At 41.5% G+C, this 574,136-nt stretch overlaps 9 protein-coding genes, 1 long non-coding RNA gene and 1 other non-coding gene across 26 annotated transcripts; 3 read left to right on the top strand and 8 right to left on the bottom strand.

Moving 5' to 3' along the window:
• Positions 1 to 122,758: 122,758 nt before the first annotated feature.
• Positions 122,759 to 124,652, top strand: LOC108962432 (uncharacterized). Its single transcript, XR_001991058.2, has 2 exons — positions 122,759 to 122,919; positions 124,463 to 124,652. It is a non-coding gene; the product is annotated as an uncharacterized LOC108962432 (long non-coding RNA).
• A 46,399-nt stretch (positions 124,653 to 171,051) lies between these two features.
• Positions 171,052 to 185,375, bottom strand: TOMM20 (translocase of outer mitochondrial membrane 20). 2 transcript variants are annotated; one of them, XM_050971991.1, is made up of 5 exons: positions 185,154 to 185,375; positions 179,832 to 179,878; positions 179,038 to 179,119; positions 178,611 to 178,753; positions 171,052 to 171,199 (listed from the first exon to the last, which is right to left on the bottom strand). In XM_050971991.1, exons 1-5 carry the CDS (start codon positions 185,275 to 185,277, stop codon positions 171,125 to 171,127), a joined length of 471 nt encoding a protein of 156 aa, XP_050827948.1. In that variant the 5' UTR covers positions 185,278 to 185,375; the 3' UTR covers positions 171,052 to 171,124. The 2 variants fall into 2 exon arrangements, with proteins under 2 accessions (XP_050827948.1, XP_009091156.3); XM_009092908.3 differs by lacking the exon at positions 171,052 to 171,199 and adding an exon at positions 177,086 to 177,493 and having other exon boundaries at positions 185,154 to 185,370.
• Positions 184,146 to 184,280, bottom strand: LOC115485027 (small nucleolar RNA SNORA14). The gene has a single exon (XR_003945772.1). It is a non-coding gene; the product is annotated as a small nucleolar RNA SNORA14 (small nucleolar RNA).
• A 795-nt stretch (positions 185,376 to 186,170) lies between the features above and the next one.
• On the bottom strand, positions 186,171 to 192,792 carry RBM34 (RNA binding motif protein 34). The gene is made up of 10 exons (XM_018916953.2): positions 192,346 to 192,792; positions 192,013 to 192,155; positions 190,780 to 190,999; positions 190,147 to 190,206; positions 189,544 to 189,587; positions 189,058 to 189,141; positions 188,778 to 188,841; positions 188,629 to 188,671; positions 187,320 to 187,438; positions 186,171 to 186,550 (listed from the first exon to the last, which is right to left on the bottom strand). Exons 1-10 carry the CDS (start codon positions 192,775 to 192,777, stop codon positions 186,239 to 186,241), a joined length of 1,521 nt encoding a protein of 506 aa, XP_018772498.2. The 5' UTR covers positions 192,778 to 192,792; the 3' UTR covers positions 186,171 to 186,238.
• Positions 192,793 to 194,771: 1,979 nt separating this feature from the next.
• Positions 194,772 to 282,889, bottom strand: ARID4B (AT-rich interaction domain 4B). 3 transcript variants are annotated; one of them, XM_030235988.2, is made up of 24 exons: positions 282,651 to 282,888; positions 281,469 to 281,530; positions 252,642 to 252,752; positions 247,917 to 247,982; positions 247,230 to 247,320; positions 243,072 to 243,151; positions 240,639 to 240,730; positions 238,027 to 238,165; positions 234,253 to 234,332; positions 232,879 to 232,952; positions 231,914 to 232,059; positions 227,513 to 227,585; positions 226,368 to 226,462; positions 225,168 to 225,265; positions 224,690 to 224,957; positions 223,528 to 223,700; positions 213,469 to 213,714; positions 207,088 to 207,172; positions 206,153 to 206,345; positions 203,530 to 204,741; positions 201,599 to 201,709; positions 198,680 to 198,895; positions 197,137 to 197,283; positions 194,772 to 196,552 (listed from the first exon to the last, which is right to left on the bottom strand). In XM_030235988.2, exons 2-24 carry the CDS (start codon positions 281,472 to 281,474, stop codon positions 196,422 to 196,424), a joined length of 3,933 nt encoding a protein of 1,310 aa, XP_030091848.1. In that variant the 5' UTR covers positions 281,475 to 281,530; positions 282,651 to 282,888; the 3' UTR covers positions 194,772 to 196,421. The 3 variants fall into 3 exon arrangements, with proteins under 3 accessions (XP_030091848.1, XP_050827940.1, XP_030091850.1); XM_050971983.1 differs by lacking the exon at positions 282,651 to 282,888 and adding an exon at positions 281,677 to 281,695; XM_030235990.2 differs by lacking the exon at positions 213,469 to 213,714 and having other exon boundaries at positions 282,651 to 282,889.
• Positions 282,890 to 283,085: 196 nt separating this feature from the next.
• GGPS1 (geranylgeranyl diphosphate synthase 1) lies at positions 283,086 to 305,552 on the top strand. Of its 7 annotated transcripts, none has more exons than XM_030235842.2 (4): positions 283,091 to 283,413; positions 287,815 to 287,907; positions 296,598 to 296,668; positions 300,359 to 305,552. In XM_030235842.2, the coding sequence occupies exons 1-4, from the start codon at positions 283,173 to 283,175 to the stop codon at positions 301,118 to 301,120; spliced, it is 1,167 nt and encodes a 388-aa protein (XP_030091702.2). In that variant the 5' UTR covers positions 283,091 to 283,172; the 3' UTR covers positions 301,121 to 305,552. The 7 variants fall into 7 exon arrangements, with proteins under 7 accessions (XP_030091703.2, XP_030091702.2, XP_050827946.1 ...); XM_009092855.4 differs by lacking the exon at positions 283,091 to 283,413 and adding an exon at positions 283,454 to 283,970; XM_050971990.1 differs by lacking the exon at positions 283,091 to 283,413 and adding an exon at positions 292,005 to 292,107 and having other exon boundaries at positions 287,889 to 287,907.
• Positions 305,553 to 308,602: 3,050 nt separating this feature from the next.
• TBCE (tubulin folding cofactor E) lies at positions 308,603 to 334,895 on the top strand. Of its 2 annotated transcripts, none has more exons than XM_009092856.4 (17): positions 308,603 to 308,670; positions 308,878 to 309,010; positions 311,804 to 311,888; positions 318,744 to 318,932; positions 319,957 to 320,045; positions 320,729 to 320,828; positions 322,595 to 322,697; positions 326,647 to 326,723; positions 326,952 to 327,047; positions 327,655 to 327,719; positions 327,804 to 327,868; positions 328,327 to 328,479; positions 329,201 to 329,354; positions 329,817 to 329,885; positions 330,874 to 330,933; positions 332,234 to 332,325; positions 332,581 to 332,971. In XM_009092856.4, the coding sequence occupies exons 2-17, from the start codon at positions 308,911 to 308,913 to the stop codon at positions 332,671 to 332,673; spliced, it is 1,590 nt and encodes a 529-aa protein (XP_009091104.1). In that variant the 5' UTR covers positions 308,603 to 308,670; positions 308,878 to 308,910; the 3' UTR covers positions 332,674 to 332,971. The 2 variants fall into 2 exon arrangements, 1 of the variants encoding a protein (XP_009091104.1); XR_007777051.1 differs by lacking the exon at positions 308,603 to 308,670 and adding an exon at positions 334,464 to 334,895 and having other exon boundaries at positions 308,677 to 309,010; positions 332,581 to 332,794.
• On the bottom strand, positions 332,549 to 361,486 carry B3GALNT2 (beta-1,3-N-acetylgalactosaminyltransferase 2). 2 transcript variants are annotated; one of them, XM_030235520.2, is made up of 12 exons: positions 361,311 to 361,486; positions 349,286 to 349,433; positions 347,908 to 348,008; positions 346,624 to 346,817; positions 345,528 to 345,623; positions 340,938 to 341,048; positions 340,099 to 340,177; positions 338,737 to 338,917; positions 337,069 to 337,194; positions 334,900 to 335,059; positions 334,441 to 334,497; positions 332,549 to 334,077 (listed from the first exon to the last, which is right to left on the bottom strand). In XM_030235520.2, the coding sequence occupies exons 1-12, from the start codon at positions 361,402 to 361,404 to the stop codon at positions 333,943 to 333,945; spliced, it is 1,482 nt and encodes a 493-aa protein (XP_030091380.1). In that variant the 5' UTR covers positions 361,405 to 361,486; the 3' UTR covers positions 332,549 to 333,942. The 2 variants fall into 2 exon arrangements, with proteins under 2 accessions (XP_030091380.1, XP_030091379.1); XM_030235519.2 differs by having other exon boundaries at positions 338,737 to 338,920; positions 361,311 to 361,485.
• A 10,698-nt stretch (positions 361,487 to 372,184) lies between these two features.
• Positions 372,185 to 385,981, bottom strand: GNG4 (G protein subunit gamma 4). 5 transcript variants are annotated; one of them, XM_030235257.2, is made up of 3 exons: positions 385,666 to 385,981; positions 379,272 to 379,377; positions 372,185 to 372,962 (listed from the first exon to the last, which is right to left on the bottom strand). In XM_030235257.2, exons 2-3 carry the CDS (start codon positions 379,365 to 379,367, stop codon positions 372,834 to 372,836), a joined length of 225 nt encoding a protein of 74 aa, XP_030091117.1. In that variant the 5' UTR covers positions 379,368 to 379,377; positions 385,666 to 385,981; the 3' UTR covers positions 372,185 to 372,833. The 5 variants fall into 5 exon arrangements, with proteins under 5 accessions (XP_030091117.1, XP_030091116.1, XP_050827950.1 ...); XM_030235256.2 differs by having other exon boundaries at positions 385,670 to 385,812; XM_050971993.1 differs by lacking the exon at positions 385,666 to 385,981 and adding an exon at positions 385,353 to 385,648.
• Positions 385,982 to 389,268: 3,287 nt separating this feature from the next.
• On the bottom strand, positions 389,269 to 467,561 carry LYST (lysosomal trafficking regulator). The gene is made up of 53 exons (XM_030235285.2): positions 467,441 to 467,561; positions 454,136 to 454,220; positions 452,731 to 452,929; positions 451,703 to 451,793; positions 447,623 to 449,699; positions 444,990 to 446,022; positions 443,915 to 444,076; positions 443,153 to 443,309; positions 440,553 to 440,779; positions 439,763 to 439,829; positions 438,859 to 438,968; positions 437,404 to 437,827; positions 436,211 to 436,355; positions 435,273 to 435,446; positions 433,697 to 433,857; positions 431,500 to 431,690; positions 429,683 to 429,928; positions 427,937 to 428,110; positions 427,528 to 427,677; positions 426,835 to 426,972; positions 424,915 to 425,113; positions 423,578 to 423,709; positions 420,724 to 421,369; positions 420,105 to 420,282; positions 419,060 to 419,229; positions 417,416 to 417,646; positions 416,342 to 416,508; positions 415,722 to 415,874; positions 414,332 to 414,523; positions 413,660 to 413,838; positions 412,474 to 412,680; positions 411,050 to 411,226; positions 410,508 to 410,584; positions 409,398 to 409,586; positions 408,529 to 408,674; positions 408,344 to 408,440; positions 407,613 to 407,674; positions 407,175 to 407,230; positions 406,011 to 406,163; positions 405,429 to 405,673; positions 404,634 to 404,700; positions 403,612 to 403,768; positions 403,076 to 403,216; positions 402,452 to 402,669; positions 400,896 to 401,126; positions 400,006 to 400,195; positions 399,000 to 399,136; positions 398,177 to 398,275; positions 394,600 to 394,739; positions 394,205 to 394,302; positions 393,000 to 393,156; positions 392,718 to 392,789; positions 389,269 to 391,379 (listed from the first exon to the last, which is right to left on the bottom strand). The coding sequence occupies exons 3-53, from the start codon at positions 452,920 to 452,922 to the stop codon at positions 391,241 to 391,243; spliced, it is 11,421 nt and encodes a 3,806-aa protein (XP_030091145.2). The 5' UTR covers positions 452,923 to 452,929; positions 454,136 to 454,220; positions 467,441 to 467,561; the 3' UTR covers positions 389,269 to 391,240.
• A 54,712-nt stretch (positions 467,562 to 522,273) lies between these two features.
• Positions 522,274 to 565,573, bottom strand: NID1 (nidogen 1). Its single transcript, XM_009092911.4, has 20 exons — positions 565,352 to 565,573; positions 558,664 to 558,963; positions 557,329 to 557,558; positions 556,262 to 556,689; positions 555,199 to 555,348; positions 553,727 to 553,978; positions 552,460 to 552,660; positions 550,434 to 550,679; positions 549,334 to 549,477; positions 548,144 to 548,272; positions 545,196 to 545,339; positions 544,311 to 544,433; positions 536,429 to 536,653; positions 535,649 to 535,821; positions 533,538 to 533,664; positions 529,506 to 529,677; positions 528,571 to 528,728; positions 527,157 to 527,280; positions 525,824 to 525,936; positions 522,274 to 524,341 (listed from the first exon to the last, which is right to left on the bottom strand). Exons 1-20 carry the CDS (start codon positions 565,571 to 565,573, stop codon positions 524,220 to 524,222), a joined length of 3,783 nt encoding a protein of 1,260 aa, XP_009091159.3. The 3' UTR covers positions 522,274 to 524,219.
• Between the last annotated feature and the right edge of the window lie 8,563 nt (positions 565,574 to 574,136).

The following is a 574,136-nucleotide window of genomic DNA, read 5'->3' on the forward strand; positions in this document are numbered from 1 at the left end:
CGCCGGGTTGTATATAAGCGAAATAAAAGTCAGCCCCGGCCCCCAATCCAGCCTCGCACGTCGTTGCGGCGGCCGGGGCTGCTACCCCGGGAGCTACACCCGGAGCCCTCACGGCTCCTAGCAGCTGGGGCCGGAGGGCAGGAGCGAGGAGAAAAGGCAGCCGTGCCGTGGCCCCGACGTGCTCCCGGGGAGCCAAGGGTTAACATCGGCTCGCTTTTCCCGAGCAGCCCTCCTTTCACATTGCATCAAAGTCCTTTAAAGCTGTTTCTCTTCCCTCCTCCCCTCCCCGGCTGGAAAGACGATTTATCCATGCAAGCTAAGTAAACAGATCTTTGTTTTCGTCTTCCACCCACTGCCCTCTTTCTCCAGCCCGAACCTGGAGCCTCGCCAAGCCGGCTGCAGCGATCGCTGCCTCCACACACACACTCACACACACGGGGCGGGGGAAGAAGCCGGGTTTCTCGGGTGAGGCAATGCGCCTGCAATTGGCAGGGACAAGGCAGGAATTGTAATTGCACTTCATCATGTGATGGCTTATGAAAGAGGAAGTTTGGATGTTTTAGTCACGTACTCCTTTGCCCTCTTGCTTTAGCCTCCAGGTTCTCCGAAGGAAAAAAATTACATATATTTATATATACTGGTGGAAAGCCAAGAAACAGTGTGTTTGCGCATTTCAGATCATGAGCAGAGCTGGAGTGCTAGCTGAGCGAGGCTGCAGGGTAAGAAGAAAGCAAAGCTTTGAGCTGTGGCAGGCTTTTAACTGCAGGACAGAAAATGTGATCTGTATTTATTTTCCTTTATTTTTAATGAAAACTGGCTGCGTGGAAAAGTCAAGATGAGCAGTATTCTGGTTTTGCCGCATTTGCTGCCTTTGAATTCATTCTGGTGGAAAAGGAAAAAAAAACCAACAAAATCATGTTGTTAAGCTCAATGTCAAAAACCTGATAAAAAAATAGTGGCAGTGCTACATAGGAAATGTGGTTTATGTATCAAATCACAAAAAAAATACCTCAAAGCTGCTGACTGTTACAGCAGTAACTGCACAGGAATCGAACAAATAATGCATTTGTCTCTTGTTCTTTTTTCCTCTTTTTTGAAACAGAAGCCATCCCTTTGTGCCAGATCTCTGTGAAACGCCCCTTGCTGCAACACACCAAGGTTATAGATAGGAGCAGCGAGTGCTGGACAATGTCTTATGGGGTGCAGGGCTGTGAAGGTCTGGGGCACTCCCTGACCAAGGAGCACCATGATGGCATGGGTGACACTTTGACACTTTGACACTTTGACAGTGTCAAAGGCTTTTATCTTGTTCTGGTGAGCCTAGTGTCATGGGTGAGGGAAGGAGAGGAGAGGAAAGGTTGTAATGGGGCAGCTCTTTGAGATGAACTCTGTTTGCCACCCCCCACATCAATGCCATGCCCCTTCTCACAATGTGTTTTTTTGCTTTTGTCAATGAACCACACCAACATCTTGCTGCGTTTCTCTTCCTCCCTGCAGGGTTTTATATCCTTTCCCACTTATCCTCTGCACTGGCAGGAGTGATTGCATGCAGACCCTTGTCCCAGAACTGTGCCCCCAGCCTGCACTTCACCCACATACCTATCCCCCATGGGGCCTGCCCTTCCTCTGTGTCCAAACCAGCGCTCCTCACTTGATCACCTCTGCCCTTGGCATTCTTCTTTCCCTTCTGATTGAGGGCTGTCTCACATCCTTCTTCTGCAGATACACACTGCTTCCTCCACAGCTCTTATTTGCATCCTCCTGTTGTGGCAGAAGTCCTGCAGGGTAATATCAAAATGGCCAGAGCCAAGACAGGAAGGGCAATTATGCTGAAGGATGCTACCACCTCTCCTTCATTGATTCATAATGAATTATGGTGGTTGCTCTCTCAGAACTGAGAGAGGAGAGTCTGGGAATAGTCCTTGAAGTTTTGGATTTAGTCAGATGCAGGTGACTCTGGGCCGATGTTTAATCTAGTGCTATGGGTGGGAAAAAAGATACTGATGCAAAGAGGGTGTCATCAGGCACAGCGTGTTGACATAAATAGGGTTTGGACAGGCTCTTGGTAAGCCACTGATCCTGCAGATGTTTACAACCAGCTACAACTTTATTCACAGGAGCATCACTAAGAATGTAAAGCTGTGTGCACTTATGGGCTTGCAGGATGAGAGCATGCTTCCCCAAGAGCTGCTCGTCAGCAGCGTGCTGACGGCTGCCCTGCAGCCTGGAGCTGACTGCTGATGGCAGGAGCTGACAGAGCCACTGGCACAAAAATACTCCACCGAGGCCGGAGAGAGGTCACTGCACTCGCTCAGTGTGAGGCAGGACGTGCCAGAGGATTGAGAGGGACTCGAGCAGCTACTCAATGTCTGCTATTTCCCATACATGGGGCCTTTTATTAACTCCTTGAAGACAGCTGCATTGGATGCTGCTGTTTGGTGCTGCTGTTAAGCTGCTTCTGAAGAGCTGCGAGGCACCTAAGCAGAGCCTGCCTAGAAGAGGAAACAGCAATAGGACAATCGTTTACCATTTGTTCATGGATATGTCCTAAAATATGGAGATGCTGCTATTCTGCTCCAACGCTTTGCTCTAGACAGCCCGGTCAGGGCTAGTTACCAGGGACTCGCACTGTGAGCAAGAGCCTGTGTGCTACAGCTTCTGCTCCATTGGTGGGCTCTGCTCTAGGCAGTTTGGAGAAAAATTTGCATGCTTTCTTTAAAAAAAGGAGACAATTCTGTTTTTAACAGCGTAGTTGACTTTATGCCCTTTTTTCAAGTAGAAGTAGAAAAAAAAAGCAGCGAGGAAAAGATCATGGAAATACTTGAGAAATTCAGAGGTTACTACCCTCCGAGAGAACGAAAAACTTCAGAGAGACACTTCCAGATACCAGAAGAAAGGGCAATTGATGTAGAAAAGCTTCCGCCCCTTATCCCCAGGCTGAGTAAATAGGCATGTCGGGTTATCCCATTTACACCCCGCCTTGGTGCTCTGCATTTCGAGCCACAGTCAGCAATTGTCTGCAGCCCCGGGCGAGGGGGGCAGGAATGTGGTGGCCGGGGGCTTCCCGGGGCGCAGGCAGAGCGGCCGGCTGGCCGGGTGACCCCTTCCCAAAATAAACAGGAAGCCCAGGAAGCAGTGACCCCTCCGTGACACCGCGCTGGCTCTGCTCCCTGCCTTCTGTGCGGGAGTCGACAGGCTTCCAAATACCCTCAGAAAATTGGACAGGGGCGAGGACTCCACAGGAAACGTTACAAAATAAGAGCAGAAACAGATCGTCTGTTGAAAAAATTACAGAGGGCTTGAAAGCTCCTTCTTTTTAGGCTTCTGGATAGTTGTATTCCTTGTCTGTGCTTCATTCCCCTGAGCCCACGTCGATGCAGCTCGCAGAGCCCCGAGGAGCTGCAGAGGGGCAGAGGTTCCCTCTCTGCATGTGTGGAAGTGCTGGTGTGCGTGAGCAAAGCACAAAGAGGAGCCCCAAGGAGGCTGTGCCAAAGACTTTCTCAGATGGGCTGGGGAGTTCAGGCTGGGAAATGCTTTTTCCCTGTTTGTGGGAGTTGGCAGTAGGGTCCTCGCACAAAATAAAAGTCAAAGCCGAGCACCAGACCTTCTCAAAGTGTGGGCCAAGGGTATTAATGCCGTTTCCAACATGGGAGTTCCTGCCTTACCCAAACATCCCCCTGAAGCAGCAAACTGGCGCTTGCTGACAGCTCCAGCTGGCAAATCACCTCCCGGGCCTGCCAGAAGAACTCGCCGTCCCAAAAGCCTCCCCGCCTCGATGGCTGGTGGCCCCACAGTTTGGGGCAGGACAGGACCACCACCAGTGGGGCAGGCAGCCCAGCTGAAGGGAGGCTGTGCTGCCGCTGATATCCAGGCTCCCTGGCAGCGCCGGCCATTTCGCAATCCCATTTTTCTACTCACACAGCAGCAGTTGTCTCGTCCTTCCTGCAGGGCACGGGCACCTGGAGGGGCTGGGGCCTCCAGGGGGCAGGTGCCCGTGGATTTGGCCTCCACACAGATCACATAGTTCCAAAAGACTCAGGGGAGAGAAAAGGGGAGATGGATTCCCTCTCTGATTCCCTACCAATTGCTAGGATTGTATAGCTACCAAACACTGGGTAGCAAACCAACACATGCCCACCTAGCTGGGCAGCAAGATGTACTCTGTTGGTGTGCTCCCCTATTCCCCCTCTTCAGAGGGCTTGCTCTTTAGGGAAAGGACTATAATACAGGGAGCGGTGGGCAGCTGCTACAGGAGAGTCCCTTGAACAGACCACTTTTCCTTCAGGAGGAATTTTGATCATTGGTGTGCAAAAGCTGCAAAATGGTTCATTAGGCTGCAGCCTTGCTTTATTCCAGGCATGCTGAGATATTGTTGGGGTGCCCATGTTTCTGCTAGTCATTGCAGTTATCCTATTTCAATTTTGCAACGAGACCAGAGTCATCAGAAGTGTGCCCAAATCTGAGAAAGCACAGAATGGAAACAAAATTTGGTTTTGACCTCCCAGCACTTCCTCTCATTCTCTCCCTTTCTCTCTTCCTGATGCTCAGGCACTGCCCCTCCTCTGCAGGGAACCCCTTAGGGAGCATTCTGGGCAGGCAGAGCGGGGAGGAAATGCTCCTCTCTGTGCTTCAGCCCATAGCCTTGTCTTTTTGCTGACTGCAGTCTAACATGCTAAGTAAAAACAAGTCAAAAAGGATATTTTTATCTTGTACATTCTGTCATATGAGTAGTATGTGTATGTGTAGCAATGCTGAGGAGCAATACTTACAAGTTTAGACATTAATGATGTATTTGTAAACTTAAACAGCAGAGTTGTATTGGATTACTTCATTCTGTCCATGTGTACTTTTGGGCAAAGAAAATCACACACATCCCTTTTCCAGGCACCCACATCCCTTCTGCTCACGCCGAGCTCCAGAAGGAGGTGCCTGCTAGGAAGTACAGTTGAGTTCATATTTGATTAAAAGAACACCAGCAGCATTAATAACTGGTAGACCTGTGCTGGAACTGGCAATTAAACTCAGTCTCCTCCTGCAAATTCCAGTCATTAAAGGAGCTTGGCAAAGGCCAGGGCTAGCGTATCGCTTAGCCTCCCAAACAGGACTGGATGAGGACCAGTCACCTTCAGTAATGGGTCCTGCGAAGGACCTTGTGTCCAGCTTGGGGAATGGCCGTGCCAGTGGGCTTGCTGGGGCAGCTGCAGAGGCTGCTTGCACAGCTGCCACGTGCTGCTGATTCAGGGGTCTTGCACGTGCTCTTGGAAGGTGTCACACAGCCTTCCTTCAGTGAGCCTGCCCCTAACACATCTCACCAGTTTCCACCTGCAGTCCATCACCATCAGGAGCACCAAGGAGCTGCCTCTTTGCTCCATGGTCTGCTTGCACTTCCCATATGCCTCGTGCAGCCTCAGAGGTGAATGACTTTTGAATAGTGCAGATCTGGGATGGGTTTCAGTGGCTGATCCAGAGGCAAGAGGACGATCATCTTGTTCATCCATTTTCCCTCTGCCAGTTACTATTATTGCTAACTGCTGTTCCACACACATTGTAATTAAGTGGGAAAAATACAGACCAAATGAAAAAGAGTACAAGCCTCTCAAAAACATCTCAGCTTTAGCTGCAGCCTGACTCAGCCTTCAATTAACATTCTTACTTAAAATAGTTTTGTTATACAGCTTTTGTTGAATCTTACATAATAGCAGACCAAATCACCACCCCAGAGCACCATGCTGAAGAGAGGAGCTTGGCCCTGGTTTCCGGAGCAGTGTCTCATCCTGTCTTTGATCCAGATGGCCTTGGGCATGAGCTGGGTGAGCTACCAGAGGAGAGCATGCAGCACACCTGCAGCTCTGCTTTGGAGGGCACCACGAGCTGGTGCTGTCAGCAGAAGTGGTCCCATTCTCCCCCACCCCTGCTCTCGGTTCTGTCGGCGCTGCCCTCGGCATTTTGCTTATGTGGCTGCTGGAGCAAATCTGGCATCACCAACAGCTGCAGTGCAACTAAACCTGCCCTAGTGCCACCATCCTGCTGCACCAGGGGTGCTTCTGCAGAGAAGGAAGCAGGTGGGGATGGGTGACTGGGAAAGGGCCTCAGCAGCAGCATCAGTTTGGAGCTGCTGCAGAAACCCCTCATGCTGCACCCACAGGCGTCCTCCCATCACCCACCTACAGCTGTGACAACCCTCCCCGAGCTGCCAGAGTACACATTGAAGAGGAGGGAGGGACACAGGGACCAGCTGCGCTTCCCAGGGGCACAGGGCCACGCTGGAGATGGGTCTGATTTCCTGCCAAGACCTGAGGAGTGTAAAGGCTGGGCTCCATATCCTGCAGAGCAAGATGACAGCCCTGCCTCCATCAGCAATAATGATAATGTGGGGAGGCCTCTGCACAGGACTTCTCTTCACTGTAGAGGGGTGTTCTTATCACTCAGTAGCACTAAAAAAACTACCAGCATGATTTGTTCTTTGTTGTTCTTATTGGGCCTCTGTCTAACAGGTACAAAACTAGAATAAAACACATGCCTGCATGTTTGTGTGTGTAAATAAAATAGGAGTTTTTATTACAATCTCAAAAACAGGTACATGCAATGCAGGCATGAGGTGAGGAACATACTGCCATGTCTACTTCAGTATGGGGGTCTACGTTCCATTTGAAGCCATTGCTGTCAAGTTTGTGGCTCCACAAATGTTCTCTGGGATTGTGAGAACCTTACCCTGGGACGGCACCATGCTCATGAACCAGGATGGTGATTCAAATGGAGAGAGAGCTGGGAAAAGAAGAAGACAGGCACATCTAAACCTGGATTCACTCACCACTGCCAGCCTCAGTAAGCCAGTGATCACAGGGGAATCATAGTTCCCGCTGGGGGCAGCTCTGCCAAGTCACTGCATTTTCACTAGAGCAGCATTTGGCCTGAGGTGATGATGCACTGCATCGCTTCATGTGAGGTCAAGCAGCCCTGCAGCTGACAGCTCACTCCTGCCCCATCCAGAGGACCACTGCATCTGCCTGCCTTAACTCAGAGTCCCAGCCTGGCCCACCCACAGAGCTGAAGGAGGGCTGCTCCTGCCAGTGTCCCCCTCTGCCAAGGAACTGGGAAAGTTCCTAGGGAGGACAGGAAAGTCACATAATGGGCTCAGCTCCTCTTCCTCTGGGAGATCCCTCAGTGGCACGCAACCTGGAAAGAAGTAGGTTAATGCAAGCGAGGCCCTTTCTTGTGAATTTTGCTTTAGACTAAGAGTTACGTGTTTTGGCAGACTTTTTGATGAATAGGTCAGCAGGGTGTGGAAACATATTCTAAAGCTTTCTGCATCCTTGCACATGCTTCTAGTTGCCGGGGGTTTTGCCTACTGCTTCACTTGGAAAGGTTTAAAAGAAAATCGTAGGCAAAGAGTAGAGATAGATTTCTGTGCATACTTTTGGCACAGATTTTAGCCATTCCTTTGTCATTTGTGAAACAACACTAAGAAAACTTACTCAGCTGTATATGGTAAGAAAATACCAGTTTCTCTGTTTACAAATGGAAAAAAATATCACATCACAAACCGCTACGTGCACCTCCAGGTAACATGTATGAATGTCCTTAGAACTTTCTTTGTCTCAGAATGAATACGGGACAAGTGGGAAGAATCTGGACTTTTTCACATCTTCTTCCAGAACCAGCATTGGCAATAAAAAGATATTGTTTCATATACTTCAAAAAGATGTGAATGTTTCTGCATGCTAGGCTTTCAGAATCAAACTCCTACACTTGAAATATGAGAAAAATCATATGAGCAAAAGACTAAGAAACTCTTTTCAGATGTAATCAGATACACTGTCCGACAGACTGGAATACTTAAAATCATTTTCAACCAATGGCATGTCAAGACATGCCTGCTTCGGACACTGTTAAGACATCCAGCCCCCATATTTTACATACCCTCCTAATCACATTCATATGTTCAGTTTCATATTTGACCTCTCTCTTGCAAAAGAGTGCCAAGTAAAGCACTCCACCTCCTAGGTCTCATATAGGAATTAAGCTGGGGGTGTGGAGGATTCATGATTGTTTTATTCCTCAAACATACACCAATAAGCAGTAAAGTAAATAAAAACATTTTTTGAAAACCCACTACAAATGTGCACTTTTAAATTTAAAGTACACTCTGGTTTCTTTCTCTTGGCCTTGTATTTTGGATCACTTTGGTGTTCACACCTCTAATGCTTCCTCCTTCATCTGGCAGCTCACCAGCTATCAGGTTTCAGCTTCTCTTTATTGGGAGGAAAAGACTATTTGCACAAAAATTGCAACATTCCAGAGTGGGAAAGTGGCTCATCTCAGTTTTTAGGACTTTTGTCACTGAATCCAGTAGGTTCAGGTTTCCAGTGCACTGGGAATGACTTTACATGAAACCCCATGGAAACACTGACCAGAAGTCACCCGCTGAGAGAAATACTCTGTTTTCGTCCCTTCCCTAAATTCCCTAAGAAGACAAAGCCAAAAATCACATCACTGTCAGCAAGAAGAGGATTGGAAAACCTGATAAATGTGATTGCTTGGTGTGAAATGTACATGCTTTAAAAGCATGCTATCAAAGAGAGAAAGATCTGAAGGCGCAGTGATCCCTGAATGGTGGCCTTTGGACCATTGCTGTTGTTCTGGTGAAGGAAACAGCACTGGTGGCAGAAAGAGCAAGGTGAATGGCAGCCTGCACCACAGTGCATTTCACTCCCAGCTTGTTCTCAGGCAAGACAAGGCTGGATCACAGGCCCTCAGCCTTCAGCACATCAAGATTTCCAGATTCAAGACAATACATCTGCAATATTTTGGGTGAACTGTGCCTCCTGTATATTTTGCTTGGGCAGTCAGGTTTAAGTACCACGCTGCCCTACTCTCCTTTAGCACTGTTTTTGCAACCTTTTTTGTGGAGAAAGAGGAGTAATCCTCATGAAAAAATAAGAGTATTGCAGACCTAGACAGCAGATGGTGTTATTGAATACCTGGGCAAAGTCTAAGGTCATAATGCCCTAACAATTAACAAGTTACATTGTCTATCACTTAATAGGTAACCTCCTGGTGTGGGATGTTTGCAAGGCTGAGCAGACTGGCAAGTGGTATCTTGTCCAAGACCAGATAACTCTTCCAGTTAAACAAATATTTGACAACCATTCTCTTGCCTAAATTTGTTGCTACCAACGTGTCAGATAAAAATAATATGATTCTATTTAGTCTCCTAAATGATCCCTTCTTCAGCCAACTACATTAGGTTTTAACTGGATGGTAACAATTTGAGTGCTTATTGATAGTTGCCTGGCATATAAGATAATTTATAGGAACACAGAGAGACAAATCCTTAGGGAATGTAAATCACTGTGATTCTTCTGCAAAGTATGTCTCTGACTGGCTCCCCAAGGCACTGTGCCCATGAGGTGTGCTCACCAGCCAGCTTTTGTTGTCCACAGAGGTCTTCCACCATGGCACATGTTTTTCCCTACTCACGGGTCCACTGTCCTAGGGATTCACACATTTATCTGCAGTGATGAAGTTGAAATTGAACCTTTGTAATATGTGTCAAGGCTGTTCTCATTGCATGATCTAATAAAATTTTCAGGCAGAGCTCCATCTAAGGATTATTTTAATATTGTAACAACTGCACTTTATCACTGTTTCCCTTGATATTTGCCTAGCCTTCTCTGAACTTTACCTCTCAGCTGATGGGTGACAATTTCACTTCTTTAATGGCACTTCCAGGTGTGAGAGAACCATTGTCTATCTGCTCATTTACCTATTTCTTCCTCAGATGTTTCTCTTGTGCCAGTACCTCTTAGGAAGTTGGCCCAGGACAGCTGCCCAGGCCACCCTGTTAAACAGCCACAGCCACTCCTGCCAATCCAGGCTGTATTTTTGCTTGAGCAGAGCAGCTCGGTCCTGTTGGCATGCCTGACTCTCAGTAAGGCTGCTCCCCTGAAGTGCAGCCTTTTCTTCTGCCATTGCCTTCTTTTAGAAGCACGGGCAAGAGCGCCTGCATCACATTCAGAGGTGCAGAACTCTCCATCATCCCTTCTGGCCCTTCAAAGAAACCCTGCATCGCTCTCTGGGCTGGATCCTGGCTTTCTTTTGATTACTGTGTAGTGGCAGGATGGGAGGCTAAAGAAGAGTCCTGTCACCGCCAATAGTTTCACACAGTACTTTTCCTCAACAGCAATTGCTCTCCTGCTAGGATCCATGAACTTGAGAACAAAGTACATTTTATTATTTGCAAGGGTTAGATGACAAATATAAACAGATGGTGTGAAGATGACTCCTAATGCATAGTGATCAAGGAATTTAATATGCATGGATAAAGGCCTGGAAGATTAAGTAAACAGATTCAAATGTGCAGAGGAAAGTATCTCCTAACAATGCATAAAGTCAGCATGGCCTTTTTTGCCCTTTTACCGCTTGGCTCAGGGCAGTTACCATAAGGGAGAAGACTGGCCAATTTTCCAGTCTTCTTCAAGCATCCAACTTGAGCAGCTCTTTCTTCCTTTATAAGGAAGCCCTCAGCAGGAATTTTTTTCAGGGCCAAAAAATCCCTTCTATTTTGCTGTTGAAGATGGCTGCAAAGCCTGAGCCTGCTGCAGCTGCCCTTATGTAAAGCAGTTTTACCTGAATGACAGTGCTGTTTTAGCTGGGACTGGTCGGATGACTTACGATTACTCACCCTCATCGGAGCAAGGGTTGTGCCACTGGAGTCTCACCACACCACTTAGCTGCTAATGATACTTCTCGTGGCAGAAGCTGGGATTTCGCTGATGCCATTTTCACATGCAGTCATCTTGCAGAGGCAATTTCAACACTGATGAATATTACGAGTCAGGTCCTCGGTATGAATCATCCTGTCCTTCCAGATGACTTTTTCTTTCTGTTGTTTACATCAGAGGCAGGGAATTTTGATGTTTTTTTGTGCCTGTGACTAAAGGAGTGTTTCATATGGGAAGCGATTTCCAAACTCTCTCAAGTCATCCCTCTGTATGTTTCCTTTTGTTGTTGTTTTTTGTCCTTATGAGCATTGGCAGATAGTGAAAGTTTCTAAGGTACTACTGACTGAGTGCTGAATGTAGTTTAAGAAAGTTTAAAGCAGGGGGAAAGGTTTACTGATCCATGTTTGGGCTAAATTGTCCCCAAAAGTTTGCTCTGAAACTTTGATTTTCCTTATTCAGATCAGCTTGTTGAACAAACAGATTCTCTGGGATTTGGTCATCCCATTGACTTAGATGATCACTCAGCCCCAGAAAGGTATGCCCATGGAGTCAGGAGCAGGACAGCAGCTCTGAGGTATCTGCCCCCCTGCCTTCTCTTGAAAAAGCCCCTTGCCAGTGCCATAGTCAGGATTCCACATCCTGCAGAGAGATTGGGGAAACTAAGGGATGGGGTAGGGCTGAGGAACAGTTGAGCTCCAAGCTGCAGCATGCAAAGGGTGATGGAAAGCTGCCCTTGAATGTGGAGGTGATCTCTGCCCCTGGCACTCCACCACTCTAGCTCAAGGAGGAAAAACAATACCCCAGACTCAAAAAAGGAACCTCTGTTTGTCTGCTCTATTTTCATCCTCCTTCAGTAGCTGTAGCCACCACAGCTATTCCGATGGCAGCCTACCAAATTTCTGAAGACATCAGGCACCTCCTTCTTATGATCTTGCTGCTCTGCCGTGCTTTCTCCAGAGCACCTGGCAGCATCCTGGAAATGGTGTCTGGTACCTGAATCCTTTTAAAGGCTGTCATGTGAGGAAAGGTGTGTTTATTACCATGACTCCAAGGCTCAGATCTCCAGAGGGGCCAAACTGCTGCAAAGTAAGTCAAGCTGTTCACAGCAGCGGGAGCACAGCATCTCTGTGTCTGGTATCCTCTCAGAAATTTGCCTGGCTCTGTGGATGCATTTGGTTGATATGGCTATGCAAGCTGGGATACGGCCCAAGATATGCCACAGAGAAACCTGCCCTGTGAATAAGAGCCTTTGTTAAGATGGATCCCATCTGTACATGATTTCATCAGCTCCATGAAATGTACACGACATTCATATGGTGAAATAGGCACTGTCCCTGTTCCAAGAGAGAAAAGCCCTTCTGTCTGCTTTTCCACAGGAGACTGTTGCCATATGAGGAGGTGAAACCTTCTGTGTTGCTGTTGTGCTCTTAACCACAGGACAGGACAAGCACTGTGACCATACTAACATCGTCAGAAAAATAATGTGCATGGGGAGGCATCAAAAGCACACCCAAAAAATTGGCATTTCCCTCTCCTTTGCCTTCTTTTCTTTAAATATGGAGCTGCTTAAAACAGCATAAATACAATTCAGGCCAGCTAACAAGCAGTCCACAGTGCTGAAACACTCCTGCAATCCAAGCCAGCTCCCTGCCAGCAATTTCGTTTACCATATGTTTGGTGTGGTTTTTGGCAGAGTCAGCCTGAGGATTTTTTTGGGCAGGCCTGCAAAACAGTTTTTCCCTGCCTCCACCCAAACGTGAGCAGGTCCTGTCTGCCACCGTCATACCGCTGTGCAGGGTCAGCCTGGCTGTTTTGGACAAAATTAGTCAGAGGGGCCTCTGGAAAAAAGCCCAAAGAGGGCTGATTCATTTTCCATAAAGTATTTGTATTAAGGACACAGTAGGAAGATGACTTCTTCAGCATCACGCCCAGCCACTGCTGTAGCTGCTTTTCCCATCGTGCAGTAATATCCCCAGGGACCACTGCTGTGATCACTGTGTGCTTTCTTGCTGGAGAGGCAGCTCGAGGAGGCTGCAAACGGCAGCAGAGGCAGATCCTGACAGGAACGGGGGCCCCTGCAGAACCAGCAGTACCCAGCAGCAGTCCACCAACAAAGCATTTCTGCAGACGCCTCGTTTTTCTGCTTTGGTTTCTGTTTCTTTGCTGTGAGCGTCTGTTAGGTTTGCAGAGGAAGCTGCTGAGGCAGGCAGCCCAGGTTCTGGGCTGGCTCTGCAGCCTGAGAGCCCAGGTCATGGCAGGGGTGCCTCCTGCTCGCCCCATGCATGACAGCTCAGCTGCTCAGTGCAGTGCTGCTGGGTGAGAAGGCCAACAGCTTTCCCAGGGAAGGATATGGGAGCGTTGGGTACACGCTGGGAAGGATCAGCTCACGTAAGGAGCAAACCTGGCAGGATTAGGACACTTTTCTCCAGGCATTGGATCTAGTGTCAGGGGTGGCTTGCTGCAGCCTGTCTGCACGTCACGCTTCTGCTGCCTGCGGCAGGGCTGCCCAGCTGGGGCACAATCAAAGCAAACTGTGGCATGGGGAAGGCGGCTCTCGAAAGCCTGCCCTGGTGCTAATGCACCTGAACAGACCAGCTGCAGCAGTGCAGTCCTGCCAGGTGGGATGGAGGTGCTGGGCAATGCTGGAGGACCACACTGGGGTACAGTGCCCCTTATCCCAGGATGCACTATCCAGGTGTACAATCTGGCTGGTGTCATCCAGGATGAGTCTAGCTGACCCAGAGATAAATAAAAGGGAGTTTAAACACACTTCCCTGTCCTTTTTTAAGCAGATCCCAGAAAGTGGGAAGGTGTATCTGCCTCTTTCTTTCCTGCCCCATGCTCAGAGCACTTATTCCCAGGGGAATCGCAGTATTTGACAGAGACAAGTCATGTTCCCCCAGCAGAGGAGCTTTGCAAAAGAGTCACAGGTTGTCTGCTCAACAGACACTGTTCTTTAACTTGCTGACCTCAGGGAACAGCCTTGCCAGGTAAGCCCTCCAAGCAAAGATGAAAAAAACCCAATAGCCTGCAGGGCTACGATTCCTCCCTCCCTTTCTGCTGAATTAATTAGCCAGGCACTTCATCCCCTCTGGAGGAAGGCACTGGGATTCGGTCTTACCTCTACGTTTCTGTTCTGTGAAGCAGCGTGTCTGATCATCCTGATTCACCCTGGAACTGAGATGTGGAATTTGGCTTGCTACCCATTGGAAGGAAATTTAAATATTCATGCCTATAGCAATTTCTTTTGCAGACTACTCCAGCAAGCAAATGTGTCCCAGCTGGGATACCTGCTGTGCACAGCCTGGACAGGAGCATCTCTTTCCCTGCCTGCCTCATCTTGTCCCGCTCCGGCCCATCCCGGGGCTGCTCCTGAAGGCACTAGACCTACAAGCCGTAGGACTGGCATATGTGCCAAGGAAGCTCCGTGTACCCACAGAAGGGCTGGGGGCCCTCCCCGTGCGGGGACCTGCGGGGGCAGTTCTGGCTGACTCAGCCGGAGGAGCGCTGAGGCTGCCCTGGGCACCAGCCCCTTCTCGCCCTCCTCCTCCCCCGAAGACACAAGCCGGCCTTTAATCAGCGTTAGCTGTGCGCTGGGAGCTGTCAGCATCGCTTTTGTTGCACTGATGGGTCTGTGCTGCGGCGGGGCCGGTGTGCTAACCCCGGGCGGTGACTCAGCACGCACAGCCCGGCGCACACCCCTGCCTCCAGCGGGGAGAGCTGCGGGCACGCCGGGGAGCGCCGTGGCATGGATGGGTGGATGGGTGGGTGGATGGATGGATGGATGGATGGATGGATGACCCGCGCTGCCACGTGCGGGATGCAGAGCTTCTCTCTTCTCTGTTCTCATTTAGGGAGAAACTGTTGCAGATTTCACGGACCTCTCTAGCTAAAGCAAACAAAAGGGAAATGAATTCTGAGTGGGGGAGGTGACATCGGTAAATAGCGAGGGCATTGCTGAATGCGAGTGGCTGGTTGTTTTCCTGCAGAAGCGGAGGTGGGCAAGGGCCAGCTTAGAAAAGAAGGGGAAAGCGGCAGGGCAAGGGCAGGGATGTCTGCAGAGAGAACTCGGCAGATAAAAGGCAAAAGAACAAAGGGAGAGACGCTGGGGAAATATGACTGAGCAGATGCATTGCTTATCTGCTCCCACATCAGATACAATTCCTGTGTGTAAACCAAAAGCAATGACTAACCCAAAGCCGAGGACTGGCCTGTGGGAAGGGGTTGTGCTGCTCTAATCAAAGGGCCAAAGTTAAACCATTTTAGTGAAGACATTGCACACGTGAGCTGTTGATAGAAGAAAAAAAGTCTGGCTTTATGGCTTCCAACAAATTTCACAAACATGGTGACTTCCTGGTGCAAAGTGCTGATCCTGTACAAATGCATGCTTCCATTTGTTCAGAAATTGTTGACAAGTGTGCTGGCTGCCTTTATGCTGGATAAGGCACGGCTTGTCTTCCAACAGGTGGTTTAATGCCAGGAAAAAAAAAATTGAGAGCCAGAATAAGCACATGGTGCAGAATTTTGGGTCTTCCAGCAGAAATGTGCCTGGGAGTTCACAAATAATCCTCAATCCTCAGTCTTATCCTGGGTTCTGCCATTTGTCTGAATTTTCACTTAAATCAAAGCAATTTTAGTTTAATTGGCTATTTCAGTTAAATATACGTCTGTACAAATGTTTCTAGCTCTTGGGTCCCGATATAACTAATTTTCCAAAGCAATGCAAATGGCAAGAGAACTGGTGCTCATGATTCTTAGAGCATTAACACATGCATTTGACAAACACTTGCCCCTATTTCTGGTGCTAGAGGACCCCTGTGGTGTGTGAGGTGAGCAGAGAGACCTTTCCATGAGGTGCTGGGGCCAGGCAAGGGGTTTGGGCAGGGACAGATGAGAGAGTCATGGAAGGGAGCTGGCAGGCGGGAGCAGCAGATATCTTCCAGCCCCTGAGTGGGATGGAAACCTCCTTCCCCGGGTTTATTGCTGCAAGGTGTGTGCTCACCTGCTCACTACCCTAACCTGCCCTCACCTGGGGTTTGAACTAGCACGTCTGGCTGAATTTTTGGGATGACTCTACGACTGTTTGTTTCTGCCACCTCCGGGAGAGGAGCAGTGCAGACAGATGTAGGCGGCAACATCTTCAAATTACAGCTTAATCCACAGCAGCTCATGAGTCAGGGCTGTGACTCACAGGCAGAGACAACTTGGCTTGAGGGGCACGCAGCTCCTGCCCCGAGTGCCTGCAGTGCCTGCACTGGGGCTGCACACAGCTGCCCGCCCCGCAGCAGCCCTGCCCTGCCAGGCCAGCCAGCTGTGCTGCTGCAGGAGCCAGCTGCTGCAGTCCGGGCACCGCAGCCTCCTGCTGCAGCCAGGGGTACCACAGCAGTGCAGGCCGTGGGGACATGTCACTTCTGAGGCCAACCCTGTATCAATTACTGACAGTGTGGCCTGGAGACCCACATGTCCTCTAAATCCTCTAAACTGTGTTTCCAGAGCAAAAGGAGGGTGGAGATGTGTTTTTATCCGCTGTGTTGGTTCAAATAACTGTTTACATAAATTAACTTGCACACATCCTGCAGCTTCTTGAGGTTTTACTTTTTCTTTCACTATGAGAGAGATTAGCCTTTGGTGACTGAAGATCAAGAATATTTCTGCCCGCACAAATAAGTCTGTTGGTGCTTGGAGGAAATGGGGTTTCTGTGAAGGTCTGATTTTAGGTGAACCAATGATTTCAGCTGCATCAATGTTCCAAGCATTAAAGGCAACCCTGCATTTTAAATGTGTTGCATGCTCAAAAAAACTGTCTACCCTTGGCCAGTCCCAAGGCATGAATATTAATGAAAGAGTTTCCCCCCATGAACAACATGTACTGTCACATGCCTTATGCCTGCCTCGAATTTAAAATAGCCTGGTGCAGCCATAGGGAAGTCTCATGTCACTGTAACTCCACATCAACCACAGGTAAATGCTGTGGGTGATACTGCTCTGCTGGGATGCATTTCCAAGTAGCTTCCTGTGGGGAACAGCTCTCCTGTGGGGGATGGACTTGATCTGGGCTGAGTACAACTGGACTTTGAGGACTCCAGGCATGCTGGTTTGGGTGCACAGGGCAGAGCTGTTTGTCTCACTGTTTCCACACGGCTGCTTTATTTTTAACGGCCAGGACTGAATTTCCCAAAAGGACTGCATCCTCACAGACAACAGGATATTAAATTTTAGTGACAGATTTCCGCAGTGGTCACTTTTTTTCCAAAATCCACAGAGGCCAGGGTGGCTGTAAGAGCAAATGTGCTGACAATAGGTGCTGCATGTAGCACATCTCCTGTCCCAGGGGCCAGTGTCCCTTCCGTGTCCTCCCCTGGGAGGAGAAGGGCAGGCCAATCAAAGAAGCCTCTCTGACATTTTGTCTGAGTTATGAAAAGCTGATAGCTGGAAAAATTCTTCTCCGTTTTGTCCTTTGAAGGGACATGTTTAGTGTCACTGCCTTGCTTCAGACACCTGCCATATGTGGTGTTGAGAGCAGCTCTAAGTGGACCAGCGAGGTTTCGTTTGTGTCTCTGAGGAAACCTGTCTTTTATTCCCAGCACACTGGTGTTGCTCTGCTCTCCTTCTCTGAGCTCTGACTTGCAAACCTGTCCATGGCTCCCTGCATATCTGCACTTCACAGGCACCATTGCTTTTAAGCAGGGAGGGCTGGCCATCAGCAGCGTGGGAGCAAGCCTGATGCTGGGGCATTTCTCAAGGCATTCTTGCCCTGTCCCCTTTCCCACTGGCATTTGCCTCAAGCTGGTTACCACTTCTTTGAAGACTGACATACAGTAAGTGTGTTTAATTAGAACAGGGAAGTAGGAAAACACTAATGGTGAGCAAACTGACTGGGGAGGCAAACATCACCACTTCTCCTTTTTGGATGTTTTCCCAGCTCACAGAAGTGTCTTGTTGAGCCTGACTCAGCCTGTGTCGACAGATCAGCAATGACCTGCAGAGACATCCCCCATCACATCTCCCTCCACCAATCCCCCTGTCCTGGGCCAGCCTGCAGTGGTTGGAGGCAGGGGGGGTCTGGCTGGGGTGGTTCCTGCTTTCCTGCTTCCCTGCAGGGGAGGGGGGGGTTGGCTGGGGTGGTTCCTGCTTCCCTCAAGACAAAGAACACCCTGGCCTCAACAAAAAGGGTGAGGCTGCCCTGTGATTCCGTGGCATGCAGTGAGTGACTGGCATTGCCACACTTTCATTACCTCTTTTGTATGCTGTAATATGAATATCCCTTCCTCTTCTCCTCCTTCTGCCTTCCAAAGGTTCACCAAATCTGGGAACAAGCGGTGAAGGGAGTTGTGCCCTTTGCTGTTGCTGTCCTGTGCCTTCCTGGCACCCCTACCTGCCCTTGGTGGAGTACAGGCAGCAGCTGTGGGGTGGGTGGGCAGCCAGTGGTTGTGCCTGGGGTTTGCTCCCATTGGGGGCACCAGGCCTCCTTCCACACAGCTGCTTCTTTCAAACTGTTTCTGAAGTTTCAGATGGGCTTGGAGGAATTGCAACCAAAGTACTTGGGAGCTATTGCAAGGGGACATTTTGTGATAGTGAAAACTGCCTTCCTTCTTCCCCTCTCAAACTTCTTGCTCATGCCCAGCCCAGTTCAGGGGTGGATGGAGGGTCACATCTGGGACCAACTTAAAAATAATTTACATTTTGAGTTATTTTCCAGCCACATAATTTCCTTGATCCCCTTCAAGTGAAAGCACTGGATGGGAAGGGAGCAGGAGTGGAGCACTCATGGCATGGGTGGCCCTCAGAGGAGACGTGGGTATGCTCCCACAGATGCCCACTCATAAAACCAGTCCTTGGAGGTTTTTAAGGCAGGCTGCAAGAGGCTGAGATCACACCCATTAATTGTTCCCTTTGCCTGCTCTTCCCTTGCCTGATTACAGGTTGTCTAGACTGGGAAGTGCAGGTTTTGCTCTTGGAGCATGACCAGAATAAGGTGTGACATGCCATCCTCCCTGTGGTGGAAAAGGGATGTCCGTGCCTGCTCAAGGAGGATTTCTTTCTCCTTTGGCTTGGGCTGGCTCTAGATCTGCCATCTCCTGGTGCAGGGAGAGGAGTGGGCAGTCCCAGCCTACACAACGCCCGCTTTGCAGGTAGGGCTTGAGTCTCCAGGCCCTGAAAAATGACTCAGTGTGGATCAGACTCAGTGGTGGTGTTAAACATCAGTCACTTCAAAGCTGTTGTCAGTTGGTAAGAAAATAATTTAAAATTAAACCAGTTCTGAAACTCTCTACCGCAAGTGGTTACAAGCCTGAGTGTTGTAAAACTGGACCGTTTCCTCTTTTCCTCACAACGATTGTGTCCTTGATTCCTCCTTTAGGCTGCTTTGGCAATTCTTGCACAGTAATAAAAAGGCATGACACAGCATATGTTTTGTGGCTCACCTTGCCAAGCAAAATTACAACGTTAGTGTAGCTTCTTTGCCTTTGCATAATGAACTCTACAAAGAAGCTGGAGAGAGGGTAAGCATCTGTGCCAAGATAAAAGTAAAAACAAGAAGTACAAAGGTCTGGTTTAAAGCAGTCTCAGTTTAAAGTAATTCTTTTTTGAATGACTTATCTTGAAACTGCTACAGACAGTTAGGGAAAGTCATAGAGTTTCTAAATGGCTGTTATGTTCTAAGTCTGCAGCTTCATTGCTTAGATTAAGAAAGAATAGATGCAACTTTGAGAGCTCACAAACGTGTCACAGCAGAGCATCATCTGCACAACACACGCTGGGGCCAGGAGGAAGTGGGCTGCAGAGGAACTGCTTATTCACCATTCCTCACAGGCTGGATGGACATTATTTGCATTTTTAATAGCATTCAGGACAATGTTTATATCGTGGTAATTGCACTGACTGACAACAAGGGGAATTTGGTGTGTGGGCAGGAGATTGTTTGAGAGAGAGTGGTGCCCAGTCACACCACCTTTTTCATCGCCTTACGGTCACCCCTCAGGGAACAGAAATGGGAGCATGGACCTCACTGGGAATCCAATGGAAGGGAAAGATTTCCTTGTAGAGTACTCTGATGACAGAGTAAAGAGGAAATCCTTCAGCCCATGGATCTGCTAAATCTGTTTCAGGAAAAAGGCAAAAAGCTGCCCCAACAAGAGTACTGCCTTTATGCCACAATATATCTCTCTTGATAGCTGAAATTGGATTCAGGCAGAGTGAGTGGTTCAAATACTGAACATTTAAGATCAGAACCTACCTCAGTAATGACAAAGACAAAACTCCCAGCAAAAGATCCAGCACATAGTTTCAGGAAATCCAACTAAGGGCAATTAAGGGGAAACTGAGGGGAAAAATAATAAAGAAAAGAAAATAAATGGGTGAGGAACATTTTGCCATCAGCTCTGGCAGGGCACCCAAATCTTGTCTATTGTAAATGAGATCCAGTCATTGGACAGGTATTGGATCTGTTCATGATTTAATCACACTGAAATATCACCTGCTTATCCCAACCCTTTTTTGCCTAGATCACCTGTGTGTTCATTCTGATTTACTATGGATGATTTTGATAGCATTTGCTAGCAATGTGAGTCGAGTCAACAACTCTTTTCTTGGTAAGAAATAGCATCAAGGAAAATAACTTATTTTTAGATAACAAAGACAAGTGAAATCTCCAAATACAGTGGCAAGATAAGTCAGGGCTTGAAGACCAGCAAGAGGTGGAATCGGTGTGGATGGAAATGTTACCAAATCTGTAAAGCAGCTCTGTGTCTGCTGTACTCATCTTGCAGAGAGCACCCTGAGGTGCCCTTCCAGCTCTCTGCAGGCACAATTTCCATGGGATATGTCAAAACCAGCTTCATTCCCAGGCCATCTCTCCACAGTCCATGTGTCCTTGGAGGCTGAGGGAGCACATCCATGGCTCTGGCCCTGGAGCAGCACACCCAGGAGGTGGCCAGACCCCAGCAGGCATGTCTGGAAAGAGTCAGAGACGCTGCACACTGAGACATGCTCAGCTCATTCCCTGCACAAAGCAAAGAAGGCCCAAACACCAACCCCAAGCCTTTAGCCCAGCATGGCTCTGTGGGTGAGCACATCTCCTTGGAGGCAGGGATAGCTTTCAGGATGCTCTCTGGGGTCCACATAGAATTCATGGGTCAACTTCAGTGCTTCTGGGCACCAGTGCCCCAGTTTGGATGATTGCTGCTATTTTTATGGTGGTGGGTGTCTGGCAGTAGTGGCTCTGAGCCAGCTCAGTGTGCTGCTGCACCCTGAGTGCAGGGCTGGCTCCTGAGCTGCAATTGATGGCATAAAGCTTCCAGTAAATCAAGTGCCTCACAAAAGCGTGAGTGACTGCTTTCACAATGTGATTAAAATTACCAAGGGTAAACATTTCAAATGTTCAATAATTTACATCACCACCTGTACTTTAAATTGCCTTTCCCCATTTCACTCCCTTAACCTTATGGGATTCTTCCCATGTTCTTGAAGCCATTTCCTTCCTCACTTCAGCTGTCATTGCAGCTGAACACTCACGTAATAAATAAAAGTACTGTATGGCTGGAGATTGTGCTGGGGATGAAAAACCTAATGCCATTTATTATAAAATGGTCTGGGCAGGCAGCTGATCTTAGCATGCACTCTGCATCCTGTCAAAATCCAGACAATTTGTAAAGTACTATTGCAAAATTTGGTTTATATTCCAGCTCACTTCTTATGATTCTTATTTTTATGAAAGCATTTTCAAATGCAATTTCAGTTAGGATTTTTCCATGCTGGCTTTTCACTCTAATCAATGTTACCCAAGTTAGGCCTCATCTTCATGGTTTCGTTTGAAAGGTTCTAAATGTAAATTTGAAACTCGTATTGCACATTACTGAGCTGTTTGTTTTTATATTTGTTAACTAGGACTTATTTTCTCTCTAACATTCTTCAGTTTCCTACAAGGTAAGCTCTTAGGTGTACTAATTCTTCAGGATGGACACGAACTGAATTACAGGAACAAAAAAAAAAACAGTAGGGAAGAGGTGGCGTAAATTGTCCCTCCAGCTACTTCTGCAAACATGTTAATAGCAGGACGAGTCTTGGGACTGACCTGTGGCTTTCAGTGCTCTCCTGGCAAAGCAGGAGATCTGAGCAGTGGGGGGTAGGTGCAGGGGTTTGGGCCCCTGGCTGCTCTCAGAGCAGCAGTGGAAAGACTATCTGTCACAACATGCTTTTCCCTCAGGTGAGTTACTTTTAATAGATGCTTTGTTTTAGGAAACGATGAGTTGGCGCTGCTACTTTTGATTTTACTTCAGGGAAGATGAGCTATAGGTTCAGGGGGTTCTCTGCTTCCAATAGTGTGATTTCTTTTAATAAGAGTAGGCTGATGCAAATATACCAGTTGTCTAAGCCTCTAGGTATGTATTTAGAAAATAAATACATTACCCATCCATGTCTTTACAGGGAAGTCTTCCAAATCTTCCCACCTTTTTTACAGTGCTTTTAAGCATTGCACAGTCTGATCCAAAGACCAAGAGCGTGACCAGGAGTGTTCTCCAACTGATGAGAATTGATTCCCAGTTAATCATAAAAGAAGCATGCACTGTGACAGCATTTTGTAAATTTGGGCTTTTTTTCTTTTTTATGAGAAACTTTTTTTGAGACCCATCCGAGTAGGAGAATGTGCAGCGTTAGCACCTTGGGTTCACCCAGTCAAACACTTGGGATCAGTTTATTCTCCCTGAGGTCTGAAGGTCTCTGCACTTTCCCAAGGAGCTTCCTATGAGTCAAAGAGCAGCCACCGGAGGACAGGTCACATCAACAATTGCTAGACAAAGAACAGAAATCAGACTGCTTGCAAGGATACCAGCTGTGGATGTATCATCATAGCTCTTTTACAATAGTGGAAGAGTTGTTTTCTTTTTACATTATTATATCAAGAGGAATCAGTTACAAAGTTGGGCTCACATGGTTGTTTGGAGCATTAAAGTCAGCAGCTCCTTTAGCAACCATCCCAGCTTCTGGGCAGATATCCATGGGAGCTTTGGGAGCTCTCTTTAGTTCAGGATGCCTCAGAAAGAAACACCATTTATACTGCATTAACTAGCTGCTACTTCACCCCTAATGCCAAGATTGATGTAGGGAAGCAAAACTGCAGTGAAGTAATGAAATCAATAATGCTATTAAAATAACTCGCAGCAGTTACCAGACACCCTGCTGGCCAATCTCTCAGTACCTGAAGGGATGTCAGCAGGAACATGCCAGGGCCACAGATAACAGCCAAAAGCCAGCTTGCCTTCACCCCACTCAGGAAAGCTTTCCCAGAAGAGCACAGGGGCAGGCACCCAGGGACAGTCCCAGGATGGATGAGGGTCAGCTTGGGTGGGATGGCAGCAGAGAAGAGAGGATAAGCAGCTCCAAAAAGGTAGTTTTTGGCTTGGAGTTTTCCATAAGAAAGCTTTTCTAGCACTAATGCAGCTAGAGTGAGACATTACCAGGAGCAGTGCACACTGTGCACTGGAAAAAGCTGTCTGGAAAAGATTAATCTGGTCTTGAAGGCCAGATGTGTCTTGGTTGGCCATTGAGAGGCTGGAGAGTCTGGCTCATTGATGGATGCAATGAAGACAAAACAGCTCTGCTTGGCCTGAATCTCTGTGTTTAAAACCACATTTTATTGTCAATGCATAACTGAATAAAGAAGATTAACTGTATGCTAGTAAGGCCTAAGCCTTCTTACTGTGCAAAGACCATAAAACCATCCTAACACAGACAAACAGAACTGAGAAAATATTTTAATAACACACTTTTACTGGTCGTGTTTTACACAAATAACACAAATATTTCCACCACTATTAGCCACATCTCCTGGAAACCAGTTCATAGGCAAGTAATTCTAAGCGCTAAATATGCAGGGTCCTCTCTGTCTGGCTCTATTCTGGTACTCTGTCTATGCCCTTCCCTGAACTGACTGCAGCTGCCATCTCTAGCTTCTTCTTGGCCATCTTCTCTGAAAGTTTTTATTCTAATTAAAACAGGAGAACTGATTTTGCAGGTGATGGTGACAAGCAAGTGGTGTAAGAGTTATCTTGAAGAATTAGAAGACATGATTTTCAGAAAAGGAGGCAGAAAACAAAACCCCACAAAGACAAAACAGTGGACTTTGAGACAGACTTCAGCTAATTCACAGTGTTAATACACACAAGCCCAGAGGAACAAATCCAAGGCAGAAAGAACATTTGGGAAGTTGGCAGTGCCCTAAGGAAGTCGTTTGAAAGGCACATCACTACTGTGAGCCTCTCTACTGGGGCAAGTTAGCACGAGTGCAGAGGGAAGATAGTAAGGTATCAACTGGCTAAGTCATGAGGGCTTCGTTAGTTTCAAAAGTGCAGAGGAAGCTCACAGAAAGTGGAACTAGGTCACGTTAGTATGAAAGAGCAGCATAAGCGTGGAGGAACAACATGAAGATGCAAGTGATGCAACAAACAGTGGGCGTGAAGTGTATGCACTAATAGCAGCAGGAGAGCCAAAGAAAGAGCTGGGTTTCACAAAGAGAAGCAGACACTGAGCCGATCATGTCAAATATCAAAAGTGTTTGATATTTGTACCTTCAGTTTTGGCTCAAAAGTTCCTCGTTTAAGACAACAGCATAAGCAGTCCAAGGGTAAGAATACTGGCTTCAAGAAAGAGCGAAGAGGTCAGACAGTGTCTAAACAAGTCAGCATATTCCAGCTGGCAAGCCCTAAAAGTTTTCTGCCATGACAGGTAAAGCAGCTGAAGCCCACTCAGCACCATCAGCATGGAAGTCAGGGATGGGGGCATGTGTTTCTGCACACTGGGAAAGGCAAATCTAGCACCTGCCACAAAAAGGGTAAGACAGGCAGGAGGAACCAGGAATGAGAGACCAGACAGATTAATTTCAATTCCTGGAAAATTCTGGAAGTGGTTATTGGATAAACTATTTTCCAGCACCCAGAAGACAACAAGCAGATGAAGAACAGTGAGTACTGATTTGACTAGAACAAATCACATCAAATCAATCTAATTTCCAGTAGGTCTTAGATCTTGATTTTAGTGCAGCTTTTGCCTTTGTCTCACCTGACACTTTCATAAACCAAGCAAAGGAGCACAGCTTTGAAGAACCTGCTATTAGAAGAGTGTACAGCTGGTTGGAAAACCAGACTAAGAGCAGTTATAAATGTTTCACTGTCAAACAGGCAGTACGTATCAAATGAAGTCTGAAGCCATCTGTTTTGTGTCTGGCAGCACACAGTATTTTCATTAATATCTTTAAAAAAAAAAAAAAAACAAGAGCAGGGAACACTTATTAAATTAGCACAGGACACTATGAAGAACAAGCACTTTGGAGAACAGGAGGAGAATGCAAAACGATCTTGACAATTGAGTAGAGGGATGGGAAGCGAAGCGCCATTCAGAACGGACAAATGGAGCTCTGGGTTTTGTAGGCATCATCATGGACTACAAGACCAGCTGGGGAACAACCAGCACAGCAGCAGTTCTGAGAAGAAGAAGATCTAGGAATATCAGCTCAACATGAATGAGCGTGGTCATGCTGCAGTAAAAAATGAAAGTGCTCTAATGAGGTGAACAAACAGAAGTGCAGCTTGTGACAAACAGGAAACCATTCTCTCCCTGGTGTCTGTGTTGTCAAGGCTTTGTTTGAAGTAATCTCTGCAGTTTTGGCCACTGTAGTTCAGAGAGATTGAGCTGATTGCAGAAAGTGCAAAGGAGAGCAATGGCAATGGTCCAGAAATGGTGCTGAGTGGAAAAGGTTGAATAGTCTAAACCCAAAAAAGCCTGTTAGCCTGTACCACAGTGTAGGGGCTAGGAAGACATGATAGTGATTATCTAGTATATAACCAGGAAGGGAATAATCTCATTTTTAAGTCCATCTGAGCTACTAGAGTCTTAAATCAGAGCACCAGAGTAGGCTGCCAGCCCCACGTCTAACAATTTCCAGGAGTGGACAGTCTTTGGGATTCAACTCACTTCTTACATCTGAACATCTCTAATACTGAAGGCCATTTTTCAGTGGGGACAACTGAACCAATCAGAGTAATTGTATCTTTAATGAAATAGTTTTGGTCAGAAGAAGGAGGGCAACAGGGAGACATAAACTCAGTGTCAATTGAGCCAGTGTAATACTATGGGGTGATATTAGAATTTGCTTGCAGCCTACCTGGTGTTGTGCCATGGACAGAAGTCATATCTTGTTTCAAGCTTTTGGGAATCTGCTGCTACAGGTTTCCTCTTGCAGCTTACTGAGTGACACCATGGCTCTGAATACACACACTCACTCTTTGTCCTCTGTTACCTTGACAATATCCTCCTCTCTGGTATCCTTTAGGGACTGTCCTAGTGTTGCAAGTACTTCCTGCTTCCTGCTCTTAGAAGAAATCCTTGCCTCAAAGGCCTCTTTGGCTGTAATACCCCCAACCCCTACAGTTCTCTGCCTTTCCTTAGATGTCCAGAAATACAGCTCTCTCCTTAAAGCCTTTCCCAGTGTTTTATATCATGTGGTTTTGTAGCCCTCTCTGCTTACCAATGTCTTCCCCTCCGGCCTTGGTCTCTTCCCAGGACTCTCAACTTGCCACTCTAGACTTCCACACTTCATCACCCGAAATCAGAGTCGTACATTTGCCTGGCTGCCCACAAAGCTGAGCACTCGACACAGGAAAAGGAAACTGCCTCTCAGCTCAAGTAAAATGCAAAGCAGCAGCTCTGGTAGTCCTCAGCAATCCCATTTGAATCCTTGGCATTCATTTCTTCCTTCACCAGATTAATTAATTTCTGTCTTCTTATGACCCAGTCTCCTACTGGCACAGCAGAATAGGTGCCTAAAAAGGCGCCTCCTGACCTTAAATACCCAAAGATAATCTAAGGAGGGGGGTCGGGACACAGGTAAAACCTCACACCGCATTTTTAAATAAATGCTGCAGGCTGGGTGCCTTGAACTTATGCCTTGGATGTGATGATGCACTGTGTAGAACAGTCTGACTTGGGTATGTTCACTTGTTTCACCATTTGCTGGGTGCTTGTTAACTGTGCACTGACTTGTCACTGAGCTCCTTGCCGCAGTTTGCATTGTCATATATGTCAGATACATAAAACATTGCCTAGCTGTACTTTTGTTGGATGAGATCTCACACGCCCCCACACAAGGCGGTGTGCCCTGCAGAAAATGCTGCAGCATCCCCAGCCAGGAAGCTCTGGCAGGAGAAATGTTATGACAGTGCAAACATTTACCTCCGTTGCAGGCGTGATAGGAGGTGACACTGCAAACAGACGTGTTTGGGCAACCTGGTCTCAAAGGTGTGGAAGGTCTTCCTGTTCCTGGCAGAGGGGGCTGGAACTGGATGATCTTAGAGATCACTTCCAGCCCAAAGCAGCCTATGATTCTATGATTCTTTGTAACTGGTCAAGGCCTCAGCCTTGGGCATAGCACTTTGTCTTTTAACCAAAAGCCGTCCTGAAGCTTTCTGCTCCCCAAAGTCTGAAGGCATCTGCACACAGCCAATGTCCTAAATGAAACCTGCATCACCTGCCTGAAATCCCCCAGAAAGCCACCCCAGAAGCTCTGACCCTGTCTGCATGTGCATGTTGATCCTAACTGCATCCAGTGAATATAAAAGCATCCAGTGCCAGGGCAGGCATTGCAGTGCCATGGTGGAAAACATTAGAGAGAATTAACAGAAGGTCCCAAAGAAATAAAAGTGTAGCTAAAGGAAGCTCTACTGAGGAGCACAACATTTGACTCGTAAGTGTTGTGGCCTGAACCATAATCCAAAACAGTCCTGAGTTTCAGGTTTCAAAAACTTGAAATGAAAATATTGAAAACTTGTCATTAAAATAATTTTGCTGAAGTATTCTTTACGAAGGGCAATCCTAATAGACTTGTGTTGATTAAGGCAAAATCCATAGATGCTGGCCTGGTGCTGCAGGAGCTTCTAAAGGTGTCATTTTCCCCTCTCACACCATGCTACCTTCTCCTCCAAGCTTGCTTCCCACCAGTTTCATTCCTCCACCACCTCATCCCTCACAGACATTGCTTTTCTAAAAAACAGTGTACAAATATTCTCTCTGAGAGATGGGAGCAGAAAGCACTCCACAGCTCAGGCCTGTTTCCCCATGCAGGTACCCCATTGCAGTAGGGTCTCAGGCAGAATGAGGCCAGCTCTTCACCTTTGCTCTTCACTTCCAGTTCCCTGTTTCCAAAACTCAATAAAACCCCTCAAGTCTAAGGATTGAAACTTTGATACTGGGGGAGAGAGTTATTCATCCTCCACAGCTGGAAAGTGTGCCCACTGACCTACATCATGCCAGCAGCATCAAAGATGGGCAGCAGGTCTGAAAGGCTCAGCATGGACACCTGGCCTTTCCTCCAGGAAAAGCACAGGCTGTAAATATGCCTCCAGGAAGGTGTCAGTGGCAGGGACACTGGCTAGCACCTATACGTGCCCCAAGGCAGCCTCTGCTGCTATTCCAGCACTAGAGGAATGATGTAACAGCAGTACTTTTGTGGAATCCAGCAGCATCCACCCATCAGGCTGCGCTGGATGCTCACATGCAAGGCTGCAGGCTGGGGTTCCTCTTCTGCTTCTGCTACCAGCACAAAAAAATTGAGATGGAAACCAGCAGGAGATAAAACACAGACCAAGGACTGCTGAAAAATATCAGTTGTAGTAACTCTTAGGACTAACCTTAAGTGTCAGATGAGTCGATGCCTCTCTTGAACATATGAACCATTCTGTGGGTATAACAGCAATACACTCCATAATCCCTTCCGTGTTTGGCTTTATTGGCTTATTGTGCAGAGCCATTAGAATCAGGATCATCTCTTACGAAGCTGTTAATGGGATGCAAATTGCATGAAAGATTTCTCTGCATCAATAGAAAACAACCTAGTAATACATTCTTGCATAAAAATCTGCATAAAAATCTGCTACAAAAGACGTACTTTGAAAGAAGCAAAAATCCTGTATGACTAAGGAAGAAGTATGCTCTTCACAGAAAAATGAATATCAGGATTGGAACTAGACATGACCTGTCTTAGAGCTGCTTGGTACCAAAGAACAAATGTGCCTTTAACTACTGAGGTATCCTAAAGATGTGATTCACACCATATCGTGGCTTGGGCCAGGTAAAGAAAGTGAAATTAATATTTTATGCACTGAAAAATGTCGTTTCAGTCTGACCGAGCCTGAATCTGTGCTGAATTTAGCGTAGAGCCATGGCCAAAATCTGCTATATATATGCTATAAATTTGCAATATATATGCCATTTGAATTAAATTAGAAGTCTAAGCATCTTGCCCTAAGTAATGCATTTCTTCTTTTCATGCTAAAGTGATGATTCAAGACTGAAATTTGACTTGTAGTAAGGTAGAAACACCTAAGAGTAAATAGCATGAAGTGCCAAGCAGTAAGTCATGAGAAATGATGTGCTTTATCTGCCACATCACTTTGGGATTTTTTTCTTTTTGGTGTGGACATCAGTGAGGCTGGATTTCAGTCCATTGTTTCCAGCAAGCACACAGCTGGAATGAACCTGGTGCTCAGCCTGTGCCACCCAGGCTGGCTGCCTTGCCCACGTGGCATAAATGGCAGAGTCCCCAGCACCTCCGTGCACTGTCCATCCCTCACATCGTGCCACGGATCTGCCTGTTCTCTCTCCAGTCATGTGCAGCCAAAAATGTCTGGCACCAGAACACTGAGAAATACCAGGCCAGGCAGAGCTGCAGGTGTGAAACCCCTCAAATTTGTCACAGTGGCAGTGGGCAGCCCTGGGGAAACCTGCTACAATGAGCCAGGAAGACAGAGAAAAAAAGCAGCATTGCTGAAATTCCTTGACCTTCTTCTGCTCAAAACACCCAGGCACAACAGGAGCCCAGAGTTTCCCTCCAGGGACAGTACTATGTCTCAACCATGAAAGACCTGGCTTCTCCTGAAATAACATCCAGCTCTGGCTTTGTCTCCTGCTGGGCTCAGCTGATATACATGGGGGAGCCTAAATAAAGAAGTGCTGAACTCCTTGCCCAAGCTTTTCCTCACCGCTATCTGCATTCTTTTGCATTCATTAAAAAACAAACAAACCTGTTTCCTGGTAGCAGGGAGGAAAATCACAGGGCTGGGTTATTTGGTTGCTTTTTGATTTGGGGTTTGTTTTTTTTTTTTTCACTTGCAAAAGGCACTTGAATATTGCAGAGAGAAGCAGCTCTGCAGGAAATAGATGGGGAGATTCAAGTGGTTGGTAATAGAGAAATGTGATGCAAAAGCAGAACAAACAAGAAATCCACTATCTCCATCCCTCAGAAACAGGAGGATGGAAAAAAAGATGTAAAAAAGAAAAAAGAATTCACACTGCTCTACCAGCCAGGTCTTAGAGAGGACCCAGCACACTCCCAGTCTGGCCCAGAGAGCTGCTTTGGACAGGGCGAGTGGAAAGCCAGAAAGGTTGCAAAAAACAGTCCCCTTGTTTTGCAGTGACAGTTAGATCTCTGAGAGAGAGCTGAAAGAAAAAACGAGGGTAGAAACCCACAGCCAACAGCAACAGCCGCCTCCAGAGGATGACAGGGGGACAAAGATAGCACTGGAGGCTGCGGCACTCCTTGGCACAGGGCTGGCCAGAGGCGGGAAGTGCCTCACATCCTCTTCTCCGCATTGTTCTCCCAACTCCTCCGGTGGCTGGGAAAGTTTCTTCCAGCAATTTACCCCATCCTCACCCTGCAGCTGGCCAGCCTGCCGCTATTGATTCACTTCCCCAGGCATTTCTCTTACTGTCATGCTCTTGTGGCATCAAAGCAGCCACTGGGCTTAGGCAGGGGGGTGGCGCAGACTTCTCACTGTCAGAGGAAACTTTTCCTGCATACCAACATTTTTTAACCACAGGGAATGGCAGTGGTGAGAGCAAGGGCAAAGGAACACTCAACCAAGATACAGGTGGATTTAGGAAGCATTACTGCTGCTTTATGTGAGAGGCGACACCTTTCAGAACCCAGCACCACTCTATTATGTGTAAGGTTGCTTTCCTTCTCAGCACAAAATAAAAATCATCAAACAAAGAGTCCTGGGTTTAGATGTGTAATCCAATCAAATTGTTGTTAATGACCTTCTCTGGTCTATTGTGCCTTTGTTTTCCACCCCAGCTTGCACCAGAGCAGGTAGTGTGCTTAACACTGCCGTCAGGGTGACCTGACTTGGAACCATCCTGGTTTTATTCTTCTCTTCATGAGAAGAGTGGGTCCTTGGAAGAGGCCTTGCACCCTGCAGGACAAGGCTGGGTCTCACTGCCAGAGAGCTACGGATGATTGCTAACGTGTCATGTCAAGATAAGTACAGGCTATGGCGTGGTGGACTGGAGGCTTTGAAAGCACGGCGTGCAAGCACGGAGTTTAACACTAAGGTTACAACTAAACGTCACCTGGGGCTGGCTGCTGAAGTAAGGCAAGTCTTGTTTAGCTGCAGGAAATAACATCCTGTAATAGCAATCTAATTACGATGAACAGTACCCAATGTAAAGGTTATAGTTTATGGATTAACAGCGAGAACTGACGCTGCGAACTGAGAGCTCATCTGGAACTGGCTGAAGGGGAAAAGGACACGCTGGTAGTTAATTATTTTGGGCACAAATAGGATGCAGTTATGGAAAGACAGGCATGATCCCAGGATGCACTGGAGAGTGTGTCCAGCAGAGCAGGTGAAAAACAGAGACGATGACATGCACAAACAGGTACTGAGATGCTGAGTGCCATGGGCAGTTGCCCAAGGGAACTCCTCTCTCTTCATCCCCGTGTACAGGAGAAAGCTACAAAAACACAATAACATTTCTCTGTATGGCACAAGAGGAACTGATTTGCTCATGACTGTAAAGCAGAAGGTCCCTCTCTGGCAGAGCTGTTCTGCACCAGCCCAACAGTCAGAGCACGGGGTAGAAGAGCCACAGTGAGCTTTGTGACAGCCAGGTTGGATCAGGACAAAAGCAGTGAGAGGCACTGTCTGCCACAGAAGAAGCCAGGATTCAGAGGGCATTCATCTTCATCCCATGAACCTAGGGAAAAAATAGAAGCTGAAAATGGAAAATTTGTGTGGCTGTTTGAACTGGAAGGGAAAAAAAAATAAAAAAAGAGTCCTACTAATGTGTCACTGCAACCCTTCTAGTGCTGGATGTAGGCAGCCTTTGATCCCAGGCCTTTCATGCACTGCTTGAAGGCACAATGGCTGCAAGTCCTCTCCTGCGTTATTGCTCACTTGGCTTAAGGGGGCATGGCAGTGTCAAGGGTATCTCTTGATGGCAACAAGGGGGAAGGAAGAAAGAAAGAAAATTAAAGATTTCATGGCAAAGACTATCTAGTGTCGGAAAGGGCAGGTGGGTGGTAGACGCTGGTGCTGAGCGTGGGCATACTGTGGAGGTGACCTTATGGGGCATGTTTAAAAATAGCAGATGCCACCGTACTTCCCACTCTGCAGGCTTCATGCTCCCTCCTTTGTCACATCCCCTACAGCACTACATAGGTTGTAACTAATTTAAAAACACAACTAATTACTTCAGGGAGATGTTTGAGTACCTGAGTCTCCAGCAGACACAGGACACTTACAACGCTGCAGGCATTGTAATGCAAGAGCAGAAAGTCTCCTGGTGGGTGCCTGTGCCAGAGGAACCAGCAGCCCAGCACCGGTGGCACAGGGAGGTCACTCGTCAACAGTCCCCACAATCAAGCTCTTGTGTGGGACGTGTGAGAAAGCTCTCCCTTTCCTGTCGCACGCTGCTGAGTGCTCTGGCAGCTGCGGGCCCCCTCCAACACCCTGGCAGGCCTGAATGGACAGAGCGGCCCCAGAAACACCCAGATGTGTGCTGGGCTTCTCGGGGTTTGCTGGCACACCATGTGTGAGATCAGCATTGGGCCAGGGCAGTGCTGTTTAGTTAATTTGGTTTTGTGATCTAATTTCCTTACTTTAACTCTTTTTGTCCCCCCAGCATCTTGAAAGGAAAGAAAGAAGAGATTCAAGATGCCAACATCCTCAACTCCTTTACAGGGTCTCTGTTTGATATTCGCTCCCTGACCTGTGTTCCTTGCTGTAAAAGCTCCCCATTCCCATGATTTAATGCTCATGCCAAAACAAGCTGCCAGTTACACTGGTCTTAATGCAAGGTGGCTCCAAAGACACTGCCTGCCAGCAGAATCTGGCCCTCTGTGGCAAAGAGGTCGCTGTGCAAACTCAGAGATGAGCAGTATCACCTGACTTATGACATCTCAGCCATTTCATCCATCTTGCTCCTTCACTCTAGAGCAGGAGCACACCTTTGCAAGCCACAAGTCTCTGCCGTCCAGTTGTTGGGATTCAGCACCTGTGGCTTTTAGGAAGGACCACAGACTGGAAAAATCACTGGGCTGTGAACAGTATGGACCCCTCTGCTAATGAGAGCTTATAAAGGACCCATTTATTTCCCCTTCACTGAGAGGCCCTGGCAAAGCTATGGAAGGGGACTTCAGGCAAGCCACAGAGCGTGGCTTTTTGACCCCGGATACACTGCATCCATCTAGTTCACTGCTCCTCTGATTCAGACCCAGCTTCAAGCTCTGAGGGATTTTCCCAAGAATGTGGAATTTTTATGGCTCTATCACATTTTGCTACAAGCCTCCAGCTTGTCTAAGATTCCCCTGTCAAGTTCCATTTGTCAGGCTCTTTGTGCAAAAATGATACTTAGTGGAGGAGCCTCTCCAATGTGTGCACAAGCAAGGAGTAAAGAATACACAACATACAATCCATTAATAGAGACACTTTAGGGGCTATTTAAACATTCATGCTTTTTGCATAATTGATGACTTTCCATAACAGATATGGATGATAAACAGCTTTAAATAAAATGAAAATTTATCGTTGTCGTATCATTTATCAGCATTACGTTAAACTGTAAAGTATGGGAAGAATATTGCCATGTTCTCAAATGAAACTGATGGAAGTGAGAATTATTCAGGAGCTGAATCTTTGCATTCATCAGGGTTTTTTATGAGATTGCCAACAGCCAAGAAGCTGTGCTAGAAGCTAGGAGCCAGAGAAAGAATTGTGTGTCATTGCATCACCACCCTAAGTCACCGAGCACCTCCTCTGCAGCTCCAATGGACCAAAATTCAGCCTGTTCTCCAGGGCAGGACATACCATTTAGTGCTCCTCTTCTCTAAAGTGGACAGCTATGGCTAACCAAAACTCCCAGGCTCCCATTATGCTCCATAGAGGAGGTGGGCACTTCCAGCAAAAGATTTGCCCCACTGAACATAAATATACATGTACATGCTTGTGTGAGATGCCTGTTGCTCCTTATGTTGTGAGAGAAGAGAAAGGATGATCAGCTTGGATCATTGTGTGACTTTCACACTTCTACAGTCAGCTGAGATGAATCCCACCTCTGAGAAAGACAGAGATTTGCCAAGGGATTTTAAGTCACTCCAAATTCCTTCAAAGCGGGGAGGTCCTTTAAAGGAAAGTAAACAAAATTTCTTAGTTGTGATGGCAATGGGTGTCCCGAGGCACTTCAACATCTCAGCACAAGCTGCTGAGGAACCTCCTGTGCCCTCAAGCTTCACGTTCTCCGTGATTTTTCAAAAATAATTGACAGAGGCTCAGCAGGTCAGCTAACTCTCACAGGGTCCACCCTACTGCAGCCTGCTCGTGCAGATAGGTTTGATTTTTCCAAGTATTCCCATATCATCTCTTTGCTGATATCTTTGTTGACAAGGTCAACAAAGACAGACCATACAACCAAACATAACAAACCCGGCTTCAAAAAAAGTTAGGAACCATTAAAAAAAAAAAAAAAAAAAGGTGTTTTTTTTTTTTTTTTACTACTTGCCTGCAGCTTTTTTAAACCTTTGGAACAAGGATTTCACATCACTTGAAATACAACCTGTGCTTGAGAGTCAAGAGGCAGTAAGTGCCTTCCCTCACCAAAAGCCAGCCAGACTGTGAACCCCAGCCCTGAGCCAAGGGAAGGAGGTTCAGGATCCTGGACACAACCACAGCTGTCACCATCTCACCCCCTGCCACCTCACCCCCTTTGACTTGGAGGGAGCTATTTCAGCCTGTCAAACCCTTCCTCACCACTCAGAGCCTGGCTCCTCTACCACAGCCAGTACAGCTTTTACTGCCCAGCCCCAGTGTGACACTGCAACAAGAAGATTTACACCCGAAGGAAGCTGCGTTTACCATCAATTCGCATGGTTTTAACAAAGAGCAGTGTCCCAAACAAACTTGCTCTCTTTTATTTTAATTTTTTTTTAACTGAATTTGCCAAGCCTGTCCCTGACCTCACAGGACTGCTGCTCTGGCTCCTCCCAGCCAGGCAGCCCATGAAGCATCCTGCTGACTCCGCTTTGGCGGGAGTTCATGCCAGCAGGTCCTCCAGCAGGACCGGGGCCGAGAGAACAAAACATCCAGCCCAGCAGGCCTGGCTCCGAGCACCAGCCCTGAACTCTTGTGCAATCTTCCTTGAAAGGAATTCAACTTGGCCAAGAGCAGAGCATTTGCGCATGGCCTGAGAGCTGGATTGAGTACCATAAACAAAAGGAAACAAAAAGAGAGGAAGAGCGCTGGGTCCCAGGGCGAGGAGGAATGCAGGCATCTGACCCAGGCCAAGCTGTGCTGAGCACTGTGACGAATGCCGGAGGCAGAGGGGGTGCAGAGTGCGAGAGAACGGAGGAGCCAGTGGGGAGCCAGGACCGGGACTCGCTCCTGCTGCGGGTGGGAGCGCAGGGCAGAGGCGCTCATGGCCCCTTTGGCTCCGTACCGAGGAGCTGCAAGTACAGGGACACAAAGGAAGGGAAATAGGGTGAGAGGACAAAAAGGGGCTTGGAATGTGACCACAAAAATGTATTTCTGTGGGGTCAGTCCAAGGAGGTGGTGGAGGAACAGGTACACGCCTGCACCTCCAAACAGAGGAGGACAATCACATGAGAATCAGCTGCAGATCGTAACTTCCATGAAAGACAAGGGGTGCTCACACCAGTTCTGGGAATGTGATGGAGGAAAAGAGTCTGCTTTACATGAGGTATCCTCAGGGGTATAACTTGGGCCAATCCAGCTATTTTGACTACGCAGGAGGTTTTTGCTCCATGCAGCTCAGGCACCCAGCTGGGTATAAGGCATCCTGTGACTGCGCTGGTGATGCTCCTCGGGGGGACAGCGTCGAGAACGCCCCGCTCAAACTGATCGGGCTGTTTGCCCTTTTGGAGTTGCACCGGGAGGTTCCTTCACCCAAACCTCTCTCCTGCTCCTATGCAGGGAGCATGGCCAGGGGAAAGGCTCATTGTAGCCAGGGTGTTTCTATGCCTCAGCAGTCCTACTTGGCCAGAACAACTCCTTCAGGGCATTAGTAGTTGGTGTTAAATAGAGCATCCCTCCAGCTGTGTTTTCCTGTGCCAGCCACTGAGCTCACACTCCCTGGCCCAGAGCTGGAGAAGCACATAGCTGTCAGGCAGCCACTGCCATCGCAGCCCATGGAGCCTCAGCCCAGCACCAGGGAGGCTTGCTCCACCCAGAGACACTTTGCCCATGTATGGCAGAACCAGGCCAGTGTGGGGCAGATGGCAGCAAGAAGAGGAAAGCAGTAAATTATTAAAGGATTAAGACTGACCTACAGAGATAGAGAAGTGAATCCAAGACATCTAGTTTGCCTAGAGGAATCAGGAGCCCACAAGCAGCTTGCACGTTGGGAAGCAAGCCTAGAGCCTAGAGACAAGCTGCTGAAGCCAAATGCAGGGCAAGATGCACTTCCTAACAGCAAAGTGCATTAGGCAGTGACGAAGTTTCCCAAAGGAAGCCCCATCACTTGAATCACTGGAAATAAGGCTGGACAAAATACTGGATCATGTCCAAGAGGGGATAACTCTTCATCAGCAAGAAGAGAGTAGTGAATAAGATGAATACTTGAGTGTTTTCCATCTCCATGAATCTATGTATCTAATGCACTCAGTGCTTTTTCAATGTCTGAAAAAAATGTAAGTGCCTTTCCTGTGCCATCAGCACATCTCAGCATGGAGCCAGGATGGGGAGAGGCCTGGGTGGGAGCACACAACCATGTCCCTTGGTGCTTGGGAGCAGAGCGGCTCTTGGGGTTTCTTGCTAGCAGGCAGGGAATGTGAGCAATGCTCTGGTTTCTCTGCCCTCCAGCACTGCAGCAAGCCCCTTCCCCACAGCCAAAGGCCCAGCTCTGCTTTGCAAAGCACTCCAGGAGCTTTATCCTGCACTGCAAAACATGGCTGGCTCTTGCCTTGCTCCCTCAGAGGAGGGAGCCAGAGAAGCCCACCAGATACAGCCCAACTTCTTCACCTGAAGTGGGCAAGTGAGGGTCACCACTGCACGGGGGTTAAGGTGTCAGGATTGAGGTACATCAGTTTTGTTTCTTGGTGCCTTCTGCTTTCCATGAAATCTCTATCTTGGGAAATCTGTGCTTCCCTGGGGAAGCCCCCCCTCCTGCCTTGGTCCCTCTGCAGACAGGCTTACTCATCCAGTGGAGGGCAGTTCCCTCCTGGGAAAGTTACTCACAGCATCATGGCCTCTCTTCTGACAGCTGATTCTGCAATTATTTGGTTGCTGTTAATTGCTAATTAACTCCAGAGTTATGTTATTGACAGGTGGACCAGGGTGGCACGGCAGCAGCGCCTGGTAAAATCACGTACTTCATCATGGGGAAGGGCACTACAGTATTTTTTAGGGCATTGACTAGTTAACCATTAACAACTGGTAAAATCCCAGGTCCCTGCACAACAAGGCGAGTCCTCTTGGCGCTGCTAGAAAATCCTATTTCTAGTGGGTTATGAAACAGAGGTTTTGATGTGCTGCCAGGTTTGATGTGGAGCTCTGGGAGCTGAACACTTGCTGCACTGTCAGCTGCCGGCCGAGAGCCGCTTACATAAAGCTTTCCTAGCAACCCCGCTTTGCCGTCTACATTTGTCTGTCCATCTGTCTGTCTGTCCACCTCTGCAGTGGAAAAACTGAACGACCCAATGAGGAACTGGACCAACCAGCTCTTCCCATGCTGACTAACATCCAGTGGTCTGCGGCAAGCCTTGAGCTGGGGAGCTTTTCCATCACTGAGCAACACTTCATGCAAAGCCCACCATCCCCTTTGGGCCCCTTCCCTGCGTCTGCATCAACAGGAGGAAACAAGCATCACATCCTGTGGCCTGCGCCAAGGAAAACAGGAGGGCTGCCGGGAGGGAAGGAGGTGCGGGAGTGGGGAGGCAGCTCTGCTGCCCCAGCTGGCCTCCACCTCTCCACCAAGGGCTGCTGCCCACCTCCTGGTGGGGGGAGATGCTGGCACCCCTTGGGAATGGGACATGACTCTGTTATTTGATTGGCAAAGAGACCAGGTGGAAAAAAGAAAATGCCCAGGACAGAAGATGTCCAGAAGGCAGAAAATCCAGCAGTTTCTCCTGTACACCTTTGTCCCTACTCCCCATGGCAAGCAGCAACTAAAAACTCTCCCGGGCAAAGTCCTTCCTTTACAGCAGGGCTTGCCTCCTGCCTGCACTAGCCCACCGCAGCCCCATGGGCCCCCTTGCACCCCCTGCACCCCAGGCTGGGTGGTCGCAGCCCTGCGGTTTTGGGGGACCAACAGGGGCTGCATCCCACTCCAGGGCCCTTTAAATCAGCGCCCAAGCCAAGAAGATTTCTCTGTGGAATTTCATAAGGAAGCACATGACGAGGGCAGTTGGAAACCACAGCTCTTCAAGCACTGATTACAGCCTACTGAGGAAAAGGAGATTTTTATCTTGCAGGAATTCAATTATGAGACCAGAAAAAAAAAAAAAAAAAAAAAAGAAAAGAAAAAAAGAGGAAAAAATGCAGTGCATTTGGCTTAGTTAGCCTGAGATTTCTGCACTTTGGGGGCTTTAATTTAACAAGAAAGGTGTGCAAGCATTACCTAAATCATCGTGCTTGCTGGTGTGTGCGCGGTGGTGTTTTTTTTAACAGGGGGAAAAAAAAAAATCCACCCCCAAAGTCACCCTGCTGGCAGCTGAATGCAGCAGGGATGATGTCATTGGAACAGTTGGAGGAGAAAAGAGAAAAACAAGTCTGTGTGTGCTAATCCTGTTTGCTGCCCTAAAGGGAATGGAAAGCCGCCAAGGCGAGGAGTTCTGGGAAACCATATAAGGGTGCCAAACAAGCGCCGCCGCCAACACGGGGAACTGACATCTTTGTTCTCCCCAGCTCGGCAGCCGGCCAAAGGCCTCATTTCGGCGCTGCAGCATGATTACACTGGACATCTGCCAGCTGAGCGCTGAGCCCCTTTTCTTCTCCGTAAGCTTTTTGCCAAACATGTAACAGTTGCCATGGCAGTCGCAAGTAAAGTAGGAAAAAAAAAAATTTAAAAAAAAAATTGCGCACGTATAGATAGAGAGGGAGATAAAAAACCCAACAAGAAAGCGGAGGCACGCCTTGCTCCAGATGCGCCACATGTGTGGGTATAAAAAGCAAGCAAACTTATTAATCAAAGATTTCGGGGACGGAGGGAGGGACGGAGGGAGGGAGGCACAGGCTGAAAGGTGACGTGAGGATAAAACAATAAGTTCACCCAGGCACACGCACGCCGCAGCGGCCGGGCAGGCGGCGGTGGGCTGACCCAGTGGTCTCCTCCCCTGCCTGCATCCGAAACTGCAGGCAAACAGGGTTTAAAATAGAACAACATGGTGGCACTTTCACTATTGCTTGCCTGCCTGCCTGCATTTTTTTTCCCCTCCTTCTCATGTGTAAAAAAAAAAAAAAAAAGAGAAGAAGCTGTTCTGAGGATGAGAAGGGGGTTATTTATAAGCTCTGCATAGCAGAGGGAAGCAGACAACCCAGATCTGGTGGCGTCTTAAGGCGGAAAATCCCATTTCAGCCTCTGGTTCAGGCTAAATGGTGTTATTTCAAGTTGTGCTCTAAACAGTTAACAACCAGCCACCCAGCAGTCCAACGTTTATAGCAAGCATTTCATATAATATGCAAGTGCTGCCAGACCCTGATGGGCAGATCTACGCACATAATAGAAGAGGTGTGGTCCCCACTCGCTTTCTTTTTCCACCCTGAGAGGCATGGACTAGTTTCATTTTACAAAGAGGCTATATACAAAAAAGTTCACTGCCCAGTGAGCTGAAGTTCATGTGACTATTTATAATCACCTCTGCTCCCCACGCCCACCCTTCAGGCGCTGGGGCACTCGCTGGGCAATGGTGGCCGTGTTTGCTGCCAGCCCAGCCGCCGGTATGGTCGAGTGTGTCTGCAGCTGAGGCTGCAATGAAAGGCCAGATAACACTGCCCAGGATGGGATGCAATGCCCAACCCATTCCCAGTGGGCCATCCTCTTCAAATCCCTGCACAGGCTACCCACCTGCCCTGAGGACATTCACAGAGGGACATCACCCCACTAAGAGGGCATCCCCAAAGTGTAGGAACTGCTGAGCAAACCTGGTCCAAGCAGTACCAAGCAGCTGCAGCCACTCAAGGACCAGCCCACCTTGAGCAAGCAAGCTCTGGGAAGGCAAATAGCCCCCAAAACAGAACTGTGAGCAAGTTGGTCTGGCCCCCAAGAGCCTGCAGCCATTCCTCTGATGGCACCACTGCCGCATTTTGGGCATGGGGAAGAGGTTTGCTGAAATGCAGAAAAAGGCAGCCAGGCACAGTCACAGGCAGTAATGAAAGAGACTGGACTCTCACCCTGCCTCACTGCTGCCTTCCTGCATGGCAATAAGTCAGTTAGCTACAGCGTGCTTCAGCTTCCCATTTGTAAAAAGAAAGGATGATTTTCCTCTGTATCTTGGAGATGGGCTAAGCATCTTGAATCATTAATGTCTGTAAAGTGCATTCATTTCCTCAGATGGAAGCTCCTACTGATGTGTGAAGTATTATTAGGATTGTTATTGCTGATAAATAAGGAAGGCAGGACAATTTTATTTCTTGGTAGGCTTACAGAGGGCACAAGAATGCAGAAACTGGGGGAGATGTTCATTTGTACCAAAAACGACCCCCTTGCCAGTGCTAAGCTTAAAGGCAGCATCTGTAAAACACACCCTGGGATCCTGCTGGGTTGCTAGCCCACTGAAGACCTTCCCAGGAGTGCTGACCCCCTGGCAGCTCCTGTGGGGGCAGTGGCAGGAGCTCTTGGCCCCCGGCAAGTGGAAGCCTGCTCTGCAGCCCTGTCCTGAACTCCACCAAGTATTGTGGGTGGCCCAGAGGGGGAAACCTGCGCAGGAGGTGATTTCTGCCTCTCCTTAGATGCCTGACTTTTTTCTGGGGTGCATCTTAACTAAAGCAAGGGTGGGCATTGAGGCATCATACCCAGCAGTCTGAGCAGATGCACCCCCAGTTTTGCAGAACTGAGCCACAGCAATTGCTGAGCCAAGAAAAACTGTTTTCCTGCACAGGCAAGGGATAGAGGGAGGGAGGCAGCTCTGCAGAGCAGTTCACTCCTGTGGGCTAAAGCCAGTGCCTACTGTTTCCCAGTGACCACCAAAGCCCCTCAGGCACCTGCATCCCTCACTTAAAACGTGATGAGCCTCTAGGGCTTTTCCCAAGGAGGCAGTGCAAACACCAGGGGAAACCATCACTTGCTTCCTTGGTGCTAGGGTGGGCTGTGTGGGGGTCCACACTGCATCTCAGCCCCCATCTAAGGGATAACCCTCCCACTGTGTGAGTGTTGCTAATTGGAGGGTTGTAACCTACAGAAAATTGTGCCAGCACAATTTCGTATATTAGAGCATGGCTGTAAAAAAAGAAATTTCAGGGTGGTGGATTAATGTTACTTGGTTCTGGCCAAGTTAATAAAATATGGCCTGAGTTACTGCCAGGCTGCTTAATTCACTTTTATTCAAAGTGGCTGGGTAATTTCCCCGAGGTTGGCTCAGCAGGAAGCAGAGTCAGCTCTGGCTTTGTCTGGTCCTGCATGTCACCTTCCTGGCTGGCAACAGCGGCTGTGTCCCCAGAGAGCTGGGAGAATGGGGAGCAGGGGGACTTCCCTCCAGCAAGACATCGTGTGCTGGGGGCTGCAGGGTGACACCCATCTTGTCCTGAACCTGGAGAGACCATGGGCTGGGAGCACGTGCTTGCACAGTCTGCCAGCTGCATGCAGTGTTAGGAATGGCACCAAAGGTGGTTTCCTCACGGCTGCCCTTCCTGCAGGTTGGTCCAGGATGGCCAGTGCAGCCATCAGCCCCACCAGCATTGAAAAGAATCATGCTGTCACCCAAAAGGCAGTCTCAGCTGTGCAGCTGGTCAGAGGCACTCTTGGCAGCAGGGGCACTGCAGCCTCCTGCAGCTCCTCCCTGCCCAGCAGGGACGAGAGGAAGGGCTGAGCATCTTTCCCCAAGGCCTCCATGCTTTAAAGAAAACTTTTCATATCTCCCCACCTTGCACTTCAGCTCCAGTGGAAGTGATGTTTGCAAAGGCAGTGCTCTGCCTGTGCAAGCCCTCCTTCAAGCTGGCATCCTCCAGCTGATTCGTTGCTCCTGGTTTCTAAACCAAATTTTGTTCCTTTGCCCACCTGCATGGCAGAACTAATCACTGGCACACATTGTGGTACCTGGCACTAAAAATCCATGTAGAGGTGCATTCCTGTATGTGCTCTGAATCATCATGAGGTTCCCAAGCTTTAAATGGGAAGCAGAACACGTTGCTTTCTAGATGGACAAATGAAATTTTACGCAGACCACTTGCTTCTGAAACGAGCTCTGAATCATGCAGAGGGCGAGGTGCCAGGAGTGGCTCTGCTCTCAGCCTGGCTCCACTACTTACTTACTGTGTGGCCTCCAAAAAACCTCTAAGGGGGTAAATCCTGGTCCCCACCAACATCCCCAAGGCAGGGGACTCTTGGACGGGGGGCACAAACCTTCATGCACAGGGGAACAGAGGAAGGAAATACTTCTCATAAGCTCTGATACCAGCTCCCCAGAAGAACATGGGTTTTCTGCTTTCTCTGCCTTTTGCCCCCCTCCTGGGCTCCTGGCAAAGGAAGGTGCTCCCAGTGCCAGAAGGTGCTGAGCAGTGGGGCTGGGAGCCACAGAATGAACCCTGTGAGGCTGCACAAATCTTTTGAGCTCAAAGAGGTAGATCCTCCTGCTGCACTGATAAAAGGCTGGATTCCTAGGTAAATAGAGTGCATGAATATTTATTTTAAAAAGCTTGGAATCATGATTTAATATTGTAGAAAGGGCTATTCTTACATGGCGTTTGCAGAGCTTCTTCTAATACAATATTTTCTAACTTCAGACATGGTAACCCAGTAAGCTCCATTACCATGCTAATACTATATAAAAATGATCCTTTATTATAAATCATACTGCACACCAAAAAGGATATAAATAGAGCCCCAGCGCTGCATTGGCATGCCTCATATTTCTCCTGGTTCACATTAAATGAGCCACTAAATTACAGTGTCCTTCTTTATAATATCATCCTCTAAAGCTGAGCATTTTGTGTGTTACACAGGGCTACTGTAACAAGAGAAATTAGCATGGCTGGTTTAATTCAGCAAGTCTGCCATGCATGTTAGAGGCAGAGTGTTAAAATGAGCTAGAATGAGGAATTTCATTGTCCTTTCAAAAAACTCACCACTCAGAACGTGTGCTTTGTGTGGGGCTGACCCACAGGCTCTCTGCAGGGGTTCAGCTGCTCCCTCAGCTCCAGCAGCAGGGAGGTGAGGGAAAAGGAAGGACACCCCACCCCATTGTCCTGCTGCTGCTGCTCTGAGCTTCGTGGTCCTTGGATGCCCTCCGGGCAGCCTGGGAGAATTTGGTTACCAGAGAGAGGCACCAGCAGGGCAGAGGGGAAGATGCTGCAGGGGCTGGAGGAGCCATCTTCAGGTTGGGGTCCTGGGTTTTGTGTGCTGCTGGTTTGTTGCTAACAGCACTGGAGTACTCCTGACCTATGTGAATCCAGGTGCAGGCAGATTCAGGCCCTTGTTAAGTGATGCTGGCAATATTTTTACTTTTCCAGCTCTCACCTGCAGAAACAGGGAGGTATTTTGCCCACAGGATTGATGCCTGCCTGTTTGTGAAGCAGCCCCATCTTCTCCCTAACAGCCAGTGCTTCAGAAATTCAGGGGGTTATTGTTTGTATTGCAAAATAAAAATACAGTGTTCAAACTGGGGGGGGAGATCCAGCTTGACTGTCATCTCTAATGATGGCATCTGACTGCACTGTAGAAGAAAACCCTCCTGCAGTCCAAGAAGCTGCATATGCCTTCAGGGACACATAAAGTAATTCAGGTCAAAAATGTAGGTTGTTTTATTTAGCAGACAAAGTGGTGGGGAAAGTGAAGGAGAGGGAAAGAGGAAACCGGCTGCTGCAAAAATACAATCTCCATAAAGAGGGTTTCAGGATTTCCTCCCAAATTTTAAAGTGAAATGGAGATACCTTGCTGGCCTTGCTAGGTCCCAGCTCACACTGTCAGGGACCCAGACCAGTTCCCTGCAGGGCAGAGACCAGGATTAGCAAATGGAGTTCATGGCTGGATGGAAGGAGGCAAGGTCCTGGCATAAATGGGCTACCAGACCCTCTCAGGGGCAGCAGCTGGGCCAGAGGAATCCAGGAGGCCCAGAGCTGGCAGGAGCAGTTGGTAAGGAATGAACCCAAGTGAAGGTTACCCAAGTGTTCATTATCTGCAGAGCTGGAACACTTCAAGGAAATTTTCAAGCCAACTTCTCTGTGGCAAGGAAATGTGTCCCCTCACCCATGTTGGGAGGCTGCAGGCTCTGTGGTCCACGAGGATGCCTAGCAAAGCAAACTATGCTGTGAATAATCAATGAAAACTGAAGGTTTCTATTACCTGCAGTGCTCCATGACCATGTGAGACAATACAGAAATGGCAGACAGCCTCCTGGAAGTGAAATAAACCCTCCAGAGTGCAGCCCCTGGCATCATATTCCCTCAGCAAAAATCCCACAGCAAACTGGGGTTATGCAAGCTGTGAAAGACCCAGCCTCAGTGCTGAATTGAGGAAGCTGCCAGCACTGCATCTTGCTGCTTCCAGAAATATCTGTCTCTTCTTGGTAGGGCAGGTCACAAATGCCCTGAAGTTCAGTGAACAGACCCCATCATGGGGAGGCAAAGGTAGCAAACCTCAGCTGCAAGGCTGAAGCCTGAGCACAGGGCAGCCCTAGGGCAGCTCTGTCTGCTCCTCCCACCTCTCCAAAACACAGGACCTGCCCCTTGGAGAGCACAGCCTTTGACCTGCTAGCAGCTGCTCAGGCACCCTTCCAGTGTGGATCCTCTTTGAGCTGGTGGCTGCTCAGCAGATGAGCAGACATCTCTGTACATGCACATTGACCAAAATATCGCTGCTGTCAGCAGAGTGCCACGTCCAGGAGCGCTTGCAGGGCAAGGAGAGAAAAGGTGAGACTGACAGTGAAACCTTCAGCCCCTTCCATTCCACCTCTGTCCTCCAGAGCCCCTGGAGAAAGGCTCTCACAGAGAGTCAATACTTTCAAGACCTTGGGTTTAAAATTGGTCTTTCACAGTAGAGATCACATGTGAAGCAGCAGTGGGCTCACAAGAGACAGGTTGAAATGGGATGTCTTTAGCTATTCCCAGGGCAAAACAGCCTGGACCACAGTCCCCACTCTCTTAAAGCCTGGAGGGTTTTGGTTAGCCCATGACAATGACAAAGGAGCACACGGGAAAACCTGATGGTGTTTGGATCTTGCAATTCAATACAAACCCACTTCTGCAATTTAAGAAACATTTAGTAATAGTAAAAAAAAAAGAAAAAAAGAAAGAAAAAGAGATGATGATGTATCATTTATCACAAGGAGACAGTGGTATGCTGCAGTATCCCTGATGGTGCTGTCATCATTAAGGTGGTGAGCGAGCGTCTCTTACAAGCCCAATTTTTTTTTCCTCCTTAAAAATCTACATGCAAAAGCAGAAAGTTAGCTATAACATTGATAAAGGAGGTCTAGTCCCAAGGTGGAATTTTTGGTCAGATTTAAAGTAAATCAAATATAACACCTTAAAAATAGCATTCTTCAGCAAAGCCCAGAAGCCTCAGTGATTTCTTTCTACTTTGCAACCAGAAAGACAACCAGGGTAGAGAGGAGGAGCAGAGAAAGAGAGATTAAAACAGCTTTAATTTTAGCTTTAGCTCTTGTCTCATCAAGAGAGAGTATGTGACACCAAAAATGAGTCCAATTAAAATGTTTATAACTTAAAGTTGTTTAATTAGCACCTTCAGAAGTTTCTCGATGTTTCCCCACTAACTTCCTCTCTCCTGATGTGCATACATGCAGTGGCAGCTGGTCCTGGAGGGGGAGGGTCAGGGCTGCTCCAACCATATCCCAAGCCTGGATTTTAGCTCTTTGAGGGCACATCGACCTGCTGGCAAAGCCTTGGTGATGAAGGGTCTGCAGAGGCTTCCAGAGGTGCTGGATGATGCCCCTTTCACTGTCTCTGATTTTGCCAACAAACAAAGAAACAAACGACATGAGAGACCCAACGTACTCATCAGGAGCTCCCTGCAGGAGCACGTGCTTCTCTCCTGGAACCCCATGCTGGTGCTGGCTCTCTCCTTTGAGCTGTGTTTTCCACCAGTGCTCCAGCACTAATGGCAGGGACAAGGCTGGCCTCAGCCTTGGTGTCCTGCATGCAGCACCTGTGCCACGCTGGCCCTCAGATGGGAAAAGAGAAAGAAACCTTCCCTCCATCCTCTGGTCTGTTGCACACCCTGGAGAGTTAATGAGAGGTGCACATTCTGCTTCCTGCTGGGAAACTCAACCCCATACTGGTCCCCTCCAGGGCCACTCCCTGTACAGTGCCAGGGATGCTCCCACAGACACAGACTGGGGACGGTCAGGGGAACAAACCTTGCCCAGCTTCTGTGTTTTGGTTGCCATGGCAACATGCTCATCCCTGTTGGAGTCCTCTGGGGAGCACAGAGGTTCAGAAAATGACAGGGAGAAACGTCAGGGCATGGCACACTGTGACAGTCACAGGGTGGGGAGCCTGACTAAGCAAGAAGGTGAAGCAGGTTTCTTTTGGCTCTGTCCCTGTAGGAGCCCCAGCATGGATTTTGGTGGCAGGTTACCATAAACCAGGGGCTGCTGAGCTGCTGCAGGGGCAGAAGCACCATTTTTGGGACCTTGCACAGAAGAGTGACTGCAAACAACAACCCATTTTGAAATGTTTTTCCCCAAGTCTTTTACAGATATTGAAGGAATCAGGAATATAAGTTAGGGCATTTCCCAGCATGCGAGATTTTCTCTGCCCTGGAATAAAAATGTAAGTGCTAACTGAATTTCACAGAATTGCAGAATGGTTTGGGTTGGAAGGGAACTTAAATATCATTTAGTTTCCAACCTCCTGCAATGGGCAGGGACACCTTCAATTAGACCACATTGCTCGAAGCCCCATCCAACCTGGTCGTGAAAACTTCCAGGGATGAGGCATCCACAGCTTCTCTGTGCAGCTTGTTCCAGTGCCTCACCACCCCCACAGTAAAGAATTCCTCCCTAATATCCAATGTAACCCTGCCCTCTTTCAGCATTAAGTAGTTACCCCTGTCCTATCACCACATGCTCTCATAAAAAGTCCCTCTCCAGCTCTCTTGTGGCCTCCCTTCAGGTACTGGAAATCTGGAAGTTTCCCCTAGAGCCTTCACAGAGTCCTGACTCTTCCTCAGCCATAATCCCTAGCCCTTTTGTGGAGTTCATACAGAATATCATTTTTGTTCACATCAATTTGACAACAACACAAAATTTGAAGCTGCACTGTCCAAACTAACACCTCATCTGGCTGACTGAACATCCATCTCTAATGAGACAGCGAGTATAGAAAAGATGTCCATGGTGGATTAAACAGAACACCTCACCTATCAGTCTCTTTCTAACACCTTTGCACCCTGTATATACATTGTGGCTTGTGTATAAGCATGTGTTCTTAGGTCCTAAAAATAAAAATAATTTACTTATTCATTATAGATTTCTGTTTATAGGCTATACCTACAAAAGATACAGAGCCAACCCATTAGACATCAAAGGCTCCACATTGCAAGCAATCTCACAAGAGAAGTCAACATGATTTTTCCAGGAGCTCATTTCACTATAACAGCAGTAATCCTGAATTTACATCGTGCCTTTGATCCAGACTGCCAAAGCACTTTGTTCTCTGATGGAGAAATGACATACAAGTTAGGATTCAATTTGCTCATCATTGGCATGGATTGGGAGGGTCAGTCTTCAAAAACATTCAGCAATTCAAACAACAGTTTATACTCATAAAACCAAAGGGGAATTTTAAGTTTAGCAAAGGAAATGTATGTTCAGCTTAGAGAGGATTTTGCTAAAATAAATGGAGCTAATGGTCCTACTGTGAAGGTCACCTTGGAAGGTTCACCTTGGAAATCACCTCTGTGGCAATATTGACCAGGGACAGTGAAAGGCTATTCTGGCTTCTGACAACCAAGCCTAGGACTGTTCTGTAACCTCACCACTTTATATTTCCCCTTCATTGTTACTCAGACATTAGTGAAAAATTAGCACAGCCTTGGTCCAGGGCAGGGATATTAAGCAGAAAAACTTGAGAGATAGGCACAATTTGGTTCTCAGTAGAAAGCCAGCCTCACGTCCTCAGTCAGTCACAGAAGAGACACGCTGGCCTTCCTCATGATCACACCATGACCAGGAGAGTTCCTTTGATGGGTCCTTCTGAAGTATAAATTAACTTAGCCACTTCTGATCTTGGGAAACAAGAGACATTTGGGTATTTTGATTGACACAGTCACAGAAGGCAAGGTATCAGTCTTAGCAAGTAAAGCAGCTCAGGAGCAGTGCTGGTGTGCTGTCAGTCCCTTTTACCTGTGACCGAGCAGCCACAGGTTGGAGCACCTCGGGTGCACACCTGCATCTCCTCTCCCAGCACAGTGTCACCCGAGAGGAGCCCAGCTTGCATGCTGCAATCCTCTTTCCTGGTATGAATCATCAAACCAGTTGTGTGGCCTGACCAGGAGATGTTTCTTTCATCCAAATTAAAATGCTAGTGAGAGGCACCTTATGTGTCCTGGCCCTGCCTCCCTGGCTCCAGCTTTGGTTGTTCTCTCACTAAAACCAGGTTCCAATGTGGACCACCCTTCCCTAGCTGCAAGGCTGGAGCCTTCACAGGCAACAAGGGAGCAGAGTTGGGCTGTCCATGCTTTGAGGAGAGCAAACACCCCAAGCTAGATTCATTGGGGCAAAGTGAAGCAAGGGAAGCAAGGTCTCCCTCAGCTCTGCACTGCTGTGGATGTGGACCCTGGTTCTGCACCAGGACAGACTCCTACAGCACACACAGAGAGCTGTGTGTTGTGACAGTGGCTTTCTAGAAGCATTTGGCCTTAAACCTCTGTAAAATGGCCTATACTTTGGGTTTAAAGCTGCATTGAAAAAAGCCCTTTCCTGCAAGATTCAAGAGATTACCAGTCTGCAGGGTAAACAATGGCATCTATTTTGCTGCAAACTGATGTTCTTTTCTGGAAGTGGTTAACTCCAAAATGATGCAAATACTATTGTCAGCCCCTTTGACTTTCCCTGCTGACAATCTTATCATTCAGCTAAAATCCCTCTCCCACAAACCCACACTGCCTCTCAAAGAGCCAAGAGTGCTTGTTATCCCCTTCCCAGCTGCCAAAACCCTCCAGCTGCCTTATAATTACCCCTGTAATATGCTTCTGCATATCCAATACATAGATCTGCAGCACACTAAAAATTTAAGGACAACGTAAAATAAAGAAACAACAAATTAAGGAGCACAAGGGGTGCTGGAGCAACAACGTTGTTAATTTTTCTGTTTGCTTCACTGATAATAGCTATTTCTGATCCAAAACTGCTGTACAATAAAGTAGCACACTTGAGCCCAGCTGAATGTCATGGATTCATTGCTTAAGGTCAGGAGAGACCATTATGATCATCAAGTGTAACCTATTGCATAAGAGATCCATGGTACCACCCCAGTCATTTCTGAGGCTTGCCTGCAACTTCTTTCAGGTTTGCAGATGCATCTGTTAGAATGTAACCTAGTCCTGGCATAAAGACTGAAAGGTCTGGAGAGTTAAGTGGGATACGAGGATGTTAGAAAAGCCCTTTTTTTGTTGTTGTTTATTTTGTTTTGGTTTGGTTTGTTTTTGGGTTTTTTTGGGGTTTGTTTTTTTTGTTTTGGTTTGTTTGTTTGTTACCCTCATATAACATTTAGACCCTCTTTTTCTCCCCTGCATCTGTTTTGCCTCTAGCAGATTCTACATTTTTCCTAAATGGAAGCACTGCAGCACTGTTATCAAGTTGTCTTAATATTTCTGAGTCATGTGAAGTAGAGCACTCTGTAGTCTCCCATCACAGGGAGCGCTTCGTGGCCCTTGTACATTCCCACATATTCCCTCCATGTGCTTTCTTTTAGCCAAGCCTGCCCTGCAGGGTAAGGGCTCTGCACAAAGCCCTGTTCCCCCTCAAAAGCCATCAGAGCAGACAGTCCATGTCCTGTGTACTTGACTGCCCTTGGCAGCAGTGGGCTCTCATCTCTAAAAGGAGAGGAGATGTCCATGTCACTCTGGGGTTTTGACCAGTCTCTAATTATTCTCCCCCAGCTCTTCTGGCAAGTGGATCAGGGTGCCTGGGTGAATGGGGACAGCACCTTGCTGGAGGCAGGTGAAGAAGAGAGCTCACATTTGTGGGCCACAGCTCCTGCTTGCCTCCAGCTATCACTAATGGGCAGTGTGAGCCTTGCACTCTTTCCTGCCCTTCTCCCAGCCAGCATGAGGGGCCACCTGCCTGCCTGAATCACGCTGGCTTTTGCCAGTTGCTCAAGATATTTCCCCTTCCACATCACTGTACAAAAGCCAGCCAAATGTGTGCAGCTTCTAGGATGTCCAGCAACACATCAGGAACGGGCTTTTTGCACATATTTATTTTTGGCCCACTGATCCCAGTGCCATGCACAGTTGGAATGGGTGAAGGAATGTGCAAAGACGGTAATTAACTGCAGAACAGAAAGCCAAAGAGACAACTGGAGCATGGCTCTAGGGTCTGCATGACAGGCTGGTGAAGCATCTGAGAGGGGTTTCCATTTGCCAGGCCAGTTCACCCAACCCTACTTGTAATGCCATCTGGTTTCCAGGGGTATTTTACCAAACTTGAAAATGCAGAATGAACACCATGGACACAGTGGGAAATGAACCTCCATCCTTAGAGTTCCATGGATAAACAGCAAGCAGCAGGTAGGTATTGCTTATTCAGCAACCCTTTCTGGGTTGTGCTCATTCTGCTACAGGACATCATTAGAAGAGGCTGAGATGTTTTGTTTTTATAGCTTTTTAACCTTTTCCTTCCCAAAACAGTGTTTGTATTTATTTTGGCACCTTGAATGTTTTGAAGAGAGGATCAATTTTAATTTGTTTAAGCATTTTTCCCCCTTAAGCCCATTAAGTCAGTCTCTAATTCTTTCCAGGGCTCCCTTCTGTGGAGCTATTTCCTCTTGGAATCATTTACTTTCTGTGGATTGGGGGAATTAATGAGGCAGATGCTGCTTTCATTCTCATCACTGTAAGCCCAAAACAACTTCAGCAGTTTGCTGGCACAGGTCCAGCCTTTACTGGTGTAAATGAGGTCAGAATTTGGCTCACTGTGCTTACTTTTGCTAAAAGATAAGGAGGTTACCGAAAACAAGAAGTCTTGTGCAGTTTGGGAAAGTCCAGTTGAAAGTGGGTGAAGCTCATCATTTCATTGAAAGTCTGAGTTTCTGCATTTCCCCACTGAGAGGCTGTGATGAGCACCACAGATATTCAGGCAACACAGCACACTGGTAAGCAACCACTCAGGGAAATAAGGAGCAGGACTTTCGGGAATGTCAGAATTGTCTACAGGGGCAAATTGCAATGGCACAAACCTAAGTCACACTGAGCAAAATTGAAAGTTAAGAAATACGGAGAAGGATCAAGTGGCTGTGTCAGTCAGTTTTCAGGGGTCCCACAGGGAAGGAGGAAGCAAACAGAAAAACTGAGATACATGCAGTCAGCTCAGGGCTGACATCAAAGCTCAGCAGGTACTGTGGTGGATAAAATCGAGAAAGACATAAAGGGAACGTAACTAGCACAGGACACAGAGGCAGGGAGCAGGGAGCCATTCTGGCCATAGATTGGTGGTCAGAGGAAGGCAGAGGAAAGCACTGGTCTGATGGCTTTGCAGCAGTACCCACACAAGGGTCAGCCCAGGCTGGAACTCTCCGTGTACCCTCAGCAGCAGCACGGGGCAGTGGGGCTCCTCACAGAGCAGCACCATGCCTGGCTGCAGAAAGGGGAAACAAGAGCAGAGAGGCAGCTACGGCCAGTCAGCTCTATTTCAGTTCCTGGAAATGCACTAGAACAAATAATTAAACAAATTAATCATCAGCACCTAGGAAACAACCAGCAGAGGAGGAACAGCCAGTGCTGATTTGCCAGGCACAGATCATGTCAAATCAGCCTAATTTAATCCTGCAACAGGTCTTGTGGATAGGGACAAAGCAGGATAATTCTTGTATCTTGATTTTTTGTACACCTCTGGAACCATCTAATTTCATGTTACAAGAGGTAAATTTAAGGAAACGGGCCTTGAGAAATTACCTTAAGTAAGGAGTGCAAAACAGGTTGGAAAAAATGTGCTCAGAAAGAAAATGTCTTTGTAAAAATACAAGAAAGGGTCGAGTAGGGTTTGACAGAGGTCCAGCCACTGGATTATGAGACAGTGGGCATCCTTATCAGATATTTAGATGACACCATGCTGAGAGGATCTGCAAAGATCTGAAAGAGGACTAGAAGCAAAAATCATCCTGGCATGTTAGAGAAAAGGCCTGAAAAAAAAGGAGAGAAGCAAAGTTGTGCACAGAGGTAGGTACAGTCAGCTGCACAGGGACAAAATGAGAGACAGATGATTAGGCAGGTGTGGAGCAGTGCAGCAATGCAGGAACCTGAAATGAATAAAAAGTGCCATTTGTCATACAGAAGGCACTCACCATCTCAGTGCACTCAGAGAAAAGCTCTGCCTGTAAAATACACAGCTGTGCCCTCAGTTTTACCCAGTGCTGCTACAGCACTTGTTCAGTTCAGGAAAGTCTGGAAGGAAGTAGGACGAGAGGTCTAGAAAAGAGGAATTGGAAAGAAACACTTACTCATAGGGATTGTTTTCTCCAGAAAGAAGGAAACCAGGGGAGAGACAGTACTATTTCCAGAGAAGGGGGGAATAAATGTCCTCCAGACAGTTCTCTATATCCATTGTGAGTGTGGTAAGAAACAAAATGCCTGGATTGCTGCGAGAGAGGTTAAAGCTAGATGCTTGGCAAAAGGGAAGGCTAACCAACACTAAACCCACCTGCCTGGCAAGGATATAAAACCTGTATCCTTGCCTGCGTTTAAAAGCAGGCTGGAAGCTTCTGGAATATTTCTGAAATCAGCCTCTTGAGGTCCTTTCTAGCCATGTTTTTCTCCAATTTTGTGATGAATGGTGTTAAATGAATATAAATTACCTCACACGGGGACACTGACGTTCAGGCTTGGTGATGAATAGTGATCAGCGACAAAGCTGTCAGCTTGTGGGGAGGCATCCAGTAGGGTTATTACTAGAAACTGGTGTTAACTCCAGTTTTATTTACCATCTTCATTAATGATCTAGAAAAAACATTAGACAGTGCATTTATTAAAGCTGCAACTGATACTACAGTGGGGAGGAGATGCAATCACCAGCTAGGAGTGGAAAATAACACAAAAGGACAAAAAAATATATGTGGCATGGGGGGATAATGACCTAGCTCAAAGGACACGCAATATGAATAATATGTCTAGGAAAGAAGTATTGCAAAATTAAGACCCTCTATGGGAGAAGGAGACCCAAACGCAAGGAAACACTTTGCAGGGTTAGCATACAGGAAATTGAAGAGGAGTTTACAATTTGTCACGTCAACAGAAAAAGTCTCAGTGTGGCTTTGGGCTGCATGACATACTCCAGGGCAGAGAGATAAGCAACTGTCTGATCAGTGTTGTGCAAGCTTTCTTTCTGGGTGCTTCCTGACCAGCGTGGCTGCCAGGCTGCAGGAGGAGCTGGGAAAACCAGCAAAAAATAATTGAAAGCTGAGAATATTGGCTTATGGAGAGTGAATTACATAGGTGCTCTGTGGCGAAGCAACACTGGGCTCACGCTTCTAAGGTGTAGAGAAGTATGTCAGGAAAGGTGCCCTTTTTACCAGGCACAATTATGACAGGAAAATTGGGCATTGGATCGGTATGAGATGTGTTACACCAGCATTGCACATTTTGGTTGGCCACAAAGCAGTTTCAGTGATACAGGAGCCTCCTGGGGCTCGTCCACTGCTGGCTGCCAGGGTCAGGCTAGCACTGAGCTGTGCAGGAGCTGAGGCATCACCCCAGCCCCTGCCTGTGGAGGAGGCTCCTGGGAAGGGCTGTGGCTGCCAGGCAATGGCAAAGAAAAGGGTAACACACCCACTTTGTGTGACCAGAGCCACACGGACATTCATTGATAGCAGAGCTGCATAATCCAATCAACACCATGGGCAGTGTCGATTGGAGGGGGAGAGATCTGTGCTGCTCAGGGGGACAGAGCAATAGAGAAAGAGATGCTATTTTCAGCTTTCTGGAGAGGTGTTACTCACAGAAAGAAAGCACAGATATAAAACTGTACTTGGCAGAGTCCTTTAGAGAGAACATAAAGGTAAATGCTTTTCTAACTTGTGATTTTGAGCCTTTTCACTCTTTGTCCAGCTGGCTTTTGAGATGGAGGTCTAAGAGTGCAATGGTGTATTTGTCCCAGCTGATACTAGAGCACACAGGCTTTGAACAATAAGGCTTTGTTCTTTTGCCAAATACAGCAATGCCTCTGCTGTTGCTTGGAGAAAAAAAGGAACAAACACATTAGGAAGTCACCGAAAATGAAATGATGGCTCACTTCAAGGCATTCAGTAGCACACTGCAGAGATGAATGAGCTCTGCATGGCATGTGAGTCCACGAGGAGGAGAAATCTTCAGAAAGACACCCCTTAGTTCCCACCTCACTTGCAATATGGCAGAGGAGCTGACCTTCAGATATATCCCCAGGATCAACAGGCCCCTGAAATGCTTTGCAGGAGAGCCTCGTTGCCCACGGCTTTTGCAGAGACTGTGGGCATTGCCAGCAGAGCATTGTGTGAGGGTGTCCTTTGCCTTTGAGGAGCAGTCCCCACAAAGCAAATCTGGTAGCTCTGTCCAGCAGAGGACTTGAAACAAGACTCAGCAGCGTGGCTGACAGGCCAGCACTGCCAGCTGCGGGACCACAGCAAGGTGCAGGGCCACCAAAGCCTATGGCTTGCCAAGGGAAGGCAGCTCAAATCCTGTCTCACAGCCCAGTGCCACCTGCAACATGGACAGAGCAGGTGGGAAATGAATTCACAAAGAAACTCAAGGGGAAAATAGAAGGTGGAACAAGCACAGTGGTCCAGAAGAATAAATTCACCAAACATACATCCTTGATTTTAATGGGGCTTCTAATAGCAGGGTGAGCCCAGCAGAGTTGGTTATCTTCCAGGAAATGTTCCCAGAAAATGTGGAACTCTGGCAAAGCCATTCCTTTCACTTGCTTGACAATGGGAACCGAGGGACCTCCAGTACAAACACAAGCAACATAAAGCTGAGCAGATGTTACCTTGAACTTGTCCTCAACTCATGAGGGAGAATTAAGTGATATGAAACCACTGGAGCAGCCCAGGTGGGAAAGATTACTTCACTTGGGTACGAGCTCTTATTGGAGTTAGGGGAAAGAGCTTATAGTTGTGTGTTATATGCTGGGACCAATTGCACTGAAAAATGCAGAATACAGCAAAGGGGAGGTGTGGGGAATGAGAAGAGGTTAAAATTACATGGCTGTGTTAAAGCCCAGAAAAGAAGAGGGAGAGGCAAAAAGACAGGAAGGAAACAAGGATAAAGTTGTGCAGGGTGTCCTAATACAGGGGCCAGACAAGTTTCACATGAGCTCATCCAAATGCATCTCAGGCCAGGCCAGGCTTCTCAGGCCAGAAAATGTACAACAATCACCCTGTGCCTGTGCTTGCAAGTGCTGGGAACTGCAAGAACAAAGGGTGGGCTCTTCAGCCCTTTAATTCTCCTCCTTATTTTGCAGAATTGCCACATGCTGAAATAGCAAATGATGTATGAAATGAAAAATCACTCCCCAGCCAATGCATATAGATGATGCAGAGAGTATTTGGCCATTACTTCTTTGCAGTAATATTTATCTGCATTAATGCCTCATTCAGGTAGCTGGAAATACCCAGAAAGTGAGAGTAAGGGGAACGGAAGAGAGATCAGGGAGAGAGGCAAAGCAGCAAGGCAGGCACTTTAGGAGGCAGATATAAAGCCTTTACTAAATAAATCACCAGCTCAGTTCTGACCCAGGTTATTAGCAACCACAAGGCAATATTCTAGGTCCCAATGCTAACCAGTTATCTGTAAAGAGCAAAATTCATTAAGTGGGCTTCAGAGGAGTCATTGCCATTTGGAGATGACTTCAAGTAAGGAACTTGCTGGTGGCCCCAGACCAGCAACTGGTGGGAGGTGTTTTCCTGGTGAGAGAAGGCCTCCCTGGCTGGCATGGCAGTGGGGTTTAGGAGCCAGCCCAGCCATGGATGGGGACAGAAGCAGGGGATTCTCCCTGTGACAGCCCCAGGCAAAGGCACATCACCAGGGCTTGCACCAAGGGGAGCCATGGGTAGCCCCAGCTCTCTAGTTTGCAATCCCCATGCAGAGGATTGAGCCCCATAAGATGCTGACCAAGCCCAGCATCCCTGTTCAGCAGACAGCATTTAGTACCGCTGACTCACCGGCGTTTGCACGTAGGATTACATTTGGATATGCCTTCCTGGAACTGGGAGGGAGGAGGTGCACCCAGCTGAATGCCTCTTGCAAGCACCCCTAGCCTGGCACAGGAGTGTCACCCAGCAAGATGGACCCAACAGAAAAAGTCAGCAGCAAAAACAAAACCTGTGCACTCAGTCAAAGACACGGCTGGGCTCAGTGTTGGCAGAAAATATTATGGAAGAGCCCAGCACAAATTATAAGGTAAGAGCAAAATATCTTGCACTTTGACAGCTAGAAGCCAAGGGATCATGGAATCCTTTGAGATGTATTTGGGATGTTCCCTTTGCCACCTCTTGCTCACGTTTTACCTCCCCACCGCCAGAAAAAAGGAAGTGGAAACCACCAATAACTACTTTTGTCCTCCTAAAACTTCTTTGGCTTTGACTTAATGTTTCAGTCTGGGTCCAACTTGACCTTCAGATAACATGGAGTCAAGAGGAATTGCAAATATTCATCCAAGGACAGGTTCTGGCTCTCTGCCTAGTGTCTGAAGGCACTTTGTGCTGTCTCTGAGTGATAACACTTTTAAAGGACACCAAAATATATTTCAAGATAACACTAAAGATGTGACCCACAGAAATTTAGCTATGAAAAATGTTGATGGGAAGTTCTGGAAAACTAATCTCTTGGAAGTATTGGCTAGCTTGGTGGGATTCACTAGCATGCAATTCTGGGATGATGCTGCTGAATTTGGAGTTACCCTCCCATGCTGCTGTTAACCTGAGAGACCTCACTCACCTTCTGGCTACCTCATGGCCAGTCCCACAGCCTTTTAGGGATTCCTTTGGCTGATGATTTGGTATATGCTGTTGGTGGACAAGAATATCTGCTACTTAATGAAGAAATGTAACTGCAAGGGAACCTCAGGTAAAGACTCTGCCTTCATGTGTTTTTTCCAAGACATGCACGTGGGTGACACAATTGTGTGGCATACACGTCCAAGTCTCACTAGCACATTCACTCTGAGAGCTCTGCAGAAGTACTTGGGACCAGCAGGACTGTCCATAAGAGTCAACAGAAACCTCTAGGAGCAAATTCAAGCTTTTCACAACACTGGTGCTGTAAAGAATTCATGTCTGATTGGCTAAAATCACCTGGCAGGAATACCTGACTACAAGGGGCCCAAAAGTCTTAGACTAGATTAATTAGTATCTGCACAGACAGCATGGTACACTGAAAATGTGTTTAATGAGCTTGAATCTTCAGCTTTAAGTCACTTATGCAATGTGGAGACTCCTAATCAAGCCTCTTTTGGAAAAAATACCCTTGTAAAACATGTGATTTTTTTCTCTACCAAGATGATGAAAACCATGGAGACTATTTAGACTGTATCTCCACACCTTTTCCTCAGAAAATCCCCACATGCTTGACTCTGGGAATGTTTTTACATAAACCCAAAAAGAAAATAACTTTCACAGGTTCCATAAGTACTAGAAATTGTGAAGTCTCTTCCACACCCAAAATAGGACATCCAAATTTCACTGGCACTCCTTGAATAGACAGCTTGTAAAAAGAAAATTGGATAATAAAACAGTAGCATTTGATTCAGCCCTCGCCCTTCCAAAGGCTTCTAAAAGATTCTTAGCCCAGTATTTTCCTTGTAGGTTAACAGGAGATGATTTGGACATGGTTGTGTTGAAACAGAGCCCCACACATGGCCAACCCTTTGACTCAGGGCAGTCTGAGCCCTGGAAGGGGGCTGAGCACTCAGGAAGGCCAGAAGTGGGTGCTCACCCTCCCTGCAAAGCAAAGGAGGGCTCTTGCCTGACACCCTCCTGCTGGCCCTTCCCACTGCCTTGGGAGACACTTTTGGGATGCACAGAGCCCACCCATCAGACACGTGCCAGCAGTGTCTGGAGGCAGCACACACAGACACACAGACACACAGAGACAAACAGACACAGACACACACACAGACACAGACACACAGACACACACCCCATCTTGCTTGCTGTTTATGTTTGAAATGCCTGGGTTGCTAATAATATACTTAAGTGAGGTATCCAATGGCCACTGGGTGACTAAATAATATGAGCGAGAACTTATTTATTTATTCCTCCTCCTGCAGCTCTTTTTCCTAAGAGTTACCACACTCCAGCAGAGAGGAGAAACCAGAAATTTTGGCAGTGGGCGAGGGTCTCTTTATCTAGGAAAACAGAGCAACTTTAATTCAGATGGAAAAGTTTTGATACGCCAAGCTGGAGGCAGAGTGTGGCTGCTCCTTGGTGCAGGGCACCCAGGGCTGTCAGAGCTGTGCTCCTTGCATGTTCTACCCTTGTGTTGCCACTGCTTTTCTGGGAATCATGCCTGTCCCTGGGGTGTGGGAGCAGGCAGGCTCCTGGAGCCACCACCAAGATTGATTGCACAGCTTTCAGTCTATAATGGCACTGCAGCCATTCATACTGCATCCCTCCAAAATGCCTTTCTCCACAAATCCTACAAAACAGCCCTGGGTGGCTCGGGATGTTTGCAGGCCATTTCTTGGCTTGGGGTTTGTTCCTCCAAGGTCTGTGGTGGTGGGTGAGTGGTGGGTGAGTGGGGGGTTGGGGCAGCTTCACACCCTGTTGGCCACCTCAGCACAGAGCCCAGGAGCTGTGGTGGTGACACTGAGTGCAGATCATGCAAAGGACTTCCAGCATCTGATTTATGCTGCACAGTTGCTTTCATTTTGCATTTCAGTCAGCTTGGAGACTGAGGAGAGAAAGAGATTAAGAATCACAGGCTGTCATCACCCTTCTCCTCCCACTGCCATTGTCCTGGTGCAATGCTCCTACAAAAAACATCCAGACTACCTTTGGGAGCAGAAGCCTCTCTGCTACTGCCTTCAGATCTGTTTCTGTGCTACCTCCTACTATCATGCTTGCACAAAAATCTGCGATGAACACAGGTGGAAGGACACATTTGCTCTCATCCAGTGCAGCAGCAGATGTCAGTGTCTGGACTACATATTGCCCGACTCCTTCTCCCAAGCATTTCTTGTCGGGGTGCTGCACGCTTCTCCTTTGCATCTAGCATGTCCTGCAAGGGGCTCCGAGTGGAAAAGTCCTGCACAAGGCAAATTCCCAGGCAGCTGCAGAAATTTAGAGTCATCATCCTGAAAGACTTTTTAATATGCACAGCAATGCTGGGAAGCACAGTGGATATGAAGTGCCAGCCAACTCTGCCAACTCTTGTAGCAGCACAAGCGAGGGGCAGCAAACTGTGCCCAGGGGAGGGTGGGCTTCAGCCTGGAAGCCCATCTACTGTGAACCTATGTCTTCTGCCTCCTTGACTCTGAGTGGTCACTGAACAACACAGCCCCCTCTTTGTTTTGACAGTCTAAATCCCTATAAACAGAGCTCTTGTTCTTTTTTCTTTAACATCCTTTGTGGTTTCATGAAAACGCCGGATGCTGCAGAAGCTGAAGCATGAAAGGTTCCTCTCTCTATCCTGTCCTCCCTGTCCAGCAACCACACTAAAAAGAAACCACCAAAGAAAGTGCTTGCAAATACCTGAACTGACAGCCCTGGTGATGGAAAGCTCTCCAGTTATTCACAGCCCAAACTGAGCCCGGGCAGCAGCTGTGCGAGTTTCCGAGCTGGCCCTGCCAGCGCCGATGGAGGCTGGCCCAAAGGGCCCCACCTCACCACATGCTTTTCTCTCTCTTTCCAGCCCTTGGCAGCTTGCTGGGGGTGCAGCCATGAGGCAGTGTGGGGGGTCACAGCTGCAGCTACCCCAGTCATGAGACTGGGGAGGAGGAAATCATCATCTTCTCAAAAACATTTCCAAGCCAATGCTGCGAGCGGCTCTGTGGGTGAGAGTTAAAGCTTTTCATCGCTGAAACCTTGGGTTCCTGTTTACCAAACATTTGTTCAGTCTTTCTGCATTTGAGTGAATGAGGAAATGAACCACAAAGCTGGGCACAAATGCCAAAACCTTGCTTAAGTACATAAATCACCCTCGTGCCACTTTCTGTGCCTACTTCAGTCCTGAGAAACGAATCCTTCTTAGATTTGTTGTTTGTCATGAGCTCCTGACACTTCCTGGTTCACCACCCAGCCACCGTGAGCACAGCCTCTGCTTTCCTGGAAGCTCCATGGGTGCCTTCACAAAGGCAGAGTTGCTAGAAAGCCATGCTCTCTCCTCCCTGCCCACTGCTCCCACTGCCGGTCCCACCCTGGGCATGGCACACACCCCCCGGGGCAGTAAAGGGAGAAAGGACTAAATTCTTTCCAGTCTAAAGGCTGGGCTTGCTGCCATCCTGTCCCAGTCCCACACCCTCTAAATAAGCTCCCAGACCTCAAATTCTCTTTAACTGAAGAGGTGATCCTTTCACCATCCTAGACCTGTTTGTTACACCCAGTTCAATCTCCTTGCTCATCAGTTCCTCCAGCACCTTACTCTTTCCCTCCCAGGAGCAGCCTTTTCAGCCATCTCTTTTTTGTACCTTTGTGGTCAGAGCTGAGCAAACCCCTGAAACCCAGAAAAAGCTGGCAGAGCCAGATAACCCCAGACAGGGAAGGGGGAACAGATGGTGCAGCTGGGTATAACAGAGAAGAGAGGCCACTCTGCTCATGCTGCAGCCACCCAGGCTCAGCTTCTGGATGCCAGTGGTGCTGCAAAGCCAGAAGGGCATTGTCCCCACCACAGGCAGGGGGAGTTATCTGGGGACAGCATCTCTGTTCCACCTGTACAGCTTTCCCTGCATGTCCAGATGAGGGACAGTCATAAGACAAACAATCCTGGCTATTTTCTCAAGCTGATAGCACACGAGCAGGGAGAAAGAACACAGCTGTTCAGCTTCCAGCAGTTCTCAGCCCCAGGAGGTCAGACCCTCCCTCTCAGGGGGAGAGCAGACTTTCAGCTGTCTCTGACCACTCTTGCCTCTCCCTCAAAGCCGTGCTGCCTCTTTTTTGTCCCTGCACAGCTTCCTTGCCTCCTGAGAGCACCACTGGTCCATCTCCCAGACAAGCTCAAGAAATGAAATACATCCACCAGGCGAGGAGAAGGGACTTGCCGGGACAGAGGACCATATCCAAGGTAGTGGCAGGTAGGGGAGAGGGATTTTCCAGAGATTATGATACCCAACACCCATTTCACCTTCCCACCTCCTCCCTGGGATGTAGGGGCATTGAAACTCCCTCTGCTTGCAGCACACCTGAGGTTTTCATCCTTCTCTGCTGTGAGTGACTTACCCTCCTGTTGAAATTCAAGCTGGGTTATCTGACATGCTTTAAAAATTCAGGATGGTGCTTGATGCTCCTTGAATTAATCAGTGGACAGTTATGGTTTGGGTAGACATTTTCATTCTTTATTTTCTGCTTTCTCACCCCACAGAGTACTTTGCAAGTTACACCTCCATCTTGCTTAGGAAATAAAGATGCCCAGGATAACTCCACACCATGCTGTGTGCCTAGAAATCCCCGGAGGATACTCCTGTCTCTCTTATCATATTATGTTGCTGTCCTTGGCCCAGGTAGGATTTCTTATCAGGCTCAGCAGAGTAATGCCATGGTTGCTCACAGAGGAGCTCCAGACCCCCCTCTCTGCAAGCACTTACCCACCCAGGCTGAAGTGTTTCGTGCCAGTGGTGGGGCTGTGCCCTCCCCAGTCACCTGGAAGAGTCACTGGAAGGTACCTGATCTGCCTGATCCTACCTCCACCACCCCTACCATAGGCTACACAACTGAAATCCAGAAGGATCTGGTCCAAAGCATTAAGTGACCCTCTTACCTCATGCATGAATAAATACAGCAAAGAGGATGAGATGCTCCATGTCCTTGAGATTTGCAAACAAATGTTCCCTTCCATAAATATTTTTTACTTATTTTCTGAATCAGTGTCAAGACTAGGATTAGTTTATGCCCTGCCTCAGAGCAGGATTCTTGCACTGAAAGTATGTGCTGTGTCCTGCTGGTCAGCAGAGAACAAGAGTGCTTTGCAGCCACAGCTAGCAAATAACAATACTTTTTAATAGGGAGCACATTTGAAGGCAGTAACCACCTAACCACCCGCAGAGAAAAGCAATACGTGCTACATCCTCCCTTTCCAGCACTGGGAGAGAAAAACAGTTGTAACAATCCACAGGCAGAAGTGACAACCCACTCACTGCCTACCGAGTCTGGCTTTGTGGGAAGGATCCCCCACAAGCAGCTGGCTTGGCTCCTCTCTGGATTGCTTGAGCTGAAGTATGACCAAGGCCCAGAACAGCAGCCCAAGCCATCTTCCCCAGGCATTATCCCGGGCATATTATGCTAATATTAAAAACAATCAGGGTTGTCCATGTCCATTCCTAAGAGCCCCACTTCACTTTGAGCCTGCCAGTGCCATAGGTGCAGTGCCCCCAGCTCTGGATGAATGGCACTTGGTGGGAGCAAGTGCTACACCAGGGGCTCTGTAGCTGTAATTTCCCCAGCTCTGCCCACAGGTATCAATGTAAAAAACAAAAGCTGCACGGCTGACACAGCTAGAATGCATCTCAGTTCACACTGAATATTCATTCCCCAGCTTTTGCAGAAGGCTTTTAAAAACAGTGCTTGCCAGAACAGTCCCTGCCTCCTGTGTTATTTCATTTTAGAAGAGCTTGCCGTGTAGAAGACTAAGTAACTTCATGAAGTATATTAACTAACAGGTCACTTGGCTAAGTAGACCAAGCCTGGTGTCCTATAGTCTCCTTCACATTTTCATTAAATCTAAAATCAGTTAATATTATGTAATATAGATGCAGTGGTTTCAGAGACTCTAAGCTGAATGAGAATTTTGAATTAAGAGTACAGAACAACCTGAAACTGTCTTTGCAAAAAAAAAGGCAAAACTGGAGCACCCAAGGGCTCTGTCTGGCCTCACAGAGGCATGGCATTTCCACGAAATGGCTGTGAGCTGAATAAGTACTCTAGGTATTAATATTCAAAGCAGGCCATCACATATGGCTTATGAAACACCTCTTTATGTGGATTAAAGACCTGCTCGCAATGCAGTAAGATTCCCACTCCAACTGGAGCCACTAGGCTCCAAATTCATTACCATAGCACACTTACTGGAGGAAAAAAAATGGAAGGCTTCCCTTTCTATTAGCCTTCCTTTCTAACTATTAAGATTCAGCCTCATACCTGGCTTGGCTAATGATGAGTCCCCAGAGAGTGAACCCAGACTTCAGAGCAGCACAATGACTTTGAGTAACCTCTGGCTCAAGGCGAGGAGCTCCTGTGGGATTAGTCCAAGTCACAGCCAGGTGGAAATATTAAATGGCCATCGCTACGGGAGGCATGGAGGGGTTTTTCTCAACCAGTGAGGACAGCAGCTTCTTTCCAAGAACCATGTCAGCTGACCTGGTTTGTACTCTTTGCTCCTATTTACCCACACAGGCTGCTGCATGGTCCCCAGGCACATTCTACTGACCAGGACAACATGCTAGCATCCCACTGGCATTGCTAGAACTCACATGGGATTGTAGACATTATGGACCTAATTGCACTTGGAGAAGGACCTTAATGCAGGAGAATGAAACCCTCTGTGGATGCTTTCCATGGAATGGAAATCAGTTTCTGATGGAATAGATGTTTTATGTAGCTAGCTAGAGAGATAGATAGATAGATAGATAGATAGATAGATAGATAGATAGATAGATAGATAGATAGATAGATAGACAGACAGACAGATAGATGGATGCAAGTTTGATTTGGTAAAAGTTTTCCTGAAGTGAAGCATCATCTCATACTGCAGTGCAAGTCTTTCTGCCCATGTTCTGCTACTGAAAAGTGAACACCTCCCAGACAAAGAAAGAGGATTTGTGACTGTGGCATCACTCAATATGCAAGAAGTGACACAGAGCACCTGTTGGGTTGGTTTATTTGCCCAGCATGTGGATCCTCCAGTGGCTAGCTCTGCTCAGTGCTCCAGAAGAAAAGCAGAGGTTTGGGTCTGTTCCAGTGCATCTGTCCTTATTTTCAGAAAACATTTCCCTAAGTAGGCCAAAAATGTCTCTTAAATCTTGAGCTTTAAAGGATACATTTGTAAGTCAACAAACACACGAAAAGGGTGACCAGCTGTTCTACTTTTGGAGGCACTGTCCTAGTTCTCAGAAGCCAATCTGCACTGCACCTCCCATAGAGGAGACAGGCCAAGTGTCCTACTTTCTTGGTGGCCTATTTGTCCTACCATGAGAAAGTAAGGTGTGTGAGTCCACACATGAGAACAGAAGAAATCCTCCCCTCTGTATGCCCACACAGAAAGCCAACAGAGATGCAGAACATCCAGAGCACTTCCAAGCTGAGTCCCAGAGTCCTGCTGTTTCAGCTCAGACTCTTGTCTCGCAGCAATGTCAAGGTGCAGCGAATGCTATTAAAAACTGGTTTCCCTGTCCTCTAATGTCACTTCCACTCTGAAATCTCACCTTGTTAACACATGCAGTTCACTGCTCTGTCTCAGCTAGTGAGAGCATATTATCACTTAGCTCTGATTCAGCAAGACACCTACATTTACACATTGCCCGTGCCAGTTCAGTAGGGCAGCAAGGGACACTCTTGAAGCTCCTTTTAACTCTATTAGGCATCCATTTACACTTAAGCATGGATGTAAGTGCTTGGCTAGACTAATGCCATGATGAAAAAACACCAAGAGGGCTAAGCTTTGAACTGAAAATATTTTTTTCATAAACTCTAGGGGAAAAAAAATCTTAAAATACAAATAATTTTTTCTGGAAATGCTTGACAAGCACAAAAGTAATATTCTGAGTAAGTATCCTGCTCCTCAGCAACACTAGTAGCAGGCTGCTGTGAAAATCCAGGCTTCAGCAAGGTAGTGGATGAATACAGCAGTTTTCTGCATAGTCTCCACTGAGCTATAGCCAAACAATGTGCACTGAATCCCTAAATTAGAGAGAAAAGAGGTAAAATTAGAGAGCAAGGGTAAAATTAGAGACCATCCCTAAATTAGTACCACCACCCACTTTTTCTCCTGTAGCGTTTACTGTCAGTCTCAATCATCTTCTGCTCCTCAGTAAGGCAACCTGGGCAAGAGGCATGGAGGAGCTTCATGTTTGCTTAAAAAACTTTAGCACCAGATCCACTCTGTCAGTGATGTAGACAGCAGGAGGTGGGGAGGGGGTGAGACCATCCATGAGCTTCATCTTTCAAACATCTACAGCCGTCCACAAATCTGTATTCATGAGTAAGGACAAAATTTGGGCTTCTCAGGCTGTATTCAGCCTCCCAGAAGCAGTTATCCCTGCTAGCAGGGTTTCACATGCACACAGATCCCTCTTTCTCTGGGTATCCATCTCATACAGGCCTTTAAAAAAACCTTAAGTTCAAATCTGGTATGGAAGAGTTGCCTGATCTTTTGTGGGTTACAGCTCAGTAGAGAGAGAAAGCTAACCTGGCAGATCAGATCTGCTGTTTCACACCCTCAGTTTCACACCTCTCCATTCACAAGCTGCTTTGCATTTCTCTTTACTCTGCAGTTTCAAACTTTGTAAACTTTGATCACGAGTATGATCATATGGTGGCTGGGACCTGGGGGCAGAAACAAGAACCTCCCCTCTTTTTTTAAAGCATCAATATCAGTGACTGTTTTTTATGAAAAAGGGTAACACACTTTCAGAGAAGATATAGCGCCTTCTATGTTTTGACATTTTGGTTTTAGTTAAAGCATAATCAAACTTCTCAAAACTATGAGGTTTGAAAACACTATCTTACTGCTTACTGTCTGGGCAGAAAAATCCAACAGCATTCCTGCATTTGCTTCTGAAAGTAGATGCCACTTGTCCTTCACTTTCTGTACAGACAATAACAGTGGGCTTATCCATCTCGTCACTGTAGCCACGAATGGAAAAATCAACATCTGAAACTGGGTGAGCTTCTGACGCTCCCTCCATATGACAGCTTTAACAAGACTCCCACCCCTAGTGAGTCACTAGCTCTCCCTACAAACCCTGTCTGGGATGGGAAGCGTGAGCATGCATTTGGCACACATCAAACCCTCTGGCAGGGTTAAGCTTTCACCTGGGGTTGTGTGACGCTGCCTCTGACAACACCACATCCCATCTTCGGTCTGCAGCGCATCTGCAGGTTCCCCAAAGCATCTGCTGGAACTCCTGCTAAAATGCCTTTGCATTTCCTGCTAACTTGGGACTTCCTCAAATGTGAAGGATGCTTGAAAGGGAGCAAGCGAGCCCCATGTAGCAGCGTTGGAGGGGCAGGAAGGCTGTGACAAAGGTCAGTTAGTCCAATTCTTGTCAGAGTCCCCTGGCTCTGTGGGAACAGTGCAGTTAATGCACTTTTATGACGAAGCAGCAGTTATTAACCAAAAGACACATTCAGTGGCTAAGGGTGGGAGACTTTCAGAGCCCTGGACCACGTGGTAAGAAAAAGGTGCCCCCAGAAATTCAGACTTCACAGCAAAATGTTGTCTTTTGTGAAAAAGGCACTTGATAACATCAGGGAAAGAAGGTCACACCCCCGACACCTTCTTTGATTATCAGCTGATGCAGGAATGCAGGTGCTTCCAAAGGTGAGGTGCCAGCCAAGTGTGGGTGACAGGCAGGAGGGGAGGGATGTGGTGGAGCCAAGGCAGGAGCCCCTCGGGGCAGCCGGGAGACAGAGCCCGCACCCAGCCCAGCCCCGGCTGGCACCGAGAGCAGCAGACACTGCCTCTGCCCGCCCTCAGGCTGTCAGGATGAGCCCCGCAGAGCACGGCTATTATTTGCTTTAAAGAAGGCATTTTTGGCACCCAGTGTACAAAATGTTGCTCTTGCCCTCGTGACAACTCCGTAATCTCTTCTTTCGCTTCCAGTGTTATTGTCCCAGTTTCCAAGGAGCAGCCAGAAAGAATTTACTCTTCTGGAGAGGGATAATTCCTCACCAGGAAAGAAATGAGTAGAGACAGAATCGGGAAATTCTTCACTTGTCTATTTTTATTTACAGCGGAGTTCCTGTTATTACCTTGAACAAAAATAGCACAACAGCAAGGCTGCAGCCCAGTTTCCTTTGCCTTTCTGCAAGAGCCCATCGACACCAGCCCTTGGCTCTGCTCCCAGCCACAACCTCCTCCCACTGCCCCTCCAGTGGTCACCAGCAGCCCCAAGGATGAGCCCCACACCTCCCATGCTTGCCTGGTGGCTCCTCACTCTAAGCAGGCTTGGCCAAAACAGCACTTACAGCTCCCAGCAAGTCCTGTCTGCAGCTCAGGGTCCCAAGACAGCCTGGTAGCAGCCATTTGGCATCAGCTCTGGCAGCAGTGAGAAGATCCCAAGAATGCATGCTGCAATTTCCCCTTCCAGGGTGTCATGAGTTAAACCACACGGGTTTAATATTCACCAGGAAAAGCAAACGAGTGGCAATACCCTTTGTCAAAAAGTAACACAGTACTAAAGTACTGCTGAAAGGTGACAGAGAGGTGACCAAGAGAGGCAGAGAAGTGGCACTACCTGCATGGGTAACAGCCTCCACTCTGAGAGGATTCCGGCAAGGTTACGCAATGCCCACAGTGATGAGAAGGGAAAGAAAGTAACAGCCCCTCAGTTATCAACAGATGCAGTCTTTTGTATCAGGCAAAGTCACAGGTTGGTTTTAGATCCTTCATCTTTAAAAAACAGTTGGAAGTTTTCATGGCCAACTTGAGTTTTGGACATCATTTTCAAATCCATCATGTTTTATCTTCAGAAAAAAAGGCAAGATCTGCCTTTTACAAAGTCAAGGAGCTGCCAGCTGCTTCTCATTCCTCCCCAGCAAGGATGTACACATGAGACAAAATTTTCAAAGCGCCTCCAGGGATTAAGCACCCATCTCCCCATCTCCTCTTGACCATCAATGGGACAAACACACCCAACTCCCTTAAGCTCTTCTGGAAATCTCATCCTTTGATGTAATTTCAAAGGCTTCAAAGCTAAGGTTTGTCTCTTTGAGGCAGGGAGAGAAGGAGGAATGTGGAAGCATTAAAGCAATTCATCTTAAAGCCCTTTGCCTGGTTCTGCCAGGGTGCAGAGCATCACCAGGGATATCACATGGGCTAGCTCAAGGCAGGAACTTTCCCTGGCTGACCCTGCTGCTGGGATGCTCATGACTTCCCTCTCCTAGGTGGTGGATCCAGTGCCTTCGCCTGGGGTTTGAAGGAAGGAGGGAGTGATGTCTCATACTCAAAGCACTCAACAGCCTGAATGCCCACGTCACTCATGCTCGTCCTGCCTATGGCCAGGCCCTGGAGTTATAAGCAGAATGTGTGCCTTGCTCATGGTAGGAGACAGGACCTCCTTCACCTGGCTTTGGTTCAAGCATAAGCCCTTTCTTCCCTGCACATCTCCCCACCTTTCCCACATCTGTTTTCCTTGACACCAACCGGAAAATCCTCTTTGAAACATTTTGGCCTTTGAGATGGGAAGTTGCTGCTACAAGCTTCATGAAAATGTGCAGATGGACAGGGTCTCTACAAATCCTCTTTCAAAGGGAAAGAATTATTACACATTACTGAGTATCAGAGAATTCAGTCTTCAGCTCATGGCCTGCTCTTATATAGAGTGGCTGGGTATGAATGCAACTCTATGCAACGCAAGCTGTAAAGTTTTTTCCTGTGATTATGGTGTTCACAGCACTGCTGGTCTGAGTAGATTCTCCAGGTGCTCATTTTCTTCAGTACTATGACAGTTCAGTCAGTCAGCCTTTAGCACTGTGAGAGCTATATAAATCCACAGGAAAAAACCCAACAGTCCTAAATGGTTCTGCTACTCATTGAAACAGACTAGGAAGCCAAAATGAAAAGTTGTGTATTGTGACTTGCACAGGGAGGGGCGAGACAGAGGGTTGGAGAGTTCCCTTGTCAATTTGTGATAGGCTGAACCAGAACATCACTACCCTCTCTCCTTTTCTCTCACTAGGAATACTCCCCAGCAGTTATTTGCTTTAGTTTGGACAGCAGATCGGTTCCCCTGTTGTGCACAGTGTTTCATCCATGCCAAGCTGGGAGGCTGGCCCCAAAAAGGAGAGCTCTGCTCAGGACAGGTGGTGGCTGCAGCTGCCTGGAGCTCATCCTCCAGCCTCCCATCCCACTCCTCGCAGTGATGCCGTTTTCACAAAGTGCGAAGCAGGCGCCTGTTTCTGTTTCCATTGCAGTATTGCCACCAGCCACGATAAGGATGATTTATTTTGGTTACAATACCCAGGCGCTCCAGTGGAACAGGCGGGCCCCCTGCATGCCAGATCCAGGGCAAAACAAGAAACGCTGAAGGTCACCTCCTCCCCGGTGAACCTGCGTCTGGGAGAGAGCCCGTGCGAATGCCTTAGCTATGTAAATACCATCCTACGGCTCACTAATGACCTCAATGAATCAAAAGGAGGCCTTGTTTACCTTATGAAAACTTCCCGAAATAGCACAGCAAACAGAAACATTGCCTATGCCTCCGGGGTCCATAAGCACTTTGCTGTCCCCTCTGGTCCCACCTCTGGAGAGGGACAGCAAGGAGAAGCCCCCGGAGGCAGCTTTGCCCTGCTGCTGCCACTGCTGCACGGAGCTCCTGCTGCTCCATCCTTCCTCCACCAGCAACACAGCTTTCACACTTCCCCAGGGTCAAGAGAGGGAAGCAAAAAGCCTGTGTAAGGAAATGGGGATTAGCCAGAACTGCTGCTTGCTCCACTGTGCTTTGCTGGCCTCCACACAGCAAATCCAGCAGAGGTGTCACAGCTCCCACGTCCCCGCGGCAGAGATGCTGTGCATCCCCCCTCCCTGGGCAGGGATGTGTGCTTCTCCTACCTCCTGCAGGCTGCTGCCCTGCAGCCATGGCTAAAAAACATCTGCTCAGCCTGGAAATCACACTGAAGCCACTGGAAGGGCTCACATCACCTGATAGGGCTCGCACCCTCGGGAGTGACTGGAGCAGCAGGGGAGCAGAGTGAGGGGCTAAGGGAGATGAATGGGTGTATTATTTCTGCCTCCCTGCCTGCAGTTTTATTAAGTGCAACATCTTTCATAAGATGCTAGAGCTGGTTGACATTTCTCAGCCAACAGTTTAAAAATAATTCAGCCAAAAGTTGCTTTCAGAAGATCTTTTGATTTGAATAAAAAAGGTGCCAACTTTATATATATTTTTGTTTGTTTGTTTTCACAGAAAAAGTGTTTGGGTTTTTTTACTCTTTCTTATTCTTCATCATTCCTTCAGCTCAAAAAACCCCCACAAAAATAGGAGATTAAATCTCTCACAGGGCAGTAGGTTTTGGATTAATGTTGACAATCATTCAACAATACTCAGCAGGATTTTTTGTAAAGATCCTGAGCTACTTTCAAACAATTCAAGCAACACTGAAAAAAAAAAACAGGTCTCAATTCTTAGAGAACTCTATAATCAAACCTGGGATCTGGACCCAAAGGTTGCCAAAGCCTGAGTGGGGTTAATTTGGGTTTTTCTCTAGCACTAGCTGTACCCAATGCTGACATGGACAGGACTCAGCCAGGCAGGAGGGGAACCCCAAAGCACAGCCCAGCAGGAGGGGGGCAGGGCAGCAGCTCCTGGCCAGTGTGACACAGGGACCCTTGAGAGGAGCTGGAGGTGGAAGAAGGAAGGTGTGGCAGCAGAGGCAGGGAGGGGATGCCAAGGAAGGAGGGGGTACAGCTGTGCCCAGCTGCACAGCCTGCAGGCTGGCTCCCTGCAGGTCAGACCCGCTCCTGGCCCACGGTGGGACCGCAGCACCAGCACGAGCCAGGGGGACACACAGACAGCTCACCGGCCCGCCAGGGCATGGAGGGCATGGCTGAAAATCTCAGCATGGTAGCACTGAGTCAGTACCACTCCCTTCCCAAAATCCTTGCTTAGGCAGCTGTTCCCAGGGCTGCAAAAACAAAAGGCATGAGATGAGATGAGATGAGAAGGAGGCCCAGGAAAAAATAAGTTACAGCTATAGAGTGTGACTATCATAAACAGCTAATTTAAAGAGCTTAACACAAGTCTTCTCGTGGGCATCATAATGGCACGCTGGCTGCATCCATTATGTATGGAAACAGAAATGTGCTGATTCAGCTGTGAGGGCTTTTGAAGTGATGGCAGCTGAATTTGCACTGAGCCTTCGTCTGTCAATTCATCCTTTTAACTGTTTTTAACAAGCTGACGCTTCTTCAGCTTGACAAATGGTTTCTAAGACATCCCTTCTCTTTCAGCTGTTTGTCATTCACTCAAGTTTCTTCAGGTACAGACCTTTTTTTTTTCTTTCACAGCAGAGCACTTCCTCTTCCTCTCCAGCCCATCTGGCTGTGCAGCCTCACACTGCAGAAACTCTTATGCAGCACCAGAGGAAAAGAAAACAGCTGGGGAAAGGTTACCATGTCACATGCCCTCCTCCACAGATGCTATAAGCTGGTATGTTCATCTCTCAGTATCCGGGGTAATGAGGGCAAAGAAAGAAAAGCAAAACTGATAATACAAAATATATGTAAATAAGGCCCCAAGAACGTAATACTTTAATACTTTATCTTTGGAAAAAAAAATGTTTAAGATGCAGCATGAGGTTATAAATAAAGAGAAAAAAACATTGTACATTATACTTTATAATGGCTCTGAAAGAGTTCTGCATTTTTTAAACATGGCACATCTAATCTGCAGCTCAGAGAATGCACCCACAGATAATCGAGAGTTGACTGTAAAAAATCTTTTCTTGAATGACAGCTTGAAAAGTTCATGCACATTTCTCATGACAAATCCCCTAATTATCATTTCCATCAATAGACTGTTAACATATATTCCGGGCACTACAAGCAGCAGAAAAAAACCCAAGTGGGAAGCACCTGAGATTTATCGTTCGCATTATAAAGAGCCCAAATTTCAAGCAGAGTTGCAAAAGGCCAGCAGTCAGCTTGGACGAGGATGGAATTTCTACGTACACACCAAGACTGCCTACTGGTGTCAGTGTTACATGTCATGGTAAGAGAGTTTGTAGAAGTGGCCCTTCAGCTTCATGGCTTAAGCTGAGCTCTAATTAGCAACAGGCAGGGAAGGGGAGAGCCAGTAGGGCAGAGCCTTTCTGGGGTGCTCACACTCTCCCCACAGCTCACCAACTGGCATGGAAGAAAAAACCTGCCCCAAGCTCTCCCTGTCAGTGCTTGTATGCCTAATAAGATGTGTGAACATAGCCATAAAATAAAACTGAAGTGCATTTTTCACCACCACCCCTCAATGAGGAGCCCGCCCAATGTGCTGTGCATAGGCAATACTGTTGACAACTTCTCTTCAGAGGTGGAGCTTTACAAGGTGGACAAATTGGATTTCAGGAGCACATGGCCCAGCCAGCCACTAAGACAGAACCAGTCACAAAATTTAGATCCAGACCTATCAAAGTCTTCAAGGCCTGACAAAGTCTTCAAGCACATCCATATTTAAGCCTGTGCTGCAATATGGGGTTTAGCTCTGCCCATCATGAAAATAATTACCTCCAGCACAGTATTTTCACAGCCTGAGCATGGCATTTTCCCACCACTCTGAGTGATGGAGACCACTTTCAATGGCCACTTTCAGTGTGTTACTGCTGCACAGGCAGGGTGGTTTCTCAGCTCCTGCATGCTGAACATTCAGCTAGAAGGCAGTAGCACAGCAGAGGAGTGTCATAGTGAGGTTCTGAGGGCTTCACAAAAGTTTATTTCATGCAGAATGAGTGATGTTTCATGCAGAATGACTGCAGTTCCCCAGTCTGGTCCAGCCTCACAGGCCACAGGACCCAGAAAGGCAAATGATGATTTGGAAGCAAAATATTTATCTAGCAGAGCAAGGTAAAGTGCAGCAAACCTTATGAAATCCAACACTAAACTCCATATGCAGATCTCATCTAAGGTCTGGAAAGACCTTTGGCTTACTCATGACAGAGAAAATCCTAAAGTGGAAGGATCTTCTAACCAAGTTCCAGTGTGATTTTGTCACTGGCAGACACTGGGTCGAAAGGAACAGGCTGCTTCTCACAGTGACCTGTTTACTTTTTCTATTCATGGCTGTGCCTTTCTCTTTTAGGACATTAGTTTGCTTTTGCCAGATGGAGTCAAAGTCACCACTGTGAATCCAGCTTTTTTTTCCTTGTTTCTTGGAAAGCACCAGTCAGTACCATGTCAAGAAAAACAAACAGAGAGGTTTGCTTAGCATCTATTTAAAGCAATGCATCAGTGGTAGCTTCAGTACAACCCCAGAGCCAGCACTGGTGTTTGTGACAAAACTGGGGCTGCTGCACGTGAGCAGGGCTGAATCATTGCAAACCTGTTGCAGACCCCATCTTCCACCCAAAGAGCCATCTTCCACCCAAAGAGCCATGCACAATGCAAGCAAGAGAGCTCCTCTCCAGCATCTCAGTATCCCACAGTGGCCATGTAGGAAAAGTCCTGGACCTCAGCCACTACAAGCTGACTTAAGGTCCTGAAATGTAGCAGACGTGCTTAGTGATTTGAGAGAAGGATCTGAATATTCTGTCCCTGCCAACAGATGTTGAGTGGTGGAAGATTGCTCTGACCCAGGAGAAAGTCTGTGCCTAGCAGGGGGGTGACATGGCAGCATGCTTGCCACCATTGGACCAAGAGTCAGAAACTATCTGGAGAGGGAATGGTGGAGCAGACCAAGGGCTGCAGAAGGTCCCATCCCAACGGGGTGTTTACTGCTGGAAAGTGCAGACATGAGCACCCCACGGTGCTGGTGGAGATGGGAATCCTACACCACACACACGCTGAGCCCAGGGAAAGGGCTAATAACACATCCCCACCTCAGCAGAGCATCATGAGGCTAATTTCATTAGTGTCTATAAAACACTCTGACACTGTCCATGTGCAGCTCAAAGCGTAATTAAACAGCCCCACGGAGCAAAGCCAACAGTGCTTAGCTTTTGTTTATGTAAGGTATTCTGCTGATACTATACCCCTGGGAAATAGTAACAGCTGTGGTTACAACGGGGGATTCAGTACCACCTCAGCTGCTGCAGCAATACTGACCGTACCTCTAAAAGCAACCTCAGAAATGTCTGGTCCACAGGGAATCTCGCTCTGTCCCACTTACAAGCATGCCAGTGCTTGCCTTTTCCTTCTGCAGCTCAATTCTGTAAAAGACACATTCATAACTCCGAGCTCCTTACCAGTGAACCTAATCCAGCAAGTATCCAAGACATTCAGGAAAAGAGACTTTCATAGCATTGGAATTTTTCCATGCCAGCACTTTTTCACCCTTAGATAAATGGCTTTTACTTACAAGGCTAAAGGCTCTATTCTTTTCAAAATACTTCTCAGCTTCAAAGCAGCAATGGAAATTGGCCGTGCACCTGGCCAGCTGATCCAGCCTGGAGTCAACCAAACAGCAAGAGGCGTCTTTCTTCCCTGCAGCACCAAGTGGTGCTGGGCAGTGGACAAGCAGGCTGGAGGGCTGGTGCAAATAGGCTAACAGTTTGTAAATCAGAAGTATTTAGGCAGGGCCCAGTCAGCACAGCATGCTGAATTTCCAAACTGGGGGCTGGTGCCTGGGATGCACCTGCTGCGTTGGATGCCGTGTCTCAGAAAAGCCTTCTCTGGAAAGATTTCCTTAGATACCCAACTGCTGCACAGGGGCAAAGTCTCCCTGAGCCCTGTCATCTCTCCAGTTCACTGGAGCAGGCACTGAAGGACAAAACTCTGCAGCAACTTGGGAACAGGCCAGACCTGAAAACAGCTACACCAAACCCTCTCCACTCACAGATTCCCTCATGTGTGAGTGAGCTCTCCTGCAAATACTGGATGGAAGTGGATTTTATTTTTATCATATGAGTGAACAAAGACTCTAACTGATGAGACGTGTTTGTCTTTCTCATGAGACATGTGTAGCAAACACCTTGCTGAAAGCAATCTTGACCAAAGTGCTCCCGGCCTTGGACAGCAGAGAAAAGTACAGAGGAGAAAGAAGGGGGGAGGAAGGACACTGCTGGGGGAGCTGGGCACTGTACGCAGAAAACTTTCTGTTTGCATGCACAGCAGCTTGTCTGAAGTCCAGACAAGAGCAGCTCCCAGTTCTCTGCAGGGCTTGCAGGGGGAGGTGGTGGGGGGACGTCGACACCCAGCCAGAGATATCTAGAAAGTCCCAGGAGATCTGTGCCTTCCTCCAAAACCCTTCCCTTGACAGCTCCCTGATGCTGGCACCACCCATTTCTTCCCACCTTGCCCTCTGTCCCCAGCAAGTCTCTCCTGGCCAGGCTCCTGGCTGTTCAGCACTGAGTCCATTCTGCAGGAGGTTGCACAATTCTTGGCCACATGCAGCCTGACCCGAGAGCAGGGGCTGTTGCTCTCGCTTTCAAGAGCCACAGCCATAAAAAGAGACGGAATTTACTGGCCCGGGAGAAGCCAGGGCGAGCTGATGCAGTGCAGGCTCCCGAGGTCAGTGGCTGCAGCTCTGTGCCGGGGGAGGACATGCAATGCCTAATGTGGAAATGTTTGTGTTTGGAGCAATATATAGTTACATTTAGCCCCTAGCAGCTGCAGAGGCTGTTTACTGTAGCACACAGACCTCAGCCTATTAGCTGAAGGCCTGACAGTGACCAGATGTGGAGAGGAGCGACTGCGGAGCCTGCAGCCGTATTTATCTCTTTGCCAAGATCCCAACAATATCTTGCCTAATAAGTCTGGCACAGAAATAATCATTTAAAGAGCTAAAAAACACAACATCCACAGCCCATCTTTACAGCCAGAAGGGGATTTTTCTGAGGCTCACAGTCTAATCTTTCACCGTCCCAAGTGCTTCCCTCCTACTTCACAAACAGCGGGTGATTTATTTCCCAAATGGCTGGACTCAAGCCTCCTCCATGTAATCACTCAACAGGGAGGCCGCACCTCTGCAGCCAAACTTGGACACTTGCAGCAGCTGCACACGGAGGCGGAAAGGTGCAGAAGCCACCACCCCCCAGCTCAGGTGCCAGCAGGCTCCTCTGGCAGGGGGGATGCCAAAGTCTCCAGGGCTTTTCCCCCTGCCCCAGGTGGCCGATTCCCGGCGGAGAGCTGCTCCCTGGGGCGGGCAGCCCCAGCCCCGCCGCTGCCCCGCAGAGCGCACACGCCTGGCACAGCGGGAAGGACAGGCTGTACTGTCACCCTGTGTGTCCCAGCAACACCCAGTACGCCGCAGATTAGCCTTGATTTGCTAAATTACAAACAAACAAAGCAAAACAAAGCAACTCTTTAGGTGCTTTCTGAAGACCCGGAGAAGTGTATCTTTGCTGGCAGAAGAACTGGATGTTGGATCAACATCAACACCGAGAAACATAAGTTGCACTCCGCTGATTCACGCAGTTTATGACCTTGGCTGGCAGATAAGCCCATGTAGTATGATTTTCTGTGCTTTGCAGGCTGCAGGTACCAGGTGTCGTTGAAGGTCAGAGTTGAGGAAAGGGCTCTCCCACAGTCAGGAGAAAGTTAGAGAACGATTTTTATGCAACATAAGCTTGTAGATGATTAACAATTTTCTTTCAGTTAACCGAGAAGTTAATAGTTATTCAAAGCACTCCATTGTAATGGGAGTGGAGATGGGGAGATGTACTACATTAACCTTTAATCTTGGACTGTGCAATAAAAATTAAAATGGAATATGGCACATAAGCATGATTAATTCTGCTTGCAAAGGGAGAGGGTGTCAGCGTGCGCTTTGCGCAGGAGTGTTTCCTTTTAACAGCAGGGTGCCTTGATGCAGGTGAGGATGTGCAACAGAAAGACTACACTCAGTGTTCAGTCCTGTGTTTTCTGCTTTTTTTCAAGCTCAGAATCCATTTTATTTCAACTTCCACCTTGTTAACTCTGCACCTCCCAGAAAACTCTAAACTTTACGAAGCAGATGAACTTTCTTTTTTTTCTTTAGTTTTGAAAGAGAGAAGGGAGAAAGAGGGGCAGAATTTGGCAATTTGAAACTGTGGAAGGCTACTGTCAGTGAAGCATCTGCTAGCCTGCTCCCACTGCAGCGGACAGCCCCAGGGTAAAGGACAGAGGATTTCCCAAAAAGCAATTTCTTTCTGAAGCTGCCCTTGCCCCACCCTGTCTACCACTCTAATGGGCAGCCATGGGTTGAACTTGGCACTAAAGACAGCCAGGGGGTCACTGTGCCCAGGGTGCCTCCCAGCCTTAGCCTATCCCAGAGCCATTTTTCCTGAGCATGGCAGTCCTGCTGATGCTCATGGGACCATTGCCACATGCACAGAGACTTGCTGAAGTCAATGACATTGAGTTTATTTTCTGTTTGCAAGCTCAGTGGCAACCCTTTGAAGAGAAAGAGCAGCGTGGGAGACAGGCCCAAGAGGCAGACTGTGCTCGTGGTATTCCCCAGCTTAGCCATGTTTGGCTCTGGGGTTTGGTGGAGTTTCTCAAAAGTGTTGCAAAATCTGGGTCTGGGTTTGTCTTTCCCCTTTTGTTCTTACTACTCTCCCAAGTGTGCCAAAAGTCCCTTGCCTGGTGTCATTGATGGGTTTGACCTGGGCCAGCATGAGGGCTGAGGGACTGGGTTTAGGAGGCTGAATCAGAAATGTTTTCAAGGCAAATTCCTCCCACAGTTCAGCCACACCTGAGTGAGCCTGCCCACTTGCTTTCCTGAGGAGCTGGCACTTCCTTGTACCAGCCAGAAGTGGAAGTGTTAAGCTGGAGTGAGTGGCTGGTTGCTTTTATGAGTATTTTCTCAGCTCTGGGTGTTTCTGTGAACCACGCTATATCTCCAGCTGTCTATAAGTCAACATGCATTTCCCAGCACTTTCTGCATTCGTTCAACAGCCATGCCAGAGTAATGTGTGCGCTGAGAGGGAAATCAGCAAGCTCGTGAGAAGGCACTGGAAGCAGCTCTGCAGGCTGAAGTGCACTGGGTTCCCTGACATCCAAGAGGAATGACCCCACACACCAGCACACCCCGGCCCCCTTGTGAGGCCAGCTGCTCCCAGCTGCCTGCAGCAAGCCAGGCCTCTCAAGAGCAGGGCATGGTAGCCAGAGAGCAGGGAGGAGAGGTGGCTATTCCCTTGTCAAGCCAAGATGCATGGCATGCACACAGCCTGCCAGCTCATAGATGAAGGGGAATCTAAATTCCTCCATGGTGTGCCCTCAGATCCCCACACCACACTCTGCCTGCCTTTTGTGCAGGGGACCTCCGTGGGAAGGATGCAGGGATCCAGGCTTCAGCCTGCTCTCCCTCTGCCCAGGGGTTGTTTACTCCTTCTTCCTTCATAGTCAGTGCTCAGCAGTTTCAAGGCAGAGTCTGTTCTCGTGCCTTCCTTCCTGACACCAAGCTGTGTTTTGCTTTCAACAAGCCCCAGCTCCACTGGGGCAGGCAGCTCTCAGCTGAGCTCACAGAGCTCACAGAAGTGTGTGGTGCTTGCAGGCAGCACAAACAAGGCCCTCTCCTTCCACAGCCCAGTCCCAGCAGCTCTGATGGGCATTTCCTTGAGGTGTCTCAGTCCCAGTCATCCTGCTGAGACCCAGGATGGATCAGCAGATAGCAGGCAGGGCAGGAAGGAGGGCACATCTCATTTGGAAGTAAGGCGGGTCACACAAAGACTGAGTGAGCCCAGGCTGAGAAAGCTCTGCACATGCAGTGTATTTGCCTTTGAGAAATAGGGTTAAGAAAGAATGAAGTCATAAACATAAGGATACACATAATGGCATATCTATAATGGCTCTGTAATTGCCAGGCTTTTGTGCACAGTTAATCTACAACCTGGCTAACCTGCCTCAAGGTAATCGAGAGGCACTGACAAATGTGTGCCACACAAGCCACTGCCTCCAAACATTGTACAGAAAGTTATAAAGACAGAGTTACCTGCTGCTAACTCATCCTGAGGCAAGCAGGATGAGGCCTTTTATATTTGCCGGGGCCAAGGTGCATCATGATAGCAGGAGTGGCATCACCGCTGGGTAATGCTGAGCCAACAACGCCCCACGGAGCCACACGGCACAGGGCACAGCACCCAGGGAGAAGGAGACCTTGTGCTATCACTCAGCCCAACTGTGGGACCAAATTTTGGCAGGGCCTTTTTACAAAATGCTCCTATGTGAAATTTGTTTCCAGTGAGAACCAAATGTCTGGGAGAATATACATTCCAGAGCAGACTGGGAATAGGAGCAGCCCTAGAGCAGCTGACTCTCATCTGACTGATGACAGAACCAAAGGTCCAAGTTGTGTTCCTGGAAAAAAAACAAACATTGCATTTGTTCTGCATATGTGTAGAAAGCACCTGGACATGGTATTTGGAGGGAGGACATTTAGGAACATGCCACAGCCAGAGGAAAAGACAACAAAGTGTTGCAGCCCCAAAAGCTGGTCTGTTGCATATTACTGCAAAGTCACTCTTTGATTCAGGCCTTAACCCAGGGCTGGACCTGTAACTATTTAGTAACTGTGTGTCACAAAGCACCGTCATGCCTCATGTATGTCTCTCCTCAACCTCCATTTACTGTCAAAAGACTCAGAAGGAGCTGTACATTTTTTGGAAAGAAAGGTACAGGAGCAATAACAACACACTGTGGACAAGGTGGGCTCTCCGTGAATTCCATTCAGGCTTCCCTTCGGACCCAGGGATGCTGAGGGGCACAGCTGGATGCCCACTCAGACACACTCTGGCCACTGTCATCATGTACCTGTGGGCACTTGGAATTCATTTTGCCATGTCATAGGAAGCAGCTGCCTCTGTGCAGGTCTCTCCTCAAGACTCCCCACATCAACTTTCTCTTCCCTGTACCCTCCAAGAGTGCAACTTTGCGTCATGAGTCATGCATCCATCCTCTCCCCTCTCCTGCTGTGCCCACACAGATGGTTGTGCATCCTAAAGCCCTGGGAGCCCCCACAGCAAGCGCGAGAGCAGGGCTGAGAGGTCAAGGGCATCCACACAACCATATCTCCCTGCAGCAGCACTGACACAACTCCCCTGCACCCCGTCAGGCCTCCACAGGGTGCTTGCTGCACCTGCTCTGTGGACAGACTTATCAGCCTCCAAGGCTGTGAAACTGGTAATCTATAAAAAGTATGAGTCACTGAAAAAAAATGTCATATCCTTCTCTAGTTCAAAGTCTTTCCTAGAACTGCACCGACTGCGAGGCCTTGAAGACAAAATTGTTTACTGAAATTAAAAATTCCCTGTTCTGTTCTTTTGCAGCACCTCTTGAAATGTCAGTATTTTGCTGGGTGTCTCACATCTAAAGTTCCTCAGCAGAAAAGGGACACTAACAACAGAGGAAATGGGAAAAGGGGAGCTGTGGCAGCTGAAAAGTTCATCTATTATAATACAAAGTGCACTCTTGGCTTTTGGAAAAACAATTTCTACTCTATGTGGATAAACAGACAACAGAAAAAAGGGCAGGGGAAGCCAGATAATTTGTATGCTTTCAGTCCAATGAGGGTAAGAAAGCAATGCCAGCATCATCTGAGCTTGAAACAGTGACTGAAGAGAAATAGGACACTTGTAACATCTTCAAAAGGAGGAAATTTTGCCTCCATAGCCCAAGGGGACCTCCATCCTCCTGGCAGAGGAGTGCACAAAGCCAGTTTGTCAGCCTGAGATGCAGAAAGTTACCAGTAATGAGCCCAGAAAACAGGCCACAGGCAGCCTGGGCTGTGGGCAGCAAAGGTGCTGGGTGTAAGCAGTCCCCTGAGGGGCACCTGCTTGGAGCTGGATGCCAACAAAAGCATCTGAGCCCTGCAGGCTCATGGGCCACTTAGGGGAGAGAGGGTAGAGCTGAGGATGGGCTGGGCTGAATTCTGCAGCCTGCCATGGGCTCCTGCTGCCTAGGAACTGAACACTGATGGTGGTCTTGGAGGTTTAACATCGATGTTGGGAGAAATTATTGCCAGGTCAGAGCTTTGCATGGCTGTCACATGCCTAACCAGCAAGTTGTATCTGTAGTAACCTGTTCCATCAATTTCTGCTCTGCTGGAAAGTCAACAGAAATTGACAATACCCCATGGGGTTTTTGGTTTTTGGTCACGTATACCTGAAACATTTATTTCCCTGGGAAAAGAATGATAAAGTCAAGAACTTTATTCTCTACATGTAAGTGAAAAAGGTTATTAAGAAAAGCTTTTGTCAGGCAGGACACCCACTCAGCTAGCACTGTGCTTGACGAGATCCTTGGAGGCCCTGCTATGTGGGGTGTACCAAAGGGAGAGGAGGATGCTTTAATGCATGCATCTTCATTGCTGCCTCTCTTGGGAGAGGAGCTGAATTCTCCTTCTCTTTCTCCCTGGGCTTATCTGTTGATGGATTACACCAAAAAAGCCCTTTCATAAAGCTCCATTAGAATGCCAGTGCATGCAGCAAGGGCCACTGAAATATTCCCAAAGCCACAGACAAAGCTGACAATCTGCAATATTTTAGCATAAGCTCTGACCCAGTATACAGCAAAACAGACGAATGGCACTTCCCCTAGGGCAGGAATCGCTTCTGAAGCTGCTGACAACTCACTGTTTATCTCATTTCAGTCCCATTCTTAATCACTGTTTGAGATGAAATTTTTGCTAACCCAGATTCCAGCTTGAAGATCTCCAGAAGAAAGACCCTTGACCTGCCTCCTGGTATCCTTCTCAGCTGCTGGCAGAGCTGCCTGTCAGAGGCTGCAGTGCTGCTCCATGCTCACAGGGCAGGAGGGGCGATGGGGCTGAGCCAGGCTCTGTTCCCGCTGCCCCATGTGGAGCCTCCTGCGGGGCGGCAGCACAGCCTCCAGCCGGGAGAGGAGCCCACTGCAGCAGGGGCAGCTCGGGGCCGGCCAGACACTTCAGCTTCTTCAAAGTTCACCTCTGTTTGCTCCTGTTGTTAGCTCCAAAGCAGGAACAAAACAGCAGGCGCACCATTTAGTCAGTTTTGGTATTGCACAACTGAAAGAGAATAGGAAAGCACCCCCAGGAACTCGGCCAAGTCAATAATGGAGACAGATTAGGCAATACATACACCTGGCTGTCAGAAGCGTAAGATACTCTCTCTTTAGTAATTACAGAGCAATTATGAAGTTAACAGCGATTCCAATAAGGACATGTATTTCACAATAAAATTTTGCTCACAATCCATCAGGATCAGTCACACCAAGGAGATACAACTCTGAAACCAAACTGTCCTCACCCCTGCAGGCATAATCCTTTAAATGCCAGTCCTTGGTGGGGTGGATCTTGCACTAAGTAGCAATTAAATTATTAGTTATCAACAGGATGTAATTGAAGCTCTTCTTCAATGTGACTTTTTAAAAAATCCCACTTTAAAGATAGGTAATAGAAACCAAGATGAGGTGCAGAGTTTGTGTATTGAGTTTATGCAAGCTCAGTTAACCTGTATTATAATTCTGAAAAACCACAAACAGATTAAAGCTGGGTTTCAATACATCTGAAGTCATCAGTCTATTCTGCATGGTCTGGATGAAAATCTTGGATTTTGTGACTCTTTATAGTGATAAAATCACAATTATCTCAGTTTATCTCATCCATCCAAAAAGTAAACAGGGAACATAAACCATTCTAAGGTCCAGAACAGATCCATGCCTGAATCTGAGATACTAAATCAAACTCAGATCTGCTGAAGTCTGCAAAGTCTGGCTTGCACTGAAATCCAGCATTGCTTCAAAGTACTGAGCTGTGCCATTTTGTGCCCGCTCTAAGAGAGCAAACACCCTACCTTGCTCCAAGTGCAGCACAAGGTGGAGGTCACCTGTGGTGGCACTGCACTGCCATGGCTGGCAGCCAGGAGGAACGCTGCACCATCACCTTTTGCTAACAAGGACTAGAAATTATTGAGCAAGTGACCCAGGCTGGCTGCTTCAGCCTGAGCTGCACCTGGACCCGCTGCCCGGGCACACATGGCAGCAGTGACCACGGGATGTCCCTCGGTGCCACTGAGCTGGATTTCTGAGCACTCCCAATTCCTGTGCAGGCTATGAGCCTTCCAACAGCCAAACACCCATCCAGAGCAGGGACATCTGGTATTGTCTGCTTCCCCCACCTTGCTCTGCCTTTGAAGTACATTGCAGATGAGCCCATCAGCACAGACACAAAAGAAAGGGTGGCCCAGGCTACAAAACTATGAACATGAAGCATGGACAACCACAAGAGGAAGTGAGCACAGAGAACACGGATGGCACTGGATGAAGAAATGTTACTAATGTGTGCATGAAACCCACTAATTCTATTCTCTAAGGGACTTTCTGGGCAACAGCAGCCAGCCAGGAAGTCTTCTATCAAGACTTGCATTAATCTCCTCCTTGTCTCTTTCTCATATCTCCTTTCAGGCTTTATTTCATTCAAGTAGTGAAACCTGTTGTGGTTTACTTTGATAAAGGTAGAGCCAGTCACTCAGTGTGTTCAGGCATTGGGGATGTCTTACTATCTCTAGCTGCATTGCCAGTAGGGCTGAAAAGGTGCCATTGTGGTTTGACAGCTAAGGGAATATGTGATTCTATCAAGAGGTATCCAAATATCTAAGTGCTCCAGAAAGATTAAATAATTAATTATCAGAACTCCTGACAGAAATATAGCCAAGCATTATCCCCATTCTCCAGACACAAGAATATTTTTGTAACGAGTCATGGTTACAAGAGCTACCCAAGGTTTGCTCTGAGCTAGCGAACCAAAGCACAGACATTGGGAAAGCCAAAGATTTACATGTCCCAGGCAGAATTTTTACTATCACTACAATTAATGCCCTCTAACAAACTGGTAGAGACAGGGACTTGAGCTCCTGGAAGACATGTAAGAGTATGTGGGAGTTGGAATTTTAATACACAGAGCTCAGCAGCATTCGGAAGGTTCAGAGGGGAAACAAGGTGGTCATGGAAAACTCTTACACTTCTATCCTCATCTTCAGCCCCTTTGATCACTATGCATCACTAAGGACTTTTTAACTTCAAATCATTTATGGGATAAATTTTTAGCAACAAAAGCCAAAGTAATGGTTGTAAATACACATATGCACATGTTTGTATACATGCACACACACACACAGAGAATTGCATCACTGTTCTCCATAAACTTAGCAAAGGCTGCAATACCCCAGATATAACATCTCAATGCCTTTCCCTCTAGTCTCCTGTTATGTCATCTTTTTACTTATGCTTTATCTATGTTTAGATCATATCTCTGGGGCAAAGACTACATCCTTTATACATTTCTCTGCTGTGCTTTTGAGATTAGAGACACTGAGTCGAAATAACTCAAGTCTCTCCATGAAGAGCATGCTACATTTTTGTGTTTTATGGTGGGTCCCTGGCAGCGAGAAGCTTTAAAAGCAAAGAACTAGGAGGACGAGCCATAGATCACCTTTAAATGGCAACATTTCAGTGCCTTGCACTTGCTGTGCTGTTGCCTTAGAAGGAGCTGCCTGGCCCAGAACAGACACAAGCAGAGTAAGGCAGGGGAGAGCTCAGCAGTCAGATCACCCCTAAACCCATCCCTGGAAGCAAGTGTGCCCTGCTGCTGATGTGTGGGTACAGCTCTGCACCAAATTCCTGCAGGCCAAGAGGCTGGGCACAGAGCACCTGCACAGCCCTTGGGAGGCTCAAAGGCCATCAGACTGAAGCCCTGCACACAATGTTTTCTTCTCATTTCCTGCTACTGCATTTATTTCCCTAGTGGCTCCCTTTCTTCTAGGAGTTTTCTTTTGCAAGCTTAAAGTAAGCCTTTTCCTCTTGCCTCAGTCTAGCTCCACTAGCATTACCTTTTTCTTAAAAAACAAAAAATCATCTTGCCTTTGGTATTGCCTTTTTTGCAACCAACTTAACAAAACCAAGTGCAGCTGCCCTGATGTTGTCTCCACACCATCTGTGAGAGCCCTGCCAGTGTTATCTGCCCAGGCTTACAGAAATCCATTCTGTTTTGATGGCTAAGACCCCCTTTGGGTCACAAGGACCACGTGCTGTGCCAGGGAGGAGACCCTGGCAGTCCATCCTGCCACCACTGGATCAGCTCTGCAGGGACTCCGTGCTGCTCCTTCCAAGTGGGTGTCGTTTGTTTCCTCTCTGTATCACATTTAAAGGCAGTATTCATCTTGTCATATCTTGCAGCAGTTTCTCTGTGGCACGTTGCCAAGGATGATGCTGGGATGTTTATTTCACCCTTTTGTTAAAAAGGATGACAGCTTCTTGGATGAGCTTGCTGCGGTTTATAGAAGCAGAAAGGGAAAAACAAGTTGGTCCAAGGTGTAGGAAAAGAGGTATAGGCTGAGAACATTTCTGAGGCACCTGGACTTGCACTAGGAAGGATTTGCTCCCTTGTGTGAGCACAGCTCCTGTCATCAATAGTTTTGACACCATTGCCTCCCATTTTGACAGCACTGGCTCGCTCACCAAATCACTCTGCAATCCCTGTGCACACAACCTTCTGGAAATCTGTCTTCATATCTTGATGCAAACTGACATAAATGGGCTTTTCTTCACCCTAGTTTGTTTTCTTTTAATATGATACCATTGCTCAATGGAAGTTCTGGGGATTTGGGTTCACTTGGGTGTCTTCTGTTGAAAGAGAAAAGAGGCATCCAGTGGCACTGATGAAATCTGCTCTGGAACAAAGAGAGTATTAACAGTGAAGGGCTGATATCTCCTGGCACTGCATGGGTCTAAAAGGATGCAGTAGCTTATTTACAGTGTGGTGGCTCCCCCTGCTCTGAGGAAGGAGTTTATGCTGCCTGAATAGGCCCCAAAATGGATGGGACCTCCCATCCTCTTCCTCCTCCTCCCCGCAAGCATGAAGATCGTCTTAGCCTAGTGCAACCAGCCCTTGTCATCCCCACATTTCCTGGAATGAAGGCAACCCAACACAGACCTAATGCACCATCACTGCTGCATACTTACAGTCTTACCCTGCCTCTCACCCCTGCTCCTACCTTTTTGACACCTGCCTGGTGTCAGACCAAGGGCTCCTGAAGCTGTGGGGTGAATTGCCTCTGCTCATCCACCCTGTGGAGACTGAGCACTGTCCCACTAAATCACACACTTCCACCTGGAACAACAAACTGTTCCTGCACACAGTGTGGCTGCAGCGCTCACATCACACTCTGTGGCACATGAACCAGGGAAAAAGCAGAAAGATCCTCTGGTGATGGCAGTGTGGTTTTAAGCGAGCCCAATGGTAGCCCAGCCCTGCAGCCTGAGGTCTGCACATGGCAAAGGATGCCCTGCCCTGCTGCAGTGGTGCAGCTCCAGATCTGGGTGGTGCATGGCCTTGCAAAGACTTATGAAGCGTGCTTAGTTTCCAGTAAAATCCACACTGCCACAGTTGCATAAAATGTAAAAATATAATTTGGACACAAACATAGAACAAAAAGGGAGTTTTAAATTCCATAGCTCATGGAACAAAGGACTTCTGAAATCTAGGTATTTTATACACAAATGCACTGGATGAATCCAGCTGCTGCCCAAAACTGCAGGAACCAGATTTATCATGTGAAGTCAGCTCTCCACTTAAAACAACTGGTCACTACCTCTCAACAAGAGTCCAAACCAAACCCACAGATCTAAAATACCCTGAATCTTGGGAAATTGTAGTCTGCAGCTGGGGCCTCCGGTAAACAATGCAAACATCAGCATTTCAGACCAGCCAGCCAGCTGCAGGAGCCAAATGAAGACTATTTCCCAAGACATCAGACTATTTGTCTGGCAGTGGGCTACACTCTCACACAGCTGATGTGAAGCAGAGAGTGTTGCACTGTTCACCCCAGATCAGCATACCAATACCTCAGCATAAGGAGCAGCAGGAATAAATTATTCATTCCCACCATCCCTGGAGAAGATGGGAACTAGCCACCAGCTGGTCCAGCAGCCTGAGCAGGGACATGGACCCAGTGAGCAGTGTTCAGAACTGAGTATTCACTGCTCCCACAGTTGTTAGTGTTGGTATTTGCAAGCTGGACAGTTTACAAGACTGGGGCTGCACACACACTGTGGGAAACAGCTTTGGAGAGCCCAAGTAAGCAGCAAGATGCAGGTGGGAGGAAATCACATATCTTGATGGGGGTACACATGATTAGCAGTTGCCACTGATGCAGCTCTCCTTGCTGCTGAACTCATTGGCACCGCGGGATAGGCATCGCTGAAGCTCTGTGTGTCGGTCTCCCGCTGATCTCAGTAAAACCGAGAAAAAGTTCAGCTTCTTTTAACTCCCAGGGAAGCAGTGGAGAGCTGCAGAAAACTCTTTTTTGCAATACTCCATCAGTGGGAGGAACGCTCCAACACCCCCACCAGCAGCCACAAGGAGCCAGTTTCCTGGTTTCTGCAGTGCGAGGAGGGGGGAAGCAAGGAGGAACCACTGCAGGCATTGGGGCGCATCGCACCAGCTGTGGTAAACAGCTGCCAGCGTGCAGAGCCAGTGACATCCTGCCTCAAACACTTCTGCCCAACTCTGCCTTTCTTGCCCGCTGCTGCGGTGCTGCCCCTGTGCCCCAGGCAGGCAGGGATGAGTTGCTCATCGCCAAGGGCGAGGCACCCGGGCCAGAGAAGATGGGGAGCCTGGGCCATCCTGGATGTTGTCAGCTGGGAACACAGACTGGCTGTCGGCACACAACTCACCTGGGCCCCTCATCCTGGGAAGGCAACCTGAGCATTCGGGTGCCTTTATTGCCACTTACTAAGCAGTCGCCCAGCTCTGCAGCTGGGAGAGGGGGTGGAGCAGCGCACTTAAAGCAAATGTGAGGCATAAGTGAATTGCATCATCACAGTACAGTCTCGGTGCTCCTTCTAAGACACCTTTCCAAGAGATCTGAGTGCACGGCTCCGGTTGCCCTTTTGATCCCATCCGAAAGCTATAAGCCTTGTCAGGTTGTAGCTCCTCTCGACAAGCACATTGAATTCCTATCCTGCCTGAAAAAGGGTGGTTTGCTATCATTTTCACAGGGTGCTGACTTAGCAACAGAGCCTTTGGGCAGATTGCAGTAAACTCACTGCACTTCTCAAAGACTACCTCCTTAAGTGCAGCGAGCTGTCTGCAGAGAGATATTGACAGTTCCTGTGCCTTCTCTCCTCCCTACCAGCCAGTTTGCATTGTGAGAAAGATGAGATCTTAAAAACGGACAATTAGCACCCTTACTAATTACCCATACTAAGCATCTCAATTAGAGGAGCGCCCGAGGGGGCTTTAACCAAAGCTGGAGCTCTGCCTGCCAAGCTTCTTGTGGTGCTGTGCCTGCCCCCAGAAGCACACGTGTGCTGCGAGGGGTTACCCGAGACACGCAGTGCTAACCTGATCTGGTTTGGCTTTCAGAAGGGAAAATTGAAGAACCGGGACCATCAGCTATTACCTGGGAAGCAGAGCCAGTGCCATTGCAACTCTCCTTGGAATTTACTTTCTACGTGCTCATCAGGTTCATTTTGGGTTTGCCCTGCATGGGGCTTTGCTACTAAATGCCTTGGGAAATTCCTCTGTATTATGTAAAGTGCACTTCCCCCAAGTTTAGTCCCACTTTGCCCCATATCTTTCCTTCTCCCTCACTGGGCAAAACTGAGATTCCTGGGTTTTATATGGAGGTGATGAAAATGAAGAGAAGATTCTGTGAGTCTGAACACATGAGCAGAGGGAAACAATCATCCCATTCTTCAGGAGCAAAAGAACAAAAGCTAAGATAGGATGATGTCATAGCACACATCAGTGGAGGACCTACAGTTAAAGTGAGTGGGATTATGGAAAACCTGGAAGCAGCATCTGAGAGAAGGGCTAGGAACCATGCAAAGGCTTTAGTGAAAGAGTAGACTGGAAAGACACTAAGTGTGTTTGAAACTAAAGAAGGTAACAAAATATTAATGAATTGGCACCAACCAGCAACAAAGAAATCCATTATTTATAGGCAAGACAAATAATTATACATGCAAGGTCAAAGAAGACATTCACACTGAAGTTTCTTAAGAGACATGAGAGCAGAGAGTAATTGACTGTCTAGACACAGCCACTGCTGGAACACTGAAATCCTATGATTTGGTTGAGTAGGAACAAATGGACCATATTGGTCAAACACAGCTGGTTCATGCAGGGAACTCCAAAAGCACATCCACAGAGGAGATGGATCTTGGTGGCACCAGGGTCCATACTGTGGACACCAGGCTGAGAAGTCCTGAAACCACATCCTGAATCTTTTCCAAGGAGACCGAGGAGATTCTCACATCAAAGGCTGACAACTTAAGGAAAGCTACATTTGCTGTATGGATCCATACTGATTCTCCAATAAACTCTGCTTTATCAGATAGATTATTGTGTTTGCCACAGCATACTATGGTCCCAACCAGCAGAGGCAAGCAGCCTTGAGCATCCAAGGACACCAAAAGGAGGCAGCTCCACAACCAGGCTCTCTGGGCACAGGCCCCCTTCTCACCAGCCCCAGGAGCTCAGGAGGAGCAGAGCACACTGGATCTGGGGATCAGAGGGAGCTAGGGAAGTGCCAGAGTCCGAGGATGCATGTAGAGCTTGCATGAAGCAGCACAATCCCTCTGGCTCATCTGACAAAAGATGACACTGCCTTCCTTCTGAATTGGATGTATTTAGGTGCCACCAGTGCAAATATACTTAATAAGCACTCAGAAGAAAAACAGAGGCACAAGGATGGACCACAGTCCCTTACATAGCAAAAGAGCTGCATTTGCTCCAACAAACTTCTTGCTGAGTTTGTTTAAAGCCACTTTGCTTGCCACTGCACCAGCAAGCCTGCTGCTGTCGCTGGAGGTGGTGGCACGGCCACCCTGCTCTGTTCCCACCCCAAGCACCCCATCTGCCTCAAATGGCACAGGGTGAGGTCAGGCTTGGTGCTTGTGCCTGGAGACTCTCCCTTCCTCTTCTCACACCCTCCTGCAGGCAGCCTGAGCAAACAGCAAAAATCCCTCACACTGGCCATTTTCCTCTCTGCTAAACCTAGTCTTTAAAAAGAAACACACACCCACAAATATGAGAACCCAAGTTCCCAAATTTCTACAGGAAGATCTGATGAGTGTTTGTTTTGGTTTTCAGTGTGGTATGCATGCTCTTTGTGGAACCAGAGGGCATTTTCCCACTGAGGAAAGCATTTACTTTAAAGCCAGAAGGGCCCACAGTTACTACTGCTCTCACAGTTATGAAATACTTCCACATTGGAGAGAGAAAAAATTACCCTCAAGAATGACAATCAAGTACACATTGACAGTTTAGGTAAAAGTCTGTTATTAATGATGCTGTACCAGTATATTACCTTCATAAGGACTGCATGGATTTCCTTCACTTAACACTGGTTTGAAACATTGGAGGTGATTTGCTTGACATCTCAAAGTGGGTCAAAGACTCATCTCTAATCTAAATTAGATACACAAGGACAGACCTTACCGTACTCCCTCACTGGGAGCTGAGAGCTAGTGGGCAACCACACAATATTTCCTAAAACTCCAGCCCCTCTGGCAGCGCAGAATGAACTGCTCCATGAATAAAAGGCTCATGATGGCACACACACCTCCCATGCAAAAATTCAGGATAGGGAAAGGAAACCATAGGGGAAAAACTACACACTGAAAGAAAATGGATCTGAATATACTGTGAGCACTTGTGTATCACGTAAAGCAATTTGTAGCTGCAAGAATGAGTGCAGTTAAAGGACTCGGCACAGAGTGGATGCCATGCTGGAAATGGATGGAGAAATCAGGACTAGTGAGCTCTTGCTGTGACCCCCACTGTGAAACAGCATATGAGATGCTGTTATGACAAGTGCAGTCTATTGGCCATCACTACCAACCTTTCACACAGCTCATTAGGGAAAGGTCACGGGTTATTTTTATTTTAATTCCCAAGGACATACTTGGTTTGCTTCACACACTTCCACACAGGATTTCAATCTACACACCCAGATCTCTCCACTCTTATAAACACAGCCATACATAGCGTGTATTCCTTCCTGCTCTTTACTTATAAAGCAAAACACAAAGCCATAAAAAGCCTTCTCAAACTCCAGCTGTGTCACTTTATGGAAGCATTTGAAAACTATTACTTTTAGTGAATACACTAAAGGTCTCTGGCATTTTATCCCTGTTTTGAAGATTGATTTAAGAGAAGACTCTTACCACCCAGTACATCTGGAGTGGTGCTGTGCTCCAGGGGCAGTAGCAGTGTCCATGGGACTACTTGTGGAGGACAGCTCAATAGCACAGGGAGACTCAAACTGTGATTAGGAAGTCCACCAGGATGCTGAACCAGTGGACTTTATCTTCAAACCAGTCTTAGTTGACAGTTGCCCATGCAAATTCACAGGCAGTGTCCTTGGTAAGGCTTTGGTCTTTCTTTTTATTATTTCACCTCCTCTTTATTACACAGACCATCACTGTAATGCTTCTGTCCTGGAGGAGGTCACCCTCTTGTAATAACAGGGTATTTTACTTGTTGTAGCCAATTCTGGATCCTGGTTTTAACATACTGTCTAACATCTGCTTCAGGATACTTTATCCCTTCTGCAGAGAGGATAAAAGGACAGTGTTGGTAAGTGACTTGTTCAAGGTGGTGCACTAAAGCAGTGGCAGACCTGTGGTGAGGCACTGGGACATTCTGGATTCTTCCACATGGCTCATCAGGAGTTTGCATAGAAGAAAAGTTTCCTTGTTTTTCTTTTTTTTTTAGTTAATTCCCCATGAAGAGAAGAAAGGACTTAAATAATTTAAAAAATATGTATGTCTCATTGCCTATCCCTCCCATAATGTAAGAATTTTTCATCTTATGACATAAAAAGCCTATAGCTTGCCAAAGCAGACTCCCCAACAATTGTCCTAGCATCATAGTAAGTGGCAGCACTTTGGACCATTGCTGGAGATAAATTCACATTGTTCACAAAGATAATGGTTGTTTGCATCTGGTTATAGTTAATTCCAGCACTGGTTTCCTCCCAGGCAACTTTCTTTCCTATTTAATGTTTGTTTAAACCTTCATTCTGTGGATGAAGTGGTTTTTTGTTAATATGATACTAATTTATTGATTTCATCACTTTTGTCATGTCTGTATTTTTCCTTCTTCAAAACACTTCACATATATTGTTATAAGGAAGAAAATATATTGGTCAGGAAGCTTCTGTCTGTACATTTTCCTAATGTTCTCTGAGCTATGGCCTTAGAAGGTCACAGACAGACATTCTTTCAGCTCAAATAATGTCCTTCTCAATCTTCCCAACCTCCACAGAGAGCTAGGACAACACTAAATACCATTTGACACCACTAAACCCCAAAGACCCCATAAACAGAAACACACAGCAATGAAAAAGCTCCCCCAAGTATCTCAGAGCCTTCTCCAAAGGCAAAGAGATGCCTCATTTCACAGATGGGAAGATGATGAGCAGAGACACGGGCGTGGAGGGGAGAGCCCAAATCAGACTCTGTGAGAACTGTAGGGTAGCACTCCCTGCTGCTGCTCAACACACTCATGGGGTCTCACACTCACCCTTCTCTATGCCCAAGAAGATCTCAGTGATATCAGCATGTATCAAGGCCTGAAAACCAGCACAGGATGGATAAAAGCGATCCATTGCCTAAAGAATGTTCCAAGGGTGTGTTCTGCCACTCCTACATCCAAGATGAAGCAGGAGGGAATGACTTTTTGCATTAAAAGCTACAAAACAGTGGAGACCACGCCAATATTTCAAGGAGCTGAGAAATATGGCCTGTGAGGGCTCCTCTGAAGTGCAATCAGCTGCAGCACACAGCCACTTCCTGTGCACAAGTGTCCAAAATCCCTAGGACAATATTGACCTGGAGACCAGCTAGCAGCAAGGCAGGCCACATCCTCGGAGAGTGTGAATCAGCAGAGCAAGGTGGACTATCACAAGCTTTGCCTCAGCTGATGCTGTGGCTGCTTGCAGGGAGGGAAGGGAGGAGGTGAAGGATGCTGTCCTGGGCAGATGCTGCATGTGGGTCGCCTGTCCACAGTGCTTCGTAACAACACCATGGGTGGGACCCCAGTGGTGCTGGGTATCTCTTGGGTGCAAGCTCCTTAAAAGTGACCCTCAAGCCCAAGTGCTGCTGTGCTCTTTCCTCTGCTATTTGTTTGGATGGGCACATTGTGGTAAGGTTTATGATGGGGAGCCTGTTGAGAAGTATGCCTCGGATGAAAAGAAGATTGTGAGCTTATGCCTTGCTAACTTTGATGTGCACAGTTCACACAGGCCTTGGTTTCCTTTTCTGTGCATTTTAACTGGTGTCCCCAGCTGTCTGGTTACACCTTCCCCTTCCCTCCAGCCTGCCTTGTAGGCAGTAACCAGGGAGAGATGTCTCATTCCCAGTGAGCCTGGATATTTCATATCCCACAGCAAAGACCAGGGTTAGTGCCTGCTCAACCTATATTTCCAGGGGAAAGAAGTGGCATTTTCCACCCCAAGAGCTTGCCTTAGGGATCCTGTAAGATGAGCAAAGCAATCAAAACCAGCCAGTTGTTTGCCCTAAGCTTGGGCCATTGCTGTGGGACCACGACACCTTGCATGGCTTGGAGAGGAATGGGGACATAAGAGGGGCCAAGGCCGTATGTTTATATAATGCCTTTCCTTTAATTTGTGGATGGAAATTTGCCTGTAGAGGTATGTAAGTATGCAAGTAAGGCATGATGGCTGACAGTTTTCACCAACTGTTCAGACATTTAGGGCTTTTTTAAATCTATCATCTCCATGCCTTGAAGAGAGACAAGCCTCTCTCTTCCTACTGTTTTCTATTCCACTCCTTCCCTAGGCACTCCCTCGAGGCCCTGTGTCTCAGATTTATTTCATCTATTTTTGAAGAAGAACAAGGGGCAGGTGGTGCCTGCAGAAGCTGAAAGAGAAAAGATGGACATATCTAGCACATGCCAAGAAAACAAACATGAAATCTCTGGAGCCACCCGATCCTCTGGAACACTGAGCAACTTGCCACTTTTTTCTTCTTGATGCGCTTCTTTTTATGAGCTCAAAGAATAAAGTATTGGATGTTACACAGCAGCTGCCCCAGGAAATAATTCACTCATTCCATTGCTGCAGACTTCAAGGAAAAAAAAAAGAGCAGTGAAGTGGGGGAAAAAAGCCAGTTCCTTTGCAAAATATCCAGTTTCCCAGCAGCTCTAACAGCGTAAATGAGAAGAATGTTTGGGTTTGGTGTCCCTCCAATTCTCATGGCTTCACTGAGGATTTTGGAGAATGCATTTACTCCTTTGCTAACTGCAAGAACAGATTTATCCTGCAGCCATGTGCTGAATGAGTATACAGGCCTAAAAGGAGTCTGAAAGCATAAACATTTACTTCATAAAAGAGATTCTGCAGACAGGAGGCCAGAGACAGTTGACTCTGGGTAAGCATTTGTGCTCCATTGTAAAAAAAGTCCAGCAGCCAGAAGGAGACGTGCACACATTTCACACACTGGCCTTTGCCACAGTGGACAGTGATCCAAAGGGGCCCGGGAATAAGCTCTCTCTTGACTATCTCTTGACTGGCTGTCTCCCACTGAAGTGCAGAGGTTCCAGCATTTCCATCTTTACTGCAGACAGGAAACCAGCCCCAGCTCTGCCTCTCGCTGTGCAGTGCTTCGCCTGGACTTGTGTGGGGAAATGAAAAAATAGCTCCATAACAAGGGAAAACCCTGGAGCTTTGTGTTGCCCATCCAGATGCTGTAAGGAGATACAAGCTCATACTTTAGCCTTTCCCACAATAGGAATACTAATGAGGACTTGTCTCCTCTTTACCTGGCTGTTTATTTTCACAAAACTTGTTAAGAGAGCATAAAGTTGCTGAGATCTCCACCCTCCTGATGAATTTGATTGAAATCTGCCAAATGTTGAAAGAAGTTGTCCGTTGTCCGGGACTTTCTTTCACATAAGTGAAGCAAGACCCCATGAGCCTTGCTGTCTTGAGAAGCCAGGCTGCAAGTGCAAGGCCAGGCTGCAAGTGCAGCAGAAGGGAAGAACTATTCCAAGGGGAATGCTGTTGCACTGAGAGAGGTTCACCAGCCACCCAGCAACCTGCAGACATTCATGGAATTTTAGGAGTAACCCCACTAGCTTTGAGTGACCTGCATTGTTTTCCAAAAGAGTGGCAGCACATTGTGATTTTTCATTTCAAATCCCAACACGGAGCAAAGGACCAAAGTAAGAGCTGCACGCAAAACGAAACATTCTGCACATTATTTATATTTTTCCTTCAAAATGAATAGTTGGGAGGTTCAGCCCTATCTGCCAGGAAAACAAAGCCCAGATGAAATTTAAAGAGGATATAGTAAACACTTCTGCTACATCCTCCCAGCCAGGAGATTGCCCAGGATGGAGGGGTCTGAACAACCAGATCAGTGCACCACACAGCTCCTTGGTCAGGGACAATCCTCAAGCAGAGCATCATGCCTGCATATGAAAGCAAAATTCTGAGAACGCTTCTGGCATTTTTTTTCAAGTCATGGTATAGAATTGATGGAGTTGTGCCTGTTCTAGACAATTGTAATGTTTTTGGTTTTCTCTGTCTAGTGTCAGTGCTGCTTGGCTGTTCAGACTACAGCTCCTGGCACTGAGGAAGTGAGCTTAGGAGCGCACCCACCAAAAACACTTTTCCTCTGCGACCTGCCAGGGTCTGACTATATGGGGGCTGGGGACACAGAGTTGCAAGTCTGCTTTTCCTTAAATGTGTGGATGCATTTGATGGGTTGTTTTGAGACCTTAACCACCAATACATTTGTATTTGTAGAGGAAGGCCACCAGGTTTAAAGACAGTAGATTTGGTTTGGGACTTGGACCATGAGATGCTTTATAAGACCCAGACTTTCCAGCTCCCAGGTGATGAAAAACAGTGGTTGATCTCAAAAACTGCTCTATCTCAACACATTCCCAAGTCATTTGAAGGACAGTCACAACCTATGCACAGGATAAGGAGCTGAAGGGCAGATGAATCATCAGGATAATCACTACTTGTATACCAAGCTTCAACTAAGCTGTTGAATCACTGCCCTTCAGCAGCACCTCTCTCCCCTTTGCCTTTTCTGAGCTCCTCAGTTTTCCATCCAGATGAAGAAAAAAGGGTGCAAATTCCAGGCTTTATGGTAGAAAGGCTGGTGCATAGCGGGATGCACACAGGAAGCAAGGGGGAAACTAATCTTCCTACAAGCCTGCCCTTATCAGTGAAGATAGGCCAGCACTTCTTGAGGGCATTTCAAAAGAGAAGCTTCACAGAGGTGCTCTGAACTATTCCCTGAAGGATCCTCTTTCTCTCTGCCAGGTAGCCTGAGGCTTGCCTTTGTGGAAACCTCTTTAGATCCAGTTTCTTGGGGCTGATACTGAGGTCTGCTGTCAAGCCAAGAAAATCTTCCTTCATCTGCTTCTACTCAAGCAGCCCAAGCCCACCCCAAAGGCAATGAATAGCAGCATCCTCTGTTGTAAGGCCTAAAACCTGGATCAGCACCAGTCACCTAAAGTCATAAAGAAGGATCATCCTACTTGATGAAGCAGGCCTACAGCCCAAGGAAGTTGTGAAATCTCCATCCTTGGAGACATGCAGAATGTGCCTGAGCAAGGCCCTGAAAAACCTGACCTCCCTGTGAAGCTCTGAGCAGGAGTTTGGACAAGAGACCTCCAGAGCTTCCAGGTATTCCCCCGTGCAGACGTAAGCGAGGAGCTCTAAGGAGGCAGAGCACCATATGGAACACCTCCTCCCCATGGAGAGAGGCTAGAACAGAACAGCACAGGACAGGTACTGGTGGTATATGCACACCTAAGGAAGGCATCAATCAGCCACTGCAGAGATGTGTGCAATGTGAAACCTGCCCAAAGCAGAGCCCTTAACCAAACAGCTCGCTGCCCTCAGCACTTTCTGCAGCCTCCGTGGCTGCTGTTGAAATGAAGGCTGCTGTCACAGCTAACTACTGGTTCACAAGCTGTCATGTGGCCAGCAGTGAGTCTGGGGACTTAAAATAGGCAAGAATATGCAAGACCTGAAAAGAAAATGGTCCTCGTGGGGCTGTCACTCTCCAACAGTTAACTCTGAAAATTATTAATTTCAGGATTCCCAGGTTTACAAGCGCCAGGCTTCATGGTTATTTTCAGTCACTGCCAAAATAAAACTCAGTTTCCACATGCATACATTTTCCTCATACTCTCCCCCCTACTGGCCTCATCAACATTTTTTATCAGGAAACTCATTATTTATACTCTTCTGGCAAGGACATTATATTTCATCAGTGTTGCCAGCAATGCCAATTTCCCTCCTTACAGTTCTATCCTAAACTGCTTTCATTTATCTCACCTTGTATTTCGCAGTAAACCAATAAAGCACAAATTCTAAGCCTTCCAGTTTCCCTCTTTTCTCTCCCACAATAGTCATTGATGTCTAACCACAGACGTCTGTGCTTCTTTTCAATAACTGCATGCAGTTGCCTATAAAATATGCACATGATAGCGCAGGGAAATTCCACACACGTTTTCTCCATCTGAAGATATACTGGTTCATATGTTACATTTATATTGGGTCTGGATCGTGTCCTGCCATCATTCTGCAGGGAGAAATCCCAAGGCAGTCAACAGAGGCTTTTCAAGCAGATAAATGACAGAGCTTGGCCCTACAAGCGGAATATTGTATGATATATTTCCTTTTCTGTTTGCCAAATTGATGTTAAGAAGGGGTTATGCACTTAGACAGTCATCATAAGTTTCAGAAATAATCAGCAGACATTTTTACTGAAACCCCAGAAAACAGAGCAATTAATCAGAATATCACTGCTTTTTCTAAGAAGTTGCAGTTGCTTTTATTTTACTGGCATTGCATCACATAGCAGTTTTTCCACCATGGGAGCTTTGAGGTCACTATTAATTTATGGGGGAAAACCTCTTTTACTCTGGGTTTTCTGAAAATACACAAACAAGCACCACCACTCAGACATGACATAACTGAAGCACAGATCCAAGCCCCTCTCAGGTTCCAGTGTCCCCTGTGGTCCCTGCCAGATGTGCTGCACCCATGGAGAATAACCAGGGACGATGGAAGAACATTGGACAAGCCCTTCCATGAGGGTAGGTGAGCTGAAACAAAAGGCAAATAAGATTGACACTTTGATGTATGCATGCTCTGTGGAGGAGCAAAGTCAAATTAACAGCCTGAGCTCCCCAACAGCAATGGCATTGAAGGGGAATATTAATGCAGTTACCACATCTGCATCTCATTTTCCTTCAGTGTTTCCTAGTCATACTGAGCTCACCCACTGGAGAGTGACATAACAGCATGAGATGATGGGAAAGTGTCTTGAGATGTATTATGAGGAAAAAATATGCAGAATACACAAATACAGCAGGGACAGAGGGAGGTGAGCTGACCAAACCCTGCATTTTCCATTTATGAAAGATGAGCGGAGGCATTTTTAGGACATCTCCTGTCTCACACACGCCTGAAACAGCAGCATTGCCAGGCCCACTCCTTAGCCACGCTCCTCTGTTACAGTCCAGCATTGTTTCTCTGGGCTTGCTGTGGCACAGAGATACACACATACTTTAACACCTCCTGCCAAGGTGTTAAAGTACTAAAGGACACCATTAGCCCCTGTGGAGGGTCCCAAGGTGGGCACTGCACACACGTCTGCGCAGCACCCAACGAGCATCCCTGCATGGTCCCACGCCAGCACAGCACTTCTCCAGCTCCTTGGCATCTCCTGCAAGATATCCACCTAGACAAGTTCTGTGCCTTCAGGTAGGATTGAAATGGAGAGGATTGAAGCCACCTCATTCTCAATGGCTGGAGTTCAGTGCTCCTTAGATTCATGGTGATAGGTGAATTGCCTTTACTTGCTTGAGGGCATCCATGCTATCAGGCCCTAAGTCTGTGTGTGTCAAAAGTTCACAAGTGGTGACCCAATTACCTGTCTGTAGCAGTGGGGCTGTGGTATCTGGCAGGCAGATCATGCAATACCTTAGCACTTAGGTCAAGGCACTAAGCCTTCTTGAATTGCATGAGATGTATCTGGTTTCCTAGAGAAGTCACGGACAAAAAATTAACTGCAGCACTGGAGGTAATCTGGGGAGTTTTATAGATTTCTCTTGGATTTTATCACATTCAACATTGTGTCTGCTTGAGTTGCAATTAAAAGCAAAGCTGCCACTGAGTTTGATAGGGCAGGTCCATGGAAATGTGAAAAAAGCATCAAGTCTTATTTCCTTGCCTACTTCCCCTCCCACTTAGAAGCACATAGAAAGAAATGCTGCTGGATCTGAGGAAATGACAAGCTTGCGGTCCCAGTGCAAGTGAAAGGGGTATTGTCTTTTCTGTCCCCAGGGGAGCACGATTACAGCCCATCAGAGCTACCTGTCCATGCTGGGAATGAGCCCCAACAGGAACCCCAAATCCTACTCCATGTCAGCAATTTCCCTGAGCTGTGGGAAATCTCACAGTCAGATCTAATCGGTGCTTGAGTGTGCTGGCATGGATCCACCTACACTGGGAAGCAGTGTTGCTTTCAGAAAGTGACACTTCACACCATCCTCCACTACTGGCATCCTTCATCTGGCAGCTCTGGCTCCCCCCAGAAAGGTAGACCACCAAGGACTTCAAGAGCAGATTCACCCAGTGCTGATTTGCAGCCTGCCTGTGTCACCAGCCTGCAAGTGCCTCTGGTGCATTTGCTCAAATTGTGGCTGCAGACCTGCCTGCCCCCAGCATCTTGCCCTCAAGAAGCAGGGGGCAGCTCTCACAGGTGGGTGGGGCCATACTCAGAAGTGGTGCCTAGGGCTGCATCTGAATGTGAGGTCAGGTACAGTTTCCACTGCAGCAGGAGTCAAAGAAGATGCCAGTGTAAAGCTCAGTCTAAAATTTCTTTGTTGGTAGTTGAACAAAATTGGTAGCTCTGCAGCATGCTTTGTTTTTCCCTTCATGCTTTTCTAGCTCAGTAGAGGGAGAGAGAGGTGCCACACAAAGATTATGAGTGACAGGTTGATACAATGACTAAACATCTTTGGCTTATTTTCATTGTTAGACCAACTAAGCATAGCTAGCACATAATAAATCTGAGCTGCAATTAAAGATCTGTGGAATTTTTACTAGATGGAAGTTCAAATTCCCAAACCTAATTCCTGTTCCTAGACTTTGGTATCATTTTAGCGGTGTGACATTTCATTCTTCCCTTTTTCATCACAGATGACAGGAGCTGCTCTGGAGGCAGTGATCAGATGGCTCTCCTGCCACACAGCAGCATGAACCTCAATAGCAGCAGCAGCAGCTCTGTCACATAAGGGGTCTGTAGGTTTTGATCCTGGTGGCTCCAAACAGAGACTTTATCCTGAGCCTGAAGGCTGGTCTAAGCTCTGTCTGGAGCTCAGAAAGTTGGTCTGTCAAATGACAAAGTACCCCTTAGCTCCCTTCCTGGTGATTTCTTCAAATGTGCAAGAGTAGCTTTTTATAAGTTTTAAATTCTGATGCAAGGGATATTAGCCATTGTTTTCCTTCAAGGTCCCAGATTCACAACTATTAGCATTCAAAAATGAAATAAAGTTATGGCCAGCTGTAAAAATACTAGCTAAAGAAGTTGCAGATGTTCCTAGGGGAGCTACTGAAATATTTTGGCACTTTTGCTCTGTCATTAAAAACAAAATGCGATCGTCGGTTAGGGCTGCAGCGAGAGTTCAAGTGGGCAGAGAAAAACAGGAAAGCATTTCACAGTGCTCATAGTGAATGTGGGATCAGCCCTGCAAAACGTCCACAGAAGCACTGGCAGGACTCCAGCTCCCAAACCCCATGCTTTGCCCTGCCTGTGGCATTTAGGTCCTTGAGCAGCAGTGGGTGGCTGCAGAGAAGTCAGGATTGCAGCTTTGCTGCACGGAAGGTCCCCAGCCAGCCTAAAACAGGGCTTGACACAGGATAAGGGATCACAGCAGGCAGGTATAATAGTCTGACAAATACACTGCTGTGGGTAAACTACTTCTAACAGCTAAACTTCTTCAACCTAGCTCAACTGTCTCCACAAGGCACTACCCCACGTCAAGTTAGCTCCAATATTGACAATGGGGATATAGCCTGAAACTCAAAAAAACCAAATACTTTGTAAAAATACAAATAGGGGCCCCCTCAGGCACCCTTGAAATGTTTACTCCTAAGAGCACAGCCTAGGCCATTGTGTATTTTGCAGAAAATCGTAAATTGCTCTGCCTTAGGCCAGCCAGGAGGAAGCTTCATTCCAAGAGTGTATAGTTCCCGCCTCCAAATTCCTACATCTTTGTCTGCATGACTCTTTCTGGCTCATCTCTGGTTTTCCTCTTCTTTCCAGATGCTGTGGGGAAACTCTAAGGATTGCAGGATTCTGCCCTAATTCACCCTGGGGGAAAGAAACAAGATACATAGCCGAGCTGGTGAGGAAGATGCAATCAAAGCAAGTGGTATGGCCCAGAGATAAGGAGGTGAGTGAATCAGTCACTGTGTGACATGGTAGCACTGGGAAAAAAAATGGGACTTACCCATTCATAAAAGCCTGCCTTGGAAAAGGAGGCAGAGCCAAGAAGCAGCAACTGGTCCAGTGCACATGATCACCTTACTGGGAAAGGGGGAACTCAGGCAATGCTTTGTGAAGAAGGTCCAGGTGCAATTTACACATGAACTATGACCACAGAAATATCTGTAGGAGCTGTCTTCTGCTACCAGTCACTGGTATTCCCCAAGTTAACAGCTGGGCTGACATTAATTAGAAATATTTTTTCCCTTTTCTAAACTCTAATAGGTCATCTAATCCATGCCAACTGAATTGCAGGGTTTTTCAGAAAAACAGATTGTCAAAAGCTCTCTCGTCTACTGGAGAGGTTTGAATAATTGGACATTTCTACTGGAAAATTAATCTCTGATCTAATAGACAGCACATAGCTGAGATTTTCCTCAGTGTTCATTTCTGCCCAGACAACTGAGAACCATGCTGTATTCTCCACAAACAAAATGTCCATCCAAGAAAAAGAGGTTACTGCACTCAGTACAGTACTCAGAATCTTGATATGCCACCAACTATGCATGACAAATGCTGGAGAGGAGTAAAGCCTACAGGAAGAAAAGAGTGTGGATGCTCTGGAGAGCCAGAAGGGTCCCAGCCAGTATTTAAACCCAGTTCCAAATTTTCTCAGCATTTCTGCCTTTTTGGATGGGAGTTTGTGTCTGTGTGCATTTCTGTGAAGGAGACAAGGAGGAAGGGAGGGAGCCTTTTCTTTGTTCCCAAACAACATCTCAGCCTGTCTCAGGCTCACACACCAACATCTAACAAGGAAAGACAAACAACATCACAGCTCCACAATGCTTAAGCTTGATTGAATGACGACAATTCCACGTTCAAATAAAAAAAGAATATCAGAGCTTTCCACAGCTGCATCAACATTATCTATTAAAAAAAGCATGACACTACATGAAGCTTTGGCTGTGCAAGCCAAGAACCTAAATCAGCCATGGTTTGGAACGAGGCCATTGCTGAATTCTCGTGTAAAGCGATGCTGCCATATTGCTTACTTTCCACTGAGGTTTTCCACAAATTAACAGCTGTAGCAGACTCCCAGAAAACAGCAACTCTTTCCAAGTCTTTCTTCTCTGAAAATGTTGTTTCTTCACTTTATTCTTCCCCATATGGAAGGGGAGAGGAGGGTAAAAAAAACTCAACAGCCCTATGAAACAAACCCAAAAAAACTCCAGACAGACTGTGAGAAAAATTAATCACAAAGATTGCCTGGAAAGAGAGCGGTTATCTGTAAAATTAAACCAGTGGTGGGCCCAATTTTTCTTTTTATTACGCCAGCATGGTGGGATTGAGAATCAAACCCAGGAAAAATATTTCTGGAGCAGCCCTTCTGATTTATGGCCATCTCAGCCACTCTGACAAGATCAGAAAACTGCTGGATTCTTTCCAGTTGAGCACCACCAAAGGCCAAATCATTCCTATTTAGGGAAAAACAAAACTTCCCTCTGGTTCAGTGAGAATAGTGTTTGGCACCAAGCACAGAGAAAACCGCCTCGTTTCAGCTGGCTTGCTGAAGTGCAGCTGAGATGGAAAGGTGATACCAGGCTGGTGTGGGTGGCTTCAGATCATACTCTTTCCTCCTGATTGCATCTTGGACATCACTAGGTCCCACACAGGGCGATGCAGTGGGATTCATTACAAGCGACAAAAAATCCTCTTAAAGCAGAAGTTATTTGATTTCTAGCATGCACAGATGGCTGTTGACTCACTTGTGAGAAGAGTGATGGAACTAACAGTCTGGCAGAGGCATTGGGCCTCGCAGCATTAGAAAATATGGATTCACAGAGCTGGTCGACTTCTGAAGATCTGTGAGCCATGGTGTAGTAAAAGGCAATCCTTGTGCCTAGAGAAGGGGCTTTCCAGGTGGTGGAGTCCTGGATTTTGCCTCCTGGTGCCTACCAGCATGATGCAAAGATGCCATGGGTTCTTGGGTGTGCCCACTGACAGCAACACAGGATGCTTTGCATGAACAGTAATATAAGGTCATCCAGGGCACCTGGCACTGTGCCCTTCCAAACCTCCTGACCCCAGGGTCACCTCTGTGCAGCTATGCTACAGACAGACACTTCAAGCCCTCTGCCAAAGTCCTTTCTGGGGAGAGCTGGGAGGGTGATAGCACTGTGAGCTATCATGGAGAGAAGTTTAGAATCTTGGAAAACCAACTGAGATGAGCCAGGACCAGTGGTTGATGCTGTTACTGACTCCTAGGTGGCTTACCCTGTGTGTCAGAGGCAGTAGCAGCCCCAAGCCCAAGAGCCATCACGGGGCTGTGCTGGCTCCTCTTCCCCATGTGCTGCTGGCATGCTCTGCAGGTCGCAGAGCCGCTCATCGCAGGCAGGAAACAGCTACCGCAAAGCCAAACTTCCTAATTCCAGCCAGCGCAGGATGTGATGGCTTGGGGTCAAATGGCAAACTGCACCACATGGCGACTCTCCCAAGTGCACAGCTATCTGGGAGGGACCTCATCTTGCTGCCAGTCCCCTGCCCTGAGAAGTCTTTCTTGTCCCTGTTTTGCTCAGCTTGGCATCTGAAGGCTTGCATATTATACTGCTGATGCAGACCAAGTACAAAAGGAGCTATCAACAGCCGGTTCTCTATTCAGGGAAATCTCTCTCCAGATAAATTTTTTCCAAAGTATGACATTAATCAGCCCGCTGGAGCACAGGATGCTGTTTCAGCTTCAAGTTCAGAAGCCTCTGCAGTCCAGGTTGCTACTGACACAGTTCCTCAGATTTTCATGTCCATCTCACACCTCTGCGATCCTACTGTATTAGCCAGGTCTCATGTGATCAGTGCTCACTTCACACAACAAGCTCAAAAAATAAACATACCTATCTTATCTTTCAAGTATAGCCACCGCCTATGAGTTCCCAAAAACACCCCAAAACAGAAAACCGACACAAACCTTCAAGTAATGCTGGAGAACAAAGGACCTGATAATTTCTCCTGACCCAAATTTAAAAAAAACATTAAAATATCCATTTACTAGTGAGGGGTTCTGTCCTCAGTGCACTCCCAAGCCTCAGAGATGTTCTGTCATACTGTTCACTAATTGTTTTCAGTGTTTGATGTGAGTATTTTTGGCAGTCAGTTTGTCATGAATTGACACTTATTTTGTCAACCTATCTTCAGCAAAACTGCACACCCTCCCTCCTCGTAGACCTGTCAGAAACATAAAGATTACTCATTGCATATTTCTAAGAAACTCCTGAAGCCAGCACTTGGAGTTTGCATAACAACCATTGTCGACAATCCACCTACAGCAGCTTAAAAATACAGATTTGAATGGGTGAAGAGAGGCTGGGAGTTCTCAGAAGGACAAGTCAGATTCAGAATTTTATTAATAGAACTGGAGGTGTTCTCATGAAGGCAAAAAAAAACCCCCAAAACCCACTCTCTTGTTATCTTAGCTGTCATCACCAGTCACCTTTTCAAAAACAGGCAGGCGAGATGCAGAGTATTCCTGTAGATGAGCAAACAGAAAGCTGCTGCAGAAAAACATTGAGAGCAAGATGGAGAGCAGCAAGCACCACGGATCCTCTCCCAGGTCTTCCCTGGGAGGTGCTGGATGTCCACTGGCCTTGCTGAAGGGACTTAATTTATTTTCTTTTTTAGTCTGGTGCCACACATGGAGGGTTAAATGCCAAACAAAGGGAACCCACCAGAAAAACACTCACAAAGCTGTTTGTGGCAAGGGCTCCAGAGCTCTCTCCAGCAAAATAAAGCAATTCTATTAACTGGAGTGCACAGTAGGCACCCACCAAAACAGCAGATGAATTGATGCAGATCAGCAGTGGCTGTTGGTGAGGGCAGGGCACAGGACAGGGAGGACATGGGTGGCTGGCTGTGTTTCTGCCACGCTGCCACAGCAGCACCCTGGCCAGCCCTGCCTCCAGAGCTCAGCAAGGTGCAGTGTGGAAACCTGGCCACCTCCTAACCCAGGGCTTGCTCCTGGAGGATGACATGCTATGGCAGAGCAGAGAAGGTGCTGCCATGCCTGAAGGGTTTCCCATGCACTTGTGCCACCTTCTCTCAGGTCTTGGAGGAAAGGAGAGACATTGGGGATGGCCACAAGAGTGAGAGGCATGGGCAGGAGAGCCCAGGGAACAACAGCAACATCAGAGGCATCATCCAGCCGTGTTAAAAACCTCCACTCCAAAAAAAGTCAACACTCACAGTCTTTTCCAAGCCAAATCCCCAGCCTGTTAGGTTCACCATTAACAATAATCCCTGCAACTTTCTCAGCCTTGCTGTTTACACAAGCTAGAGCTTTCATACATAAAACTCTTAAATGAAAACATTAAAGAGCAGCTGGCGCCTCTTGGAAAACTCATAAAAAGTCTGTTTCCAAACAGTGTCGCTTCTATACCATAAATTTCTATATTTCTCACTCCCCTCATTCCTTATTTCTAAAGACATTTGCATGAAAACAGGAACTTTGTTTATTAAAGAGTTCTTCTGCTCCTGCTGTTAATTTTCCACCTGAAGCCAGAATCCCCTGGGTATGACATCATTAGCACAGCTCTGGAAATGATCATGAAGTCACAAACAGAGGGTTAGGGCTCCACTCAGAGAATAAACAGTGAGAAGACAGAACCTCTGTCACTGCCAAACCCCAGATCCTTATCCAGTTTTTCCTGGAGCAACATCCCATTGACTTCAGTGGGATGTTGACCAAAATAAGGCTGTCAGCAATTCCTGTTTCAACCATTCCTCCCTTCCTGTTCCTGCCTCCAGGGCATGAGGGATTTGTCCTGTACAGCAGGTCTGGGTCAGGAGAAGCCCTGCCCTGGCATGATGCTGGTCCTCCCAGCACCACATCCTCACATTGCTCCCTGCAGGCAGGGGCAGACCGAGGGGGGCACAACCTCATCCCTATATCAGTTTCTGTGAGCGTTCCCCTTTGCAGCTGCGTGCCATGACATGTCCTGCTTGCAGGAAGACCATCATGTGGGGATCTCATGTAGTCCAGGAGAGCAGCTGCTGGGATGCTGGAGACCAGAAGGGAGCCCTGCTGCAGCTGCACATGGAGCTGGCTGTGGGGGAGAGGGGCTGCCCCATGCACAGCCATGGACAGGAACAGCGGTCTAACAGTGCTGGAGTGGGGATGACTAAGGGCAACTGCAGATAAAGAATAAATACCTTTACAGGGAGACCTATAGGAGGGAGAGACATGGCTCGTGTGCAGAGGCAGAAAAAAGAAACACAGGAGCTAATATGTCTCCTTGTGTGAGGATGGGAAGACAAAGTAAGGATGTCTTTTATTAGAACAGATCCAGCAATACTAATCAAATCTACATTTTCACCTCCTGCTCCACGAAAAGCACAAGAAAACGACTGTGAGCTTAGAGAGCTTCATTAAATCTCTTTTCCCATACAAAATCTCTGACACAGTTGAAGCCCTTCCTTCCCATCACCAGGCAAGCACAGCTAGTATGTAATTGCTCAGGCCAAACACTGCTCATTTTTAATCTGACGCCTATGCATGCAAGTGGCACATTTGTCACGTGACGGCTCTCTGCATGAAGCGTGACGTACCCGTGATGGGTCTCTGCATGAGTGCCACAGTGCTGGGTTGCTGCAGCAGCAAATAGAATCTGGCTGCACACAACCGGCACTCTCCATCCAGCAGCCTGTGGTGAGCAGGCTGCTTGTCTCCCTGCCTCCCCACCCTGGGCCACGTCAGCAGCTACTCTGGCTGCTCAATACCACTGTTATGGAGGAGACACCTGAGCACAGAGGTCTGAAAATCTACATACCTGTGAGAATGGGATGTGGCTGAGTGGGACAGATACAGTCTGGCTTGAAACAAGGTTATTAATATTGCATGGGGAAGGTGGAGGCAGAATATCAGATTGATCAGATACAGTTCTTAAAAGATTTCTTCAGTTTATCCTTGTGCTCTAAGCTTTAAAACTTTTGCATACATATTGCTACATCTTTATTCAGTGCTGGTGCTGGGATCCTGAACAGTGTTTCAGAAATATTTACTATTTGTTGAATATGAGCAGGTAATATTTAGTATAGCAGAGGGGAAGGGAAAAATATATATACATATTTACTCTTGCAAATAAAGCCTACGTTTTTCCCTCAGTGAAATCACTGCGATTTGATTGATCACCACAAAACTGCTGCATGGTGGCAGTGCTCTGTTTTCATGACCTGATTTGGGCTTGGCTGCTGGGAGACGCTGTCTGGGGGAGAGTGAGCCAACCAGTGCTCCAGATGCATGGCACTGCTGACCACCACGTGCCTCTGCTCCCTCGGCTCTGCCACCAGGTCCTGCTCCCCCCAGCTCCCTCCAGAACAGCCCATAGGCACCACAGCCTCCCATTTCCTTCAGTTTGGGCCATTGTTATAGCAAGTCCAAGTGTTTTCCTTGGCATAGGCCAGTAGTCCCATAGCACTGTACTTCCTCCACGCAGAATAAGTGTTATTTAACAGCTCTGATTATTTTGGAGAGTTGTTCAGCCTCTTTTTTTTTGGAAAAAAAGGAGAATACATTGAAACTGATTGTATTGGCTGCTTGTGCCTATTTTTTCTGGATGGCCCTCACTCTCTTTGTATAAAATGTGGGATGCAGACCCAGGCAACTTTTCAAGAAGGCACACTGCCACTGTCATGTGTGCCTTTTTTAAAGGAGTTGTCACCCCTGTCAAGATAAGCATGCAAAAAAGGGAAACGCAGGCACACTGGGAAGAGGTGTCCAGTCTCTGCTCCTGGTCACCCCAGTATGCACCCAACTGAGTCAATAGGAATTTGGTCCAAAGCAAGTAGCAACAGGAAGAGCTGATAAAGCTCCTCTGGGTGCTGTTATTTGTCCCCTTAGCACACCTCCTGATAGCATAACTCTAACCTGTCAAAGAAGGGTTGCCCTCATTTCTTGATGTGGATACAGGCAGACAAAGAGTAAATATTTCAGTGCAACTGAAAGTGTCTCTGACTCATCATATCATCATCATTTTTCTGGAAGCCACTGGCTTCATTCTCTTTCCCCAGCCCTTCCCTTAGGACAGTTTACTCCAGGACTTCTGCATTTTCTCAGAAACTCCCCAATGTTCTCTTTGAGAGTCAGCATTGTTAATTTTAAAGAGCAATCAGGAGACGAGCCCTCCCTTGCTCTGCCTTCCAGCCCTTGTTTTACCATTTCCTTACTTTCAAGTCCCAGTGTAATAAATGTTCAAGGTCTTCCTCCCACCTGCTTCTCCAAGGCAGTTTTAAATTAGCCATGATTTCCTTCTCTCCTCAACTTCTCATTTTTTCCGAAGTCTGTACTATCAAATCCTAACGCCCTCCTTTCCTCTTTGTTATTTGAGGCAGCCCTGCTTCGTGCTGATCATTCATGAGGACACTTCCACCCACTCCACCGAGCCAATATTCCCCACCTCTGCTCTGTATAAATGCTTTCATCCCCACATTAGTCTAGCTCTCACTTCCAGCAGCTGCTTTTTATTTCAGAGAGGGGGGTGTGGGTGGTTTCTTCTTGTTGTTGTTGTTGGTTGGTTGTGGCGTTTTGCTTTGTTGGGGTTTTTTTGTTTGCGTGTGTGTTTGTGTGTGTGTGTGTGTGTGTGTGTGTGTGTGTGTGTGTCTGTTTTATGGGTAGCCCTTCACACTCTCCAGGGCTGCAGAGTCTTTCTGAAGTGAGTACTTTCCTGGGAGGAGGGCAGATCATGGGAACAGAAGTGAAGGTTGCTTGCTGGAAAGATCATTTGTTCTCTTGAGTATGAAAAAAACCCTATTGCTGCTAACTTCAAGTGGGCCCACCCTCTGCTCCAGGCATCTTTGCAGCCATGAAAATTACAATGTCACTGGTATTAACAGCATGAAATGGCAACAGCTCACTCCACTACAACTCCCTGCTCCTGCAGGGATAACAACTGAAACTTCAAATTAAATTGAGAAGTTGCCCTTCCAGCCAATGCCTCCGGCAATCTTCCCCAGAGGAAAGTGGGGCCACAGGGCTTGAGTGGAGAGGTAGTGAACCTCCAGGTGCTGGAGTCCATGGGGGAGTTAGTCCCAGACCAGCATTATTTTTTTTACAATGAGGATGGTGAAACACTGCAATGTGTTGCCCAGAGTAGTTGTGGATGCCCCATCCCTGGAAATATTCAAGGTCAGGTTGGACTGGACTCTGGACAACCTGATCTAGTTGAAGATACCCCTGCTCATTGCAGAGGGTTGAACTAGATGACCTTTGAATGTCCTTTCCAACCCAAACTATTCCATGATTCTATGAAATCTGGCCAGCCTCCCCATGGGCAGAGCAGGCTGCGGCCCCAATGCACAAGGAGAGTGACCCACAGAGAGCTGGCACAGGCCAAACAAACTCCTGTAAGCTGAGTGGGAGGGCTGGTCAGCCAGGCCATGGGCACACCCCACCACAGCTCTGCTGGTGTGACATGGCCAAAGCTACCTCCAGAAAACAGCCTGGGCTGGAACTGCGCTGGGGCTTTTCTCCTCCTGGCCTGGAGGTCGTCGCATCAGTTTGACAATGTCATCTCACCCCAGCCTTTTGGCTTCCCTCCCACTCCCCTGAACTGCTCTGCAGCACCACCACCACGGAGGCCCACAGATGCATCCCACCTCCTGCTCCCTCTCACTTCTCTGGGCTTTCACTCTCCAGACTCTTCTCAAGTTCTCACTTTATTTCTTCTGTTCCCACACAAGGATCCAGGAGCCATAAATGGATCAAACTGTGGCAAGACCTAAAACTGTCCCATCTTTAAAAAGCCAGAAATACCCTGCAATCTGTGAGAACTAGCCAGTCCAGCCACAGCAGTGACATGTCCAGGCCTGGATAAAACGGTTAAACTGGCCTGGCTTCTAAAATCCCATAATACTTGTGTGCACAGAGCTGTTACACTGCAATTTACTCTAAATTGATACTCCATTCATCTGTCCATAGCTTTGGCATCTTGCTGCCCCTGCACTCCTAAATACCCTTCTTAGACTCTCTTTATTTAATTTTCCAGCTCTTCAAGCGAACCCTTCCACTAACAGTCCCTGCATACCTCTGCATCCTCACCTTTGAAAATGCTGCCCCTGTCTCACTTTCCATGCAAACATGTTAAGGCATGGAGCTGAAATGTCATGCCAGAAAAAGCAACCCAGGTTGTTTTGGTACATGCAGTGGTCAGCATGCCCTGCTGGAGAGCCTACCAACATGTAACTAATATCCTAAGTTTTGGAGCCAGACGAGTCCTATTCATTCTCTTGCCCAAACCACAGAGACAAGAACATCCAGCCTCTCCAACATCTCACAAATTCTGGGATCGACGTGGATGTACAGAGAAGGAAAAGCTGAAAAGCCACCAGGCTGCCCAGCGGTGCCAGCATTATGATCTGGGACCTTCCCATGCTCGTAGAAGCAGTCATGCCCCTTGCTGGAGTGGGGAGGCTGTGACATTTGACTGAAAGTATTTTAACTAGATGCAGTAGTTGACACCTCCCTCTTGAACATACAGATGAGTTTGACCCACTTCTGCTGAGATAAAGAAATCAGAGGAAAGCCTGGGGAAAACGGAATCTGAACAGAATAAAAAGAGACATTTACATACAAGGAACAGCTGCATCACCATGCACCCATTTTTAATTTTTTTTTTCTGCTAGTCTGCCACACCACTTTGAAAAATCCTTCTCCTGCAGGCTTTAGTCCTGTGGTCAGGGGAGCAAAGGCATGCAGCACTGCATGTTAAGTATCCCCTGATGCCCCAGGGGTGACAGTACATATCAAACCTAGGGGGTGAAAGCCCCTCTCAGACACCAAGGCAACCCCTGCTTTGCTGTGCTTCTTCACGGGCACCAGAATCAGCACAGAAACCCATCTGCCTAGGGCTGGCATCTTTGATTTACTGATTTATTTTGAATGTGTTGTTCCTCTTGCAGATCTAACTCCCCCCTCCAAGGGCACAAGACCTTTGCACTTTTCTGATGATTTCATCCTTTGTACTCCGCTTCCACAAGCTATAGGTCAGGGATTGGATGACGGACTTGACCCAAACTGGCTGACAAAGGCTTCTCATCTGCTTGGCCTGGCATTCAGAGAAATCGATTCCCTGAGGTGTCAGTGCTGGATTGCATTCAGTAGCCATTTCTAGGCATGCCATGAAAGGCACCAGCACATCAGTGGGCTTATTGACCCATTCAGTAGAAACTCCAGTGCTGAGCATCCTTCTCAGTTCCCCATGGTCTGAGGGCAAACCTTCCTCCAACCATGTGTGTTATACTGAGTATAAAGAATAAAAGTTTCAAAAGAGTTGCCTTCCCAACACTTTTCACAGGTACTCCTGAAATTCCTTCTGAATAAGAGGAATGCCATGTCTTCCCAATATCAATGGATATTTCATCATTTCTGCTGTGCAAGTTAGTGTTCAAGGAGATACTGGCCAGCATGGAGACAGGAGCAGTAGAAATGTACCACTGATATTCCTAAAAGACAAAGCACAAGGGAAAAGCATCTTCAGATGAAGTCACCTTTCCCTCCAGGTCGTGTCATCTTCAGGCACACAGGTCAGACCTGAACTTTCTTTCTAAGCTTGCTCCATCTTGCCACTGAGCCACATTTTATCCCTCCACAAAGTCCATCCACATCATCTTCTCTCATTACCAATACTTCCCTGAGCATCTGTGCTCTCTATTTCCTTTCTCAACTCCTTATGAACTCATTTAACACTTTTGGTGGTTTGCCTTGTTAATAGTTGTCAATTCCTCTATTCTCTCTCACTTTTTTCCAGGCAGAAGGAGGGAACATGCCTTCCCAGAATGAGCAGCACTGTCCAGGAGTGTCTCATCAGTGGAAAAGTGTCAATATCCTGCTGGTGTCCTTACCCCTGTGCCCTCAAACACCACCCACTGGGCAATGCGGCACTTCTTTACAAGACCACCTCACAGCGGAAACCAGGTGCCACAACAGTAACATAAATTTTCTCAATTCCAAAAATTTGCAAAGGATTATGCTCCAGTTTTGGGTTTTTTTTTTTTTCATTAGCTGCCTGGTGTAGTAAAATTAAAGACCCACTTATGATAGATGACAGTAGATCAACAGTGTTCAAATGGAAGTCTACAGATGTTTTTGCCAATGGTGTCTGAATAAAACAGGGACTCCAACAAGGCTATAGCTTGGCTAAGGATCAACCAAAGATATCAGAACTTCTTGAGTGCTTTTAATGTTTTAATGTCATCACTAACTGAAGACAGAGTTAGTTCATTTCTTGAGATATATTTGAAGTAATTTGCAAAAGCAAGCATGAAAACTGAAAGCACCATGGAAATGTGCTCTGAATGGTTACACTACACTGACTGTGGAAGGAATTCAGCACAGATGAGGGAATATATATATTATGTGTGTGTGTATGTATATATATATATATATATATATATATATATATATATGCACATACACGTAAAATTCAGTTTGGAGCTCGCTGGCTGGTTCCAGCTCAGTTGTGGTACCCCTTTGAACTTTTGTATTTCCGGTCCAGAGTCTCCCTCTAGAATTCTCCCATGTATTAACTGCTTTTGCATATGATAACTGTTTTCAAAGCAGAGTCACACATTCAGCATGTCTTCACATTGTGGTTTCACTATGCAAAGTGTCTATGCTCCTCTCTTCTAGGTACTGTATTTGATGCATCCTCCTGCCTTTTTACCTCATGGGGGGCCCTGCCAGGCCTTGTCTCCCAGCTCCAAGAGCATAACTGAGCATCAGCCCACCCAACTAAACAGGCTGCTTGCATGGAGGAATGCCTCCCAGTTTGAGATGGAGCCTTGTCAGGTTACTGGATAAAAAAAGCCCTACATTCATTTCTCTCACAGGCTCGCTGCTTAGTCAGCTGTTACACCGCCGCATAAAACCTTTGCTAAAAGAGCTGTGGTAGAAAATAGCTGATCAGTAAGTCTGAAGTGTCAGAGCTGTCTGGGTAGGTGGAGGCACTAACAGGAAGGCAGGAAACCCAGTCTGTAAGCTTAGGGCTGGGAGAGAGGAAACCATTTCCATTCAGTACAGAGATTGCAGGGCAAGACTGATGGGAGGGCTCAGGCTCAGCCAAAAAGCCATTTTTTTTTCTCCTCTGTTTTAATAATTCTTGGTTGCTGGAACTCAGCACCCCCAGGGAGGAAGCGTGGGCCAGCCTACACTGAATGCTGCTCCTTGCTCCTACCCTTGCAGCCACGGGGAGGGGAGGCAGAGGATCTATAAATGTATTTCACACAAGTGTGTGTGAAATAACCCACATAAATCACCCTGCGAGACTTTTTTTAAATGCCTGCTACCTGTAACACCAGCCACAATTAGCACTCCAACTTATTTACATGTCATAAATCTGTGGCTCACAAAGACCTGTTGTACAGACTTTTCACCACAAACCTTTGAGCTTTGGTAAATTCGTCAAATCAGACTCACCCCTTTCTTATAAAGGGTTTCAAGCAGCTCACAGCAGCATAAAGGTAAATCACACAAGGGCTGCCTTGTCCTCCCAGACTCCGATCACAGCTCTAGCATTCACCCCTTTGCAATTCCAAATCCTGATTAGATCTGGGAATAGATCCTGCACATGGATCCAAATGTGGCGAAAACAATGCACCAAAGATCTGGAGTTCACTAAACCCTTCAGAGCCCCCACCGACATCTCCGAGCCTGGCAGCTGTTCCAAGGCAGCTTTCAGTTTTAATCACAAATTATTCTCCTGACAGCCCACAGTAAAATTAAAGCAAGCATCACAAGACAAAGAGGCTTGACTTTGGTTTACAAATTTCATGCAGGACCCTTTGGGGGTTCTAGCTTGATTCCAGGAAGAGCAAACCAGCCCCCCAGATGCAGCAGCTGGGCCCAGAGTGCCCCGAGGCAGCGGCACTGATGGGTCCTCGCACCCTGTGGTATCTGACAGTGGGTCCTGCACGTGTCAGCGCCTCTGGCCAGCCCCACTGGTGGGTTACACTTTGCTGTGCCCAAGTACACCCTGCCACGGATGTCACTGCATGAGGTTCACTCCTTCTCCTCCTCACTGACCAAGCCCAGGAGGGAAATACATCTCTTACAAGCAGCCAGAAGCAGAATCTCTCATACCAGGTGTGCGTTGGGTGGGGGAAACCAAAAGCAAGTTGTGTTTGAGCCTGCAGTGCCCACACAGCTTGACCAAGCCATAAAAAGGCAGCTGTGTCAGTACAGAGACACCCAGAAGTGTCCATTTGCTCCTGGGTGTGCAGGCGTGTGCTTGCAGCGTGGTCTGAGCACTGCCTGGCACATTGAACCCTCACTGCAAATTACGGATGAGGGATTATTTTTCAGTTTCCCAATTGCAAACTAAGGATTTACCCATCCCTCCCACAGAGGTCTTGTGAGGATAAACGGAGTTATTTGAACATTTTGAAGGCTGGAAGTGCTAAGAGCCAGACGGGAGGGAGTGGTCCAGAGAAGCAAGGAAGCAGAGCGTACATTCAGTGGAGGAGGTGTTCCAGCTAATGCACAGAGAGCTCCCTTGCTCCCTGAAAAGCCACTCCAGACAATGCCTAACAGAGTGCACATATTGCAGGGCCTCATGTATTCCTCTTTCCTGGAAAAGCAGAGAGCAGCTGTGGTTTCAGCTCTGCCTGGGCTCTGGCCGCTCGGAGCACCACACCACCTCCAACGCGTGCCTGTTAACAGAATTAGGTCCCACTTTGCTCATTCCTTTTCCTGCTCCCTTCTTGGTGGCTTCCAAGGGCAGATGTTTCCACATCTCTCTTCCCCAAAATAAGGCAAAATTGTTCCTTGTCCTTCATGGGACTTACTGTACATCACAATTTATCATCTTTAGTCAATGGGGCACCCAACCCAACTGGCACCATCATGCCAGCAGGCAAAACCCCCTACGAAGTGCAGCAATTCATTTATCTCGCCAGCACCACACTGCCAGTGGGGATGGTAGGAAGAAGATGATCCGTGGGCTCTCACAGCACCCACCAAACCTAACAGCATGTGGAGATACAAATACAGAACACCCCAGAGCTCAGCATGGCAGGCCAGGGGCTGGGAGCAGCAGAAGGGATGGATTTTCGCACCCCCGTTCACTGCTAGCTGAATGATCCCCTGTCACACATGGCCACGATCTCCACACGGGCAAGAGAAGAAAAAAATCTATGTGCTGCAGCCACAAAATACTCTGCAGTCGAAATCATGCTACCTTCTAGCTAAGGAAGGTGCTAATATCAAGAAGGATTGAATGGAAGAAGCAAAAATGGAGTGTTCTGGACACTCCAGTAAGATTTCCATCTCTTCCCTAAGCACAGCAGGGCAGAAGGGCTGCAGAGTGGACCACCAGTATATTGGCATTTTTCCCACTAAATTAAGTTTCCACTTGCATAAAACTATCCAGTGCTAATACAATTGCACTTTCATTAAAATCACATCACTTCAGTTCTTTAAATTTTTATTGTGGCATATAAATCACACTGTCCAAACAAAAAACAAACAAACAAACAAACAAAAAAGAAAGAAAAGCCATTACAAAATGAAATTCTGAAATTAAGTGCTCCATTCTAACCAGAGAAAAAAGAAACATTTTGAACAAAATAATTTGGCCCGTATATTTTTCTAAACAAAACTGTATCACAACAAATGCAATCCTACAAAGACCATTTGTATTAATAAAATGGTATTTTTGCAATAAAAAAAAATTGCTGGCAAAGTGTTCAGCTGGGTTTATTAGTGTCATTAAGAATCCTCCCACATTCTCTTATTTTTCAGCAGCTAGCAAAGAGGTACATTCAGAATTTCATTATTTGAGAATGAGGCAATAGATAAAATAAAAAATAAAGAGCAATTTGTACTCCTATAATGGCTTCCTCTCCAAAGCTTCACAGCAGTTTACAAAAAACTCCCGTGATTTAACCTCCTCTCTTGCAACGTAGCTATTCCTCTTTTTATGGCCGAGAAAAATATCTCTTGAGAGAGCCTCTGTTCATTTCAAACATCTGTATTCTGAGTGCCAAGAGCATGATTTACCACAGATTATTGTGCTCCAAATCAGTGTCCAGGATAGGTACTCAGTATTTCTAGCAAAAAAGACCACAGGCATCTCGCATCAGCTATCCCAGACTCCTGGAATCTGCTACGGAGCTGGAGTGAATTTGGGACAGCAGGAAACTTAACCTCTGTTCCTTAGCTCTGGGCTTCTTCTCAATTTCCATGCTCCAGGGCACAAGAGGCAAAGCCTTTCACCTTGTTTTAGCCTTCTCCAAAAACACACGGGATATTTCAAATGTTTTGTTAGGCAGGAATAAGCTCTCTGCAGAAACACTGACTGACTCAATTCTCTTTTGTCCATTTTACAACCTCTGCATTCCTGTTGGGCGACACTTAAAGACACGAAAGAATTCCCAGTATTTAAAAAACTTCTTGTTTTTAATGTTTTCTGGTGCCAAGACTGACAGACGTCTGTGCACGTATGGAAAAGGCAGGAAAGCAGGGCTGTTTCTGGGGAAGAAATGCTTCTTTCATTTCCTTCCTTCTTCAACATTGGTTGATATTAATTTTAAACCTGGCTGGCACTCCACAGTAAGGAGAGTGAAAGATCTTGTTATTTCATCCAAAAAAGTATCAAATAGGTGTAGCTGCAATTTTAAAGCAAGCCTGCCAAGCCATAAAGTTCCCAAAAGGACGATGGCTTTCCTGGCAGCACCGGTTTGCCGTATCAGATGCAGCAGACTACCAGATCACAAAGCCTTACTGCTTCGTTCTAGCCATGACCCATATGTGCTTCAGAAGAAGATGAAAGGCCTTCATAATGCATCCTAAACATTACCATATGGAAAAATATCTTGCAGCATTTAAAAATGATAAGCAAGTAGGGTCCTATAGAAATACTAGGACATTATAGCATTCATTTCTAAAATCCTAGTGGGACAATTATAATGTCTCCAATTTTCTGTGGAGGGGAAGTATATTCCTGATATATTCTGGAGGTAATGGTGAAGAGATATTTTCATCACAATAAGCACAGGACAGAATGCAAAAATATCCAGATGACCAAACCTGTCAAAAATCTAATTTCTGAACTCTACAATTTTTAATGCAGGTAGGCCAGGATTCAATCTCTTCCTTAAAAATTGTATAATGACAGTAACTATAAAGACTCAGAACCAGAACAAGGACCAATGAGGCTATTATTAATAGTAATAAAATGTGGCTCTGCATGAAGAAAACAGTCAAGGAATAAAAAACCCGTCATTTTAGAATATGCTATGTACTCTGTAAAATCCCCACTGCATTTGTACAATGCAGTAGCAAGGAAGAAGCAATTCCCTGTCTCGGAAAAGAGGCTGCAATCCACCCTGTGTTATCAGATGTTGCCTAGGAGGTCAGGAATGCTCCAAATGGCGCTGCTTCTCCCTGGCTCTCCTTGCCCTTGGGGCACAGGCACCAGCCGCGCGTCGGGAGCAGCTCTCTGCCTGGCAGCCGTGGGGCAGGGACTGCCCGAGCATCCCTGGCTCCGGGAAGGACGAGGAAAGTCCATGTCTATGCCAGGCCGCGCAGGAAGAGCAAGAGGAATAAAAACAAGACCTGTCTTGGAGGAGTGTGCATGGCGTTACCAGCAGCATCATAGCTTTCCCTGGAGAAATGGTCTGCGTGGGAATGGGGGACATGCAGCTGGAACATGAAGCCCCTCTTCATGGCTTCAGTGCCATGAATCCTGCCTCACTGAGCACCTCTGAGAGCCAGCAACCTTCCAGTCTCCCTCCTTCCCATGTACCTCCAGCTGCCACAGGTCTGCAGATGCACAGCTGCTTTTTGAACAAATACATTTCCTTTCCTTGTACAATTTTTTCTTGGGCAGCTCTGGAGAGCAAGCTGCACATTTTGGTCCTCGGCTGCACAGCTTCAATGCCCAGATCTTCCCCTCCTCAGGCAGTAAATGCAGCTATTGTTTTGCCAGTTGGTCGAGTTACTCTTTTTTTCGATCGTGTTGCTGCCAAGGTAATGCACAATGTTACAGGCTTTAGAAACCAGCCCGGGTTGTGTAATGCTACCCTACCACCACCAAACAGCTTAGGACTGTGTCAGCCCAGGGAAAAAAACAAGCCTGGAAGCTAGAGGAGAGAAGATTAAAGCAAAGCAGCAGCATGGTTTTTAATTGTGCCTTAGAATTTCTAATCTAGTTAATGGTCCTTCCAGCCCATCCTGTGTAAAGACACGAGCATGTGGCATGTACTGAAGGAGGATCAACACTGACACACTGACAGATGCGCTTATTGGCACAAGAGACTAGATTAGGTTTTGGACTGGATTCTTTAACTTGTTAGCTAGCCAGCAGCAGCTTGCTTTTTTGGAGGGGAAGGGAGGGATCAAACAATTGCTGCAGAGGGATATTAGTTCCCTGGCACTTCATCTTCTTCCATTACAGATTCTCTGCTTGAACATGAGACAATGCTGTCATTCCTTCCCCCTGACTCACTGGCAATTCTTTATCCATCTCTGGTTTGCTGCTTTGGAGATTTTTTTGGCTGGAATTTGATCACCCCCACCTGCCCTTTTATTCTCTCTCCATATTTTTCAGCGTTTCTGTCTCCTTCATCACATCCCAAAGCTCTGTGAAAGCCTGTAAGTTAACCAGAAGTTCAATACATTCACCTCGATCTCATGCAATTCTGCTTGCCCTTTTGGGGAAGATGAGGAGTGAGTGCCTCGTACCGCAGGCACGCCGGCATGCGTGGCAAAGAGCACAGCACAGAGGGTGGAAAGTGGCTGCCTGCCGAGAGGGACACAGCTAATGTTTAACAGCACACGTATGAAAGCCAGCTCTGTTCACATTCCTCAGGAGAGCTGTCCCACCGGTTGACAGAGGGCTGTTCACAGAAGAGGGCAGGAGTAATTAAGGAGAACCAAATTCTAGCTGGTGGGAGAGGTAGGAGATTGCAAAAGTCCTTGGAGCCCGGCCAGGACACAGGTTAGAGGTTAGAAGTGCCATGGGTGCTCTTGTTCTGACAGAAGAGTGCTGCCAGAGGTGTCATGCCCTCCTGACAGACTCACAGCTTCTCAGAATCTGAGCAGCAGCTGAGCAGCTGTGTACACAAACATCTCCCATCCAGCCCATGAGTTCCCAGACCAGCCCCTTTGCCATCTCACCATATTCCAACACAGGCAAGTGCAAGGGGGTAGATGTTTGGGACAATGGTGACACTGTAACTGGACTGCACCTTTTGATAAACCATCTGTGTTCTTTCACTCTTCCCTACTTTCCCTTCTGCTGCGTCCTGCATCCCATGTGCATGGTTCCCAGCCTATGGGACCCTTGGTCCCACGGGAAGAAGCCACTGCTTGGACACCACATCAGTGCTGCAAGGGTGGTGGGAGCAGGGACTGTGACTTTCATGCAGCACAGCAGAGACACCATAGCCAGGGCTGCCTGCAGAGGGGTGCTTGTGCCTGGCTGGGTCTGTGGCTCTCCTGCAGCCACCCAGCCTCAAGGCTGAGCCTCTCAGGGAAGCTATTCATGGAGCAGGGCTGGGACACCACCCCTGCTTGTGGCAGCGATGCCAAGGAACATGCTTCCAGAAGCCAGCAGCAGTCTGAGGAGCCCTTGCAAACACCTGGCTCCAAAAGAGGCACACTGGCTGCTGAGCCTGCACCCTCCCATGGAAGGTGAATGCACACCGCTTCCCTAGAGCAAACAAACAGAAGTACACCAGCCAACTCCCTCCTAGCCCAAAGGAGTACTGCCAGGTGAGGAAGAGAACAATTCACCCACCTACAAATGAGACTGCAGCACAAACAACCACATAGGAAAGAGGTGAGCCACTTGAAGGGGCCAGTTAGGCAGGCAATAACAAGGCCTGCCTTGCTTTCACCCTCCAGAGAGCAACCAGCCCTCAGCCTGGGGGACTGTGTGTCCCAGGAAGGAGCCAGAGTAGCTGTCAGGAGTCTCATCATTCCCTCTGAGGGCTTAAATAGCTAGCATGCCTCCAGCATGTCCACACAGAGGAGTCCTGCTGCTTCACTCGGCCAAGCTGCTCCTTCAGTGGTTTTCCAAACACAGTGTATTAACTTTTTAATTGGGTGACAGAAGCAACTGACCCCACAGCTAGTGAAGAGCAGGAAGGGGCTCAGCAAGTTATAGGGCCCCCTTGGGCCAGCATTAGCACTGCTGCACCCAGCTGTGCTCTGGCTCCATTTACCATGGGAGGGTTCAAGGTCCCAGCCTGCCCCCAGGGCACAGCAGGCATGTCATGGAAATCTGGCCTGTGCCCACAGAAACTGCAGCCTACAGTCAGGCTTGTGCTGCAGGCTGTTGCAGGCAGAACAGCACTTTTCATTCTGGAGTGTGCAGGGATGCAGCCATGCAGCGTGCCAAAGCAGGATACACCTGCAGCCCTGGGAGCAGTGCAGCTCCCCAAGGAGGATTGGCAGGCATTTCTCAGTCCCATGTCCCAAATGTCATCACATGGGTTTTGCTGAGCATGGAGGTCTGAGCAGAGAGCTGGCTGGCCCCTGGAATAGGTGGCTGGCGATGAATCCTCTATCCAAAACTGCAGGTGGTTGGCCCAGGGCACAAATGGCAGCAAAAGCATTGATCCTTCTGCAGTGAGAGCAGAGGGATGCCAGCTCTCAACCTGACCTACAGTTCTGAACCGTGGGTTCAGCTCCCTGTTCAGAGGCAGGACAACCTGTCCTCAGTCACAGCCCTGCTCGAATCCGTGCTCTTCAGATCCAAAACAAACAACTACGAGTTCCTGGTAGGGCTGAGGAGCAAACAGCAGGGCCATCAGCAAGAGCCAGGTGGGAGCTGCTGGCTCTAAGCCTGAGAGAGCTGGGGAGGAGGAGGAGGAGGAGAAAGCAACACAGCGATGGGAACATTGCTCTCCAGAGAAGGGGGGCAGCAGGGGTGGCAGAGAGTGCACAAGTGAGTTCATAACTGCCTGTCAGGGACCCAGCTCTGCACTTAGGAGATGTTTTCTTGGGCCAGCTATAGCTCAGCACCTACGGGATCACCAGCATGACAGCAGGAGCAGTCGGCTGCCACTTTCTCCTGGTGGCCCAGGGTGTTCACCCACCAGTACACTTGCACTCACACACATGTAAAAGCCCCAGGCCATCTGCTCTTCTTCAGACTGCAAAATTATGTACTTTGAAAAGCCCTAAAATGCTGATTCCTCCCTCAGCAGGGACACAGTTCTCCAGAAATACAAAAGCATGAGTCCACTGGGGAAAAAGGATATACTGGAGAGTAAAACACTGTAACCGTCTATCAATGCCATGTGGGATGCTGCTGAAAGAATTTTGGAACAACTGTGAGACTTTTTGGATGCTCAAACACTGAATGAGTCAAAAAATCATCTGTGTCCTACAGAGAAACATTTTAGAAAACAAAGCAATTGGCTTCTAGCAACATGATGTAACCTTGGTTTTTCCTCCCCTTATTGTAAGTGCATCTCGGGGTGTTTGCTTTTAAAGCTGTATCCATTAATAATGTGCCTCTATATTTATTTAGAGATATGTCAAACAAGGAGCGCTTATCCGTAGCTCCAGGCAACCCAACAATTTTAATACATAAACAGCTATATAAATGAGTCTCATAATGGTCCAACAAAAGCTTCAGCAACAAAGAACCCCATAAGCATACCATCTCTGCTCAGGATGCTCAAAATTCGGCATCCACTTCAGCAGCCAAGGAGAATAAATAAGCTTTCCAAGGGAACCAGCTCGGGTTATTACAGATCAAACGGAGGAACAAGTTGTTTGCCTTTCCTTACCTTAAAAAAAAAACAACCCACAAATGGAAAAACATGGGCCAGTTTTTCAAGCAAGCTCGGCACGTTGCCTGCCTAAATTACACTTACATGCAAGTGCATGCAAATGTGTTGTTTCCCTGGTCATATGCCTGAACTGCATCCACATTTTCCTCAAATGCCTTCTGGAACGTGACAGGACACGCACGAGCAACCTCCCCAATCCTTCAGAAACCAGAGCATGGGCAGGCTGGTGGGAACAGAGGAAACACCTGCATTCCTCCACAGCACAAATGCAGCCAAAATAACGATGAGTCTGAAAAAAGCCCGACCAAAGGCAAAGGTCAGGTTGCTGGGACTTTGTGGAGCGGAGGGGGCTCGGCTTGGTGCTTGGCAGGAGGGAGCCTTATACGCTTGTGCTTCTAAATGTATTTTCCTGCAGGAGATGGGGAAAAAAAGCCAAATAAAAATAAGAAAAATTTTCAGTTTCTGCTGCAGTTCTGTAGAGGGGTGACTAAACACTGCTGGCAATAGCTCAGCCCCCACCAGAGCCTGCTGCTGCTGGCTGTATCCCTTCCAGAGAGATGGAGTCTGCCTGCCACCGAGGCAAAGGAGGTGCACAGTGGGGCATAACGTGGCACCTTTGTGCCAAAGGCAAGTAACTGTGCCCCTGTGCAGTGCTAGCCTCTGCTTTGGTCCAAGCCCTGCTCCAGTGAAAACCCAACCAATGCACTTGCTAAAGCCTTGCAGGATCTATTGTGCAAATTCCCCAACATGAAACACCAACAGTGATGTTTTGGCTGGCCTCCTGGGGAGGTCCTGCTTTTTCCCTGGGGAGGTGCTGCTGATTTCTCAGCTGGGCATCACCCATCACACACAGGGACTGAGGGAAGGCACCAAAGGCATCGTGGAGGTTCAGCTTCCAAGCTTGCTTTTCTCTTCCTGGGTGGGAGTTACATGCAAAATGTATGAGAGAGCCACAAGAGAGAAGGGTAAGAAAACCCTCAGTAGTTCAGCTTAGACATCTGAGGTTTTTAATCCACCTCCCTCTGCCTGTCTGATGACCAAAGGAAAAAATACAATGCTTGGACTGGCCAGTTTGGTGTGAGTCCCTGTCCCTCCCTTCCTGCTCCCCCTCACTGCAGCACAAGAGGAAAAACACTTGAAAGGCTAGGGGGTGGCCTCAAGGATGTCTGCTTCGCCTCCACTCATGCCACTCTTCCTTTTGGATCTTTTCTAACATCCAAAGAGGAAAAAGGCAGGACCATCTCCTGTACCCAGGTGCCTTTCTCACACACACACACAGACAAGCACATTCCTATTCAAAACAAGACTGCAGTGCATTGAACTTGTCCCTGAATGTAACCCTTCTGGCTTGAACAGCCCTGCTGGCTCCTGCCTTGGGCAAGGTTTCAGTTTCCCTGTGGCTTGATGAAGTGATTTGGGCAGGATTTATGAGGCTTACAAAAAAACACAATTAAATCTAAGGGGCAATGAAGGGAATTTTTTTCTTTCTTTTTTTTCCCTGCCTTTTCATTGCTTGCTTCTAGGACTAAGGCAAAAGTTGAATTGGCAGAAGTCCGCTCTGTTGGCTGGAGCCTGAATTTCTAGCCAAAGATGTTTTCTCCAAGTCTAGTTAAATTAATTTCCTTGAGTTTTTCAAACATTTTCTTTGTCTAAGTGACTGAGAAGCCATTGACATTTCAGTTGAGGAGCAATCAAAATACAGGACCTGAAGGGCCAAAGCCATCTCTGCTGTAACTGCTAGGGCTGGCACTGTGGCTGCCAGCACGGAGGGAAACAGCCGAGGTGGGCATCCTGGAAGATAAGGCTGGTAGGGAGGAGAAACCAGGATGGGACTGAAATATCCCCTCTTCTTCCAGCAGAAGAAGAGCCATCCCTTTGGGAAGAGACCCAGTCAGGTCCCTGTCTGACCCTGAAGGCTTGAAGAATGGATGTACCCAAATCCAACAGAAAGAAGCATGACCTCCACTGGAAACTACACATGCTGGAAAAGAAAAAGGCTGTGTCCCAACTTTGTGCTTCGAGTCCTGTTCAATAAATAATAACAGAGTATGCTGGAACTGTGTCAGCCATGTCATTTCAGGTGAGGAAGGCTTGTGTTTTCTAGGTAGCAGCTCTGTAAACCCCGGAGGAGCAGGGTGCCAGGGCAAGCAAGGGTCACACGGTGCTCAGCGAGGCACGTGCGCACCCACAGCCACGTGTGCCCAGGCAAATGCACTTCTCTCTCCTGCAGAAACTCAACTTCAGATCTTGTGGGCTGATTTTCTTAATCCAAAAGCAAAGGTCAAACAGAAAGTACGTGGCTTTGGTTTATTTATGGAGAACCTTAGCCATCAGGCTTTCCAAAAGCATCAGCAAATTCTGCACATCCATGTTTAAACCCCTCAGAAAGGTGTTGTGCCCTGCCCTTCCAAAGGCCCCCCTGTTCAGGTGCTGTGCTGGCGGTGTCAGGAGCCAGGAGTCTGGCACAGCACCAGCCAGCCTGGCACATCCTACAGTAAGGCCACGTCCACCAGGAGAGGGGACATGAACTCAGACACAGTGCATCCTCTGAGGATGTCAGCTCTCTTGAATTATTTACTTATTTCTTATTACATGACTGAAAAGGAGAGTGAGAAAAAGAGCCCTCCCAACTCGCTGGAAGAGGAAATGAATAGGGAAACTTTGAGATTTCTCATCCCTCCAAAAAGCCCCTTAGTGAGCATGGCTGCCCCGAGAGGCCTTGCAGCACCTCAATCCCAATACCAACAAGGAAGTACCAACAAGGCACTTAACCACACAGCCAGTTTCTTCTCTGAGCCTTTGGGTTGCCTCAGAAGTTTTTTAAACAAGACGCTTTCCTGTTTTTGAAACCTGTGCATCCGTATGGTTTGCAGGTTACTCAAATAACCTTATCACTTGGAGCAACGCTGGCATGAATTTCAAAACTGCTTACTGCGGTGCTCCCCTCCCCTCTCCACACATATCTATTTACTCATAGGGAGCCTTATTTACAGTATCTTCCTGCCAACTGCTGACACAGAAGAAAAAAAAGCCCTGGGTTACACATTAAGCTTTATCGTTGAAGTATTCATGCCAGACGGTGTCCAAACAGAGTTAACTGACTGACCTTAGCTCAGGGTAAGCCACACAAGGGGGAAATTTCTATCGCAATCTGCTTGCACGGGCAGAGCTCGTTTCGCACCACCAGCTTTTTCATCTCCTCCCCCCCTTCATCTGGGCTGAAAAGGCTTTTCAAAGAAAACATGGTTTTGTTTTCAGAAAGCCAAGTAGAGCTGGTTCCTTGTAAGTTCATTAAAGGAGGAATTACCAGAAGGAGACGTTTGCAGGTAAACGTTAAGGCATGGAGAGGGCAGCCTGTACAACAAATCCTGATCTAAAATCCACACAGCCCACAAGTCAAATTCAATTCTTCTGTCAAAACTGGGAAAACTAAGAGGACTGCCATGCAGGAATATGCCGTCCAGAGGGTCTGGAAAATCCAGAAATCAGCTTCACTATGCCTGTTTTGCACAGCAGCTTTGGAAAGATCTGCCAAACGTAACAGTTTCATTTGACAGTCATCTTTTGGCTTAACTTCTGAGCTGGCTGGTGGCCATCTCCCATTGCACAATGAATGCCTGCAAAATTAATCATAAACTCCCTGCCTGGAACTCCCAGTGCTGCTCTCCTGAAGGGTACCTGCAGTCTGCTCCAAAACCCTGACAGTACCTCAAACCCTGTGTTCATTAATGGCCCAGCCAGTGAGGGAGGACAAACCATCACAAAAACAATCCATGAACTTTATTCTTCCACTCCCACTTCTGCAATCTGCTGGCTGAGCCATTTACCTCTGTGTACACTTCATGACAACCACACCACAGCCAGGCACAAAGGCGCTTATCTGGACCTCACACTTCACATCCTTTTTTCTCACAGCTAACACTTGGCTGGTGAAGAAAGCTGTACGACCTGTCTTGGGGAAAAGAAGAAGCAAGAGCTGCTCTCAGATTAACTGGTCCTGATCCTCTCTCCAGTAAATTCTCTACCACTAACTCGGCAGGGGTTCGGTAAGGTTCCCTTGCTGCAACACTGTCTGCACGTGTTGGTTTTGTCTGTGAGAAGCGCTGGCTGGCCAGCCCTGCCAGGGGAGTCTGGGGCATGGGGCGTGGGTGGGACATCACTGCGCTGGCTCCCTGAATAAACCACACCCCACTTTACTGCTCCCGTGTCCCCTTCTGTAAAATGACTTTCTCCTGCCAAGCGAGCTGCTCTGCACTGGGGAGGGAAAGCCTCTGCTCCCCACTTCCTACCCTCAGCATGCAGTGCTAGCACTTGGGGAATGCCTTTCCCCGGAGTTCCTGATCCACCACAGGGGTGCAGCCCTGGCTCTGACAGCGTCATTAATGGCTTTGCACCTCTGGTTTGCAAGAGATGTCTCTCCCTCTCGTGTACTCACTGGGCTGCTCAGGCCCCCAGGCCCTCTGAGCACACTCGGCTCTTGCCCAGATTGCACTGGGCGGCTGCTGTCATACTCCCAGCCCTGGGCTTTCCAGCAAGGATGCAGCCATCAAATCCAGGGTGCCATCTTTTTTCCCTGCCACAATAATTAAATTGCTCATTTTAAATAGTAAGTGAATTGCATTCCTGCTAAGTTAATTAATTCCTCCTATGTAGTTTTTTTCTTCCAATAGACTAAATTGAATTGAGCATACAAACACCCCAAGAAAATAACAAAAAAAATCCAAACCCCAAGCAGGATTTAAACAGCTCCAGAAGGGAGCAAGAATGTATTTCCTAACATGTCTAATAACAAAACATAAAGGTATAAAACAAATGTGATTAAAACCAGAGGAGCAAGCAGCACACATTTTATTGCAATGTTTTCACTTTTTATTTCTTTATAACAAGGATAAAAAATAACTTGTGCAACCTCCGCCAGGAAGTGAGTGGATCTTTGAACTCTGCCATCTGGCTAGTGGAATCTGTATTTTTGTTGCCTCAGGTTACAGGTTAATCCTGCCAGTTTTTATTATTTGTAGAAGTAGTTGGCCTCTTGGAAGCTTTTATGGTCTCTGTCACAGAGAAGATTGCTGCTGAGCAAAATACACACACAAAATACTGGGGTCAGTGTGGTGAGGACATTGAGCAGGGAGAGAAAGGGGGGGTGGGGGGAAGGCAGTTCTGGCTAATCTAAAATTATCCTTTTTATTACAAGAGAAGACGTTGCAACATGTGCTGGCGAATTAGCCTCACACTGCAAGTCAGCGCAGACAGGAAGGCTGAGCCTCCCTGCTCATGGTGGAAGTCAAGCCCGAGCATGCCCAGCAGCTGGGGAGACCCATGTGATGACAACAGCATCCAGCTCCATCTGGTGATGTGCTCCCAGCCCCCCGGGCACTTTTCCATCTAGTCTTGCAAGCAGCTGGATCAATTTACTGTAGCCTACGGTGCACTGCACAGGCACAGACTGAAGTTATTACTCATGGAAATCCCCTCTGCCTCGGTGCTTTGAACAAGGAATCAGGTAGCTTTCAACCTCCTGACAATTAATAGCCTTTGGTCGAGGGAGAACAGTGCAAAAACGCTGGAAGGGATGGGTTTCAAAACAGCTTGCTTAGTTTCTAGTAAATTAAAGGGAGTGGGCGGTTGAGGTACACAGTAATATTATCCAGCCCAGTGTGGTCTTCACTGACGTCAGCAGGACATTTTTTTCCCTTCTTTTTCCCTCTGTCTGCCTCCCTCCTGAAAAGAGACACATGGAGGCTAACGCTGAGACAGAAGCATGGCTCACAGACCCGGAGAACCTCCAGCTTTCCATCAACAAAGCCAGAGCGCAGATGCTACTATGTTGCAAATGAGCAGCACCAAAATATATGCAAGTCATTTCAGAGGAGGAAAAAAGCTGTTGGAAACAGAAATCATGAGGACTTGCAGTATGTATTTCTCCCCGGGTTGCATGATTATCTGTTCTGACTAAGACAACGCTCTTCCTGTGGCTAAGAACACATCCTCATCTCAGATTTTACTTGAAATGGCACATTTGACCGTGACCCCTCCCCACAACTGCTGTGCCCATCCCAGCTGAGCTCTGTGGTGTTTGCAACTGTGTTTGCTCAGTCTCACTGAACACATCGTTTTCTCTGAGGCCCCTGTACTGTAGGCTGGAGGCATTTTACAGGGGCTGCCAGCTTTGCAATGAAAATTTGCCAATAAGTTCAGAAAAATTCCACTATGCATTCAGCAAATGTGATTTCTGTGCACCATCATGCACTTGCAGCCTTTTCATGCGCTGCTATTTGCATATGGAATAAAAGGTGGTTGGACAGCAAATAAAAAGATGTACAACCCTGAGATGCTGCAAGTAGGAAAAATGGACCCTAGGCTTGTAGGCATCACCTTCCAGGTGAAACATAACACTACAGTGCCCACATTTACTGGGTCAAAAACGTGAAACATAGAAAGTGTCCAGGCTGGGATTTTTTAGGGTTGCAAGAGACAAAGGGGACTTTTTTACAACAAAAATGTGTACTGAAGCTGCTGTGCCAGGTTCTGACTCAACACAGACACATGCATACTGCTCAAAGTGGAAGATTTTTCCAGTAATTGAGTGGACTGAATGAGCTCATCATGACCCACTGAGCAAGTTTTCTTAGTATTCTTTTTGGGCAAGAGAACAGCTTTGATCAGTGTTTGCACTCATTTGACTTTTCCCCTGTTCCCAAACTTTTGTTCCTTTCATTAAACACCCGTTCCATTTGACTCCTCTTGGTGAAAGGAGCAATTTTTTCCTAAGTGTAGCCACGGGACTTAAGTAAATATCACTGAAGCATTAAAAATCCAATGTATTAATGAAATTATGCTGCAGGCATGGTCAAGTTGCAGGATTACCAGAGTGAGAGCAGGAGAAGAGTACTGTCCATGAAAGCCAAAAGACATGGTCGTTCCACAGAACGCTGCAGACACAAACAGGGCATCCTTGTGCAGGAGGCTGAAGGGGATGTGTGAAAGTGGAAGACCATGAATCACTGCAAACAAATTATGTGATCACCAACTGGCACATTCTTCTTGTCCTTCCTTATCCTGATCTTCTGCTTTTCATGATGGCGACCCATGCAAATTGATGGCATTCTGCCTGTTGTCCTGAAGAGCATTTTTGCTGCTTGTTATTAAGGTATGAAACTTTACACGGTGTGAAGGTTGAGGTCTTGAAGGTCTTGAACCAAGTCATTTTTGGCAGCAGTAAGCTACAATTCCCTCAGGGCCACAGCTACAGACTGGGCTTTGCTGCAAACACCCCACATCTTCGTGTGCCTGCCTTCAGAGAACAAGTCAGAGATTTTTACAAGGAAGTATCACCCGTTTGCATTTTCTGCAAGTTGCCTGCTGAGGTCCCTTTGACAACAGCGTCTTTTAGGATTTATTTGCAACTTTCATTAGGGCATTTTGGAGAAAAAATAAAGAAGGAATTAATAGCTATCCATAATTACAACTCAGTGTGGCAGTGCCTGTGGGTTAATGGAGCTCATATCTCCAAGTTGCCACTCCTAAGTTTTAGCCACCAACCTCTGCTCCCTTCTTCCTGCAAATGGAAAGTCCCTATTGCTTTACACAGTAGGCAAAGACAATTACCCGCTGGGCTTGGAAAGAAAAGGAACTTGGATGAATACGTAACTCTGCTAAGCAGCACTTTTCATTTAAGAGAAAACACTCCTCCATTTTCACACCCAACAGGTGCAGCCCAGGTGGAAGCCTGCTTTCTTCCAAAGTCTCACCGAAGAGCAGGAACAGCAACCCAGAGCCCTACCTACACAGCTTCAGGCTCTCTGACTGAGCATTTCAACAGCTCAGCTGTGGCCACAACAGCCTGCAGCCCAGTATGCCTGGCCATGGCAGGTGAGATTTAAAGGAAATCCACAGGCTTCTCCGCTTCTCTTTTTCAGTTATTTTTGGAGATGTAGTCAAGTCCAGGCCACACTGATCTCACAGCTATCTTCAGACAGCCTTTGGCCACCCATGTGAGAGCCATGTGAGAGCAGAGCTTAAGCCCGGGTTTTAAGTCCCAAGCGAGGTGGCTCTGATGGTGAGAAACATAGCCCAGATTGCTCAGCTTCATGGACTGAGGCTGTCAATGTACACTGGTTTTGTAGCAGAGGATCCATGGCAGCTGTGAACCCGTGTCACCCTGGCCACCAAACAGCCATGGGCTGGTCATGGGTCTGAGCCACTCATGATGCAGGCAAGGCTGAAGGTGGACCTGAAGGTGCACTTGCCTGAAGGTGGAAACGAGACCACCACGCAGAGCAACGCCCCATCACCCCCAGACAAATGTAAGCAAAAATGTTAACCATCCCATGAGATAGACCCCTGGAAAATATCTTATGTGATTGCTTCTCACTAGCCCTGGTGAAAAGCATGCAAAGAGGGCTGCACATCTCAGCTGGCAGGCAAGGTCTCCTTTACAGGGACACCTGTGAATTATTATTACCACCACTCTCCTTTACAAAGCCTTCAGAAATCTTTCCGAGACGGTATTTTTGTGACCAGACAAAGGTCAGAGTCCCTGCTATGATAAATCAGGCCTGATTCGGAGGCAGGTTCAGCTGACAGAGTCATCTGACCAGGGCAGCTGTGCACAGACCCTGAACCAGTTCCCTTCTTGTGTCTCTGTCAGGCTGGGCATGAAGCTCAGACATCTGCTAGTTCCTGAATTACAGCGTGCACGCAATAACGGACGGGCCCTGCTTGAGGAAGCTTGTGTTTATTATTTTCCAAGCTTTGCATCAACTACACACTCAACCAGACCGCAGCATCCGGTCACCAAATCTGCTGTGTGCAGCTGCATTGGCTGCTAAAATGAATGGTGACTTCGTAAGGCTGTGGCTTCCCTAGGAAAAAAAAAAGAAAAAAACAAAACTAAAGGAAAAAATTTGCATTTCCCCTTTTCTGTCTTGCCAAATCCTTCTCTTCGAGAAACTACGCAAAGTCCTCTTAGGCAGCATCGTACTTGTAAGGAGGGCAGCAGGCCCAGCCATATCACCCACAGCTTTGTCCATGTCCAGCAAAAATGTTTGGGGATAGTTCACAGCCACCCGCTGGGGGCCGGCACAGCCACGTGTTCCCTGGGGTTTGGGGAGGATCAATGTCAACCCCGAGCCAGCGCAAGGACAAGTGGCCCCACAGGACTCCCCAGCACATCCCGGGTGTCCTGCTGAGCACCACCACAATCAACTCTTGCTATCATGCCAGCCTGGGCCCCAGTGCATCCTCTGCCCTGTTCCCACTCCGTGCCTGCCTTCTGAGGTGCTGTTTGTGCTCCCCCATGAAAAAATGCTGCCCCGCTGAGTGGCCCTGGGTCATTCCCTGTGCCGCCACCTGCCCCAGAAGGAAACCGCAGCTGCCAGGCCCCCAGCAACCTGTGCAGAATGCTGGGGCACCCCTCCAAACCCAAAAATGCCCACATTGGGGTAGGTGGCAGCTGGGGTCCCCCCATTGCCATCACCAATGTTCAGGGTGACCTCCCAGCCCACAGCTGTTGTCCACAAAGGACGCTGAAATCCCCTTCCTCCATTCCCCTGCCAGCACCACTGAGCTGCACTGCTTTGACCTTTTCAGGGAAATCTGCCTGGATGTTTTGGCTCTGACCCCTGGCAGCTGCATCAGAGGGGGAGCTGAACCCACTGTAAAGGTCAGAGAGGCACAGCCTGCCCCTCAGGGCTGCTGGGCCTGCCAACTCAGCTGTTGTCTTCCCATGGCTACAGCTGCCTGGAAAGGGCATGAGCGCGATCCTGTTCTTACAGTCTGGAAATCGTAAGGCCATGGTCTCAGATGGGCTCTCAGAAACAGGAGAGGCGGGGTGTTCTGTGCTGGCTCCCTGTCAGGGAAAACTGAGAAGGGTCCTCACAAGAAGCTGCTTTTAGGGTTGATCAGTTCTCAGAGCTACTTAGTTGTGCACTCAAAGGGCCAAGCCATGTGCTTCACATAAGGCATTTGTGTCTGCTTGAAAAAAACTGTAAAAAGCCTCTGAGGCTAAAAAGTTTTAAAGACACAGCAAAAAACCCCAAAGCTTCAAGCCTGCAAGCACCTCTTCTAACCATACACAAATCACTTCCATATTTTACAAGTTTTGAAGAGTGTGTGTATGTGCTTTGTAAAGCAGCAAGCCTGACCCTGAAGCCATCCAAAACTCATGATCAAAAACTTCTGAGTATTTGAGGTGTAGGTGACATCATTCTCCAAAGGGTTCCTTCATCTAAGTAAGAAAAAAAAGGAATTTTTGAAGCAGAACAACAGTAGCTCTGAAAACTTGCTTTCTGTGCCAGGAAACATGATGCATAATGGGGACACACACAGTCCCATCGGTACAAGCGAGAAGCAAACAGGACCTATTTATTTTCTGTACTTGTGGGACTAAAATGACCTCCAGACAAATACCCCACCACCTATGACAATTGAGTGTTCAGAAACAAAAATCTGTCCTGTGGCCTCTGCACCTTCTGTCTACCCTCCTGCATCTCTGCATCCAGTCTGAGCAGCACAGGTAGGGCATGGGGACATGGCTGAGGGATGCTGCCACCCACATGCTTCTGTAGTGCCCTCACTGTAGTGCCCCTGGGTTTCTGCCAATGCTGTTGAATGGCTACAGATCACACACTGCTGTGTCAAAGTTTCTTGGTACCAATTTCAGGGTAGCATAACATCCCAGAAGGATGGGCTGTGGCCACTACCAAAATAGCTCAGGTTTGCTCCCTTAGCCCAGCAGCAGTGCCAAGGGCTGTGACTGTGGACCGAGTCATGCAGTCCAACAGGAGCATAGCATATCTGTAGGGCAATGCTCTGGGGATTAAGGATATTTCATCCATGTGGCTCACATTTTAGAAGGGTTGCATTAGACTAGCTGCAGCCTGGCACTAGGAACTCAGCTAGGAAACACACAGGGAGCTCCCAGAGAGCACTTTCCAGTTTAGTTTCTTCCACCAGAAACCCAGCCTATGTATTGCAAGGTCACCCCACAAGGTGGAAGGTTGTGTGGGAGTAACAAGGCTGTTTGTCCAGAAGTCATCCCCTGCCTGAGCTGAGCCAGTAATGCAGGCACTTCCAGCTCATCTGCCTGCCCTGGGTACAGAAATGGAAGAGTCCCAGTGCCACTGCCCGCCAGATGCTAAGTGATTGGTATGAGCAACCTAGGTACACCTAGGCAACCTGACACAAAGCACAAGCACAAAGGACACTGGCTGAGAAGGTGAAGGAGAGGAGACATGCTTAGGAAAACAATGCTGCAGAGGAGGATGGAGGCAGTTACAGCCCCTGCCTGTGTACACTGGGATCCAGAGGGACAGGACAAGGTTTTTTTGGGCCATCCCATCCCATCTCATCTCTATTTCCATCCTCAGCCCACACTGTGCTCCTGCAGGCTGTGGTGAGAGAGGAAGGTGCTCCTCAATGACCTCAATGCACGTCTGAGTGAAGGCCTGGACCTGGGCGTGGTGGCCGTGGGCAGGGGCATCCAGCTCAGCCCAGCCTCCTACAGGAAAAGGCAGTTGGGCAGGCTGGCCTGCAGCCCAGGCAGCTTCAGAAAGGATATGAAACCTCATCATTGTGAAAGCAGGAGGTGATGGTTCATGCTAAGGCAAGGGGCTCCAGGGTGATTCCACTGCCGGCATGAGGTACAGCTTGCTGTGTGCCACCACTCTGCAGCTCCTCAGAGCTCCCCTCCAGCACAGTGGCCTCAGCGAGCCTCCAGGAGCATTGTCCCTCTTTCACCAGCCAGGGCAGCTCACAGCATGGCCAAGGACAACGCTTCTGCTTTGAGATACCTACAGGAGTTGACATATCTTTGTCTTTATAGGGAAGAACAAGGACACGAAGATAAAGGTAAACATTTGTGACAAAAAAGAGGCATCAAATCACAAAGGTGCCAGGTAGTTTGGAGTTCCATGGCAAGGCAGTGCCATCTCAAACAGCCAGATGCCCATGAAATGTTATTTCTGGGCACCACTTCAGAACTGACTTGGAGGGAAGTGTGACATTTACTGAGTCACCTCCACCACTTCCTGCAGCACCTGGCGCTTACTTCAAGGGCTCTCATTTAGATACTGAGAACTTGCTTGCTGTTCAGGCTGAAAATAACACCATTTACTTTCTTTTTTTTTTTCTGAAAAGCTTTGCTGAAATCATGATCTGTAATGCAACAGCCTCCAGTGCAGCCCCATGTGCAGTTCACAAGCAGGATGAAAAAGCAGCTTAAAAGCTGTCAGTCACCGCTACTTCTCCCAGGAGGCATTCAGCAACACATAGCTGCTTTCTCCTTGAAACCAGTAATGAGCAACAAGACTTCCATTTTCCAAGCCACCCAAACCATGCAGCATCCTGAGCACTGATGGAGGTTTTCACCACTTCCCCTGACTGCCCCAGTAAGCTGTGGCCTCTTCAGCCTCAGACATGGGCTGCAGTGGCCACACCATGAACAGAAATAATTTTGAAGGACAGCTCTGAATCTCTGCCTTTATGAAGAGTCATTCAGGGCTCCTGTGTGCCTGCTTGTTCCTGTCAGAGCCCTCCAGGGCTCGGGATGCACAGTCTCAAAGTGCAAGCAATTTCTGAGAAGAGAAATTGAAAAGAAAAGCTAAATCTAATTTAAAAAAAAAAAAACAAACCACAAAACCAACAACCAAACACAGACAAGTATTTCTTTAGTTTCATATCTAAATTATTTTTACACATTTCTTCTGGTTTTAAGTACTCCCCTTGCTGAGGATCTAAAACTCTGATTAATTAATTGTGTAACACATTAAGCCTCCCTTTTTTGATATCCCATTTGTTAATAAGAAAAGGACAGATTTTTCACCTTGGTATTACAGAATTTACACAACATTTCACATTCAATCCAAAAACATTTGTGGTGTTTCTTTCAAAAGTTGAAGCTGGATGAAGAACATTTTGTCCTTATGAAGACAAAACCTTTCATTAAAGGCCATTACAATCACAAAGGATCAGCCACCTAAACCCAAGCATCTTTGCTGGCAGCACATCCATTAAAACAACTACTCGAACAGGATATGACATGTGAATGTTTAGTCTGTGGAAAAAAAAGAAAAAAGCAAGAAAGAGTATCAAATGTAGAAATGTAGAAATGTCAAGGGTGAAAGAGGAACTGGGGTTGTTAGCTGTTAGAAATGTCGCCACTTGCATCACACTAGCTTGTGAGAGCCATGCATGCAGAAGCACTATGGAAGTTCTAGGAAAGGATGAAAAACCTCCCTTTCTTGTGAAATACAGTTTTCCCAGAGACCATTCCAGTTCAGATCAGACAGGAGTAAATGTGCAAAGCTGTCTGAGAAGAGCTGCAAACCCATGTTTTTCTGTCGGTGCATTTGGATGTCACGGCCCCTGGGACGCGCTGTGCAGTGGCTCTGCAGTGCCAGGGAGAACAGTGCTCGCCCAGCAAAGAGCAAACCCACCCACTCTGCTTGCTCCCTTGCTTTGGGCAGACACTAAGGGAATAGTTCATTTGTTTTCAGCCTCTCCTTGGTTTCTCTGGTCTGGAATATTGACCAAAAGGCACAGAAAAATGTCATGTGGACAATAAACTGCCTATTTAAAAGAATTAATATTGCTGCATTAAGCCTCTGGGGTCTGGGAGGATTCATACAGGTACACAAATGGACATTCAGCTCGGAAAACTGAGGCTGGACAGAGTGAGACAAAATTATGTTCTCTCCAGCTGGACATATTTTATAGACTGTCAGTCTGCCACATTAAATGGAAGAGTGGAAAGACCAGTTGGGACATGCACCCAAGCTGAGATCTTCTGATCATTCCTCTTTTTTCCCTCTTTCTGCTCATATACCTGGAGACTTTGAAAACTAGGTGCAGGCTGGGCTGGTTATGAAGCAAAACAAGGAGAGGGCTGTTGTGGACATCTGTGCTTGCTTTCTTGTGGGACTTGTCAGAAAAAGAAGCAGGCTGCATTTTTACTGGAAGGGGAGATTAATCATCTAGGAGATGCAAACACAAGAGAAAAGAAATAGAGTCTGTTGAGACACTTCCAGCTACACTGTGCCCCTTGCCCAGCTTGTTCCTTGCCTTGAGGGCAGGTTCAGCACCCAAAGCTCTCCAGGGCTCTGAAAGAGCAGAGCTGCAGGGGAATGTCTGTGTGCCAGAGACAGGCTCCTCCCATGCCACTGCCAAGGCAGCAAGATCCTGCACACAGCCACATTCTTCATAAAATTACAGAAAATGTTAATTTATGGCAAATCCTTCCCAATTAAAGACCATAAAGCTCCACAGTTAATCAAGCTGATTAAATGAATTAAACTTGTTAAGAACAGTTTTATCAAAACATTTACATTTCTGCTGAGCAGAGATTCATGTGACTTTGAGCTGCAAAGTACACAGTTGCCATGAGAGGACTGAAAACAGGATTTGGAACATTAACCATGTAAAAAATCAAAGCCTACCATTGCTTCTCCTAGCATCCATTTAAACAAAGGAGTTCCCTGCTCCATTAATTTCATAACCATGTCAAGTATCTCCTACTTTCTGAAAAGAGAGGCATTGTTTACCCACAGTGGTAGAAAACATATGGGTCCAGAGGTGGGGAATTCATCCCCACCTTAAAAAACATCTCCAAGCCAAAGTGCTGCCAGAGGTCCTGGAAGAGCAGCATCCCTCACCCAACCCATGGTGTACACCCATGGCACCTATCCAGGTAAAATGATGGCCTGGGTCCGAGAGCAGCTATAAAGAAACGTGTCCGTAAGAGTACACAACACACACATGTCCACAGATGTCTGAAAGATTAAAGTAACTGAGCAGGGGATTTTTTTCCTTGTATATAAGTCTGCTCAGCTTCAGGCCCCATAGACATAGGTTCAATAAAAGTCTTAGATGTCTAACTTCTTAATTTAAGCACTCGTCTTCAGTGTCACCCATCCGAGGAGCGGTGTACTGCTGAGAGGAACTGGACATTCAACCAGCATCCTACATCCTTCAGAAGAGAGCAGAGCAGGTTGGTGGTGACATCCCATTTACCACACCATGACCCACCAGCCCCATGTCTTCCCAGAGCCTCACTTGGTGGGGCTCAGCTGGGAGCAGACAGACCTGTAATGGCTGGACACAGGCTGAGCTGGTATTGAGGGTTTTCTCTGCTTATGCAGAGAGAGAGGCACCTTCTTACAACACTCCGCACCTCTTTAAGGATAAATAACATGTGGGGTTTGCTGTCTATCTGCTCAATCTAGAGCAAGTCATGATGATAGGATTTACACTGAATGCCTCACTCCTGCACAGCTCAAATACAATAAACCATGGCCAGGAACAGGGTATCTAAACACACAGCAGCAGGCTTGTCTGTTACAAATGGGTAGTCCATGTGCATGCAGAAGGCAGGTTAGTGTGGGCTTCAGATCCATCCATTGATGGGCTTTCTTTGCTGCAGCAACATGCACTGCTCTCCACAGCAGGCAGTTTGACTGTAGCACTGTGTCTGCCCAGCTCTGCATCCACAATAATGTCCTGCCAACTGAGGACTTAAACAGTGAGACTGCACAATTCCAGCTAAGAAGGCAGTGAAGTGGAAGAAAGCATGTTTAGAAGATCTGCAGGTTCAGCATTTTGCAGTGAGTTCTGCTAAGGCAAAGACAAACTTGGCATTGGTACTTCATCTTCTGTGCCATATGCTTTATTCATCTGAGAGTTGTTTTTTCCTGCAGGGCAGGGTGGATTGGCAGGTATGGAAAGAAATTCATTAAAATTACTTTGGTCGGTTCTTTGTGCTGGCCACCATCTCCACTTTGGTTTTTATTTCTCATGCCCAGAACAATCCTGAAACAAAGGAATCCTCTCCTGGAGCACAATAAATAAATACTCTCAAAAGGAGTGTCTGAAAGGCCATGCTCCTTGGATGAGCCTGTAAAGGCTACAAGTTGTGGCTGGAGTATTTATAAAGAGTGGTAGAAACCAAGAGACTGATAATAAAAGTAACACATGTTAAGAACCCAAATACACTTACATTCCATGCAATAACTGGGTATTGGCAAAGGTACCATCTGCTTATATGCAAGCCACTTGCCTGGTTTTGCAACAACAGGTTTCTCAGATGATGCTTGAACTGAGCTACCTATTCAGTTTTGCACTACTTCTCTGATAAATGGCAGCCTTTTCAGTGGAAAGACAGACATTTGATTATCTTAGGTTCAGGGATTCTGGCCAATTCCTTCCCAAAATGGCTGGGTTTGAATAGCCAAAGAAAATTTATGCATTTAAACTTGATGATGCTTAAACATTGCAAGTAAGAACATAGAAATGGACAGAAGCCTGAGGGGCACCAGAAATCTCCAGGAAAATGACTTTTCTGTTCAGAGAAACTGCCAACAGCTCCTGATAGTGGCCATTATAAATATATTTCCATGTTCTACCCTTTTAAAGTATATATTATTTTCAGTTAAAAAGAAGTCTGCATTCATTCTTGAAGTCCTGTGAAGTTTCTGCACCTAATAGTTTCCAGGTCTGTCCATAGGCTGTAGCAAGTTTTTGTTTATCCATATAGACAAAGCTTTGAAGGATTCAGACCACAAAAGCAGAAATCAACTAACTCATGCACCACAGGCAAACAGGGTGGGACATTGGCTCCCCTAGCTTTGGAGAAGATCCCACTTCACTGCCAGTTTGACGCAATGATACTGAGTAGCCACACAGACAAAGCCCTTTGCCTCTCTCCTTAATTGTGAGGTTAGGTACAAACCCCCTCCTATTTCCACCTCTAATGCCTACAGGGAAGAAATAGACAAAATTTTCTTAAGAAAGATGAAAACTGCATAGACATCCTAGCAAATGCTCTTCAGGTAGTGCATGTTTCACAGGTTGGGCTTAGGTGTCATTTACAGATTCAGTTGAAATTGAGTCCTTTCATATTCTAATCCACATTGAATATAAAACTGTAGTGTCTCCTGCACATACAGAGTGCACATACCATTCCAAAGCTTTTACATGTCCAAACAATCAGCTCTTAAAACCTCTGCCTGAGTTTCTGCAGAATGTGTTAGTGTGGAGAATAACCAAGGGATGGATTTCTCCAGAAGGGCCTTGCTCACCACTTTAATGCCCTTCCCTTTCCATATATCCAAACTGTCAGCCTGCCTAGATGCCAGGGAGTGCCCAGTGTGACTATCAATGGAGACTAATTTTTTCCCAAGCTGGGGACGTATGAACCTGTAAAGCATTCCTTTCTCTTGCTGTTAAAGGATCGTTTTGGATGTAGGAGGAAGAGCATGACAGGTTTGGTTTCTAGTTATGATCTCACGAAAAAATGTTTCTGAAATGGAGGACTGGGAAGGGAAACATGTACTGGTGGGACATTGGCAATGCAAGGAAACATTTGGAAAAATAATCTATAGCAGTTGCTGAAAAGGCCTTAAGAAATGGAAAAGAAGTATCAAGCTAAATGCCGGTTTATAAAATAAGTGGGCCTCATTTGGACCTGTAGAGAGGTGAAGAACATTGTGTCATTGAGCAGAAGAGAGGTGGCTTTTCTCTACAGTGTGCTGTTGAATCTGAGCCCTCCTCAAAACAGATAAAGCAACTGCAGGCACTTGCGTGTCAAAGAGATGTTGGCATATTGGAAAGAATTCAACAATGAATAACAATCAAATAACTAAAGGGAAGATTAAATAACTAAATAGTACAATTTGGATAAGTAAATCCCCTAAGAGGAAGATAAAATCATTTGAAGGCATCAACAACATCAAGGAGAGAGTGCTGTTTACAGAGCTCCAGATGAGGTGTAACAAGGAAGGAAAATACATCTTCCTGCAGAAAGGGAAAATGCAGACTGGAAGTTTGAGCTGCTAGCCCCCTGCTGGTGACCTTCACAGCCCTCTCAACACCCTGCCAATACCTCAGTAGGTGCGGAGGTTGCCGAGTGAGCCCCATGGGCCCCTCACAGCCTCGTTGGCAACACCCTTCTGCCAAGCAAGCTGCCACACACGCCCTGTGTGCTGCACACCAGCAGGCTCCTGTCCCCCTGTGTTTGCACCTCCCACATGGAAAGAGAAAGCCAAAGTTTCCAAAGCCATTTTGGAAGCCATTTTTCCAAAGCCATCACTAAAATACAATTCTTCCCAGCATTTGATTCAACAGCAAAGCAAAAAGCACCTGGTAGGTCTGCAAAACAGCAAGTCCACCTCTGGAGCATGCAAATGCCACATTACCAGCACAGGTCAGTACTTGCCTGTAGCAATTGGATAACCGGATGTGTAGCAGCAGGATTTCACACACACCCCTACATGTTTTCTGGTGGGGCCATCCACAGAGCCAGTTTCTAATTTCCCCCTGTGAGCTCTGTCTGGAGTTAAAGTTGCTTAACTCTTCCCATTAGTGGTGCCTTGCTCGAGCTCAAATACACCATGCTGGATGTCTGCCTCAGGCAGACTCTTCTGGTAATTTTTAGCTAAAATAATTCAACTGTCTCCTAGAATGAGATTAGAAAGATATATGTTAGCTTGCTCTGTTCAAATCAAGAGATCAAGCGTGTCTGGCTTCAGAGGCTGGTACTGATACTCAGCCAGGGAAGGGGGAATGTGCCTTTGCAGGGGTCCTAAGTTCCCCACCTGTGGTCAAGTTACAAGTTATACAACGCCTCAATCTGCATGCGCCTCATGGGAGCTTGTTTGAGTTTGGTAGATAATTTATCTGAGGCCCCCCTCTGTTTTGGCCTTGCTGCAGGCCAGGGACACAGGTGCTGCCTACCATCACCAATGCTGAGGGCTGCCGTCAGGTGTGGCCTTGAAGGTGAAGCAGGGATCCTCTCATCCTGCACAGCTGCAATTAAGCAGGACAAGGACCCTTCCCCTGGGAACTGTCTGCCCTGGGCATCAAAAGATATAGAGTTGTTGTTGGGAAAAAAAAAAGTATTTACATATGGATTTTAATCCTGTAGCTAAAAGCAAAACTATCATGGCTTCTCTGCAGATGGGACTCAGTGAGCAACTGTTACATCTATCATTTCTAACTGCTGAGTGCTTGACCCTACAAGCTTCCCTTACTTTCAGTCTATGTTGGGTTTGTGTCATTTCCTTGATTTACACATGGCAAACTGAAACAAAAATGCAGGAATCTCATCATGTGACATAACACTGGCTACCGCATGACTCACTGGCAGGGCTGGCTCTATTCTCAGAGGTTAATTCCATCATGCTTGAAAAAGCAGAATCACTGGGAATTCTGATAGCCCAACAACCTCTGCTGAGGGAGCAGGCAGAAATGACTCAGCCTGTGCCAACCACTTCCCCAGGTATTTGATGACAACAATTACTGCACAGCAGAAATCCCTGGGTTTGCTGTACCCCAGGTTCTGCAGGAGGTATGATCTGGTGAGAATACTCCTGAATCTGACTTCTTCTGCTCCTCCTGGTGCTTTCAGCCTGTCTTGTGCCTGGGTCCTGCTCCCATATCCACCTCCACATCTGACATCAGTTCCCCTCTCCGGGCAGGGGGCCCTCAGCCTTTGCACTGCAGTAGGGTTCCCTCCCTCCCCCAGCCAGGTCCTAGCCCTAGTCAGCATCAGCCTTTCTGCATGTTCACCTCACTATCAGCAAAGGAGCACATCTGGGAGCACCTCCAAGCTCTGGTGCACAGCACTGCAGTGACCCTGTCAGCACAAAAAAGCAATGTCCAAGAGCTGCTGCACTCGCAACAGGAGGCTGCCTTATCATCATCTGATTTAGCTGCCAGACTTGAACAAGTTTCCACCGAGCAAGTGTCTTCAGAGAATTCAGATTCTAACTCTTAAGAAGTTTCTGTTGAGTGGCTGAGATCCGAGGCCTTCTTTTCCCTATGGATTCTTAGTTCAGCTGATTTCTTTTTTTCCCCATGAAAAACAATGAAAGGTGCATTCCTGATATCTGCCAAATTTCAAGCCTCTCCTGTAGAAGCAAAAATTGCTAGAGTTCATCAACAGATCACTTTAAGAACATGTCTGAATATGAAGGAAAAAATATTGTTTCTCTCATCTCTTTCTTGTAAGCAAACAAAAACATTTTTTGCTGAAGCTTCCCAGATGCATTCAGCCTGAGACAGATACCCAGAACAGCTAAGTGGTAGATAGATAAAGTTTTCAGGGTTTTACAAGCAACTGAACACTTGGTCTTATAAGAAACGTTAGACAGTCTTAAAAACAGAGTCCACATCAAAGTCATCAAGTACATGTAATTTAAACTGAGCTTCTGCTGAGTCATCTTTTCAAGATGAACAGAAAATGCATAAATTTGATGGTAAATTCCCCAAATTTGTAACTGCTTTTGTACTTTCTAAGAGGACTGTGGTGAAGAGACTTGTTTCCTTCAGAAGTGCCTGTGTTCTGCCACAAGCTGCCTAAGCAGAGACTGGGATCTAAATGAGCTTGATGAGTGATTCTCCCCAGGACTTCCACTGGCTCTCCAGGAGCCCACTCTGGGACCTGGAGCTGTATCTTCCCACTTTCCCAGCACTCACAAACCTCCAGGGCAGGCTACTCATTCTGGGGGGCACCACGAGGAAGCAGGTGCCAAGCAAGTGTGTTGCATTCCTCAGTACTGGATTGGGAGCTAGACACAGAGAGCTGCTGAGCTGGGCAGGGGAGCAAGGGCCTGGGCTTTTTGGATTTCCTGTGTAAGTGTGGATTATTTAGAGCCTGGAGTAATGGGCACCTTCAGTGAAGGATGCTGCCAAACAGAGGGAAAGCTGTGGGTTGTTATTTTGGATCAGGCCAGGAAGGTGGCATCATTTTGCAATCATGTTATGGCATGAACTAACAAAAGCCTCGGCCCATCTCCTGGTCTGTCACTGCTGAGCATTTCCATCTCTACATCACACACACACACACACACACACACACACACACACACACACACTTGCACACACACTTGCACACAATCTCCCTGCACAGGGCCATCCCATCAATACCCATCATGGCACCATACCCTACATCAGGCTACTCTTGCTCATGAAGCATGTGTGCAGAATGTGCAATCCTCTGCCACCTCATTTTCAAAGTACAGGCAAAGCTTATTCCCCATTTGTTTATGCAGACATGAGTAGGAGGCAGGTAGCAGGTCTGCAGACAGATGGGCTTAACCTGTCCTTCCTTCCTTCCTCTTGCCTCCCCCCTTTTCCCAAGAATGCCCACTGCATGCTTGCACCTGCAGTGGTGCCACAGCACTTGCTGAAACACCTCTCCCCCTGTTTCAGGGATGGTTTCACCTGTGACCGACAAGCTGGTGCTGCTGTTTCACAGTGCTGCTCTTCAAGCCCCTCTTTCATAGCCAAACCACGATTCCTCATCCTTGCAACTGGGAACCTGCTTATTTATTAATCTTTGCTGACAGAAACAGAAAGGAGTGGAGGTGGGGGACAGGAGGCAAGAGAGAAGTGTGTTTTTGTTATTGTGCTTTTGATTTTGTCTGGGCAATATAGAAAAGCTGCCCTTACACCAATGGTGTGGCCACTGCTGGGGCAGCAAGGGCGTGAACAAGAGGGCCTGTGAGCCCTGCAGTGCTGCATGAGGTGTAGTGGTAACGCTCTGTAAAGGGAAACCCATGCACAAGTTTTCATGTGAATAATGAAAACCCAAGCCTCCTCACTCTTCTCCACATTCCAATCCCTCCTCCTGTTTTCTCTATAATTCCATTTCCATCTCTCTCACTTCTTTGTACCAGGGTTTTACAGATATTGCTCCTTTGGTGAAGAGCACCCCTGTGCTGAGATGAGTTTATAAGGCAGAGGGCTGCAACAAATGCCTCATGAAGCCCAGCCAGCAGCCCCCAGCCCCCTTCTTCCCCTCCTCAAAGTTCACACGGTTTAGTATGCAAACTTCCTGCTGCCTGCCCAGCCAGCTCACTATTCACAGGCAAACTGCGCTCCTCCGCTTGGCTCCCGAAGAAGAATAAGTATAAAAAGCCCTGAAAGTCTTGCTGCTGAGCCAGCAGGAAACTCAAACTGCTCTGAGCATGGGAACCAAGAGAAATGCTGTGGCCAGCACAACAGGTATTGTTTGGGAGGAAATCCCGGCAGCAGACACAACTGCCTACGCACACACAGATATATATGTATATGTTTAGTGAGGGTTTGGCAAAAGGGAGGGTTGGGGAAGTGTATGAGGAGAGAAGAATAGATTAGCAGATATATCCAAGAAAGAATAAGAAAGCTGCTCAGCCAAGATAAACAGCTATATCACTAGCCAAAGAACCAACCCATTTGCCATGCATTTGAACCATGCGAGACCTCAAGGTAAAGTGATGAGTCTTGGCCTTGGTCTCTTGACCTTGGGTTTTTGGCAAATCTTTCTATGTCCTGGATTTTGTTCACATCATGAGTGAGTTTATGAGGCAAATAGCATATTTCTCCTACTTGCTGATTTGATTTATGCCAGGGAACATTTTTTATCTGGATTCCCTTTGAGTGAAAGGAAATGAGGAGATGGACTCCAGGAGCACAGCTCCTGCACTCCAACCTCTAATGAGCATCCAGTCCCTGGGAATCAGAGCTGAGGCAGTCTGATGTAAATCCCCTGACACAGCAAGTGCTCAGCACCAAAGAGCCACCTCTGTGAATCTGCTTCCTGAGACACCACACCAGCTGCTAACCATTGGCACGGTAAATACAGTAAATTGAAGTGCAAAAGGAGAAGGTAAAAGGAAAAACTAGAATTACATAACTTCTTTTTTCAGTGAATAAAAAAAAAAGTGAACAAAAGCTGTGGTAAATGAGCTCACAAATGTCACATTCACAGAGATCACAACAAGAAGTTTGACAAGATTATGGTTATCTAAAAGTATTTTAATTATTATGTCTGACAGTCTTTCTTGACAGAGATGCTTCAAAGAAATAAACCTGAGAGCAACAGGTCATCCCACCCAACTCAGCACCCCTTGCAGTCATTCCAAGGAGAAGCAGCTGTGAAAAGCCCCCATAAGAGAATGTGTGGCCCCAAGTCCTTGGATAAACACCAAAAAGCAGTTTGGAAACCTGGCCGAAACAAGCTGATTCTCCAGAGTCTGTAACACCAGTGGAAAATGTGGCTAAGAGCTTACTTCTCCTATTAGCAGCTTTCCCATAATAGGTTTTTCCTGTGCTATCTGGGAGTTCCAGGCTACTCAAGACTTCTGCAGTGCTCCTACCCCTGAAAGTCCACTGGCTGGCTGAAGGAGAGAGATCTGAACTCTTACCTCCTGGGCTCCCAAATAAAAAGTCCTCTGAAAATAGAGGCATCTTAAAACTCAGCTAACTGCCTTAGTGACCCTGGCATGGGCGCTGAGCAGAGATGAAGGCCTGGTGAACCCAGCAGTAGGAAAGGCAGCTGGTTGGTGCAGAGATAACCTGGGATGTTCAGAGCAGCCACATGGAGCCAAGAATGGAAAACGTGACCAGTCCTTTGTGGTGGAAGGGACAAGAGTCACATGCAGATTTTAGTCAACATTGCAAAGCTCAGAGATTCCAACCAGCACTTCTCCCTGCTACAACCACCTGGAAGAAAACAAAGCAGTCCCCTGGGGAGCAGCAGCCCCTCAGCCCCTGGAGCTGCCCGGTTTCCATCCTGCAGGGTGGTGAGTGCGGAGGCACTCACTCTTTTCCTCACCTGTTCTCACTCAAAGAGTACATTGAGGAAAGGGAATTAAACTGCAGTACAGAATTCCTGCACAGCAGATGGGCTGCACTGTAGTTTACTCCTGCCCCAGGGAGTGTTGTATGTACACTGCACCCACAGGCACAACTGCATGGCTTCCCCGTGCCCTTGCACATTTGTAAATTCAGTGCTGTTCACCAGGAGCAAACAAGCAGCCCAGAGCCTGCCAGGTCTCTGCAGGATGAGCAGAGAACAGCCCGTGCCACTGCAAGTGCGAAGGTCACTGAGTCATCCATGTCCTCCCCCATGAAGCACAAGGACTGAGGGTGGAGGATAAGATAGGAAAGATAACCCACCTCCCCGGGGCTCAGGAGCAGAGGCAAAGAGGTGAAACCCTCCTGGCAGCAGGCTCTCACACACAGCCTTGGCACTGCGCCTCCCTGCCGACCAGGAAAATTGGCTGCCATTACGCAGAGCCCCATTCAGGCTCCCAGGCCCATTGAGCACAGTGCTGGGGTGGACTGCCAGCGAGGGGGACCCCATTGACAGACTCAGTGAGCACTGCACAGTCCCTGCCCGCCGGGTGCGACATCCGCCAGTGGCTTCATGGAGAAAGGCCCTGTGTGTTTGCCGGTGTTTGTTATGGGAGTCCTAAGAGGAGAACGAAACTGTAAAGCAAGACAATACTTCTAAGTTGAAGGGGAACATTTCTTCCTGCATTAATTATTTCCCATGCTATTCCTGGCAGTGACCTTCACCAGGAAGGAAAAAAAAATCAGATTTGTTTTTATATCTTTTATCCGTCTTCCTATACTAAAGCCTCTGGCTAGAATGACTCACATTTATATCAGCCATCACATTATATTATGCTGTAGCAGTGCTGTGACCTGTCTTGTCTTCCTCAGCATTAGGGTTTGTTAACATTAAACCCAGCAATTTGCAGCTATATTTAAAGACTACCTGCCTTAGTGGCAGTGTCCATAATGCCTTTGTTTCATCTTTGGAAGTATACCATGAGGATTACATTGAAGACTGCTGGCAATTTGCCCCAGATCAAAGAGAAATTCTTTTGGTTCAGTGCAGAGAAGTGTTTGCCTGTAGCAGAGAAGACACCCCTTCTCCAACCACTTATGAAGAAATCACTTTTGTGCACCACTGGCCTGTTACATACCACTTGCTCTGTTAGAGATTCTTAATATTATCTCTGCTCCCTGTGTGCAACAGAGCTGCTTGCTGAAACCACAGCCCCGTGGGGGGAATGACCCTCATGGTTCCTCATCAGTCATTGGCCCAGCTTCCCCTGCCCACAATTTGAAGGGTTGAGTAGGAACTCCACTAGAGGAGTTTCAGAGACTTGCGTCCCTCGCATAGAACCTCCCAGAGACAGCAGGCAGTGGGCTGGTCCTTGTTCTCTCATTCCATTCACACTTGGTTTCTTCCTCTGCTTTACAAACCCTGTGCTCACAAAGCATCACCTTTGTCATGAAAGGTGCGTATGAAAGCAGGTTACCTTCCAGATGTTTCATTGTTTTTGAAAAAAAGCTGTTTAGATGGTAGCAATGGCCTGTCTGCTGCCATTGCAGAACTGAAGCTGTGCCATGCCAGGAGCTGTGTGAGTGCCCAGGGAGCATCCTAGCCCTCAGCTGCTTCCAGCCTAAAAGTGAAGCAGTCTAAAGGTTAAAAGAAAAATGTCAAACTAGAGGTTTTAAGATAATAATATACCTGAAAAGGAGTTTGATCTTCATCCTACAAAATCCCAAGGAAACCTAGTGAAAATGTAACCATCCCACAGAGTCTGAACACTTTTCCCTGCCACAGAAACGCTGTTATGAGTCCACCATTGCTGAAAAACCCCTGACCTGCAGTGTGAGGATGGAACAAATGCTGGCTGCTGGCTGTGCTGGGGCCCTGTTCCATCTCTGAGCTGTGCCTCATGGCATGTCGGTGGGGCCAGTGCAGAATGTACCAACCTCTTTTATAAACAAAACAGCACCATGAACCTTGGTGTGAAATCAACTAATTTAAGGCAAATTGCAGCAAGTGTGACAAACAGCAGGAGGTAAGGAAGGCTTAAGGGTACTTCTAAAAGTGTTTATTTCACTGAAAGCCCCAGAAGAGGTCATAGTCTGGAACTGGCAGAATGTTTTCAGCATTGTTCTTTCTAGTGCAGGTCTATCTGATTTTCCATGACACAAGATCTAACCACTGGGCTCGAGGCTGTACCACAGAATTTTAGTTCAAAAAACCCAAGAGAGAGAGACTTTAAATATATATATATATATATATATATATATATATATATATATATATATATATTCAGGTCACTAAAAAATAAATAAACCTGACACATGAAAATAAATATTATTTTTCTTTAAATTTACTGCTGCTTTCATTCATTTACTGCTGCATGGAATATATTCAATGGCTTATTGTCATCCTGAAATAATAGGTATGCATAACTATCCATTGCAAAACTCTCTTCATTTTTGTAGTGTTTGTTGATAGAGAAGAGGAAGCACCCAGGCCCTCCCAGGCAAGCTCTTATTCACAGGTACAAACCTTTTTTTCAGTGATGAATGAATCCTTTTAGAAATGCTAATATCAGCATTTATACAAGGTGGCCAATGTAAACAGTAACTGCTGGTTCATTATTCTTTTTGTATCCTTTGCCAATTTACAAATCTTCAGAGTTAGTGTTGAAACAGGCACTGCTTTTTGTTGGAAAAGAGCAAAAATGTATTTAGTAACCAAAATCTACAGATGGGAAAAAATGACATAACCTCAAGGAAGGGCTTTCCTGTGAACCCCACCAGTGTGATAAAGTAGGAGAGAGAGTAAGAAGATGGGGATTTTGATACTTGGATCATATCTCACCGCTTGCCTTCCCCCAGGAGATTTAGTACTACTTCTGAAAGCAGCAGCCAAAAATATTCTTTGATGTATCTTTCATCTAAGACTATCTGTATTGATAAACTATGTTCGTGCGGATGAAGCACTGAATCAGATAGGACTTTGTTCCCACTTCTGCCACAAGTTCTTGGTGTGTCCTTGGAAAAGCAAGGAGAGCTTGTGTGCCTGACCCCAGCCTCTCTCAGCCAAGCAGGGGAGGGACCACTTTCGGCACACATGGCAGCATGGAAAAAAGTTCTGTGCATCATGAGATGGACAGGTCCCACCATATTGAGTCCTCCTGGAAGAAGAGAAAACAAATTTACACTGGTCAGATTCAGATTGCTCTAATATTAATCATATGATTCATTAGGAAACAAATTCTTCAGTTCAGAAATTACCAGTAACAAGTTTTTCTTCTGGGATTAACTGCTCGCACAGATGAGCCAAATAAAGGACCATTTCAAAGGTTGGGATTAATTTCAGGGCAAAGACACTGGCTTTGCTTTTATTGCAGGGGAATGTGACTTAAATTAGGCCAGCTGACTTTGTCCTGAAGAGGACTACAGTTTCTCACATGATCTGTACCATAGCTCAGCTGTGGATGTTGACCTCTCTGGCCAAAGCCACAGTGCATTCAACTCTGCCCTAGGACATTTGCCCCAATAAAGGGAAAATAGACTGGATGGAAATGGAGTTGTCAGAAACTGTTGAGGGCAGCTATAGATTCCAGAAAAAAAGCACTTCCTCAGATCACAGGGGATGACCATTTCTCCTACTTGAACACTGCTCTCCCAAGTAACTGAGCACTCCTGGATTAAGCTGGATGGAGGAGCAAGAAGCAATCTTTTTTGGTAAGGGAACATGTGTAGTAAATAACAGCTGCAAAGGCTCCCTCATGTATTGAAGTCATTATGATTCAGTGTTTTCCTTCCCAAAATCAGGCTTTAATGGGAAGCAAGTTTCAACCTTTCTAAAGGAGTACTCTACAATAAGCTTGTTAAGCTTGGAAAGTACTTTGGGAGCCCCTGGGATGAAAGGCGCTCTAGGAATGAAAGCTGATATTTACGATTATTGCTTGAAAGGAACAGAGAGGAACAGTAATGTAAAATATGAATGGCTGCTGGTGCTAAAAAACATATAATTGACTTGGTGCCAGAGAAGATAGTCCTAGCTCTCAAACCTGAATGACAAGGATTTAAGAGATGCAAAAAGTGGAAGAGACTCCTGCAAATAACAGCAAAAGCCAACCTGATTGCAGGGCAAATAGGTGTCTTGTGGATTTTTCTTTTCTTCCTCCTAAATTGCAGGCCATATGATCTGATCTCTCTCATCCCAGCGCTGCCACCCCAAACAGATGCCTGTTAACCACAGTAAGTCCTACTGGTTTGTACTCAACAGAGGAACCTACAGATCCCATTGGACATCAGGGGAGAAAAATATCCTTGATAAGTGATCATATGTTATGAAGTGGCCTAAGTAGATTCATATCTTATCTCACTCAAAGGACTCAGAGCAGAAGCACTTCAGGCTAATGCAAATTAAACTTCTCTATTTTAGAAAGCTTTAAGAGAAGGGAATCAGGCTAACAGGCTCTGCTCCTGCAAACACCTATCTGCGTACTTTCAGCTTCTAAAATGCCTGCTATTGATTTTACACTGGGCATCTGGCCCCCTAATGTGGCACTCCACAGCTCCTAGAGATGTTCTCTATCCAGATCTGCTATTGAGACATCTTTATGTTGGGCTTCTGCTCTTCCACTTCTCCCTGAGAAGAGCTAAAAGAAAATCCTTTGAGAGAAAGAATTATGAATCTTGACTTCTTCAAAAACAAGCTTGAAAGTAACTCTAGTGCATAAGAAATCTTCCCTATAAAAACCCACAGGATCTCAGGAAGTGATTTTTTTTTTAATATAGCAGAGAATAACACAGCATGTAGCACAGGCTGAATGCTAATATCATACACATTTAAATTAGATATAAGGTTATTTTTTTTTAATGAGCTACTGCAATGAATTAACAAAAAAGGCTGTGCACTCCAATTCACAGGCTCCAAATGAAGACAGGATACCTTTCACAGGCGTGCATCAAGCAGATGTGGGTTAGTGGGCTAGAAGAACTGGAGTGGCTCTAGGGACACGGATTTTGCTAATGAACACCCCACCCAGGTTAGCAGTCCTCTGTGTCTCTCGGAGCAAGCCTTGAAACCTCTCTGCAGGCCAGTCTCCCACATTTGAAATGTGGCTGTGCCCCACATCAGCCAGGAGAGCAGTATGATTGTGCTCCATGGGTCACTGAAGGCCGCAGCCTTCAGCAGAAGGCAGAGCCCTGGCCTCACCTCAGACTCTGGAGAAGCATCATTTCATTGAATCGACACTGACAGGGCTGCTTGGCACTGCAGCTGCAGCACTGGCACACTGTAAGGGAAGAAGGTCCCCTGGCAGCTTGTGCTGCTGGGGCTGAGGTGTGGAGTGTGCTCCTGCAAGGTCCTTTCCATTGGCCCTGCTTTCTCTTTCTGGCAGAGTCTAATGCTGATGGATCTGCATTGGAAATAACACAAAGTCCTTGGCCTTTTTTTTCCCCTTTATTTCTTTTTTCCTTTCCTTTAGCTATTTAGGCCAACTCTGGCTAATCACACTCTCTAACTTATACTCAGTCACTGCCATGGCAACCATTTCAACATGCAGTTCATAGACTGCCTCTGTAACACACACACCTTGATGCTTCAGGAGAGGCATTAGGAGAGGAGAACTATCATCTGCTACACTGACACATTTTTCTACAGTATTACCTCTGGCAGAATGAATCTCTTCTTTTAGCTCTGAATAGCTCATCACTTGTTCTGTCCCCTTTTCCTCCCACCAAAATAGGTTCTTTAAAAACTGACACAGATTTATGGAGATGAAAAAGAAACGGTGTAGGAAGAGAAATGCATTTAGAAATTCCACTCTCTGGCATCTGAATTCACTCTTGTAAGAATCTTGAAAGCCTGTGCTATTACTGCTGCACAGGAAATGCTGAGACCAGGTTATAACATGATGCTAATAATGCCAAGGTTGTGGGTTCAATCCTCTATATGGGCCATTCACTTATGAGTTAAACTCAATGATTCCTGTGGGTCCCTTCCAACTCAGAAATTCTGTTTTGCTCTATTGTGCCTCAGTAGAAAAGGAGAAAGCTTTGAGGGCTTGCTTTCTGGTTTTCTCAGACCCCAGGAGAGAAGCAGCAGCTCAGGAATAGGGTAGGTGCTTCTTCTTTCTCCTTGGCAAAATGGCTGCTCTTCAGAAGAGTAATTGCCCTGCAATGTGCAAAACCAGGTCTGCCTTTTTCCGAGTACAGAGAGCAAGATTTGAACAGCAGTGAAAAAAGATCTACCTGGAACATGTAGGTGCATTTTTCCAACAGCCACCTCTGAGGATCTTGCTCAAGGTCTGCTGTAATTAGGTTGGCTTTTGTCTAGTCATGATGGCTGGCACCCGGGCAGCAGTGAGGTGCGGCACAGGTGTCTGCCATGCTGCCTACAAAAGGACCATTTATTCTGCTCACACTTAACACAGTCTGCTCCCAGACAGTCAGAGGGGAGGCTCTGACTGCCAGCACCACAGCATTAAAAAAAAACTTTTAGTTTCTTTATGTAATTATAGCTGCTGTGTGGAAAGACCTGATTCTATGTCTTGAATGTTTTATGTGTTTATGTGTGTAGGTTTCTAATGTGTATATATCACATGCAGTGTCATGTTGATCCTTATCAGGTGTAATTACACTATCCATTCCTTTCTTCCCATCTTCTTCTGTGTTTTTATCATTGTCAGCTGGCCACTAGCCACAAACAAGTCCTGCCCTCACCACTACCACCTACATGACATCAATAAGAAAAATGTTTCTGCTACTGATCAAGGGAGAAGAGAAATTCAGATGCGCCCACGAGCAAACAAATATTAGCACATCTAAAGTAACCTGTGTGAAACATTTGATTTCAGTTTAAATGGTTTCAGTTTAAACTCAACTCTCCTAGCCATAGTAGAGCACCCTCAAACACAGTTCTTCAAACTGAATTGTTTCCTAGGAACAAAATCTGAGAGACAAGAGACAGGAGTCCCTAAGGCAGGCGGATATATCTCAGCCAGCAGATAAATAATAAACAGCAGTCACCTTTGCCCTGTTATTTTAGTACAGGCACATGCAGACATGCACACTGCTTTATAAGAACTGCATATGTACTTTCCAGCAAGCATCATCTTCCGCTGAAATCAAGACTCTGAGACTGCTGAAGTCAGGAAACTGTGTGTTCAGAAAGAAACATCATGTACAGTCTATCAAATCTCTAGAACTCCTTGACTATGTATAGCATGCTTGGGGGGACCCAGATCCCCAGCTGTCCTTTCTAATCTGCAATCTAAAGCCAAGACAAAGGCTTGCAAGAGGAGAATATAGGACACAGCTGACTGCTTTTAGGCCAGATACTTTAATGCTAATGCATTTCTGTAACTGTATAATAATCATGGACAAAATTACAATACCAATGGGGAATACCATCCTCATGGCATACCTACCACACACCCAACTCTATGGTGAATCAAATTTCTGTAAACCACTGTCCTGAATTTAGACTATCACCACACCTCCCTTTCCCAATGTATCCTAATGTGTCAGTCTCCTCTGGCCGACAGGTAAGGATGCACTCTCATCCCCATGTGAGAGGAAGCATGGAGTGACAAAGGCTAGAAATTAAACTGGAAGTCTTTTCCTTCCTATGTCAAGCATTAGGTAACTTGCCTGACACCAGCCAGACTGACAGCGTCTAGAACAGAAAATCAAGTCAGTGAACTAGGGCATGAGTAGGGGAGCTCAACCATCCACCCCCGAGCTCTTGGTGTGGTCCTGGGTACAGTTTTGGCCCAGGCCAAACAGTGCTGTACCATACTGTTCCCAAGCATAGTCCAGGAGTTGGCATGGCCCAGGACTGTTCCCAATAGGTAGTCTGTATGTGACCAGTTGGTTTTGGAGGGCAAGAAGGTGTAAACATCTGTCACACCAGGGCCAAACTGTTACCCAGCCACAAAGCAAAACACAGCTGCTGCCTGGTTTATTAGCACAGACATGGCCCATGCCACACAAGCCTGTGCCTTGGGCTTTTGCCAGAGACAGTGTCCCTGCCTTTGCTGATCAAGATACACCTCTGAGCCAGCTGTGCTGGTCCTCTCCCCCACTTTTTCCCAGGTCAGTGTCAAACTAACTTTGGCTACAGCTGCTTTAAAACATCACATCTGACACTGAAGAGGCTGAGCAGAGCAGAGTTGATGCAGCCAGTGCCATGTCCCAGCTGGGAGCTGAGCCTGTCCCCAGGAGCATCTCACCCTGCTACATTCCACCCTACCAAATCCCACCAGGTGAGCACCTGGGCGTGCCTGACTTGTAATCAGGGGGAAAGATGATGCCATGGTTGCCTGTTTCTCCACTGGAAGGGCTTCATTTTGATTTCACACCAGAGGCAAGCAGAAAAGGTGCCTCACTGGCTGGCATCATAATGGCAGCAGCAGCAACCCAACCCCTGGCATGTGGCCTCTGCAAGGCTCCCCTGCCCCATTCCCAGCTCCAGCCCCAGCCTGATGTGTCTTCCCTCGCTGCTCCAGCCTAGGAGGGCCTCGGACTTGACCAAGGGGGCGCCGCAGACCAGCCAAGGACTTTAATTGCCCAAACAGGCTGTGCACGAACATAGACTGGGCTCAAACCTGGGCTAAGAATTTGCTACAGACAAACCCTCAGCAAGTCTGGCACAACCATGAAATGAAGCTGGATGTCCTGAGGCCACCAGTCCTCCCTTCCTTAGCATTGTATTCCTGGGAATATAAACCAAACCCTGCAGGGGCAGGAGAGCAGTAGCAGTCTGTTTTCGTTTGATAAAAATGAAAATACGAAGGTGCCTGCATAGCTGATCACCTGCATTTTCTCTCCTGCATTTTCCATCAGAGAAACATGACCTCTTGGGAGGTTGCATTAGCAAGCACCTCTCACTCCTCCACCCCTGCCTAGGTGGCACAATATCTCTTCACAGAACTGAGCTGAGGAAAGCTGACAGTTTACAGGCAGTGCAGAAACCTGTATTGTGCACTCTCATCTCCTTTGGAATCCAGTGTTAGGTGCTGTCTTGCTTTCCAAAGAGATGTGAAAGAGATTAGGAAGAAAGTAAAAATATGTTTTTTATATTTTCTTAAGAAACATTCAGGTCTTGTTTTGTTCCAAGGGAGGGCACTGGCATAGGAGGGAGATCAGGACTGGCCTAATTTGTATGTTCCCAGGCAGGTCAGGAGAGATTGCAGAGCAAAGCAAACATTGCAAAAACCTTTTGCAATGCAAAACTCTACAAACAATTGCAAATTGTTTGAGTTAAAGCAGAGAAATTGCTTGATTAGGTTTTGAACCCTTTTCCTCCTTCCTAATAATAAGCATTTTCTTTTTTGCAAGCATGATCCTGGAATGAGAAGTCTCATAGTTTGGGGATATGTTCACACTGGGAACATTCACGTGACCTTTCAGATCACATTCCTCCTATTTATAAGAGTATTAGTCATCCACTTAGAGAGCAGAACTAATACCATGTTTGTTAAATGACTAAATGTGTGCTATGAATAACCAGCAGAGGGTACTTAAAACCACAGTTACATCCAAGAGCACACAGAGAAGCCCTGGCCAGCTAACACTTAGATGGGACACAAATAATACTATTGCATGTAAAATACATTTGAAAAACAACTTGAAGACAGTTCATTCAAAGGAAGGAAGGACTAAATTAATCACATAGATTCTTTTCCAGAGAGAGTTCACCTAGTTATTTAGACATATAGGAGAGCTGGCAAAAATGCATGACAGCTGAAGACTAAAATTTGACAAAAGTCCAGGCAGAACTAGCTGTAAGATTAAGAGGGTGGATCACAACTCTGCTGGACCTTGGCCTTTACACTACAGATAAAACGTCAGGGTTGTCAAACTGTTTGCAGCTCTGTCACTGACAAAACAGGAGGTTTGGGAGCTCTGAGTAATGCCTCGTACGTTGCTTAACTTAGCTTCAGGGAAAACACAATACAAACCATGCACGTTATTAGCCCCAACACGTTTGTGAGTCTCAGCCAACATGAACAAACTTTCTGTGCTCAGATCTTACCAGTGGCCAACAAACTGTCACAAGCAGTATCAGTTCCTGGGTCAGGAAAAAATGGTGCTTCCCAGGCTCTGAGGACTTCCCTGCTGTGCATGCAGTAGTATCAGCACTTTTGGAAGCATTTAGCAGAACGAGATAGACTAGTCAGTACACTCAGACCATTTTTGTAAAACCATATGAGTGCATGCATCTGTCAGGAGAGGATCTGGAGGAGAGGAGAGGAAGAGTGAAAGACAAAAAGGTGGGTGGAACAGGAAGAAGGGAAGTGTAGACAGCAGACTATGTACCCCTCTATAAAAGAAACACAGAAGCCGTCTGGGCTGTGTGAGGTGCACATTTCTGACAGCAGGGAAAATGGAAATGGGAACAGCTCTGCAAAGAATTTGCGAGAGTTTTGAATAATGATGTGCAAATTATGGGCTGGAATGCAGAGTATTAAAGGGCTTTGAGTTCCCACCTGCCCCTCAATTTAGCATTTAAGTCCAGTGATGTGCTTTCACACTGCAGAGGATGGGGTTGGGGGGACACTGGGATGCCTGGCTGAACTACACTTTGGCCAAACCTTCTGAGGGTGAGGTTGGGCATTACTGGCAGGAAGTGCCCAGCTGTAGTCACCTGCCAGGGTGACTACAGGGAGCTGCCTCTGCCAGCACACCCTCCCAGTGCCAGCCTGCCCAGAGGGAGACCAGCGCCAGACCGCAGGCAGCTGCTGAAAGGTTCAGTGAGAAGGTGGCAGCTAAAGGTGCAAACATCACTTCCTCATTGCAGGCTCTGTGAATGGCCCTGCCTGTGCAACACAGAGGATGTTTTGAATGGCAGAGCACAGGCAGTGAATCATCATATAATCACTGCTGGTGTGTCCCAGCCTCCGTGTATCATCAAGCCTTCCTTTGGGTCAAGTAACCATCAGAGTCTGACTCATCGCCACTGCACAGGTTTCTCCTGGCACAGGCTGGCGTGGTCAGTGAACAGAGCTAATTGAATGCGCTCTCACTGTTCCAGCCATGGCCCGGGCTGGGTGCAGCTTTCCGTGCAGACCTTGCTAGCACAGAGGGTTCCTACAGATCACGTAGTCTGTTGGGCACAAAAGTCAGGTAGCTAATTGTTAACCATGTAAGTTATCCCTGTTTCCTTAAAAACTCCTCAAGGGCCAAAGGGTTGGTTAGCACTTTCATGGGCTAAAGCTATGTCAGTAGCAAGACAAGTCCTCCAAAACACAGAATAATTGAAGCTGACAGGGACCTCAGTAGGTCATCTGGTCTGACATCCCTACAAAGCCAGTCTTGAACACCCCCCTCCTAGTCCTCAGAGTCTGAGCTGCCAACACTGAGGAAGGAGAAATTTCATATAAGCCAAGGAGCCCTTGTGCTGCTGAAACCCCACCCAGACCACAATTAAGAAATAAAAATGATGGAAAAATCCAGCAACATCAGATAGTAGCAGAGGGCCACTGGAAAGACAGAGTAAACTGAGGGAAAGACCAGCAAAACTAGTGTAGGAGAAAGAGAAGGCATGTTTGCTTCCTTTGCTGACAAGATGGAGGCAAGAAGGGTGGTATGGAGACATATCTCCTTTCTCTCAGTTTGCTGCACATGGAAAGAAGCCCCCTCCTGACACTATGAAGGCAAAGTAAGAGTCAAGGTTGCTGCAGCTGCAAGAGGGAGCAGAGTCCTGGCTCCACCCTGCCTGCACAGTTCTTCCTTTGCAGGCCTTGAGAGGGGTGGAGGGAAGGGGCAACCCTCATTCCTCTCTAGGCCAGATGGGAGCAGGGTTCACCAGGTCTCACCTCCACCCTGTCACTAATATCAAATAATAATAGTATTTAGCACTTCCATAATTACCTTTGCACTCTGATATCACAGACACAGCTGAATTGGAAGTCATTAGGATCATTATAATGAGCTTCAGTGGATCCTTTCAGTCAGAGGCATTATTTAGCCAGCCCTCATTTTCGTGGTTACATCTGAATAAGCACTCTGCATTGAGGTGAGGTTTGCCGATGAGACACTTTGGCTTAAAGGCAGTCTCCTACTTGCAAAGGCAGAATAAGTGTCATTATGCATCATGTTTCACCAGACTTCAAAATGCCAAGGAAGGTAAGTCAGCTTACAGCTGACTCCACCTTCAACTTGTAAGAGCTGCAAAACTCTTCCATGGACTGGCACGTGGGGAAGGTCTGCCATGACCCCCAGTTATGGAAGCTGCCGTTCTGGAGGCCTTCAATGCTCAACACAAGCAGCCACTACAACCTCCTGCTACAGGGGCCAGTTCAGCAAGAATTGTTACTAAAGCAGAGAGGGCAGAAGGCCAGAAGCTCTGGGAGCACTTTGCACTGAGAACAGGAGCACCATGCTGACCTAGTGAAGGGCTGGGCTGCTGGCCAGAGCTCACGCAGGTGGGCACGTGGACATATGGCTGTTGCTTGACTGAGTTTTGTTGGGGCCTGTGAGCAGAACTGAGTCCAGAGCCATCTGCAGAACAGAGATCTGCTGATTGTGGGTCTACTTACAGCTTCACTGAAGATTTCTTCCTTTGGCCTTTCACTAAGAAAGACTTAGGTGCCCCTTTAATTGTGGTTACTTCAGTTCTCTATTCATAAATGCAAATAAAGGCGCTTATTTCTCCCATTTTTGTTTGCCCTTTGTGTTTGAGCTGTGAATCCCTTGGGAATCCACAGCCCACGTATCAAGGCCTTCTAGGTGTACCTCTCTTATTAATAACAAAAGTAATATGCTGCTTTTGTTACTGAAGTAGGAGGAAATGTAGGCACGTGGAACAAACCCTTGCAATGCTATTTCTTATGTTTAAAAAAAAAGAACAAAAAGGCAATAGAGTGTATACTTTGACCAAGAGCAAAGGTAAAATCACATCAGCTGACTCAGTGTAACAGAAAGAACTTAACAGAGTTGGCAGCGTTTCAGCCTGCCTTCTCAGGAACATGAACATGGAAATGTGTTAAGAGTAGCATAACATATCCAGACAGTGTCTGAATGGAAGAAAAGAGTTAGTGTTGGACAAAGAAAGTTATGCTGGCAAAGCATGAGCACAAACTTGTGTTTATTTCCTGGTGTTCAGTTACTGTCAACATTGCAAATAAACCCAATCAAGGTGGAGAATCTAAGCCTGCACTACTGGCCCCAAATACAGCTGAAACACACTCCTAAAGTGTTTGTGACCTAACCATTCAACCCATCCTCCAGAAGGAGGTTAAAACATAAGACTTGGGCAAGAACCAAACAAGCTTCAGTGCAGCTTAGAAACACAGTTAAGACAAAAAGCTGTTTCCCTACTTCAAGACAAACTGGCTGTTACAAAAAAATATTGAGGAGCAATGACACTTCCTGAGCTCTGGCTGTATCTGCAGTGGAAAGGAGTTTCCCATGCCGTTTCCTTAATTAGCACAAATATGCTGACAACCTTCTTCATGCTGAAATCAAGGCATAGGTCACTAAAAAGTTGATCTATCTATGCATCCAAATTCACCACATGCTGAGCCAACATGTTGCAAAGCTGTAATCAGTACCCAGATTATAACATGGCTTTGTCATGCATCCAGCTGCTGAAACAAACTTGGATGTCCCAATATGAAACCTATTTGTCCTTCAGTCAGCAAACAAGAAAAGTGCCAATATATACATTCAATGTTTTGCAGGTGCTAGGATTGTGTGCTGGCATTTATTGGATAATTTAGACCATTACATGAATTTATAAATACGACCAGTTGAATTAGAGAAATAACATGATCTGAAGATCAGATGCTAAGCTGAAATAAACAGGGAATAACTCATTCAGCATCCAGTAATTTACTCTGGTTTCATCATGGAGAGATCAAGGCCACAGTTACCTCTTTACACAGCTTGATCTGAGCTTTAGTCCTTGTCAACAGCACGTGCTATAGTATAATCATGCAGCAGTTGAACAGAAAAGACAACATGCCAATACAGTAAATAGTGTAGTACCAGCCCTAGGGAAAAGTTTAGCAACCTGACGACAGGTATGGTTTAAGCGTGTGAGCCTGAGCCTTGTTCCTCAGACAGTTTTTGCCTTGTTGGTAACGCAGCTGGCAGAACAAACCCCAACACAATTTATGCCTGGCCAGCTCCTGGCCAGCTCACAGCCAATTCTGAATGAAAGCTGTGATGTCTAAGCTGTTTCCTCCTGGCCAAGCAGCCCATTTTCCGTGACCAGTTCAGTAAGGTTGCTGCCTGCTGTGCGGATAGGACACTGCAGCGTGCCAGTGGGACTGTCTGACCCCTTCTCCCACATTTCAGTTGTCCCTAAAGTAGTGCATCCCACATTATGCTGCACCAGGGGCTGCTGCTCTCGGAAGGCTTCTTCCAGGAATTCACCTCCATCGTTACTGGTCTATGGCGTCATTGCCCATGTTTTCCCAGAATCACTTGGCACCAGTGTGGCTGGACAGCATGGCAGGTAGCCCTGCCAGCATAGCTGCTGCTTGGAAAATCTGCCCTGTGGCTGTAAGCTGAGCATTTCACTGGTTACCCGCTATAACTCTTTTAGCTAGATATAAGGTCACATTTGTGAGTAACAAGAATGTCTCTGTGATGACATTGACATAAATTACCTGTACTTTCTTGCCAAATAAAAATAATAAGAAAAGAACACCAGAAAGTGATGCCCCATGAAGAACAAATTAGATCCCATTTTGTGTCCCTTCACCTGTAGAGACAGGTTTGAATGTCACTGAATCCTGAACTTGTGACTGTCACCCAGCCCAAAATGAATGAAACCAGGCTGATGGCTAAGTCTGTAACTTTCCTCTTGAGCTGTTTTCTTTCCTGAATTTTATTTTGCTACATTTATTTATTCATTTCAGTAATTGTCCTTCAGTACCACATCTTTAAGACACAAATGCATTGTCATCTGCCACAACAAATTTTCCTTAGGCACTGTCAGTGCCCATCATGACTAGATGGGACTCCTCCAGAGCTGGCGAGGCCAGAGGGAAAACTATGCCAAGGGCCAGAGCTGGGAGATGGCAAGCACTCACAATTGGCCTCGGCTTCCATTTTAGGTACATGCAGCTGAGCCCTCATAGGGGAAGCTGGATACTTCAGTGGTTACATGGAGAAAGCAGACAGATGTCCCTGCCTACTTGCAGAAGGACAAGAAACTGACAGGAAGCAAAAGTGCTTCCTACTGCTCAGAATGCACCCTGAACCCTTGTTGCTGTTGGACAACCTTAGTCTCCCAGGGAGAAGGGGAGGGATGGATTGAAAGTAAGTCTGACCTTCCTGGAAGAATGGACTTGCTGATGCTGTGCTGGGCTGAAATATGAAACCACTGAAACTCTAGGCTTAGAGAGTGGGAATTACCAAACCAAGCCCAGCACTATTTAATAAAGCAAACTAAGTCTCACACAGCAGCTTCCTCTTCCTATTCCTTTTCTCTGAAAGACACTGCATACTTTAACCACATGGCAGCAGTGATCTAGATGCCAAGAAAGCTGACAATGTCCGGCTGTGCGTCAGCACAAGCCAGAGGGACATAAATCAGGCAAGGTGCAGGTAGTCAACTGACTCATAAATGCTTCCCCAAGGATCTCCATTGAGCTCAGGCAGTGGCAAAAACCCCCATCCACACAAAGATTGGCACACCTTTGCTTCCCACTGACCTCAATATAAAATTCATCTTTGGAGAACAGACCCCCATGATCCTGGCCTCATTTACACCAGTTTCACACAGATACGTCCTTGGGAATACCCCATTTTTGCACAAGTGTTCCCAAGACTAAACCTGTCTCACTCAGCATCTCTGAGAACCACTAATGTCTAGGTCTTTCTTCACTGAAGGAAAAGAAAAACAAACAAAAACTTGACATGGCTGGAAAGTTGCTTTTAATCTCCCCCAGTTACCATTGAAGACAGATTAAGGAGCTCACAAACAGGAGGGCAGCTTGGAGCCTGCAGATCCTTCACTGAATACATGAGCAAGCATCACACAAACCTTCCCTGCAGTCCCACAGCTGCTGGGCCCTGGCCAGGAGGCACCACCAACACAAGGCAAATTTCCACAGTAATCTTTCCCTGGAGAGTTTCTGCTGCAGTGCCATGGCTGAGCTGCTGGTTTAGAATGTCAAAGTCCTCCCTGCTGGAAATGAGAGCACCACTCGCAGAATACACTTCACCTGAGCTGGCATTGGTTTCTTCCCATTTTCTAGCCTTTGCCATAACAGCCTAAAAGTTTGGTCTATGCCTTGTTTACAAACTCAGCTCAGAATAAACCCCCCAGGTTTTTGTTTGCTGACCAAAGGCTAACAGGCCTGACCTCATCATTAGCTGATCAGGGGACTTGATTGACTATTGAAGAATTAGGAAGCCCTAAACCAGAAAATGCCCAATATTGATGGCCCAAGAGGAGTCTTGCCCCATTTCTCACCTCACAGACAGCACTGTGCCCAATGAACATACCACAGCACACTACACAGAAGAAATGATCCCTGTCCCAGACATTGTAAAATACTGTACTGAGTTACAAGCTGGAGCAGGGATGTGGTGTAGAAGTCCCAGACACCTTGGAGGCAGGATTACCCATGTATCACAAAACTCAGATGAAGTTGTGCTACTTACATTGCTATAGGGCAAGGAGGGAGGAAGAGACAGACTTTAGCATTTCCAGAAGACTTGTTTTAGCTACTTATGACATATGGGGACAGGATTCACCAAACTTCCCTTGGCTCAAGAATACAAAATCCTATTTCCCCATGTACTATTTGCTAGCCACCTAGTCAAGTGCTGTTTTAAAGCCCTAGGCTTTAAATTCTTCTTGGCTAATTCATTGTATTGACCTCTGCTCTGCCATAGAGGCAAAGACCCTTGCTTTGGGAAACCATTTTCCCTCCAAGTTGTCTGAGCTGGCTCTGCCCTTCCCCTAGAGGTGAGGTGTGTCTACAACCAGCATCTTGAATTGATGAGATCCCAAAGAAGTAAGTAGCTTACCCAGGTGGAATTCAGTAGAGATAAGGGAAGTAAACACCAGCTTGACACTGAGGAGTTTCTGTGCACAGTTTCATTTGTGCCTACTAGCCTACAGGTGTCCTACAAGCTAAAGATGCTTCAGCTGACTCGTTTTTTTCACACCACCCTCGCCTGTTTCTAAAAGCATCTCTCCTTTTGGTCACATGGCAGCAGGTACTTACTTGCTTACACACACAGCAGTGTTACAAGTGACTGTGCTAAACACATGCTGCACTGGTGAGCTCTGCAATATTATCTGTGGCTATAGGGCCACCACCCCTCCCACACTGTCTCATTTTTCTCAGTGTAACCCCAGGTTTGGCCCTACTCAATAATTGGCCACTTTTCAGAGGGAAGCTTGCTCTTCCTCTCCTCCACCCCTCTGAGCTCAGCAATCAGGAATACAGAGGAAAACTTCTGCTCATTTGCACCTGGGATGAGCAAACAGCCAGCCCACACTCTGTCCAGCAGCGTGAATGCCAGGTTATGTGAGGACATGCCAGCAGAGCCCACATAGCACTGCTGGGCCATAAGCACTTCAGATATGACTCTGCTCAGGAGACTGAATTATAAACAGCAATTTCTGGGAGGAGTGGCTCCATACAAATACTCCCCCATCTTAGTCACAGGCTGAAATAAATAAATAAATAATCGAAGCCATATAATCTCCCAGTTGGCGTGCTCAGAGCCACGTGACTGGAGCCAGCCCTCACCCCAAGGTGAAACATGGATCCAAAGACCGGGGCCCGGCTTTGCGGTGCTCCAATGGCACAAACGGGAGAGGCAGCAGCCCCTAACTGGGAAGGCACAGACTTCACCCACCTGGCAAATAGCAGAGCCCAGCTGTGGCCACCTGCTCCCAGCTCCATTATGCTTACATAAGGGAAATACTGAGGGGGCGAGGACACATTTAATCCAGAAATCCCCACGTGACCAAGCAGATCAAAAGTGAATCCACCTCACCCAAAACCACATCTGGGAGGCAAAACAAACAAGGGGCACTGCACACCAGGGACCTGAAGAGGCTGGGGAACAGGCCTAAGGAAGTAGTTTCCTCTTGCCCTGTGCTTTGGTGAATGGGAATAGTTATGCAGGGAGCCAAGAGGGGACACTGGGGCAGAATCAGTCTAGACTTGCTCTGCTTCTTGTCCTCCTTCCCACAGCATCTGCTGCTGGCCCCTGTCAGAGGCAGGATAAAGAGCTAAGCAGACTTCACATCCGGCACAGCACAGCCATTTGTGGCTGCCTTGTGAGCCTGGCCAAAGCTCCTGCGTGTGCATGAAAGATGATCCCAGCATTAAATATATTCCTCCTCTTTGTCCAAACTAGAAATGGATCCTCAGCCTACAATATCACCAGGCTATGTTAAAACATCTAAGTATAATCAAGAATGCAGATGGAGGTCCAAGCACGGGTAAGCAACGATGAGACTATTTTAACAGGAACTATCTCAATGGGCTCTGAAAGCTACCTAAAGTGTATCTGCATGTTGCTAATTATATTTACTGGTGGTGGTTGGCATTTTTTTTTCAAGCTGAAGATGAGTCAGAAAAAGAAAAAAAAGTCCTTTATGTTGTGGTAGCAGAAGGATGTCTCCTGAGGGTGTATGTAATGCACTACTGTCACGGCATGACAATGGAAAAACTGACTGCTGAGCCAACCAAACCCCCATAAATACCTAATGATATCTCTCTTGGCCCAGATTTTCTACAAGTCGGTGCCTGAACTGCATACAAAATGACAATCGATATGAACGGATCTCTTTTCTCAACAGAGCCAGAATTTAAGAGCCCAGCTGAGCATTATATTCCAGTTCATACAAAGACATCCTTTTAAAGGTCTGTCACAATAACTTAAAGGTGGTGATCCAGCAGAAAAACTGCTAGGCCTCGCCTCATGATCTCCCCCACGCTCCAGCCATGAGCACAAAGAACAGCTGGCCTCAGCGAACAGACAGTGTTATTAATTACAACATGGTGACACAAACAATGAGTGCCTAGGTATGTTATTGGGTCTGCATTCATGTGGGAAAAGAGCAACATTTTCTTCCTTTTCTCCTTCTTCTCCTCCTCCTGGCTTGAGTAGCTCTGCCACCTCGTGTACTCGGCTGGGGAGGCAGCCGTGCCAAACACCTGGCCCAGTTACAGGTATGTGGTGCACAGACACAGGGAGCCCGTTGTGAGAAAACCCAGCCTTTGCAAATTTCTCTGGCCATCGTCCAGCCTCTGCACATTGGGCAAGAGACTCTCCCTGGCCGCGGTTACATCAGTCACCACCACCTCCCTCAGTGTCATGGCACGGGAAGCGGCTGCCAGGGGAGGGGGGCGGTGGGGAGGGAGAGAGAGGGAGAGAGTGAGAGAGAGCGAGAGAGGCAGTCGCTGTTTTTTGAAACAGGCTGTCCAAAACACATTACAACACCCTTGCCGGTTTCCAGTGGGTTTGCTCAGTTCCTCCCTTCCCGTGAAGACCACACAGGCTTCGCGAGGGCGTTCCGCCCTGCCGCAGAAAGGCGGTCTCTGGGGCCCACCGCTCCCGGCAGCCGCTGCGCACCAGCGTGATTCCCCCCACTTCCTCCAGACGCTCTCCCAGTTTCCATCGAGGGCCAGAACCAAACTCAAAAGCTGATATTTAGAGAGGAAAACATTAGCATTTTGTTTCCTTTTTTTTTTTTTTTTCCTCCAGAGGGAGATTTTTCATGCTGCTCCGCCCCCAACAGAAGGGGGGTGCAGGGCTGGAACTCGGAGCATTTGAAGCCCCTCACAATTCCACTCGCCCCTCTCACCTCAGTCCCTCGCACCCTCCCGGCCATGCACCCTCTGGACAGAGGCTGCCCAAGGCAACCCTCGGGATACCGGGACTCCCTGCCTTCCCAAGCCGGTAGCAGGTCACAGGGGTCCAGCCTGGGACTGCCCGCGCAGGCTGGAGCACCGCTGCCGGCACGGCCATCAGCCAGATCCCACTCTTGGCTGCTGCCAAGGGTAAATTTAGAATGATCCTCCCAGCAGTGACTGGGAATCTAGTCTTTGCAAGGGCTCAGAGCAGACCCTGGACAAGGGATGGCACTCCAAAACAGTCATCTGGGGCGTGGTGTGTAAGCAAAATCACCCTATAAAACAGAGCAAAACTGGCAAACATATTGCTCCTGGCATGAATGTACTTCCATATTGATTCAACACTTAAAAAGGGCAGTGAATGAGAATGAGGATGTCCTTTCTTCGAACTCTCCAGCAAATTCACTTTCACTTTAGGCAGCCTGCTGTTTTCTCACCTCTCAGCTCCTTCACCCTGACCGCAGCAGCACCTTCCTCCACCGCCAAACCCTCTGTGCTGCCTCCCCTCGCTGCCTCCTCTGCTCAGCCTCTTGCCTGAAGTCCTCCTAGAGGAGGAGCTGAAATTTTTGCCTGACCGCCCTGGCAAAAGCAGGGAGACATTGCTGAAGTCCACTGGGAAGCCATCACCCATGCGGGCAGCACAGCTGAGCCCTGGGCTGTGAACCTGCCCCTCAGCCCTGCCTCTCCTGGGACAGGAGCCCGCGGGTTTGAGAGCTGGCCAGGTCGGGGTAGCTTTTCTCCAGTCAGAGGCTCTGGAAGGATTATTTGGCTGCAACATATCATATGACTTTGTTCTTAGAGTTACATTTTAACTGAGAAAGTTTAACAAGTATGACTTATGGGCTTCTAAAATTGGCAGCAGAAAAATGAGCTGAGGAAGTCATGGAAAAAAACCACAAGCGAGGCCATTCCATGTTATGCACAATTTCTGGGCTCTTTTTCCAATCTTCTGGTTTTTTTGGATGGTGGAAAATATTTTCCAGCTACACAGGCCTGGCTTCACTGAGTATGTATTTATGCCAAGTTTATAAAAAGCAGCTGCAGACATGGTTGAATGAAAGGATTACACTGCTGTCTGTCTTCCAGAAGGTGCTTCAGTTCACACCCTGTCCCATAGAGCAAGGCTCACTTTTCAAATCTCCATGAATGTGTGTAGGGAAGGACAAAATTTGAACCACACAATACAAACAGCTATGGCTGTGCGTGCCAGTGGGCACGCATGTGTGTACACACAGCTCTCTGGATAGCATTTCCTAGCCACTGCTAATGCTGGCTTTTAGCACTTCAAGATTACCACCATTCCTCCAATCTCTCCCCACACTACAGCTTGGTCCATCTTCCGTGAATACAAAAATGGGGAGAGGGCTTTCAGGGTCAAGACCCCGGTCTCAGTGTATTTCTGCTCCCTTCTCCATGCATACCTGCTCTCCAGCTGCTCCCGCTGAAATTCAGGCTTCACCAACCTCACGTATTCTCAGGCTGCCAGCCTTTAAGGCTACGAGGGATTGCTGTAATCGTGCAGCCTGATCCCCTCCACAGCACACAACACTGAATTTCAATCAGGAACCCAGGCAGCACAGGCATAACCTTAATTTTCAGCTGTGCCTTGTCACAGTCTTGGCCTGATACACTAGTCACAAGAGGAGAGTCACAAATAATTCTTCACTCTCCAAAACAGAATAGCTCCAGGGGCTGGGGGGAGGATACAAACTGAAAGCAAATGTATATAAAAAGGTAAGGTAGGTGGTAAGCTGCAGATCATGCATTACAGATCTGTATCCTGCTGTTTTTTCAGTCGAGTATGTTAGAATAACAGTACAGAGAACGACAGTGTTACATCAGGAATATCGGTCAAGACAATATTTCCTGGCAATTGTTTGAGAAATGCTTTTCTCACAGCTAATTTCTCCCAAGAGGCTGTGTTTTCTCTGTTTTTAGAAGGAGAGTGATTAAGAAAGGAGGTTTTTAAACCTCTGCACCCTGCCGTGGGACAAAGAACTGTGGGGGAAAGAAAGGAAAAAAGAAAGAAAAGAAAAAGGCACAACAGCTGTAATGTTCTATGAAATGATTTTGTTCTGTTCTCTTGCCGAGGTGGTGGGTGCAATCATCAGTTTGGCAGAGATAAATACAGGAAAAGCAAGCCCTTTTTCAGGAGCCGCAGCTGCAGGAGTGCCACATTGCCATCTAGCGACACGGGCTCTGGAAGCCGAAGCAGCGGCGCTCCGCCGGCTCCCCAAGCCTCCTGCACCGGTGCCCACCGCTGGCCAGCACACCTGGACATGGGAGCCCCCTTTCCTTCTCGTGATTTACAGCCACGCTTGAAAATTGCAAAACTGCTTGGTCTGTAAAAGACAGATGCAGGGAGGCAGGGGGAAAAGGGAAAAATTTCTCTATAAAGAAGTTTAAGATGAACTTGGCTTTGCTAGGGAAAGCTGGTTTTTACACTGAGGCCCAAACAGATTCTCATCTTCCATTGCTGCTGCTACTGCTGCTGCACAGAAAGCTACCACAGCTTCGTCATCTTCTGCCATTATCATATGGATGTCTGTGGCAAAATGATGCAGAAACAGTGAGCACTACCTTGTCCCATGGAGACAAGTCTGAATCTAGACCTGATGCCCTGCTCCCAGTCCTGTTGGACCAAACAGCTGTGTGCCCTGATACCATCTGCAGTGCCTACCCTGACAATTTGACTCCACTATGTACATCTGCAATGTACCTCTGCATTTGTATTCTGAAAAGAACACAAACATTAACCTTTCAACACTTTAAAAAAGAAAAGCCCAAGTGCAAAGCCCTTTAGACAGCAAAAGACAGGCACTCGGTCTTCAGAAGATGCCCAGCAAAGGGCAGTATACAAATTTTTTTGTATGATCTTCACACAGCAAGTTAAAAAGTAAAAAGAGCTTTGGTGCATGAGAATTCTGACACTCACTGAAAGCTGTTAAATTGAAAGATACTGGCTACAGCAGACTTACATTTACCCAGAAAACAAAAACACTCCCAGTGCCTAAACTCTGCCAGAAGACACCATCATTTTGGGAAGCAATGAAAGAAGCCTTGCATCAGGCATCCAAGACTGTGCACAAAGCTCTGCTTCATGGCCCATGCCCTTCCCACTGAAATAAATGAGCAGTCTCACACCTTATAGGCGTTGAAAGGTGATTAGCAGCAGACTGTATTGGCTCTGGGGCAAAGGATGATGTGTCTAGCTAATCATTAACTCTGTGTCTTTAGTCCCTTATTCTGGTGAAGCTTCACAAGAGCACAGCTACCCTGCATCTGCAGGCATGTCACAAAGGGTGATATTCTTTGATATTAGCAAAAAATAATGTGGTCTTCCAAGAAAAATGGAAAATGCACTGAAGTTCCCCCAAATGAAGACAATCAGTGCTGCTCCGGAGAACTACTACTGTCTTCAAAAACCCAGTGATAGTCTCTACAAATTCTTTGGTGACTACATATACTATGAGGACCTAGAAATACTTTGAATTTACAAAACCACTCCTGCATCAATTAATAACAAAGTTTGCGGTGTCACCCCCTGAGACCCACATCACCTGCAACATTATCAGGAGCTGGGCAGGCAGAATTTGAACACTTAGATTTTGAAAAAGGGAAGGCCATAAAGATTCCCGAGCCATTGCTGGTTCTGTCAGACTGCAATCTGTTTCTTTTTTTCTTTAAAATCAGGGTGAGATCACTGTTTTTCTTGAAAATGTGCTGCCCAAGGTAGGAGATACCTATCTTTGAAAAGATCTAAAGTCCAATGACAAATATTGTCAGGCCTGCTGAAGATCTTCAAGGGCAATGCAGCAGAGAAAACACTGCTCCCAGCTGACAAGGTCCTAACACCATTCTGGAAAAAACCAAAATAAGAGAGGGATTCTACAAAGGAGTCGATTTTTTTTCCTGGCTTTACATTTTATAACCAAAAGCATGGGGAGAGCACTGCCCCAGTATCAATACATTCCATCTCAGGGGATGTGTTCCCTTTAGAAAACCAACATAACTTATGAGCACTTACTTTCATAGTTGCCCAGAGAAGCCAAGGTGCCCAAGTGGTGCTCAAGCTTAGTGCTCAAGCTCCCACTAAGAACCAGACAGTCCATTGGTTCTTGAGCATGGCAGGGCACACCAGTCTCATCCTCTAACTTCCTGAACATATGGTTACCACATAACCTGCCAGTCATGTCCTCCTCTGCTTTCTGGAAACCAGCTCCAAATTAGAAAAAGGAGGATAGAGCCAACAGAACTGCTCTTAACCACCAAGATTTTGAGGGTCAAAAGCATGCTTTAGAAGGTTGCATTGTTTTTAAGGATGGGGCAGCTGTCCAAAACTGGGCTACAACTTTCTCTCTGTAAAGTACCTCTCCAATTTGCATCTGTTTTGTCAGGTTGTCAAGCATTCACAGTTTGCAGTCCAACATTTAAGATGGACACTGACTCACTGCATTGCCTTCTAGGCTGTTTCCCTTATTTATGCCTGCTTTAATACCTATAACCCAGCTTTCTTGTTTGCATCGTGGTATCACTGAATTTCATGCATTACAGTTTGGGCTGATTACAAAGTTTTGGCAGAACAGAGTTCCTTTTAAAGTTGCTATCCAACAGCAATCTAGATTTCTGAAAGATTGCTTCTTACATTTTCAATGCAGAAGGTATTTACAAACTGTAGGACTGCCAGCAGAGCAATTAACCCAGTGCTTGACAGCTCATCTTATTGCTTTCATTTGGGGGGGAAGTTGTGCCTCAAATCTATTCAGTTATAGAGCCTTTAATACTTCTTTCTTTTGGTAGGTTTAATTATTTATAAGCAGATATATGGTTGGTTGAAGTCTGATTTTTCCTGATTACACTAGTAACTAGCACTGATTAGCCAACTAGTCTAAAATTAATGTGATGTAGAAAAGAAGCAAGCTTCAGAGCTTCAAACAAAATTCAGATAAAACACCCACCCAATTACTACCAAAACAATCATACTATCCTAAACCTTACCTTCTCCCTTCCCGTGTAACTGTCCCAATGTCCTGCTCTTGACTGCTTAGGTTTCCATGAGGTAAGGACCATGCAGAATAAATTATAGGATCAGGGCTGCAGGCTGTGAGTTTGCAGAAGCAGAGACTTCATCTTGACAGATTCTTCAGAGTGCCACACACATCTCTGCTGATACAGAAGTAATAATAATTTCATGCTAAGAATTCTGCCAGTGCCAATGCCCAGTAAATAATATCCCTACAAAGTAAAAAAGGGCCCTTAGTTGTGTCAGATGACTTCTAACAAGCCAAGGAACCTGATGTTAAAGCTCAAACCTTTAAATGGAGAGATAAATGAAACATAAACCAAATAGCAACCCCTCATGGTTATGCAAATTCAGGTGTCATTATAGCAAACACTCTGACTAGAACTCAATAAATATGGAGGCTGTAACCTGGGGTCAGATGGGGCTTCCCTTCTTTATGTAGGCAAAAACTTCCACCTCCTCAGTGCTAGGAGCTGGCAGTCTTCCTCATGGTAACTTACAGGACCAGGCTGTATTATAACAGGTCAATGAAAGTATAACAGGGTGGTGAAAGTAAATCTTCATCAAAACCAGACTGTTCCCACCAGTAATGAAATACTGCTATGAATTGATTAGGTGTGTAATATCAATTAAAAACAACAAGGGAGAGTTTCTCAAAGAACATGCTTGCTCAAGAATCCCTTTTCTTCATTTCTCCATTTAATTAGTCTTGCATTATAATTCACAATTTCATGCAATAATCATTGTCATTTAAATCATCAAAGCTGAATGTACATTCTTTCTCATTAAATAATATTAAATACAACAAGAGATGCTAGCCAGCTAATGTTTCAGAGCTCCAGGGAAATGCTCTTTTACATACATGCCAAAACAGGCAAATACTGTTTTTTTACAGCAAATTTCTGTCTCTACCAGGCTATATTACAGGGTTTAACATGGCCAAAGTGACCTAAGGAAAGAGAAGCAGCATGGTTTTCACACAGTATCTTTTATTAAACAGCTTTCTCTAGATGCTGTCATGTGTTGAGCAGACTGAAGAATTTCTTACTAACAAGCTGAATGTTGGAAAAATGCTGATTGATGCCTACAAGGGTGGAAAATTTCCATTTACTTGTATAGCATGGATACACTTTACCCCCCCACAAAGAAAGACCAGGAAGCAGAGGAAAAACACTTGTGAGATGTAGGAGTAAAGATTCGGTTTTGAGCCAGGGTGCCACTAAAATGCGAACAGCTGCCTCCAAGGCATGAGAGAGACAAAGTATGAGATCAGCTCACTTCATGTCAGCTGCAGGATCACAACGGGGTGAGTAGATTTTGTCAACATCAGCTGAAATTCAACCAGCATTGAAAATGCATCCTGTCACCAGTGTATAATATCTTGCTTCTTTATTTTTTTGGTTGGCTCTCCTCACATGGCCCATCACAGGCAGAGTCCAACTCCAGGTAAAATGTCAAGATGCAGATTTCACTCCACCCCTCCTGCAGTTAACCTTGAAAGGTGCATTCCTTTCACTCCAGCTAGCAAAGCTCACCCAGAATAATCACAACTGGGCAGGGGAAAACTTCTCTTGCAAGCCTGGCAATCACATGTGGTGCATTTTGTTGCAGAGTTGCAGCTGGCTTATCTATTTACCTGGTTTGTACTGAGGGATGGAGAGAAAGAGGGAAATCCTCCTAATCATGACATCACAACAATTTAAACACACAGGATTTTAAAAAGACAAAATTGGTTATTATCAGTAGAAGCACATTCCACTGCTGCCCCACTGAGCCTGTGTTATACACCGTACCAAATCTGTCTAGACAAAATGCTGCATTGCATCACCTCACCAGACAGAGAGATTCTAAAAATTAGGATTTTGCAGGGTGAGCTTGCACAAAATGTGTGTGCAAAACTGCCCTCTGCTGTTTAGATTAAGACCTGCGCTAGTAAATGACTGTGACCAAATCAGTTTTTAGCTGTGAGGGTCCAACGTGCAAAGAGGCAGAACCATCTGTTTTCCACCTCCATGCACACTAGAAATTTCATACACAAAAGCCACTCACAACTGCGTTGCAGCATGGACCATCCCAAGAGATCTGTAGGCTGCATCAACACTGTGCCACCTGCAACACTCTGTTAAGCAACTCTCCCACCATGGGTGAGCACCACCAGACACCCTCTTATCCCAAAGACGAGTCAAGAACATCTCAAGGTACAAGGGAAATGATGAATTTGTGAGTGAGCACTGCAGGACATCCATCAGTCAACCTGCTAAAGACAGACCTGACCTGTCTGAAGCAGGAACAGGAACTGTATGCCTGGAGTCAAAAGCTTATAGCTCAGAGGCCTTTAAGAGTTAAGGACTATTAAGTTACAGGAATAATTGGAAAGCAGGGTAGTGAGCTCATCAAAACATGTCTAGTAAATATTCTTTAAAACTAGCCCCTACTGCAGGGAAAGAAGAGAGGACCTGGATTTTCTTTTCGAGAACACATGGAAACCATTGTACTTCGAAAAAGCTGCCCATTATCTAGTGCCAGCATGTTGGACAATTTGGTACAAAAAATAACACAGAAGGGCCAGCTGTTTTCTGCAGCTTCACCTACACATTCATACACTGGACGTAGCAAACTCTGCTCTGTGAGAACAGCATTAGACATCCACATTTTCTTTGGGAAGTTCGAGTTTGGTACAAATGCAGAAAACAAGTACTGTTACCCAGACTACTTCAGTTTCTGGAGCACCTCTGATGAAAGCTGGCCCAGTTCTCATGAATTAAGCACAAGTTTCAGCTCTTTGCAACAGGCTTTTGGTCAGTACACAGAGAATACTGTCAGCTATGCTGGTCAGTGTATACACGCTAACTAAAAACCAAACCAAAACTTGGGTACAACAGAAACCTTGAAGAATTTTTTTTGTTCTTTTCACATCAGCCCTTTTTATGTCCATACATTCAAAAACACAGAAGCATGGATGTGCAGCACAACATGCCTTTGAAACAATCACTAAAAGCACTTAGTGACCACTTCAAAGATTCTCTTGATGTTTAACTCATGTTAACTGTAACACAACAGTCATGTAGGGCCACTGTTCAGACAAAAGGACTTTAAACACACCATCAACAGATGTACAAATGAAACTTTAGAAAGATTCTTCTGAGTGCAGAAATTGCTGGAGCTTTACTTTGATGATGGCTGGCTGGCCTCCTACACAGCAGGGCTGGGACTTCTCCATTTTTCATGTTAAGGGCAACAATAATATTGTGTCAGCCCCCAGGGGAAGGAAATTAGTGCCAGATGATTCAGTGTGTGCCTGACCAGTCTGGTTTTGGATTTGATTCCATTATCTAGAAAACTTAAATGTGAGACATCAAAGGTAGTCTTTCATGATAATGAAACTAACTGGGTGGGTTTTTTTCTGTAAAATCTGCCTAAGAAACTTGTAACTTTGAGGAGAGAAGACTTCCCAACATAAATCTAACAGAACTCTCAATTTCTTTGTAAGAAATCCTTTTTGTGCTGAAAACAAGTGCCTTTTTCTTGGAGAAGCACAGAAAGGAAGATGGTTATTTCTGGGAGAAGGACTAGTAGTTTGACCTGCAGTAAAGTAAGATTACTGATTTATTCTCCAGCAGCTGTGAGCTCCATAGCAGCAATTACTTCCACACATTTTTCATTTGCACAAGTGAAATAAATGTACAGCACTATGCACAGCTAATGCAAGGGCATTACTACTGCTGATGGAGAAACCACGTTTCTGATGACCTGCACTTTGCTTGTGTCTGAAAGCAGTGTCTTTGCTTGAGTATGAAACATCTGTGGACTATGTGTGCTTAGCTACACCTCTGTCAGTCTGCTGCTCTTGGAGCAACAGCAAATTTTCATTCTAGGCAATATCTTCCAAGTCTTCACAATTGTACAGTTTTAGCTTCACTGGGACATTTGGGGAGAAGAAAAAATTCAAGTCTTGTTAAATTCCACTCTATTAGTCCAAGACACTCAAAAGAGGTATCAGAGTGTGCCCTAACTCTTACTAACTAGGTACTTCTGGGTTATCAGATATGAGAATAAATTTGCATTTAAGGCTACATTTAAACCTATGCTGTCTTAAATTTTGTTTGCATCTAACTTTGCAGGCTCGAGAAAATAAAAAAATAAAAAAATGTTAGAGCAATATGTGTGTCTGTGATGCTTATTACAGCAAATACCATTTATAGATATAATCAGACTGTCACCAAACCTTCCATCAAAATCAGAATTGACACACAGGTTTGCTGAAACACAGTTCAGGAGAGCTTTGCTGTAAGCTAAAATGTGAATTCAAATTGTCATCATTATACCAAAGAGTGTAGAAAAATGCTCAGGTTTGACTGAAGAGTGCTACTTTTGTCTTGTGCTGTTTGGGTTTGTTTTTCAAGTCAGGATGGAAGATTTATTCACCTTAAAGCAATGTTAAAAGCTGAACTAAAAAGATAGGCTGAAGTTATCAGCAAAACAGAAGGTAAATATGCTAACAGTTCTGTCAGCATAACCTACGAATTCCTACTTTTTACTTTTAAGGTTTAGAAGGGAAAAGAAAAACTCCTTCAAAAAGCCTCATTAAAATCAGAACCGTCTATAATTTCACAGTGTTTTTATTAAGTGCAAAATAATTTTTTCCCTGTAAAATAAATTAAAAGGAAAACAGCACACTGGCCACTGTCCCCTGAAAAATATGGCTGCTACGTTTTACTTTTACCTTATGCTACCTGAACAAAAGCACAAAGATTAAAGTACATCCAGTTGTTTAAAACATGTTTGTTGATACCAGCCACTAACTTCAGTATTTATCACATTACAGAAAACTTCAACAGCACCTCAAATCTTTGGAAATAATGTTTTCAAGGGCTTAAGGGGAAAATACCTATTCCATAGCAAACCATTTCAGCAGAATGACTCAGTAAGGGCCATTTCTATTCCCAAACCCAGGAACTGACTGCTAAGTCACCATCAACTATACACTTAACCTCTCAAAAATCCCATGTGAGGCAATTCCTGAACCACTGAGGAGAATCTGCCTTTGAAGAAATTTGCACCAGGCTGAAATGAGACAGAGGTGGCTAGAGTGCTCTCAGTGTATCCTACTTCTACAAGATTATACCACCTAATACCTTACTCTAGCAGTATCATTAATAATGTCAGCTGGTCTGAAAGACACCTCAAAGCATTCTCCTCAAGTTAAAAATGAGTCACTGTGCCAAAAAGACAAAGCTATGTTTTTAATTGTTTCTTCTGCCACCTGAGTGCTGATAGCACAAACTCAGAGAATAGCAGAAGCCAGTCTGTTTTGACATGTAGAAGACCCTACCCATTAAGAACTTGCCTTCATAAGTACACTTCTCCTACTCACTTGAGCCTGCTGTATATTATTTGTCTTCTTTTCATTGGCAAAGGAAAATTCACCACACCGTATTGAAATTGTACAACATCTAATTCCATTAGCTTTTGCTATTTACCCATGGGATATAATTGTCTTACCTTATCAGTGTAATTTTTTTCTTAAGGCAAATGCCTTTAAAAGACTGCTAACAACCATTTGCTGTGGTCTTGAAGACTACAGACTGAAATGTCAACTGTCGATCTTACAACATTTCAAGCTTTCCAAAAAGCCCCAACTTTAGTGCTCTTAAAATGTGCCCAGGTTTTATTCCAAACAGCTTTGTTTCAGACACCTGTATTAATAGAGCTTTCAAGTTTGCCAGTAATTTTGAAATGATCATTTTACATGTTTTTGTTCCTGACAGAAATGGATTCGTCATTCTTTCTGCAGCCTGTCATCTCTTACCATTGTGATCTGCATCTCCTTCTAAGGTGATCTGTTACTGTTTAAATGACCATATATTAATTTTCTCAGGAAACTACAAAAAGTTTTAAACTGAATTAAAAGTATCGGAAGACCAGCCATAACATTAAAAATAAATTTTAATGTTGTCCTTTTTAGATCATTTGCTCTGACACCCAAATATTTTGAATTTTAAAGTAGTACTATAGGGACACACAAGTGCAGATAAATCTTTATTGCCATAACTTCGTTTTTTCAAAAATGAGCATTGGGTTTTTAATAGGTCGTAGTTTTATGTCTGTATATGTACAACATTACAACTGCGTATTTCAATAATAATGAAGTTAGTGATACTTTGATAACTCAACACAGTGTATTTATAAAATGAATTCTTATCAAAATACACTTTTCACTGGGATAATAAATAAAATCCTGTGAAACCCACCTACACAAAGTTAATTTTAACTCTGGTAGAACCCGATGTGGTACACAGTCCATTAACTACTATGTTTGCCCCTTTATCCCCCTACTGATGCTCATCTTCTGGGGTAAGAAAACTTTTTCCCCCCGTTGTGGTGTGACCTCATTCAACATCATCTTCAGCCAAGCACTGTGCATTTACAATTCTCTGTAAGAAGGAGAAAAACTCATTCACAATTACATAAAACTGAGAGTAGGCAACTGATTATCAAGCAATGTAATTTTACACTGAACATTAAGCAGTGTAATTACTGAACAAACTGATTTAAGTTAAAAATGGCAATCTATTTGAATAAAGTTTTGAAGTCAGTTCCACAGAAATGACAAACAGTGCAATACCTAATAAAGCCAAAGTCAGATAAACAATATTCTCTCAACCTCAAGTGACGACCTCTGTGTGGTTTCTGGCACTGTTCTCTTAGGAAACATTTTTGTTCAATCATTTTCCCAACTCTTACATCTTGCATATCTAACACTTTCCAGTGTCACCACTGAGAATATGGACCTTTACCTGAAATGTAACCATGCCTGAGCTTTAAGAAGGGCCAACTGATACCCAGAACTGAGTCTCTGCTTTATGTCAGGTAACACTGTTAAGGAGTCCCCTTGTACTTCCAAGAACATAAAACATATAACTTATTTCACAACAGACTCACCTGCGAGCACATTAACATTACCCAGTCTGTACTCAGACTGAAACAGGAGGGTATTTTATACACAAAGCTACTAATGCTTTTATCATCAGAGAAACTCCCAAGCTTCCAAAAATTGTCACAGGTTCTGGTGCTAGTTAACATCCTGTGTCTAAAGCTGTCCCCAGAAGCAACAGATTCATTTTGATGAACTTCCATAGCATTTACACACACTTGTAGAAATGTAAATTTTAAAAAACCCTCTCAAGACCCAGGGCAATAAAGTTACTGTTTTTACAATCCCCCAACTTGTATTTGGGAAACACAGGATCCACTTATAGTACCAGAGCTGTGGTCAGATGGCTCTACTTCAAGAGCTTAGCATACCCTATACACAAGAGAAGTTTTGTATTTCTGTTTTATCCTAGTTGCTATAAATGCTACATGATGATTTTCATATTCACTTTTTAACATCTCAGGCAGGGAAAAAAAAGAAAAAAGCTTCTTTTAATCTAACCGAACATATTAAAAAACCAACAGATTACAAAACCTGATACTTAAGACTGGTGCAGTGGATAAAGTAAGTATTTAAATTTTTTTCCAAACCAGACCAACAGGGAATGCTTCACATACCTGACTTATTGTAGGGAGCTTAGTTAGAAGCATTTGAAACACTGGTGGTGGAAGAGTCTGCTGTAGAACTTGTAGTAGCTGCTGCGGCTGCCCACACACAGCAATGGCATTGGTCAAGTGATCAACACCTTTTTCATATTCACCTGTATGAGAAATTAAAATGTTTTGAAATCAACCATCTTCCACACTGTAACACATTTACATAAAACATCCACTAAGAGTGGATTATATTATGGTGAATCAATCCATATGAGGCTCTTCTCCCTCCTTGACGGACTTTCTGAACACATAAAGTTAGAAACAAATAAGCAGATTTTCTTAGATGAATTTGACTCCCCAGAATTTCTTGATGTATAAAAATCATCTTCTAACAAAGGTAGAGAAAAATTATTTTACAACTTACCCTTTGGAAAAAAAATATTATTACCTTGAGCTAATAATTCCTCTCCAAGCTGAATCTCCTCAAGGAAAAACTTCTGAACTGCTTCAGCATCTTTCAGATCAGGCAACTATAAACACACCGTAGAAGTTAAATCAGCCTTTAAACACTAGCTAATAAAAAGCTAGCAGAAAATATTCTCAATTGAAATTAAACAAGCACACAACCCCATTGTTACATTGACACTGGCAGAAAACCAAGTGTCACCACTAAGTTAAACATACTCAGAATGTTTTTGAAAAATCAGACTCAGTCTTATAACACTATATCACTTATCTGTAGAGAGACAGCCTGAAATACCTCTACTCAGTTTATTAAGTATATCATTTAGGAGCAAATATAAATTCTAAGGTGTATTATGTTTATAACAACTGTATTTCTTGCAATTGCTTGCAAGAAATCTTATCTTTTCCTTCTGGATCCATTGGTAATAATGAAACAAAAATAAAATACGTATTGCAAAACAGCCTATCAAGTTCAGTTATAAGTGTATCCATTGATAATTTTAAGTCTGAAAAGTCCTTGCTCATATTACAAAGAGGGAAAACACCATCAAATCACACAGTGAATGTTGTACTTTCTTATATAACTCCTCTATCTGACACAAAAAAGAAACAACCATACAATTATTTCTGAGCATTAAAAAACTAAAGACTGCATATTTGCAGGACTGATTGTAATCCTGCAAATTTGTTTGTAAAACAAATCCTTAAATAAATCTTACAAATAATACAAGTGAAACATCTTTCAAAACAGCACTGCATTATTGAACACAGTATTACCTTGGAAAGTCCTGCTCTCTCTTTGGCAAGCTTCTGTTTCTTCCTTCCTGTAAGAATAAAAACATCTTTTATTTTCAATTTGCAATTAAAAAGCCCATCAGCTTATAGTCTGAAACCATGAACAAATCAAAGTCCTTTTCCAAAGAAGAAACTGGTAATGGATTCCAAATATTGAAGATTGAGCAGAAGACTGCAACCCACTCAGTACAACAGAGCATAATTTAGAGGTCTAATGAGGGCTGGCAGTAGCACCAGCCCAAAATGGCAATTCTTCTCCTGAGGGCTACAGCAAACACCAGCTGTGCAGGGCAGCACAGCAGCAGCACAGCACACCTCCTGAACGGCAGGCACACAGAGGCTAAGAGAATTAGAGTAACAGAGGAATTACCCACACGACTTCTAACAATAAGCCATGGAAGAATTGTCTGTAAGTCAAGCTATCTAGTTTTGAACTGTACGGTGCGCCACCAAAGAAGGGGAACTTTAGCAGGCCACAGCAGATACACACAGCACACTTTCTCAGCTACTTTATAGCGAAGACTTGAGAACTAGTTAATAAGTGGCAGCATCTCACCATCCCTCAGCAAGAGCAGTACTAAAGCATACATTTCTGAAACCTTTGAGGAAAGCAAACATTTACAGATGGAACAAACATTTACAGATTTAACTGCCTACCTAGAGGCAAAAATTTGGTCTGCTACATGAAGCTGTACCACTTCAGCAAAACTAATGTAACTAAAATTAAAGTTGCTTTTAATGCAGCTAGGCAGGTATAAAGATATATTTACAGTAGCAGTTCTTCATACAAGAAAGAATAATTATACTAATTATTCTGCCAATTTCCTTGGAATAATTATTTATGTAAATCTTCAGTTCATCAACTGAAATAGTTACACCACTAAAACCTCTGAATACAGCCTATGGTTAAGATGTCCTTCCACTCTTTGTCCTCAGTGTCTGCTCAGAAACTCCTATACTGACAAAGAACAACTGTCACACAGCCCTGATTTTTCTTTTGATACAATTTTACATGCTGGAAATACTCCAAATATGATTAGCAGTTTTACATGGTAATTAAAAATTTTCACTTGTCCACATGGTGAAGACAGTCAGGAATACTATTCCCTATGGTAGTGATAACCTAACACGTGGCATTTACTGACAAGTTGTGTTCTTTATAGCAAGGGAGTTCACATTCTAACCAGATGGAACACCCTTTAATCTTAATATACCATCTTAATAACACTTAGCACCTAGATTTCTACAACTAACTGACCTGTGTATGTTAATTTATACTATAGATGGAAAAATGTGTTGGATAGAACTTGTAGTCTACTACAATTTTATAATTTTGGAGGGTTTCAATAGTAAAGAATTTCTCTTGAAAGTTAATTCTTCAATTAGCTCACTCCAACTTTTCAGAAGCATTAATTTGAACAAAACTTTAATTTGCACTACTTTGCAACAAGTTTTGATAATAGATAAAATTGTAAAGATTAAATAAAAAAAAATAATATTTGAAATTATTTACTATAAAAACAAGCCACACTGCAGCTGTACTGCATTCAGCAAAAACATCAAAAAGAAATACAGAGAGTAACAGCTTAACATTTGTACATCATTTTGGAGAGAAAATTCTGTATTCTTGGCACAACTATGATACCTTCTTCTTAAAATATGATAAAAGGTATCATTCCCCAGATTAAGCATTCTGAAATAAAGACCAAAACAAAAGACATGCTCGTCACTGGAACTAATGAAAGCTTTTAACCACTGATCACACACATTTGAAAATATATACTTTAACCTGAAAATAGTGAAGGAATACAAAGAATCACCAAGATTTTAAAACTGAAAAATTATCTATCAAATCCTTCAAGCCTGACTACTATGGAACTTTGTTTTCCTCTTCGTAATACTTTTTTCCAGGCCCTTTAAAAGTTCACTAGCTAAAACAATTAAAAAACCCAAGTAACTCTAAAGGTATTTATGAATTATTCCTATACTGGTTGAGAAGAAATACTAGTTTCAAAGTATCTTTGAAATAACAACCAAAAGTTACATTTGTAGTATGACACGCAAAAAGCAATGGCTTTGAGGGGTAAAAAAACCTCAAAAAACAAATAAACAAAAAAACCCCACCCCACACCTAAAAAACCACCCTGAAATTGTTTTCCCTCAGGGACCTCCACAAAAATGAAACACCTTCCTCTGTTCTAAGGAGATAATCACATTTTGAAAAGGGAAAGGCAGTCTTTTGGAGTCAATGAATCTTTATTACCAGAGAAATGCAGTGCATGCATCCAAAGCACAAAGCTAAACTGCAGCTCTCACAGTGCAGGTCCTCCAGGCACAGCTCTTGTACAAGGGTACAAGTTCCAAAAGAGAACCAATGGATGACCTGTCCTGCTGGCATGGGTTGCAAAGGCCCCTGAGTAGACCCAGCAGCTTCCCAACCAGTCCTACAAAGGAGCAGAAAACCCAAAAAGCCATCTGCATTTTCAGCTCCCATCAGTGAAGTCTACCTACTGCCCTCCTCTCACCCTGCTGTCCAGGCAGAAGGTGCTCTTGGGCAAAATTCAGCATGGTCAGAAATTCTGGCTGCTTCTGAACAAAGACCTGTGTGTCTATATTTTAAAGCAGAGCACTTCTGTTTTATTCATTCAAGAAGGCAAACAGTAAACATACCTGGACTATTTTATTAATACAATACTGCCTGGGAAGCTCAGCACCTACAGATGATTATACCTTTGCTATCTTTTGGTCCCAAGACCAAATAGGGACATACCCCCCAAACTAGCAACAAGGTCTAAAAAAAAATAAAACCAACAAAAAATTCCACCCACAAAACATGCTAACTAAGATTAAAACATGTGGAAAATTGAAGTCCAGTAGTTCTATAAGCCTTCCAGAAACTTCCAAGAAATCTCTTCTCCAGAAACCTAAATCTGGCCACCTCATTTCTATTACAGGCCTTTGCAGTGTAAACTTTGGCCCAAACACAGCACACAGAGATGGCAAAAAACCAACTGGTTCTTCATTTGTCAGCACATGCTTGACAAAATACAACAGGCGATCCACTAACATGTTTGGTTTCTTATCCTTCCCAAATTCTGGTGACACTGCATCACAGAGGCTGAAAAAGGATCTTACACTAAGAAGGTTACTGGAAAAGATGTGCTGTAAAGATGGTTTCTCCAAGCTTTCCATCCCATTTCCCCATTATTGCAAAGCACATGGAGCATCTTTACATAAAGAACTGCAGCTGGCTGCTGCACTGAACCTTTCCCAGCTAAGTATTTTACAGCCCAAGCCTTCCTGTCTACCCAACAGTAAAATGCTGTAATACCCAGATCCCTGGCACCACTGCTGAAGCATCCATACTAAATAATCTTTTACACTACCAAAAACAACCAAAACCAATTAACCAAAGCCTTACAACTAAATGCAGACCAGTGCATCACATGCAAGGACTGTAAGTCCTACAGTGAAGTCCCCCAAATGACAACTACCTCCTACCAAACCAAAATGCATTTGTTTTCCACTTCAAAGCTAATGTCAATTCTTAATCAGAGCAGTTCTAAGGTTTATTCAGAACATGACTGGATAGAGGCTCAGATTATGGAAACCTGGAATCCAAAAATAATTTTTGGTCCTTCTGTAAAAACCTTACATAATTCGGTGTTTCTCCTACTGCACATTTGGCATCATAAAAAAACCCCATGGCTGATTATGTTGCTGAAAATCGAGTTTGCTTGTGCAAACCAAGCACATAGCAGTTAACTGCACTCAAATCTCCTAATTAATAACTTGCTCTGCAGGAAAAAAAGGACTTGGAAAACACATACACACACAAGAGGTATGTGCCCAAAATCCTACACAGAGGAGCAAGGGCTTGAAGCTGAAATATTTGACAGGCATAATTTGCTGTGGAGGAAATTTTGGAAAGCGGAATTAATGCACCACTAAGTGACAACAGTGGCCAGGCAAATTCAATCCATGAAGGCAGAACCAAAGTTGTTAAACTACATTTTAATGTCATTAGGTAAATACTTATTTTTAACCAGTCTGGTTATTGACTTTTCCATCCAAGAAACTGCTGATCACATCATGTTTACTTGCCAGGAAAATTTACCTTAATGATTACTTCTTATCTTCAGATTAGTTACCAAAGGAATAATATACATATTATCCTGACAGAAATAACTCAGTATAAAAAGTATCACCGTACTGCTCATGATTCATTTGTCTTCCTTCAGTACTCATGCCCACAACTGCATTTAAAACCCTCACTGATTATTAAAACGTTTAAATAAATGTTGAAGATATGAAATAATGAAGAGCCATGGGACAAGAGCTCTACATCTTGGATTAATCAACAGTTTTCTCTGGCATTCATTCTTATCCTGGAAGCCAATGGCAGGGCTGCCAGGAGGGTTTAGAATGCAGCTGATGAAATACCTGAGAGCTGCCACCGACCCCTGCCTCACCACAGCAACAGCTTCACTGTAAGCGATCACACTGTTTTACCTGCTTGTGTTCCAAACACAAAAAAGATTTTCAAAAGTGTCACCCCGTAAATGTGGTGGCTACAATAGCACTGCTGGGCCTGTAGGAGAGCAAGACTGGACAAGACAAAAGGCGGGGGAGGAGGTGAATTTGAACCAAGCATGGACGGAAACCCCAGGCTCCCCAACACCCACAGCAAGCACTCTCCGATGGGATGGCCCTGTCTAGAACCACCTGAGCGCAGGCTGTAGTGAGGTGGGGTCAGTCTCTTCTGCCATGCCTGCAGTGAGAGGAGCAGAGAAAATGGCCTTAAGCTGAGACATGGGAGATTAGATGAGACAACAGAAAAAACCTCTCCCACCGTGAGGGTGGGCAGGCATTGGTTGCCCAAGGAGGTGCTGGAGCCACGATCCCTGCGGGTGCTCGAGAGGGAGCTGACTGTGTGTGGCGCCGGGCGATGCTGGTGAGCGCCGCAGGGGTTGCAGTGGCAGTGCTGGGCGGATGGCTGCTCGGGACTCGAAGGCATCTCCCGGTTTTGGCGGTTCTTTGACCCTGTGTCCCGGCCCCCGGTTTCGGTGAGGGGACGGCGAGAGGCCGCAAAGCCGCAGGGGCCGCCGCGGCCTGGGGCAGAGGGGGCGGGGGTCCCGGCCGGGCCCGGGGGAGGCGCTGCGGCGACAGCACGTGCTGCCTTCCCGCGCCCCGGCCGGGCGGGTGAGCGAGGGAGAGGAAACGGGGGGATCGCGGAGGGAAGCGCGCGGCGGCGGGAACGGACGGAACGGGAGGAAAGGGGAGGGGGCGCCCCAGGACACTCACGCTCCCGCAGCCGGTTCTTGAAATTGGGGTCGCTCCGCCTCTTGCGGTCGAAGTAGATGCAGTATCCGATGAAGAGCGCCCCGCAGAGCCCCGCGGCGATGGCGCTGGTCCTGCCCACCATCATGGCGCTGCCGCCGCCCCCGCGCCGCTCCCGCCGCGCGGCCCGCGCCGAGCTCCGCAGGCACCTTGGGGCGAGCGGGCACAGCGAAAGGACCCCTCCTCGCTTCCGCTCACGTCATCAGCCCGCGGCGGCAGAGGGCGCCTCCCTCAGTGCCTGCGCCGAGCCCGGAGCGCATGCGCGGACCGAGGGGCGTGGCGGACCGTCGGCGGCGTGAGGGGCTGGGGGGCGGGAAACGGGATCCCTGGAAAGAGGCCTGGGATCATCGCGTCCAGCCTCTGACCCAACACCAGCAGGTCAGCTAGACCATGGCACTTAAACACCTCCAGAGATGCTGACTCCACCACCGCCCTGCCCTGGGCAGCCCATCCCGATGTCTAATCACCCTTTCTGTGAAGAAATTTCTCCTCATGTCCAACCTAAACCTCCCCTGGAACGAGGACTACGAGGCTACCTCCTGTCACCCTGTCCCTTGCTGCCTGGGAGACCGGCCCCCACCTGGCTCCTTTCAGGTGGCTGCAGTGATAAGGTCACCCCTGAGCTTCCTTCTCTCCGGGCTAAAAGTCCCCAGCTCCCCCAGCCTCTCCTCATAGGACTTGTGCTCCCAGACCCTTCAGCAGCTCCACTGCCCTTCTCTGCACAACAAAAAGCCTCCCAAATCAGGATAACGATTTCTATTTCATCACAGACCCAGTCTGAATGCGAGTCATGTTTTTCTATAGCCATTGTGGGTAATCCTACAGAACTTCGAAAGAAAGAATTCAGTTAGCCTCTGCAGCAAGACCTCAGCAGGAGGCAGACTCCTGGAACACAGGGATAAAATCATGCAGCACCTCCTGCTGCATGATTCTAGGAGAAGCCAAATGCCCCAGAGCAAACACCACAAAGGACAACAGCTGTATTAGCAAACAAAATTTATTACACTCTCACATATAAAAAACACTCATATACATCCATCCTTATAACACTAATCAGCATTTTTACTGGGTTTTTTTTTCTCAAAGGACTGTTTGTTTTTTCCAGCTTTACTCCTAGGAGTAGTTTTTAGTCTTTTTAGTTTTGTGCTCTTCTTTAATGGGTTTGCTTTTTCACCAACGAAAGAATCGTTAGAGCAGCTCTTTTCTTTTTTCTTCTTCTTATGAGCTTTGTCCTTGGGAGCACGAAACTGGTCTGGACTTTTCTGTTCTTTCTTCTTGTCCGTCACACGCTGCACTCGTATCTTTCTTCCCATCAGAACAGAGTTGTTGAGTTTCAGAGCAAGATGTACAGCATCTGTGTTCTACAAAACCAGACAACCACTTTAAATGCAGCTTTATTTCCAGCTGAGTGCTTTCAAAGAAAGAGTTACCTGACTTTAAAACTGGTAAGCAGGATTTTACAATGCAGAGCACTCACACCACTCTATTTAGGGGAATGACACAACATCTCTGCTCAGGAACACCAGCACCCCCACACAGCCCACATACTGAGGCACAGACACTTGAAAACAGGCTATGGAACAGCTTACAATGAGACACCGAAGTCTGAGGCAGAGAGAGACAGGGAAAAATTGGGAAAAAAGGCATTGGGCTACAGGAAATGAACTAAGGGAAAATGAGGCTGGGAGACTGGCATGAGAAAGGAAGTTGCACTGAATCAAAAGGTGAGAACCATACACAAACCAGCTGCAGGAATGAATTCCACTCACATTTTGACACATAAGAAATGGGAAAACATTGAAGTTACACCAAACTAACTCATCTGTCCCTCCGTTAAGTCTTTAAGGTAAGGTAACTTCTTTACCCCAGTGTGTACAACACCTAAAATATTTGTGGTTTGCATCTGCTTCCACTGGTCTTCCAAGCTGCTTCCACCTTACACAACGCTACCATTTCACTTCCTACATATACATACAGACCTCAAAAAATTACTGAAATGAAAAAAAAATGCTCCAAGGGCAGACACTAATGCAGGTTCTGAAGAGCTCCTCGTGCCCTGGAGCACATACCCCAGTGAGGCTCACACGTACCCCAGAGATGCTCACACACCCCCCAGAGGCTCACACGTACCTCAAAGAGGACATAGCCGAAGCCTTTCCCCAAGCCCGTGCTCCTGTCTCTCACCACTCGCACTCCCACGACGTCTCCGCAGTCATGGAAGTGCTCCCGCACGGCGTCATCGCGGATGTCTGCGGGCAACACAATGGAACAGATGCCTCTTCAGGGAGACACACAGCCTTGGAAGCCTGGCCCACATCCAGTTATTTCCCATTTACCCATTCAGGGACACAAACAATACGGAATAAGGAGAGGTAGACAAATATCAGTGGTTCAGAAAAATCCCAGCAAGCCGACGAGGCAGACTTTATGAAGGGCTATTTGCTCCAACAGCTCTGAAGAGTACGACATAAATCACAAAGAACTAAGGCAAAGACTGAAACAGATTTTTCAAATTATTTCATTTATGCTTGGAACACAGTAGAAATTAGGAATTCTGCTATACATTTTTGTAGCTCCTCCTTATGCCAGAATTTCTTTCTAAGAATTAATGCTGATGATAATGAGCTTGAGCTGGCAGTTCTTCAACTGTTCATTGACTGAGCCATGAGTTTTAGCTGAATGGGGGAGAAGGGATTTACAGTTTCCAACCACAGCTGCTATGCAAATTATTCTGATAATGGCTGGGTGTATGAGCCTTTCTCCATCTCATGCCTAGGCAGACAAATGTGATGTGCCATCACAAAAATGCAGATTTTCTTTTTTTGTATAGGTATGCTTCATGGAATCCCCTGATGTAGACATAAATATCTCTCTGCTGAGGGTAAACCTGAGCTCAACAGTACAGGTTTAACTACAGCAATGGGACATTGACATGCTGAGAAAGGTCAGCTGCTACAGTAATTTCAGAGCATAGCAAACCACAGAATCACAGAATATTCGGAGTTGAAACTGCCCCTCAAGGATCATCAAATCTCACTTTTAGCCCTGCCTGGACAGAGTCACTCAGCCTGCAGTTCACAGAAAGCACCAGAAGGAGAAGCCATCACTGTCCATCACTTGGAATTGGTTCACCAACAGGTACTGGTTACCCTTGAACAGTTGAGAGAGCCACGGCCTACACAACTTAGTCATATTTATTTAAAAAACATGAAGCAACAACAAGAACTAAGAGCACTTGCAGTGCTGCCTACAATAAAGGAAACAATCAAGGTGCAGAGTTGGACAGAAACTTACAACCTCTTTAGGTGTTCCAATTAACAAATAAAAATTACCTCCAGCGAAAGGTGTTTATCCACCTAAATCCAAGAAATAAAAAGCCTAATGTCAACCATTCCATAAATGCAAATTAATGATGCATAACAATCCATTTCAGACTTACCATATGGAAGATTTCCCACGAATACAGATCGTTTACTGTCGTGCTAAAGGAAACAAGACAGACAGGATAGTAACTATTTGTTACAGAAAACAATAAAACCCCCACAACCAAACCAGAAGAGGGAATTTCTAGCCATACACGTTACTTACTGAACTGGTCTTAGATGCAGTGTCAACTCTGATGTGAAATCCACTAGCAATTTCTGTTCCATTCCTTTTGTGGTCAAAAACAAAAGGTTTTAAAAATGAAATAAGCATTACTTAACTGACAATGTCACTGCATAGCAGTATTCCAAAAGCAAAGTTACTTTTAAGTTTGAACAACATTTTATTCTGATTCAAGCAAAAGAGGGGAATTTGTTTAAATTTAGCTATAAATTGATGTGAACTACCTCTTCAACAAGGTATGAGGAACAAAACTGAGACTTACTCCTTCAGAGCCTCCTGGGCATCACGTTCTTCCTTAAAGACCACGTAAGCATTGACAGACTTTGCATTCGGGTGCACCTTACGCCTGGAATGGGAAAAGGACCCGTTACTGCTTAAATCCTGCTGATGCTGTGCAGTGCACAGGCCCTTCTTGCTGAACACATTCATGCCTCTGCTTGTTCTGTGCACTGTAATAACTTCATTTTCCTTGCAGGTTAAGCTACCCCTGTACAGGCCAAGGGAGTCCCACTGTTGTTTAGCTCTTATATGCACCCTGAGCAAGCTTCCTCAGCAACAAAATACAAGTATACATGGCATGTAATTCTTTATTACTTGTTGAGAAAACTTAATACACACAAAGGTAGTGACAAAAGACAAAGAAACACAAATTACATAAAAAAGACCAAATACAGACAACTTTTAATTTCCTACACTTAAACATTGTTTAGGCTTTGAAAAATACACAAAAGTTACAAGGGGAACCTACTTGATTGCTGCTACCTTTTTGGATACAGTATCTTCTGCAGGAATCTTAAAGATAAAAAGAGTTTGAGTTAGGTGGGCCTAGTGTTACCTTATCACAAAGAGTTTTCCCTAAGACAAAGATGAATTCAAGCAGGAGCCACCCAAAGCAACACAGCCAGTACAGTGAACAAATGACAGAAGTGGCTGGACCTAGAGATGGTCAAAAATCCCCTCAGAGTTAGAGAGCTTGCCTTGACTTTGTCTGAGATGTTTCTTGAGTTCCAAGAGAGTTAATGTCAACCATTTTACTGAGTACCCTGATTTACAATAATGTGCCCTTGCTACTATGATTTAAAAACAGGTGAGCAATGCCTCAGCCAAACCAGCAATAACAAAGGCATTCCCCTTTCAGAGAACATAAAGCTCTGATCCTGGATCAGCTGCTGCTACAGGAAAAATGCATCTGTGGTGCTCCTGGGGTAACATCTCCAAGGCTTCTTTTAACAGCAAAACCCACAAACCCCAAACCACTTCTGAACTAATAAAGGTACAAGACTTAAAAATACTACTGCCCTTCAACATCAACAAATAATTTTGTTATACAACATTAAAGGGAAAAACATACCAGAGACCGGAAGCGCGTGGATTGGATTTGTCCATACTTCTTAAAAAGAGATGTCAGTTCCTAAAGAGATGATATTGCAAACACTCAGTATACTTTTCAACCTGGTAATGAGAATTATTTTTTAGTATTTGTAAGTAATACTATTCTTACACTGTTTTCATTTCCTTTTACTTATAGGAGGTCCGTTAATGGGCTGCTAAAAAATGCAAGTAATTTGTAACTATTTCTGTGGTTTTTGTGGCAGCTTCTTCTACAGATTGCCAGAACTGAAGTTGTGTCTCTTACTATGGAAGAAAGTATAAATTTAACATGTTTTATGTAACAATCTGGAGCACCGTCTGCATATAAAATTAGAAGCAGAGTAACTTTGTAAATGTCGATATTCAGTCATTTTTTCATTGACAAGGAACTGATCAATTCTACTCAAGAAAGAGTTGCTGCATCCACTGCTGCAAGAACTCCAGGAAACCAGAGATTGTCTCCAATGATTTCTGAGAACAAGCACCATTCCTACATTCCCAAAAGCAGTTCCAATCACAAGTGTGTGTGACTTCCCAGCTGGAAATATCCCCTCAAACTGAGGACTGCTGCAACTCTTTTCATTCCTTTAGCAGACAGAACCCACCCACGTACCTGAACAGTGCAGCTGACAGGCAAGTTTCCAACAAACACTGTTCTTCTCTCTGCTGTTTTATCATCCACCCTTTTTCTCTTTCGCTGTTTTGCAGTAGCACCCGTAGCTGAATTAACAACACTTTTTGTGATGGCTTGAGAAGCCTTTTTCTTCTGCTTCACTTTGCTTTGAAACAATTTTTGATCCTCCTCTTCATCTGCCTGCTCCAAAGCATTCTCCCTGACCAGAAATGAACAGGCAGGTTGCAATTGATGGGAAAAAAACAAGGGGTTTGGGGTCAAAGTACTGAAGCCTCCAAGATACTTTAACTTACATTTGAAGTTAATATGTTCTACTCTAAAATTTCAAATATTATTTTGTTTGTTTGCATTAAAAAATGTATTAAACTATTCAGTAACATGAAAAACTATTTGCTGTCCCCAGAACACTGCATTCACTATTTACCAGTAGTAATACAGAAATACTTCACAATTATATAATTTGATAGCCTCTAAAATTGAAGGGAAAAATATCATCTTTGCATTATGCTGGAACTTAAAACAGATTTAATCCTCCTCAGTATGCAGGAGACTCAAAACAAACCCCTGGAATACTGCCATGCACTAACAAGCCTCTCTCTATCCAAACCTGCCATAAGAGCATGAACAAGGAGCAGATCTGAAGGAGCCTCTGGAAGGCTACAGACACAAACACAGCAAAAAGGTTCCACGGGCCCAGGGACAGGACGAGGGGTTAGCCCTGTGCTACAATCAAGTTCCCTTTATTATCCAAAGTACATCGTAGAGTGAGCAGCTTCCAGCCTGCTCTGAAGCACCTCACTTCAAGTATTTAAGAGAACAGACAGAGTGACTGAGAGGTTCTGTGTCACTGCAGAGGCCCAGCAGGACACAGGCAGCTCTGTGCCTGGCACCTCACTCCTGCTGAAACCACCTCTGCTGGATAAAGCCAAGACAGCTAGAGAGCATCTCTGCGAGCCAGAGAGAACTAGATCCATGTGTCTTCATCTCTACCGTCGGACCTGATGGCTCTCTAGCAGGGCATTTACACTTCACAGACCTAGCGTTTCAAGAAGCTGCACTACCTTCCTTCTTCAGAGGAAAACTACAGAAAATTCGCATAATCTTAAAAATAATCTTAAACACCAAGTTGAGATGAGAACTTCGTTGTTTCATCAAACTCATATTACAATTAATGTAGACGCTTTAATTTTACTATAAAATGCTGTCACTCACCTCTGTGACAGTTTTTTCTCTGCCTCTGAACGTTCCTTTTTTCTGGCCTTCTTTGCTTTTACCGGAGGTTCTTCTATGTTGGATAAGCTCTGGTCTTCTGACACTTTCTCCCCTTCTTCTGCACGCTTCCTTTTCTTCTTTCCCTTAAAAAAAAAAAAAAGAAAGAAAAAAAAAAGGTAAGAGAAACAGATTTGAAGGACAAAATTCTAGGAAGCCCTCAAGTTACTTCGCATACCACAACTTATTTGGAGCGCCCCTGCCCGAAGCCCACCGCGGCGGGCAGAGCTGCTGCCGACAGCCGCCCTGCGGGGCTCACAGAGCCCCGGCACTCACTCGCTCATTCACCGCCGGCACAGCCACCAGCACCGGCGGGGTGGCGGCGCGGAAGAGGCCAGCGAGGGGCGTGGCGGGAGCCGCGGCCGCCCCGAGGCTGCCCGACACCTGCCCCACCACGTACGGCTCCTGCTGCCCCTCGGCGGCCGCTCGCTGCCGCGGCCCCGCGCCGCCCCGGCGGACGCGCATGGCGGGCACCGAGCGCGGAGGGAACGGCTCGGCCGCGTCACTTCCGCTGCGCGGGGCCGGGAGGCGCTCCCGGAGCGCCCCCGCTGCCGCCTCCACCGCCCCCTGCAGCCGCGGGCTGGGAGCTGCTCCCGGCCGCCACGGGACCGTGCCGCGCGTGGGCGCAGTGGCATCCTGGAAAAATCCAGCATCAGGACCAGATGGACACAGTCTGAAGCTGGGCCAGGGGAGGTTGGGGTTGAACATGAGGAGGAATTTCTTCACAGAAAGGATGATTAGATACTGGAGGGAGGTGGTGGAGTCACCATGCCTAGGTTTAAGGAAAGACTGAACGTGGTCCTTAATACCATGTCTAGTTGACGCGGTGGTGTTTAGTCTTAGACTGGACTTGATGATCTCAGAGGTCTTTTCCAAGCTAATAGATTCAGTGAGGAGAGGCTGTCACTGCTTTCCCACCACTCTCAGTTCCAAGGGGAACTGAAGCAAACCTGACAGCACTTTGGCTGTCTCGTTACATATTTGATGCACTTTTTAGGCTGCCACTGTAAGCAGCTCTGTTGGCACTAGCATCCAACCAAAGGCTAAACAAGCAACCCAGCTGCTGAATAGAAGAAAAGTCTTGGTGTTGACACATGCACCAGGTATCACCCCTGCCTTGCCTGCTGGATGCCAGGAAAGGTAGTGACCCTCATGGATGGGGTCAGCCCAAGAGAAAACACAAATCCTTGAAAAGGGGCAGGTGGCTTTTCCAATCTGCCTTCACACAGGAGAGCAGCACTGTAGTGACACAGGAGGGGCAGAACAGGCTCAACCATCACTCAGCGCATTTCAGAGACTCGTGGCCACTGAAACTCGGCAAGAGGCATACAGCCTCCAGGAACTCTGCCTGAGAGAGAGTTCAACCCCTGTGCCAACAGGAAGATTCCACAGTGTGATGGGAACTACCCAGTCATAAGTATGGACAGGTATCAGTGGAAACTGCCAATAAGGGGAGGTGGGAGCACTGCAGAGCCTTCAAGTAAGGCGTGTTTTCCCTCAGCATATGCCCATCTCAGCTATTCCCATCAAAATCAATTGTGGGACACACAAACCTGAGTCTGTCCCTCAGCCAAGGTGTGGAGAACACAGCAGGGGGTGTTTGCCTTTGGGATGGTGGTCCAAGCAGGTGCTCAGGAGCACAGACAGTAGGCACTGCTAGTGGCAAACTGTCTCAGCTGCAAGCAGAGTGCACGTGCCAGGCAGGGAATGCACCCACCTGTAAAGGTGCGTTCACCACATACCCTGAAAAGCAGCTCAGATTTGACCCACTGGAACATGGGATAAAACTGCCTGGCTAACAGTTTGCCAAAGGTATCTTCCTTTGTTACTTACTGGGAGACAAGTGGTTCCATGAATCTGGAGAGCACCATTTACAGACAAGCTTCACAGAAGAAGTGCAGTGTAACATATCAGACAAATGTTGAGTAGCCACTAAACTGCATCAGAAATATTATGAAAATTAAATAATCTCTGTATCATGGAAAATCAAAAATCCTATTTATGCAAAAGCTTGACTTAGGAGCAGGGAGCTGACTAATGATCCCTGTTTTAAAAAGGTAAAGAAATCGCCCCACCAGATCATAGAGTCAGTAATTGTCACATTAAAGCAAATATGCTGGCACTAAAACTGAGAGCTGATCAAGAACTAATAGTGAGTGAAGAGCTGAATTTGAATCTTGCTCGCCCAGATGTAGTTCCCAGTTACATCAATTCCCCTTATGCCTACTGAAACTGAAAAGCAGAACTGAACTACCATGACTCTGATTCCACTAAACAGATGAAAATATCCTCTTAGTAGCCTCACTTATAAAATATTAAAATTAGCCCTGTAGTCTTGGATTATTGTAATTTTTAACACAGTCAGTGTTTCCAAAGCTTATTTATCATGGGTTGTTACTGTCAGTCTCATCAGTAATCTGTCACTTTGCAGGTGTAACAGTATTTTGATCACCTGAACTACAGCCAGTAGTTTGTTTCAACTGGCTCTGCCTTAATGATGGGCCATGCTTTCGCCTTCTGCTGAAAAAGAGGATGGACTTGAATTGATCACTAAGAAGACAATTAGGCAAACGCACGTGCTCTATCTTACCTTTCTATGTCCATTACAGCACACCAAAGATCGTTTGCTAAACTGATTCTGCAGCTTGATGTAACTTTAATGAACATGCTACAGTTGCTTAATTAAACTGTTAGAAACAAAATCAGGGATTCACAAACTATGGCATTTTATTTCAGAGGCCTTTGCTTACATTTGTACAATATATTACATAACTCTCCATTTTCTGCAGAACCTAATATATATTTTATAGCTTTTTTCTATAAGCTTTTCCTTCAATGTCTGTCAACAAATTTTTACAGTCCTGTACAATTCTGAATACTTTGAAACCATTTTCAATAAAATCAGTTATAACCTTAAGCGCACACTACGAAGACTGAAAATGCTTTTCTTAGAAAAGTCAAATGAAAAGGATTCTGACACTCTAGCATCTACAAACAAAATGCTTCAAATTCTTACATGTTGTATTGCCAGAAAACAAAGAAAAACATGCCAGCCCCTATTTCCCCAGGCAAAAGAAGTACACAGAACTACAATTAAAACAGTAAAACAATCTGTACAATAAAGTACTGTGTATTAACAGTGCCAGGTATTAAATAGCTGAATGAACACTTCCGCAATATACAAATGTCTTACAAAGGTATAGAATTGACAGGAGAGAGCTTGGGATCCATTCAACATAAAATCAATACAAGTGAAAACATTTTGAAGTTGGTTTTGGAATTTGTACAAGGCATTTAAAAAATTAAACATCTACCACTTGGCTAGCTAGTTATTTTAAAAACAACTACCCTTTTGTGGCAGTGTTGGTATCAGCAACCACAAATTATAACCTCACACCTTGCTCCCTCTTGAAGTCCTCTCCTAGAAGCTCGTAATAAAATAAGCATTACAAATGAAATATTTGTTGCTTTAAGGGGAAAAGAAACATTTACAAGAAAACACAAAAATATACCTGTTATAATCCATTATGAATAAATATACACTTTAAACTGGCTGAATACAATCTTTATACATTAAGATTTAATACAGTTTGTTAGCCATTTTCTTTCTTTTTCATAATGTATTTTATCAAAATTAAAAAAAAATACTGTTTTATAGAAAAATGGCAAAGTACAGTAGTTTCATTCCAATTAACGGGTTCTTAAAACCCAGAGTAACCTACTTAAGCCTAATTCAAACCTGTAAACATTAGTCAGTCTTTTTTTTTTTTCTTTTAAAAGGAATCCTCATATTTGGTTATCAGGACTGATGTCAGACATCCTACTAACTGCAGGTTTTGAATAGATGTGCTTGACGTATACAATTAAAGCCACTATAAGGTGACTTAGCAGTTAAAAAACAATTAGCTTGTACAAATGAAAATATTTTCAATATTTGTCATAAATAAATGGAAAAATATCAAATGTTCCAGCTTTAACAAAATACCAGGGAATACAGTAAGCCTTACCACATTGATTTAGATCACCCCAACAACTATATACTTATTGTCCTGTCTCTACAGGCAGTGAACAGCCTCCATTTGCCACAGCGGAAGGCCTTCGAGTCACTAGACTTACAATTCCCAGACAAGTTGGAAACAATTATTGCTTGAGGAAAAGCAGTTTGTTGTACTTTTTCTTCATAAAAGTGCACTTAAGTGCAAAGTTAGCTTGTCAAGAAACAACTTTAAATACAAAATAGTGCTTGTCTGAATTTTGTGCCACTGTGCAGTATAAAAAAAAAAAAAAAAGGAAAAAAAAAAGAGTGGCCCTCAGCAGCCATTAAGTGCAAAGTGCTTTGGCAAGTCCTGCTGTCACCTGCACTCAACTGACATTCCATTCTGTGATGAACTTGACATAGATGGTTCTGCTAACGTTAACATAACTGCAGCCGTAATGGAACTAGAGGAAGGTGATGAGGAGGAAGATGATGTTGTAGCAGCACCTGCACAGGAAAAGGAAAACACAGGTTACAGAGATTCATAAATCAAGCAATAAACATGTTTTCCTGTTTAGCAGCAAGCACTGGTACATACTGACTCCTGCAACCAATGCCCTGCAATGGGAAAGAAACCAGTCTCCACTGCCTGGTTTGTGTAGCAAACACTCAATTTAACTGGTCTCCCCTAAAGTCATGGAATAAACCCCTTATCCCAAGGGGAAAGCACTAACTAGGCCCACAAGCAACACTACAGCAAATTTATCTGTAATGTGACGAAAAATTAGAAGTTATTAATACCCTTTGTTCACTGCTCAGAAAAGTTCATTTTCTGTATATTTTTTCTGGTATGAAGTGGTTATGCCTTAAGAGCATTCAACAGATTGCACACCTTGGTAACGCTCTTTCCTCTCCAGAGTCACTGGGTATCTGATCCTTCTAATGGTCATAAAATACCTGCACACAGCATCTCCCAAAACCCAAACAAAACCACACTCCTAATGACACACATCTCCCAGCAAATTATTCAGTACCTTCACATAACATGCAACTAAACCCTCTAAAAGCAGAATTTAGTTTCCAGCACTCACTTTCCCGCTCTTTTTTCTTTAAGCGCTTTCTTCTTCGGTCAATGGAAGCCACCTCAGATTTCAAGGACAGGTAATGTTTCCTGATTTCTTGCAGTTTTTCTTGGAGAACTGTTATGCGCTCAGCACTAGTCAGATTTTCCAAGTCAGCTGCAAGTTAAACAATCTCTGTTAATTATTGTATTGAAGCATTTCCAAACACTTCTGGATGTCAGTGAAGTGGAAGGTGCTCCAATTTAGTGATGTGCTTTGAGCTAGCAGACAGCACAGCTAAGAAACAACAGCAGCAGCAACTGCTCTTTATCACCTTAAATTTGTTCACTTTTTATTATTCTTTAAAAGATACTGCCATACACTTTTTGGGGACTTTTTAAGGAACCGGGAGAGGAAAAAATATACATTCCCTTTCCCATCAGGAGGAAAAGGATAAAAAAATGGATGAAAAGGATGAAAACATCAGGGCCAAAACTATCTTTGAGCCTGTTGCTTTCAGTCCTTGCTGGACCCTAGACACTGGGAAGGTCAGCCTTGCCTGACTTGTCTTGGTACAAAACAAGCAGGTTCCAACAGCAGTGTGTACAGCTGTGGGTTGGTTCTGGTGAAGTCCCTGGTATATGTGCCACAAGGAAAAACCATACAGGACGACCTTGCTGGACATGGCCAGCACAGGAGCTGCCCCTGTGGCTGTTTCCAGCTGGGAGCTCTCCACAGCATGGCACACAGCAGTGGGTAGCACAGGCAGGAGAAACTCTTGGTTCAGTCCAAAGAAGCCACACAGGAGACACTCAATTCAAGAGCAATTAAGAATCATTTAAACTGTTGTGAGGTGCAAAATGCACTACACATCAACCTGTAATGAGGGCAGCACTAAAGGACCAAAAGTCACAACTATATTAGGCTGTGGGAAAATGAGGAAAGCTCAAGTGTCTGATTCAGCTACAGCAGGAAATGTGTCAAAGAGCACTCCATAGACCAACTTCTGCCGAGCAACTTTAGCATGTGGAGTGTAGCCAAGGTAAAAAGAAAGGAAGGAGCAAAAGCCCCTCAAATGTGTTGCACCAGGAAAGTGTTCAATGAATCTCAACAGGGAAGTAAGTGACAACGAAGACCTTTTACATTACATACTCCTGAAGAGCACCAGAATGTAACTTGATTGTGAAAAACTACTGGGAAAAAAATACATTTAAAAGTAGACTAATGCAGACATTCAGGGCTGGGGAGGAAAAAAAAAAAAACAAACCAAAAACCAAACCAGCAAAGTCAGATTCAATTGGTAAGTTGCACTAATATGAGGGAATTGATAAGCCACTGATCTGTTTTTCAGATTGGCAAACAGGGTCAGATAGGGTTAGGCAGGATCCTTTCCACACTGCTCACCCCTAGCTAGACCGGTAGCTTGACTGAAACAAACAGAGTGGAAGTTCTTAATCCTAGAAATAGCAAACATGTGCTAGTTCAATAATGCAAAATGGATGGGGAAAAAATTTCGAATGGATCACCCAAGTGTCTGAACAAGACCTAGGTATGTTTTCAAGAAAATACTTACACATCTGAAAACTCCACTTGTAAACTTTGGGCAAACGATTATTCTGTTCTTTGAGATCAGACTCCTTCTCACCATTTTTACCACATTTTCCTGGTGACTGTGTTCTTGTGAGTGATTTGGTTTGGTGAGATTTCATACCAGTAGAAACCGATTTTGCTGACTGGGACTTGGACACACTTTCACCAGCAGATAATTCATCACTGTCACTGCTGTTTGCTGAAGAAACAAAAAGATATTGTTACAAAACAAAGCTCAAACTAAAGCTTGTCAGAAGCTGATTCTCTGTGCTGATTTTCATACAATGGGAATTTATTTGACCCAAATCCTTTACTTTAAAACAGAATCCATCCTGGTGTGGCAGCTTGACTTGATGCTCTTTGCATCACTGAAGCACAACCAGGTATATAATGGGGACAAAATGAACCACATCTGCCTACTCATGGGGCTGTACTTTTTCTAAGAGTTCACAAGACTGATTGTTATGGCCCATCTCCTGTTTACCTCTTTCTGAGGCAGACATCAATTTCTAATGCAGTATTCAATACATAAACCTCTATCCCATTTTAGAGCTAACAGTTACAGACAGACCTTTGGTTGTATTTTTAGGACACAGATAGCAGAAATCAGAGCAAACACAGCCTTTTCTTAGCCTTATGTCACCTTTATTTTAATTTTCCTTTACTAAAATCACTATCAATAATATGAACATCTGTGACATACTCTACAAATTCTCAGACATGATGACATAATTTTTTAATTTTGGAAAAAGATCTTTTGCTGACCCACCACAGAAGAACTTTACCTCATGCTGAAAAAACTTAAAAGCAACAGGCTGAACTGAACAACGGTTTTAATCAAACCACTCAAAGGAGAGTAACAAAATAACCTATCTAAAAGACAAGACTTATGAGCAATGATTAAAAGGCTGAAGTTTTTTAGCATTACTAAAATAAAACTGACGTGAAAGCAGGCACAAGGGACTGTAATTTAACACAAGTCTAGCAAAGCAGTGGAATAAAATGCCTAGGAAATCTGCAGAACCTCAATTGTTAGAGTTGTTTTTAAAAACACATTGATTTTATATTTATTAAGAAAAATGTATGCCTCAGTTGTACCTGCCCCAGATGATGACAAAATAAGCCCTGAACCTTTTGGCCTTTATGATCTGGTGATATACACAGGAGAAACTGAATACCCAAGACACACAGTGTGAAAGAGCTTGGCTAGCTGCTTGTTGGTTTTGGTTTAATGTGGCATTCACAGTCTCTGAACAGAGAGAGAGTTAATTCTCTCTCTCAGGTTTTTTCCTGGAAAAGCACAGAGAGGAGAAGAGAAAACAATTCTTATCTCTACTTGCTGCTGCTGTTGTTTTGCATATGTGGAATGTGTTAGGAAGATTGTTTATCTGAAGTGATTTGTCAATTGAATTCTGCTGAGGATTGTTCTGTTTCCTTGGCCAATCACTCAAAGCTGTGTCCTGGCTGTCTTGAGACAGTCACAGGTTTTCTTTAGGATTCTTTGTAGTATAGTATCTCTTTAATATAGTTCAGTATTAATGTAATATAATATAGTTTTAATAAAGCAATTGTTCAGCATTTGAATCAATGGAGTCAGATGCCAATCATTCCCTATGTTGGGGGAACCCTGAATTCAATAGTTTAATGCAAAGGCAAGAGCTGAAGCTACCACAAAAGCAGGTTAACAGATACACTGGAATTTGGAATTTTATCAAAAGCTTTTTTTTTTTTTTTTTTTTTTTTTGCTTTCAGCTGAATCACATTTTATCTATTCATTTTCCTTATTACATCCAGTAGTGCCTGAAGTCTATCAAAAAGAGCAGACACCAATGAATACTTGGTGGTAGCTTTGAAGTATTACATCCTGATGAAGACAGAGATTGAGAAAAAGGGGTAAATGCACCAAATCCAAGGGAATAAAGGCAAGGCTTAAAATGGTGTATTTGTTCTGCAAATTCAGGTTGTTTGGTTACTTTAATTTCTGGGGTGAGGGTAAGAATAAGGATTATGAAAGGAGGAGACCAGTAAAATGGAATTTAAAAGGATGAAAAAATATGAAGAGGAGATCAATGAACATGAAAGACAGGTGGGGTGAAAGCAACTACCAGACTAGCAAGACTTTTAGTAAAAGCTGTTAACAGAAAGCGGGAAGGGAAGTTGGGGAAGAGATAGGAAAAAAGGCATGGCATATGCTTTTTATCCTTGCCTTAATTCCATTTTTTACAGTTATCCTCTAGGCTTCAGTCTCTAGCTGTTTCCTGGTATTTTTTTATTAACAGTGAAATGAAGCAGTAATTGATCTCATTGTCTCCCAAACTCCTGTGCATACCCTAACACACCTCTGCTTTCATTAGGCTTCCCTCACTCAGTACTGTAGTTTCTATTCCAATTAGCTACTACAATTATAAGAAACTGCAAAAGCTGCATTTTTTACTGTAGATGTAACAGACAGCACAGGAAGAAAACAAAATCTATATTCTTCTGGAACTGTATCTCATATTTGCTACAGAGTAGAGACATTAACCTCCAAAAACTCATCTTGTAGAAAATACAGAGTATCATTTCCTTCTGGTCCCAGTCTCTCCTCTAAAGCAGGCAGCTCTCATGATACAGAGATACCTGTCCCAATTCTGCTATGTGTGAAATACTCACTCTTCTTGGTTTTCCTGAATTACAAAATATTAAGGAACTCTTAGTAATAGGCCCAGAAATAGTACAAGACATTTAAAAACACTCTGCTGTTTAGGTAGAGCAGTTTCTTCATTTAAACAGTGTTAAGAATTCCCTGATGAGAACATTTTGTCCCAATGCATTTTTTATTAACTGACTTCATCTCCTACAATTAGTTGAACAAATGGCACGCTACTTTCACACCTTTTATTTCACACTAAGCTGTACTTACTAGTTTTACTCTTCTTTTTGCTGCTCACAGATGTTTTGTGGCTTCTTTTCTGCTTTTTTGAAGAGCTGCCTCCTCCCTGAGCATCTTTAAGTCTTTTTTGGCCTGTACAGACTATAATTGGGGAAAAAAAAAAAAGAAAAGAAACCAAAATTAAATAATTGCTCTCCTCCCACAAAACACTTCAAAGCTTAAGTTTGTAGACAACAATGCAACTGTTCCTGCCTATTCTTAATGCAGCTCAGTTTTCTACTTATATTGACAAGAGGAGGTGAAAGACAATGTAAGGCAGACAAAGTTTGTACGATGCTTCCAAATTACTTTCTCATATGCATCACCAGAATTTCTCTTGAACCATATGGGTTTACTATTTTTTAATACTGTAAATTAAATAAGAATAAATTTATTTAAAAAGTTATCAAGACCTACTGGGACTAAAAAATGTTTTTAAAAGTTTGCTGTACTTGGAAGCTGTGAGAAAAAAAAAACCAAAGCCATAATCTGTGATCAGTAATTACATTGATTGAAGGTCTTAAAAAAGATCTTAGATAATGTTTAGAAAACCCAAAAAACAACAAGAAAAGAAAGGCAAACAAGGGGAAAATTCTACTGGTATTTGTGACTACAAGGGGAAAAGTTGAAAAGGAACATGGAAAGATTCTAGTACACCTGCTAAAAGAGAGTGTTTTAGAACTTCTTCAAACATTGTTTCACAACCCTGTGACTTACAGATTAAAAATGACCCCTTGCAAAAAACAAATTAAATTAAGGAACCTAATTTTCTGAAACAGGCAACATGCTGACAAAATCAGAAAGGAACTTAAAGTCTAATGCATTTAAAAATACTCTTTTACAATCGTGTAATCCTTCTTTCAAGTGGCAATATAAAAAAACCCCAAGCAACTTAAGTTCTAAACCTACACAGCTTTAATTAGCAAAGCAATACAGGTGCATTTATTGAGAGGTACACACAGCCCTTTTCCTAACTCTCTCCTTTAAGAGAAAGATATTTTGTTGCATACTTTCAGGAGATCATTTCCAACAGAACACTGAAGGTAACACACCTTTAGGGCATTTGGAAAAAAATAGCTAATTGCTAGCCAAAATTCACTGAGGTAAGAAAACCCACTTCTGTCTCAGGTTTTTATACAAAATGTATTTTCTTCCTTTGTGTCCATAATTTTTAGCCACTACAACACAGTGAAAGTAGCTGTACTTTTGATGAACTGCAAACCAGCTAGTCACTTTCAGGAAAAAGCTTTTGGATCTTGCCTTGCCAGCAGTTAAAAAGCAGGCAGCATACAGCGACATCATGTGCACAAGTGTTTATTATCCCCCACTCTCTAGTGGTTTCAGGAAAAGAACTTCAATCCAAAAAAATCACATATGAAAGTAAAACATAGCTGAAAAGGTCAATGCTTTTATCAGCTTGACTTGAATCTTATGAAGTTAATGTTCTGGAAGTATACAAATTAGAAATGACTGCCTAAGCACCTTAGCAGCAAGAGGGCTTTCTCCCCCATAGCAACCAACTTACAGAAAATCAAATTTTATGCAAGAAAAGCATCTCCTGCTTCTAAGGGCAGTGCTGAAAATGCTTCCATGTTGCTACAGTAAGTGTTCCTTACACAAGCTATTGCAGTTTGCTTTGGGCTTTTTTGCCATATCCAGTATAAGCTTCATTCTTTTATCCTTCGTCCCTCGGTGAAACCACCACAATCTAAAACGAAAAGCCAACAAACTTGCTGGCAGATTACATTTTACTCATGAGATGGTTATGTTATTTCCACACATCTGAAATGGACATCAGGCTACTACTTCCTGCAAAAACTAACTTTCCTGCACCATAATCAAAACAGAATGAAAACACATCAGCAGTGTTAGAAATAAGAGCTGGTTAGATTGGAGACAGCTCTCTTTACCCTTTCCTTTACCTTTTTCAGCATGCTCTGGCTCTGGTTGATTACTACTACTGGAGCTGACGCTGGCATCAAAACCTGTTGGAGAAATATTTCCCTCAGACTGGAGGTCTTGCAGCTCCCCTGCCACACTGTCCACCTCTATTGTGCTATCTGTTTCACTTTTGATGCTTCGTATCTCTTCTTGATTTGGTGGCAGTGTCTCAGAGACAGTGACACTGGACTGATGTCTACTGGACTCTGTCACAGTTACAGAGGAAGGTGACTCAGGAGTTGTAGGAGGCGTATTTAGTACTGAATTGCTGCCGCTGCTTGGAAATTCAACCTTCTTCTCACCCACTTCAGTCGGTTTTTCCTCAACAGGTTTAACATCCACACTTGCTGGCAAAGATTTTTCAAGTTCACAGTTAGGCAAAGAAATGCCTTCTTCTGCAAGAGTCTGAAGCTGCTCCTCTGCCGCAACATCCTCAGGAGCAGCATGTGGAGGAGAAGCAGCAGCCTCAGTATCCGAGTCTGAGAACAGCTCCTTCAGCGTTTTCTTCGGCCACTGGCCTTGGATACTTGACCACACATCTTTTCGATCCTTTGCTCTGGTGTTCTGAAGTCTTTCATCAGAGTTATTTAGAAGCTTTATTCTTTTCTCTCCCACTTCAGAAAATCCAGAGTAGAAAGTACTTGTCCGTAAAGATTTCCTTTTCTCCTCTAGTCCATTGTACTTTTTCGTTGGAGTGATTTTCAGTTTAGATTTGTCTTCCTCATCTTCATCCGATGAGCTGTTACTGCTGTTTTCTAAACTAAGGGAGGAGTCTTTGTTTTTGGACTTCTCATCCTTTCTGTTAGGTGACACGGTCTTTAAGGACTCCTCTGCAACACAGTGTCTTCGTTTACCACGCTTCACTTGTGGTTTTGCTGTTTTATCCACAATCTCCTTCTTTCCATCCTTTCTCTTCTTTGTGGCTTCATCTTCTCCATCGGAATCACTATCTTCAGATAACTCTTCCATCTCTTTCCGCAATCTTTCAGGAGACTTGGACACAGACTTGGGCACCACTGCATCTGTAAGAGCTTTAGTTTCTTCTGGGAGGGATGAACCGCTCTGTTCTTTCAGACGGAGTTCATTTTTATCTTGGCTTATGGCCTCGGGCTGAGATTCCTCTTTGCCATCAGCATGAACATTCGGGGCACTTTGGTCATCTTCTTGCTCACTATCATCAGAACTTTCAGAAGCTGATTAAAAATAAATCCAAACAAAACAAAAACAAAACAAGAAAAGTTTGTCTTGATTCTGATTACAAAGAATTACTGAAAAACAAAAAACCAAAAAAACAACTAAAGAAAACTGTACAGATATGAAGACATGCTACAGGGATCTCTAGCAGTCTCTCTCTTAAATGGTACCTCCTGAAGAGTTCACAAACTTATGGTATAAAGGCTAGATTAGAAACCAGGAAGATTCTCTGTTATACATACATCTCCAGGAATTTCTGAACAGGTACACAAAGCATAGAGTGCATTAATCCATCAAACATGAACTTCTGCACCCAAACCAGTAACTGAAGATGCCCTTACATGTTTCTTATGGGTGATAAATACTACCATTATCTGCCTTTTTTCCAAAGTTTATAACACAGACATCATTTTTCCTGGAAAATCCAGAGTCTAAAGGACAGAACAACACCAGACACACTGGATACTGTCTAACAAACCAACCAACCAATCTGATGATCAGCCTGGAAAAAAGGAAGTGAAAGCAATAAAGAAAGGCACTTAGGGAAACAAACAGACAAGAAGAATGTAGGACAACTGCAAGAAAATTCAGGGTCAACAACAAAGAAACTGTGAGAAGAACAAAGATATATAATCCCAAAGGAATCAACAATAATCTCATCCAGTGTGAAAAGATATGGATTCAAGGAGAAAGACAGGAATTGGCTCAAATATATATATATATATATATATATATATATATATGCAACTCCTTGATTTGTAAAGTTAATTACAGATTAATTATCACACTAATAATAGTATCATCACTAATTGATTTTGTTTCTCATTTCCTAAGTAAATGAAGCATTATAAATTATGTTGATTGTTATTCTACCTACAGTTTTGGAACCCAGTGGCCAGTGTCATCCAAGTTCAAATAAGTTGGAATGATTATTAAATCCACACAGCTTCCACAGAAGTTTGTGGTTACCCAAACTACCTATACCATACATGATTTCCTTCTCTGGAAGCATGCTCTTAACTAAAAATGAAGGGAAGCAAGTAGGTATTAAAATGCTGCTGTAAATGTGTGGGCAGGGCAACACAGTGCTAGCAACAGACATGCAGATATGAGTAATGGGTCCTATAGCTTAGGCAAATCAAAAATTAAAAATTTAGAAATTAGATAGGAAGCAAAAAGCTCTACATCAAACAAAAAAAAAAAGGACGGCAACACAAAATGTAATGACCGTTAACACACTGAATTCACAGAAACTGCCAACACTGCTTTTGTCCGAAGGTTATTTCTGAAGATGATGTTAAAATTAGCCAGACAGACTCAAGCATTTAGTTGCATCAGTTATTCTATGTTGTCATTTACTCCTGTTTAAAGGCCATTTACAGAATTAGAAAAAGCTTTAAAGCACAATACCTTGTAGCCCATTAATGATAGAAGTAATTTCTATTGATTTAACTGGAGCTTGTTCAGTATTTTTGGCTTCAGTGCTGTCAAGTTTGGACCCAGTCTCTGGTGATGTGCTGGTGTGAAAGGGGGGTTTTGACAAACGTCGCAGTTTACAAGGTTTAGGAGAATACTTCTCTTCCTTCTCTCTGTCAGTTTTATTCTAGGTGAAAAAAAGACACAAAAACTCTTCTCACTGAAGCACACATCTTATAATGGATTACAATTAAACAATGCCTACAGTTATCTTAAACATTCAATCTGTAGAGGAAAGGTCTCCTCTTTGTTTCAAGGACTACAAACACCTTCCTACACTTCATGCCAAGACCTTTCTACTGAAGACAGGGACTTTGTCAACACTAAAACAAATGGGAAAACAAACACAACCAGTGCTCGAGGAGAAATGGCACTGCAGCATGCCAGGCTCAGCAGTGGCAGAAGGAAAAGCTTCCTTGCAGCCCACTGTCCAAGAAATATGTCATCATCTAAGCTTAAATATCAGTTGTGGAAGAATTAAGTTTGAAAAAAATCTTGGCAATAAAATTAGAGAGTCCCATGCACATGGACTACTCCACAGATTTGCACTGCAGAATCAGAGGGATCTCAAATTTCACCCCCCTCAAGCTGGCTCCCAACACTGACAATAATCTGTATCTTCCTCATTTGATTTTTGCACATTTAATTAAACATTCAGGAAAGAAGGAAAGAGAAACTTTCCCCCCTCACCTCACGGAGAAAAGCCAGACTGCTGATGAAAAGAGTATCCATTTTAAAAGGCTATGAAGTTGCTTTCCTTGATAAGCATTTGTAAGCCAATCAAAAGGTCAAGCAGGGAGGCAAAGATTACTTAACTATGTATCAAACTAACACAGGGAGCAACAAGAGAGAAAAGGGAGAAAAACTACCTTTATTTTCTTTCGATGCTTAATTTTTGGTACATTTTTGTCAGCTGGTCTCACTATCTTGTCTGCCTTTATCCACTCATCGTACCTGAAGAGAAAAAGAAATCGTACACATTTATCATTTTAAGCAGATAATCATGTCACAGTAGAAATTTAACTAAGGAAAAAGAGAATTAGCTGCCATATAAAAACAGAATTGGAATTTGAATCAAGTAATTTGTGGAATTCTCAAGTCTGTGAAGTTTCAGCTAAGGTTCACAGGATTAACGTCTTTTTACACTGAGGGGAAATGCAAAACCTATTTTCCAGTCTGCACAGAACAGCAGAAATCCATGTTTGCACGTAAAAAAACTACCTGAATGAGCAATCTGTACAGACCTCTAAAAGGCATACTTCCTATTTATACACTGTAAAACCTTAACAATAAAATAAACAATAATAAAATAACAATAAAAGAAATCCTTTCAACTACCTAAAATGTGACCAGTTAATAAAAATAAACTCTTTTGATCCTGAGTGACTGCAAAGAGTTATCTAGAGTGAGTAACCCTTTGGAGTCACCAGCTTTGAGTCACGGACTTCACAGGGATATTTTTCAGTTCCCTTTCTGTTGAAGGTTTCCACTTAGTATCAGAGTGATACAAGACAAAAATATACTAAATAGCACCAAGATATTAACAACAGGCATCTTGTTATTCAAGACTGGACCTGTTAAGTACAAATCCAAGACCAAAGAAGTACATTCTTAGTAAGAATATACTGTAACTATGGTACTGTGCTTGCCAGATTGTGTATTTCTGAAAAAGTCAAGAGTCATTTAAATCAATTTTTTTCCTCCCAATAACAATAAGCTTCTTTACTACTTAAACTGTAAATTCAAGAACTATATGCATAAGAAACAGTTCAGTTAAGAATTAGTTGGTATTAACTTTAGCCTGAATGTACATACAAACAAATTCTGATCCTCCTAAGTAAACATAAAAATACGGGGGGAAAAATCAACTTAAAAAACCCAAAACCACACTCTTCAAAAGAATTCGTACAAGATGGAGTTGAGCACAATCACTATGCTGGCTTTCCAGCTGGGCTTACCCAATCATAGTTTTGATACATGCAATGACAACTGATACAGTCCTAATTCAGTTTCTTTGCAACCACTGTCAATTATATCTACAATACTTTAAATTTAAAATATTTAGGGAAAAACATGCAAGTTTCCAACTCGCTTCCCAACATATTATAAGTTACGATCTATCCAAGACAGATCTCCAAAAAAATTCTGCTTTTTCACCTCCATGTGACAATAAAAACCACAAAATCCCATAGCAGACCATGATATACCAAGACTACCTACACTGCTGCAGACACCACTGTCACTGTACTATTACACTGTCATTACCAGGTAAAATATCAGTAAACAGGTTCAAAACTGAAATACAATTCTGCAGAGTACTTGCTCATACGGAAAAATGCCATATTCTGTGAGACTGGGAAACCTTATTTGAAGCAATCTCTCTTCAAGACAAAGACATGTTTTGCACAAGGAATACCATGAAGTGCCTGCCAAATGGACTTTGTGACCCAGAGAAATGCAGGAGTATTTTATTCGATCTAAACAGATGCAGGAAAACAGCACTAGGACCTGACAAACACATGGTGAAAAGCGAGGATTCCGACTGTCCTTTCTGCCTCAAGCACACTGCTAGAATACCAAATTTGTATTCACTCATTCTTATGCATCTCCAATAAGAAATTAATCTTCCTCCTATGCAAAGTCTGTGCACAGCCCACACTGTCTGAGATTCACAGCAACTGCAGTGCCTGTTGGGGCAAGAGCTGACAGACATGGGGGCACACTGAACCAAAGGAGAGAAGTGCAGAATAGGAAGAGAACACCTCTCCATACCACAGAGTCCTAAATAATCATGGACTAGAAAGGGTGGTCATGCAAGCCCTCGTCTCAAGGAGCACAAGTTGGAACACCAATGTGTGACAGTCACAGCTGCTGGCCAGAGCACATCCTGCTTTACTCCTGACTGCACCCAAAACAGCACACAGACCCTGCGAGGAGGCCACAGAAATCTCCCATCTTCTCCAGGGAATCAGTGCCCCACACTTCACACCGTTGCTTCACACAGCTCCTTTCACTACTCAGATATCAGAACCATATGGTTTGCCTAAACCTGGGACAACTGGACCCCAGGCTCAAACAGATCCTGCAAAAAAGATACATTCCAAGCCACAGCTGACAAGCTGACCCTAAATTACATTCTCCTCCCCTGCAAGACGGAGAAGCACCCTGAAAGCTGCATCTAAAATGGGGTGTGTGACTCAGACTAGAGCCTCTTTCTAGAACTGCACCTGCTAACATATGAACACTTACTTCATCACTAATCTTACTTTGGACAGTCTGTTCACAAAACAAAATTAACCCAAAAATATTATCAAAAAAGTTCTTCAGCTCTCATTACAAGAAGCATGTACTTTCAGAGGACCTGGGTTGTTCTACTGCAGTGCTGTCTTTCACATGGACTAGCTTCACCCCCCTAAAGTGAGCAGATGAGAGTGGGGAGGAAGGAGATAATATGGAGAGCTGCTCCTAAAAGAGGTGACACAGATGTCTTTGAAAATCAAGACGGGGGGTTTAATAAGGAATTATTATTTAGTTATTTTTTTAAACCAGGTCTCATATGAAATCCTGGAACGCTTTCATAAAGAAAATCCCCTTGCCTTACCAAAATGAAGACAAGGCAGAGCACCTTGCATCAGGGTAAGTACTGATACTGTTACATTCACAGGTACTACTTGCAAGACAAAATGCACCACAACATACTCTCAGAGGCTGCACAGTCGATCTTCCATGAAAGTACTAGAGTAGAAACAAGGAGGAAAGCACACTTTTCCAGACTAGATTTATACTAGCAAAGGGAGCACTTTTCTCAGGAGGACAAGTAACCTCAAGGAGATAGCAAGTCTTGGCAAATTCTCTGAAAAGGTCCAGTATACTATCTGTAGCTGCTAGAAAGAGAGGGTTTTGTTTTTTTGGGTTTTTTTGTTTGTTTTTTGTTGTTTTTTTTTTTTTTTTTCCTGTGATCAAAGAAAGGAGAAAAACTAGTCTGATACTCAAATACTGGGATATTAGATGGGGATTCTAATTTCTTTTTTGGGTGTCTTTTGTGGTTTTTTTTTGTTAAATAATCCGTTCCTTGACCCCCAGTGACATACATTACTCTCCAGGACCAGAAATTCAGCTGCACATTTAATTTCAGTGGTTGACTGCAAAGTATAAAATTTGTATATATGAAATAATCTTTCAACAAACTTAGACAGAAATAAGTATTTTCACATGCAGATTTCTGAAGGAAAGAAGTGTTGAAAATAGTAACTCTTAGCTTTAAACATTTGAAACATTCAAGAATAACTTGTCTTGTGATGTTGTACCATAATGACACCCAGTTTCATCAATCTAAATGCTTTAAATATGCACCCACTAATTACTGGGAATACACTGCAGAAGAAAGTCACCTCAAACACACAATGAACTGTTCTTTGCACTGGGAGCTGAAGACTAAAATTACAATAGAAGGAACTGGCACCATAGGCCCCAAAGAAGTTTCAGTTACATATAAAGCAAATATGTATGAATTACACATAATTCAGAACATCACTGGTCTGTCAGAAGAAGTTGCTCTGTATTTCTCTGCTTTCTCTGGTTATATGTGGTAACATAAACAGGTCCCTGTAACAGGGTAGAGATTTCTACCATTCCCTTTTGCTACAAGTCAGGCTTGAACACTACCATTCAGAGACCTTTATCAGACACACACATCACCTGAATCTCAGAAGGTAACAACAAGATCCTTTAGCATAATGCTGTACAGCTTCTGCACTTTCTATTTATTCTTTAAAACAAACAAACAAACAAACAAAATAGTTCCACAGTTCTTAATGTCACTGTTCCAGAGCATTAAAAAAAACCAAAAAACCCAACTAATGAGGATGAGTATCAAGTTTACCCAACATCATTCCAAGTACTCTAAGAAATGTGAGCATGCCCACACAAACAGTTATTCTGAATTCCAGACTGATACTGAAATTATCTTGTGATAAGAACCATTAGTAGCTATTTAGGATTTCTGCTCCTACTTATGAGTTTAAAGAACAGGCCATTAAATGGCACACCTGACCAAAAGGGGAAACAGGAAAGTCAACTTTAGGGGCAGAAGAATGACAGAATTAAAAAAACCCTGGATGATTAGCAAATCCTAGTTCAGTACATGCCCTGTACTGTACATACAGTACTTGTACCTGCTAAGTAATCTACAATGAATAAGGAGAGGAGGGAATTGCTTCCTACCCAGCTAAGGCAGTGGCTTTTCCAGGTTGTCACTGACTGAAAGCCAAATCAAGCTGTTACAGCCTACAAGACTAGTTTTCACAATACTAAACTGTCAAAGTGTTTGGATGCTGGCTAAAGCTGAGGCTTACACACTCTATCTGTCAAATCCATAAACCTAAGTAATTTTACATGTATGAAAAAAAAAATAGCCCCACTTAGCAGAGTCCATGCACAGTCCCACAGCTAAACCTCAATCACTGATGTATTTTTCAGTGAAGAATCCTACTCCCTCCCCAAACCTTTTCAGAGGGCTCCTTTGAAACACCAGCTAAAAATATAAACTCAAGTCCTGCTGCCAGAAAGACCAAAGAATCAACACTCCTTACTTCTCAAATGAGTTCAAGTTAACTAAAAACGCTTTTATTGTCAAACATATCCTAGTCACAGAAATAATGCCTCTGACATCAATCTGCAGATTTGCTTAAAATGCAGCTTTAAAAATTTAGAATCTTGATTTCTCCTTTAGGAACTGGGGTGCTGGAATCTCCAAGGTGAAGAAGACTCATTTCTGACTTCTCATTTCTTCAGATTTGAAGCAGTACTGCTCAAGTCAAATTCTGATCATCTCACCTCACAGCATGGATAACAGCATGATATTTGCTCCAAAGAAAAATAACTTCTATGCTTACACGTGAATTCCAAAGCAAGAGTTTAAAAGCAAGAAATCTCTTGGAATGGTACACACAGTAGTCTTCAGTGAGTAGGATGAAAATTTCAGCAAATTGCACTCCAAGGGAGTCTTCCTCAATAAGAACTGGACCAGAAGGTAAGTCACACCCCAGCTCCCACCTTGAGCAGGCTGCATCTCCCCTCATCTCTTGACTTCACAGCCCACTATGCTCACAGACGTTGCCTGAAGACAGTTTATGTCAGATGCTATTCCTGCAGATCAATGTAGAGCAAAATTTCTACAGAAGATCGGTACCAAAACTGGCAAGAGCGAGATTCCTCCTCAGCAGCAGCGCCTGCAAACCGCTGAGCCTTGATGCAAAGAGGTGAATTCAAGGCAGCAAGAGAAGCACTGCACTTCTCTGTTACCTTTGCTAGCAGATCTTGCTAGAACTGAATAAATGGTATTTGTCCTGCCCTCTTGGCCAGAGGCAGGATGACAGATGAAGGTTACAAGAACCTCAGCTTTCTCAGAAAAGGAAAAATAAGAAAAAAGACTTGTAAGGGGTTTTTTTACAGACAGTAATAAAGTTTAAAAGGTAATATTTAAGGACAATGAGCAATTATGTGGAATCTGAGGAAAGGAGCAGACATGCTTGTAAGCTGCTCAAAAATTTTAGTTTTCTCCACTGTTTTCAAAGTTGCTTCAAGTTTTAAATAACAAAAAAGAGGTCCGAAATAGCAACAGAAATACTTCAACTTATTTCTAATAATGCTAGACTAAAGACAAAACAAGAGACATGCTCCTCCTTCTATTAAAGAAAGCATAAGAAGCCACTAGGCTAAGAAGAGTCTGGCTGGGAGAGGAGGTGGGGAAGGGAGGATAGATATAAGATCAGATGAAATGCAGTTACTTGCTGGGCACTGATTTGCCACTAAGAATCTTGTTGTTTTCCAGTTAAATACCCTGTACACCAGCAACAGGGCGCTGTTGCTGTGCTTCACTGACAAGAGTGAGCTCCCTCAGCTAAATGCACTACTCAACACTGAATCAGAGAAAATCGGCTTAAGAGAGCCAGAGGAGGAACCTGAAAAGAGTGATGTGTCACTTGTATGGGAAGATCGAAAAGTAAGATTGGGAACAAACGAAGCCTTCTTTGGACAAGTCATTTTAAGATGATTTTCAAAGTAACTAAAGCCCTGCATTTATATAGTGATTTAAAAAAAAATCTAAGTTTTATACAGTACAATGACCTTCACAGAACACCAATACTGAAAGTTTAGGACTCCAGATGTCTATTAATTTAGTTTTTAAAATTCATAAGTGTATTAGAGAAGTAATTCAAGAAGTAATCACTAACTAAAACTCAAGTTACCTCACGTTCCATCCACAGTAGTGCACCAAGTAAAGGACTTCTCCACCTTCGATGTCAGAATCTTTAATACTAGCTTCATACATTTTTTGATTTTTCCCTCTTCCATACCGCACTTGGACTTTCATGCCTGGTGGATAGCATTCAAACTCTTCTTCCTCATTGTTATTGTTGTCTTCTTCCTCCTCCTCCTCTTCCTCCTCCTCTGCTTCTTCTTCTTCTTCATCTTCTTCCTTATTCGTGTCATCTCTTGAAAGGTTTAAAAAATTGTAGAGTTAATATGAGATACTTCATAAGCTTTTCAGTTCCAAACCACATATATTGATAAATATTGTGGATGCATTAGAGAGTGGGAAACAGGAGGCTCCAAATATGTGAAACTGTACTACAGCTGAGTAATATCAGCAAAATAGGATATAGCAACACACACAAAATCCAGTGACTGTAAGGTGCGAAAGTGACTAAAAGAAAAAAAATCCACCAAAATCTGTATGAGTAGAAGTTGTTCAAACTCATCTTTACGTGATTCTTGCATGCAGTCTCTTTGTTTAAATATAATTTTCCCACTTAAAAATTAATTATTTTCAATATAGAGAAAATTTCCTAAATTCACTTTTTTAACCTATAAGTTTTATGAATGCTTCTTGAAACTTGCTTCTCAAAAAAATCCTTGTTTTATTACTATATTACATAAACTCTGTCTCAACAGCTTGAAATTACTGCATCCATAACCAAATTTTGGACCAAAAAAAAAAACCCAGCACCTTATGTGACTGTATTAGCAAATTAAACAACCTGTGCTAATTTATGACCTTGCCACTCCTTGCCAATTACACTGAAAGTATTCTAAATATGTCAAGCTTGCATTTAATTACTATATAAATACACAGGCAGGTGTTCACTGCTTTCAGAAGTTCAAATTTTGAACACATTTTTAGATATTTTGTACCAATTTTCAGAAGCACTAAGAACCCACAAATCTTGCTAGTTTCAGTCAATGCTAGCTACAGGCTGCTCAGTTACCTGAAAATTATCTGCAATCAGCTTAAAGAGGCAGACTAGATTAAAAAAGTTAATGGGGGAAAAATCTTCTAATCTTAATTAGAGACTTCTAAAGCAGCAGTATTGGCCCCTGTACCATTCTAATCACACACTCTGTGCAACACAGCACAGATTTAGTTGCTGGCTAAATTCACAACAACTGCAGACTGCCAATAATCAAAAAACCTGAGAGATGGAACAGGTATGTTTGGATATTTGGGTAAGAGAGAATGTAAATACTGCTCCAAGTCTGATTCACACCAGTATTTTAATTAAGCTTACAAACATAGAAGTCTGTATTAATAATCTAAACCTTTCTATAACATTTTCAGTAGAAAACACTCAGATAAGCCAAGCTACCTTCTCTCTGCAAAAGGATGCTCCTTTGCAGAAGTAAAACTGCAGTATTACTACCTAATTAGTTGGCTGGCAAAAGGGAATTCAGAACAATATGCTAAATTCAACTGTAGTATAACCACACTGATTGAATAAAATTACTTCAGAAATTCATGTTGTCACACACACACATATATATATATGCAGAGACACACTAAATATACAAATACATATATGTATATACACACATGTGCATACACACTGAGACAAAGGCTAAAAAAAATCCATCTTGGTTTAGTACACCAAGTCCCAGAAGACATATCTATTCTATTGGTGTATATGGCATGGACCATAATACAGTATAGGTCTAGAAGGCCAATATTCTAGTTTTATTTTTTATGTATATATGTATGTATATGTATAGATATACACACACACACGAAATCTCAGCCTTCCATGAGATACATAGACAGATAGATAGATATAGAACTATATACTTTCAGAGAACTACTTTGCTAGTGAAGTTAAAACCACCAGAGTTAAAAATACAACATGAACAAACAAGCTTTGAAAGCTCACTTATGGCAAAAATTACTTCCTAAGGAAATCAGGAGAAAAGGTGCCCAAAGATTGAGATGAAAAATCCCTGAATAGAATTCCACAGCTAAGAACAAAAACACCAACTAATAATTTAAATTATTTTAAGTTATACTCTCTGCTGCACTAAACAAGAACTGCTAGCCAATTTCAGTACAACAGGTATTACCATACAGAAGCTAAAAAAAATGGGATCAGAAGCAGAGCCACCACTGCTCCAAGAACAAGAAGAGCTTTTGATTTTCCATTACTAAGTACACTTCAAAACTGCAGTGAACCAAATTCTGCCTTTTAACTTTTTTCTCTACAAGATCTAGGGGTACAATCCTCGAATGCTGTCTGCAAAGTAAAGTATGCCTATGCTGGAGACTCAGGATTTTCCAGACACTGGCAATTATGGTGCCAGCAGCTTTTCGAAAGCTGAACAAATTTGGAGTCTCTCCCATCTTGGTGTCCCAACATATCCTACAAAGACTCCATGAAAATACCAGAAATTGGTACCTTCTGGAAGAGATGTATGAAACCATCATAGTGAGTAACTTGGATGGTCAAGGAGATGTGAACAGCAGGTGGAATATAGGTGGAGGGCACGTCAGGAAGCAAAAGCAAAATGTCAGCAGAGATGGCTGCAATTAAAAACTGTTCTAAGGAGTGACTTGGTTAGCAATCATAAGCTTGAGGTTTTAGGAAACCAAAAGAAGCAAAGAATGTTCATCATTTTGGAGAAGAAAAATCCAACACACTCATATAGCTCCTGGAACAAAAAAGCAACAAAAAAACCCTCAACACAAAACCCAAGAACACATACCAATGGTTGCAAGGAAGATATTGTCTTATAATGCCACAAATAGTTCAAATCTGGCAGTGCAGACAAAGGAGAAGCCGTGACTGCCACAAAAGTGAGGTTTCTAAGAGGAAATTGTGATTGTAGGCATCCAGTATGCACAGTCATAACTTCATTAGTCCATGTATGTATGCACGAGATCATTGGATTTTCTTCAGTGCTGTTTAGTCAAAATCCCATTAGGGGAAAGGGCATGGGGAAAAGGTAAAAAAAAAAAAAAGAAAAAAAAAAGAGAAAAGAAAAAAGAAACAAACCTCTTGGCAGCAGACAGTAATTGTCAACTTAAAACCAGTACCAAGTAATATCTACCACAAAGCTGAAACAATCTGAACAACCCCAGCAGCAGCTGATGAAACAAGGCAGCAGCAGATGTGCATACACAGTGTACAGGAGACACAGCAATACAAGTGTTAACTCCATTCCAGAATCCAAAGTATTACCAGAAAGCTTATCAGGACTCAAAAGCATTACAAATTACAATCACAGACTAAAAAGAATACCCCCACCCCATCTCACAAGGATTGGGAACATAAACATTCAGAAGCAAGAAATGAATTAATTGAAATGCCAAACTATTCATTAATAAAGCAAAACCATTAAAATGTTTAGAGCATACAAATATTGCTTATCAATAGTTTCAAAGGACAAGGCAACATCCTCAAAAGGCCAAAACCACACACAGTAGGTCACTCTCAGTCAATACAAAGATTTAACACCAACAAGCCAATAATTAAGTGTATTAACAACCGGACGTAGTTAATAAATGAAACACTGCTGCTCTTACACCACTCAAGAAACTGCAGCAAAAATCATGCAAATCTCTTTCAGCCCACATTCCCTGGCACTAAACACGAGCTGTTACAAAGCCCAGGTGAAACCTATGAGACGGAGTGTGATTTGGAACATTGTATCTGCCTCCTAGAATTCCTGTTGCGCAGCAAACCTAACCTTACTCCTGTACACTTCCCCTGATGCATCAAACTGGTACACACAGCAGGTGAGATGGCACATGCAAGATTATTTTTTCAGGGGTTATTCTAAAATTTGAGGAAGCAAGATTATTTAAATTAATGGCTTAATTAAGTCATTACAGTTAATTGAATCACTAGCAGAAATAAACTTTAGTATAATTGACACTTCAAGTTTAGGAATTAGCTTCTATTTTTGTTTCCTGCTTATTTTTTTCCCTTTTCTGAACCTAGAGCATAATTTAACATCTACTTCTCATAATACAGAGCTAAAAGATGTTCAGTTTCTTTTCAAATTGCCAATCACAGATGTGATGGTCACTTAAGGTGACCTTAAGTTTTAAAGCAGAGAGGTCATTGAGATCTTTACTCATTCCATGATAATGGAATCTCATCTTTAATTACACAAAATAACGCGCCTCCAAAGATCACCAGTATTTGTCTTCCCTCTTGTTCTAGTTTTGGCTGGGATAGAGATTATTTCTCCTTGGATGCACCAGGGTGGGAGGAGTGAGCCCAGTGGTTGCATGGTACACGACTGCCAGTTGGGTTGAACCACAGCACCTCTGAAGTTACAAAGAAAATCTGAAAATAAAAGTCCCAGGGACTTCTGTCTGCACAGAGAAAGTTGAAATAAATGCAACTGGGGTCCCAGGGCCCAAGGGAAGGAGAAGGCACTGTCTTGATCTGCTTGAGTGTAGTACAGCGCACTTCAATCATGCAAGCAATTTGGCTGTGATCAGCATGCTCCTCTGCTGCCAGACAGGTGAGAAGACCTCATGTCATCACTTCTCATCATTCAGCCACATGCTGAAACATTCCTCAATAGGATAAAAAGGGGTTCCAAAGTCTGACTGAAGAGTACAGCCCTTCCTGGTTTTACAGCACTGGTTCACATTCACCTTGGAAGCATCCAGTATCTGATGAGTGTTTAAAGATTCTCCCACACATGTAAGCCTTGGTGACAGCCACCATGGTTAATAACCTGCACAGTGACCACTTGCTATGTAAAATATGATGGCAGAACCACTTTTCCCATCTCAGATGTCTCCCTTCCATTCAATACAAAGAGCCAGTACATTTACACTGCCACTCTACACTTCATTACTGTGTCATCTCCAGCTTATTGCTGTACCAAAACCAACCATTACATGTTTGTATGTATCAGTCTGGATTCTATATTAATAAAAACCAATCAATTAGACTGTTTCTAAAAACATGACTATGCAATGAACTTCTTTCCTCATACAAAGCCAGCTGAAATACATTAACAGAACACACATTACAAATAAGAGCATTGAAATATATTCCTATAAATAAAACTAAGTATGGTTCTTATAAGCATTTTCCTTTAGCATACACACCAACAATTTCAAATTCTGAGCATACATTTACACTACACAAGCATTGAACATGGCACATTGTTCTCCATTTTCCCAAGTTAATCAATTCCACATAAAGTTGAATCAAACTGGGGAAAGCTATCTCGATATATAGTTCTCAACTCTTCAGAAGCTGAGAGATATGCCTTTTATATCAAATATTCTACTCTCCAAAAGAGTCTAACCTTCTTGCTACAATTTCAGATCCACCACCACAATGATGTGCCATTTCAAGAGATAAGGAACTGAAGAAAACATTGCCTCTAACAATGTCTTTCTCCTGTATGTGAAATGGAGCTTCTGACTAATAAGCCCACTGCAAACTTCTTTCAGAAAATCCCTAACCGGTGTTATCAGAAAATTTAACTTGTACAAAAAGTTTCAGAAGCAGCAAGTAGTCCTCTTACTCCAAAGGGGCAACACCCCTTAGTAAAATCCTTCACATGAAACCATGCACATCTTGACTTACTTTTCAATTATTGCTTTTATTATTCCTAGTGCCCTCCTGCTGCTTACAGGAGGGGAAATGTTACTACTTGCACGAAAGATGCATGTAACAGCTTAAAGATTTTTCCTTTGCATGTGAATGAATGGCAGATACTCTTGAACAGAATTAAACCAAAGACTAAATGTTTAGCATTTTCACCTTGTGATACTGTCAAAATACGACAGTACCAGCTACCAGAAAACCACACCATAAAGACCTAAACCATCAGTATCAGACAAGCAGAAGTGTTTAGGATTCCTAAATTCCTTAAGGACATTTGTTTGTTCATTCCTTGAAGAATATAAAAAAAACTTAAACCGTTTTCAAGAACAAGAAACAAATAAATTCAAGAAGTTTCTAAGGCCAAAGAAGGACTTGTGAAAATGGGTCTGATGAGCAAGAACAAGGTATGATCCAGTGATGGCAGCCCTTCCTGGTGTTAAGGCAGCACCTCAGCCACAAGAAAGAAAATACAAGAACAAAACCTCTTGCTATGTCTATGTACTGGAATTGGGATGCTTAAAAGAATTTTGCCCAGGCACCTCAAAAATCCTAATACTACCCATATATAAGTCTGCTGCCAATTTTTGTTGAGAAGCAAAAATTACCAAGATTCTCAGCATTTAAACTTTCGTTTCGGTATTAAGTTCTTGACAGTGGTCTGTTCCAGGTGCCTTAGAGTATAGTGTTAAAACCAAAACAAAACACAAAACCAACCAACCAAAAAAAAAAAAATCTCAATAAAAACTCCAAAACCAACATAGAAACTTGGAGTTGAATTAACTATCTGGGGAAAAAAAATCTTACTAATATTGGTTATATAGCAATTAACTACACTTCTGTTTCCAGACTGCACCTACTATGAAATTTTTAAAGATTTTCCTTTCACTTTATTAGTCTGTACTAAAAAACCCACACCTTCTAAAATCTCCACTAGGCCCTGGCCTCAATCTCCTTGGAACATATTCAATTGTCTACACTGCTCATTGTGTAGAAAAACAGTTCCGTTCCAAATCTGTTGACTGTGACTCAAGTGTTCAACAAGTTAAAACAGCTGATATTATTGGATGCTACAAAGGAAACAGCACACCAACCACACAATGCTACATTTGAAGATCATGACTTCCACAACATCAAGTTCGTAGGAACTTTTGAAGAAGAAGGATTTTGAACTTTCTTCTTTATTCATTGGCCAAGTATAACTACTTTTTTGGATGTTATGGAAAAGGATGGTTTACAAAGTCAGTTTTGTAGAGGACTCTCTAGGACAGACACATTACTGGCTTTTTTTAAAAACTTGTTTTACTGATCAGAAGTTGTACAACCTGTATCGAGCACAGGTATCTTCCACTAGTCACAGGAAAAAAAAAAACAACAAACAAAGCAAAAAGCGAATAAGAGAAGCAAGCACAGAATAAAGGGCAAGGTGCCCTTTGAATCTCTACTCTCAGTGCTCAGGGACACACAAACAGGCAAGAAACTGGCACTCTGGGGAAGAAGGTAAGAGAAAGTTGAGCCTTTCCTCCTCTTCATCATATTGTTAAAGTCTGTGTAGATGGAACCATACAATTCAAGTGGTAGCAATCTCCAAAGTTTGAGACGCATGGGATTGCACAGAGAAACAAAACCTGCAGAAAATAAACAACCCTGGCTTCCAGCAGTATTTCCTGACATTTGGAAGTTGGGAATTACATCCAGTCCTCCCATAAGAAAGTCAGCAAGAAGAAAGCCAGAAGTTATTCTATCCTCACGGTTCCTTGTGTCTACAGACAAATAAGCCACAAGAAAATGTCCAAAGTCTACAGATATAAACACAAACAGAAAACTCTAAAAGTCTGCCTAATATACCATTAGATTTCATTTGTTTAGCTGTTCTGTTAGGACTGTGAAGGACAAATGGTCCATAACTTAAAAAAAATTCTAGGAAGACATTTTAAATACACCAAATAACAAAATTTCAGTCTGAATTTCACACTGATCTATTTTGATTACATTTCAGGTATTAGTGTGTGTGATTAGTTTTCTACCTAAAAAATGCCTGTTTTCATTTTGCATTTCAGTACAACAAAGAACTCCAACCACAGCATTTCCACCTTTGTATAAGTTCTGCCACTTCTAATCCACAAAGTTGGGTATAGGCAAGTACAACATCTAATACAATGCCCCATAAATTCCCTTTAAGCCTTTATGGCATAAAAGCTAAAAACATTGCTTAGCACTTAGGATGACAGTGACATTTTTGAAAGCTCCTTAAAGCTGACTCAAGTGCATTTTGTACTCCTTATCAATCTGAGAGGGTAGAAGGGAAAAGTAATCATGCCAACAGTGCTACAACAGTAACACTGCTTATAAATACTTAAAATTACCTGCTATAAGTGTTCAATTTTTGTAATTTAAATTATCCCTTCAAACACAGCATACCTCCCAGCAATGACCACATCACCACCTTTTTAGAGCTATGCTTTCTATTCTAAGCAACTTGTTACAATCTTCCATGAGTCATAATAGCAAAAATACTAGTTGGAAGAGTTTTCCACTGGGATGAGTAAGGAGGAGCAGAGGGAAAAGAATTCACTCAAATGCTATCAGGTGAATTGGGAAAATTTAAAAGGAAATTCTCTACAGATTTTTGTTGTTTTCATAAATAAAATAATAGGAACACTAATAACATTTTTAATGTAATAAATAATGCAAATTGACATGATTTGGGATTAAAACCACTCCAACTTAAAAAAATAAAAATAAAGGATTACTGGAAAGCAAATGCAGCTTCTAACTTTTCATGTACCGTTTACTGCTGCAGCATGGTAAGCGTGAAGCCACCACATTTTTCAGGTATATAAATAAAGTAACATCACAAACATACACACATACAAATACAGATTTTAGAGAACTTTAAAAACTGCTATTCTCTGAGCATTGCAAAGTTTCCATCTATTTAGTTCCATATTTTGAAAACAGCATTGTAAAATCAGTCTTTAATAATTCTGAAAATCTTGCAAACCTGTTAAAGACAACTCATCTAGTTCACATTAAAAATAGCAAATGCAACAAAGTCCAGCAATTAGTAATTTAAAAAAGAAAAGTTTACATAGGATACAAACAAAATCACATCCATAAAGAAATGGCTCTTCAACTGAGCTCAGGTAAACTTGGTTTTTCTGTATTCTACATTTCTGAGTTCCAAAAATTGCCAATGAAATCTCACTGAAAATATTCAGGAGGACAAATCTTATTACAAAAGGATCATTCCAGAATCCACACAAAAAATCAAAATCTAAAATAAAATAAATAACTACTATCAATGAATCAGAAATCAATATACTAAACCGTGACATTCTGGCCACAACTTTTAATGGGCCAGAAGAATCATTAAGAGCTAATGATATTTAGAGAGAAGATCATGATAAGACAGCTCATCTACTAATCAACAAAATTGCTGGAATGAACAAAGGAATTACTGGTCAGGCAACAGATGGTATTAACTACAAAAAAAACCAACAAAACCCCTCACATCCCTGATATACAGACTGCTGTGAAAGTATAAGGAAGTGTCATTATCTGCTTTCCCTCTTGTAACAGCTTCTCCCTTAAGCATCTGTTACTGGGTTTTATTGAAGACAAATACTGTATTAAAAGAGATCTATCTGACCTCTAAGGGGAATTGCTGTGTTCTTAATACTAGAAATCATACTGTATGAGAGTTTTAATTGTAAGGATACAAATTGTTAACACACTGGGGATTAATGAGGACTATATTCTGGTTGTTTTTTTTTTTTTTTGTGTGGCTGCTGAAAAACACTTGTGAGATTTTCCTGCACTGAAACAGGAAAACCTGCCCATTCCATGAACCAAAAGATTCACACATACTCACTGATTAGATGGCCCTGAGCATCCCTATTATTTCCATCTCCTACTTTCAAAACACCTGTCTGAAGGTCTGCACGAGAGACTCCTGCCAGTACCAGGCCTATTCAACAGCAAGGCTGTTAACTGAGCAATGCAAGGTACCTCCATCTTTTCCCATGTTACACACCTCTGTCCAAAAGCAAAAGCTTGTGGCACACCACAAGTTTGCCTTAGACTTGTACCAAAATCAAGTATGAAAATACTCCTGGCAATGACTGCAATTTTTTTGTATTAAATCAAATAGTGACCTATGCTTTGTATATTCTGTTCTCACTCAGCTTACATTTAGACCTGGAACCTATAAAACTTAAGGTGCCTTTTCCTTTAAAAATAGACCAATGAACTTCAATGGCCTAACCACAACAAAGTTATGAACACAACGGTCTCTGGAAGATACAAGCCTAATTAACAGCACCATGTCTGATTTGAAGTTCAAATTACAAGAGTAAAATTTAAAAAACACCTATGTTTCATCTGATTAGAAACAGCATAACTTACCCTGATTTTTCTTTTTCTTCAGCATCTGCATTTACTGTAGGATTTTCCACTTCCTTGATCTTGTCCTCCTCTTTATCCTCCAATTTGGTTTCATCTTCACTTTTGATTACATGTAAGTCCTTTTCTTGATCAGGCTGAGTAAACACAGAATCTGGCAATTTTTTTTTGTTTCCCTAGGACAACAAAACCTTTAGTTAACTCACAAGGTGAAAACAAAGGATTTAAGAAAAGACAGACAAAACATACTGAAGTAATAAGAGCAAAACAATGCTACAGTGTGGGGCTTGTCCTAAAATTACAGCACCTCTGCTGCTTTTCCTTTTGAAAGGCTTAAGCTAAACCTAACAGTTTCAAGTTGCAGCCAGTGTCCTTGCTTGTTTTATCCCAATGATATAGGCATGCAGCTCTTAGACCTGGACTGCAAAGCAATCCCAAAGACAAACACTTTACAAAGCATGTTTCCATTTGGGATGCAGAAATACCAGTATTCGTCTGTGTGGGATTCCTCCCAGAGAATACCAGCCCACATTACAGCTGGGTTGCACACTAACTTGAGGAGCCACACTGCTTCCACAGTAAACTCCAAGGCCTGTACAGGGCAGCACATCAATTTATGGCTCTGAACTTCCTCTGCTAAAGCCACTGAGTCAACAGTGGATTTTGAAAAGCTATAAACACTTGTTTCTCTAGACCACTAAACTACATTAGACCATGTGTACATAATATGGCCCAGGTCTTTGTAGAGCTTCACTGGTTTCATGGGAACACAAAATTAACAGCAGTATTTATGAGTATGAGTATTTACAAGCATAGCCAAATGGATAATGAAAATATCAGCAATATAGTTAGCTGTGAGCATGCATTATCCAGATAAAGATAAAGCTGGACACTAATTAGTCTCCATTTTACCCAGGAGCCCCCCAAATAAATTAAATGTTAGACCTGTTTTCTAACAAGTCAGACATTTTGAAATCATGACCCCCTAAAACAGGCACCAAGGGTAAATATAGCTCAAATGTCTTGTTCTGAATTAGGTTTACAGTGAGTTTTTGTCTTATTTTAAATCCATCATAGAAATTTCAATCTTGTTATTAATTAATGGTTATTAACACACCAACAGACTTTATAAACAAGATACAAGACGAACTTTAAAATATATTACCAGAACAGAGGTCTTATCATTTTCTTTACTTTCATTATCATTCTCAGCTGACTTTTTTTCTTCTGCTTGTACTACTGCTACTTCTTCCTGCTTGCGCTCGTCCTTGTCCACTTTTATCTCTTTTGCATCCTGCTCTGGTTCTTCACGCATCTTCAATTCTTTTTCTTTTTCACAGTCTTTACAAGGCTTGTTCGTCACTTTCTCTGGCAATGCCATTTGAAATTCAATGTTAGCTGATGTACAATATTCTTCGAAACCATAGAGATATCTAAAAAAAAAAAATAAATTGTTTGTGATAAGCAAGCTTGATTAAAGAAGGAAAATCCAACTTTGAGAAGCAAAACATAGGCAGTAGGTCTAAAGCCTTAAAAACTGCATTATAAACAAAGAGTTATGCATTTTATGTGTATTACCCCTAACACAGCATCACTTCAGTTCACTGAAGTTTTAGCATAAACTATGTGGCTTTATTACTTACTTTCTGTATGCACATTTAACATTATATCCTGCAGCTGAATTTAATACAGGGATTCCAAGATCTTGATAAACTTGCTTCCACACCGCACCACTTTCAATCTGTTAAAGACAATGAAGTCATTATTTTTGAGTTAATTCACTGACAAAAAGCTAAATTGACAAAGTTTACAGCTTCAAAAAATAAATGTAAGTAATTTCCTCTGATCTATAAAATTACTATTTATCACACACACAGTATTTCACTGTAATGCAAACTGCAGTCTAATGTAATCACTTTAAGCAATTTAGCATTTCTGCAATGCAACAAGCCACAGCAGGTTTTCCTCTCCAGGTGGCAATAAAAGAGAGGAAAGAAAATATAGCTATCAGAAAAATCAGTACATATTTTTTTTTCATTTCATATTTAAAGCAATTCTTAACTATCAGAGCTAGAATTTTAATTAAATTGGAAAGAAAAAAATAAGTCAAAGCATTAACAATACTCAGCACTGGTAGTACTGCACCAGCCATAGTGCCTACCAGTCTTTCATTATGTCCTTAACATGCCCTTTGGTGACAAAGATCTGTGATGTGCCCATTCCTAACCATCTGTGAAGGTAAAGCAGATGTACTGCAATACCCAAGTACCACATCCTGTCCTGCCTGTCAGAAAGGCATCACTGCACAAACAGACCTCCTCAGCTGTCAGGCTACATTCACGGGAAACACAAACAGAATCTGCTTGGCCATGAATTCAATGTATTTCAATTACTTCTCCCAAGACCAGTCTCACTAATCCCCGTCAGCAAATTCTTTACTGCCCAGAATAAATAGAAATTAAGGGCCTCATATCAGGCCACTAAATTGGTTGTCTTTGAGATTTTACTGAGCAGTGACTCCTTTCACATGGAGGTAATAACTTTATTAGACAAATGTTTCTTGAAGTATTACAAAAACACACATGCTGGCTGATTTTATTCAGCAATAATTAAACATGCTGAGTACATGTGTAATTTGTTTAGCTTCTAACTAGTTCTGGTTCATGTTAAAGCATGGTTTTTAGAGCTACAAGGTGTCTTATGCAGTCATAGTAGAAAACTTTCATACATCTAATGGTCCTGCGTTATTTATCAGTACTTCACAGAGTAATAAATTATTTCACAATAATAAACAGCATCCTCAGGTTTTATGGCTCTGGAGTACTCATCATACTAATACTCACGTTATCAAATCCTCCAAGCTTGTGTACAAGTCTGAACAATTTGAAGAGATTCAAATTTCTATATCCTAATACAGGTCGTTTGTTAATAGGAGTCCCTGGGTAACAAAAACAGTTGTTAGGGTGTTTTGAAGTATTTTTTTCAGAATAACATGAAATTCACATCATATGCACTATTATTAAATACTGTATTTTAAGCTCCACCTCCTGCATCTGGTACTTTCTTTTCATGCAACTTAAACTCTACAGTCTTACTGAACAAGAGGGAAAATGGGTTATGTTATTTAATGCATATATATAATGTTATTTAATGCATATATATATATATATTCTTCCATATATTACTGAACACGCAGAAATGATGCAAATTTTCTTGCTAACTATACTGTACATATTTTTATTTCATGGACTGAAACAATTACATCTGAAAATACAGTAGTCTTTTCACTGATTTAAAAAAACCCAAACCAACTCTCACCAGGAGCAAACCCATAATGCTTCAAGAGCTGAAACTTCCTATGCTACTGTACTAGCAGTAGCTATCACATTGTCATCTCTTGTGAACAGTTTAACTCATTTCATATGGCAATAAGAAGATACTAATTTAACTTGTTATAATAGTAATTTAGATACCCTCACTCCTGCATTTTCTTGCAATATATAAAAACCTAGTAAAGATTTAACATAATGACTGGTGCTGGCTTTCAAAAACATCTCAATCTATGGATAATGTTCATGCACTTAAGTCATCAGGATTCACAAAACAAAATTAGCATAAAGTAAACGCATTTTTCCATGACCTAAAAGGTGTGTGTGTGTCAGTATTTTAAAGTTATTAAACTGAGAATACAAATTAATATGATTGAAAGTATTAAATGTTTGATTATACACACTCTAAGTACACTATAGCAAACATAGTACAATATATGCAAAACATAATAGAATAGATATTTATATATATCCATTTATTTCTGAAAGTAGAAATCTGGGACTGCATTTTAGGAGATGAGTCAAGTGACAGACTCATCTTCCAAACAGAAGGAAGGCAGAAGGCATAAGTACAGTTTCCCTGTTTCCAAAACTGCACTGCAAAGCACTACTAGTTTACAGGCTCAATTTTTCAAAGTACTGCTAATTAAAATGCCCACCTCTGTCTTCCATGAACTTGTACAATTGCTGAAGAAAGTTCTCTCGTTCTTCAGGAAACGGCTCTATTTCCTCCTGTTGAAAGCAATGCATACATGAGAACTGTCACCATTTTGAGTTACACTCCTTCATTAAGAAACATAAGGCAGTGATAATTTAGGTTTAAATGTTTAAGTTTGTTTTACTGTAGTCAGCAACAGGATATGGCACAGAGAGATACATGCTCTCAGTGCTATGCCACATGAAACCAAGTTTTATAAACTACAGTGTTTCAAAATATATAAAACATTGACTGAAAACATACATCGAAATTGGATTTTTGACTGATCACTGAAGTATCATAAGTGATACCATAGATCAAGATGTGTTCTCAATTTCGTCCATTTATGCAGAAAGTCTGGGAGACAGCGCTATTAATGATCAAGAGATCATATCAGAAATCTCAGCTCTATTTCTACTGCAGTTAAGTGACTCCTTGGTTCCTGGACAGACTACGTCACTTTCAGAGATGAAGTCAAGGAGCAAATGGTGCTTGCACTTTCTTAGGAGTTCTAATCCACTGCACTGGCAAACCGCAGCCAATGGCACTGCATGCGAACTGCCATGGGGCACCGGCTGAGCGCGTGCTGAGCAGGATCAATCCCAGAACTGAAATAACAATGGATATTTTGGAAGTTCAGTTCATTGCACTAATAAACCTTTGTATTAGATTTACTTAGATTAATAAACAGTGGAGTTTCATAACAAAGCACTATGGCTTACTTTCTAACACCTCAATTTCTTTTGGAAATGGGACTAACCACAACTAGTAGCAATAAGATATTAATATTTCAAATTCTGATGACTGAGCTACTGCAAAACAATACACCAAATATGAGTTGATTAATTTTTAATACTATCCGTAGAGTTTCCAAAAAAACCTAGTTATTCAGTAATCTAAACTAAATTATTTTTCTTTGGTGCATTTGCATTCCATGTTTATCATTTCCATTCTTCAACAGTCTCCTTGTACTAAATATTAAAGCTTCACCTACCCTGAAGCAAGGGGAAAAACCATACTGTCTTTAAAGTCATAGTAAGACAGTTGAAAAAACAACAGAAACAGAATATCATTACTAAACAGAACTGGGAAAAACAAACAAACAAAAATACACAAACAACCCTCCAACATCTACTGAATCTATTTAATATAGAGATATACAGCTGAAACTAAGGTCAAGAAAGGCTGGAACTATTATCAAGGAGTAGGGTTTTTTCTTATTCTGCACTTCCTCTTACCCATTAAATGCACTTGGATGATATCAGAGCAAACAGGCAAAAAAATTAAGAACCAGTATTCACAACATGCTGAAACAGTTGCCCTTCAGGTATAATTATCAACAGAAATGCAAGGAAAATACTCCAGTCTTGCAAAGGCAATGCAAGAGGAAAGTCTCTGTAAGGGGCATTACATGATGGGCATTTGACACCCAGTGTAGCAGCAGAGCTCAGAGCAGGCAGCTTTGATGGGCAAGGACAGGCTGGGTAGAGAACTGCAACCAGTATACTAGAGAGCCTTTTCACAGGGCAGGGACACCAGAGATTGGCACATCTAGCCCAATTCTTCTCTGACAGGTACAAGGTGATGCTGCAGCTCTGCATGTAGTACAGGATAAAAGCCTAGTTAAGAACATTCATATTCCACAGGCCATGGAGAACAAATTCCTTGGGTTGAATAAAACTCCAAATCTGCGTAATTTTTTGTTTGTTTGTTTTTCCCAACTACAACAGCAGGTACTTGGAATGGACTTTTACCAGCATTTGCTGGATCACGGAAAACAGATCATGAGCAGCTACTTGGGTTTCTCATGTTCCTCACCAACAAGAAAAAACTTGCCATAAGACATTAGTCTCACAGAACATTTAGAGCAAGGATGACAGGTGGCACTGAACAAAACCATCAGGAAACCCAGCAATGTTTTGAGGAAGGAATGTATTCTTTTTAAATACAGGGGGAAATAAGATAAAGATGATGAAGAGGCTGAATAAAACACTCCTTTCCTACTACATAGTCCAATGCCTGAAGGGCACTCCTACATCTCTACTGTGGTAATTTCAGAGATGCCAGAATGGCAAGTGAATGAATGCTCCTTAATTATTTTTCCAGTAGAGAACAAAGTAACTTTCTACAGAAGTGTGCTAACACGGAAAGCCTAGGACCCTGCATGCCTCTGAAAAGAGCATTTACACTTTCTCAGAATCTCTACAGTCAGTATGCATCATACATACATCTTTAATAATCTCTCAATCCAGTTAGACAACAAGGTTTCCTAGATAATGCTTTGAAGCAGGCAGGTCACACTATCATATTTGCTTATTTTCAAGTTACACAACCAGAGAGCTAGCTGGTCACGCTACACTCCCTAATGTATCTGTCTATGCTACAAGTCAAAATAAAGTGGCTTCTACATAGGAAAATAAAATTCAGGAAAACAGCATGTTTTTTGCAACACAAATTCACACAGTACTATAGCACAGCACTGGAAGAGAGGGTCTTTGGCAACTCTTTTACCTACCGTCAGATTTTGGAAAGTAAAGGCCATTTTCCAGACTCTTCCATTAGGGGGTAAAAAAACCAAGGCAACTACTCTTCTCAGAAGATAAGTACAGAGGATTTGCATGTCAACTCCTATCTATATAGGATGGAAGCATGTATATAGATAGGAGATATAGAAGAGCATCCATGTATATAGCTAAAGAATGGGCTGAACATATATATATAGGACAGGCATATCTATTTTTTAAGTCCACAATGACATCTCTAAGAGCTTGGGTTTTCTGTTCTGTTTTGGTTTGGTTTATGGGTAGTAGGACTGCATGGATGGCCTGAGGGAAGCCATCATGTCCTGGGAAGCAGTAAAACAACCTGCAGGTGGATAAAGTCCCAAGAGCAGGCCCACAGGTCCTGTTTGGGAAGAGATGCTGCTTGATAACCAGGAGGTTATAGACACAAAATAACAAGAGAAGAAGCTGGAGAAACTGCTCAAGTATGGGTGGAGAGAAGGCACACATGCCACTAACCACTAAGAAAAGAAGAAAAAAGAGAAGTGAAAAAAAAATTTTGTCTCTGTTTTAAAAACTTCCTAGTTCAACAAATTACTGAAATCACTGTTAACTGGCAAAGATATTATCACAAGAGGTGATACAGTAAATTCCAAAATATTTGTCTAAGATGAAATTTTTATGTCCAGCACACACATGGAACAATTAGTTCAAACAATGTCACATGCAACTAAGAGGAGCTCAAGAGAAGGTGTTGAAAGAGTACAAGGTCAAATGTTTACAAATGCTGTAGCTAAAGGCTCTTTATTTTTCACCTAAAAGTAGTGCAGGAATGATCACTATATAAAGATGATGTGTCATTCTGCATAGATACAAACTTATCTGCATTCATCATGTGTCATGGCTGGACATGAACCTGCTGACAAAGTTCAGAAATTGCATTGAGCCCAAGGAACTATTCCTTGCTTCTCAAAATACTAAGCAGAGCACTGCTTGCCCCTTCCAAACTTTTGATCAGAGCTGGATAATCTTCAGAGAGCTTAAAGAGGAGGCAGAAAGAAATTATAAACCCGGAGAGGTGGCAAAGTCATAACTTCACACTTTTGCAGTCTCCCAGCACATTTTAAAGAAATTAATGACTAAAAGATGAAACACTATCTTCTGGTATGCCAGAGCCACAATATCCATATTCCATCCATGGAGGATGGAATGAGAGAAGGACCCTAACAACCACTTAAGACCCAAACCAGTTCAGTTTCTTCTTCACAATTCCCCTACTAATAGGAAATTAAATCTGCTGCACTACTGGTACTTGGTTGAAAACTAAGAGAACAGCTCTCAAACCCTAGTGAGAGAAAAAAGTGATTATGGCAGATACAGATTTAGAGTACCAGAAAAAGGTACAGAGAGGTAAAAGGCTCAAAAGCCTCTCTTTCAGCCTCTCAGACAGCTGTGAAATGAAGCTCTTTCCACTAATTTTCTTCTTCTCTCATCTTGATTTTTTTTCTGGACAGAAGGCTGGGGGGTAAAGAACAGATGTTCAGAAAACCAAGCATGGGGTGGGGACTCCATACTTGCAGGACAAAAAAGAGAAGAAAGGTGCAAGTGGAGCGGGTGGGGGCTAATGCCTTGATTGAAAGTTCTGCTTCATTACACAGGGTAGCCAGGGAGACAGCTTAGAGTGGAGCAGTTCTTCAGCAGATCAGGGAAAGAGCAAGTTACTAAAAAATGCCCATGTTACCAGTGTTGCCTATGTTAACATGTTACATGTCCCCTAATGTTAAAAAGGCCTATTTAAGTATGTTATCTCCCTGCTAATTTTTACCAGCTGCATAACTATGCCTTTTACTAACTTCACTTGCCTCTTCCTCACTGCTGTTATCTTCTTTTTCTTTTTCATCCTCTTCCTCTTCTTCAGCTTCACTGCTGGAACTGTCTTCTTTCAATTCTGTTTTCCAGTTACTAGGAACAGTTCTGTTTTTACGGAATTCAAGTGCTTGGTCAAAAGCTGCAAAAGAATCAGCCTTCGTTAGCACTGCAGGAATTATCAGTTTGCACAAATATTTCAATTTAAAAAATAGTAACAAGGGGTGAGGAGTAGAAGGAAAGCCTCCAAACTAACAATTCCTCTCCAAATTCAAAGGTCCTCAACAACAACTCTATGTTGTCCATCCTTATTTGTCTTATCCAGTCAAACTGGCCTAGTGTTCTCTGCACATCAAGGCACTGAGAGATATTGGTAGTATTTTTACCATGTCAGTATCTACAGACACAAACAAGGATATTCTGCACAGGGCACATATGAAAATTTAACTGAGGAAACCCCTATCCAACAGGTTTACACTGCAGTTTATATGTATCAAAAAGGGAGGGCAGGGAAGGAAGAAACAATCACAAGCTAACTCTAGGAGTTTCATCACACAAGATTAAACTTTCAAATGCACCCACAATTCCAGATTTTCAAAGCTCATAAATGACACTTACTTACTATTAGGGGCACTACTTGAGAATAATTCTATAAAGTTCTAAAGCAAAAGGAAAAATATAATGTATAGAACCAATGTGTGCATGTTTGGCATGTCTACACTTAAAGCCAGTGCAGAAAAAGTGGGGTGTTGTTTTGTGGGGTTTTATTGAGTTAGGTTTTATTTGTTTGAAAAAAGTTCCTCTAACTTTCCATAAGCATTCTCCTTCAATACATTATTCTGTAACAAAAGATCCTATAATTTAGAATCTTTAAGATACGAATCAATCTGCCATAGATTTAGTGCAATTCATGTGACTAAGCAAATACATACAAGTGTTTCTCACGGGAAGTTATTTTTACCTTGTTTTAACAAAGCGTCAGGCTTTGGTGAAGTTTCACTGATTTCCCGGACATCTTTTCTTGGCACAGAAACACTGGAAAATTTAGAAAGTGTTAAAAAAATTTAAAATATTTCAAAAGTAAACTAACTATACAATACAAAGCTCCAATTAAGATTATAATACTAAACATACATAAGAAGCATATGAAGTGTATCTTGACAATTCTATAGTGTTACTCTGGTACAGTGTTAGTGGATTAAAACCAAAAGTTTTACATTAAATTGATTAAACTATATGCATTCAATGCACACTAAAGAAAGCATTCTACTTCCACAAACAGGTAGTTTCTGGAATCTCCCATATATGTAATACTTTAAACCTTCACATTAATTTAACATTAATTTAGAACCCTATCTTGCTTAAATGAATATTAGTGTAAATTGTCAATATGAAATTAAAGACTTTCAGATTGAAAGAACAAAGCGCTTCCTGATTTCTACTTTGTCTACAACCAAGGAAGCAAATCTGAATTGCAGCTCTGGCGGACTGGGGGGTGGGTAAGTGCTTGTGTGCACACATCTTATGTGTGTTCCTTGGGTGATGTGCACTGATGCCTGAAAAACTATCAAATGTTAAAGCAATACCCTAGACTTAGTAAGTAATTAAACCACAACAAAACTGTTAAATATTTAAATATCCTCCTTGCAAAACATTGTGTTGAACTGAAACAAGCACAATAAATAGTTGCAACTTTTGAAATAAAAACTAAAACCTCGAAAAAGAATTCTATTGTTGTGAGTTTAAGAACACAAAGTTCTTTATTTTGTTGCAAATACCAGACAGTCTGGTTTTCTATGTTTCTCTATCCTTTTCTTCTACTTTGAGTAGCATTAGAGCTCTTTGCAAGGAGCACGATAAGATGCAGTTGCAGTCTAGACTGAGATAAACATATGCCTTAGTACCTTCCAACAAGAAAGAGGATTTCTGTGTGTGCACGTGGTGTACGTGCAGGCATGCACACATCCCCACCAACCCTTCTGTAGCTGGATAAGCTTACAGCCATATCCCTGAAAAGCACTGCTCCATTCCAACCTCAGCAGGAAAGAGTTTCAGGCTATGGTTGAACTCACGTAATACTGCTGGGTTTTCATCTTAACAATGAAATTTAAACTAAGACAGATAGATTTATGCATCCCATTACTAATAATGACAAAGTTAAAGACTAATTTCATCACCATGTAGGCTGTTAACAGTTTTTTAAACATTAGACAAATCTTGGCAGTAACTCACTGAGCTTACGGATGTTATTAATACTTTAACCAACACATCTCACACTACATTTCACTTGAGGTATAAATTTTGTTCAATTATCAAACTCAACATTCCTACTCACAATTTGCCATCCTTGAACGAGCGAACAAGAATATTGTCTTTTTTCACCGCAATATCATCACTACAATCTGGACAAACCACCTGCAAAGATATTACAATTGCAAAGTTTAGAGAAAAAAAAGCTAAAACAAGAGAGCAATAGTAAATAGCAGTGTTTCTCTAAAAGCTTTAATGCTCATTTCTTGCTGACAACCCTGAGATGAGAGCAAGTGAGACCCCCAAAACACAGGAGTGATGACCTCCTGAAATTACTGAATACATGAGGTCATGCTTGCTCCTAGAGGGAAACCGATGGCTGCTGCCAGAAACATAAGAACAGCATTCTGACAAAATGTCAATCTGTCATGACTCTACAGCTTATTCTACTCCTCTTCCCAAAAGGACAGAAATTTCACCAAGTGCTGCCACCTGACTTAGAGACTTCTTCTGAAAACTTCTGGAAATGGCAAAGATGTGATCACACACAGTGTCAAAACCAAAAGCTAACAGGATTTATGAAAGACAATTTTATAAGGGAAAACTTACAAGTAATCTGCCTAGGCGAGAAGAGCACCTCAAGCACAAGTATTATGATATCTTCTTTAACTCAAGAAGTAAACTAATCAAGTCTAGTACTGAGACAACATATTATTTGTTGCAATTTTAAAAGCTATTTAAGTTTTGTTAAACCAGGATACAAGTCACTAAGCAAAAAGCATCAAGAATTTAATAAAAACGAAAGAATAAATATTGAATTGCCAGAGATACACAACAGAAAAGCAACAATGATGCTCACAGATCCCTGAAAGTTAGGAAAAGTCTGGCTGCTACAAAACCTCAAAGAGCAGCAAATGACTGTAGCCCTAAGTTAGCCCAGGTAAATACCTCTTCTCTCTTATACCAACTTCTGCCTTTCAGTCCTAATTTTCCACCAAATACAAAGATACTAAATAGCAAAAGTTGAGTTTTTTCCCCCTCTTTACATAGGCCACTGCCTGTGCAGCATTTTAGGAGCTAAAGTCAAAAGTTCCAAGTGATTTGGAAACAGACTTACATATCACAAAGCATAGGCTAAATATGGTCCTCAAGACAAATAAAATTCAACAGACCAAGTTCCAAAATTCAATGCATTCTACGGTCTACAAAAAAATTACTTTAGGAAATGACAACTTTCTAACTGGAATTACATTTGCGATACAGCTTGCAATGTCAGGGTAAAAGACAATGATTATCATCCTCTATTTTAAACTGACAAGTGCAAACTCCTAGCTCCTTAAAGATGGAGAAAGGCTCTTCAGGCTTTAGCTACTGTTTTTCTAGAAGCATCAAGATTTCAGTAGTCAGAAATCCATTCAGAGGTTGGAAAACAGATTACCATGACCACATCTACTGCCTTTACATCAAGCAACATCACCACAATTTTGCCTGAATCAAGTTCTCAATTTCCTTGCAAAACAAACTCCACTGGAGTCATAGGAGGATGAAAGAGATGATCCTATGTAAACTCAATTTTCTGAAAATGCTGCAGGCAGATTTCCTCACTGCACCTTTCAAAAGCCTTTAAGTACACATTAAAACTAAGCAATGCTATAAGGCTTACTGAATCACACTCTTTGACATAAGGAGCAACTGTCAGATCCTTTTACAATTCTAGTTAGTCACTGCACTCTCCCCTTCCCCACAGAAAAAACAAAAACAAGTGAGCAAACAAAAACCCCACCAACCCAGACATGTATGCAGGATTAAAACAATGCAGTCAATCACTGAGTCCTTAAAGTAATTTTTAGCAAATTTAGACTTTTAGAGTTCTAAATTTGTAAGTAATAATCTATTTGGTTATAGGCATCATCTCCAAAGTACTTGGCTTCCACTACTAATCTTAATTGGTACCTGCTATAAAGGTTTAGACTAATCCCTGAACTTGTTTTCACATAATAAACTTGCACAATGTGCTCTGTGCTTATACACAAAGTATCTGTACATAATATCATTCACAAGAAATAATGCTGAGATACACATTCTTCTGCACATTAAACCTCAATTTTCATTACATTATGCATGAAATTACCATAATACAAATGCAAAATTTATCAGTAATAAGGTAAGATTGCTTTGTTGATACAGTAGAGGTCACCGGCTTACAAGGTAAAAAAAAAAAAATATCAAGAGGCATAGCTATTGGAAAGGGGATTATAACAAAGAAAACCAAGCCAAACAAAAAAAGGCAGCTATTTGAGGTATAAATTTATCCTTTGGCACAGCTTTTCTGGTTAAATGCAGCATGATGTTTGTTTGCAGAGCTATAAACCTGATTACTAAAGTAAGAGTTAATCTAGGATAAGCTATTTCAGAGTTAACAAGCTTCACCCTCAAACTTTATCCCTCTACTGCTTTTCATTTGTTGCAGGAAGCTTTCCATGAAGAAGCTATTCCAATCTTCAGAAGAAATCCAAAGAAAGAATTGTGTATCTTTAGTATATCTCTGGAGCAGAAGCAACAATTCAGCTCCTCTTTAGGGTCTGACCCACAGCTGCCCTGAGCAGCACTGCACGAGCCACAAGCCACAACCCCTCCCAGAGAGCCTGTCATGGAAACTGGTACCTGGCATGGGCATGACCAGAAAGGCAAACCCAGCAGCGTGACATAAAACTGCTCAAGCCAGTTTCACTGACCACTTCTCTGAGTGAACTGTGAGGCAGGTAATACTGCATCCTCTTGATGACAGATTTCAGCAAAGAAACAGCTCAATTTTTCTTGTTTATCACTAAAAACTTCTCTTAAAGGTATCTGCTGTAAACATGGCATCTCCTTGCCGTACATTCTGCCCTCTCCCTTGTAAAAAAGACTACAGTAACTCTTCCTCTTCCACAAACTTCCCCAAAAGAATTCCTACTGGAAAGCTGCTGGACTACATTACAAATCACAGCAGGTGACAAGCAAAAAGCTGCAATTGAGAGCTACTGAATATACTAAAAGGAGTTAAATGTTACTGTACGGCATTGTTTCAAAACCAGAGCACAAGTCTCCCTGAAATTAGATAAATGTTAAGCTTTCATTGCCAGGGAGAAATTAATCAAATATTAAATATAAAATAAATCAAATATTAAAAATAAAAAAATAAAAAATGTAGTACTAAAAGGAACCACATATAGAAATATATTCATTTCCAAATCAATCAGTGAGTATACATGCAATCACTAGACCAGCTGTGATATATTTTTAGAAGTTGATTTCTTAAAAAGTGTCTTTAAGCCAGAATAAAGGAAGAGAAAAAATAATGGTACCAAAAGGCTACAATGTAATTTAAAGTAAATTTATTGTCAATATTCCACTGCCTACTGTCGTGGCCAAGAAAAAAACATTTGATTTTATTATCCAATGTGTTTATATTGAATGTTGAAAAATCATGTCCATATAATCACTAAACTTCCCCTCTCTCTGTACTTTATATTTCCTTCCTTGACAAAACTCAGTAATTTGGAAAATTGATATACAATAGCCTAGGAAAAAAGCCCTGAAATTCTAGTCCAATAGTGAACACTGAACACACTGCTGAGCTAGAATTAGGTCAACAAGCTCTGGCTGTTTGGAAAAACTAAAGCCATGTTAGCAATCCCTTTTTTTAAACAAACATATCTAGATATATTTCCTTTGACTGTTATTGTACAGTCCAATTTGAAAAAACACATTCTAAAATTCAAACAAAACCCACCAAAATGAAAAAACCCCACACCTCTCTCAGTGCCTAGAAAACTATATAAGCTGTAGAAAATTATAATAAATATGAAACTCTTACCAAGGCTGGAAACCACAGAGCTTTCTTTTTATCCACACTGAAGCAGTCCACACACACAACTTTTCCTAGTAACTCATCACTTTGTTTCCTATCATCTTCATCTTCATCGCTGGAAGAGGATGAAGATTCTTCTTCAGGACTAAACAACAGAAAGAGACTTAAAACTCAACTATTCAAAACTTGCTTATTGTAATTACAGGAGATCCAAAGCAAATTATCAAAGAGACATAAATAACAGCGACTTGAATGGTCTGTTAGGTGTTTTGGCATAAAAATCAATAAAGTATTTATAATTATATTATAGTAACAATTTAAACATTACAAACTCAGAAATGCACATTTACTAGCAGTACATGTAAAACCCAAACAAAACACCACCATGCACCCATAGGAAAGAAGAGAAATGCACTGTCAGGGTATTCAAAGTGAAACCATTCTACCCTACAAAAACACTGTTCAAAAATACTATTGCAGTTGTAGTTTTGGACCAATGTTTAGCTTAACTGTTTTGGTTTTCCTTCTTAATCTCTCCATGCTTTTACTTTAACAACCACACAGAATGGAAAGCTATTTTGAGAGAGGACAAATCTCTGAACAAGAAACATCAGATACAAAGATGAACAGCAAAGAGAAAGTCTGTTTATGCTTAAAAAGTTCTTTAAGGATGTGCAGAGAAGCATTTCTATGACTTTCAACTTCACATTGAATAAAGTGTTGGAATGCAAGTAGATGGGCCAAGATGCAAATGGATTTTCATTTAAAAGGGTTCTGGCTCATTGTTTTGACTGTTCAAGTACAAAGCTGCACCTGGTTTTAACCATATGAGGAGTCTAAATATACAAACTAGTCCAACTAAAATTACTTACAACAACAAAAAAAAAAAAAAAACAAAACCCTCTCTTGATGCTCTCTATATATCTTTTTTTAATAGTCACTTCAAAGGTTAATCCTCAGAAAATATACAGCATCTTCAATGAGCACAACCACCATTACTTCAAAAGCTATCTTCCATTTGTCACATAACTGCTTCTGAGTACAAAATACAGTACTAACCAAAAACTCAGTTGCCATTTGTGTAGCAGAAGGCCACTGATGTACAGTTTAAGGAGCATATCTTTTTCCCCATCTTAAATTTATGTTATTTCCAGTGATGATAATTGTTTTGGTTTAGCATCGTCTTATTTTTTCCCCTCAAAATTCCCTTTTTTTTTTTTTTTTTTTAAGCAATGGTTTCTTTTAAAATATATTAAAGTCTTTCAGGCTGCCTCCTGGGGCTCAAGAATTTCTTGTAGGAAGAGAAAAAACAAAAAAACTAAAGAGAAAGCCAGAACTATTTTGGAGAGACTACTTCCTAACTCAAATTGCACAGATACTGGTATAAGTGTCTTTAAACTCAGTGAACTCAGTTTTAACAACAAGATAAAGATAAGTGTGTTGCTTCTAACATAATAATATCCTGTACAACCCTGTACAATATCCTGTACAGTCAGAGACATCAAGGATACTACAATCACATACTCTGTTGTAATACCAGCTTTTTTCAGCTTTTTTTCACTACCTCACATATTAGTAACTCAACAATTTTCTGAGTAAATTTATAGCTCCTCTGCATATACAGGGCAACATTTATTTCAAGCCACTAGAAAGTGCAAAAACCCAGGCATGAAAACCACTACACCTAAAAAACTTCAAGCAAACAAGCAAAAAAAACCTCACATAAACCCACACACACACACACAAAAACCTCACAACCCACCCACAAACAATGAAGAATAGGCACTGGACTATGTAACACTGGTTTATCAAGACCACAGCTACCAAGAATTTTGGCACCTAAAAATTCTTGAACTTTGCTTTTATATCAGTAAGCTCTGTTGCAAACTATACTAGAAGCAGTGGGAAGAAACTGAGGCACAGGAAGTTCCACCTGGATATGAGGAAGAACTTCTTTATTGTGCAGGTGACTGCACACTGGAACAGATTATCCTGAGAGGTTGTGAAGACTCCTTCAGTGGAGATGTTCAAGAACCATCTGGACACAACCCTGTGCCAGGTGCTCTAGGATGGCCCTGCTTGAACAGGAAGGTTGGACCAGATGCTCCACTGTGGCCCCTTCCAACCTGACCCATACAGTAATTCAGTAAATACTGCTCATCTATGCCTAAAAGCCCTTCAGATACCCTGTACTCAGAAACCACAGGTCTATATGAGGATTCTGGGCCCTTCCACAAAGACTTCCTATCAGCTGGACAAGGACTGCATTGTAATTATTTCAGCTTGAGTCCAACATATTTACAACACCACAGAGATGTTTGTACAATTCACTGTCCCATTTCCATTTGGGATGCCACCTTTTTTTTTTTTTAAACAAGAAAAAGCTCTTGCCTATACTTGGTGCTATTTTAAATATTGATTACATGAAGACTTGAAATGCTTGTATGCAACAATAGACATGAACCTGAGTTTCAAACTGAGTGCTAAACAACATATTTCATCCGGCCTCCTGTTTTTTTAATAAGAGAAGCCTGAACATACAAATAATAAAACTTGACACATGCTGAAAGCTTCAGAATTGATTACACACAGCACAGATATCAAAATATTTAACTTACATATGATTGGATCTCCTTCCCCTGTTTGTTTTCTTTCCTATAACAGGAGTCCCAAAGTGTTCAGGATTGGTGAGTGGAAGCTGATCTAATGTCTGTTGAAATGAAAAAATACATATGCATATACATAAGAAAAAGCTGGCATAAGTTATTCTCCAAACCACCTGCTTCACTGAAGCAATTTTTATCAACAGAGACTTTCTCATTATAAAAGAAATACAGAAGTACATCCTATATGTCACACTTAGATTTTAAAAAAGAAATGTGGTTTTTTTGCAGGTTTTTTTCAACACTTTCTCTGCACATCTAAAATAATTAACTTTTGTTGAACATACACACTAACAATTCTTCCCCGAAGTCCTGTCTTTGGACCATCAAAACACAGAGAAATAAGTATCAGGTATTCTGTTCACCTGGCATATTCCATCTCTACCAGATTAATTTTCTGCCTATCCTATAATTTGACTAAATACTGAATCATCTACAAAAAAATGAACAAAGGTCCCCTTTGAAATGAAACAGCAAGATCACTCAACAGCAGGAAACATGAAAACTTATTTTAATTTTTTGTTAGTAATTCATACTTTGATGTCTGAGAGAGATTCTAAAACAATTTCAAAGAGGCTGCTATATTGATAATTGGGAGAATGCTAATTGATGCTTTATCAGAATCAAAAGAGAAAGAGAGGGAGAGAAAGAACTTTCTCTGTCCAGGAAGAATCCTTCAACAGAAGGAATTCATAGACATGCAGTATCTTCTCTCCTTAAGCCTGCTGTTACCTGTTTAAATGATAACCATTCCTGACTTGAAGGCTCCTGGTACACAATAATTTTTTGTAAAGCCACTTATTATTGTTCTTTCAAAGAAGGCAGAAAGCCTTCCAAATTAAATATAGTCCTCTGACCTCAACTTCTTTGTCATGCATGAACTTCACAAAGTGTAACACCGACAAGCATTTCAGAAGTATTCTGTCTCAGAGAATTGACTGAGGGACAATAAAACTGGCTTTTTAAAATCTAAAAATAAATGTATAACTACTTCTGAGTGCGGTGGACATCCTAAAAGATTCTACACCACACACTTGGGAAGCAGTATCAGAACAAGACAACTGTGGGGCACTGGCCTAATTACAAAAGAAATTTGAGATGTAATTTTCCCCGCTGTGTAGCTCTGCAATCACAAGGTAATTATTAGAAATGTACAACATGTTTCATTCAGAGCTGGTGACAGTGAATTGCAAATCAGTGACTTCTGGCAAAACATCAAAAACTTAGATGAAAAAAAAGATGATAAAAATAAGAAGCAGTCATCTGAATGTAAGGTTTCTTTGAATGTGACAAAACAATCCAAATTACTCTCATTCAGCCAAAGAGGTCACAAAGCAATATACGTAGACAAAAATTTTCAACCCATGCACTCTAAGGTAATACACCTGAAACCATATTAAAATACTATTTATGGAACAGAAGAAATCTAATTTTCAGTTGTGCTGATCATTAATAACAAAAGAATTAATTGAAGGAATACCACAATCTTTAAAATAACAGAATTTCTATCGGAATCTAGATTTAGACATCTAATTAGGCTCCCACCTTTACATAGGTTTAATCCTGATTTAGGATTCTAGAAGATACCTGAATCTTCACAAGAATGCAGCATGCAAACAACAAACTCAGCTGACTGCAGTAACAGCACACTTATGTAGAACAAAAAACCCCATCTTCAGCAGCTGCCCAATAAACAAACATGTTTACATAAATCTGCCCATCCGTCCAGATTGTCTTACATAATATGAAGGAATAACCCTCATTCTGAAACTCCAATTATTTGGAATGTGCTACAAATGTTTGCATACTTTAATGTGTAAATCACCTCTAAGACATGAGCCAGCTTCAAAATACTGGTAGCTGTTGTCATATAAAAAAGTAACAGCAACTTATTATTGGCCATTTGAAAGAAAAGCATTTATGTTTCATTAACTATTACAAATTGGGTTTGACTATCAAAAATGCAGCAGAATTTTACTTTGCAGAAACATGTACATTAGTTTTTTTATGTTATAAATTATATTACTTTTCATGTTATAAGTATATTGTGATTTTTTTCCATCATTAATGCAGGTAATTTTTTAAACAATGCAAAGTAGTTATGTGATTGCAGGTTTTTAGTGTGATCTACAATCTATGAATTATCAATAATATAAAAATGAAAAAGATAAAATGCTGGTTTTGTTTCTCAACTTACACAGTTTGGTGAAATCTAACTGTATTTCTTACTTATAAAAAACAGTAAGCCAGACCCTGTGGACCACACTTTGCATAATCCCCATTTTTAGTAGCATGGATACACATAACATACTAAACACTGAAGTAATAAAAGTATCACTTTGAAATTTTTCTAAATAAAAAGTTGCAATATTAGAACTCTTCAATTACCTCACTCTCAGCAAAATGTCTTTCTCCTTTTAAACACAGGGAAGAGCGTCTCAGAGTCTTCTCATCACCATCATCAAATACTGCCACCAGACAAGAAGTGAGGAAAGAAAACATTTCTTTTTAACTCAGGGTATTAATAAGCAATTCATTTACATGTCAGAAAGAATGGGATATATATTCATGTAGTCAACCCTTGGAACAAACCTGTGCCCAGATAATGCTGCAGACCGAGTAAAGCATTTCACAGACTGATACAAATACAAATAAATAGGGCTGCTCTCTCACCATAGCTACTTTACACTTGCATACTTTGAGTAATCAGTAGTTGATCAGACAATTCATGGTGACATGAAATTAAATTCAACACACTAGAATTCAAAACCTATTTTTTCTAACATTCAAAAACTATTTTTTCTAACATTAATAATTTTTAAAGAATTTAATTACACAACTCCTGTGATATTCAAGTGGAAGCTCCGCTTACCATGGAGAAACATAATTGGATATTTATAGAAAAAAGCTGCAGTTTAACATTGTATAGAAGTTTAATGACTTTCTCTACTGACTTCATACAACTAAGCTACAGAACAACAGTGATACCATCCTAGAAGATGACAATAGCCATAGTGCTGACAATCACCAAACCCAGCTCTACTGACAGAACTGTGCAGCTCCCAGTTTCCAGACTTTTTGCTATCTCTACTATCACTAGGTCAACTGGAAACAAGTTCGTAATACAGTTCATTCAGCTACATCCTTTAGAATCCTGAAATGCACTGCACACATTTAAGGTGGGTTCGTCAGAACCTGATGAACTGGTCAAATAAAAAGTAAGCTTTTGTCAAAAATTCTGCAGGTACTTAACAGATGAAAGCCTGGTGACAGATTTTAACTCTAAGGCTTTGCTTGCACTGTTCAGTGAGAAAAGAATTTATCTCTTCTCCCCTCTTGAGCAGTGATAATTATATTCTTGCTCCCACACAGCAGTGACCTCAAAGACTTTTGCAGGGACAGAAACAACCCCAAGATAACATTAAAGTATTTCATTTAAAAAAAAGTTTCAGCAACTTCTTAAGATTCATTTAAACATCCTCTTCTGCCCATCAACATATCAAAGTAACAGCAGAATGGCTGTTGACCATCAAGATTAAAGAGATCAATTTAATTTCTTGCTTTCCGATGGAGGGTGCTCTACTCTTCAATGTTTACTAACTCAAATAAAAATATACAAAAAGCAACAAGGTACATCAAAATTCTCAACATATATTTACTTGGTATTAAAGAACCTTCTATTTAGTTCTGTGATTTTTTCATCCCAATATAAAATTGAGTACTCTTGAAGAAACTTCCCCTTGTAATTACAGTTCCCCAGCTTGTTTTATGGACTACAGTAATTGTTGAACACTGTTCAATTGTGATACAGTATCAGTTAAGAGATGCACATCCTTCACTTCAACATTTGCTGAAAAGTATCAATGGCAAGAAATGCACACAAACCACTTAGATTTGGAACTGCATCTCAAATGGTCAAGGCATAATTAAGCTCCCCTTTGGTTAAGCAAAGTAGAAGTCAGCAAGTTCCTAATCCAGTTTGAGTTAATTAACAAAACAGTCTCTTTACATAATGAGAGATAGAAAAAATCTATCCACTTCAAGAGATAAGCTGACTACAGCAGAGGTAAACCTATTCTGAGCTAGGCAGGTAGCCACATAATGTGTCCTATGTAGTAATCTGCTTGTGGCCTCTTCCCTGCCAGAGGGAATCTTAATCTTCTTCCATAACACAAATACTTTCAGAGGAAAAGTCTGACCTCTCTGAAAGACTTATGTGGCCAGAATGGCACATATGGCTTAATGACATTCTGATCTATTGGAACATCCTGAAAACGATCTACTGAGCAAGCATCAGGAGTGTAATCTATTTAAAATCACATATTCTGAAACTACACGAGAAAAGCCAGGGAGGGCGAGGAAAAAAAGACACAACTTAATGCAACCAAAACCACTTTGAATTCTGTGAAAAAGCATTGTAATGACAAAAAAGTGCAGAAGTAAGACTACTTTTGAACGTGCATACCTCTGCATTTTCAGTAAAGCAAATAATCCTGCCATTTTCTTCCCCCCTTAATAGCAAACACAGACTTTAAGAGACATTTATATGAATGACAAAACAGTATCTAGTTACCAGGACTTAAACACCTTGAGTTCTTGAAGATTTTTCACAGGGCAGGCAAAACTAAGGACATTTATGTATGTATGTATGCATGCATGTATGTATGTAGTGTGTGTGTGTGTGTGTGTGTGTATACATTTTTATATCTGTATGCCTATTAAATTTACAAGTTTTATGCATACATATACATACCTATACATACCCACACACAGTGCTATACTAATTTTAAAAGACTATACTAGTTGGATTTTTATAAAAATTTAAATTTAGTTTTTGCTGTTCTTTGGTAGGAAAGCAGTAGCACCAAAAAAAGACATGTAAGCAAATTGATGTGCAATTTCTATTCAGACAATGCCTTAACACAAGACACACAGGGACATTCAAAGCAACTCTGCCCATTCTTCAGGGTTAAAAGAGGTCTCAAGCAGCCCTCAAAGGGTTATTCCTCTTCAGATTCTGCTGCAATGGCTTATCTGGTCTAAAGTAACTTTTGGAAAGGTACTACTTCAGATGGATCTATGCCTTCACAAATTTTTCACCAAATCATAGGGATTTTATTCACAAAATCATTAACAGTGCAAATAATAGCTGCATCTCAGCAAGTGCTAGGACAACATTAGGTAACTGCTAGTTAAGATGAGTGCCAATTCTGGAACCTGGTAAATGGCAACTGTATTTTACAGTTGGACTTTCACTCAGATCTGCAAAGTCATCACTGTCAGAAAAGGTAATTCTCGTCTCATTCCAGTCACCCTCCTGACAAAGATTATCCTAATCATCCACAGCTAGAGTCAGTTCTCCATCAAAGTGCACTACCCTGCCAGCAGCTGTGCTCCTTTCACCAATTCAGCAAGGTCAACATGCTTTTGTCTGCTTTTATCTACAAAACACAAGAGTTGAGACTGAAACCCATACTTCTTCCTATTTCCCAAGTTCAGGATTTTTGACAGACATCTCCTTTGACTGCAACTCCGTGACACCTACCTTCAAAATTTAATATGCACGGCTTCCTATCTTATTCTTCTTGCTGAACTGCTAACCTCACACTTTCTCAGAAACATAAACAGAGCCATACAACACAGTTCTAACACCAGCCATACCATTTGCTTCTTAAAAGCCTTCATATCTGAGCCACTTCTGTATTAATTACCAAAACACTATAATGTTAGTTATTGTCTTTGTACGTTATGTTTATGTTTCACCCCATCCTAACCCAGTCTCACCTACACTAATAGAATCTACTTCTCCAAAAGAAAAACAGACATATTTCCTTCAACACTTATCTGTAAGGTCTTACCTAAATTTAGAGCTCTATTCCCTTCTGAAAGGACTACGACTAGGGAAAATAAAGTCTTTCCCTAGTTGTTCAACATCACCTCATTAACAATAACTCATACCTCAAAAGAACTAAGTCTCACTAAAGTACTTTGAAGGTCTAGTCTTCAACTTCCGATATCTACCCAGGAGAGGGCTATGTAGTTTTTTCAAAAATCAATACATTTCCTGTATTTAAATTTAAAAAAGCCTCCACTCTCTACTGGTTATAGAGTATGTGGTATATAATCAAACATCTGAAATATCACATTATAATAAGCTGTGTGTATTTTAACAGCAGCTGTTGTAAAGGCTAAGTCTGGGAGTGGGGAAATTAGGTGCTGCAGCTTGTGTTTTAAAAGCACTTCTTCACTTTTTAAGGATCTATGACAGCATACTTTGCTTCAGAATATTTAACAAGTGTATTTAATATCTAAGGAGCAGTCACCAGTTATAGAGCAATTCACTACATCTTTATTTGGTGTCCCAAATTCAGATCATAAAGGGCACAGTTTCTTATAAAAAACCAAAATAAGAAGTTTATCTTTAAAGTTTTTTCACAGAAAAAAGCATCTCCAAAAAATCTCTCTCACCATACTTAGGACATGTCCAGATCACAGGCTTATTTTTAAGTCAGAAGTTTTATTCAAATACATAAATCTTTCTCTTACCTACAGTGTACCAACTTGCATCTGTTAATTTGTTGATAACTGCTTCCTGGTATGTTCCATCTGGATTCTTCACTTCCACAACAGTTCCTACCTAAAATAGAGAATTCACTTAGCACTGGAGAGTTTCAAACACAAGCAATGAAATCAACACTTTTGTGATAGCAAACAGAGATCATTTCTAGCCTATTCCATGTCAAATATAAAATATTTTTCCAGTTTCACTTGAATAAACTTGTATCCCTCAAACTTCTGTTTTCATTCCTTTAAAATAAGCCAACTAACTGAGCTGATTATTTCCTGCCAGCAGGTGGGGAACAAGAACCAATTTGAGTGATGTCATTCTCTTGTATAAGAGCTTTCCCATCAAATCCTCCTGCCGGGTTCTCCAAAGGAATGGTGACTAAATATCAGTGCCAGCCATACTTCTTAGCTTTAAGGCAAAAAGGACAAAGAGGCTTTCACCAGCCTGTGCTGCATCCCCTTTAACTACAAAGAAATAATCCAACATAAAGAGTATACTACCTCTAACTCTGTAGCATTACCTCTTATGCTTTGTGATCCTATCTAGCCTGTGTAATAAGTTAAACCCTCTACTCCCACCCCACACCGTATATGCACACTTATGTCAGATACTGAAAAGAAAAATGTTTTTCAAAGCATTAGCAAGATATAAATCAAATTTATTACCTTTAAGGGACCCTTAATGTGGTCATCTTGCACTTCCACTGTTGAAGAATCGTGCCTAAAGGTTACCTAAAAAATATAATTCAACTGACAATCACTTGATACAATTGAGCAGCATAAGCACAAGCAAACGTCAATAGCCCTTTTCTTACTCTCATTTTACAGGTAATCACCATAATCACCCCACTTGCTGAAAGCTGCCTTTTTCATATATTATAGAAATATGAGGGGCTAATTCCTTAGGTATCAAATCTCCTAAAATATTTTTCTCTTTCACAATAGAATCATTATCTCTAAAGGAAATAACAGGCAAGAGTATAACAAAATTGTCTAATGGTCAAAAATTATCTGTGCAGTTCTTTTAAGTTATCTGAACATCTCTAGTACCACAGCAAGAAAGGAGAAAGTTTCAAAACTTCTGAGTACAACTTTAAAGAAACACTTATATTTCAATGCTTTGAAATCAAACAGTTTTAGCATCTTTATCTTTTGCTGATAAAAGTGCATTTTTCACCTCGTGGTTGAAAGACTAACAAAAGTACAGGACACTGCTGTTGACTAAACAAAATGAACAACTCAAACAGGCTTTCAGTCAATGTCAGTCTAGCCTACACACTGAGTTAATGGGACCAAAATGTAAAACCAGCTAACTTTTCAGTCCTTCCAAACCAGAGTTAGTAAATCCTGTAAATACATTAAATTATTTTCCCCTGTAATTCCCATAAAGATACAAAGGCTGTTGTCTTTAATCCTATACACTCTGTCCTCAGGAAAAAAAACTTGGTCTGGAAATTCAAATGTATGATTAAGTTATCTGTACCAGGTGCTACAGACATTCACCTTTTGTTTCATTCACAATTAACTTGGTTACACTGAAAGTCATAGGATTGATTACATCTGAAGTTTTATTTCCACTCCAGTTTTAAAATTATAGGAAACTGAGAAAATTCTAGAATTACATTTTATGTACCTATGTACCTTTATTAACACACAAATGATGTTCTGATGTTCACTAGAACAGACTCTCTTGATGTTGAAGTATATGATGTTTTACTGAGTATTTGAAATAAGTAAGAATGTAACATGAGATCCAGCTGTATAACACCAGCTCTCAACTACAGCAATCCTACATTAAAATCAGGACTTGCTTCACAAGCATAGCCACGAGCATGTTCACACTGCCGTTGAGAGTTTCACTGTAGCACACAGGAACAGCAAAATTTCCTTCAGAACCACATTGTTCTCTAACATCAACTCCTACACAGCCTACTCAGAGAGGAGATTTAAAGTTTTGCCAAGAGCAGCACCTACAACCAGGACTAAGGACAATCTCTTGACTGACTGGAAAACAAATGCACTAAAATGCTACACTGCCCCTTCCAGGTGCTACTTCAATGAAATAGTCATCCATCCTTCTTGTAGTCAGAACTACAGCAACACATACAGTTGTGAGAGTATGTTCTTTTTTTAGACCTGCACATCTCACTTGCTGATGGCAAATACTTGGTCTACCACACAGACAAAATCATATCTTTTAACCAAAAGGCAGACAAAGGATTCAGGCTAGGAATTAACTGAGCAAGGACTACTTTTCTGAACTTCATCCTGACAGATACAGGTATTTAATTAAGTCTCTCTTTGCAGGAATTTATCTAGAAAGTTAAGATTCAAAATAATCTGAAACCAAGGGTCACTAGTGGCTCGTGTGAAATACCCAGTAAACCAGTTTTGATTTAGAGACATCTGGTTTTATTTACTTTCTGTAATTATCTTAAATGTATTTTGCAGCAAAAAGGAATTCTATCCAGAACAGGAGTCAGCCACAATGTACTCTATGAAAGGTAAACAAAGCAAATTGCTATTGTGTATTCCAGAATGGTTTGTCTTTTCAAAGATGTCTTGGGGCTTTGACTCTTTGGGGGGAGAGTTTTGATACCATCAGGTTTTGCTTTTTGAGATATTCATATGTGCTCAAAAAGTACTGGTTATTAACATAAATATTCAAACTCCAAACTCAGTGTGACACTGCTGGCCTTTCTTGAAGAAGAGAAAAGTGGTGTCATTAGTTATTAGTTGTGGGTTCTAATTCTCACAATACTTAGCAGTGTGGAAACTTTCTGTCTCAGGCAAAAGACTAAGACATTCCACACATCAACTTGGTTAGACTCAGCTGGAATTTCTTTTTTCTTCACCATCCTGAAAAGACAGACCTAGTAAGTCCTATTACAGCAGCAGCTTTACTTATTTCTGTTTAATAAAGACCCACACAGAAAACAGTTTCTTCTGAAACTTCTGTGCAGGGTGCCCAAATGCAAGTGGTGGTGGATGATTTTGCTAATTGTTTTAGGAGATACTGCCAAAATAAACTAGCTTAAATAACTCTCTAAATGAAGCTACAATAAATCTGATAGACACTCCTGTAACACCCAAAATCTTGCCCTTGAGTCAAATTTGTACTGCCTTCAACACATTTGAAAAGCCCAGGCAAATCTGAAGTTCTACTGATTTCCATGAGCAAGTGTGCAATGCTGTTATATGTTACTGTAGAATTCTGTACCATGCACAGAATTTGCCAAAGACTACTAAAGTGCCAAATGCAGTCCCTATTGATACTGAAATTATAAGTACATAGCACCTGCAGCAAATTGAATGAAGTTTTTAAATTATGTTGTAAAGGGAAAGTTGACATAAAGGTATCTCCTCAAAATATTCTAGGAAGCAGAATTCAACAGAAGAAGAAAGTACATGAAAAGAGACCCAATTAAACAAATTTTACTTGTCTGAAGATTACAATACTCCATATCGAAAGAATTTTGTTGCAATTCTACTTTCTCAGCAGAACATCTAGTTATTAACTTAAATTACTGCTTTACACTAAAACTGACAGTATGAAGTTAACTGACTTTCCTTCTGCTCCAGTAGTTCTAGAAGACAAAGGCATAAAATATAAACCGGGGCCAAATGAAACCCATTCAGCATGTGAAAAAAATAATGCAGCAGGTAAAACTACCAAAATTCCAGACAAAGCACACCTGCTAATGAGAATCTTTCTTGGAGCTAATATTTGGGAAAGTATGCATGTGCCAGGAAGAGCTGAACAGATTTTCAGAGAAAATCAGAGGGTCACTACTAAGTTTAAGAAATACACATTCTTGGTGGAGAAAAAACAATGTAAACAGATATTGCTACAGCACTTCACCCAAAAAATCTCAACCACGTTACTCTGGAAAGCAACAACAGTACTGGGACCAAACTGCTCTAAGCAACACATACACAAAACTGAATCCAGAGGGCTTTGTACAAAATCTCCACAAACAATTCACAGAAAAATTCCATTTCATGTCAAGATCTTTCTGAAAACCTTGCAGTGACCAAACTTCAAGTGATAAACCCATAAGAAAATACTTAGCACTGAATAATAAATAGCAAGTGGCCATCTAAGGAGGTGGACTGAAAGTTCCCCAAAGAACTGAAATGAGTTAAGATTTCACTGATCTAGGCACAATAAAATTCCTGTACTTAAATACTGATGCTTAACAGCTCAAATAGCAATACTTATTCACTAAAAGCCAATGGTACTGTAAAGCACACACCAGCTGATGCTATTAAGAGTTTTGACTAATGAAATGAAAAGACCACTGATTTGCTCTTCTGGCAGATTTAAGACTAAAATCTTCTTGCTGTATTTAACATTCCTATCAGGTAAGTGACAACAGACCTTCCCACCAGGGTTTATGGAGAGTGCCTGCTCACTCCCTCAGACACACTATAGGCAAAAATCAGCCACAGCATGAGGGCAGAGTCAAACAATGCACACTAGTTTACAGTGTGCAATAGTCTTCAATAACAGCTTATCACCAATCACATTTTACACATTTTTCACTTAAATTTCAGGAGATATAAAAACTGCCACTATAACTCTTGAGGAGCAACAATCTAACTTGTATTTTCTACATGGTTTTGATCCTTGTTCTTTAATGTTTCTATATGAGGTTAAGAGGCGAAGCAAAAAAATAGTACCTCCTCCCAAATCAGTTTTTAGGGCAACATTATCCCAACAGAAATATACAGCCATTTCTCAGGGTATTGCTCTCTTTATTTCTAGAAATGATACTTTAGATTTTCAGGGAATGTAAAAATGTGTATCTTGCAATCCCTTTGCAGAATTTTTAATTGTCCTGCATGTGGCTTATATTGATCCAGTCATTAACTAGCTATCATAAAGCTTAGGTGAGATCCCTGGCTTGCTATTCTATAAAACTCAATATGCCAAGAGGTTTTTGGAAGGCAGAAAGGTTTCAGCTTATTCCTGAAGCATTACCTAGTTGCCACGGCTACATGGCAGTGACCTGTACTCCTCAAGTAAAAGATACCCTATAAAAGCCTACTTTGAGTAGTCTTAGCTATTTTCTGGCAATATTGTCCCATATATAAGCCTACATTTGTCACATTTTAATCAATTACTTTAAGGTCAGCCTATGGCATTGAAGGTCAAAACCACACAGATGACAAAGTAGTGACAGAAACAGAACATATTTATTTGTGTGGGAGTGGGGGAATCCCTCCCATCCCAATAGTAATAAGCTTATTGTTATTTCAAAGACTGTAACATCAGCCTCTAAGGACAGGATAGCCCGAGACTAAAAAAAAGTTTCACATTGCACCATGATAAACATTAATCACTTTTTTACCCCTTCTCAAAAAAGTGCTGGCAGGAAAACCGCATACCTTGACTTTGACAAGCCTTTTTGCTGTCTTGATCTTGGCTTCACAGAAGGCTCCTCTATACTTTGCACTCACATCAGTGCCCACTGTGAGATAGGGAGGCTCATCAATTGCCTGGAACAGAAAGGAAAACAACTGCTTTTTAATTACTGACCACTGGCAATACAGTTACCATAGTCCCACCAATTTCTGTGGACAAACTATTACAAAACAGCCCAATGAAACTTAAATTGTCAGCAGTAGAAACACAGAACATAACACTAAGATAATACAATGAAAATCATTATAATCTCTTAATATACAAATATAATCTCCTGATATAAGGTCATAAATACAATACCACAGTTATCTACAACAAGCACCACAAAGGCTTCCAGCCTCTGCACCATCTGAAGACTTAGTAGGTGATCAATTCTACTGCAATGGTGAAGACCAACCAAGTGTTCTATTGTCTCCTTAAATTGCCTCAGGACCTGATTAAGTCACATGAAGACACCGATGTTTATTTCCCTCAAATAATTAAGGTTCATTTTTCATTAGTGAATAGAAAAACTCTGAGGAGATTTTGCTTTTTCACTTTTGAATAAAGTAAATTATAAAGGTGATTCTCATCAGGAGAGTAGCCTATGGGCAAGGTACAGTAGTAGACTAACAGAAACTAAATACACAATGAAGGTGAAGGGTCCACACAAAAAACAAGGTTTTGTGACAAGAAACACAGAACAGGTGACACCCAAACGGGGAAAAAAGAAACAGAAGAGGTGGGAAACAAGAGAACATAGGTCAAATCAGTATACCGAGTGAGATCATGAAGGCACAGTTCCTTCAAAGGAAGTCCATCTTCTCTCACACAACCTCTCCTACCATAATCTGGGTGAGGAGATTCCAGATAACTGAACCACTTATGAAGTATCACTTCATAGACTCTGGGTCAGAAGAGGGAAGGCAGAGGGTGACACACAAGAGGAATGAGGTTTGTTTAAGCCTCCATGGAGACGCAGACAAGAGCAAAGCAAAGAGATTTAAGCCCTTATCAAAGCCAAATTGTGTTTCTGTGCCCCTACAGATTCAAACACAGCTTACAAGGGGCATCTCTGGCACATCCAGATTCTCTGTGGGAAAAATATAGAGATAAATCTTCACAGGCATTAGAGACTGATACTATTTGAGACTGAGGTGCTTGCACTCAGTAACAGGTAATTCCTACTAGCTGCTCCCAGTTCCAATACATCAGAAGGCATGGAAGTGTGTACTTGAATGCTTCAATGCACCATTTTTCAGACATTTAAGTTCTACAAAACTTGAAATTGAGAAACATTAGATGCTACAGAATTAACTCCTTATTAACGATGCTTTTTACAGTGACTCTGTTCCAGCCTCTCTCTCTCTCACTGGCAGGCAATAGAATATATTTCTGAGTAGTGTAAAATCACTATCAATCTGCACTTTCTAAGATCATCACAAGCATGAATGCACTAATGAACCCCTCGCTCTCTCTCCCTGTATGTGTGGTACGTGACTGCATGCAGAGTAGGATATACTATGCTGGTGGTAGTATATCCATGAACACCTATCCTTTCCTAATCCAGGCTTAATACCAATAAAACTCTGCTGAGATTACCAAGGAATCTGTTAAGCATGTTAGGATTCTGAAATTCATTCCCCCCTCGTTTGCCCAACAGTACTTGCCTTTGAGGCAAGATGCCATGCTTTTCTCTTGCTGCACTTGGACGGATGCTGAAAGAGGGACTCAGGTGGGGATAAATTTGATTTTGGTCAGCACTTGCACTGAAGTGAACCAAGAAGTGGCTGTTTCCCACAGTATGAATCTGAGCAGAGGAAAGCAGCAATGTACTGAAAGGAACCAAGAAGTGGCTGTTTCCCACAGTATGAATCTGAGCAGAGGAAAGCAGCAATGTACTCTCCTGCAAAGACAGTAAAGCTCTAAAAGGGCAGCATCCCTCCTGCTCCACTGCACTCTGTAGTGAAGAAACCCATTCCCCACTACAGGGGTGATAGCATTTCATGCTAGTTCATCTTCCAAAGTTAAAAGGAAATGTTAAGTACTGAGATTACTTTAACAAGAGTGAGAGACCCCAGATGGGTCCACACAGATGCACACAGCTATGATTCTACTACAAAAAAAACTTAAAGAGCTGGTTTGTCAGTGTCAATCTATACTTCCCTATACAGACAAAAGAATTATCAGAAAGACCAATCTACGATGTCAAGGTGAACTTACAGAAAAATATAGAACACTTTTTCTTCACTGCTATTGACACTAACTAAAACAAAAAAATAAATTTTGAGCACCAAGATAATCTGAAGCTCAGGTCTTTGTTTATGGCAGAGAACAGGCAAGTCAACAACCAAACTAAAAGCAGGACTTTAAATTCTTATAAAATCACAATTATCAGTATTGTGATTACTTTATCACTACACTAATTTTTAACAACTTCTTCCAGAAAGAATATTCCTTCAAAGAAACCCAACATCTGTAAGAACTTGTTACTAACACACAAGTTAATTTCATTCTGTAGTCTAAATCCTTTGAAATTACTCTTATTACTTTCACTGAAATTAGTTAATATTTACTACTCTAAAGAACTTAAGAAAAGCAACCTATGAATTATTTGATTACCAATGTAGGCATGTTTACTAGAAATACAGTATTGGAATGGATTTAGAGAGAAAAATTATGAAATGATTTCTTTAACTACCACTATAAATCATTATATACTCTAAAACAGTATGTGAAATCTTCAATGGATACACACTGAATTTTTTCCTGCAATTTCATTATTGCACTGAAAGACAAATTACATGGGCTTTCCCCCCACCCAAATCACTTAAATAAAATTTCCAAGATACTTCCCTCATTGTGACAGAGTAACAGCTGAAAGTGTCAAGTTAAAATAATTAGCAAAATGTCATGCATCATAATGAATGCAAACTAAAAAATAAAAGTAATTATCAGAGTCTGGCATCAATTTAAGATAATTGACTTCGTCATTCTCACCAACTCTGAGTCACCTGTTCTCAAGTAGGTTTTATTCAATTTCACCAACATCAAAGAGATTAAAAATTAGTATACAGCTATTTTTACCTTTCTGTTATTCCTTCCCTGCTTTGTGCTTACGTCATTTATTAGGTGCCCTTATGCTCAGACTGAATGCATCTTTGCCTATTTAATTTTGACAAGTTTTATCAGGATTTGTTTTTATTCTTTTTTTAGGCTTTTCAGAGCAGGTTTCCAGAAAATAAAAACCCAACCAGTAAGCGAAAATGCAGCTAGAATTTGAGAGTTCACTAATCTTGAAAAAAGTATTGCAAGCATATTGAAAATATCTTAACAAGAATAATTGCAATGATGCTGAAAGGGAAGGGGGCGGGGGTGTCTACCATATAATACAAAACGTAATAAAACTGTACTACTCTCACTCATTGCTGTCTCAGCCTTTATTTTATTTTAAAAGATAATGTGAATTGGCATTTACATTTTATATGTGAATATAATCACCTACACGTTACAATTTAAAGATAAGAATCATTGCTTCAGGAGCTTATCAGTAAACTTCTGTCAACAATCAGTAAACTTCTCACAATCAGTTTACAACCAGTAAACTTCTGTCAAGAGCAAAACTGAAGCTATGCCCAGCACACGCCATCATTCATGTATAATGAGAACATGAACTTCTTTCATTCTGAGCAGCTTTAATACACACCCAGGATATCCTGTCAATGTTTCTATGTCTCTATATGTACTCTTTCGGAAATCTCAGAGTTCACACTGGAAGAGGGAGAGAAGTGAAGCTGACGGCAGTATCTCGGCTTGTTCGTTTCCTTGTTTAACTACTTCCAGAAGACTGGAATTGAAGGTCTTCACAGAGACCACTGACAGACGGTTCCCAGAGGAATCAGTATTTTGTCTGCATGAATGTGTCCAGGCTACCGAAGGGGAGCCAGCCACCCGTCCGCACATGACACCAGGGGAGGGCTGTATCCCGCGGCAGCCCGCGGCCGCAGCCAGGGGGGGGCACGGAGAGGCTGTTTTGGAAAGAGATCGGGCTGAGCCCTTCACCAGCATTCGCTGCAGAGGGTGCTGAGCGCTACCAGGGCGGTTCGAGCAGCGCCCCGAGGAGCTGGGGACAGCCGGGCCGACGCTCCAGCTTCGGCAAGGCAGCCGGAGAAAGACAGCTGCCGAGTGACTTGGTCGGCTCATTGGGGCGGGCAGTCGGGCACCGGCGATTCTCCGGGGAGCTGCCGCTTTAAGGGGAGGGGCCGGAGCCGGGAAGCTGCCAGAAGTTTCTGGCTGCCCGAGCCAGCCCCGAGCGCAGCCGCCCGCCCTCGCCCTCTCCGCGAAGGCGCCCACGGCTCCGGCAGATTAAGCGCGGATTGCCGTAAACTAAATTTGTCCCCTTAAGGCGATTGCCGGGTAAATCTGCACGCAGGGCTTCCCGGGAGCCTGCCGCTGCTGCAGCCGGGCACGGAGCACCAGCAGCGCCAGCTCCCGCGATCCGGCCGGGAAAACGTGCGAGCGCTGCCCGCGGCCCTGCAGTGCAGCTCCTCCGGAGCGCCGCTGGAATGCGCCTGGCCTTGACTATCCTAAGTCATCGGCCAAATTACTGTTAAAAAAAGTTCCGGCGCTGTCTTGGGTGAGCAAGAAGGGATAAAAAGAAAAGCATTTCCTGCAGTTTTGCACTTTCCGTTAGGAAATCCAAACTAATGGACAACTGCCATGCTACTACTAGCACTTAATTTTGTTTTATTAATGGGAGTAGGATGAATAGTTTCCCTGCTATCTCAATTCACAACTGCTGTGCGCGCAGAGGAGTTGCAGCACAGGCTGCCGCAGCTGAAAAGCTGGTTTACCACTTAAATAAGAAGCAGTCTCTAGGTGACCAGTCAGCAATTTCCACCAATTCAGTGGCGGAATTTTCTTTGGCAGGAAAAGCAGGCTGCTGCTCCAGCCTTCGAGCTGATTATACCTGGAAGGATTGATAAATGGCTAGATGCCCACATCATAAAACATCCTGCACATCTTCTGAATTTGGATATTTACAGCAGTATTAATAGTTCTGGTCTTCCATGTATGAGGGAGAAAACACAGAGACCTCTCCCAGGTACTGTGGAATACACATTTTAACACTGCATCTAAAATGGTAGCATCACACTTTAACGTACATTTTAAAGCTGTAACGAATTTGGTTTTCCAGCATTTTTTTTACACACATATATTTTTCCATCCACGTGGGATGAAATCACCCTCACATCTCTTCTTTCAACTGTGCTGCATTACTATATTCAAATTCCTTTGTAGAGTCCGTCATGCCATACAGCAGCTGATAAAATTGCTTTACATTGGGCTTTGCCCATAAGCACATCTACTACAGTGTATGTGGGAATGTATTATTTCCATCTCCTAATCTGTATTCTTCTGCACCGTGCACAGGATGTTCCAAGTAAACCACATGAAAACAAGATTAAGTATTCAATCTAGAAACGTAGCAGACGTGGTTACTAGGAAAGCCTGCAGGACTGCTTTTGGAGTAATATACAAAGAGAAAAACTTTCCCTCAGTCTTTCACGTATATGAAGTCTGAAGAGCCAAGATTTCAATTTACAGTATACATTCAAAATTCAGCATTTATCTACTCTACAAGACTCTTAAGTCAAGAAACTATGTTTTCAACAAGCAAAAACCACGCCAGCTATCCCACAATTAGTGAAAAGACAGGGTTGGTTTTAAAAATTTAAGATTTGTTTAATTTCACTAACCAAGGTTCAGGGAAAACTTGTAAAAGACTCAATAGCCTCTCCCTCCTGACCCCACCTGGCATCCACATTATTACTGAGTTTCAAAAAGAAACATCAGAAGGTTCAAAATCTGATTTCTTTTCTCACCCAGAGTAAGCATGAGGAGCAGTGGCAAAACTTTTTTCCTACTGCCTATGGTATTTTGAAGTTATTTTTCCAAGGGAAGTATTTTCTCATTGTTTGTTTGTAGTCCATAATTTAAGATGGAAACGCAGTTTGCAAGTGGAATCATTATACACACACAGATTATGCCATCTACAGTCATCCCAGTCCCATAATTTAGTAGAAAAACCCACCAATACCCCACTACTTCAATCCAAAACCAAGCCAAATCTTCAAGTCTTCTAATGAAGAGAAAAAATTTCACATAGCCAAAACCTTAAATTCCCTTTCCATCCTGCAGAATTAGTAGCTACCTCAAAGTCATTCAACTGGCTTTCAGAAGCTTTTGAGGCAATGAAGGCTTGAAAAGACTCAGTTTTTAAAAACTTTTTTTTTAAACAAGAATAAATTCAACATCTCCTTGACAAGTTCTGAAAAAACATTTTCATGAACACAAGTGAATAAAACACATACACATAAGAAATTTCCTCCCCCAATACTAATGCATTTAACTTATAGATTATTACCTTACATACTTTCAAACTGCAGTAAGTTCCACCCAACAGCAGAGATCTACCTACACACTGCAGAATCTTTTAATAAGCAAAATCACAGCGTAATTAGGAGTGCAAGATTTTGCTTACAGTTCTATCTGCTGTAGTTCAGAGGATGTTCAACTTTATAGTAATAGCAGACATCCTCAGGAAAAACTATTATTATAACACTTTTAATATACTCAATTTTGCAGATAGTATCTTTATAGCTGATTTCAAATACATCTCATGTATTTCCAGAGCAACAAAGCTAAGAAACTTTTAAAACCTTTCTACAAACTGTATCACCAAGGCACACAATTCCTCAAAGGCAAATGAAGTATTCAAAACAATAACTGAAGCCCAGAAAATAAAAAATTCCTTTTAAGAAAGTAAATCAATTGGCCCATCATCCACTTTCCAGAAATGGGAACACCACAACAGGAAGCAGGAGGAATTTTTCAGAAACTTGCAAACTACAAAACAGAATAAAAGGTAGTGATGTTTTCCACATGAAAAGGCTACTACATGAAAGCCCAAGAGTAAGAGTGTGCTTTGAGCATATTTTCTTCTGGTTAAAAAATCTGATTTTTACTTACTTTTTGATTTTGTTACTGTTGTACATGTCACAGAAAGGCAGAACTATATATATATGTATGTATGTATGTGTATATATATATATATATATATATATATAAATCTATGAAGGAAAATGGTTCAATTTTATCAATATATATTTGCCCACCAATAAAAATTATGGTAGGAAACATCCTGACCAAACCAAACATTTACAAGTTAAAGGAGGGGGGAGGGGAGTTCTTGTAATGAAACCTATTGCCAGTTTCGATTTAAAATCTACAGGAAGTTTCAAGTAACACCTCACCAATCTTGTAAGCAAACATTATACAGCACGTAACTGTGGCAGAATATCATTGTTGTGTGTCCCCTCAACCAAGATGGAAATTACCAGAGCTTAGTGCACTGAGGTCTGGAAGCATTAAATCAACTTCTGACAGCTTTAGCCTTCCCTACAGGTGCAAAGCAGGTACTTTCCTTTATTTCAAATTATTCAGTTTGATCAGTCCAGTGCCAAGCTTATTTAAAGTTCTTAAAGACTTAAAAGGGGTCAAAAACTGATTTTCCTCTCCAAAGAAAAGTGAGCAGTGGAAAGGATTTACAGGTTCTAAGATTATGAAGGACCAAGAGACCCAAAACAAGAAATTCAACTCAGTAATTGCAAGTAATACTTCTTTTATTTATTATATCTGTATTAAATGCAGAATGGATTTGCATTATCTTTACTTACCCATGTAAAGTTGAATTTTTATGGAACCAATTTCTTTTTTTTTTTTGATCTATAAGTTGAGGAATAAAATTATAAAAATATTTTAACTCTACTAAGAAAATGAGAAGTAACAGTTTGAATTTAAAAGTTAGTCTGTCCTAATCATTGCTAAGGAGCAGCTCAATTCTCCATCCAGAAATTTACTGAGTAGTGTAATTTCCAAACATCTGAACTGTAATTACCTCATTTCCTATTCAAAATGGCAAATCCAGAAAGGTGACTATGCTTTAAAAAATTACAGCATTTGGGTTTCTTTTTCCCCCTTACCATACAGAATAAAACCCCATGAATTCTGATTCTGTTCCTAATTTGGTCACGGACTTGCTGCACCATGATGTGGCCCAGCAGGCTTGTACCAACTTTCAAGTCTGCAGAATGGGGGTAATGCACACCTTACTCAAAGGCAAGTATTTGATGTTTTTCTACAGTACTTTGAGACCTAAGAATGGAAATCTGTATTCTTTCTATCAGTATAGCATATCACTTTATAAAATGTTTTATTTAATAAAAACACTCCAGAACTGCTGATCAAGCTCTCTAAAAATAATGCCAATTCTTTACAATTCCTTCTGTCGGTCTTGTTCTGTATTGCTGAAAGACTAGATGAAGAAAAGATATTTTGAATGGCTACTCCTGCTGTTTATCCCCTTAAATATAAAATCTTTCTTGAAGTCAATTATTGCCATAGCTACCAGATTGCAATTTTTTTCCTGTAAGGTTTAGCTAAATAATAAACTATTTAACATTACAGCTTAGTAGTGTAAAATGGTACATACAATTTCATTCATTTTGGTCAGACTCTTTTGTACATTTCTATCTTGAACAGTTTCTACATACGTACAGATAAAAAAGGAAAAATTAATTTGAAATAAGGAGCTTCTCAATGAAGACTTTTAATCACAAATATTTTAAAGACTTCTTTCATATTTCCTGTGTTTTGCGCAAGAACCAAAATTCATTCTAGTATGGAGAACTGTAAGTCAAAAAAAGGAAACAATCAGTAAAGTGTTAGAGGGTAAAATAATTCAACAAAAATATGTTCTTGATACCTGTTTAGCAGTTATCTAAGTTAAATTCAATTTATACACCCTTTTGCCAACTAAAAGATTCAGATGTTGCTTAGGAGCATTATTTAAATTATTAGGTCTGGAAAACTTGCCTCATTATTTTTTTTAATGTGCCACAGATGAGTCTAGAGATGCTGCTATGAAAAACTTGGGATGTTTCAAAGCACTGAAAATAATTATATACTAATGATATGCTTGCATTCCAAATGGATTGGAACAAAGATCATTTGATTGTTTAATCAAATGGACCAGTCCAGGCTGTTCCTGAGCAACATGATGAAGTGACTATGTAAAGTCTGAAAAAACAACAGTCAATGAAATCTCAAGAGGAAAAAAAAACCAAACAAACTTATTTTTAAACAATTTAATAATTCTTGGGCATTATTTCTATTTCCAGCCAAAGACAATTTAATTATTGTTTTCTTTTTAAGAAGTTAGTTGCACAGTAAATTCATTATAACAATATACAGAACAGGAAACCCTATGTGTGTGAAATGACTTGTCTGTATTCTAGGTAACTGATAATATTGACATTTTAGTTAACAGAAATATTTTTAGATAGTAAAACTAGCAAGAGCAAGATCAGTGAACAGATACTAAAATCAGATGATTACCGGGGGGTTTTTTTCACTGAAATTGTGGCATATTAAGATTCTGTTTATTATCATGAATTTTAAAAACTATTTTCTGTTGTATAAAATTTTAGAAGCAAATTAATGCTAAATTGAAAAACTGAACCTAAAAAAAAAAAAAAAAAAAAACTCCACCAAAACTCAAAACCAACACCCAAAAAACCCCAACTCTAAACCACGACTCCTTTTTCTGCAGATACAAAATAAAATTTCTTGCCTTGGTTTATTTCCATTGTTTGTACAACACTTTCTAAACTGACTATGAGGAAGGAAAAGGGGGGAGGAGTTATTTTTGTTCCTAAGTCAGAACAGAAAGGGAAAACTGAAGGAATGACATAAAATTCAAAATCCCTGAGCAGAATGAGATTTCTGAAACACCGACCCAAGTCAATTCACTAAACACAGCTACGATCTCATTTGTCTGACAGTGTTTAAATATGTACTGATAAAGTTATATTCCAAAATTCTAAGCATTGAAGATGTTATTTCTTATATTTGTATGAAATCATGACTGCAGCTGATTTGTAATTTAATATAAAGTACTTTTTAGAATACCATTTTAAATCTTTAACAGAGTAACACATTAAATCACAACATTAGTCGGGTAAAAAATTAATGTGTAGCCTCTGGATTTGGTTTTCGCCATTGTTGCTAGCTAGAAGAATGATGGGGGAGTACAAAAAAGTAATGCCAAACCTACACACAACTGTCAAACAATACAAAACAAAAAACAGAAATACAAAACAAAGCAAAAAAAGAGAACTTTTCTTACTGAGCCTCAATCCTTCCTCAAGACACATTATTTAGTAAGTTAAGCCCAACCAATCTGAAGGCTATGCACAAATCCAGGCATTCAGGAACTAAGAACTTGTGCACTGTACTTCTGGAATAAAATGAATTTGCAGCAGAGAACCAACTGTACACAAGAGTGTACCAAAAGTAGGATAGTAAAAAATGTCTGATTTCACAGCAACACAAATTTTAGACAAGAGAGTGGATTTTACATCTGCCATGCTCCCTCCACTGCTGCATAGTAATTCGGTGTAAAACTGCTGGCCAGGGACAAGACACTTAGAAAGAACTATGAAAATTAGTTTAGGAAATATCTACAAAGAGACTGAAATAACTTCATCTAACCCCTTTATTAAATGTTACGTTTCAATGGATGAGATTCCTGGGAAAAACAAACAAAAACTTATTAACACATAAAAGGTTATCAAGGTCGTTCCTCTCAGCAGGATCATTTCAGCTGTGTTATTCCTAACAGGTGTCTGCAACACCCATTCTTCCATTTAGGAATGAATATCCTGCACTCTGCAGTGCTACAGGCTTTTCTCATCTAAACACTCCTCGCTACTGTTATTTCTTGTTTTAACAATATTGCAAATTGAGACAAGTGTACTTCTCCTTAGTAACTTTCAGGAGATGCAACTCCTTAGAGTAATACTATTTCTAAAAGAAAACAACAACTTATTTTTTTACATAAAATTTACACCGTAAGTATTTCTATTTACCTACAGGCCCTGTATTTTGAACTGTCCCTCTGGAGTTTGATTTAATTACCTCACATACTTTTCCTAGTTGGTGCCTAAAATTGGCCTATACAATTTCACACAATTTTCAAGTAATACTTTAACATTCCAGTACGGCATTTGCCTTTTTGGCAGAAATATGACATTGCCTCATGTTCCATTTATTTTTTGGCTATTTTTCCGAGGACTGCCCCCTCAAGAGGCGGGGACAGCAACGCAGCAGGTTCCATTTTCAAAGGCAGTGAACCACAAACGCGACACGTACCGCACCATGAAACTGGCAAGTTTTGATGGTCCCCAGCCCAGCCTGCTGGCTGCCTTCAGCCCCAGACACTAAAACCTTAGATGAGAAGGCAGCAAAGTTCTCCAATTGATGTGCTGGGAGTCTTGACTCATTGAATAAAGCACCAGCCTCACTCCTCCAGAGGATCTGAACTACTGCAAATTCATGACATGAAGCACGTTAGAGGAAATGAGATGCCTGAACGAGTCAGGAGTGTTTGCAGATAGGTTCTGAGCCAACCATCCAACAGAACCTACCCTACTTTACAAAGCACTCTTACCAAATTCTTTCTGTCAAGTGACAGAGCACCCAGTGCCACATGCCCACATTTATAATACAGAGGAGACTTTCACAGTGCCATCTCTCACACTGAGAAGTACCACAAACACGCACAGGTTAGCTGGAGTCCTTCACTGGATTTGGCCTAGTGTCAGACTCAAGTGCTCTTCCGTTGCAAGGGAAAAAAAACAATATTGCTGGGACCTTTAATCTTGTAGTCTAGGGCATTAAAAATCCCATAGCTTCAGGATGAACAGAGTTTTTAGGTTAAAAAAAAGGATGTTAATATGCCGTGTAACTAACTGCTTGAAGAGATCATAAGATCAATTAAAATACTCCACCACTTTGAACCTTTAAATTAACAGCCTTACTAAATACACACTAAAAGGATGATCATGCAGCTTTTGAGGTAGCAGCTCAAACTAAGCCTAATATGGCTATAGGTATTCACACTCAAATTCTGAATCAACAAGGAACCCCCACAGCTAAAACAAACTATTTTCATAAAAGGCAGCTACAGAACAAGAAGTCTTCTAAACAATTACCTGTGCTTTTCAAGATTCCGTGAATTGCCCCATACACAAAACAGCCTATCCAAGTAATCAGAAAAATCACTCAGTCAAAGAAATACCAGCTTCACCACTTCTGATTTGTGCTGATGTATGTCAAAACTCATTTTGCCACCCCCAGGCACTCGTACGATGTCTCAGACAGACAGGAAGTATGCACATGGTTTCATCTCTGGTTGGAGCTCAACTTACCATAATACTAATTTTAAAAATACTCTGTACACAACTCCACTCAGCAACAATCTGTTCACTTTAGTTTTAAAAGCTCAACTGTTGCAGACAGTCCCCACTTCCTCTCAACAAATTATGCAGGCCAAAGCTGGCTGCCATGCCTTATACTTTTATTCATTGCTCTGAAATCCTGCAATCTTGTGGCTATTATAGCTGCGCGGTTTTTAGCTTCAAAGACATCCCATTATAATAGATTAGAATTTCATAATGCATTTTTCTTAGTGCCTACAAAAACCTGGTAACATAGCTTGTATTTAATGCAGTTTCTTACTAGATTTCTGAAATGGCAACAGTCAATGTTTTATCTCTGCAAAGGAACAGGTGGAATAGGCCCTTTAGTTAAATTCAGGAGGGGAAGAAGAAAAATAGGGACTACTAAAAAGAAAAAAAAATCTTATTTGAAGTCAGAAGTTACTAACAGAGTTTCTGCTGTATTTGCAACCAAAATACACAACTACCTGTATAAGAATCAAAATATGAATGCTTTGTATAGAATTATGAGCTGACATGTGGCAAGAAGCAATCTGTAGCCTGATTGCTACAGAACTGACAGGAAACTTCTAAAAATATAAGTGCTTTAAAACCTAACTGGTGCAAAAGTATATAGCTTCTTAAAGGTAGAAATCTAATCAAACAGAACTGTTCTACATGCAAGTCACACTCGTTTATTTGTTTTTTCCTAGTTCCTCTGAATAATCATCAGGATGGAGTTTTGATCATTATGCAAAGTAAGAAAATTGGTTTAGTAAAAAGGCTTGAACCTATTCACTCCTCTGAGAAAGCCAAGAATGCTAAGATAAATATTCTAAAATCTCTGTCTACCTGCAGAAAACAACAACAAAAAAGTAATGATCAAAAATAAATCAAATAAGATGAGTTTAAATAATCAAAGTTGGTGACACACACTACCTACTGCCAACAGCAGTTCTTAAATTTCTGAAACTAGGAAAGGTGGGGGGGAGATGTGTACTGCTAGATGCTCACCACCAGCAGTTAAAACAGATGGTGTGTTCTTTCATACTTCTTTTGTGAGTTAAATTAGCAACTCACAAGTGTTAAAGGGAAAAGCCTGGGCCCTCCAAACTGCAATCCAATGAATGAGGATGCCTCTCCCTGTGCATCCTTCCTTTTGCATCTGTTCTGATACACATTTGATTAGGGACTAAAGTGCTTCAACTCATGAATTCACTTGTTTCTGTTGCTTTTGCTAAATTGCAATTCTTTCACTGTAGTACACTGTATCATTTCACTGCAAGATCACACAGCAGCATTAACTAAGTAGGAGCAGATAACTCAATGGGAAAATTGGCAGCCTGCCCCAAACGACAAGATGAAGCAGTACTGCACAATAATTTAGAACTCAAGATTGTTGCAAAAAAACCACAGAAATTTAAAAAATTAGAAAATAATCTTCTTCTTTTCCTGTGGGTGCTTGATAGCATTTTCTATATTTACCTTTACATTGCACACTCTAGCACTTAAATTTCTTTTTTTTCCAAACCTCAAAAATTGAATGTATGGGACCCTTAGCTGGATGGGAAAGATGACATTTACCATCCTACCTTCTTTTTCTTTAATATCTTTATAGTCAAGCTGTCTCTTCAAATGATCTGAGTGTCAAACAAATAGCTTTCGGTCAAACATCTCCAATAAAACCCTGAAGTGGCTTTAAACTGGCTGAAAGCACTTCAGCACTAGAGTATATGCAAGGTCAAACACAAGTTTGTATTCAAAGTTTAATCTACTTGGATAGCACTCAAAAAAACAGTTAATGTTAAGTTTTATATCCAGCACACATTATTTGCAAACAAAGCAGATTAACTGAGCATTCTCTAGGAATGCTCTAACTTTTGATTCTTATAGAGAACTAGTAAAATACCATTACCATTAGATCACAGAACAAAAGAATTTTTAATTAATCTACGTTTGTAAAAGAAGAAGTCCAGTTGTAAACTGAGAACTAATTTCAAGATTAATTTCAAAATTTACTACAAAAGAGCACTTTACTTAATTCAATTTATAAAAGGGATTAGTCCTGTCAAAAATCACTACCTGGTTTGACTTTCCTGAAAAATGCGATATTTAATGTGACTGGACTACAGATAACTTGTATCAAGATGATGATCCAGTGCTGAGGCAGACTTGAAAAGTCCTTCAAGAAGCAGAGATCTGCAGTAGAACAAGAAAATTACCCAGAGCCATACAGCTGGACAAGCGAGATTGCTCACAAGTCACTGCCTTGCAGAGGGCAGCCCCATTAGGTTTAACAGCAACAACAGACACTTTTCTGCAGCACATGCACCTGAAAGCACAGCAGTTACAGGAATATGAATATACAGACTTTCTCCCCCTTCACAGAGCCTGACACTGCAATTAAAAACATCACCTGAAGGAAGGGTCAATATCGCTGCAAAGATAATTTCCTTCAATTACACCTCTGGCATCTAGTTTATTCTGATAAATTCAGACTTGATGGAGATACAGTTATCTAAGTCTCCATTTCAGACTATATTAAATTAATAGCACGTAGCACAAAGATACCTTATCTACAGAAAAAACTCCAGTTCTCTCTACCAACTTGCCTTTTGCTTTTCTCCTGGCTTCTCCAAACAGGTTGTTTTCATCTCAGACAAAGTGCAAGGCTCAGATTCACTAAGATATAAATACAAGTAACAGAACCTGAAGATGCACTTTAGAACAAGCAAACCAGGCTGTCCTCTGCTTTCCAGTTACTTGCTCTGAAAAAATATCCTCAATTTCTCCACTGGCTTCGGAGATTTAGCATGCACAGACCAACAGTCTTGTCTTCCTTTCTAGGTCAGTGCCAGCAATAACTTTTAAAACTCTCATTTTGTAAACTAGCCAAACTAAAAATACTTTTCACTTGTTTTGGATTTTGACAATGTTTGACTTCAACTAGATACACACTAATCCTTACACTTCTCCTTCATTTTCAGCATTAAGGGAATCCTTTTTTGGAACATTTTGACAGATCTTCACTCCTGGTCTAAACTAGCCATTTATTCCTCACCAGTAACCTGCTATGCTATTCTTGAGTCTCCAAGGGAAACATTACACAAGAGCTAACAAAACATATCTCAATCGGATAAAACAACTAATACACCAAGAGTGCAATATTTTTGGCTTTAAAACAGTAAGCCTTTATATTTGGCTTTCCTCGAATTCCTGATGCCACAATTATGCTTTTGAAACATCTAATAGAAAACAATTGTAATGAAATTCAAAGGCAAGCTAGCCGACAAACAGAAACTTTTAAAGAACTGCAGGTAAATTCTAGATATTAAAATATATACATATGTGTTTATGTGTGTATAAAAGTAAGTGTAAACTTAACCATTATTACCTTTATTTACCTTTTATTATTACCTTTATTTACCTTTACTGAATAAATTTTTGGAAGTTAAAATTGCAAGTATTATCATTTACAGGTCTATCTATCCTGGTCTCTTTGATGATACAGTCTAGATGTATTTCTTAGTGTCCTGATGATAATCCTTTCCTTTGTGCTTTTTTTTCCCCATTTTGGATTTAACAAATACTCTTTTTTTTTTTCCAAACTTCCTGTGAATAAGATTCTACTTTCTAATAAAAAATTATTTTACATTACATTAGCTAAGATACAAATAGCATAAAATAACTACATGCACGCAAAGTATCAAGAGTGCTTCCACCTTAGTCCATGCAGAGGCTGTATTTTCTAACACCTGAAACACCTGAAGTGTTACAATCTTTGAACAGTCTTACAATATTTGAACTGACAGTAAATTATACTGCAATACAAATATCTATCTCCATACTAGCTTTCTTTTATGGAAATATGGAGATTCATCTTTCTATAAAGGCATTACATCTTATTAAAAAAGTAAAAAAATTCTTCAGCTTCCTCTCCCAGTAAAAAAAAAGGAAAAGAGGGAAAGAAAAACTCCATTAAAAATTTAAAGCAACCACAACTATTGCATGTGCAAAGAAAAAGGTGACTATATATACATAGATAAATAAGATTACGTAAGAAGAGTTGCATGAGCCGAAGTTTTTCAATGTTCTGATTTTCCCCTAATATTCTAATGACGCTATAGGTACCTGAAAAATGAACAGGACTATTGGCAACAAGATTTCTTAACTCTATCTTCAAATCTCCTTAGAAACAGGCTACAGAACCCATGGCACTACATTAAAGACAATGAGAGACAAGACACAAACAGGGCTAAAGAGAAGTGAAGTATTAGCATTACTCTATGCACACTTGCACTATGTAGAAGCAGCCAAGCAGCACAAAAAACAATTACAATTAGGTTTGGTCTGCCACTACAGTAAAATAGTTGGTTAAGAGTACAGATAACTTCCACCCACGAAGAGCAGATTGGTTAAGATTTTAGCAATATAACCAATTATAAACACATAACTAATTATCTGGGTTTCAAAGAGAAAAAGGCCCCAGATTATTTTCTGTTAAATTTCACGTTTCTTACCAGCACCTATTGGGCCACTACTGTCAGGCGAAATATACACATCCTTGCAGAACACAGATGTCTTAACTAAGCAGGACACTGGTTAGCTGGGGCAGCCAAGAAATTAGCACAAATAATTTACCAAGGAAAACTGCAGTAAATTATAATAATGCTCACAAGCAGACTACTTCTACAATTGAATAAACTTGATTTTCACTTAGGTAGTCCTCTTCCAGAAAAAATGTAAACATTATTTTCCACAATACACTTGTCTTTCAAATGGAGAGTTCTCAAACAATTAAGTAAATTGTGAATCCTTCCCTCACACTCCATGTTAAAAAGAAAAAACCAACAACTTATTTGTATATCACACTTTCCACAGATTAACAGAAATAAATCCCTCTTCAGGAGTAAGGCATATGTAACTTAGTACAATTGCATATGTGTTAAAGAAAAGTGAGGACTAAAATTTCAAGTCCACAGGTTTTAGTTATATTTTTTCATCATTAAAAAAAAAAAAAAATAAAAAATTCTTTAATAATATTCTTCTGTGAGCTAGTTTTACAAGTATCCTAACTTGCAGGAATACAATTCCTAACTTACAAAAATTTAACAAACATAAGCACACATGCAAATTTCTCTCCTATCTCAATTCATTTTTGGAGAATACTACTGGCCAAATACTTTTGCATGGTCATTAGCAAGCATATTAAAATAAAATTAATAATTTCTCTTTCTCATTCCTCTCCCCAACAGCATTCATCTTGCAGACTAAGAGTTCAGTATTTAAGTTTGTGAAAGGAGGTTTGGGGGAAAAATGCAAAATGTAGTCAATGCAGCAACTATTCAGAACAGCTATGTAAGACTTTCCATCAGAAAATATCCATAGCCAACCAAGCCTGCATTAAAAATAAAACAGATATTAAGAAAACAGAAATACCCAGCTGAAGACAAGTTTGGAGGAGATTTGTCAAGTGCTGCATAATTATGAAGACATATTTTAGATGCATGCTACACAGGAAGTCTAAGTGCCACTGTAGAAATATAGGGAGAAAGAACAATATACATGCAGATAGTATTTAGCTAGGCTACCTTTCAGACTTCAAGGAATTAAAGAATCTAAACTACTTGTTTCATACCTTTTATCCAATTTATCCACCGAGAATACTTCTGTTTCTTTGGCTACTCATTGCTGCACCTGTTTCCAAAACATCTTCAGCTGGCTTAGCCTGTGACTAATGGCAGCCATTTCCAGGGAGTGACTATTTAAAGAAAGATCCTTGCTCAGATTCCACAAAACTCTTCAACATATTAAAGAACAGAGAATAAAATTTTTGAAGTTGCATAGGTAGTGTAAGAGTCTGTTCACTGCTTTCAAGTGTGCTGAAGCTATTACGTAAAGCCCAGTTTTTTTCTTGAAAGTCTTTAAGCCTCTTATACTAAAACCTTCATTTTTTAGCCTCTTTTCAAAAAGTAACATTTAGGATTACTCAAGTGAAAGAGGAAAAAGTCTGCCTTAAGTTTTACTTGATAGTCTTTTGTATGTCAACAATTCTAATGTTACTTTCCACATGAAACCTTGTTCCATTCTCTAAAGTTGAACAAGAGACATCTCAAGAGGTCTTCAATTCCAAGACACAATGGAGGAGTCTCAATAAAATATCAGTGTCTCCATCAAATCACCAGGTTACAGTATCAACTTCATATGCCAATGAAATTCTAATTAATTATGTGCTTATGATCACTGGTTTTTTTTCCTAAGTCTAAGAAGATAATTGAAGAGAAATTCTGAAATACTTGGCCTAAAGGATAAATCTGAACTTCCAGTACTACTGTATGCCAAATCAGCCCAATGTCATACTTATTTTCACAGAAATGCTGTGCATCACCCTGCTAGAAGAGGAATACCCAGTTAAAGCATTCACACCGGCCTTACTAAGCAACTGATGTACCCACGTACTACTTGGCTGGAATGTTGTTTCAGTGGACACAAAAGCTGTTTGAAGAGAAACTGCCAGAAAAAAAAAGGAAAGATGGCGCAGTTCCTTTTAGACTAAGGAGTTTTTTTTGTAAACACAAGTCCCATCTGCACATCACATTCAAGTACTGCAGTGGTTTAGATTTTTTCCCCAAGTTCAATTCTGAGCAAACATGAATTTTGCTCAAACATGAATTTTGTCTCCAGCTACAGCAGTAAGATAGCATAGTTCTGGAACTGTACCTGGACTTGTCTGGAATCAAGTACCTGGGAAGGAAATTTACCATTTCCTTCTGGGATTTTGTTTGTTTGTTTTAATATATATGTATATTTATATGAAGATCTTAAAAGCTGGTCTGTTTCCTCAATACTCCAACTAAGTAAATACAATACACATAACTAGAGAAACTTGATGAGGCCAGCTTAAGTATCGTGGATCATTTTTATTCCACATAGTGAATGCTATGTTTAATATTTATTGGCAGACCATAATTAGGATTTCATTACACCGTTTCAAATGCTCAAATACGTGATGCTGCATAGGAAGTTACTCAAGTGATAAAAAGGAAGATTGTTCTCTATTTTAGTGTAAAAAAGTGTAGGTATAATTTTACTGAACTAAAATCAGTGCTACTTGAGCCACAAATAAAAACATTTCACTGATTTAAAGATGACCTACTACCACTTGAGTTGCTCTCTAGATGTTATCAATGCCACATACAATACCAGTGAAAAAGTCTGCCATAGCAGGACATACACCTATCTCTCTCATATATATTATTATTACTATTCTGTTACCAAAAGAGTATTTGTTTTACAATAGTAACAAAAGCAGCACCTTACTTGCATCTAAAAACCTAAACCACCCACACTAGCAAGTGAACATAAAAATATGTACTTTTTAAATGTACAATATATGAAACAGATTCTTAAAAATAAAATGCTTATGAAATATTTATAAATTAAATGTGTTTACCTTATCAATCCAACATTTTGGCTTGTATCAGGCAAAGTAAAATGAAATCAGAATATTAGCAACAGCCAAAGAGCTACTAGCAATGAAAAACTGAATTAGTGTAGACAGCCATCTAATATACATAATACTTTCTGGAACTTTATGTTTAAATTATTCCAGGGAACACACTTGGCAGGAGCCTTGACTCCAATTCCAAAATGGATCAAGAATATCAGAATATATATTTGAAGAGTGACTTTGCAGGTTTCAACCCATGTATCCAATACAGTATGTCACCAAGTGACAATCTTTTGTACTACTCGAATTTTAGTAATGTAAATACTGGACAAGTAATCTGTGAGTAAAGGAAAGAATCCAAGATTTAATATCTTTAAAATTGTCCAACATTGCAGGAAAATAGGCAGGAAATTCTGCAAAGAAGACAAAGACACCACAGGGTTACCTAAATCATGTTCTATGTCTAAAGGTGTGTGGATTGTCATTGCAAAGTTCCAGAAGAGCACCTCAGGATGAATCTGCATTTAGAAAATGGAAATTACTCGAAGTTGAATTATTGTTGCCATTTTTGTCTCTGTTCCAGGCAGCAAAGTATTGGTACATATCAAACTCTCATTTTCAAACAGTACTTAACCAAAAGTAAGGCTGCAGTATTTCACTGTCTCCCTTGATGCCCATATAGCAGGGCAACCTTCTAAAAAAAACTGAAGCAGAAATTTATAAAATTATTGCTATGTTTTCACAAATACATTTACATTTATGGAAGTACAAAGATTAAGAAGGATATCTATTTTATTTTTAAGTTTAGTGATGTAATTTGAAGTTACACTCATTTAATATTGCTGCAACATCTATCTTTCAATAAACAGAGCAGTAAAATAAGTTTAAAAAGTGAAAACACATTTTCCATTACAAATTTCTGAATTCTGAAATGCTGGTATAACACATACTTATTTTAAAAAATGTCTCAATCCCTTATCATTTCTCCCAGGAAAAGAAGTTATGCCAACCTAAGTGTCACAGCATTAACAGGAAGATTAACTTAACACTCTTTCACTTAAATGCTCATAAAGGATATTGGAAAGTCTCTTCCACCATTTTAAATTAATTTAAAGTATTCTTTGAAATCTTAGAAGAATGTATTCTACATTTATTTTAAAGAAAACACGGAGTGGACTATTTTAAATGTACAAATGAGATTTAGTGCTTGCAAACTGCTGTTGAGAGGATAACTGAAAATAGGAAGGAAAAAAATTATCACAATGGATCAGGTTGCCCCGCCACAAACTGAAACATTTATTTTCAAATCAGAAGAGAATGTGAAAAAACAAATTACTCTCTACTATATTATTTATTTCAGCTGAAACCTTGCATCAGATACACTTGGATCTGAATTTTACTGAAGTCAAATCCCATTTCCCAAATCCCATTTAGAAGGATTGTCTTAAATGATGAGGAATACCAAGTCAGAAGGACACATAAGAGGGAAAGGGGAAAGCATCACAGATAAAAGCTCAGCCAGAACACCAGTTCTTAGGAAGGAAGATAACCTATCATCCAAATATCTGCATCGAGTTTGTGGTAATAAGCAGAAAATGTCACACACCTCTCTCTACCATCTCCAACTGGCATTAACACCTAACTGTCACCAAGTCCCCACTTGTCTACCCATAAATACACAGAGCTTCTTAACACATGCAAAAAAGAAAAAAAATGGGAGTTTTACTTCAATTCGCCTTAACTTCCTTATCAGAGTGATGTAACTTCTCCCCACATTATCATTACCTATTGTTTAAGTTTGGAATAAAGGTAGCACAATTGCTTACATCTTCCATCCATTGGTAAAAGTACCTATTGTCAAAATGCATTATAGATATAATGCATATAGAAATTGTCACCTTTATAGGACAGAAATCTAATATTTATAAATATCTTTCTATAGAACATTGTAATACCAACTGTTTCTCTAATTTAGGTAGAAAGAAACATAATTGTTATTAATGGTATTCTTTCCAAATGCTGAAGAAGAACTTGAAGGAGGAGGGAAGGCAAAGCTTATACTGGCCTCAAAAAATGAGGTTTTTCATCTGATACCATCTCTTCTTTAAAATCACTCAATTTTTTGAAATCAATGTTTATCATATTGAAAATTGAATTTTATTCATTCCTTTCAAGATACAACATCAATTCAATTAAATCTTTTCACTCAATATCTTCTAGAAATTATGGACTTCAAACCCGTAAATAAGTCTGGTGTTCTAGGTATCGAGAAAGCACAAAAAACCTTCTATGGCAATTTCACCTGTAGGGAGTTTACAAAATGTTTAGCCTAATGACTGTAAACTGCTAATTTGGCAGAGGGATGGGGAAGGATATTAAAACCAATCCTAATCAGTTCTGGTGCACTTCTGCTTTTGTGCCCTTTCTTCCTCTGCCCGGCATCAGGCAGGGCAGGAACAGTCTGCAAGTGAAGAGTCTATGTATCTGATTGTTTCTAATTTCAGCTTAGTTCCCTGTGCTCTGGCACCACACAAATGGACTGCTAGCACGGAAGACAATGAGAATAAACAGCCAAGAGTAGAAAAAGGAGACAAGACTGCATTCTTCCATAACCACACAATACCTTAATCTGACAAACTACTTATGAAACAAAATCCTTTGCTTTAAGTTGTTGGGGGACAAACCAACAGATTAAACAGTAAGAACAGCAAACTCCTCTGCCCAAGAACACTGTTATTCACATTTGTCCATCCTGGGTGATCTGCTCTGCAACAAAGCTCTATAGATGTCTGCATTCACACTTAGCTTAAATGACAACTGATAAATGCTCTCTCTAGTTACTCCTTAAGGAGATCTGTATAAATCACAATCAAAGACTACCTAAACTGGGAGTTCTGGATGCCAAAAAGTGTTTTCTTTAACGTACTGACTACCATCTTCATCCTAGAGCAAATACAGGCTCACAGGCAACAGCAGTGGGAGCAAGTAACTCCATGTTAACTGGAATGATGCCTTCCTACTGCTTTCACTCACAGTAAGGAAAATGTCTTTCATAATTAAGCACAATTTTCTTCATAGTAAAGACAGGTTCAGGTACCCCCAAAATAGTACTCCACATTAAATTAATTAATAGATACTCACTCAGGAAGTCACTGTTACCCAAGTGGTCGCACATAAAGCAGCCGGCTCATCTCAGCCCCAATTTTCTACAGGTAACTCAGCAACACCCTCCACCACCCTGCTCTGACATTCTCTCAACTGGCTTTCAGAGCTTGCTTACAAATACTTCTTGCTAAACAGGTCATGACTGCTTTATAGTCTGCCAAGGAAAAAAAAAAAAACAACCAAAAAACAATAGCGCTCTCTTTATTGAATTTCTCCCCTGGTTCAAACTAATCTTCAGAAGGAAAATAGATGTCTTGTCAAGTATTGAATATCAAAGTGGCTTGCTGTCTTTTCCTTACCTGAATTCCCTGAAATATCCCCTCATCTGGTCACCCCATGTTAACAGAAAAAAGAACAAAAAACCCAGCTACCCAGATTTATGACTTTCCATCAAAACCTTTTAAAATAATTATGGTAACACATATTAAATCACTAACATTTAGTTTATGCATAGGGCTAAACAATTTTTCTCAGTCCCCTGGAGGCCTTTTGAAGTCTTCTAGAAGTCTTTAAAAATCCATTGCATGCACATATCCAAGCAAGACAGCAAGCACGGTAACTGGACAAGACTAAGTGCTAAGTGGAAAAGGCAAAAAGTAGTATTTTTTACCTAAGCACATCAATTAAAAAGCAAACAGCCACAATACCTGACTTCTCAACATTTCTCAACTGTGACCTGAATCACATTTAAGGCAGAAATAGTTCCAGATCCATGGTTTTCAGCTTTGTACATTTCAGTAAAACAGCTGAAGGGCCTATTAAGTAGAAATGCAGAGAATCCAACTGTTGCATTTCACAACAGGTAGTGAACAGAAAGTGGGTTAACTACTTTCAAGTAAGTATGAACTGACAAATAATCAAGCATTTGGATGGCTGTGTATAACATCAGGGTGCCAAGTAAAGTTAAGCCCTAGGTTTTTCTGTCAAATTTGTTAACTTTTTCAATGAGGTCACCTCAAACTCCCTTTTATTCTTTAGCCTATTATAAAAGCATATGTTTCTAAGGAAAATGTGTGTATCTGTAGGATTTGAACAAAAAATTTGAAACCAATTTGTGACAACAGTATAATTTCCACCTTCTCAAAGTTAGTACTATTTTTCTGATTTACTCAATCAGCAAAGCATTCAGATTAAGTATTTGATAGTGACAGTAAAGCTCAATATATCAAAACCTTTGCATTTTGTTTCAAAGGGCTTTTCAACTACAATGCAGAATTTCTTTGAAAACAGACATGCAATGTGTATCACAGCATGCTTCTGCTCTGCATGTATACAATACTTGTTTTGGATTACAAAGTGAACTGAATAACCATCCCAAAGTGTTCCAGTGAAGATATGCACATTCATTATTCTGCCTACTAACATTTTTCTTAGACAGTATGCTCATACAATAGTCATGCTGCCGTGAGAGCATTGATCCAAAAATCCTTCACCAACTTTGAAGATAATAATACAGGCAACTTAACTATACTAATGCTCATAGTTTATTACAACTTCAGTCTTCTCAGTGTAAGACAGCCTTTTTTCCACTATGTGGTCTAATTAACTTTGAGCCCTTATAAACCAATACAACCATTCAACAGCCACATACTACCCATGCAGATTTGAGTTCAAGACTTCCATGCTGTTTAGCCACTGTAAAATATACAAAGACTAGCATTTAAAAAGTGCAAATAAACAATTTCAAAATAACATAGATTATTCCAACGTGACTTGTAATTGCTTGGTGCAAGTGGTGTTTGCTTTCCTTTCTACATAATTATGCAAGCACCAGGAAGTCAATAACTGCCTCTGATCACTTGTTCAAACTGGAACATCAGGAAAGAATTTAAGAAAATAATTTTTCACAATGTAAAAACAAGTTATAGAGTAAAACCACCTCTTAAGACTTACCTGTTCTCCTGCCTCCATCACAAAAACTATTCTAATGGTACTCTTCCCTTAGAAATCTCCATTTCTGCTGTAATTCAAATAGTTAACCAGAAAGTGAAAGGTCACTACATTCCACAACTGGTTTCCAGCCTGCATAAGACCAATGGATTTTCAACTGACTGTGCTCAAAGTTGGAAATTAGTGGCTGAAAAGTTTACTAGATATTTTAGTTTTGTCTTCAGCCATAATGGCAGAGAATATGAGCAATGGTCTGGCACACATTAAGGGAAAGCAGCTACCAGTGTGCACAAGTGATCTCTCTGGGTAGCTAGAGAGGTCATTAGGACAGACTACTGAAACAAAAATGTAAATTCAGGAAGAATTAAAACCAAACCAAAACAAAAAATCTACCATAAACTATAGGCATGGCTTTCTTAATTTCCTAATGTGGCAACTTTGAGCAAGCATCCAGGAACATCTAGGATTACCAAAGAGAAGTATCAACAACTATTTAATGGTTTGTACTTTACAGAATGAAAAACATTAACATGCAAATAATATCCAAACATTTAAACAATCATTTCAGATCTCTTAATTCATAGAGAATTGCTCTGGCTTCTGGGACATCTACTCTTTTGATCCCTGCTCAGCAGTGAACTTTTTAACTACAGTGGGTATATTAACTTCATTCACATATTTATATATCAAACAAATGCCATGATACATATTAAAAATCTCATAAGCATTTGCAGCAGTTCATAGTACAAATCATTGGTGAAACCAAGCTTGTGTTTATTTTTCTCTTTAAAAGCAGACACTTTGTTTTCAGGTAGTTTATTTCCTGATTCTGGAGCTAAAAAAAAGCATTCTATAAGAGTGCTTTTATACATATTGCTACCTACTTAGTAAGTAGTCATTTGATGGCATGCAATAACTTTTAAAATAATCAAACAGATTCTAGATTGTTCTAACACATACTTAATGCAAAAAGGCATTATATAAAAGGTGCTAAATTAAACAACAAAAAAACTTCACAACATGCAAGCAATCCTAGCCATTATCTAACTGTACTATCAGAGGTCAATCAATACAGGAAAAAGCCTGATTTAGTAGAACATCACAATAACAAGCATAATTCTATTTAAACTTGAACACTTCTTGTAAGACATATTTCAAAAGTCTGTTTTTAAGTGGTCTTAGCAGTCCATGGGAAGACTACTTAATAGGCTAAAGTTACTGGTTTATACTAGGGACTTCATTTCCTTGGATTAAGTTGGGTTATTACAAGGAGAGCAATTATACCAACAGCTCTGGTAATCTCTTAGCAGGCAGCATACCTCTCTTGTGTCAAAGCGTTGTGAAATGCAAGAACACAAGTGACTTACAGTTTCGTGTCAATGTTGGTGCTGTTCCTAACTATACCTCACTGTGTTTTACAAACAAAGATCAACATTTTATCCATACCACACAGGCGGGGAGAGGAGTCAGTAAAGCTAATTGAGTCGTTCAAGTTTGCATAAAGAGACAAGGTACGACAAGGAATCCAGTTCTAAGGCTCTGTGCACCAGAATCCACAACGCTCTGCACTTGAAAGAATGACCAAGGCATAAATGAAAACAGAGGCCTCAATCGTGCAGTCAGAAGCAAGTCTGCATCAGCAGACTCTAAGCAAGACTAGGTCTTAGAGCATTAAATCCTCTATATGCTGAAGCGTCCTTGAGTATCCAAAGAGTGTGCTCTTTGGATAACTTAAAAAATAAATGCACAGAAATATACAGTCATATTTAAACAGTATCTTGATCTAATATAGTCAATGTTACCTTGAAGTGATACAAACAGAAAGCTAATAATTCTCTTAAGCACTCTCCCTTACTGCTTCTTATTGGACTAACTTGTATCCCTGTAAGTTTAATAAATTACAAATTTAAGCCAGACAGAAGGACTGATCCACTGTATAACTCCTAAAATCTTGGTTAGGTTGTTGAATCTTAGAAAGTTCCTTGGAACCACAATTCGGTTTAAAGTTTCCCTGTAATAATTAAAGCTTCAAAGTAATGACTTACAGATTAACCTCCCTTAACACTACAGGGCACAGTAAATAAAGTACGGGAGAAATATCAAGCATATATAAGTTAAACGCTACACACATACACACACAAACTGCAAAAACTACAGACTTAAACTTAACACCTGAACATTCTGACAGAATTTATCCTAGCTTTAAAAATAAACATGCAATAGTAGCACAAACCTTACCGAAGACTAAGTAAGCTCAGAGAGTTTTTTAAAAAAATACGGTCTATTAACAGGTTTTTGTATTTGTTACTCTAAATTTAATCATTTGTTATACATTCAATTCAGCCTGAAGTGGGTCTATATCACTGTTTCACAGAACACTTTGCGTTCTACTTGTGATCTGACCTCCTCATGCTCCCAGCTGTCTATCTACATATTAATATGGCTCTAAAACCTCAGTATCTGAACCTAATCTCTATGGTAACTGTAAGATTTGTTTACACTGAAAAAGAATATTAGAAACGTATGTAAATTTAACTGTCATTTAAATAAGTATTTTTTCCTTCTGGGGGAAAAAAGCACCCTCTACTGCCTCCTATTTATCTTGCTTCCATCTCCAGTATCCCCACCAGGCAATGAACCACATTTGGAAAGCTCCCTATCATACAACTTTAACAGCCTGTTGTTGTAAATTCATAAATAGTTTACTTTTAATAAAACAGACAGACGTGTGCAGTATCTTGTATCTTAGCACTTACTAGAGAAAAATCATAGGGCAATTAAAATGTGATTTTTAAAAAACACTGTCATAAAGTCACCAAAAGAAAAAAAAACATGCTAAACCTTTAACAGCTATACAGAAAGACTTCACTGCTCAGCAACTCAGATCAATCTAGAAATTAAGAGAGCCTATTTCATTTACCATTTCTAGCAGTGAATATAGTACTGTATGCACATTTTACATAATACTTATTCACAGACAGTAGGCAAAAACTCTTGATAGTAGAAGAACCAAAATACAGATTGCTCTTTTTTATTAACAAAAACCAAAGAATTGATGCATCACAGGTTTGCAACAATCGTTTTTTATAAGATTTGTAGTATTTTGAAATGAGATTTACTGCTGCCCAGCAGGACTGGGAGCTAAATTACATGGGGGTGATGGTAACACGAACAGCAGTTTAAGCGAGACATATCAGCAAAATGGTAAAAAGAAAAACTCTTAACAAACGCAGTTGTTAAAAACTACTTTTAGGTACACAGTTCTTGGCCACACACAGAACAAATCATTCTATTCCACCAAAACGATCTTTCTTGCTATTTAGCTTGCATAATATACCAAACATAAATAGTCTAGAAAGGTCTAAGAGAAGAAAAATGCATGACAGTGAGGTACATGAATACTACACAGCACCGAGAGGAAAATTAGAACCTGTTTGAAAATCTTTCCGCACCTTACAGCAATCATTTCACTGCGGAGAATCACTTACTTGCACCCTCCCCGATCACATCAAGATTACTCATTCAACAAAACTCCTATTGACGAATAGAAAGTAAGTAAATCTACCCTCTATTCAAGTAAACAATGTTGTAGAGCCAGCATTTCACCCACAACGTTACTTTCTCGAGGAGGGTGACTGTGTCCTGCTCCTCCATGAAGCAAGCTCAGCCCAGGCAGCCATGTCCTTATTCTCCTACAAACAATGTTTCTGAAGGAGAACAGCCCCTGCTCGGGGAACTTGCAGCTTCCCCCAGCATAACGCGGTTGAGCAAAGCCCGCCCCACGATCAGCAAACAAGCCAAGGCACAGAAACACGGCAGTGGGGGCGAAGCTGCCCGCAGTCTGGATCTGCACCAGCTCCGAGCCTCGCACCGGGGTCGGGACAGATGGACTGACAGATAGGACAGCATTTTTCCATGCAACCCTCCCTCCTTTCCCCTCCCAGGCACACAAGCGAGTGTTTTACCTTCATGATGAGCTCAGGCTGCGGTAAAAGCCTCGATTGTGGCTGAGCGGCCGAGGCTGGACCTGGAATTTAAAACAAAGCGCTAAGGCACCGCACCAGCCGCTCACACCGGGCGGGGGGAGGGGAGCCAAACATCGGGTGGGGGCGCTGGGCTCCTCCCGATACTCCCCCTTTCCTTCCCGGGATCCCCCCTTCTCCAGCGGCTCACCCCCTTTCCTCTTTCCTCGGCCGCCGTTTCCCCCCCCGGCTCCCACACGCCGCGGCTTCCCCTACACTCGCTGCCACTGACGCCATTTCTGTCAGAGGAGGAGAAACTTGCCACAACAACAACCCACCCCCGGCTGCCGCGGGAGGGGGAGGCGCCCCGGCCGCCTCCCCGGGGCGCTGCGCCCCCTCCCCGGGCACCGAGCGGCGGGAGGGCACCCGCGGGGGTCCCAGCGCAGAGAACACCCCCCTCCTCGCTTTACCGCCGGGAGAGAGGAGAGAAGGAGGGAGAGAGGGAGGGAGGCTCTTCCTCCATTGTACGAGGAAGAGAGCCCGTGTGCACGGCAGTGGAGCGGGGTGTCAGGAGCAGTCCCCCCACCCCGACACACACACACACTCTTTTGTAGGGGCTGCGGCTCCGGATCGCGGCGGCTCCTCCTCCCTCCGTCTCCCCCCCTAAATAAAGGAAAGCGCTGACTCCGCCGCAGGAGTTTCGGCAGCAACAGCCGCAACTCCCCGGCTCGGCGCAGCGGGTCCGGGCGGGGGGAGGGAGGGAGAGCAGGCAGGAGGCGGCGGAGGAGGGGAAGAAAAGGAAGAAGAAGAAGAAAAGAAGGGAGCGGGGACGGGGAGGGAGGAAGGGAGGGGGGCGGGGAGAAAGGGGCCCGACCTGCTCGGCGGGGACACGGAGCGTGTGTCTGTACGAGTGTGGAGGAGGGGGCTCCGTCCCTCCCGGCAGAGGGGCTGGAGGAGAAGCCGCCGGTCCCTCCCCCCGGCCCGCCACTGGGTGTTTGGGGTGGGGGGGGGAAGACGAAGCAACGGCGAGTCCCGCCGCAGTCTCGCTACCAGGAGAAAAACAAGCGCCCCCCTCCCTCCCTCGCCGCCGCACGCCCGGCCCCGCGCCCCCACGGGGCCCCCCGCCGCCTCCCCGCCCGCCGCCGGCGGGGCACGGGGGCTCCTTCTCCGGCTCGGCGCCCTCACCTTTGTTCCGCTGCGACCGCCCGCCCGCTACTCCCCCGGCCCGAGGCGGGGGGCACGGAAGGGAACTGGGCGAAGGCGCCTCTCAGCTTCAGGCACCCCCGGCCCCGCTCAATGCTGCTGCAGCGGCTCCGCTGGCGGCGGCCCCGCACGGCGCACCGAGGGGCCGATCCGTCCTGCGCGGCCCCGGCGGCGGTGACTGCACGACTCGGTCCCCCTCCCCCTCCCGCACCGATGGCTGACTGACGGGCGAACGGGAACGGCCACGCCCCCTTCTCCACCTCCCCCATTGGGCCGTGTCCCGCAGGGCCCGCCTACCCCACTGTCCCATTGGCCTTCGTGTCGGAAATACTGACATCATTCTTCTCCACTTCTATGGAAACTGAGACTCGGCGCCGAGGGTGCTCATGGGGAACGCAGTTCCTGCTCGTTGTCAGCAGTACTTTCGACAGGCAGGGCTGCGCCGCTCAATGGACAACAACTCCTAGAGGGCACTGCGCGCGGTGGGGCGGGGCACGCCGGAGAATGCTAACTAGCCTGGGGGCGTGGCCTGCGCGTGCGCGGGGGGCGCTCGGTGGCGCATTTTCCCCCCAGGAGGGGAAGGTGGCGCCCGGCGGGGCGGAAGGAAGGAGGGGGGCGGTGCTCCGCTCTGGGCTCTGCCGCCGCCAGCGCCTCCACTCCCGGAGCAGCGGCTGGTCAGGGGCGGGGTTCCGACTGCCGGCGGCGGCGGCGGAGGAGGAGGCGGAGGAGGCTGCGGTGAAGCGAGGTCGGCTGCCCTGTTACTTGTTGGGGGGGGGCGGGGGACGGACACAGGACACTGGGGTCCGGGCGGCGGAGAGAGAGAGGGAGCGCCCCTCTCGGAGGGGCCGGTCCGAGCCCGACTGCGGAGGAGCGGGTCCTGCGGCCGCCCCGCCCAGGAGGGGCTTGTATGTTGCCCGGGAAGGGGCCGAGGGAATGGGGGCCGCCGGTAGTGCTGGGCGGTGCCGGCGCTTGCCGGGGCGGGCGGAGTGACTGACAGAGCTCTCCGGGGCCGGGGCTGCGCTGAGCTGGCGGCGGGCGGCGCTTCTCGGCCCTCCCTGGCGGCTGAGCCCGACAGTGCCGATCAGAAAATGGGGGTGGACGGCGGGTGGGGGGAACGATGCGTCCTCGGCTCTCGATCTCCTAAAATGGCGCTGAAGAGCTGGGCCCGATCGTCCTGGAGTTCTGGAGGCAGCTGAGGAGGCTTCGCCTGTCGCGTTGAACTCCGAAAAAAATGAACCTTATTTCCGTCCGTCTGGCTGTGGCGGGAGTTTGGCGGCAGCAACTAAATGTTCTCTGTAAAATGTGAGTTTTAAGCGCGTAACGCAGCGCTCCAGCTGCGGTCGCGGGTTTTGCCGACTCATCTTCTGCCTTCGGGTCAGGCCGCAGCTCAGAGACCCTCTCTGCCTGCGTGCCGGGACTTCGGCGGCCAAGGTGTTGTCTCGGGCGTCCGTAGCATTCGTGCTTAATTTTTCTTGCAAATCCCCATTAAAATGGAACCACGATCACAGGAGCAGTATGCTCACGTCGCGTTAGTGTTGGAATGGCGCTATGGAAAGCTATTGTTTATTTAGCTGCATCTTCGGGGGAAATGTGTGGTCTGCCACTGCCCTTCCACCTGCGGGAAGCTTGCCCGCCCACAGCTTGAATGCGAGGTGTTGTTAGGTGTCAGCCTGGGAGGGGTTATAAACATCACTCTGCACTAATGTCCCAGTTGCATGTAGATTAAGACTTCTGGTAGTCTCTCTTTGAAATAATAGATATTCACTATGTTTTCTGAGAATTCCTTTTGAAACTTTCCTTCTCACTCCTACCTACTCCCTTTGTCTGAGGCATCTTCCCCCGCACTGGTTACAACGAAGCCAGTGTCTCAGTGCACTAAATTCTGTGATGGAGCTGATTTGAGAACCTTCTGAATGGTTCATTTTATACTGGAGTTCTTTGCTTCTTTGGTAGTTGTCTTTTGTGTAAAACTGCTGTATTTTACACTACGACTGCAGCCCCTGAGATGATGATACTTTTAAAAATACTATCTGTATATTTAACCTGGACTATTTCAGACTATTCCATTCCCCTTATTTGGTAGGAGGGGAAGAAGGGTCTGCAGAGTGGAATGGAACAGGGTAGCATGAGAAGCTGTTTTGCAAAGTTCCAAAGGGAAACTTTCTTGACATTTGGCCTAGAATTAATCATGATTAATCATCAACTTTCATTCTCTCTAGAAAGGTTCTAGACACACATCACAGCTTCAAGTATAGCTTTAGAGTGGCTCTACATTATGGAGGCCCACGTCACCATCTTATCTTAGTGTCATGTGTTTTCAAAGAGGTCATCAGAGATAAGCTTTGATGCAGTCCAAAAGACAGGTGTTTTGGCTATCTGTTGTGTGTGGCTGTTCTTTTTGCCTATGTGAAGAGATAGGAAATAACTGGAAAATTAACTTTGTCATGCATATGAATTGAAATGCAGCAAATTTGTGTGCTGGTTTAAAAGGTGAAATGGCCTTAACTCCTTTAATCCTATGAATAAATAGAGATGTAATCATTTCTTGCACTTTCACTAACAAAAGACTCTTGGTAGCCTTTCATTTATTGTTTAACTGCTTGCTTTAACTTTTTTAGTGGGGGATGGTGACTTGAGATCGTGTGTGTAAATCACTGAGAAGTGTAACTTCCATAACAAATCGGTCAGTCACCTCAGCAGGAAACCCTTAATATCAAGCATTTCCCAAGTGTGCTGTATGTGATAATTTTGTGCAAAGTGCAATAATATTACACATCTGGTATCATGGTATTTTTGCTTAGAGGCTTTTGTAATGAATTTCATGTGCATGTTTCTTTATCAAGGGTCCCTTTCTATGTATAAGTTTGAGGGAGGTTCTGTTCACTGTTTATGTGCCAGTGGGTGTGTTAAATGTGTAGCTGTCTGATGACTAACCAGACTTTTTTTTTTCCTTGGTGGGCATTTACCTAGAATTTCATTTAATGGTAGAATAGTAGTATAGAAAATTTTAATTATATTGATTTGAGATTAATTACTTTTGTTCATTAGATCTTTTTTGCCTTTTATGGAAAGAAAAAAGAAAGTAATAATCTCTGTACTTGTGGCAGAAGTACCTGACTAATTTTCTGCTGATATTTAGTATTTCAGGTGAACTCCTATTAGTTTTGTGCAGAAAGATGCAAATATTTAGGTTGATGCTGTATAATACTAATGAATTTCAAGTTAGTTGGGGATTCTGAATATTGGCTTACTGCCTTACAGATGAACAAGAGACCTAATTCCCTGAGGGAACAGGAAGATCTTTAACATTTACGTCTAAGCAAGAGCTTTTAGGGAGACCACTTCCAATCCTAATGTCTCTTCTCAGCCTAGCTGGATAGCTATGCACTCTCAATTCTGTCACCGTCTGTGTGGCTTTTTGACAAATAATAGTCACAGGGGAGTTGTTAGGTTGATAGAAATTGGTGAAGATAGATATAAGGATATACTTTCTGCTTAAAACATCTGGGGGTAGACTCTGAAAATCTTTGATTTTATCTCCTCACTGAAGTCCTTTGAGACTTACCGTTTATATGTAAGGGTACAGTTTGACAGCTGCCTCTCAGTGGCAGTGCTGGTTGAAAGCACTTCAGTTACATCAACAAGCTGGCAACAAAATAAGGAGTCAAGGGTGTCAAATCTGATTTTGATTCGTGTGTGGCCTGACTGCTAGTTGTGCTGGCATATCATGGATAGGATGGAGGGGCTGTCCTTCTTATCACAGTATCACTGCCAAGAAAATATAAGAAGCTTTCCCAAAAGGTGCAGCCTTATGAACATTTTGTTGACAACTGTTTTTGGTTAAATAGCCTTTCTTGCCCCTGAAGTGCCAATACATTTGATGAACAGACAGAGTGAAGCAAATAAAGGAGTTGGTCTATACCTAAACTTGGAAAATAGTTATTAACACAGATCAGTTCCCCAAGTACGGACTGCTACAAATGCTTGTGGGTGTGGAAGGTGGGAATGGAAATAGACAGAAACTGATTGAGCTATACTATCCCAGCTTCTTGTGCACCTGCTCCATGGCAGAGCTGGGGAAACTGAAAAGTCCTTCACTCACAGTGAGCATTATTTAGCAACAGCCGAAACATTAGTGTGTTATCAACAGTATTCTCCCACCGAGTCCAAAACACAGCACTGCACCAGCTACTAGGAGGAAAATTAGCTCTATTCTAGCCAAAATTGGGACATAATTTACATAACTATTCACCTGCTCCAGGAGCAAAGAAATAAATCCTTTGCAGGATACTAGCAGAGTATCTGAGAAGTGATGCTGAAGTACCATCAGACTTTATGCTACTCCTGCATACTTCTCATGTAGTTTCCTGTCTGAAAACTACATGAGAAGTAATGTTGAGTTGCTGCATCTGCCGTGCAGTAAGGAAGGCTAGAGGTGAAAGGATAGTAAATCTATCACAGAAAATAGTCTGGAAAAAAATGCAGATGGAGATGACCTAAAGTATGTGAATTGAAGCTAATCAATAGAAAATTGTTGAGCTCTGTAGGCCTTGGATCCTAAAAGATTATTCATAAGAGTCTATTACATTTATGGTGTATGTATGTGTTAAGCTGTCTGTATGCTTGAACAGTGGTAGAAAAATAGTATATTTCTATTTTGACTTAGAACAAAAGATTGAGGAATTAGGTTCCCTTGGTCTGAAGTGTATTTTCTGCTCTTAGACATTTCCACTTTTGGAATGTCTAATGTATGGAGAAAGCATTTAGGGACATCTGATCAGATTAGCAGTGTGAGGTTTTGTATGTGGGGTTTTGTATGAGTGTCTTTTAAAGATTTGCAGTGGAGCTTTGAATGGTAAAGTTTTAAATACTTCATCACCTAAGCAATCTACATACAAAAAGTAAACAAAGTCTAGGAGTTGGCCTAAACTTCATGATTAATTAAAGAAAACTGTATTTAGCATGGATTAGATATGTTTCCTTGGTAAATGACATCTGCAAACCATTAGTATACTGAAGGTGTCATGCACAAAATTGGAATATTTGCACCTAACATGTAAGTCAGCTGACATTTTAGTTGTATGCATCTACTGCTTACTTACAAATTTCTTAATCTAAATAGTGTTAATAACACTTTCTTTAACAGTGAACTACGTAATAGGAAATAAAGAAATGGATGGGATGGATGAAACATCTAAAAGAATCCTAGAGCCATACCAGTATTTGCTTCAACTACCAGGCAAGTTTCTTTGTACTGTTGTTTTAAGTATCAAAATTGTTTTTATAGCAGCTTTTTTCTTGGGAAGTAGAAGCGAAGAAGTGTTTCTGTTCTTGATTTGTGGATTTAAGAATAATAAAAAGTAATACTTTTCAGTGTTTCTTTTTCACTTGTTCTTTTCTTCCACTTATGGAACCACCTTTTTTTTTTTTTTGTGAGATTGGTACAATAGCTCTTGTGTCTGTTGTAATATTGCCACATTAATATTAAAGTTGTAGTAAGTAATATTGCAGTTACTCTGTTCTCCAGAGTAGCTGACTTGATGCCTTTAAAAATGGATAAAAGCAAGTACTGAAGACGGGTTTTAGACTTCGGGCTGACAATATTTTGTTCTTTAGTTGCTTACTCTACTGAATTCAGGGTTGTGGGTTTTCTTTTGGTTGAGGGGGAGAGGTGATGTTTGAGGGGTTTTTATTTTTTCTTTTTTCATTTTGTTCTGGGTTGTTTTTTCGGGGTTTTCAGTAACCCGTTCCTCTCGTGTAATTTATTCTCCTTGGCACATGTAGAAACAGGTTCTCTTATGGCCAATTTCAGCTGTCCATTTTCATGGCTTCTTTCAGAGGTTCAGCCAGTCCTTGTGTAGTTTCAGGTCACTAGCAATACATTCACATGAAGTTTTCAGTCTTCCTCAGTGTAGCAGAATTCAGGAGGCAGTTTGAAAGCAAACTGCTCTATAGATATGCCCCTTGGAAGCCTCTTTGACTAAACAATCAGATTGCTGTGACTTTTATTTGTACACCTAAAGTGTAAGAAAGACCATACAGGCTATCAAAGTGACTAATTTTGTAAAACTAGTGGCAGAACAACTTTTTCATTGGAACTACTGCATAAATGCCTGGTTGCCCTCTGTTCAGCTTCTATTGCCTGCTGAAGGAGTTAAGATTAGAAAATTTGGGTAAATACTAAGGAAATATTTCTGATCAAAATTATATCTGACCAGGATAGAAGACCTTCTGCCTAGACAAGTAATATTATAAATCACAGGCAGAGTACTAAGTGGCTTTTGCATATCTGCAACAAGAGCTGTATATCAGTAGGGTGGGTCCTCTGAGTCCTAATTCATTACACCTGAGTATAATGAATTTCATTATTGACCTTTACAAATTTTCTTGCCAACATTAGTGATTTCATTTGACTTGGCAGTTAGCACTGAGTTGAAAACTAAGAAAAGGAAAGAATTTGGCAGTTGCATGCCTTTTTAATGCCAGAAGGCTTGTTTCCCATTTCCTCATGTGTACGCCTTTTGGCTGTGTTGAACTGGGTGGTGGTCTTTCTAGAGAACTACCTTGAGAGTGAGTCTGTGATATTACAGAGAGCTTTCTAAGGCCTGGTCCTGAAAAAATTTGCTTTCCTCAAACATAGTCTTTAAGTTTCTTTTTTATTTGATTAGAGTATCTCATTAACCAAGGAATGTTGCAACACCTCTGCATCTTTAGTTGCTAATTATTTTTAAAGCTGTTGTAGATACCAGGAAGAAAAATTCAGTTTCCTACTAGGAAATATACAACACCCAGTAAGTGCCCAAAAAATCTTCTATAGGCAAAAGTACTTGACTAGTAGCTCTTCAGTTACCTTTCACTTTAAATGAAGCATCTAGAATACGTTTACCCTTCCCACCTTGATTCCTGTGGCTAAATTCCTTTGTTTTGTGAGTTCAACTGAAATAACTCTGTACTAGTGGCTTATGTAACACTACACTTGCTGGCAGTACAGGTGTTTTAAATCCTGTCCTGCTAAAGTGTCATAGATCTGATAGTCCACTTTACCATGTTGACTTCTTGTTAATTTAGTGGTTTATTTGGGGAAGGTGAGAGACAAGATACACTGCTCTCTATGTAGTAGTGGTGGTGTGATTCAAAAAAATAAACTTCTCTTAAACTAGGCAGGTGAAAGTGGTGGACCTGTGGGAAGCTTGTACTGAGAAACAGGTGAAGCAGTGAGGGTTCCCAGTCATAAATAAAGCATGTTTACTGGGTTTGAAACACTGGCTTTGCCTAAGGTCAACTATGCCAAGTGCAGATCAGTGGGAGCCAGTTACATGTGTGAATCTTGGAGCCACTGTGAGTACCGGTGCTCAGTAAGGGTGAAAAAAATAGGCTTATAGATGCTGTTTCTACCTAGAGTGGAGCTCAAATGAGATGCCCAAGCTAATACAACAGGCTCTTGTTGAAAGAGGCAGTTTCATTCTATCATCTTAGCCTCTGGCAGTGTTCTCCTGCTGCTTAACTTGTGCCAGTTCTCAGCTTGCTAATCAAATTGTTAGGTAGTATCAATCATCTAACCTGTTAAAAACTTGCCTGGGTAATCTCTTGTCTTGTTAGTGAGCAGGCACAGCAGCAGGAACAAGAAGCTGTTTCTCTGTTGGATCAGTTTGAGCTCAGAGGGGCTTTGCAGAAAGCTTGGCTGAGTGTCAAATATGTACACTATTGCTCTAGAGTAGTCCATTTCCTTGTCTTGAAAGACTAGTTAAATTCTCCAAGCAGTTTAGTAACCTGTGGTTGAATGAATGTAGATACATATCAAAGTTTGTTTGCATAAAAAGGGATTGTATAACTGTATTCAGGTGGGTAGCAGGGAAGGGAAAAAGCCTGCTGATGTCAATAGCGTAAGAACGCATATTTTTATAACTGCTAGGTATTAACCGCTTAGTAGAGGAAATTGATCACTCTGTTTCCCTTTGCTGAAATAAGGCTTTTAATGGTAACAGTCTTGGGGGTGATACTTAAAGTAAACTTATATATTTCTTTGACTTCAAACAACGCTAGAATAGGGAAGGTACTAGGCTTAAGGTATTTTTAATATAGTGCTATTTTAACTGCTAGTATGGTAATTATTGTTTATTCCTTCTTGAGCAGAAATTACTGCTTGGGAGAAGAACATAGATTCTGAAACAGTAACTTTTCTTGTAAAATCTCATTGTAGTGGAACATTGCCATACTAGTTTTTAGCAATGTTCTGCTTAATCTAGAATTTTGTCACTTAGTATCATAAAGTGCAGGACTGACTTTCATAGATTCTGTTGAGGTTTGTCTCAAAAATGTCTTAATTCACACACATGGTGAATCTTTTATTTTTAATAGTCTGAGTTAACAGCAGTAGCTGATATTGCAGCACTAAGGAGTATATGGAATTTCAGTTCTCATAAAACTGATATGGTAATAGCTTGCTGTTGAAAGGGGCAGATTCTGATCCCATTCATGACTGTGCATTTTCCCATTCTTGTCCTGCTGGTCTTGGCTGTAGTCTTTCCTGCTCTTATTTAGCAAGCTAAACAGTCAAGACTGGCTTTGTTGTTCAGCTTTTTCTCCTGGGTTGTTGAACTTGATCAGCCTGGTGAAGGAGTTAAGCACCACAGGCCATGATCCCTACCACTGGCATGACTATCCTTGGCACATCAGAGGTCTCTGCTTGGGCCAAGTTCCTGAGGGAGGCTGCACCTCTCTAGACTGTGAGCTGCAGGGATGCCTGGGGGCACCCACTAGCCGGAATCAAGTGATGTCCCTGCTCCTAAAGGTGTGTAGCTGTGGAAAACCTATGTCACCAAGCAAAGGAGTGGTGGAAGGGTGTCAGCAGGCTTGCACAGCGTCATAAATAACAAAAATTACAAGACTACAGATTCAAGAATCTGAAACCTCCAGGTATATTGACAGAGGAGCAGAAATAGTCTCTGCATATCAGGTTGGGAGATGGATACTCCCGCAATGGTGAAGGCTGGTGACCTCTGACACCAGGAGAGAGATTTGTGTTCCTTGAACAGATGTGCAGTTGCCAGATAGGTTCAGTGCACTGAAAGAAGACACATGGCTGGAAGCTCTTTATAGGCCTTTTGTAACTTAAATGATTCTATGGTTTGATACAACAAGCATCAGCACAGCACCTGGGGCAGCAGCAAGTGGTGAGACTGAGCAGATAGTGGAGAGACTGACTCCTGTAGGGAATAGAGGCTTCCACAGGTGGTTTTGTTTTAGGGAGGTTTGCTGCTTCTAGATACCCCTGATAGGGATGTGAGGGAAGGACTGCCAAGGTGTGTCTCATCTTTAAAATACTTAACCTTACAGCTCTTCTACTTCAACACTAATGGATATAGCAAGGGGTTGCCTGAAGCTTATCAAGCAAGACTGTGTGGCCTTTGGAATGAGGGCCAAGGCCACAGGAAGCCAGGTGGGTCTTCTTTGTGATCCTCAACCCCCTTCTCACCATCAGAAGGAATACACAGATACTGCCTGTCCTACAGCTAGTTAATTTCACAGCTCATGCTGATAGCAGAGCTTTGGCTCTTATGGCCTTGAGAGCAAGGACTACCAGAAGGAGATAGCATCCACCTGTCCAAGTCAGGGCAAAAGCAGAGATTATAGTAAAAGAAAATGACTGCACAGTCAAGTAAGGAATTGGTGAACTTGCAAACAAAGTGTATAGGCTGATTTGAACAAGACACTTACTGATCTACAGATCAGATCAGGAGGCAAATCATCGCAGCACTCCAACAAGGAAGTACAAACAGAACTTGATAGGGTAAGCTCTTGCTTTTCCTGGGGATCTGCAGGATCAAGTGCTTCTCTGACGTGTCTTTACACAGATGCATACATTATTAGGAGTAAAAAGGAGGAGGTAGAGTTTGGATGCAGCTGTAGGGCAACAGTTTTATTGTGGTATAAACGCACAGCTAGAGTGCTGCAATGGATAGATGTGGATGGCCTAGGAAGACAATCTGAGGTAGTAAGGAAGGGGAGTTGCATTTTATGTGAAAGAACAGTTGAATTGCATGGAGTTTTACCTTCAGCCAGATGAGCCTATTGAGAGCTTATGGGTTAAGTTTTGAGGGCAGATCAGTAGGAGTGACATTATAGTGGGTGTTTGCTACAGACCCCCTAAAAGGGAAGAAGTGGATGAGACCTTTAGGTAACTGCAGAATGCTTCATATTTACAGGTGCTGATTCTTATGAGAGACTTCACTTACCTCCGAGTATGGTAGAAGAAGCATGACAGCAGAACACAGGCAGGCCGGGAGGTTTCTGGAATGAATTGATGACCTCTTGCTAACACTGGTGACTACGGTGCTGATGTAGGAAGGCATTAGCTTGACTTCCACTTAAAAAGAAGGGAGAATTGGTTAGGACATTAAGACTGGAGGCAGCCTTAGTTGCAGTGACTGTGGGATAGTGACATTCAAGATTGTGAGAAAAGAGCAAGACACAAATCAGGATCACAATGCTGGGCTAGTTAACCCATTAACTTATTTTAAGTGGAGGAGTTATGCTAGAGAATTCTGTCAATGATCTTAATCAGGCAGAAGTCGCTGCAAAGGTTAAAAGTGTATGTGCCTGCTCTCTGCTTGTCTTCATGCAGTTCACTTATGCTGTTTGTAGTGTTCTTGTAGCTGCTTGGAGAGGTCTGCCTGGGGACTTTATCCATTTAGGTTTAATCCATCAGAGGATGCAGCTAAACATGCAAGTGTACAGTACAGATGAGGTATTACAAGAGCTTTCTTCCCCCAGAAGGGCAATGCCCCTACCCCTCAACCTCAGCATCTCCTGCTCACCTTGTACTGATTGTGGTAGATCCACTGCATAAGCTGACTCAGTACATAAAGCTGGCAGAAAGCTAACCTAGCAAAAAGCTGTGTTCTCTGCTGAGCTAAAGAGTTGAATTAGCTGTAATGGGGGCTAGGTTAATAGTCCCTCTGCTCTTTCCCATGCTGTTCTAGCCCTTTCATGAGCCCTCTCTGTAAGTGAGGTGCTCCCTTAAGGGCAAAATTTGTGGTTACTTGAATACAGCAAGAGTGAAGCAATACTAACCAGGAGGCTGTCCAGAATGGAGGTCTGCAGTTTTTGGGTCTGTGCCCTATCATAAGAACAAGTGTGTATGTAAAGAGTTAGTCGGCCAATTTTTTTCTTTTTTTTTTTCCTTTAGATGAGAAGCATCTCATCTGAAGAGGAGGAGGGAATGTTCTCAATACAACATCTTTAATCTAGCTTGATATTTGTTTGGAGGATAAAGCTTTAACATTCTTAGCTGTAGAAGGAATTTCTCACTGTTTTTCTCACCTTTTCCACCCAGCAGTACTGAGGAGAAAAGCTTTCCATAGTTGCTGTTTAATTTGGGTAACAATTTGGGATCTTAGGCAGATTAAACCAAATGCATTTAGCAGAGCTTTGATAAAAGCTTGGTGCAGTAATCTATTATTATAGCTCTATACAGTAGGTAGAGCTTCTAATTTTGGATGTTAGACCTCTATTCTTCAATTTTACAATAGCCTGCTTAGAATAATTAACAGCGATGGAATGTGACAGTGAAGAAATTGGATAATTCTGGCAGTGCTCCTTTTAATGTCCTAGTGTCCCTGTATTGTTGTCTTGTCTAGTTTGGGGAGAGGAGGGATGTGGCAAGGAATGGAGTCTTCTGCACCCAAGCTTTAGAGACTGGTATTGGAGGGGTTTGGTCTTTTGCCACCACAATATGGCTGCAGGCATAAATTGTGCATACAGAGAGTTGCTGTACTACCACATAGACCAGGTAAGATTGACTTCAGAATCAGATAAAACAGCGTTTATGTAGCAATAATATTCCTTTAGAAAACAAGCAAATCTGCATCTATAAAAGGAAAAATAAATGTCTCACTATACAGGTAGTGTTTTTTCCTTGAATAGTCAGTGTCTAGGAAACCTTGCTAGTCAGAGTAGACAAGTCTAACAATTCTAATGCTGCCTGTACCCAGGAACTAAATCTTTTGTTCATGTTATAATCCATTTAGAGTGTGTGCTACTAGTCAAGTTCCTCATGATGAAATAATACTTGTTGCTGAACATCCAGCATTCTTTAAGTGTATTTTCTAGGAAACACATTCAGAAAAACAGGATTAGCTGCCTTGTATAAAAAGAAAAAGCAGGCATTGTCTGTGTCTAAGTAATTTAGAAGAGAAGAAACAGCTATAGATAAGGTACAGATCCTTAATGTGATAGTCTCAGACTGGTTTTGTTTATGAATGTGGTGAAATACTTATTAATCCTTAACTGGTAAGCCATACAGTTTGGCAAATATTTATAAAAGTTATTCTGAAGGAGAGACAAAACAATCCTTCCCTTCTGCAGAATACTGTTAGTGTTTAAGACTGAGCACAGACAACAAAAGAAGGGAGAAAACAAGACAATGGCAGTGTATGTCCAGGTAAGAATGCCTGTTCACATGTGGCAAAAGCAGAGGACAGAGCTCCTGGGGGGGAAGAGAACCATTTTGTTTATCTTGTCTAGTGAGAAACGGAAGATGGTGGTGACAGGAAGCAGTGGTAATCATTGAGAACTGAGACAAAAAGTGCAGACCTCTGATCTAGGGAGAAAGGTTATCACCCTTGCTACTGAGTCCAACCCACGAACCTATTGCTCACCTGGTGGTGACTTAATTAGGAGGGGAAAAATTCTCTGTCCAGTTTCGCCAGGGTCTATTTCTGCAAGTGAATTTACCCATACTTATTATTCTGTTCTGTATATGCTGGCTACACAGAGAAGCCTTAGGGAGAGATTTAAATGTTGACATTTCTTTGGTGCTACGGGCAAGATGGAATTGTCAACATGAGGACTAGTATTGCAGAATATCTCAGTTATGTCTCAGTACATCTTGAGTCAAGTGATATGGGTTCAATGGGTGTCTGTGTTGCACTTGCTTTGAAATTTATTTAAAGTTTTTTCCAAATGCTTGTTTATGTGAGCTATATATACAAAGCTGGTTTTGTAAACCTGTCTTGCAGTTATTCCAAGATATTATACATAGCTGAGCTTCTCAAAGTTCAGAGCAGAATTGTCTGTATGGATAGGGGATGACTTTATTTCATATTGAACATTACTAGATGCTGAATAGATAATTGTACATGAAAACCAGCAAATTACTAAAGAAAGTAGACATCAATTATGTATAGGCATAAGGTTAGCTTCTATTGAAATTCACTCTGGCATGTAGAAAGTATCTGGATTGAACAAAACAACTTGTTTTAACTAAACTTGGTCATTTGATGTTGTCTTTAATTCCTATGACACAGGATGACTTCCTGGTTCCAACAAAGTAGATTTTGCCAAAGCAGACCAAATCCTATTTGTAGGTAGATTTCTTGGGTGTAAGATAAATATCTGAAGTCTTGCAAGTTCTATTCTGTTCAGATTTTTTTTTAGAGTTATTTAGTAAGTATATGAAATGTCATTTTCCTGTTTTACAAATTTATAGTAGCAAGTAAAGAATAATAGTAGAGGAGAAAGACCTGAAAATTGACAGAAATAGCTATTCAACAAATACCTGTACTCTCAACTAATAATGAATCATAATTGAAACTTTTAAATCTTAAAATGAACATGCCCTACAAACTAGCTGATCTGTACAGGCTACCTGCATGGTCAGGATCCCTTACTAATTAAATTGTGAAAACTAAATATAGTAACCTGTAAATAGATGCTTTAAATATTCCTGTAAAGTGTTTAAAACTGAAACTGCTGCTACTTGATATTTATTCAATGAGGAAACAAACCATGCACTGTTATTTTCCACTTTTGTGTTGTCACTCTGAGTTTTTTTAATCAGGTCTCAAATCAACTATTGTTAAGACAAACTGTTGTGCCTAATTATGAACTCTGTTATTTTTCTAAATTCCTATAATATTTTTATTGTAGGTAAGCAAGTGAGAACCAAACTGTCACAGGCCTTTAATCACTGGCTGAATGTTCCGGAAGATAAAATACAGGTACTGGCTAATTATTTTTAAAAGATTGTTGTCTTTCTTCCAAGACCATTGGTAACAGATTCTTCTCTTACATAGCATAAATTATCAGAAATCTTAAATGCGCTAATTTCTGAATATGAAGTGAACTTTCAGGAAAACAAGTTCAGTGCAAAGCTTTTACTTGATGCAACACTAAAGAAATTATTTCCATGTCTTGCTAGAATGGTTACTTCTTTCCAAGTGTGTTCAACCTTTGAAGTTGTAGATAAGTAGCTATCATTGTTACCCACTTAACATAACTCAGTTATTAACACTGAGATTTTAATAACTTACAAAACAAGCTAGTTACCTCGTAGACTTCACAAATACAGTGTTTGAAAATAAAATCTTCAGATTTTTATACAATATTATCAAAGGCAGCAATTAAATCAACTTTAAAAACCTAAAACTGAGAGGGATGTATCATATAATAATCTGCAATTCTTACTTTCTAATGGGAAGGATTATCTAGGAATTCTCATTGTCTTTTCTCTCAGACAAAGTGTGCAAGATGCATGGCTGTGTATTTAAACACTGCGGCTTTTCAAATGAAAAGTTATCCTCCTTTTTAGGTTAGACTGCAGTTTTGTTAAACTGCTACAGAGTATGCAAAATATTTTCTGTCCAAGGCAATGTAAGGAATCAATATAATTGGTTGTGGTTTTTGACAACTAGCTGGTCCTTTGTTAATTTCATTAATTGTTGTCAGAAGTATTTTTAGCATTTGTGAAGGTGTGATTTTTAGGGTGGCTTTAAAGTGACACTTCATGGCTCTCAAGCAGCAAAGTGTGATTTAAGCAGTTTAAGAGGCTGCATTTCATAATCTAGGAATTCTTCAGTTTTTCAGCCTGCTTGTGTAACTGTCTTGAAAAATTTATTGTCTTTCAGCTAGACACATCTTACCCTTTGTGCTCAAACATTCAAATAAAGCAAATAATATAGCAACCTGTGTATTGTATGCCTGGGTTTAATCTAATATCACAGATCAGAATACAGATTGGAAAAAGCCTCTGGAAGTTATCTAGGACAACCCTGTACTCTAAGCCGAGCTTGCTCTGTAGCTACTTAAGGCTTCTGGGAGCCCTGTTGAATTTTGAAAATCTGGTAATGGGGTTTCTGCAGCTTCCCAAGGCCTGTCTTCTTATGTTGAACACTTTTCATTATAACAAAACCTTCCATTCTGTTCAACCAGTGGGTATTTATGTTGCAATCTGATTGTTTCCTGCTCTTGTGCTGGGCACTCATGACATTGTGGCCCATTTTTGTTTAGTGTTAATAGTAAAGCTGCAGTGCCTCTGTGTGAACAGAAGTTACCAGTTCTGTCACTTTAAACTGGTGATCCATGTAACTGCTATTGAAAACTTGAACCACTTGTTTTGACTATCTTTATGAAGAAAACCAATGCTTTAATGTCTCCTTTACTACTTAAGTTGATTGTAATGGCAGGAAAAAACAAGACCCTGTTATCTTTTAGTCTTCATCATGATGCAATTATTACTGTTTTTGTGCGTTTTAGTACTAATTATAATAACTAAGGATGGTTGAAGTCTGGAGGACCACCTCTGGTCATCTTTTTGACATCTCTCATGATCTTCATGAGATGTCCCCTGTGTCTAACAGCCTGATTTATTTCCAGCTATTTGTATTTCCTTTATTAAAAATCTGAATTCTGGCATTCATTCTGGGGCTTTTTCCTTACCTTAGATTATTTGTCTTTGTGTAGTTTATTTAGATTATACAATTGAGGGCTACTGTTCCTTGGTAGTTTATTTTACTGTTAACTGCCTCTGTTTCACCTTTTGCCCCAACCAAGTGATCTCTTCCCCCAACACTTACTGAATTTCTAGTTCCCTTTCGGTGCTGCACTGAAACACTTCCGCTTGTTGAATTAGAGAACACTGGGTTTGTCAGGTGAACAACCCAACTTCTTCTTTCTGAGAAGGCCCTGAAGTGGCCTTGCAAGAGTCAAGCAAATTTTAAAGCTGTTGCAAATAAGGAAGAAACCTGTGTGTTGGACTGATAGTGCAGCAGATACTGATTAGGACAGTGTAGGTTGTAAGAAAACATATCACTCTGTACTGGGTCTTGAGCTTTCATTATGGAGACCAGTCTTTTCATTTTGTCAGGCTGCTTCCTGATGTCTTCTAAAAAAATCATTTTCTGATATCTGAACTGTTTCACGCCTTTCCTTCACCTTGGAAGCACTTTTGACACTATCTTAAGTTCACAAGGTAATTTGATAGAAACACAGAGTCAGGAAACACTGTTTCATTTAAACCTTACCTATGGAAGCTGCAAAAGGTCATGAAACTGCCAGTGATATGAAGTCGGTTAGCAAGAGAAGTACTAGAGTAGGCTTATCCAAAGAATTCACAGAACACAGGGAAACGTTCCTGATAGTACTGGGAATGAGCTAATGGACCAAAAGGATATTCAAACAGATGTGTAAAGTTGCCTTCAGTAAGTCTGAACTCTCCTTTGATTTCATGAGTGTTTAAGTAGGTTGTTCTTGCAATTGTATCTTGGGAAAGGGATTAAATTTCTGGGGTTTGAGTTTTAATCTTTGGTACAATGTTCTCTGAACACCAGGTGGCTTGGTGCTCAATAAAATGCTTACAAATGCAAAGTCCTTATTTTGTTCTACAGCACTCACCAAATAGGACCACACTAGATATTTGCTTCCATTTTATGGTGTTCTTAGTACTTTTTAACAGTTGTTTTGATGAATTTTGACTGAATGCAGTGTTTGTAGCTAAGGAGTGTAATTGGTTCATTAGCTTTAAAATCATATCTTAATCAGATGTGTTTTGCAGTGAGTTTATAGAGTGTGCAGTTTTATGTGCTTAAATTTATTTCCATTTAAGCAGGCGCTGAATATACCTGTTGTTTGCATGGCAGCTGTGGAATAAGAGCAGCATAAGACTCTTCATTTTTTGAGTTGTTAAGGTTCTGTTCTACTGAAATGTAGTCAGCTACAAGCCTAATGTTGTGAACAGTTTATTGCACACCTCAGGTGGTGTGATACTGGTCTACCTAGTAACAAGCAGAGCGTAGGAAGCTTCTCAAAAGAAATTGTGGCTGTTGTCTTTCTGCCAAGAATTTTCCAAATGATGTTTCAGAGGGGATAGTCTATCCTTTAAGAGCTCAGTACTGAATAGAACCACACAAAGTGTGGGAAAGGAAAGATGAACTCTCCACTTATCAAAACACGGTTCACGAGAGAAATGTGATATGGATGGTACCTGACGCTCTCAAGAACTGACTTTGGGAGATATCAGATTTGTAAATCTAAACATTTCAAAACACTGTGTTTATTTTATTTTCCCGTAGTCATGTTTCTAATAACAGTTATTACATGACTCCTAGCCAATTGCTTCTTTTAGAACTGTAGCAACGGTGAAGAGGAGCATGCAAGTGGAAGCACTTCAGGGAGCAAGTTAACTTTGAATCTGAAAACATTACACATAAGACTATGTGATCCAGGACTTAGAGCAAACTGGATGGTAAAGAGAAGCATAAATCTGTACTAAGCGTAAAGGCAAGTTGCCTGAAGAGGAACCTCAGTGATAGACAATATAGTTCTTTAAAACATTATCCATTTTATGTATAGTCTCACAAAACTCATGGTTAAATTACAGTGACATACTTAACACTTTTCTCTTCTTGTAACAGGTTATCATTGAAGTGACAGAGATGTTGCACAATGCAAGCCTACTTGTGGATGATATTGAAGATAACTCAAAGCTACGACGGGGCTTTCCAGTGGCACACAGTATCTATGGAATTCCATCTGTAATCAACTGTGCTAATTATGTTTATTTTCTTGGCTTAGAGAAGGTTTTAACCCTTGATCATCCAGATGCTGTTAAAGTTTTTACCCGTCAACTTCTGGAACTCCATAAAGGTCAAGGCTTGGATATTTACTGGAGGGATACTTACACCTGTCCTACAGAGGATGAGTATAAAGCGATGGTACTGCAAAAGACGGGCGGTCTCTTCGGATTAGCTGTAGGCCTCATGCAGCTGTTCTCGAATTATAAAAAAGACTTAAAGCCACTTCTTAACACACTTGGTCTCTTCTTCCAAATAAGAGATGACTATGCCAACTTGCACTCCAAAGAATATAGCGAGAACAAGAGTTTTTGTGAAGACTTAACTGAAGGCAAGTTCTCATTCCCAACCATTCATGCAATTTGGTCAAGACCTGAAAGTACTCAGGTGCAAAACATTTTACGTCAAAGGACAGAGAACATAGATATAAAAAAATACTGTGTACATTACCTTGAAAATGTTGGTTCCTTTGAGTACACTCGGAATACATTGAAAGAGCTTGAATCTGAAGCCTATAAGCAAATTGAATCACTTGGGGGAAACCCTGAGCTTGTAGCACTAGTTCAACAGCTGAGCAAAATGTTCAAAGAAACTGAAAATTAGGAAATTGATTTCTGGGTGTGGATTAAAACTCTTTTGAAAATGGGCGAATAACCAGATGGAGAGTTGAGATAATCAGTCTTATGTAAAACTTCCTCTTGTAGCCACATTACAGAAATTACTGTTAAAAATAACTTGTCATTGAGTTTTGAAATATGTATCTTATTATCTCTAAAGTCTTAACTGTAACTGCTTACAGTTGGTTTTGTTAAAGCAGATGTACTAGAACTAAAACAAGTTTTGAACCTAAGTGTAATAGTCTTGACAGAATCACAGGCATTATTTCATACCTAAAACTCTCGTGCCCCTAACCAGGCTATGATAGGATTTTGGTTGAAATTCTGTGGTAAATTAATCAGGTTGACATGTGCATATTATGCATTTTAAACAATGCTCTTGTAAACCAAAATTTGTGTTAAAAAAGATGATGCTTGCAACTACAATGCATATAAAATTGTGTGATATTTCTAAGTTTGTCTTGTGAAGATCAGGGGGATCAGTTTACTTTGTCCTAGAGTGAATGTCCTATCCAACTTCGGTGGATATTTTCAGGGGAATGTGAATTATGAAAGATACTATTTCATATGCAAATAAGACATGCTTAGTCTGAAATTGTGACTTGATAAAGATTTTGCAGTACCTTAGAGAAAAGATTTCATCACATCAATGAAGTGTAAATTTGTTGCTGATTCCAGCTCTGCAGTGAGTAATTTTGCTCACCTGGTTTTAAATTTTGAAATTGTCAAACATTCTGTAGCCAGAAACTTAAATCTGTGCATTAGAGCTCATATATGTAACTGCAAATAGCAACATAATGAGCTGCTATTAGAAATGGAAAGGGATTCATACCAGGTAACTTTGCGGTACCATAATTGGTGCAGATCTCTTTAATCTCTGCTTATAATTGAGGGGCTTCTCCAAGACTTTATTCATAATTCATATTTCATTCCTGTCCTGAATTGCTGTCTGGAGGCATGTTCTGTATCTCCAAAGAGACAAGAGCTGTAATTTTTTTTTTAAAACAAAGTACAGTATCTTGTTTTACAAGCTACAATACCACTTCAGTTTTGTTAATTGCTGAAATAGAGCTTTAAAATTATAGACATACCAAAATAGAACTGGGACTGAGAGCGAGATTTAGGGGTGGGGCTGATCAGTAACAAAGTTCTCTGCTCAGATATATATATAAGTATTATATATATATATAAGTATTATATATATATATATATATATATATATGTTAATAAAATGTAAGCGGAGATGTTTGGTTTTTTCTTGCCTGGCTGGCTTTAATCAGGTTCAGTTCCCTTAGTATTCACAGGTATATTAAGTTTGCCTTGGGGTAGCTTGATAATGGTTGGATCAAAGGTAGGACTGGTGCTATAAGCTGTGGTGTTAACTCAAGCATACTCTGAAATGGACAGAGGTGCTTGGCTTTTGGTGGCTAAAGGATAGTTTTATAAAAGTGTTCATTTACTGCACCTGGAAAACAAGGAGAGCTATGATCTTGGCCCACTGAGAAAATTAACTGAAGAAGGTTGCTACAATGTCTTCCCTGGGCAGCCTTAATATCTTCCTGAAAGTGATCAAACATGACGAAATTGGGGATGACTACTTTGAATCTGAAATATTATGTTGTTATGGATGATAGCCTGTCCCCATTTATCTGCATGCTGAGGAGAAATCTTTATTTAGTGTCTCTCAGAAATCTGAGAGACACTAAATAATAGGCTTTTCACTGAATGGACCTGGTTGTGAGGACTGAATAGCTTGAAGTTGGTAAAAGGTATCTCTAATGTTAATTAAATAGAATTGTAATGCCTTTTTCATAACTTGCAGTGCTTAGTAAGCCTGTAAGTTTTTAATGTGTTATGTGAAAATACTATCTGCAGCAAATTACATTTATTTTGTGCCATGTCTTGGAAGTTTCTAAGCACTGTTGCAGTTAATGTTGAATAGGGGGAAGCATTGAAAAGATTATTGTTGTTGGGAGAATCTCTTAGTCTTACTGTGAAATGTATCCTTTTTCTTGTTAGGATACTGTAACTGCAACACAATGCAAAGTGCACTTAGTGCCATTTCATTTCTGTTCTGTTGCTGGATGTAAACAGTTCTGTATTATCAGACTTGCGTAATGAAGTAGCTTTTCTTACTGTTTGTATAAAGCTTTTCTACCATCTGAGATTTCTGCTATGTCATTGCTCCTTTTTTTCATTCTGGCAATTTACCCCAGTATTTATTCTAATTCTCTATCTTGTTGCATGTGCCTTCATTAGGAGTAGGTACATGGATGTTTTCCAGTTGCAGACCATTTAAACCCCAAATGGGCAAGAAGGAAACAGTTGGTACAGCTTTCTTTCCCAGGTTACAAGAGGCCATGCAGCTTTCTCTTACTCTTCTGCCTTCAAGGCATTTGATGTCAGCATTCAAAGCATATGCTGAAGGCATATCTGGAAAGGCCCACAAATAGAGCGTTGTTGCTCTTCACTTAGGTTAGGATAAACAGGATTGTGAGAGCTGTTCTTGATGTATTCAGGAGTCGGAAGAGGTTGGGATATTTCCCCTTCATCTGTTAAGCTGGTAGAGCATCTTTAAGTACTAAATGCCAGTAGTAATGATGTCCCTTATTCAAGGTAGATTTTATATTTGGTGCTATAAGATCAGTCTGTGCATTTTCATTGATATCCTCCAATGTTATCACTAGTTAAGTGTTAACTAAATGTTATCACTATTAAGTGATGCTCCTGAGGTTAAGCAGTGTTAAGAAAAACCCTTCTTTAAAGCAGCATGGGAGTTCTTGTGACTGCACAATTAGTTGTGTGAGTGCCCCTCTGTTGCTATGCCTCCCACAACACAGGGAGTAGGGATTTTTCCTGATAGTCATAAAATATGCACTGTTGTAGAATGGCAATCCAAGTTGCAAGTGGAGATGCCCACGGGAAAACAAAGGGGATGCTGGTTTCAATGTCAGTCCCTTTGAGCCAGAATCATTCCCCTTATCTTCCTACCATTGCCAGCGAGTTGTACTTTGATCAGGTTATCAGTGCATTTCCTGGGGATTTAGTTCTTGCAGTTCATATTAAGAGAAATGCAAATATTCATCAGTCTGGAGCATTCCCCACTACCTCAGTTAGTTTTCTGATTTTGTGCTTGCTTGGATGTAAATGAGTGCTGTCATCTGTCTTGGAGTAGCCAGCCATTGGATGGGGCATCTGTCTTTGCTTTTTCATAGGCTTATGTTTATACGTATACCCCATCAATTATGATGAAAATTGCATCATTTCAAAACCTTCCTGAGAAGATAGCTTTCTCCTCTTCTTTTGAACTCAGATTGTTCATGTACCCACTCAGAGCAACTTTGTATGTATCAGCCAGTTGTTGACACAAACATAGAAATGTTAATGGAAAAAAAACTTGGCTGTTCTTTGTTTCTGCTTTTTTTGTTAATTTCACTAATCTGGCTGCCTGTGCTATGGAAATTTCCTATATTAATGGCTGTTTTCCTCAGTTATTGTTAAAATGCTAGCAAGGTATAAAAATGTGGGGTTTGTGAGGGGGTTCACATTTTTCATGTAAAACTGGTTTGAACTTTAACATGCCTTTAATTGCACGAGGCTTTTATTCATGGGCAAGAGCCATATGGGCATCTGCTGCTCTTCTTTGTCCCATCTTCATTTTACATCTCAGGTTTGGTATTTACTATGCTCTTTGTATTATTTGCTCAGTACTTTCACTGTAATTCTTCTTTCAGCTATATTTCTATTCTGCTGTTAATACCAAGCACACAATGCCACCAAACTCGGTTTTGATCCTGGACAAACATACTAGTCCGGGTCTACTTTTAAAATGTTGAATCTTGGCTCATCATTTGCCTTCACAAAAGTAATCCAAGATTAATCCAAGATTTTCTGCAACCTCAAAATGCCTGAAACTTTTTTCCAGGAAGCTAAAGCCTGTAACATCTTATATGACAATAAATTATTTTTGTCTCATGTAGGTTGAGCTACTTTCCTTGCCCTACCTGTTTGCTTTCAAGATCTATTTTGCTTTGGTGGTAATACCTGTTAGGTCTTTTTATGAATGACCTTAACTCACTAGCCCTGAGGGAGAGAAGTTAATTTTTGTCCAGGTTAATGAATTATCCCACTCAGCAAGAGCCTGACAAATGCCAGAGCTTGCAGGTGGACAAAGGCCAAGGAAAGGATTTCAGAAGAAAACTCGTTTTGGCCTCCTGAAGCTGCCTCATGTAATTTTGCCTTCTTTTACAGAATTTACTTGGCTTAGTTAGGAAAAGCTAAAGTGTGTGGTTAGTTTCTCTGAGCATCCCAAATAGACTGAGAGAGATACTTAAGTTAAAAATTATTTATTCTGACTATTATTTATGTAACTTGCATATATCATCTAAAGATTTTATTAAAGGTACAGATAAAACAGAGCATATTGTTTCATTATTTTGCTTTCTCTTAACAATTTTTCTGTTCTTGAAGTCAGGGAAACATCATCTGCCATGTGCCTATTTGAGTTGATTGCTACCTCACATCAACACCTTTCCTGAAAAGGTTTTATCATAGCTGAGCATCAGCGTTCAACCTTTTCTGCAGCACTTATTTTTGGATTACTTCAGAGGCACCTTGTTGAGGTGTGGCTAGGAATAATCCATGATTCATTAACTCACTTCAAGCATATAATCTACAAAACTTCTAATAAAGATGCAGGTTAAACCACATTAACCCTGGTAGTGTTCCTGACCTGTATAGCCTATGGAACAAGTATGTTCTCAATTAACCTACTGAAAAGGTATTTTCTGATTATCTCTGTCTAGTACAGCATAGAGAACCACAGGAGATACACCAAGAAGGCCTAACGTGACACTTCCAGGGAAAGCACTACACAAACCTGACATGATTTTGTGTAGAAGATGAACTCTGTGGTAAAGGGAAATTATAGATAATTATCTGCTTTTGAGCTCCTGGAAAATGCTCTACTCATTGCTATATGAATTACATGCTGACAATTAAGCAGCTGCATCATCTCTTGCACACAGTAGGTCATTTTCACTCTTCATAATGCTTCAGTTGCTATTTCTAGAGCATATAGTGTGAGCTACTTAATCACTCAGTAATTACTGAAGTCTCCAGAATGGCAAATGCATACATTTTGTTTATGTATTTTGAAATACATAAAAACTTTTATTCTCTTGTGATCTCTGTTACTCTACAGAGAACTTTTGTTGGCTGAGGGAGGCATAACCTTTCACTGACTGGAGTTATTAAAACCAGGCTGACACCAAGCCTGTGTGAACAGATTGGAGGGGAAAAAAGGCTTGCAAGGAAAAAAAATCCCCTGGGTTCTTTAAAAGTAGAATTTCCTATAATTGCAGAGTTACTATATGAAGCATGGAACTAACTCAAACAGTTTTTCTGTGGTTTTGACTGAAGAACCTATAGCTAATTGCTTCCTTATCCAGGTGGGATGGAATGTACACATCAAAGTAAAAGCCATACAGAGGAATTGTCATTGCTACTGAGAGAAGTGTAAAAACTGTCCTATAAACCTAATCTCTTACCTTTTACACCAACCAGTGTAGATGTTCAATAAATTCAGAAGCTAAATGCATTTTTACTTAAGTGTTTATAAAATGCTGAAGTTGTAATATGAGGTAATGAAGTGAAAATGTTAAATTAGTCTAGTTGTTTCATTGGCATGGGGACTGTCCTGTTCATTGTCAAGCAGATCATGAGCTATGGCTATTTGTTGATTACAACACTGAAACAAGGAGTACAAAGAAATAGAAAGAACAAGCAGTAAGTTTTGCTATTCTTATCATTTTAGAAATAAATTTGACAACATGCATATAGATTGTGAGAATGGCTGCATTACCTGTCAAACTAGGGATAAAACAAGGGTCAGAAAGATCACCAAAATCATTTTCTTGTTTTCAGTGCCTTTCCTGTCAGGCAGCACACAAAGTAGAGGATGCTCTCAGCTTTGCCCTTGGGAACAGTGGGGGAGTCAAAAAGGAGAGTAAGAGGCCTTACTGCTCTCACTTATACCACTTCCATGTACCTTTAGCTACATATGTTGAAACTGGAATAGATCGTTCCAAGAGTGCCCTCTGTGGGAGATGAGTGCGCTTAGGAACCCAGATGAGACAGCAACACTACCAAAGATGTGGAAAAAGGACTAGGGTATGTATTTTTTCCCCCACTTCTATTAGTTGGCCTGAAATAACACATTACCTATGGCAAGGGAGGACTATGAAATGAAGGCACAGAGTTCTTTGCTGGGCTGCCCCCTTGGGGAGCAGCTGCTTTGTGCAAGCCAGTAAAGCGCACCCTCAAAGCCTGTTCCTTGAAGATGTAAGCTTATCAGCATGCTAAGGAATATACACATTATCCAGATTGTTTTGATTAGAATGTACTAGTGTTACCAAATACCCACACCTGATATCTGTAGTCAGTATCACGGCCTCAGAGTAAAGAGTACTAATATGCTGCCTGCCAAAAGAACAGACAGATTTAATGTAGTGGAGCCAAAGGACATTTGCTGTCATAATTGCTCCAGTCTTGGTGGTGCCAACATTCAAATGATATTGTTTGCATTAAGCTGTTATGAGACATTGAACTATGAAACACAAGAAATTTAAAAAGGTGGAAAAACATCATTTAGGATACTTTGATTTTTATAACTGCGGTTCTTTGATCTTGCCATACCTATCTCTGTCAAACTGACGAGCTCTTACTCAACTTCTGTTCCTCACGAACTGGTACTAGAACACAGTCAGGTCTTTCATTTTTTGCTGTTAATCTTACGCACAATGGACACTTCGATTTTCCTGGATCCCCCCAGGAATATTTTCCCCAAATACTGAATGTTGAACTAAATGCAGCAACAAATGTAGCGGCGTACAGAGGAATACAGCCGTTTAGGAGTCCGCTGGCCCGTGGGTGCTCCGGAGGAGCTCTGCTGCTTGGCGAGTCGCCCACGTTCTCCTCAGCCACTGCTCCCGGGAGAGCGCCCCAGCCTTGAGCTACGGACTCGGAACCATCTCTTGCTCAGTGTCGGTTCATCGGTGCCGCAGGGCTTTGCCCCCCGCGCGCTGCTTTACAGCACGGCAGGGCTTCCCCAGGGCATCTTTCCTCCCTCCTCACCGCCCTCCGCAAGTCTGAGGCTACTCCCAGGGAGGTGCAATTCCCGGGCACGGGCGGGACACCCCGGCCCCGCCCTGCGCGCCCGGCTCGCCCAATCAGAGCGCTCGCCTCTTACCCCGCGGCATTCTGGGAGCTGTAGTCCAGGACCAGCAAGCCCGCGCGGCGGGGCCACCTCGGTGAACACCATTACCCAGAAAGCTCCACGGCGGCGACGCCCCAGGCCGATTTGCCCCTGAAGGCGGTGACTTCAGCAGGGTGGAAGGCGGGGCGGGCCAATAGCGGGCCAGGGTAGGGCTGCTCCGGGGCTCGCGGCCAATCGGAGCGCTCTCAGAGCCGGGTGGGGCGGGGCGGCGGGTGCCGCGCGGCGCGGGGCGGAAGTGCGGCAGCGGAGCGGCCCCGCTGGTGCGTGAGCTGTAGCCGTGGCCTCGCGCGTGTGGGGCTGGGGCCGAGAGCGGCCCACAGGAGCCTGCTCCGGGAGCGGGGAGCGGCACGGGGTGGCGCCGGGAGAGAGCCCGCCCCAGCCGGGCGGCAAAAGAGCAGCTCAAGGTAGGGGCGTTGTGGGAGCAGCGACTTGCGTGTGTGCTAAGGGCGTTTCTCCTGTGCCTGCAGGTCTGGGAGCAGCCCGGTTCCCGCGGCCCCGGGATGGCTGCTGGGCTGCCTCCCGATGCGCTGGGCCGTCGGGTCGCCTGTGGCACCGACTACGGGACTGTGCGCTATGTGGGCAGCGTGTCTCCTACTGCAGGTAAGTGCCACGAAAGTAATAATCTTCATATTTTATGGTTGTTCTCGCGGGTCTACTCATGTTCTTCCTAATTAAAAAACCCCAACAGTGTCGAGTAAAACGAAGCAATTTACAACTTGATTTTTCCTCATTGTTCTTTTGTAAATATGGTGAGTTCTAATTTGTGTGAGGTTTTGGGGTGTTTTTTTTAAAGTCAGAGATGTCAAAAGGAGTGTAAGAACTTGAAAGTCTTTTCCCTGATCTTGTGCCGGCATGGCTAGGGAGGGTAAGAGGCAGCAGCAGCAGATCACCAGACCAGGTTCTTCTTTGATAACATTGTGTACTTGGTTTGTGTGACAAGGCTCTGAGAGTGGCAGGGACTACAGGGATGGCATCTATGAGAAGCTGCCAGAAGTTTTCTCCCTGTTCAACAGAGCCACTGCCAGCCAGCTCCAGGGTGGACCTGTCACTGGCCAAGGCTGAGCCCGTCAGCAATGGTAGTTGCACCTCGGTGAAACTGTCTTTAAGAAGGGGAAGGAAAAGAGACACTTTGCACGAAGGTAGCTGTGGCCAGAGAAGAGCTGAGTAAGAATATGTGAGAGGAACAGCCCTGCAGACACAAATGTTTGTGAAGAAGGAGAGGAAAGAGGTGCTCCACACTCCAGAGAGGGGATTCCCCTGCAGATATACTGAGACAGACAGGCTGTTTCCTGGCAGCCCATGGGAGTCAGCAGGGATTCAGAGATCCACCTGCTGCCCATGGAGGAGGCACACACAAGTGGATGCTTGAAAGGAAGTGGTGACCTTGGGGGAAGCCCACACCAGAGCAGGCTCCTGGTAGACCTGAGAGATAAGCCCTGCTGGAGCAGCTTTCCTGGTAGGTCTTGTAGCCTTTGCCTGAAGGACTACACCCCATGAACCAAAGGTTCCACACTGGAGCAGTTCCAGAGGAAGTATACTGTAGCCTGTAGGGAGGAGTTATGATGGCTCACTCCATGGAGGACTGTCTTCTATGGGAGGAGCCTGCATTGGAGCAGGGAGGAACCTTCCTCTTTTAGGAGGAAGCAGCAGAAATAAGGTGTGATGGACTGACTGTAAACCCTATTCTCCATCTCTCTGTACCTCTCGTGGGGAGGAGGCAGAGCCCAGGAAGGAGGGAGAGCTGAGGTGGGGGTATTTTTAAGATTTGTTTTACTTCTCATTATGCTACTCTGATTTTGTCCGGTAATAAATTCAATTACTTTCTCTAGGTCAAGTCTGTTTTACCCATGACAGTAATCAGTGGGTGATCTCCCTGTCCTAATCTCAGCTCGTGAGCCTTTTGTTGTATTTTTCTTCCCTGCTTAGCTGAGGAGGGGAGTGACAGAGTGGCTTTGGGTGGCACCTGGTATCTAGCCTGAGTCAACCCACTATAGATGTTCACATTTATGGGAAGACTTCTGATGCTTGGAAGAAGACTAGCCTTAAACATAGTTCTAGAAGAGGCAAGAAGGATGACCAGGACATGTAGACTCCTTAGCCTCACTTCAGTTTCTGGAAAGATCACATAGCATGTTTCCTTGGAATCCATTTCCAAGCCTGTGAAGGACAACATGGTAGTTGGGAGTATTTGGTACTTGTAAATAGGAAGAAGTTGTGCTTGGCAAATGTAATTACTTTCTATGATGATATGACTATGAATGTGGATGAAGGGAGAACAAGTCAATATTCCTCGACTTCAGAAGTCTTTGAATAATGTCTTCAGAAAGAATCTTATTTGGAAGCTGAAGAAATACTAAGCAGGTGAATGGACTGTTAAATGAGTTGAAAGTTGTCAAGTGAAAAAGTAATTAATGACTCGATATCTGGTAATGAGTGAGTACTACAAAAGTAAATGCTGGGGTGTGTATTGTTCAGTGACTTGGGTGATGAACAGTGTTCACCCTCAAATGGTGGCTGTGATACAAGATACAATTACAATCCAGGTCAATGTTTATGAACTTTAGGTTCGAACCCAAGAGATTCAAGGAGGATAAATTTCCACCTGTAGTATGGACCAGGAAGTATTAGTGACTCAGAGTCTGTTGCAAAGGGCTGGGGAGTTAAGTTTGATACTGTTATGAATATGAGCTAGCAGTGACCCCTGTAACAAGCAAAGATACATGTTGTGCTGGTTTCCCTTAGAGGGAGGTGATGAACATGGCCTGCAAGTTCAAGGAAGCTGTTATCCCTCTCTGGGTGCAGGGGTTCTTGACAAGGTTATGCTTGGACTAATGTATCTGCTGTGGAACTATTCCAGTTCAAGAGGGATGCAGATAAAACTTGAGAGGATCTCCAAGATCTCCTCTCTTGAGGAGTCTTGGAAGGCTATAATAGTGGTTTAGGGCACAGACCATACACATGTGTTGTGAAGAGATTGAGTGATCTGGGCTTGGTTAATGTGGTGAATAGAAGAAAAAGTGCCATCCCATGGCTTCCTGCAGCTGTTTGACAGCTGGTTACAAAGATAGCAGAGCCTAACTCTTCTTACAAGTACTAGATTATACAGTAAAGGATAATGGTCACAGCAGGAAAACCTTTTTCATTACATTGCTACATTACAATGCAGCACTGGAATATGCTCACCAGATGTATTGCAGTCTTTCTCTCCTTGGAAATTTTCAGGGTCTGGCTAAGTAACAAATTACCTGACTAACTTTTTTTGGTGCTGGTGATAACCTCCTGTTTTGAGAGAGAAGGTTAGTCTAAGTAAACTGCAGAGGTTCTTTCTAGACGTGATTTCTATTGATAAGATGCTGTCAATTTGAAAAAGTATCAACCAACCATTTTTTTCAGGAATTTGGCTGGGCGTGGAATGGGATGATCCTCAAAGGGGAAAGCATGATGGCAGCTATGAAGGAACACAGTATTTTAAGTGCAGGTGAGTTGGTTCACAGCATTGGCATGTCATATGTGATGACGAGATGCTCATGGGAAAAGGCCCTTTGGCAATTTTTAGGGCAAACCCTTCTATTATCAGTTAGCCAGTGTTAAAAAGATCATAATTCTGAGTGCTCTGACTAGATAATCCATAGAGGCTCCTGCACTGATATTTATCCAGTTACAGGTATTAGGGTATAGTAAATACTTAAAAAAATACAAGTTGTGTTTTCAGGGGTATGTTAAAAAATGAGACTTTTGGATGTTGTTATTATTCTTAGTAGGTTTTAGATCTTTTACTTTAGTTAGGAAATCAATATTTCCTAGTGACTTCTGTTAGTTAATTCTGAACTGAAATATTGGTCCATATCAAGTGTCTCAAATACAGTTTATACTTGAATTTAAGCTGACTTGCATGTGTCTTGTTAAGGGAAAATGCCAAGTTCCTGTTAATGATTTGGGTTATGTTTGTATCACTAAGGAATTGTTAAATATATTCATTGGATTTAGTACATGCATAACATAGTGCAGCTGTGTGGGGTTTTTAACTATATGCTTGCATTACTTTTAAGTTAAAGGATTTGAGCACTTAACATGTTTGAAATTGTGGAATACAGGACTCTAAGATTGATATCAACTGCAGCAAGTCATTGATTTCTATGTCAGGACACATTCAACAGCTAAAAGTTTGTAAGTTAAATAGTAACTGGATGAGTTCATAGGAGAAAGTCATCAATAGCTCTTACATATCACAGACTGCTAGCTCAGTAAGTCCCTGAGCATAGAAGTGGTGAAGGATGAGAGAACAAAATCTATTCTGCAGAAAAATAAGAAGAAAACACCCACTGTGAGGATTGGCTATTTTTTCCCTTGTATTAAATAATAATAAAACAAGGCTTGAGGAGGCTAAACACACTTAATACAAGAAAAACATCAACATTGCTGGATTTTTTGTTCCAGCTAAAGAATTGGAAATTATGGTTTTAGCACAACCATGTCTTTTAAATTAATATATTAGTGGAAGTTGCTTCCTAAATGTTTTGAATTTAATTGAAACCATTTCCAAGTTGAAGCTAGCTATGTTCTGCTGTAGGATAAAAAACCAGAAATAATTGGCTGACCATTCCAAATCTCTCTGGACAGAAAAAGCAATTGAACATTTCATGAATGTTTTTTCAGAAACTTGATTGCTTTACATTTGTGTGTATATGATATTTCTATATATGTGTATAGACTCTTGGGTTTTTAGCAGACATTAGGGTGCTTCCAGGAGATGAGATCTTAGTAACCCTAATTTTTGATGTAAAAATCAATGTTTTGAGTGAAGCTCAATACCCATAACAAATGTAAATGTTGTTGTCTTTAAACATGTTGTTTTTTCAATACCTGTTCTTAATACTCTGCTGTTTTCCAGTCAGAAGAGGTCCTTCTAGATTCTAAGAGAATACATAGTTCCAATAGTCCACTAGGACACACAGGCATAACTTCCTGTGTGCAGACACATTTGTAGTTCTTCTGTTGACTATTGGGAAAATAGGAGCAAACTTAAGTAAGAAATAGTTACCTTATTTTAGCAAAAGGGTGCTGAAAAACAAAACCCTCCCACAACTTAAAATATCACCTCTTTACTACTACTGATTAGGAGGGAATAATGTTTCTTTGTAGATGAATATACGCATCTAAAAAAAATATATATTTTTCCCCTTATCATGAATATCCTTTGCCTACAAGCCTACTTTGCTCACTCCTTGAATTCTGATAAGCAGAAGCAGCTGATCAAGTAGCTTGTGCTGTAAACAAATGCAGTGAAAGGACATTTTGAAATTGTTTTTAAGGCAATTTTGAAAATAACTGCTTTAAAAAATGAGTGACATTTGAAAATAAGACCATAAGAGGAAAATAAAACTGATTTTGAGATTCTCATTACCAGAGAATCGTCTTTCTTTTCAAGTTCTTATTTGAAACAGTAGGTCTGCTTACAGCTCTATGTGATCTCTATAGTAGGTTTTTTGAAAATATGACCTAAACTTTTATGTTTCATGGCAGTATGTTTATCTGGGTCATTATGAATACCAAAGAACAAAACAGCCATACTTCAAATTATGCTGACATCATGAGCATGTTCATCAACCCAATATCAGCTAGAAATGGCAATGCACAATCTAGTGGTGGTTTTGTGTTCGGTTTTTCCCTGATAATAGGATCTTGTTTCCTAATAACTGAGGAAGCTACTATTTTAGCTGTCAGTTGCAGTAGTGTGTAATGTAATTATGTTCTGCAGTCCTTCAAGAGAAATGAGTAAACAAGCCTTAAAATAAGCCTTTAACAGTGTTAAAATTTGTATACAGCTTTTGAAACATGAGTGTGCTTTCCAACATGTTCTTGTCCCAGAGAACATTTGTATGCGTGTGTTCCCCTGGGAAATGTGGGTTTCAAGCACACCTTCCTCCCCTGGTTGTCCTATACTTGTTGCATGATGATCTGCTCCATGATGATTCAAGATTATCTGCTTCATGAAAGATCTGTTTATCTTAAATTAGGACTATTTTTTCTTCAAGAGTGACACATTCACCTTCAGGAATATCTACCTAGAGCAGAAACAAACTCTTCAGATACAGGAAAAAATACCGTTTTAGTGTCCATGAAAAAAAATTATTTCCATTTTGCAAAGGCAGAAAGCATTCCTAAGATTCCTGAGGTTTTAGTTAAGAAGTTTTCTTCATCAGAAACTCGTGCTCTTTGCTGCTAGTAGAACTGTGTTGAAACAAAGGGTTGTCCCTAACCACTGCTCAAACATGTACTGTGCCCCAGCAGAACCCCGAGATTCTGTTTTTTTATCCTACAGCAGAACATAGCTAGCTTCAACTTGGAAACGGTTTCAATTAAATTCAAAACTGCAGATGTCTGTCCGTTTTTCCTTGTTTTTTGAAAGCTCAGAGTCAAGTTTCATGTCTGATTAACTAAGGTAAACTTTCAAGAGCTTGAAGTACTTGCTCATGCTTGCAAAGCTTCTGCTGTTTAGTCAGGAATTTGATACAACATGGCAGGTTAGTGTTAGGTGTAATTTATAAGCATTGTTTGGTGCCACAGCCTCTTTCTAAACCTTGAAGGATTTTCTTTACAGCTGTGTGTAGATTCTTCTAATAGAAGTTTTGTCTGTTGAACACCTTCCCCTAGAAGGAAGAGATCTGTTCAGATCTCTGTGTAGAAAAGACGTGCATGGATTCAAACAGCTCCACTTTATGACACCTTATGAGCCTTGTAGTGCATTTGCTGCAGTCATGGTGATAATTGCCTGGAGTTGATCATTGCAAAAAGACTCTACTGGGCAAAGAAGCCCTTTGATCCATGTTTACTGCCTAGGCTGATAAAGCTGATGTCTCTCTCCGTGGCTCAGAGCTTCTGCAGTCAGCTCAAGTGTGTACTGGTTATGATTTATGTACTCCTGCATTTTTCTTCAGTACTGAGAAGTGTGTGTGTGTGATATTTCCCTAGCATAAGAAGAGCCATCATGTACCTGTAATGATGAGCAGTGCCATGACTTTGTTTTACATTAGCAAAGAATTATGCCAAATTTCCTCCTTATTCCGTGGAAGCTGACAGCTAATCTCAATTTTAATGAATATCCTTGAAGCACCCTGGGCATGCCAGCAGATGGGTTGTATGCTTCAGGCTACTGAATCATGAATAGGAAGTGTCCTAGAATATGACTTCTGAGATTGGGGTCAACCTCTCTATTTTAAAAGTCAGTAGGAAGTGTCAGTATTAACTAGAGCTAGCCACTTGCCAGAGCCCCACTTGAGCATATTCCACATTTTCTGTTTAAGAAAATTGGGCCATATCTTCTACCACTTTATTTCCACACAGTATTTTGTTCTGGCTGCAAGACAGTTTGCATACATGAGGACAAAATCCCTGTTCTCAGACTTCTGAGTGTTCATCTTAAGTCAGGTTGATCATTAATCCATAGATTCTTCTATCTCATAATATGCATGCTGGCTGGCTCTTTGGATTAGGATTTATCTGTTTAGTTCCCAGTTATGGAGACTGATGGCTAATAGGTGTGTTTATGCATTAGTCCAGGTGCTGTGCATTATTTGTTTGATATGTACATGCAGCTTGTACAGTTCATATGTCCTAATGTGAAATTTAATACAGGCAGTGTGTTTTAGGGAAAATTAGTTACAGTGACCTCTCTCCTTGAATGCACAATAATTTTGCCTGAAAATAGGTTCCTATTGCAGTTTCCTTTCCTGCGTTTTGTGACAGCTCCTAAAAAAGTAGATCAAATAAATAGACTGGAACTGAAAAAGCTTAGGCTGTGGAATGGATTTAAATATACATTATGTAACTTATAATAGCGTGCAGAGTAAGGGGAAGTGAAAGCAACAGGAGAGAGAAAACCTATGACCTTATGATCAGGATAAAAAGAGAAGGGTCTTGAGAGATAAATACACTAAAATTTTCCTATAGCTTTATATGACAGGGGACAGGGCAGCTAGGTTCCTCTGCTTCCCCCCCCCCCCCCCCCCACCAAGGATAGATCTGGTTCCTGCACAGAAAATGAAGAAGGAGATGCCAGTAGAAGTGGTGACCTGACAGGACAGAAATGGGCTTAGGAATGGATATGGCAATGGAGACACCCAAAGGTTTTGGCTATGACAGGGATAAATGGCATGACAGGAGGAATGCAGAAGTGAGGTTCTAGATTAGCTCTGGTGTGAGGGTTGAGGAGAGCAGAACTGTTGAGTGTAGAGGTATGGTGATAGGAAATTGGGTAGTTGCTGTCAGAATAAATTCACTGCAGGACCTAGTGTGAGTTACGGATAGACAGGAGTACAAGGATTTTTTCCAGAGCCCCAAGCAGAATCTTGTACTATCTGCCATCTATGAAGCTGTTTGACTTAATTAAATGCAGAAGTGATATATTTGGAGGCAAGATATGTTCTAGTTCAGGTCGTAAAAAGGTAATTTATTGTTTTAAGAAGAGGTATTAAGAAAGAATCACATCATTTTTACACTTGAGAAAGTTGAGTACTTAAATCAGTCAAGTGTTTGCAAGCTATGAAGAATTTCAAAGGAATGTAAGAAATTACTTAAGAGAAGGTTACTGGATTAAAAATGTATTGAAAATGCTTATCAAACATGAAAAGTTCATACCAGATTTATATTCTTTAGTAATTTGCCTTTCTGCTTCTTTTGTAATCATTGCACTCTAAACAGTCATTACAAAACTAGACTGAAAATATTTTGAAAGTAAATAATATCAAGTTTCTACCTGGGTCTTTCTTCAGGATATGAGAGTAGAAATGCTAATAAATGAAAACTGGCACAAGAAATTTCCAGCACTGATTTTTTTAACAAAAATGTGAATACATGGTGCCCAGACTATTCCATCTAATTGTAATAGGTCCATGTGATTGAGAGCCTTTAGTTACTGGGTTTTTAATGAGGATTTTGAACTTTGTAGCACTGGTGGTTTATATTATGGTTTGCTAATTAGACACTTGATGCTTACATGCTGTTTTGAGTAGTTTTATTTACATAAGTGGTGTCTTCCTCCTGGGCACTTTCCTACCAAAGCCTGTGGTCTTCTCAGCTTGATGGCAGACAGATATTCATAGCTACCAATTTTCTTCCTGATGTTTTCTGGCTGATGCTCCTATCAGGTCATCATCTACTCTGCAATACCATTCCCATAACTTGTCTCTGCTAGTTCCTCCCTGATACTGTGTTTCCTCACTAACTTTGCTAGAAAATGTCAAAACAATTGCATGGTAAAACATGGGAATGCAACAAAGTTTTTTCAGTGCTCAAGAAAAGCCAAGAAGCTCCACTGGACTGACTTAAAGATGCATTATTGGTTGGATATTTTTGTTGAATATTCAAAATTGTTACCAAGTGGGTATCAGGAATTTTCGAAGTTTGTGTTTGTATAAGAGTTCTGAGTGCTACGATTTGTATGTTGTGTCATTTGTGTGAATTACCAGTGAATTATGCAAGTCAAATGCAATGTAGCAATCACTATTCTGAGTATTCCTTAGGCTTTGGTAGATTTCCAAGCACATTTATTGTATGATTTAGGTAACTTTGTGTCTATCCATAAATAGAAACTCCTTTGTCTGGAGAACCTGACTTCATCATGAGTTTGGAAATAACAGAGCAATTATTTTTTGTCACAGACATATTTTATGAAAAATCCTTTTGCCAGGATCTTTTCTCCTGAGAAGCTGGGAAGCTTCAGCTTCTCCATGTTTTGCTACTTTGGAATGTGATTTGGAGAATTGTTTACCCAGCATGTGATATTGTTTTTACTTGATGACCAATGACAGCCACCGATGTCGAGGCTGTGAGCAGCCACAAGATTTTATTATTCATTCCATTCCTTTCTTTGCTAGCCCTCTGATGAAATCCTTTTCTTTTACTCTTTTAGTATAGTTTTAATATATCATTTTCTTTAATTATAATATATATAATAAAATAATAAATCAGCCTTCTGAAACATGGAGTCAAGATTCTCATCTTTTCCTTCGTCCTGGGACCCCTGTGAACATCACCACAATTTTTAATAATGGTACTGGCACTGTAATTTTGATGTGTGAGTACATTTTGCGGAGCTGGTGCTCCACTTCTCATGGTATCTCACTATATGAACTTCTATCAAGTGCTATCAAAGATACTCTGAAAGTCTTACTGGCTCTCTGGGAACAGTGATGTTTACAATTAGCCCGTAGAATTGCCTTTTGACTGCTTTGGCTCTCTCTCTCAGTACTTGTGTTAAAAGCAGTAATTAATTGGTCAGTCATTGTTAAGATAACTGTTTATATTTCAGCTTTTCCTGGCTGCTCTATTCTAGGCATCCTAAAGGAGGATCATTCATCCGGCCAAACAAGGCAAATTTTGGAGTAGATTTTCTTACTGCAGTAAAGGATCGGTACGGATTGAATGATGAGCAGGATGGTCAGTGTGGAACAGGGAATACTGTAGTAATTGGAACGAAGACTGTGGAATTTGTTGGCATGGATTCTGTTGCAGAACAGCAAAGGCAAGTGTTATATATGAAAATCTAATATATATTCTTAGTCATTGATCAATCAAATAGTATTTCAACTGTAATGACTGCCCTGCATATAAAATTGTTGTGTCTAAAAGCAAGCCAGAATGCACTGTGGTGGAAGAGACAAGAAATCTTCCAATTGTGGATTCATAATTTACAGGTTTTACAAATACAAACTGGGATTATATCACGTTTGAGTGCTAACAATCCTCATTCAGGTTTCATAAAGAAGCAGATGATGATATCTGGTGAGAAATGAGAGTGAAATTATCATGATGTTGGCAGTCGTCATACACATACATGGTCTTTTTAAAATAGATGTATTTGAATGTTTTCTTAATAGTGTACAGTTGTTTGTAGTCTTTGTTTGCTCATGTCACAAATGACTTTGTAACCAAGAGAGGGAAGACAGAAAGTCACTGTACTGCTAGTGAAGAAGTTTCTCAATCAGTTGGTGTCACGTTCATGTACCTGGAAGGGTAAGAAAGGAAGTAACTTAATGATGTGTTAGAAATTGCAGTTCTAATGGCCTCCAGCAGAAGAGATGTATTAGTTCAGTAGGTGGCAGTCTCCCTCTGAGCTGATATTCCACAACTATTCTCCTTTTCTCCCAGAGCATACTAAGCAGTCAAAAATACTTCTGATAAGTGGTACAAAGACTGCCCAAATAACTCTGAACTTCTTGCAAAACATGTTGCAAGAAACCTTTTTAACTTGGAATCTTTAATTAAATTCCAATTTGCACAGCTATCTTTAATGTTTTACCAACTCTTTATTTCAGTTGGAACTATGGTTCAACCAGACTTATTTTGTAGTAGAGATGTAAAGGCTAAAAATAGAGATATATCTGTTTTCAAGTGTGAATGACACTGTAGTGTAGTAATCTGCACATTGCTAATTCCAAAGGAGATACGCATGAAAAGGATGTTATGGAGTTGTAAAAGCCAGGCATTTATGTAACATACCTATTTCTGTTTGAAGATTACCTAACAGAATGTTCTTTCTCATGTAGACAACTGAACAAACTGGTGGATATCTCAGTGCGTGAGTGTGCAGTGAGCCATGCTGGTCAGGAAGAGGAAATCAGCAGAACATGTGCCAGTATCCTTTTCTTGCTGTATTGCATGATGCCAGAAATAAAGTACATACTCTAGCATTCCAAGTGTTCACGTCAGTGAATGATACTTGTATCCTTTTATTTAAAAAAAAAAAAAAAACAACCTAAACCTGAAGTTTATATTTACAAGTTTAATGCAATGTTAAGTTAAATAGCCAGGCGCCTACAATTTTTGAGAGGAAATGAAAATTGTGTATAAAAATAGAAGTGTAGTTGTAGGTTGTTACTGTGACTGCAGTTTCAGAAGGCTCCAGCAATTTTTTTAAAAAAATTCCCTAGAAATGATAACCATATAGAAGTAGAACTGGTATGTTCTGTAGACACCAGAGGTTTCCAATATATATCAAATAATGTGTTTAATACACTGCATGCAATGGCAGTGTTACAAAACTACAAAGCAGGTATTATTTGTTAATTTTTAAGGACTTATAAGAGTTCCTGTCAGTATAGAAGTTAATCCATTTGAGAATTTCTGTGTTTAAGCTCTTTCATAAAACTACGAGCCATTTCCATATCAGAAATCAAAACAGAACTTGCTGTAACTGAGCAGTACCATCCCTTAGTGTAATCTATTTCTCTTTGATTCAAAATGAAACCCTAATTCTAATTCTGAAAAAAGGAAGTTCAGTTTTGAGATAAGTTTATTTTTCTTAACAAGAAATTTCAGATATGAGGCATATAAACCTATCAAAAAATCTGATATCATCTTGGGAGACAGTAGTAGCTATTGCTTCTCAAGTTCAAAATCTGGAAACACTTAATGTCAGGTATAAATATTCATATTTGGGTTTCTCTTCCTTTGGGGTAGGAACAAAAACCAAGAGGCTCAGGATTCAGCTTTCTAAATGTAACTGGATACAACAAGACTCATTCTAATGGGAGCTAAGGGGTTTTTTTGTTTTTTAAATCTTGTTTTTAAGCAACTGCTTAAGTTGTGGGCTGTAGTGTGGGCTATATTTTTCTGACATCTGTGATACAGATGAGGAGAAGAACTCCTAGGGTAGTGAACCATAGGAGTTCAGCTTCTGTGTAAAACTAAGTTCTGGAGAACATTTTCTTCAAAGTTTTAAGACTTGATCTTTTGTGTTTTTTATTCTTGATACATTCTGGCTGCTCAGGCAGGTCTGCATTTAAAAACCCACTTAACCAACCGTGTCTTGACACTACACTTAATTACCATAATGTTTTGACCAAACCTTAATCATCCCAAACCTTTGTCTATTTCTGTCCTAAAATGATGCTGATAAGAAACTGTTAAGACCATGGCGACAGATCTAGGGGAAAAATTCTTGTACAATGATGACATTGGAAAAGAAAGGAGGATGTTGTTAAATTAAGCTCCAATTCTATTGAAACAAGAAAATTTATATAATAATTCCAAAATAAAGAACATTTCTAGTACACACCTATACACTGTAATTGGCACATGCCACAGTAATTTTCTGGTGTGAAGTAACACAATGGATTAAGTAGCACCCTAAATCACCAGGTTTTTTATTTACTCTTATTGTTATTGTGACAAAAATGTACTTTTAAAATAGTTATAGGTGTTCTATTTTCTTCAATATTTAGCAATGAAAAGCTGTTTGCAACCTGGGTGCTATTTGTAAATCTAATTTTGCCTAGAGTGTATCATGATTTATTGCTATCAGTATGCATGACAATACAGAGAAATTTCTTTTAATTCACCTGGAATATTTTTTTCAGTTTTTCATTGTTGAGAAGCATACTTTAGACTGAAGGGTTTTCAGAAGTTATTTGTAAAAAAATGGAAAACAAAATTAGATTGATGCTGGAATTTGATGCTTACAACTACAAACAGATATAGTCTGAATGAGTTTTTTATTGTTTTGACCTTCTGTTTGCTTTAAAAAAGAAGGTAAATCTGTTACCGATTTTTTTTTGTGCACGGAATGTTGGAAGAAGAATAAAAGTGATTAACCATCCACCAGCTCTCTGTGTGGAAATTTTACCCATAAGTATGTAACCATAAACTACATGGAGAGATTTTTATGAGAATATGCAGGTACATTAGGCCTTAGGAAAGAAATAAAAACTTCTCTTTCAGGGTGAATAATGAAAACTGATTTGAAAACTGCAGGATCTTTATCTTTTCTTCTTTGTAGTGATACCTATTGAGAGGGGATTTTGCATACTTCTGTTTTGCTAGGGTCTGGATAGTCATGTAGGCCCCTCATTTTCAGTCAACTAAGGAGTTTAAGCCCAAGCTCTGTCTTTGTTTCATTTAATATTAATGAAAATCATTCTTTTCATGTTGAAAACTTTGTGAAAGATGCCACAGAGGAATAAATATGCATTCTTGAATAAATATGCATTCTGGAAGCAGGAAAGTAAATTAGGAAAGAGTATATTTGATTATAGATAGAAATATATTTTATTATATTTTAAAATATGTGACATCTTGGCAGTGATTTTAATTTTTGAAGGGTGTAAATTTCTTTAATGTGTAGCTCCAAACTAATGACTTAAATAAATGTGATTATTCATTTTGCTTTTTTTTTTTTTAATGCAGTGAAAACAAAATGAGATTTCCATCTACATCAACTTTTACATCCAGTGCATTTTCAAACTTGAAGATTCTGGCCCTTAATCAAACTGAAATAACATGGACAGAGGTAATAGCCTTTTTTTAAATAGCCTTTTATTAAATTATTTTAAAATTTAATATCATTAGGTTTCTGTGGCAAGGGAAGAACAATAAACATTTGTGCACTGTATTGTTCTACTGAAATCAAATCATCCTTAGAAAAGGTGCTGTGGGATAACTGTGTTAGTTACATATTGACTAATGTACTTCCTACGTAGTGAAGGAAGTAATATTGGCATAGGAGTCTAATAAGAAACATTTTACTTCATCTACATCTGTAAATTGCCAAATCAAAAGAAAACAGTTGGAGTACAATATAGCTTCATGTCCCAGAGTTTTTTTTTAAGTGAAAACCTTTTGGTTCCTGGTAGCTGTTGAAGATTTACATGTACTCCTCTGTATGCAATAGAACAAATGCAAATAGAAAGAAAATATTGCCTTATGATGAGAAAAACTTTGTTTTGGCATCACTTTGCATCAGCAGGAGACTGATTGGTATCTTTGCCCATCCTGATGCTTCTTGAGCCACATGATGCCTGGTTATTGGCAGCAGAGAGCAGAGGAAAAACAAAGCTCTGACTTGTTTAAGGCACTGAAACGTGCACACCTAAATGACTCTCTCCTCGTATGATGTCTTATTAGGAATGAAGTCCCGTTGTCAGCTCTAGTTAGCAGTGGGCTTTTTTCAGAGATGGGGCTTAGGACATGCATCTCAGTGTCATGTTACTTAGAATAGCTTCTAAATTCCAAACTGTTACTTGGATTTCTCAGGGTCAGATTTTATTGTACTGCATTGTAAAATTGCAGGACTTTTCAGATTTCAGCTGCTAGCTGCTATCCAGTAAAAGAGCATTTAACAAAACTGGGGCTTGACTAGAAAGAAGCTTCTTCATTCTCTTGTCTTGCAGCAGGACTAGAGGAAGGTCACTGCTGTGTTTTTGTTTTGTGTCCATTCACTGTGCTCTTAAAACTGCCTGTGGGATTTATGGCAGTTGATAATTCTTCCAAAGTAGTAGCAACATGAATGGTGAAGGGAATGGAAGAATTAAGTGGCTACAAACACTTTATATGTCACCTAGTGCTCATCAGAGTAAATCTGTGCATTGTGGTGTTTAAAATGTTGGCACCTGCCAGCAGCTGTCCTTCATCCCTCCATGGGGTGACTGAAAGGCTGGTTGGAGCCATGGCTGCAGATTAGAGTTCTCCAGGGCTAACTCAATTGCAGTGAGAAAGCCCCAGCTTAGCCAGAGCAATTTAAAATTATGCAGCTTTTGTATTTTTTCTTTTTTTTGAAACTCTGCTTTAGCTGATGATTTGTCATTGGCCATAAAGACATCTTTGGTTCCAAAATCTGTTTTATAAATTTGTTCCAGTTCATTCCCTGTAAGTTAGGAGACATAAGCTTGTGCTTGAAAGCGGTGTTCCAGGGCAGTCAAACAAAAAGGGAAAAATAAAGGTGTGTGCCTGACATCAGTATTCTGTGAACAAACTACTTGAAAATGTCACTGCTTAAGCTCTGAGGGGAATTACTTGAAAATTCAACTTTTAAATAGAAAATAGTAATGAATATAATGCAAGCAAATGAGAAACACATTTAAATCGTTGATGGGATATAAGCAAAAGTCTTAGAAGTGTTTTAATTTTAATTAAAACAATTTAACAGTGAACAGCATTTCAAAATTACTTGTTATATCTAAGAATGTATGGCATTGGGATAGTTATACTTGGATTTTTTTTAGTTTGTTCCTCTCTTTTGAAGTATTTTTCACAGGAGAGGGACATGCTTAACTGTTATGCAGTAATATATAGCTGCACATTCACATGCCTTGAGCATCAGTTTTCAGAAAGAATTCTTTCATTATTATATGATTTGCATGTATCTAAATACTTCTGACGTTATTAGTGTATCAGTAAAAGAGTTTATTACTGCAGAATTGTTGATTGATTGTTCAAAACATAACATATAACTTTCAAGGGAGGGGGGGGAAATGTCCTGTAAAATGACCTAAAGTTAGCAGTCATTGACTTAGAAATTGAATTAATGCATTTGAGTGTAATGAATTTGTATTTATGGCTCCAAACCCTTTCTTTCTTATTCAGAATTTAAATCATAATGTTATATTTGTGATTCTGTGTTCAAACTAAGATTTTGTATTTATAATATAATCTACTATTATACAGGGTAAAAGAAAAATCTGGGTTAGAACAGAAGTGCAGGATCATGCTTCTGACACTAGCAAGTAGCAGCAGGTAGTTGGGAAAAATTCTAGGCAAAGGGTAAGCACATGGTAAGAGCTTCTTAGAAAGTAACCTGGAATTGTGTGGCTTTGTGAGCTCAAGACTATATACCTCTAATAATGTTTGTGGATATTTTTGTTTCGTGATTTATCTAACTGTATTAAGAACCCATTTGAAAATTTTGCTGTGCATATCATTTAGCATAAAATCAACCTTTTTTGGATTCTGATATTGCTGCCTGGTAATTTCATTTAGTGAGTCCTACTGTTTTATATGAAAGTAACTGAGAACAGCTGTTCTCAGTTTCATGGTTTTAATTCCTGTTTAGCTTCTTTGTGCCTTTCCCAATTATATAATTTCCTTCCTGGGATAAACAGACTAAAGATACAGGAACATCATGAACTTACATGGTGACAATTGTTTCTTGTTCTCATCGTTATTTCTTGGTTTTGAGCATCAGTGGCTCTCTTCTGGACATTTGTTACCTCCCCATCAGCTATCCACAATGAGGTCCCAGTCTTTCCTGAGGGTTAATTCACAGTGTCAGATCTGTGAACTCTTGTTTCTGAGAAAGCTATTTTAAGCAGTAGCTGGAAATTTGGCAATTTGAGTTTTTTGGAATCATGCTGTGACCTATCATTTAGCAATTTTCTAGTCATATTGAAAAATCTTCAGATACTTCAGGTTTGTGCAGTTTTTTTATTCCATCCATCCATCCCAGTGCTGGGCTGTTGTAGGGCAATCTCTGTTACTGAACAGGTATCTCATTTCTCTTGACTCTGCAGGTTTCTTGTCATGCTTCTTCATCACCAGTGGATAACTATTTTGGTCTATCTTGTTGACATGGGGAAACACTATCAGATTAAAGAGATATCTGTTCCCTGCTCTTGCTTTGGAATAGGAAAAGTTCTTATATCTGAGTTTGTGTGTTACAGATATGACAGGAGGTTGATTTTTCATACTCTTTGGGGTGAAACAGTTGAGTTCTGAATCATAGGCTGCCTTTGGAGGAGATCTCAGTGTTTACCCTTGGCATGGTGTCTCTTATGAGTCAGTTATATAGACCTGCAGCTGGATGGATTCATGCTGTGTAAAGTAAAATAATATCGTTTATACAATTTCAGGGCATAAGATCTAAAACAAAAGTATCTCTGTTCATTTTGTAGCCCTTTTTAAATTGATTTATTTTCTTTAGAGAACTTGAAAACTTCAGGGTGTGTTGAATTCATGCAATTCTAGGCATTTAGTGAGTTATAGGCTGGCACAGTCCCAAGACAAAAAAGGCTTCAAGCTCTGAAAAATTAACATATTAAAAATATTCTGTCAGATGTGTTATGTGTATTAGCTATACACATGGGTTCTGGAACTTATGCACATGTATAGAGTTTGTGCAGCCAATTCCTCACCTCATCATAGGGAATACCTGGTCACTCCAACTCACTGAATGAATTAACTCAGTTTCCAGGTCACTCAGTTTCCAGTCTCAACTGTGAGGGTGGCCACAAGCCCGGGACTTACAGTCCTGTGACTGCAGAACCCCTTTGATGTCATCTGTGCTGGCAGATCCAGGCACAGGAGAGCCATCTGGAAGAAAGGGAAGACTAGGAAATCTCTAATAATTGTTTCTCTGATTTGGGGAGCCATAGCTTGTTCTGAACATATTCAGAGCAAATTTGCATGAAATATAATTTCTGAAATATTCCCATCTTTTGTTATATTAAATGAAGTTTTGCTCTTAGGTTCTTCTTTGTGCTCAAGGATGGCCAGTACTTGAAGAGTTGTACCTTTCTTCTAATAATATTACAGTTTTGGAAAGGTGAGTAACACGAGTCAATCAGTTGTTAGCCAGTGATATACCACCAAGTTACATAGCACATAAAGTTACATTCCTGTAGCATTTACATCACCACAGCAATAATTTTACGTGATGTATTTCAGAACATTTATAAATGTGCGCACAATTATATACTTAGGAAAATAGTGTTTTCATTGGCCAATAACTTTAAATATTCTGGTTTTGTGTTTGTTTTTTCCAATATATCAGGCCTGATAATGTCCTGCAGACCCTGAAGTTGTTAGACTTTTCAGACAACCAGCTACTGGATGGAAATCAGCTGCATCTCATAGCACAGCTCCCCAGGTAGCTGTAAACAAATTTGCTGGAAATTCTTTGTCCTAGATATTCATCTCTGTAGTCCTTGTTGGCTGAAATATGATAGTATTGATGTTGCATCAATGATTCATGAGATCTTGAAATAGAGGCATTTTGCCCTCTTGAGGAGAGTAACTGCATTATTTAGTTGAGCTATTTTAATATAATCTTGCTTTTGTTGTATAATAACTCATTCTTCAGCTGTGTGTCATTAGGTTTTCATTATACACTTATGAAAGTGATTTACCACACTTTGCTAATTTGCAGAATTATCTTCTTTCCCTGTACACCAAAACAGCAGCCAAGATTTTCAATAGCCACAAGCTATTTCTTAAAAAATTCATTTAGAAAATCTCACATTTTAAATCCAGGAGCCATTCTGAAAGCTTGCACTTATTCGCTGAAAATTTTATTCCCTGAACACAGCTGAAGTCTGGGTCCTACTTGTGAGGCTGCTTTTCATTTGTCAGTGATGCTGCACCACATAAAAAGCTGCAGATCTTTATTAAGAAAAGAAAAAAAAAATCAGGTTGTATCTGTTTGCAAATAACTTCCTGTGCCACATACAGTGATCATTGTATCTATTAAATTTCAGATTAGAACAGCTAATACTTAGAAACACTGGGATATCTTCTATACACTTTCCTGATGCTGGATTTGGTATGTAAAAGAAGTAATTTATTTATAGTTTTAAAATTCCATTTATTTAAGGTTTTCACTGTTTTCCTGTTACTCTTTTCCTAGGATGCAAAACTAAAATGTTTCCTTCACTAAAACGCCTTGCAATAAATGACAATAAAATATCACAGGTAGGTTAGATTGTGATGGTTTCACATTTTGTAAATAAATGCAACTTTGTCTAAGAGTAACTTTAAGTTTGCTTTTTAAAATTTTCTTTTATATTATATTTAAAATTCTGATGTAACTACTGAATGCTTTGGTCAATACAGAGGCATAGTTTAAAAATGTAAAAATATTCCTTAATAGTTAAAAACCACGTTTATGTTATGGCAGCTATCTTATAATTCCTGTCACAGAATTCTAATGATCTAAAGCCCTGACTAATTCCTTGTTTTGATTTGGTTTTAATTAAATGGAGTGCAGTTCTTTCCTTAGCTACATGAACAGGATCCACCTACTTGGTTTGGATGATCAAAAGAATTTTTGCCATCATGTTTGTTGTATAGGAAAAGTCAGTGTTACCAGGTATTGTTCTGAAATGAAGTTGTTTTATATTTCCTCAAAAGACTCTTCCCTTCCATTTCAGTGGTCATCTATCAATGAGCTTGATAAACTGCCAAGTTTGCGGGCGCTGCAGTGTAACAATAACCCCTTCATGGACACAGAGAAGAACCCAGAGACCCTGAAACAGCTCATTATTGCCAAGATAAGCAAATTGGAGGTTTTGAACAACTGTGAGGTGTGTGATATTTCAACAAATTGCATGCGTCTGGCCAAAACTTTAAATCACTGCCTGAGGAATTGTTTTCAGTTTCTTTTAAGTTATTGATTGTTTGGGTGCAGGAAAAGTAAAGTGCCAACTAATCCATCTGCTTGTCAGTGGGGCAGTCACAAGCTGACTGACTACACGACGGAGCCCTCTTTGTGAACATTGCTAACTAAGTGGGGCCTGGACAAGATGGGTCAATGGTGGTTTTTTTTCAATGCCTGAATTGTGTTAAAGTTGCAGGACTGTTAACAAAAACCATACTCTTAAAAGAAAGAAAAAACAGAAAAAGCAGCGTAGTTGGATCTGTTTCAGTGACAGCAATACCAAAATTTGCCTTCTGCAATAGAAAAGTATCATAATCCACACCAAATCAAACTTTCAGCAAATGTTTATGATAAAGGAGAGCAGAAGCAACATCTGATCCATTGCTTCCATCATCATATACAGCAAAATCTTTGCTTAGATATTCATTTATGGTTCAGTGAGTACACAGAAGGGCTTTAAGACTCTTAATGGCTCTAAAATATGCTGAATATATCACTCAGTATTTAGAGACATGGCTTGTAAGATCCTTGGTAGCATTGAAACATACTGAACATCAAGTAAGACCAAGGAGTCTGTGGCATTGATTAGATTTTGTTCTCTGGAAAGTTATATAATTATATTATGTGCCATTCCTGTGTCAGTACAGATCCTTCCTGCTGAAAGGAGAGGAGCAGAGCTTGATTATCGCAAAATATTTGGAAAGGACTGGCTAGAAGCTGGTGGGCATTGGAACCCAGAGAAAAACAAACCAAGTGAAGAATTTCTTGCTGCCCATCCCAGATACCCAGCACTTTGTCTTAGTAAGTGCAAGCAGAGTACAATAGCATTTCCTGACCTCTGGCATTGTGGCAGCACTGGTTTGGTCTGTTTTCAATTTCTCTTCCCCTTGGTGTTTTTTCCATGTGCTGCTACAGCCTTAGGAAAGCCCATGCATTGGCAAGCTTGTGTGCCAGTGGGCTTTTGCACAGAACTGCACCCTTTGGGGCACTGCTGCCTCAGGAACTCAGGCTCCTGGCCTTGGAGACCCCAGCACCTGTGTGCATCCATCCATTCAGTAGCTCTCTCAGCTGTGGGAATGTTAAGCAGCACACCCCTGTCCTGAATGCTGTAGCTGCTGGACAAGGCTCGTGTCTGCAGCACTGCGTGGTGCAGGAGCCACCACGGCCGTGCCAAGGGATGTCCTGCCTGATACTGCACCACAGTGATCCTAGTTCTTCAGTTTTAGTCTTTGAAAGGCTCTACATGCACTTTTCTTCCAACAGAATATGGAGCACCTGAAGAAGGAGAACTAAAGGGACAACAGCCTTTGACTCTGAAAAATCAGCTCCTGAGTAAGAGGCCAGAAATGGTCAAAATTGTTCCTTCTGCTTTTAGAATATTTTATGAGCTTAGTGTCTCCTAGGTGTATATGGAGAACAAAAAATTCCAACTTGTAGTCTCTCTCATTTCCCCCCTCAACCCAAGCCAAATGATTTTCTCAGCTGAGATTTAATGGAAAACAAAGTTTATCGATACTCCATTCTGACAGTGTGAATGGCTTCTTTACAGAAGACATCTCGGGTTTTAATCTCAACAGCTGCACTGTTTTCTGATATTACCTTTTTTATAGCTTCTTAACTTTAGGACAGACAAGAAACACATGGGTAGCTTTAGTATTTGGGGCTGTCTACATATTTAATCTAGGTTAAATCCTTGACTTGCAAATTCATGTAGCTGTGTTTTCCAGCTGATAGAAGAAGTGAAACTTTTTACTCCATGGGCAAAACAGTATTTTAAGGCATTACATTTTAATGCATTTAAGTGGAAGACTAAACAGAACAAGGAATCTTATTGGCTAGACATAACATAAACCCTTGTTTCAGGATAAGTCTTTTAATCTCTGTAAAATAATTAGGCTAATTATGTCCTTGGAAAGTCTTTGTATGGTGCTTTTGAGAGGACCAAAAGCCTGTTTTAAACTGAATAAGCAATTTCCATTCTACTGCAGGTTATTTTTTTAAAATGAAATAGAAATTAAGCATTTTTAAGTAAATACTCGTTTTGACCAAAAAATCTTTAATCTTTAAGCATCAGGGAGTCACTTCTACAATAATTTACCAAAGATTATTAAAAACCTGGTTATTTTCATTAATTAATTTTTCAGATAATGACTTACTTAATGTTATCTTAAGTGCTGAGATGCAGGCTACCTCCTAATTTTTGAGAGATCAGGCTGAGCTAAGGGAAACAATTTGTAATAAAAAGAGACTAGAAAGACTATGCTTCTGCCAGAACAGGGCTTATTGTTCCTTCACTAATGCCTCACCCTTCTTCTTTAAGCTTTGACTATTAAGTGTCCTGAGAAACCTGAACAGAAGCCAGTGGAGAAAAAACTACCAGGTAAGAAGTCTTGGCTTATGTTCAAGCAGTTGTTTCTTTGCTCCTTTTCAAACAACTGTATTAAAGAATGACAGCTGCCTCTGGCTTTGTCAGCTCCTGAAAGCTTTTCCTCTGTCATATAAAGAAATGACAAAGGCAGAAATTATTTGAAAAGTCATAATTCTTCTAGCCTTCATACTTACTTTCAGTCCAGTTCAAAGACGGAAAGTTGATTCTCTGCTGCTGGTTTCATGTTTAATAGTCTGAGGCAATTAAAGGCCAATTAAGGGCGATGAAATCTGGTGGATGTGTTAAATCAGGTAACCAGAACATGAAGTCTAAGAGGCACACACATGGTGTGTAAATCTAGATATTGAGGTCTAGTATCTAATCCATCAAGTTAGAAATCTAGTTCTGACCTCTATCAAATTCATCCTTAGAGATTAAATGCCTGTAGTGACACTAGAATGAATAAGACCATTCTAAATTAAGATGATGAAGTCTGGGAGAAAAGAAGAATTCAAGCTTTATTCTAAAATAAAAATCACATTTATTATCACAAGTTGCATAAAATCAGATAGATACAGCTTTTACAAAAATGTTTGATAGAAAAATATTTGTCTAAGTACAATGTGTGGTATTACAGGAGTAACTCGCTATTGCTGTGCCTTTAGATAAAGCTTCAAAAGAAGTGAAAGTTCAACCAAAATACTGAGTTTATCTATTGCAAACACAGGTATCACCTCTGGAACAAACTACATCTATTCATTCAAGATCCATTACAAAAAATACCCCATCCTATAACTGACTTCATAATATAAACAACTCTGCTGACAATGTATTTGGGACTAATAACTCAATACCATTCCTAAGAATGTCACTAGTTCCACCGTGCCATTTCCTTACTTGTGCTGGGAAATCCAGTTCCTGGTAATGAAAACTGCAAGGAACAGGTGCCAGATTCAAGTAGTCAGAACCTGGCTGGTGTGTGTCCCAAAGGTCACTTAGTTTAGCTTGTAGAAATACAAACTCAAAAAAGGTAAGTTATGAAGCCGTAACACTTTCATTTGGTGTATGGGATCAAAGCGCGTAACCTGTAGTAGCACATCCTGCCCTATCTACCACAGGAGAAACCATTTTCCACTTGACAGTAGCAGACATGGTTTCAGGTACCAAAGATGTTATTGCAGTGTTAGAACTGAAGCAGCAATACAGCCTTTCACTGTTGCTATAATAAGCAAGTAAAGTGAAACAGTGGTACTTTGCTACAGCTCAGTGGCAGCAGCATTTTTCTAATAACTTTTCTCTGTCTCCCCTCCAGAGTCTATGACTATTCAGAAGGTCAAAGGACTGCTGTATCGCCTGTTTAAAATTCCTGGTTCAGACCTGAAACTGTCCTACGAAAGTTCTAAAGTGAGTTATAAACTGATATTGTACAACAAAACATTTCATGCTGCTAAAGGTCCATAGCATCTTCTAAAATACTATACAAAGAAATTCATTTCACTTGAGGAGAGCTGTCTTCATGCTGTAATTTAGGACCTAATTTCATTCCTGTAATATGACAGATTCTCCCTGACTGCAACTGCCTGCTATTTGGTTTACATGAAGGGATTTCAGTGTAAGTCTGATTAGATTTTTTTTTTTTTTTTTGCTTTTTTATTCTAGTTGGAAGGAAAAGAAGTTGAACTAGACAATGACTTAAAGCCTTTGCAGTTTTACTCAATAGAAAGTGGAGACTGTGTGTTAGTACGGTGGTAAGAAGAGACTCACTTGCTGGACGGTGGTAAGAAGAGACTCACTTGCTGGACTGAAGGAAAAGCTGACACAAGAACTGCAGAAGACAGACACACAAACAGCCTGTGCCTGAACAGACATACAGGTGAATACGAGTTCCACACATGTGGCACCAAAGGGCTGTAAAATTGTACTTTTCAGCTCCTAAACTTCATCATCTGCCTCCATGAAAACATCTGCTCATTTGTCCTACTGGAGAGATACCAAACAGTGCTTAAATGCTTCAATTAAATAAAACTCAAGGTCACCCTTTTTGCCAAGATTTTATACTGCCTGCCCCCAGCAGCAGTGAGAATTTGTTTTACTGAACCGAGTACAGGGGGTTGAGCTGTGATCTCTTTGCTGACAAGACAAGATCAATGCTGCACTGAGAGGCCACTTGCTCTTTGTTTTCACCTACATCCAACAACCTTAAAGTGAACAAAACCCAGTAGTAATTTTAGAAGTATCTAACCTTAGATGATTAAGGGCAAAATCTGCCAGACCTTTCTTCTACCCTACAGCAGTAACGTACCACATTATAAATAAGTTCTCAGCACACTGCAAGGCATTGCTATTTATTTTACAATCTTTAGTGTGCTGTTCCTCAAGCTTATTTTCACTTGTGTAACCTCTGATTCATTTCTAGTCAGAGTGAGCTCTCAGAAATCCCTCTTAAATCAGGCCAAGCTTGCAGTACTTGAAGATTTGGTATAAGCAAACCTTGATTTTATTTTTATCTAAAATGACAATGATATAAACAAACTAATCAATCACAAATCCTAGCCGCCATTGCTGTCCCTGTCCCTGCACAGATGAGGGCAACCCCTTAGCACAGAATGTGCTGCAGCAAGACTTACCAGCTGCCCTGGTGCTGAGCACAACTCTCACAGGATCCTGGAACAGCCCTATACTGAATCAAATCAGTAGTGCTTTAATTTACAAAAGACAGGCTAGTTGGCATTCTTATGTGCATTTATTAATTACAAGTAGGTCTTTGACTTTTTATATAAAAAGGATTTTTTTTTTTAATCTTGAACATTTTGGTTTTTGTCTGATCAACATCTATACTATAGAAAAAGAATAGTATCAGTCCACTTGTAATTATCAAAAGGGATGTGCAAATATTGTTATACTTTAGTTGAAACCCAGCATTAAAAGGTACCTTAGTATTTCTTACTGTTCCAAGAACGAATCCAAATGTATACTTTTCCATGAACATTATACACTACCCTGTTTTCAAAGGCAAGTCCATCATCTTTCCTCACATCTACATGGATCTCCACACAGTTCCTTTAATCTCCAGAGCTCTCCCAGCTCCTGGGGCGAGTACTGGGGGGAAGACAGCATGCCACTCTCACATGTCTTCTCACACAGCCACAGACCATCCTGTTAAGAGAAACATTTCGTAAGTTTTTCTTATAAAGAATGTAGTCTCCAACAATTTTCACTTCCAAGAATCAGGTGTTTATTGTTTCTAGCAACAACCATTGCACACCAAAGTCCCAAACTGATCTGCTAGACCTGTGCAGAGAACTTGGGGATAGGGAGGGAGTCTGCAGGTGGTTTGTGGCAGATTTTCTGATTTTTCTTTTAAATACATCTTTAAAAGATTTTTTTTCTCCCTGGATTTTAATTCAATGGTTATTTCAATTCCTTTTTAAAGAAAAAAAAAAAAAATTCTCCTGTTTTATGCTACTTGGAACAGCAGGCATCTCTTTCTGTAAGGACAGACAATTCCTTCAGACTTACTTGATATCGCTTGGGTCCTACAGCTGCCATCCAGATGCCCATGCTCACATCTTCACCCTGAGATGAAAATAAGAAATACAGATAGGAGCACCAAGAAAGCATAAAGCATGACTGTGACCTGGAATGAGCTGCATCATCTACCAGCAGTAAAGAATGGTAACTAGAAAAACCTACACCAGACTACTGCAGAGGTGTTAAAATAATCCTCCCACCTTTCCCATGACAATACCCTGTTCTTACAAAAACAGAGTACAAAAAACAAGATTACAGCTCCAGAGGTTCTCAGAGGTGCTTTGACCTAGAACAGGCACTAAGCATAGCGACCAAAAACAAGGCAAAAGCCCACAGAGCCAGGAGAACCCAACACTAACATTTGAGCAATGTTTTTTCTGACTCACTCGGTATGAGCTGTTCCCCAGACCACTTTTAACACAGATAAACTGAACAAATCTTTATTACCTGGTATGTTTTTAATCTTTCAGAGTTGCTTGCCAGCCACTGCACAATGTCTTTGGAGATGACATAGCCAGACCCACAAGCAAAGGCTGGATATGCAGGACTTGGATACTCCAGTTCTTGCCATTTCCCAGTTCGATCAACTGCCCAATTTAGTCTGAAACTGAAGACATGTTAGACATGAGATGTTTATAGAGAGTCCTCTGTGGAACCTATGAACACCTATGAACCTAAAGTAATACTGATAACAAATGACTGAGAGAAAGAACTAGGTGATCCTAATTATAGCTCCTACTTTTATTTCTCTAGGGCACAAAGCTAAAATTTTAACTGTTGTTTGGTCTCAATCTTGGATAGTAAGAGAAAGTTTTTGAAACAGAAGCCAAAGCAATCTTGACAGTCAGGTCTTCAGCATCTGTGCCTTGCTCTTGGGTTTTAAACTAGGTAAGCACACACATCTGTCTCCTGCTAATTAACCCCTCTGGTTAATCAACATGACACAAAGGCAGTGCCTCCAGCAGGCATGCAAACAGCGATGTTATGCAACCCATTTTCCTGTTAAAACTAGTGGCTGCTTAAAAATCAGGAAGCAGTACATACCTTCTCTAAGCTGTTTTCCAAATGAAGCTCAACAAAGGAGTTCAAAGGCTGCCATCACTGAATTACAAAAGAACTCTTCCTGGCAGTGGAGTTCCCTAAGGAAGGCTTTATTCACTCCCAGAGGCCTGCAGGAAGCAGTCTCTGTCTGCACAGTCTCCCCAGACGCTCCCAGCGTGGCAGAGCTCGCTGCCGTGCTGTGCAGCGCTATGGACCCTGTCAAACTGCCAAGTGAGGCACCGCAAAGCATCCTGCTTTCCCTGTTTGGGAACAAGCTGCTATTGCAGTCCTCTGGCCTCACAAGTACCTCATGCAGTCACAGCTAAGAGATGTAACTGTGTCAATGCAGCAGGATCTCCCCCTGTTTTACAGAGGTTCAGCATTGCTGATTTCCACTCCTGAGCACAAGCAGCTGAAAGCTGCAGTGAGCTACTAAGAACTGTCACCTCAGACAACAGCCCCGAAAGGGAGGAATTACAGCTGTGTGGCAGATACGTGATCAGATTCTGCCTATTCTCAACTGAAGCTGACATATTAAAGCACAAAGTAAATGAAAGTCACATCTGATACCTGAATTCACTCTAGGCTCAGTACCTTCCACTCCAGTGAATCACAGCATGAAGGGATCAACCAGACTGAGAAGCATCTGCTTTGATAATCATACCTCTATAATTATTTCAGTGTTATTCCCTACATGTCACACCTGACCTAAAGACTGTGACTTTTAAAGAATTTACACTCAAAGATGTCACTCCTACAGATCTTTGAGATAATCACAAGATAACCAACTATTTCACACCTTATTAAATTGCTTTATAAGCAACAGGCAGGGCCAGATTTGTGAAGCAAAGCAGCAAAGGCCTGTTTTTCTTCAATGAGCAGAGGGCAACAGGAAGGTACATTGTACCATTATGCTATATTGAATGCTATAGTAGCATAGAGTTCCTGCTATATTGGATTTCATACCAGAGCTGCAATGCATTCCATAGATGGAAGGGAAAATATGGGCTATTTTGATCCTGATTATTCACAACTGTAATAAAGGCTGGGAAAGTTCACTCAAAAATTTATTAATCAGATCTTCTATTTCATACAGCAGAAGTGGGTAACAACACCTGAAATTCACAGATGTTACAATAAAGTACAGACCATAACAGAAATTTTGTTTCTCCTTTTTACCCTACTTCCTCAAGCCCACCAGAAAAATCACAGTGACATCACAAAAAGTAATATTTATAGTTCTGTACTATGTACTTTCCTTTTAACTTCACTGTATTGCTGGAAAATTCTTATTTATTTAAGTACCATGACAAAGATGTCTACAACACATTTTAAAACCAGGCAAGATATTCAGCAAGTTTAAATCACTGTAAAGGCATACTCTGGAAAGTTATTGTATAGGACTGATTTCTGATTCTGAGATTCAAAGTTTAACACATATAGAAGTCCTACTTTTTGCAACTGGCTTCCTTAGGCATAGGAGGGGAACCCACATGAAAACAGACTTAAATCACTAAGCCATCCACTAAAGAAATGGTATCTATCTCTTAAAGGTAATTTTAAAAAACAACTTACTTTCCCCACCAAATGTTTGGTCTGTCCAATTTTTTCTGCATTATCCTGTTAAAAACAGCTTCCAAATCAATGTAACAGTCATCATCCGTCTTCAACAACAAGTCAAAACTCGTTGATTCCACTGTCCTGTAGCCAAAAAGAAATGTGATGAGATGCTGAGCTGCACTGCACAAACTACAGACAGCATGCTTTGCAAGGGTTTTTGGGATGTGAGGGGGAAGCAAGAGGGAAGGAATGTCTTTGCTACCCTTGACTTTAAAATGTTTTCTCTATTGACCAAGGCTGACTGCTTGTCCTTCAAAGGAGATCAGCTGTATCCTATGATGACCTTACAACATGGACTTGTGTATGAGCGGAAGAAAACAAATTTGAAGTTTTGTTCTCCAGGACAGATGGTGGATTTACTAACGAAACCATCTTAAGCAGTATTGACCTCAAAAGGATATGAATCCCTGATGCTGATGGCAGCACAGCTGTTAAAAGCCACTGGCTACACGTCAGTAGCCTACTTTCAGGACAAGACAGTCAGTTCAAGGGCAACTAGAAGGTTGTAGGTGGTAAAAAACATCTGTGGAAACAACTCTGTACTCACTCTTTCTCTGTAAATGCACCATTCAAACATGAAAAATGTTATCTTTACCTGTCTGAAATAGGTGAACATGACACACATAAAATAACCAAAAAAAGCTTAAGATTCTAGGGATCATGGCTAGGTTGGTTACAAACATTTTTAAGGGTAACTTCTTACAACAAGAAGGGTATTTTTAAAAACCTTTTATTATCTTAAAAAATTGCTAATCTGTAAGAAATTATCACAAAGATCTAAGTCTTGACATGCAAATCTCCTTTTAGAACTGAAAGCATGGTTCAGTTTTTCAGTTACATTCATAGCTGTGGAATTCATGACGTAAGTGCAGAATCTTGCAAGCAACTAAACTGAGTTTTGGATAAAGTACAACTGTCAACTGTATTTCTTACTCCACAGCAGCATCAATTAACTAAAACAGTTGTCTCAGAGTATGGAAATCACTGCAAATTTAGAGGTAGAAACTTACTGGATTAACCACAGACAATGCATTTCACTACGAAAATTCTTCCTATCAGCCTTCTGTCCCCGCTGTACACATGCTCCCAATCCTTCCCCTCCACTCAGCACTGGTGTGGCCACATCTGACTACATGTGCAGTCTTAGACTCCACACTACAAGAGGGACAGGGCCATACTGGGCAGAGAGTCCAGCAAAGGCCCATCAAGATGATTATGGGACTGGAGCAACAGCCACAAACTGAAACACTGAGTAAGTACACAAACTGGCTAAGAGCCACCCTTTAAAATACTAAAACTGCTAGTTTTCAGTTAGATACAAATGAGAAGGAATTACAAGGAGAAATGAAAGTTTTTACACCTGGACTCTCAGAGCAGAAGCCTGTCTTGCCAGCTTGTGCAGATTTGAGGCACCAAGGGTCAGCAGTCAAAAAACTACAGGCACTGCCATTTTACTCACTACATGCGCCCAAAATTTTGAGAGAAATACAACTTAATGAAGTAAATCACATAAGGCATGTATTTCATGGAACCTCTGAAGTAACATAATCTGCTAGATCATCTGGCACTACAAACACCACCATTCCTATGAGAAAATAAGAAAATACTTTCTTTTCTACTTACCATCGGTAGAAGTTCAGCAGTTTGGAGGGAACGTTTCTGTAAGTGTCAATCACATCTACAAAAACAATGTCATCATACATACTGCTTTCTTCCTTCAATAAAGCATCTTCCTTCTCAAGGTTTTTTATGTGACTTGCAAACCTTTCTGGGCGAGTATGGAGGCTTTTTAAAAGAGCATCACCTTCTGAAAGAAACAGCACCCATTATTAAACAAAGATGCATATCTACGTATTATTTCACATTTCTCTTGGATCACACAGGGCACACATTGACAAAATGAATCTGAAGAAGTATTCAATTTAATGGAGTTATGAAAATCCTACAATTAATTTTAAAATTTATACAAAACGGTTTAAGTTGCAGAACAACAAATATTTTTTTGTATAAGGCCTGACACTAAAAGTTTAAAGTAAAAAAGCATTCTCTTCCTCTTCAGTAATAAAAGAATTCAACTTTCTAAGGTTCCTTAATATAAAGAACAGTCTGGGACTTCACTATTTCTCTTACTGTAGAGTAAAAAGGCCACTGTCAGTTCCTCCTAAGTATATGTAGCTAGCATAAAAAATAAACACAAACAAACAATGCTATGCTAAATATAATCAAATAGGCATTGCTTTGATGTAGCATAGATGATCCCTGCTGAACCACATCACATAACTGCACGTAAGAGCTAAAAATATATTGCAGATAAGGAGGTAGTTTGTGGTACTGAAGAAAAGTTTGACTAGATGGAAGGGCTTTAGCACACACCTTAATCCAGGCTCCTACAGAGATGACAGGAGAACAGGACTGCCCAATTTTATCTGCCAGGCCTAGCTACAAAAACACAGCTATAACACTCAAAGTCAATGCTTATGTTGGATCAGTAAGAACACACTGACTCCAGACTATGTGGACAAAATCTTAGACATTGGAAAGGCCTCTTATAAAAATCTCTCAACATTCTGCTGAAATAGGTGTAAAAGTGTGACAGCATAGATGGAAACTGTTTGTCCATATTGTTAAACATTGTGATCCAGTACCTCTAACTGCAGCAGAACTGGAAAAAAGTGTGAAAAACATCAGGGAAAGATTTCATTGCATGACATTTTTAAAATCGATGTTGGGTAATAAAAAACAAGAAGAGGGTCTAGATAAAAAGACAAAGGGATGCAAGTCAACTGGAGTGGCTGACAAAAGGCAAGCAAAGGAACCATGTCAAGACATTGACTTTAAGCATAAAAGAGCCAGGAAGAAAATGTTTCTACTAAAAGAAAACCTAGGGTGATTTAAGTTCATGGAGACAGCACAAATTATACTCAAAAGTGTAATTTAAATTACCTGTTTTACCCTAACATCAAATGCTACATTTTGTGGACTTACCCTGAATAGTGTAGATAAAACCACCTGCTATTCCCTCCACACCTTCCGTGAGTTCATGTGGCAGTGACCCCTCCCCTGCCTGTTAGGAACAGATTCATTGAAATTAATAGATTAATTCATCTCTCATTACTGATGTGTTTTCCCTCTGATTTTAAGGTGTGAAGTTTTCTGGCAACTAAGAATGAAATTAATTTAAAGCTCTGCTGATTCAGGCACTTGCATAATCACAGACTCACAGAACATCCTGAGTTGGAAGGGACCCACAACAATTATTGATGTCCAGCTCCTGGTCCTGCACAGGACCACCCCAAGAATCACACCATGTACCATGAAAGACTAAGACTAAGATTTTTAACTAAAGATTCGCAGCATTTTTTTAAGTTTCATCCAGAACTAGCAGTACCACGGAAACTTTCAGGAAACTAGTTTTGAAGTTGACAGCAAAATGCAAAATTATTCTGGCTAAATTACAATGACACAGGTAAGCAACAGTCTGACATGAAAAGAGACACACTGCCAAAAAGCAAATACCCAGACTTTATCCCATCATTTGGGATTTTAGCACAGGATTTTTGACCCACATTTTGCCATCTCTGATATACTGATACTGCTTCACATTCTCACAAAAACAATGAGAGATTTACTCCCCTCAGAATAAAATGCCACTTACAAGCGTAATTTTTTTGCAAGAAGGCAAAAAAATTACGCTTCTGAGACAAAAGAAGAAGCCCAACTGAATTAATGATTTACACATAGAAACACAGGAAAATAAAATGCTAAATTCTCAGCAATTATAGGAAAAATAGAAACATGGTGGAAAGGAAGGTGAGGGAACTCACTGTAATGACTCTGAAAACACCTCCTCCATCATTCACCATCACTTTATGAAGGTTTCTTGAAACCAAGCCCTGAAGATCCTGGCTCTCCCACACAATGGTACCTTCAAAACTCTGGTAAGAGAGCAAATTACAGTTATGCAGGTATACAAAGACTTTAAAAAAATGGAAGTCAAACACTTTGGGCTCATTAAAATTATTTTTAAATAGTCAACTCATACAAGATTTAGTTTGAGTGCATAACATAAATGTTTTACTTACACTTCAACAAAAATAAATTACACATAAATGAAACACATCCATGAAATTCAGTAACACAATGATTCTTTTAAGACTAATCATTAAGACTATATTAAACTTTTAACAGAAGCACAGCATAAAAGACTTTGGCTTTCTAAAATCATCGAAATAGCATTTAAAGGTGACCTGAAGTGAGTTTTTAAAAATCAAATACAAAATCCTGCATTACAAAGAGAATACGTTAAAACAGATTTGGAAACAAGCTCAGCTTTTATCGTTATCTGCCAAACAGAGATCAGAGACTGGATCCTGACACCAGCAAAACTCAAAGAAAAATAAGGCCACCTTTATTGCAGTAAAGGTGCCACAAGCTACTGCTGGACTCACAGAATTCTTACCTCACATCTTGGCTGGTAAGGAAGAAAAAGGTAAGTGAATAACTTCAAAAATTTCTGCTTTTAACAGTCAAATTAGGCTATGCCACTCCATGTTTTACATTTATATATATATGTATATGTGGGTGTGGGTGTGTAAATTCTTGCATTTGAAAGGACTTAATCTCAACTTTAAAATGAAGACCCTTGAGAACATGTAAAAGAACAGGAGGTAAGCTGTACAAGTAAGAGTATTGGTAGAATTTTAGTTTTAAAAAATTTTAAAGCAATTTCTCCCTTATGAAAAGGTAGGGTTATTATACTCCTGACTCCTAGATGAACAAATTCCATTTTGTCTCTCCCACTTTCATAGGAAATACACTGGTTGGTAGTGTGGGTGGTGGAACAGAAAAACAACTTGTTTGTACATGCATCTCTGTTGCTGTAGGAAGTCTGTTTACTTATACCAACCTCTAATCTCTTTCCCATTTTATCTTCCTTGTACACTAGAAACCTTCTCTAAAAATCCTCCAGCTACTGAAACACCTTTAAGTCTAGATTATAGTTCAGCTTACTTTATTGCTTTCCTCTAGAAGTAGGTCTTAGCATCTGCAGCAGCCTCAGTGTTTAATGACAGCTGTGTACTTCAGAAGTCTCTCATCTATTATTTAAAATGCCAGGTTTATAAGCTAATAATGGAGCGAGCCAGTGTTTATTCAAGCCTGACTTCCATGCTCAATACCTTCCTCTTGTTTCACAGAATCACAGAATAAACTGAATTGGAAGGGACCAATAAGGATCATCCTATCCAACTCCTGATCCTGCAGGACCATTCCCAAATCACACTCTCTGCCTGCAAGCATTGGCAAAACTCTTCTTGAACTCTTGGCTTGGTGCTGTAACCACTTCCCTGGGGAGCCTGTTCCAGTGTCCAGCCACCCTCTGGGTGAAAACCATTTTTCTAATATCCAGCCTAAACCTTCCCTGATGCAGCTTCAGGCCATTTCCTGTCCCTGGTCACCACAGAGAAGAGATCAGTAGCTGCCCCTCCTCTTCCCCTCGTGAGGAAGCTGTAACTACAACGAGATCTCCCCTCGGTCTCCTCCAGGCTGAACAGACCAAGTGACCTCAGCTGCTCCTCAAATTCCTTCCCCTCAAGGCCCTTCACCATCTTCACTGTCCTCCTTTGGGCACTCCCTAACAGTTCAATGTCTTTCTTATATTGAAACTGCCCCAGCACTGGAGGTGAGGCTGCCTCAGAGCAGGACAATCCCCTCCCTTGCTTGGCTGAGGATGCTGTGCCTGAATGCAGCATCAGGACACGGCTGGACCTCATGGCTGCCAGGACACTGCTGACTCATACTCAGCATCCTGTTGTTCATTTAATTATTTCTCAGTTATCAAAATTAATGGACCAATATTAAGACTTTTTCTAGTGGCTCAATCTCTCTTTTTGCAGTGACTGTTGTCTCCCATTCCAATGTTTTTTGCTGTAGGGATTGGGCTCTAATCACTCTTCAGTGTCCTCTTTATAGACACAACCTCTGGAAAGTTGTTTAGTGAACAGGAGAATCCTTTAGGAGCAAGAGAGTCCTTTCATGCTTCAGCAAGCTCAAACATTACAATTCTCACCACTGACTATTAGTGATACTGACTTCAAATGTACCAGGAGTCTTAATCAGTTACTACCACTGAACATCAGTGTAAGGTGTCCTAAGGCTGCAAACTAACTATCAATACTTTCCAGGTTGAGAGACTTGTAAGCAAATTTTCTAATGACTTTAGCCCTCAGCTATCCTTACTCTAAGCCGGTTAATGAAAGCTGAGGCCTGAAAACACTTAAAGCAGAAACATTAGTGGTACACCTGAGACTACATCATCTGTTTTTCCCCATTTAAATTCCAGCCTTGTTGCTGCCAGAGCGCAGTGGCATTTACAGTGAATACCGACAAGTGAGCTGACATAATGCAGCCCAGCCAAACTCCTTTCCTAATGTTAAACAGTGCTGTGCTTTTTGTTCCCCCAACTACCCCCATTAGTAATACAGATTATGTGCAGTACAGAGTCCCATCTTCATGCAAATGGCCCACGGCTTTTTGACAAAATAAGTGCACTGCTAAGACATGTCTGTAAGAGCCCTGTTTGTTTTAGTTATCTGCTGGTGCTTCTGCTGTTCTGCGCTTTCAGTCGTTCCAAAGCTGAATGATCGATTCTGTCTCTCACAATCTGGCCTGCCAGATGCTTATTCTAATGCTGCATTTCCTTTCCTTTCCCCAAGAGGAGCAGAAAGAGCAGCACTTCAGCTGCAAGATGAATGAAGCTCTTCAGCAGTCTGTACAATCCATTACTTCTTCAAGGTGGAAAGACAGAGAAAAGATGCTGTCTCAGACAGCATCCTATGACAATTAAACAGTTCACTAAATTTAGTGCTCTCGAACAAGTAGACAGGAACACGTAGGCATTGCCACCTCTTCTGAATCATCGTGTATGCTTCAGCATCCTGAGCATCACAGGAGACTGCATGCTGTGCCTAAGCCTTATTAATCTACGTTAGAAACATCGTGTTACCTTACCCTGTAAGCATTCAGTGCATGACACACATCAGATTAAGGAAGCCCACACAAAGAAATATATGAATACTAATATTCTCTCTCTCAAGGAAGTACTTCCCATCTGCCTCTCAGGGAAACTGCAACCATTTATAGCAAAATTACAACTGCCTGGAATTTTAGCATCTCAAAACAAAGTCTTACAGGGGAAAGGCTCACATGATAGACTACCAAATTACTAGGTAAACAATATTCTTTTAAAAAATGTAAAATAAACCCTTCATCACTTTAGTATGAAATTAGATTGCCAAAGCATATGCACACAATACTGCAAGTGGTCTGATCACCTGAAAGGTCTCCTGCCAGCATAACAACTTGCACAGTATTCAGTAAACAATGTCTAAGATGATAAATCAATCAGTCAGCTGCAGAATCCTCTTAAAATTATTAGATTTCCAAATGCATTCCTCAGTACACAGCCAGGGGAATAAAAACAGGGAATAAATGCCCAAATTGTCTCTCCTCCCTCTTCAGTCTTCTCTTGCTTCATTCTTTCATAACACAATTTCTTTAACAATAAAACAACCCAGACCTAAAGACAACTTACAGGAACAGCAGCAACAACCCAGACCTAAAGGCAACTTACAGGAACAGCAGCAAGAGTCCAGGAAAATATTTAAATTAAGGAAAACTATCTAAAATGGTACCTGAGTATCTAGCAAGAGATCACTGGTCCACTGAGAACAATTTCTTGTACGTGAGAGGGTCTGCTAACTAGAATTCTCCTTCTAAGCCAACCTTTATTCATTAAACCTTCACTGTAAAATCATCAGGGTATTTTCCTATGACATTCTGTTCCTTTTGTGTTTAATCCCCTTCCTTCCTATGCAGGCCACAAGTAGGTTCCATATCCCTATACCAAAACCAAACAACCCTGTCACTGCAAACATAACACACAATATCTTGATGTTATGTCCAAGACATTAGATGGAGAAACCTCTTTTCCAGCTGTTCCCTAGAAACCTGTGCAATCCTCCCCTCCCTAACTTGTGTGCTAATGTCTGATAAAGCAGAAGGGAAAAAGAAGCACTACATGTCATGGTAAACTCTCCAACAGAATCAAAGCAGGTACAGTTTTCAATCAGAAATAGGTAAGTTTTCTGAAGTTGCTACTATTTAACAAAGTAATTTTTCATCAATTTGCATTTTCCAGGCTTATGCTTTATAACAACCTGTGATAATAAGATGCTGTAGAACAAATACTGGATTTCAGCATATCCCTGCAACTATTTACCCATTCTGGGATTCTGTGAACTAACATTCTAGAGGTTTTCACTTGCCCTTTTCTGCCTCAAGCAAAGGCCAGTTTAATCTGTCAGTCTGTCCAGATGACTTAAAAGAACTGCTGGCAGTTCTGATACTGCACATACCTCTGGCAAAATAAACTGCTCTACTGGCTTGTACCACAATCTGTTCACCTGCACTCCACAGCTTGGCGGACTAAAGCGAGCGCTGAAGATGGCTTCCTGTGAACAATGGGAAAAAACAAAATTAAAAAATACCACAACACACATTAAAAGTGCTACTGTATTACACAAGCCACAAAATGGCTCTTAGATAATAACAAATTACAAAAAGATTCTGCATTGCCAAATTCCAGTCTTCAGAAAACAGTTTCCAAGCTCTTTTATGATACCAACTTTTCTCCTTCACTGGAACTAAAAAGCTAATGCAGATAAAATTATCAGACATTGAACATTTAGGAATTCTGCAGCTGAGGAAATATGAACTTGATTACAGTATAACTTTATTTTCATTATGGCTATTATAAAGCAAACTCCTTGGAAGTTCATCATGGAAGTCATACTTACAATTCTTTTTACTGTAGCACAGGCAGAAGTTTTGAAATTGGCCTATCAAGTTATTGGTTGAGATAAATGTAATCTATCAAATGCAACAATCTTGCTCAAAAATTTTTTTCCCTCCAAATCAAAAAGCTATTCTATCAAGCCCATAACAGCTTGGGACTGAGGGAAATTATCAGTGAAGTCTGATTACTAGCAATAAATTGTAACAGTTTCTAGAAATCTTAAAATGTCTTGCCAGAAGACAGACAAGAAAAAACTACAGCTGTCCTGCATCTCTGCTTGAAGACACCAAATATATGTTTCTGCAAGCATTTTAAATATATTAGATAGCTTAATTTTTATTCCTTAATAACTATCAATATTTGGAACCCCAAATATAAACAAAAAACTGTGCACTGGAATTAGATGTAAGTGCTCTTTCATAACAGCATCTAGATTAACACATAGCACTTGGGGAATTTCATCTTTCCCTCATCCAGGATGTGCCTCTGTATACATATATAAGAATTTAAAATGCAACAGTAGAAAAATATATTTCATAAACTTGTCAGTTAAGTATTTCTCTTCTAACTCACCAAAACAACATGTCACTTTGTTTAAGAACTTCATGCACAAAAAAGAGACACCATGCTTTCAAAAAATAACTACAGCACTCTACCTCATGTTCTGCCTGGTACAGCTTTACAGTGATGTTCCTCTGGAATCCCACCCCATCAGCCTCATAAAATACCCCAAGGCTGGTAATGACAATGGGGTAAAGCACACGGAAATTCACACTGACGATTCTGTCTTCAGACAGCACAGAAGGTATGTCCTCAGGGAGACTGAATGCTTCAATTTCCTGATTCAAAACTGAATGAAAAAGAAAGGCGAGAGGTAAGGGGAGAAAAGTTCATAGATTCTAGATACACACAAAGCACGCTGCCTACATGCAAAGCATTCTGGTTAATTAGCATGGCTCACAAGTGCACAAGGATAATCAAACACTGGAGTAAAAGAAAAAACAATGGGCTGCAGATTGCAGCAAGAAAAATTTCAGTGATACAGCAATCTGCAGGCTAATAGCAATTGCAACTCAATGCCTACATATCCACGGGGCAAAGATTAGAAACACAATAAATCCACAGCAGGAAGACAAAAATGCTATTTGACTGCATGAATACCTGTATATTAGCATAATAAAATAATTATTCATGTATCAAAATGGCACACACCTCCACTTAATTCAGCTGTCTGCTTTTTGCCATTATCGCCTACCTAAGCCCTGAGGCACCATTTATACTTGGGAACAGTGGATGTTGTCATTCAAAGAGAAAGTAACAGAAGTTACATTTCGTGTTGAATCATGCCTCAGGTACCTAGCAGTACTTACTTAACTTGTATTAAAGAGCAAGAATGAAATAAAATCCAAAAGGAGACAGGAAAAATTTACCATTTTAGTTAGGAATTTTTGTATGGCATTTAATTTTTTTCCTCCATTTTACATTTCTTAATTGTTTTCTCTCTAAAGCAGAATCTGAAAAATCAATCAATCAGCCAGACTTGCTTAGAGAATTCATTTTGTCACCAGAGAAGTCCATCTGACACTCAAGACTGTCACCTTGCTACTTTCTTCACATTTGACACTATGCCAGGTCATTCTGGCTCTCTCTAACTTCATTTAACACATACATCAAGTAAAAATGTATTGTATATGGGAGAGACTGTCTGGTGGCAGCAGAAAAATGCAAATCCATTAGAAGTCAATGGACTCCCCTTCACATGCCCAAAAATCTCTCCCTCTCTGGCCTGCACACGGTACTTACAGGAAGGTTATGCAACAAGTTCTAGGAGGCATTTGTTTTCAAGACTAGCTGTTGCAAAGAAACTCCCCAAACTACTCTCAGGAAAGATGACTAGCTCTAGTTCAGATCACAGAATTTTTAAAAGTTAACTTCTATACCTGGGTTACTGATGTTCAGAAGTTTGCAGGAGTAGGGGTCTTCTCTGTCCTTCACGGGCACAGCACAACCATGCGCACCTATTATAAACTTCACAAGGACACTATAATAATTTGCTTTTATTAACACCAGTTCTCTTCCCTCCTCCCTCCATCTTCAATAAACTTAATTTTATCACCATGACCTGCCTTTCACAGGGTTAAGATTCTGAACCTCTTAAAAATCAGCAATGACAGCTGGTATGCAGAACAACCACATGAATCCCCTCATAGGAGCTCAATTTCAAATCCACATTAACATTTTACATTATGAGGTCACAAGAAGATTGGCAGCTAGAAATGAGATACAAGACAGCCAGCACACCAAAAAGAAAAAATACCTAAGGCAACACTGAAGCATCCCAGAAACCTGTCCCTGCTAGCCCGGGTTTGTTACCTTATTTAAGATTGTTTAAATAGTACGCATTCAAACGTCAATGAAAAAAAATAGGAAGAAAAAAGACACGGAGCTTTAAAGGAGGAACAAGGATTCCAGACTATCTGTTACAATGAAAAATTCAGCTTTGGGCTGTAGCAAAACAAGAGGTTCCTCTCCAGCTCCAATAATGGTTATTCCATAGTAGGAAGACATCAAGTAAATACAAAGAGCAAGGATCCACCTTTGCCTGTCTTTTCACCTAGCAGCTAGATGTCCTCCCAGAAGTCTATGTACACTATAAAAGGTCACAATTTTAGATGACTGAGGTGGCTATGCTGCACTCCAGGCTGCATGCTGACACAAATCTGGGAACAGCAAAATGCTCTCAGTGCAAGGCAGGTACCAAGGTGTGAGGATGGCAGCATTTCTGGGGATGAACTGCAGCAGAGTTTCTCAGCAAAAACAGTACACTGTCAGGCCTATGCCAGCAATCAGGAAGGGCCACTCACACTGCAGCAGTTTGGTGCACCTGGTTCAGTGGGAAATAAACCTCAGCTTTACAGTTGAGGCTGTTGCAAGAGCTTTTATGGCTCTCTCACCATCTCACCAAATGCAATCCTGCCTGCTTTCAAAAATCCTGGATTACCAAGGATTCAAGCTGCACACCATACATTGCAACATAAAAAAGAAAAAGGCTTATACATCACTAATAAACAGTGGCAAGTAATTGCAAGAGCAAACAGCAGTGTACAAAAAGTAGTTACAGCCCCAGGCAAGAAGTACTCTTATATACTATTAAGCAGACTTTTAAAAAATCTATCAGAATACAAGATGTTAAAACAAACAAACAAACAAATAAACTAGGAAATATTTTAAAACAAAAATTACTAAATCAAGATATTTCAGCATTACAGTCCTGCCCCCCTCCCCCCCAGGCCCAAACTAGAGAACAGTAAAGGTTACCGTTGGTTCAGGGCAGGATGTTGTTTCAGGTGCTTGAACCAAGTGCTCCTTATAACACTGCGTAGTTCATGATTGTGTCGAGCTGACAAAACACCTACAATAACATCATAATGCTTCAGCTTCCATGGAGGAAAGAAGGACAGTGGACCTAGAAGCAGAAAGTGACAAATATTTACTTTATGCACATATTACAACAAGCCTGAGTTGCAAGCGATAATTAATTCCAGCCTTCCAGTACTTAAAGGGGGCTTACAAAAAGGAGGGGAAGCAATGCAGATAGTGATAGGACAAGGGAAAAGAGTTTAAAACTAAAATAGGGGAGACTGAGATTAGATGTTGGGAAGAAATTCTTTACTTAGATGGTAGTAAAACACTGGAAAAGGTTGCCCAGAGAAATTGTGGCTGACTCAGTCCTGTGAATTGTTCAAGGTCAGGCAGGATGGGACTTTGAGCAACCAGATCTGGTGGGAGTCATCCCTGCCCATGGCAGGAGAGTTGAAATAAGATAATCTTTAAGGTCCCTTCAACCCAAACCATTCTGAAATTCTGTGATTAAAGGACATCTCAAAAGCAAGAGAACTGAAACACTAAAAACAAGCAGCAGAATTACTTTCGCATTCTTGGGTCAATACACCAAAACCTTCACTCACATGCCCATTTTCCCTCTGCTTTCTAAAGTTGTTGGGACCACCTTTCTGCCTCACAATTTCAGTGTGGCATCTCAAGGACTATTGTTTCTGACCTTTTGAAGTGGAATACCACCCTCTGCCTTCACACAGGGTGTTACATCCCTACACAGGGGAATGCTCTGGCTTTATTCAAAGCCAGATGCCACTGCCAGTACTTGTAATCCAGGATTTAGCTTGTGCTGTTTTAATTTAGAGATCATGAAACCTGAACTTGATTTCAAGCAGGATTATGACGAGATAGAGACCTGATAAGCTCTGATGTAGAGCCTGTAAACAATCAGGCAAGTAGCTAAAGTGAATTTGCTTTGTTTAATCTATCAGACATCCTAGAGTTAAGACAGATTTGCATTTAACTTTAGCAAAGGATTGCTTCCCTCTCATCTCACTATGTTTTTCATTGGTCTGCAGATAACACAAATGTAAGTGTGAGCGGACTTTAAACAACTGCCTATAGCATAGACAAGATTTTTTAGAGTCTAATTAAGAGACTAAAAATACTGCCAAGTCTGTATTGTGAACTCCCACTAGAAGAAGTTGAATTATTATCCAGACTCTACCTTCTGTACCAGCATCCCCTTTCTCCACTTTGAAGTTGAATAGATGGGCTCTTTTACACTGCTCACTAACCTAGGACCTCACAGCATCTGCCACAAAAACTGCTGTGCCAAATCCCAGCAGACATCCATCCAGCCTTATATCCCACTGTCAGTGTTCAGCATGCAATGGAGAGGCCTTGGCCTTGCTCTGTTCCATGCTGAATCAACATCAAGATTTCAGAACTTTTGTTGTTGTTCTTTAGTACTATTTCCAAAAGCCAAATAAAACTGCTCTGGAATTGATTCTCAGAACAATTCAAAAGCAGAAAAACTACAGAGTGATGTTTCCACAGGTAAATCTTTCCCATTCTATTTCCCACTAAATATTTTAGTTTTAAGTATGCAAACACTCATTTTCTTTAAGATGGTTAAGTTCCACCATTATTTAAATGAAAGCAGCTGCAAGATTATCAATTACTTAAGCTGAACATTAACCTATTAAGAGAAGCTTCCATCAGCTTGGGCTCAGAATGACTTAAAATCCCAAGCAATGAGCCATTAGATACATTCTTCATTTTTTCACTGAAGTTACCTGTGGCACCTCTTATAACAACCATAACTGAGTTGATGGCAAGGTTTAGGAATATGATTTGTTTGCTAAAGAGCAGCAAATCTAGTGCCTTATATAACATCTGAAGAAACTTTTAAGTCAAACACACTGTTCAATCAAAATACCAATTTAGTTTTCCTTTATGCTGGTGAACACCATTTATCCAGAGGCTCTGCATGTCCTCATAGGTCATTACATAGCCAAGAATTACTAACTCTCCAAGACAGCAGAGATACATGAGACAGACGCATGTTTATAACACTATAGCAAATTCCTGCTTACACTCCCCTTTTTCCCTTGTTCTCCATCCATCCTTTGATTATTCTTCAGCCTTAATTCCAAGCCTTCCAGTATAAAGTTCATAGGTCTAATATGCTTGTAGACTGTAGATGAGGCACTGTTTACACAGATTTTTTTTTTTAAGACATCACTTTTAATAAGAAGCAGAACCATTCCATTAAATCAAAGTTAAAGAAAAATAAAACTAAGGACACAAGTCTATGAGGTGACTTGACTCAGAATAGCATAAAATAGCTTGAATGAAAAAAAAAAAAAACAACTAAAAATAAGCTACTCAAATCAAATATATTTTTAATTAGTTTATGTTTTAAAATGAGTGAAGCTTTTCCTTATGAAACATCCACATGGGAACAATGTTAATGTAACAGATGCTTCAGAAATAATATCCTATTGCTTTTAGAACATCACTGCAGTGGTCTATATTCAGAAGATTGTCTGTCTTCTCTGTCTCAAGAGTTATGTAATTTTACTTTTAAAACCACTAAAAATGAAAAAAAAAAAAAAAGCTTACCTTGACAAAGCATTTTTTTGCTTGTTAGTAAAGATTTCTACTTCCTATGGAAAAATAGGAATAACACTAAAATTTCAGGGAAATAGATTCATATGTGTTTCTCTGAACTTGCACTATTTTAAAAAAGGGAGATAAATGAGAAGTACAGGGAAAAATACTACGGCTATTATTAATTTATAAGGATAATTCCAATATGAGCATAAATATTCTCTGATTCAGCAAAATTTAAGAGAAAACATTGCTGACCTCAAAGTCAATAGTGGCAATTTAGACAAGCAATCATAGTTGCCACTGAGGACCAAAGCTGTTTATCTTCCATTCTATTTTTGTGCACTTTTAGGCCAACATTTCAGTGTCAGATTGTATCATATCATATACATCACTCTTACCTGCAACTGCTTGTGCAAGACAATTACAGCTCTACATTTTCTGATTTCGAAGACAAGAAAAAAACATAAATTTTGTAGTTTGTGAAGGGGGTGAAAAAAAGGAAAAAAAAAGCTACATATCACATTCCGTTATAAACCCTAAAAGTGGGGTTTTTAGGGTTTATAAACCTAAAAAGGTATGGAGGAGGAGAGGAAGCTTTCCAATCCAAAGGCCACACTACCACTACCTACATTGCTTTTGAACTCTTACTTATTCAAAGCTGCACCTTGGTTGCATGACTTAGCCCAGGACTTCTCAGTAGAACCTGAGACAAAAACACAAAGCCTACCTGTTAATCCACAGCAAAACCTACAAAAACATGAAAGCAAGCAGCCCTCCCTCAGCTGCTGAGGTTCATTTAATTCCCTACAGCAGCTGTCAGCAGTACTTCTGTCAGTTCTGAGTCTACTAAGTCCAGTCTGTACAGTACCTCGTGTCACATTGTTCATGGTAAGCTCCTACTGAAGCTTTCTTGGGCTCTGGTATTTGTAAGGACTGGCTTCCACACAATTCTCTGAGATCTGACCATACTTGTACTTTCATTGGTAACGATTTTCACCTCAGTATCAGCTTCAGGAAGCTTGCACAGGATTCTCAGCCACCAATTTTCATGAAAAGGGTGAAAGTGCTGCTCAACCTCCGCCTGTCTGTCAGGCTTGACTGAGAACCAGCAACTGATCAAAGTTTGGGAGAGATACAGGAAAAAGTCAACAAGGGCAGATGCAGAGTACAAAGTTGTGCCATTAGAAGACACGACTAAAGATGCAGAGGTGTGTGTCCTGCTGAGCTGGCCATGGAAAGACCACTGACAGGCAGTCTGCTGACCCTGCTCAGATTTTAACCACCTCAGCAGCAGTCAACAGCTCTTGAAGTTTTTCAAAACCCCAAACTACAAAGATGAACATGCACCTCTTCTTCCCATGAGACTGATTCTCAATAAAATGTCAAATTAGGCTGTTAATTATATTTGCTTCATTATAAGGAGATGAAAAGAGAGATCATTTAGCTTGATTTTGTCAACAAACACAGTCTTGCTAAACATATTTCTATTGATGAGTCCCCAATCAACTACTAAATTTGCCATTTTCAGTGAAATTTGACATAATATTCAGTCCCCAAAGTGATTAAGTCTCCACATTTCATGCAATTGGAGTGGACAAAGAAAAGACTCATTAGTGCCTGCACTGAGAACACAGCAGTGTAGGCTTACTTGCAATATCAGGCACCAGAGCAGCTCCACTGGATACAGCTAAAATAAGTGAGCTCCACAGAAGGCTGGGCTTGGTATCTTCTGCTAGCAATGCAGCTTTTTTCTTTTTTCTTCCTGAATAAATCAATGAATGGAACTAAGTAGGCCAAGCAGAAGTTATTTAGAATATTCTCAAATAATCCACTTCATAAGATAAGCAACACTCCTCCAAAATAAAAAACCCCACACATTTTTATCTCTGCCTATTCCTGTGATTTTGCAATCATATTCCTGAGGTTTAACACTTTTTTCTTCTCTGCCACTTTGCGAATGATACAAACACACACTACGGAAGGAATTAACTCAATATAAAGATTTGTATTCACAGAATGCTGACACACACAGAAAAAGAATAAACCAAAGAGCAAAAGCAGCTCTCTCCCCCTTTTAATCTACTTCACTTAAAGTAATCTCTTACAGCTCATCTGCATTACATGTTTTGCTGCAAGCAGAGCTACCTGACCTCCCTGCAGTACCTACTTCACCCCAGAGCTACAAATTACCAAGATTTGCACCCCTGGTCTCTGCAGCACTCCGTGAGGCAGGCAAGCTTTTAGACAAGATTTACAGATTCAAAGAACAAAACCTCTGCAGGCAGAGGTTTCTGTTTGTTTTACATCACCAGCATTCCTTAGAAGAAATAGGGCAGCAGGGTTCTTCTGAATTGCCAAGTGGCAGTAGTAACAGTGGTGGAGGGATGATACCCTAACATACCTAATTATACAATACTTGCACATTTCTAGACAAAACTGGGAACAATGGCCAAAGCATCAGTAGAAAAGTCAAAAGAAACAAACACAGCACAAACTGATGTCTCCTTTTCTTTTTTTATTTTGTGGAGGGAAGGGGTGGGGTTGTGGCAGGGCAGGGGAAGCAGAGTATAGCACCTTTACCTGATGAAAACTGGCCAGAAATCCCTGCTGCCATGAAACAAAAGTCTGCTCCCAGGGAAGGCTACTTGCTCTCTTTCTGGCTGTTCCACTCAGTGGGCAATTTAGAGGTTAACTGTTGAAAACCTTGATTCAGCCAACTCTGGCAGAACTGGTCCTCTTTGCCCCCTGCTGCAATTACAATTCCAGTGCTACTCATCAGTAGTTCACAATGTCTCAAACATCTGTCTAAAGAATAACTGAAAACCCTTAAAAAACCTCAGTTAATTGGGAAAATAACATCAGCTTACTTTGTGTCCATCAAAAGTTACAGGACTGTTTTATGTTGGGGGGGGCTATCCATGAAAAACCACATCATACTAAGATCTTACAGATGAAGGGTGGGGGACAACTGGCATTTGAGGCAGGACTGCACATCTACTGCCAATGCCAAACCTGATCCTCTGAGTTTTAATTTCCAAGGCCCCCAGTCTGTAAGTCTTTACATACCTACAAAAGATGAAATAACTCTGTGACCAAGCATGCTACTCCCTGACAGACAGGACTACCAGATTTCAGACAAAATCCTTTCTTAAGGAAGTCTCATATTTTAGCAAAACTTCACCTCATAGCTTGTTCCCATATTTTGGATCCATTAGGCCAGTGCCTGAAGAAGTACACGCTGTGCCTCAGGACAACAGATGGCATACAAGCAGACTCTAGAAAATGCTGGGTTTTAATCTGTTGCATAATTGTTCACTAGTAGAAGACTGACTCTCACAAATCCAAATGGGCCAATTTTTAGCTGCCACCCCCCCCCCCCCCGAAATGTAACAGGAATAACATCTTAAAGGGCACTAGCATCACTAAAGTAGCAGACGATTACACAGAATGTGTGGGGCTTTCTGATTAGTTCCTGTAGCTGAAGCCTGACACTGAGTAACTTCCTACTCAATAAGATTTGTGCCATCAATTAAAACACACAATTAGCATGAATCCACCTGGAGTGCTAAAAGCAGGTCTGTCTGTTCCTTCTCAAGTTTCTGAGGTCATTTTATAATTAGCATTCATCTAAGACTTTTACAAAAAATTAACTAAGCTTCCTACTCACGAACTTTCTTTGGATAGCACTTGTTTGTAACCAGTTAGACAAGGATTTCAATTAAACCTTAAAGCATGTCCCTGCACAAATCTTATTCAGAAGTGTGAATAATAGTCTCATTAACTGATGAACAAAAAAAAAAAAAAAAAAAAAAAGCAGGAAGCCACCGAAGTCAGGACACTAAAACAAAGGCCTTTGGTCTCAGGATTGATCCTATTTATTTTTTTCCAATTACTGAGTACTGCCTACAAGAAGTGTAGTCTATCTTCTGTGACACCAAGGTAAATGTGATCATGAACACAGAGAAGGCCTGAATCCTGCACAGGGAGAGACACAACTGAGGGCCAAGAATGCAGGCAAACTACAGGTCTTTCACAAGGGGTAGTTAAAAGGAAGACTTTATTACAGAAGGTATTTCCAAGAGAGGAAGAAAAGTAGATGGAATGAGTGAATACTGGAACACTGTTTGCATTTAAAGGCACCTGACCTACAGATAAAAAACCAAACTGTTTTCTAGAAATGATTTCTAATTTCTAGAACTGTTTTCTATTTTCCACTAGAAGTCAGAAGCACCTGAAGAGCTCAAGAAAGCAAAGGTTTAAAACAGGCACCTTTGATCTCTATGGTTACATGCTGAAGATGTACTTGAAGGAGGAGAAAGACCCTTTTGACTGAAAGGCTTAAGAATTAAAGGGCATAAACCAGGTGCAACTAAGGCTGGGCTAGAAATGAGAACACAATTTTAATCAGGACAACAAGCCTCTAGAACAGCCTCTTCCTACGACTGCTAGGAATCCAAGTGAACGGACAAAAAGCCACCCCAAGCCCTCACTAAATAAATGTAGGCTGCCCACCTGCCATTTTATGACAGAAACCAAGAATTGCTTAATAGAAATAGTAAGCAGAATTGATGGCTGGAAGTGTCTATTCCAATCTTGTGCGAGTCAATGACGCCAAGGTAAATAATCACTAAAACAGGTTATCAACTTTTTGACAGATTTCCATTTGAATGTGTGGTGATGATTATTTGGGAGGGTAATTAAACTCCTCAAAAAACAGAATTGCTGTTCACTGTTTTTGACCTCTACCGGTAGCTAATTCTGCAACTGTTGAGATAGCACACGACTATTGTACAAGACTATACAGAAATAGTCTTGTACACAAATTAGGCATTTTTATGCCTAATACAAATTAGGCATTTTTATGTCACAGCTATTGCAAAACATTGCCCCATGATAAGACTTACTTTTTATTCACACCAGGGATTCCAGGTGATAGGTAGTAAAGAGCAGCTGGAGTAGTAAGCAAGGAAAAAAAATTACTCAAGTGAAACAAGACTGGCTTTATCAGGCACTGCCAGATCCTCTTAAGTAGTTTCATATTCAAGAAGCCTTTTAATAAATTTAATACATTTTAAAACATTTCCTTCTCTTGTATACAAGGTCACTAATGTTCCTAAAATACTCTGAATAATAAAAAAAAAACACAACACAGAAGACATCTGAGGTCCTTTGGCTCATCCTTCTTTCTTCTGTCAAGGCAGCCATACCTACACCTTGCACATTTTGTGGTACTTTGAAGGCTGAGAGACAGATTCTTCCTTAAAAACTATGCAAGAATTGGGCCTACAAAAAGACAACACATGTACAGTACTGAGCATTTTCCTACAGATGACATATGTTCTCATTTTAGAGGAGGCATCATTATTCCTCTCCTCAGCGTGAGTACATTACTCAATTGTAACTTTACAATAGCATTTATTTACAACTAAATAAACCCTGCACAGAAACCATACATTTGCTCTTTCAGTATTAAAAAAATCCACTTCTTAAAAATCCTAGTTATCCTAACATTATCCAATGCAGCATGGTACAGTAATGAACATCAACTCCAATAATAACTGCTTGCAACAGAGAAACTCTGAAGAGCAAAGCTGCTTCTCTCCTTCCTCAACTTCCAAGTGGTGCATTCCTCCCCCTCCTCAGGGCTGCTCTACCTCAGGAATTCCCATCGGGCCTTTCTGCAATGAGTTGGGCAGTGAAGTGTCCCTTGACTGGACCAGGAACCAGCCCCACCATGGTTAAGGTAAGGGCAACACCGACCATGGGAAGAAACTCCTGTCACCTGACCAAGGAGGGAACGACAGCAGCAGCAATCAGTCATCCCCTGACAAGCCTGGAACATTCCTTACCTGAACTCTACCCTAAGTGGAACAGACTCCACAGTTAGGGGATTTTTGAAAATTCCAGCAATTACCAACCAAGACTGTGCTCAGGGTGGAAATTTATGGATGACTCAAGCCAAACATCTAAAGAACCCTAAAAACTGGTCCTGAGTGAAGCCCTTTGGCTCCCCTGGACCCCAGCAGGCTATGGAGGATGTCAGTGACTCCCTGAGTAGGACGTCTCTCGGAGCTCATAGACGCTCCAGTTTGCAAAGTTCTGAGGATCAGCACCCAGAACTGATGACAGTGCCTGGGCTGAAACCTTCTGTTTCTTGAGACTCAACCCTTTCCCACTGAGAAATGCCAAAATATTTGAACTGTTTCACTGAAATCCAGGGGGACTTTTAACAGATTTACTTCTAAACATTGATACCCATATATCCCTGTATACAAATATATCTCTTTGTGTCAGTGAGCACGCATGTGTGGACTGACTTAGATACTCTTCTGCCAGTACAGCATGAATGTTGCTGTCTAGGATGTACAACCAAGTCACTGTAGCAATTATAGTAAATCCTATCACTTTGTAAATGTTAAATTAGTCAATGATTAAGTGCTGCTAAATCCTTTAGATATTGATCGTTGGCCAAGTCTGAGACTAAGACTGGACCTAGCTGCACCTTAGCTCCATGAGGAGTTTAGAAAGTAAGAAAGTAATTCCACTCTGAATCTCATGACTCAACAGGAGTCTCCCTTACCCTTTTTGCATCTTCAGCCTCTGTGTAAATCATTCTAAATGAATTCTGCATTGGTTCTCCCTTTCTCAGTCCACGAGGAAGAAGTCCCCCACCCCATCCCACTGCAGGGGTGGGGGGACAGCAGGAAATGAGTGAGTTGGCTGCAAGGTGCTTAGTTCTGAGCTCAGGTTAAATCCAGGTGATAGCTGGTTTTGCTACCACCTTTGATAGTGATTCTTTAAGCAAGCTAAACCACTCATTTGTGACAAATTGGCATATTTGACTGGATGTCAAATAGAAGCACAGATTACTTAAGAAAGCACAGAATAGTCCAAGTTCCAAATTCTCAGAAGAATGGGGTTGTGTTAACTGGCATGATTGTACAGCTGTGAATTGACAGCTAAAGGTGGCTGGAGCCAGATAAAGGATGGAAAAGGAATTATTTGCAAAATGCTAGGAACCTGGTTAGAAGCTGCTTATCAAGATAGCAAAAATAACAATAAAAGGGTACTATACCTAAAGGAAGAAATAAAACTCCTAAGGGCAACTGAACTAATACTGTCTTTGAAAATGGAGCAGCTGCAAAATCAGTTAAAGAAAGAAAATGAGAAAAAAAAGTTGGAGGAAAACATTAGATTTATGTTTATGTGGGCTTTCCATCCTCCTGACATAGGTTACAAAATTAATTGTATCCCCTGAAGAATGGGATGGGAACACAGGGGATGACCCTGATGACGGCAAACTGAGGAAAGCTGGTTCTTTGCTTCCCTCAGATTCCTCTGAACATGAGCTCAGACCTATCACTAAAGCAAATCCTGTTGGCTCTCAACAACTGACAAAATTCCACATAGATACAGGAGCACAAATTTCAATATTAGTGCAACAGGATGCTGAGAAGCTGGGTGTACAGCTTGGACAGCACAGAGTTAAAACCACTGCAGTGAATGGAGCAAGTGTTATTCACCAAACCACATATGTTAATTTATGGCTCTGGGCAAGAAGCAAATGTTGTCTATTTGCTTTGTAGTGGAAGATCACAATGGAACTATTTTGGGTTTTGATATTTTGAATATCCAAGCCTGGTGCCCGGGGGTCAGCAGTGAATGGTCCTTTGGCTCAAATCTAGCCCCTAAACCAGAGAGAAACCAGGGGGTACAATATGTGTCCCTGAACTCCCAACCCAAAGACTAAAAAAAAAATAAAAAATAATAACAGCAGTTTATTAACCTAGATTTCCTATAATTTCTCACTGTACTCACTTTTAGGAAAGGAAAATCAATTTATTAAATTGGTCATTGATCAAGTGCTGCTAATTCATTTAGATGCAAACCTCTGATGAAGTTGGAGACCAAGACTGGACTTGGCTGCACCTATGCTCCATCAGGAGTTTAAAAAGCAAGGGGATCCACCCTGAATATTGTGACTCGACCACCAGAGTCAACCCTTATTCTTTTGAGTCTTTGGTCTCTGTGTAAATCATTCTAAATTAATTCTAGCTGGAGTTTCCTTGGGACACTTCATCCATGCAGTAAGCAACAGAGAGAAACTTGATATACAAGTTTCTTAAGCTGCTCTTTTACAAATTTGTGTTACTCCTACTTTTGCTAATATCTTTACAGGTGATTATTTAAGTGACCTAAACCACTCATTCACACCAACACCAACTGAGAAACTTCTGGATTTTCTTTAGAAATGTTTGTTAGTGGAAAACACATTTACATGGGAAAGGCCATCACGAGATTCCACACTGCCACTTCTAACTCCAAATTAATCCTCTGAAGCTCCGAAACAGAATCGTGAGAGATGAACAAAATCAACCAGGCAATTCAAATGCACATCAGGCTAGAAGTTCAACAATTAGATCTCCCTTTCTTTTATAATTCTAGTGTGACCGCTGCGGATGTGATATGCAAAAGGCAGAATACAGACAGACACCTATACAACCCTGCAGCCTTCAGACCATGCAGTAGTGCAATTGCTTCTGGCATATCTGCACTATTAATTGCCACTGGCAATCAGCAGACTCTTGCTTTCTCACAGCTGTGCACACCCTGCAAGGGAAACAGGCACCAATTGCAGAGTGTGGGTCCATTAGTGAACAGGCTACTGGGTCACTGGGCAGCTCTAAGCACACCCCAAGTAAAAAAACACCACTATATGTTCACGTACAGTATTTTCTAATATCATCAAAGAGCACCTGTGGGCAGCTGACAAAAGTTTCTGTTCCAAGAGATGCCCGCTTCCTCAGGCATGAAGATTTGTGGCCTGAAAACTACACCTCATTTTATAAGGAGCACAAAGAAAGCCCTCAAGGATCGGATTTCACTTCTGCTGGATGATGCCCGGTCCTATGAATAGCTTTTTGCAGCACAGGGGTTTTAAATCCCGCCGAGGCAAACACGGCGCAGTGCGAAGAGCTATTCCTAGGACCGGGAATGACGCGACACGAGCGGGATCGGTGGGACTTTCTTCCCCACGTGCGTCGGTGGGAGCGGGAGGGCACCGGTGGCGCAGGAGGCGCTCGGAAGCGGGAGCTGCTGCCCCGCACCAGCGGCTCCGCACCCGCGGCAGCCCCGCACCGCCACCGCGCTCCGTGCCTCCGCTTCGGGCGGCGGAGCCTGCGCTGCTCTCCGCCGCTCCACCGTACGAGACGCTCCCTCCCCGCCCGACGAACCCCGCGGGCACAGCATGCCCCCGGGGCTCTCCTCGCCTCCCGCCCCCGTTACCTGCCCCGCCAGCCCCGACCTCTCCTCGCCTGGGGAGAGAGGGTGGAGGAACCCAGCCCGCCTGGATGCCCCAGGCATCCGCAGCCGCCCGCCCCTCTCCTACCTGCCGGCTGGCTCCCGGGGCAGCTCAGCAGCAGCCAGAGGTGCAGCGCGACCCCGACCACACAGGGGCACAGCAGCACCAGCCAGTTTCGCATTGGCCGCCGCAGCCGCCGGCCCCTTCCCCTTCGCGCCGGCCTCTCCCAGCGGCGCCGGCGCGACGGCCCGGCTCGGCCGCCCGCGGCTCCTCCCCGCTCGGCCGGGCCGGGCTCGGCTGCCCCGCGGCCGCCGGGAGCTGCAGTCCCGCCCCGGCCCGGGCGGGCGGCGGCGGCGCGGGCGGCGGCGGCGGCCGCCTACAGCCCCCACAATGCCGCGGGGCGCTGAGGGAGCGCGGCGGCTCCGCGCGTCTCACATGGCGGGGGAGCAGGCGAGGGGCCGTGGCGGCGGCGGCGGCGCGTCCCCCTCACGGAGGGCGTCTCTCCGAGACCGCCCGGCTGCCCCTGGCCGCGGGGGAAACCCTCCCCGCGTAATCGCTATTCGATAATCCGCTGAGTGCCCCTTCTCAAAAGTCGTTGCATTAGGAACAAAATAGCTTTCCAGAACAATCCTTTACTTATTCAATAAAGAGCAGAGAGCGTTTCGCCTTGGCAAAGACCTGCGGGGCTCGCAAACGGTGTGTTGAGTATTTTATTCCAGCAAGGAACATGTTCTTTGGCTGAAACTCCGGGGAGGGGTGGGGGAAGGATGTTGGAGGATCAAAGTGTCCTTAACTGCGGCTGGATCACGGCCAAGAATCCTTGAATTCGTTATGAAATGTCAATAATCCGAACTCAGCTTCACCTGTTAACTTCAGCCACCACTCTCAGAAACTGTATCCATAAGGACTGACTGCAGAGCTCTGTCCTGGCTAGCAGGGCTTGAATACGAGCAGATGAAGGAGAGCACACACAATGTTATCAGCACCTTGAGAATTTACTTGGGTCTCCTGCACACAGGTAACAAGGAGAAATTTGTTTCCTCAGACTGCCCCAGGATAAATAAATCTACCTGGAAAAGTGATGTGGACAAATAAGTAAAGGCTTCTCAGAATCAGAGGTTAACAGAACAGGTCAGGTTGGAAGGGACCACAGGGTCTGTTCCAACCTTCCTGCTCAGGCAGGGCCATCCTAGAGCATATGGCACAGGATTGAGTCCAGGTCGTTCTTGAACATCTCTGCAGAGGGAGACTCCACGATCTCTCCAGAAAATCTCTTCCAGTGTGCAGTCACGTGCACATTAAATAATTTCTTCCTCAAGTTCAGGTGAAACTTTTTGTACATAATTTTCTTCTTTTCGCTTCCTGTTAACGTATAAACTAGAAGATTATGTGTAATAGCTGTAAGGCCTAAATGAATGGCTGCTGGGGCTAGTCTATTAGAAACACATTTAATTAGTGACAAAACCTGATCTATATGAAGTAGAATGGAAATAAATTAATTTTTTTATACCCTAGCCATAAAAATGCCTACAGTCCTTTCAAACTGCTTAGTTAAGGTTAATTTTTCATCAAGTGTAGTGAGATACTAGAAGGCAAACCAGTGATTTTAACCTTTACATATTAGGTTTACAAGCAGAAGGAAAATGTCTTGAAAATACAGCAGTTTTAGTTTGCTGCATACTTAAAACATATTTAATATGCAACTGAGTACTTGTCAGCAGATAGTAGTACTAGGGGAAGAATTTACACAAAAAATGCTATGATTAATCACTATTTACATTTTAGCATGTTTAGTTGCAGAAATAAAAACCGGTCCATCTATTAATATTTCTTTATATTTGGCTACATTCCTTGTACCCAATATGTTAGGTTCTCCCCCCATGCCAGGTGATGTGATGGGGATTGATCTTATAAACATACCTGGGAGTGATTATTTCTTTGCAGGCAAAACAGAGCACCCAATCCTTTAATATCCTATTTTCCCTATGGCATTACCTACCTCAAAGATAAGTAACTGTATTATATACAAACCAGGAGAAACCTGTTTGTCCATATTATACAAACAGGATATCCATGTTAAAAGGATGATATATATGCATTTATGTTAGTCAGGTAGGAAATGGTTACTAGCACAGTTTAGTTGTAGAGGATTAGCCTTTCCTATTCCATTTTTCTGTTGCATCTCTACAATTTTTTTAAAGCCAAAGATTTTACCTAAGCTTCCCAATTTCATCACAGTCTCTATGATACTGTGTGCCCCTGTATGTAAATCACAAGATGATCAGACCCAACCATTAACCCAATTTCCAGAAGTTCCCATAAGTAAAGAAGTTTCAATTTGCATTCTTGAGGGCTTTTATGAGGATTAGCATTTTGGCAAAGCAAGCTGATATTGGAGTATCTAAACATGGCTTCAGGGCACTCAGTTTTAAGCATGCTTTTTAAAAATTGCCCATATAAAAATCAGATTTTTTTCCAAGATTTAAGAATCATGAATATATATGCTATGAATGATCTGGAATATAACTTTTAGATAATGTTAAATTGCTTTTCTGAAAAACTGAAAAATTCGAGTTTGGTTATGTTTTGATTTGGGTTGTAACAACTCTATAAAAATACACCATTTTCATTATTTTCTTTCTGAGCAGATTTTCTCTTCTGACAGTACAGGCTCAAGGGTGCCTCTGGCACACAAACTATAGTACAGGCACAACGTGTTGGGCACAGGCGCTGGAGACAGAGGAGACAGAAATTTTGTTGCCCGGGCTGCTTGCAAACTTAAGATGCTTCTGTTAAATTTGCAGAGTCCCTCTGGATAAACATCTTGTGTCTGACACAGAGAGGACGTGATGGATACCAGAGCTGCACTCATGTACCAAAGCTAGCCAGTCCATAGCATTCCGGGGTTTTCTTATGTTTGTTTGCCTAATTGTTGCCCCGAGTGAGAAGCTGGGATATTTTTAGGACAGCAGCAGCAGAACAGAAGAACAAGAAGCAGTGTGGAGCTGTGTATATTTTAGCAGAGTTCACCCCCAGGGAGTTGTGTTTTATTGATCTCTGCCTGCTCCATCTGAAAGCAGAGGAAGGTCTCGTGAGAGACTCTCTTTTGGGGGTATGGGGCTTAACTTTCTCTCCAGGTAGCAGTAACACTGACATATTACTTTTCACAAAATCTTTTTGCCTTTAGTTCTTTAAAGAAAAAGTAATAAAAGAGATTACAAATCAGTGCATGAAGGGCTTTATTAGTTTAAAGGGTTATAAATTTGCATCCCAAGAATGCGTTTTATTCTTTTTCCAGTGTTCATAATCTAAACAGATTTACTGTCCATATTGAGGATTTATCAATCCTTACCTTGCTTAGGGTCTTTACAAAGAATATATTTTGCTTATCTTCCCAAACAGAAGAAATGTCTTACTGCTTCTTTTTTCAGCTTTCTGATCCAATGAAATGCAGATGCAGAGGAGTTCCCAGATTCCTTTAGGAGTGTTACTCCATCCCAGGTGCAGGATGTGACATTTCACTTGTTAAATTTCATCCCATTAATCACTACCCAGTGTTACCGTCTATCTAGATTCTTCTGTAGAGCCTCCTACAGAGTCAACAGCACCTCCTAGTTTGGTGTCATCAGCAGATCTGTTAATGCTGTGCTCAGCTCCTGCATTGATAAACATATTGAGCACAACTGGCTCTAGACATGACCCCTGAGAAACTTCCCTGCTCACCAGCCAGATGTGGCCCCTTTCACTGCAGCCCTTTGAGCTCAGCCTGTCCTTCAGCCAGTCCTTCACCCAGTACATCATGAACCTGCTCATCCCACTGTCAGGCAACTTATCCAGAAGGGTGCTGTGAGAGACAGTACCAGAAGGCTCACTAAAATCCAGAAAAACTGCATCCACCTCCTTCTCTTCATCCAGCTGGCAGCAACCTTATCGCAAAAGCAGATCAAATTAGTTGAACAGAACTTTCCTTATGAGAACCCATATTGACTGTGTCTGATGACTGTATTATTCTTTAAATGCTTTTCAGTAGTACACAGTATAATCTTCTTCATTTTTCCACTTAACATGTTATGAATTAACTTCCAGTTAAGGAAGTTTTGTTTAAAATGATCTGTTTATTATTTTGCTGAGCCCTTTATTCTTTTAATAAGGTTTTGCACCTTCTTGTCTTTTGGAGGGGTAGCTTTAAGTTTTGCTGAATTAGATCACAGGTATCCAACCTTACTGATATAGCAATAACAAATTTTACAGCCTGAGTTGACTCCTTGACATCTTCATGACAATCAAAAGTAGAAATGGACTCAAAAACAACCCATATGGCAGCAGCTAAATCTTGACAAGCACATCTCAGAGAGCAAACAGGAATTTCTTGCAGAGATGTGGAACATCAAATATCCAATAATCAGGCAGCAGCCAGCTGGTGGGGTTAGCTACTCCATGTGCAGTTAGAATACACTTATTTTTAACAAGTGGCACAAAGACTTCAGGATGCATGTACAGAAGAGCATAAGGTTTGTAGAGAGTCCTGCAGAGACCTACAACAGCAAATAGACTTTTTAATCACATGCCTGGTAAAGAGATAAGATGGTGGGGGATTGTAAAGCAAATTTGCCACAATATTTTGTATTATTTAATTATCTATCACTGGAAAGATAATATTCAGGCTGTATTTAATTTAAAATAATTTACATAATCTCTTGTTATTTTTCCATCATGGTGCTTACCTTACCCTAGGATGGATGTGCTCTGCTGGAGAAAGCACCAGGTGGCTGCTTCATTTGTTGCAGCAAGTGTGAGGTCAGTGAGGTAGGAGCAAAAAATAGGGGTTGCAAGGCTAAGGGTCATTGCTGCCTGGGAGAACTGACAAGACCAGGAAAATCACAAAGCTAAATCTTTCATGTTACTTTTTTCCCCCCAGTAGTTTCTATGTGTTTGTTGTGCAAAAGACATTCCAGTTTGTAGAGCTGAGGACTGAGAGCTGATGGCTGAGCAAGTGGGAACATTGTGTGAGATGTTAAAAGAGCTAACTCTGGAGCAGCAGGTACTCACAATCTGTCCAGGCTCAGCTTCCCACTGTAAGATGCAAATAGTTCCACCCTCATATTCCTCCAGGATACTGTGGAGATGCTTTGTGAAGCAACCTATGATGAGCACCACAGAGGAGCTCATCAGGGAACAGTTCTACATGGAAAGCAGAATTTGTGAGTAAATCAGGCCTGGGGCTACACAATGAATAACACCAAAATAGTACTGACTAACTGCTCATTAACTGAGCACTGCCTATGCTGTGCCTTGTGGGAATTCCTGCAGTGGCGATCTGGGATAGTAGTACATACAAATGAAAGAAGCAAATGGAACATGCATAAAGACATTTCGTAAACAAGTGCTTAACTTGGCCTCTTTAATGATCTTTTAATGTACTTTTTTTCATTTATCCAGATTCTGTTTAGAAATTCACAACTCTGTTACAAGTATTTGTTTAGCTGGTATGCACAGAACTGTAAAGAAATGTAATCACTTTTATGGCCTTCTAATTTCTATTTCATAGTGGCTTTTTGTAGTAATTTTCCAGAGTGTAAAGCAAACTCTCAATACAAAAACAGCATGTGAAGGGTGAGAAAGAGGACATCAGAAAGGCTGTTATCTATAACATTCTTTATGTTCTCAAAGTTTCCGTAAAGGAATTTTTTCTCGAGAATCTTAGCACCTGAAGTTTTGTCACTTGATCTTTTAAGGGTATGACTGACATGTTCATATCAGCACTGCAGATATATATATATATATATATATATATATATATATATATATATATTAGGATTCTATTTGTGTGTGTTCTGTTCTGATAAGTAGGATAAAAGCTGGTATGCTCTCAGACAAGAATCTACCATAGCGAATCATTTTTGCAATGAGAAAGTATGGATAAGAAGTCTTGTGAACCACACTTGCCAGAGACAGATTGGTACACAGTCAGTCACTGTACACTTCAGAGTTACTGCTACTTGAAAGGTTTTTAAAAAGTCACAATGGTTCTTCTCTAGAAAGTATGAGTTATTCCTTCCTTTTGCTGAAAATCTGTGCATGTCTGTAGAGTATGCCATGAAGAGAGTGAAGGGCTCAAGGATGCCACCTAAAGCTCAAAAACACAAGAGGGTACAGTACAGTGAGAAGCTACACAACAAATACATTTTGTGGAAAGGGTTATCTTTTGAAACACATCCCTATGCCATGCCTAGTGTATTTTCCCTAAAATGCCATTCTTAGCATAAGCAGTGGCCTAAACTCTGTTCTGGCTGTATTATTATGCTGTAGCATATGAGGAAGTATTTGGTCCAGACTCCAGTAATTGGAGAACAGCCCCCAACCCCAAAATAAAAAAAACCCAACAGGCAGGAGTGAAGTTTGAGTGTGAAGGAACAGAGCAGCCGTCAGTGAGAGCTGTTGGGTGCTCTCTGGGTTGGGGACTCACTCTGGCCTAAAGCTGAGCCTTTCTGCTGTTAGCAGCCACCACACCTGCCCCAGGGAGCAAAGGGCACAACTGGGGTCTCAGCAGCACTGAGGAACAGGGATCTGAGTTAATCTGGAAAATGAGCTCCAGCTGATACACACAACGGCTTCCCCAGCTTTTGAAGGCATATTTAGCCAGACACCTGACCTATTTAGCCAAATAATGTATTTGTCTTTTGTGTCTTCCTAAACTGAGCAGTCTGGAACTGAAGCATGAGCTCTAACTGCACCCTAGCAGTGCAGCACTGCCCCAGTGCCAGGTGAAATCTTACACACTGCAGCTCACAAAAACAGCAGTGCTGACTCTCTGTTTCAGACAGTTTGTGTATTAATTCAGAATCCCCCTTTTGGTCATTGCTAGTTGGTGTTGGTACTTTTTCATCTCCGTCGGCTGCTTATCGCTTTATCAGTAGGTGGCAGTAATAGACAAGCCTGTGCAGTTTCTGCTTGTAAGAGGAATTTGGGAAAGGAAAGACCCAATTTTAGGGTAGAGCTGCTCATTTTGTTTGTTCACAAGTGTGAGTGGTGTAAATGTACTTGACAGACTCAGAAGTATATCTTTCTCTAACAGACAGAAAAGTTGTTCTCATCCCAGTTCTGGTATTTATGGCTGTACTTAATTTAATAGTGCTATAAAGCTGGATTCAGTTAGATGCAAATGTACATTATTTACCTAAAGATTAAATGTGCAGATGCATGTAAAATTTTATGTAACACTTTTTCTGGTAAGTTTGCTCACTATTTTTCACACATTACTATTTAAGTTAGTCTAATGACTTTAAGTATTCATTTTCAGTAAAAGAAGCCTGTATTTCTTACTCCTCCCCCAAATTTTCTTCAGTCTCCTTGAAGAAACAAATCCATAGTCTGATGCAGACCCAAAGGACAGCCATAAATATGGCATTTTCCAGGAAAATTATATATACAGATTTTTATCCCTATATAATGAAGATATAGGAAAAACTGTATAATCAGGTGCTCTGAAAGCATGTATTTTGTTACTCCTTTGATATCAGAAATCCAACTGAGTAAATGACTGCCTTATTGAAGTTTAGGCTTTAATATGCACCTTTACAGACTGTTGTTCCCAAAGTGTTCTTTCCTTCTGTTGGAGCTTATCCTGCTGTAAGTCACTGCAAAAATGCCTGGTTACAACATCCTTATGAATAATTGTTTACCTTAGTGCCACTGACAGCAAAGGTTGTATTTATTGGTGTGATGTAGAATAGCTTAGTTTAAACTTCCCTCCATATTTTTCACCTCCTTTGGCCATAATTTCATAGAGGTTAGCTTAAAAATTTTGCCTATCAGCACCAGCCAAGCACCCTGCCACTAATTTAATACATGATATAGGAAGCAAAGAAGGGGAAATTAGTATGTAATAGAGAGGAGGAAAATAGTTTTTAGGGTTGAAATGGTGGCATCTTAAATTCAAAAGCAGGGAGATTAATCTCATGGAGGCAAAACAGCCAGTCCCACATGTGCTGCTGAGACATTACATTTTACCACCAAACTATTGGGAACTCTCATTTCATCAGAGCAGCAAGAATTGGGATATGAAGAAAGGATTACTCCTAACATATCAAAAATCCAATTTTGTTCTGAAGTTCTCATTCTGTAAGATGACAGCCCCAACTCACACAGTTAAGAGAGAGCAGCCATTACTTTCTGGGCCTGAACTACAAGTAAACAAGCCTAATGGCATATGAGATGAAACTGAGAGAGAGAGCAGTACAGCATTTGGATGGCAGCAGGTCTGGTTCTGTTTTCATTAAAATTGGTAGGAATCAAATCAGACCGTTTGATGAAAATATAAACTCATTGCTTCAGCATACAAGAAACCATTCTGTTAGATAAATCCATGTTTTGGAGAGGTTTTTTCTGTCATTCTATAGTTGATGATGTAATATGTATTAATTATTTGGAAAAATGTACAAAATCATTTGGAAATTTTTGTGTAAATCTGAGGCAAGATGCTTAAGCATGAAACTCAAGTATCAATAGTGGATTATCCAAACCGCCTCAGAGGTCAAAGCAGCACAAAATATAACAATGACAAAGACATCTTATGGTTTGCTGGAAGAAAATATATTCTTTTAAATGTTGATTTGTAGATCAAGCTGGCATTAAAAAAAAAAGTGAACCAGATGACGCCATTCTCTTTCAGAGAGTCAATTTTTTGATGGTGTTCTTAAGGAAAGTAATATATTTGTATGCAATCCAAAGCTGTTACAATTCTATTTGAAGTGCTGATCTTCCAAGTTCGCCTCACCCTCTTCCCCTTCAAATTACTAATTTGCCAAGAGTATATCTTCATTCAAGGAACTGGTAAATAAGGCCCAAAAATATCAGAGAAAGATGTTCTTTTTTCCAGTAAGGAATTATGCTTCTACAGTTTTACTTCTTCAAACACATTATAGACCGTCTAACATAAATATGTATTTTATGGTATTTCATGTGTTTCTTTTTTTATAAATTAGAAGCATGAAATCATCTTCATAGATGCATTTTTTTTAACCTAATGAAATGTATTAAATGATGAAAGAAACCACAAACATGGGAACCAGCTATTTAACACATAACTCCAACACATTCACAGCTCCTTGAAGAAAGATTTTGGAGAAAAAAACCAGAAGATCAAAAGAATTACATTCTTCCCTTGTGAATAATAATTCTGGATTTTTGTAAATGCATCTCTTAGAACCAGAGACCCTCAAAAGCACTGAAATGTTTCAATCTCAGGATATCAGACACTAACCCTAATTGGAAACAGAAAGCAAGCTGTTTGCAATACTGTAATAAGCCGTGGCAATTTTGTTATTTTAGATGGGAATGTTAATGATGAGCCACAAATGCAAGTTGTTACAAAGCCTTTGAGAATAAAGCTGTATGCCCTATATTCTCCTCCCATGCTGTTCCAGTTAAAACCATACATGTGGAAGGACAAATGAAAATGTTGCCATGGTGATCAGGGCAGTTACCAAATCATGTACGCTGTAGGAAGGATTCCCTAAAGAACCTTATTAAGCATTTTGTTGCTCTTTTTAAATAAATATTTTCAGAAAGCCTTTTTAAATTTCGCTGTCAATAAAATAACTACTTTGTTAGCTAAACCCTATTTCTCTATCCTCAAAATAAAAACACACCATACATTAAGAAATATTTTTGTTAAAAGTTAGGAATGGGATTCTTAAACTGAAAACTTTGAAATAGGAAGCAAGGATGAGCCTACCAAAAATAAGACCCATTCAAGATACTTGAATGTTTTTCAGCATAGGTATGTCAAGCTTGCTAAGATACTGATGTCTCCAGCTGCCCAGTTCAAAAAACAAATCTTTGAATGAGAGACACCTCAAAAGCCTGTTGGTTAAAATGAATATGGTTCTGTAGGGGTTTTTACAATCACATGGCATGTGAGACATGAGGTGAGTTCAGCCAGCAGCAGAAGCACCATCCAAAGCCCCCTAGCCTGTTCACTGTGTGCCCAGACTAGTAGTGAACGCAGTCGGGTGAGGCACATTATCCAAGCCAAACAGCAAAGAAAACAAAACCTGTACAATGCAGACATCTTATATTTCCACTGCACAAAACAGTACAACAGACATCAATGGAAATTGCTAAAAATAAGCTGGAGAAGGTACATGAACTTTGGGGGAAATGCATTTGGCTTTGTTCACCAAGCAGCATCTAAATTCAGCATTTAAGAATACCCCAAGGCCCTCAATTCCTCAGCTAGTTTTTTGCCTCACAGGTATTTAAGATGTTTATAGAATACAAGTTTGTGCAGAGGAAGGAGGAAGCTTGATCTCTTATGGCTGGCTGTTCAGAGTCTCAGCTCAGACTGATGCACTTCTCCAACAAAATTGTCTCCTGCCCTAAGGGGCTGGCTGAAACACTGTAAATATCAGCTACTGCACTGAGACAACTGTCCTAATGCATCAGATTGAAAAAGAACTTTCTTTTTTTCTTTTAAATAAGGAGAAGAAGAAGAACAACAAAAAGTCTCTAAAGTAACAGTTGCTTCCATCAGGTGCCCTGTAGGAGCTTAATTTTGCTTCATGAAGAAGGCAGTCTTATCTCACATCTCATTCTTTTCCTCTCACTACACTTTAAAGCTGAAGCACAAAAACATCCCAGAACCTCCACAAATTACTTGCTGACAACTTTACTAATCTGTGGCCACAAAATGTACAAACATAGTGGCTGTCAACAGCACAGTGGTCTCGCTGCATATCCTAGAACAACATTTATTTACCATTACTCTACATCCCCATAAAGTCCTATTCTCATGGGCAAAAGCATGTAGAGGGCTGCTCAGAAAATGTAATTCCCCCTCCCTGTGCTGTTCAGGGCAGTTTTACACCTCCCACTAAAACCCTCAGGAACACTTACTTCACGGTTCAGTTTACTTTCTAAATAATTTAAATCATTATCATTCAAAATAAGATACAAGCAACCACATTTTTCTACATTTTTATTGATGCAGTCCTGATGTGTAACTATACATCTTCATTCTGCTGGTAGCTACAATGGCACTTTACTAGGATTGCTTTTGTAGTCAAGAAAAAACAGTCTTCAGAAAACATATTTATAGACACCACTTACTGTATAAGACCAATCACTCTAAACATTGTAAATCACTGGGACTTTTTCCTAAATAGTGCTACTTGAGGAAAAGGTCACACTACTCTCTTTAGATAGAAATTTGTAAAGGCAATTCAATTGAATTCACCTTCCAAAGAAAATAAGAATGTTAAAAATAGCTTCAAGAGTTGATTTGACTCATTTAGATCCCAGAAAAATCTATTACTGGCAAAGATATCTACAATTCGATACTGTACTTGGTATTTTCACTAAGACCAAAAGAATGTTTATGAAGTACTGAAATTAAACTTGTACATTGTTCTGAAAGATAAGCATTACCTTGAATTTTTCTTTCTTAATTTTTTTTTTTTATTTTAGGGGGATTTTTTTAGCCAAAATTGCACTACCTTCCAAAAATATTGTAGTTAAGGGCTAAGTGTTGACATCTGAGGAAAAAAATGCTAAAAGCATGCAACACTGATACCAAGTTTTAGCAGATGACATTTTTAATTGAAAACTGACTCAAAGGATAGTACAAAAGAGTTTCTTCTCCCTAAAGGGATTTTCAGATGCAGGTACAGGAATAATAAGGGGATCTTCTCCAATGTGTGCATCACAATATGCCAATAAATCTGCTGCAGCCTTGGATACCTAATAGAAGAGAAGAGAGAACTACTGTAACACTTAATTCTGAACCAATCTGAATTGCATAAATATTTTTCATAGAACAAATGATAATGGAAGCTATTGTAAAACAGGGAGTAGATTGCTTTATCCTTTAAATATTAGACACGTCTCTCAATTTTCACTTCCCAGGCCTAATAATTCTTACACACATTTTATCTAACATAGTGACATAGACGGTATTGATTGATATCATCCACACTGAGCTGTTCCTTTGCATCAGAAGCAGGTCAGGACACATAGTCATTAAAACATTTATATGTCAACCACCCATAAGCAATAAGGATTCTCCTTGAAGTGTCTGTTTCTGTAGAGAAACCTGCTTCAGCTCTTACTCCCATTCATTGGTTTTAAGGTTTTCCACACAGACTCTCCCTACCCTCTGCTCCTCTGGTTGCAAAATAAAAAGTTCTTTAGGCACATGACCATGGGATTATAAAGAAATAATGAATCAGGAACAAAACTTGAACACCATGTGTCATAGCTCTTATTTAAGTTGAATACTGCTCTTTTCAATGAAGCTAGACTAATGTCTTCTGCTTAGTAAATTACTGTAAGTAGTCCTTTATTCACAGCATTCATTTAAATTTGAGCACTACCTTAATATTTTTAACATAATATTTTTATACTTCTAAAATAAATAATTCTCAAGTCTCCAAATTCAAAACATGGGTTTATGCTTACTGAAAAGTCTATAAAAATACAAACACATACAAAAATGTAGCAATGTGTTGAATATTTGCAATGCAAGCTATTTTGCAGTAAATGAAAAATGAAATATTAAACCTTGTAATTTTTGCAGCTTTGTGCCATGAGAATATTGGTGGCAGTAGGCCATAGTGACTCATTGATTTTTTCAAGAATTTAGAAAGTATATAGAAATTTTTTTTTTGTTCTGATCAGTCAGTAAGATATTCACAGCTATCTGTATCTCTTTGCTTTGGTGAATTATTGGGTTTTCAGTATTCTGATAGCTGAGAAAATGATTTCTGAAGTCTTTACAAAGAAGTCTTTTCTCTGAGCACTGTGACAGCTTGTCCCTCATCAAACACTGGGCTCAGCATGTTTGCACAACTAGAGTGAAGAGAAGAAACAAATCCCATTTCTGGTATTTTTCTAGCAGGTGTGTCCCCAGTGTTTGCTTTAAGCTTCCCCACGCCCTGCAGGCTTTGACATGAACCCAGCCTATTGTAGGCTTCAGATTAGATCTATGAAGTCAATGGGTATTGAATCAGAATTTGCACGAAATTTGAATGAACTTCTGAAGACGGTTACAGACTTTATTTCTTTATTTTCTTTATTTTTAATTTCTGTATGTCTTTGTTGAATGCTTAAACCTATGGAGAACCTGTGGTTGGAACCCCAGTATAGACTATGCCCCTAATGGAGGAAATAAGAGTGTTAAGGTTATTTAAATTCAGTTTGTCTTTGAATTGACCTGTAAGACAAAAAGGTGGCAGAGACACTACACATGAACAGAAGGCTGCTGGGCACAGGTGAAACAGAAAAATGAAAAAAATCAGAAGAGAGATTCACAAGACCACTGCTCCTCAAGAAAGAAGCAGGTAGAACAAAAATGTGTTGAAAGTTACAGACCTCAAAGTACAAAGGATTGTAATGATTTTCCTGTAATGATCTTGTTAGTTTCATGCACGGATAAGCAACATCAGCCCAAGTATATTGTTTTTCATGCAATGGAAGAGAAGTACAATTTCAGACCATATTCTTAGGAGGGAGAAACCCAATAATATAATTTCCTGTTTCTCTACATATTACTGTGCTTTGATATGATATAAAAAAAAAAGGATGTTTCACTAGTGAAAGCTGAGTATGTATTTTTGTGTCTAACTTGTCCTGTAATGCTGGTAAGAATGTTGTGAAGCAGAGTAACACATTCACAGAATCATCTGGGTTGGAAAAGACCTTTGGAATGATCAAGTCCAGCCACTGACCTAACGCTACCTTGTCAACTAGACCTTGGCACTTGGTGCCACATCCAGTCTCTTCTTAACTCCAGGGATAGCAACTCCACCACCTCCCTGGGCACCCCACTCCAATGCCCCATCACCCCCTGAAGGAAGAGAAACCCTTCCTTCAATGCCATACTGTATAAGTTACATTTTAGTTTGCTTTTAAACAAACAAATAGTACAATTTATTTAAAAACCAACCTGCAACAAGAAACTGAGGAACATGATCTTTGTCACAAACTAAACCTGCACTAGACCATATATTTTCATCCTTTAAACAAATAAAAGGCTTTGAGAGGAAAAATCCTCCCACTGGGATTACAGTAATCATAAAAAAAAGTGAATTATAACCATTTCTTCACTAAAAGTAGAGTAACTTAGGCCTGCACAGTGGAATAATGACCATTCACAACAGGGAGTGAAATGAGCTGATCACAGTCCAGGAGCAATGAAAACACGAGTTCCTGCGGCTGTGAGCGGCGTTGGCAAAGCCAGACCTGTGGCCCAAAAAAGAGCAAAATACAATATTGCCTGCAGCAAGTTTCCTGCTCAGTGTCATTATTGGGAAGAGCAGTGGTGGAAGGTCTGGCTCCAGCAGGGATGGCTGCTTTGGCACAGGCAGCACCCAGAGGTGCCCCACGGGCCGTGCTGTACACATGGATGTGCTGATCGTCCCCTTGTGCCATGGAAGGAGTGAAATGGAGCCCAGTCTGTCCTAGCTGTTACTCGCCCTTGGGGTTATTTGTAGCTGAATGTTGTTGGACAGATTCAAAATAGCTTTTCCTAAGAATTAAAATAAATGCATGGGATTTGAATATTCAAATGAAGCCAGCACATTTATCATGTCAGCTTTCCTAGGCAATACGGCTTGGTCTGCAAATTCAAAGTAATTTATACATAGTGCAGAAGTGGTCAAAGAAAAAAAATCTGACTCCAGTTTGATTGATGAATTCTATCAGAGAGTTAACACCTCATTTTTAAAAAAATCTTCTAAGGTGTATGGATTAAAAGATGGAGTATATAGGTATCACACTTATCTCACATTTTGTAGAGTTACTTTTACTCTCACAAAAATACACATCTGGCTATCAAATTAACAATAGGGGAAAAAACTCCAACAAATCACTCAACCCTGATGTTTTAAAGAATTAATCTCAGGAGGACTGTGAAATTTTAACATTATATTTCAGAATGGCTGAGGTGATAAAAATTGCCAGAGTTAGTACATCCTGGTAGCTGCACTAATAATTATAAGCTTCAGTGACAGGGCAAAATGCTGCAATTACAATGTCTTTGCCTTGTCATGGATGGCAACTAATTACCGTCCTTGCTACACCCACTCTGCTTATCCTTTACATCTAAAACAAAGACATTCACACATATTTATTGGCATTCTCACTGTTCATCTCTCAACACTATTCAGAACCAGCTAGGAATACTTCCTATCTTCCTTAGGAAAAAGAAAATTGAATGATAACTAATATGCCAAGAGCCTTAAATGTCAGAGCACTCTTGCTTTTCTGCTTGCAAAGAGAAGATTAAGTAGTGTTTCATTCTGAGGACAACTCTGATAAACACCGATACTAACTTTGCTTTCTCGATTTTACTGCAAGCATCTGTAGCAGACACATTATTCTACTAGTCACGAGGCCACTGTTCACCTGATTTACTTTGGTGTTTCCTAGTTTGGAATCTGCGTTTCCAGCTTCCTACTTCTCCTTTATTATTCTAGCTGCTCCTTTGCCAGGTAAGACAGATTCAGTTATGATCCTTCTGGCATTCTTATAGTTTATAAAAAAACCCTCCTTCCAGCTACTGATCAATATACCAATAACTCCATCCTCCTCTTTCGAGTTCTCCTGCTTCTTTCACACCTCAGCAGCGAGTTGTCTTTGTGGAACCTCAGAACCCAGCACTTCTTTGCTGCTCTGACTGGCTAGAGGACTTAACAGGACTTCTTAAATTAGTTGAAAAATCCAGAACACAGTGGGGAGTCAGCAACTATCAACATACTTTTAACTACAGCATTTTAATTGAGTAGACCCAACTCTTGCTGGTTATGGCAGCTACTGTGCATTGGAAACAAAGTGCCTCTGTAGTAGAAAAATAAACTGGAACTTCTGATTTTCCCAGCCAATAACACAGACACCTCTTCCATGTTAGCAGTGTGGTCTTGCCTATTGGGGCAATAACAACTTGGCTACAGCTATTTGCAAAAGAGGGTTTAATACAATTATTTGGAAAGCCCCAATCTTTTGTTAAATGTCTAACTAGTTTAATCAGATGCAAAATACTAGGAAAACAAAAAGGAAGTAAGTTCATTTATCTACCTTTACAGTAATGATCTGAGAACTTAAAATCTCCCGTTGAAACCACTGGAAAATCTGTAGGTAAAATTTGACTGTGCTGAAACACACACTTAACTGATTGAAGATTAAAAAGCCAAGCAGATTTTGAAGGAGTAAAAAGCCCATCAACCACTTCTCACAATCCCTCATATGCTTGTTCAGAGAAATTCTAGAAATTAGGGCAATTTGAAAAGTTATATTTGTTTTATGTTAGTGTAGGAGCCCTCATAATTCTGAAACCTGCCAGATATTCTTTGGTGTGTTTTTGGTCCCAGGCTGTTACAAAAAGTGAAATAATTGCACTTTAAAGCTACCTGTGCTTTAGGTCTGCCACATTTGTAATAACTGTGTTGATTTTAATTAAACTGACTGTAAAAATAACCTGTGTCTTTCTTGCAGCTATGTCTTTCTTGCACAATTAATTAAGAATGTGATAACCTAACTAATGGAACTGTTTGCAAAACTGACCTAATGATGTGGGACATGACAGTTACCACTGCATACATAGGAGCAAGTTTAGGGCAATCTACAAAGAATCAACAATTTCAATTGCCAGTAAACTGGGCTGTGTCTTGCCAACCCTTTCCTCTGCCACCCCCACCCTCCCTTGTCAGCTCTGTTCATGCAGCTGCAATATGACCTGAGCTGGGACTAACCAAGGCAGACCTTCTTTTGCTGCAGGAAGCAAACTCCTGTCCCTGTGAACAGGTTCTGTGCTGAATTCGTGACTTTGTGATGAATTTGTGAATTTGTGATGAATGCTATGACATAGAGAAACTACTTTTGTAAATTCACTGGTCTTACAAGACATCGCTAAAAACGCAGTGACTGAAATGTCCTTTTTCATATGAGCAAGACTGACCACTCATGTGAATTGTGAATTGCACTAACATTTCTGAATTATAGATACTACTTCTCCAGCTGGTGAGTCTGTGATATGAGACTATTTTAAAAATCATAACTATATATTACTGTCCCCACACTGACTACATGCAGACTTTCAGCACACAGGATGGACGGACAAACAGACTGAGTTAAGACTACATGAAGATTTCGATGTACAACATTTTTAAATTGTCCTACTGACTTAATAATCTCAGTTACAGTTTGTGACAACTCAGAATTGTTTGTAGAGAACTGGGTAATTTCAATGCATTACTTTTTAAAGATGGAAAACTAAAATCTTCTTCCTTGTAAGGACTGGATTTTTTATAGAAATAATTATTCCCTATTTTCAGAGAAAGAGAGCAAAAGAAATGAGCATTGCTTTCTTAAAAAGTTCTATGGCTTTTTTAGCTTCTAGGTTCTTGATATTTCACAAAATTTTAGCCTAGTGGAAAGCAGAACGACATGCAAGAATGATCCACAGGATTTTTTTGTTAAAAAAACTGAAAAGCTCTGTCTAATAGTGCCTTTAATGATAATATTTAATCCACAAGAGGCATGATGAAACCAAATCTTCACATACAACATGTTATCAAGTGTGAAGAATCATAACTGCACACTGCAGTCATACACGATTTTTGTGCAATGATGTCTGCACTAAAACAAAACAAAGCAAAGCAATTCAGCCTGTCTCATCATTATTCAAAAATTTTGCAGTATCTTAAAGACTTATTCCAATTCTTAAAGGAGGAAAACCAAGAAACCATGGCTGCACTGATATTCAGCTACAGGTGACAAAGAAGACCACCTATGCACCTACCAGTTGATTTTAAGCATTTCACAAAATACCACTTTTGACAAATGTAACAGAAACACACAAAAGCAGACTTGAAGCCAGGCTTTGGAATGTTCTGTTCTCTACACTAGAACCTACCAGTTGGTATGTAGCTCACTTACAGTACTGAATATTGTTTTATTGCTCAACACAGGTTCTTGATTTCTGCATTATTAAGGGCATGCTGTTCCACAGACTAGTCAGTGAATTCAAAATATCAACAATAATTCTAAGTTTACCTTTATTCTATCCATGTATGCTTCCATTTTTAATTGCTCCACAGCTTTCCTGGCTTGAGAAATACTGGTTGTACTGTTTGACACTAGTTCCTTCATTTTGTTTTTCCTGGAAGAGATGAAGTTGAGACCATTTAGAGAGCAGGTAGCAAATGTAGCAATCACTGAGAGGACAGTTTTCTGAACTCTAACCAGCCCTTATCCACCACATCAGCACTGCCAGGCTGTTGGTCACAAATACAAAGCAGACACCATTTATTTCTCTTCTCTTGCTCCATGGCACTTTATTGCATTGCATATTTGCATCCTCAATCATCAGCACTCCACCTAAATCCTGCAAATGACATACAAATGCAGAGCACATGACCGTGACTTCAGCGTGAAAATGGTTGCCCTGGTTCACGTTGCCAACGCAGAACAGCTGCTCACAAACAGATTTGCAGGCATTGCACAGTTTGGCTCCACGCCCCAGTTACACCTAGAAACATCAAAATAAGCTCAGAAGTGTGTGCAGTGGAAATTAATGCCACACCACTCTCACCAAGCATCAGGGAGAAATTTTAAGATAGAGTCAGAATGCTGACCATTGATAAAAGAAGTTTAGAAATGAAGTAACAGATTAAGAAGAAATAATGCAGAGGTTTCCAACTTTTTGCTTAGACATCCCAGCAAAGTCTAAAGATGACTAAAGCCAGTACAGTATGCTGTACAGCACAGGATGCTTTATTTTTTAAGAGATCTGCGGCTCTTGGGAAGGGAGATCTAGGTAAGGTTTGGCAGCCTTTGGTTCTGTTGCACTGCTCCTCCCTGAGGGATTAAATCAGCTCAGTATCCTGCAGTCCTCAGCACTGTTACCAACTGAGTCGAGACCTCCCTCCGCATCCAGACCTTGACTAAGTTACAGTATCTGTGCCAGAGGTGGTCTGCAGATTAGACCCCCCTGTGCTGACACCTCTGTGCAGCACCGACCCAGCACAAGGAACAGTCACTGCTTTGGAGTCACTGGAGGTTGGACTAAGGCCACATGGAAAGATGATGGGATACAGATGACCAAGACAGGTCCCAGACTGGCTGTATTACCTAGTAAGACTGGATGCTGAGGTTTCAGTCAAGCAACATTCCCCCGTGGTCCTTCCATTCCCCACAAGGGCTACCTGCAGCCAGGTTAGTCTGGCACCAAGCCTCAGAAACCAATGCAAAGTTCAGCAAAATGCAAAGGACACAGAGTGTGAGAGGCAGATGGGACACAGGAGAAAAACACACACACAAGAGTCGGCATTTTGCACTGCTGCCGAAGCAGTTTTAGGCTCAGGACCTTCAAAATGAATACTTCCAGCCCATTTCTGGATAAGAAGCAAAGACCTAGAACCACACAAACTTCCCTTCTTGAACCTTGATAGCTTACCTGATCCAGTCCCTGGGGTGTAAGGTACAAACAGGAAATAAAGTAGGGCACTGGAAATGCTCTCATAAAAAACCTGTATGTACAGTGAATGCCCCTGTTAGACTCAAGGGAAGTACACAATCCATAGTACAGAAAGAATGGAGGGATAATTTTTTAACTACTTTGATTTTGCAAAACACAAATGCTCAGAGACAAGGCAAAGACAGTTGTTTCTTCTCACAGCCTGATATGAAACAAACTGTTTCTAAAAATCAGTAACCTGTGCTGTAAAATAGATGGTGTAATACAAATGCCTTGGTGAGCCATGCTCAACACTAATTTGAAGAAACAATAGAATCTTTTTCTTTCAGGTCTACAATAAGTTAGGGTAGGGAAATGCTACTTTAAAATATATTAAAACAAAACAAACAAAACAAGAGCTTTAGCATATGCCAAGACAAAGAACAGGTTTTCAGCATATACTTGAGTCACTTGAATGGAACACAAGCTTCCCCCTTGCCTGCTCTGATGAAATAAATTCGTGTCAGAACACAGCAGGTTCTTTGTCTTCATCTTTGTTTACAATTTTTTAACTCATATTCCTTACAAGGCACAGGACTGAATACATGTGGAGGAACTGGCTTTGCATAAAATGCCACGTACTGAATGAAAATCCACAACCAAGCCACAGCCTCCAATCCTTCTGAGATGTGTTTTGACTTGCAGTGGAAAGTCAAACAGCAGAAAGGGTACAAGACATTCACAAAAGGAGAAGGCTCTGAATTACAGCTCATCTCTGGACTTTTTGTTTGACTCAACCCCCTCACTTTTAAGTACCAACCTATCAATAAAAATTAGAATAAACACATTTACCTTTGTTTACAAAATTATACCCCCACAAGAGTGAATAATTTAAATTTTATCATCTCCACATCTACCTTACTAGTGATCACGAAGTCAAAAATGTCAAATCTAAATCAAGTCAGAGGCCATTCTACACTTGCCACCAACGTTTAAATTAAACTGAATTAAGCAACTGCAACTCCCTGAACAGTCCAGAGAATTCCAGATCTCCCACACTTTTCTGGCAATTCACTCACTCATACTGAAAAAGCTATAAACATTAGAGTTAGACAGTTTGAACTGTCACCAGCTACAACAGTGTTGGCAAAAACAATGTTCGTGGCACTTCCAGGCAGTGTTTAAGCATTTACAGAATAAGGACAGAGTTAAGTCCATAGCAGAATTTTGAAAAGGCTATTAGGCATAAAAATGCTTCTAAAAATTCAAACCATGTTTCTAAAGCAATGCCACAAAGATAATATATCCTTACCTACATTCTGAAACACCAAATAGGAAAATTTTAAAAAAGAAAATATATATCTTGGCTAGTAAAGCATTTCACAGTATCGAAAAACAACCAGAATATGAGGCTTTATTAAAAAAGGAACTTTAAAAAAAAAAGTCTGTCACTAGGCATTTCAGACACGGGAGAAAATTTCCACTTATCCCCACCAAGAGGTTTGTTTATACTCTGAAGCACAAACATTTGTTCTGTTCCAAATCGTGCTCCAACCTTGGCCTTTACATACATTTAAATATTTAACTACTATATTTCTGGAAGTGTTTATCATCCATTTAATTTTCTACAGACAGATATGGATCCATAACTTTGTGAGGCTGACTTCTCCTCACATACCAAGCTACATATGCCTCTACCTTCTCTCACTCTAGGGTGTGATGTTGACAATGAGAATTGCACCCACTTTCAAACCAGGCTGTGATAATGATCCTTGCTGCAGACAAAACTTTGTATGACATTTGATTCTGTTCTCCTTAGGACCTATGATAATTACCTTAAGCTTAATAGTCTTTAATGAAATAAAATTGTTACTTAGAAATACAGGTCTGGAGAGAACAGAAATTTTAATTACAAGAGAATCTATTACACACCCATCCCCTGGAATGAGTAAGCCTCTCCTTCAAACACCCTCTCAAAGGATGTGTTTCATCTGAGGCTGCAGCCTGACAAATGGATCTGATCCTCTCTCTTCAGATGACTCCTCCAATACTGTCCAAGTATTCTCTAGGCCTTTAGTCCCACAGGAAGGCACAGTCATCTTTATATTGTACCTGGGTGACCGGTCTACAGGATCATGGAATGGTTTATGTTGGAAGGCACCTTTAAAGATCACCTGGTCCGAGGCAATGCAGGGTTCCTGCAATGAGCAGGAACATCTGCTGTAACAAATTGCTCAGGGCCCTATCCAAGCTGACCTGGAATGTTTCCAGGGATGGGGCGTCCACCGCTTCTCTGGATAACCTGTTACAGTATTTCACCACACATGTGGCAAAGTTTTTTCCTTATGTCTGGTCTGAATCAACCCTCTTTTAGTTTAAAATCATTACCCTTTGTCGTTTCACAGCTTCTGTCCCAGTTTTTCTTTTAAGCATCTTTTTATTACTGAAAGGCTGCAGTAAGTTTCCCCGGAGCCTTTGCTTCCCTAGAATGAACAATTCCAACTCTTTCAGATATTCCTCATAAGAGAGGCGCTCCAGCCCTTTGATATCTTGGTGTCCCTCTCCCGGCCTCACTCCAACAGGTCCATGTCCTTTCCGTGCTGGGGACCTCAGAGCTGGATGCAGTTGTGGATGCAGTGCTATGAGAGCTGAGTAGGGGGGCAGAATCACCTCCCTTGACCTGCTGACCACATTGCTTTTGATGTTTGAAAGGAGCAGCTTCTCCCCATCATTTGAACTACCTAAAACCCCTGGAACCAGAAATTCTCTGCTGGGTTTGCTGCTGCTCATTCCTGGCTGTTTTTAGGTTGGATCAATACAGGCTCTGATCATCCCTGTAGCTGCAGTAACTGTGCTAATGAGCAGCCTGCATGCAGCCTGCCTGTCACTGCTGCAGCCAGCAGACCTGGATTGTACAGAGCTCATGTTTTTGTGCACACACCGAGTTCATTGACCTGGTTTCTATTGACTCTTTTCTTTTAGGGGAACACCGGCCGGGCTAACCAAGAGCAGCGACTGCAGCCACACAGCCTTTTTTAGCCAAACAGTTTCTGCTGACTGGCACCCCACTCCAGACAGCCCTTTCCTAAAGCATCACTCCTGAAAGCTGCACAGCGACAGCCTCCCAGCCAGCTGCATTTTCTGGCGTTTTGTTTTGTTTACCTTACCTCGTCCTTTTCCTAGGTGCACATAACTCATGGGTGCTGAAGTTCTTCATTTCCCAGGCTCCTAAAAATGCTTGTGAAGAACAGCTTTTCCTTTTTTGTTTTACAATGAATGATTGTGCCCAACAGCACTTCAAAGGCAAATTTATCTTATTATAATGCATAAAGCTGCATAAAGATTTGCAGGTATAGCTTGATGCTGCATTGGGGTAAGGAGTGCAACCTTTGCTTACTAAACATTATAAATACTTGTTAGTAAAATACAGAAAAAGTCTAAAAACTTGAGTAACATAGAAGCAAAATTGAATTTTCAAGCTCTTCAGGATGGATTTCTACAAGAAAGAGGAATGAAAAGCTGCATTTCCCCCCCTCTAGCTCCAAGTACAATCTTACCATGCCATACCATAAAAGTGACCTCTGGAACTCAATCTAAAGAGCCCTAAACCAAATTGCTGCCTTAACCTAGAGTTATGGACTTGAAATTACTAGATTAGAAAACCTGGGCTTGACAACTCCAAAGAACACCTTCCACTCAAGCTCTGTACTTTGTGGACCACACAGCCCAATAGAAAAGTTAACCCAATCAATCATTCAGCTAAGTCCCAGTGACATTAGCGGGAATCATCCCTGGATAATGACCTGCAAATCACATCCTACATTGAGGAAAGATCACCCCATTTAATTATCCACTTGCAGGAACATAAACACCAAAATTTACAGCCTCACAGCTGTTTGATGCCAAACTGGTATACCAAAGAAATTAAAAGAAAAAAAAAAAGAAAGAAAAATAAATGGAAAGAAACTCAACTCCCCCTGCTACCTCAGTTCTTACTCTAAGATTTACAGCAACTGACGTAGCTCTGTAAGGAGAGAGGCAGGGTAAGGAATCCTTTTCTTTCTCTATCTCATGGCTGCACAAAGAAATACAAGAAAATTACTGCAGCTTTTTACTCCATCTCCTGAGGAGAAGCTTAGTAGTACAAGCAGAAATTATTAAATTAAAGGCAAGAACTATTGCTCACAATAAGGAAAGAATGCAATATTCATACTATAAACGTGGTGACTTTGAAAACAACTTCGCCTCATGTAACTGCAAATCAGCGAAACTCCAACAGCTTAGTTTTTGTCTAACATATCCAGTACTATATCCAGTCCAATTGTCAAGTTCCAAAAATTCTTGCCATCACACCCAAATATTTACTCAAAATTATAATCTTGTTTCTCAACATTAAAAAAAAAATCAAAGGAGAAAATGGCTGAAATTATGTGATATTTTCCAAGGACAATATTTTTGTGCAATATTATTTTTCATCAGCATACAGGTTATGTGAACATATAGCCCAGCAAACCATCAGAGATTTCGAAAGTCTGAGGCATAAAGATTTTTCCTGGCTACTGTTTTATCTCTTTAGCTAATTTGAAAGATAGCTGTGAGCTTTCAAAGAAATACACAGGAAATTTTGATCATTCCTCTTAAACCCCGCTTAAAAGCATTTGAACAGAATTGTAACCTACAATGCAGGGAGAGATTCTCCGGGGAGCTCGACACTGCATTACCTGCAGGGCAGAAGCGTTTTTTAAGTTGTAATTCCGAGTTTTCTGTCTCACTGCGCTGCCCTAATGGCTCTGCTGTGCAGCAGCTCCCAGCAGCCAGCACACATCAGTGAATACCGCCAGCAGCAGCAGCCGGGCAGCGGGAGCTATTCCTCCGTCAGCGCCAGCCAGCCAGCAGGAAAAGCGGCCAGTTCCTTGAGCCTTGGCCCCAGGCAGAGACGGAGGAGGAAGGAGCACGCCGGCAGAGACCCCCTCCCCGCCGCCCCCGGGATACCTGCCTCGGGGCGGGCTCTCCGGAGAAGGATGCTCCCCGCCGGTGCCGGCGACGACGGAGCCCAAAGCCCGACGCCGACTCCTGCGGATAACCGGGAAACTCCGGCTCGCGCGGCCGCCGCCGGTCCTTGCCCACCCGCAGCAGCCCACGGGACCACCGGGATGCCGGGCGGAGCGGCCAAGGGATTCCCAGGACACAGCGCCGACCGCCGCGCCGGAGAAAGCCCCGCGGAAAGCCCGACCCGCCCTGCGCTGGGCGTCCCTCCCGGCACCTTCTCCCGCCCGGGCCCCCGGGCACTCCCTCCCTTCCTCCTGCCGTCCCTCCCTCCCTCCCTCTCTCCCCGTGCGGGCGCGGAGGCTGCGGGCAGCCCGGCCGTGGCACATGGCGCGGCGGGGAGGGGCGGCCGCGGCCCCCGGTGCCGCCGCCCTCACGCTCCGCCTGCCTCTGTCCCTCCCGATTCCTGCTGCAGCCGCCTCCTGCCCCGGCTCCAGCCGGCGTTAGGGATCAAGCGATCGTCCAGGTATTCTCAAACAGAATCACAGACCACAGAAACAAAATCAATCAGGTTGGAAAAGACCTCTGAGATCATCGAGTCCAACCTTTGATCGAATACCACTCTCAGCTAGACCGTGGCGATCAGTGCCATATCCAATCTTCCCTTAAACACATCCAGGAACAGTGACTCCAGCACGTCCCTGAGCAATCCATTCCAAAGTTTAATCATCATTTACGTGAAGAAATTCCTCCCACTGTCAAAACTGAACTTCTCCTGGCACGGCTTGAGGCCATTCCCTCTCATCCTGTCACTTGTGACCTAGAAGAAGAGACCAGCTCCCACCTGGCTACAGCCTCCTTTCCTGTGTAGAGGAAGGTCTAAGGTCTCCCGAGTTTCCTTTTCTCCAGGCTAAACATCCCCAGCCCCTGCAGCCACTCTTCACAGGACCTGAGTTCCCTTCACCAATTTCCCTTCTCTGGACAAGCTCCAGCACCTCAGCATCATTCCTGAATGGAGGGACCCAAAACTGAGTGCAGAATACTCAAGGTGCAGCCTCACCAGTGCTGTGCACAGTACTGTCACTGTCCTGGCCACACTGTTGCTGATCCAGGCCAGGATGCCATCTCAGCCACCTGGGCACAGCTGGCTCACATTCAGCTGGGTGCTGACCAGCACCTCCACATCCTTTTCCAACTGGGCCACGTCCCAGCCACTCTGCCCCAGCCCGTAGCATGGTACCTCAACAGCAAAGCCCAAACAGCACCGGGGTTTGGGGTGAGAGCCCACAGTCCCTGTCCTGCTCTCACACCAAAAACCAGAAGAATGATGCGAAAGCCAGCCATGAGGAATGGAAGTGCTGTGGGAGAGCAGTTACACTCACCTTGTTAAAGCTAGTATGTCAGAAGAACACAATTCAGCTTCATAGATCAATTTTTATATGCTTCTCCCTATAAAAGCTGTGTGGTTCAGCATCATTTAAAAGTGCCAGTTAACATCTTTAGCTGAAAATTTTGTCAGCTGCGATAACCCATTGGCAGGATCACCAGTCTTATTAATTTTCTCCCCAGTAAGATGCCCGCTCCCTCTAGAGGGGTGTATGTTTTCTCCTATCTGCCCTCAGCACATTTTCTCATTCTATCATAATGGAGCAGAATTCCCAAGTAACATTTGTTTTCTGTATGAAAGAGAATAAGGAAGAGTCCTATTTCTAAATGTGCTTTGGAGCAAGGGCAGCCTCTTCTGAGATGGAGTCAATGGCTTTTGGGGTAGTGGCTTGGCAGAAGGAGATGCAACAGGAAGAAGGTAAACATCACTAAATATAATTAGGTAAGTTCACAAGCTTCCCATAACTAGCATTCCAGAAACTGATGGAGACTTCACTGGCCTATGCTGCTGCTCTTTCATTCATGTTCAACCACATCAATCTACAAAAGGCCCCATTCCACACACAAAGGATTTACATGCTGTTAGGCAAAGAGCACGTTAGATAGTTCTAATCATGAGGCCATTGTCATCAGAATATTTTTACCACTGGATTCTAACAAATTTATTACTTAAGCTAAAATATAAAGGTGGGAAACGGCTTTTTTAAAAACATATTTTCATCATGTATTTCATATCTATTTATTTTAAACTGCCTTCTTTTAAATCTGCAAACTCTTAAACTTCCACCACAATCAGTAGTCTCCCCTACAGGTTCTGAAAACAATACCCATATAGCCAACAAAATTTCCATTCCTTAAACTTACATGAACTTGGCCCTAATGAGCCTTACATGGGCTTCAGTCAATTGCATTAGAGAATAAGGATTTATTTATTTTTTCTCTGGGAATGCTAGCTTAAAGCTGGAAACAGTAAGCAAGCTCCCGTTTTACTCAGCTACATTCTGCTGTGTAGTCCAGAATAGTTTAGGGGCCTAATCAGAGCAGCCACATTTCATTTTTAATCTTTTTTTAAAATTATGAAATACACAACAGTCTATTACAGAAACTCCAATGCAAAATCGGTGCCTTTCTGACCCCAGTCCAGAGCAGTAATGGCAAATAAATCTCCAAACAGCAGTCATTTGTCAGTAGTTTGCAACTTAATACACAGCAAATTAAAAAAAAAGGTGTCTGTATGTACAGAGGCTTAAAAATTCCAGATGATATTTTTCAAGCCAAGCAGAGCTTTTAAATAGCAATTGTTTGATTGTTTTCGTGAGAGAGAAGCAGCATATGAAGTGTGACTCCCCTTTTCATATGCAAGGAAGAAAACCCAACACAGCTTTAAGGAAAAGGAGGCATGAAGAAATTAAAAGGTAAACTAAAAATTTATTAGTAGCAAGCCAGGTGATATTTCCCCACCGCTCCATTGTTATTTTTTACTATTGTGTTTTTGCCTAATTCAGTTCAGGCTTTTTTTTTTTTTTTTTCCCTTCTGTTCATTATCATGGGTTTGTCTAAGCAGTGGATCTCTAAATGCAAGATCAGGGTCCCCTTTCAGTAATGGGTTGGAGACTCCCTCTCCCACCACAAGTGAATACCCAGCTATTGCCTCCCCTTCCCTTTCTCACCATGTCTCTCTCCACTATCAGAGCATAAAGGTTGGGATTTACCACAGGATCCTGCAATCAGGTAGACAGGCCTTGCCCCATGAACATCTCCCAGAATCTGGCTGGCAGCAGAAAGAGCCTCACATCCTTTCAGATGCCTCCCCAAGATCCCAGTCCTCCAATTTCCACCCGTCTTTCTGAGAATCAGTAGAGAATTTGCTTTTCTGCCTTTGCTGCTCAGACAGGTTTTCAGTAAGAAGGCAGATGGAAGGAAGGGGAATGTCTCTGCTTTCAGAGCCATCATTTCATCCAAATTCTAGTCATCCATCCTATGGGAAGGAAGGACACGCACACATGTCAAAGTGATATAGATAGTTTCCCACTTCTCATCTTACACTCATCACCTTCAGTTTGACAGACACAGGATGTAGTCCATAAATGGAACTTTTCCACTTGATGATTTTTAAAATATGAAAGGGAGTCAGCAGAAACTGATCTGGAACAAGGCATGAAAGATTCCCTAAAAGAAGAAAGTTGCAACTAAGCTAAAAACTTGTTTCTAATTATCTCAAAATGGTTTGATACAAAGATCTGTTTATTACCCAACAATGTGACAGTATATATACAAATACAGTGTGGAATGTGACATTTACAGGAAATTTAAGTACATCATGCACAGACACTATTGCAATGTTATTTTAATAGTTCCAGAATATTAAGCTGAATAAATATTCCTTGCTTCAAAAATCATTTTTACTTTTACATAAAAATATATAATATTGCACTCTTTACAAGGCCAGCAGGTTTGCATATTGGTTGTAACAAGTGGAATTCTACTTTATAAAAAAATAAGCCTTTGTGAGCAACACCCCAAAACAAGGAGCACAAAAGCACCCCAAAACCACAATGTTTGTCTTTTTTCTCTTAAACAAAGCACATCACATCAACATGAGCCAGGAAGCTTTTCAGTTGGTACTTGGACCTTACATTAACATTTAGACTGAGGAAAAATATGACTAAAGCCATCCCATACAATGCTGCTACAATAATATGCAGTTTAAAACTCAATCCATACAGTATGCAGCCACTTGCTTAATTGAACCAACAATGAACCTATGTGTCATGAGCTATGAGAACATTTTTCTCAAATTTTTCTATTTTGAAAAATTCTTAAACTGGGAAGTCTCAAGAGTTTCTGAAGACTATTTAGAATTTTCAAAAGAAATGTAAAGATTGCTTTTGTGTGTGTGTGACCTTCGTCACCACCTGACAACTTCATGTGAAGTGTTCTGAAAGCAGATGAGCCTTAAACATGAGAAGACACAGCAGTTTGAATGGCAATAGCAGAACATGTCAGTGATAAAAAAGCAAAGCAATTTAAAAGGAAAATGTGACTACGTCAGACTTGTGTAGCATTCTTGCTTTACCATCCGCATGACTAGTAGGCACTCAGTCATGGTGCCAGGTTTAGAGGTCTCCAAATCCATCAACTGAAATACTAATTTGTCATGTGGCCTAAGATTTCAAATTTGTTAAGCCATTCACAACAGAGGCTTATATTTTCCCCCCTCATAAAATAGCACCCAGGAATACACAACAAATTTGCACAGTGTATCTGTGTGAACCTTTCCGAATAATCTGATGCTTATGAACATTGATTATTCAAGCAGTTAGATTCAAACATTTTACAGTGTACTGAACCTTAATGACACTAGAACAGGAGCACATCTGTTCCTTCTTAACACCTCCTTTTAGAGTTCTGGAAGATAAGCTGTGTGTGTACATAATAGATGTTCTGCCACAGAACTGTGATAGCCAACTAGCACAAAGTTAGGGAGTTCACACTGCATTGTGATCTAACCACTGTTTCATGATGCCATGAAGGGTCTACCCATCACTAAGACAAATATTTTATTGTTGTCTGTTGCAAAGACTATTACAGTAACAGAGAAGATGGCAAAAATTACAAATATAAACATAGCAGAAATTCTATTTTTAGCATTACAATACCATAAGACGGTGCAAAAAGCACCTACTAAGTTCTTTGCTTCTCAAAAAAAGCAATTTTAAGTGGTCATTGATTTTTAAGTTTTGGATTGCTTATCCCAGAGCTAACCATATCACACTCAACTAATCAGATATACATATGCTGACATTTGAATAGATATTTACAGAACTTGATGCTGCTGATATTTTACATACTAAGAAGGGGAATAAGCACAATCAATTTTTTTAAATACTTCTGTCCAAGAAGCGATTTAAAAAAATACCATTGGTGTTTTATATTGCAGCATTGAGCATTCCTTAGTCGCTTTGCTGGCATTGGATAATATGACCAGAGCTTCCTGCTGACCTGGATATGCTTCAAATTTGTGCATGCATAAATGCAGTCTTACAACCACCTTAGGCTGCTCTTTTTAAAAAAACCCCACCGATTCAGTCATTCCAGAGACATTCAAAGTACTTCAAAGTCCAGTTAGTAAGAGCTCTGTAGCCTATTTGGACTAAAGTGCATCAGAGACATGAGTTAGCAGCAGGCCCTGCCGTCACCCAGCTGCGTAGCTGCTGAGGAAGGAGTAGAACATGGGCAGCTTCAAGCGCTGCTGGTCCTTGCGGCACCAGGCGATGACATTCCCATCGCTGTTAGCCGTGAACAAGTGATGGCCGTCGCAGGAAAACGTAAGGCTGCAAAACAAGGAGACAGTCTATCTTTATACCAAATGTGGCTATTTATAGTGCTAGGAGACATTAAAAGCCCATGAGAGTTCAGCCAACAGAGATGAGCTGTCAGCGGAGGCCCAGTGCCTACGCTAACACAGCAATATGTTTGCATATGTCTGCTTATCCACTTGTACCCAAACAGGCTGAACTGCAGCTTTGGCCAGCACTTCAACATCCCCTCCAGTTTAATACTCATTTCTTTGCAGTGTCACAGCAAAGGGCAGGATTAGTAGCAAAATCCTACCCTCTTCCCTTCTGTTTCTGAAAGGAAAGATTTTCTGCAACAGAGCTCAGTGCCCTCTGAACTTGCATTGCTGACAAAGGCAGAAACGAAATCCATCAGATTTCATGGCACAGCACTGGACTTTTGTTCAGATGGGTATTTTTTGAGCTGTAACAGGGCTAGTAAAGCCCTTCAGTCGTGCCATGAGTAATGTTAGAGAGCATGAAGGTCAGCCTCCATTTACTGCCACATTTAAGCAGGAAACTTTAAATTATTCAATAGCTACTAAATCGTTATCTACAAGCTTTGTGAAACATGCTGCTTAAAGGAGGTAACAAAGACACTAACTACTACCAGACAATCTTTTTCGTTTCTAAAAAAAATGGTAGTTTGGATTTTAAACGGTATTTTAACAACAGTGAAAACAAAATTTTTCAGAGTAATTTATTACTATGCTAACATTAAGATAAAATTTTGGCATAACTCTAAGACCTTTTGCAGACTACTGTACCATTGGGGATATCAAAGAGTCAATCCTTTGACCACTTTCTGAAAACACTTTGGCACAGGAACTCTGCTCATCTAAGTCAAGGGGACTTGAAGAAAACTAACTACACAAGCACTCCAAAACGGCAGCAGGCTGCTCTGAATTTGCCTCTTTCTCCACCATCAGAAAAAATGGAAAAGGCAGTATTTTCACTTAATTTTCAGGAAGAAAAACTGTATATTTAAGTCTGGCATAGTTAGGATTATTTCTTTTTAACACAGATTCTGAGGAAAACTATTACATTTAAAAATAAGAAAAGTAATTATTGTTCAGTTTTCAATGGAACCCTGCTAATTTCCATCTGCCAGCAGCAGAATGTAGTTATTACTGTCATTACCAATACAGTACACTTGTGCTCACTTTGCTTTCATGAATACTTAGTAGGTTTGCATTGCTCTTTTTAGGCATGGGTGTTTACCTCCTATTTTCATGTTCAATACTAGAGACTATTTTGTTGTGGTTTTGTTTGTTGGTTTGGGTTTTTTTCCTTAAAGACAAAAATGCATTCATTGTACACTTAAGATCCTTTTACCTTACAATAGGTTTGGCTGACTTCGAAAATGTTATTTCGCGTACCGGCTTCAAATCCCACGTACTCCACAGTCTGAAAGAAAGAGCCATTTTTCTTCACACTTGCTTTTACAAATACTTCAGTGATAAACAATCTACTTAGCAACTGCTAAGACCTGGAGCTGAGTAACAGCTTGTCCACCTTCTTTAAAGCCAAATACCAGCATGATGTTTGGCTACATGCTCTCAAACTGTGAGCCTAAGTGATAGAGCATTTTAATAAATAAAAATTTCAAACGCTTACCTTACAACTCCATTTTCAAGGCCCCCTGCAATCACATTGACAGACACACCTTCAGGCTGGTTAGAGAAAGCAACAGAGCAAATACTTTCCCTGCAGTGCACGTGTCCAACAAGATCACCATTAACTGTCCAAAGTCTCAAATCACTGCCTCCTCCAACTGTAACAGAACATAGCACGGGAGTATTAAGAAAATAAATCTAGATCACAGTTAAGTCGATAATGTTTAAATATTCCATGGTAAAGAATTCAACTTCTTGAGGCTTCATAAGGTTTAAATGACTGAGTAATGTCTGCAATTACTTCTCTCTCTCTCTCTGAGACAGGAAGCACACAAACCACCAAGCCACTGCAGTGATTTAGAAGCCATCACATCCTATTTATGGAACTGCAGTGATTTAGAAGCCATCACATCCTATTTATGGAACATTTTAATTACAAAGCACTACATGAATTTACTTTTAATGACCAATTTTCACACACTAACAGGGAAGGCACTTAGATGGAATTCATACTAGCTATCTAAGCAGTTGGCTCTCATACCTTAGCTTGCATTTTAAGCAAAATACTTAAATAGTAAGCACAGTTCTCTTACCTGGTTATCTGGCATTATTTGATTGTATCAACAAACTAACAACCCAATTACTGCTTTTGTCTTAAAAGGAATTGTCTTAAAAGGAAATATAATGCCCATTATACAAATTAACAAACAAAATGCTTTGCAAGAAAAAAAAATATTTTGTGAGCTATAGAAATGGACTTCAAAGTCTCCAAGTGAGTAAAAAAATCTAAATATTAGTTTTTTGAAACTGCCACAATAACATCCCCTTGTCCTTTAATACCCCTTGCCTGTGCTCTGTCATACATGGTACTCCCCAGAAGAATTGTACTTTTGACAAAAAGATCTCTATCAAAATGAAAGAAGCCCACAACACAAAATGGGAGTCTCCTAGGCACCTTTGAAATGTCAAGTCTTTATAAAAAGAGACCAAGCTGTTGGCCTTCATATCTCTACATTACCTTCAAACACCTGCCTAATCACTTCTGGAGAAATTTGTATGTTATCATGAAAAAAAGCAAAATGTTGCTCCTGTATGACTGAATGCATCCTCAGATGATTAATACACACTCAGTAACTAATTTAATTACAACTCTCATGATTTATTTCATCTTCAAGTCAAAACAGCTTTCTTGACTGACAATCATACCTGAATCACAAACTGTTGCAATATCACCAGTGGTTTCACTTGCTGAAACTGCAGTCACGGGACTCTTGTGTCCAGCCAGACTCTGGACATAGCACAGCCTGAAGAAAACAAAGGGAACAAGCCTAAACTTCAGACTCAAATGCAAAAAAGGTCCTTTGAGGAAAATCTTAAAAATAGTTATATTCATTTCAATCAACATTTTGCACAATTATGGTATTTTTCATATTAATAAAATTTTAGCACCTTTTATGAGAAAAAAACAGCAAGCGTTTGACTTCCCAACAAGATATACACAGAACAAATTCAACTAACTTCAAAGGGGCAAAGCTACCCTAGGGTGGGAAAACCTGTATTTATAAGAAAGCTTTGGAAAAAAGTTACCTATATACTCGTACCTGTTCAAATCCCATATTATGCAGGTTCCATCTTTGCTGACACTGATCATTATACTGTATGGTTTGCACACAAATAAGCTTGTTATTTCTGCTGTGTGTCCATACAGATGGACTTGTGACTCCATTTCTATCTCTGAAGGCTGAAAAACAGCAAGATAAGAAACTCTCATGTAAAAGAAAATAATGTCTCTTTTTCTAAAAAAGATAAGCCTAGTTTAGGTCTTGGATTTCAAAGAACGGTTCCCATTGCTTTAAATTTTAGCATCTATGTACATGCTTTAATATGTTTAACACTTTATAATGTGATAAAACATAGCTATAATTCATGTTCAACTTTTTGCTTCCAGTGCTTTAGCCTCAGCAAATATATTGATGTGATTCCATGAACCAGAATGAAAAACTACTGTAGTTCTGTCTCAGTTACACAGCTTGAAGTCAGCTGGTTTGTTTTCTGCAAGATTGCTCTTTCTATGCAACACTGAAATGACAGTTCTCAATATTTTAGCATCTAGTGAAGATAACTGAAGACGCTTGGAAACATAAAAGGAAAACCCAGCCTGGAAGTTGTCACTCTCCATATAGCAAGTTACTAGGAATTTCTCAAGTTGGTGCCAAGTTTTTCAATGAGAAAGTTGGGAAAATGTGCAGGAAGTCAAGTTTAAATACAGAAATTGCTCAGTAAAAGTTAAAGCAGCAAAATTTAGCACCAAACAACACTTTTTATTCAAGTTATATAATTTGAAATGACTCCAGACTTCCTGAAAACTGGCTAAGAAGAAGAATGCTAATAATCAGAATGCTAATACTTTATTTAAGACAACTTGCTGTACAGAGATTAGAATAATCTTGGTAAAGGGAGAGAGCAATTTTCTGCTGGTTTCCTCACCCATGTCAGAGCACATCAACTGCCTTTTTGTATGAGGTTACAGGATGCCTACCTATAGCAGATCTACAAAAAAACCATTGAAAGTTCAAACAGACAAGTACACATATGCTTAAGTCATAGGTTGTAGAAAATGTACATTTTTGCACTAAAAGAGACAATCTAATCTATGTAATTCTGCAAAAGGCAACGCACAGTCCAACAACAGAAAGACTTGCTAGTTTGCTCTTGCTACTGACCATCTCATCCATGAAAAACATTTATGAAAGTGCCCAGGTGTCATTCTCAGTGACATCTCACACATAAAAATCCTTCTTTAATCCTTTCTCAGTTAAGAGAAAAAAATTACACCAAAATTTTCTGTAACAGCAACAAACAAGATTTGTGTTTCTATGAAGAACTGATTTTGATAACGTTTTTACTGTGGTTCTCCTCTTCCTTTAACATGTTTCCTCTTAATCTGCATTTCAACATTTGAACCAAAAGCAGCACCCACCTTTTACTGCTTCTCCCTACCACACTGATAGCAATGGTTTATTGATTTTTATAGTAATAATACTGCAATGAGACAAACTGGAATTCAAACACCAACTGTATTAAGTTATATTAAGTTCTAATAAGTAATGAAATAGGTACTTCTCAGGCCTGAAATGTTTTCCCCTTCTTACTTCCCCCCCTGCTTTTAGGTGACAAGCCCTAAAATGGTATCTAGATATGGGAAAACATGCATTTCCATATCTATCTTTAAACACCAGCACTTTCTGCCTACAGGACTCGAGTGGGGAATTTAAATTCTTCTCACTTTTACCCAAACAGGTCCTCCGTGTGCACTCTCTATTTGCAAGACACCTCTAACAGTCAGCAAGTGAAGGCTGAAATAATGTGTACAACCAAAGAGCTGTGGCTGAGGGGCTCATGCAGGTGTGACTTATTGTGAGCACAGATCACAGAGTCAAAGCAGTACTTCATGGGGTTTTCACCATTTTAAGGCAAGGAAAAACAGAGCACCTGGAGCACAACATGGAGCCATTTTTGAATTCTGACAGCATGCCTTTGAGTTCCCATACCCAATTAACAACATTATCTACTTCATGCCCAGGCATTGCATTTATACAAATGTGAAACAGGGCAAAATATTCATGTTTCAAGTACTGCATTATAACAAACAGTTCACTTTATTGTTGATCAGCTGGCAAGATGGACACAGAGCAGATATCAGGAAGAACATTTGCATTCCCTGCAGCCCTGCCTTGGGTAACTGACTCAATGACAGGAGCTACAAAATTGACACAACGTCCCTCCACCTGGCACATAAAACTGTCAGTGCTGAGAACTTCAGCAAAGATGGTCTCAAAGAACATCATCTGTGCAGATGAACAAAAATCACTTTTTTCTAGGAAACCAAAGGAACTCAAGAACCATAACCCCACTAAGTAAAGTTTCTTTTCAGCTTTGCAGAAGGCAAGTATATTAAATATCTAGTTAAAAAATAACTGGAATCCAAGTCTCAGTAGAGGTTATTTACAAGTTCACTATTCTGGGAAGTAGTTAAGGTGCCTGACTTATGATCCAACTAAGTAAAGCTTGCAGGCTTGAAGTTCTGCTTCATTTCCTATACTCAAAGTGCTGCTGAGCTTAGGATGTATGGGTGGCAGATCACCAGAAACTGGAAGAAAGCCAAGGGGAAAAATTTCTAAAAAAATCACTCTGTTTATGCTCTTCCTAGTCTAAGCATCTGCTGTTTGCCACTACTGAGAACAGAAAACTGGGTAGGCATAGCAGACCACAGCAAGGCTCTCTCCAGTGTAAGGATTCAAGAGCATCAAGGAGTACAACACCAAATACGTTTGCCAATACCTGTGTCAAGCACATCTAGGAAATCAGCTTAGTTTAGTTGTTGCTATGGGTAATACTGTAGACACCCCTAAAATGAGCTGTTAGGAAAATTGTCTACTCTTTGTTAAAACTATGAATAGAAGTTACTGCTAAAGTAAGAATGGAAGATTCAGATGGAAGCTTCAAAACTCAGTCAGAATTAGATTTTTATGTTTGAGTTTATTTATGCTTTCTATTTTTTCTATTTATGCTATGTTTATCAGCAAAAAGTATCAAGGGACTTTCTACTACTCTCAGTATTTTCCACTACTAGATTAAGTAATGCAAGCTACTTTCTGCCTTCTCTACTCACAACTTTGCCCCTTGGAGAATATGACCAAGTAAAGAGGCTTGGTTAGTATATACACTGTCTGAGAATTCATCCTGGCTCTCTGAGCGCCTTCTGCACTTGAATTATTGTATACTTTGGGGAATTGCATTCCACAGCTTCAATTAAAGCATTGAAAGGCTCTGTCTCCTTCACAGAAGAAGCTACTCCTTAATGTGGGAAGCTTCACTGTGCCAGAGAGCTTCAGTTCCAAGCCCTGTCCTGAATACAGTCAGAGCTGTACCTGTTGTGCACTCAGGTGATGAGGGCTGACTAAAGGCTGGCTGTATGTAAACAGCAGCTTAAGAAAAACAGGCAAACAAACAGGCTGAGATGTCAGAGGAGCCTCCAAAAGAAATACTAAAAACGCATGTAATTTTTTAGCAATTATCCAGAATATGGCTTTTTCTCATTTTTCCTGTTTAAAAAAAAGACTATAATTCTGAGTACACAAAATCCTTTATTTATGAATTATTTCCAATGTAACTTACTGTATTGCTGGTGAATCTGTTCATATATGCTGTGATGACGCCAGATTTACTACCTGTGAACAGCTGACAACTGTCTGGCACCCAAGCACAACTTGTTACCTTGAAAAGAAAACATCCAGGAAAAAATTAGAACATAAAAACTATTCTAACTGCTGTTTTCATTATGCCACAGCATTTGGTCAAACTGATTCTTTATTAGCTAGCCTATGAAAAGACATGTAAAACACCTAAGCTGAAGAAATCCAAGAGCTGAAATATAGCTACTCTAGGTTGTATTTGTTACTATGTCAGAAACAGAGTAAAGAGGGAGTTTATGTAGCCTGGAATTCATAGCTAAAGAGCAGCACAGACTAGTGCAGACTTCAATATCATCCACCAAAATCTTTTTGCAAGATCTTACCAGTCACTGGATTGTGACAGAGATTATGTAGCTCTCCCTAAAAATCTTTTCAAATGAATCCTAAACTAGAGTGGAGTTGTTCCTCTAACACGAAGTACCTATACTTTTTTTTCTTTGTTGGTTTTTCTTGGGACAAAACTTAAAACTTTTTTACATTCACATCAATATTCCATAAGAAGGAAAAGCTACAAAAGTCAAATTAATTCAAAAGGAATCTTTCTCTACTACCAGAAAACAAGGAACAAGATAAAACAGTGGAGCCATAAAGAAAACATTCCAAAGCAAATCAAAAAGACTAAAAGGAGTTGTGACTGGATGCTTATCTCCAAAAACAGCTAAAGCAAGAGTACCCCACCGTCAAGTCATGCCACCACTTAAACTACCAATATTAAACTGAAGAGCAAGAGACTGGTTTTGTTTTACCTGATGGAGCTGTGAGCTCTGTATAAAATTTACAGGAGGTTCACTTTGCTTGCTTTTCAGTCGTAAGATGTTATCAGCATATCCCCAGCTCAGGATGGCTGACCATTGAATGTCAGTGCTGTGCATGCTCCTCACGCCTGAAGGAAGGCACACAGCATTGTGTCACATGCACAGCAAGATTCAAACACTTACACAGTCAACAAAAGTCTCAGGTTCATGTTTTATCACAAATTATAATATAACCCCTCCAAACTTTCAAAAGAAGGTATTGTCTGTAACATATTATAAACAAACAGTTTTCAGAGACCAAATGAACATTCCGTCTTCTCCAAGGACAATTTGCAACCTGGACAAAACTTTTTTGAAGAAGAGAGGCATCTTTTGAGAACAGAGAAAAAGGGCAGACAATACTTCCCACCTAGAGAAAGGAGTGCTTGTAACTTCAAGGAGAATGTTACTTATTTTTGTTGACTAAATGTGATTTATTTTTAGAAAGCCTGCACTAGTATATGTCATCAAGAAAACAAAAGACTGTGAGAACTTGTTTGTACATTCTCAATAAGAATCCCTCCAAGAAGTTTAACTGAAAGCAGAAGATTCTTCACTTCTGCTTTTTTACTGTTAACTTTTGTTGTAGTCTGCCTCTAAAATCCATTTCTTAAGTTTTCCTTTCTGTTGCTACATGAGTTTTTTCACCTGTTCTTCAGTTCTTGGACCCAATCTGCTAGCAAGTTCTAAAGTTAAATTCTCATGCTTCAGTCACTTCAATGAAAAATATGAATTACAGAATGCCTCTATTGTAGTTGAAAATTATTATAAGAAACATCCACCCTCCAGTAAAGGTACCACACATGTGGAAGCTGTAAATGGATTTATAAATTAATCTTTGACAAAAGCAACTAAACTTGGGAATTTTGCTGAAGAATAATAGTAGCATTAGATTAAATTTTTTTATGGCTCATTTCACAGATATTGTGCAAATAGAGAATAAAGCACAAATTCATACCTTGCTCCTTGCTATATATCATCAAAAGACAGAACTTGCTGGACAAGCCACAGATAGCCTTAGTTGGTAAAGCTTGGAGAGAGCCAAACCTTTCTCCATGTGGTTGGCTAAAGCAGACAACAGGGTCTGGAGCACTTGGGGAACCAACATATTCTCCCCACTTCAAGCCCTTTATCCATGGTAATGGACTCTAAAACAAGCACAGACAAGGTTCAAATTATAGAACTTTCAGAAAAACAATTTCATTAGTAATGTAGAATGATTCATGTCAGTTTCATGTAAGCAATCACATGGTAAAGACAGCTGAAGTCTATTCTAAAACCCCTAGAGAGACAAGTTCAAAGCACTTTAGTACCATCAGTTAAACTGTTGACTTTAAGGTAGTTCTACTCCTTCTTTAAAGGCATAGGCTGCAAGCTTCTAGTTCAAGCAAAATAATTTCAGTGAAAAATACAGATCTCTAAATCCAAGGATGTAGTTTCTGACTGGACTTCAGGGAAAAAAAGTGCTTGAAGTGAAGAAAGTTTAACTGTCCTACAGGCAGTAAAAAAAACAGGATGGGACGGAAGTAAGCAGAGTACGTGTTTGCTTGCTATAGGTCTGCACACAGATTCCACAATTCATCATGGAAACTATAGAACTGGTTAACTGAAATGCTTTCCAACACCTATTTCCCAAAACCAAGACAAACTCAGATCTTAGTTTACACAAAATATCACCAATGCATGAAAGTAATTTTCACTATCACTTCCTAATTTTATGTATTTTCTTGACAGTATAATATAGCAAGTGGTACTTTCAGGAAGAAAATTCTAAACCAAGGGTACAGAGTACAACAATTACAGCACAAGGATATTAATTAAACCATCTTGCAATTGAAAATTACATACTGGGTAAATTATTTCTTTAGTGTGTTCTCTGGTTTCTCTGAAAGCAAACTGCACTAGTAGTCCCATGGCAGCAGGAAGTTCGCCTTCCATAATAAGCCTGGATCCAGGTCTACTAACATGTGCTGTATGAAACAGCTGGCGGGGTGTTTGTCCATATGTCTTTATCATTGTTTCAAGGGCTCTTCTCTGAACAGGATCTTCAACAGCAGAAACATCCATCCCAAAATAGGTCTGTAGGCAAAAAAGAAAGGAGAGGGGCAAGAATAAGCTCGTCAGGTTTCTCTTTGGGAAAGATTTTGCAACACATGCACACAAATTCAGAGGCAGACTATTCAGCTGTTTGCTTAAGGTGTGGACCAGAAGAGATCCCACAATGACTGTGCTGACTTAAAAGCCACTGAGAACATAACCTTGTCACCTCCTCTTTTTTGGAATAAACTACCACTTCAAGGATTATCATGTGAGCTGCTCCTATGTCCCATGACTAACTTCTGTTGAAGGTTTTCTTTGAGACTTTTACCAATCTGTGCAAAACTGGAAGGGTTGCTGATGATAAACAAAAGAATTAGAAAGAGCTGGAGAAGTTAATTTTCTTTACCACTTTTTAATGAACATATTAAAGCTCTCTTTTGGGGTAGGAAAGGAGAAAGAAACCTTATACTTCAAGAGAGTGGAAATTATTTCCTTCTATTTGTCTTTTTCATGCCTCTCTAACTGTGCATCACGCACTTTTTCTCAGTCACACCAAAGGCCTTGACTTTTCACTTTAAAAAATAATGAATATACAAGCTTAATATTTGAAGCTCACAGTACTAACTAAATCAATACTGAAGCCCAAAAAGAGTAAAAGAAAGGGAAGTATTTGGATGACTACTTGAAAAAGGCACCACTGCCACACACTATTATTTTATTAGCTTTTCCAGCCACAGAACAAACACTAAAACCAGGAACCATTTGAATGCATTTACAACCAGGACTGCATGCTGAGCAAACCTTGTGATAAGGATTGAAGCTAATTAATGCAATTCAAGATATCCATGTTGCAATTAGGCAGTAAAACTTTGGAAGTCCTAATATTGAATGAAGACTTCTATGAAATTAAATTTACTGTAGAGAAAAGTGCTCATTAGAGGGACAGAACACAGGACGTGTATGAAGGAAAACACCATGAGCTCAGGACACACAGAACTATTTCAATCCTATCAAAAGCTGCAGCAGCACCTGCCTAAATTAAAAGCTTTTGAATTAGGCAGAAGCAGATACACACAGTTACAACAGAGTACTGCAAGCCACTGCAGACAACTACCCCAGATCTGATCACACCCCACACCTAGCTCAAGGCAAGAAAGTGGAACAAAAATTTGCTAATTCTCACAATACCCACTGGGATCCTACAGTTCAACACTGAAATTGTTAAAGCCTTTTCTTATTCTTCAACATTCCATCAGCAAGGGATCTTGTTTCATGCTTGATATTTTCCAAGCAAGTCAGACCAAACTCTGCCCCATTAAGTTACTGAGGACAATGAACAAACATGCTGCTTAACAAATACTTACTGCAGGATGAAAGACATTAATAGCCTGAACAGAGGCCTTGCCTTTTTGCTTATAACCAAACACCAAGTCAATCCAGTGACAGATTGTCTGGGAAACATGATCAGACTCCAAAGCCTGACGATGAATCAAGATGAACAGACGAGGATCATTACGGGCCCAGGGTGGAAGATTGACATGGTTAACTCTGTCACCATTTTGACGCACTCCAAAATCAAAGCCTAGAAACGGGAGTGAATATTCCAACATTTTAGTTGACAGTAACTTTAAAAAGATCTGTAGGGTTCTACAGACCCAGACCTCAATGATTAAGCATGATGATTAACAATCAACAAAGCAGCATCATTAACAAGTCTCTCCAAAACATATTCAGCTGTACATACTAATTTGAATGGAAAAATGAGAAAACTGCAAACTCCTTTGCCCTGCTGACAAAATTAGGGAAAAACTCAGCTTAACTCCTACATAACAGCTTTTTTAGCATACCCACAAATTTGTACCAGATTTCTCCCATACATCTACTACTTAGCATATTCAGCCAAGGCATATAAATGTTCTCAGTTTCAACCCATAAGCTCAATCATACAACTCTTTTGGGTATAGAGCTCTGTTGTCCTTTTAGTATACCTTCTCTGTTAACTAGAAAGTCGGGAAGGTAGAAAAATTCTGGTATAAGCTCCTTTACGTCAGTCATTGATTCATACGAAGAGAGGCGCCAGGTTGTATTGGTAGAGTGAAAAGTTCTGTCTGGGATGTCAAAACTTTGATCTGTAAAGAAATCCAAACTCAATTGTTACATGGATGATGGACACTAACAGTTGCACATCTGCAACTTCATGTTGTTAACTGCTCTCTAGTTAGCTGAGAACATTTAGAATTCTCTTATCTCAATTGCTGTGTGCTACACATCGACTGCAAGTCAAATAGAGGTCAGCTTTTTATGCTACAGAAACTAAGGTATAAACATCAAAAAAGCAGCTTTATGGTCTAGCTTGATAATTTCAAGAATGGATCTACTGTTAAAGCATACCAGATTTAATTTTTACCAGGCTCAGCTATCTGGAACTGGAAAACCTATGCTAAATAGGGTAACATATAGCATTCCTGAGTTATTAGAACAAGGCCCATATGTAAAAGGTAAGAAAAAGCAAATGCAACCTTACCTTGATAAGCTAAAAACATTTTAGTGAAAGGTGGCAGCCTAACCAGGAAATGAAGTACAGTTCCACTGTTAGAATAATGAGATCCATAGTGATATGGTTGTACAGGAGGCATTGGATCATCCTCTCGTGCTCCTTTACGGTACTCTTCTTCTAAATACTAGAAAAACAGGAGAGAATTAAAAAGAAAATCACAAACCTTCTCCTTAGATGCAACAACAAAAATAAGTGCTTGCCTAAATTGTTTAGGAATAAACACTCTTTTCAGAAACATATATTCAAAAGTGATCTGGAATCAAATACACATAAGTGTCTAAAGACAAACAATCACTTTTACAGTTCAGTTAGGTATTGAAGTCCTCAGCCAATTTAAATGATCTACTTTCCATTATTTATTACTTTTGCTTTTCCCCACTCCCCCGTCTTGTTTTCTAACACAGCAGCCTCACAGAGAAAACAGTATTTGCAAATAATATAGTAGACCATGGTGACACAAACAAGTTTGAAAGTCTAGACACAGATGCTTTATTTCCCTAGTATGTTGCTATTTCCTACAGACTTTGAAACATTTTAAGGAAAAACAAATTAAAATGCACCTACTATTTCCATAGTAGGGCATGTTAAAATAAAGTGCTTGAGGGAAAACAGTCTCTCTGTTATCAAACAGAACAAATAGCTACAAATTCCACCAAAGTAACATCAACTAAACAGCAATAAATTATCTTCCTGATCTTTACATGTATACAAATTTCTATATAAGGTGGTACCCATTTAAATTCCTCAACAGTATCACATGGATGGGCTAAATTGATTTGACATTTCAGGAAAAAACACAAGTTCCAAGAAGGTTATAAAACAATTCCTAGGAAATGTTTCTTGGAAAATACACTGGAAGTAAGAGCTCCGTAGCCACAAAATACTGTATTTGTGGTTTCTTCTTCCCCAACATATATCTTATAAAAACTAAAGCCACGGTGCCATTTATACATGGGACAAAGGCAAGAATAGAAAGTTATCCAAATTACCTTGTAAGTATCCACATAACGATCCTCTTTTTCTTTAGACTGCACAGCTATTGGCTTGACCAGATTCCTGCAACAAAAGCAGTACTGATATGTCGTAATTTTTATTAAAATATTGATTCACATCATGAAGAATAACACCTTTAATACAATGAAAAGTCCAAGGAAAACTTAACACTTTTCAAGAAAGTTCAGAAAATAAAACTTTAGTTAGTGCTAAAGGCAAACTGATCCACAGCACAGTGAGAGGCAAAAAAATGCCAAGCACCTCAGTCAAATCAGAGGCATCCTACAAAGGCAAAGACTTAGTGCAGACAAATGTTAAATTAGCATAACAGAAATTTATAAGGGGGGCACACAAATGTTATATTAGCATAACAGAAATTTATTAGGGTGGGACAATTAACTCAAAGCCATTCAAATAAGACTGATTTTGTAACTGGCTAAGTAATTTACAATATTATTTCCTTTTCTATTAAATTTTTGCTAATTGGCCTGGAAATTTGTAATTATATGAATTTAAACATACAGCTCCTATTTAATTCTGTGGATTTTTCATAGCCTATTAAGACAGTGTAAGTCCAATACACTACATTTGAATCTACACACCTGTTTTATTTCAATATCCCAGGCAAAGCAGCCACTTACTGCAAAAACCCAAGTTATTAAGAGATGATGCTTGTCCCTGAATAGTTCCATTTGTGTGTGTGTGCAGTTTAGTACAATGAAGTTAAAAAGCTACATAAGGATCATCAGTTCAAGTATTTGAAAAAAAGAGTTTCAAGCATTTCATATTACCTATATACCGAGGGATCATTTAGGTCCAGCGTTTCATTGGTGTAGTCAGAAAGTATAAAAGGAAATACTGGATATTGCATGAGATCATTGAAGGAACGGCCTGCATGTTTGTTTAAATGAGTCAGATATTCAAAGTTAGTAATCTGTCCCGTGCACCACAGGTGGGTCAAAGCAGTAATGTTTCCATATTCCAAAAGGTTAGGCAAATTGTTAGTTAAGATGTTGTGGTACACATCATCACGGACCTAGAAGAAAACACCATAGATTTAATCATACAATTTAGAAGTTTAAAATGACCAAGAGTAAGTTTGTCTCATTTTTTATATTTCCAGATATCTGCTGTAATAGAATAATGTCTAGTATCACTAAGATTCTTTAATGTATTAATATATCAGAGATGTGTTTTACAACATGCCTATGATCAGCCAGAAGCCTAGCTGAGCCAAGGTCTTTCAAAGGTATTAGGCAGAATTTAATTAGTCCATGCAACAGGTCTCCTTAAAAACCTAATGCATGACTATACAAGTTATAAAGACACAGCAAAATGCTTTGGTGTATTACTCTGCATTGGTGCCACAGTACCTTTGTATTATCGAAAGCCAAGAGCAAAGTTCTGCCATTTGTTAAAAAGATTTCCACAGCATTGTCTCTTAACTGCCACCAGCGCTTATGAACTTCCTTAATTTCCTCATAGGTCCAAGAAAATGATGCTGGTTCAGTTTCTCCATGAAAACTCTGTAGAATTCGCAATTTAAAAAGTCATTTTAAATAGTGGATTTTCCAAACAAGAAACCCTTCAATGCAGCCAGCTTATAACAATACAGCATATCATAAGGCAACTTTAATTTTAATGCAACGCTTTAATAAGTTTTTGTGATTTTCTTTAGCTGCTTTCCCCATCCTCTACTCTCCTCAAAGCAGTGGGCAGAACATGACACATGCTCCTCAGCTGCTCCAGTTCCCTACCCAGCACTAGCAAGCAATGCCACATTTTCAACGGCTCTTCAGCTAAAAATATTGGACAGCCAATCAGAGCAAGCAAAGCTTTGTTGTGAATCCCAGCTCTGACAGTTCTGTGAAGGACAAAGCAGCTGGTAGCACCTGAAACCTCAGGAACTGTCTGTTCAGTAGATGCAAGAAGAGATCCATAAAAGCAGTTTAAAGCTTTCAGTAGTGCAATCCATATCTTGATTACTTTTACATGTTTGTTGGATGTATAAACAATTTACACATCAGTTTTGTGTATCAGAAGGATTAGCTCAGTTCCCACTTCATGAAACAATCCTCTTGTATAGGAAAAGGGAAGAGCTAGAACATCATATATAATGTAAAATTCAAGAATAAGATGCTGTGGAGCACAGCACAATCCATACACCTGTGACTTTCTGCACTTCATAGTGTCCCAGCTTTCCCTAAGGGAAGTTCTCAGGCACAGATCAAAGCAAACTCTGTGCACTTTGCTGATGAACAAAGATAAAGCAATGCACTGCGAGGTGCAGAAGCCTCTAACATCACCCATTCCTCATTCCCTCCCAGCCCCAGGCTCACATCTTTCCTGTATTATTCTATCACCACCAATTCCATAGCCAGGCTTAACAGAAGCAACACAAACCAAACTAATGAGTTTGGCTAGCTTTGTCCAGAGATCTCTAACTCTAGCACTACTGCCGCTGAAATTGCTGAAGAAGAAAGCTACTCATGGCCATAGTTTGGAAAAATTAGAGGACAATACATTCTAACACTTACCGAACTTTCAATTGTGTCTGAAGCATTATCTTCAACAAAATACATGCCGCATTTTCCTACAGCAAAAAGTAGTTATGAAAAGGTTCATGATACTGCACAATGCATCTTTGGGTTATATAAATAGTAGTCATGAGTTAAGAATGCTAAGAATAGTACCTGGGGCAAGATAGCACGTGACAGAAATACAATTTATGATTCCACATCTTTTACCAAGTGGTCTGCAGATCTTAAAACTTACTGGCAGTTCAAACAGCACTCATGAAAACAGTAGAGAAGAAAGGCAAAATTGATCTATAAAGTATGCAATCCACAACGTCATGCAACAGCTCAATTACTTATAAAAAATTAGCTAGGTTTATATATACAGCAAACTCTTACTGTATTTATACAGTAAGATACACCGAAAATGTATTTATAAAGAATGAAAATTCCACTTACCTAGCAACAGTTCACCAGCAGTCTCTCTAGAAGGTGCTACACTTACACATCTTCGATTAACTCTGAAATATTTCAAAGTGGAAATGCTTATGGATTATGGAAATGCCTATCCTTATGGATTTATGTACCTTTTAGCAGACCTAAAAACAACCTAAACCAAACAGCCTCCAAGCTGTAGCTGAAGAAAAACTGTCCAACAACATGACAAATGGTTCATATCCCAAAGAGGGAAAGAAATAGAACCTCAACTTTCTAGTCTCAACTTTCTAGACTTTCTTATGAGTGTATTTGTACTTATTTCTTTGCATGTTCTCTGCAGTTATTTTAGGCTGTATTAGTGCCTGTAACTGGTGGCAAATTGACATAACTGCAGAGCTGAGTAATGCAGTGATAAAAGCAAAGAGGAGGGAAAGGCAATTTGCTTTTGAACTCCGATGGAAAGACCTACCAGATCTCAGATATCTAGGACAGGCAGTGCTACTAAGCAAAAAATAAGAGACCTCATCAGGTTATCCCACAGGTCCTATCCACAGCACACCAGATGGTATTTGATAGCTCTAGTCTTTTGCTTTTGAGTAAAGCAAAATGCCTAGTATTTTTGACACTGGTCTCATTTCCCACTTGATTCTTAAAAAAAATGTTTTTAAGATCAAAAAAAAAGATTTTTAGGCAGCTGTTTCATTTGACTGGGAAAAGATAGGAAAGAGAAGCATGTGTTTTCCAAAACAAACCTTATATGTTCACTTGCTGCTTTGTCCTTTACAGTAGAGGAATGAGAAGAATGTGTTTTGTCTTCAAATAAGTAAGACAATGGAGTTTTTATCACACCTATAAAGACATCACAAATAATAAGGTAGTAACAGCCACTACAATTCAGACATTAGGCTTCATTAAGCATTGAAGATGTTTTAATTACCTTCCTGTTTTTGCCTGTCTGGGAGAAGGTATTTGTTTGGAATAGTTAGATAGCACCTCTGCAAGCGGCGCCTCTCTCTGTTTGGGCCCTCTGTAGGATCCAGTTGCCAAGAAGTTGGGTAATAGACTGGGTCATACCAGAGTGCTCTGACAAAAAAGAAAAAAATTTAGGAGTTTGGCAGCATAGGCAGTATATGTGCTTATAAATTCTGCTCTTCTACAAGTAGAAAGACAGAAGTTGCACAGAAGTACACTGGGCAATTGTTTCTGAAAAAGTATTAAAAGACTGACTTCTCTAGTTTATTTTCATGAGCTATTCCACTGAATGACTTTTCATAAGCTGCTACTGTAAGACTGTTCTTGAAATTACTCACTCTAATGAAAACAGCAATACAATGCATCCGATATTATTTTGAAAATGCTGGTGCTGCAAACATGAGATAATTCTAGTTCTGCAGTGGTGAAGATACCTTAGTTTGGTTTCTTGACATTAACATCCTTTGTTCTACACTGTTTAATGAACAGAGTATCTAGATGCTAATGTGAGTAACATTACACCAAAAACATGGTTTTACTCCATCTATGTTTTGCAAGATATGAAAATTTTGGGACACTTCATTGTATTAGGCACAGCAAAATGTATATGCTGAAATAACTGTCTAAATGGGACAGAAATACTACTTGGCTACTGACCCTAGAAGATAGGGTAAAAAAACCAGTCAAGTCCTTCACAAGTCTAACTATCAGATGGTTAGCAAAAGTAATTCTAATTTTAGTATAATCTCCATTTCATATGCCTCTGATTAGAATGAGAAGCACATGTCAGGCATCAAGTCTCTCTCACTTTTTCCCCGAGATGAGAAAACTCACCGATCGTGCGTAAGCTGCTGAACAAGCTCCTGCCAATGTCTGCTGGCACTCAGCTCTGCCTTATACATCCCCCTGATGTGCTGGATTACTTTCTTCCTTTCCATTCCTTGTGACAGTGACACAGCTTGTGTGATATCTCCAGCTATTTTAGAAATGTCTTTAGACTTTGTATCTAGACGCTGAAAGAGACTGAGGAGAAGAGTTGCGTTTTAAAATGCCAAATAAACACACTGAAAAGGGAAAGACCAAAACGCCTCATAAAATACAATCAGTTTGGCAGTAGATATGTAGAGTTCCTGTTACAGCAGATGCAGAACAACTTAGCCTACATAAGGAGATTCATGAATACCTTCTGCTTCTTAGCCATCAAAAAAAACCTATTGCTTTTGGCCAAAGACAAGACAATCCAGTCAGAAGATCAATGGCTATGTATTAATGTGCTTGACTAATTAAAGTATACTCGTTACAATAAAAATCTGGAATAAGGACACTAATTACCCACTGATTAAATCTCCTAAATCATTAAACATAACAAAGTCTTAACACTTGTCTGCATGAATTTGACTAAGCTGACCTTTACAGCTCCTGCACTTGCCTACTTTCAAGTACATTGTGTGTGCATCTCAAATCTGATTTCATGGCAAAGTCTGAAATTTCAATAAATGGAAAACTCAATCTACCACAATGTACTGAAATTTATAACTGTGCCAAGGAGCATTGTCTACATAGCTCACAAAAATATTCAAATTGTATACTGAATACAGTGTTTCATTTGTTGAAAATCACGGCTGGTTGTAGGGACATTTAATTACACAGACCCCAGCCAGAGGAGAGGTGATTGGACAGATGCAATAGTCATAAAATTAAGGGTCAAATGCCACTTATGCAAAAAACCAACTCAGTATTGAGGTTCACACGATGCCATTTATCATACAACCTACCAAAATGCATATGCCTATAGTATAATGGCATACTTAAAAGCCTGGAAGCTAGTGATACTGTTAATTTGAAAAAAAAACCTCATCCATAATCACATAGGCAACTTAGCAATGGGACATGCTGAACAGAGAACATTTCTTAAAGTTCTTGCAGGCCCTCTAAGGTACTTACTTCTGCCGATTATTAGCCATTGTCTTCTCCCAAGCAGCTTTGTTTACACCTTCTTCCATCTCATATTTCTTCTGATCCTGAACAAGAGTTTAACACATTATTTTCTTCTCTCAGATGGACAAAATAAGGAAGGGGAGGCTAAAGGGTATGCCAGTTTTAAAAAGGAGGACTGACAAAACTGTTCAACTGATATCTTCACAGCACTTAAGACCAGCAAGGCTTCATTTCAGTGACTGCCATTTTATTATTTTTATATATAACTTTTCTCTTTTCAAGAAAAAAATTCTTGAAAATAAGAAATACTAGTAGCTTATTATGAGCTCTCATCTTCCTCTGGATTAAATACACTTAACCAAGAAGCTTCTGAGCTTGCTGTGAAGAGTTGAGAGTATGTGACAGAAATATCAAGAATCCAAAGAGAATTCCCAAAAGCATAAACCATGCACCAAAGAACACCACAGTCTGCAGTTAAACTCTGCTCCTACATAAGACAACTGTCTCAAATACACCCAGTTTTTAAAGCAAAGTTTTTATTCACAAACCTCTTTCAAAGCTTTTAATAAATCTGGTTTTGGTCGTGGGCTCAGGGGAATGCATTTGAAGCCACAACTTTTCAGTGTATTCATTAAGTCTCCTGCTGCTCTTTGTTGTTCTTTGGTCATTCCATCGCTGTGATTGTGCATTAACTCATATAAATAGAGTGCTAATTTAGGCCCATGCTAGAAGATGAAAAGAGGGAAAGAGGAGAATGTATGGTTACGCTCATTTCCACAACACTGAGCAATATTTTCCCCTCCATTTTTATTCCCTTTTCTAGTCAGACCGTGCAGATTTCCTCTAATTATTCTCTAATTTAAAGAAAAAGACAGCTTTAACATTAAACTTTTATAGCACTAGAAAAACATGCTGAATTTTGTCACCACATGGTAAAATTTGCCCCAGCATCTTGTGACTTTTCAAATGGCTTGTAAGACCCAGTACTCATCTCCTACAGCCTTATTTATATTTCAGGAAATATACTTCTAATTTTGCATGCCAAGAACACTACACCTCATTTGATTAATCAAATTAGAGGTGACAGATAATGAAGTTAAGCAGACATAAGTCATAAATGCACTCAACATGATACTCCCACACAGAAGCCACTGCTAGTGCATCAGCTCTTTTTTACCTGATAAAACTTATTTATTTGAATAATGTATACGTGGTCAGAAATATGTGAGTGCCATAAGCTAATCCAATAAATACTTTCTCTCCTTAGTATACAGTGACTTCAACTGTGGCATGTTTTTTATTTCATTCTTGCAGTTCCTGAAGATCTCCAGCTGCAACATTCCTACCTCCTTTCTCCTTGTGACTCAAAGAAATGACTGCTTTTAAGCTGGCACTAACATAGCACCATTAGAAGCTTTCTTCTGACAAACTCAGAATAGGCTCTCCCTGCTTTTCAGCTTTTTAACTGAAGAACATGGAATACATAATCCCACTTGAAGATCTAATAAAGGCCAAGTAAGAAAAGAGAGAGTACTGCTTTGGTTGAGGATTTACTGCTTCTTAAAATCTAGCTGCAATCAATTCTTACAAGCTTCAGGAAGTCTGCAGTTAATAGTTCTAAAGCAAGGAAAATTCCTTCCTTAATTTGCTTTTTTAGGGCAGGGTAATTCTTAACTTCCTCAGTAAAATCCTTCATGTTAATAGTAGTATCACCTTTTGTCTCTGCACAGCCCAGGGGATATGTTTGATGCAGAACAGCACCAACATACCCAGACTTAATTCTATCTGTCCTCAGGATAGTACAGTAATTGCAGAGGTACACACAAGTCTTTTGTATGACAATTGTCAGTCACTAAACATTGCACAAGTAGCAGTGAACAACTTGCCACATACAGTTCTAAATAATCGTAAAATCTAGACAAAAAATTGAATATAGGGTTTAGAAACTTCTCTCAAAAATTCTTGAGCTTACTTGCAAAGTTGGGCTGAGACAGTCACGCAAAATCTCTAACTGGTTTACTTCGTGTGCCATCTCCAAAGCCTGCTTCCTCTCCTGCAGAGGGCTCACAGGAGACAAGCTATGCACAAGAAGCCTCCCAAGCTGCGTACGGAATGTGTCCTTACATAACAAGAGGATTCTGTTCCATTGCTGTTTTGGAGTGCTCATTCTGCTGGTGCCCTAAGTAATGGAGACAACTTGTTTATATTACAGGATTAGGACTTTCTTCTATCGAGTTTTTCACATTAATATGATCAAAATGCAAGACAAAGTTTTACCTACCAAAATAAGCATTTTGGTTTACTATAGTGATTATTATTATGGGTTAAAAGGCATTCTACTAAATCAATCCAGAAAGTGCAAATTGTGATGTAGAGAATTTAAAAACCAGAGTGTTTCTTTATTGCTCATTTTAATCAACTGCCCTTTTACATTAATCACCAATTTTCTGAATGGATTACCTCAAAAGATTAGAAAACAAGCATTAGAAGGAGGTGTGTGTGTTCACAAGAAAAAGCTTGCCATCTTTGAAAAGTACTACAAATATGGCACAATGGAAAGATAATACAACTATCCAGTGTATTTTTTCTGAGCTAGAAAGAAAATTAGGTAGAACTGCTTTTACCAAGACGACCTCAGGAAGAGCAATACCACACTTTGTATTATCCAAGCAAAAACTGATTGCCTTGAAAATGCTGACAAGTTAACACCTGTATGTCAGAAGACTTTCATCACTTTATTAAGAACTGAAAAAAAGAGAAAGCTCGCCTTCCCAACTCTAAAATATACTATAAACAAATTGCTCAAAAAATCTCCATCACCTGTGGATGCACAGATGATCTGGTTTTATAGGCTTCAGCAAACCTAAATGTTGAAGTTTAGGAGACCAAGCAAATTTTCATAGTACAAGAAAGTCTATTTAAGTTCTATGTTCTCGTTCAAGAAGAATTTTGCTAAATGTAAAGGTAAAAATCAGAACAGATCCATTTTTTAATTTACAACTGCAAAGTAACTGGGAAGCCATAGTTTTTAATGCCACAGTTGGATGGACAGAGGCAGTAAGAAAAGCATTTATGAACAGAATACACTATGCATGAAAGTTCCTAATAAAGAAACCTTATAAAATATGCTTTAATGTGGACATCATCTAATTACTTACAGTGGATACTTTGATTCCTTCCACCAACATTTTGACCATTTCTTTAAGAAAAGGATTTATTCTGCTAGTCAGTTCTTGCTGGCTTTCCTCTTCAGGAACTTCCAGCTGGGATGCTGAAAGTCTGCTTTGACTTGTATTTTCTGTTATACCCAGTACATCAAGGCACTCTTCGGTAGAGGCTTAAAATTTAAGAGGTACATATTGATCAGTACTATCTCAAGCAAGACAATCCTACAAACCTTTAGTTGGCATTATATCAAATACTGCCTTTACTGATATATTTACCATACTTACACTCTCTCTTGCTTCTGCAGAATTTGAACTAGCTCTCAAAGTCATCAAGTCTTGCTAACCAATGTAGCCATTTCATAGAACAATTTCACTTTAAGAGAGCAGATGCTCCCTTTGGCAGTTAAATCTTCATGTAATAATTCAGGCAGTTAACACATGAATGGACTAATGTAGAAATAAAACAACTTGTTCAGTTCATTCAGATAAAAACATTACCCAGATTGCCAGTTACATAATGCTGAGAGAAATCAAAGAGAACGATGCTTTATGGCTAAATCCATTAAACTCGTGTCAGTAGAACAACTTTCCTCTCTAACACTTCAGCATTCCAAAAGTAAGAATTCATTTTTCATCAAAACAGAAACCCAAAAGAAATCCTACCTAAATAAATGAGCCTGTTAACAGCCAAAACAGTCAGCCTCTGTAACCTTTGTGCAAACTCAGACTCAGTGGCTTGGATAGGATTTTCTTGGCTCATTCTCCGCTGCATCATCATGTTGAATTCCTCACTTGCTAGTGAGCGCATTTTCACCAGCAGAGCATCAGACTGAGCAAGTGAAAACTTCCTGGAACCTTAAAGGAGAGAAGCATGAATAGAATTCTGCTAAAATGCAATAAAACTTCCGTCAGTCAGCAGCTATTTTAATCCAAAGATTTCATATCATTTAATGAAACATTTGAAATGTATCAGTAGCAAAGAGAACGTAAATGTAATTCGGTGTTTGTCTTTCTTATTTTTAAATTTTAAGGCTTTTTGAGAATAAATATATAAATTTAAAATAATAAGTAATACCATGAAATGAGTTAATCTCAAGATCAGTTTTGTTGTATGACTTCCACACTTTTTGTTAAACATTCAAACCCACTACTTTCATTCCTGCATTTATTGTATAAATAGAATAAACTATTAAAAATTAGTGATAGAACAAAATCTTGCATATTGCAGAGTGGGTTCATCAGCACAAATGATGAGCCAGACATATAAGCAAACACATTTTGTACCATACCTATTGACACTAATCTAACTTACAAGAATATTCCTCAATTTTCTTGAAATGAACTGGGAGGTCTTGACTGTACTTCCTTCTTTTGGAAACAACTATTTTTATTTACTTTTATTGCTTTACCAAGTTCACTAGTATAAAAATATTTTCACCGTACTGAAAATATATATAAAATATTTCACTAGGTTGATGGAGAGGGTGGTGTCAAAAGCTGACCATCAAGAGAAACATTCCCATAGTAAACAGGAAATAGTAAGTGTTTGCCAGGTTAATAAGCTGTACCTTTTGTGAAATCTCTAATGCATTTGTAAGAGACATACAAAATCAACTTAAATCCAACTCCAATACCTTTACAGAAGGACTGACTAGCTATCAAATACAGGGAAAGTATTACTACTAAAGTTAGAACTCAACCCAGGTTTTAAAAACACAACCACAGTGGCACTTCCAAGTATAAATCTGGAGTGGCAGGTATTTATTTCAGGATGGTGTCTAATGAAAAGTTGTGCAACAAAGCAATCCCCACATCATAGCTGCGTTACTTACAAGCATTACCTTGTAACATTAACTGTAATGCCTGTAATAGCCAACCTCACAGCACTAACTTACTGTGAGGTTGGCTATTACAGGCATTACAAATTACTTGAAAAACATCTTTACTAAGCAAGTTGTGAATTTCAGAGAATCCCCAAAGGCAGTAAGACCATGGAATGATCAAGCAATACATACAGGAGCAAGCACAAGCATGCCACCCTTGTGCGACTCACCCGCGATGCCTTTGCGCTTTTGAAACATTGCGCGATGTGGTGCCGGGGGTGCCGGGGCTGAACTGGCCTGCTCCTGAGCATCTTGGCTTGCTGTGGTTCTTATCAACTCCATGGCTGCTTGAAGAACTCTTAACTGCAGAACAACTGCCATATCTAGAGAGAGGCATACAAAGTGAACATCTTCAGGAATTTTTACCAGCTGTTTGTAACAAGTCAAACCACAACATGTGTCAAGAGCTACAAAACTCTAGATTCCACAGGAGTCACACAAAGTCACTTTGCTGTGCCACAGATACAGACACTACAGAAACGAGTTGTCATAGAAAAGCCATTGAATTTGATCACTCTAAAACAAGCTAAATGAAACTGTACAGAATGCTTTCATTTAAATATCCTTAAGGAACTTTTACAGTCACTATTTTTTCAGATTTGCAGTACACAATTCTTTACCGCAAGGCAAGCTCCTAAGGGAAATTACTAATTTGAGAACCACTTAGAAGAGAAAAATTCATCACCAGAAAACTCCCCCTTCTCCCTCAGCAGGAATATTAAACAGAAAACAGTGGGGAAGGAATTTACTTTTCCAGTCCCATGACCCCAAAAATTAGCAGACAACTTACTTTGCATCCTTGCATTTTTACTATTTTGGAGATGACCCAGCAGCACAATGAGGTCTTCGATAACACGAAAATACTGAGAACCTGAGGAGCTGCAGGCATGAATTGCAACTGCTACCAGCAGCTGTTGTATATCGCATGCAAGTAACTTGTAGTCATTCAAGGGAATGCTGCAAACAAAGTTGTAGTTACCAGAAACGTGACAATTCTAGTAGATTGTAACTCTTAACAAGACCCATTATTATTTCCCTTGCTACTTCTGCCAACTGTACCTAATATTTTGTTGTACTTCATATAAAAATGTCACTGCTGAAGACTAGAACATTATAACTCCAGACGCTTCTTTAGTGTTAACTTTGGCAGATTGAACGCTTGCAAACTTTTGAGATATTCTAATGTTGAGTGCAGCACAGTTTCATTGTAAAAGCAATGATGTATTTCTATCAGATTTTTAAGTTAAAGAACAAGTCTGAAATCCTATATTTCTCAAAAAAGTATCAAGACAATCTCATTTTGTAATCATGATGAACAAAAACTATACTGAAGTAAAAAGGAAACCTTCCCATTTCTTCAGGATACCAACTAATGAAATAAAATAACAAAACCCTGTCTCTCCTTTGTTCCCTGTATAATATTTTTTAAAGCACAGAATCTTTATCTATAATAAAGTCACTGAAGTTACTCAAAATCTCAAATATTAAATAATAGGCAGTACAGGAGAGACTTTTCTTCAGTTTTGATATTGGCCATAGAAACACTAGAACATACCATTTCCTGGGCCTTTATCTTACTGTTCAGGTTTATTAAGAAAAGCATTGAAAGTGCAGACAGTGTGAAAAACTCATATTTTAAAATGTCATTTCACTTGAACATTTAAGATATGGAAAGAACATTTTATATTCCACTATTTGAAATACTAAACATTAACTTACAGGTATAAAGTTGAAAACATCAAACCCAGTATTTTGTGTGTGCTCTCTGATAATTTCAAGAAGTAGAAAAAATGCAATACAGTAATTTCTTGCTATCCTTAAGGCTGTGCCTAGAATATCTGCTAGCAAGAGAAACAATACTCACTTTGTTTCCAGTCCGTTGAGAGCAGCCAGTGTATTACACAACACATAGAGCAAACCATTATCAAGCAGCAGGTCTGCAACTTTTGAGCAGGAATTTATGATTTGCAGGAGGAGACAGAAGCAGTTATGCAGCAGAACGTTATCATAGAGGGAATTTTCTATTAGACCCAGAACAGGAATGACACACCATTTCTGAAAGAGTCCAACATTCTTGACATCTTCCAGATCAAATCTGTTAACAGAAATATGAGTAAATGGCATCCTAAAGAACACTCTGATAACAAAAACAGCACAGACAACTGGAACACCAGTTATGTGTCACATGCTTGTATTTTGGCAAAGATGTCCACCGTAATTTCCTACATTTCATTGTAGTAACAATAGCTATCTACTAAAAAATCCAATAAGAGATAAATAAACTTTTCATTGAGCCACAAAGAAATGAAGTGCCTAAAAAGTAAATCTGATGCTTCAGCTATCTACCAACTGACTACAATACAGACTTCATGAAAATAGAGTTTTTATTCCGTATAGAAAAATGGTGCATTACCCTTCCAATGTCACTATTATAACTAATGTAGACACTATCAAGGGAACAGACAGAGCTTGTCATCACTGTGACAATAACAAACTGACTGGCAGCAGGTGTGATATCCTATATCCATTACTGCTGAGGTTTAATTAAGTTTGGCACCTGGCTTATAGTGATTGCAGAATTCAAAGCAGTGCTTCAGACCTTGTTTTATTTGTGCACTAAGAAACTGCATTACTATTATAAGGTTATTGGCCCATCATATGACTATTATACACAATCCAAAAAACTTGAGCCATTAGACATTAGAATTCTTTCCAGCCCCATAATACATCCTGAAGAAGTGACTGTTCTCTGCCTTGGAACAAATTAAGCAGCCATGACTAAATATTGCAGTTAAACAAAAACAGTTTTTGAGTGGTGAAGATCAGGTCAGGAGGCAAAAGTAATTTGGCTACAAATCCTGCAGAGGCAGCAATTGATAAGGAACTTTTTGCAAGATTTTTCCAATGAATATATTTACTCTGGTGATTTCTGTACAAGCATTAAGTAGTCAGACTAATTCTAAAAGATATCATTTACTTATATAGCTGTCTGCTTAAAGGTAATCTCCTTTTCTGTCAATATAAGGTGACTCTTCAATTCATGAAAAGGTGTATTCTCTGGGATTTTTTCCTAAAAGAGACAGACATTTAAATCTGGAGCCAAGACAAGGAAGCAGCTGTGGCATCCAGATTTTTCCTTAATTACCTACCAAAATCCAAGAGAAGAAGTCTAGCGACTGCTACTCAAAACTTTTAAGGATACAAATCAGTTTAACGTAGGATCAGAGACAGAGAGAGTTAAACTGATTACATGATATTTGAGTTCAAGGCCTCTGAGGCACTCAAAGTCTGAGAGTCAGCAAGATCCCTGCTGAGAACCTCCATCAGATGAAGCTGCTTACAAACAGCTTAAGGGCCACACAACAGCCCTAAGGATTTTAATACATTTCAGTGTTAAACAAACAAAACTTACCAAAATAGTTTTGAATAGTTTTTTTATGGTTGTTGACCAGCAAAGTGCACTGCTTGTAACTCACATATTGTTAGAGGACATAAAAGCATTACTTACTCTTCATCCAAGCCAACAGAGCGGCCAAAAAGCATTTCCAAAAAGCATTCTACAACTTCCTGAGTCCCCTGATGAAGATACAGCTGGTTGGCTAGCAAAGAAAAGCCACGGTTCTTTAAGAATTTTTCCTTCTGCTCCCTCCTTGCTCTGTTGAAATATGCATCCAACAACTAAAAATAAATGCATAATTATGGTGTAAGAATGAAACATTTAATATAACTGCCCTGAAAGTAAAATTGTTGTCAGTCATTGAAATAATTTTTTTTCAAGATTGCAAACATCAATTATACTACTGCAGCTGCAATCTACACTGTCCTTGTTACAATCAATATTTGATAATGTATTTTTGATCTGAACACACATTTTTCATCAAGTTTGGGGCAGATGAAATCAAACACAACAGTTAGCAAATGCATACATAAATATTAAAACTTTTTCTATTTGTTCAGTCTTACAGTTCAGTGTGCATGCACATGCATGCATGACATTCATTCTCAATAAAGCCATACAGTCTTATTCTTTCTCAAATTAAAATAGAAGTCTACTCAAAGTTTTTTATCTACATAATAGAATCATACAGAAACACTGTCCATAATACTACAAAAATCTCTGAAAGCATTTTGAAGCCTCAAGTCCATCTTCAGTCCACAAATGTGTGAACGACTCCTCAGAATAACTCAAAGTCAACTCTTTTACAAGTCAAACCAAGGTGCAGGCACTTTTACATACTGCACCATGTCTTGTGTCACTGACTTTCTGCATTGTTGCTTCCATTTACAATGGTCATGCCATCAACAAGCTCTTAAAGCCTTTGGCTTACATTAGGGACTATATTCAAAGAGTCTGTGTTTACGCTATTTTGCTTTGTAATTTGCTTGTTTTTGTTTTTTTTCTTTTTAATCCATAGGGTGAAAACTTATCTTAAAACTCAAATGTAGAAAACTGAAGAAAGGTGAACAAAAATATTAAAACCGCACCACATTTCCAACATGTTAACCATACTGCTTGACATCTTTTTAGGAGAAAACATTTGATATAGGCCTACTTTGATGACTCCTTGTTGTATGAGAGGAGATGGGTGGTTCACCAGAACTATAAGATAATCAGGTTGGATAAGTTTGTCCATCACATCTTCTAGCATGACATCTGGTAGGATTAGGAGAACTCCACGCAAGAGATCGTATAACCCACAACAGATAAGTACAAGATAGTCTTCTGCACATCTGAAAACAGAGGAATGTGTTTCACCACAGCAGGAAAGACTCAAAAAATGCAAAATTGAAATTCTTGAGGGACAGAAAGAGGGTGCAGGTTAGAAATTTGGAAGACAATTTCTCCAATAGTCCTAACTACCAATCTTCATTAACACTTATTTTTAGATGCGGATAGTAAAAAAGATAAACAGACCAGAATTACTTTCTTTATGAGCAGTTCCCACTTTTACTGTACACAGCAAAAATCCCTATTTTTAAAATTTGTTATATAGATACAGCAAAAACTGAAACAACAGAACCATCTACACACTAAAATCTGAATAAATTTGTGTATAACAGCCAATGAAAACATTCAATTAGTTTTCAGAATTTGAATTTTTATGGAATACTAATCAAGAGCAAGAACTGTAAAATTAAAGCTCATGTTAACTTATTATTTCCTGTGCTTACCTGTCATCAGGGCTTTCAGATGGCTTTGGGGTATTCTCATTAGGTGAAGAAAAAGCAAGACTGTCCCAGTCTTCAGGAAGAACGTTCTTGTCAGCAAAGCTTGGCCAGCGAGCAATGGCTGATGATGCTCCAAGAACAGAGAATGCCAAGCCCAACCCTGCAAAGTTACCCTGCCCCTTCTGAAATGAAGGCAGTCCCTTCAGATTGTCTGGACGCCGCAGTGATGCTTCAGCTGCAACACCACCAGCAGCAGCAGCTTCAGTACATTTCAGGTCTGTATCAGCTTCTTTACTCTCTAATGCACTTTCAGATAACTCCACTTCTTTTGCAATATCCTCATATGTTTCGGCAGATGTTAGCTCTGAGTCACAAACGGTTTTTGCAGACTCACAGCTGCTAAGGAAGAGTTCTTCCTGTACTCTCTTTATAGTTTCAGAACTTTCCACAAAACCAATTCTACCCCGAAGATCAACGTAGTCACGCTCACCAAGGATCTGCAGGTCATCAACACTGCTTCCCATTCTTTCAGTCAGTCTTTTTCGATGAACTTGGGGTGAGGAAGTAGGTGATGCTGGTAAGCTTTTAGAAAGCCTTCTAGGTGCCTGAGAGTTTATCTTCTGCTGTACACTAGCCTTGGAAGTGCTCCCTAGAGAAATAAGGATATCTTAAGCATTCCTTTCACACTAAAACCCAGCTTCTCTAATAATGTTACACTCTACACCTATTGAAAATTGTTGTGAGCTGAGTTAAATTTATGTGCAAAACTGATTCAGCACCTAATATAGCTCAGATTTGGTTAATCAAAGTAGAGATATTAAAGTATTATGCAGCCATATATTTAGCAAGTCACAAATGTGAAAGAAACAAAATGCAAAATAATTTTTGCCAATATACAGGAGTTTTTAGATTTAAGTTATGATCCTTTCACCTAACCCTCAGCAGAAACTTTTACAGAATCACAGAGGGTGGAGGGCACATCTGGAGGTAGCTACACCAGAATCCTTGCTCAAAGCAGGGTCAAATAAAGCAGCTTGTTCTATTTGGAGCTTTGTGTAAGAGGTCCAATCTGCAGTGTTTCAGTGGACATCAAATTTCTACTTGGCAACTCTTTCGCACCAAGGTTTTACACATCCTTCAAATTTAGAACAAATAACTACATGTTTTAATTAACACTGCTTGTTTTTAACTGCACATTTTGACCTGCAACCGTCAAACTTTCAGAGCATATTACAAGTCTTCAACAAAATACAGTGTTGAGAAAGAAAGATGTCTGTATACAAGACTGGTAGAAGCAGTTACGTGTTAAGACTAGGAAAATGAGAATTTTTGCATTCACAAATATTTTGAAAACTATGCATCAGTTAGTATTAAGGCAATGACAATGCATTAGGAATGTATTCAGTTAGTATTAAGGCAATGACAATGCATTAGGAATGTATTCAGTTAGTATTAAGGCAATGACAATGCATTAGGAATGTATTTTTTATATGGGAAATCTATGAAATATATGAAAGAAATACATGAATATACAAACACACATACATGTACCAACACAGCCAGACCAAACTGGTCTTCACACATCAAGGGAGATCTACACAGCTGCAGGAATCTTACAGTCAAGCTTTCACACACATCAGCAGGTAGTACAACAAATTGCACAGCCACATGCACGTAGCAGGTTATCTAACACCCATATAAGTTCCTCTATTTTACAGAATCATACAGTGTTAAGGTGTTGGAATGCACTTTTAGAATCTTCTAGTCCCAGCACCTCCAGCCATGGGCAGGACAAGTGCCACTAGACCAGGCTGCTCAGAGCTTCATCCAACCTGGCCTTGAATACTGCCAGGGTTGGGGCATCCACCGCCTCCCTAGGCAACTTGCTCCAGTGTCTTGCCACCCTCACAGTGAAAAATTTCTTCCTACTATCCTACCTAAACTTCCCCTCTTAATTTGTACCCATTACTCCTTGTCCTATCACTATTATAGTCCCTGATTAAATATAAGAGTATTATACAAATTATATATTTATTTATATAAATTTGGAAATTCAAATTAAGAATCCCAAACACACAAACATTTTCATCAAAAATTATGTTGAGTATTCCTCTGGTACACATGAATAATCTCTGTTAAAAACCAAGAATTTGGTAACACTGACTTTAAAAAAGTACTAAAAGTACTTATGTAGAAGAAGGAGTTTTCATACGTTTTTTGTATGGGGAAAAGGACTGGTTCCATACACAATTTAGTACTGTGATAGGTTCTTCATACCACTTCTTTACTGAAAATCTAAAAAAACATGAACATACATGTTTCAACTGAAGTAGTGCTTGAAGACTCAATTTCCCTTTCCTAAACAAAATAGCAACAAGGTATCAATTGTAAAATGTATTACACTGTGATACCCAGAACATAGCCAGTCACACATGATCTGAAATATATCCACATCTGGGTGGATGTTAGGGATTATGCACAACAAAAGAAAAGTATCAGCTTAGTGCTCTCTGCCCAGATAAAATAGCTGCTTATGGCTGACTACTTCAGCAGCTGCCTGGTCAGGGCACTCTCATACATCTCTAGCAGGTCTGGTTAACAAATGAAATGCTTCTGCTTATCTGGTGCATTTCACTGCCTCAGCCATCAGGCGGGCAATTTGTTTCAACTTAAGAATGAAGAGCAATTTAGGTAGCACTTCTGTTCCATCCTTCTTACTTTGCTGTTCAGACATCAAGCTCCAAGGGACAGGTGGAGCTTTGCAAGAAATATCTGTGGGAAAGTAACACTTTAGGGCACTCTAGTCATTTGCAAAGGATTGTGTCTTAACATCCTTGTTTTTCCAGTATTGTTTTACCTTCCAGTGGTAAAGCTGTAAATCCAGTTGGAGATGTAACCACAAATGCTGAATTGTCTACTGACTTCCCACCACTGCTGGAATTTCTCAGGTACCTGAGTGATTCAACTTTCTCCTGGAAAATTTTGCCATCTAGAAAGAAAAGATAAGGGGAAAAGTTACATAAAAGCTTTTTATGTTTGAATTGCTGATAAATTAGACTCACAGTAGTGAGTGGTGGTTACATTTGGAGCTGATCACTGGAGGCTAATGAGAAGGGCTCAAGTCCAAACAACTGAGAAAAAGCACTTTTTGGTTTAGCAGCATGAGTTCAAAATTTACTTTAGAACAATAAAAATATTATGATGTACTAAAGCAGTTACATTTAAAGACAGTCCTTGCAGACATACAAGTAGTGACAACTGACTTTTTCTCATGTCAAAAACAGCAGGCTGTTCTCAAACAGCCTAAAAAGGCTTCAAGTATCAAAACATGCATTCTCCCCTTACTCAATTTTAAAATAGTTAAGTATTAGAGGACAGATACAGATAAACACAACTGTGCTGCCTTTGAAACTGATCACTACAACTTGAGGTACACAGGTATTTGCAAAAGGAGAAAACATTTCCAACTTGGATGATGCTTTCCACATTCACCTAAGTTATAGCTTAGGTTGTACAATGCTAATATTAAAGCACAAACTACGCGTTGTTTCACATTTTTAAGACAACCAAGAATTAGCTTTTAAAGCTCACATCCATCATTTTGCCAACATGATCATTCAGTATAGATATATTACAGCAGCTGTTGTTCTAGGGCTCCCCTCAAAGCCCACAAGCACTGCCAGGAGCTTGTCTGCAATGAACTGATGGTGCCTGACAATGATGTCATGCAGTGCAAAGTATCAATTGCAAAAAAATGCTCCATGGGTCCTTTATTTTTCTTGGAATTCAGTTACAGGAAGCAAGAAAGTACAAGTGGAGAATGGAACTTCTTCCAAAACCTCTATTTGGTCCTTTTACAATTAAGCTAGATGTTTTTATCTAAATTTGCCCACAGACAAATGTCCACACAGGCAGCTAAACTTAAGCATACCATTTAGCAGCATCAAACTTCAAGAAAGTTAAAGGCATAACCACCAGAGAAATTATCTATGGCTACAGACAGAAGAAAGCTCTCCAAGTAAACGAAGTCTAACTGTAACCTGTTTCAGAAAAGTAAAAGTAGTTTACAGTATTAAGTTCCAACAGTTCAATAATTTTTAATATATAGTCATTAAAATACAGGGAAGTTTTTTTTAAATATTAGTTTATTCCCAGATTTTTATCTTCTTGTTTATCTAAATGTGGCATATTTACCTGTGTGCAGAGAAAAGTAGAAGTTGGTAGGGTTGTGACAAACGTATGTATTAGTGGGAGGGTGAACTGCTAAGAGGAAATTGAAGACCAGTGTCAGCAATTCCAGGTCTGGGGGAGAACCAAGTACTTCTTCAATTATTTTCACAAATGACCTGCAAACCTCCTGAGGCAGGGATGCAAGGTGTCCCTCTTTATGCTCCTAGAAAGAAAGAGTAGTACAACTGTAAACCATTTGCAATTAAGTCGACACTGTCTTTTTTTAATTGTCATGCTGTAGTAGAACAGACAAGAAGAGGAGCTCAGCTACTAAAGCTGTATTCTTTAATTATGAGAGGAGCTACTCTATGTCCTGGATGTTATCTCAGTCCATCATGAACCAAATATTACATATGTTATGCAAGTTGATTTTTAGGAAAATGAGCATCTTCTCCATACTACACTGCCCTGCCAAGAAATGCTGGAACTTTAGAACATGAATCACCACTGAAATTAGTTTATTGTCATTGGATTACATATTTGTAGAGAAATTAATAGCTGCCAATACCAGTAATTCAAATATATTAATAAATTTCTGAACAGGACCACACTGAGTCATCTGTATTTCCACTTCAGTAGCCATTTTTATGAACATAAACATTTGAGATTAATTTATTATATTATAATTTCAGCTTAATCAAGTATTCTATATAGGTCAACAACAGCTACCTGAAAAAAATTATTAAAATAATATGGATTTTAGAACAAAACTTTAAGAAACTTGTAGGAAGCCCTGCCAAAAGGTGAGCATGGTGATTATCTTCTTTCTTTACAACTTCTCTAAATTTACCTCCTTTTTTGATACCCAAGCAACTTAATTGAGACTGCTATGAGAAAAGTTTAAATGAAGGTAATTTAAGTAAGTTTTTCCAATGAGAATGGCTTATATAATTTCACCTTCATTCCATCAGTCCCCACAAAATTGTCAATCATTGACCAATGTGAGTGGTTTTTTAATCAAGAAAATAACTTTTTCCCCACTATGCAAAATGACAGGAGAAATATTATGAAGCATTCTGTATCTAGGCATGTGCATTAATATACAATTTGAGAAATTAACTATATCACTAACAAGTTCCAAGAGTAGGGAACACCACATAAAAATGAAGAAACTAAAAATTTACAGACAGTAAAATGAAGAAAATATTTCTATAAAAAATCATTAAAAGAAGTAAAAAACCCAGTAAATCCATTTTATGTGCTGAAGTGAGAAACTCAGAGTAAAAAGGAATGCAAGGTAGAAATAAGAGTACAGGAAACAGTGATTACAATACTTATTTTCACAAATGGATACAGGTACTGTAAGCAGGAAAATTTTTCAAAATCATGCTCTTAACAAGTGTCTATCAAAGGACTGAAGCATTTCTCTGAAGTCCTTTCTGGCATAGCTATTTCCATGCCAGGGAGGAAGTTACTACTGTACCAAAATTTTGAGATGAGTGCTCAGACTGAGCACAGCAGTCAGGCTGCCCCATTAGGTATGATGAGATCCAGCACAGACAGCTTCAATACCTGCACAGTCTCTGCCTTTCAGTCCCAAAGGCAAGAACCAGCCAGAGACATCTCAGTTCTTTCTGTATAAAAGGGACAGTTCACTTCAGCTCCTGCTGGTGTATGGCTGTGCAAGCAACCCAGAGCCCAGGTTTCCAAATCACACCAGATGGTTACAAGCTCTTGTCCCTCCTGCCCAGCACTAAATAGAGCACCCAAGTAGGGAACTGAACCAGTTTACAGCAACAATACCTGTAGAGGATGGAAGTAGCCTGGAAGCACAGAGGACAGTCTACTCAACTTTTGCTACAGAATTTAGTCCTCTAGCCCACCCTCCCCAAATAAAACCCAAGTATTTGCCAAGCACAAAGTAGGACTGCAGAGTGGAAGTACCTGCAGGACCTGACAAGTTAACAGGAAGTGATGGACCACTTGAGCTTTCAAAAGCTGTTTGATGTTAAACATCTGCTGGTGATGGTTAGGTCTGATAAGGATTTCTAGAGCTGCTAACAGGGTTTCCCAAACACCTTGCTGAAAAACAAAAAACAGGAATGAAGCTTCAAAAATATATTTCTGAGCTTACATACTGAGGGAAAAAAATCCCAAACACTAAGTCAAGTTAGTCTTACACCTAACATAATGACTAAATGATTACAAGTGGCCAGGTCAGAAACTAATCATTAAAACAGTTTTGTACATTTTTAGCCCTGAACAGTTAATAACCTATATTAACCCTGAACAGTTATTTCCAACAGTTTAACTCCAAGAGAAAACAGGTCCTCCTTAGTTTCTCCACAAAAAACTTTATCAATTCAATTAAGAAGTCATATGCATACAGCACATTTACAGAATTTAATACACTAAGGCTACCTGCACCATTGATCACAGGAGACTGATACCACAAACAGCTAGTCAAAGGAAAAGAAGGAACACTAATTTTAGAAAATTGTAGTAATTAACTAACTACAACTACTCCTCCAGTTACTAACATGTAACTGGAGAGATTAATTTCAGACATGATAATACTTAATTTTTTTAAAATATTGCGTTTTAAACCTGAAGTATTTTCCAAAGGAAAGTATTTACCTTGGCTTTAGACCATATCTTCCAGTCAAGCAGCAGCTTTTCTAGCAACTGGACATCTTGAATAACTGCAGTAGAATCTGGGTCAAGCTGGAACTGCCCATTTTCGTTTGTATAGAGAATCTCATCACTGCAGCATCCTTCAAGGAGAGTCTTAAAGAGGGGGGAATTTTTTTTTGAGTACCAAAACAAAGCAGTACAGTTGTTCTATCCCACTTAAAAAAAATGAAAATCTTGAAAGAGACAGCATAATCTTGATAGGCAAGACATATCTACCTGGTCAACACTAATCTTGCTTCAAATCACTGTCCTGCCTTTGTAAAAACACTTTCAAATGTACAATTAAAATCTCAGAAGTTTCTAGATTTGTCCTAATATTGAACAAAACATCAGGTTTAGAACAGGACTTTACCTTCAGCATGCAAAATCCAACAATGCATTTTGGTTTGATCAACACCCGGCGAATCATAGAATAACCATTACAGTTGTCCATCTCCTGTATTCTCTGCTGATTGTATTTTGTTAAAGACAGTATAAGCTGTAGTGCTAAAGCTTGAGTGTCTTCACAGCTGCTAATTTCTACTACCTGAGGAAAAGGCAAATTTAATAAGACAGTTTAAGTGGGAAACATCTAGAAAAAAGCTTTGTTGCACTCCTAAATAACTACTTATGGATTAAATCTCTTCTAAAGCATTTCAGATTATGTACATAACCTTCATTTTGTCTGTGTGTACTTTCAGATATTACAGTTGAAGTGATCATTTCTACTGTGCTAAATTATGATCTGCTAAGGAAATACAAGTCCCATTACAAGAATTCCTTTCAAAGAAAAAAAAAAAATCTGTTCTAAATAAATTTTAAATAGAAGGTACTTGCCATGCTAAAAAGTCACAAGGTTGTGAAACACATGAGCCACTAATAAGAATCAACTGTTCACCCTGAAAAAAGTAATTTTTTTAAAGTGTTAAAGCTATAAAAAAAGGTTCCTGAAGTTCTGGACTAAGTCTAGCTGTAAATGTCTAACACTGAAGTTTTATTTTATCCATAAATAGACTAGTAATTTTACAGATGAAAACCATGAATCATTCCCCCTCTTTGCTTTCTACAATTCTTGAAGTCCAAGAGCAACTACTAATTTTACCAAAAAAATACAATAATGAAATCTCACATTAATGGGATTTCAGGTCCTGTAGGTTCTCTTGACATGTACCTGTTAATTCTGCTGCACTTACACTTTTATACACCTGTATTATAAGACCTGTATTGTCTCACAGCTGATCTATCATTTGCTTGCCTTACTGATGCAAACAGTCTCCAGCAGGATCTATAGCAGATACTCAGCATAAATTTACATAATAAAATAACATGGATTAGGATTTTCACCTCAGATTTCACTATCAGTGGTGGAATTACAACAGCCAGTGTCTTTATAACCATTATCTAATGTGCACTTGTTTCTACTCTCACCATATCTTTCAGAGCAATACCAGAGGTATATAAATCAGGTAAGTCTTAGGCCTACAGTAGTATTTTCAATTAACTGCAGTTAACTTCAGAGACTGCTAGCACAAATATTAACCTCTCCATGTACAGGTCACAGCTAAACAGTAACTAAGTCAAGGCCTTACTATTTTTCAAATAGCCATTTTTCTTAGGATAAGCCTTTGAAGACAGGTGAACAGTTATCACCAAAAAGCTCTCCCTAGTCACTAAAAAAAAATTAAATCTTTGCACACCATGTAGTTTTATATTTATTTATACTTGCATTGTGAATATCCTGTGGTTAAAGCTATGCAATGAATTTTGGTGCCTCAAAATCAGAGACAAAAAATATAATCACTTCTAAAGAACCCCTAAAGATAATCTCCTTTGATATTTAAAAGCCCCATTTCTAAATCAGAATGTATCCCCATCTTACATACTGGCAATAGTATAAAAACCACATTAGAACAGAATTATAATTACATTTCCTGTTTAAGACAACCTGCATGATGCAATCTTATGCTGCAGGTATTTTCCACAAGTTTTCATCAACAGAAAAGCATCACATACAGAATAGAGCAAGGCAGCTAGAATAATGTGATTTTCTACACAAGGTACAAGGAATATTTTATATGGGAGAACACAAACACACACCCTACTCCTCCAGCCCCCTTACCCTAGCAAAGAGGAAAACAAATGCACCAGTGCCTCCAATTTCATGTAGTATGCTCTGAAGAGTTTTATATTCAACTGGCTGAAGTGCTTTTAGGTGATGAGAGTCCAACACATTGCTCTGAACTTCTTTCAAACTGAAAGGTCTCTGAGAAGGTACAGTTTTCACTTGACCTTTCAGTCTAATGACAGGCTCGTATATGGTGTACTGACCAGGGCAGCTTGTGGTATAAACAACAGCAAGACTCTCCTGAAAAGAAAGGAATTTAATTTTTTTCCTAGAAATTCAACACAAACCCCCCCACCCTCCACTCAAGGATGCAAAAAGCCAAACACAAAAGTCACCTAACAGCAAGAAGTAACAACTTTGACTGTTCATTTCTACTTTACCACTAACACGCACTGAGGTTGCATGCAGTTGCATGTACACTAAAATGCAGCAGGATTCCCAAATCTTAGCAAACTCATGCAATAGCTAAAGCACAGAAAATTAAGAAAACACTAAGAAATTTCACCAAGGATCCCCCTCTCATCACCTTAATACTTACATAACTGTTTTGCATAAAAAACAAAGTTACTCACAAATTTAAAATAAAATGAGCATATAGAGCTATTGAGTACAGAGTTTCCTTTTCTAAATTTTTTCTAAAATTTTCTAAAGTTCATGGTTTTTAAAATCTTCTCCAGCTTTTTCTTTTAATTCCATTTTTTAATTAGTTTCGTCATAAGAGAAACTCAACACAAGTTTCATTAATAGACGTAAACCAAAACCAAAGCTCCTATGGAAAGTAGCTAACTTTTTTCACAGAAATGTAAAATGATTTTTATTGAAAGGTTATTTAAAATAGAGAAAAAATTTCATTTAAGGAGCTTGTACTCTATGCTAAAGTGTAAAGATTGATTTGTAACTTGAGCACATGGTTCTTTCCTCTGCCTATCTGGTGTTCCTTAAGGCAAAATAAGCTTATAAGTTGCATGACTGGTTTGTTAAGCTCTTATCCAATTAATTTCTTCTTAACCTACTCAAAGTTTAGTACCATTGTCTAAACTTCACACAAGCATCACATCCAGACAGAATGAGACTTTGCCTACAGCTACAAAATGAAATCAGAAAAATCCCTCTAGTGGGAACAATTCATACAGAAGGAATTACCAGTGTATGAATTCCCAGAATATAGCAGGCTTCACTGATAAGCAAGTTTTATTTTATTGTTCTGCTAGAAAGAAGTATATTTACACCTGCATCTGGCAGGCTGTTTCAGGCAGGAAAGATGAGAAAAGCAGAATCTCCCAGCTGGAAAATGACTTTTCAGCCAAATGTGATGCAAACTTAATTCCTCCAAAACCTTCAAGGACTTTGGATTAATTCTTTTGCTTCCTTAAAGCCACATAAATCCTCATTTCTCCTCTTCTTCCAGTTTTAATCTTAAGAGGTTAATTTAGCATTCCTTGGCTACTTTTACACTAATGGAGGGAAGAGCTATGTATCCATCCTAAAGCTTTTGGAGGCACCTGTTTATCCACTATGATTTAATGTGCTTGATTTAATAATTTAATGTGCGTGATTTGAATTATTTACAGATGCTGGAACATCTAGAAACTTTCAGAACCCAGCCTAAAGCAAGATGAAATGGTCACCCTGTGTGGAGGTCAGCTCCCATTAAAATAAGCAGGAAGAGCCCCACAATGATCTTAATGAGAAGAGGATTTGATCATGTCTGTTTTGATCAAATTAAGCACTTTGGGAAACAGCAGGAAACACATTCCCACTTTCTTAATCAGTTCTAAAAGATTAACGACCATTTTTAAGTAGAAACTTACAATTAGAGGCCCAACATCCACTTCCTTTTTTGTCATGAAGAGCTCCTTAATTTGTTCACATTGTAGAATCTCTTTACTTATGTACTTTGAGCAGTCAGCCAATGTTTTGCCATATTTACAAGGCATTACAGATGTGAAGTCTGGGCCACACGTGTATAAGTAAAATGCTTCCTCTGGTCCAATATTTGCACCTAAAATCCAGAAAATAATCTATTAACTCTTTACTATACAATAAAGTAAAATTCAAACATTGGCTAATAGGATCAGAGACTTTACAAAGAACGTCACCAGCTGGATTCTTTAGGCTCTGATGATGAAACAATTAGTGCAGCCCTAATGATTGCTATTAGCTACAGTAGGTCAGTGACTTCTGACACATCACAGGCCAGATTAATTCAGTGGCAAAGGCAACTGAAACCAAGTCAGGAAAACTACCTGCATGAACTGAAGATCAACATCTCTGAATAATTTTCCTCTTTAGAATTAAAAAGTCATCTACCCAAGCCTCCTCAAAGCTTTCAAATCATAGCGAGATGACAGATAGCCACAACATGCTGCATAGTCTTGGAGACTTGGGCAGTGACTGAGCAGGATGCCACAACAGCTCACTACAATTGACAGAAGGAAAAAGCCCCAAAAAACTGTATGAAAAGAGGCCAAATGAACCTTCCTTCCCTTTCTGGGCAGCACATCTTGGGTCATCTCTGATCTGAGAACACAAACTCAGAAGCATCATCCAGAAGTCCTCAGGTCTGATGTGTGGGTGCATGACAACTGTACAGCAGCAAATCCAGGGCTCTTTGGATACATCAGTTATGCAGGGGCAGGCAGGGGGCAACCAGACCATGTAGATTCTACAGGTTACATTTATGACAAGTTTCTCACCTATAGCCCACAAATGCACATCTGTACACACAGGACCTGCATGCATCACATATCCTGGGCAAACTGATCTCACTTGTGGAGCAGTCCTGACTGGGCCACATCATCTGAAATGCCAGGTGACAAAGCAGCAGGGCTCCAGCCTTCAGCATTAAGCAAACACCCAGAAGTACTAGATAAGACTTCCCAAGGAAGGAGGAGAATTATACATCTAAGAAATTTCTAAAGTATCACTACAAGTTCCAGAAATAAGCTTGCTTAACTCAGAGCATTCAGTGGTTCAGATTTTGTGCAATTTGAAGCTAGCAGGTTAGCAGCAGGTAAGTGAAATCAATTTTCCAGGTAAGAGAGTGAGTGCTTTAAGGAAAAAAAAAAACTATAGAGCAAATGTCACTATCTCTCTATCCCTTACCCCAAGGTATTATCTTTAAAAAAATTCCAAAAAATTTGCCAATTATGGCATGCCGGGGTCTCTCTCTCTAGCTGGTCAGAGTGACCCCGAGAAAAGTTCGAAAGTTTATTTTCCCAGCCTGGTGCTTGAAGAAGTAGTCAGGGCTCTTCATTTTTTGGTCTCAAGATTGTTTATTACATCTTATCTATAAAATTCTTTCTCCCTGTCCAGCCGAGATCCGTTCGGCAGGACAGTCAGAGGCACTCCGCCCTCCCCCAGGGCGGTGTTATCTTTATATACTGTAAAGTACATGTACAATATTTACAATCATTCTCCAATACCTATCATCTACACTAGATAGTGAGTTTCTACTTTAGACCAATCTTAAAGTGCCAACATTACCAGACAAGACAGAGGTAGAGAAGAAGAAGAAAGGCTAGACACACCCAAATCCCTCCATCTTGTCACCAGAAACTCCTATACCAAAAATCCTAAAACCTACATTTACACTCTGTGAGTATTTTATTTTTATATTATCTAAACTGCCGTGGCTTTTATCTCTTCATGTAAAGGTGTTAAGTTGTTCCATGGTTCATACTCGAACCCACTGGTGTTCTGGGCTGTGTGCCAGGGTCTCTGAGCCCCCTGGCAGGGGTCCCAGGAAACTCCAGACTCCCAGAGGTATGTCCTGAGTTCCGACAATGGCACTAAACAGAAAGCAAGAAAATATGGCAGAAGGATACATTAGGAAGTATCCAATACTGAAACATGTACCTACATTCTCCCTGATATGCTGCTAAAGGATGTATTGTTGTTTTTACAGTAAAAACATGGCATGTTAAAAAAGACATTAAAATAAGCCATTGATCTTGGAGAGGAAAGACGAAACAGGCACTTATTCAAGAAAAAAGCATACAAAAGTACCATTAAATAGAAGCAGATTTCCAAGATCCCATCTACCCGACAATCGAAGCAGATCTTCTTGGGATGATGTGCAATGGCCAATCATGCAAAATGTTTTGTTGCTGTCAGATGATAAGCTTGTTTTCCTTGGTAGTGCAAAATCTAAATTAATCTCACATTGCCTAAAAATACATATAAAACAAACAAGTTGAAATAATAAGAATTGATCAAAATTGCTATCTAAGATATTCAGCTGAGGTTTAAAATTCATTTTAATATTCAGTAGGTGAGAAGCCATGCTGTCATCAACAATAAATTACTGAAGTCCTCTTCAACATCCAGCCACCTTAAAACTCAGTAACATAAGATATGTGCATTCCAATATTGCACAGAACAGATGAATAGAGTCCCAGCTAGGGTTGCCATGAAATCAAGTTTTCCTAGCTCTGAAATACCTTCCTTCTTTCCTCTGACCTCGAAGAGGAAATGGTATGTAACACACTACACACTTTGAATAATTGTGGAATTTTAGATCATTTCTACTATTCCTACCAAGTCAAAAGTCCTTTGAGCATGCTAATGCACATCATGAAAACTGTGGTTCCCATTGGCTGGAAAACACCATGCTGAGGATTTGCTTGGACCAGGAAACATTGTCAGAACTGGTGAGCTGCACAGCCACAGGCAATAACCTGATGCTTTCAGAAAGCATCCAATTAACTTAAGTGCCTTTACATATACACACTGATTTGACTGTAAAGGTCATTCAAAGCTTCCTGAAAGAGCCTAACTATTATCAAACTAGCAGCTAAATCTATATATAGAGAGGTCTCAACAACTACCTATGGGGAGAACACTGTAGTATTTTTAGCTTTCCCCTATATCTCCATATTGGGACTTTATTGAATATCAGCATGCACAGACTTAACATAGCCTTCACAGATTGGACTTTAGGAAGAAAGGGTAAAGACTGTGATATTTACTAAATTCCTAATTCTCTAACCAGTGAATAATTCATGCAGGCACAGGCCTACTCAACCTAGCATCAGGTTCCTCATTTAGGAGCAGGGACCTTCACTTTGCAGTGGAAGTAGTACTTCTCACCATCAGTTTTTGTCTGAAGTATTTTTTAAAATCTTCTTCCCTATTTGTTTTTCTCAGTGGAACAAAGTGACTGCCTTTTCTCCTACTCCTCTTAATTCCTACTTAAAGCAGTATTGCCTGACCTACACCTCCTTAATTTGGATTCAACCAGATACATTATGCCTACTACTAACTTTATGACATAGCTTATTTTGGGATCTTCCTCACAATCTTGTAGTACTTGCCTTTTTCACTTATTTGTGATGAAGAAAAACACTGGTGTCTGCACTGGTCCATGGTATAAACTGACAATTCTCAAAGTGATCCATGAATATTCTGGATATCTCTAATATTCTAAGAAACTCCTAACAGTGTAACATACTCCCTTCTCCTATCCTCCTAGAAGACTACCCGACCTTAACTGCAGCTTGCACCAAAATAATGCAATGTTTTCTTAACAGAAAATATCTTTAAAAGAAGATAAATATCTAGGTACAACTAATGTGTTCTTTACCTCTGACCAGAAACCCAGAGCAACAGCTTCCCATGGAAATTTTTCTTGCCTTCTGGCTTCTGCAGGTATTTTAATGCCAAATGCTGCCACCTGCCCACAAGGAAAACATTCCCTGGAGATTCAGCCTGTGCCAGCAGACCAGCTTTCATCTCGTCATTTGGATCTATGCACATACTATGTAAACAACAAAAAAGAAACAATGAGGGTGTGTGTTTTCGTATTTGCATTTTAAGCCCCAAACCTGCACATTCGGGCCTCAGTTAATTTGAAATTGTGTTCCTTAACTTTGACAGGGAAGTTTTTTGATCACAGTTCTATTTTTAGAGTAGTCAACATAAGGTAGGGAAATCATCACAAAACTTTCACCTTCGTTATTTAACTTATCTGCATAAACTTGCTTACATTTAAGATAAAAATATCTCTATTTTAGAGAAAAGTTGAATTCAATTTACTGAAAAAATGCAGGTGCTTTGAACATGGAAATATAGTGTTCTAAAATTGTAGTTCTAGACATATTTCAAGAATACCTTAAGGATTATTTACGAGAACTAAATTAGTGCTAAAATGTGCTCAGAAGATTAAAACCAAGCCTATCCCAGTATTACAAAGCAGTAATTTTCACAGCTGAGGTGTGAAAACCTACAGCTGCAAAAATCTTTTCCATCTTCTCACATTTATTGTGTCATTTCATTAGAACTTCAATTGCTACTTTGTGGGCAGTTATTTATAAATGACTACATGAAACATGCAAGACCAGAGCTTAACAGTTGAAGCTGATAAACCTATAGCTCTGTATCCAACACACTTCCTTGATGTGTGCAAGATGTCTCTACTATAGAAATTAGTTCTCTACTCTCCATCAGTATTCTCTGCAAGTTGCTACTACAGGTAACAATACAATATGTCCACAGGACTGCTTCTGGACTAATGCACCATACCGAAAAATGAATGCTCCAGTGTTCAAGTCTGCCCAAACTTGGATCATCAGAGCTTTGGAACCCAGTGAAATTATGTGAATACAGCCATCTTCAACAAGTTTGTCTCCCAGGCTTACACATTCCATTCCTCTAGACTTTGTTTCTTCTAGAAATATAAACATGTTGCAATTACAATATAATACAACAACAATGCCTTTCACAGCGTGTCCCAAGTGTGAAAAGAAACCATTCAGGTACTGCATAGAATTGGGTTTGGTTTGGTTTTCTTAAGTGGGTTGACTAATAAGCATGATTCTCCTTAGAAACCTAGGTCTCAAACAGAAATAGAGGAACTTAACACTAACTCAGCACTTTATAGGTTTCTATTTGTAATATATAAATTCACTGAGCTGAATACACTCTAACAATGATGCTTTGACATATCATATTACATTCCTATGTTGAACTATCAGTGTGCACCAAGAAATCTTCAGATTTTTCTTCACAAATCATCCTACCCTTTAAGCATGATCAGTATTCTTACTTTACCAAGCAAAGGCACAGACCTAACAAAAACAACTCAAGTGATTTTCAAGGTTCAGGGCTGGGTTTTCCCTCCTATTTAAATACAAAAAGAAGGAAAAAAGAGTAAAGGTGTTCCAAGTGTTGTGAATGGGACACATTTAAATAAGGAATTTTCCCTTTACAAATTATAATCCAAGAGATTCTGCTTAGAGCAGTTTGAGAGCGGTTGAGTCCCTACAAAAGTATAAATGGAAAATTATTTTACATCTGCTGGCATTTACATGGTGCACACACAAGGAAAATTAAGAGGAGTTATACTGAGTCAGCCTGAGGCTTGATCACCAATACATGAAATCAAATAAACTTGAGCAGTTGTTTTCTATAACTACAGCTGCAGAATTTATTATTTTCACCATAACATGAAGTAGCATAAATGCTACTGAAGTTACAAATTCAATGAGAATATTTCTAAGGAAGCAGATATTAATCTAATTCAAGAACTAGGGTTGGAAATGTTGTATCTCTAAGTATATAGTACAGTAGTCATAAAAAAAAATAATCAGAACTACCACTGCTGTTCAATATCTATCATAAAATGTCAAACTTTTGTATACAGTACATAGATTCGAGTATTTGTAACCAGAATCCTTCAGTGCTACCTAAATAAAACCAAAATACTATATCCTCACCTGTGCTGTCAAAACTGTTCTCTCTTACAGCTATGAGTTTGCTTCTCCTCTTGACTTTTTTCCCCTTTTCTGTTGAATTTTCTTCTTCATGAGCATACTCCAGACGAAACCACAGTGAGACACTGAAGCCATCAGACATGTGTGGCCAACAATTTTGCCCAACTAAAGGCAAGTGAATTGGGGCTACATGCCAAGAAGAAAGTAGCTGGTGACTCAAGTTTTCACCATCTGCCTCTTTCTTACTCTGTGACAACTTTGCTCTTTTTGGTAGTCCAGCATTTTTATTGCTGGAAGTGCCAGCACATTTTTGTGAGGAATTGCTACTCAAATTTGTGCCATTCATCAAAGGAAAGGCAAGGTATTGTAATGGATTCATATAAATATTAGTGTCTACAATCTTCAATACACCCTTGAGTAGTACCTCCTAGAAGAAATAAAACAAATAAATGAGAAGAAAAAATAGACTGTTTACACCATGTAGTCAAGTATCATGCAACTAAATAGAAGCCTATTCCTCATTTAAACTTGGAGTCATGTTTTCCCAAGAGAAGTGAGTTTGTATATCCAAACCTACACACACATTGGCAAAGCATCAGGTAGCAAGAGACTGTGGGCCAACAAAGCTTTGGGGATTTAGTCTGGGCAGATCAGACTTCAAGTTACCCTGCTTTGGAATCAGCTGAAAAGCAGCAGGTGGTCATTGCATAATCTTATCTCACTCCTGTTATGTGCATAAAAAGACATCACCTTTTACCCCGTGTTTGGAGGCTGGTTAAGAAAGCACACACAGGCCATGACTTTGTTACTGCATAACCAGTAACAAAACTAGCTGAGTCCTTAAGCCAAAAAGTTTCTCTTGTTCTTTGGCTGATAATTACATGCTACCATTGAAAATTTGACTTGTGACTCTTTTGTTTAGTTTGGAATTATTTCACACTGTGCAGTAATTCTTTTTTCTTTTCTTCCACTTGTATTTTTCTACAGACTTACACAGAAACCAACAGACTTATTTCAGCAGTATATCCCACACAAGCAGTAGATTCCAGCATCACACCAACCAACATAGGACACTTTTGAAACTAATTCCTGCTGCTAAAGCATTCTCAATATAGTGAGATGCCTCGTAACTTTAAAGGAACCACTTCTAATTTTTCAGTATTATTGCTCTGTCATCCATCACCACAATATCAGTCTCCTTGAGAGGATTCTTGATTTCTTGTGCTGAAGAGAGTTCCCAGGACCAACACACCCTTCAAAGCCCTTCTCATTTCCGCTTTCCTTTTCCAGTTTTGAGAAGGAACTATTTCTACAAACAAATTTTATTTCCTCTGATCCATTCAAATATTGCTGTGCATCTCCTTATTCCCCCAAATTCTTGGGCACAAAAGGATTTTCTTTTTGCTTCATTTTTCTCATTAGACCTCTGAATTTTGCTATGTGCTACTCCATACATACTGTACAAGGAGTCTTCTCCAAAAATATCCTCAGAAGAAGAGTTAGCTCTTCTGAACAAGTCTGTGAACTCATCAAGGAAACTAGAAGATCTACCAGCACCATCTGACATGCTGAAAATAAGAAGACAATAATATTGTTGAAATGGATTTTTTTAAGCTTTAAAAACTCATATTCTATAGTATTATGAGGAAAGATGAATTTGGAATTTGAAGTGTTTTTCAAAACCATTTCAAATTAAGGAATCAATAATAATTACAAGATTAATTTTTAAGAGATCCAACAGTACTCTCTGATAATTCACTTTTTATATTCAAAATTTCATTGAATCAATTAGTGCTATGCTAAATTTTGTCCCAGATTTGCAAAATGGAGTGAAAGTCTGAGAACCAAGTGTCTGCCTGGCAAAGGCTCTCCCCACAAAGCCTCCATGGATCCAAGTCCTGGGATGGGTTTACATCACCTCCTGTTGTGAAGCACCCTCATTACATGAAGCTACCTTAGGGTAAACATTTCCTCTGCTTCCACATTCTTGGATTAGCTAGCTGCTTTCCAGTTAGAAATAAAACTCAAGGCATCATCAAGATCTGGGTTACAAAGAAATAGGAAATATAGACTTACATTGTGATGGAATGAAACTTAATCAGCTGCTATTTTTTCCCAGCAGTGTTTAACACTGTCACACTAGTGGTTATGGTTTCAGTTGTCATTTTCACATCTGCCAGTATTTCTTTGTTCCACTAACTCAGAAATAACCCTATATTTACACTAAACTTTCTTGCAGTTAAAAAAGCAGCTGCATAAATTCACACACCAGTGAATTTCCTTTGCCAATTTTGCACTGTTTGACTGTGTATACATTAGATTTTAAAAACCAATACTTAAGTTACATGGACCTTTAACTCACCATAAAAACTAGATTCTGTTTGTGTCAATATATTCAGAAATCCTCCCAAAAGATGTTTAACAGCTCCCTGTACAAAAGAATAGGTAAAATGAATATCTGAAGAATATCCCCCAGCTCAAAGAACTAAGTTCTTCTAATCAATTCCTGCCTGCTATCGATTTTAATGATAATTTAGATTATTTGAAATTATGGACTGTTTTTATATTTGCCAATGAACAACCTTTTGTGTTCTGTACAGTTCAGTTGCAGAAGAGAGACTTTGAATTTCAAATCATTACCTTTTGCAGGAAGGATATTCAATTTAGTTGTTAAAAAAGGCAACTAAAAATCTCCAAAGGATTATGAGGGCATGACCATTTGCATAACTACTAATACAAAGTTATGAAGAAAAAAAGCATGGAATATTTTTTTGGTACATGATTCACAGTTTCTAAAAGAACACATTCAATAAAAAGTTTAGAATGCTTACATATACATACACACAAGCAGATATCTGCCCTTTTTTCCTTAAGGCCCTGACAATCATCAAATCCATCTGTAGGGATTAAACAGATGAAAGATTGAATCTTTCTTGATAAAAGAAAGACACCTGCAAAACTCTAAAGCTTTGTAGGACAGATACCTTTCAACAAATTACTTAGCTCCTGGTAACTTAAATGCAATGCTGACAAAGTTTCACATCTTCTAAAATCCCATAAAAAGGGAGAATATTCAAGATCACTCTATCAGGTATGATAAAATTAAATATATACAACTGCTAAACTGTTTCCTCTGTTAATAATATCTTTACCTGTTCTATAAGGACAGTGACATTTCTCTCCTTCTGATTGATGATATTCAGGCAGCTTTGAAATACATGAGCAAGCACATCTAAACTTGCATTACCAGCTGAGAGCAAGTTTAATTCCAACATGCAAATTTCAGGATACATTAATTCTCCTTGATTGATGTTTTCAGCCAGGCCATTAAAATAACCTGAAGCACCAGTACATCCTGGTTCCACCTTTGTGTCTGCTCCTAAAAAGAAACCACATGCATTTTACTGAAACTTACTCAGCTGAATACAGTTTGCATGATTTAAGCAGAACATCCAAGGACATATCTCCAACCTTCTCACAGGTAGAAACCAAAAATAGTCACTAGGTTATAAGCAATTTTCAGAGATTATCATAGTTTTATAGTCCACTTCAGATTTTTCTATTTTCCTGCCAACACAGAAGGGCAAGGATGCAGCTTCTCCCGTTACATGCTCTTAAACTATCTGGCTTCATTTCCTGGGAATTGGACACATACAGAAATGGCAAAATATGCAGTTCATGAAACACAACAGTAAAATCATTGTAACAGAGCTCCAAGCTTCTACACAGACTTTGAACCTGCCAAGAAAGGAGATAAATTCAAATAATTTCATGTTAAAAGGCTGGATGAAGCAATTTTTTCTTTAACTCTGAAAATGCACATGACAGAATATCTGCATGATAATCAAAGAAAAAACCCAAACACGTAAGCCTCCCTGTTCCCTTTTGGAAAGACTTTAAAATACATTCCCATGTAACATGTGTCTAGACCAAATGATTTTAAATAATGTATCATGGAAGTTTTTCAGATTAACTTTTTAATTCAGAAATGCTTTTAAAATATTATAAATCTATTGATAAAGCCTAGTCATGCAGGTAAACAGCAGCAGTTTGATGCAGTTCTATTAAAGGCTGTTGCTGTTCATGCTGATCTCATACCAGAACATAGGCACCCAGGTGTGCTCAGCACAAAGGAAAAAAATTAAAGCAAATTCATGTTTAAAATTAATTACACAAACAGAATACAGCAAGATATATGCACGTCAATTGTTTAGAATAATGAGATGTGTTGTATAACAAGGGGGCTATTAAGTCAAATGAAGCATGTGATTGGGAAAAGCCAAATAGTGCTTGACAAACTTGATCGCCTTCCACAAGCCAGAAACCTGCTGGGTTGATATGAATGAGCAGTGGATGTCTACCTGGATTTCTCCAAGGTGCTTCATATAGTTTCCCACAGACTCCCAGATAAACTGATGCATTAGGGTGGAGGCAGGGGCTCTGTGCAGTGGGTGGGCACTGACAGCCTAGGTGCACCCAGAGGGGGGTGGGAAATCCTTTTTAAACTGGACACTGTCACAGGTGGGGTCCCCAGGGATTGACATTGGGCCCAATGGTGTTCAATATCTTCAGGAGTGATCTGGGTGATGGGATCAACCCACCCTGATGGAGTTTGCCAATGATACCAAACTGAGTGGGGAAGTGGGCACTGGGAAGGGAGAGCCACCCTGCAGGAAGACCTGGATAGGCTGTTAGAGTGGGCTAACAGGAGCTTTATGAAGTTCAACAAGGACAAATGTAATGTTCACATGGGAAAACAGAATCCAGGAGTGCAGCACAGACTGGGATCTGCCTGGCTGGAGAGCTGGGGTCCAGTGGACAGCAAGCTCAGCATGAGTGAACGTGTGCTGCTGTGGCAAGGAAAGCCAATGGGATGCTGGGCTGCATCAACAAGGACAACATCAACAGGGATAAAAAAACTTTATCCCATTCTATTCAGTGCTTGTCAGGCCACACAAATGCTGTGATTGGTTTTGTCCCCACTACATAAAAAAGACAGGAGAAAAAGTTGAGAGAACTGGACTTGCTCAGTCTTGAGAAAAGGCAGCTTGGAGGACATCTTATCACCATTTAAAAGCTGTCTACAAAGAAAGTAGACTCCTTTTTTAAAAGAAGTCACATGGACAAAAAGCAAAGGGTAACAGGTACATGTTACTTCTGGGGAAATTCCATATAGACACAACAGGAAAGTTTTCCCTAATGAGAAATCAGACATTGGAATAAATCTTCCCATAGAAATGGTACCTTGGGTACTTTAGATTCAGATGGACAAGGTGCCAGGCTACCTTGTCTAGATTGAGCTTTTGTGAAAGAAGGTTGGACCAGATGATCCTTGGGGTCCCTTTCAATCTAGTATCCTATAACATAATTAAACTATTTAATTTTCACCAGATCATTGCCATCCTAAAGAAAAGAAAATTGAGCACTGATTTTCAAAAAAACTACTGATGGATATCTCTGGAGTTTCTAGATCCCAATAACACACTTGAGCAACGTGAGTTTAGAGCAAGAGTCACATATACCAAAACAACCAAGACAGAACAATTTCTGTAACACTCAGTAAGAATATTTATCATCTCTCCATTTGTAACTCCATCCTACTGGAAGTAAATAAAGTTAATTATTTCTATCTATTATTCTATCTATTTCTATCTATTAAAGGTGCTTGCACTGTTTTGGTACATCTCAAAAAACAAAGAAGCTTTGCTATATCATAAAGATAGCTTTGTATTTTCAGAAAGTTTCCACTTACCATCATTCTTGGTTTCACTATCATCAGGATTACTTTCACTGTCTGCTTCATATCCTTCCTCTTCAGCAAAAAGTTTAAGACTACAGCATTGTGATTCTTCAGTTTCTTCAGAAATTTCTCCAGGTTGTGACACAGGCTCCTCCTCAGTGTAATGGGTCTGTACAATACAACCAAATAGACTGTCACTGGTCAGAAAAAATATCTTTGGATCAGAAAAGCAAATAATTTAGAACCATCCAAATACCTATTTTCTCCAAGACCACTGGGGAAAGAAACAAATTATTCACACACATCCAAGAAATCTGCAATATTTTAAAAATACTTAATTCTTTTGTAAAAACCTGAATCTGCAAAGAGGGATTTTTCTTACTAACTACCTGATCAAAGTTTTAGGAAGCAGCATTAAAACTGTTTCTAAATCACTATCACCATCAGCATGCACCTTGACATTCACTCAAAGGTGAAGATGTCTACAGCCACTAAGGTCAAGATGTCTACACTACTAAGGTCACTCAGCATTCCCATTTGAAGCCCTTCCTTTAAGTGTTCATCACACTGTTGTGAGATGAAAAAGCATGACTCATTTCTGAGCAGTAATTAACAGCATTCCACATCGGTATGAGAAGCAGAGATTTCATTTTCAACTGTCACAACAATCAAACACATCTAAATATTTCCCATAAGGTTTGAAAAGATCCAGAGCACAAATCTGAGAAAATCTTGCATTATTCAGAATGAGACTGTCCAGCTAGTGTTTCATACCTTTTCAATTTTTTCTTCAGAATGATCCAGATCAGCAGAAAAAGTGCCCAACGCAACACGAAGCAGTGAATCAAACAGAGGCTTTGCCAAGTCAGTTTCTATCACTTTTGACTGAGCAAGCTGCTCTCTTATTTCAAGTAAGATATCATCCACACAGGTATTCTGTTTTTTTGGGGGAAAAAAACATTTTGATTCATGTTACTATTTCAAGATAACAGAAATAGTCTAGCTCTTTCATTTAAGAGTTTCTCCTTCTACCTAATCTGACTTCTCATCTAAACCCACCAGATTTCATCCAGTCTCTTGAAATAATAAAGATTCATCTTCTATGTCATGACAGATTTCATTGGAACCTGCACACTGAAAAAATCTGACAGAATGCTGCTATCTAAAATTTGCAGGTGAAAGTGCTGTTTCAAAAATAAACATCTTTGAAACAGTTTCAGGGATGCTGTGCATTCAAACCACACCGCATTACATGACAGAGTGGGACATGTCCAAGATCACAGAAACAGTGAATGTTCAAGACAGAACTCCAGTTTCCAATTCTTTCCTGCACTTAATGCCTCCTGCTTTGCAATAAACTGCCCAGTAAAATTCAAGATAGTAATTAAAACATTCAAGACAAGTGAAGGTGCCTTCTGTGAACTAACAACTTCTTGTGGAATACTGAATTATTCCACCTCTAAGGCTTAAAAAATAATTTTTTCAAGTGTCCTTTCAGTATCTGTGCCCTTCAGTTGTCCTGCACCATGCTCTGCTCACAACCATCCTCAAAAAACAACATGAGTCACTAGGTATAATGGTCACATCTTGCCTACACAGCTCTCCTGCAGCATCCCTTTCACACACATTCTCCACTGAATACTCTTTCTGAAAAGAGTACTACTCAAGCACACCACTGCTCTGACTACTAAGCTCATTATTTAGCTGTACTTTCAAAAGCCATACAAAATACAGTACCATAAAAACCGCATAAAGTTTTTACCTCCCTAGAAGAACTTTTGACTCAATTACTGTTAAAATAATATGAAACAAACAGGAGCAAAGGAAGCTAAAGAAATTTGCACAGTACCTGGTGAAACATCTCCACTTCTGTCTTTTGCTGCACGGTGCTTGCACTGTGAAGGCAGATGGTCAGCAGAGCTTCTAGAAGTCTGATACCTTGGAGTGCCCACTCAGTCTCTTCTCTTGCAGACGTCCTTATCCCTTCAAGGCTGGCAACTGAAGTAACCAAAGCGTGTTCCATACTCACAGAGCTGTCACAGGAGCCAGAGTCAGGCACCAGCTGCTCAGCACCAGCAGGACTGCCAGAACTATCAAGCTCCAATTGTGTCACCTCTCTGCTTTTAGCCAGCTGAACAGAGTCATCCTTGCTGAGAAGCTCAGTTCGAGGACTCCCATGTGAACTTCTGCTGCTTTCACTCAACACTCTCTCCCTCTTTTCTTGCTCCTTTTCCTTATTTTTTGCAAGTTTCTGAATTATCAGGATTAGTAATCTCTGGCATGCTTCAAAGCCTCCAAGTTTGTGGAACTGTCTCTGGAAAACTGAACTATACAAATAAATGCAACGACACATGGACCAAATATCTGCAGCCCTATGAATATGTTCCAGAGAGGGCAAAGTAAGGCTCTCCAGGGACAGATATGGTAACTTGTGGCCTAATGGCTCACTAGCTGTACTATCATATCCTGATGTATCTTCACACTCATTAGCTGAATCCAGATCACCATCTGCTTCTTTACTTATACATAAAAAAGCAACACAGAGGAACAGGTTTATTGTGTTGATGTGAATATCTTGGCTGACAAACTTTTTCTTTTTTGGGTAAGCCTCTTTCAAGCCAGCATAAAACTTGCTCAGGCTCTGAGGAACTTCTGTAACAGCATGCTGGCTACAAAGAGAAGTGGGCAAGTCAGACACAGATTCCTTTTGTTCACTGTTGAGGACTTCCAGTTCTGGTGTTGCTTGGTCTTCTTGCTGATCATCAAGGCAGAGTATCAAGGTCTCTAACACCTTCAAAGAATGGCTTCTTAATGTATCTAAGTAATTTAACTCAATCATTTGATTCACTCCATTACAACTCAGAAACAAGTCTCTAATTACTCTGCAAAAGAAAGTATAAGAAAGTTACCTTATAAATCAGTCAAAAAACTCAAGTAAGTCAGCAATTGCTATAAATTACTGTAAATTAAAGAGAAGAGGAACTTGTCTGCAGCACTCTAGGATCCTAACTCAGCATTGTCCAGCTGCTAGTGGAAAATCCAATTTTTGTGAGATATAATGTAGGAAATATCTCCCTCTAAAATGCAGACCACAAAAATATATGATGTTCAAAACACTAAAGGTGGTTAATTAACTTTATTTATGACATTTACTCTTTAGTGGTATTTCCTTGCCCAATTTTTTTATTAGCAATTGAAGCTATTTCTCTTTTTGGTGGTTTCACCAGAAAGCAATGATTCCTTCTCAAAACTGACATGTTCCTAGCTGTCCTACTAGTTGCATGGATGATGAATTTCAGATAAATTCTGTAATACCTTTCAAACATAAGTTTTTGTGCAATTTTTATGCCATCATGTCCAATATCAAAAAAACTTTCCATATATTTGCTCCCAAGTCTATTTTTCCCTTCTTCTACTCTCCAAGTATTATATTAAGTTCATACAAAATTTAGGGTAAGGATCTTTAAGTTTATTAGCATATTATGTTTGCTTGTAGATGATATCTACCTTACTTACCTCCCATCTCCTTCCTATAGGATCAGATTTACTCTAATCAAGTTACTCTGGAATCAAATGGATCATTTACTTATTAATTCCCACCTTTAAGCCAAAAAAAGAAGGACATTTTAAACTTCTCTTCATCTAAGCTTTATTTCTCTTGCCTTTTTGCCATTAAGTACACTTTCAAAAATTAATAGCTTCTGATACAGTTTAGGTTAGAAGTTAAAACAGTATTAGATAATCCCTTTACATAAACTGGACTACTAGTCTACTTTTTGTCTTGGAAAAACCACTAAATTGACTTCAGGACTCCAAGAGAAATAAAATCAATCTTCCTGGACAAAAGCACCAATTCATATTCTGAAAAAAATTCCATATATTTATTACAATTATTTAATCAATTTAACAATAAATAAAAAGCATCTATTTTATGCCTTGGGAGAATGTTTGTGCCTTTTTTGTGTTTTGGGGTTGTTTTGGTTCCTGTTCTTAAACTGTGCTTAAACAAACAGGATTTTCTAAGTTAAAAAAACAGTTATTACAGGAAAAATAAACATCAAGCCTTATTTTTGAAAGGTGGTTTCTATACTGACCGTTCTAGAAGGAAAAAGGAAACAGATCAGAAAACTATGTATTCTAATTCCCACAGAAAAATGACATATCAATCTGTTTAACATTCCTGACTAATTTTAGAACAAAGAATGAGGAGGCAGAGAGCATGTCACACTGGACAAAGATTTTATTTGTTGCTACAGAGTTTGGCTTGTTAAAGACCATAATTCATGAGTAGAGAGCCTTCATTTCCTATAGTTTAATAATCTAGGCTTGTATCCTGTTACTCAGGCATTTATCTTGTTGCCACCTGCAAAAGCCAAACACCACCTACAGTCCAAATAAAACTTACATTCCAATCAGAAACAAATATACAAAGCTCTGTACTAATTAGCACGTTTCCCAATAATAAACAGAAAATCAACCAACCTGGATTTTAGCAACAGAGGGAGCATCTGCAAATAAACCTGAAGCACTTCAGAAGGCAAATCCTGGCTATGGTAACTGCACACGAGTTTATCAGCTGTACTTAGTCCAAGCTGCTGCTGAGCATGGCAAGCTAGCTCAACTCCTCTCTGCAGCACAGGATTATAGATACAGTTATACAGTTTCCACTGGACCACTACATTTCCCTTTTGAATTAAGTGGCAAATATGGCTTGCGATCTGTGCACCACGTAGTTTGTCTTCTTCAAAAATGATGTCCTGATAAGCCTCCAGTGCATGCCATCTCAACAGCATATCTTCAGATCCAGTGCTAGGCAGAATTCCCTGATCTCTGCAAGAGGAACTAGATGTGGGACTGGCATCACTGGAGTTGCCCTGCAAGGCATCTTCCAGCTGAGCGAGCTGATCACAGTCAACAGTACATATATTGCATGATGCCTGTATAATTCTTGGAGAGATTTCTGCTCCACCCAGTTGATCCAATATAAATTTGTTAAGGATGTTCAGTATGTGCTGCTGAAAATTTTTTAATATTGGCAACTTGGAAGCATGGAGCAATGGGACAATCACTGATTTTGGGTCCATACAGCAACATATTCCTACATTATGTACACCTGAGAGAATCTCAGCACAGGTACTGCTCAAAGAAACTTTCTGCAACAAGTGCAAACACTGGTGTGCACAAACAGCAATGCAACAGCATCTCTCAGGATAATCAACTTCTCCATCAGCAGTTTCAAAAGGATTTTTGGAAGCTTGGTTTTTAAAAGCAGATACAGATAGTCCAGAGAGGTCTCTGTGGTGATTCATGAAGTGAGAGTACTCACATCGTCTGTGCCGCTTTCTTGTACACATTGATTGATGGAGCTGCTCTGATTTCACTTTTTTGACAGTGCTGATTATTTTCATGATGCTGTTGATCAGGGCTTTCAGATGCTCTGAGGCTTCCCCAGGTACTCCCTCATTCTTCATACACAGCCATTCCATTTGAAGCACTGTTACTTCAAACAGCTTAAATCCCTGCTGCTGTATGAATTCATGAACCAGATCTACAGCTTGGCTAAAGTAGAATGGATTGGAGGCTGCATTTTGTAGGCAGCAGATCAAAATCTGCAAGACCCCTTCTATAGCCTCAGGTAAAAGCAAGGCTCTGTGACGATATCTAGAAAATATATAGTCCTCCTGAACCAGCTGCTGTAGTGTTTTCTTGTATCCTGGAGCAAAAGGACCAGGTTGCTTTTCCAAGGAAATTCTGATTTTTAATGCTGCTTTAAGTAAGTCCGTTAAATTTCTTCGTAAATTGTCAGGCATTGTTTCTGTATTGCTGATGTCTAAAGACATAAGATGTAGAACTGTTCGAAAGAGCATCCTCTGGATCAGAGCCACAGGTTCTTCTGTCCACCCTGCAGAAACTACTTGATTTTCTGTGTTACTACTTACATTGCAGGAGTCCCCAAATCCTGATAAGAACTCTGTCAATGTGGGCACAACACTCGCTGAAAGAGCAGAGCTGTGATTCAAAGTAATATCAAATTTGCACACTTTCTCTAGGAGAGACAGTAAGACATGGCATAAGTCAAAAGGAGAGTTATTCATGTTGCTCTCAGATGTTCCTGCAGCTGCCTCATTCAAAATCTCACGTGCTGGAATAACTTTGCCGGAACCTTCTAGATTAGGGGCATCGGTGTTAGAACCTGGTACCGCTTCAGGAGGTTGGCAATCACTTCTACCCCCAGGATAGCTGTCCCTAACAGAAGAGGTTAAAAAGGGCTGCAGTAACTGGGAGCGCCTGTGTTTTGTTATTACAGAAGTCTTTTCATCAGAATTGCCTTCGGAATCTGAGGTGGACAGCTGGGACCTTCTCGCATCCCGCACGGAGTAGCGGTGGGTGGTTTTGCGGAGACGGCCGCTTCTTCGAGATCGGAGATTGACTTTTACAGAGGTCTGAAGGGAAGAATGAGTGCTTCCATCTAAGTTTAGTTTTTCCTGAGTAGATTTCACAGAACTTGTATTATTCTCTCTGGTCAGGCATATGTCTACTGTAAAGGGTATATTAAAATCTATTGAAACGGAAAGATAACAAAGGAACATTAGAATATGTAAAGCATTTTTCCTAATTTTATAGTTAAATACTTCCAGATTTAAAATACACAGCAAATTTGTATCTTAATAGGTCATGGTTTTGCATGTACCTGTATCAGACATTTTCAGTATAAAACAGGCAGCAACAACTCCAGTTTAGGGCTGGCTATTTTTAAAGCCTAGTAAAATGATTTCATTTTCTATTTAGGGTTAAACAAAAGTGTGATAAAAGGTTTCCTAAAACTTTTTGTTGGCTTAACTATTCTCAAAAAACCATTCTCAAAAAAATATGTTGTCAAGGTAGGTGAAAGGACTTTTTGGTGAGCAAACTAAAGGGAGGAAAAGATCTTTTTCAATTGATGCTCCACTTTTTACAACTCAGCCAGGTGTGTTAGCTCACAGCCCTCTCAGCATGCATGAGGACATTACCAGTGTACTAGTAATAGTAGAAAAAAATAAATTTCTCTACTTCTTATCAGTGAAAATCTTCAAGTATACAGACCTTAGTCTTTTTACTTCGGCATTTATTATTCCAAATACAGGCAGCAGAAATAAAAGTATGGGATTTTAAAATAGTCAGGGACAAAAGGGAGACAGAAAGGAATAATGTTTCGGGTATTCCTGAATATTCCTACAAAAGCCAAGAGAAAAACCCCAACTTTCAAGTATGCAGTATAAAATTTAAATCTGAGTCAATGGGCAAGCACATTTTGAAGAATAAAACAGAAATACTACTGCTTAATTTCTACAAGTAAAATCCAATTAAACTATCAAAAAAGCAAGCAGAAAAACAACTCTGAATGTTCTAGGATTAAGTCCATTGTTATTTTTAAGAACTGCCAGAGCTGTAACAGGATGCTTTGGGCAGTAAAACAGCTACCATAAAACATCTGCAAGTATCCTCTACACCATAAATTCATTATTTAGAAAAATGTCATACTTAACAACAACAGCCCACACCACCACAAAGCCCCAGAAGCCCACATAATAGGTGTGAACATTATTTAAACTGAAAGAAAAGATGCTTCCATGTACAAGCATGACTGTGCCATGCTGTTTAAAAAGTCATTGTCGTGATACTTAAGAAACTAACATCATCTGCTTTGAAGGCAGGAAATTAATCAGGAGTACTTTATCAAACAAAGGATATTACCTGCACTGAAAGAAAAAAGATGCCTAATACAGGGGAATTTACTTCAGTCCAAGAAAAAACCTGACTTAGTGCACAACTGGATACATCATGCTTACTCTTTCAGTACTAAGAGAGGTTAATTTGTAGAAGTAAAAGCTGTGCATTATGTAGTACATAAACCACAACATCTTAAAACCTATTTACACAACAGCTTTTTAAACAAACCCCGGAAAAGCCACTAAGCTGTGACAGAATAACCAAAACGTTTATTTAATTTCGTCAAAAGCGCGAAAGAATGAAGCATCTGAGCAGGCAGGAAAGCTTATTATATAAAACTTCTAAGAAACAGACCCTTTAAAGACTCCAAGTCTACAAACATTAACAAAAGCCTTCAATTTGGAGGAGCTGCAAGTAGCAAAAAAAAAAAAAAAAGAAAAAAAAAAAGCCCTGGAAGAGTTTAATGTATGAATCCTTAGAAACTCTCTCAAACAGTCAGGTAATTTCATTTACTTCATTCTCTTTGTTTACCCTCTGGGAGGGAAAAGAATACATCAGACAAATATAAGAGCCCAAAACAAAACAATCTGACTCAGATCACTGCTATTTCCTTGTTCAGTTTTTAAACAGCAACAAAAGCACTGCCTTTCACACTGACCAAAAGCCTTTACCTTCTCTGCACAATTTTTTGGTATTTTAAAAATTTAAAATTCTCTGCAGAATGCACATCTTTGTTTCATGTCAGAGGATATGTACTACAATGAACTACTCTTTAGCACAGAGTCTTCAGCTCTGTAGTAAAACACAAATCACTTCCTTTAAGTGTTGAATATTCTAAGTGATAAAACATACCTATTGCTTTTTCTTCCTGGACAGGGATTTTCCATACCAATGGCAGAAGGGACAGGAGGAGGGTCAGAAGTTCTTCTCGACATGTCAGCTCCTATGTTAGGAAAAAAATAAAAATAAAAGATCTTGTACTTTTAAAACACAGATTAACCTTCTTTATTTTACCAAGCCATTCAGCATTCAGTTCCCTATGTCCTTCTGCTGTTTAAGCACTGAAAAAACAACCTAACTACAAAGAGTGCTATAATCATTGACTAGAGCCAGTCAGAAAGAATAAGTAATAACTATATCCAATTGATAATAAATATCCAAGATATTTATTACACCTCTGAACTGTTTCTATACAAAAGCTCACCTAATCCTCCTTGTAGAAAGAATTACTCAAAAAAGAAAACCAGAAAAGCCAAAAGCACAAAACAGTGATTTCAAAAAGTCAACAGGAAGCCCCAGACAAGTTCGAAATTTTGTTTTAAAAATGTAACAGCAAAAAAATCAAAACCACAGAACAACCATCAAAAAACCTCCAGTCCTACTAGGATTCTAACATTTACATACTAAGAACTTCAGTGCAAGAACTGAAGAAAGCTTCAGAAGTGCAGAAAGCACAGAATTCAAACACCATTCTTTTATTGAATGCTTTGCAGCACTATCAGAATGGTTTCAGTCCTACAGATCAATAACTTGCAAACACAAAAAGTTGACTCAAGCATTTTGGCACTTCACATGATCCTGGGACATGCAGCTGAAGTCTCTTTCCACCCAGCTACTGCACTTGAGTTTCACACATGCCTTGGTCAAATATGAGTTGGCAAACAGGTCTATGATTACCTAGTTTTTCACTTTCTATTCCTGCTGAAGGACAGAATGCAACTACAACATATCTTTCTGAATTTCTAGTCTTCCCAATTAATTCATGCACTCTCCACAAAAAGGAAAGAAAACCAGCACCAAGAACAACCAACGTGAGCCAGACAAATCCATGCAGTCAAAGCTCAATACAAAAACTATAACCACTTAAGAAAAGCTACTACCTGATCAATGATTGAGTTCAGAGTGGTAAGCAAAATAAACCCACGGCCTTGAACTAAGTATTGTCCCAGTGCTGCCATATGAGTTTCTTCTTCTTCATCCTCCTTGGCTTCTGTCCTTTGTACCACTGCATTGCACAGTCTGTTGACATCAGTCAAGAATTCCCGTGCCAGTGAATTACTGGCACTGCTCATGTCTGAGCTGTAAGTAGAAGAAAGGACAGAAATTAACTCCATCAGAAAATACATTCCTTATAGACAAAAGACTGGGGGGAAAATGGGAAAGAGACAGGAAAGATTCTTCCCTGTATCTCACCCCCTCCAAAAGGCACTGTCTGCTGAACTAAGGAATCAATATACCCATGTAGGGTAGAAAGGAAAGAAAAGTACAAACGTACAGAATTTCAGTGAAGCTTTAGCTAATGGCCCAGGACCCCAAACCCTGATTTCATAGCTCTAACAAGTAAAAGCCTGCAACAGAGCATTCCCTCAAACTGCAAAAATGAAAGTTAATGACATTGTTCCAGCTTTTCTTTGTAATCCCTATGCAAGCTTCAACATTTGTCTGCTACTGAAAGGTATTTGACTCGAAGCAGAAGGGCAAAACACACAGCACTTAGACAACATTGTACAGAAATCCTATTCTTTAATAGTTTATTTGAACAGTACCATGCTATGTATTCCAACAGTACTCAGATTGTTTCAAGGGGAAAACAAAAAAAAACTACTAAGTTCAGGTAATTTTGGGAGTTGCAAAAGTACAATGTTTTACATTTACAACTAAACCAGAAAGTGTATTCCCTCTGGCACAACTGAAGGGGCAGCTGTCACTACCAGTGTGTGCTTAATTCTAGAGACAATTCTGCTGCCATTGTTCAGGAGAAAATACCAAAAATATTGGTTCTGCTTCCTAGACTGATTCATTTTGCTTTGGATGCTCAGCAGTAGTACATGGAGAAACATTTAAACAAGAAACAAAATGCAAGACTCAGCTGTAGAAAACTCTCAAGAGGATCACAGAAGAAAGGAAAACAAAACCAATAATCAGTGATGGCAGCTATGGAAACAAGATCATTTAATCCACACAAACCTCACTTAATGAGTGCTACAGTACATTTAACTCCTTCTATTTCTGTATAAACAGCTGCAGTAAAAGCTTCAAAAGTCAAATACTTTCACCATATCCAAGCACATGCAAACAAAAAAAAAAAGGTGCCAAATAATTTTCAATGTAACATTTAAACATAACAGATGGATTAATATGTAAATATTAGGTAAAAAATAAGACCTTGGAAGTAAAAGTAAGTTTGTTTGCACTAATGGTACAGCAAGCTCCTTCTAGTGGCAAAACTGCAAACACTCATACATATAATGACATTCACTATAGAAGTAGCAAAAAAATTCTTACCAGAATCACTTTGCCAGCTTAACACATTTATCTCCTATCTGAAAGAACAAGCAAATATATTCTGGAAATCTCACTCTTGGTTCACCTGTTTTTAAAAACAGAAAAATATAATGGTTAATATGTTGGGTTTTTTTTTTTTTTTATGACAGCTATTTGAAACTTAGGAAGAGTTTTTGAGGGTTTTTTTTGAGCTTTAAATCCCCAGTTTTCACTTTTAGTTCAAGATTGTGCCCAACTGAAATCCTATTACAGAGAAAAAAATCGGCATACATGAGATAAGCTAACATAATAAAATCCATCAGTTTGCAAAATGCAAAATGAGCTAGGTACACAAGTTTAAATAATTCCCTCTAGAAACAGTATGAAGTTTTAGTGGTCACTGCCTGCATATATAATTTTTGAAGAACTTGCAACTCCAGGTACAAGTGAGGGACAGAAGGAGAACTGAATTATGCAGTCAAGCCTTGACACAAATGCATCTTATCTGTCCTAGTCTGTCCTGACAGAATATTAATTCTCTATTACACTAAGCACTGGGGAAGATGTAGTCAATAAAAACTGAAAATTTGTCAGTGGGAAACTCATAAATTGGAAATTTATCACTGGAAATGCAAAGGGTAGTAAACAAGAAAAGCCTCAAAACCATTAAACTACTAAAGGTCTCTAGGTGAGCACTCAAAAGACATTTATAACATCCACAGTTAATTGTGAGAAAAAAAACCAAAACAGAACAGATGGGGACAGGAAAAAAAAGGAAAGAAAACCACCAAACTAATTGGTTTCATATTCTCAGATGGCAAGTAAATAAAAACTTCAGCTTAAAGTTATGATGAGCATGAACATTACATGACAGACTTCCTTAAGGAAAGAGACAAACACTATAGGTTACTCAGGCAAGCACCTAATAATTGGCCTCCCTGACCACTAGGAAATGTGTTTCATCCACAGCCTCACAAAAAACTAACTTAACTTACCCATTCAGCTAATTGTCACAATTTATTGAAATAGAATAGTTTAAGCAGCTAGTGGTTTTGCAGTTGCACCAGAGTAACAAACATAGAGATAAGTTGTCCATCATGGTTTTGTGTCCTTCCAGCTGAAGCTTTAGCCTCCAGGTTTCCTGCACTGCCTCCTTGCTTACATGGATTTTTCAATACATTGCCATATTCTATCAAAAGGGTGGATTCCCAGTAGCCAGGTCAAGTAAGATTTTGTTGCCATTAACACAAAAAGACATTAGGCATATATTCTTACCACAATAATTTAATATAGGATGGGTAAGGAAGGAATTAAGATGCTCTGACTCTACAGTGCAGAAAAAAAATTGTAAAGAGATACCCTGCTGGATAATGGGGCACTTTTAGGACTTGTTTCAACAAGTGCTAGCTAGTTCTGAGTTGTACCTATTTCTTTTTCAGCAATGAAGCTTTGAAACAGACTGACAGCACAAACATATCTTTGGAAGCAGTTCATGACAAAACCTAACTAAGCTGTATGAGAGCAGAAAGAAACCTACTAGAACATTGTACAGAGTCCCAATGAGATGTTAACAGTTTTACTGTTCTGAAATACACTAAGTGTCAGGACTTCACATAGCCAGCTCAAAAAAAAAAACAAACAAAAAACCAAAAAACAAACAAACAAAAAAAAAAGGAGCCATTTCATTTGCTAGAAGAATATGACTATCATATTTCATAAAAAACACCTCTACTACATAATATTCATTTATAAAAGGAAAAAAACACACAACTGTAAATAATCTGATATTCTTCTGCCCTTTTCATGCCCATTTGTGCATGATGCTCATAATTCAACTTGTATCATGCCTGCCTTCTGGCCCCTTTCTGCCTCACCTCTCAAGGGAGTAATTTCCTATTTACTGTTGCAGGAGGAATTGATTTCTTGCACCTGAAAATTGTATTTTCTGAACTTCCTTCCATTTCTATGAAGTTGCTAATCAACTGAGCATCTTAAAGTGTAAGACTGTCTTGTAGTTCAGTGGACTTTGAAAGAAAATATCAGAATTGTCCTTACAAGGATGGAACTCTAAGACCAATTTAGCAATCTTGAATACTGAATCATTGACATACCTAATTTTCATTGTCCTAATTATTAGATGTTAACAGTAACAGTAGAACTTGTGGAAAGAAGAAAATGCCACAAAAGCACAGAGTCAGAACTAATACTCTGTATACTAAAGTGAACTGGGCCTTTTCCTTGGTTATGTTTTCAACAATACTTTGCCCAGAAAGGCCTGGAATGTCCAGTAAACAACAGCATCATAATAAAACACAGTACTAATTCAAAAGCCCATAGGACTAGTTTATTACTTTCAGAAACTGTTGCCCCACAGCTTCAGCAGGAGTAAAACAGAACAATATAACAAACAGCTACAGGAAGTTGCTAATTTATTTACCTTCCCTAGTTTTCTGTTTCAGGTAAGAGAGAAACATTGACCAGACATGGCATGGCTACAAGTCCTCTTCAGTACAGACTGCAATGAAGTTGCTTTTTCAGCAGCTATTAAAACCTATGCTTTGAAAACGCCTTCAGTTTCTATTAGACATGGTGCAATCACCTTTTTTCTGGCCTCCAGTTCAAACCTTTTCACCCATTCTCTAGAATAAAGTACATACATATATATATATATACACACACACACATATATATCCACAAATACATACACACACAAGTAACCTCTGGCCAACAAACACTACATTTAGTTTATACAGCATTCATTTCAAAGAGGAAATGCTTATTCCAGCCTCATTGCTTGTACCTAATGTTGATGCTCTGGAGAGCATGCTTGTTACCTTTACAAGGATTTTAACATTTATATATCTATCATTATTTAATAAGATTTAGTCTGGGGTTAAACTTTCAATTTAAGCTCAAGCTTCTGTTAGCAGAAGACACATACATAATGAAGAGCAACAGCATGTTATTAACACTAAGACACTCCACAAGGGGCTTCTGCTATTGTAGCAAAGATTGTCAGGGTTATTGCAGAAATTAAGTTTAGCTTGTTAGTACCAGATAGCAATTTTGACTATCTGGTTAAAGAAAATAACTAACAGACTAAGAATGAAATCCCCTGTGCAAACTAGGGAGGAAAAGAAAGTGCATGAGAGCATGCAACAGAGTAACATATATCTAGTGTGGCCTGGAATGCAATAGGAAGTATAGTGCTGCCTTGAAATCTGTACGTGGCTGGAAAATGCAAGTGAAGGCTCAAAGTAATGCATTACCGAAATCAGCATTCTTCCTTTTCTTTTCTCTTGGTATGATTCAAAGCTTTACACCAGCTGGAAAGAAATACAGCTGACATTGCCAAAATAGGTTACACAGCAGGAGCAACACACAGACAGAAAACAGGAACCTGCAGTTTAAGCAGAACATCTCAGAAAGCCTGAGACACTTTGATGCTCTGCATTACTGATGCAGGCAATCAGCCAAAAGAATAGCTTACAAAACACAGCAAACATTTGCTAACCACCCAATGACTCGGTCAAAAATATAAGCAAACAAGAGCAAAACCAGGACCTTTTAAGTTTGATTCTTTCTCAAAACAGACATACCAGGCAACACTCCAGCTCCACAGAAGACCTCCCGTTTAATATTTTCAACCACTTTCTGTTCTGTCCTCTACTATTATTTATTAACTATTTGCAGTTACAGAAGCAGAAAACCTATTACATACTAGGGCAGTGCTGCTCCAATCACACCATTACATATGAAAACACAACTTCTTAACATACAGAATTTAATTTAAGGCTGCAGGTAGCTGCCAATCTTTATGGCACAGTGCTATTTCTGACCAAGTTCTTGATTTCATCAAGGAGTTCAGTAACTAGCTTTTAGCCTTATGCGTAATTAACTAGATCAATATTATTTCTGAACAAGCTATTCAGTCTCTCCCCCCAAAACAAAGAAAAAGGTGAAAACCAAAAATGCTTGGTATGTTTGGATAAATAACACAAGCACTGTCGTTTCTACAAGCCAGGGAAGTGTGTCAAGTGCACAAGACAGTAAACAAGTATTATTTTAATGAACCCTCAAAAGTATGGTCAGACCATCAGAATAATGATGTTTCAGAATACACAACTGTGTTTATGTCTGTATAATCTTAATATTGCCACTTTATGTACTAACTCCCATCTCCCTTAAGAAGGATGTTTGTCTTGCAACACCTGAAGCTTGAGAGTCCTGCTTCTCTAAGTATTATAAGCCTTCTATAAGTATGTTGTTTACTTGTGTTCTACTGCCATGGTATTAAAAATTTAATCCATGAAGCTCAGTGCTTATACAACCTAAGAATTAGGAAATTTCTACCTCTTGTGGATGTGCAAGCATTGTATCTTACACCGAAAAAAAAAAAAGCTTTAAAGGAATTCTGTGCTTACTGAAAAAATAGTCCTTAAAAAAATAAAAATACGTATTTCTATATTGTGTATGGTTAGGGAACACTGACATGATGGCTAAATCAGCCATTCCCCATAGAAAAGGAATGCCAAGGGAAAAAAAACCAAATGAGATTAGACAAATAATAAGCCAGATTTGTTCAAATAAAAGAAACAGCTGCTTTCCAAAATACCTGTCATATAGATCTATTTATAAAATCAAGTCTGCAAACATACCCAAGGCTACAGACACTTTGAGATACACAGAGGCATTACATCAGGTGTAGGCAAGTCACCTCAGAAACTATTTCAGAGCTGTCATCCCTCTGATCAAGACCCAGACCTGTGGTGTACCACACAGTGACGTAAGAAAGAAAAAGCCAAACCCTTGCTTATTCTCAAATTATAATTTCCCATGGATTTTCAGGCCTCAGATTTTTTTCATAGTTTGAAATCAAACTCATGGGTAATGTCTTTGGGCACAAAAATCGTTTCAGACTATACTTCCAAAATTCAGTCAATGTATTCTTTCAAAACGTAACCTATAATGTATTTGCTAGCATTTAATCAGCTTCCTGTGATATATTCTGACCTGTGTTTATGTCTGCTCTCCCCAGCATGACTGTTTCAAGAATTTTACTTGCCTAGCATAACTATTGGTGAAACCAGCTCTAAATGACAGAAACACAACTCAGAGGTATCTCATGTACACATTATTCTTGTTTACATACAAGAATACACCTCCTCCCTACTCTGCATTGTTCAACAGTTTCCAAAGTGTCATCTTGAGACATTTTTTATTGCTAAAATTCAGCAGGTTCTCATGTTTTGCTCTGAGTTATGAAGAACAATATTCCTCTACAAATTAACAGATTATCAGTAATTTCATCCTTTTGAATCTGGGGGAAATAGCACAGAGATAGAGCTAATGGCAAAGAATCCCACAGGCTAGCTACATATTAGACAAGTGTTTTGACACAGGTTCTCAACTTCATGTGGAATTTTATTTAGTCATCAAACAATATGAAACACCTGTGAATACATTCTTGTCAAGCCTGAAATGAAGCAAAAAAATGAGAGATGACTCATCTAACAAGACAAAAAGTACAACACTAATGAAAGACAGGCTCTCAAACAACCACCTACACTCAAGTTACACATTAGTCCTGTACATATGCTATACTCAAATTTATGCTAAGATTGTGGTCTTATACCATCCAAAGTCATTAATTACAACATAGTTGTTAGCCAAATTAAATCCATTCCAGTTCATTTAACATTTTTGTATTAGGCCACTGCATACAGGCATGGAGAGTAAGCATTCCTTACAAGAGGCATGGGCAAAGCTGGGGGCCTTCAAAGGTATTCACTGCAGCACTGACTCTGTCAAAACCAAATATGCTTGCTATCGTGGACATGAGCTAAAAAGCACTAAAGAATACAATGCTTCTACGAAAACATCAGCAGGATTGAAGACTAGGATTTCTTTCAGATCTTATCTAAAGTGTCAGAGGCCAACACCACTGCAAACATATGGTACTAAAGGAAGGAACTGACAAATATTCCACAAGGAAGAATCTATGAAAGACCAGTAAGTTCCTACAAAAGAAAAAGGAAGGATTAAGATCATCTGTAAAACATTTGTCAGTGGCAAGGCAAGCCTCCAAAGTGAGCCTTGTTCTGAACACTAGTCAGAGTGCTAATAAGTTTTTCCCTAAATTAAAATATATTCAAGTAATGTGTCTAAATACCTTCTTCCATACTTTAGGTTTGATTCTCTAATCACAGACCACATGACAAGCAAGCCTCAGCAGTCATGGCTGCACAGTAACAATTAAATCAAAAGATCAAGACTAACTTCCATAGACACTGCAAATGGAAAGGAAAGCAGCAGTCTACCATGGCAGGTAAGTCAAAGTTCAATGCCACTGTCTCCAGTACTGAGCCCACAAAGACCAGCCCTGCATGACCAGGCAGACTTTGAGATATGCTCTTACATTAATCCACAGTGCTGGAGATAGTGTGGCCTCTGTGACTGTACCTGGGGCAACACTACAAGCACACAGAACACCCTGCATTTCAAACAACAAATGTATGCTCAAGTCGTGATCTAGTGGATCATACAAAACTTTTTGTAACTTATAATCTTATACACTTCGATTGTACCAATACTTGGAGAAAGAGAAGATTTGAGCACTCTTGAGTGCTTGAGGCACTCTTGCTGAAGCAATATGAATGAGTAAAGGCTATCCTAAATGAAAGCTTAGTAGTGAGAGGATTAAAACTACAAAGTGCTTAAGCTAAGTTTTGACATTGTGACTAAAGTATCCACTAAGAGCAGTTAAATAAGAGGGGAAGATCAATTATCAGAGGGGCTTTTTTTTATGCCATTAAAGGGCTGAAGACTAATTCCACTTCTGAAGCTTTAAAACTGATCAGTGAAGTTGGTATTGTCTATTAGCTGTCAGATGCAGACAAAACAGCAGGTAAACACTTCTAAAAGTAGCAATTTAAAAAGATACCGAAAAATATCCGAGAGCGACATATACTGCTATTTCTGTTAAGCTCAGTATGCCAGCTTCTTTACAAAGTGAAAACAGCTTTGGTGGTGTTAGCGGAGCAGACCCTGTGTTTCTTCCAGGCTTCACAGCAAAGAGGCATTTGTTTCAGCTGCCCCTCTTGCACTGAACTGGACTCAGACGACCCAGTCAACATTCCAGATAACTACAGGCAAAATGACTCATATCATCTCACTTTACAGAGCTTTTCTCCAATGGGAATGCAAATAAGGAACAACTAGGATTTTAAACTTATTTTTGAAGTTTAAACAGTACTCCATAATAGTCAAGGAGTACAGACTCCAACAGAAAAATTATAATTAATAATTACACTTTACTACATATAATAATGACCAAAAATACAACATTTCCCAGTATACCTATTACTAGATAGGCAAACACATAACAAAATGCTGAATCACCAGAGTAAACCTTTAATCCATCCACAATGCAAAGAAAAAAATAGTGCCAAACTAGGAAGTCCCCAATTATAAATGTGTATCACTCATGAATACACCAAAGAAAGATTTTACACTACTGAGATGCACAAAGTATGCCAGATGAAGGTGCATATGTAGCCAAGTAGCATTTTCAGTAAGCAAACATCACATGATAATTTTTGCTGCAAATGCTAAAGACTTAGCGGGACTCCAATAATCAAATTGGCTTTGTAACTGATGTAATTTAGGCTTCTAAAAATAGCTCTAGAGTAATTAGGAGTACCTTCTGGAGTGGAAAATACACCCACACATCCCCCCAGCATTTCCTCTAGATATTCAGACATATGAAGGAAGTTTTCTGCTTTCCTTTGATCTTTCCTTAACTGAAATATGCAAATTAAAAATGAAACTACACATTCCTCACTGGCTCAAATCTCCCTGTATAATTGAAACATGCAAGTAATACAAAGAAAAGTGCTAATAGTCATGTAGCACAGTTTTACACTGGAGGGATTTTGCTTTGTTTTCTCTACAGCAAATCATAAGAACATTTGATTTCAGTTCTTGAAAACTAGGATTGTTAAACTCTTGCCTTCCAACAGAAAGACTAGCACTTTTTTGGTTAATTTTAAGACTATTTCAGTGTCTCTTTAAACTGGTAAATCAAAACTGGACAGAGGTCAACTTTCGAAATCTTGTAACAATTATGATAGTGCCGGATTTTTATCAGATCCTGCAACAGAATTATAAACTATCAGGAACATTTCTTGCTCTAAATCTTAAATATTTTCCTTACTAATTCACATTTTTCCAGAATTGAGGCATTGAGAGCTATTCGTCTCTTCAGAGATGTTTCCTTTACTCATTCCCCATCTTTCAGTTAATACCTAAGGTCTAGCAAATCAGTAGCTTACTGAAATTAACAGATCTAGTTACACACTTTTTGTCATTTATTCCCCCAAAGAACATCAATCTTCGGTAAATGTCTCCACAATACTACAGAGGAATAGATGATGTCAAGAGTCTGCTGATATGAAACTGCACAGAAGTTAACATCAGTTTTAATACTTCCAGCAAACCCTTGCATTTGGCACTCCTTGACAGTAATTCGTCCTAAAATTTCATTTTTCCAATTTTCTCCGGGGAGAACAGAAAGCTTTTTCTCTACTGTCAAAAGCTGAAAAAAATCAGAAACTCCCTCCTCCCACCTCACAGTTAGTACTTCATGCTCCCATACTTCTCCATGGAGCACGGTGATAACTTCTATCTGAAGCCAAGGAGTTCAACTTTCAGGTGCAGGAAAAGAGAGCAAAGAATTCATAAACATGAGAATTAGCTGAGATTGTCAGAGTGGTTGAGCAAGCATCTGATAGACACAGTCTAACAGGCACAATCTTCCACCATTTTTCATAAACCACTATTCATGACCTGCCTTCCACTTCCCACCTTTTAAATTATCCAGAAGGTGCAGAAAAGCTCTTCCATAATGTGAGTGTAATTCCCAGAGTGCCTCTGCACCACATGGCTCAACAACCTCAACAACCCCACACAAACACAAGTGTCACAGGGCACGGCCCAGATGCCTGCAGGAAGCTACACAAGCTGAGAAGTGCAGAGGACAACCCTTTCAGTGCTTCCCACCACGGCATGGTCACTGCAAAACCTCACCTCACAGTAAGAGCAGGCAGTAAGGAGGAGAAGCTGACTAAGAAACAGAAGACAGAAAAGCATAAGAATAGATGTCCTGGCTCCTTTGTAACACCCCAAAATCACAAAATCCATGAGGTACAGAATATGAAGGAAGATGAAATGTGCTGTAGTGACTAAAAAAAAAAAAAAAAGCTAGGGGAACTTTAGAGAAATATCCAAATATCCAAAACAAAGATACAATAACAGACCCAACAGGTACAGGCACCAAGATACAGCACTATTCCAGGACTTCACCATCACACGGATGACAGTTTTACACATCTATCCCTTCTTCAACAAACATAAGCTAAGGAATTTCACAGCGTTTTTTCCATCTTGCTCTCTTACTCAGCATCAGATTCATTCTGTATCTTCACACAACACAGTTACTGAAAAACCACACCGAGAAGATTCACACTTCTACTTAAATAATTGGTAAAAAAACCTGACTTCCTAGAAAAGCCCCCAGGCTACAAACATGAATCAAAAAGCTAATGGCTTACAGCAAGGAAAAACTCAAGACTACACACAGCCTTTTCCTTTCCCATCACACATTCAGTATCACTTCTGTATAGAATGCTCCATCTGGAAGCAAGGCTTCACCTTGCACTAATTTCCAAGTCCCTGAGAGCCATGATCAAATGCAAGACCTGAATGTAAGCAGAGGAAAAGAAAATCTCATCTAGGGCATACCACGCTCCTTTGTAAGTTCTTAACAGACCATGACAGCTGAATCTAAACACTGTTGAACCTCAGTAAAAGCCCCCATCTCCCAAAACGCAGCTAGGATAGAGTTATACAAGACAGCTCAGCCCACCTGATGACATATGACTAGCAAAAAGATGCTTCTGTTCTTCCACAGCAACTCCTCTCTTTTCTCACAGCATTGCACTCATCCAGCTCCTTCTTGATGTGGCCCAGCCCGACAGCTTTGCAGAAAACTAGCTTTTTCAGCTGGATTTGTTGCTGTTGAATTGCCATACTGAGGGATCAGGCAGTTGCCACTGTCAGTGAAGGGAAGGCTGCAGGAGGGAAATTTCCTCCTTCAGCAGTAACAAGCTGCTCAATCAGCTTAGCAAGCTCAGACAAACCAGTCCAAATCACACAACAGAAGGAACCTCAAATCTCTTCTACCTGATGTTGTCCCAGGTATACCATCCTCAGATCAGAGCTGTCACAGGAACAAACAGCTGTAATGACACCAGCTAATACTCTCTAAAGGCCCATGAACCTTCAGCAAGCAATAATTTGCCAAAGTACCTGATGGTCTCACAACCATCTCTGAACTGGAAAAGAAAGCAAAAGACAAAGTAGCCCCAGGCATATAGACATAAAGGCCTCCCTCCACTGCACATTACAATCCTTTTCTAACAATATAATCCAATTTTCTAACAAACATAGCAAAAGAGATGGAGTAGTGACATCTCATGCAATAGTTACTACAGTTCTTGGCTAAGGAAGCCAACAGAGCCTGACAACTCCTCGGAAAGGAATAAAACAAGTATTAGTGTGGTCTTGTCAATGACAGCTGTTCGCTGAAAAGAAATGAAATTCACCCACAGAAGACAAGCAGGTGTGTTCTGGACAGCACTTCCAGGTGCAGCAGAATCCTCTTACAAAATAATCATTTCACCCTACATTCCCTCTGCTCTTTTCTGCCCTCAAAATACAAGTAGTTTTTCTTCAGATTTCCTCCATGGGCAATATTATCTTATTTGAAAAGAGACCACCATGGCAATAGCAAAATTCTGCAAATATGAAGGAACTATTAAATGACCAGCTGCAAGGGTGTACAGTTTCATGCTAATAAGGAAGCACTACGGTCTATTACAGAAATCACTGACAGGAGAAATATAGAGCTGAGGTTGCTGAAGTGCTTGTGGATAGAATCACAGTACTTGCTCGTGCTCTTTGAGCTTGACTGCAAAGAAAACTATATGAAAGCAGCAACTTACTTTCAATAAGTGTTAAGAAAGGAGTCTCTCTTTTCCAGTGTTTACATATCCAGTGTCTAACTTTCCAACACATCCCATACTATTGTTCAAAGTACTCGTAGACTCTTTCCCTACTATCTTAAGCTGCATTAACAACTGATGTGCTGACACACAAAAAACCTACCAGGGACTAAGAGAAAGGAGGAAGCAAAAGAAGCATCAAAGGAGAAACCTAATTAAATGGTTATTAACCTTACAGAAAAGCTTCTTACAATCAAACATTTTTGATGGAAAGCTGTCTTTGAGTATGGTTAAAAAAATTCACAGGGCAAGGAGAAAGGGAAGGCAGGAATTGAGTGACATCAAAAAAGCTCCTCTTAAGAAATCTGTACACAGTCTAATAAACCAAGTGACAACTGACTTCCTTTGGCAACTGCCTTTGATTTTAGAAGTAAAGCATTGAAAACTATATGCTTTTAGCTTGCAAGAGTCCCTGTCCAAAGGACAACAAGTAGGAACAATTAAATTAAAACCACCTAGGAAAAAGATGGGTTTTTTTTCCTTACCTATGATAATACATGAAAACAATATTATTTTTCATTCACTCTATTCCAAACATCCACCAGAAACTCTCACAGCCAGTAAAGCACAAATTTTCTAAAGCACCTCTGAGGATGCTTTCTCCTTTGCACTGATGGTCTGGAAGCCAACAATACAGGCAAAAAGGAGACTCAAGAAGATTTTGCCAAATCCTTATCACACTGCAGCTCCGTTATGATAAAAGCTCTATGCAGACAACCAAGCAAGCAAAATCTGATCCTTCCTTCTGGAACAGTTAAATCTTCCAGATACCTCTTTTCTGCTACCAGGCACAAGATTATGATACACTTGACTAAAACAGATAGTTATCCCACCACCTCATCAGCAGCAGCACACAAGCTTGTATCACTAGCTCCAAGTTCCGTGTAGACCCTTAAAATGAAGTCTTACTGATTCACATGGCACTACAAGCAAGAAGGAAAAAAAAAGAAGAAAAAAGTCTGCCACCTAGATTTTCTTCTTTAGCCAGTCCCACTTATAACCACATTAGATGCTTTTCCAACTCCTAGGTCATGACACGCAGTCATCTGATCTTCTTTCTGAATTTCTTCAATTGCTCTGTTTTCTCCTAGACAATAAGTTTTATTTTCACTTCCAGTGATGCACTTGCTTTTCCTGCCTTCTCCCTTCACTGCAGAAGTTAGTAAAACGTAGCTCTTTAGTTCCTCTGGGGATATCAAGCAATATCTAATTCTTAGATTTTTGCTTTTCTCTCGGAGAAGCATCTTTGAATATTCTCCCCACAGCCAAAGAACATGTACAAGAATTTCCATCGCGCCTCTGTCCACCCATTTTGATGCATGTTTTTGAAAATGGGCAGTTCAGGGTCTGAAACGCTACGATTCCTGTATATTCCACGTCCGCCAGCGCTATCGCGTTTCCGTACATAGCCCTCATTTGCTTTTCTTCAATCCTTATGTGCAACAAACGCCTCGCTGACAGCACAGGCTTTGTGTTCGCGCTTTGCGCCAGCACCTCGCACAGCGCTGCCACCGCAGGCAGCGCACACGGAACGGGTCCGGCTGGAAGGGACCACAGCGGGGCATCTGCTCCCAGCTCCCTGCTCAAGCAGGGTCATCCTAGAGCACGCGGCACAGGATTGTGTCCAGACGGTTCTTGAGCACCTCCAGTGAGGGAGACTCGCAACAACCTTTCTGGGCAATCTGTTCCAGTGCTCGGTCACCCGCACAGCATCCCGGTAACACGGGAGGGGGCGGAGGAGAAAGCGCACGCACCGTCTAGACACGCACACGGGCTATTAAACGTCGCCTTTCGGCAAAGGCCGAGGCCTCACGCCAGCGGGGACCGCTCTGGGCCTCCGAGCGCCCGCCGCCGGCCCCGGCAACACTCGGGCCCCGAGCCCGCGGCGCCCCTCCCGCAGCCGGCGGCCGCCGCTGCCCGGGAGCCCCGGGGCGGGCCGGGCCCCGCCCGCGCCACCTCCGGCGGCTCCTTCCGCCTACTCCTGCCGCCACCGCCGCGCTGCCCGAGCCGCCAGCGGCATCTCCAGGCGACGGCGGCGACGGCGGCGACGGCGGCGGCAGCGCCACTGACAGCCCGCCCCGGCGCCGCGCCTGCCGGCCTCGGCCCGCCGAAAGCCGCGGGCAGGGCCCGTGCTGAGCGCCCTCCCACCGCCCCGCGCCGCCAGGCGAGCCCCCCGCGGTGGCGGTGCCCGTCCCGCCCTTACCCGCTCCTCTCCCCGCCAGAGCCGACGCGTCCGGCCGCCCGCTCCGCTCTTATCCCGCTGACAGCGTCCCGGCAGCCCATGGCGGGAGGTTCCTGCCCGGCCCCGCCGCGCCGCCCGCCCCCGTCTCCCCGGCAACACAGCGCCCGCCCCGCCCCGCGCCCGCCCGCGCCTCCCGCCCGCCCCGCGCCCGCCGCTGCCGCTCCGCCGGGCCGGCCGAGCTGCCGGTGCAAGGGCGCCCCTGGAAGTGCCGCGGCGAGCCTGGGACTGCCGGCTCCGCCTGCTCCGGTGGTCGGGCCGTGACGGCGCCCGGCAAGTGCCACACGGACAGCCGACCGACCTGTAGCTCCTGCTGGGAAGCCAAACGGGCAGGAGGACCCCCCTAATCCGGTTCACTCCACCGCCACCACCGCCACTACCCTGCCCGGCTTTAACGTCGACATTAAAGGCACCCTTAACATGCGTGTCACGTATCCGTGGCCGTCCGCCCGCTGGCGTCTGACGCTGCCGGGCTGCTGCGAGCCGCTGTCACTGCAGCGCTGCCTTGGCTCACGAAGGGCTCCGGAGGGTTTGCGCTCTGTTTCGGTGTTTGCTCAGAGTAAATTCTTGGAGCAGGTTCACGGCTGCGGAGCTGGGCTTTGGCACTTGCCTGGAATGCCCAGAAGAAATGCTTGTCCTGAATGCTGTTTGTCCAACTCCCTGACAGAACAGGTTCACGTAGGCAAATAAATAAATAGTGAGCCTTGACTGCATGTCACAGTTCTTGCCTGCTTCAGGAATTCAGCTTGCACGGCCAGGGCACTCAGTAATTTTATGAAAGTGAGAGCAATATGGTACAGGCAATGTTAATAAGAATATGCTTCATATTTATGCATGCCTAGGTTTGGCATCACTACCTTGATTCTTGAAATCACAAAAAATGTGCATACACAGGGTGAGCAACTGTATCTTTCTCACATCCTTATGCCTCTCCCTGGTGCATTGGCCTCCTACTCCCTGACCTTTGCGGCCTTTTCTGGTGAGGACTGTGTAATTGCATTTTGCTTATCATCCCAGGGCCTGCTGGCTACCTTGGTGTCATATTGGCTTTGTAAAACTTAAGCCAGGCTGCCTGCAAGGATTACACGGGTGGACAGAGACAGATCTTGGGAATGCTTCAAACAGCAGGATCCCAGGACCCACCTGCCAAAGTAAGTTTAGATACACACGAGGTAACAGCAGTTAAATCTTGCAAATATAAACTTCAATCTGCCTGTACACCCTGCTTCTCATACTTTTTCCCATGGCATCTACTTATGGCCACCTTTCATCTTTTTTTCCCTTGGCACCTGCTTTTGGCTGTTGTCCCATGTTTGTGCTCACCTTATTGACAGGGAGCAAGCTACCCCTGTCAGATGGGTACTGGGCACCTAGGCAACACTTCTGCACTCAAAAATTGCTTAAATCCCTCTAGAAAAGCAGTCCTAGGCAAGCACCACCGGTATTCCAATAGAACAGGAGGGAAGGAAGAGGAGCCTGACACTGCTTTGCTGCTAAGGTTACACAGCAAAGTCACAGAGCTGCAGGTGTGGGAGCCCCAGTGACACCCCATGTCCCCACTTAGGTACCCACCCTTGGGAAGCTCAGAGAGATAAGTGGCTTTCAAAGGCACCCAAGCCTCTTCAGTGGCCACAGAGGACTTAAAAGAAAGTTCAGTCAATGTTTCAATCAATGTCCCGGAGTTGCTAATTCAGGCAGACTAAATCCTACCTTTAAGCCAGTTTATTTTAAACTCCTGGAGAATGTAGTAGGATTCAATCCAACCCATCCCATCTGGCACTGCAGCTACTGGAGAGGAAAGTGAGCCAAGATTCCCAAACCCTGGCTCAGGAAGTCCTTGCCCTAATAATGCTCTCACAAATCCTCTCTACTTCCTGCAGCTGAGAAGAAAGAGAAGTCTCTTCTACCTCAGAACCAGGACTTCCTGTTTACTGCAAAGTAGAGATACCACTTACTTTATCTTTCCTACAGATCTTACAGTTGCCAGATGATGAATGCATGTGTGTGTCCCTTCTCACTACTGGCAGCATCCTGAAGACAGAGGTTTCTATTGACCTCTCCCACAAAACTCCTGTGTGCCAGTACCTCCAAGGCTCTTTGCTGTTCCCTCTGCTGCTGCCCAGTTTTCCTCAGAAGCAGATGTAGGACAGGACAAACCCAGTGCTTGACATTTGCACATTATCTACGGTTTCTCAAGGAGACCAGTGAAGCTAAGCAGGCTGGACATTGCCTTGCGTGATTGTACAGCAAAACTGTCACAGCAGCAATGAAAATGAAGCCAATGGCCAGCAGCACATCAACTAACCCTTGGAATATTAGATTTTGTAGTGCAAAGAATATGAACATTTCAGATTGGTAACATAAATTTTACTGAAAATAAGAGTTTTCAGGAGAAAATTTGCCATCACATACAAACATCTGAGTGAATCTTCACAAGATATTTACTAAAATCTTTAGAAGGGAAGTATACCATAGCCTGAGTAGAACTGCACTGAGCAGTTATCATATGTTTTAAAAAAAGAGTATAAACTGTTTGAACTAAAAATATTGGTGAGAAAGATAAGTAGGGGCAATTACAGATTTTATCAGAACGATAATGTTTTTCTCACTTGAATGCTTCAAAGTACAACCTTTCAGCCATGCAGATTTTTTTTATAATTACAATAATTAAAGATCCTGCACAGATACACTATGTTTGCTCTTTAATTTCAAATCAGAGTTTTTCAGTAAAGTACTAAGCATTCTGAATTAATTTAAATCATTATACATTTGCATCACCTGCATGAAAGTGAGTAGAATGACACCAGTTCACACTAGAATAACTTCAGATCAGGTCTGGTTCTTCTTATCATCACTGGTTCACTGATGATTCTCTCTATCCTACAAACAGTGCCTGAATCTCACTTCAGCATCATTCTTCCTGGGTTTCTACTAGAATTCTTTCTCTTCTGCATAAATGGAGACAATAGTAAGATGGAAAACAATCAAGGAGCAAGAATACAAATGGTATTTCCCTGCTGTTCTCCTGGGCAGTAGAACAAGTCCACAGCACTGAGACCTGCACAGATCACACTGGTACTCAGATTCTTCAGTGTGTCATACTGATGTTCGCAGAGAGCGGATTGATGTCAATGGTTCCAAAATTTTAGTGTTCAGTGAGCCACTGTCCATTCCTGGAATTTCTTAAGTACCCACTAGACATTTTTCAATAAAGGTCCATCTACTTTCATCATAAAGGTTTCAGCTGAAAGCCTTGAGAAGATAATGTAAGGCCTGGATTTTGTTAGCCACTTTTACAGTCTCATTTTCTCTCCTTTCCAATGAGTATGTACCTGTTTTGGGAAATTTACCAGTTTTTTATTGATATAATAAAAATAACATTTAAAACGGTGGAGTAATTAATATAATATGTAATCTGTATTAGGTCCGTGATCTTGAATTGGAGTGGTTTGTGGAAAGGGCATCTTTTGTCAGCTGAGATGAGCAGCCTTGCAGCAGGGAATGAATAAGAGTCTGTTTTCCCAAGGGAGCACATTACTCTTTTATTCCTATAGTACTTTAAAAAAATCAAAAGAGTGAACAAAGTATAAAACCAGTTTTGCACTTAGGGTATTAAGAAATTGTTAAAAAACCATTAAAAAAGCATACTAGTCTATGTGTGGGTTTATCTGTATCATGGGAAGAAACAGCCTGTGATTATCTACTCAATTCCAGATCAGTGTTGGAGGAGTTAGCTGTTGAATGAATTCAAGGACAAAGAAATAGAGGCTGAACACTCTTCATGTTTGCATTTTTCATGTTTGGCTACAGTGGTATAGAAAGAGCAGAGACAAAAGAAAAAACATTATCTAGAAGGCAGAAAGCAAAGGTGAAATTAAATGCTTTCAAAAGTGGCTTACAGCACAGGAGCGGTAGAAAGTCTTCCTTGGTTGTTTATAATCCTTGTTTAGGTTTGCCTACTGCAAGCAGGACTTGATTTCTTGTCATGCTTGATTTTTCATTGCAGTTATTCATGGTCAGCACACTCTGACACCAGGATGTTTTTACTCATGGTTCTAGGACCCATTTCCAAAACAGAACAGGAGGTAGCCAGATATCCTGGTGGAAATACATTGTATGACCCCTAAACTTGTTCAATATCTAATCTAGATGAAAAAATTAAAAATTTCTTGCATTATCAGTTTTTAATCAGTGAGTCTACTTTGACCAGCCTCAGCTTTTCCATTTAGAAGGAATTAATCTAGTTTAAAGTTTACTCACAAACACCTGAGATTGTAATGTATGTTGAACTAGAATTAAATTGCCTTTAGTGAAGTGAGTTTGGGTGATGTAAGAAAACTTGATTTATGCAGAAGTGATTGAAACTCGAATAATTCCCACTACAAAGAAGGGGAGAAGCCTAATGAGAAATGCAAATGGTTTAAAAACATAGACAGGACTTAGAGTCTCAATTTGCACCTAGTCATGGCTTGTAAATGCATGAATTACACCAGATCACAGTCTCTTACAGTTACACCTTGTCATGTGTCAAACAACTCACATCTGTTCTGCAGTAAACAGTCAGGCAAAGGATTTGCTCTTGAAGTGAGTCAGTTCCAGAGGTGAAACTGAGATGAAATCTCATTAAAAGCATGTCAGACTGCAGTTTTCACATGTCCTTATTAGGCCTACCATTGTCTTTAGCTGGATCTACAACCCATGGGAAAATATTGTCTTCCTAATCCACTGCAAAAAGCATATCTGCAATTCTCAATAACACAGATGCTTTATATTATCTTTGCCCAATCAATGCTATGGTGTAATTCATAGAAAGTAGTATTATTTTTTAAAAACTTCTTTTTAGTAGCGGAAAAGTTCTAGCAGATTTTAATTTTCACCTGTTATGCACCATTTCTGAGTTTTTGCACTGCTCTTCTTGAAAAATTAAGATTGTACTTCGGAGTTTAGAATGGGTAGATATTTTATAAAGAGCAAACAATACAAAAATAGGAAATTCACAAAAGCATGCAGAGGCTCCTGAAGGTGACTTTGTTTCCAGATATGTATTTGTGTCATAATTTGCTTATCCATTCATATCCTAATAGAGGTTATCCCCAAGAATTTGTTAAGATAACAATCTGTTTTTTAAAGGAGCAAATCATCAGAATGGTAGCTCTGGGAGCTGCAGGTCCAAACCCCATGAACTCTATAGTAGGGATGATAGGAGTATATATGTGTTTGGATAAAGTTTAGCCAAGCTTTCATGTAGAATTCTTTCACCCTGTTTCTCACACTTCCCATGTATCTCTCCTTTTCCTATTTGCAAAAAAGAAAACCCTATTCATTTTGCCTGGACAAAGTTGGAACAATCTGATACTGCTCAGTATTCTAGTGACAGCTAAACTTTCTTCATTGCTGTTTGGTTTGACAGACAGGGACAGTTTCTCATTTTGTTTCAATGCAAACACCTCCAGTGTCTTTTTCACTGTTTCAGTTTCCTGATGGATTCCAGTCTCACCTTCAAAAGGGTCAGTCTGAGTCACAGCAGACCTGTTCAGCCCAGCATCAGCTGCCTGCAGAAGGCTGCATGAACAGAACATGTATAAGGTCACACTTAGTACCTGTTCTGGTTTGCAGCAGTCTGCAGTTCAAGAGCGTCCTGGTACAGATGAGGTGTCTTCATGGTTTATAGACTTTGATTCATTTCTGTTCCATTGATTTGCCCAGTAGCTGTGTGAGACCCCAAAAGCCTCTGGCACCCACCAAGTCCTGCAGTATCCTTAAGCTGAATTACATGTCTGGTGAAAAGCACCTCTTTAATTTGTTTGGAACTTTTTACCCACCCCTTTCTCTTAGTTTCATCTAGTTCTTTTGCTCTGTGAAGGAGAGAATACCGACTCTGTTCTTCTCTCTACATTGCTCATGTTTTTAAGACTCCTTTTCAAATCTCCCATCTGCTTCTTTTTTTTTCCCACACTGAAGAGTCCCTGGATATTTAATCATTCACTGTGTACCATTTGTTCAGCTTTCTTGCCCTTTATAGAACTGTTTGTCATAACTTGGGGATCTCTTCTGCCTGAATAATGGGACTTCTCTCTCCAGCACTTCTCTCTCTGGACGCAATGTTAGGATTCTTTTGTTAACATTGATTTTTTTCCCTACCGTTTTAACCCAATAACTCATAGCATGAAACCCCTTTTTTCTGGCTGACTTTCATTTTTGGTACCTTAAGGAATTTGCCATCTCTTACCTCAGACTATGCTTTCTTTTTCCAGATAACTTCTATGTCAAGCAAAACAATTCCAGGGGCAGATTTCTGAGACTTCACTGGGGGCTTCCATCTCCTTCCACTGCCCAAAAAACTCCATCAAGCTGTGAGATTTTTTTTTTCTATAAAAGTTATATGAATTTTTCTTCCTAATATCACATGTATTTATATACCTGCTAATTACATTATATATTATATGTTCTACCAATTTGTTAAATATTTTTGCAGCTTTTTTTTAAGGCTAGACCTCTTTAAATATCATGAATTTCAGTGTAGTCAGTGTCACATTAGAAAGACTCAGGAGCAAAACTTTGTCTTTCACAAAAATAGCACCATAGTCACTCTATATTGATTAGTTTTTGTTGATTTTTTTAAAAAAGAAAAGTACATAATGCAGGTCAACCACACAGACCTATTAATCACAAGACTATAAATAAATTATGAGGCAAACATTACAATTTTCTGGCAAACTGACTATGACTTTTACCAATGGATTAATGCTACATAAAAACAAAGAAAGCTGTTTAAAATATTTCTGCATAAGACTGATACTGCATTTCTCCCTGTGATTTCTGATTATCAATCTCATATTTCTGTTTCTAGTCCAGTAATTAATTTCTTGGTGACTTTCCTTTGTTGGAAAGGAAAAAGTAATTCAGCAAAGATAAATGTTCAATATCTGCAAACACTTTTTTCCTGAGCATCAGGTATCTCCATTTTCAGAAGATGTGACCCACCTCTGTGCACAATGCCAAGCAGCATTCAGGGTGCTGGAAAAGCAGACACAGAGCAATCACAAGAGTGCTTTCAAGTACTCCTCTGGTGCTGGGATGGCTCATGGCTGCCTGCTCCCCATGGAGGAGGTACAGGTGTGGTGTCAGGGGGAGGTGCAGGGCTGGTTCAGTGCCTGTTCCCCAGCAGCCACAGTGTTTGTGCATGCTCATGTCAGCCCTGCAAACAGGATGCTTCCCTAGAGCTGCTTTAATGGGGACAGACTGTTCTCCCCAGCCCAGCAGCTCCAGATATTTGGAGATGTCTGGTTCCCTGTTGGTACATATGCCAGCTTCATGTTATCCATGAGTGTCAAACCTGTGCTGCAATCAAGCAGCCCACATGGGTAAAGCCTCTCTGGTGTAGAGGATGATGGCTGAAATGTAAGTATGGGGAGGCCTGGCAGATTGCCTGATCACACTCGCCCAATCCCATGATGGCAAGTTCCATGTGCTTATGATGGTGGCAGCAACCAGAGGAGAGCTGCAAACACACCCTGTGCCCCATGCCACCACTGGAACACTATCCTGGGCCTTGGAAAGCAAGTCTTGTGGCCACATGGTACTCCAGAAAGAGCTGAATCAGAAACTGGAACTCATTTCCTGGACAACCTTAGAGACACTTGGGCCAAAGAACATGACATTAAGTGGTTGTATCACATTCCCTGTTATGCACCAGTCTCTGGAAAGATCTAACGATGTAATGGACTGTTGAAGACTACACTGGCAGCAATGGGTGCTGGGACTTTCAAACATTGGGTACACACTCACCTTGTTAGTCAGCACCAGAGGGCCAGTTGGGATGGCCCTGCCCAATCAAAACATTTTACATAGTGTAGAAGTGGATGAAGTTCTTGCAGTACATGTTAAAGACAGGCTGGGGAAACCCTGGAGTAGTCCTGCCTCAGGCGAAGGCAAACGAGACCATGGGACTGCTTTTGCTAAAAAACCTGGATGCACTTGGTGGGTGATGTGGCAGGATGCACAAGTCTAGGGTGCCCCAAATGGATTTGACTTGGAGTGAAAATAAACAATTAATTAAACTATGTTATAACAACCCAGTGGTAATATTGTATATATGGTGGCTACATGTGTGTTACCTCACTGAGCATCTCATGGCACCAATCTCAGCCACAAGCATTCTAGGGATCTGAGCCTGACTTCCCTCTGATTGCCACATTCACACCAATGAACAATGGACTTTGAAAAAACAGAGCAAGTGCAGCAGTGCAGGAATGAGGACTGACTCAAATGTGCACCATGCAACAATCCAACACCTCACACCATGTTTCCTGCCTGAAGAATTGTTATCAAAGATGAAGGCCAAAGTCATGGAGTTTAATTCCATAAACTTTTTTTGTGTGTGTGTGTGTGGACATTTTATGAACATTTGACAGAGGCATTTCATAGACTAAGAGAATGATGTTTGTATGTATACCTATCAAAACAGATGAATAGGGAAGGTGATGGGTTATTGGGCAGTGTGAAACTTGGCAAGATATAATGGTATGGAAAAAGGGGTGGATATTGTCCTGGTTTCAGTTAAGGCAGAGTTAATTTCTTCTCAGTAGCTATTACAGTCCTGTGTTTTGCATTTGTAATGAGAATGGTGTTGATAACACACTGATGTTTTGTTTTTTTCTAAGTCTGTTTATCCCTAGTCAAGGACTCTTTTTTCCCTTCTGTCTTGTTCTGTCAGTGAGGAGGTAAGCAAAAGAAACTGGGAGGGAGCACAGCTGGGACAGGTGATCCAAGCTGACCAGATGGATATTCTACACCATAAAATGTCATACGCAATATATAAACTGGGGGAATTACCTGGAAGGACAGCTGACCTGGGTTTGGGAAGGGGTGGGGGTGGGGGGTGTCTGGCATTGGTCAACAGATGTGAGCAATTACATTGTGTATTTCTTTAGTTTTTTCCATTATTATTGTTGTTGTTGTATTTTCTTTCTTTTCAATTATTAAAATGTTCCTATCTCAAGGAAAAGTTTTACTTGCATTCTCCCCATTCCTTTGGGTGTGCAAAGGAATGGGGAGAATGCCAGAAAAACTCTCCTTAAGAGAGAGGCTGTGTGGTGTTTCATCTCCAGCTGGACTTAAAACCATGACACAGCTTCAGCTCTGGCACAGTGGGGGGAATCTGACAGGAAGAATGATGATCCTGGCAAGCGAGAGGGTGCAAGAGAGCCAGCATGGATGGTGTGCAGGGTTTGCATTGCCTGCTTTGGAATAAACCCAGCACATGAAGTAATCTCTGTAACAACACTCAGCCATTGTGCTTTTCTGCTTGTCTGTCTCCAGATTAGCATTTTTGGGCAGGCATTAGCTCTGAAGACACAACGGGGCACAAAACATGCTCTACTTCAGACACTCACTTTCTCACAAGGAGCAGGAGACTGTTCCTCAGCAAGAACCTCTCTTACAGTGTTCTGTCAGTTCACCTCCACACTCCTCTTACTACGTTTTCAGCTCTTCCTCCAAGTGTGTTAAGCATTGCCTCAAGCCACAGATTTACTATTATAATGTACTGATCAGAAAGAGACAATACTATTGATTCAAGTCAAGGGAGCGAGCCAGTTTTGCAGTTTTATGCAGCTCACTGGAGCTCTGCAGTTATTTAGTTGCATTGAATAATTCAGTGGGCAGGCTGTCTGAAGTGCAGCAGCCTCTTTGTTTCCTGTGAAGGGAAGGGTGACGCAGGCTTGTAGGGCTTCAGACATATCTCCAGCAATTGGCACTTTTTTAGAGACACATACATTCAGAGACTGCCTCCCAGCACCCATCCAGGCCCTCTGCCAAATCTTCTCGTTTTTACACTATAAGGCAAAATCCTGTTCACAGTTTTGTCGGTATTACTCTACTGCTGTCAGCAGAGTCATTCCAGAGTCACACAGGTGCAAATGTTTCTGATACAATCTTTAGTGTTTTCCTGACCCAGCACACACCATCCTAAGCTTAGTGCCCTCCTTGATCAGTGTTTCTTCCCTGCCTGCTGACCTAGCATACAAGCTGATGCACAGATGCCAAACCACAAATATCAGTCCCTGGGCAAACACCAAAACATGTGTGACTCAGGTGATAATCCTCCCTGAGTCCTCACGCCAGACCTCACCAGAGACTTCCCTGCTAACCTGCACCCCAGGCAAATGCCCCAGCCACCTCCACTCAGGTTGATTTTCCTGCACACCCTCACACACCACTACCACCAGTCCTCAGCAAGAAGAATGACCCTCCTTGGGGAGCTTTCTTCCTCATAACCATCTTCCCTATTTCCTTGCAGCTTCCCTTTCCCTTAGAAATTAGACATCACCATAAGGAATAAAAACTGTTTAAAAACCTGTAGAGCATACCTGGTTTCCTCAGAGACTTGCTACTAAAAAGCAAAGGGATAGCAACACAGAATCACATGGGCATCCACCTCCTTGGCGCTCCTCTGTTAGCATTTGACATGGACCCAGCCAGAGGGAGGTTGCTGCATCTGCACCAACTGCTGCAGTGGAACCTTGGATTTTCTGTCAGACTGCTGGATGAAATCACAGCTTCCTTGCTGGTATGCTCTGGCTCCTTTTCAGCTTCACACAAGCAGCCTGTCCTGCAGAGGCTTGGAATTCAAAAGTTGCTTTGGTTTGTTTTCCTTTAAGTTGGTTCTGCTGCTGTGTCTGCAGTGCTGCTGGAGGAAAAAAAAAAGCATATAGGAAAGGAAGGAAAGCAAAAGGATTCCTGCAGGCTTTTACTGTCAGTGGTGCAGGAGGATGAGTAAACAGTGCAGACAGCTACAAAGCCTGTGCTAAGTGGTGCAAGAATCTAAAAGCTCTCCAATGTGCCATCCCATTGTGTTTGCCTGAGTATTGTATATAGGCGTATAAAGAGGGAACAGTGGAATGTGGCCTTAAGACCACATTCATGAACAGAGACTGCTGAGTGAAAAACTCAAAACTCTGTCCTGTTCTGCCAAAAAGACTCTCAATAAGCAATCTGAGCTGATCTGCAAAAATTGTTTCTGGTCTCCAACTGATGTCATTTCTCCAAGCACAACAATAACAAAAAATGAAAACAAAAAGGAAAAGGGTGCTCAAACCACACAATTCAAAGTCTTTCAGAGTCTACAGTTTTAGATGTCTCCTTTTGAATTTCCAACTGCAAGGATAGCAAGGCCAGGATCCCCTTATACTAGTCACACTGAAGAAATTTTATTTGTTAAAAGAGACCAAATTACTTGATCTAAATGTGTATGATCCCAACTGCATAGGCATCAACCCTCTTAGGGCTAATACTGGTGAGCAGATTTCAGCAAAAAGTGAAGAGATCCAGAGCCAGAAACCCTTTACGACAGTGATCTGCCTTAGCACTGTGAGTGTGCTGAGGTTTCATAAACACTAAAGTCACTAAATCTTGATGCACCTCCCTGAAACTGTCAGTGTAATATTTGTGGGTTTTATGAAGAATTGATGGTTGAGACTGCTTCTTTGAGCTTTCCTGACACATATGACCATCAACATCACCTACTAGTCTTAATTAATTGAATTACCTTTATGGCTTCTCCTGTATAATATGGACTTGGGATTTGCCTCAAGTATTTGCTGGGCATATTAGTTTTGTACTTTCTGCATAGCCACAGCTGCATCTCAGGGCAAAGTTTCACTAAGCTCAGGTGTTGGAACAGGAATGCTTATGCTTGTCTGATCTTGCAGTCAGCTGGACCAGCCCACTGACCCAGCTGAAAAACAATCTGCTGGTTTTCTAGGGCAAGTTTTCCACTGGATCAGCTTGTTGATCTCTTTGATGGCACAGTCACGAGTACTTTGCCAACACAAGGCAGCAGGGGGACTTGCACCTGCAAGAAGGTCAGTGCCACCCCTTTTGATTTCAGCCTGCATGAACACCTCTTAAGCCTCATCATGAAGGCAAAGTTCACCACACACTTGGGCAGTACAGATCCTGGTTAAGTGCAGTTCTGTCATGCTTGAGTCTGTATTTATAGTCACCAGACATACACCACCTAAACTTCAGAGGATTTACTACAAAATTAGAGTTGTCTGAGGAGTAACTCAGGCAATCTCTGCACAAGGAGCAGCTGCTATGAAGGAAGAAGACACAGATCACTGCCAGTGCAATGTTATTGAAAACATGTAATCACTGTTTAATTTGACTTCTCAGCTTTGCTAAGCTTTTGGAATTTTTCCAGATGTAAAAGTCCTTTCTTTTCTTATACCAAGAGGAAGCTTCTTCTGAATTTCAAGGAGACAAAATGCAGCACAGGACTCCATGAAATACTACAGCAAAATTTTCTGTCTGACACAGAGACCTAAAGCAATTCCTGCATTGGTGCTGTAGTACCTTCAGGTGACCAGGAAATCAGTTTGCACATCCATCTGAACATTTCCAAATCTTTTGGTGCCATTTAGAGTTTTGCTTGGAAATCAGACATCTGTGGTAGGCAAATGGATCTTGATCTTTGTCTTACCTAACTTCTCCCTACAATAAATTAGACATGCAGTTGAAATAAAAATTCTTATATGGTAAGTGGGGAGAGATAGTAACCTCCAGGAGGCAGCTCAGTCCATCCAGCAGATATGCATCTGTGGGGTGAACTGAACCCTGAAAATGCCCCTCTCCCCTCCTCACCACTGAAGGTGAAAGAAGACAAGGCCTTAAACTGAAGAAGGAAAAGAACTCCTCTGGACTCACTAAGAGATGGATCTGAACCAAAGAAAACTCAGATTCAGGAGGATGAAGTGGGCTATGAGGATAACCTAGAGCTGTGTGTGTCAGGTGCTGTCTGAGCAAGGCTCAGGTCTGTCAGAAACTTGTGCAAGCCTGTTTTATTCTAACTTCTTGAGCTGCCATTAGCCTGTAGAACTTAGGCTGCTGGGAAGCACCAGGACCAATGCAGTTGCATGGGGGTGGGGTGTGGGCAGAGGAGGCACACTCTGAGCAGGAGTGCTGAGGTCCAAAGCCAGGGTAGAGTTGAAATCCTGCTCACCCTGAGCATGTGCCCACCACACTGGAAAACAAGCACAAGCACTTGGTGAAGGTCCAGAAGTCTGCAGGACTTGAAAGCCTGGAAATGCTCTTCTGGCTGAGAGTGAGAGCATCAGGCTTGCAACTCTTTATGCATCTTGTGCAAAGTCAATTTGTCACTTGCTGGCTCCAGGCCAGGTAGGACATAAATCTTACTGTGAGTGCAATTTTGAAGAGACATTTCTGCTCAGCCAAGGTGAGTGTGTGTAGTTTGGGAGCAGAGAAGCCTCAGTGCTGCCTGCACTCAGAGCTGAAGCTGTGTCCCATTTCCAGGGCCCGCGTGTGTCACCGCTGACGGCAGCGGAGCCCGAGTGATGGAAATGGCTTCCTCCAGGCACAGCAGGTTTGTTGCTACGCTATTCCTGAGCTCTCTGCTTACTTCTCTTACTGGAAAGGACTTACGTTTGCTTCTAAATCTGTGTCTATTGATTAGCACTTGGCAACTGGCTGCAGAGCTTAATATAATGATCGTAGCTCCTGCTTCTTTTGTTATTCCTGATGCACAGACAACTGTTCTTTCTTTTTTTTAGTTGCAGGGTGTTCTTGTTGGCTCAGCTTAGCACTCTGGATACTTCACAATCCAGGGTATTTGGGATTTTCTTTTGAAGCATTTTATACTGGCAATGAAGAGAAAACAAAGTACATAATATTCATTATGAATGAAGTTGTGACTATATCAAAATATTATTGAGGTGTAAAATACCACATAACTTGGTTTTTACTGCACTAAGTATTTGGTTGGCTCCCTCTACTACAGAAATGCTTGGTTTTCCCACAAGTATATTAATTACACTCACAAATGGTACTGTTTCCACATGTCTGTTTTGGCTGAAAAATAAAATTAATCAGAGGAGTCTGTTAAGATTTGCCTTTAAAAGATACTCATTGCAAATACCACATTACAAAATTACCAATACCTGATCAGCTACAAGGTCTTCTCTGTGCTGATTTCTTGACTGCAGCATTACACTATTTGTGATTATATCTCTAAATAACTTTTACTTAGCTCATGCATTCCAGATCCTTTCCTGAGGAAACTGAGGAAAACCTGGTATCAGAGGTCAGTTATTGGTTACAGTAATTTGTTCAAGCATTTTCTTCAGCAATTTCTACTAAATTTCATCCTGGTAAGAGAGTTAATCAAAATCACAAGTAATATTACGTGTGGTTACACAAGTGGTCAAAAGAAATTTTTGCCAATGTTTGCTGCAGATGTTCAGTCAGATGCTCAGCAAGACAGCAACAATAGCTCCAGTGTAGTTCAGCAGAAAAAGATTATTTGGACCATAATTGTGTGCAGTGTGCCCCCTCATGTGATATCCATGCCCCAGCCCTACGTGTCTCTAACATCTGCTTTACCACAGATCGGGTTAGGTTAGGGCTCTTCAGGACTTGCTGGGGAAGAGGATCAGACTAAATTCCTGTTGAGGTTTCTTGGGGACCTCATCTATCAGCACTTCCAGGGGTGCTGCTGTACCATTCACCTCTGCTTCCAAGCACTGCAGCAATGCCCACTGCAGCTCCCCCAGCCACTAGCCACTGTCTGGGTGACACTGCCTAGAATAAACTAGAAGTTTCCAGATGGCCACCACTGTGATCCTTTTCAAATTGGCAGAGCTGAGGTGCAGTGGTGCCAAATTCCAGACTCATTCCCCCTCCAGCTGTTCTACAGTTGCCAGTCTTCTTTGAGACCCAAGAACATCAGTTTTTGGTCAGAGTCTGTGTCTAAAAGAGGTCACAAAGAATTGTTTCAGGTGCAGCATGGAGCCATTGCAGCAGGCTGCTGCTAGAAGGTGTCTGATGACAACATCATGAATTTTAGAAGTGGTCTTTGAGGCTTTGGTTCCTCCTACACAGTCCTGTCATGTCCTGAAATCAACTCAGACATCTCTCAGTTATTCATGACTAGGAAGGAAATGAAAGCCTATCATCATCTTCACCTGTCTTCTAAAAAAAAAACTTTAAACTGGTGTTGGCAGTAGAGGATTGAGTGGAGTAGCCCAGCAGACTATATATGCCATCCTCTCCCTCTGTAAAACAGGGTCCCTGTTTGAAAACTTAGAAAATGCTACTGCTTCAGGGGCCTGAGACTGGTGTCCAAGTCACCATGGCTATAGACAGAACTATAGACAGAACTCATATGGACACCATGGAGACAGAAGAATGACCCTTGCATCTGGAATGATGCATCTACAGTGCATCTACAGTGCACAAGTGAGATCAGCTTTTCTTACACTGGTGATACCTTAACAGGTCAGCTCTCAAATGCATATTTTTCACAAGGTGATGCTGGAGATCAGAGGCTCTGCCCTGTGGTATGCACTCTACATTCCAGCTGCTTTAGCACATCCTACTTGTACTGAACAGGCTCAGGAAATCCTGCTCTAATGCTTTGGATGTCCCCAGAAGCATCACCTCAGTAGCACTAACGCTGTCCCAGCCAGCCATAGCAGGGCCAGGCCCTTTAAGAAAGCTCTATGTCTGTTCCTGTTAGCACAAAATCTTCAAGAGATTAATGAGAAATATTACAAAAATTAGAAGATAACACTAATTTAGACAGCTGGTGCTTTTTTAGCAGCAACATACAACAATTTTTAGTCATCCTTCGCAGGATTTTAATCTTTATCTTGGCAGGATGGTAAACAAAACCACAATCACAGGATATACAAATGACTCATGCCAGGGGGTTCTGCTTCTTCAGCTCCAGTGTAATGTTCCACCTAAAACACAAAAATGCAGAATGTAATTTAGGAGTCAGGAAAGGCTGGGATTGGTACCTTTGGCTCTGTGCTCCAGTGCTCTCACCACAGCCTCCCTCCCAGCCCTGTGTACAGTGTAGCAGCTCCTACAGTCTGCTTGCACAGCTGTAAGAGAAACACAGTGCAACTCAGTCACAGATGGAGGCTGTCATTGCAATAAAATGGCCAGAATCAAATCATTTTGATGATCATCCCTACATTCAGGGAGATAGCCATTTTAAGGGAAGGTGCAGAGAAAGTTCCCTTTCTTAACTCCTCTGTGACCTAAAACAATAACAAACAGCAAACATATCCTTAATTTTAATATTTAATCACTTTCCAACAAAAGAGAGACCTTTTTTTCTCATTTCAGACTGATTTTGTTGTTGCTTTTTATTACTCAAACAGAAGAAAGGACGGTCTTGTGATTATAATCAAAGGCTACAAGTCAGGAGATCAACATTAAGCTTTTCAAAATTTTTCTCAGCAGTTTTGGTCTCTGTTTGCCCTAGGAAAGAGTGAGTGATGTGCTTCCTTAGCTGACAGGATTGTAAGAATTTTTAAGAATAAAACCCCAAAATGCTGAATTTAAAGTCTGGTGCTTAGATGAAATTTTGGTTAACTAAGGCTAGCTGCATTTCCAACAGAAAACCTGACTAAATTAAGGCTCTGCATGTGTCTAAATCAGTGTGGCTGCTTATCTTAAAATCAAGCTTGGAGTAAGCATTCAGTGCTGTAGTGATTGACCCATGGCTCACCTATGAGGTTCTGTTTTCAGGTCATGGCAAAATAAACACAAAAATACCCCACTTGCCAAATACATTACAGACTGAGATTTTCTGTAGCAATGTGACACAGAAACATCATGTAGTGTTACTCCTGCAATCTTGCCAATCTGTTACATTTACAGTGCAGTACTGCCTGAACTTTGGCCTTGGTTCAGGGTTCGGTTGGGCCAGGTGGGGTACAAATAAATGATCTTCTTTCTTAAAGCAGGTTTTGGAGACAGAGAATATCTTGCTGCACTCGTTGCAGAATTATGTGCTTCGTCTGACAGTGTGGGAATTGTACAATCATAGAACAGATTGGGTTGGAATGGACCTTAAAGATCAGCTTGTTCCCCACCCCACCACTACCATGGGCTTTCACTTTACAAGGAGAAGTTTACTGGGAGAGAAACAAATACAGCAAGATAAAGGCTGCAGCTTATAAACAGCAGTGCTGGTCAGAAAGGAGACAGCCCTAAGAATGAATTCTGGCTGCCTCAAGCTGTTGGAAACTTCTGAGAGGGCAGGCCGTGGCAGGAAATAAAAAAGCACGTTGAATAAATCACTTGATGCTCTGATTAAGAGGCATGGGACTGTGTATCATGTGATAGTTAAAGCCATAAGCTCCAGCCTTTAAGATATTATTTGGTACACGAGCAGTCTGAATGGGCAGATGGCATTCATGAGCAGGATTACTATTTCTAGCAAAACAGGTCAAACCAAGTCACTTAGAAATGGAATTAAAATCTAGATTGTTATCTCTCAATATCTTCACAAAGGTGTGTGACTTAAAAGAGAGCTAATGAATTTGGCTCATTATAATTGCATCATTTTCAACAATAAAAACATTCCGTGTAGTAGAGGAAAGTTTTGCCTTTGTTTCCTTTCTGTCAGCTAACTAAGCACTCATTTTACAGCATGAAATTTGCCTCCAAATAGGAATGGATCAGCTGACCAAAAGTATTCATTTTCCTACACTACAGAATAAGGCCACAGGCTGAGCGACATCGTGAGTGGGAGCAAATGCTGCACACAAAGAGTGGTTCATTGACAATAATGTCTATCCTTATAAATAGTAGCCAGACTCACTTCTCCATGGCCTTTCTGTTAGCAGGCACCTTCATGGGCTGCTGACTGCTCTGAGCCAGGGCTTCAAGCAGGTTCCATAGGCAGCTCAGAGATGAAACTGCCTCGCAAAGGCACAGAATCACAAAGATCAACCACGTGGCACAAGTGCCCACATTATTTCCTATGGCAACCTCTGATTGCTGGCTGGACTGAGGCAGAGGGTGGGAGGAGCTGCTTTTGCAAACAGAGGTTCCAGAAGCCTTTCAAAACTCCTGTCTCCTCACAGTGAGGGAGGAGAAGAGACAGTGATTCCTGGGTAACTGCAAGAGCCAGGCAGCTGCTTGCAGGGGTAGGATGGGAAGCTGGAGCAAGGTCCCTGCAAAGGACCTGCAGAAGGTGCTTTGTAAAGGGCCTATGGGAAGGAGACATCTCTCTGCCTTTTCTACAAGAGCATCAGCTCTCTGGGACCATTTCTCACAGACCCATTCCCGGCATTCTTCTTTGCCATAAGACCTCCCCAAATCCCAACACATTAACAGAGTATTAGCAGGAAAACATTATCTAGGTTGACTTAATGGACATGGAGCACATGGGACTTTCAAGTGCTCTGCTTTGTCTTCCTGAGCTTGAGTGGTGAGACCCTGCTCAGCTCCCTACAATTGTGACCAGATGCCTCTTCAGCCCTGGGGCAGCCTCCAAATCTCCTCAGTTGGTGCTGGGCTCCCAAGCAAGCCTGGGAAGTCTCTCTGGAGCCCGTGCCTTGCCCAGAAGCCTGCAGACAGTGAGCAACAGCCCACGGCAGCCCGTGCTGCTGGGTGGAGAGAGGCAGCCGTGCAGCTCGCAGGTGCAGGGAAGGCGCTGCCAGCCCAGGTCTCCCAGGACTGCTCTGGCAAGCTGGGCTGGCTGGGGCTGTTGGAGGAGGCAGGCAGCTCCCTCACCTCAGGCAGGGGAGGAGGAAGCAGGCAACAACCTTACAAGCCAAAGCAGAAAGAGGCCACCGGCCTGGGACAGCTCTGCCTGCTTGTGAGAAACAGGGTGTCTCTTCCCTGCTCTGCCTGTGCCACTTCGGCACCACCAGTCCTAGGAATGTGAGGAAATTATACCTGAGGCTTCCACCAAGCCTGTAAAGGCATGGACAAGGAAATACACAGTGCCTTGCCTCCACTGGCTGTTGGAGCTGCAGGGTGGAAAAGCCATGGAGCGGCGGAAGAGTGAGAGGGTAAAAGAGAGAAGTGAAGACTTCAGGAAGTTTGTCACAGAATTAATTACTCCTTGAAGATGATGCTCACCATCAGGCAGCTCCCATATGAGATGTGATTTCAGCTGGGCCTTCAGAGAGAGTAGGGGCCAAAATCACCTTGTTACATTGCCAGGAGAGAGGGCAGGGCTCTCCTCATACAGTGGTTGGGCCGGCTAAGCAACAGCAAGAGGGCTGAGATTGCACTGGGATGTTTGTGTGGTGGGCACTGAACAAACTCACAGCAAGGCAGGCTTTGCTGCAAGGGGCTTGCACTGCAGGTGTGCCCACTAGTAAAAAGTAGAACAAGAGAGGAGAAAACAGACCATCACAATTTTATCTGGGGAAGGAGAGAAAACCATAGATGAAGGAGGTAAACCATGGACAAAGAGAAAGACGAGGCAGTGAAACTGGCTGGAAGTGAAGGAACTGGGAAAAAGGAATGGCAAGAGATTGGGTTTGAGAGCCAATGTGCAGAGAAGGTAGGCAGGGACACAGTACAGTCCAGGAGCAATGCCAGCCAGCTTTGCCTCCCTGCTTTTGCTCCAAATGCACTCCCTGCATCAGCCAGCTCTGCCTGTGGGGTCAGAGAGTCAGGCTGGAATGTGCAGAGCAAATGTTGAGCTGTGTGATCCTGAAGAGAAAGATGATGTAGAATCAAGAGCATACCAATGCCTGTGCCAGAAGGTGCAAAAACAAGCAACTATTTAGGCTGACTGCTTGATACATAAAAGGTGCAATCTTGGTCACAAAGTAGGGATGTAATGAATTTTGCAGTGACACTTTTGTTCCAAACCTCAGACTCTACTGCAAGTAACTAAAATGTGCTTTGTTTTTCTTCTACCCATGCCCACGTATGAATTTAATATGTGTGATCAGAACACTTGTGAGAAATGCCAAAATGAGGACTTTGGAAAGTGTGTATATTTGTGTATATTTAACCACAAGACAAACCTAGCATAAGCAGGGCCTTTAATGTGCCTCATTCAGGTACAGGGGCTGCAGAGATGGGGACAGAGGGGCTGCAGCAGTTTCTCTCTCACAAGCACCTGCTCCTTCCTCCCTGGGTTCACTCTTTCAGACATGCTGGCACTTCCTGGCAGCTGTGGTGGGGTCTGTGCATTGGCCAATGGCTGCCCTTTTAAAAGTCTCACCTAAAGGAAAATTATTGATTCTATGTTTCTTGTGTTTTCCTATTTTTTCTTTCTTTTTTATTTTTCATTTTTTTGTTGTTGTTGTTTTAAATTTTATTTTGATAGATTGGAAAGCAAGAAACAAAGGGGAATCAGTGACATTCCATTCTGGGTCATGGAAACCAGAAAGGTTGCCAGTTTGTTGGCAAATATGCAAAGAACTGAATCTAAGCACATCCATTTGATGTTGCAAACAGGATTTAAATGCTGCATTAGGCTTGTGACTTCTCTTTTGACTGCTACCATCCATAATTCATTATTTGTTGCATGTGACTCATTCATTAAATCATATGCATTATTTCTGCTATGCAGTGAGTTTATCTAAAACTGGTCTGTTAAAAAAAATCTCCAAGAAATATCAGCAAAATGAAACACCTTTTGCAAAAGTTGGTAGAAAATAAAAGAAAAACAAAAGTAGGGTAATTTGAGCAAGGATGGTTCTTGTATAGATAAAATATCTGAAAATATTCTATTTCCTTTTTCACTCACATCCTGTCAAGCTATGCCAATTCAGCCAGAGAGAGACTAAGCACAAGGTTATGTCTGATACAGATAAACTTCTCTTTTATCTCTTTATGGTCTCAGTTTCTGAGCTGTAATTTGAACCTGAGATCAAGTCAATGTAACAAAGACACAAAACATTAGTCAGACTTCAGTAGGCACAGGTCCTGAGATTCAGTTTCCAAACTTTCCAGTTTGTTGCTAGCATCAGATGTCATATGCTGTACCTCTATTCTTTTAAAAGGGTTCAGTGGTCTGAAGGGAACATAAGAATACCAGTGACAAGTAACAGTATGCAGGTAGTTAGGTTTTCTTGCTCTTTTTTTTCTCCTTCCTCCATTTATCAAATTTTATTGTAAATCCAAGCTTGTCTCTTCACAAGCACCTTTATTTGACAGTGCACAGCAGAGAAGCAGCATTTGACAGTTTGGCAGAGAAGCAGCATTTGACAGCCTTTCAGAAAGAGAAGGAGAGAGGGAAGGGGGTGGGAAGGGGGTGGGGGGGGGAGAAGGTAGTTTGGGCTTTGCAGACCGTATATTCACCACCCAGGTGCACCTTCACACAGACCAAGTGTCATCACCACACCTTAACTGGAGTGATCCAGGGAAGCCTTACCTTGATGTAAGTATGCACCAGGCACCATTCAGCAAGATGGCCAACATGCAAATGAAAGATAAATAAATGACAAACTGCTACAGCTTCAGCTTGCAGAGTGTCAAATAGCTCCTGGAAAGTGTTTAGAACTTTCCACTTCAGGTAGTTTCCGTGGAGGCTGAGAGATTTCAACATGGGCAGAGCAGGTCTGTCACTTTGTAGAGATCAAGGGGAGTGAGGAGCTGCAGAGCCCCTGGGCTGTGGGAGCTTTGCCCGTGTGACAGCCACACGCTCGGTAGACACGGCTGTGGCAGCAACTCCTGCAGCCCATGGGTTTTCTGTGGCAGATAAATGGAGTTCCCAGGCACTCTAAAAGCATTCCTGAAAAAACCAAGGTCATCTCTGTCATGCTTAAGGATAGAATTCCCATTTTGAAGTTCGGCTGTCCTGAGGAAAACCCTCCTCTCTTCCATCTCCCCAGTGCAAGCAGTGTGTGAGCCTAGAGACCACTTATGGTATAGATAACAGTGTCATGCCAATACAGTTAAGTTTGTTGACATCTACTGTGACACACAAAAGGAGAAATTTCTACTTGTTACCCCTGCTTTTAATATCTGTACCAGATGGATGGGTTTCATTGAGGAGACACTTATTAAAGCTGGTGTATTTATCTTAGTAATTATTTACATCTATGTGCTTCCATAGAAGCTGTGTACATGACAAAGTAAATTCAGTTTAAAAGCCCAAACAGAGCACAAGAGGCAGCAAAAATAATTCTCCAGGCCTCAGCAGAACCCACATCAACACCTTTGGTCACTCTGATACCCAGTAACTTTCTAACTTAATTATACAAACATATTACACAGATGTTGGTGCTTTTATGTTGCTTCTCTTCAAAAGGTTTATATGAGTGTCTCTCAGGTTAGGGCTTAACCATGTTCTGACTGCAGATCCCCAGGGATGTGCAAAGCCTCTAGAGTCCAGGCTTGCCATTTACTTGTGTAGCAGCCACCGTGGGATCTGGGCTCCTATACAAGAGCAGTGGGCTGTGGGGTCAGCCTGTGACAAGGACACTCCTCTGCCCTGCACTGTTGCAGGCTGTGACACTGACTGTGTGCATCACTTTGGGTTGAGAAGCCTGGGAGTTCACTAAATGGAGTTGCAGAGAAAGGAGAAAGCAGTCACTGAGTATGAGGAATGCTGAGAGAGAGAGAGAGAGATTTACCCATGCCCAGTGGAGATGCCTTACTAAACTAATACAAACCTAATAAACAGAAGAGCTGCTAAATATCAAAAGCAGTTAAGCAATGACAAGTGGCAGGAAGCCAAGCAGCAATGCTGAGCCTCTTAATGCAAAGAGAAAGTACTCAGCAAACACACAGTTTGTAATACAAAACAGAGGGACAGATCATATTTTAATAAGATTTGCATTGTATTAATAATCTTCTGTGCATTTTTTCTGACTGAAGATATTTTTATACATCCAGTGCATGAAGGATGATCACAGAAGTGATGTTGCCTTAAATAAATTCTTTGAAGCCGAGTGTTTCTCCCTTGGAAATAAAAAACAGCCTCTAAAAGTATTTAAAAATGCAAGGGAAAACTCCTTTCCATAAATCTGAACTCCAGGGCTACAGTATGAGGAGAACATGCAGTTATTTTCAGGAAAAAGAGGAGGTGCCACAGAAGAGAAACGTTACACATGCACTTGCATCTCTAGCTCCTGAGCTGCAGGATACGAGCCCAAGTCACTGGTCACCATGGCTACAGACAGATGTGAAAGCTCCCTTTGAACAGACCAGCAGCTGCTGCTGTCAGTGAGGCCCCCAGAGAGGCAGTGAAAGGTGGCAGAGAGTGGCAGCCTTTCCCCAGCCTGCAGAGCAGCATGCCCATGGTGGTTCAGAGGCCTCTCAAAACCATGCCCTGCTGATGAGCAGACTCTGCTGCAATGCACAGGCTGAGGCAGGGCTAGCACAAAAGTGGCACAGGGAGTGGGATTGTCCCTGAGAAGCTGATCTCATGCAAAGGCAGGGAACAAAGGAGGCGTTAATATGCAACCACTGGCACTCTACATAGCATCCATAAGCAAAGAAGCCATTTTCTTCAGAGGTGGGGCTGAAATGGAGGGGATGACTGAGCACCATAGAGCCACATCCCAGAACAAACCAGATCTCTTTTTTGCCTGGACTCCACATCGTTTAGTGTTTGCATAACAAAAGTGTCCCATCAGCACAGCAACATGCAGGAACCTGGGTGCTCCTGAGTCAAAGACTCTTTGGCACAAGTTATTGCTCTGATCCCAAATGTGGGCAGGCAAAAATGAAATGAAGTCCACCACAACTGGAGTGAATTTTACCCCTATATAATGCTGGTTTTTGGAAAGAATCATTCCAAGTGATACTTCCCTGACTGTATTATTTGCCCTGTGAGTCAGGAAGCTTGCACTCTACTCATGACACTCTGCCCATTTTTCCCTGGGATATGTCTGTATGTATGTGTCTGTATATGTATGTGGATATGATACCTCATTTTGCAAATTTTGCAAATTGCTCTAGCTGCACTTTTGGGTAAGTATATCATTAACAGTTTTCCTAGTCTTGTTACTGACTTGGCTAACCATTGACAAAATTATCCTTTTTACAAAGCCCATAAAAACTCCTGGTCTTCAAAGATGCAGGTGATGAGTTGGAGACGTTCCATTTGCACATGTGAATGAGAATACTTAACTTGTTGCTTTATGCAACATTTCCAGACTCCTGGGGCAACCCTTTTTGTACCCCTGCATAAACCCTCAGTGGATAGAGAGGGGCTTTGGGTATCATTTTCATTTGTGCTTCTCCAGCTTCCTGTGTACTGCTGGACAGGGAAGAGGCCAGAAATCAGTTATCACTAGCTTTCACTGTAGAAAGCAAACTACAGCAAACAGCACCAAGGGCAGGCAGGCTGGTATGAAGAGTTCTGTCAAGAGATGACTGGACTGTTTTCCTAAGGGGAAAACCACCATGGTGGAGATAACAGAAGGTCCAATAGCTAAGGAGTGATTTCAGCAATTCAAATTTTAAAGGAGCATACCATAGTAAGCAAAGCTGTATAAGAAGAATCATCTAGAGGGAGAGAAAGCAGCAAGATATTTTCTGGGAAAAGCAAAGTCTGTTGCATGGGTACTCCTGCACCTGTAGACATAATCTCAATTTTGACTCAGCTCTGTAATCAAAGGGCACTGCCAACTATGTCCAGTGAATTAACAAATGTTGGCTTGTTTGGAAAGAAGAGCTGCATCACTACAATTATTTCAGATGGCACTATTTGCCTAGAAGGTATGTGCCTTAAAAAAGACTCCTTGGCATGTCAATGGAAATGAGTAAGAGCTTGACTCATGGACCTTGTCTTGAGGACCAAGCTCATGAAGAAGCTGCATTCTGTCTTGCTTAAGGGTGTACTTGGGGAGACTGTTCTGAGAAAAAAACTGACAAGCTTCTTCCCTGAGGAGGAACCAATAGAGGCTTTCATATCTCATGATCATCCAGATGCATTTCCCAAGTCTTCAAAAAATGTTTTTCTATATTGCATGGCAATGACTCATGGACTAACCACCCAGGGAAGGGAAAAGTCAAACTTTGGGAGAATCTACATGCATTATGGCTGTGGCACTAGCTGATCTTAGAACCATCAAAAGGGAATGGAATCTTCTTCCTTACCCCAGCCTTCTCTTTCTTCCTCCTCTTCTGGCCCTCAGGGCTGTCCTCAGGGCTAGCCCAACTCTCTGACCAGTCACACAAGCAGCAGACAGCAGAATGGAGAGCAGGGGACTGGGCAGTTGGAGGGGCATGGAATGGAAGGAAGCCCTCTCCTTCTGCTGGCAGGGAGGCGTTGTAAGAGCTTCGTCACCATGTACAGCTTTGGTACTGAGAAATGCGCTAACACTTTCGTAAACATTGGTGTGAAACAAATAGTTGGGGTCACAGGGAAATCACTTCTCTCTCTAACTACCTTCAGTTGCCAGACTCCAAAGTAGCATACCAATTGTGAAAGAATGTTGACTCTCAAGTTGCAGGCTGTGTTTCAAGTCCAAGACAATAAACCTCCATAAATGTACTTATAATCTGTCTTCAAGAGAGGGGAATGTTCTGCCACCGAGCGACTGTACCACATATACGGTCCCTGACCTTGTCTCTCCCTCTCAGAGGGAAAACAAGTGCCTTTATCATACAATATGTGTTCCTAGCCATAAAACAGGCAAGGCATTTGTCATTCAGAAAAAAATAAAGAAGGTTGAAGGCAAGAAAAGAAAACCCAAGTGATAAAGGTCCATTTTACATCTAGAAGATGTGGGCAATAAAGTTATGAGTCACCCTTAACAAATTTGTCTGCAATTTTGTGACTAATGCATTAAATTATATAATTCACAAGTGTCCAGCCCTTTAGGATTTTACTAAAAGCTATTTGCTGATTTAGAGAAAGAGATGGCAAAATGAAGTGAAAAAGCAGGGCCTTTTGGAGAAAGGGAAGCAATCAGCACTAATGGACTTATTGTGCAAAAGCCCACATGGTTGAAGAACTGTGCACGTACACACACATCTGGCTGCTTCAGCTGACAGTAATCATGAATGCAGCTTGCTAAGGCCAAACAAAAGTCTGTATCAATACAATAAGTTATCTGTTCATTTTTATAATGTAGCTCTCAATATATTAGCCACAACTGTAGCAACAACAGAAAACAAACAGCTAGGTTTTCCAGGAGAAAGTTAAATTTGTATAAAGTTAATCAAAGTCCACACTAAACAACTCAGCTAATAGGTTGGCAGAGCTTACCTACTGAAGTCACAGAGGCACTGCTCCAACATTTGCAATGAAAACAGCTGGGATATCACTTCCAAAACAGAGGAAAAGCTCATTCTCTTTCTGATCCACATCTCTGGCCCCTGAATATAGGTCAGAAGTGTGTGTACCTTTGTTACTGCATATACTCAGCACATTGCAACGCCAACAGCTTTTAAAGAAAATGTAACCTCAGAGTTAGAGGTGCATAAGGACAAAATTTATTTCTTAAAACACCAATAAAAAACTAAAGTTGTGAGGAGGGCACATGTGGTAAGTGGGTAGAAATCATCAAATAGTTTCACCTTAGCTGGGCAGAGAATAAGCTAATTCTCTGCCCAGCAATAGAGACAAGTGCATGTAAGAAAAACTTTGTCTGGTCCTTGCAATGGAAAGGAACAATTTAGGTGAGCTCTGGATGCAGGTACTTGGTTGGTGGGATGCAATGCCAGGATTCAGAATTATTTATTTTCCCTTCTCTCTTGTTCATGAGCACCCAGTACTTTTCATGCTCTAGGGTTGTTGTCTCAGCCATGTCAATTTGGATTGGTTCACCCCTGGTTTCATAATATTTAATTATCTTTCATAAAAGCCCAGCTCTTGCATTTATGTGGTCAGTGAAGAAACTCCACTTCCCCTTTAAAAGTTACTCATATCCTCAGAGCTGTAGATTGAAACACAGAAAATGAAAGTGCTGAAGTCTCAGAAAACAGAAGGCTAAAAAATAAATCAATATTCAGTATTTTCAGAAACATTATGAGTTTTAAAGCATTTTCTTAATAGGATAACTGATTCATGGCTTTTGGGTCTCTGGTATGATGAGCATAATTCTACATAGTCTTCTTCCCATGGCAGTGAACAGGAGCTAGATAATTCTCAGTGTTCTGAGGCTGGTTAATGTCACACACAATACAGCAGAATTTTACACCAGAAAGATAGCTGATAACACATATGTATTTTATAAAAAAATGGGAGTCTACCATAACATACGATTCCTTAAAATTCCACTTTAAAGATTTTAACCTTTGCTTAGTGATTCTAAAATATAACACTCTGTCTTTAAAAATCACACTCTTAAAATGCAATTTTGGGAAAGCTCTTGGAAAAAAATAGTGTGTTTCAAAAATTTATGTTAAGAAGGCATCCTGTTTAGGAATTGTTAAAAGTAATGATTTCCAACTAATTAAAAAATTCCTTACAGGTTGGACTGTTCTTTCTTGATTATAATCTTACTATTAATAAACCAGGAAATGCTACAGAAAAAGAAATAATAACACACTGTCAATTTTAACAGAAAAATTGTATTTTTAGTTGATTGTTTGCAAGGAATGTATTAAATAGATTAGAAACCTGTTTTTAAAGGAGAAGTGAGATAATTTTACACAATTCTTGTTCTTTTAAGTAGAGGCACTCTGTGGAGGCAGTCTTGCAAGCGTGCAGCGTCTGGTTCTGATAACAACCCTGGGCACCCACAGAATCTGCCATTTTTAGATCAGGGTGGCACATTTAACACAACAGGACACACCAAATGAGAAGCAGGATATATTCATCCCAGCACAGAGTGTGTAGGTTGAGATGAGTTAAATGAAGCTCTGATTCTATACATGATACATTTAAACTATGTGTTGTGCTTTGAATATAAAAGACCTGCTTTTCCCAATATTTATGTAACATTTTTCCTCATTAAGAATTTATTAACAGTTTCATCAGCACTGACCTCACAAGAAGGAGTGGCAAAAAACCATCCAAGTCCATTTAAAACCATTAATTAGTTGGGCAATCTGATTGTTCATTCACAACAGCTGTTGCCTCCTTGGGGTTTCAGTGATCAGCTGTGGAAACAAATGCACACTGGAAAATATTAAAATAAGAGAAAATTGGGGTTTGATTTTTGTTTGTTTCTTTGTTTGTTTCTGGTTTTGTTTTTGTTTTTGAAGGAAGCAATCACAAACAGTCCTCAAAAGTGGAAAAATTTCATGAAGGCATCGGGTCCATAAACCTGCACAGTCAAAACTGAGTTTAGTTTTCCTGAGGAGCATTTAGAATGCTGAAGATGTCTCCTGCTGCTGCAAGATTTACTTCCCTAACAAAGACCATGGAGTACATTTCTGAATCATAGCCATGTGGAGCTTTACTGTATGCTGCAACTCTTTCTTTGATTCGTAATTATATGATGGGGTTTGCAGCTTTGGCCTCTGTTCCCCCTGAAAGCAAGGGGAGCCATGATATTGATTTCAAGGAGGTGCAAGTGTCAGCAGCTTTTCCATCCACAGCAACTACATACATGCAAGAACATGCCCCTTTGGGCTCCAGTTACTTAGTTAGAAGTTAAGTGTACCGGAAAATAGCACATCTTTATCTACTCTTTGCTTCCTGCTGCCAGTGAACACAGGCACTGACAACACTGACTGAAATTCCCCTTTTTGTCTTAAGACAGCAGCTCCTATATGGCTGCTACCTCTACAGAGAGCCAGGAGCTGTTATAGGCCCTGTGCTACTGCCTAGGTTGAGAGGACTTTTGAACCAAGAAGGTTTCTATTCTGAAGTCCTTTGAAGAATAATGACCTTCATGTTCCTTTAAACAGAGGCTGACTCACTCAATTCTTTTACACACCATGGCTGAGTTATAGTGGTAATTTCAGCTAAAAATCATTAGCCAGCTAGCGTAAATCACACAATGTCAATGACATATCTTGCTTTTAATGTGATTTGAGAAGTGGTCTGCTCATGCAGTCCTCATAGTCATGTCTTAGCTGGTGCAGGATGTATTGATGAGAATAGATTTTTTCATGTCTGTTCCAGAGGGAAGGTGAGTCACTCTAATAAAATCCAAGACTATCCTTCCCTCCCCTCACATGATCACAATTCCAGGAAATCTTTTTTGTCATGCCTTAGTAGTAACTGCAGATCAACCACTGAAGATCTCTGAAATCTCATCTCTTCAGGCAAGGCCATGTAGCTGATGAGTCACATTTTCTTCAAGTACCCTTAATGAGCAGGGTTAGAGTACAGTCAACATATTTGAAAATAAAGTAAGTTCCAAAATCACAACCCTTACTACTGATCTAATTTCTGTGACAATTTCCACAGGGACAATGTGTCCACTCGTTCCTCCTTCATCACAGAGTAGAGTGAAAGAACTGTTTTGGCCTTCAAAGGACCAATGACTTGCCCCCAAAGTTATGAACTCCAGCTTTTAAAAGCAAGCTTGTGAAAGAGTCTGATGTTTGCTAATATTACCTTTTTTTTTTTTTTTACTAAAATCAGAGGCTTTGAGAGCTTGTCAACGGGTGCCTTTATGAACTCTTAGTTTTAAACTTCCCATCATCCTACAGGCTGAAAAATTTTTAAGTAGTAATTTTTAATATAAAAATGTTCCTAATTATTTTGAGAATTAAAGTATAAGAGCTGAATATACTATTTTTTTTCTTTTTAAACTGAGAAATACCCATGAGCATGATCATACATTCTCTTCCTGATTCCTGTCTAATAATGTAAATTGGCTTTGATCTCTCCTAGCTTCTATACGTAGCTCTTCAGGGGAGGATGTTGGGTGTTTTTACTAATTCTGTATGAAATCAGTGAGTTTGCTTTCTGCAAAACAGAAATCAGTTAATTATGATTTTACTGGCTTTCATAATTGCATGAGCTTTCAATTCTGAAATTTCAAATTTACTTGGAACCAAGCACCTTGTGGTACACCTATTCTGTACAAGAAAAACCCACCACCTCCCTTGTAGATCCCTGTCCTGATTCTGAGACTGTTTAGAAAAACTGCCTCATCTTTATTCCCATTATTTTTCTACAATATGAAGAAAAAAGGAGACCTACTTTTTCTTCAAAAGGGAAATTAATTTTAAATGCATAATACACTGTTGCTACTCTGTTGTGAAGAACTGGAGGTTATTACAGTTTTTTCACATGCTCTGATAGAACAACTTAAGTTGCTACCATGATTCTGTTTCACACTCTGCAGACTTCAGGGTTTGTTTTATAAATACATTTGCTTCTAGTTGCTAGCCTAATCCCTGAAATAGGATATTCTACAAGTGCAAATTGCAAAGAAAGTAAAGAAAGATAGCATTTTACTCCTCTCAAGCAAACAAATAATGCTAGGCATTAACTAAATAATGTTAGGTATTAACTGGTGGGAGAAATTTTATCTTATAAAAACAAGTAGTTGTTCAAAATAAAAAAGAATAACATCTAATCACAAGAGGGAACACAATTCTTTGGGATATTGAAGAGAAGGAACTAGACCTATTTTTCCAAGAATGTTTCCTTCTGACAGTGTCCAGTAACCTCTTGCCAGTGAAGGTGTCTAAGGAGTGTTAAATGTACATGCACACGCAGGTGCATTGACAAGTCACGCTGTGCCTTAATATTTGAACTTTCACTGTTTATCTCTTTAATAATATGTGAATTCTGCCTGCGTCATCTGAGGCCAGGGTAGCCAAGGAGACCACAGTAGTTGCTCAGGCAGGCATTCAATCTTGTTATCCCAGTCAAAACCCCCAAAGTTTGAATCCAGACCTGGACAACAACAGCAGCTTGGAGTGAACTCCTACCTGAGGTCCTTAGGAGGGAGAATAAAGCAGAACTGAAGACAAAGACCCTGCTAAGATACTGAGAGGAAACCTAGTCAGTGTGAGAGACAAAGTCTGAGCTTTTCTTTTCCTTAAAGATTCACTTCTGTGACTATTTTAATGTATTCCCTTGCAGGGATAAATACAACCCCTAGTATTTCAATGGAGGGAAGAAAAAAAAGACAACCACATAATAGTTTTCAATGAATGATGCCAAAAATAAACATCTAATCCAGGTATGCAACCCTGTGATGGTGCAATCTCCCTTTGAGTTTGTTGTTAACTGGGTAGAGTGAAAAAGAAAGCAAGGAGGAAAGAGTGAGCACAAGATTTTGTCAGCCAGATTTCTAGAAAATAGTTGATGAGGTAGGAAGACCTTTGAATGTGAATTGTGCCTTTAAGTCCAGCATGTGGGTAATTCTGCTCTCCTGTATACCAGCTAAACAGAAAGTCACTCACTTCATTTCATTTGACTGATTTAGACAGCCTCTGCAGAGAGCAGGAGTTGATCAAATGTGACTCAGTGTGTTTGCCTGCTGCCGTCAGCCCCAGAGGAAAAGTCTCACAGCTGCTGAATTTCCTGGAGCTTCTGAAGGGCTGTGGTTGGTAAAAAGTGGTCAGCCCTAGAGATGAACACAATATGACTTATTCTGGGATTTCACAAAAGACAATGCAAGAGAGGGAGTACAGTCCAGAGGGGCCAGTGATAAGCAGAGATAGAGATGTGCTTGGAATGGTCTTCTGACAGGTACAGGAATCTTGCAACTATCTATGAGTTCCCAGGCTTGTCCTCACAGACCTAGCAGGCAGGGGTTCCATCACCAAAAGATTCAGCTGAAGAGGTTTCCTGCACCCAGAGAGTCATCCCTTCCTCTCCTGTAGCAGGTGATGCTGTCACCCGTACAGGTTCTCTCAGGCACAGTTCAGAGTCCAGTCACACAACCCGTTGAATCAGCTGCAGCGAGGAGGGAGAGAGGAAAATTTTAAGGCAGATTTGTCATCACATGTTTGCAACATGAGGGTACAAACTGAGCTGCTCTGCAGTGCAAATCCATGCAGCTCTGGAGTCATACTGTGTTGACATTCACACTTGACAAGCTAACTCAAGATGAGTTCTGGTGGACAGCAGTTTATTTGGATTAGTGCTGTGATGGAAGCAGGCTCTGCAGTGCTCTCCCTCAGCTTTCATTCTTGAACATGAAGTACATTGTGGGGACTACACCTATTTTAATAAAGCATAAGATTTTTTCTTTCTCTTCCCATGTTCAGTGAAAATTACTTGCTTTATCCACAGGCGTTGGACTCCATTTTTATTTAATGTGGTCTATTAACTCTTCAGGTTTTAGACATTGCACAACAGAGGATCCGGTTAAATGTGTTATGCCCAACAGCCTGAGCACTGTTAAATGAAATTATGGTCTCAGACAAAAAAAATAATAGTTAAATACACATTGTAGGTCATGCTAGTAAACTGTTGGACTTGGACTGATCACTACACATGGAGTTACACAGATCATTTAAGGAAGTAGAATAATAACAGCCTGATTCTGCTAATCAGTCAATTTCTGTGATGCATGGAGAGGCTGCAGCTTTATACTCCTGCTTTATAAAATAATCACTTTGCAAGATGTACTGAAACCAAAGATGTGATACATATTGATGCAAAAGAGGAAAGTATCATGACATATGACCCATGGCACCATGTATAACTTGACATGCATTGGAAAATGTGGTCTGTATCTAAAATGAAGAGCTTCTATGCATGACTCCAGTGAGCAGCACTTGAAGTCATGACACGGACTGATTCAATGTACATGAAACCCACCACCAGGTCCTAAGAGTTGCCTTCTGTCTCTTTTCCACCAGACAATTGTCCGACTGTCAGAAATCAGTGTTCTTCTGCTCTAGTGGAAGCACACTGTGGCTCACACAAAGGGCAAAGCTTCTTCAAGCTCTCAACCATGCATCATAACATAGATGGAAAAAAAATCAAATGCTGAAAAAATATAAACAAAACCTTGAAATGCTAGAAGACTTTGCTTTGCTTTCACAGGTGTGACACGTTATACCTGTAAACATAACCCCCAGTACTTAACCAGACTTCTGTAAGAAGGTGCAGTGACAATGGAGAGGAAGTCCAATGGCTCTAAGCAGGTCACAAGGGCTAAAGATGCCATTATTTATCTGTTCTTAGGGGTGTCCAAATTGAGAATTAGTAATCTAGCTCTGCTTAATCTAATTACTGCTTCTAAATTACTGCTTAGGAGTTGAATAAGTCCTTCCCAGAAAAGAAAAAAATATATTTTTGTGGGTTTTTTTTCATACAGAGCAACAAGCTCCCTCCAACTCAGTAGAGTTTGATGTGTAATTTTCTTCTGGCCATGATATTTCATTTCATCTACACGTTGACCATGAACTCGTTTTCTGTCATTGAACAGCAAAAAGGGGGTAACAGCCCTCTCCTTTTTCACATTTTATCTCTAGTAATGTGCACACAGAGTTGGACTATCTGTGAGCCAGCTTGTTTTCAGCCACAAGAGGAAGCAGAAGGAGCTAATACTCTAAAGCAGGAACAGTGAACACATAGATAGCCAACTTCTCCCGGCCACTATAGGCAATTTGTGCCTTGATACAGGCACATGTTGCTGAAGAAATCCCCCAAGACCACTTTTTAAATAAAAATGTGTGAATTCACAGCTAGGAACTCTTTTCTTCATCTCTTTGTTTGCCCCATACCTGTGTATACCACCACTGACATCTCCTCACTACCTGTAAGTAGATTTGCATGCATTTTTTAAATTGAATTTTCAGATTAATGTCATAGTAACTGTGAATTTTTTGATTTGAGGCAATAGATGAAAAATCCTGAAGCTTCAGCTACTGGCAAAACATCACACTCAGGAAGGAAGTTTTTCCACAAGGTACTGAGGCAAATTTTTAATGACGTTCATAAATGAAGGAAAGAACCCTGTGATTCAGTATATCATTATTAAATGTATATCTGACAGCATATGTGCAGACAGACATGTTATATGTATTGTTCAAACCCATGTTTTCTGTTCAATATCTTGGTTTTCTCCAAGAAAAAATGAACTCTAAAATTTGTGATACCGGTTACAAACTCAAATTGTGAATAATATCAGTTAGTAAAAGTCCAAAGCCAATAAAAGCCATTAACTGTTTTTCCCCTTAAAGAGAATAGGGATTTTATTAATAATTTGGGACAGTACAAGGTAAATGTCTGTTTTCTTTTAAATATTAGAAGGATAACCAAATCCCTGAAGATTTCTCTTTTAAAGACAGTGGTGAGTTCATTCCTGATTTTTTTTAATCACTTCATAGATTTTATTAGAGACAAACATTTTATTTAGAGACAAAGTCTCTTTTCATAAGTGGCATGACAGTGAGCAGCAACATGAACAATCCACACCCCTGGCTGCAGCTCAGCAGACTGTAAACAGAGGAAGCTGTTGGCAGTGGCTGACTTGACCTGAGGAGAAAACTTGTGAGTCACAGAGCCTTTGTTCATTTGAAGATTAAGTTTGTACTCTCCGTGAGAAGGATTCTCCCCCATCCTTTGCCTCAGGAGGAAAACTGAAACATGAGCCTGTTGGAGCGTGAGCAGTGAGAGAGGTCCTTGTGCTAATGGTTAAGAAGAAATTATACCATGTGAAAGTGGTTGATTGCAACTTTTTTTTTTCACCTAGAAATTGCTTTTTAGTGTTCAGTTTGACACCTCCATATGCTTTTTGAAACATAGAGATTTAAATTTTCACTCTTGCATTCTATGACTTGATCAATGGCTGCTTGTCTATTTTGTACTGAAAGTTCCCCAGTTTCATTCTCACTGAAAATTACAAGCTCAGTAAATTATCTAAATCACCACTAAAGTTTAGAAGGCCGAACAGAAGAGCTTTCTGATCCCTCCTAGCCTGTAGGAATTTTGTTCTTTCTGAGAGTTTGCTGTCACGCTGGCCTGAGGGTCAGTAGCTCTGGCAGACAAAGCCAGCACAAGGAAAATGCTGAATTACCCAGACTAAGAAGTGGTGAAGTTTTTTACCCTTTCCAGAATTTTACTGTTAAATTAAAGCATTTAGAGTAAGACAGCAAAAAGGAAGTGGTCATTACAAGTCCCTTCAAAGACAGTCAGCAAACGTCTGTGTAGCCTGCCTAGAGACACGAGTCTTTACAACGTGTGTCCTTCCCACAGCAGGACAGAGTGCTGGGTGATTTACCTGCTGTCAGTTCTTAGGATGGAAATTAAGTAGCAGGAGTAATTTTGTTTCTATACAGACAGCAAATACCTGGTGATACTTCCACAACTGTTAAAGGTTTCCGAGTACCCCAAAGCATACATTTTTGGCTGCTTCCCTCTATCACTGGGTGACTTCAGAAAGGTTGTGTCATTTACTGTACTACCTTTGAAGTCAATTTTAACATTTCCATTTTTCTCTGTGTAAAAATTGAAAATAGTAAATTTATACTAAAGTGTTTCATTGCCTCCATGTTGAATTTTTAAAAAATAAATGCGAGAAGGTGAAAAGATCAAAAGCCCCCCATGCTTTAGGAGCTAAACCAGTCCCAGATCCTAATGCTTAGGAGAGAGTATTGTAATAGAAATGAGTTATCCCCCATCTATCTATTGTGGCTCCCCACTGTCAGGGATGGAACAATAGAATAAAGGGGCAACAGGGTTGCACTCAGTATGGCAACACTTAGGAGAGGCTTTGTGAATGCCTCTCCATATTGCCATGTATGTGAATTATGGTTTCACTAACAACTGATGCAAATCAGTGTCAGTGACATCACAGAGCCCTAAATGATGTCCATCAGGCTGCCTGCTTTCCTGCAGACACACCATCTGTTCCAGCCGAGGGTGCTAGAGGCTGGAGTCAAAGCCTACTGAAGTTACTGGAAAGATTCCCGTGAATCTTTGCCTCTGTGACTCATCTGGAGCTTATACAATGCACAAAATGTCAGGCTCACAAACTGCACTGTGCAAACATGACAGCTAAAACCTAAGCAAAACACAGTGAGAGCAGCCAGCTCTCTGACACCAATGTATGCCAGGATTTGGTCTGCTAAAATCAGCCCAGATGCAGTCCTGTGTAGCAGAAGTACGTAAGATGAGGATGAAACTCTGAACTGCTGCCTGTTACTGAGGGGACTTTAGGAGACAAGAGAACTCTCTTACAGACAGAGCCAGAGGAATCAATTCTGCATCTTGAGTGATGCTGCCATCAGTGGGGATGATGTGCCTAAAAGGAAAACATGGGTCACAGTGCCTGAGTAGATCAAACACCACAGGAGAGGTGGGAGGAAGGAACCTCTGAGAGAGCAATAAGGCGAGGCAGAATTCAATGGCAGTGGGTAAAATGGGAGGATGACATAAAAATAGTCAGCTGTATCTGTAGATTTAACTTGTCTTCTCTAAGCAGGGATGACAGCGTTTTCCTTTCCCAAGATTACATAAAGGCACCCACTTCCCTGCACAGAGCTTCCACTGAAGTCAGTGTGAGTCATTTGTGCAGGCTGCTGAGAAATACATTCCCAGGAGAGCTAATTATTGCATATATCATAACGAGCTTGCAGAAGAGGCTTTATAAACATCTGCGACTGTTTCATTAGCTCCAGTTGAGGAAACAGAACAACTGTCAGCCTAAATGACATGGCTTGGTATTTTCCACAAATTCTAAAAATAAAGCTGTGAAGGGCAATTCCTGATAACATATTCAGTTTTCAAATTAATTTCAGGTAAAATGTGTATTTTTAAAAGCCTTCTAATTTTATCTCCAGTCTCCCATCAGAGCATGCAGTTGTTAGGACCTCTTCTCTACTTTATGTACAAGAAAAAGAGACAACCAAAAGGCCCCCACAGCCCAAATTTTCTCTGGACCTGCACAAAACAAAACACTCTACCTGTGCTAATTTTTCAGCAGAACTCAATGAGGTGAGAAACTTTTAAAATTTGAGTGTATATATCCAGCAAAACAGAAATGAGGTTTTATTAAGGACAATGATTATGTGGTGCTCTCCACAGATTAAGAAGTCTGTTGGCCTAAAATTTATGGCCTAAAAGTTTATGACTAGAACTTGTCCTGTCTGCAAAGACTTACCTTTATTATACTAACAAACCTTTAAAGCATGAGTTTGCTTGTGATTTAGTCAAGATCTTTAGGTGATCCCATCATTAGCAACAGTAGAAGCTCTATGGCAATTCCAAGAATTTAGATTATAGGATAGATGCAACGTTTGTTATTACTTTGTCATTCCAGGAGGAAGAATGAGAGACTGCAGGCAGGAAAAAGGAAAAGGACTTCAGAAATCAGAGAGATGGAAAATGAGGGCAAAATCTCAAGCAGAACACATAATCCCGAAATTAACTCTGGGATTTGCAGCACAATCTTTCTGGATTAGTGCTTCTTTATATGCCTCATATTCAAGAAATCCCTTCTCCTGAGGGACTTTCCTTGGTGGGTGAGAAAAGCAGTTCACAGGACACTTTCCCCATATGGTTTGCAACATACTGAGGCAATAACATCTCTCACTGGGTACAGCCTAATGAAAAATAGGGTTCTGATAAAAACTTGCACTCATCTTTATTCTCTTGTACCAGACAGTGATGCTTCAATAAAAATAGTAATTAATAATAAATATTTAGCAAAAAATGAGAAAGATGAGAAAGAGAATGAGGATTATGTGATTTTTTCCCAGGCTGACAATGTTTCTCTTAGCTGATCAGTTTACTGATGAAACCCTTCCTTGTACATACTTTCCTGATAATTTTTCAGAGGAAGATGCAGCTACACACCTATCCCCTGTACAGCTTGCCTTTTAGGCAGTGTAGCCTAGTGAAGTAGGCCTTATTCAGCAGAGCAAGGCAGCAGAACAGATTGACTGGCTCAAGATCTATTTAAAAAAATGATCAAGCTGATCTATTTAGCTGTCATGAGCTTCTGCATCTGGACAGCTTTTTATCTTTTTAACACTTCATTGACTTTTATAAAGTAACAAAACAATTCAAGAAAGAAATGCAGCAAATCTGGAACATGATACATAGAAAGAACAAAAAATAGACTCAAGGACTAAAAATGGCTCTGGATGCCATATTTTACTAAAAATTGCTTTAGACTGAGCCACATTATCTTGAAAAAAAAAATGGAACTGAACAAAATATATTATTTGTTTTTTGTTTTGTAAAAACACTCTCTGGAGTCCTTTCCATATCCCTGTATTCTGACTGTGCACCAGTGTAAGCAAGAAGTTACTCCAAAGGAGCCAACAAATATTAACTGGAATAGGAATAATGAGAATTCAGTTCAAAAAAAGCAGTAGCTGTATCTATCCCTAGGGCATCTTAACACAAGAACTTATGGTGTCCTTCCAAACACTCTTCATGGGTGAGAATTCCACTCTACTTCCATTTTGTCACAAACTAAGAATCCAGCAAACACAGAAAGGCATTTTCCCAGTTCCAGGAAGATTGCTACGTTAGAGTAGGTTTAGGCACAACTCAGATATGGCTTTCTCCTTTAAATAACATTAGTAGGCCTAAAATGTTCTCATTTTAAAAAATTCTGGAATAAAAAGTATAATGGAATAAATTTTATCTGGAATAAAAAGATACCTGCCCTGTGTAGCAGCTATCTAGGACCCTTTGTTATATTTTTTACTGTTTACCAATCCACATGCCTCAAAATTACTTGGGAAAACTTTGTCATCAGACATAATCTGGCCACACTGGAAAAACTCCAGATCCTATCAAATATATACCACAGGCTGCACCTAGTATTTTACCACTGTATTTATAGAACTGGGATAAGAAAGATTTAATCAGGGAAAAAACCCACACTCTTATTATGGCTTGACCAATTCAGAAATGACAAAGCCTATACTCACACTGCTCAAAGGATTGTCTGATATGTCCTGTTTAAGGGAAGATGCTGCAAGATGAATGTCCCTTTTTGTGCCAGTTCTTTTAATTTTTTTTTCCCCTGCAGTTTGCTTTCTCAGCAGAAGGGATGTAAAGACATAGGACACTCAACTGAGCTGGGCATGCCTGTGATGATGGATGAAGGGATTGGTTGCCAAAAGCTTGTACGCAGTGCAGCACTCCTGGAGAAAACCCTGTGTGAGAGTGCCACGCTGTGAGGCACTGCCTGGGTGAGGCTTTTTTCAGGACAAGGCAGAGTACAGTGGGTCCCCATGTTCAGAAAAAACCTAACTCATGTTGGAAGGAATGCAGAGAAAGATGCTGGGGATTTAAAACTATCTTATAAGAGGAGACTAAACCAGCTAAGGTTGTTTCATTTCAAAAAGTCTGTGAGGGCATATGATTGCTTTTTGTAAAAACACTGGAAAGGGACACAAAGAGGGGGAAAAAAAGGCTTAAAAATGGCATAACGTTGGTACAAAAACATATGGCTAAAAACCAGCCACATACAAATTTAGGCTGGAGTTTGGGGATTATTTCTACTCATCAATACAGTGATGCACTGGAACAGACTTCCTGTCAGGAACAGTAACTGGAAAAGGCCTAATCAGTTTTAAGATGAAGCCTAATAAATCCTTTAAAAGGATAATATGACAAGGCTGCCTACAATGGCAGACAACTGGATTCAGTTTTGGAAGATTTCTCCAAGTACTAAGTTCCCAGAAAATTGCTAAATGCTATATCAAATTTGCTAAAGTCCATGCAATATAAAGCCTACAAATGTGTACTTAATTCAGTTCTTGGCTTCAAAACATTGCTATTTCAAAGTATCATGTATAAAAATTATTTTGCACAATAAAGAAGGAAATTGAATGGCACAATAATGTAGAGACAATCTAAAAAAATCTCTGATATTCTCGCTTTGTATTATCCCTTATTTCCAAATACTTAGATGATCCTATTATTGTAGTTAAACCTTCCATCATTATTTTTGCAAGGTACTAGTAACTACCCTCAGTATTTTGTGGCTATAATAGAAAACATAGAGGGGTCAATTAATTCATTAATTAGTAGAGCATGTTGTAATGCCCAGAACTACTTTAAAAGAACAGAAAGTTCTTTTAAATCACTATGCTCAGAATTTGGAACCTCTCCCTGAAACACTGGAGTAGGAAAACAGCTAGGCCATCTGCCTCAGAGTTATTCAGACCCTGGCTCAAGGACCAGTCATGACCCTCCAGAAGAAGATGTTTTCAAATAGTTTGGGCTTTTTTAACTACATTGCCATTCAATTGGCTCAGCTACATCAACAGCCTGACATTCCCTGCTTGATAAAGGAAGGTGGATGAAAATCCTGGGAGACTTGAAAGGTGATGGCTCTCTAAAGATGGGTTGACATCCATTACAACAGCTTCCTGATAGGCACAGTGGTCAGTCCTGAAAAGGTGCCACAATTTCTGTCCTAAGGAAAATTTTGGAGTTTTTTCCCCCTATGACTGGAAAAAACAATAGGGGGATAAACACAAGAAAAATACATTTTGCAAAGATTCAGTGATATCAGATGTGTCACAGACCTGAACCTTCTCTCACAGCCCATTCCAATGGCTCCACTGTGGTCTGGCTGGCTGATGGGCAGGTGCTCCATGCTCTGCCAAGGCTGGGGACATGTTGGTAACCCAGGACACCGCTGGCCTGACATGGCAGCTGGTCCCAATGGGCTGCCAGGCAGATGGACTGACTGACTGACAGTAAGGAGAGTGTGCTAGGAGAAAAATCAGTATTTTGGCGTTTGTTGAGCATTTACTGGAATCAATTTTCACAACAGGTTGCTTTGTTGGAACTCTGTTTCCACAGGGAGCTAGTTAATGAGAGGATCACTAACTAGTCCCAATGTTACTGCTGGCAGCTGCTGGTATGGAGCAGAACAAAGTTTTTTTTACAGGTCTGAGCTCCTTTCTGCCTGTTTGAGTCTCCCAGATTGTCAATGTTGAGGTTCATTCATAATGTCTTTGCTCAAGAAAACTAACAGCAATTGCTGCAATATATATTGATATATTGCAATGATAGAAATGAACTGAACTCTAATTCAGCTCAGCTTTTCAGAAGACCTTTTGTGAAGCACAGCACTCTCCAGGGACCATAAACTAAAGACTGCATAGGGCTGAGATGCCTTAATGCAGAGTCATCTCAGTAGCATGATAGCTGCTGAGAGCTCTAAACCAGATTAATAAACTGATAGCAGCTTCCTCAGAACAGCTTTTTTGCAATCACCCACAAAGTCTTTTTGGGACAGTGCCATCCCAAGGGGTACCTCATCAGCATCTTTGGCCAGATTATGGCTTGTCTCTTTGTTCTGCATCTCTTTTATTGGCAATGGGAAGAAAAGGGATTGATTCCCAGCTGGTTGTTTATCTTTCTTTTGTTCCATATTCTACTAACATTTCACTTTCTGAACCCTCTGTATTTCCTGATGTTACCATTGAAATTCAGGATCACCTCAGGTTCTGCAGAGAACGTGCAAAGTTACATTCCTTTGTAGTCAAGGAATCACAGCAGGAGCTCTGCGGGTCCAAAACCTGCCCAGCTTCTCCCTGCTCCAAGCTCAGCCTGGCTGCCCCTGCTCCAGGATCGCAGCTGTGGAAAGGCGGTCTGTGTCCATACGCTACCACCTAGTGGTACCTACTGCTCCCGCACTGAGTGCCGTGGGACAAATCCCTACAGCCCGCCGGGCTTCCGAGCTTCATCTCCCGGTTTCTGGGCGAAGTCTGGAGGAAAGGCATCACTCGTGCTCCTCCCAGGCACAGCTCCTGCAGCACCTTCGGGCTGATAGTGGTGTTTCCCCAGGCCGCTCTGAACAGCAGCATCGATTCTCGCCACGGCTCTTCGATCCAAATTGGCTGGCTGTCCCGCGGAGAGTTCTGCCCAAACCATCTGGCTCTCCTGCAGCACACAGGGCTAAATCTGTGTCTGAGCAGAGAGCTTGAAGGACTGCCTCAGCAGAACCTGCTGCTCTCTGGAGCTCAGCTGCCCCTTCCAGGGTTAGGTAGCCAGCTGGGATATTGATCTGTGAGACAGATCCAAATTTCAAAGTGGCTCTGGTCCTTTTGGGCAAACTACAGCTGTGGCCATCAGCTGCCTAGGCAGACACCCCTTGCCTGCTCTCAGGAGCAGGACCCTTCAGCCACTGTACACAACCAACACAACCCAGCTTGGGGAAAGGACAGAAGGAAGGAAAAAGCAGGCACTAGGATGTGCCTTCAGCTGAAGAAGGGTTCCTTGTTTAACACAGCAACACCAAAGTTGTTCTACCTCTACTCTGGTTTTCAGGCCCTGCAACAGAAGGTGTGGAAAACATATTAGGCTAAAGACACTGTAACATTTTAACCAATACACGTTTTTGAAGATTTGAGAATGCTGTTTTACTATGCTGGCCCTGAGAAACCAGACAACAGGGGGCGCTTAAAATCACTCCCTAAAACACAGAGATGAAGAATGTCCCACAAAAAGTAAGTGTCTCTGTAAGATAAAATATTACATCTGATACTGCTCCCTGACTTATCAGTGTGAATATGCCACTGCAGAGCACTCATATTTCATGCTGAGATGAGGCATGTGAGCACTGACCTTAAATATTTCCTCTCTGACTGAAATTCCCCCTTTTTGCTTTTTGTTTGCTAGTTAGCAGATTTTAAAGTACAAAAGAAATGTTAATTATCCCACCAGCTTAAATATGTAGTTATTACAGCGGGTTTTCTGAGGTCTCAGGATGAGGGAAGAGACGACAACGTTGACTCCATGTATCAGAAGGCTTTGATTTATTATTATATGATATATAAGACATAGAAACTATACTAAAAGAGTAAAGAGAAAGGTTTCCCTACAAGGCTAAGCTAAGAATAGAATAGGAATGTGTAAACTGAAGTCTTCTCAGCCTGAGACGGGCCGAACAGGTGAATTGTGATAGGCTCTTAATTGGAAACAGTCTGACGGGGCCAATCACAGATTTTCCCGTGGCATTCCACAGCAGCAGATAAGAATTGTTTAGTTTGTTCTGAGGCTTCTCAGCTCCCAGGAAAGGAAAAATCCTAAGTAAAGGATTTTTCATAAAATATGTTGGCAACATGTAGTGAAAACATGCAATAGTGCAGAACTCTATCTAACCTCAACTTTCTTTGGAAGAAAAGTAGACATTTTTTGCAAAAACTCTTGACATTTTCTTTCAGCTGATTTTGCAACTTAGCAGCTTTTCACCAACAAAGGATCACAGCCCACTAGTTAGGGACTGTAGTGAGGTATGGGATGATTACTGTTCAGCAGTTCTTTATGTAACGTATTTCTGAAACTTCCTGTTGCCTCTCCTACGTATTTCTTGTCCTTGCTCCAAAAACATTCACAGGCTAGTTCTACCCTAGCAGAAGGCTCATTTTCTACTTCTCTTCCTGTACTTTCACATTGCCTCCCAGGTTACCTCAGAAAAACCTTCCTCTTGCAAGTCACCAAACCCACCAGTGGTGCAATTTAAAAGAATGCTGCTCTCTAATGCATCCTGCTAACTCCGACCCAATAAGAGAGGTAAGCACTGAAGACAAGAGACACAATTTTTACCTGGTTTCTGTTCATCTGGCCCAGCTCCAGCCTGCTGTTCAGGCTCACCTACCTATCACACATCTTGTTTAAGCCTGTAACCCTCCATGGATGGTGCTGTAATTTTTCTGATGTATTTATCTCACATGCATATACATATGGACTAGAATTTAAATCAAACCACATCAGACAAAGCTCCTCATTGCCTTAAGTTTGAGAACCTTTTTCTAGGCAGCAAAGGTATGCTGACAAAGCCTTTTCCCAATCATTAGTTTAGAGAAGGGCTGTGAAGGGTACCATTTGTTTAAAATGCAGAAGGGGCCAAAAATTTCCCATCTCCTGCTCCTTCATCTTCATGAGTCAGGACTTAGCCCCACAACCTGTGGGAGAGCTCGTTCATTCAGGAGTGTCTTGTGTCTAAGTGAGGAACAGACAGACTTACTGAGCAGGCAGCAGTGACTGTCATGACTGTCCCTGCCAGTGGAGCAGCCATCGTGGGCAGATCTAGGCAGCCTTTCTCCTCCTGCACCTCCTCACATAAGACCAAAGCTGCATCTGCCCTGTTTCTGACAATTGGAAATTCTGTAGCCCTTCTCATACTCATGGTCTAAATTTGATCCTGGCAACAAACCTGCAGGGTGAGGAGCTCTTATTTTCCCTAATTTTAGAGCAAAATAAATGAGAAAGTCACATTGTCTTTCTGTCTCAAAATTATCAGCAGAAAAGTTTTGAATGCAGAGCCTTGTGCTTAAGCTTTGAATGTGGTATGCTCTCTTCCACACTTGACTTGCATAAGAACTAAAACACATGTTTCTGAAACTGCCAATTATTTCTTTTCAAGCCTGTAAAAGTTTCACCATGCACAGCTTGCAATTCTGCACACCATTCAAGCAGAAAATGCACCCACAGGAGATCACAGAGCAGAGGAATCAGACAGATCCTTATCCCCCAACAAATGCTGCAAAACTTTAACTCACATGATGACCCCCTGACCTCTAACTCTAACAGGCACTAACCACCAAACCCTTTCCCTCTCTAACAACTTCTGCTCAGTAGGTGCTAATATTCTTAAATTCAGAGTGGCTACTTTTAATCCATAATTGAAGTATGTTACTCGTATTTCACACTTGTGCCTTAAAACTGTTTCCCCTGGGCTGTTAGCTCTAAATCACAGCCTCCCACGAATCCAAGGTCTTTCTAATAACAGGGATTGCCAGCAATTGAGTTCTCAGCCAAAAGCAGCATCAAAGACAACTTTGCTAGAGCTGCACAAAACCAGGCAGCTGCCAGCAAGGTTATGAAGGGAGGATGGGTTTAGGGCAAGCTTCCTGATGTTGGGCTGGAAAGAGAGAGAGATGGTGGTGGCTGGGTGTGTGAAAACCTGCAGCTGTGTAAGACTGCTGGTGTATTGATACTTCCTAAGAATGTAGAAAAGGTCATTCAAAGTGCTGGCAGCAGTCTGGGAGCAGAGCTGATGTGGCCCCTGGGTGGTCCCACAAGGACTGGCTGAGGATGGGTTTTCACAGGTGCCTCAGGAAAAAGTGAGGGAGGAGAAAATTAAACATCGGGATGTTTAATACTTGATGCTGCAGATATTTTGTTGCTAGTGTTAATGGGACTGATTAAACAATTTGTGTTTCCCCTATAAAGGAATGTAAAGCTATGTTTTAAGGCTTGGAATTTTTAAAGTTATGCTTGAGCTATACTTCATAAAGGTTTAAATTTACTTCACAAGCTCCATGGATCTCAATTTTACTTGTGGTTCATTTGAGACCCTGGATAAAGCAGGACTACATCTACTGGGATTTCTCATACAGGACTGTTGATGCAAGATCCCTCACTCCTTCTGCTTTTATGTGCATAACCTGCCTAACACATTTACTTCAAGACAGAGGTTAGTGTCTCGAATTTTCTGTGCAAAGACTAAAGCTCTGGTAAAAGTTAAGTTAAAGTTCTCATAAAAGAGAATGAGATCCAGCTGTGAAGTTTCAAATTTCACCTCCTCTTCAAACATAGAATTTGGACTGGAGTTCACAGTTCCTAAATTGCACTTCCCTGTTTGGATGCTGTGAATTAGCTGGTCTGTTCTTTGGGACAGCTCTTTTTTGTTCTCAGCAGCCTTGCTATTAAATGCCAATTTAAGACATTTCCAAGCAGTGACCATGCCTTTCACTTAGGTCTTGAAGAGAAAAGGATTGTCATTGCCAACAGGTGACATCTACTTCTGTTGGGAGACAGGTCCAGTGAGAAAGGTACAGACTTTGTATCAGCTTCCTGTGCTGGCAAGAAATAGGTATTTTAGAGAGGAAATGGATGAGTTTCAATTTTACTATTCTTCAGTTTCACCTTATTTTGACAAATATTTATCCCAGAGACCTTGCAGATCTCTAGAGAAGAAAGTACCCAGTACTGTTCTCAGCTTTAGTAAATACTAGCAGTACATAACAACTCAATAATGAAGGCTGAGATTTGTTCTTTATTCTTAAATAAGGCTTTATTATGCTATGAACCAAGACAAGCAATTTACACTATCAGCCAAGAATCTCCACAACTCATCCATCACGCTGTGCTAGCCAACAGAAAATGAGTTTCTCAACATCTTATTTGCAGTGTAGAAGTAAAAAAAAAATAGGAGTATTTTGTTTACAAAAAATGGGCAAATGGCACTAAAGCCTTAACAAATGTTTGTTTGCATAAACCAAATCCAAAGTAAACACTGGATTTTCTTTTGTTATTTAAGACACTGCACTCTCCAATAACCTCCGAACAACGAATATGTGAAGTTTTAAGCAAATATTAGGTTAAACATGTGTTGCAAATACTAAGCAGCACTTTCCTTGCTGAGTTGCTCTTAACACTACACTCAAATGGTTCATGCTTTTAAATCAGAGCTGACAAAAGAAAACAAAACCAAACCCCACATGAAACCCAACATCCGACTCACAGCCAAATAAAAATCCCATGCACACTTAGGAGCCAACTGGTTTTAAATGCTTTACTGAATTTCACACATCAGACTACTCCTAATCAAGATACTGATTGATCACATACACTAGAAAATAATTTCAAATGGTAAATACCCTCTTGAGGGCTGCAAATTACTAATAGATTATTTGACAAGAAGATGACATTTAATTTCCTGAGGTTTTGAGTCAGTACAACAAGTAAATTTTTTGTCTGTGGACACAAAGATCTTCAGAAAGAACCTTCAGAGCACTGTGAGCATTTGAATAAACCCCAGAGGAGGGATCAACATTATTGTAATCAGATTATTTTTGATCTTCTGCCACTAGATGGTGTCCGGTTACCTGAGCTGTAACCACAGCTGCATTAATCAAAAAACAAACTTCAGACTCGCTGAATTCTCCTGCTTACAGTTCTTGCTGATGTTTTTGGGTATGGTATTTTCAAGGGAGGTTTGGCTTTTCAAGTCTTACTTTTGATCTCTGTATGGTCTTTTAAAAGGGAAAAGATGAAGTCTTTGATGAGGATTCTTGCATAAACAGAAGAAATTAACTACAGAGCACCTTAACTGCAACCAAGGGAATGTGAGCCAGGCTTGAGCAATGCAAAATATCTTTTCTAAAAGTAAGGGGGAAGAGAAAAAAGAGAGTAATGCAAAGTCCAGAGGGCAAAAACAAGCACCACTGTCAAACTTAGCAAGAATCAAAGGACCATAAAAGTCAGTTTGAAGAAAAATGAAACCCTTCCTGTGTGTGTTGTACAGCTTGGTTTTTGTGGTGTTTTACCTCTTCTTTGAGAGCTACTGCAGAGCTGTTGAGAGGAAAACCGCAAGAAAAAGAAAGGGTATGAGAGCACGGAAGAAATGTGGGGTCCAGGCTTAAATGTGAATTGGCAAAGAGCATTATCTGTTTTACCCGTGTAATTAAACCCAAAGGACAAACAGAACTGCAATGCTTCGATCGTGTTCCCAGATCTGCTAATAAATAAGGCACCAGGGGGCCTCAGTCATTCACGACCAAGGAAACCACATTAACTCTTTACATGCTGAATTAATACACTTCAAAGACTTCATTTAAGCAAGAGAGAAGTAACAGAAAAGGAGCATTAAAATTCAGCTACATAGAAAATTGCAGTGAAATGACTAGAAAAGTGACTTCAGCTTGGTCTTAATCTGTGCACCACATGTTTCAAAGTACAGTTTTGTGGTGGAAAAATAACAAGTACCCCCTACTGCTATCAAAAAGGGGGATGGAGTGATTTAAAGTTTTTAAGAGTGTATTTGAGACTCTTTGATCACCTCAAGTGTTGAGGGTGTTTGGAGCTACCTGTTCTGTGTGTGAAGGACATCTAGTCAGTGATGAAACTCATGAGTTCAGAGATGTTTAGCCATAATTTAAGAGAGCCCTCTTTGAGCTTTTCCTCAGTGATACCGCACATACAAGCACAAAGCAGGCTCTTATTCTATAAGAATATTAGAAATCAGCACACCCACCACAATTTCTTTTCACTGATGTCAGTCAGGTTGCATGTAGTCTCTCCCACACATCTGGAGCTTGTAACTTAGCACACTTGAAACCATTCAACAGCTGTCTGGCAATAAGATTAATTCAAAGTAACATTTTCTACAGAATAACTTCAATTTTACTTTCTTTTTTTTCCCCTAAAACACAAGAATTACAGCCATTTGAGTGCTGTAAGGGGACTGCACAGCAAAGTAATAGGGTTGAGGGATCCAATTACAAGCAGCCGAAAAAAACCCCAAACCTTCTCTGATGTCCAATCTATTTCACATTTGAGGCAGCTGCAGCTGGATGCATCTTGGGAGTTCAAGGCAGCACACTGATCCAAGATACAAAGAATAAAACATTGTACTCTTGCACAACTCTGGGAAGCATCTCAAGTCATGAAAACAAACAGAAAACTGCACTTGAAGGCTCCCCTTTTGGAATTAGTGACTTGCTTAACCACCTGAAATGCTGAATCAGAAATTAATGTAATTTAAGTGATACTGGGCAGTTTTGCATTAAGAAAATTATACCTGAGCCATGTGCAATGTTATGGCTACCTTGAGGATGATAAACTGTAGTTAGATGGCTATTTAGCTGATTTCACTAATACAGTACTTAATGTTTAAAACATTAGTTGTGTTTTACAACTTGATGGTATACAGTGGCAGTTAGGAATAAACTCTGAGGTTTGCCAGAAGGTACACTGCACTCAGAAGTATTTTGCTGAATGTTTCAGCATCTCAATGACTGGACTCACTGTCTTTTAAATATTCCATGAGACCAATGGCAACCTAGAGCAGAACAAATGCAGAATCTGAAATACAGAGAGATACAGACTATAAGAGATCTCATCTCCAGCATAGCCTTCTGTGATACAGCAGTAGTTCTTCGTTTTCCAAACCCATGATTATACTTCAGATTTCTACATCAAAATCATTATTTTGTTCATATTATGCCTTGTTAGTAATCGAAATGACAGAATCTTTAACTTAAACGTGTTTCATAAGGATCCCTTTCCTATGACAACATCAATCCTGACTTCACTTCAACATAATATCAATCATTTGGATTAAGGTCCTTCTTGTGCTACTGATTTAGTCCCCATCCTGCATTTGCAGCACATGTATCTTTGCAGCAAATTCTGAGGGCTGCACTCTTGATCTTGTATAGCCATGGACAGAACCATTTTTCCTGTGTTGCAGAGACTGCATTTAGCGGGGAGGCAATGGCTTAGAGCCAAGAGAGTGCAGTGATATGATGTGAAGGAGTGGCGTGAACAGAGATGATGGGTGAGGAGGGTGGTGGTGCTCTCTGTCTTCAGGAAGAAGAAGAGGATGATGATCTCTAGACCTCTTGGCCCCAGGAGGTGAAATTTGGGGGGGACAGGTGTCCCAAAAGTGAGAGACTGTGCTCTTTTTGGAACTGGGCAAAGCAACCTTTAAAAAGGAAAACCCTAGAAGCAGCTCTGGTCCATGTGCAGTGGTGAGAGCACTGGGCATGGAAGGAAGATGTCAGGGTGGCAAAATGATCTCTGGGCGGTGCCGTGTGTGACATGGAAACACAAGAGGTTTCAACTGTGTTTCCTGGGGAAGCCTGTGGTACAAGAGGGACTCCTCTCTCCTTGACAAACTGAGAACTGATTATATGAAGGGTGGTGCTGGACTGAGAGTTGATGATCTGAGGGGTGGATGTATTGGAAATTTGGTGGGGGGGAGGAGGAATGTTTTTGGAAGCTTTTCATTCTGAGTTCTGTGTGTTTCTTTTTATATATAGTTGTAGGTTAATAAAGTTTTTTCCCTTTTATTCCTAAGCTAGAGCCTGCTTTGCTCTATTTCTGATCACATCTCACAGCAGACAGCAGGGAGAAGGTATTTTCATGGGGGCACTGGCATTGCACCAGGATCAAATCATGACACTGGACAAGGTCCTAAGCGATCTGCTCTTACATGGAAATTGTACCAGCTTTGAGATGAAGACTTGACATGCTCCAGAGCTGCCTTACATGAATTTTCTCAGAATGCATATAGTTAACAAACTTGAGAAATAGTATCATGTGTGTTGGTTATTTTATTTGCCTTTTGAAGACAAGGTTATTGAGGGTCATGTGTATAAAAGCTATGGTTCTAGAAGAAAAAAATATTCTGGACAAAAATCTGTGAAAGAAGCTCTTCCTGCATGTTTCTTAACTGTTGTACATTTGTTGCTTATTAAAACAATGTCTGAAGGAGGGTTTTTATATAAGAACATGCTCATTCTCCTTTTACGATTCTTCATTAAAGTAAAAACCAAGCCCAAAATGAAAGAAATACTAATTGCATAACTGCAGAAACATAAATTTGTCACAGCACCAGAGAATGAAAATGAAGCTAAATTTTCTTGCTCCATGAGTAACAGAAAAATATTTTAGAACAAATGTGTAGTCCACAGAGGTTTTCAGACCCTAATGTCATTTCTCACACGCAGTCAATCTAACAAAGTAAGAAACAGACAGACAAATATGAGTACCACCAAATTATCCTTGAAAAGCTTGGATTCCAGGGAACACCCAGTGAGGACTGAACTTTCACAGGGAACACATAAATCCCACAAGAGAAGCAATTTCCTCCTTTCTGTCTTAATCAATGGGTATTACTGGCAAATTCCAGGCTCCAGGTCCATAAAATTAATCAGCAAAACCTAGCAGAGAGATGGGTATCACAGGCAGCTAGGGTAAAGCACAGGAAGAACACAGACATCTGTCATTACTGAAAGTTTTCCTGCCCTGATAGAGCACAGACATGTCTGTCTGGAGGAGATACATCATGCCAAATGTTTTTGGCCCAGGACCAAATAGACTTTATTTAATACAAGAGGCCATATCAGATGCCATTTTCTTATTAGCTGAGTGTAACAGTAGAGAATCTAGCAGACATGTCAGGATTTAGGCTGAAACACCTAAAAAGCAAAACCCATGGGTTCTTCAGGTAAAGGTCAGATAAAAATGCCAGAGTGGCCTGTCAGTACAGAAATCTATCTACAGAAATCATATAAGCACAGAAATTTATTGCAGTATATCAGTCTTTTACTGTTTTCAAGAAATCAGTGTCATGGTCGCATTGTCACTTGGAAAGCAAAAGCCTAGCAGGATACTCTGCCTAGAAGAGGATGAAATGTGTGGTTTGCTATCTCCTATATGTGTATGTTTGAAATTACAACAGACCACTAAAAAGAAATTATCAATTCCAGTGCAATCCCTTAAAAATACATGAGATACATTTTCTCAAATGTTAATCACTAATAAGGCAACCTGTAATACAATGCAAGGGGATAAATCTCATGCTTACAAATGCATCAACAGAGACCTCTGGATTCAAGCTGCTGGATAGGTTTACCAGCTTCTTAGCACAGTAGTACTTTGCTGCTCTTTGGTATTAAAGGAGGTCCCTGTAACACACTTGCTGTAGGTAATGTGCACAGAAAGTCCTAACTAGAGGATCTAGTCCCAGAAAAGGTGGTGCAGGTGGGTATTAGATGGGAGTACCAACTTGAGGGAGCAGCTGCACCATGAAATGCCAGCAGTGGCTCACCAGAGTATCTGGGGCTGTGTCAGAAATGAGGGAAGTTATGCTCAGCAGCCTGCTGTCCCTCTGGTTGGGAGCTAGATGGACTATTACTGTCTTCTGGCTTATCTGGTTAGGTGTCTTATCCGCAGAGAACAGAGATGTGAAATACAACACCTGCTCTTGGGTTTTGCCTTCAAACAGAACAGGGTCTGAAGTATGGTTTTAGTGGGAAAGGGATAGTATGGTTTTAGGGGGAAAGGAAGAGACTGGAAAGGTTTCTGAAATCCAGTGTAACACAGTTACTCTGCATCACCGTCTCCCACCCAGCTACACTGAAGACCTCAAGTACAGAGTACAACCATCATCTTGCTTACCTCAAGTACACAGTACAACCATCATCTTGCTAATTGCTTACCCCACCTCCCAAACTTCACACACTTCTGCATTCCATAAAACCTTCAATTGCCTTCCACAACATTTCCCTTTTTGCTATAACCCTGGGAAGTTCTGGGAAGATTTCCCCACCGCCGCTGTGCGTGTTACTGGGTAAAATCCAGAGGCACCGTGTGCCACGGCCCACTGACATCTGTACAGCGACCAACTTCCTCATGCCAAAGGCCCTGCACTACACAGCTCCTCTGTGTGCTTCCTGTGTGTTCCAGACACCCCACGGAGTAGGAAACACTGCCTGCTTGGAGTGAGCAACACCACCACAAACCAAATGGATTCTGGTGAATACTGAAGACTCAGAAGCCAAAGGCTGGAACACAGCATATCCTGGTTATTTGTAGAAATGGCAGTTTGTTCCCATTCAACAGCTCCAGAATCCTTCTGGTCAAAAACCCCATTAAGTTACTGCAGTTCCATCTGCTTTGCCACAAAGCAGCAGGGTAGTTCACTCACTGCATTCCACTGCCAGCTGAGCCTTTTGTGAGTCAAGCATAACTCCACACTCATCAATACGTACATTTGTAGGATGCAATATACTGACCTTTCACCAAATTTACTGCCATGCTGTTCTAAACTTATAAATAAGATAAAGGACAGACTTCAATTAGACTAGAATTTAACAAAGAAAGTGATTCAATCAGTTCATGAACAATCTCCTGCCACATCCCTAGCCGGGCACTCAGGTTCTGGAGGTAATATTTCTTTCTTACAGACAGGGTAAGCGGGGGTCTTTTCACAGCTGTATACCCTATAGCCATACCTGTTTCACATCCTGTTTGCTTTTTTGTGTTTGTTTTTGTGTGTGTGTGTTTGGTTTGGTTTTTTATTTTGTTTTTTTTGAGTTTTTTTTCTTTCCCAGCAAATTCTCCAAGGAATACATTATGAAATACTACCCAAAAGCCCCCAGTTTGCATTTAACCATAGGTTAAACTGATGCATTGTGACACTGCCATGGAGGGGCCATTATCCTCTAGTAACCATCTGTCATTCTTAATCATATGCTGGCAAGTTAAAAATCTAATATGTTGTGACAAAACTGTGCTAGTGGATAACTGCAGAGTAAGCTGTTTGTCAGCCTGGAACAACACACTGGTCAGAATGGTGAGCTTCAGAAAGCCACACTGAATTTTCACCATGAGGAAGGTTATTTGCAAGTTAAAAAGTGAGTAAAGTTGGGGTTTTCAAACACCTTTCAGATGGAAAGGTAGCCAAACCATCCAATTAAGCCATAAGGAAGCCACCCCTACTTTCAGTAGTTTCACTATTTTGCTACTATTACAAGGTTGGTAAACATCATTAATAATCCTATCAGTAAGTATATTCATGTGTGCTGGATGATCTGAACAGATGCATTTAAGAAAACCTTTAACTTACCTCTGGAATAGCTCTAGGAAGTATTTTGTCTTTTCTTTAAACATGGAAGCAATTGTTCTTCATTCCTGGAAAACCTGGGAATCTACAGATTTTTGTAGCAAAAAAACCCATGAACTTCAGTTAAACAGAATCTTTTCTTCAACCAGAGATGGATATGACTACCAGTCCCAGCCTATTATAATAATAAAAATAATAATAAAATATCACATCATAGTTTCCATTATCTCTTTATCCTCAAACACAATGTAAAAATATATCTGAAATCTACTTGCTCCTGAGACAAGTCTAGAACAGTTGAACAAGCAATAGTTAGAAAAAGGACAGAGTAGGCGAATTAGACCCAGGTCAGCAGGAGAAAACCCTGTCTTATAGAAAGATACAATTAACTCTCCAGGGTTAGAAGAAGGAAACCAAAACTTTTTCAGCATCCAAAATACTTGTGAACTTTGAAGTGGAAAAACATGATAGATACAGGAAGAATATTCCCAAGTGGATAATGCTAAATATGTCATCAAAAGTTGACATTCTTGGCCAGACTGTGATTAAAATAAGGAACTCAATGCCACTGATCATTTTTAGAGGCTAAAGATTTAGCAAGATTCAATGAGAAAGCAAACAGAGGAATGGAGAACTCTGGAGTGCCAGCACACAGAGACCACCCAAGCATCGGCAGTGTAGTTGGCTATTCAAGGCCAGCCAGTTAACAAAAGGTGTGAAGAAAACTTGAGGGAACTTCAGCAGATGCTCATCCTCAAACAGCCCTGTTGGGGGTTCTCAGCAAAGGTAACCCTTTTTCTCTGCTGTTAAACACTGCTTTAAAGCTAGGGCTCTCACCCTGGTCCTTGCCTAAACTGTGCCACAGCCAGGAACCCCACTGGTTCAGGTTCTGGCCAACTTCCCAGTGTGGCTGTAGGCTTGTCTCACCACTGTGCACTTGGCTGGCAATCACTGATCCTGGTCACTATGCCCAAACCTGATTATGATCTATGATCCTGACTCAGTTTCCCAGCTTGACATCAGACCTACTCTTTCCACTGCAGATTTGCTTGGTGTTCTGGCCCCGGCAGAACCCAGCTACTCTCACTGGCACTGTCAGCCTCACTTGGGGGACTGGTCCGTGACTGGCCTCCCTTCTCTGAGGGAACAGCTTTGCCCTTGCTGCACACTGGCATTGAGCTACAACAGTTGAATTTCATAGAAGCATTAGCTGAGAAGCAAGACATCATGCTAGAGCTTTTTAAAAGTTCCTCATTTCTAGGGAATGGAATGCTGAAGTTGTGCAAACTTTGAAGTTTTTCAAACTGCCACATCTACACCACTGACATGGATCTGCTGAAGCTTCCCCTTGTTTAGTGCTACCTACTCCCAGATATGAAACTTGAGTTCCTCAGTCTAAAAACGCAGTTCACAGTTTCTCTTTGTGTTACAGACTACTCAGACGCTCACACATCAACACTAGAAATTCTGCTGAGGTATATTTTCCTTGGCATCTTTGTCATTGCTGATTGATTTGCATAGAATTAACTGACCAGTGTTTAGGAAGTTAACACCATCATAATGCAAGAACATAAATTTAAAAAAACATAAACCAATACATACAGTCCAATTCCATGTGCAGTCCCCAGAACAGATCACCATCAATCTCCTGCTGTAACTCCAAATGCCACCCTTTGGATCCCAGTAGTATTCTCCTTGAAAAGCACCCTATCACCCGGAAACCCAGTACCATTTGAGCATAGGGATAAATTCTACCCCTTTTTATTCTTGTCCTTGTTCCATATTTTCACTGTTAAAAGTCTGAAGTAGGGGATAACTGAATTATGCTTACTTGACAAAGGTTAACAAGAATTTACAACCAGCAAAAAGATTTAGCCAAAACAACCTGATTTGAAGGCCCTCTGTTCTTCAAGCACTCTCATATGTATTTGTCTTGAAGTATCCTACTGCTTCCAGAATACAAAGCCCCAACAGCAGTTTTTCTCCCTGTGATGCTGCATCTTGGAAGAGAAGTACCATCACTAGATATGAGTTAGCTAAAACCCAGAACACAACAAGAAAATATATTTGAGACACCACATATCACTTCCTTCTGCAAGCATGACATTATTTTTTATAGAAAATAAAAACCAACCATTTTTATTGACTGTACTGTAGATACCTGTACAGAGTGTAAACTTTAATATTTCACCAGGTATGTGAATACTTCTGGAGAAAGAGTTATCAAGCACCTTCAATTCAACAAATTTTGATATTTACAGTAAGACATACCTGATTAAGTGTATGAATAGAATGAATTAAGAGTTATAAAAAGTTATACAAAAAGATCTTTAAAATGTTTATATGTTTTGTTATTTTATGATAAATATACAAGTAAAGAGGAAGATGTCACGCTTAAGACTCAGAATTGGCTCTGTTTAAAACTGTCACCATTGTGTCTGAAGAGGGAGTGAGGAAATGGGGATGTTAGCTTACTGCTCTGATCATGACACACAGTGAAATGGGCTCTGGCAGGAGCCTCACAAGCCCTGTTCTGCTCTGCCACAGGTTGGTTTGCAGGCAAGCTTCCTTCCCAACACACAGTGGGGAAACCAAACTTCACTTCCAGATTTATTCTGCTAATTTGACATAAGTGTGCATTTAGATTTTCCCTCTCCAAACTTACTGGTGATGATGAAAACATCAACTTCACTTTGATTTTCAGAACACAGTTTTTGCTGTTCCTGAACACTGGCACATAAATGGGGCATCAGCATTTTTTTTCTTTTAAGCACCAAACCAGGTGAACTTTCTGAAAAATCAGATTTTGACTGCCATGGTTTCTTATGGTCTATAAAAAGACACAGCATGGTTTGCTAAAGAAGAAAGATTGCTAAGATAGAATTCAGAGACCACTTTGAGGTTTATAGGATCAAACACAGAAATACTATTTTAAAACCCCTCAGAAAACAAATGTCACTATCTCTTTAAAACCACTTGCCTCCCAATGTATCATCATCCATTCTTTGATGACCTATCAGCAATTGTTCAAAATATCTAAATTTTGTTTAGTGGATTTAAGGGAACTACTCAGGAATCCACCTCAAATAGAAGAAAGATAAATCTCTTAAAACCTAACAAAAACTTCAAATATATCCACTAAACAGTGTTGATTATCTATAACAAATCATGTGCTGTAGAAAAGGTTCACATGAGCCAGGGTGACAATTATAATCCTTACAACACATGCATAAAATACTTCTGTAGTACAGAAGTCAAAAGTTGATATTCAAGTTTTTGAAGTGGAAGGATTGGTAGTGAGACGGAACATGGTGGAGCAGTAAATATGTGCTATTACTGGGTATTGCCCCTCATCTGTTCAGCCTGGGGACCCCCTGAATATTTCTCAGCTAGAGATAAGCCCAGGTTATATGATGGGCTAACCATACCACTTCTGCAGAAAACTGCAGCTGCTCACTCCAAGGTACAATTCAGTCTCAGGATTTGAGTAGTTCCATTCTCGTTACTCTGTTCTGTGTTTTGTTACTTCAATTTTGCCAAGAGACACATCCTCCTTGTCTGGGGCAGATGCAAATAAGGCCTCCACATTTACCTTTAAAAGTAAAGAGATAATTTCACAAGGAATAAGGTGAATTTGGATCCAACCTGGGCAGCTCTGTCTTACTTAACTGCTACAAAAACAGCCTCTGCGTGTGTGTGTGTGTGTGTGTGTGTCTGCATATGTGCATAGTGGCTTGCTGTTAGCAACATGGAGCACTTATCTTTAGGGCCTGATTGTGTCGATAGGAGTGAATTGTTTACAGCACATTTCCAAAAGGTATCTGCTGCTCTAAAGCTTATTTTAATGCTCAGTTTCTTTCTATACAATCTACTCCAACTGTGTTGTCAGGGCAGCGGCAAGTACGGCCTCCTGGGGTAGCCAAGCAGAGGTGAGTACAACCACCATTATTCACTGTACAGTAGTTATGTCCTGGAAAAAAAAAAACAGAGATGCAAATCCTTAGAGAAAAACAAATGCACACCCACAATAAAATCTGAAACAGACATGCTCAAGAGACATTAAGATTTATGGCTACACTAGGGAAACAAGCCATAATGAGATTAGGAGTGGAAGAAAACTATGCTTTGGGGAGATAAGAGTCACCGTATCCCTTGTGTCAACTTGACATTGACATGAAAGAAAGATCAAGATATCAGAGTGAAAGAGGCAGCATGAATCAAGTGGGCTGTTCCTAAAATGCCCTGCATAAACTGGCCACGTGGTCACAGTTATTAGAATGAAAAGAAGTGAGTGAGTAAATAGAGAAATGCAACGTGGGGACAAAGTCCAAAATGCTACAGAACATCATCCTCAGATACCAATCGTACAAAGACAGAGGAATGATCCTTGAAAATAAACACAAATTAATTGGGTGGTTGGGAAAGTGTTAACATTAAAGAGTGAAATGAAAGAGAAGCCAGAGTCAGAAGCAGTGGATCAGAGAGGAAAGGCATCCATCCAGAAAACCACTTGAAACAGACATAAGACATAGGAAAGAAATTACACCAAGATTCTGAATATTATAGGAATAAGCATATACTCAGAGCACACAATATTGTCAAATTTTATACACCCTACCGAAATGGATCAGTGAATTAATCAGGAATAACAATAAAACTGATTTCTTAATTATGACATTTGTATGTATTTTTAAATTCTGAGCCAAAACCTCCAGTAAATTGTTTTTTATTTCATATATTGAGTAATTTGAAGAGAAACTATCCTAAGGATTTTTTTAATCCCAAAGTAAATATAGCACAACTCCTATAATTCCAGCCATATAGTTATAAAAAACAGCAAATGCTTCTCCTGTGATTTGCTAAGAACAGCATAACTGCACAGTGATGCTGCTTCACAAAAACCAAGTTATATTTCAAGGATATCAGCTTCCTCTCTTCCTCCTTTCAATAGCATATCTGGAAAACTTCACATTCAACAGAGCAGAAGGGCCAGCTCAGTCCAGCCATTCTACCACCTGCTGTTTTCTGAACATTCCATTTTGAAAAAAACTGGATCTTATTAAGGACATCTGGAAGACCATAATATTTCTGTAGTTTAAACTTAATAAGTGAATGAGGCCCTAGCCATGAATATAGCATTCAATTTAGAAGATGATACATTAGCATTTTGCTAGGTCAGATGCCCATCTTAATCATTCACATCCTTTCACAAAGGGTAGAACAGGCCCCTTCTCCCCCTCCAGTTCTGGTTTCACGTGGGAACTACAACAACTGCTTTTATGGAAAAGGAACTAGGGTGCTTTTAATTTGTTACTAAACAGAAATCTAAGCACTAACCTAAATCTTCACTACCTGAATCGGTTTGCAGCTTATAAAATAGGAGCTGCTACTAAGTTCATTTATGCAGTAAAGTGTTACACAGCTGTAAAAACTCAAGAATCATCTGGATTACCTCCTGGGCACTGAGCAAAGGCTGTGGTGATTCCGTAGAGCCGTGAGCGCTTGTGAGGCTGGAAGTTATCATTTTCTAATGAAATAGTGCGATCCACTGCTACAACAGCATCCCTGCCACATGAGGAAGAAAATATACAGAAGTGAGATGAAGGCAGAAGTGTAGGGGAAAACAAAACAACACAAAAAAAAAAGTCCCCCCAAAAATAACAAAAAACACAACTAACCAGTCAAAAAAAACCAAACCAAACCAAACCAAACCAAACCAAACCAAAACCAAAAGTGGAGAAAAATTTGAAGTTGCTTCTTTTTTACAATTAGGAAAAGATACCAGAAGTAAAATTCGCCAAGACATCACCTTTCCTGAACAAACCTAGCATGTTATGATCTTCACTCTGGGCAGAAATTTATCAGGGAGACACCTTAATAATTTTGAAGGTATTTCCAGTACAAAACAGTGTCCCTCTACAGGAGGGATGCATGTGTTAGTAGTTTTGGCACACTTTTCACATTTTGCTCCTCTGACAAGTATTGTGGTATAGCTGACATTGCAGCTATTAAGCATAACAATTCTGGAAAATTATGTGGAGCCTGATCTCCAGAAGGAATATGGCTAGTCATAAGCCATCCTTCCTTCCTATGTATAAAAGGGCAGTCAAGTGACAGACCTGCAGCATGCTGTTCCTCAAGCCTGTTCTAGAATAGCACTTCCCAGATGTTGTTTCTAACTAGAAAATTCTCCCACAGTAATATCTACTGCTTCTGCAATTGATAGAGGCATTTGGGTAAGTTTGCTGATAGAGCCCATAAAACCATTTATATCAAGTAAAAAAATTTATTTTAAAATTCAGGGATTGGATTTTTTTCCAGAAGTTAAACCTCTAAGTCTTGTTTATATGGCAACATTTTAGAGCATTTGCAATAAAGAAAGTGTCATCAAGACAGTGAACATTTTTTTCCCTTATTTGTGATTGAACATTCATATAATAAAGGGCATAGAAAGCTGAGAGTGATGAAATGTCTGACCTCTACAATGCAGCTGCTGTAACAGAAACAAGTTACTGCCCACTCCTTTCCCAAGAATGTTCAGTGTTAAAAGCATTTTCTTCAAGGACAAATCACTATGTTAAAAAGTGAAAACTCAGTTAACTGGCAGCATCAATAGGTCAACTCTACATATCCACTCCACCCTGCATCAGCTATTGCCAGGGAAGCAACAAAACAGGAATGTGTGAGAGGTCAGGCATGAGAAATGCGGTATATACTTCAGTTTCTACCAGGGAGAAAAAAAAAAAAATAAAAGTACTCCAAAATTTCTTTAGCAGATAACGTACCTTCTCCAGTCCGTATAGTATAAATTCTTCCCATAGCTTGTAATACCAAAAGGATACTGAATCCCTTCAACAATCTTTCGTCTACCAAGCTGATTAGGGTTCATGCATTCCAGCCTCTTGGTACCTGTATGTAGTGAAACAATTAAGCCTTTGAATTGAAACAAGAGAGCTCTCATCAGGGATGAAAGACAAGCACAAATATGCAAGCATGAACAGGGTGGAAAGTCCTGGAAAACTTTCAGTGTGCTGCTTAGTCAAAGCCTTCCTCCGTGTTACATGTGTGCATGTACCAAAAACTGAACAGATAAATACTCCAGTGCTAATGCTGCTCAGCACACCACTGAAGTTAAAGAAACACACATGTCCCATGCAGCCATGGCCAATGCTCACAAGCTGAGATTCCTGCTATGGATTCCAGAATCCTCGGGTTGGTGTGGAAGCTGACAGAAGGCCTCCTCCATTCTGGAGGGATCCTTCAGCAACAAACTGGTTCCACCTCCTCTGGAAGACATTTTTGCAAAGTTTGTTTGGTGAGCATGTTCCTGAAATAGTTGTTGGGTTGGGACATGAAGGTGAAACTGCAGGAAGAACATCTAACTCATAGATGCAAATAGAGTGCAAAAAGGTCTAGCTGCAAAGCCAGTGCAGGCTGGGACACTGCTAATGAATGTAAACACCTCTAGGTTTTTCCTAAGTAATGTGTTTCAGAATTAGACAAAAAAGGAAAAGATGCAAATGTGAGAATGAGACTGGAAGAGAGAGAAAGTAACCAGAGATAGCAGAAAACTGAAGGTTGGAGAAAGTGTTATACAGTGAAAAAGAGAGCCTGGCCATTTTAGTTTATCAAAAATTTAAAGGTGACCTGAAGTGTAAAAGCACCTTTGCAGGAAGACATCCCTACCAGAGTCTACAGGGTGAAAGCCAGCAAGATCCCAAAAGATAAAAATTAAATGACAATTAAAAGCACACTTCCCCCCTACTCACTGTCACAAAACTAACAATGGGTTTGTGGCAGAACTTTGATCCCTTGATCTTTTGTGTGCATTGTTTTTTCAAGACTTGCTTCAGTCAAATATAAGCCAGACTTGGCCTCAGGTTACAGGCCTTAAAACAATAGTGCCAGGATGACATTCTGTAAGGCAGATTAGATAAATCTGTGGTGTTCTCTAGTCTTAAACTAAGAACTTCTAAAAAGCCCTAAGCACTACCTAAAAAAATAGCCACACACAAGACACATAAACATAAATGAGTTGCGTTCCTGTGATCAGAATTGAAATCCTTCAGCTTGCACACAGTCTCATGTGAACAGCAATGAATAAATCATTAAAGCCAGAAGCTATGGCTGTGCATAATTTCAGGATTGGACATACTTACACTACTACTATTACGAAAAAATATTTTAGCCCTCCTTTACCTGCATCTACCCAGCACAGCATTGAGGAATAAGGATCAAATGTCAGTCCATTTGGTAACCCTAGATCATCTTTCACAAGAATTCTTCTGTTTGTGCCATCCATGTATGAAGTCTCAATTTTAGGAGCTTCTCTGTTCCAGTCAGTCCAGTACAAGTTTCTTAGGAAGAAGAAAAAGGCTAGAGTAAAGACAGGGACTTATCTCAAAAGATTGTTGTAATTAAGAAAGTACTAAGAACACATAAGTAACACACAGCCCCTAAATCATATAAATATATAAGAAGGGCCATATTGCACTTTGATATAGAAGTCTGAAAAGTGTAGTAAAAGTGTAGCAAATATACTTCCATTAAAAACAAAAGGAGCAAGCACAGACACAGGAAGAAATGCTTTCCCTTCCATTGTTTAGCTTATGATCAAAATGCCAGCCAAAAAGACCTATATTGCAGCAGTTCTAAGGGCTGTTCAAAATGTACATCTACATTTCAAGTTCTTCATCTCACTTCCCATCATGTCTGCTCAGGCTAAAGCAAGAGTATTTGGCATACATTTGGGACACATTTGAAAGAATATTTTTCTTTTCAGTGTGCCAAGTAAGCAACACACAATGGAATCAGAGTAGTTTATTCTCAGCAGAGATCCCCAGAGAAGGCCATTATCTCTCTGATGTTTTACTATTAATAGCCATTTTTTAATGGTAGGATTTTTTTCCCTTGGATGTACATTCTGTGCCTGAGAACATGCATGGCCCCTCAATGGCACCTTTGTTGTTACTCCTTAACACACACACAATTTACTATAAGATGGAAGGCCGTGATGCTTGACCTGAACCCAGAGCCTTACTCCATCACTGGGGTCCTGCATGGAATACAGGTCATTAAATAACCAGACAAATAAAATCAAGCCTTGCACACATTTCTTGACAACACATCCATACCCTCTCACAGGATCCACAACAATTGCTCTGGGGTTCACCAAACCAGTGTCAAAAAGGATGCGACGCTGGCGCCCGTCCAGCCTGGCCACTTCTATTCTATCCAGTTGAGAGTCAGTCCAGAAGATGTTGCGACCTAGATGATCTACAGCTATCCCTTCAGGGCTTCCCAAGTCTGCAGGAGAACAGAGAAAAACATTCCCAGGCATTATATTTATTCCCAATATACTCTGTCAGCCTCAATGCTGCATAAGGATAACCTTTAAAGAGATAAGTTTTCTTCAGTGTTCTGGCTGTTGTCCAACAAAAGCTACTTTATATCAACTGGAAGAGGAACATGCATTCTACCTGAAAGTTTAAATACTCAAAACTCTCATAAAGACATAAAATGAAAAGTTCCATGCAGAACAAACTCGCCACACAAAGAAATTGTACTTGGAGGGGCAAACATAGTGTTTATAACAGTGAAAGGAACAGCTTATGTTAAAGTGTTATTCTACCATACTTAGAAGGCCATAAAATGGATTTTATAACCCTTAATATTTCTCTTTCTTTAGTGCCAGCATATACAGTACCCCTATGACAACTGAATTTATGCTAAATGATGCAACAATTAAACAAATCAAACCCTAAACACTAGAGACAATGACATTAACTAACTGATGCAATCTAGATCCAGTTCTTTGTTTTTGCAGAACTATTCTTTTTGGAACACATTTTAGCACAGTATGAGCACAGTTTTTCTTGGACAGTTAGCTGTTCCAAAAGCAACAGGAAATAGCAGATAATGACCTTACTGCTCTAGCATCAGTAATTTCTAACTTGGATGCAGGATACAGAAAAAAATTATAAAGCTTAATTCAGCCACTATGAGAAACTGCTCTGTTTTTTCCAAGGTTCCATTGAAAAAGAGCAGGCAGGCTGTGAGGAACTTAAGGAAGCCAAAGTACAAGTTAAAAAAAAAAAAAAAAAAGTCTATTTTCATTCAATTTCAGTTCCAAAAAAAGGAAATAATTTTACATGGTCATTCACCAAAAGAGGCAAAGTGACCCTTTATACCAGCCAGCTGCTGAAAAAAAAGCACCTTTCAAATGCTGATCCACATACTGAATGGAATGTAGCCCATTAGCCTTCTTTTAATTCTTAGATATATTCACTGACAGCCATTAAACAAACATTATGTGACACAAGAAACCTTTCTGGAGTAAAGGCACTTGGCCCAGAACATCGGAACAGAGGGCTCTCTAACTTTGCTACTGTCATGTTGCTGTGACTAACAGTTGCACAATAGTTCAAGCATCCTCTGCTCTCCCACTCAAGTGGATTGCACTTTATCTGTACACATGACATTTTAAGTTTATATTAATTGCTGAAGAGGTGGAAAGGAACAAACAAGATGTATCTTATTGTTTCTGACTCACAGCTCATGGCCAGAGGAGAGGGGTGATGGGCAAGAAAGAAAATTTTAATCAGGCATTTCTTGACTCCTCCTGAGGGCTCTTGGGCTCTTTGACTCAGTTATACTGACTTCACATTGATGGCTTTTATTTCTCTAAGTGCTTCTGGGGAGCTAAACCTGTCAGCTGCAAGAAACCACCTCACATATACTTCAGACCCTCAAATGTTCCTACTTCTTTCCTTGCTAATGGCAGAGTCTGCTGAGGGTGGCTTCATTTTGAGGTGACGGTGGCAACAGTCCCCAGTGTCTGGAATCAGAAAATTACTGACTAAATGGTAATGGAGGAGCTCCCAGTCTCTTTTAGGAAACAGAAAGCAGTAGCAGGCAAAAGTTTTGCATTCACTGATTCCCAGGAGCCCCTGCTCCTTGACTAGTTTCCTTGTTTCAATTTCCTTATGTCAGCTATATGTAGGAGATTTAGAGAAGTCCTAGAGTAAATGTCTCTTCTGTGTGGTTGATAATGAGCCAGAAAAAACTATCCCCCATGGAGGGAGGGGTAAGGGAATATTTAAAAGCTTCATTTTATCACCAGTCTTTCTAGAGACACAAATATGTTCCTGCTATATTGTCATCAAGTCTGATACAGTCACAGTCTCTGTCCCTGAGGGCAGGTTTGTACAGACACACACAGCTGATAAGACTTTAAGCAATTACTGCAGAGGAAAGCTCTGCTTCCTAACCTGCTGCCACAGCTGCAGAGCTGAGAAAGCCTCCACAGCTGCAGGGATAAAGGAGAACTGGATGGGGCTCCACAATTAAACAGTGTTTCTGCAAAGCAGCACTACTTGGATCACAAGAGCTTTATAAAAAACCAACAAAAAATGTAGTACATTCCACAGAAATACACATGAATTGAAGAAAGCAGCTGGAGCACACAGGAGGAAGAAGGCAAAGATCAAAACAAAACAAAAAAATTCTCATAAGTCTTCTGAGGAAGAGGCATTTTCCTATTTCATGAAATTTGAAAGTTTCAGTTTTGACCCGCATAGAAGATACACCTTGGAATGTTGAATATTCAATATTATTTTGATCTGAATCCTTATTGAAATGTCCATTAACATAAAAAAAGCTAAAGTGCAACGTTCCTCCCAGTCTTTTCAGGAAAAGCATCCAGGTCCTATGCAACCAACAGAGCAACAGAATTCATGAGAAAGCAGATAAAACTCATGAGGTTTCCATGTGGCATTGAAACATCTTGAATTACCTTAAATAATCAATCAAATTTAGCTGAAAGCCTTCACAAATAATTTTCCAACATTTTACACATTGCAAGAATTTTAATGCCTACACACACTCTCATTAGAAAGACATTCATATCCATATAGAGTTTTTAGCAATAGTAATTTTCCTCATTTTTAAAAGTGCAGATTATGAAAAAAAAAAATCACTAAAGCAAAAATCTTTTCCCTGCAGAGTTTCTAAGTTGCACAGGCAAGCACAGGATTGCACTGCAGGCAAGAGTCCCTTTCATATTAAATATGTTGGGATGGAAGAAATACAAAATACCTCAGCAATCAAGTGGTATAGAAATATGAAGCTACATAACTGCTGGAATGGTTAGAGATGGCCTTAAGCTCTCCCTTTTTCCTTCCTGGGACAATGCTAGGATCCAAGCCACCCCCATCTATCTGCTGTCCCTAAGAGCCTGAATGGAGTCTCACAAACTGACTATTCCAAAGCACAAAGTCTAGGCAGTGATTCTCTACACATCCAAAGAAAATTTAACCAAATTTATTGCAGAGTTTTATAACTGGCTGATCATTTTTCTAAAATAATTTAATAAGTTTTTAACAATGTCTGCAAAGAATTCAAAGCAAAGGTGACCTCTTCCAGTACCTTGACTTCATAGGTGTTCTAGGATCTTGAGGACACTAGTATTTAAAATGTGCCTCCAGCTACTTTTGCTGTTGCTTGTTTTTTTAATGACACCTCCCCCAGCCACCCAACTTTGTTCTCTAAACCTGTCCTTCCCCTTAAGCCCTTTCCACTCAATAACAGGGTTTAACATCCAAGATGCATGGGCTTGCACTTAACCCTTCTAATGAAAATGAACATGGACTGCAGTGAGCAGCAGTCCTGAAGGAAAGAATGCAAGAACAAGATAAAAACTGGATAAGCACTAACTCCACAATACCCTCTAATCTAATTCTCAAATCCTTGAACAACCACAAAGGGTAACAACCAAACAAAGTGGCTTTACTCACTTTCTATGCTAACTTGAGTAGCAGGCATGGGAAAACCACAGCTGAAATGGTTTCTAACAGCTCTTCAACTGTTTGATTCCCAAGCCAAGAAAGAGAGAGCAGGAGGTCTCTTTGGCCTCCATGTTCACCAGTCCTTTCTCAGCAGAGCAGGCAGCTAACGGGTAAAGTTCCGGAGAGAAAAAAAATACTACACGTCACAAAATCTCAGCTATCCAGCACCTACCTTGCTTGCCAGAACAAAAATCAGACACCTTCCAATGGCATTCCATATTAATGAATAACCACAACTCTTAGCTCAGGCAACACCTACAAGTACATATTACTAAATTCAAGTCGAATACCGTTCCTAGAGAAAGAATTTTCTGCTGTTACCTGTTTTGATTAAGGTTGTTGGCTCCCCACCGTGCAGGCTGGCCCTGCTGATCGAAGGGCCACTGATGTCTGTCCAATAAACCATCTTGTCCACGCAGTCAAAAGCAACTCCAATAACAACTTTGTCCTGTTGGACAACAGGCAAGTTAGATCAGCTTAGGATAAACAACAGTTACTCATCAGGTAACTTATCAGTTACTCATCATTAACTTCTGCTTTTAAGTCTCAAGCCTGAAGAAACAAAATTCTTGAGGAAAGGTGGGAAATGGGGAGGAGAGGCCAAGCAAATTATTGGGTTACATTGTCAAATATCTTAGAAAAATACTTCCAGTTCAAAGTCCCTTTTAACTAACAGACATCATTCACCATTATTTCAAAGTAGCATTGGAGATACACTGAAAAGTTTGTCTGACTTCTACAGCTTCACCCGCATACCCACCTAAAAAAAGTTCACATTGACATTTTACTGTGTCACCTCTTCATGTACCTTTTTCCTCTCATTCTTTCCCTTCAAGGGGGAATAATGACTTCCATCAAATCTGGTTTGCACTGACATCCAAGTCATGCATTATAGCTATGCTTCCTACGTAGCACCATTTGACTCTAAGAAGTTCTAGTAAAGTAAGGGTTTAAAATAAAAGTTAGCTTAAACAAGTACTACATAAATCATTGTGGTGGAAACAATATTCTCAGTAGCAAGAAACATTTATATGCAATTTTTCAGGCAGAAAGAAGTTAGGAGTAGAGTTTGAGTTTAGAGTTTAAACTCCCTCCCCCAGGCAAATCAAAGGGACTATCAGGGTAAAGCAACAATTGCACACGGATTCCCAAGTCTGTCACTGTTGCTGCTTTTGCAACACAGCTTCTTAGAAAGATGTTCCATAGCCATGAATTAAAACAGATGGACTGCACACTAATTCTGTGGGTTGCAAAACGGTATAAACACCTCTCGTACCACTGCAAATACACAACACAGACAAAACAAAATCAACAATGCTAGCAGAGACCTAAAGTTTCCTTTCAATTAAAAGTTTCAAGAAAGAATTGCATCTTATCTCTTGGAAGTTCTTTCCTCAAGATACTTCTAAGTAATTAAGTTAGATCAAGTAAATAATGAGACTGAGTGACAAGTATGCAGAATCATGTCACCTTCAGCCTTATTACCCCATTTTTTATACTGCTTTTCAATTTTTTTTAATGTTGTTGCAGCAGAACTTTACATTAGGGACAAAACCTTGATTTTGACCTTACATCACAGCAATTTATGGTACTATTTAATGAAGTGAATCTGGGGAATTTAGCCAGTATTTGATTTACTAACTACTCAGTATAATATATAAGGGGAAAAAAAAAGAGATCAGCATGCTACTTGATATTGCCATCTATTATAAATAAAACAACACTGGAATGAAAAAAAAAAACTAGGCCTTGGGCAAAACAAATGAATGGGATGAAACTGCCAGTGAAAAGGGCTTGCATGTGACACAGGTGGTGGAAAAGAGAGGTTCTCAGCATCAGGAATTCATTTTCTAGGGAAAAAGATTCTCAAAATGGTAGTAACAAGCATGGGAAAAAGATCTACCACCCACTGGGCTTACACATGGGGAAAGAAGCAAAAAAAAAAGAAGAAAGAAAAATATATGTGTAGCCAAGAAGTGGAGACAACAGACTGAAAAAAAATGGGAATTGATTAAGACTTAAGAAAAAACTTTGAGGGAGTAGGAATGGAAAAAGGAGCCTCTCTATCTACTGATATTGTAGGTCTCCTGAACTTTTATACCAGAGTCAGAAAGTCAATAGAAGTGTGAATAGACAGTAGTTTATATGAAGGCATGTGCTGTTGGAGGCATGTGAGATTAGATTTTTGTCTTGTGATCTATTGTGAGCCATTCTTCAAAAGGAAATTATTTTTTTCAACACCTTAGGTTTAAGATTTTTGACTAGTCCGATCAGGAATTTTCAATATCAAATTGGTGGGATATTGAAATTTTAATGAAGAGTAAAAATTGTGTTTTCAACTTATATTATTGAGGTATGCAGACAAACAGTAGCTTTCATCTTTGCCAGGAAATCTTCTAAAAAATATGGACTTAGTATAGTAAATTACTTACTGGAATATGCAAGAGTGCTTTTGCACCATTTTTCTTCATATTGTTTCCCTCTAGTGGAACATGTTCAATTTTACCACTTTGGGCAAAAAGCAAGTGCGTTCCTGGCGGCAGAGGTACCGTGTCTGGTCTAACAGAGGGCCCAACAACAACAGGGGGGGCAGCTGTGCTCAGACCTTGTTAACAGAGAAGGAAACAGATGGGCAAAAAATTAGCTTGTACAGCACAACAAGGTTCCTTATTATTTGCAGAGACACAATTACAGCCAGACTTCCAAGAAGGAAACAGCCCTATAAGCAGACATTAATAACTATAATCAGATGCAGAAAGCTTCTGAAATTTTCCCCTTGGCTGAAAGAGAAGGAGCAATTGACATAATAAGTCTTTTCGTGTTTGCCTCTGTAATTGCTCTTTGCTTCAAATCTTATTTTGCAGTTGAAGTGAGGAAGACGTAGGAAGGAACATCCTTCATTTCCTGAGGCAAGTCAGCCGTTACAGCTCCCAGAGGGCAGAGACTATCTGGGCCTCTCACGGTTTCAAGGCAAAGAAGCAGCTAGAAAACCTTCTTATTCAGAAGCTTAACACAGCTGTCCAGATGCCCTGGCTGAAGGAAAAGTGTGTGCTGGGGTCACTGAAGGGCATGAGACATACCACAATGGGACATCAGAAATCTGCATTGCTCCAAGTCAGTGCTGTATCTCAGGGAAGGACTAAGTCCCACATTTGGGAGACAGTACTCAGAAGGAGAGACACCCTCAAGAAACAATTGCTTCAGCCACTTACATGGTGGTCGAACCCCTGGACCGCTTCTGGTGCCATCAATCTCATTTCCATCCCTATCCACACACCAGCAATATCCACTGCCAGCATGGCACTGAGTGGGTAGGTAATTCCCATGCTCATCACACTGGGGAATGAAGTGACCAACTCTTACATCCCTTGGGAAGAAAGCACCTCCACTGCCAAGAGCTACTTCCCGTTCATGCTGGCATTTGGTCTTTTCTACTTCTGTGGAAACAAACAAGAGAACAAAACAAACCCCAGTGAATATTTCTGTTTTAGCTAATAACTACAGTCCATTTACAGTTAGAATGTGCTGACCACCTATACACAAGATTTCTTACCTCTAGTGGAACATGACACTGTTACAAACCGAAGGCATGTGACTTCAGAACAGCTTCAACCAGTCTGCCCTATGCAGGTGTGACACATTTGCTTTATTTTATCTTTCACTGCCTAGTTTAAAAGAGAACAAACAGGTCCCCTGCATCTCCCTTCATTGAAGGGTCATAAACAGAAGCTGGAAAACATGGTTGTTCTCCTTGAAGCAGATGAGCAAGAACATTCTGTCTGACTTTTGACCCCGAAGTCTACTCACTGGCAATCATCCATGGGCCCTAAAATGTGACTCATTAGACAGACCCTACAGGGGCTGAAGGTTTTTTGTAATGCTAGAAGTTGAGATTCCCTTCAAAGCCACAAGAGAAAACCACAACATGAGGCAGATGCCAAATTCTCTACAGATCTTAGGAGGTGAAGCAATTTATTGCTATGATTTATATTAGGTTTTTAAGTTTGGTTATGAAGTTTGAGCTGTCATTTGATTCTTCTGGATCTAAGAAAGAAATTGCAGGGACAGGTTGTCCACTCCCTGGTGAAGCATAGAGAAACATACCATGAACATTGGCTACATCACATGCATATATATTACTGCAGAGACTACAAAGGAGAGAAACTTTTCAGATGTCAGATAAGGACATTCAGGGAGCCAAACATTCTGGCTCTTTATGTTTCAATTTTACAAAATAGTCTGAACTAAAATTTATACTTTCTTACTATATTATCTATCATGCAGTAGGGAAAGTCATCTGGATCAATATATCTTCTAGAAGCCAAAGAACATAATGAAATTAAAAGAATACAATAAAAAGAATATATTTCCTTCTCCAGACAAAGAAATCTGGCTTGGTTTTACTAACACACTTTAGATCCCTGGGAGAGAAAGACGTAATTTTGGGAGAGTATCCTTTCCCTGTCAATGATTTCTATAGACATTTAGAAATACTTAGCACAAATTGTCTGCTGAAGAGTCTTTAACACTACAATTCCATTTACTCCTTTACTTGTTTTTACACTGCCAGGATTAGGACAGGATTAGTTTTATGTGGCTCAGACTAGACTGACCCCAGCTGAGCAAAAAGCTAATCCCATGCATCCACAGACTGTTGTGGTGTAAATCTCTGTTCTGTAAAAAAGAAGGGAGATTTTTATTGATATTTAAACTAGTTATGCAAGCAAAAGCTTTGGACAAGTTTCATGCACCTGGACGTAATTAGAGAAATATAAATGACTGGAGAACAGCTCACTAAACAACTGCAATATTTGGCATCGGTTTTAATGTGGGTGGTGGAGAGCCTTGAATCAACCTACAAAACCAGGCCCTGTGGGAAAGCTTCCATTATCTGTCTCTGATTTTGTTTTCATGTTTTCAGTGTCCTATGCAGCATGAAGGTAAAAGAAATGTTGATTCCAGTAAACAGATAGTTTTGCCACAGGTTTTCTATTCTAAACTCTCATTATAGGCACTGCTCATGGGAGAAAGCAGGGGGAACACCGAGTATTGGTAAACTAGCCCCTATGCACATTTTTGTCCAGTGCAGAAAAACAAAAATCATAATTTCATTCCTATCAGCTATGAGAAACACTATTAACTCCTCCTCAGTAGAATATTAAAAAAAAGATAGAAACTGTTACTTTTCTTCTTCGCATCAGAAACCCATAAAATAGGGTATATAGCAACAGGTTACAATTTTTTACTCAATATTCTATGTAAATTATGGAAAGGAGAGTGTATACACTCCCAGGTAGGACCCAGTGGTTACACATAAAATATATTAGGGTTGTCAGCAACTTGAAATCAGTTCTAATTTCAAGACAATGTTCACATTAATATCTGCAGATTTTACTCAGGAATTCTGATTGTATTTTTTAAGAGAACTTATCTTGCAGTGATCAGGACCACTCTCACAAATGGCCTGCTTATGCACTTAACAACACTAAAGTCAAGACACTTGTCAAACAAAATAATTTTCAAAATTAGTATTGAATTTCTAGAAGACAGAGCATAAGGTTGGTTCTTTCTAAAAAAACCAATCAATGCTGAATTTTTACTTACATAAAAATATTTGCAAATACTCTATTGTCACTCACTTTTAGGAATAAATGTGTATTTTACAACTTTTTTGCTCAAGAAAAATCCCTTATACTAGTGATCACTTCATTAAAAGTATCAAGTACAATAAGTAAACTACGTCAAACAGACATTCTGAAAAGAAATAAAGCCAGGGTTACCATGTTCATCTATGCTGAGTCAATAATTTTAACCCGTCTTTCAACATTTTGTTTTTACTCCCTAATAACAATTTAACCAGTATTAAAACTTTTAAATCAAACAAGTGACTAAATTAAAGGATAGCTCAACCAAGCATTTGGAATCCATTCTCCATTTTTTTCTTCTTATCCCTGGATCATGGCCAGGATTACTAGACTTACAGTTTAGAGGCACCTAAAGAAATGTGAGTTGAAACCCAGTCCAGTGCTGTAGCCTATGCAACAATGAAGGCACAATGATATTGGATACAGATGACAGTGGATTGGGATAAACAGTCTGCTTACACTGATTATACTGCCATACCTTTTAGTCAGTGAGGTTAGGAGAAGATGCTCTGATTTTGCAAGTTTTAAATAGCATTAATTAATTCTCTGAAATTAGCCTAGCTATGACAGAGTTTGAAAGATGAGATTGACATGACAAATAAAGCACATTTCCTGCCTTGATGAGCTAACAGCACAAGCTAGACAAAATCAGTAACAAGAAAGGGCACATATTTAGGTAGCACCAGGGCTACTTCTTAAGCTGGCATCCAGACACAAACCTAAAAGCCCCAGTAAATTTCCTTCACTAGAGCAGCCTAAACGTTGTTTCTTAGTGAGCCTGCCTTTAACATAAGTACTGTAGTATTGCATCCAGTCAAGACTCTTCAAAGACACAGAACAATTAGGATTAGGAGAGTTCTCTGATCTCATGATTGGCATGAAGGAAAAGTCCATTAAATACAACTGGTAGTGCCAAGAGCAAATAACACCTACCTGGTATTATGGTGCTGCTACATCTACTACTGCACCTGATTGTAGCAAATGGAAAACAAGCCACACCTGTTCCTAAGCTCCATCTACAGGGATAACTAGCCCTGATTTTCAGGAGGTTCTTACCATTCTTGAAACCCACATTTGAAAGGCAATGCAAACAATCATGTCAATGATGATAAAAATGGTTACACAAGGACTAGTTCATTCTGCCAGAGATGAAACAACCAGTAAAAGCAGGACATAGGTAATCGTTGGTGATGACAAAAAGCAGGGGGGACATCAGTTTTTCATTAACAGCAGGATATGTTACAGTATTTTTCCGTGCATGCATTTAAGCATTATCAATCAGCATTTGCTGTAAAATTAAGTAAAAGCCCATCCTCACTGTGTTTTGCTGCAGTTGATGCTTGACTGCTGAAGGTAATACACTGACCTAATAGCTTTGTGTTTTCCTATGGCACACTATTTATGCCAACAGGACTGTATCATTTTGGAAACAAAGCACCTAATTTGGAAAATAATTACAACTGAAAGAAATCATCTGAGTCAGAAGCCAAGAGTCATGAACTAGTGGGATCTTTGGTAATTTTCCATATTGCTGTAGTATTGCTTGTAAATTTCCCTATTAAGAAATTTAATTCCATCATTTGGATTCCAGAGGAAGATACACAACCATAGGTTGCATCATCTGTGGACATGAAACAGGCCACATAATACGGACAGGATGTAAATTAGAGTTATGCTTCTTGGAATAAACTGTGTAGACAAGCCTCTAAACATAGATTAATCTTTGAAATTACAACCCAAAAAAGCTATCAGCAGATCACAGCTTGGTGGTGTAAGGATTGTGAGAGGGTATAAAAAATAATTCAGCATATACACAGGGAATATACAGGCATAGAGAAGAGTATTAGTCTGGAGAGGTGATTAAAGAACTATTGCATGCAGATCTGGCAACCACAGTTCAAAAGAACAGTGAGAAATTGAATGAGTGTACAGAAAAATGCTTCTAAGACGGAGGCTGTAGAGCAGAACAGAGAATTAAGGTGCAATGAAGGATTTGTGTCCTGTGGAACACAGTACAAGTCAGACTAGATATATGGAATGGTGCATCCTGAACTTCAGCTAAATGACCCTTCTTCAGAAGAATCAATTTGTATTTGATGAGTATTAAACATTTTTTTTCAGTTGATTAATGAATTACCAGAAAAAATCTGGAATCTAAAAGTCACTGAAATAGACTATGGAATTTGTAAAAATGAAAATGGAAGTAGCATGCATGTGGAAAGATGAGATGAAAAACATACACGTACACATTTCTCACATATGTGAAGAAAGAAACAGAATTGAAAAAAACCCAAATTAAAGCCATATACAAATATTCAAGGAATTTTTTAGCCGTAGAGGATTGCTCTTGTAGCAGCCATGTAGAAAATTATTTATGGGCTTCTCTTAAAAAAAGATGGAAGCTGAATAAAAGGATGAGAAACTGAGATGTATGGACTTATTCAAAGATTTATATTGACATTTTTAATTGCTGTCCTCAGATGCTGGAGAAAAAAAAAATTAAAAGAAAAAACCTGAATGGAAAAGCTTCCCTTTGTCCCTTCATTTTCCTTTGTAATTCCTCACTTACAGTTTTGTCCTGGTAAGTGTGTTTCTCAAGTGAAACCAGTTGCACACAGATGATCAGACAACAGCTCTTAACAGTTCCTAGTTCCAAGAATCCAGGCTTGTTTCTGTTTAGTAAACAGTGTCTGGGGTCTGCAGGGGTAGAAACACTCAGACATCTGGTTTTTTTGAAATGGAAAAATGAAGCGTGAGGAAATAATGAAGTACAGACTTCCTTAATAGCTGGGAGCAGCAGGACATTCCAGCATCATTAACTCTTTCATTAACCTGCTGGTTCACTCCTACAGACATTCCCATGTCTGTGACTCAAATCCATTTTTCTTGTTTCAAGAGTTGCCATTGAGGCTTAACAGTGGGTTTTATACAATAATAAAGACACCAAACAAGCAAGTAATTGTACTCATGGGTTGGAACAGAGAACAGCAAAAAGAACTGAGTATTAGGATGAATGAAACTTTCCATGCTATTAACAACCAGGAAAAACTTCAGTTACTACACTGAGGCTTATTAGATCAAAACCTCAAAACCTTAGTGTGTAAAAAGTGGGAGAAAGGGTCTCTAATTACAGCTGAATACAATACAGCCTCCTCTGCCATCTCCACTCTGAAGCAACTCGAATGCTAGAGTAAACTGAACTACTTCTGTGAGGCTTCAGAAAGTATGGTTTATTTCTGTCCCTGGCAATGATTAACTGATGGATCTATCCATTCTAGAAGCACTAAAACTTTAGCAACAGACGACACTCCAAGGGCAGCTATTGTTCTATTAACTCTAAGAAGGGAGCAGTCGCTAAGTTGTAAACATTGCCATTGCTGCAGACCAGCTCAGCAATACAAATACTTTGTACTTCAGTCACAATTGAGCAAAAGTGAGACTTCTTATCTACTCAGAATTTTTTTTCACTGCTCAGAACATTTAATGAGCAGAGATAATTGATACTGTGTTTCTAAAAGCCTGTCTTCTACTGGTAATACAAAACCGTATTAAAAGGAATATCAGTGAGGCATATATGAAGACTAACAAAGCCTGGCAGAACTCCACCCACTAAAACAGTAGATACAAAACTCTTAAAAATATTTTGTTACTGCTATTAAAATTGTGACACGGAACAACCCCTACTTAAGACAATTGTGTTAAGCAGAGAATGTGAAAAAGTGTACAGGATAAGTAGGAAATAAAGTAACTACAAAACAATACCATGCACTTAGGAGTTGAGTAAACACACTAACTTCTACATAAGGAAAGGTGTTAAGAATAACAAAACAACCCTCTACTTAAGTAAATCATATATACACTCAAATATAGTTAATTGGTTGATTGCAAATATCAGTCTACCAAACCACCTGTTTCATCTACAAAGGGCATGTGGCAGACATGAAAGCAATGTTTTTGCCTCTACATCTCTGCCTGAAAAATTGGAAGATTTAAGGTTTCATTTGCTTCACATCAAGTTTCTCCTCTACGAGAAATTTGTTATCAGCTGGATAGTTAGCTAAATATTTTGACACAGGTCACAAACACCAGTTAGTTCCTCATTCATCTAGCACTAAAATGAAAATACCCATGGGTAATCACACATGAAATATTATATTAAAAGATGGACGAAGTGGTGAAAGCTATGCCTCAGAATTAAACACTTGAAATCTTCCTGAAATTTACCTGTGATATAAAAATCTACAAACACTGGGTGATTTCACATAACATGTTACTGTGCACATGGTGAAGTGTCATGTAAATATGATCAAAAACTAGAATCAGCTTTGTGATGTTTTTTTCTCTCCTCTCTACAATCATTTGCCTTTTGGTTTCAAAAGCTGAGCATCCAGTTGCAGGGGAAAAAAATCAGAAATTCAGAATTTAGGAATATAGAGGCAAAATAAAAATATTAAGTCTCAGGTAGTAATATCATGCCACACAGACAAGCACTTTGAAGCAAGCATGTCCACTATTAAAAAATAACAAAACAACCCAACCAAGACACCCAATACATTTCTTTCCTTCTGGCTCTAGGATATTCGTGTTACTCTTGACTGCACAGTTTGAGTTTCAGTCTGTTAAGAAATGCCCACCAGCAAGAATCTTAAAGGAAGAAGAATTTGGTTTGAATATACTGAGAAGTTAGGGTTTATTTCCTGGCTGAAAGATTCACCATCTACAAAACCTCAGTGCTGTCCCATAGGTTTGCCATGCTTTTGAATTCAAGTAAAATAACAACACCACTTTGTGCTCCAATGTTCCCTCCTCTTTCTTTTTTTTTTTCCACACACCTTCAAGATGAGTTTTATACTTCAAGCCTCACAGTACAATGGAGAAACAGAAGTGTGAAGGTAAAGAACTTCCTCCTAAATAGAGAGTCTGGATAAATACAAGAAACAAGTAAGTGCCAGCTGGAAACTGTACTCTTTCTAGACCACAGGTATGTGGCTTGTAGGCATCTAGATCTTACTGCAGGCAAGAGCCTCGTGACTTTGGTCTCATTTTTCACTTTTCTCCTGTAAATATTGCATTCATTTGCATTGCCAACAATTCCAGATATTTTATGGTAAGTGATTACTGAGTATGCAAACCAAATCACCCCCACAGTCAAACTTTTACACAGGCAACTTCAAAAGACAGTATCAGCCTAGGGCTGAAAACTGTTGGGGATAGAATAAACAAAACATAAAATGGGACACTGAACAGAACATAACAAAAAAGTCATAGCAGTCAAGATACAGTTTTGACACAAGCTTGGTAAACTCCTAAACTTGAAAGACTTGAGAAGAATAAAGACAGCAATGTGAAAGTAGGCACTGTGTTTCAGAAGGAAACCAAATTAAGATATATATCCTCCAAATCCCAAATTATATTTCTGGTCCAACTTTCAAGAACTATAGAATTTTACCTCCTAACACACACCGGAAACCATCCCCACGATAACCTGCCTTGCAGTGGCAACTGAAGGACCCAGGAGTGTTGTAGCAGAAAGCATCTGGATGACAGTGGCCCTGTTGACATTCATCTACATCTGTAAAAGAAAAGATCAATCTCAGGTGACTGCTCGTTCTGATGGACAAATCAGAGTGATGAAATAAAGTACAAACCTGTCACATTTTCAGGCTCCTATTCTGGGGTATCTGATTAGACATACAGACAGTTCTTTGGAAATACTTCTAGTACAGAAATGCAAGGGAGATTAAAAAAAGGGGCTGAAGAAGGGGAAGGGGAAGCATGCCTGTGTTTTAGGTTGTCTGTCTCAGCAAATCCCAGGATTCTCCTATTCTCCAAAGGGTAACAGACATTATTAACTCTCACAGTATTTTAGACATGCATGTCCATATTTCCAGAAGAAATAACTTTAACATAGCAAGAGAAGTAGGATTTGGCTAACCATGTTTCCAACATGTAATTAGGTAAAGCTACCCCACTGCACTCAGACTGACATGAAACAGAATGCAAATTTTTTTAACATAATCAGAGCATTTTGTTTCACTCCGTTTGTAATTTAAAGCAATACAGTGCAAACAGTTGTAGCAGACAAAGGTCTGCAGCTGCAACTACTGCAATCCCTGCAGTTATCTCATCTCAGACCTTCTATGAATCAAACATTGAAGAGTAAATTCAAAAGTGAGAGGAGGAAAAGAGAAATGCTTAATAAAAATTCCTGCCTGAGGGACTCAGACTATGAAATTTCTTACTTGAAACGACAAGTAGGTATAGGACACAGCAAAGACCAGCCCAGTAGTGCAATGCAGAGTATAAAAGCCCCACAATAAATGGTGCTACCCACCCTCACAGGCTCGCCCATCTCCGGAGAAGCCGGGGAGGCAGGTGCAGATGTAGGCAGACCCTCCGGTGTACACACACTGAGCACGCTGAGGAATGTCACAGTTGTGTGTGCCCCTCTGGCAGTGGTTTACCTCAGGCTCCACAGCTGGAAGTTAAATGTGTAAGAGAGGAGATGAAAATCTGAACATTCCTTCACAAAGTCTAAGCCTCATAGTAAGTTCATACAAGAGAATAACATCTGTGAAAGATTACAGGAGACAAAGGAAACAAGGAACTGAGGGGTTTTTGCTCTGGGGATTGGAATTTCTTTTTTTTTTTTTTTCCTGAAATCTCCCCTTCCAGTGGTGTTAAATCTTATTAATGTTTTACAATGAATTGACTGTCCTCAGAACCTCACAGGTGCTTGGTAATATAGAATGGGGCAGAAAGGCTACCATAGTGACAGATCCCAATATCCATTTCAGCTTTGGTTGTGAAAAGGGGTCCTGAATGAAAAAATGTAGGGCAGCTCACAGAGCTAATGCACATGTTAGCTAAGTGGCCAGTTCACTGCACTGGGAATTCTTTAGATGACCTGCTACACTAACCTAGTACTGACCCAGGGCTGCTGTCACTTGGCAACAAATAGGAGCTGTGACTCACTCATTGAGAGATAAACACATTTGTCAACTACTGGAGAGATCTGGGACCAGACCTGTGATGTTGACAGCCATGGCTTTGAAAGCTCTGCATTACTTTGCATATAAAGTGTTTCAGGAAGTTGCTGGAGCTCTGCCTATGCTTACCTATTACACCAGAGAACAGGGAAGGAAACAATGGTACTTGAAATAGGAAGAGGTAAAATACTACAAAAATTCTGGGCCTGAAAAAAGGGTGTCCAGTATGCACATCTATGCAGAGAGTTCCAGCTGCTCTAACAGAGGCTGCTGTAACACTGAGGCTGTCTTTACACAGTTATGACAAGGATTTGAAAGGGGGCCAAGACATGAGTCTACAACGTTCATTTCATCACAGCACACAGATGGAAGCTACCACAGTGTCAGCAGGGAAATAACAAAAATCTTCTATCAGAGCCATATCTGAAAACACTCATTTTTTCTGTTTCTCTGGAGGAAATTACATCATTGTTAGAACCATTAATAACTTTATTTGATGAAGTAAGTTTTGGATTAAAAAGAAATCAATTAAAAACAGTATTATAAATACATAAGGTAAGAGCTGGAGCTCAAAGGGAGTCTCCAAGTCTTTCTGTTTCTCATCCTACAAATAGGAGGACAAGATTTATTTACAATTCTCTTATAAAGCTACTCAGTGAATCACACAGCTGGTATGAAAAAAAGGGCTGGCTCCAAAGGAGCTGAGTCAGAACTAGTATCCCAGAGCAACTTGCAAAAGCACAGACGGTTGCTGTTGCCCCTTCTGGGGTTCAAATTCTTGGTAGGTTTTAAGACCCTCTACTGCGAAAAGATTATCATGACATTTCTTTCCAATCTGTTGGGAAACTTGAGTTTAATCTTCCCTCTCTTCAGCCTTAAAAATACAATTTGTTTTTGGTTGAAGGAAGGGATCAAACTGAAATCCTTCAAGCTAGGCAAGGAATTACTTAGCACTTGCTAAAAGTGGAACATCAGCTTCATGGGAAAGTGGTAGAGTGAAGCTGGTGAGGTCATGGCTGGAGGGAAGAATGTTCCCTTTCAGGTCCAAGTCACAAAACTTCAGTGTTGGACATAATGGAAGGAACATAAAGCTGCTCTTCCACATCTCACCCTATCCCTTCCAGTGGCCTTGGTAGAAGGAGCTGCTTTTTCTGACTGTTCTGCAAGAAAGAGAATTAGGGTGCACTGTGACTTAGGGAACTGTAATTCCTACTGGAGCAGAGAAATTTGGCTTGTGATGGAATGTAATACACAGCATGCAAAGTCACAAACTCAAGGAAAGTAATGCAACTCTCTGCTGTAAGATGAAGGCTCCTCATTCTTTGCTGAAGAACAGTCTTGGCTATAATGAGCAACGACCTGGATGCATTTAATCAGCTGATCAAAAGGGAGCTAAACTTACACCACAAAGCTGTCACAACAGAAGCAAAAAATCCTCAGCTGTTACCAATTCTTTCCAAAAGAAAGAGGAACTTCCAGCCATACTGGTAGTATAAAGCTTCCAGCCATACTGGTAGAGTGTGAGTAGATTTTTTTTGGTACAGAATTACTGTCAGATTGCAAAGAAAAATTCTAACAAGAAAAAAAAATTATTTCCATCCTATCCTGACAGTTGCAGCTCTAGAGTTAGTCATTATTCCTTTTTGGTTATTTGTCATTATCCCTCTTCTATCTACCATTTGTGGATTCCTTTTTCCAAAAGGAATTTCTACAACTTGAGTGAAAAACAGGGCAAAGAGGAAAAAAGAAAAGATATCCCTTGTTAGGACAACCTTAGTCTAGCAAATGCAGATTAACTAAGGCTTTCTCCAGAAAAAAGTTGTTAAATTACAGAAAAATAAACTAGTTTAGTGACAACTACTGAATTTGATATTTAATGGTCCATTAAAAATGAGCTAAGAGCCAAACTGCAAATATTTTAACAGTGATCTGCAGCTACAACTCTTTTTCATCATGATAAATTATCACTTCAGAAGAAGTCTGCAATAGTCAAGACACACTGGTTTAGAGCTGTGCAATTTCTTGTCCAAGGGATGAATTTGTAACTGAAATCTCATCTGTTAAACTGAACTCTGGATTAGACAAAAGAAGCAAAACACAAATCCCCAAAAAGTCAAAAGAACAGCACTTAGAAAGTGAAGAAAAACCCGGTAATTGTAAGCTGCAGCACAAACTCCTGAACTACACTCATGCTAAAAATCAGCACAGGCATGAAGCACTGTCTTCTATCCCTGTGAGATGGATCACAGCCCAATGGCTGGTGGGCAATGCTTTTCAGAAACATGAAACTCACCAACACAAGTCTGCCCATCTGCTGCAAACTGGTATCCCCCAACACACTCGCAGCGGTAGGTTCCCGGCTGGTTGTTGCAGTCTGCATTGCTGCCACACAGCCCTGGCTGCTCTGAACACTCATCAATATCTATGGTATTAAAAGGATCTTGGTTATTACAAAAATGCATTTAATATTGATGCCAGAAAAACAGAAACTGGGGGACTCTAGGTTAATTGCAGTCTTCTGTACTTAGGCCATGGCTTGGATAGACCACACCTCTTATGAGATATTAATAACCTGAAAGTAAGTTTTGAGGTAACTGTGTCCTCAGTTAATCTGCACCAAAAAGAAGAAAACAAACCAGGAGAAGTTCTATCATGGAGTAATAAGGGGATGCCATGGGAAATTGCCAAAGAAAATGCAACCTGAGGTGATCAGAAGCAATGATAACTACTGGGGGAGCATGAACTCTAGGAAAGGCTTCCACTTTCATTATCCATAGACATCTCTAATCCACTGCTGCCCAACTCACAGCATCAGAGGACTGGAAGGGAAAGAGTGATGCCATCATTTTCATTAGCAAGTTGATTAAAATGTTGGAGTGGAAGGAGAGTTGTGCTTTGGGTTTTAACAGCCCCCAAAACTTTTTTAGGTAATAGGGATGACACATTCCATTAACACACACTTTCACCTCTTGAAAACAAGTATTAGTGCTGTGATTTGATTGCAAGGCAAAAACCAAATACACTAGGAATACAGAGCTAGAGAGAACTGGGAAATATAAGTCTTTTGGAACAGAAATGGATTTTCAAAGTAGATCGTGAAAAAGATTATTTCAATGAATTGCTCTGTCGGCATGTGCATTTCCTACTTCTCATCTCCCTTGAGAACTTTTAACCTAGTTGACTCATTTTAACCAGAACTTGCATTACAGTAAATTTCTCAAAACTAAGTTCCCACATACTTTATAAAAAGATGAACTGGGTGGGAAAGATGCTTTGCAAGATAAGAAAACATACTCTTCAAGACAGTCAAACTTGCTTACTTTGATTATTGAGACACATAGCCCAGCATGTATCTAACCTTAAAATGAGCCACTTAGGGCAGTTCATTTTGCTTGAATGGCTAATCCTGAGGGTCAATATACCTCAAGGAAAATAAATTCTACACTAGCTTTCATTTTGCAATGTATTGAAGCGTTTTGATACCGTAACAAACGTTTCCATCTCCACGGAAGCCAATGGAACATTCGCAGAAGAAACGATTCCCAGTTCCTGGACGGCACACAGCGTTGGTGTCACAGTTATGAGTGCCAGTGTAGCAAGGATTCCGGTTAATATCAGCAGAACCATCTGGCAAGAGAGACACTACATTTAGCCTTGAAAATGCGGTCCAAGTAATAGCACCCAGTTAAGGCCAGGAATGAGGTTCCAGGTTTAATGTGTTTCCAGGTTTAATGTGCTTGTAACACATATTAAACAAGGAAACATTTTTTGCATCAGGAAGAAAGGGCCTCGCAGGTGATATGCAGGTGATATCAGATATGTATTTAATAGCACATGTATTCCTTGCTACTTGTACAGAGGAACCCTGAGTTTAAAGAGACACAAAAACCTCTTTAAAGAACAAGTCAGAAAGAAAATTCATTTTCCAGTCACTGACACAAGATTCAAAACATGATTCCTAACAGCTTGGTTTATTCATTTAATTAGCAGAACTTTATTTTGTAGCAAACAAAAGTGAGCACAGCCTGGTTTTATATTCATCTGGTATGCATTTTCAAATTGTCTCTCTGCTTTCTGATATCAGTGGAAGCTTGGACGGCTCATCTAAAAAAATACCTTTCAAAAGCAGCCTACAATTCAAAGAAAAAATGCTGTGTTTCAAGATAAACTATAGAAACTCATCCATGGTAAATCTCATTCCCCTCTTTTTCTCTCTTCTCTGACAGTGCCCTTCCCAAAAAAATTAATAGAGGAACTACAAATTAGGTAAAGATAAACAAAACACTCTATGCATCCAACTGTGAATAGCTTCAAGATGGTGTACTGAGAGTATTTCAAGGAATTAGACATAAACCCCAGTGAATTTCAATAACACAGCATCAATTAAATACTCTTTCTCAAGTAAAAATACAAATTTTCAACAATTCCATTTTTCTCCTTCACTGGTGGATCTGGACTGCTACTAAATAATGAAAGTAATTCATATAACTCGTTAACACCCACCTAGGGCAGGCTACAAAAAAGGATGACTGCTCTTAATTGCTTACAAAAGAGAAAAAGCAAAATTTGCAATTGATACATACCACTGATGGGGCCAATGGAATTGCTCATGGCGTATCGCAGGATCTGCTCGTCCCTGTTGTACAGGACAAACACACTGTCCACTGAGAGCTGCTGAGTGGCAGGAGCAGAATGGGGGGAGTCATCGTGGATGCATTCATCAAAGGAGATGGTCTGGCGCCACTGATAGGCACCCGTGTAGGTGGCAGCCACTCCATCCCTTTCTGGCTCTGTCACCGTGTACTCCCTCGAGGATGATGAAGTGATCACTGAAACATGACAGCAAACACACTGATCAGAGCAGAGACCAAAAGCACCCTGTCAAATGCTATCTGTAGACCTGGGATGCAGTCTGTGTAGTGCAAATGGGAATTTCAAAGGCTAGAAGCTGTGAAAGGGGATGTATTTCCATGCAAAGGAACAAGCACTGGAGTACACTTACTCTGTTCTCAGGGATCACAGATTTTAGAAATGAGTAATTTGATTTATTTTGACATATTTAAAAAATTTAACTTTACTTTGTGGATTTCCAAGCAAACTGGGAGATTCCTTTAGGTTCCTTTTTAGATCTCCAAGCTAAGGACAGTCACCTCACCAGCCTAAACTACACCCACCTTTTAGTTCATTGTAGGCTATTAGCCTTGGATTTTAACAGAGTCCTGAAGAAGCTGCATGTCTGAGAGCTCCTGCACGCTTCACAACAGTTTTCTATACTGGGAAAAATTGTGAACAAAGCTCTTCAAAAAGATCTGGGCTTGTGGATCCTCCCACTGACAGAAAGGTCCTCAGAACACCAGTATTCTTTGTTTGGACACCAGAACACACCTATATCAATCCACTTGCAGCAGCTGGCTAAAGCTGGATTTCTGCTAAGTCCATTAGGTACGCTATAGGACAGCAGATTTGCAGCTGTCTGAGTCCTGGTAAATTAAATCCAGCCTGAAGGACACCTCCCTCCAGCCTCTGACTTTACCTCCATGGGAACAGTATTTCTGCCAAGTAGACAACTGTTCTGTAGAGCAGACACTGCCCAAACTCTCAAGTTATTCAGCACAAAGCAGAAGTTTCCTGATGCTTCCCCTTCCTCCTCCTCCCAGTCCAAAACACCAGGCGAAGCACAAGCAGGTTCATCACTGGCTACCAAACTCAAACATTAGTGAAAATAAGGCAGTGATGTAACCACACCATTTTCTAGCTCTAGTAACCAAAAGTGCATCTTTGGAGAAAAATGCAGTATCTCCAGAATTCATGTGCACATGGGTGCACCACAGGCTGCTTCATCTGTAGTATTCATCTCTTTGACAGCTGGGCTGGCTGGCCAGCAGCAACCTCACTTCTCCACTTTCTGTATTGAAAAACCAGTAATTTTATCCAGGGAGAGGAAAGCAAAAAAATTGAGGAAAACAAGATTGTCCTGTAAATAGTGAATGAAGAATGGTTCTCATAGGAAACCTAGGATCTGTGATAAAGGAATTGAGAGAGGAGTACTGAAGAGACAATGTAGGAAACTGATAAGGGAATTAAGAGGTAATTTCCAGTTGGTTGTTAAAATTCAGCTCAAATAATACTGATAAATGCTTGCAGAGTCATTGTAACGAAGTTGACATGAGACATAGTGGTAAACAATGGGTTTAGTCTCATCAAAGATCACAGTTCACTTAATGACATTACCACAAAAAGGTATAAGCCAGTACAGGGCTAAAGGGCTGTGGACTTAGAGAGAAAACCTTTATCCCTTTTACACTGCCATCAACAGCCTAAAAAAAAAGATCAACAAAAAGGGAATTCAAGAGTGTTTTGCAAACAACAGCTCAGAGAAAGTTAAACCTGTATTTTTTCGATGAAAATATTAGAAATATTTGCATTGTCCCACTCAAAATCCACTTTATTTTGAAACCTTTTCCTAAGGGGTAAAACGCAACTTTCTAAAAGTCAAAGTCAAAGGGTCCGAAATACACTTGCTAAAAAGGTAATAAAAGAATGTTTTTCAGATTGTCTTAGTGCATGAAGAAGACACTTTCTCATAACTTCATTCTTATGGAACCTTACCTGAACTAGACGTGTGGTAGAGTTCAGTGTAGGGCTCTATATGGACTGACGCCCCAGACGGGATCTCAGGTATTCTGCCCTCCATTTCTGTGCTGATGGTGAGGTGACCATGCTCATCAATGCCACTAAACTTCTGCTTTACAACGAGCTTCTCATTGTTGCCAAGAAAAGTTACTTCTGTTTGCCGTGTAAACTCACCACCTAAAGAAAGATAATTAGTTTAACACTAAACTTTATAGAGGTTTCCAATTCCTTCTATTCCAAATGTTGCTTCTAGTAGATAAAATATAAATCACTATTGTCTGCAAGTTTTGATGTAGCACAATTGCTAATGTCTTGTGTTTCTAATGAAATAACTTTCAGTAAATTTTTTTAAGCACTGCACATGATAAATCATAAATCCCTGCCCTGAGGCAGTGGGGTTTTAATAAAATAAGAAGTAGTTCTGACTAAGCTAATAGCAGTAGGCCTTATCCTACCATTTAAAAGGACATTTTAGAGAAAATTTCCATTAGGAGTACAGAGAGTTAAAAAAAAAATCAAAATCCAGTACATCTGTTTCCAAATCAAAACCAAGTGGAATGTATGTTGAAAATTCCAGAACAAGCTTCAAACATACCAAATCTGAGAAAATCCCAAACCAAAAAGCTGTGTTCAACTAAATTCATATTACAAGTCTGTAAAGGATCAAATTTTCAAGAGAAACACATGTTCTGCTAGAACAGATTGAATCTACAGCTTGAATTCACAGCAGCACAACCAACCAGATTTGACCTTAATCTCTTATGAAAAGCTTGAATTGTGAGCTAGCACACTAGCTAACAGAGTCATTTGCATGTCATGCAGCAGCTGTTTCTGTAAAGTGCTTCAGACCCTCAGGAGGTCAGGTTACCGTTTCTCTTTCGCTCTGTTGGTACAGAGATTTAACAAGTTAAATCTCTTGAAGATGTAGGAGAAGCCTTTTTAGTAACTATGTACACTCTAGTAACAACCCCCTCAACAGATCTTTTTAATAATATCTTTCTTGAAGAGAAACTTGCCAAGCCAATCTTCTCTCTAACACACTTTGTTGCACACTGCCAGAAAATTAAAAGGTCCATTGTCTATATATTAGAAACAAGAAAAACTGTGAGAAATTTGATTACAAAAAACCATTTTGCAGCTCAGAAGAGATGTGTTTTCACTCCATATTGATTCTAAATACAGATTTCTATCAAGACAGAAGAAAGCATAGCAATTTTGAACATTATTTTAATTTAGAAGTTACCAGTAATGCTGAATCCATTTTTATATCCTTGGTGTTCCACAGCAAACATCCATCCTATGATACCTCCAATAGAGGCAAGAGGTAGTAAAGAATACCCCAAAGCTTCTGGGATTGTGCTGATAGCAGTGTAGGCACGCCCTTGGTTCATCACAACATAGGAGTGGAGATCAGTGTTCTCAAATACAACTGGGACAGGGTTGTTTCCTACAAAGATTCTTCCTCTGACCTTGCCATTGACTCTCTGAGGAGAACCTGGCAAATCAATACAGCTCATCAGAACAAAATAACAGTATTCTCATACTCTCCAAGGAACATGTCCAGAGTGTTTGCAACATTCAGTGCTAAGAGTTGAAATAAATGGCAAACATTTATTTCAGAGTTCAGACAAGAAACTGCCACATGCTTATGTAGACACATGCAAGTGTGGATGATTAAATGGCCAAATTTACCTGAAGACATGCTCCTTATCCTCACTAAAAGTTCTGTCTGCAAAGATATATAACACTGTTACAGTGTATCTGACAGTAAGTGGCAGACAAACTCCAAGATCATGCTTCATATCAATACACACTAAATGGAAATTTTTTCATTCCTCATTAAGAGACTAATGCCATTAGGCATTAGAATAATTTACCTGTTATTCTTATCTATTACATTTCTTGGCTCTGAACTATTGGCCATTTTGAAGACTGGCAATATTATACAGAAGTAGCTATTTTGGATTGCTAATTTTCTCCTGTTTATAATTTCCTACATGGAAGTTTTAATTTGATTATTATCAGATCCTTCGTTTCTTTCTATGGAAAATCCAGTTTTATGAGCTGAAAGCTAAGTATTAGGTTTTGCTTTCCTGGTTTATAAAACACAGTCTTGCAGTAAACTATCTGAGTTGCTGAAATGCATCTGTACTCTGAGCCAAATCACTACGAGGATTACAAGTGTATACATAAGAAATTCCTTCATGGACTTTACACAGGAACAAAGTTTAAATGGGCATTTAACAGAAATCTGGCAGATCACCCTTTAGTAAAGCAGCTTAAGAATCAAAGAGGAGCCATGCTCTTTGGTTCAACGATCAAAGTTAATTTGTTCATCACTTTGAACTGTCCATTTCTAGAGTGAGGACCATATCAGATTATAACACGTTGGAACTTCATGACTAATTCTAGGAAATACCACTGGATGTTATGTTTTCTTTTAAATTATGTCAGTTACAGAAGAAGTTCATTTCTTTCTAGAAAGTCACATTAAAATGCATAAAGCCTATAATTGACCACTCAAAATAATCTGCTTCACTCAAAAAACCATTTTAAAAAGTAGACCTCACTGATTCAAATGCCTTTCACTATATCTCAGTGATAAGTCTTTCAAAAAGTTTTTATCAGGTCTTTTTTGGAATTGAATACTGGTCACCTCATTCAAGAACTCCATATGTAATTGTTGCTTATGTATCTAAATTTCAAACCAGTTACCTTCTGCTACACACTGTCTGCCATTTCCTTTGTAACCAGCAATACAACTGCAACAAAACCCGTTGGGATAATCCCTGCAAATAGCGTGAACAGAGCACTGGTGACGGTTGTTAGCGCAGGTCTCTTGGACATCTGTGTGGTAGCGAAACACTGTGGAAAATAAGACCAGACATTTATATTTCATGCAATTACTGTGGTATTCACATATCCCTGGGCTAGTTTAAAAGTATCTCTGGACTAACTTGATCAGATTTTCATTTTCTCTTTAAGGAAAGCGAACTATTACAATTGATATTGGCTAACCTTGCAATATGCAGGCAACTTTCTCCTATTTTGCAGTAAACCTCAGGGCTTTGGCTGTTTAATTATTTAGTTAGAAAGCTGTTTAATTCTATTGATAGATAGATCAATATTGATCTTCAGCAGATCTATATTAACACAGATCAGTTAAAATTCCTGTCAAAGCTAAAGACATAATTTTAATTTGTCCTTGTTTCTGGATCAAAACAAAAAGGGGACTTTTTAACTTTAGAACAAAATATATTATTACGGTACCCAGGACCATGCAGCAGCTGATGCTCCCTATAATCCTAACTGTTTAACCCGGCTATTTAATGGAGGTAGCAATTCTCACCCCTGCTTCAAGAAACAATGATAATCTGGGCAGTCAGTCACACTACTCTGAAATTTCTAGAAACACTTTATTAGAAGTTAGAATTGCTAGTTCCACCCTTCTAAGACTTGAGGCCATGAAACCAGCCAAAAAAATTTACGACAGTGTCTATTCCAACCTTTATTAAACCATCTGTATTCAGTAACACATCAGAGAAAGGTCTGTGAGCTTGACTAGGGAACTAGTTTACTAGACTGACAAAAACTGCATTTGAGGTGACATCCAAATTAACCACCACAATAAATAACACAAACTTATGACATGTCCAGTTTTTCAGATATTAAGCTAATGTAAAGGAAACATCGTTTCTTTTGTAATTCAATTTCTTTCACATGTCTTTTTTGCAGCCTGCCCATGTTAGAAGAAGCTTAACTGTACAAAAGACCTTACCTATTCCAGTTTCATCAAATTCTTCCACATCTATGACTTGAGGTGGCTGTGGGGGGAACTGCTGGATCCGAAACTGGCGAGGTGGAGCTTTTGCTGTCGGGAAATTTTGAGGACTATAGAAAGACTCAGTTGAAGGTGTTCCTGTTACATCTTGGAATGAAGTCAGAAAGTCTTCTGCAGCCAGCTGAGGAACACTGTATGTGACAAGGTGCTGATCCTCTTCAGTGCTGTCCGCACTACTTGTGATATACTGCTGTGTTATTTCAGTGGAACCATAGTCAGACATAAAGGGCTTAGAAGTCATCTCCTGGTCTTCCTCGTTGGGCTCTACGCTCTCCAAAATATTGCTGATATTGGCAGGCACGATACTGTCAGATGAGCTACCAATGTCAAACACCCAGATGCCCTGCTTCCCAGCATTGCTGCTTCTGTCAAAGAGAAGCACATGCCAAATAAAGTAAGCTGTGTGGTATTTCTAGCCTACACACAATGTTATCCTTCACTGCAAAGTTTCAGGACAAAACTGTCTAATTATCTTCCCTACATTACATTCTTACCTACAGGTACAGTTTATTCATCTGTGGAGCACCCCTGACAATTTGGGTAACATTTTTTTTTTCCTCACCCAGAGCTCTGTTGAGAATTTCTAACTTTCTTGTCTCCAAAGAAGATGGGAACAGAAGGAGAGTTTAGGGACACAAAGATCTTGCTACCACTTACTAAAACTTTCTAACTCGTTCCCTTTCCTGCTAGTTCACTCTTTCAAAAACACAAACTCACAAAAACAACCTGCCCAGGATAGATTATGAAGAGTTGTAGTCTAAGTGGTACTACTTATAGAAGAACAAAGTATACTGGAATTCCTACCAGTGACAATGGGAATATGGACTTTTAACAAATTACACCAAAGTCCTCAAGGGGGTGGATATTTCTCAGTGACAGATCTTGTGACTTCTCATGCAATGGCTAATGGGATCTTATTAGTTCTCACTGATTCATGCTACAATTAAGAATACCATTGAACTCAGATGTTTTCTTGAGGAGTTTAAACAAAGAAAAAAGCATACTTGTACAGGTTTCTAATGCTGTCTTCATCATTAGCAATGACATTGTAGGATCCTGGCTTTTCCCAAAAGTAGTAGTTTGTAGAGGCTTGACTAAAGCCAACCATAGCAGGAATATTTTCATCACCATTCTTGGAGTATGTGCTATAGAATTGCAAACTATCTTCTGGATAAAGGAAAATAGCATAGGAACTGGAATCAGAAGAGGCTAAGACAGCCTGGAATGTGTTTCTCTGTGGAAAAAAAATTAACACACATTTACTCACATCAAAATAGTTTTAAAAAAGTATTTTTTTTTCTTTTTAAACACAAAATTAAAATCAGAATTTTCATTTAAAAGAAAAAATTATCAAAAATAAGTAAACCTGTAGGAAATAGTCAGATAGGCTACCCAAAACTTAAAAATTTTAAATTCTGTAGTGCTATAGGATGCTATTTCATTTTCTTAAAATAACAGAAGTGTTGTGCTAGACTAAATAAAAAATCCTGTAAACAGAATGCTTGAAGTTCAAGTTTCATGTTACTCAAGTCATTTCCCACAGGAACAGTCCTGACTACTGTAGGAACCACTGGGACAGCACCTCAGATATCAGCTGCTCATTGCTATCTGGGTGCAGTATTGTTACTATAAACACAATGCTTGTGCCAAGTTCAGCAAAAGAAATTAGATGTTGACATAAAAAGATGTGCTAAGAAGTGTTCTCATCAACTTTGATAACTATAATACAAACTTTATAATCAGCATTGATAATGGTATACAAAGTTACATATCCTTGCAGGATAGTACCTGCATGGTTTAAAAAGGAGAAAATGATTTGTGAATAATAATAAAAATAATCTTTAGCTGTTTCTTAAAACAATACTAGCTACAAAACATGAGCGTTTTCTGAATGCAATATCATTTGTTCAAAATGGGCTTAAGATCCTACTAGTCCACATAGTTATCTGATTTTACATAGTTTGATGTCAAAATTACTTAAGAGTCTTCTGAAAAATGCAAGCCAGTATTTCACAGAGGGAGGTCAGGATATTCTGGTTCAGTTATTATCACAACACATTTAACATTCAAAGTAAGAGTCATTAGGAAACACATCTAAATCAGCTATGTAGTTTCAAGCATTATCTTTTGAATTAATAAAACATTATTAGCATAAATCTCAAGTAAAAGTTCTGGAAACTCCTACTTTGCTGCAGCCTTTTTGATGATGATACACATTCTTAGGTCTGCAGAATTCATTTAAACACACAGAACTTCAAGCCTTCAAAGCAAAAGGTTACAGTGTTACACTTTAGCTGAGCATGTGTCCAACATCACTTAAAGCTCTGATTGACATTCACCTTTTCTTCCAAAGCATGATCTTCTCCTGGTGCCTGGAAAGGAGCCACAAGCTTCCAGGTAACAATAACAACACTGCTGGGATCAAAAGCAGTCTCAGGAAAACCTCTTTTGATATAGTCTGATGCAAGTTGCAAGACATCTGAGGATGAATCTTCTCTGTAGTACACATTTCCACGTCCATCTGTTGTGTCCAGGTCAGCCATAAAAGGAGCAATAGCCCCAAAACTCACTGGGAATTTACCAAGGTATTTCTCTTCACTTGAGGGTTCATTCACTGCAATAATCCCATTAGTGGTAATCTAATAAAAAGATGAAATTTATAACACAAATACTGTTCATACAACTGTCCCCTACACATGTGCTCCAGATCACATTATTTTAATTTTAATTCCAGCAGAAATCGAATCAAAAGTCAGTTTTGTATTTAAAAAGTAACTGTGGTTTTTTAAGCTTGTGTGTTTTTTATCCCATGTCAGGAGTCCTGAGATTTTGGTTGCCCAAAATCAGAGGTCAACTGTACAGATGAAACAGCCTTTTTTTCCTAGATAAAGATTTTAGCTATTTAAATTTCAGACACCTATTGTCTCTTCTAATAGGGACATACATAACCTTTCCATCAATGCTTCAGAAGCTGATCGAATTTTTGAGCCAAGAATTAATTCACACATAGATGCCAACTCAAAAAAACTGCTCCATGCTTATATATTGTAATAGCCCGGGTGAAAGTCTTTTGGGTAGACATACAGATTTCTCTTTGCCTGGCCAGGGCTGCTTTAGTGTTCACTTTACTATAGCCACCTTCTAGGAACTTCTCTGCTACTGTGCAAGGATTACAAACTGCTGCTCACTCTAAAGACATGCTGTGAGCACAGAGCACAGCTCTTATACCAGAGGCTATAGAGCCTAAGAGACAGAACTTCCACAGCAGATATAGGCCACCCTAAAAATTCCTTTACAGCTGAGTGCCCTGACACAGTCTGATAGGAAAATGGGACAAATACTTGAAGGGGGTTGGGGAGTGAAACTCTCTCTCTGCAAATTCATAGGTACTGGCTCAGGGACATTCAACCCATCATTGAGATGATGATTCACAGTCAGCCACCTCTGACTAAAACTGAGAACAATAAATACATACATAGGTGATAGGGCACATCCAAGTGTGACAGCCAAACTCCACTGGCAAACCAGAGCTAGCTCTCACACACACAAGCAATGAGCAAGACTGCAGGTGTCAGGCCTTGAGGCTGTGCACAAAGTACTTACACACAGCTTTTTGTGCCTGCCCCTTCCACCAGCTGGGTTTGGCACTGACTCAGCCACATACAAATCCACCTTCAAGTCTTGGACTACCTGCAGGCAGCCAGGGACTCACTCTACAGCTGCTGCCACATACACAAGGGACTCAAAATGGGACAGAGGTGCCAGAACTGTCACTATAAGCTATGAAATGAAAACTGCAATCTCCCACATATCTCACTCAAAAGGATTCTTGGAAGTCCAAGAAGAACAAACTGTTGCTGGATCTTTTTACACAGTCAAGATACTGTCAACATGATAAAATCTTTAAAAATGCCTAGAAGTGGGTCAGAATGGCTGCTGACTCAAACTCCAAGGCCACCAAGCCCAGCAGCCTGCCAGCTTAGAGATTCAGCAAAAGAAGACATGCACATACTTGTCCAGCGAGCCTCCAACTTCATCCACCTCAAGGGATTCCCTGTGGTTTGACTGTTTTTCCTCAGCAGATGTCTTTCTCATATTTGTTTAGTCTTCCCTTAACACTTACAAACTCTATGCATCCACAAAATCCCTTAAAAAGGAACTCCATGAATTTGTGACTCAGGTCTCTCCTACTTTTGTTTGTTTTCAGTCTGGCTTCCACCTTCATTTGATGGCCCTAAGTTTTGTATTGGGACATACAAAAATCCTACCCAGTCTCTCCCACTATGTAATTTCTCCTCCAGAATGAGGATCCCCAGCCTGCTCATGCACTCCCTGTCTAAGAGCTGTTCTCTGTCTTTGATCACTCTTATTGTCTCCACATATTTCTTCATCCTTTTCCACTCAAATTTGTAAACATGGAGGCCAGTAGGAGGCCACACATATTCTTCACAGAGAAATTGTGGCCTGTGCAATCCCGTCAAGGATGTTGGCTACTTGTGCCTTGGCAACATCTTTAAAATCTGGACCACCACTGCTGCTACGCACAGTAAATCAGAAAAAAGTGTAGTATGAGCATGATACAGATCACTCCTCCATACACAAGAAACACCTATACCTTGAACTCTCCTTTGGCTATCCAGAGGGTCAGTCAGCTTGGTGTATAACTGGATAATGCTTATCACAAACCACTAGCTAAACTTGGCAAATAGTCCCCACAGTATAGCAGAATTTATTTTAAAAGTGGCTTGACATATGCTGACTGTATTTTCCACAGATGTACAACTCCATTAGCAGCTAGAGTGTAAAATACTAAAAAGTGAATATCATGTAAAAAAATAAGTGAGTTGGCTTTTTGCATGAACAGTATATCTAAGGTATATAAGCAGTAAATAATCTATGCAAACATGTTGGGAAAGCAGGTCATGTTAGAAAGGGGGAGAATAAGCTGAATATAGTGAAAATTTTTATACTACTCATTCATGACTTGACAGTGGCCACAGACCCTAAGGTGAGCTATGAATCTGAGGAATAAAGAACTAAATAGACAGCATGGGTTACCTAATTACAGACCCTACAATTGGAGTCGGACATGTAAGAGAAATCTAGTTCAGAAAAGTTCCCAGAACTCCTACAACATCTGTACACTAGATGCTTCATATTCCTGTAAAGCAAAGCTAAAACATGACCTGAAAAGAAAAACCCACCAATTATACTATACCACTGGAAGATAGGATGGAGAATGATGGACATTACAGTCTGTTTGCTAAGAACTTTTAGCAAAGAGATGCACTCCCTCTTTAAAGTCATAAATTTTGTGGAAGTTAAAAGTTTTCCTTCTGCTTTCTTACATTTTTTTGTACAAAAACAGCCCTACTCTCTCCTAAATCCTCTTGTGAGAGATGACTGGAGTTTGAGGTATTTTAAACAAATTCCATGCTGTTCATCAGATCTGGTGTGTGTAGATTTTGCAGCTTTATGATCCCTCATTTATGGCAGAGATTAAAATAGCATTAAGAGAAAATACAATCAGGAATAGTTAATACTGCAGAATAAAGAAGAAGCCAGAAGAAATGGCCCTCCTCTTTTCACCTCTTAGTGACATGAGTTTAGCTATTCCTTTCCTATTTGCTAAAAAATTTAATGTAAGAAGTAAATTTATTACGAAGATGTAAACCCCATTTTTTAAAGAAAGTTTTTAAGTGAGACAGTTAAGCTTTAAATGTTAAGGAAATGTTTCTATAACCCAGAAAACATTTGCAAGCCATCACATGAAAAAAATAAACAAGCTGCTCAATTCGTGCTGTGATTTTTAAGGCAAAAATAAAAGAAACTCACCAATAATGAAAAAAAATGCTTTTAGCTTTCAGATTCAACAATACATTTATATTGACAAACACAGTGGATACTCGTTAACTTCACTCTGCTTCTTTCAAGGTCACAAACATAGATTTAAGTGTGAATCCCAAAATAAAGAGAAGTAATTTGGGGTAAGTACTGGGTTTCATCAAAACATCATTCCTGTCAAAAGGGAAAGGGGGGAAAAGAGGCCTCAGGTGGGCGTTGTCTAAAGACAAGCTTTAGAGTAGTCTTTCCTTTTAGGGTATAACACTATTTAAATTGACAGGAACTAACATAGATGTATTTTTAGCATGTTAAACTTCTGAATTACACACATAGTTAACATACATTTGTGGTTTGTAGCAGAACCAATAATGCACATACACAATTACAGGTCCACCCTGAAAACCAATTGAGAAGAGGAATTCAAAGTAAAGAGTATTTCTGTTAAAAGAAAAATTGTATCGCTGTATGCACAACAAAAAATTAAAGTTTCTAACAAATGAGACACTTTTTTCTTGTTCAATGACTAGGCATTTTATGGACTTGAATATTTCTGAAAAAAATGTTTAGAAAATTTGAATTTATTTTTATAATGACAGTTGACTTAAAGCAACAAAGCTTTATAATACAAACATGACCAACTATTAATTTAAGAAGTTAATAAAAGTAAGGATTAAAAAATTGAACCAAGCTTGCATTAGAGTTTTCTCAATTCTTTTCTAAATGGAGGTAACCCCTAATCCTTCAATTTTTCCACACCAGTGAGTTTTAGTGTAAACTGAAAAAGCCTTAATAGAAGTGTGCTATTAAAACAAACAGAATAGTATGGGTTAGTGATAGACGTAAATGCTATAAATCTTACAAACAAATGCACTATATTGAAGATTACAATATGTGAAAGTCTGTTTCCACTTATATGAAATAAAAGTGCTCTCTTCTGTCTGTGAGAGAAGATTTTGTTGCCAGGGATTTTATGACAACTTGGTACTTAACAATCACTTCACAGAATGCCTTGCCTTTCTATTCATGTGTGCAGCTAACTTAAACAACTCAGCTCCTTAACTGTTAAAAAAGACAGAAAGAGAATCCACATAAAATTTCTACATAAAATTATGTGCACTAAATGTAAATTGTATCAGCTTGATAATATTTACTACCAACTGGGAATACATTGGAAACTCCAGCCAAGCAAGAGCGTAGAGCTTCATAAATACACATTGCAAATATACGATAAAAATGTGTGTTGTGAAAATGCATTGAAAACTGCTCAGCACATTTCCTTAACAGGTATACTTCTCCTCTCCCTACCCCCATGAAGTTTGTACTGTGCTTCTGTTCTGCAATACTTGAGCCAGATTCAGTCCAAGAAAAAGCCTCTGCATAGTGTATAGACGGATACTGAAATGCCATTCATTAAAACTGCCTATTCTTAGTACTGAGAGATGCTGGCAAAGCTCTGGAAGTGATTTGGAAATAGACTCTATATGGGTATTCTTTCAGGCAAAAACTAATTAGAACTGTTCCTGTTTGAGGGTGGGGCAAGTATCAGGGTGATTAAACTAAAGAAACTTAGACTGGTTGATCAAAAACTCTGTCCTGTCTCTGTAGCTTACCTGACATGCTACTTGTTATCTTTGCTTCTCTGTAGCTGAATATACAGTCCACTATCTTTCAAGAATATGTTTGTGCTTTTAAAAGTGTATTTTTTCTTGGTTTGACTAATCAGTGACCAAATTAGAGTACAGAAGGCAAGCCAACGAACTAAGGGTCAAACTGAAGTTGGAACTACCCCTAATACTTCATCTCAGTCAGCTTCAGTGAACAACACCCATTTTCCACACAAGCATGATCCAAATCCCTCAAAATTTTAGATTTCAGATATGATGTCAGGATTTATCTACAAAAAGGAGTGTAATTTAAGTGTCAGCACTAATATACCTCAGTGTAGCACAAGCAAGTTATATCTTCAGTGAATAGCCATGGAGCAGACTCAGTGCATGGGAATACATCAAATTTTGTACATCAAATTTTGAATGACTACAGTCGTATGGAGCTCTAGTTTCCAATTGTCTCCATGTAGGTTAATCCACTGAGTTGCCTCTTAGATCCATGATACTAAACCACACTGCTTTATCTGGCCAGGGAGATGAGGTTATATTTACCAGATTAATACACTAAACACATTGTGCCTTCCCTACCAAAACCTTTCTAAACATGCTACGCAGCGTGTTCAATTGCTAGCCTAGATGGGGCTTAAGGAGAGAGAGGCAATGATAAAGTGTGCAGTACCCTTGCAGTGTTCTGAAGACATGCTGCCATTTTAAACTGTTCTCCTTATGGCTGCTTTTCAGCAGCTCTGCCCCAGACAATCTGTTTTCAATCCCACCTTCAAATACTGAATACCCTCCATCAGCTTTAAACATGCACACACCACTCTGGGATGCAGATTCCACTGTGAGACATGCACACAAGGCTGAGATGTGCTTGCAGCCCAAAGCCTGCAATTACTATGCATATGGACATCCTCCTCTTTGATCACTCCTAGTGTCTCCACATATTTCTTCAACCTTTTCCATTCTGTAAATTTGTATACAAGGAGGCCACACATATTCTTCACAGAGAAATTATGGCCTGTGCAAGACCATCAAGGATGCTTTAAGAGACGCCTAAATCAATGAAGACCTGAGAGTGCCCAAGATATTAAGGAACAGAAAGGTCTCCCAGTGCTTAGAGGTGTAAATCTTCGACAGGTTAGGCCGCTGGTTAGACACCCCATTTCAGTTTTGTGACTCTGGAATGCCGAAAAACACAAAGCAGACCACAACGAGGATGTTTCTGAGCGGAACACTCTGTACGAGTGCAGAGAACGCCTGGGGATGGCATTCACTCTGGTTAATCGATTGCATTTTCTTTGCCCTCCTACTATCAGTTGCATTGTCTCCCACCGGAGGCTGTGCACCTCGAAGAATCTGCCCCGGCCACAGTGTGAGAAGGGAATTAACACGGCCCCGATACCTGACTGAACACAACTGGAGCAACTAAGTTCTTCGGACCGATCTCTGACCTCGGCACTCCCACAACCCACGCGGAGCCCACAAGCACCACGGCGCACCCGCCCAAAGCTCTCCGAGGCGTCCCCAGGAGCGGTTCCGACCCGCCGGCAGCCAAAGGGGGCCCCACACTCACATAGAGGGAGCGCACGGCCGCGCCGTAGAAGCGCAGCGCCGTGCTCAGCTCCAGCGCCGCCGAGTGCACATCGTCCCCGGGCTCCAGCGCGGTATCGCCGCGGTCCTTGCCGTAGGGCAGCAGCGCCAGCGGCTCTGCGGGCAGCGCCAGGGCGGGCAGCGCCAGGACGGGCAGCGCCAGGGCCAGCAGCGCCCAGCGCGGACAGCTCGGCGAGGCGCGCATCCCGGCGGCTCCCGGCGCCTGCGGCAGCTCCGTCCCGCCGCTATAAGCGCGGGCAGCGGGGCCGGGACGAGCGGGGGGGCCGCGGCCAATGGCAGCGCGGGGCGGGCGGAACGGCGGCCCGGGGACCCCCGCGGCCGCTCCCACCGCCCAGCGCGGCTCAGCAGCGGCATCGGCCACGGGGGTCGCTCCCGGCCCGGAGCTTCGCCCGCGGGAGCAAAGCGGGGTCCGCTCAGCCCGCGGGGACCGACCCTCGGAGCGCTCCGGGGGGGCGGGGATGGGGACGCTCAGCCGTGTTCGGGATCATTGTCGCTTGAGGGGCGCGAAACTCGCCAAGCTAAGTCGGTGCGGGGCCGTAGGCATCCGGCAGATGCTTTCAAAGCACCACGGCTCTCCGCCAGGGCCAGTGGGGTTTCTGCGTTAGTTTGGAAAATGTGTGCTCAAAGTGACTCCAGCAGCTGCAGTACTTCCCAACAGCCAGAGCACCGAGACCAAATATCAAAATCAACATGAAACAAAAATATGAATCCCCAAGCTGTCTTCTGAAATAATTTTGATACCAGGTGCTCATTGTCGGGGGAAATGAATAAATGCATTGGAATGTGTTTCATAAGTTAACACCATCCATGTCAGAATTGTATTTGGTTGTAAAATAAAACTAAAAAATAAGTAAAACAAATCCACAAACAAAAAATTGCTGTTGATACGAAATACAGAGAAAATAAATATGGTATATGTAAATATATTACTTCTGACTATGTCTTCTTGTTTTATAGCGTGGTCCTACTTCCTTGGAACACTCAGAAGCAACTGAAGAATGGTTATATTTCATATATTTTCCCTAAAACTACCAAGTGAGGACAGCAATATTTAGGGATTAAATCTTGGCCAGTAAAGAATATGCTGTGATATCTCCACAGAAGATTTACAGCAGATAACCATCTGAGGAAAAGCAGCCAAAATGCTACCCACATGCTTTTTTCATGGCTTTTTACTTTAAATGCCTGCACTTTTTTTTTTTTCTCGTAAGAAAGTGTTATTTTGCATTTGGCAAATTGCAAGAGCACAAGACATTCCTGGGTAGAGCTATAACCATGCCAGCCTAAAGGGGAAACACATCTAGTCACAATTATTACTAACATCTATTTACTATTGTATTCTGTATGTCAGTGAAAACAGTCACTGAGACAAACTAGTGTGGAGGTCCGGGAGGAAGATGAGTCTGCTCTCCTTGAGACACTTGCTGTACTTTCACCTGCAACTTCCTTCCATATTTTCAGAGCCTCTACGACAGTAACTGGTGGATTCATGGAATCTTTGGCTTTATATATCCAGGAATATGTGGTTAACCCCTGCCACAAGAGCAGCCTTTTGGCTGGACCACCTCCATATATGAGCATAGACACACATACAAAGATGACTCAACATCCAGATAAGGTATCTTTCTCCTCATGTGACAAATCAGTACTTAACCACAAGCCAACTGTAAGTTCTTACCCATTTTGTATGTGTGCACTGGTTTACCACCACAAAATCATCTTCCTGTTACAAACCTGCCCCCCTATCATAAGCCCATTCCCAAATTTGCAGAACCTAAAAGTTCCTGTGCTTGTGCAACACAGCTCCATAGCAAAGAGAAAGCCTAAATTAACATGGTAACACATAAATTAGCATGGTAACACATACACAGTCACAAGAGAATTATTTCTGTTAGGCTTAGTGTTTTCCACAGTCACATTTACTACAACAGTAAGACTCAACAAAAGGAAAATATAAGTAAAACAAGAAGAAAATCCTCAGGAGATAACATTTTCCTGTCCGATTTACATGATTTCCTTGTATTATGTCCAGAATTTGAAGAACAAGGACCACTGGGAAGGTAGAAACCTAGTGTAGTAAATTTGAAATAGATTTGAAAGCTCAAGAGTTAAGTATCTTCATCTGCATGTTTAAAACATGGGGTATTAGCCATGTTAGGGAAAACCCTTAGTCCATTAGTCAGCCTATTGAGATTGTTTAGTCTACACTTACCTTAAGAGGATTGCAGTGTTTCTGTTGTAATTGCAAGTTTACCTTCTATACAGCTCCCACTGTGAGGAGTTTTAAGCATTGTTAGTTCGCAGACAAGTAAGTAAGTTTCCTGTTGTCCTTTCTAGCATCTTCAGTAAGGACCTAAAAAGGGGGTGGAAAAGCGTGTTTACTTATATTGTAATTAATTGGGAGATATGAATTGGTAACTCCAACCAGAATGGAGAATGCAAAAGACTTCAGCAAGTTTTAAGAATGGAAGGAAAGTATTTAAATGCAAACTGGAATGTCCCAATTGAGAAAGACCTTCCAGAAAGTCTTTCATAGCTGGTAAATACCAAGAACTCTACATTTCCATTGGATATTAAATCAGATTTGGCAGCAGTTTACAAAGCAATAGTATTCCCTGAGCAGCCACTGAGATCCTGTACCACAAATGAGCTGGGTTGATTTTGTTACAAGGAGGTGACATTTTCTAAAGGTGTATAATTACACTGCTTTTCCAGAGACTGCTTGTGAGATCAGAGGTGTCACAAAAACTTCACCACTGGAAAGAATTCAGACTGAAACCAAAAATAAAGATCAGGGGATAAAAGGAAATTGCTAAAGAACTGAACATATACACTTGATAAAATTACAATGAGATTTTATTGAGATCGTGCTTCAAAGATATGTATCATCTTCAACTCAAATATCTGAAGAGTGGTACCAAACAGATGGAGGAATTAAGTGGGTGAGTTTGAGGATTACAGGTGACTAGGACATTGAAATAACTAAAGTATGTCCTAAAGAAACCATGTATCAGCAAATGCTTCCTTACCATGGGGCCTATTTTCAGATAAATCATAGATTAGGCATAGCGGAAGCAGAATGATAGAAATCTTTGAGAAGTCCACACTGGGTTGATCAGATCACTGAGCAATAGACCCTAAGGAATAATTCTGCACTTAACAATGAATTGAGAAAGTCCAACAGACTTGAGTTTCTATGTTCATACAGTGCTAAAATAGCTCACAAATACACACACACATATATTTGAGAATTTCACTACCTAAATGTAAGGAGATTTGGAAAAGGGGTACAGATATGGAGAAGCCTGACCTTTTCAAGCCCCTCCCCAGGTTTCATTAACAGAGAAAACAGAGCTAGCATTCTCTTTGCTGGCATGACTGGAGTAAGGGAAGTAATGCCCTGGGCCTCCCTTGATGATGTTCCGCTGTCCAATGACAACAAAGCATTTTAGCGGATGGATCAAAGGATAGAGTTACCCTGTGGTCATAAACTGGAGAGAACTGAGTATTTGGGATACTGGCAGGAAAGAATAGTACTGAGATCTGCTGAGAAGGAGCATTTTTTAGAGAGACAAGGTCATGGGAATCAGAGAGTTACAAGCAAAGGCAAAGCTCACAGGAAGATCATGGAGTGCACATCATAAATTTAAATCACTCTGTCTTAGAACTTAATGTTCATTGTTCACTAGAGTGGAACACAATGAGATTCCTTCTGTAACTCTACATGAACCAGTATCACCAGGCAGGGCACATAACTCTAGAGCATCTTCAAAAAAAGTGCATTTTGCAGCAGAATTTTCTACAGAAAGAAACTAATTCTGAGGCACTCTTAGATGCTTTTGAGAAGAGGTTCACATGAATGGCGATCTGCATTAGGGCAGAGTGTAGAAGATTGTAGAATCCCTTCTTTTTCTCTCATGCAGAGCTATTGCAGGGAACAAAAGGGCAGCAATTCTGCAGGACAATCTTCTTGGAAACTCATATCCTGTTCTGGAGAACAGCTGGGCAAGAATGGGAATGTGTTAACACTTGGCCAGTGACCTGGTCAGTACAGGAGAGCTACGCTGCTGGAATACAATGGTACACAGCAGCAGCAGATTCCTGCCCCTGAGCATCGCAAGGAGCATGGGAGAAACAGAAGTTCTTAGACCCTTCCTAGATCTACACTTTGTATTTCTGGGGTTCTCTTAATTTATTTCTATCTCTCATTATTAGAGCTGGTAACTATATTAATAGGGGACAGAAAAAAAACCTCAGGGAGGAAATAATACTTGTAGAGAGTCATGAACACTTTTTTCATCCCAATTTAATATTTAGGAAAAAATTAGATGGAAAATGGAACAGAAAAATATCAGCACTGTAAAATGGCTAGAGAAAAACAAAAAAAGTAGGCTTACAATCCTCCCACCTGACATGTAGTCATATGAAAAATATTACTTATTTTAATATATATATTTTCAAAAAATCCTTCTTACATCCTAATGTTTGATCTCTTTCAAGAACAGATTGTCTAATCCAGTAAGAATTCTAGAACTTCTCTGTAGTAAGAGAGAATTGTAACAGAGCCAGAGAATATATAATTAATCTCCTATTTAAATATTCAGCTCAGCAGTAACTACTACATCTACTCCAAGTCTTACTGTTTTGTTATTATCTAAAGATTTTTGCTTTATGCCATAAAAGTCTCCAAACAGACAATAAAAATTACTTCAGACTTTTAAAAAATGCAGCGAAGATAGGAAGACAAAATATACAGTCATTTTCTCATACACACAAAAACCAGTTACAATATGAAGGAACATTGTTTTTCAAACAATGGGAATGGGATGCGGAAAACCAGTTTGAATGGGACAGGAAGACAGCTATGGAAAAGGAATCATTTACCACCTATCTTCTCCAAGGCTAAAGAAATAATTACTCTGACCCACTGATAATTGTGTCAGATTTCAGAACAGAGATATTACACACAGGTAAAATACATATCCTTGTAGTCTGGCAAAGTATTTAGTATTGTACTAGGATTTAGTACATCTCAAGTTAAACCACTGCTTCAGACTGAATGTGCACCCAAACCAAAGGCAATGATAAGTGTTGTATTCTCTTTTATGTGACATCCAGATTTTGGCTGTGAATTTCAGGTGCAGATGTAACACATAAAAAATAGAGGCCGCACTGAGTCTCAACAGCAAAGCTTCTAGATGGCAATCAGAAAGTAAAGAGAGACCAAGCACAGATCTGATGCTTATGGTGGCTGGAAATTCTCTAACAAATGGTTACATCCTCAGCTTTTCTACAAACATTCAGAAAGTCTGAAACACTGACACAGTCTTTCCTGTGACAGCCAAACTACTCTCTCACATCAGCTTCTTGTGTCTGCAGAGCAGCCAGCCAGCCTCACAGAGCCGGGCTCTGCCTGGATTCTCTGCCTGTTAGAATAATATATCTTGCAACAATTGTCATTTAGAACGTATATGATTTCTCAGATGGGTCTAAAGGTTCACAGCAATTCAGAGAAGACAACCTGTTTTCCCCCATGATTATTGAGTGATGTTTTTTACAAGGAAAATGTCTTATATGTGAAACTGATCTTTCTGGAGTGGAAACCATTGCCTAAGTTAGTGAAATTCACTCAAGAAAATCTATCATTACCTTAAGCGACTGTGAGTAAAACACAGAAATTGACTTTCATCCAGGATAGGTGGTGCAGTGGTGCAGCAAAGGCCAACAGTTTTAATTACTGCTTTTTACAAAAGGACCAGATAAGGGAAGAAATATTTCATCAGTAGAACATCTATTCTCATAAACTGTATGGTCTCAAAATTAGGTTGTGGTTCATCCTTACATGTAGATATATTTGTGAAAGCTCCGCAGAAAGGAAGAACAAAATTCCCCATAATTCCATGCTTGGCTAGATTGAACACTAGGTATTGATATTTCCTTTAATGATGTTGCTTGTAAATGTTTTCATTTTTGGTCATGGTCTACTGAGAAAGAATATTCGTCCATCCAAAAAAAGGATGTAAACATTTCCGGATGTCTCCTGGTCAGCTGCTCAAGGTTGGCTACACCAAATGCTTTTGCCTTCAGGAATCCAGTCAGCACACCCTAAAGCTTCCTACAAGTTACTGAAATTTAGCTGTGAGCTTAAAATAATTTTCTGAGGGGGGGAGGGGGGGCAGGGGGGGATGGATGTGTGTGCTTAAAGGCAAAACTTGCCTGAGAATGGCTGAATTATAACCTTCAACTCCAAGAACATTGTCAGCAGAGCAACAATAAAAACAAGGGGATCTGCACTCAAGTCACTCAGCACAGAAACAATTACATTCCCCCTGGGAAGAAAAGAGATTTGATTTGCAAACCCTGGGATTGATGCAATAACCTATTCACTGGAGAAGTGACAGAGTGAGAGCATGAAAAGTCTCTTCTGCAAGATGTTGCAGAAAACAAGTCTACACTCCCAGCTGAGAGAGGGAGAGAGGGTTCTCCCTGAGGCCAAGTAGCAATGACTGCATTGTGTCCAAACTACTAACCCCAGACCTCACTGGAGTGTCCACCCTGCAAAGCATGTAGCCCTCAATCTCTGCTGGGCTACTGCAGCCCTAAGACACATCATTTTTCATTCTTCCCCCTCTTGCCCACTTCTGTTCAGTGTGTCTGAAATAAAATGAACCATTACAGAGACCACCAGTTAGTTAAAGCACAAAACTAAGGGTGTGTCACATACCAAAGCCTGCACCATGAGGGAATGTGCAGGTATTTGAAGTCACAAAGCCTTTGAGCTAGTTCTGGAGGATGAGAAAGGGCAAGAACAATGTCTGGTTGTGGCTTGTGTCTGCCTTTTGAGCGTGGTCCTTGGAGCAAACTGTTGCCAGACTACTCTGTGTTTTGTCATGGAAAGAGCCTTTTGGAGTGTGCAGGAGATCAGCTAACACTTGGGCAGCTTGGATAGTCAGGGGTTCAGTGCATGAGAGAGATCTTTAGCTGTATGTCGTTTACGAATACAGACATACCTGTATGTACGTCAGTCAGAGGCAGGTTTCTAAGCTTGTCAAGGGGGAGAGACAAAAAAATGTAACAGCTACATCAAATCAGCAAAAAACTGTAAAAGCTACATCAAATCAGCAAAAAACTGTAAAAGCTACATTAGCAAATGAAAGGTTACCAAAGCCTTTTCAGGTAATTACTGATTCTTGCTCTGCGGGCACTCCTGGACCTCCAACTAGATGACCTCACCTGTCCTGCCTTCTCTCCCTTGAGCTCTCTGAACCCACTGTTAACACCCTCCTCCTTTACCTTTTCCCCACAAGGGCCTTTAACACTGTAATGGTTATCTGTATCTTAGTTTCCTTCCTTATCTTTTTTTTCAGAAGAGTCTTTTTATTAACCTTATGGGATCTTAGGGCTGACCCTCTTTATGGCTCATTGACCAGTTCTCATTCCTTGAGTTCTTTCTCAGAAAAACTCATGCCTGTTTCCCTTTAATTGTAAATCTTTCACGATTCCCTCAGACTTCCTGCATGAAAAACATTTGAATGTTTTCCAGCAGCACAGATCTTTCAAAGTTACTCAGTTGCACAGTTCTGCCAGCATGGGTAATACTTATTTACAAGTAAGGCCACTAAACTTGAAGAAGTAACTTAGGAAAGAAAAGGCATTATCCGAAGAAAAACTATGTCTGGTCCTTAATTCTCTGTTTTTCCTTGAAGCAGATAATAATTGTTATTTTTTGATTTTATGTATTTAATGCATTTGTCCCTTAAAATGCTCATCCTATCCAGCAACGCATCCATCTTTAGAGCCATTAATACAATTCAAAATTATCATTTAGACACCCTTATTCAACTTGTCACAGATTGTATAGTCTGAAAAAAACCTGGAGATTGAATTGTTGAAAACAAATTGGGAAAAAATATGTACTACATTGGACAGAAGTTAAAACAAAATTATTGGTTTTTGGTGGATATTAACCCTTTTATCATCTGAGGAGAAAGAATAATGTCTGAAGAATGAGCCACAGCATTTGAACAAACAAGGGCATTGTGCTATTTCTGAGGGAAATCTGCGGTTCTTTGCTTCTTTCATTTAGTAAATAAAATTCAGTTATTTAAGTACTCAGAACATGACTTTGTCTTATCCAAAATATTTTTTTTTTCCTGTGGCTTATTCCCCGCAACAGTTCTAAAACATAAAGCAGATTTTCACACAGCAGTCATGGTACAATATTGTCTAAAATCATGATGTAATAGTTTCAACAGCACTTTCCATTTGTCAGATTTCCACTCTTCCAAATTTCAAAACCTTTTTCGATGATTTAAGAAACATTTATTGTTATTCCACTTTCCATAGAGAAAAATTAGGGTAACAAAGAATTACAGTTTGTCCACCTGGCAAATCAGAAGACACATAGGAAACTCAGTGAAGATTTCTTAGCAATCAGAAGCAGCTTTCTAAAGTGGAGCAGATCATGTTTCTACCCAAGAAAATCCAATTTCAGCTAATTACCCTCTCAATAGGTATGCAGAGTGTGAAGTTGTGTAGTTATTCCTAAATCTCACAAGCCTCAGAAAAAGCTTACCAACTTGAGATCATCTGTGGGCTACCATATGGCAAAAATTAATGAAAAAACCATCCCAGAGAAAAATTAGGAGTCAAGTTTTTTACAGTGAATATGTAACAAAGGATTCTGTTGCTGGCTGCCAAATTCAGCCCCATTGGGGAGGATATGACGGACAAATTACAGCTTAGTA

The sequence above is a fragment of the Serinus canaria genome, chromosome 3, assembly GCF_022539315.1.
Source record: "Serinus canaria isolate serCan28SL12 chromosome 3, serCan2020, whole genome shotgun sequence".
NCBI lineage: Eukaryota > Metazoa > Chordata > Aves > Passeriformes > Fringillidae > Serinus > Serinus canaria.

Excerpts from the sequence above, each read along its gene's own strand:
- TBCE (XM_009092856.4), top strand. The coding sequence starts at position 308,911 with ATGGCTGCTGGGCTGCCTCCCGATGCGCTGGGCCGTCGGGTCGCCTGT. Across the intron at positions 309,011-311,803 it reads CAGCGTGTCTCCTACTGCAG|GAATTTGGCTGGGCGTGGAA; the intron begins GTAAGTGCCACG and ends CATTTTTTTCAG. Across the intron at positions 326,724-326,951 it reads AATATTACAGTTTTGGAAAG|GCCTGATAATGTCCTGCAGA; the intron begins GTGAGTAACACG and ends CCAATATATCAG.
- ARID4B (XM_030235988.2), bottom strand. Across the intron at positions 198,896-201,598 it reads CAAAAAGAAGAGTAAAACTA|CAAACAGCAGTGACAGTGAT; the intron begins GTAAGTACAGCT and ends TTGTTTCTTCAG. Across the intron at positions 197,284-198,679 it reads CAAGTGGAGTTTTCAGATGT|CTGACTTGGAAAATCTGACT; the intron begins GTAAGTATTTTC and ends TTTAACTTGCAG.
- GNG4 (XM_030235257.2), bottom strand. The coding sequence starts at position 379,367 with ATGAAGGAACTAGTGTCAAACAGTACAACCAGTATTTCTCAAGCCAGG. Across the intron at positions 372,963-379,271 it reads CATACATGGATAGAATAAAG|GTATCCAAGGCTGCAGCAGA; the intron begins GTAAACTTAGAA and ends CTCTTCTATTAG.
- NID1 (XM_009092911.4), bottom strand. The coding sequence starts at position 565,573 with ATGCGCGCCTCGCCGAGCTGTCCGCGCTGGGCGCTGCTGGCCCTGGCG. Across the intron at positions 552,661-553,726 it reads AAATGGATTCAGCATTACTG|GTGGTGAGTTTACACGGCAA; the intron begins GTAACTTCTAAA and ends ATCTTTCTTTAG. Across the intron at positions 535,822-536,428 it reads TCCAGGGGTTCGACCACCAT|GTCTGAGCACAGCTGCCCCC; the intron begins GTAAGTGGCTGA and ends TCTGTTAACAAG.
- TOMM20 (XM_050971991.1), bottom strand. The coding sequence starts at position 185,277 with ATGATGGTGGGCAGGACCAGCGCCATCGCCGCGGGGCTCTGCGGGGCG. Across the intron at positions 179,120-179,831 it reads AGAGAGCAGGACTTTCCAAG|TTGCCTGATCTGAAAGATGC; the intron begins GTAATACTGTGT and ends GTGTGTTTATAG. Across the intron at positions 178,754-179,037 it reads AGAGGAATTATTAGCTCAAG|GTGAATATGAAAAAGGTGTT; the intron begins GTAATAATATTT and ends TTTCTCATACAG.
- GGPS1 (XM_030235842.2), top strand. The coding sequence starts at position 283,173 with ATGCTAACTAGCCTGGGGGCGTGGCCTGCGCGTGCGCGGGGGGCGCTC. Across the intron at positions 287,908-296,597 it reads GTATTTGCTTCAACTACCAG|GTAAGCAAGTGAGAACCAAA; the intron begins GCAAGTTTCTTT and ends TTTTTATTGTAG. Across the intron at positions 296,669-300,358 it reads TTCCGGAAGATAAAATACAG|GTTATCATTGAAGTGACAGA; the intron begins GTACTGGCTAAT and ends TTCTTGTAACAG.
- RBM34 (XM_018916953.2), bottom strand. The coding sequence starts at position 192,777 with ATGTTCAACCCCAACCTCCCCTGGCCCAGCTTCAGACTGTGTCCATCT. Across the intron at positions 187,439-188,628 it reads CGTGGGAAATCTTCCATATG|ACATCCGCGATGACGCCGTG; the intron begins GTAAGTCTGAAA and ends TGTTGCCCGCAG. Across the intron at positions 186,551-187,319 it reads TCGGCTATGTCCTCTTTGAG|AACACAGATGCTGTACATCT; the intron begins GTACGTGTGAGC and ends CTGGTTTTGTAG.
- LYST (XM_030235285.2), bottom strand. The coding sequence starts at position 452,922 with ATGAGCAGTGCCAGTAATTCACTGGCACGGGAATTCTTGACTGATGTC. Across the intron at positions 438,969-439,762 it reads AACAGAATCTAGTTTTTATG|CATGTCAGATGGTGCTGGTA; the intron begins GTGAGTTAAAGG and ends TCTTATTTTCAG. Across the intron at positions 412,681-413,659 it reads AAGGAATCAAAGTATCCACT|GGCACCAGCAGAATGAGCAC; the intron begins GTAAGTAATTAG and ends TCCATTACTTAG.
- B3GALNT2 (XM_030235519.2), bottom strand. The coding sequence starts at position 361,404 with ATGCGAAACTGGCTGGTGCTGCTGTGCCCCTGTGTGGTCGGGGTCGCG. Across the intron at positions 345,624-346,623 it reads TGTACCAGGCAGAACATGAG|GAAGCCATCTTCAGCGCTCG; the intron begins GTAGAGTGCTGT and ends CATTGTTCACAG. Across the intron at positions 341,049-345,527 it reads AGCAGTTTATTTTGCCAGAG|AGTTTTGAAGGTACCATTGT; the intron begins GTATGTGCAGTA and ends CTCTCTTACCAG.